The sequence below is a fragment of the Vicugna pacos genome, chromosome 9, assembly GCF_048564905.1.
Source record: "Vicugna pacos chromosome 9, VicPac4, whole genome shotgun sequence".
Lineage (NCBI taxonomy): Eukaryota > Metazoa > Chordata > Mammalia > Artiodactyla > Camelidae > Vicugna > Vicugna pacos.
The window spans coordinates 41,580,399-42,157,114 of record NC_132995.1 but is presented as its reverse complement, the minus strand read 5'-3'; the positions used below and the strand labels follow the sequence as shown (position 1 = coordinate 42,157,114).

The following is a 576,716-nucleotide window of genomic DNA, read 5'->3' as shown; positions in this document are numbered from 1 at the left end:
CTCATCACCATGATGGAATCTCAATAATACAATTCTGGGTGATTTTTTTCAGTTTCTTCACACTTTTCTGTGCTTTCCAAGTGTTCTATGGGGTGCAGATATCCCTCATAATCTGGAAATGGGCAAAAAGAGACTCGAATCTCTCCTGTATTTCAGGCCCAAAACTATTCCTTCTTAAAATGATTGCATTGTATGGGGACTGTTGTTTGGTGGATTGGAAAACGACTGTGTAGCTCACTGACCTCTCCTTTGGTCCTGGATGTGAAGGGGAGGGTTGACACTCTGCTCCCTGCTCTCCCTTGGGACAGGGCGATCCTCCCAGGGCCTCCCCACAAAAAGGGAACAGAGAGTGTGAGGATGTGAGAAGCAGCTCCGTGGATGCTCAGATAATCCCTGGTTAAGGAAATGAGTCATCCAGTGAGTCAGCCCCACCGCCCTGCTTTCATTCTTGGTATTGTTCCACCTCGCTGCTCCTCTCTGTCTGTCACCCTTTTCCCCTGAACCACTTGTGTGGCCTCGAGGCGGCCCAGGCAAAGCTGACTGAGGAGGGCCCCTGGGTGCTGAGCACCTAAGGCGTATCCTTCAGGGCACCACCTGTGGTCCCCACATCATCCCCTCTCACCCTCATGGCTACCAGTCAACACAAGTGTTACCAGCACTCTCATTTCAAAAATGATGAAACTGAGGTGGTCAAAGGCTCACCACTAGGAAGAGGCCAAGGCAAGATTCAAATTTAGGCCTGACTCCGAAGCTGGTACTCCCAAACATGGCAGAACCCACCGCTTGGCCCTTCATAAAGCTCTCACCTATGTCTACCCCAGACAAGACCAAAAAGTCATTAACTTGTGTCTTTCCATGGCCTTACAGTTCCAGTGCCCTGAAATGGCCCAGACACCTGAAATATAGGTGATCTGCTTGCACTCCTCCAAAATACGTTCCTGGGAAAGAGTCTAAGGGTCTGATACCAGACATTTACACCAAAGTATGAGTTTAGGCCTATAATTACTCCTTCAGGGACCATCTGCAGGTGAAGTTCTACTCCAATAGTGGGGGGAAAGACTAAAAGGAATTTCTGCCATTGGGAGACACATGGGAGAGATATCTAGGGAGAAAGGGGGTGTTCTCAGTTCTGCTGCCTCCTGAGAACAGGAGCCCACCTACTCAAAGTGCCAAGTGTTGCCTTCAGTCTATTAGCAGGGTGGGTGGGGCTAAGGCCGAGAAAGCAGATGCTCATGTGATGTGGCTGCCACAGAATATGCCACCCCGTCACAGATTCCACTGGTGGAGAGTCATGCCTAGGGATTAAGCATTTCCCCTTCTTCTAAATTAAAAAAAAAAATTTTTTTTGTAATCTAATGGGGGTATTTTCAGTATAACTTAATGTTTTTATAGGTAATACATTCACATAATTCAAAAATTATATACCATGTATATAAATCTACATAAAGTTATATACATCTATAACCATGTGAATGCTTTATGCACATACACACACACATCCGCACACACAGAGAAGTTACACTGAAAAGTCTTTCTCCCATTGGGCTCCGCACCTGCCCAATTGCTACCCCACTTCCACGATCACCTCACCACTGTTAGTTAAATTTCTTGTGTGTCATTTTACATATACAAATAAATACAAATACACATATGCATAGACTGCCACCCTTCTTTTTCTGCAAAAGTTGCAGGCTTTTTGTGCAAAAGTAAAAATGCTAGAGAGAAAAACACGTTGTTAGTAATACTTCAGTAAAAAGGAGTCTATAGCTATTTTCTTCTTGGGGGCACTAGGTCAGGCCTTCTTCTGTTGTTTTCACATTTTAAAAGTCAAGTCTAATGAGGTATAACTTACATACAGGAAAATTCACCCTTTTTAGTGGACAGTCCTGTTAGTTTTAACAAATGTATAGTCATGTAGTCACTACTATAAGATAAAGAAAGATTCTATCCACCGTCCCCCCAAAAAATTATTTCATGGCCCTTTGTAGTCATCTGCTACCCCTGCCCCAGCCACTCAATCTCCGCCCCTCTCCAGCCCTGAGCATCCACTTATATGATCTTTGCCCATATAGTTTTTCCCTTTCCAGAATGTAATATAAATGGGATTATGCACTATGTAATCTTTTATGTCTGCCTTCTTTTACTTAGCAGAATGTAAGTGAGATTCATCCGTCTTACTGTTGTATATGTTGTGTGGATCAATACAGTTGACCCTTGAACAATGCAGGGGTTAGGGGAGCCAACACTCCACCCAGCTGAAAATCCATATGTGAGTTATAGTCAGCTTTTCCTATTCCCGATTCTGCATCTGCAGATTTAACCCACAGTGGATTGCATAATACTGTAGCATTTATTACTGAAAAAAATAGGGATATAAGTCAAACCTCACAGTTCAAACCCCTGTCGTTCATGGGCCAGTTGTAGTTTATTCCTTGTTTTTGGTGAGTCTTATTCCGTTGTACGGATGCACCACAGTTTTGTTTATTCCTTCATCAGGTGAAGGACGTCTGGGTTGTCTGCACATTGGGGCCTTTATAAACAGATCTGCTATAAACATCTGCATACAGTTTTTTTTTTTCTGTGAACATGCATTTTCATCTTGCTTGGGTGAGTACAAAGGAGTGGGATTGCTTGGCCATATGGAGAGAGTATATCTTCTAATTTTTAAACCTTAAAATAGCCCAATGTCCTCGTCTTGTGAACCTCATTCTCAGAGGGGGAATCTGGGGGCCAGAGTAGTTTAGTAGCCTGTGTCCCACATCACCCATCAGGTAAGCGGCAGGGCTGGGATTTGAACTCAGATCTGACAGGAAAAAGGCTCCTCCAGAGGCTGCGATATAATACAGTTCTGTCTTCCTACAAATCTGTTAAAAGGGGTCAGAGACAACTAAGGTGTAAAGGCTCAAGGTATCAGTAAGACACACCTCATTTTCTCTCTAATGCCAGCTCCCTTACAAAAATCCAGACTTCTAGTTGAGAAGAAATCCTTGCAGGGGCCCCATGGAGGCTGGTAATACGCTCTACTGCCTCGAGAATAGCAGCTTTCCCAAAGGGAACGATTCCTAATGTTTGTGAGTGGGTCTGGAATGTGCTCTTAAAAGTTTATAGTTCACTGAACATGCATCATCTCATCAGAGAACGATTTCACCAGGGGGTGGACCTGTCTCTCCCGGTAACACACCCATAAAGCCACTGACAGCTGGCGAGCATCATGCAGAGGGAGCCTATTTGTGACCCTCATTATTTCACTCTGTCTTGAGCCACGCACCCCTCCCTTTGTGCAGTGACAACCTGGCAATTCCAAACGCCCTCTTGGCATGCCTGGATTGGCAGGGTGCCGGCCTGGAAAGGGCACAGGTCTGGGACTCCAGTTCTTCCCTTGGGAGTTGGTTGGGCATTCAGAGGGTTACATGAGTGCCCAGCATGGGACCTGGCACGCAGAAGGCAGTCAGCAAATGTTGGTCCCCTTCCCTTCCCCTAATAGAGGACATGGGTACCATGCCAGCAAACAAGACACTGGAGGTTAACCTCTACTACCTGTGTGCTTCAAGCAAGTCACCTCCCAACTCCACACCTTTGGTTTCCACATTCACCAAAGTGGACCAGCTCCAAGTTCACTATATGTAATGTAATGATAAATGGAGCCTTTCTTCCAGCCTAAAGAAGAGGGATCAAGGAGAAAAATCCTTCATCTTCTGACTGCCCAGAGGACCTGTCCTCTCCAAGCAGAGCTGAGATGTTACAGCTGTGGAGAGGAAGCAGTAGAGAGAGGCCTCGAGCTTATTAATCACCTACTACCTCCCTGGATTGTTTTGGGGTGAAATATGACCATTAGTATGAGCCAGAGGTCTCACATGAGTTCCGTTTGGCCTACACATAGGATAAGCAACCTCTCCTGGTTTGCAGTGAAAGTTCCACATCCCAGGAAATCCTTTAGTCTTATGCAACCTGGGACAGTTGGTTCCCCTGCCTATACATCCATTTTTAGAAGTTGAACTCATAGCCCATGTTCAAAATTTAGAAGTTCACATTAAACATTCCAAATGTCAGAATCTCTTAAAAACTAGAAGATCTGGCAACTCTGTGCCCACATTTGCACATGGAAACAATGAGCTGGGGCTGAGTGGTAGCAGCTTCTTTTAGATGGATCAAGCATTCACCACTTTGCCACAGTCCTCATCATTCCCCTTTGCCTTACACCATCCACCCACTCCACTCATCGATATTACCTGCCTGGCTCCTGGAGCATTGAGGTTTGCAAGCCTTGGTGTAATTTCACTCTAACCTCTGAAGACTTAAGAGACGGAACTTTTAAACATTGCCCCTAGACTGCTTCTTTTCAAATGGTCCAAGATAGGAACATTTTAGTGACTACAAAGCACCATCAATTTTCTCACTAGTGTTCTTTATTTAAAAAATGAAGTAATGGAAACTGTAATAATCTACCTCGTTTTGCCGTAAAACATAATGTGTTGTCATTTTCTCATGTAAAAGAAAACACAAACTCAGATGTTTCCCCCCTGGATTGACCCTCAAGCACAAATTCTAGCTGCAAGTAACAGAAATGTCATCTAAAGCAGTTTAAGGAGGAAGAGAGAATGGTGGGGGGTGGTGAGGAGAGCAAGAAAGTGAAAGTGAGAATGAGAGAGGGAGAAAGAGGCTGATTTAATGGCTTCTGTAATCTAACTGCAGACGAGCAGGAGTGGATGCTTAGATTCAGGGGCAACAGGATTCAGAAACTTGGGCTCTGCCCAGCTAGGACTCTGCTCCAGGTTCTCTCTGCTAATTAGCTTTAGTCTCTCAGGCCAGAGGAGGAAAAGAGGAAAGGTAGCTCTGGGTTTACATCTTCATTGTTTGAACCTCAAGACGGGGGAAAGGGAGGAGTAGTGAATGGTGATGGTATTTTCTTTTCTACCAGTTAAAAGATCTAGCTGGATAAAATCCTAGGGAAGAATTCAGACTGGTCTAGCTTGATCTCTATGGCTATCCCTGGACCAATCATAGATCTGTTTCTGGAAGAAAAGAGGGATGAGTGTTAGGCAAGCCCAAATCATTGCCACCAAGTTGTTCTCTATGAATTTAAATGGTCTCCAGGACCTTCCAGTCTGGGAAGCTCTTCTCTGCAGTCTAGTTTTCTGGTACCAATTATGGTAACAATGGTTGCTTACTATGTGCCAGGTATTGTTTTAATTGCTTGGCATATATTGTCTCATTTAATCTCCTCCTTGACCCTATGAGGGAGTTTATTATTCCTGTGTCACAAATGAGGAAACTGAGGCACAAAGTAGTTAAGCAGTTAAGTAATTTGCCCAAGTGGCAGGCTCAGGCTGTGAACCCAGGTAGTCTGGCCAGAAATCACATGGCGCAGTTGTATCACGGTTGTCTATCTGGAGAGAGCTACCTACTAGACTATAAAAGACTGGTCACAAATGCCTGTGTGCTGGCAGGCGTTTGAAATGCTGTGTTCAAAGGTGTGACCACTATTAGTGTGGTCTTCCATCTGTGAGTGTGGGTGTGGGACTGGGTGAGAGGTCCCCCAGATTCCTGCCATGCTTGCTGCCTGTGCTGGGGAAGCCAGCTTTGATCAGTCTGCGAGCCACTGGGCACAACCTATCTGTTCATCTAGCCCTCTGCCAGGTACCTTGGCCCCAACTCTCCTTCTGCTGCGTTTTTGCTTCTCGCCAAGTCTTTATCCAGTGACCCGAGCCCTGAATCAGGAGTCAGAAAAATCATATTTTGATTTTTGTTTTGTTTTGTGTTCCTGGTCTTGGCTCCATCTCGAATAGAATACAAATAGCAATGTGTTTCTTGTTTGGGTTTTAGGGGAATTTGATTCAGTCCAACAAATGTGTAGTGAATGTCGACTCTGAACCGAACTCCGAGGCCAGGATTATAGCAATTAAATGAGAAGCAGACTCTGCCCTTAAAAAAATTTAGGCTACATTTAAAAAAAAAATCCCTATTTCTAAACTGCTCCATTCTGGATTAGGTAAAAGCTTTCCTGATAGTCTGGGTCCCTTTAGTTTCTTGACTTTTGGAAAAGTCCTATGGGCCACAGCCAGCCTAATTGCTCTAAAATGTTGCTTTCATCCACAGCTGGGCTGCCCTTTCCCCCCGAGACTAAATCAGGCCTCACTATGTCTGATAGCCTTCTCCCTTTACAACCCCCACTATGTGAAGAGATTTTCTCCCTGTATTTTTAATCTATTATTGCCTCCTGGTTCACACCCCTTCTCTGAAATTTTCCTTTCTTCTCAGTTCTTGGTAAGCTTAGGCAGCCATTTAACCCCATGCTTGGTTCCTGATCACAGCTGATTGGTTCTGAGTGATCAACTGGGCCAGGTTACCCATCCATAGGCTGAGCCAATGAGCTTCTGTTTCCTTGATATTCTGACCTACAAGGCTCAGAGGGCTGATGAGGATGGCTGGCCCTGGAGTGGAAGGGTATTGTGGTATTAAAGTGTGAAGCTTGCACCAAGTAAAATCTTAGTAAGAGAGGGAAGTTGGAGAATGGAGTCACACATAGAGAGAGTGGTAGAGGGTGGGGACCATCCAGGAGGTCTTGTAGAGGGAAAGGAAGGGAGGAGAACTAGCCCAATTTACCAGTTGGAGCCTCCTAGTGTCCCTTTTGAACTCTACTTCCTAGCCTTGGATGTCTGGTATACCTCTCAATAGAGTCTTCATTTGAGTGTGTTTGATACGCCCTCAACTTCTTGCAACCAAATGAATTTGTGATTAGAGCATCAAAATATTTCATCCATACCATCATTTTCACAGTTATTACAATAAAGTACAGATATTCTGCCTATCGCCAACAGATGGTGATGCCTTTTCATTCATCTTTATATCTCTGCCACTTTCCCTTGCCTTGGTGCCTAGCAAATGGTCCATGTGCAATAAAAGCTTGATGAAGGAATGAAGGAGTGTTGACCTCCTCTAAATGTCCCTGCCTGGCTTTCCAGCCTTCCCCCATCTGGCCCCATATCTAACCTCATTTCCCACTACTCCTCACTACACACCCTTCACTGTGGTTAAACCAGTCTTGCCAAGACATCCGACTCATTTCTCTGGGCCTTTCCTCATGCTGGAATGCCCTCCTCCCTCTCCTCCACCTATTTATTCTCCTAATATCAGCCCCCTCCTTCTTCATTCCCTCCTTTAATATTTACCGAATGCCCACCCAGTAGCAGGCATAAGCTAAGTGCCAGATCACAGCAGAAAACAAAACAGATAGGCTCTCTGTCACCACGTTGCTCATTGTCTTAGCAACACTCTCTATGAAGCCTTCTCCCACTCATCTCTTCTCTTACCTCTTGTACGACGAATTCTTAGTGTCTCACATCACAGTTGGTTCAGTTTTGCCGAGTTGGTTTTGCCCACCAAGCCTCCCCCTGCTGACTGGATTTTACGTGCCTTGAGGGCTGGAGCCTGAATTTTGTACTTTTTCTATTTATATTTATGTGGCTCAGCACTGGGGACAGAGTAGGCACCTCAAAAATAATCCCTCACTGCCTGGCTGCCTGATTGGAAGTGTCTCCTGCCCTCTTGGCCTGGAAAATGGAAGGACAGAGAGGTATTTGTCTGCCTTTGCAATCCCAGGAATAAACACCAGCCTAGGTTTTAGTTGATCCCAATAACCCTGGCCATAAAGCACCATCTAAATCCAGGGTAGAGATGAACAAATAGAGGTTTCATTTGTTCTGTTTAGTCCCAGGAACTCTGGGGGAGGGTTTCACAGACCTCCTCACCACAAACCCACGCTAACAAACAAGAAGCCACTTCTCTCTGGCAGCCTCCTGTACAGTGGCCTTTTACCTACGAGTCAACCCCCTCGTCCCAGGCCTTCTGAAAGACACCTTTCAGCTCTGCTGGGTCTTTACTGGGTGGGAGGGAAAAAAAAATAGGGGACTAGATTTCATTCTCTCCCCAGACATAAGCAAAGGTGGTTCATCCCAAACTGAGCCCAGCAAGCCCTTACCACAGAATTTCTCTGCATAAAGAAAGTACCTTTTTGAAACACAAAGTTACTCTTTCAACTCAGGAAGGGAAAAAATAATCCACCACCCAACCTCCAAATCTGCACTTGGCTGAAATCCTGAGGTCGATGGTGAGATCGGAGTGAATCACTTCTCTTGGCACTGATTGCGTCAGCGGCAGGCGTCTGGGAGCTGCTCAGTCCCCGGCCGAGGCCTGACACCATACTCGTGCCTAATTCTGATTCTGTTTTTGTCTGTGAGCAAGACCATCTTAACCAATGCAGACAGGAGTTAAGTTCAACCCCTCTGGCTGAGCCCAGGGACTGAGAGCTCTGAGGAAGAAGGTGCTGCACCCATTAGCAGCTGTTGCTCTTGAGTCCAAAGACCAAGCCCAACTGGCTCCACCTCTGTCCCATTTGAGACGCCCCACAACGCCTTCCCCATGAAGTCTTCGCTTCGAGGTGTCTCTACACGGTAAGAACAACTAGCTGGTTTTGAGCAAAGTCTTCCTAAGTCCCCTGCCCTTGATAAACATTGTTTATAAGTTACTGCATTAGTTCCTAAAACCAAAACAAAACAACCTCCAACACACAGACACACAGACACACAGACACACATACACACAATGAGGTAGGTGCTATTATCTCTATTTTATAGATATGGAAACTGAGACCCAGAGGAGTTAGGTGGCTAGTCCACAGCTAGCAGCTGACCAAGCCAGGACTGGAACCCACACCAGCTGGCTCCAAAACCAAGTCACCGTGCTAATGGTTCTCTCTTCTTACTTTTCCAAGGACTCCCCATTCTCCGAAAACTGAAGAAAATTCCAGCCCCTCCCAGGTCTCTGCAGCCCTCTCTGGCCTTCCCTGACCTGACTGACTTCTTATCTGTTAGCACCTCTCAGGTGCTTCTGAAGGAACCATTCATCCTACAGCAAACACTGAACACCTAGGCGCGGCAGGCACTGTTCTGGGAGACTGGGCAGTGAACAAAACATAAAAATCCTCGCCCTCATGGATGTTACATTCTAACGTAGGGAGGCAGGTTCTAAAGAATATACTACAAGAAAATATAAGTATACCAGATGGCAATAAGTGCTAAAGAGAGAAGAAAGGCAGAGACAGGAGGAGATAGAGAGTATGTGAGAAAATGTATGGTTTCAGGAAGAGCAGCCCGAGCAGGTTCTACTGAGAAAGTAATAGTAGATTTGATCTCTAACAGACATGAGAATGAGCCACGAAGGGGGAAGGGCATTTAAAACAGAATGAAGGGCCACTGCAAAGGCACAGAGTCAGGAGGGTGACTGGTGTGTTCAAGGAATGGCAAAGAGGCCAGTGCAGCTTGGATAGAACTGGTGAGGGGAAGAGCAGCCGGACAAGTGGTGAGAGAAGAAAGGAGCAGAGGCCAGACAATGGAGCCTTGCAGGCCATGGTCAGGATGCTGGCGTTCACTCTGAGTGCAGTGGGAAGCCCTTGGAGGGTTTTGAGCAGGCTTGTATTTTACTAGTATCACTCTGGCTGCTGTGTTGAGATCAGGCTGAAGCGGGGCAAGGTTGGGAGGCTGTTGATCCTCTAAGTGAGAAATGATGGTGGCACCGATGGAGGGAGTTGAGGCAGTGAGAGCAGCCCAATTCTGGATGTACTTTGCAGTGAAATCAGCAGGATTTCCTGACAGATTGGAGGTGGGAGGTGGGAGAAAGAGAGGAGTCGGAATGACACCCAAGTTTTTGGCCTGAGCATCTGGAAGAATGGAGTTGCCATTTACTGAGGCAATGGTGGGAGGAACAGATTTGGAGGAGGGAAGTCAGGAACCCAGTATTGGATGTGATAAATCTGAGATACTGATTAGAAACCTAGGTGAATAGGCAGTTAAATAAACAGTTCGGGAGTTCAGGGGGCAGGGTTGATCTGGCTGGAAACACAAATGTGGAAGTCATTCGGGTGTGGATGGTATTTTTTCAGCCACAAAATTGAGTGACATAATCAAGAGAGTGAAAGCAACTAAAGAGATGAGGTGTAAGGACTGTGCGCTGGGGCACTCCAATGTTTAGAGGTCAAAGAGATGAAGAGGAAGCAGCAGGAGACCAAGAAGGAACAGACAGGGAGATAAGAAGCAACTGGGAAGAGTATATATCAAGGAAGAGAGAAAGATCCACCGTCAAATGCTTCTGATGAGTCAAGTAATAAGAGGACTGCAAATTGACCCGTCAGATGAAAAGAAGACATGTTTAATTAAACAGTTTTCTTGCTTTGTTTAGATGTGTGTTTATCTAGACTTCTCAACCAATCACAAGGTTGTAGGGGAACAGAGATTGGTTCCCCCTCACTGGGCTTCTGTCCCTTACTCCCCTCCGCACCATGTACCCCACTTTCCTCCCCTTCCTCCTGTTGTCCATCCCCACCCCTAACCCCACCTCTGACTTTGCTGGAGTCTGGGGGTTGACTTACAAGCCAAGGGAACCTTGGACCTGAGCTGACGCACCAGAACAATCTCTGAGAGAAGTCATTGCTTCCCAGATTTGGGGGAAAGAGTAAGCTGCTGTTTCACTCTTAAGAGAAGGGTGGGGGTGGAGGGTGTTGCTCACTGGGAGAGTGTGTGCCCAGCATACACAAGATCCTGGGTTCAATCCCGAGTACTTCCACTAAAACCCAATTACCGCCCCCCACCTCAAAAAACAAACAAAAATAAATAAAGAGAAGATGGTACAAGGGATAAGCGGAAGGTGGCAGAACGGGTGATGCAGACCCTTCTGCAGAGGGAAAACAAATTTTGCTTTTAAGGAATGCCTGCCACAATTTTGTTGTTGTTGCTGTCAGGAAGCAAAGGAATTTATAGTTGGGGTGCATGGCTCCTTGGTTTAAGGAAAGTCATTAATGAGCCTTTTCTCATTGGCTCCATCCTGGAGCCTAGATGAGGGTAGAGGCTGAGAACTAAATTCCTCTGCACTGAGTTTTTCCCTGGCAGGTGAAGGAGACAGGCGTGTCAGAGCCTGGGAACTGGGAGAAGAGAGATGGGAAAAAGACAACTGGCAAAGAATTCCCAGGGGTGGGGAGGGGCAGGGCTGGGGAACCTGTTTTAAGAGCAGTGAGGTCTAACATTAATTTTTTCTGGAACTTTTTATTGAAATAATATTAGATCTAGAGATAAATGCATACCACTTGATAAATTTTCTCACACCCCTATAACCAGCACTCAAGTCAAGCACCCCAGGAGCCCCTACGTGTTCTCTTCCCATCGTGACTCCACCCAAGGGCAAGCACTATCCTGACTTTGAACAGTGTGGACTAGTTTTGCCTGTTTTTGTATGTTATTAAAATGGGTCATGTCTCTTAGTATCTGACTTCCTTCATTCAACGCTGTACTTGTGAGGTTCAACCATACTGTTACATATAGTCATACATCTTTCATTTTTGTTGCTGTAGACTATTCCAGTATATGATTATAACACAATTGATTTATTCCCTCTACTGTTGATGGACATAGAAATTACTTCCATTTGGGGGCCACTGCAAATAGTGCTGCTACAAACATATTTGGACATCCCTAGTATTCACTTTTTTCCCTACCTGTTTATTTTGAAAATTTTCAAGCATAGAAAATTGAATTAATTGTATAGTAAACATGTATGTGTGAACTAGTTATATTTTAAATTAATATATACTTTAATTGACTTGTTTTACCAATTATCAGTTCTTCTTCTCATCCATAAAGCCATCGTTTTTTCCCCTGTTTGATGCATTTCAAAGTAAGTTGCATTTCAGTATACTTCTCCTAGCATTTCAGTATACGTATTACTGACAAAAGTTTACTGTTTATTTATGGGCTTTTCTTTGAGGGAAAATTACACAAAATGAAATGCATGCGTGTTAACAATATCATTCAATGAGTTTGAGAAATGCATACACCTGTGTAACCCAAACCACTAACAAAATCTAAAACATTATTATCATCTAGAAAGTTCCCTCATGCCTCTTCCCAGTCAATTTCCCCCAACAGTTACTGTGTTCTCATTTTTTTCACCATAGATTAGTTTGGCCTGCTTTAGAACTTCATATAAATGCAATCATACAGTATATACTCTTTTGTCTAAGGCTTCTTTCACTCAGCATAATATTTCTGAAATTCATTCATGGTGTTGCATGAATAAGTAGTTTGTTCCTTTTCATCGCAAGAATATACCACAATTTGTTTATCCATCCTCCTGTTGACTGACATCTGGGATGTTTCCAGGTTATGGCTTTATAAAGAAAAAAGGCTATTTCCATTCTCATAATAGTCTTTTTGTGGACATATGCTTTCATTTCTCTTGGGTAAATAATCTAAAACCGAAATTGCTGGGTTGGAGGGGAATGTTTAATTTCGTATGAAACTGCCAGGCCTTCATTTTAAAATGGTTGTATGATTTTACACTCCCACCAACAGGGTAGGAAAGTGAATATTGTTCACTACGCTTGCGAACATTTGGTGGTGTTGGTCTTTTCATTTAAGCTATTCTGGAAGTATATAGTGGTATCTCATTGTGGTCTTCTTTTGATAACTAATAACATTGAGCATGTTTTTTGTTGTTTGTTTGGAGGGAGGGAGTAATTAGGTTTGTTTACTTGTTTAATTAATTTTTAATGGAGGTAGTGGGGATTAAACCCAGGACCTCGTGCATGCTAAGTACACTCTACGACTGAGCTACAGCTTCCCCTCTTGAACATGTTTTCAAGCACTCATCAGCCGTTCATCTATCTTCCTTTGTAAAATATCTGCTCAAATTTTTGCCATTTTTTATTAGATTATTTGTCTTTCTTTCTCTTAACTTTTGGGAGTTCTTTCTAAGTCCAAAATGCCAATCCTTCATCAGATAAATGCTTTCTTTACAAATAATGCCTCTCAGTCTATGGCCTGTCTATTCTACTAATTTTCATGAATATCTTTAAAAAAAATCTTTGCTTATCACCAAGTCATGAAGATATTCTCCTAGGTTTTCTTTTAGAAGCTTTTAGTTTCTACATTTAGGTCTATGATCCATCTCAAATTAATTTTTGTGTATAAGATACTGTTTGAGGTTTGTTGTTTAAAATATGGATATCCAGTTATTCCAGCATCATTTATTGAAAAGACTTTCCTTTCTCTACTATATTGCTTTGATGTCTCTGTCAAAAATTAAATGATCATATAAGCATATTTCTGAACTCTCTGTTCTATTCCATTAGCTTATCTGTTGATCCTTGTGATAGAATCACACTGTCTTGATTACTATGGCTTTACAGTACATCTTGAAGTCAAGTAACATGAGTCCTTCTGACTTTCTCCTCCACCTTCTTTTTCTTTCAGTATTACTTTGGATAGTCTAGGTCCTCTGTATAAATTTTAGAATCAGCCTGTCATTTTAAAAAGAAGTCTGCTGGATCATGAAGATTTGTTGAATCTATAAATCAATATGGGTAGAACTGATATCTTGGCAATATTGAGTCTTCCAAGCCATGACATGGTATATCTCTCCATTTATTAGGTCCTCTCGAATTTCTCTCAGCAATAATTGACAGTAAGCAGTGTGCAGGATTTTTCTTTTATTACACTTATTCCTATGCATTTTATGATTTTGATACGATTGTAAATGGAACTGTTTTTTTAATTTCATTTTTCCAATTTTTTGCTGCTAGTAAATTAAAATACAATTGATTTTTAAAATAATAACCCCATATCCTGTGAAGTTGCTAATTCTATTTATTAGTTCTGTTGTAGATTCCGTAGTATTTCTATGTAAGCAATCATAGTATCTGCAAATAGAAGTTTTACCTCTTCCTTTCCAGTTTTTATGTCTCTGGTCTTACTGCAGTGACAAGGATCTCCAGTACAATGCTGAATTCAAAAAGTGAGCATAGACTTACTTGCCTTGTACATCTAGGGGGAAAGTGTTCAATATTTCACCATGAAATATGATGTTAGCTCTAGATTTTTCATGGATGCTCTTTTTCAAATTGAGGAAGCTCTTTTCTATTCTTAACTTACTGAAATTTTTGTCATGAATAGATACTGAAAATTTGTCAAGTTTTTTTTTTTCTGCTTGAGATGATCATATTTTTTTGTTTGTTTTTGCTGTTAATATGATAAATTACATTGATTTTCCAATATTAGACCAGTCTTGTATTCCTGAGATAAACCCCACAGGTTATGATGTGTTATCTTTTTTATACATTGCCATATTTTATTTCCTAATTTTTTTTATGGGTTTTTGCATCTATGTTCATGAGAGAGATTAGTTTTAACTTCCTCCCTTCTTCCCTCCCTCCCCCTCTCTTTCTCTCTTTCTTTCTTTTTAATGTCTTTTCAAGTTTTGGTATCACAGTTATACTGGCCTCATAAAGCAAACTGGAAAGCATTTTTTCTTTTCTACTTTCTGAAAGAATTTGTGTTATATTGGTAATATTTTTTCTTAAATATTTGATAGAATTCACCAGTAAACGATCTTGCCACGAAGTTTCCTTTGCAGGAAGTTTTTTGATAAGGATTTCAATTTATTTGCTAACTGAAGGGACATTCAGATTTTCTATTTTATCTATGTCTGTTTTAGTAAGATGTAACTTTCAAGGAATTTGCCTATTTCACCTACACTTTCTATTAGCATAATTGTTTATAATCTTTCCTTTTTAACCTTTTTAATGTTTTTAGTATGTTCAGTGATATCCCTTCTCCTACTCCTAATGTTGGTAATTTGTCTTCTCTCTCTTTTTATTTGGGGTGAGGGGAAAGTGGTTGGTCCTGCTAGGAGCTAATTTTGTTGATCTTTTCAAATACCCAATTTTTGGCTTTGTTAAATTTATTTATTATTTATTGGTCCTCTATTTTATAATTTCTGTTCTTTATTATTTCCTTCCTAATATTTACTTTAGGTTGACTTTGCTCTTCTTTTTCTAACTTCTGAAAGTGAAACCTAAGCTTTTTTTCCCCTACCATTAGGTTTTAAGGCTGTAAACATATCTCTAAAAACTTCTTGGTTTTGTCTCACAAACTTTGGTATGTTTTATTTTTTTTTAACATTTTTTTTATTGAGCAATAGTCATTTTACAACGTTGTGTCAAATTCCAGTGTAGAGCACAATTTTTCAGTTATACATGAACATACATATATTCATTGTCACATTTTTTTTTTTGCTGTGAGCTACCACTAGGTCTTGTATATATTTCCCTGTGCGATACAGTATAATCTTGTTTATCTTTTGGTATGTTTTATTTTTATAATCATTCAGTTCAAAATATTTTCTAATATTCTCTGAGTTTTCTTGGATTAATTATTTAGATCTGGATTGTTGAAGTTCCAAGTATTTGGGGTTTTCTACTTATATTATTGTTACTGATTTGTAATTCAATTCCAGCGTGGTCAGATAACATTCTCTGTATGATTTTAGCCCTTTTAAATTTATTGGGACTTGTTTTGTGGCTCAGCATATGATCTACCTTGGTAAATATATCAGGGGTACTTGAATTTGAAGATAATATGTATTCTGTTATATGCATTGTCTCTAAATATCAATTAGCTCAAGATAATTGATAGTATTGTTCAAAGTTTCCATGCCTTTACCAATTTTTTGTCTAGTTGTTTTATAATTGCTGAGAAGGTGCTAAAATATCCAACTATGACTTTACTTTACTTGATATAAATTTAGTCACTTCAGCTTTCTTATGCTTACTGTTTGCATCATACAACTTTTTCCAGTCGTTCCCCATCAACTTCTTTTGTGTGTCTTGTAGATAGAGTATAGTTGGATCACAATTTTTATCTGTCCTGACAATTTCTACTTTTCATTGAAGGGTTATAGACTATTAACTTTTAATGTAATTATTGATTGGATTGGATGTAGGTCTACCATTTTACTATTTGTTTTCTCTTTGTCCTCTGATGTGTGTGTATGTGTGTGTTTCTCACTTCCTTTCTTGCCTACTTTTGGGTTAATTGAATATTTCTTTAGAAATCTACCTTCATCTAACTATTAGCTTTGTTTTGCTTCCTTGCATGATTTAAAATGGGCACTGTATAAATTATAATATATACCCTTAGCATTTCACGGTATCTTTAGAATTAATATTGTGCCACTTTATGTAAAATATGTATTATGTTGCATCTACGTAAGCTGTTCACAGTACAATGTTAAAAGTTTTGCTTTAAATATTCATAAGTATTTGAAAGAAATGAAATATTTTCAGATGGTTTCTGATACTTGTTCTTCTATTTATTAGCTCTCCATTCTTCCTGAAGATCCAAGTTTCTATCTCATCCTGAGAAACATCCCTTTAGCATTTCTTACAGTGCAGATCTGCTGGCAATGAATTCTCTTAGGTTTTGTTTATTCAAAAATACCCTTTTAAAATTTTAAATAGTTTCCTGTCCTGGACTGTGCTGTAGTGCCCTTCTCTGTTTCCCATAAATCTTCAGGAAAAGTCCCTTTCACAAAAAGCCCTGTTACTGGTACCTTGGGGAGCTAGGGAAAGAAGTCTCTGCGTGGGGCAAGAAGCATTGTCCAGGAGGACCACAGCTACATGGGCAAGAAGTCCTGCAGGGACAGAGAATCACTGTAGCAGAACTGAGAGCACAGGAGAACACACACAATGCAAACCACCCTCCTCCCCTTGGGAGCATCTCACGTTTATGCGGTGAAGCACAAGTCTCTCGTTTGGATGTTAGAGGAAGAGTAACCTCAGAAACATCAAGCATCTGAGAATACTCAGGTTACACAAAAGACAAGTTTAATTCAACTTAACAAGTGTCATTAAGGATGTATTGTGTCCCTCTGGGCCTCCGTTAGGACTTTAAGAGGAAGTCTTACTTTTCATCTGGGGAATGTGAAGACTCAGCAGAAAGAGTCTCTCTCACATTGGTCTCTGGGGTTAGCTATCTCCCCGAGAACACCTGGGAAAGTTGCCCATCAGCCAGAGGCTGCTGGATGTGCCCCATGAACAGGTAAATGTGTTGAAATGGAGACAGATGAAAAAAGCTTCCTCTCACCATCAGCGTTTCCCAAGACACGTGTTACTCAGCTTACCAAAGCCAGGCACACGTGGAGTGAGTGGTAGAGGAGAAAGATTTTCAGGGCTGTTCTGCAGGATTAGGTCTAGGGCAAGGCAAGAGAGGCACTGGCTTTCAATTGCAGAATTTAAAGGGGTGGGGGGAGCACCAAAAATTCAGTAAACAAGATAAATAATATTTGACTGCCATGTTTTCTTTTTTTAAAAAAAGTAAGAAATCTCTATGAGGAACAAAATATCAAAATTTTAAATAAGACAAAATCTGACTTTGTGCTTGGATAACTCACATCATTTGTCATCTAATCCCAATCCTGCTGGGTTTGGCCTTTACTTAGAATGTTAGTGTTTGTTCATCATGAATTTTTTGCGTTAATTGTTATTACAAAAAAAATAGTCCATTAAAATGGCACTAGTCTTGAACACTGTGGTTTTCGGCACATCCTTAAATTTTGCACTTGCCCCACCCTAGGGCCAGCCCTGAACATCGGTAAGAACCTCTTTAAAATCCTTCTATAACCTCATCCCATCTTAAGAAATCTGCCAGCATACCATGGTGATAAGAAGGCATTTTTTCATATGTAAAAATAAAAAGCTTACTGATGACACTAACAACAGCCAAATGAGGAATTTGGGTAGTTCTTGGCACATTTCGTTTAGCAGTTTTATAAGCAGGAACTCTAACAGACTCCTGGATCCCAGAGTAAAAATCCATCAATTAAAATGATCCTCAATTTTCTCATTTCAACATGAAAGACTAAGGGTTGAGGCTGAGAAATGTAAGAAACTTGAGTATGCTTCATTACGTTTCTTATAATGCATATTAATGTATTTAATATGTATTCAAGGTTTCAACTGGAGAGAATAATTCAATCTCAGGTCAGATATCTAGTGGTTGAGTATGATTATCCTGGGTGCCATTTAGGATATTCAATTGCTTTTATCAGTGCCGTTGCATGTCGGCAGAGGCAACACAGAGGAACACTGAGAACTCGAGGTTGAGAATCCCAATTGTATTACCCATATCAGTTGGAGTAAGTCACTAAATGTTTTTGGGTCTCACTTTCCTCATCTATAAAAAGGTGCTACAATTTACCTTAAATACCATGTCACTTAAAAAACAAAAACACATCTATATGAGATGATGGATGTTAACTAAACTTATTGTGGTAATTATTTCACAATATATGTAAGTCAAATCATTACACTACACACTTCAAACTTATACAGTGCTGTATGTCTATTGTATCTCAATGAAACTGGCAAAAAAAATTTGTTTTCTTTTTGAGGGGGGAGATAATTAGGTTTATTCATTTATTTATTTTTAGATGAGGTACTAGGGATTGAACGTAGGACCTCATGCATGCTAAGCATGTGTTCCACCAGTTGAGCTATACCCTCCCCACTGGAATAAAATTTTAATCTGAATGTTAATGACATTTAAATTTTAAAAAACCTCTTCAAGAGTGTGGAGGAAAAAAAAACCCGTAATTGTCCTGTTCTTTATTTATACTAAATAATTACAGGCCATCTTGATTATCATTGATCTCTAAAATTATCAAACTAGTTTTGAAAAATAAAGAATTGTTTCTAAAGAACATTTGAAAAGAGGCGACAGGAATAAGTGGAGCCAGATATTGTTTTAAAAGTAATGATTACAAAACTTTTTGGAGCCCAGCATCTTGGTATACACATGCCAAATGGGAAGCAGTGACCATTTCTAATCTGTAACTTCGGAGAGTTCAGAGCAGACACTCTGGGCTAAAACACCAGTCATCTAGGTTGATAAGAAGTCTGGGCTTAATACCTGGGCTAAAGCTCCAGCAGGCAGAGGAAGAAGACTGCTCTTGACAGTGGCTGACTGTCATTCTTAGATGGTGGAAACACCACATTTTCACCAGGACTTCATTAGGAATTAGGTCCTATGATGAATTTCCTCCCCCTAATCTTGTCAGAGTGATGATCTGTGATTCTGACTGTCCAGCATTTGGTAGGCTGGAATTATTCTTTAATTATTTTAGCAGATTATTCCCTTTGCTCCTTACTTTCAATTCCAGCAGTTCTTTTCCACCTTGTAGCCAGGTAAACCTCTTAGGGCCTTCTCCAAGCACTTAGCAAAAGAGACACTAATATCTTAATCAAAAAGAACAGGAACTAAACCCTTATGAGGTCCCTAGGATAGTTTGTATCTGTAATTTTTTGATAGCAGCCTTTCTGAGATATAATTCACATATCATACAATTTATCTACTTAAAGTGTACAATTCAGTGATGCTTAGTATAGTCACAGAGTTGTGTAACCATCACTATAATCAATTTTAGAACATTTTCATCACCACTCCAAAAAGAAACCCTGTACTTGCTAGAAGTCACCCCTCATTCTCCCATGCATGCCCCTCAGCCCTAGGCAACCACTAATCCACTTTCTGTCTCTATATATTTGCCTGTTTTGGACATGTCATATCAATGAATCTTACAATATGTGGTCTTTTGTGGTTGTCTTTTTTCAGTTAGCCTAATGTTTTCAAGGTTCGCCCATGTTGTAGCCCGTATCAGTACTTTATCCCTTTTTATGGCTGAATAATATTCAGTTGTATGGATAGACCACATTTCATTCATTCTTCATCAGTTGGTGAACACTTGGGTTTTTTCCACCTTTGCGGGGGCTATTACGAGTAACACGGCAATGGACAAGGTGTATGAGTTTTTGTTTGGACATGTTTCCAATCCTGTTGTGGAATTGCTGAATTATATGCCTCTTTACACTTATACATGGAAAACTACAAAACATTGACTAAGGAAATTAAAGATGACTTAAAGAAATGGAAAGATATCACATGTTCTTGGATTAGAAGAATTAATATTATTAAAATGGCCATACAACCCAAAGCAATCTACAGATTTAACAAAATCCCTATCAAATTACCCAGGACATTTTTCATAGAACTAAAACAAATAATCCTATAATTTATATGGAATCACAAAAAAACCAGAATTGCTAAAGCAATACTGAAGGAAAAAAATGAAGCTGGAGAAAAAAATCCTCCCAGACTCTTGACAATACTACAGAGCTACAGTAATAAAAACAGCATAGTATTGGTACCAAAAAAAAGATATATAGATCAATGGAACAGAATAGAGAGCCCAGAAATAAACCCACAAACTTTTAGCCAATTAATCTTTGACAAAGGAGGCAAGAACATACAATGGAGTAAAGACAGTCTCTTTAGCAAATAGTGTTGGGATAACTGGACAACTGCATGTGAATCAATGAAGTCAGAATACTCCCTCACACCATGCACAAAAATAAATTCAAAATGGCTTAAAGACTTAAACATAAGACAAGACACTCTTAAACCTCTTAGAAGAAAACAGGCAAAACATTCTCTGACATAAATCTTAGCAATATTCTCTAGGGCAGTCTACCCAGGCAATAGAAATAAAAGCAAAAATAAACAAATGGGGCCTAATTAAACTTACGAGCTTTTGCACAGCAAAGGAAACCATAAGCAATACAAAAAGACAACCTATGGCATGGGAAAAAATATTTGCAAAAAATGAGACTGACAAAGGCTTAATTTCCAGAGTATATAAACAGCTCATACAATTTAATAACAAAAACAAACAAACAACCCAATCCAAAAATGGGCAGAAGGCCTAAATAAGCAACTATCCAATGAAGACATACAAATGGCCAATAGGCACACAAAAAATTGCTCAATATCGCTAAATCAAATCAAAACTAAAATGAAGTATCACCTCACACCAGTCAGAATGGGCATCAATCAAAAGTTCACAACAGATTAATGCTGGAGAGGGTATAGACAAAGGGAACCCTCCTATAGTCTTGGTGGGAATACAGTTTGGCACAGCCAGTATGGAAAACAGTATGGAGATTCCTCAAAAGACTAAAAAGAGACTTACCATATGATCCAAAAGTCCCACTGCTGGGCATATATCCAGAGGGAACCTTAATTCAAAAAGATACATGTACCCCAATGTTCATAGCAGCACTATTTACAATAGTCAAGACACAGAAACAACCTAAATATCCATCGACAGATGAATGGATAAAGATGTTGTGATATATTTATACAATGGAATACTACTTAGCCATAAAAAGAATAAAATAATGCCATTTGCAGCAACATGAATGGACCTGGAGACTGTCATTCTAAGTGAAGTAAGCCAGAAAGAGAAAGAAAAATACCACCTGATATCACTTATATGTGGAATCTAAAAAAAAGACAAACAAATTTATTTACAAAACAGAAACAGACTCACAGACATAGAAAACAAACTTATGGTTACCAGTGGGGGAAGGTAGTGGGAAGGGATAAACTGGGAATTCAAGATTTGCAGATACTAACTAATACACGTAAAACAGATAAACAACAAGTTTATAGTGTATAGTACAGTTGAATATATTGAACTATATTCAATATCTTGTATTAACTTATGGTGAAAAAGAATATGAAAACGAATATATGTATGTTCATGTATGACCGAAGCATTATGCTGTAACCAGAAATTGACAGAACACTGTAAATTGACTATACTCCAAAAAATATATATATATATTTACTCCTATATATATATATACTCATATAAATATATATACACACACATATATATACATATATACACAAAAATTATGTATTCTTGCACAGGAAATAACCCCCAAAGCTTCATGAATTAAAATAATATCTTATTATCTCTTACAGTTTCCATGGGTCAAGAATTTGGGAGCACCTTAAAGAGGAGGTCCTGCCTCTAGGTCTCTCATGAGGTTGCAGTTACATGTTGGTCAATGTGGCAGTCAGCTGAAGGCTTGGCTGGAGCCAGAAGATCCCTTTCTTTGGTCCATTTCTTTCTTTCTTTCTTTTTTAATTGAAGTATAGTCAGTTTCAGAAGATCCATTTCTAAAATGACACTCAGATAGCCGGTAAGTTAGTGCTGGCTCTTGGCTGGGGGCCTCGGTTCCTCTCCATATGGGCTTCCTCACAGGCATGCCTGAGTGTCCTCAAAGGAGCTGGCTTCCTCTAAAACAAGCTAACCAGGAGACCAAGACGGAAGCTGCATTATCTTTTACAGCTTAGTCTCGGAAGTCAGACTGTGTCCCTTTCACCATATTCTACTGTTCACATAGGCCAGCTCTGATTCATTTAGGAGGGTTCTAACATACAAGAGGGGAAGATACCAGAGGAGGCTGGAGACCATCTTGGAGGCTGCCTATGAGGAATAGGTTGACTTTGAAGCTTTATTCTCTGTTGTTCCTAAGGAGATGATCCAAATTTACAGGCCCCAGGCAGGAGATCAAAAAACCATGTCCACGTGTGTAGGGTCCCGACAGCCCTGTAACTCCCTCCATGAGATAGGTTTAACCCACAGTGGAGCTTCCTGACTCTCCTGCTGGGGAATTTGAGGAGGAGAGCGTTAGTGTTCTTAGTGCATAATATAAATAAGATAAAGAACTCCAGGCCTCTGCTGTCCTTAGGTTAATGTACCAGGTATTCACCTCTGGAAGAGCCAACCTTTTGTCTCTCTAACCACACAAATAAAATCTTCTTGGAATGTCATTTGGTTTATATAATCCAGTAGTTAAATCCACTTTCTGTCCTGGCAAACCAGCAAGTACTTATTAGCATGTACTGTGTATCCAAGAGCAAACCCCAGGATCATTTGAGACTAGTATAGATGGATAAGCCAAAAATGCCCAGGCATGACCAAAATAGATTGTTGTCAAACCCACCTGTCTTGAGGCTTCAAAGGCAAGGAACTGAAAAGTGCTCTTTTTTTTTTTTTTGGAGTTAGCATTTAGATAAGTCATAGTCATGAGAATGCTTTTAGATTTATTTTTGTTTAGAACTCTCCCAAGGACATGAGAGACAAAAGAAAGACTGAGGAATAATTCTAGAGTAAAGAAGTTAAAGACATCTAACTATAAAATGTAATGCTTATCCTGGATTAGATCCTGGATTGGGGGCAGGGGGGAATAGCTATAAAATACATTACTGCAAGTTAGTGAAACTGGAATACAAACTGTAGAGTAGATAATAACACTGGATCAATATTACCTTTTCTGAATTTTATAATTAGATCATGGTTATGTAATAAAATACATTTGTCCTTAAGAAACCCAAACTGAAGTATTAAGGAGTAAATACGTCTACAACTTACTTTCAGATTTTTTTCTGAACCACTTGAAAGTAATTCATATGCATGCACATATATACACACACACATATACATGAAAAGAGAGACAAACAGCAAAATGTGAACAGTGACTCTGGGTAAAGGATATATAGGAATTCTTTTCAAAAAATTTTTTTATTAAAGTATAGTTGATTTACAATATTATATTAGTTTCAGGTGTATAGCATAGTGATTTAGTATTTTTACAGATTATATGCCATTAAAAGTTATTACAAGATAATGGCTATCATTCCCTGTGCTATACAATATATCCCTGTTGCTTATCTATTTTACACATAGTAGTTTGTATCTCTTAATTACATACCCCTAACTTGCCCCTCTCCCCTTTCCTCTCCCCATTGGTAACCACTAGCTTGTTTTCTGTATCTGTGAGTCTATTTCTGTTTTGCTATATATATTTATTTGTATTTTTTTAGATTCCATATATAAGTGATACCACACAGTATTTGTCTTTCTCTGTCTGACTTATTTCACTATGCATAATATTCCCTAGGTCCATCCATGATGCTGGAAATGACAGAATTTCACTCTTTTTATGGCTAAGCAGCACTTTGTTATATATATGTATACACACACACACACACACACACACACAAATATATATATATATCAATTTGTTGAGTACTTGGGTTGCTTCCATATATTGGCTATTATAAATTATACAGGAATTCTTTATACTATGTTTGCAGGTTTTCTGTAAATTTGAAATTATTTCAAAATAAAAAGGTTTTTAAAAGAAAAGGAAATTCCTGAGGGTCTTCTGTGAAGAAAAGGATACACTCGGGTGTCACTGCTCCTTTGCGGAACATGGAATGGTAAATAGTTGAGGTCAGGTGGGTGTCAATTCACCACGTGACCAAGCCGTCTCTGTGTCTAGGATGCTGGAGGTGACAACTGTCTGAGTTGATATCTCCTGAAAGTTACTAGGAACCCCAGCATTACCAAAACTTGGCATGATCCTTGTGACCCCACAGTCAGGCCGTGGAAGTGGCAATCTCAGCTTGCTCCACCCTGACCTCTGGTCTGACAGCCATTTCTACAGCTCCTCCATCATGTCCCAGGCTGGGCAGTGGTACCCCCTGGCCTCTTACTCCCCCAGATTGAGTGCATTCTTCTGCTGAGTTAGATCAGAGGCAGCCCGGCCAGAAAGCCACGGTGCAAAATCTCCCAAGTTTCCAAGAACATGTCAGAGACACAGAATTAGCCAAATGTCTTTGAACTGGCCCAGCTAGAGTACAAAACGCCCTCCCCATGCCGCCGCTCAGTCTCAGGTGTCAGGGTGCACACCCTGGTTCCTATTCCACTAGGTGGGTAGGAGGCAGCTGGGAGCACCACTGACTTAGGAGAAGATCCAATCAAGGTCCAGAGGGTGCCCAAGTTAAACACATTGATCTTTCAGCCTTTCAAACTCACTAAATCTGATTTTACAAATAGTGTCAGTGCCAGCCTAGCCCAGGTATCACCGTCTGCCTGCCAAAGCCAGCCCACTGACTTGCAGTTAGCAGTGAAAGGAAGCGGAAAGACCATCAGCCCAAAGGGCTTCAAAAACGGAGGCGGTCAGGGAGATCCCCGACAAGACTGAATCACAGAGTCCACGATGGAGACAGGAGGTCTCCTAGTTCCTAGGAAAGTGGTTACTAGACTATGATGGCCCCAGGTGAGCCCACAGCCTGGGGGCCACCTGCTAGGGACGAAGACTTTTACTTCCAGCTTGAATTCTCTGATGTGAGTGCGGGAAAGATCAGCCTCCCACTGCTCGCCATTCCAGGGGACGTTCTCAGCCTTCCTGACTACCTGAGACCAGGCAAATGAATGATGGGTCCAGGACACAGCAAGCTCTCGAGAAGAGCAAACATGTTCCTAGTGCTTACCAAGTGCCAGGGACTGTCTTATTAATCACTTTACAGATAACAACTTGTGTGACCTCCCAGTAACCCTAGGAGGATGGTACGCTTATTATCCCCATTTGACAGATGTGGAAACTGAGGCACAGAGAGGGAAAGTAACATGTCCCAAGTCGCTGACCCAGTAAACACAGAAGCCAGGCTTTGAGCCTTGGTGTCTGGCTTGCATCTGTGCTTTTAACCACTTCCTTCTGTGAGGCTTGCTCTACGTGCTGCTTACAAAAAACCTATAATTGAGGAAATAAATGCTCATATTTCAAAAATCATACATAGACAGGAAGAGATGCATAAGGGGTCTGGAAAGCAGGTTGACAGATGATAGGAAAAGGAGTGGGTCTCCCATCAACCAGTGCCCCTGTCATCTGTACCATAGCCATCAGCCATCAGTTCATTATTCACTCATCCTCTCATATTTATGATTCAGGGCCTTCCAAGTGTTAGAGGGGGAGGAAGCAAGAGAAACACTGTTTAGTTAATGAAATGAAACCTGAACACACAAAGAGTGAAATAATTAGAGAAGGGGGATTTTAGGCCAAGCAAGCAGTGCTGATGTCAGGAGAAGGGTGGGAACTGGGAAAGAAAACGTGGGCAAGTTGCAGGGGCACAGGTCTGGGAACCTGCAACTCCCCAAGGTTGGGGGCCCTCTTTAGTCTGCCCATATCCACCCATACGCAGCATCCTTATTTTAGACTTTCCCACACGGGGTTGAAGTTTCCTCTTTGCTTCTCTGCCTGCTATTAATTTCTGTATCTCCAGTGCTAGGCTTGGACTTGTCACTTAGTGTTTGTTGAATGACTTACTGAATGAAAAAGGCACTTGTGAGGGAAAAAAAAACCCCACAGGTGTACTGAGGGGAAATGAACAGGCAGACTCACCTGAGCAGGGTGGGTTAGAGCAGTGTGGATGCTTGAGAATCACTGAGGGATCTTGTGAAAATGCAAATCCTGATTCAGGCAGTGTGGGGTGCAGCCTCAGATTCTTCACTTCCTACAGTCTTGCTGGTGATGCTGACATACCTGGTCCTTGGACCCCACTTTGAGTTATGAGGCCCTTGATGATCCCTGGCCCTTCACAGCCCCAAAGGGGCCTCATTCCACCCGAGGACTCCTTCTTCCGTTCCTGTGCTTCTCCTAATGCCCTTCACACAGCCTTAGCCACGGATCCTTCCCAAACCCAGATTTGAAGACAGTCTACCAAATCCCTGCAGCTCCCACAAAGTGTGGTCCACAGGTCCCAGGGGAGGTGTGGTGAGGGGGCTCCTGTGGTCAAGGTCATCTCCCAGGTTACAGGTCACGCCTCCCAGAACCCAGGATCACAGCACACTTTAGCACCTCTGAGGCTCCAAGAAGCCCTGCGATGACAAAGGTTTGTTCAGGAGCTCATGGGATAGATGCCCCATAATCCTCACCAGCACCACCTCTAGCACTCAAATCTAAGTAAAGCCCCAGAGTTTGCTGTGCAATGGCAGCGGCTCTTTCCCTTCCATCCAGACAGCCTTCCTTATGCCTTCTTGCATGGTTCTCATATGAACATTACAGGGCCACCCCTGGAATCAGGCAGTGTTTGTCTTTATTTTTAGAGGGGTGAGGGAGGTACCATTTCCCCAGTCAGTGGCATTTTTTTCCTAACTCTTCAGGACCCTGGTTCCTGGTCTCTTTTCTTGCAGCTTCTTAAAGGATCTGATGCCTTTATTCATGCTGAATTTGCACAACTGATAAAACTAGAATAAGTCACCTCTGAAGGCTTATTCTTGGTTTGCTCCCTTACCCTAGATCCATTTTTTATCTTTCTCATTTCTAGGGAGGCTGATCCCTGGGGACCGCATTACTTAGACCCCCCCTCACCCTCTGGTTTCCTACTGTGTTTGGTCAATAGGGTCACTGCCAGGAGACCTGAGCGCAAGAGGAGAGGGACATGGAGATATTTCCTGTCCCACTGCAGCCTCGCACCACTGGGCAGTGGCTGCACCTACAGCATCAGTCCCCCTTGAGGTGGCTCCTCCACAGCTCAGCTGTCACTGGGCTCCCTTTGGCCCTTCCACCCTAGGATACTAACAGCTGTCTACTCTCACAAGTCCCAGGGTGACTCACCACCCCTGCTGGTTCCTTTCATCCTGCCCAAGTTACTGTAAATAGTCCTGTCACTAATTGTCTTATTTTACTTTTCAGTTAAGCCTTTTTGAGTGTGCACTCTGTTCCCTGCTAGGGCTCTGATATAGAATGTTGCATTTTTATCAGGTACAAGGTCTTAACTTGGCTTAAGCCAAAGCAATGAAGTTCTAGTCATAGAATCTGGGGCTAGAGGGAGTCCAGAGAAATAAGGCTTTTTTTGATGGCAGAAGTGTACCACTGTGTCTCAGTGCCTTGAAATTCTACTATATCAACGCCCGGAAGCTGGCTTCTCAATAATTTTATTCTGTTCTGCTGCCATGAACCGAGAAGCTGCTGTGTTCCAGATGCAGTGCTCAGGATTGTGGGAACCAAGGACGATAGAAACCAGGCCCTGTGTCCCAGAGCCACACACTCAGGGACACTCGGGCCAGGGCCGGATGAAAGCCCTGGAATGGAATTGAATGTGACAGGCAGCCAAGCAGGGCGAAGCCGGCTGAGATAAGGGCCTAATCAGAGTTCAGACAGAGAACAGTAGCTGAACAGCAGACGGAGGCTTTGTTCCAATGCTGGGGACCTGGGAGGACCTCACAGGGTGGAGGAGGAGGTCACAGAGGACCTTGGAGGACTGGGAGGCTGGCCAGTCAGCTGCCCCAGAGCGGGACCCTTTCTGCGGCCTCCTGAGGGGAGCCTTCCTGGACGCCCAGGCAGTTTTACTTGCTCCTCCCCCGGATTCTTACTGCACATCTACTTTCCTCCTACACCCTCCGCTGATGGAGTGCTTACCCTGTGCACGCACTGTGCTGGGACTTTGCACGCATGAGCTCATTTGATGCTCCCAGCCCCTCTGTGAGTGGGCGCTATTCATCTTATTTTATAGCTAAGGAAATTGAGGCTCAATCCAAGTGACCAGCCCACACTTTTATGAACAAACCCTGGAGGAACCAGAATTTGAATCCGAACTGCCTAGCTCGGAAATGCACACTCTCAACCCCTGTATTATCCACCTTGATTTCTAACCCCAGCGAGGGGTAAGGCTGAGCACTTCGTATCCAGTTTCTCATTTGATCCTCATGGCGCCCCCGTGAGGTGGGTCTGAGTATTACCTGCAGTTTATTGAAGAAGAAACTGGCCCGCCAAGGGGGCCCTCTCAATGGCTCACAGCCAGGTCATGGTGGAGCCAAGGTTTGAACCCAGGGGACCAACTCGGACTTTAGGCCCGCAGCCACTACATTTCTTGAGAGCCGGGCCTAGATCATTAACTTTTTTATTAATTTTGTAGAATGGTTTTAGATTTACACACACAAAAAAGATAATACAGAGAGTTTCCAAATTGTTTTTGCTAGGACTTCCAATACTATGTTGAATAAAAGTTGCCTTGTTCTTGATCTTCAAGGAAAAACTTTCAGCTTTTCATTGTTAAATATGATGTTTGTAGTGGGCTCGTCATACATGGCTTTACTATGCTAAGGTAGGTTCCCTCTATAACCATTTTTCATCACAAATGGATGTTGAATTTTGTCAAATGTATTTTTCTGCTTCTGTTGAGATGAAGATATGGTTTTTATCCTTTGTCAATGTGTTGTATCACATTCATTTATTTGCATATGTTGAACCATCCTTGCATCCTTAGAATAAATCCCACTTGATCATGGTGTATGATTCCTTTAATGTATTGTTGAATTTGGTGTGCTGATATTTCATTGCGGGCTTTTGCATCCATGTTTCTCTGGGATTTTGGCCTGTAATTTTCTTTCCTTGTGGTGTTCTTGTCTGGTTTTGGTATCAGGGTGATGCTGACCTCGTAAATTGAGTTTGGAAATGTTCCCTCCTCCTCTATTTTTTTGGAAGAGTTTGAGAAGGATTGGTATAAATTCTTCATTAAATGTTTGGTAGAATTCACCAGTGAAGCCATCTGGTCCTGGACTTTTGTTTGTTGGAGGTTTTTGATTACTGATTCAATCTCATTACTAGTATTCGAAATGTTCATATTTTCCATTTCTTCATGAAATAGAGAAAGACAAATAGCATATGATCTCACTCACTGTGGGATCTGAAAAAAGAAACAAACAAAAGCCAAACTCATAGATACAGAGAACAGATTGTTGGTTTCCAGAGATGGGAGGTGAAGGGTGGGCAAAATGGGTGAAAGTGGTCAAAAGTTACAAAAAAAAAAACAAACCAAAAAAAAACTACAGAAAGTTTTCATATGCCTAGTTTCCCCTCTTGTTAACTTGTCTTATATTAGTGTGGTACATTTGTTATAATTAATGTACCAGTGTTGCTATATCACTATTAACTAAAGTCCATAGTTATTCAGTTTTCCTCAGTTTACTTAATTTGTGTTCAGGATCCCATCCAGGATGCTACATTACATTTAGTCATCATGTCCCCTTAGGCTTCTCTTGGCTGTGACAGTTTCTCAGACCTTCCTTGTTTTTGATGACTTTGACAGTTTGAAAACTTGTGGTAAAACATAAAATTTACTAGCTTAACCATCTTGGGGGGCAAGTAATTTTTTTTTTGACTATTTTTGTTTGTTTTTTTAAGATGACTTATTTTTTATTTTATTTTTTTAATGGAGGTACTGGGCTTTGAACCCAGGACGTCGTGCATGCTAACCATATGCTGTAACACTGAGCTATGCCCACCCCCCAAGTATTTTTAATTTTGGTAAGAAAAATACATAAAACCTACCATCTTAACCACTTTTAAGTGTACAGTCAATAAAACTAAGTACATTCACAGAGTTGTGAAACAGATCTCCAGAACGTTTTCATCTTGCAAAACTGAACCTCTACCCTCATGAAGCAACAACTCCTTTTTCTCCCCCTCTCCTCCCTCCAGCCCCTGGTAACCACCATTCTACTTTCCATTTCTATGAATTTGACTACTTTAGATACCTCACGTAAGTGGAGTCATAGGGTATTTGTCTTTTTGTGACTGGCTTATTTCACTTAGCATAATGTCCTCACGGTTCACCTATGTTGTAGGCTGTGTCAGAATTTTCTTCCTTTTCAAGGCTGAATAATACTCCATTGTAAGTATACACCACATTTTGTTTATCTATTCATCCACTGACAGATACTTGGGTTGCTTCCACCTTTTGGTTATTCTGAAAATAAGTGTACAAATATCCCTTAAAGACCCTGCTTTCAATTCTTTTGGATATATACTCAAAAGTGCAACTGTTGCATTGTATGGTAATTGAGGAACTGATGTACTGTTTTCCACAGCAGCTGTACCAACTTACATTCCCACCAACAGGGTTCCAATTCTTCCAAATCCTGTCAACACTTGAGATTTCCTGCCTTTTTTTTTTTTTTTGGATAATAGCCACCCTACTGGGTGTAAGATGGTATCTTATTGTGGTTTTGATTTACATTTCCCTGATGATTAGTAATGCAAGCATCTTTTCACGGACTTTTTGGTCACTGGCATGTTGTCCTAGGAGACATGTCTATTCTTACCCCTCTTCCACACTGTACTCTTTGAGAGGAAGTTATTATGTACAGCCTTATTATGTACAGTGTTTCTCTACACTAAATGCATCTTTATAAATAGTCCCTTTATTAAACTCTCCTCAAATCACCTGCTGAGACCTGGGCTACATTTTAGACAGATAACATGCTATATATTAAAAATAAAACTTTTTATTGTGCAAAATTTCCAACATACACCAAGTAAAGAGAATAATGTACCCAACTCCCAGTTTCAATAACTATCAACATCCTGCCCTTCTTGTTTCATCTATACCTCTACCCACTTCCCACTCTTATTCGATTCCTTACTCTTTTCTTACATCACTCTTTTCTTCTGTCCCCATGTCTTTTTGCAGGTAAAAGTCACACATATTAAAATATGCAAATCTTAGGCTACACAGTTTTAACAAGTAGGTTCAGCTTTGCAACTCACACCCCTGGCACAATATGGAGCGTGTCCATCCCCTGCTCCCGTCCTCCATCCACTCTTACCCAGGACCCTCCACCCCTCTATCCAGAGGCAACCGCTGTCCTGGTTTTCTTCTCCTTAAGTTAGTTTTGCCTGTTGTAAATCTTCATGGAAAGGGACTCATGCAGCTTGCACTCTTTTTCTGTCTGGCTTCTTTCACTGAGCGCAGTGTCTCTGAAGTTCACCCATGTTGCGTGTGTAAGGATAGCATTCTTCCCTAGTGCTGAGCAGTATTCCATTGAATGCATATGCTGCAACTTGTTTCTCTGTTCTTCTGTTGATGGGCATTTGGATTGTTTTACCAGTTTGGGCTATTGTGAATAAAGCTACTGTGAACATTCTTATACAAGTCATTTTGTAGGTTTATGCTCTCATTTCTCCTGGATAAATACATTCTTGTACATTTCTGTACCCACTAATGCTTATGACCTAGTTGGTACTCAAAACAAAAGTGTGGTAAAATGAACTGGCTCGTGGAACTAAGAGCTATGAGGTGGTGATCATGTTTCATACAATAAAGTGCATTTCATATCGTAAAGTTTCAAAGTTGAGCATTAATGCCAACAGCAAAGGCTGAATAAGAAGAAAGGACATCAGAGGTAGAGACTTAGTGATTCAATGAAGAATTTTGAAAAAGAACAGGCTTTGAAAGACAGCCTAAACGTAGAGACAACCAGGAGACTCAAGGGACAGAGACTTCTCTCCAACATGCTGGCTGGACAGGGAGTCCTGGAGGGTGTCCCTGCTGGGGTCACAACTGAGGGCGCTCTGGGGGAGGCAGGCACAGCTAGAGCAAAATCACGATGCCCAGAGTTCATAAGTGAGATTTTTTCAAGATGTTCCGTATCTTGTTGAGGAGCATTTATTTTTCCCCTTTGTTTTTTCCCTCTCTAAATCCACTCTTGAATTGCCACACTGAGCAACTTTGTCCTGGCCAGGGATAGCCCAGCACAGGAGAGCGTCCAGCAATCTTCTCTCCCTGGCTCTGGAAGATGTTTGTGTGTAGTTGGGAAATCTGGGTTTCTGCCATTAACTAGCCATGTGTGCCTTTGTCTCCAGAGTTCCTTCCAGCTCTGAAAATACTACAACTTAGCAACTATATTCCTTTTTTCAATAAAATTTTTTTTCTTATTACCAAGGTATATGTATTTAGCATGGATAGTTAGAAAATATAAATAAGGGAACAGAAGAAAATATAAGATCACTCATCATTTCACCACCCAGTGCTAACTCATTAATATTCACTCATTCATTTAACACATATTTATTGTCTGCCAGGTACCGAGCAGTTTGAAATACACCTTTCTAGGCTATTTATATTTTAATGAAGTCAGCCTGCTTTGTAACCTGCCTTTCACTTAATAAACAGTTGTGAACACATTCCCACATCAGTAAATATTTTCCTGCAACATTCCGGGTTTTCACGTCAATAAATACTCTCAGAGCTAGATTTTTTGAGCAAATTCATAACCATTACTTTAGGATAATTCTTAGAAGTAGAATTCCTAGGTTAATTAGTAATCACACTTACGAGGCTTCTGGCTGGCAATGCCCAAATAGCCTGTCTCCCCCACCTCTCTTTATATCTTTTCATGCGTATGTAGACATTGAAAAGAGTCTAGAATTACCCTGCCTATTATAGCAGGCACTAGACACATGTGGCTGTGTGCTTTAAGTTAAAATTAATTTAAAAAAATAAACAACTCAGATCCTCAGTTGCACTTGCCACATTTCAAGCATTCAGAGGCCTCTGTAGCCAGTGGTTACTCTAGTGGCACAGAAAACACTTCCATTATTGCACAATGTTCTACTAGACATCCTTGGTCCAGATATGATGTTCAAGTGATGTTAATTATTTTTATTTTGAGGTAGAGAGATTTGGAGTGACTTTCTTCTTTTATTGCTTTACTTGGCTTCTTTATAAATGAGCATTTATTAATTATTGTCTTACATATATTGTGTTTAAAAGTTTTCCCCCCTTTGGAGAGGTGTACCTCATGCCCACTAGCCCCCTGTAGAGATGTTTGATTACAGGAAATCTTCAGGGCCCTTATGTCTAGTCATTGGGTTTGAATTCTAATTTCCTTTCTAGAGGATAGAGTTCAAAAAAATTTGTATTATATGTGGAATCTAAAAAAAAAAAAAAGATAAACAAACTTATTTACAAAACAGAAACAGACTTACAGACATAGAAAACAAACTTATGGTTACCAGGGGGGAAATGGGGTGGGAAAGGATAAATTGGGAGATTGAGACTTGCAGATACTAACTACTATATATAAAATAGATAAACAACAAGTTCATACTGTATAGCACAGGGAACTATATTCAATATCTTGTAGTAACTTATGGTAAAAAAGAATATGAAAACGAATATATGTATGTTCATGTGTGACTGAAGCATTATGCTGTACACCAGAAACTGACACAAAATTGTAAACTGACTACACTTCAATAAAAATATGTATATATACAAAGACCAAAAAAAGTTATATTAAGAATCTTTACTCAAATTTACTTACATATGCGTATGTAATTCTGGAAGGACACATAAAAAATTAGGAATGTTACTTACCTATGGCATGGGGAATGGGTGTCTTTGCAGATGAGGACAAGAAGGGGAGGGAGATTTTCCATGTGAATGTTTCACCTATTTAGAAATAGATTAAAAATAAACTTGAATATATCTCTTTTTAAATTATACAAACAGCATACAATTGTTAAAAGAAATGAATACTAGACAGTGAAATTCCTTTCCTTGAAGGTAATTTTTGTCAGGTTAGTTAGAATCCTTCCAGACTTGGGTCCGTTGTGAAGCATAGCACACAGTATCTCTGTTATATAAACAGGATTGTGGGCACATATGCTCTGCAGCTCGCTTAACACATCTCGAGAATTCATCTTGTCAGGGGCATTCATCCTTCAGACATCACCAGAATCCTACTTCCCTTCCTGTTGATGACAGCTGGAAGAAGAGGGCTTCTAAAGTTCCAGGACTTTCTTCTCTCATGTCCAGGTGGCCCCAATAACACCTACATGGCTTTTGAAAGCCCCTGGGTCAGACCTGTTTCCAGATGACCGCAGAGCTGGCACCAGTCGGTCTAGTCGGTCCCATCCTCACTCACACTGCAGAGTCATTCCTTTACCTCTCACCCTCTCCCTTCCTCGGCTTTCTCCTTGTCCATCCCTTTCCGGGGCAGTGAGGGTGAAGTAAGTAAGAAGCATTTCCAGAGTACTAGGTGGAGCCTTGGGGCAGAAAAGAGGCAGGGACATGGGGCACAAGCCACTCCCAGGTCCCTCTGGTCTTCTCCTGACAGCCAGTAACAGCCCCCCAACTACTTTTCTTGTCCAAACCTAGTTCCAAAATCTCTTCCAGCCCCCACCTTGCTGGACATATTCCCCAACTTTCCTTGCATCCTTTTTGCATTTCTGTGACAGGTTTCCCTTGGTGAGTCCATTCCCCACTCCTTCACTGGGGCACCATTGTCCATACCTCCCACAGGAGGGGAGGGAGGGAGTGATGGGGCATTTCCAGAGGACTGGATAGGCCTGAGGTGGGTATAGAAAGAAGTGGAGACATAGGATATCAGTCACCTACACGTGTCACTGATGCTCTTGGAATTCACCACCCAAAACCTGGATCAAAGAGAGAAATCTCAGTTCTAGGGGGCGAGTGTGCCCCCATCCCCAAGAGGCCCAGGAACTGGCCTCACTTCAAAGACTGTGATGCTGTCCTACCAGCAGTGCACCAAGTTTCCAAGTTCTCCACATCCTCACCAACACTTGCTATTTTCTGGAGTCTTTCTATAGTAGTCATCTAAATGGGTATGAAAGGGTCCTCTCCTTTTAAAGGGTCAAGTAAGTTATTTCTCAGTCAGACTCAGGTTTTTCAGACACAAATCCCTGCTTCTGTCTGCATTTGTAGTCTCTGTCACTCTTCACTCTCTTTGGAAAAGGGAAAGAGGCGCCTGCCTGCTGGGAGCTAGATCTGGGCCTTTTTGGAGTCTGTTAGAGGCTACAGAAAGATCACTTATTAAAGACCCATCTGCTCCTTCCAAAGTAAAGGAGAGCCATTTCATCTTGTGGGAATGAACCTACAGAGATCCTCTCACACACGCACAAGGACACATTTACAAGGATATTCATGGCACACTGTAGTAATGAAACTCTGCAGACTAATTATATGCTCACCAACAGGTAAATTATAAATAAATATAAATGTGTGCAGGAACAGCTAAATTAACTGTTGTATACTAAAACACTGGAACACCATACAGTAAAATTGTAGCTAAAGTGAATGAACCATAACTACATTACTATCCTGGAGAGTTCTCTAAAGTATGATATTGAGGGCAAAATAATAAATCACAATTTGTGTACAATATGACACCAGACAGCTTGAGGTTGAATCATGGTTCTGTACTTTCTAGCCGTATAAACTTAAGAGAGAATGTACTTCTGTGCCTCAGTTTTCTCATCTATAAAGTGAGAATAATAGCAGGACTTAATACTGGCTTGTGGAACAAAATGGATTTAATGCATGTAAAGCCTTTAAAACAATGCTTAGCACACATAAACACTCAATAAATAGTAGCTACTATTATTATTTATGGATTTATATCTGTAATAAAATACAGGGAAAAAAAAAAAAAACTGTGATCCTGGCCCTACAGCAAATCCATAGAGATAGGAAGTAGATGAATGGTTACCAAGGGCAAGGGCTGGGGGGGAGGGGAAGTAACTGTTACTTTTTGGAGTAACAAAAATGTTCTGGCTAGGGATGACGGTTGCTCTGTGAAGATACTAAAAATTATCGAATCGTACACTTTAAAAGGGTGAATTTTATGGAATGGGAATTGTGTCTCAATAAGAAAGTAATTTAGAAGGTTGCAAATCTATGAAGATGTAATTTACATGCAACCAAATGCACCCATTTTACTGTAAGGTCAATGATTTTTGACAAAAACACCCATGCCACTACCACCCTAGTCAAAATACAAAACATGTTCATCACCCCAAAAAGCTCCCCCCAGCCTCTTCAGCACTTTTTCCAACACAATTGAATAGAGTAGAAACTATCAGAGTTCATCAACCGTAGTAAGGGTATTATTTCATAAAATTTACATTCTAGTTATATTTCAATATGCACACACATTATAGGGTTGTGATGTGAGTCACCTTCAAAAAAAATTGAGAGTTCCTATTGAAACGTGTACCATGGAGCGGGGAGGTGGTATTTACAGAAATGTTATGTACTCGCTCTGAGGGCTGCTGTGTGCTGGGCTCTCTGCTAAGTACTTACACGCATAATCCCGTTTAATCCTTACAGCCACCCTCTACGATGTGCCCCAACACCTCATTCTGCAGATGAGGAAGCCAAGGCTTCACTATCTTTGCTGGAAACTAGATCAAAACATACTGATCTCAACGCCTCTTGTTTCCTCTTTATGGGCTTTTAACTCCAGCTGAAGTGTCAAATCCTGGAGGGCGAATACAGTATCTGTCAACCTCGGTTAATTCGTTTAAGCACAGCAAAAACAATAATAATCAGAGAGAAAAAAATAAGAAGACAGAATCCTCCCTTCATCGGGGTTGCAGTCTAGTCGTAGGTGTGCCCATCCACCAGATAGCTTAAAGCACCAGGCAGAGGAGCAAGTGTCAGGCTTCTCTTTGTGACCCTGGCTGTAACTCTGGGTGTGATGGGCTGGCAATGTGGCCCCAGCCTTTCTCTGAGATAGTCCTGGGTAGCCGGGCCAGGCGGACCCTGCAAGACCCACTCCCTTCTGAGTTGTTCTGGAAGGCCTGAGACCTGAAGGAATCCTGGTGACACACAGAGTCCTGAGGCTGCTAGGGTCCTGAACAAGGGGTCTTACTGGAAACACTGAAGCCCTCCTACCAAGCAAGTGGCCACAGAGCAGCAGGGGCAGGATTTACAGCACAGAATTTCTTTGTCATTAGGGTATTTGTCTCTGACTTGAGCCTCCAGGATGCACTGGTAGCCACCATCCATCTCTCATTTCAAGAGTCAAGAGAGAGGGCGTAGGTTCTGCTTTGCAGTTAGCCTTAATTGATTTCACCCTGACTGATTTATTGCTAGTTAATGAGCCTGTTTATCTCAAGACTGAAACTCTTTCTTTCTCCATTAGATTTTCTGGTATCATTACATCTTCAAACCACAAGGGAAAGCCTTAAGATGCTATGCTTAAACATCAATGCACTCAGCACACCCCAGGGTCTGGAAAAGTTAGTGGACCCCCAACAGTGATCAGTTTTCATCCAAGGAGTAGTTAAAACTTCAGGAGCCTTGAGGTCAATTAAGCCGCCCAATGTGCTCCCCTGGGATGATGTGGAAAGAATTGGAATCAGACAGACCTGGGTTTGGATCCCAGCTCTGTCACTTGTTAGCTATATGACCTTGGGCAATTTACCTAACCTCTCTGAACTTCTGTTTCCTTATCTAAAAAAAAAAAAATGGTTAATACCATGAACTTTGTAAAGTTATTGTGGGATTAGATGAGATCAAGGTATGTAGTCGGTGCTTAATACATACCAGCTCTCCTCCCCACCTCCTGCCTGCCAAGGAGATTAACATTCTGCGGAGGCAAGAACAGCCAAGCAACTTTCTGTAAAGGAGGATTTGAACCTTTGTTCATGTTTTTCCTGGAGGGGTACGGTCTTGGACTGGCAAGAGCACCATAACTTTGGTCCTTCCACGCCATAAAGGAAGCTTCCCACGGGGTCTTAACCGCCATGCATTATCATATATTATGTGCTATGAACCAAGTATGTTCACTGGAAAACAGTTCTCATCCTGCCATCTGTACCGCCACCAAGAGGTCCGAGCCACCATCGCCCACTCACCTGAACCACACTCGTCAGCCTTGCACCAACCCCGCTTCTCCTCTTGTTCTCCAAGAATACACTTCTCTCCACTGAGGCCAGTCCTAAAAAGGCAAATCCCATCACATCAGCTGCCTGCTCTACATCCTCCACTGTCTTTCCTGCAAAGCCCAATGTGGTCCCTCCCCTGCCTACCTCTCTCATCCTATCCCTGAACTCCCCTCTCCCTGATGCTACAAGAGCCGCACCTGTTTTCCTTTTCCTCAAGCAGCCCAATTTGCATTAGCTTCAGGGCCTTTGCAGCAGCTGTTCCCTTCACCTGAGGCTCTCCTTGTCCAATAATCCTTTTCAACATTCAGATGCTTCCTTTCAATATTCAGATTTCAGCTCCAACGCACCTTCTCAGAGCTATCTTCTGTGATTGTGTCCCGTTGCCATCATATCTTTGCCTCACCCTATTTCATTTTCATCCTCACGCTTGTCACCACCTAAAATTCTCTGGTACCTTGTCTGTCTTACTCATTGTCTTGTCTGCCTAGAACATTGCCCGGCACAGGGCAGGGACGCAATACATGTCTGCTAAATAAATGAACCCCTTTGTCCTGACATCTTAGCATAAATCAATGATCTTCAGGATGGTCTCTCTTCATATTAGAGCTTCTAGTCTGTAAGTGTCTAGACAGTCCTTTTATTTTTGGCATTTTTGGCAAAGTGGCTTGCTTCTGGAATTTAACAAAACCAGACAACGCCTGTCTCATCCAAAGCTGTGCCATCTCTTCTAGAATCTGCTGAGACTCTCGTTGCCCAGCTCCTCCATAATAGCGAGGCATGGATGAGACAGAGGTTTTACAAATCCCACTGGAATATTCTGATGCCTGAAAAATTGGAGCGCCACTGGACTGGAGCCTTCAAACTGGAGGCAGCCCAAATCTAGCCAGAGCCCCTGCTCCTCAGCGGGCTGGACACATGGGATTAATTCAGGCAGGAGCCAGGCAAGAAATGCTGGCCCTGGAGAAGGACTAAAGAAAGGGAATTTTAAGATCCAGACTGAAAAGAAAGCTGGGGGTTGGGGGTGTGGGGGGCAGGGTAGGAATGACTCACCCTCCTTAACCCAGGGGGTGTTAACCTGCTAGTATTGATATTATAAGTTAAATTGAGAGTATTTGTGTGCATGTGTGTGTATGTACATTTTAGGGAGAGGGTCCATAGTTCTTATCAGCGTTGCAATGGGATCTATGCCCTAAAAGGTTAAGAACCATGGATCTGGAAGGCATGCAATCGGGTTAGCGAATCATCTCCATCCTAAACATGACCTGAACTGAAACAGTCACGAGAAAGGAAAAGTGCTTTGGGCTCCAAGGAAAACAAAAGCTATTTCCAACAGGAATTGGCTGTCACATTCTCTGCACTTGGAAAAAAAAAGTCAACAGAGCATCCGCCCAGCCTGCCCGAGGCCCATCCCTTAAGCCCAGGTCTCTAGGGAAGTCTTCGGGCCTTTGTTTTCCAGTCTGTGGGCAACTGGCTGGGCAGAGAGCCAGAGTGGGGAGACCTTTATGGAAGAAAATATAGGGATGCACGGGGTTGGACAGGCTAGAAGCACCCGAGGGTGGGTGAGCCATCAGGTGAGGAAGAATGTGCTGGTTGAGACTCACTGTTCTCTCCCGAGTCCCTGATTTGACTCCAGCCAGGATGTTGGGCCTGCTTTTCCCTCTGGGTGCTGTGGGCACCACGGGCTTCATCACAGCGTGGGTGCCTTTCTAAGTCGATTTTGAACCCTTCAGGGTTAGCAAGCCCCTTTTTCTCCCTGTGGCCACCTCAGCTGTGAGATTGGAGCTCCTGCCTATTTAAGGCTAAGTGTCACATTTGCTGTTCAGAAAGGACACTCCCTTCCCCTGGCCCTTACCTTGGTAAGGGGAGGAACTGGGACGTGGCAGAAAGCCCAATAAATGCTGGAAGGGGCCCCACGAGCAGGCGGGCAGGCCTGCAGCCAGAGTGCTGTGCCAGCACTTGCTGTCACCTCGAGGGAGGGTGCAGTCCACACATGTTCTGGCTTCCAAGAGGCAGGTCCTGGGTGTCAGCCCGCAGCCATTGCCTCTCTGGGAGCCCCATGGAGGCTCACTCGACCTTGAGCTGTGATTTTTCCATGTTTGTATGTGTTCTATATTTCCTGTATCCTGGGGGGTTTTCTTGGTTTCCTCCCCCAAATCTGATTCTCCTCCAAGCTTCCCCATCTCAGTCTAGGGTAACTTCATCACCTGGGAGCTCATCCTTCAGGTCCCAGCTAAACAGCACCTCCTCCTTGGAAAGACCTTCCCTGGCACCAAATCTCAAGTTCTCCTCAGCCACCCACACCCCAAGACGCTGTCTCTCGTATCAGCCTGTTTATCACATTCTGTAGTTCTCTTTCTTTTCTCTGTGTCTCCCCACTCAAAACACAAAGTCTGCGAGGACAGGGACTCCTAGATAGTCTCCATTTGCTCCTCCAGGGTCGCTGTCCAGCCCTCTCCCATCTCCTCTAGGCCTCGGGAGGCTGACTGATGGGGACTCTGTGGTCTGAGCTCCCACACCCCCAGGAAGGAAAGTGGATGGGGAGGGTAGGGGTCCCTCCCTGCCACAGCTCCCAGGCAGCAGCCTTTACCCACAGCTCTTGCTGGTTCCAGTAACCATCCTCTCCTTGTCTTCCCAGGCCCGGGTGGAAACGGTTGCCATATGTTGTCAACCCAAAGTGCCTCGCCGTCCCTTCACCAGGGGCCTCTTAACCTGCCCGCACTCCTGCAGACAGTGCCTTCATTAAGCTCCTCAGTGACCCCTCTTGAATGCACCATTGGTTACCTGACAGTGGTTCTGACCAATACAAGGGCCACGTCTAATTCACTGACCACTGTTTCCCCAACAACATGCTAAGGAATGCTTCGCATGTCTTAGAGATTTAACACGTGTGTTTTGAATAAATTAATGAATGATAAGGATACCGTGTTTTTATTTACATTTTTATTATGATATAATTCACACACTGTGAAATTTGCCCATCTAATTTGCCCATGTAATTCAGTGGTTTCCAGTATATTCATGAACTTGGGAGACCATCTCCACTACCTAATTCCAGAATATTTTCTCACTTCAAAAGCGAACCCTCTACACACTATAGTCACCCCCTACCTCCCCTTCCTCCAGCCCCTGGCAACCACTAATCTACTTTCTGTCTTTATGAATTTGCCTATTCTGGACATTTCACATAGGCAGAATGATATGTGATTTTCTGTGTTTGGCTTCTTTCATTTAGTATAATGTTGTAGCATATATCAGTGTTTCATTCCTTTTTATGCTGAATAATATTCCTCTGTAGGTATATATCACATAATTGTCCATTCATCAGTCGGTGGGCATTTACGCTGTTTCCACCTTTTTGCTATTATGAATCATGCTGCCGTGAATATTCATGTACAAGTCTTTGTGGGAACATATGTTTTCAGTTCTCTTGGGTAGATACACCTAAGAGTGGAGTTGCTGGATCACATGGTAATTCTAAGTGTCCCTTTTTGAGGAAGGATACTATGTTTTAAATCTGTGTGTCCCATAGCACTACACAGTACTTTATCCTGTGGCCCCAGGCATTGGCATCTGCAAAAAAAAAGAACCCAAACTGACAAAGATAGGGAGCAAAGGAAGTCTCAAACACTGCAGGTCTACTAGTTATACACCCAAAAGACATTCTAGCACACATGCAGCAGGATATATAAACAAGGATGCACACAGTAATATTGTTGGCCCCAAACTGGAAATAGCCTAATGTCCATTAACAGTAGCTTGGATAAGTACATTATGGACTATACATCAAAGAAAATAAATGAACCACAGCAGGGAGGGTATAGCTCAGTGGCAGAGTGCATGCTTGGCATGCATGAGGTCCTAGGTTCAATCCCCAGTACCTTCATTAAATTTTTTTTAATTAAGAAAAATAGGTGAACCTAATTACCCCCCAAAAAATAAATAGATAGATAAACCTAATTAACTCCACCCCTCCTCCAAAAATAAAACCCAAAATAAAGAAAATAAATGAACTACAGCTACACATAACAGCATGGATGAGCCTCACAAACATAGTGTGGAAAGAAACAAGTCACAAGAGAATACGTATAGTATCAATTCATTTATATAAAGTTCCAAAACAAGTAAAATGAAACCATGTGGTTTAGGGATTCAAATGTAGGCAGAAAAACTATTAAAAATTATTTCAACAACAAAAAACAGGATATCGGTTACCTCTGGCAGAGAGAGAGGGAGACGTGTCAGGGAGGGACGCAGGAAGGTCTTCTGAGTGGCAGCCAGTTTTCTAGTTCTTTTCCTGGGTGATGGATACACCAGGGTTCATTTGAAATTATTTTTAGCCGTACAGAGGTACTTACTTACTCATGCACAGTTCAAAGAATAAACAGAACAGAACCCAGGTCTCAATGTCAGGAGGCCTGGATTCCAGATCAGGTTTACCACTCCAGGGCTGTGTGACATAAGACAAATTATTTAATCTCTCTGCCTTGATTTTCTTACCTTGAAAATGGGAATAATAATAATAACTGCCACTTATTTAGGGCTTACTATTCCTAGGTACCATGCTAAGTGCTTTTCCATATTTCACCAGTAGTCATGATGTGTCCCTTGAGCATAAGAAACACATAACTGAAGCTGGCTTAGGCAAATGTTTAACATGGACACAGAAATGGCCTACTGAACTGAAGGGGAGGGCGTGGCCAGGGAACACACTCCGAGGACTGTCTCTTATTGCTGTGCTTCTCTCTGTAACTGTTGCATTCTTCTCTTTTGTTATAAACTGGCTGTCCCTGCATCCCATTCACATGTGAGAAAATGACCACCCACAGCTCCCAGGATTGTATCTTCTCCATTCACGATACCAGCCAAACTAAGCCTGGAACCTCTCAGTACAAATTACCAAGTTCCTTGGGAAAAGAGTTCTTACCACTCTAGCTTGGATCCAGTGTCTACCCCTGATCCAATCAACTGTGGCAAAGGGGGCAGAGTCACACCAAGCAAAACACTGGCCAGGGACAAACATCATGAAACTAAGTGGGGACTACAGGTGGCTGGCAGTCAGCCCATGGAAATTTAATTCTGTAGAGCTGTAGAGTCCTAAGAGGGCAGCGCCCAGAATGGCAGGGAGAGTGGAAGGACAGACAACCCAGTATCAACTATTACTTAATCTACTCTTTATAACAATGCAATGAGGGGATGTCAATATCCCATTACACAGACAAAGAGACTAAGAATCAGATAGGACCCAGGGTCTCTCAACAGCAGCACTACTGACACTTGGGGCTGAACAATTCTTTGCAGTCGGGAGCTGTCCTGTGCACTGTAGGATGTTTAGCAGCACCCCTGGCCTCCACCCACTAAATGCTAATGGCACTCCTCCAGTTGTGACAATCAAACACGTCTCCATGTGTTGCCAAATGTTCCCCGGAGGTGAGAAGCACCACACAGGCTGAATTTCACACCACCACTCCACTGATAGGACAGAGACAGGATTCAGACGCAGGTCTGTCTGACTCTAAAGCTCATTCTCTTAGTCACTTTCTCTCTTATGACCATATCTAACTCACCCACCTCACAAGGTTGTGGCGAGGATATACCGAATGTGAAAGCACCCTGAAGTTAGGTGTTAGGTAGATAAATTATTATGCCTCCACATTCTTATGAGCTTCCAGTTCTGGGAATCAATGCGGCTCCTCAGTCAAGACAGGGCTCTACAGCGCGAAGGAATTTGAACTCCTTGGCCCTGACCACCAACCAACCACTTTCCTCATTTAGTTTCATGACGTGATTGCACTCCATATCCTCTCCCTCATGAAGACCAACAGTCCCAAGGCCTTGCTACCCCATGTCCAATTCCACTCTCCAACCTATGATTTATGGTAACTTTCCTTAGCTGGTTTTCCTCTATTGGAGCCAAGTCTTTTTCCAGATACTTTGGTCCCCAAAGCCCATATATTCTTCCACAAACAACTAACTAAATATGTTACATCTCTTCCTCTGTGAACTAGAGGTCTCAATAACCTGGGCTGTGTGAGTGCCTTCTCCAAACTCACTGGTTTCCTGGGAGTGGACCCTTTCATAATTCAAATGCCTCTCTGAGACCATTACCTGACAAAGCCCTACATGGACGGATGCCAACTTGTTAGTTCTTATTCTGGTTTTAATATTTATTGTGACTGTATTCTAAAAAGGATGAAGTCCTACATCTGCAAGGCGTTGAGGCCTTCTGATCCAAACACTAAGGGAAAACATTCTGGCTGAGGTTAGAGAAGGTTGACCGCACACTAGTGACGGGAGGTCTTTACAATGAGCTTCTGGAAATTTATCAGAGAGAGCATTTCGCTATAGCTTAGTTTGGCTACCTAATAAAATGACCACGGTATGTCATTCATACTCTTCCAGTCAAGATACAAACAGTTTGTTTGGAGGACTGGTTACAAAATAATTTTTTTTAACTGACGTATAACTCACGTGCAGAAAAGTACACAAGTCATAAGTCTACAGCTCAATGACTTTATCCCAAAGTAAACACACCCATATAACCACCACCCAGATCAAGAAATTACCAACATTCCAGAAGCCCCTCTCAGGCCCCCTCCCAGTCAATATCTCCACCCTCTCCCTAAATGTAACCACTCACGTTAATCTTATGACCTCCATATTTTTTATGTATCTGATGGCCCAGATAATTATCTGTGGAGGCCAGAGTCAAGCAGAAGCTGGAAGGATTGTTTCCCCATGAGTCATTCCTCTTAAGAGAAGTTTATCAGTGAGGATGCTTCTAGTCGCAAGTAATAGAAACCCCAGCTCAAATGGCTTAAACAGTAAGAAAATTTATGATCTGCACATACGTGGAAGTCTTGCTGTAGGACCTGCTTCGGGGTTCCCTGCATCTGTGGCTGGAGTCAACAAGGCCTCACGATCTTTCATTCTCCACTCAGCCGTCTTGGTGTCTGTGTCATTCTCAGGCTGGTAGCAGGGCAGCCATGGCAGTTACTTCTGGGGCTTTCTCTTTGGAGAGGAAACTTCTTCCAGAGGTTTCATCCCACTGGTGACAATTGGGTCGCCTGTGTAACCATGTGGGAAACAATTGCCCCAACTGTCTTAGACTGATCATCTGGGGTGGGATGGATGTTGAGAAGTTCACCCCAATGCTCCCTACACAAAGCCATGTCATGAACATGGAAAATGTCTGGTTCTGCTCATTTATAAATAAGCTTTAGTGGGGAGGGTATAGCTCAGTGGTAGAGTGCATGCCTAGCATGCATGAGGTCCTAGGTTCAATCCCCAGTACCTCCATTGAAGTAAATAAACCTAATTACCTCCCCCCACAAAAAAAATTTTTTTAAGTCTTCTTATAAACAAGCTTTATATTGATAAATGGTAACAAGAGTTATAAATGGGGGCGATTCATGGCTGAATGTACTGCTGGAAATTCAAAGTTAGAGGTAAGTAACTTTCTGGGAGGAAAGGATAAATTGAGCGTGGCAAAATAAACACAGCAGCCCTTGCCCTCTCTCTCCTCTGAATGTCAATGATCCTTCCTCTCTGAATCGCCTATTTGGGCACTGAGTCATGAACATATTTTTTTAAAGCTGTTGGGATGGTGCCTGTTACCAGTTATGTGAAGCACAGAACATAATGTTTCCGTATCCTCTTAGGACAAATCCAAGCCCATTACAAATCCCATGGTGGCAGGCAGGGCACAGAGAGCACGTCATCCAAAGCTACGAGGTGTGTGAGTCACGGCTCCTCAAAACACTCCAGTTCCTTCAGTTACCTTGATGATATCGCAGCCATTCAGCCCCTCTAGATGTTTGAACATTCTCCACATTAAAAATCCCAATTTTTAAGTAAATATGATAAGGATGAGAGTCATGTCTATATGTATATGCATTAATATTCGTTTGCTTACAGTAGTTGGGAAGGTGACAGGTTTACATCCCACTTATCAACGTGCTTGTCACGTATTATTCAAACCCTGGTGAACACCTGTTGGTGAAATCTCTTCTCCAAGAAGACCTGGGTAGGTAAGCTACACACATCAGTGGAAAACAATCAATAGTAACAATAGATACAAGAGGGATATTTTGACGTCAAGGGGTAAAATATCTATATCCATGGATGATAGGACAAGTAGCAGATAGGCTTCAAAGATAAGGTATTACATTGTATACATATATATATTTTACATACACAAGTGTATGTATGCTAAGAATTTTATATTTTATTAAGAAAATCTTCAAATAATCTCATAGTGGATAAATACACAACTGACACTATTCTGAGAACCAAGAAGAAAGGATGAATAGGAGGGTGATTCCAATTGAAGAGTGAAAAATCCAGCATAACCTTCAGAAAAATATTTGCCACAAAATAACATTCTTGAGGAAATTTTTTTCTCACAGATGTTTCTAATTGCTACTATACTTATAAGGCAATATTTATCAGCACAAATATTAAAATATTTAATATGTACAGTTATGAGAAAGTACATCGATATAACACACTTGATCTAAGCCCCTTCATGTTTCAGAAAATGTGTTCTTTTTTACCAAAGTAAAAATATAATCTCCGGTGATCATCAATCATTTTGGTTGTTTTTGATATCCAACAGCCATCCAATATCCCTTGGATGTTTGAATGTTCATTCTTGTTAGAATTCCAGTTCTTTCTCAAGAATGACATTTGCGGCAAATAAAAATTATTTTACTAATTCCTCTTATGTCAGCTGGGAATGTAACTTGTTTATAACCCAATATTACCCCAGTTTGCTTTTTGGTATAGGTTAGGCCTTTTTGAAGGAAGTTGAATACTTCACGATGCCAAGACCCAATGTAGTGAAGGGTCTTTTAATGGGGATACAATGTTATGTTATGAAGAAGCCTGTTAATTGGCTCGGTAAAGGTCAGATCAAGGTTAGACATTTTAAGAGGGATGCTCTTTTCTTCCATACCTGCAGAGGGCACATTTTCCACTTCACTAGTTCTCCAACCCTCCAATCCAATGTATGCTGAGCATGTACTCTGTATAATGCATTGTTCTAGGTGCAGTGAAGGAACACAAAGTGATGCCCAATAACTGCTCAATCTCTGCCCCCAAAGACACTCCAGTCTAGCTGGGAAGATGAACACAGGGACTAGTCTGGCGCCAAAGGCTGGAAAAGGCCAGGAGTGTGACAGGCCCTCAGAGAAGGGAATAGTGAACAATGGATTGGAGAAAGTGAGACTTGAGTTGGACTTTGCAGCCGGGGTCTGATTAGCCAGACTGATGTGAGAAATATGCTGCCTACCTACCCACTGCCATTCCATGCCTGCAGCATGCATTGCTAATGAACACCAGGGTGGCTCCACTTTTCACTGAGCCCAGACCAAACACAGTGCAGTAAGCAACCCAGACTGGTCAACTGAAATAAAAACTCAAGCCAAAACCCCTATTTGGCATTAGGGATGGCTGGGGGTGAGAGCTGGATATTATGGCCCATGGGAAAGAACTTTTGGAAAGGATAAGTTGGAAGCAGAAGGCAGTAGTGTCTGGCTGAGAGCAGACAGCCAGGTAATAAACTCTGACAGGTAGTACTGGGTCATATCATAGAAGATATTGAAAACTGGGAAGTTCCTGATGAAGATGTGTTTAAGAAATAATAGCTTGGAAGGAACATGCATAGCAAATATAGAAGATGACCAGTCATCCACTTTAAAAGAATCTCGTTTAGAAAAAGCCCAAAGTTCTGAACAGATTTAAGGATGGTAATTCTTCATTTTCATGAGCAAGAGATTTCTTAAGTATCCTGATAGATATTTTCTTTCAGAAGGCATTATTCTGCTGGGTTCTTGTTTACCACGCTGCTCTGGAACTTTTAGGATTGTGGTTCTCAACCCTTACCATGCATCAGACTCCCCTGAAACAGAGCTTCTGCTTTAATTGATCTGTGGCAGGGCTAGATATCCTTTTTTTTTTTTTTTTAAATATTCCAAGGCGATTTCAAGATGATCCAAAGTGTGGCCACGGTCAGTGGTTTTGGATTTTCTTCTTATCCCTTCTGTTCTGAAATTCTATAATGATATGCCTCAGTGTGCATTACTTTTCATTATTGTATTCAGCACCCCACAGTCCTTTCAACCTCAAAAATCAATTAGTTCTGGGATGTTTTCTTGTATTATTTCTGTGGCAGTTTCTTCCTTCTTCACTTCAAGGTCTCCTCTTAATTGAGATATGGTATTTCCTCATATGAACTTCTCATTTTCCATCTTTTCCTTTTCGTTTTACCTTGTGGGAGATTTCCTCGTTTTTATTTTCCAACCCTTCTATTGCTTTATTACAGCTCTCATTAAAAAAACTTTATTTTGAAAGTTTTAGGCTTACAAAGACTTGTTATTACAGTCCAGAGAACTCCTGTGTATCCTTCATCCAGCTTCCCCTAATATTAACATCTCACATAACCAAAGTACAATGATCAAAACCAAGAAATTAACATTGCAACAATGCAATAAGTGAAGATTTATTTGCATGTCATAAGTCTTTCCACTCATGTTCTTTTTCTGGATCCAATCCAGGATCCCACCTGGCATTTGGTGGTCATGTCTCCTTCATCTCCTCTAATCTGTGACAGTTCTTCAGTCTTTTCTTGTCTTCCATGACCTTGACACTTTTGAAGAACATCGGTTGAAGGTTTTGTAGAATGTCTGTCAATTTGGGTTTGCTATTTTGCCATGATTAGATTGAGGTTATGAACCATGGGAAGAGAGGCTGTGGTCTTCTCAATGCATCATTTCAAGGGTACATGATATTGATGTTATTAATTACTGGTGATGTTAAACTTGACCACTTGGTTAGGTCTGCCTGCTTTCTTCACAGTAAAATTATTGCATTTCTCTTTGTAGTTAGTAAATGTTCTGGGGGAGATACTTTGAGGCTATGTAAATATCTTGTTTCTTCATAAGCATCTGCCCACTAATTTTAGCATTCACTGGTAGCCTTAAATTTGTAATTTCTAGAATTCTTATTCTCTGTTCCTTTTGAAATGTCATCCTGTTTGTATTCGTGGATACAATATCATCTCTCTGAAGTTATAGGTTTTGTTATTTTCTTCTCTTCTGCATTATCTCTTCCTCTGACTTCTCATTTCCTATTTGTTTTGATTGCTATCATTCCTGTTAAGGCTTTCCAAACATGATTCATAGCCCTTGGTTATCCACTTAGATTTAACTGTTAAGCAAGGCACTAAAAACCTTTTGGGATGCTTTGCATCAGAAGTTTGTTGATTGAAGGATTTTAGGGTCCAGTGACCTTGTGGAAGCTGCCATATGTCAGTATCTGTTGATCTTTCTCTTGGACTGGTGGGTTTCTCCAGAGGGGAATTTTCCTATTCCCTGCCTGGGGATATAAGCTTGGCTGTTAGTATTCTACAAGACAAGGGAGTGGGGATTGGAGGCATATCTCAGCAGTAAGTATGAACTTCCACTTAATCCCCACTTTCAGCTCCAAACTCATCACTGCCCTTAGCTTTGCCTTGTAATCTCACATCAGTATCCTCTCAGGTTCAACTTTTCTCAAGATTAAACCTCCAGCTTTTGTCAGAGATGGGCAGTTTCCTAGCTGCATAGGTTAGAGTTAGTGATGGAGGTGGGGCGCTTATGCATGAGTTTTTCCAAGATCTGTCGAATGACTTCATTCTTGTTAGCTCTTCCTCCTTTAGGCTTTTAAATTTGTTTACTATACTTATTCTAAGTTCACTGGCCTACCATCTTCCAAAAATTTCTTGCGATCTTTCATCAACTGAGGTGTACTCTCATTCACTTTGTCTTTTTGTCTTTGTTTATTCCTTACTCTCATCATTTATGTGGCTTCTGGAAGGGAGCAGTGATAAACAAGTTTGCCAAACCACTCTGTTCAGTCAGAAGCCCCTTACTGTTATTTTTTTTCAGGGTGATCAAAACAATCTAAATATTTTTCAAGTATAAAATTCTATGAACCAATATCCCATACAGAAGAATTCCCAACAATGTATGTAGTTACTCCACCCTCAAGGAAGTGGAGCATAACTTCCTGCTCCTTAAGTGTGGGCTGCCCATAGTGACTTTCTTCCAATATGGAATACTATGGGAAGTTCCTTCCAAAGAGTAATTTTATAGTAAGGAAACCTAGTAAACACTACCTCAGGCCAGCGATGAAAGGCAATCTCATAGATCATATTGATAGTATATACTTTGATATGATATGTAGAGCCTCCCCCAAACCCCACCAAACCTATAACCTCAGTCTAACTATAAGAAAAATATCAAGTTCCAATTGAGGGCATCTTACAAAGTCCCTGACCAATACTTCTCAAAATCGTCACGATCATTAAAAACAGAAGTCTGAAGAAGTCCAAAGAAGGCTAAGAAAACATGACTAAATGTAATGCGGAAGAGAAAAAAGACATTATGTAAAAAACTCAGGCAGTATGAATAAATTATGGACTGAATGAATAATACAGTATCAATATTGGTTCATCAATTGCAACAAATGTACCATACTCAAGTTTAAGATGTTAGTAATGGGGAAACCAGGTGCTGAGTTTACGGGAACTCTGTCATCTCCACAATTTTAATAAATGTAAAACTAAATTTCAAACCATTCTAAAAAATAGCTTATTTGAAATATTTCTATGAAACCAATAAACACTGGCAGCTGAATTTATTTACAAAGAAAACAGGCTTGGTTTGTAAATGGGGTTTTTGGTTGTTAGTGATGTGGGCAGCATTGGGATTCACCTCAAAATTCTACTTGGGAGTCCTAGATAGTTCAACAAACTTGGCCACGGTTGTTCATTCAGACTCAGCACAATAAGCCATACTGAGTCTCTTAGCCCTCCCTAAAGCCCAGCATAAAGTAGGGAACCCTGAGGGATGCAGAGGACACCTCCTTCAGAGGGCATATAGTCCATTAATGAAGACACTTACACAAAGTACACAGTGAGGCTAGTACCTGCCTTTGGTAACTGCTTCCCCTAAGATCCCGCTCCCATTCAAACGTGAGTGGGCCCCCATTCCCTTAATGGGACCAGACATGAGCACTCGGATGCTATCTGGCCAATTACACTCTCACTTCCAAGAATTAATCTCCATTGGGTGTTTGGACTGGAAACTAATGCAGCCACCTTGATTCCTACTGATCTTCTGATTCCTAATCCTGGTTTCTCATGAGATCCAGTTGTACTTCCCACCCCTGAGTTCCATCACCCATTCATAACTGGTATGTAACAAGTCAGTTCTCTTACTTACCTGTTAACTTATTTATTAACAAGTGTTAGTTTAAATAGGTTTCCTATTTATCTTTTTCTAGACAAGTCAAGAATATTTTTAAAGTCAAGAATATTTCTTCTTTGCAAAGATACATAGCCTTGGCACAGGATAAAAAATGAGTCTCTGCCCTATGGGAGCTTAGGTGTATTTGGAGAGGCAGAATTCTTTCAAAGATGTTGCCAAGGCAGGCATTTTAAGGTCAGGTTAAGTTGTAGAGGCCATCATTGTCAAGATATGTGTTTCAGAAACCAAATTTGAACTAGCTTAAGACAAAAAGCAGATTTATTGACTTATACATGAACGGCCCGGAGGTAGAATTTAGCCTTAAATGAAGGTCACTAAAGATGTTCAAACTGAAATGCACTAGTTTATGTGGATGATCTAGCTTATAAACAAACCAGCATTATTTCTTCCAAATGATTTCTAGGACATTTTTGTACCATAATACTTTAAAATGAAGAAAAGCATAGCTGAGGTGTTACCCTGTTGTTTATTAGTAAAACATAAAGCAGAGTACTGTAGTTCACGGGGGCAAGATGGGTTACAATGAGCATAAGAAAAAGCCAAAAAATTAAAGAGAAAAAAGATTCAGAAAAGAAAAGGGGGGTCGGATTGGGAGTCTTGGAGAGCTTATCATCTTGACCTGTTCACAGTTTAGCGTCTCCCAGTTTTTGTTCCTGATAGCATTTCTTGGGTGATGAAATCAGAGTGGGCCAGTTTGCGAGACTCATTTTTATTGTGGACACTGTCCTGTTGTTCTGTAAGGTAATGCCAACCTTCCTTTCTGAAAAACTTAGATGACAAAAATAGAAAAAAAGATCCCTAAAGTAAGCTTCTCAAAGAACAAACAAAATTCAAGCACCTGGGATTTTTAATTTTTCTCTTTCCAGGTCCATGTGGTTCTAAAATTAACATCGATGTTTCAATCACAGAGATTAAGACCAGAAACAAACAATAGGAAACTGCTCTGTGACTAGCACTGATGGATCAAAAATGCCATTTGTCACACTTGTAACAAACAGCACTTGTATTTGCATTATGTTCTGCTTCCTCCAATGAATCTGAATCATCTTTCCACAAATATAACAATTTTCAAAATATAACAATTCTGAAAGCCAGAAAATGAGTTTCCAAATCTTATGCTACATGGCATGAAGTGGAAGATTTCCATTTCTCAGATTTCCTCAAAATTCGTAGAGACAGGTTCAGAAGAGGCTAAGGTCAAGCTAACCAATTAACAATTACTTCTCATTAATAACTATAGGTTTACATATATATTTCCAGGTTAAATCTTATCCAGGACCCTAGATTGGGTAATGGGATGGATGAGGTTATGAAACAACTTCTCATTTGTGCTGCCTAAGGATTTCATCAACAGTCTTTAATTCTCTTTTAGAGGCTATGTTTTATCAAAAGTTGTTTCTCATAATATAGTTCAAATCTAAATTCTCATTTAATGGCTTCAACGAAATTCTTTTGCAAGGGATGCACAAGGGTCATTTGAAATAAGTTGCTTCCATTGAAGCAATATGACTCTCTTCAACAACCAAGACTTTTTAGGGAATCCTAAAAGCAATTTTTTAGTATCTACTAATTAAGAGAAATGATTACATTATTGATTCCATTTTATTGACCACACACAGTAACATCTTATATATGTGAGAGTCAGTAGCAGTCATTTTGGGCATATTATTTTGGTACAGCTAGAGCTTAGCTTTTTACATGGGAACTCCCAACAGTAGAAATTGAGTTTCAGGGCTAGATTTGGGTTTAAACTCTAGCTCTTCTCTTAGCTATCTGGGCTCAGGCGAGTCAAGTCATTGGTAAAACTTGGACATCCTCACCTGCTGTGGAAGGATCCTGCAGGGTGAGGATCAGAAATGTCTGCAAGCTGTCAAAGACACTGCCTGGCACACAGTAGGTGACACATAAATGATAAATAGTACAACTGTATTCTCATGTTTCATCTGAAAGCCACTCAAGTATTTCCTGAACATTTGATATGAGAATTGTTTTTAAAATGCTGCTCAGTATATATGATTAAGCTGACTGAAATACACAGTTCTACACTACGGTTCAACTTACAATTTTTCTGCTTCATGATGGTGCAAATGATATGCATTCAGTAAAAACCATACTTCGAATTTTGATCTTTTCCTGGGCTAGCCATATCTAGTGCTATACTCTCTAGTGTACTGGGACGTAACCGCATCATAAGTGGAAGATCTGTACAGAACATACAGATATCTATTAAGCTAATTAATGTTACCAATGTTACCTACAATTACCAACCATTTAGTAGATTGTGTGGGGGTTTCTTACCTTAATTTAATTGAAATCATAATCTTCTACCTCAGGTTTTCAGGAATCAACCAGGATTTGTCAAGTACCTGCCAAATACTCAGCATCAAGAAGAGGGTGGTGATGTGAATTGTTAGGATCGAAGATTAAACACTAGATTCAAACACTAGGAACGAGAATGGGGCTTTCCCTTCCTGTTACTAATCCTCAGTCATGTGATAGGGAAATAACCAACTCCTAATGAACAATGTCTCACTGGTAATGTTAGAAGGCTATCGGTATGTTTTAAAGGTAATTATAAAAATGGTTTATTTCCCTTGTTTTATCAACAGTCACTAGAACTTCGATCTCAATGTTTAATTTTCCCCAACAGTTTAGCTATTTCCAAGAAAAACAATCATCTGAAGACTGGCATTGCAGATAACAAAATATTATTACCTTGTACTGGCTTCTCTTACCATATGGTTTCAGTAAAAACAGAACTCCCAAACTGTCTACCTGGTTGCCACTTCACATCTGTTAATACAGCAAAAGTCTTGATTTTTGCCTCTCACGATTCTCGAGTGAGCAACTCACTTCAAGGAAAGAGCAGCAGCAAGAATCCTGAGGAATCACAGAAATCCCCATCAAGTTACACTAAACAAAATATTAGCATGGATACAGGTGGCTTTTAGGCTTCTCAAATTCTTTTCTTCCAGAACACCTGAGGATTAAAGAACCAACATTTTCTACTTTAAAAAAAATTAAAAAAAAAAAAAAACTGTAGTCAGGGCAAGAAAAGGAAAACAGTATCTTTATTGTGTGTAGTTCTAACAAACATTCACTGTGTGCACATTCCACCAGAAAGAGACAAAGATCTTTGTTCAAAATGTGCTGAAATCAAATAGGTAAACAAACTCCATTATTGAATACACAAAAGGAATGTTGATATTACTCGCTCATAGATGAGGATGAAGTACAAAGAAAAGCAGTTAAATAATCATAATAATGTTTTCCCTAAATAGCAAATGTAGAATACAGGTGCAGGCAAAGAGCAGCTCCTAAAACTCATGAGTGCGACGCTAGACGTAGGGTAGGTGACTTGACAAATTCCGCTCTGCTTCTTGGAGCCTCCCTCTGAGATCACCCCCACAAATTCCAAACCCAGCTCTTTCAGAGCACAACAGCCAAATGTGACTAAACTCCCCATTACTTTTGTGATACTTGGCAAAAGAATGAGATGCTTTAAAAAGAAAAAAGTCAGTCTCTTGTTGAGACAAGACATGCCTGAATCCACCTCTCCTGGAGAAGGAAGCAATGAAATTAATATTCTGCATTTCTAAAATGGAATTTAATCAGATAGATATCACTTGAGATTTTAAGCATGAGATACTATATAAGTAATGATATATCTGGCATGTAAAGCATTTTTCATTGCTCCACATCAGAACTGAATGAGTATACACTCAACAATGTTCTTATTTCACAACACGTGTGTTAATGATAACTGCTGAAAGAACTTAACAGGCTCAAATTATAGGTTCCAATGGATTTTTGTTTCTGCTTAAGTGGTCACATAAGAACTAAACACAGTACAAACCCTGTCCCCTACCACTTTCCTGTCTTTACAAATATAAGTCATTTGGAAACCAAAACCAAATTCCTGAGAGATAGGGCAGGAAATTTTGGGACCAAGCACAAACATCCCTATTTTGGTGGCACTAACTTTCCCTCACCTCTCCCTCCTGTGATCTCCAGCCATTATGTGTACAGTATGGTGGGCAGCGGCGGTGGCAAGTCCTCCTTGGGAATAAACAACCACACACCCCTGAGACTCCCCAGGAGGCATGGCCGGCCAACGGAACTGACTCCACTTGCTCTCCAGTGGGGTTTTCACGACCCACCAACGTCGAGACTGTTTCGAGAATTCAAGTCTACTTCTTCAAACAGAGGTCCTTTTTTTTGATGGAGTTGGCTAACATACTGTATTACTTTATTGTTTAGAAAAACCTCTGCAAACTCTCACACGAGCTCTGCCTTTCACCTGGCTGTGTATGCAGGCAGCAGAATAATAGTAAATGGACCCCAAAGTGGTTTTGATAACACAAAGTGACATCACATTAGCAGTAGATCAAAGAAGCCCTAGGAACTGGATGGATTTCATGGATGGTTGAGACAAGTCAGAAAATCTTTTCCTCTGGCTCTAAACAAAAACGAGTCCAGATATCAACAGGAAAAGACAACCAATATGAAACAGAAAAACATACAACCACAATGAAATAGAAAACATAACTTTTGCGTCGGGTTTTATCCTAAAAATATCAAAAACATAAACTTTACTTAACACTATCATTTGTTCATGTTTTTTCTGAGCCAGGTGTTTTTCATTCAATTTTGGAGACTGCCAACACACTTTTAATTGATCCAAGTTATCTTCTGGCTTAGTTTTAGCTTGAATGTTCCCCTTCCAACTCCTCAATACTCCTTTGTCCTTCATTTCTACCCCAATGTGGTCCCATGTAATCATGCAACTTAATCACTATAGCAATTATATACCAGTCCTTACTCAAGGCAACCCTTCCTTGCCTTCAGATGGAAGAGCAGCAAAAGTCACATCACTTTCATTACACAACAATCCAAGATTCTCTTTCAATAAATTGTCTTAAAGTGACATCTTATAATACACACAAAACATTTGCTAGATAAAAGCTTTAAAAGTTTGCCCATATCCCTGACACATAAAAGTCAGCCAGAAATCCCTTAAAATTAGTCCATAATGTCATAACCAAGTGTGCAAGAACCAAGTTAATATTATTTTTATGAATTCTGAATTCACTCAACTGCTAAATCACAGGATACAAGACCTGGGTTGAACTTTTTCTTAAATAGTTTGCATGGGCAGACACTGGTTTGCTGTGTAGCTTCCTGTCAAGCTGCTGGCAAGGAAGAAGAGGGGAGGAGATGCTTGAGCAGTGCCCAGGGTCCTTCCTGGCCCACGCTGTTCCCTGCTGCATGTGACAATGGCTCAGAGGCAGCCTGGTAATCCTCAAAGGATGGGGAGAAAAATCACCACAGTTGTTGGCAGAAAACTGCCAGTGGACTGTCTCCTTAGGTCCTTCCATGGGGGAGAGAAAGCAGAGTCAAATATGCCAGAGGAATTCCTGAACCAAGAAAACAGTAACATAATTCTAAACAATAACTTACTCCTTAGTGGAAACGCTCATCCAAGGCGGGGAAAAAAAACTACCAGTGTTTTTTTCTTTTTTTAATTCTCAACGGAAAAACAACAAAACCACAAATTGGAGCCATGGAGGTAAAATACAGATGAAGTGGAAAACATTCTCTTGTCACGATCTCCCCCTTCCGAATGCCACTTTACCATGGAAGTTACTTTACTGGGGCAAACAGATGATCAAATACTCTATCTTTGATCAACCTGGAGTCTCTAACTTTTGTAAGACAGAGAATAAAAAATTCACTAATGGATAAACAAAAAGGCAGCAAAATCCTTTAACAAAACTGGCCATCTCCACAGACATAATTATAAATTTGTATTTTACCAATAAAAGATGGTAAGGAGTTAAAAGAAAAAAAAAGAGAAAGAAAAAGATGGCAAGAAATCTGTGCCAAATCAAAGCAAAGGATGAAGTTTCTGCTGCTTCTTCTAAACGCCTGCCCTAAAGTAGTGTTTTTTAAAGTTTTTAAAAAGAAAGATGACTATGAATTCACCCTGTCACCCCACCTTATCTCTCCTTTTCCTTGTTTTGCTCCACTCCCCACAAACAAAAGGGAAGCACAGTTCTGCTCAGCACCACTTGGCAGCCTTTGGGGTGGCAAGAGCTCCCTGCCTCACTCGGGAGGGAGGGAGGAGACCATCACATGTTCTTTCAGTTTTAACAAAGATAAACAAGGAGTAAGATCACTTTGCAGCTGTCTTTCAAGTCATAGGTGGGCAGCTTGACTTCATGAATTAAACTTCTTATGATAAATAACAGAATTAAGTCATAGTTTAAAAAATGATATTTACTTAAAAGAAAAACGGAAAAAGAAAAGCTTCAAAACCAGAGTGTACTACCCTGTTCAGAACGGCGCTCAAAGTACTGGAAAGCAGGCATTTTTACCAAAGGGCAGTGAAACTAGGACACGTGGACCGTAATTATAAAAGGAAGTTTGCGGGTGTAGAGGGGCTCGTGGAGAAGAGGAAAGAGGAGACAATGGCAAGGACACAGAAGGTGCGCAGGTGCTTTGAGAGTAAGGCTCCGAGAAATGACCTGGACATTAGCCTCAGGGCTGAGGTGGACGTCTGGCCGACAGTCTGGGTTCCAAGGGGGAAGAATACAATTGGCAGGATTCGAGAAGAGGGCACTGCTGCAGCCTCCAAACAAGTCTCTAGTTTGCACTCCCAAGTGGACATGCTTTCCAGACTTCAACACGGTCTCCTCAGGAGGATCTGCTCTCCGACGTGTAGTAACGATACAGAAAACCTAAGACAATAGCGCCTATGATGGGGATAATCCAGTATGACCAGTAGCTAGAAATATTAGGGGGAAAAAGCAATAAAATCGTTAACATTTCATACCCAACATTCGCCGTCTTTCAACATTCACATCTTAGTATTTTTCTGAGCAAAGATTTTTGACTTACTTGGGGAAATTTAACTGCTTTTATCACATAGTAGTTGAGGGAAAATGAATATTTGGATTGCAGTGACAAAGTTACACAATAATTTTTAATAAAAAGATAAAAAACAGAATGTATAATATCAAAACAAGATGCATATACACACCTCAATATGTGTTTTTACAAAGGCATATCATGGCTATTTCTGGGCTAGGGGATTACAGATAGTTTAAATTCTTCTTTATGCTTTGTTTTTCACATATTCTACAATTAATATCTTTAAACAGGAAAAAGCCACCATTTTATATATATATATACATATAGTTATGAATTCAGAAGCAACAATACCTAATACAATTGTTGGCAATACTATGTCTGCCCTGTATGTATTTTTAAAATTTAATCCTCAAAACAATACTATGAAATAGGTACTACTATTATTCTCGTTTTATACATAGGAAATACAAGCTTTGCACCCAAAATCACAAAGTGAAGTTAGTCAAGCAGTCTGATTCCAAAAGCTGCTCTCTTAATCCCTCGTTAAGTCTGGACCCTAATGACACATGCACAAACACACACAACATATGGACAGTTCTAATAAAGTTAAGTAAATGGCAGGTGGCTTAAAAAGTCCTGTAAGAAACTGTCCTCAGGAGTTTCAAGACAGTCATCACTCTCCTGAAAATAATTCTTTTTCTCTAATAGAGCTTATTAGCACTGCCAGTTTTAAGATATAATTCTTCCATGATCCAAAGGACATGGCTGCCCCTCTACTTATGACATACATGGACTTGGTATTAAAAGGCTCTGAAGCCCAAAAAACCAGCTGAGGTTCAATAATAAAAATGATTTTCTTTGCCTAAACATGCCTAACATTTTGTACGTTTAAATACAGCAGAAAGCTGTTCTGGGCAAGTTGAGAATGTCAGTCAGGTAGCTTTGTTTAAAAACACAAGCAAGCTGGTTGGCACGTACAACAAAAATATGACACATGTGAACTCTGCAGTAATCTCCCCAGAAGAGTAATGAATTCAAATATCTTGCAGAACAACCACAAGAGACAAAACAGTTCGAGAGTAGGATCCTTGAGAAAACATGGAAGATAAACTCTTCAGTACAAAAGACTGAGAATGGCTGACTACCAATCCTCATAAAATCCTTCGTAACACTTTACTGCCACTGAGAACAGAACCAAAGGAAATGCACCTAAAACGCACCAAAGGAGATACAGGTTCAACAGTAACTTCCCGGCCACAGACAGAACTCTCTTCTTGGAGATTCATTCAGGTTACTGCATGTAATCATGATTCATTTATTTTTATTGCTTTGTACTATTCCTCTGTATGAATATTCCAGAAAGAATTCATTCATTTCATTAATGAGTGGTTATTTGGGTTGTTTCCAGAATTTTAATATCTTGAATAATGTTCCTATGAACATTCTTGCATGTGTTTCCTGGTATACTTGTGCACACGTTTCTCTTGAGTATACAAATATCCCTAGAAATGGAATTGGTCAGTCAAAAGTTATTATACTGTCAAATTTACTAGATAATGTCAAATTTTTTCCACAGTGATTGCACCCACTTACATTTCCCTAAGAGAATCTTCGTGATACACTTCTTAAGCAACTCCTCTTTATTTTTAGAATTTTTAATTTTTACTAATCTAGTAGGTGTGAAACATATTCTATGATTTTAATTTACATCTCTCTGATGACCAATGAAATGAAACCTTTTTCATAATATACTTATATTTGCGTTTTCTCTCCTGTTAGGTGCTTATTTAAGTCTTTTTCTCATATTCTACTAAGTCATTTTTTTTCACTGATTTGTAAAAATTATTTGGGTATTGTGTATAACAATACTAAATCAGTTTTCAGTGTAGTTTAAGTCTACTGCAAGTTTATGGCCTGTATTTTCAAATTCTTTATGGAGCTTTTGGTTGAACATAAATCCTTAGCATTAAGGAAGCTGAATTTACTAAGTTTCCTTTAATCTCCACTTTTTCAAAATACTCTGTCCATCACCTCAAACAAAAAAGATGTGATACTTTTATGGGAAAAAAAAGACACATTTTCTCTCTCTGAAATGCTTTAAATGGGATCTCAGAAAGAAAACAGATAGCTCTATATAATCTCTACACAGAATTTTTACAAGTCAAGGATTCCACAGTCATCTCAAGTACAGCACTTAAGGGATGACAAATTTATACCTTTCAGGGCTAAGACTATTGTGTTACTAGCATTATTGCAAGGGATATTTGTAAAGTAAACCTTTGAGAAAACCCAAATTCTTGAATATGACTGCAAACATTTTTTTCTTCTCTAAAATGTAATAATAATAGCACCTACCTTATAGAGTGTTGTGAGGGTTAAAGTTTGAAGTATTAGTCGCACAGCTGGGCTGAGCTACAGATATTGGATTTGATTTAATAACAGTACCTGTCCATGCATACTGGTCTCTTACTGAATGTGATTCCATTTGTGTCACAACAAGATTAAAAAATTACTACGAACTTTTTTGAGATTACTCAAAATGACTGAAACTATAAAAATTAATTTTGCTAAAGCTAAGGAACCACTGAATTTGCAGTAATTCTGACCAAAAAAGAATTAGTTGTCAAACTGCACTCTTAAGTTATGTTATACATGCATATTTATGGAAATATCTCTTGCCAGACAGTATACTGGGTATAACGAAGTCTATTAAGGGAATACCAACCTTTTGTAGGTGTTATCTTTCGAAGGGACCTGAAGACACATATAATCAAAAATAAACAAACAAAAAAGATTAACACAGAATATATAAATCTTCTTGCATATCCATATAAACTCTGAAGCTAATAACAGAACTTCACCTTTCATGCAACTTGATGTTTACCATTCTATATGCAATGGGAGGCCCAGGAATTCTATTTCTGATAACATACTGGTATCTCCCAGTAAAGAACTAACGAAAACATAGAGAAATGACTGCAACTCTTTTTAGATGTAAAAAAATGCCACTGGTACAAACTATATTGAAATGGACTAATTTGCAGTCACAATGATAAGCCTGGTTCAGCTGGGCTTGCCACTGGCAGTAGCTAAGATGATATTTTCTGAAAACATTAAAAAAAAAAAAAAACGGAAAAACCCTCTTGCCTTGTAATATACAGGTCAATGGGAAAATGCTCTACAGCATGCAGGTGACCGTTTTGTGGCTTAGAGAAATGAAATGGTTTACTCTATGAAATCATTATAATTATGCTTAGAGACCTTAGGGCTTATTTCACAATGAAAACAGGAAGAATGGAGTTAAGGGAAAGAAAATACAAAAATAAATTTAAAAACAAAAATTTGGCAATAGCAAGGAATGAGGTCCTGACATATGCTACAACACAGAGGAAACCTGAACATGTTACGTGCAGTGAAAGAAGCCAGATATAAAGACCATGTATTATATAAGTCCATTTATACGGAATGTTCACAATAGGCAAATCGACCTGTAGAAAGTAGATTAGTGGCTTCCTAGGGCTGGGTCGGGGTAGGGGGAAGAGGAGTTGGAGAGAAATGGAAAATGACTGCTAAAGGTTATGGGGTTTCCTTTTACAGTGACGAAAATGTTCCAAAACTGATAGTGATTATAGTTGCACAGCTCTGAAACTCCGGACTTGTACATCTAGTGAGTTAGGTGGCATGTAAATTATATCTTAGTAAAGCTGTTAAAATTTTTTATTCAACTTATGTGAATGTCAAATGAAGTTATGGATATCATTAATTAGTTGTATAGTATCAAAAGACCTGTTAACTTACTGTCAAGAGGACAATAACCCACTAGCATAGGTCACTGCTGCCCAAAAGATCATCTTTGCCAATATATAATAGTACCCGAGGGTGTGAACACATAATTTTCAGTAATCTCTAAGAATTTCCAGAAACCCTACATATTATTAGCCTAGACACTTTACAGCACACCATGAAATAATTTTTAATTTCATATAGCCAAAACATTGTCATGCAAATGAACGTATATCCCAAACCTGAAAGAAACTGGCCTATAGACAAATAAGACTTCTAATAAAAAGTTTTAGATAAATCATATTAATCAACTGCTCTAATTCTTTGAGACCGTGATGATCACCATTATGTGGGGGCATTTCTACTAGAATAGCATCAATCAGGCTAGTTAAAACACGTTGCGGTCCATCTTTGAGAAATACAGCAAATGTTTTACAGATTTACAAGGTGGTCATGGTAGTGATGACTGCATCTAATTTATAATGTTGTCTTTTTAAATATTCCACTATGTAGCCAAGAAATAATTGAATTCTACCAAGAAAATATCCAGTCTTCTATGCTTTATCCACCCATGTACCAGTGACTTAAAGAAGAAAAAAAGTAGAATTAATATTAAGAACAAAACGAAACTGAGCTAATTTGAAAGGCTTACATTAGAGTATAAGGAGAAATATCTACATTATGATGTTTAATCTGTAATCACATTAAAAGCCATTAGTTCATACAAATGGATTCCCTAGATTTCAAAGCTGTCTAGATTCTTTAACAATCAAAAGCCCTGGGTGTGTGCTAACTGCAGTGAGCCTCAGACAACATAGGAAGCAGCTGAGGGAAGAGACAGGGAGAGAGACCAGAGGAAATCAAGACCATAATATGCTGAAACTGTAATAGTTTCTAATAATCAATACATTTTTTAATATACATAGTTCCTTTCTTTTTTTTTTTTAACTAAGTACCTCAACCTCTGTTTTAAGATCAATCTATCCCTGGAGGCAAAAAGACCAACTTCCCCAACACTGGAGGAAAGAGAAGAGAAAGAAGTGTATTCTCTCTTTACAGAACTGTCAGCCAAGTAAATGCCAAACTATGGTGACTCCGCTTTTAATCAACTATAAATGAAAGAGTTGTTTAAGGCACTGCTCTTGGAAGCCAAGTACCTCAGCCAAGTCTGGAAAGAAGCCAAGTAAGTCATTTTTAATTTAATAAAAGTAAAAAGAAAAAGGCTCTATTAACACAAAACCTTCCTTCACCTCCACCCTTCCGTTTCGTGCACAGCTCCCAGTTCTCATTTCTAGTCCAGAGCTCTGTGCTGAATCTAATGAAGGCTAAGGTGAAATTCCTACAGTTTATGATTGACTTTAATTTATCCCTTTGGGTGTTCAGGCATATCTGGCTGGTTATATTTTTGACCACATTTTAATTTACATGCAAGACTGGTCAGGAGAAGTGACCGCTCCCCATCTTTGGCATGAATAGCACCAACTGCAGTATCATATGATTTTAGTTACAAGAGAGCAGATCATATCCAGAGTTCTTCTACCAAAGCCTTACCAAGTAAGTCATATGAATGTTTCTTTATTCTCCAAGGAGTTTGGAATACACTTCGAAACAACTAGACTGTTTTAAGTCTACTCTGATTTTAGCTCAATATTAGCAGAAATTAACTTTAAACAAATTGGTTCCTAAAGTTCAAGGTTCATTAAGGCTTTAATTCCCTCATAAAATAAATAAGTAAAGAAATATATTTACATATATATGAACACTAAACATGGACTTTGTAGGATAAGAGGAAATATTTCATAATATCTGAGTAACCATTTTATTAAAGCTGCTTATAACTGAAATTATGTCTAATATCTTCAAGCTCAATGCTAAATCAGTTTCCTCACTTGTAAACTGAAAGGCTCAGATCAGATGAACCTGAATTCTAAAGTCATATTCAATTAACTCAACACAACTTTCTGACCTGAGGGCATTTTAGCAAAACCTACAAGAGCAGCCTTTCAGAGATTAGAAAGAAGGAAATATCCTCTTTCCATGTCTAGGAAGACTGAGGGATCACAGCCATGCACACACATTTCTATCTTGGAGCAGGTATGTAAAGGTGTGTTCTTCCACATACTCTTCCAGGAGGCAGTGCCCCGTAAGTACTGACCCTCTTTGATGTGTTCAAAAGAATGACAAATGTCCTTATTGGCAAACATGGGAAGGGATGTGGGGGTCAGTGGGGATAATTTCACTATGAACCCTGTTTATGGGGGAAAAAAAACATGGAAGGAGAACACATGCTTAAGGAACAGTGTACTATGTGACCAGAACATAAATGTAGGGAACAATGTGCCAAAATTATGTTTATGATACATTCAAATATATAGACAAGGCATTATAAATGCACCTTCAGTCTAAACAGTTTATGTTTAGACTTTCAGAAGTTTAAGTCAAAGGGAAATTTAAAGTACGTAAGAAGCTTACATTTTAATTCCTGAATTGGATGTTTGCCTGCCATTCCAAGAGGATTCCAAGTATTCAAAATTAGAAGAAACGGATTTTAAGTCACAAGACACCACCTTCAGCAAATTTAATGAGTATTTGGGTGGTCTGGTAGTTTTTGCAGCTTTTTATTTAGAATAGTTTGATTTCTGTGCGGTCAGTTATGAAAAACAACTTGGGAACTTTGGGCCTCAAACACTACTACAAAGGGTTTTTTTCCCCCATAATACAACGGACTTTATATGGCACGAGCAATCACTATATGAATTTTCATATTAGGTTCATGATACAACCTAAAAAGTTTGAGTTTTCAAAGTACACAATTTCAATATTTTATAGACCTGACCATGACCTGGCCATGTGGTGTGGATCTTGAGAATAGTCTTCTCCTGAAGCTCCAATGTACTAAAATTTCTTTCTAGATGAGAACACAGTTTAACAATTACTGTCTTATAAAGCATAAATCCCTAGAGCCAGCCCAGTCATGTAAAAAATATTTCCCTGTAGGTAAGAGCAAAATTCAAAGGTGAAAAACACTCGCTAAAACAAATTTTTATATGACTCTCTCAAGAACCCATTATGATAAGACATGACTGAAGGAAAAAAATTGAAATACCTAGAGAATAATTCCTACTGGGAACTAAAAAGCAAAAAGTTGTTATAACATTGGAGGGCTGATTTGAAAAGGAGGTTACCTTGCCCTTCTGCCACCATGTTTTGTAAAACTACACATCATTTCTAAATAAAGTATCACAAGGAGAGATATTAATCCTTGAGATTCCTAGCAAAGGGTAGGCTATCTTTCAAGGGTGATCTTGCTATTACATCTCATGCTTTATTTCAAAAGATCATGTTACAAAATACAAATGTTAGATAAAACCAGGGAACGATGAAACAACCATACAAAATTCTTTGGTAAACAGCAATCTCTACTCATTTAAAGAGCATCTGCAAACCCATTTCAAATGTTAATTAATTAGGTTGCAGGTATGATGGGAATATTTAACAATTCTTAAAAGGAAATTTTCAGTATGATGCTACCAACTAACTACATAATTATAAAGCATGTATTTTTTTTAGTTTCTTTCTCATAAAAGAGAAAGTAAACTGAATGTTACATACATATAATACTTTATGTATGAGTAAAGGAAAACTGTATGTACAACAAAAGTCTGTAGCACCTGGGAGAAAAATACGTATGTGCCTTTTTTTTTAATAATTGTTTTCTTGACACATTCTATATTTCTTTTTTTCTTTAGTTTTTTTTGGGGGGGGAGGTAACTAGGTTTGTTTATTTGTTTGTTTGTTTATTTAAGAGGCAGTCATGGGACTTGAACCTAGGACCTTGTGTATGCTAAGCATGTGCTCTACCACTTGAGCTATATCCTCTCCCCTGTATCTGCCTTTAAATGCAACTTACAGACTGTTTCTAACATAGATGGAATTTACTAGATTTCAAAAGTTTAATTTCTTAAGCTAAAAAATGAAGTTTAAAAAACATATTAAGCCTTTATGGAGACAATCTTACTTGCTTAAAAGAAAACAATAGATCAAATCCTGTTACAGCAAATATCATCTCATCAAAGATTTTGTCTATGGAATACTAAATATCTATTAAAAAGAATGAGGAAGATCTTTATGAACTGATAAGGAACAATCACTAAGATAAAAATTTTAAGTAAAAAGCAAGGGGCAGAACAATACATAAGAGATTTTTAAGAACAGAATGTTAGTCTATCTATTGATCAATCAATTTATCCACTCATTCATCAACTATTTTTATTTATGTATGCACAGAATCTCTTTAGAACCTACACAAGAAAATGGTAGCAGACCGCCTCAGAGAAGGGGAACTAGGAGGCTGAGAGTTGGTGATAGGAGTCATTTTTATATTACAATTTTTTTTATACTACTTGACTTTTTAACCATGTACATCATAAACTACCCATTCAAAAAATTTAAATGGAAAAATGGTCAAGTTATTGGGTCTGTTCATTGTAATGAGATTTGACTAGTGAAGCAACTGAACTGTCACCTAGATAATATCTGTTGAATAAATGAATGAAATTGTGCCACTTTTTTGGCCAGGTTAGCACTTGCATGTACTTTATCTCCTGAACTGAAGGCAGATTCAAATGATAAAACCATTAACCAAGAAGTAAATGCATAATCAAAAGAGAGACTTCATGGACCACAAATGTGTCTAGGTTACTTGTAGCACAGTAGGCAGGCAGGCAAACCAGCAAGAAAACACTACATTTGTTTCTTTTTTGGAGGAGGGCGGGAATTAGGTTTATTTATTTATTTTAATAGAAGCACTGGGGATTGAACCCAGGACCTCGTGCATGCTAAGCATGAGCTCTACCACTGACCTATATCCTTCCCCCACTACATCTCTTTCTAAGGTGAGTTTCCACAACTCAAAGCAGATCAGAAAAATGTTAACTCAAGTATGAATATAAAAGATTGATGGCTCTCAACATGGGGACTATTACAGCCTGGAAGAGACTGAGAGATAAGAAGTTTTTCATTCTAGTTAGTTATCTTTGACTGAAGCAGGTAAAAAAAAATCTGTTGCCAGATCTATAGTTTCCCAGCTTTTAAGTTTTAGTATTGTAACATTTTAGGGTCTTGAACCTCAGGCATTATCAGTATAACAAGAAAACAATGGTGACCATCAATTTACCTGAGTCACAGCGAAAGCAATATGAAAGGTAGTTTCAAAGAAACCTGGGAAAAGTTTCTAATTTGTACTCTGGAATAGTATGTTTTGGGTGTTCTTTAAAAAAAAATTTTGTGGGGGTGGAGAGGTTATTTCATGTGGGGAAGAGATAAAGATCTGTGGAGGGAGGAGAGAAGTGGAGAAATAAAGGAAGAAGGGAAATGAAACCTCTGTCCCATAAGGCAAGATACTTCTTAACTATGCATTAAAAAACAGTAATGTTCACAGAGGTCCTGAAACCCTTAACCAAAAGAAAGTAATGTATTAATGAAATGAACTTTACATTGACTTCCTCATGGTAAGTGTAAAAAATTTTAAAAAGAGACACCTGCATCCTAGACACAGAAGTGCCTATTTAAAACCCATGTAAGAAATGTGAAGGATCAAGAATTTCTTCCTGGAACTAAAATCAGGTTGGCCCACAGCTCTATGACAACCTATGTAGGTGGTCTTGAAATTTTTCCCAAAGGTTTTCCTTGGCTGATCTGCCTGAAGTACAGCAGTGGGACTGGAAACACTAAATAATCAGACTCTCTATTTAATGGAGACTGTCCTTTGGGCACAGCAGACATGAGAAAAACAGAGCCTCGAAAACACTGCCTTTAATCACTGTTTAAGTCAGACAGGGGCCAAACTACATTTGGAGACTTCTAAATTACTACAGAATTTCACCAAATCTCACCAGCTGAAAGGGTTTCTTTATCTACATTTCTTACAAAAAGGCCAAGACTCAACAGTTTTACTTTATCTGAGACATCTCCAATTAATTCCTTGGCCTACAGAAGGCAGACAGTGCTTTTCACAGAAGAGAACTCAAGTTTCCTAAGTTTTCAAATGAAAAGATGGGGATATCATTCAGCAAAAAGGCTGGTTCTTGGCTACCTGGGTTACTTTAAATGCAAATTCCCAAGTCCCACCTCCAGAAATCATGAATCAGCAGTAGTGGAAGCCTAGGAAATATACAATTCAGAAAACATGCCAAGGGATTCCAATACAGGTGGTACAAGGAACAGATTTTGAAAAACACTGCTGCTCTCCATTCCTGAGAATGATCCTTACTATGTACTGTACTACCAAGGAAGAAAAACAGCAACAAGAAGCAATTTGTAGACTTCTATACATTATAACTCCAAAAAAGTTTTTTATTGTTTTAACATAAAGTGTGCTCTCACGGTGCTGTGCAGCAGTGGGCGATAGCTCCTGGGTATGGGGTGCATCTCTTGGACAAATGGGAATATCCCTTGAATCAAATGTTGAGCTCTAAGAGCAACGGTTCCCAGACATGTTCAATATACTAAACAAAGTTATCTTTACTTCAAATTTTACCTTAATTACACAAGTGAAGATTCAAGAATAGACAGTGCCTGGGTCAGGAGGGGAGGACAAACAAACCAATTTTAAGTACTCACAAAGCACTTAAAGTATCATTCCACCCCTCTTCGTAAACAATTCAACAGTTCAGATTAGCAGAGTGTAGCAAGGCAGGAGTTAATGGACACAAACACTCTGGACAGCAGGGCAGCCATCTCTTGAGTTGAAAGAATTCCTGTGTCTAGGCCAACTTAATTGCTGTGCCACACGTGTTCAGTAATTCCAGCTCAATGAGGAAAGGGAAGCAGGAAGCTAGGAGGAGGAAAAGGGGAGGGAGCATCACCCCCATGATGTTCCAGGTGGCAACTAAACCACTGTCCCTTTAGAGGGCGGTGTAAGAGTCATCTGAAGAAGAGTCAAGGAAAATAGAAAAAAGTGAAAGAGTGAGGGAAATGAACCATCCAACTTGTGGGAAACAGTAAGGCTTTTATATTTTCTCCCTGGTACATTATGCAGTACACATTAAGGTTTTCAAATATTTAACGTTTTGTTTTTGCTGCATCACTGAGAGAATGGGAACGGTGTGTAGGCTGATCTGAGCCTGCACGATAAAAGGATTCAGTTGGGAAACAGGGACAGAAAGGCCTGTTCGAGTCACCTGCTTCAATCTACAACTCAGAAATTCTAAGATTTGTAAGAGAAAATTAACTTTCCAATTCTCTATCCAATACAGAAGCAATTACTATCACCTGTACTACTTAACGTAAGGAAAAGAAATATTTTTCTGTAACTGAACCTACAAGCCAAATTTTCCAAAACAATATGGGGCATCACTTTTAAGAGTTTCAATTGTTTAAAAAAGCGAATGAACAAAATGTTCCTACTGTTCAAGACTCAGCTATTCTTTTTTCCTGAGATGGTACTGAGTCCAAATTCCTGAAAATAGGATTTTTACCTGTGGGAAAAGTAAACTTTTCTCTTGTTAAAATAATTAAAAACAAAAGAAGCAATTTTATTTGAGTAAATAGATGTATAAACACTTGAAACACACAAGAGAAACCAAAGACTTACCTTGCTACCACTTTCAGGCTTAAGGTCATCCTGTTTAAAGAAGAAAACAAGTAACATTTTAAGACACATTCAATGAACTCCTACTATGTGTTTGTTTCTCACTTTGGGACATGACACTTCATTCCGGTAGTAGTAATTCCCCTGTAATAGCAATTTCCTGGAAACTTTTATCAAGAGCAACCAAAGCACTATTTTAGGTAGAGATGTCATTAACCACATTACAAAAAAATCAATCCATCAAAAAGAAAAAAATCCAAAATCAATTCCCATAGCTCTTCAAAGATACTACCAGTGTTGATTTACAAACAAGAAGCTCTACCTTAGTACAGGAAGGCTAGATGATTTTGGAGAAAATTTAGCCTGCTGGCTGGGTTGAATGAATTTCCATTTTACTAATTCACTCCCCTGTCATGTTCTGGGGCTGCTGGGTACCTCCCTCTCTACAAGCACTCGGAGCTCAGCTTACCGGATGCACATCCCCAATATAGTATTGCTTGAGCATTTCTCTGGCATCAGAGGAGTGCCCTACATCTTCAAAGCTTTCAGTTGCATCTGCACCAGCTAGTTCCAGCAGAACCTCTTCTCCTCCAGGATGCTGCAAGGAAAAGATATTTACTGACCAGAGGGCTCTCTGAAAAGCAAACTAATGTAAGTTACTTTCTCCTCTCCCCAGTTCTTTTCCCATTTCTCCCTTTAGTGGGAGTAATGAGATGAATCAACACTGTATGTACCCCTTGATAGGATGCAATGGGGAAAACACAACATAACTTCTGTGTCTTCTGGCCAAAGATGCATAATATAGGTTTCATTGTGAGGACACCTAGGAAATCACAAATTGAGAGGGGTTCTACAAAATGACCAGCCTGTGATCTCCAAAAACATCAAAGTCAGAAAAGTCAAGGAGAATGGCCTCAGATTGAAGGAAGCTAGAATTTTAGACATGTGCTCCAGGCTTGATTCCTTTTGCCAACATTATGGAGACAGCCACAGAAACCCGAAGGGAGATGCTGGACAAAGGTATACAGAATTCTTTATTCTACTCCTGCAACTTCTCTGTAAGTATGAAATGGTTCCCAAATTATAAGTTAAAAAAATAAGTAAGTAGTACTAAAATAACTGCCCCTAGACCTAGGAAGTAGATTCTATCTAAATAACATATATGTATGACCCTGGACAAGTTACCAAGAAATTGAGATGTCTTCATTTCCTTATTTGTAAAATGGAGATAATATGAATACCTATCTTAACTACTTTTATGAGTATTAGATGAGACAAGAATAGGAAATACTTTGTACTTGAGAAGAGAAAGGTATAGTTTGTTCACTACTCAGCCGTAAAAAGGAATGAAGCAATGTCATTTGCAGCAACATGCGTGGACCTAGAGATTATCATACTAAGTGAAGTAAGAGAAAGACAGATATCACATGCTATCACTTTTATGCGGAATCTAGAAAAATGATACTAAAGAACTTATTTACGAAACAGAGACAGACTCAAAGACATAGAAAACAAACTTATGGTTACCAGGGGAGGAAGGAGGGGGGAGGGATAAATTGGGAGTCTGGGATTGGCTGATACAAACTACCACGTACAGAACAGACAAACAAGGTCCTACTGTATGGTACAGAGAACTATATTCAATGGCTTGCAGTAACCTGTAATGAAAAATATGTATTTATATATAACTGAATCACTATGCTGTACAGCAGAAATTAATACAACATTGTAAATCAAAAAATTAAAATTGAAAGAGAAAAAAAGAAGAGAAAGGTATAGTCTGTATAATGTGCTATCATCTATGATTTTAAAAAGCAGATACATACATGCATACACATGCATAAAATCTCTCTGGAAACACTGAAGAGAACCTGGTGGCTGGGAGATGGGTGCAAGAGGATTTTCACTATATAACCTTCCAAAATTGTTTTACCAAGTACAAGTAGTACCCACTCAGAAAATAAATAATTTTTTAAAAATTAAATTTAGCACAGTCCCTGACTTAAAACACTCAATAAACATTTACTTACAACTAGCAAATTTAGAATTTACACTATTTGACATACCTAAATTTATATTTTTGAAATGTCAAGTAATGCTTTTAAGTACTTTCTATAACAACCTTTTAAGCTGGAATATTACAATCATCCCTATTTTAAAAATGAATTCAATTGAAGCACAAAAACTCTAAGTGTAACCTCCCAATCAGTCACAGGCCTCTAAGCTCTCTGAAGGTAAGAAATTTTTATCTTCTAAGAGGTCTCTATCCAATGATGGGTCTCCCATTCCAGCACTAAATATGCTGTTCTGAAGCAAGAGTAAGATAGCCACCATTCATCATCTGTTGTTACAATGGAAACTTCTCTGCCCTGGTAAGTTTTGGAATTTTGTCCCAATATTTTCCCCACTATATGAAAAAAAAAAAAAAAAGAATCAACTGTAGTACCGTAACAGAAAGAAGCACTGTTAGTTAACATTTTGGTGTATAAAAGTATTTTTTCTGTACATTCAATCACTTAAGTTATTATGCTACAATTTTTATTGAGTACTTAATATTTAATGTACTCGGCAGTGATAAAAGGTTTTGTGTTTTCATAAAAATAAATTCATACGGTATATATTATTTTATAGCCTGTTTTTTTTCATGGAGGCAAGGAGGGTCAGAGCAGTCAAGTAAAAAAAACCCTAGGTTTAGGAACTCTCACGCCAAAGTGTGGTCTTAGTACACATGGTTTAGAGTAAGCACAAGTATTTTAGGGAACCCTTGGTTACTGTTCTCGAACTCTTTCATTTTTTATTTTATTGGGATCCTCTCTCTTTCCTTCTTGGTGAGTCTAGCCAGAGCTTTGTTGATTTTGTTTACTCTTTGAAAAAAACAGTTCTTGGTTTTATTTTTTCTTCTTTTTCTAATTCTTTTAGGTGGTAGGTTAGGTGGTTTATTTGAGATTTTTCTGGTTTTTTTTTTTTGAGGAAGGTATCACTATGAACTTTCCTCCCATTTGCACTTTTGCATCCCATAGATTTTGCGTGGCTGTGTTTTCAATGTCATTTGTCTCAAGGTATTTTTTCATTTCCTCTTTGATTCTATCACTGACCCACTGGATTTTCAGTAGCACACTGTTTAGTCTCCATGCAATTGTTTTTTCTCATTTCTGTTTCTGTGGTTTCTTTCCAGTTTGATGCTGTTGGGTCAGAAAAGATGCTTGAAATAATTTCTATCCTCCTAAATTTGTTGCGGCCTGCTGTGTGTCCAAGTATGTAATCTATCCTAGAGAATATTCCAAGTGCACTTGAAAAAAGTATGGGACACTTCACGAATTTGTGTGTCATCTTTGTGCAGCAGCCACGTTAATCTTCTCTGTATCGTTCCAATTTTAGTATATGTGCTGCTGAAGGAAGCACTGTTCTAGAGCTCTATAAACTTCAGATATTATTTAGAATCAAATGGCACTCCAGCCAGAGGCAATGCATGAATGACTGAAGCTGCCGCAGAGCCCAGGCCAGCCCTGAACCAGGACAATGCCGACTGTGGGGCAGGAGAAGCCCCTGAGGAGAATCCCAGCACCCCAGGGAGGAGAAGCCCTGTGACCCTGGCCAGCCTGGCTCTCAGTGAAGACTACAGAAGCTGCTGCTGGATTCCAACACGAGCCTCTGGCTGGTCTAGCCCATCTTTATCATCACCTTCTTTGCAGGCATGATCTACCAACAGGTGTCCATCATACTGCAGAGTGACAAGAATCTCACCCAGGAGCAAATATCTGAATTAGTTAAGTCCTAATTCAAAGCATAGTCCTCAAGGAAAATGGAAATTATATTCCCAAACAGTCCTTGACATGAAACTATTACCTCAACAATCCAGAGGACGGATTTTTCAAAAAAAAAAAAAAAAAAAAGGGAAAACAGTACCACCTTCTGACTGATCCCACTATGCTTACAGACACAATGAAAGCGAATGTCACAAAGTCCTCCCTATGATTCTTATTGGTAGATGGATCAACATGACTTTCTCAGGCTTTGTTACAAAGTCCTATTTCTAATTAATCTATTTTAAGCCTATGCTACAGCAAGGAATTGAACTACTCACAATAGCTGCATCTTGGTGAGTTTTACATCCTGGTACTTCTGCTATGTACTTGGGTTTCAGAGCATTTACTCTCTGGTTCTGGGCCAAGGTAATGCGAATGACCAATCAGGAATGATGCAGGCACAGATGACTGGACCAGCCATGGCGATGACTGGACTAGCCATGGCCATGCCTACAGGTATCAACAAAGCTTTCAAGACAAAGTGAAAAATTTTTGAGCTAATGGATCTCCAATGGACACTAGATGATGTCAAAGAGGAGTTCATGGCCAAACACCTCCACTTTGAAGGCATGTTCAAAAATGAATTACAGACCTCTATTTTTGAAGGCCAACCAGCCATTTAGCTCTGTTATGAACTCTTGAGTAGTCCTTAATTCTGGATCTTTCATGTGCACTAGAGACTCACAGAATAAAAAGGATAATGTATGATCTGGTGGGCATGCAACAAGGATCATTCTTATCTAAGCCAGGTTCTCTTTTATGTTTGAAACTAGAAGAAATGAGGTCTGTGTGCTGGGTGACTTATAAGGAAAGAGCTATTTTTAAAATGTTTTAAAATTTCCTTCTGGTGACTGTAGAAATGAAAGGCAGATAAAGGGGAAAACTCAAGCTAGTGATAAAATATAAAAACTTAGCAAAAATTCAACCTTTGGAAGAAACACTGCCAATTATAACTAATTATCATGTGCAATCAGCCTGACTTCTAGACCACAGTAAACTCCTGTTTTCTTGGGATCCAAATACCCTGTATTTTTATATTTAATTTATGTGCTAGTATTTTTATAACTTCCTTTACAAAAGTAATAATTTTCATTACTGAAAATTTAGAAACTATGTATGAGCAAAACAAATCTCCCTGTACTGTGCATTTTGAGCCTACAGAATAACATAAAAAGCAAATGTGTCAAAACTTTCTTTAAATAAATTCTTTTTCAGAGTGAATACTCAAGGCCAGAACAGACATAGCAAACCTTCTACATCTCTTAATACTGTCCAGGAAAAACTGATGTCCCTGAGACACCGCTGAATTCTCAAGTGCCTTCAGGATGATCAAAGATGAGTTAAATAATAGGAAATTCTTGATTTGGAGCTTAGAATATAAATATAGCAAATCCAATGAAAAAAGTCAACAGTTTTGTACTGTATGTAAACATCCCTGCACTAAAGATCCAGTTATTCTGGATAAGTGAGTTTATATATTGTTCTAAGAAAGAATGGAGGGCAATTCCTGGCAGATATATAGATAATGGTTGCCCAGGAATAATTCTGTCTAAATTAAGTGTCCCAGGGAAGTGGCAGGGTGCAATTTCCATATCAAAAGATAAATGTAATTTGCATGTTGAGTACTGTAATCAAGAACAAATGACTCTTGACTCAACAAATTAAACCATCCTGTTTTCTTCTTAAAATCAGTTTTAGGAAGTAAAACTGGGGAAGTCAAAATAATATCTGTGAATTGCATCAATGTCAATATCCTGATTGTAATATTATACTACAGTTTTGCAAAAGTTTACCACTAGAGGGAAATGAATAAAAGGTACAAGTGATCTATTATTTCTTTTACAACTGGATGTGAATCTAGATATATATAAAAATTTCAATTAAAAAAAAATCAAAGTCCATAAGTTTAAGCCCGAGAAATGTGTAGATATGTAAACTTACACACACACACACAAATGATCACAGCATCATTATTCATTACGACCCTAACCTTGAAATAACCTAATGTTCAGAAGGAGAATATGAGTAAACTGAGGTATAATCATACAGTGAAATCCTAATCAGCAGTGAAAAAGATTGGGCCACTGTAATATGCGGAAGGCGAAAGAATATAATACACTGAACCACAGATGTCAGACACAAAACAATATATACTTTGACATTCATTTGTAAAAAGTTAAAAAATAGGCAAAACAAATCTACGGTGTTAAAGTCAATAGAGCAGGTACCTCTGGAAGTGAGGAAGGAAGCAGTGATTGGGAGAGGTACAAGAAGAGGGTCCAGGATACTATGATGTCCTAGATGGTGGTTATTCAAATGTGGCCACTTACTAGAATGACACCATATGGCTGAATCTTAGGATTATATAAATAGGAGGAAAGTAAGTTCCAAAATATCACACACACAACTATCCTTGCATATACTATGTACAGTCAAATGATCTTCGACAAGAGTGCCAGGACCACTCAGTAGGGAAAGGACAGCCTCTTCAACAAACGGTACCAGGAAAACTGAATATCCACATGCAAAAGAATGAAGATGGACATTTACCTTACATCATATAAAAATTAACTCATAATGAATTAAAGATCTAACCACAAGACCTGAAACTGTAAAACTCTCAGAAGAAAAATATAGGAGAAAAGCCTTTATGACATTAGATTTGGTGATACTTTCTTGGATATGATCCCAAAAGCAAAAATTGACAAATAGGATCATATCAAACTGAAAAACTTTTATGCATCAAAAGACAAAATCAACAGAGTGAAAAGACAACCTATAAAACAAGAGAAAAGATATGTAAATCATAAGGGATTAATATTCAGAATATATAAAGAACTCCTAAAATTCAATGACAAAACACAATAAATAACCTGAATATAAAATGAGCTAAGGAGCTGAACACACATTTCTCTGAAGATGATACACAAATGGCCAAGAAGCATATGAAAAGATGCTCAACATCAGTAGTCACTGGAGAAATGTAAATCAAAACCATGAGATACCACCTCATACCATTAGGATGTCTATCATCAAAAAACTCAGAAAATAACAAGTGCTGATGAGGATCTGAAGCTTTAAGAACCCTGTGTGCTCTTGGTGGGAATGTAAAACGGTGCAACCATCAGCACCATTCATCTTCAGAACTATTTTCATCTTGTAAAACTAAAATTGCTCGTTAAAAGCCTTTTTAAATTTAGTATCTCTTTCATCTAATATTAACATCTCTTTCATCTAATATTAGCCACCTCTACTCTCATTTTGTTACTATTTGCATGGAATGTTTCCATCCTTTCACTTTCAATCTGTTAGTGTCTTTGAATCTAATCTGAGTCTCCTGTAGACAGCATATAGTTAATTATGTATTTTTATCCTTCTGCCAATCTGTCTTTTGATTGAAGAGTTTAATCCATTTACATTTAAAGTAACTACCGATAAGGAAGGACTTACTCCATCAAAATTTAAAACTTTCATACATCAAAGGACATTATCAAGAAAGTGAAAAGACAACCTACAGTATGGGAGAAAATATTTCCAAGTCATATATCTAATCAGAATTAATATACAGAATATATAAAGAAATCTAACTTAACAAAAAGACAAACAATTTTATTTAAAAATGGGGAAAAAAACTGAATAGATGTTTCTCTCAAGAAGATACACAGAGGACCAATAAGTACATGAAAAGATGTTTAGCATCATTAGTCATTAGGGAGATGCAAACTGAACCACAAGATACCACTTTATACCTACTAGGATGGCTAAATCGAAAAGAAGAAAAATAGTAAGTGTTGCATGAAGAAATCAGAACCCTCATTCATTGCTGGTGGGAATGTAAAAAGGTACTGCTGCTATGGAAAACAGTTGGAGGTTCTTCAAAAAGCTAGTTATAATTACCACATGACCCAGCAATTCCACTCCTAGGTATATATCCAAATGAACTGAAAACAAGGACTCAAACAGGCATTTGTGTACCAAAGTTCACTGCAGCACTGTTCACAATAGCTAAAAGCTGGAAACAACCCAGGTGACCACTGACGAACAGATGAACAAAATGTGGTATACATATATCATGGAATATTATTCAGCCTTAAAAGGAGTGAAATCCTGATACATGCTACAACATGGATGATCCCTGAAGACATTATTCTAAGTGAAATAAGTCAGATACAAAAGAACAAATATTGTATGATTTCATCTATATGTGGCCTCTAGAACAGTCAAATTCATAGAGACACAAAGGAGAACAGATTACCAGAGGCTGGGAGGAGGAGGGCACTGGGGAGTTACTGTTTAATGGGTAGTTTCAGTTTGCAAAGATGAAAAAGTTGTAGAGAAGGATGGTGGTGATGGACACATAACCGTGTGAATGTACTTAATGTCAGTGAACTGTACACTTAAAAATGGTTAAAACAGTAAATTTTATGTTATGTTTATTTTACCACAGTAAACAAAAAAAATTGTTTTAACAAAACATTATGCTAAGTGAAATAAGCCAGATACAAAAGGACAAATAGTGTATGATTCCACTTATCTGGGGTACCTAGAAGAGGCAAATTCATAGAGACCCAAGTAGAGGTTATCAGGGGCTTGGGAAGAGTGATGAGGGGGTAGTTATTGCCTAATAGTTACAGAGTTTCTGTTTGGGGTGATGAAAAACTTTTGGAAACAGACAGCAATGTTGGTTGCACAACACTGTGAATGCAATTAATGCCACTGAATTGTAGATTAAATGGTTAAAATGGCAAATTTTACGTTATATATATTTTTTATAACACACATACAAAAAGCTAGGTTTATAAACCCGTAATTAATGCATACCAAAAATTTACTTTTGTTTGACTCACAGCAAAACAAAACAAATAAGACCAAAGGAGTCTGGACATTATTCTCAGTCATCTAGATTGGTAACCAATGCTATTCAAATCTACTGGACAATCATAAATTTCTTCCTATTTTCATTAAGTTAAACCTAATAAGGCAGTACATATTTCCCCCCTTTTTTTTCTAAGATCTGCTTTGCTTTTAAATCTCATATGAATTTGCAAAAAAGATTTTTTTGAACTGGATAGCCTTTGTGATTTAAGCCTAACAGATCTTGTCTCAGCTTTTATTATATAAGGAATTATATACCACTACAAATATTTCAAATAAACTATACAGCAACCAGGATCATAAACCTGCAACAGGGGAAACAGTGACTGTGATCGATTCATTTTATCTCAGTCCAGCAATAATCAAGTGAAATGCTTTACAGAAACAAAGGAAACTTCGTAATGTCCTCTTGTGAAGGGTTTTAGTAAGTTCAACTGTCCACAGAATATGTGGTAGGAAGCAGGGTTTTTGGCTTTTCCTTGAATTCACTCACTAAGTATTATTGAAAGGAGGGCAGAAAATTTATGTTTTAATGTAGAAAAGAAAGAAGACAAAGTACCAACAGAAAATAATACTTCCAGATTACAAATTCTCTGGGAAGGATAGGGGACAGATGGGCAGAGAAGAGGCGCATGTGAAGAATAACAAATAGTTACAGAATAAATATCTGGTTGGGAAAAAATTACACAAATTCTCTGTGAATGGAAATTCCATGCTGATGTAATAAAAATGTAACAATAGGGATATGCTAAAGACCACCTGACTTGGAAAATGACATCTAGAAACACGAAGATTGCGGAAGCTGCAAAATTAGGCTGGGCTAGCCAGACAGATTAGCAGAATACCTCATCAAATTAAGATATGGAGGTTAAAATTTTGGAGAAGGCAAAAAACTACTTCCTAAAAAACAGTCTGACAGCGCAGAGAAAGATAACAGATCTGGGTGGTGAACAGGAGGAAATGGTGCAGGTCCATAGGTATTTGTATTTGTATTAGAAAGAATTTAGAGTGTCACCTAGAAGAGGCTAACTCGATGATTGCCAGAAAGGGTGTAACCTTGGCAGTCGCCACTGCCCAGGGTCTGAATTTCAGGTCTGTAGATCCAAATATAACTTATCCCCACCAGATCAGACACCCTTATCCCCACCAGATTAGGTCCCACTGCTCTAAATTCTCACAATTCCTTAGGCACCTTCACGGTATTTATCACAATTGCAATTATTTATTAAATGCCTTTCTTCCCCCCACTAGACTATAAGCTTCCTGAGAAGCTTATGACTGTATTCTTTACAGCTGTATTCCTGAACATAGTGTGGAACCTAGAACACAGTGAGATCTAGGGGGCGCTCACTCTGCCCTTGTTCCCTCCCACCTGCCCTTCCTCCCTCTCTGGCCTGTATGCTGCACCCATGCCCACATGCAAAATAAATAAACCAAAGTCGATTTGTTGATCACGGCAGCTTACATGGACAGTCCTGGAGGTTAAATTTTACCTCATCTAGCTTCTAGCCTTCCTGAGGACCAAGCACTTGGAGCTGCTCAAGAAAGAAAGCATTCTTTCTATAGATTTGTTAATTCCACAAGCTAGGTAACAATCAAATTGCACTTTCTTTTGAGCATCCTCAAAATCCAGTAAGAGCTGGAGAAATTCCTGGAGAAATCAAGTAAGAATTCTTATTAGTCAAATTCTGAAGCTTTCAGGGAGTCTCCTAGGACGGCACCAAACACAGCTTGCGAACAACCCAAATGTCAATCAACAAGCGAATAGCTAAATTTTCATACAGTTACAATCAAATAAAAAGCAGGGCCTAGAACCACTTGACACAGCACCTAAATGTCTGCTGAATGAATGCAATGCTATCCCATCTGTGAGGCAGATCCTAAAGTAGTGTTCCCACTTATACCAACAGTCACTAAAAAATACATAGAAAGATTTAAAAGAGCAAAATGTATTATTTTAAGTTACTCTTTCCAGAAATGGTTAATTTATACATAAGACAATGGCTTCCAAATGTTTCTCACTTAAAAACACAGGAAGAAAATGAGACTATTAACTGAAACAAAGATTCACAACAACATACTTTGTAAAACAAAGGTTCACAAAATCATACTTCTTACCCTTGCTGAGACAGGCACTTTGATACTTCCTGGTCAATATTATAAAATGTTGTAACCATTTTCATGTGTTTTTTTCTAAACTACTAAATATTAGAAAGACAATGATGTGCAGTATTGGAAGGTTTTGGTTTTTCATTCATGATTTCAATAAATTAAAGTGATATATAAATAAAATAAATTACCTCTGACTCAGAAATGCAAAATCAATCTGTTAGGTGAAAGAGAGTTCAATTATAAATTCTAAATTATCACATTCAAACTCCAGAATAACACTCTAACCATATTTTTTAATCAAAAAAAGAAAGAAAGAAAAGCAGCAACCTATAGATGCAGAGTATTCAGATTAGGAGCCCCTTTCTAGGAGGAGCTGAGAGAGAGTTCAGATTGGAAAGAGAAGGGTGAAAATCGATGTGTCTTCCCTCTCATCTAATTAACTGCAGCACTATCCTTCAGGCCTGCAGGCCAAAACCCTTGGTCACTGGACTCTTTTTCTCTCACTCTTCAAATCCAATGCATCCTTAAATCCTATTGGCTCTACCATCACAGCACATCCAAAATCTGACACTTCTCACTACACCCACTGCCACCACACTAGTCCAAGCCAACATCTTTTGCCCAAATTACTGTAACAGCCTCCTAACTGGGCTCTTCAATTCTGCCCCTGCCCTCCTTCAGTCTCTTCTCAACAGTGCAGAGTGACACTATTAAACTGTTAAGTCACATCTTATTGCTCCTCTGCTCTAGTGTGCTTTCCCAACTCAGAATGAAAGTCAAATGCCTTCCTAAAACTGGCAAAGCTGTACTTGACCTGCCCTCCCTTGGTCATGGTGACCTCATCTACTACTATCCAACCACTGTAACCACCTTATACACCTCAAGGCCTTTGAACTTGCTCTCTCTGCCTGGAAGGCTCTTCTGGCAGATATTCACATGGCTAGCTCCCTTAACTTCTGTCTGGCCTTTACTCATCTCCTTAAATAAGGCTATTTCTGGCTTTCATAGCTAAAATTTCACCCCTTATCTTCATGCCCTCACCCCACACACGTCCACAATCCTCTTCTCTGCTTTGTTTCTTCTTAGCACTTACCACTACCTAACATAGCATATATTTTAGTTATTTACTCTGTTTATTGTCTCATTCCCATAGACTGTAATTCCATGAGTATAACTATACAATCAACATGTAGAACGGTATCTGGCACTTATCAGGCACTTGATAAATACGTGAATGAGTAAGTGAATGAATGAACAGACTTGGAATGAACAAGAAAACAGGTATGCTAGAATGGCTAACTGCAGGTAAAGATCTGCAGCTCAAGTTTCAAGGGCCACCTTGGCACACCTGTGATCTCTAGTTCCATCAGTATTTGGTAAACCTGGTCAGCAACCACTACTCAAGGTTAAATTAATGTCCACTCCAAGCATTGAGTGTTCCTTCCAAGTTCATTTTCTATTCTGAACCAGTCAAGAAGAAACTAGAGGGAAATGAAACCACAAATGAAAAACATTATTGGCTACCCATTTGGAACTAAGATTTAATATGCTACAACGCACACTTGAAATTTATCATAGGCATACACCAAAGGACACAGCTAAGGCTAGAATTTTCAAGTAATGCTGTGTACGTAAGAGAAATCAAGGGATTTACCTAAAGCACACCCTGCCACTAATCAACTGTATGACCAAAATCTCTGAACCTGTTTCTTATACTCCTGTTAGAATAAGGATCACTACTATCCAACTCACTCTCAAGTAATTATTTTGAAGCTGAAGTAACAGGAAAGCACTTTTAAAACATTAAAAAAAAAATACACCCTACAAATGTAAGAACTTACTAAATTCTAAGATGCTAACTTATTGGCCACTAGAAGGATTTATTAAAAAACAATGTCCTTTGGAGGAAACGTAACTTTTTAAAAGTTTTTATAGATTTATGAATCAGTATTTAGAGCTTTCTCCCCTAGGCCCCAAATTAATACTATATACATATATATATACACACACACACACACACATATATATACACATATATGTATATTTTAACTAGTGTATTTGCTTCAGAGAAAGAATAGAAATGAACTTTTTTCTCAGTTACAATAGGATTATATCATGCAAGAACTTCCAAGGAATTAACCACAGATTATTAAGCGATTATTCAAAATAAAATGATACACACAAAATATAAACATTTATATTTATATTTAAAATATCCCAATGTCTCACGGATTGGAAGTGACGGGAATGACTGCAAAGGAGCAAGAAGGAACTTTTTCGTGTGCTGGAAATGCTCTTTCTTAATTGGAGTTGTGATTACTTGACTGAATACATCTGTCAACTCGTCAAATTGTACATTTTAAATGGGCACAATTTACTGTACATAAATTACACTTCAGTAGAGTTAAACAAATTAAAAGTCTGTTTCCTTAAAAAACACATACACACACAAACTCAGCTGTACCAGGGTCTCAAGAACTTGTAAAATCTAATACAACAGGCTTGATTTACAGAAGAGGGTAACAGGATCTGAGTCTATAGCCCGCAAAAAAATGAACTCACGACCTCTGAACTCAAAGTTAACTGAAAATAGAAAAAATAAAAGTATAATGGGGGCGGGGTGGAGGGAGAGGCATCTCACCTTCGCAAGAAAATGGAAACCAAAAATGACATTACTTCAGAAGGCACAGGTGAAAGAGCAGAGATTTCCTTCAGACCTAGGTTCGAACGGCTCTAGGCTGTTAAATGAGAGGCTGTGAGGCTGTTTCCCCTTCTGTAAAATGGGCATAACGATAACTCAAGAGTTTAGCCTAGCACACAGTAAGTGCTCCATGTGTGACAGGGATAGCATAATATTACTGAAGGCACCAGAATCCAGTGCCGGCTGAAAATGCATGCATACTTAAGGCCCCCAGTCTCCGTCTCGGAGGGTCGTGGTCCCCTTCGTATGCTTTATCGCCCTCAGCCAGTCCTCATTTCCCTCCTACACACACCCCTGGCAGCGTTCCGGGCCGACCACCCTTCACCGCTGCAGCTCCGAGGGGCCGCCCACCTCGTTAAGGAAGCGGGTGACATCGTAGACTCGCCCGTGGATCACCAGCCATATCTCCTTCGAGGAGTTGCGCTCCGCCACCTCCTCCAATCGGTAATAGGTGACGGAGGTCTCGACCCCTTGCCCTTTCCCATCGCTGCCGCTTGCTTCCACAGTCGCCATTGGGCCTCAGCTACCTTTCCTCGACCGCTATCCGGCTTCTGCTGCCAGCTTCCCTGAGGTAGACCTCGCGCTCAGCCCTCCCGGGCTTCCGTAACCAGGAGATTCCGGGCAACAGCCAATCACACATACGAATAGTTCCTGCTTCGTTTTCTTTTCACCAATGAAACGAGGGATTGTTTCAAATCCCTCCCACTTCTCGTCAGGTCCTGGAGGCGTAGGTCTGGTTCGAGGTCCAACTCACCAATCAGGATCGCCCAGCCCCTCCAATCTCACCAATCAGATACTGTGATTTTGGAAAGGCGCCTAATAGAGACGCGTTGACAGACCTGTTATACAAAGAGGTTTCTTCACTCGGCTTACGGGCCTGCGGAATTCTGGAAGAGAGTCTCCGTATTTCCCATTTCCCTTCCCTTTGCTGTGGACCCCTCCTGAGTCGTGTGGCGCTCATCTTCCCTCACTTCCTGCGCGGCCTCTACTTCAGCCCTGGATTTACATTTTTTACTTTGCAGCCTCCAGGCTGTGACCTGGGGAAGCCTGTCTCTAAGGCTGTTTTCTCACCTGCAAGATGGACATGATCTCTACCTTATAGAGCAATTAAATGAGAGTGTACACATACATGCGCAGAGGGCGTGGTACATAGTAATCAAAACATAAATGACAGGCAGTGTTAGGAAAGGTGGAATGACTGGCCTGAGGCCTTGAGACAGCGGTTGGGGACACAATATGGAGTATCATCCCAAATTTGTGCCATTCTTAAGAATCTGGTGTTGTTATATGTCAATTATATCTTAACAAGGCTGGCGGGGGTGGCGATCAGATTTTTAACCGAATTCTTTAGAGATCAGGCCAATTTACACTGTGTTCGTTGCGGTGTGTTCTAAATAGAATTCGCCTGAACTGTATTTTGGGCCAACTGATGTCCTTCAAAGTTCAAGGACCCCCATTTCTGGGCTCTCAGATGTATGGCTGTGATTCCTCAATAGATTAAGTACATTCTTTAGTGGGCGTTTCGCCTAACAAACATACAGCCCTAGGTAATGCTCAGGCTAGCTTGTTTCAGCCCACCTTATCAGAGTCAAACCCCAACACCCTTCAGGGACTCTAAACCTCTTACCTCACCTACAGCCAATTAGAGATTTGTGCACAAGCCGATCAGGCATTTTGTGACCCTACCTTATAAAACACCCCCAACAACTGGCCCTCAGTGCTCATGCAGGCACCCCTTGCCTGTGTGGCTTGCTGTTGCCTATGACAGTGTAACTATTAAATTTTTTCCTTGTTCTTAGCCTTGGTGCTCACACACCTCTCGTCTGTGTGGCCCGCTGTTGTGTATGACAGTGTACCCTAATAAACTCCTTTCTATTCTTTTAATTAACCTATGGTAAATTCTTTTACCAACCCTCGTGTCACCGACGCCCCACTGTGTCCCACAACACTGTCTCTGGCTAGAGGTCCAAGCATTTTGGAATTACAAGTTTGGTTAATGTGCAGTGTTGTTAGCTACTCATTTTTAACTGGCTTTACAACTGACAAATTGATAATGGTGAAATGTCATTTTTATCTTGTCACTTTCCCAGACTCTCCATAATCCATCCCCAACCTCTTCCACCATTTCCACCATTCCCTTTTATAAGCCTTGTGCACCGGCCACTGACTCCCAAACCTACTGGTATAAACCCACATCTGTGGTCATACCAGGTCCATTGACTTAAGATAGCCTCTTCCTTGAAATGCCTACTCACTATTCAAGCTCCTCCAATTCCTTCTTTTGCAGAAACTCCTGCTACCATTCTGAGCTTCAGCGATTCCATCTCTATGTAGTACCTAAGCATGTTACTATTTCAGTAATTTCTGAAAGAAACAAAAAACATTTACATGTATGTATACATTTAAGTGCCAGAAATAAAGGTATGTAGCAAATGCAAAGGGACACAGCTCTGAACACGTATTTGGTAAACGATTTATTCACACTTAACCCCAGTGTTCATGAGTCAACTGAGAAGGCTATGTTAAGAAGGCAGATTCCCTCCTGTCCAGATATGGAGTCTCTTCTTCACCTCCAACCTTGGCTTGCCTTACTTACTTTGGCCAATAGATTGTGGCAGAAGTGGTGCTGTAAGAGTTACAATGACTAGACTTCAAGAGGCCTTGAAGTTTCCATCTTCACCTTAGAACACTTCACTTAGAACACTACCTCCAGATCATGATGCTGTGAAGAAGCCTGGGATTAAAGATCAGCCATTTAAGCTGTCTCAGCTGAGCCCACCCCTTAATCAACTTGTCAGTTGAGTGCACATGCATGAGTGAGTCCAGGCTGTATCAGCAAAACTACCAAGTCAACACAAAGAATCATGAGAAATACCAAAGCATTGTTTTAAGACACTAAAAATAAAAAGAAGCAGATTCCCAGCCCCACTTTCAGAGATTCAGGTCCAGTGGGTCTGGATACAGAATCAGAAATTAACATTTTAGCACGTACTTTGAATGACTCTGATGCAAGTAATCTGTGGATAACTGCGGGAAATACTGAACTTTTCTGAGGCTTTTTTAAATACAATTTTTAAAGGTTACACTCCATTTACAGTTACTACAAAATATCAGCCATATCCTCTATGTTGTATGATACCTCCTTGAAGCCTGTGTTATACCCAATAGTTTTTACCTCCCACTTCCCCACCCCTATCTTGCCCTTCCCCTCCATTCCCCACTGGTAACTACTAGTTTGTTTTCTATATCTGTGAGTCTGATTTGAAGCATATTTGATATGTCTTTCTCTCTCAAACAGTGAATTGGTAAAAATCACATAGCATTTCCTTTTCTACTTCCACCTCTAGGAAATTTTGTTTTTAAAGACCCTAAGAGGATAGCATGGAAGAAACTCTCAGCAAAGAGAGCTGTTAGAGAAAGATACCTGGAATACCACAAAAGCAAAAGGGGGCTTTCTGAGACTGGGAAGAGGAAAAGTGGCTTGGGATTCTTTCAATAGCAGGAACTCCACAAGCTTCCTCAAAGGAACCCAGGCAGTTGATAGGATTTCGGAGCAGAGGGCTACATGATACACGGAGAACGATGGGACCCTCGTGCCAGGGCTCCTGCTAGCAGACGTGTTGGAGTGTGTCAGTGCGGAGCCTGTCAGCTCTGCAACAGATCTTTTCGGAAGTGACCAATGTGCACTCAAAGCTAGAGGGCCCTTCCTGAATGTTTTACATTATGTAAAACCCCTGGGGAGGAGGAAAGGAACACCCTCATGAATGACTGAGACTTAGACTTGTCAAGTGGAATTAGAATCAGATTAAAGTGAGTTTTAAAAATATTTAAATTTCTTTTTTAGAATTTCAAACAAGTTGAAAGAATAATACAATGAATTCTCATATACTTTTAACTTAGAGTCACCAATTGTTATTTTTCCATATTTGATTTCTTCCATATATATTTATTTTTATTGTCACTGTTTATAATGTCAAACCAAAGTATTCCAGAATAAGTTGCAGACATCATGACCCTTTAACCCCAAATAATTCCACATCTTCTAAGAATAAGAGTATGCTCTTACATAACCACCGTATGATTTTCAAATTCAGGGAATTTAGCATTCATATAAAATTATTATCTAACATGCTGTCTATATTATTTTCAATTTATTATAATAACATTCTCTGTGGAGTATTGGTGTGTTTATGTGATCCAGGATCCAATCCAGGGTAATATATTACATTTAGTTATGTCTCCTTAGTTTCTGTTAATCAGGTACATCTCTTCAGCCTCTATTTTTCTTTCATGACACTGGCATTTTAAAAAAAGAATGGCTTCAAATTCAATTTGATTCAAACAAAAACTGTGGCCTACATGTACTGATTATAAATTCATGTTCACAATTTATAGCACATGATAGTCAGAAAGTCTAGCTTGGAATCCCTGTCCCTGCTTCTCACAAACTTGGTAACCTTAACCAGCTTTCTCAATCTCTTTTTTCCCAAGTGGATATCCAGTTGTTTCGGCGCCATTTGATGAAAATGGTTCCCTACTGAATTGTTTTATGTCTTTGTTGAAAATTGATTGACCATGTAAGTGTGGGTCTTTTTCTGAACTTTCTATTCTGTTTCAGTGATCTGTTTGTCAATCTTTATGCCAATTCCACACTGTCTTGGTTACAATAGCTTTGTAGTAAGGCTTGAAGTCAGGTAATGTAAAGCCTTCAGTTTTACTCTTAGTTTTCAAAATTGTTTCTGCTATTCTAGATCCTTTGGATTTCCACATAAATTTTAAAAATCAGCTTGTTGGACTAAGCGATCAAGGTTAACATCACCAGTGAGAAATCATGCTGATACCATGTACTCCCTGGTATGTGATATAAGGGCCCTTCACTGTGGCATTCTTCCCCTAAACCCACGATCCCAGTCTAAACATGAGAAAAACATTAGACGAGCCCAAATTGAGGAACCTTCTACTAGTACCTGACCAGGATTAATCAAAACTGTCAAACTCATTTGAAAAACAAAAACATTGACACAACGTTGCAAACTGACTATTACTAAAAAATAAATAAATAAATAGAAACAAAAACAAAACAAAAACATGGAAACAATAAGAAACTGTCACAGACCAATTTGACTAAGGAGAAACAACAACTAAATGCAAAGTGGCAACCTGGATTGGATCCTAGAACAAAAGAAAGCAAATACAGTGAAATTCAGATTAAAGTAACAGTAACGTACCAGTGTTGATGTCTTAGTTTTGACAAATGTATTGTAGTAAATCTTAGATGCTAACATTATGGGAAGCAGGGTGAAGGGTATATAAGAACTCCATACTACTTTGCAACTTCTCTGTAAATCTAAAATTATCCCAAAATAATAAGGTTACTTTTTAAAATCAGCCTGTTAATTTTTGTAAGAGCTTATAGATGAATTTAAAAGAATGAATACCTTAACAACCTTGAGTCTCACAATCCTTATAGTATACTGCTTCATTTATCTGAATCTTTTTTTAATTTGTGGTTTTCAGCTTAGAGGTTTTCTACATCTTCTGTTTAAATTATTTCTATATAATTATGGGTTTTATGCTCTTATAAATGAAATTATTTCATTTTCCAATTGTTTGCTACTATAATACAGAAATATAACTGATTTTTTGTTCATGATTTAGCATCCTTTGACCTTGCTATTATTGGTGTTATTTCTAGGTGCTCTGAATGAGACCCAGCTCTTAAGAAAATTTACGTTCTAAGAGGAAAATGGCATTTACCATATAAACATTTTAACATTAACATTTTACTTCCACTGTTTTCACCTATTAGAAAATCCTCTCCTCACTGCTGTCCAGCTGTGTGCTCTGAAATTTATCTCAGGTAACAGGCTAGTATGCAAGATGCTGCCCTAGGGGAGTCGTTATTTGCAAGCTCATTCTACTGCTTTTGTATAAATAATGGAAATGGAACAGGAAACTGTCAAGGAAGATGCTGTGCAGGTTCCGTGTGAGTACAGCAAGGAATAAGGATTCTGTCCTGTTTTTTTGGTAGACATCAAACACACCTCCTGGGTTCTCACACTTTTGGTGGGGGAAGTTCCCCCTTCTTGTATCAAGAATAAAATACAATGAGGTAGCCCTCAAATCTGCTCTTGCTCTTTCCAAGGTATTATGTCCCCTAGCAACCTATTCTCATCCCCTACCAGAGGGAAGACAAACTCTTAAAGCCATCACAGTCCAACACTCCTCTTCCCTTCCCATGGCCAGGCCTGGGCCACTCAGTGTCAGGGAGGCTTCAGGAAACTGGTGTGAAGAGCCCATGTGTCCAACATATGGCCTCAGGGAGAGCTGTTTGATTGCAAGCCTCCTGGGGTTGTTCCAACACCCAGCTCAGCCAGGCTGCTCTGGCCTTTGGGCAGCCTCTTTTGGAGCCTCCCCCAATACCATCCTGTTGAGTTTTATGACTGGGGCGCAATCCCCACTGGCCCAGCCCAGCTTCTAGAATCCAAAGAAATTATAGCTGTGCAAACAGCCATCCATAAGGATGCTTTCTACCCTGAATTTTGGTTTTCCTGGCTTCAGTACACCCACTTTTCTTCCTTTTAGTGTTTGTTTTTAACAGGTAATAAATACATTCACATGTTTCAAAAAGAAAATATATGTCTAAATATGTATATATATATACAAATATATATGTGTGTATATGTGTCCTTACACTGAAATATAATTCAGCAGTAAAAATAGGAAACATCATGCTAAGTGAAAGAAGCCAGTGACAACAGACCACATACAGTATGATTTCATTTACACAAAATTTCCAGAAAAGGCATGTCTATACAGACAGAAAGTAGATTTAGTAGTTGCCCAGGGCTGAGAGGGTTGGGAGAAATGGGGAGTGACTACTAAGGGATATGAGGTTTCTTTTGGAAGGAGGGAATAGGTGGTGAAAATGTTCGAAAACTGGATTGCTATAATGGTTGCACAGCCCTGTGACTACACTAAAAGGTACTGAATTAGATACTTTCAACAGGTGAAATGTATGGTATGTGAGTTATATCTTAATAAAGCTCTTGAAGAAAAAACAGTCAAAACTTAGAGTGTTAAATTCCAAATTAGTGGTTAGGGGAAGGGCATAAGGGGAAGATTAAAAAACATAAAAGGCTACCATACTTCCCAGATGTGGAGCCAATGAAAACAGGGATGTGAAAACACCGTCACACTTCAAAGTTCTTTATCATGTGAGGGGTTCTTTTTGATAAAGATGATCTAGTACAAAGACTGGATGATGTCAGTGTGTTTACTACAATCTACTAAGCAAACGGCCACTTTGAAAAATTGTAATATTTCAATAAACACAAATTTTCCTTTAGGCTGGTTTTGCACTCAGAATGCCCCAACTGGTCAGTGGCCTTTATCTAATCTGTCGAGGATGAATAGCAAGGCACAGAAAGCTCCTTCGTGACCAGATTAATCTCTGATTTTAAAGAGATCTAAAGAGATTTTTAAAGGAATTGATCAAAACTTCCATCTAGATCAGCTTTTTAAAGATATAATTTATATGCACTAATGTACTTTTTATAAACCATCATTCATTCATTTAAGTAGATGCTTTCTCAGGAGAGGCTGGAGGAGTGAACAATGGTTATGGATTAAGTGATAAATTAATAAAGTAAGATAAGGGGTAGTAGAGGGGACAAGTTTTAAATTTAATTTTTTTAAGTCTTTAATAAATTCACATGGCTCAAAACTGAAAAAAAAAAATTAAACACCTCAATAAAAAAATTCTCTAGCCCACCTTTGCTATCCACTTCCCATTCCCTTTCCTTCACCTCACCCAGAAAATCACTTAATTAATTTTTTTGTGTAAACTCCCTGAGTTTCTCTATGCAGATGCAAGTAAATATAAATATTTACACTTAGCTTTACGCACTTTCATATAAAAGGCAGCAAACAGCACAGTTCTGCATCTTGCTTCTTTTACTTAATGACATCTTAGAAATGTTTAGGTAATAATACATAGTCTCCTCATTTATTTTTAAACAAATTTTTAGGGGGGCAGGTAATTAGATTGATTGGTTGGTTGGTTGATTTTAATGGAGGTACTAGGGACTGAACCCAGGACCTCGTGCATGCTGAGCACGCATTCTACCACTGAGCTATTCCCTCCCCACCCCCACTGTCCTTATTTATTTTTTATAGTTGCATAGTTTTCCATAGTTCTATAGTTTGGTATGAATGGATCATCACTCAACTAGTCTCCTACTGATGGAGACTTGGGTTTCCCGTCTTTGGGAATTACAAATAATGTTATCATTAATAACTCTGATTTTACATCATTATATATATGTACAAGAAGAAATAAGACTTTTAAGTCCAAAGCACATGCATTTGTAGTGTTAGCAATTGTACCAATTTATATTTTCACCACCCTCTATAGCCCTTCAAACTGCCCTCCCTAGCAATTGTACCAGTTCATATTCTCACTGGCAACGCATGTGAGTGCCAGTTTCCTCCCAGTCCCACAGAGTGTGTTGTCAGAGTTTTTGAATTATGCCAATCAGACTTTTTTAAGAACTGTATCACCCTGTAGTGTTGACTTGCATTTCTTTTCTTAGGAGTGAGGTCAAACATGAATTTCTATACTTAAGAGTCAGAAAGGAATTTATCAACCTTCCATCTAGATTAGTATCTGAAAAATAATCCTAATGGTCAGGAATTTCTTTTGAATTGAGATGATTTGATTTGTATATGCCAAGCAGGAGTCTACCTCAGGGGATATTCTCTCTGCCTAACTTCACATTTAGATTTTATCATTCTAATCTCTGGTTAAATGTCAACCCCTGGGTGAGGCCCAGGTGAGCCACCACAACCTAAGTGGCTACCTGGTCTAACACGTCATTCCACTTTCTTTCTGTCTACAGAGCTCATGGCTCCATGATATTTTTCTTTTCTTTGTTACTCTCAAAATCAACTTTATTGGCATTCTGGAAATAAAACAAAAGATTACAACAACCAGGTGAATACTTAAGCAAGGAAAAATTAGTTGAATCTCAGTAAGAGTGCTTTGTGGCATTTTAACTCCCCCTGTCCCCAACCTCTGCTCTCCAATTTGACATAAGCTTTGAAGACAACAGCCCATATTCCTACAAGTTCTTAGTCCTGGAGGTAGTAGAAGTGACCTCATTCTTTAAGTATTGTGGTTGCTCATTTTGACCAGTCTGGTGGCTCCCTGAAGGGCCAGCTCAGAAGGCTCGCCCTCATTTTGCCTGACTCAGAACTTTCCCAAGTCCAAGGTAGCTAATTACGGACATTTAATAGATTTAAAGGTAAATGTATTAGCCGCTGCCTCCCGGAACAAGGAACAACAGTTGGGCAAACAGTAGACCAAATGAAAGCAATAATGTTTAGGTGTAAAGTGTCTCTTTGAGACCCTGCTTTTAATTCTCCTGAGCATCTGGAAGTGAACTTAAGGATCATATGGTAATTCTATTTTTAATTTTTTGAAGAACTGCTATGCTATTTTCCATAGCAGCTGTACCATTTACATTCCAATAGTGTATAAGGGCTCCAGTCTTTCCACATTCTCACCAACACTTATTATTTTCTATTTTTCATAGAAGTCATCCTAATTGAGGTGATGTGGTCTCTCACTATGGTTTTGATTTGCATTTGCCTAATGATGGGTGATGTTGAGCATCATTTCGTGTGGTTCTTGGCCATTTCTATCTCTTATTTGGAGAAATTTATCCATTGTTTAATTGGACTGTTGGTTTTTGTTGTTGAGCTGTAGAAGTTCATTATATATTCTGGATGTTAGTCCTGTATCGGAAATGATTTGCACATATTTCCTCCCATCCTGTGGGTTGTACTCTGCTGACTGTGTCCTTGGATGCTCAGAAGTTTTTACTTTTGATGTAGTCCAATTTATCTATTTTTACTTTTGTTTCCTGTGCTTTTCGTGTCATATCCAAGAAATTGTTGCTAAACCCATTATAATTCATGAAGTTTTTCTCTTATGTTTTCTTCTAAGAGTTTTATAGCTTTAGCTCTTACATTTAGGTCTTTTGAGGATATCTTCATTTTTTAAAATGTAATGTAACATTCATTGTTAAAAGTGAAAAAGTAGGATGAAAACTGTTGAGTAGGAGAGATTTAACTTGCTGTGCAGCTAACCGGACAAGTAAAATGGACGAATAAAATATTTAACACAACTGGAGGGATTCCCATTTACTAGTAAAATATGCTTTTACGGAGATTGAAAGCTATTCCAAAAATGTCTGTCCATTTTTATTGCATTATAACCTATAATTAAATCTTAGTTACTGTTCTTTTTTTTTAATTGAGGTAGAGTTGATTTACAATACTATATTAGTTTCAGGTGTACAACATAATGGTTCAAAATTGTTATAGATTATACCCCATTAAGTTATTATAGAATACTGGCTATATTCCCTGTGCTGTACAATACATCGTTGTAGCTTATTTATTTTATACATAGTGGTTTGTACTTCTTAATCCCCTACCCCTTCCTCCTTCCCTCTCTCCACTGGTAACCATTAGTTTGTTCTCTATATCCATGAGTCTGTTTCTGTTTTGTTGTATTCATTTGTTTTATTTTTTAGATTCCACTATGTGATATTTTCCTGATTCACATGTTGATTGATCTGTATGCACACTGTTTTATCCCCAATATCTGGCTTGGTGCTTGGCATACAACAGGTGCTTAATAACTATCTGTTGAAGAGATAAATGCCCAGCTTCTGGAATGAAGGAAAAGGGGTAAAGTTTCTAAACAGAGCTTTTTGAAATCAGAGTGTGGGAAAGGAATCCGGTATTGCCACTGGGTTGAGAATTCTTACATACAGACCCAAACTCTGAAGCTTTATTCTTAAAGCATTTTAACTTCGTGCTAACTTTGAGCAGTGGACGTGAGACCCACCCCCGGTTAAGTTCAGGTTAGGTTTGGGACACTGGAATATTTTCTTTCATCCATAATCACTGGATCAAGGCCTATAAATCAAATAGTTAAGATACAAAACACAAACAAGGTCGTAATTTGTTTCTTCCTGCCCTCTGTTTTTCTTGGCACGGAAAAACTCAAGCTTTTCCTGACTGGGGATGGGTAATGACACTGGGGGGTGATTCATTAAAAGTGGCCTGAGTAACTGGCCTTTTATTTCTTCTCATTCTTTCCCCTTATTGTCCCAACTCATGTAAGGAAACACATTGCATAAAATAATTCTCCTGCTGATAAAGAACTTTCCCTTGACTCTTTGTTCATTTGCAGCTCCATGCTCCCAGAATCAAAATCTTGGAGCTGGGGAGGCCTCAGGGGCTAAGGGTAGATCCAATGAGCATTTCTGATAGAGAAGGAAGCTCAAGAAGCCTGGCTTATGGAAGCCACCTTTGTTACTCCCTTTTCTCAACAGAGCTATCAGTTATGTTAGGAAATTGTTTCCTGTCCCCTGGGATCCTAGCCATATAAGCAGGAGTTGGGTGTGGCTCTGGGTAAGTCACAGTTCCCCATCTCCAAAATGGGTGTCATACCACCAGTACTTTCCTCTCAAATGAGTGCCATTAATATCAATGATTCCAAACACCAGGAGAGAGAAAAGGAAGTGATTACAATAAAAAAATCCTCATTTAATAGTACACACAGATCATAACATTAAGGGAAAGAGCAGAATATACCATTTTCCTCTTTTCACACTATATGCTGCTATTTTATTTGAAATATTTTAGTAATTTTTTAAAGAAGTAAAGAATATGTTTTTAAAGTATGTATAGAAAGAAGGCTAGACAAGAATAGACTAAGATGCTAACAACGGCTATCTCAGGGTTGAGGGTTTAAAGTTGATTTTAGTTTCCCTCTTTATACGCTTCTGTGCCTTTTTAGTTCCTTTCACATGTTGTGTATTACTTTTGTACTAGAAAAGAAGTGATAGTGTGGCATTAATTTCCTGAAGTTGATCTGTGTGGCCCAACCTCCCCTACTCCTGGGTTAGTGGAACAATTTACTTTCAGAGAGGTGGGTGTAGAGGGTACAAGTGGGAAGAGGGGAGAGACAGATCTGACTAGGATCAGGGTCAGGGTGAGGCTGTGGAAAAATATCAGTGATGCCACACCCTCAGCAGGGTTCTGGTCAAGGCCACTCTTGAAGCACCCCTCCGTCGGCCTTTTCTTCCCCCTCCACGTGAAATAACCGCAGTTTCTCTCGCCTGCTGTTGTAAATCTAGCTTCATTGCCTTTCAGTTATGTTTGTAGCCTCCCTCTGAGCCTGCTCCGAGCACTCTGCTATCTCTGTGGATTCCCAAAGAGACCAGCTTCCCCAAAAGGGAATCTAGCCAGGAAGAGGAGAGTGAGAGGATGAATCTGTGGGTCCCCAGTACTCTAAGTTGAGGGTTCCTGTTGACTTTTGAGAAGGGGCTCAATAAAGAGCATGTCTTCTCGCTACTCTGCCTCTGAAGCAATGGCGGGCCTGGGTAGTCAAGAGATGGATGATCTTCTGATGAGGCGTTAGACTGGAAAATGTGGCTGAATATGTGTGCCCAACAGGCTTCCCTGAATCCCAATTAAACAGACTTGCCCACAGTCTTGGGCAACAGTAGACCAGAGTGCCCTCCCCCTGCGGACGGAGAGAAGTTGTTGGGCTCCCTCCCCGGATATTGATCCTCAGAGACCAGGAAGAGGAAGACACTGGGACGCTCATTCCTAGTTTCTCCCAACGCTCTCCCTTCCCTGAGTGCAGAAGGCGGCAGGCATGAAGAGAAGCCTCAGGTGCCAATGTTAACTGATGACCCTCTATAGGAAGGAAATATTTGGAGAGAGGCAAAAGCATTTTCCTCTCCACAAGTTCTTACTATTTCTCGGGTCATAGAACATTTTGAGGATAGGAAGCAAGCTATAAACCACCACCTTAGAAAAGTACACACAGTCCTGGGTTTGGTATTAATGCTTTTTATCTGCTTGTCTTTCCCTTTCTTCTTCCTCGGAAGAAGAATAGGAGGAACTGTTCCTATCCTAGCATGTGTGAAGCTAGTGGGGCTGCCAGTCAGTATGCTCTCCACTCTGCCTCCCCGGTGTTACAGTGGGGGCGTGTGGTCCAGTCTGTCCCATCAAAAAAGCTCATTTCCCTCGCCCTGTTGTTTCAGGAATGGGCACTTGATTTAAGGCAGCCAATCAGGGAACACAACTAAGGGCAGGAAGACTGCTTCTTGATGTGAAGAATAATGAACCAGAGAAAAGTAAAGCTTGGGGCTCGCCACAGATATTTTGTCTGCCAAGTGGCAAAAGTGTAAAGAATGGAGCCCAACAAAGCAGAAGGATGCCCAGGGGATGTTGTTGAAACCTTGGATCTAGTCATTAATGAAATCTAGTCTTGTGGTTACATGAGCCATTAAACGTGCCCCTTTTTGGCTCAAGCTAGTGTCAGGGAGGTTTCTGTTCCTTGCAACTATGTGCACATCCAGAGCTTGGCCTTCACTTTGCAAGTGTGCTTAGACTATGATGCACAAACCTCCACTAGACATTCAGAGCCTCTTCTGTCAGTGGTGCCCTTTATACATTTGAAAATTGATCAAGTATTCTAAAAAATTCAGATAGGTCTGGCTACTGCATTTGGGGCAGCAACACTTGCTGCTTCATGTTGGTGCCATTTCTGCTTGGCAACCATACTGAAAGCACAGGCTGGAAGGCCTAGAGCTTGAGAGAAAATAAGTAAGCTGGGTGTGCTGCAATGCAGAAAATGCTAGGAGAAAGTGACTGATCCTCTTTTCCTTTATATGTAATGGGTGAGAACTGGAGGTGGAAAGAAGAGAAAGAGGATCCCACCCAAACCAAAAAGGATGTGCAGGCAAGTTAACCTGGAACATGGCGCTAGGAGTTTGATGCAGAACAGAGGAGACAAAGCTACGAGATAACAGTTAACATTCTATTAAGCATTTAGGCAAGATGTTACACTAATACTTCATGTATATTTTAAGAATTCTGGATGATGGGTATTATTTGTTATTCCCATTCTACAGATGGTAAAACTGAGACTGAGCAGGGTTAGGAACTTGCAAGCTGGGTCTACAGCTTCTGGAGCACGGAGACCACATCAGGGCAGTCTGAATCCTGCTTCCTAACCACCATGTCCTCTTCTCTAGCTAAAGACCTGGGTTAAAATATAGCTTCTGTGACTTACTGGTGGAATGACCTTGGGTAAATCAGCCTCTCTCTGGGCTTGTTGCCTCACCTGGAAAATTCACATATTATACCAGATAACTTTTTCCTTAAAACTCTTTGAACTCAAAAGTTTCAAAAAAATTCAAAAATTTCAAAAACTTACCAAAAAATCCCCAATCTAAGGTTTATATTCTTGGCCTGAGCTTTTCCCCTCAAGATCTTATAGATTGGTTTTCCCACGGATTTAGGATCAAAGGGCTCCTTCGGGTTATGTGTTTCTTTGAAATGGATTCAAAGGCATGTGATTTCAAAGTGCAGGGGGAACTGGAAAGCCTTCATCCTTGCTGAGTGAATCAGCATCCCGGGAGCACAGGTGACAAGTCCTGACCCATCCCTTCACTGTCTGATAAACTCATAGGTCACAGCTGAACTCAACCCCACTTTTCCTTCTTCCTGCCCCCTTTGTGGGTTTTCTGATAAGGTGCCCTAAGTCAGCTGTGACAGTGTTTTCTCTCTCTGCAAACACAGTCCCCAGGGCGTGCACTCTGCCTGCGAGCTCCCCAGCTGCTTCCAGCTCTCCCTCTGCCCACAGCCCTTTAATTGCTGCATTCCAACAAATTAGCCATGTGACAGAAGATTATTTTTAACTTCAATAGAGCAGCTCCCCCTCATTTAATATATCATGCTTGGCCCACATTCCCTCGGTGAAAAGGGCACCATCGGCTACTTCTGAGAACTTTTAATTACTCCAATTGTTGGCAAAACTCTTAGAAGCTTGGAAAAAAAATACATTTCTTTCTTTTTCCCAGTTTTCCCATTTGCTGTTTAATGAAAGCTGAGGCTGAGTCCAACCTGGAGATTTACCAGCTTTAATGGGTCTCCCCAAATCCCCTCTGGCTGCCCCCATTCTCCACAGGATGGTTTTTAAAGGTTCAAACCCACTGGAGGGGATAGGGAGGGCAAGTTCCAAAGTAACAGAGACTCCTGTCCCAATTCCACACAGGGCCCCAGAAGGTGGCAGGATGGGGGTGGCTGGTGGCCTCGGGAAGACTGAGCACTAAGCAGCTCCTAGGTCTCAGGACCATCCAAGAGGAGCCTGATGATTGAGCTTGTCACTGGTCTGAGCCTTTCGCCTTTGAGTAAACCACACAGAACAAGGAGCATCTCAGGGACCACCACGTGGACCAAAGGCCCTTCTCCAGTTTTTCTGAATTTTCCAAATCCCAAATACTTCTTTAATCTCACAAAGCCAACTTAATGGAAAAGAAACTGAAGAAAAATATGTACATATATATATGTATAACTGAATTGCTTTGCTGTACACCTGAAACTAACATTGTAAATCAACCACATTTCAATAAAAAATAAGACTTAGGAAAGGAAAAAAAAATGAATCCAGTACCCACCAGTCCTGCATTAAAAAAAAACTCACAAGACCAAGTGGGCAGCCTGACCCAAAATGACTGAGATTGTATCACCCACCATCACCTACAAAGGCAGTGATAGAGTTGCATTTAAGTTTGAGTCTCCCTCAAATTGAGAAATGTGCAATTTCTCATACCTGAGTTTTGCAAACAAGTTATAAAAGTACATCACTCCAGCCATTTTCTATGTTATACTACACCCTCCTTCACCCTATCTGTTGTTTTGCTTTCCATGGTTTCAGTTACGTGCAGTCAGTAGAGGTCCGAAAATATTCAATGGAAAATTCCAGAAATAAGCAATTCATCAGTTTTAAAATGCCCGCCATTCTGAGTAGCTTGATGAAATCTCATGCCATCCTGCTCCATCCCACCAGAGTTGTGAATCATCCCTTTGTCCGGAGTATCCACTATGCTACGTGCCCGTTAGCCACTTAGTACCGACGAGGTTATCAAATTGACTATCATCGGATTGCAGTGTTAAAGTAACTGTTATTTTACTTAATAATGACCCCAAGGCATAAGAGCAGTGATACTGGCAATTCAAATATTCCCTTCCTGTGCCTAATGTGTAAATTAAACTTTATCATAGGTATGTATGTATAAGGAAAAGCATAGTATATATACGGTTTGGGACTATCCATGGTTTCAGGCATCCACTGGGGATCTTAGAACCTATTTCCCCATGGATAAGGGGGAACTACTTTATATCTTAGATGCACAGTGAAATTACAAAGAGATGGATGTGCATGTTACGTGTGTGTGTGAATGGGTGTAGTTATGTGTTGGTAAAAAGGAAGAAATAGTATTCTAGGCAGTGATAACAGCATACCTGCAGGCTGACAGGTGGGAAAAAGCATGGTGTGCTTGGGGAATTGAAAAAACACCAGTGTGACTGCAATGTGCAGATAGTAACATGTTATGCCCCAGAGCCCAGTTCTTTCAGTTTTTTAAATTGCAGAATATTTTACAAAAAATGTCTCCATTTCAGTGCAGGTCAATGAGTTTTGACAACTGCAAACACTCGTGTAAACCACCACCCAAATCAAGATAGAAGTGTTTCCATCCCTTCAGAAAGTTTCCTAGTACCCATTTCCAAGTCAGGGCCCCCCAGCCTCAGGCAGTTGCTGTCCTGATTTCTGTCACCTAGGTACATCTTGTTTGTTCTTGGACTCATGCAGTGGGCACTTTCTTTTCTACATTGTGTATTTGAGATGTATCTGTGTTGTTCTCACAGTTCCAACCCGTGTGGTGTTTTTATGCTGGATTTGCAGGAATAAGTAGAGGTAGTAAATTCAGGCTCAACCAGTACAATTTAATTAATGATAGAATAGGCTTAAGTCACCTGCCACGGACCACAGTAATGCTATTTAGACATGGTGAAGTGCTTCCGATTAAAAAGAAGTTGGCAAAATATACCTCACGGCTCACCCTCTGACCCAACTACTCTGCGTTTAGGAGTTTCTCTAGCAGACAGATAAACTCACACATGTGCGACATGACGTTTGTACACAGACACGAATGTCAGGACTATTTTTCATAGCTGAGAATTAGAAAGAAACAAACTAAGGTCCATCAGTAGGGATCTGATTAAAGAAATCAGAATGAATCCAGACAACGGAACACTATCCAGGCTAGAAAAAAAAGGGGGGAACTGCAATGAGTTGATCTCCAAAAGGGAAAAAAGCAAGATCAGGGTGTGTTCATTCACTTACTCAATAAATATTTATGAAGCAACTACCATGTGCTGGGCACTGCTGGCCATGCTGAGAATACAATGCTATACAAAATAAAATCCTTTCCCTCTTGGAATTTCCATTCCAGGAGAAGGAGTAGAAGAAAAAAAATAAACAAATGAAAAACATATTTGTATGGTATGCTATCATTAATGTAAAATACAAGAATAAAAGAGGGGAAGAAAACATAAATGTGTTTTTTTTCAATAGGCTTGAAATATCTATCTTCTTGAAGATAATCCAGAAACTGGGAGCACTGGAAAGGGAAACTGGAAAGGGAACTGGGAAAATGGGAGAGGTGAACAGAGGAACCAATGTCACTTTATGCTCTTTGTATCTTCTGAATTTTTAAATCTTGAATGTGTTACCTAACTCAGAATTCAATGGATATAATGACAATTTTTTTTTTAAGTTGGAAAAAGTGTTTGGCAGGATTTCCAAGCACCTGGGCTCTCAACTGTGGGAAACGCCCTACTGTTTTTGAATCAGGGCAGGTGGAAAGGGCTAGCTCCCAGCTGTCACTCACTGCAGTCATGAACCAAAGTCATGGCATCACTCTGGTGAGATTAAAGAGGCCCTGAGAGGACAGAAGGAAATAAAATCAGTCTTGAGTCACATATGTTTCATGGGTATTTATAAAGGGCTTAGGCAGCTCCTTCCTAAATTTGAATTAATGTCAAGACAGAATCATTTCAGGAAATTCGAGTTCCTCTCTTCAAACTTTTTGGGACCATCCAATTCTGTTATGAATCGCACACGGTCAAGTTCACTTGCAGGGAACATCTGTGTGGGGGGAAGTAGAGGGATGGGGACATCATAAAAAGACCGCCTGACACTGAATCTGGACACCTCTTATCTTTTTTCTCAGCTTCCCTTGGGTTGTCCATATGTTTGGTCATATCGGAAGGAAGGTCTATAAAATGCTTACGGTTTATTACTATTTGGGTGTATTCACAGAAATGTGAAAGGGGCAATACGGAAGAGGAGCCTGACTGAAATCTGTACCCTTCATGAACCTCTGCATTCCAGAAGCTTCCCAGTGTTGTTGGATGATGGCTCTATGATTACTGTCTCCTTGTGGCCTCTAGTCAACCAAAATGGGAAAAAAAATTTGGCTTTGATTAACAGGTCTGTAATTATTTATCTTATCTCACAATAAGTTACCCCCTTAAAAATCCTACCATTATTTTTCTTATATTTTTATTAACTTTTAATTACTAGTTATTATAGGAACACATTCTCCTTTTTGAAAAAAATAATTAGGGTGTTGCAGATAAGGTTTTGGTTCTCTTTAATCATTTCTCACAACGCTAACTCAATTGGTCTGGAGTGTGGGTAGCAAATAATTACTTCATTATAGTGGTTCTAACATGCAGCAAAGTGTGACAACCACTTGTCTAACTGATATAGGATCCTAGTATTTTTGGAAACTCAATACCCAGAAATGATGGGAAATACATACATATTTTCTAATACAATAAATGGTTTTCTTTCTCTAAGTGAAAGGTGAGATTTGCCTCCCAAGATAGATTGCATTTTGCATTTTAGCAAAAACACTTCCATAAACTTTCAGGTTTTGCAAATAAAAAGCCGATAGGCAATCCTGGAATGGACTTCGGGGACAATGAGATCCTAAACTTATCATGTAAAAGTTGTCATTGCTGTGGGCAGTAGAATGTGTGCTGTAGATTATCAAGACATGGCCTGAGACTGGGGATTGAGGAGGAACTGATGAAACAAGGTTCTTGACTAGAAACAGAGAAGGCTGTCAAGACCCTTATGGAAGGTAAGGCTAAAACACTCGAGGACTCTGCTGTCCAACACAGTAGCCAACTGCATGCAATTAATTTCTTTTTTTGGGGTGGGAGGAGGTAATTAGGTTTACTTACTTATTTTATTTTTAGAAGAGATACTGGGGATTGAACCCAAGACCTTGTGTATACTAAGCATGCGCTCTACCACTTGAGCTATATCCTTCCCCTCTAATTTTAAATTTAAGTGAATTAAAATTAATCAAAGTAAAAATTCAGTTCCTCAGTCAGAGTAGCCACATTTCAATTGCTCAACAGTCCTCAAAACATACAACCAGTGGCTACCACATTGGGTGCAAATATAGAGCATTTCCATCATCAAAGAAAGCTCTTTAGGACAGTGCTACTCTAGAAATTATTTCACATGGTCTTATCTAGTAGCTAGTTTAAAATTTTCTTTCCTAAAATGTAATTACTTGTTCTTATTACCAAGCCTCCAACAAAGTTCTAAAATAATGGTAACAACTAGCATATATCGAACACTAACATATTGGTCAATTTTCTTGGTTGCAGACAACAGGTTTCACTCCGGCTAATTTAAGCACAAAAAGAACTTATTAAATGGTGTGGCTAGCTCGCAGAATCATTAGGAAAGTTAAGAAGTAGACTCTAGCCTAAACACCCAGGAATGACTTCCAAAATTCTACTGCGGAACTCACTGACAAGCAAGCCACAGCTTTTGACATTGTCCAGAAGCTTCAGAACTGCTAAGCCGCCCCTGTAGCTGCTGGTTCTAGAATCAGGTTGCCTCTGCCAGGATCAGCCTCAGCAAAATGGACGCTTCACGCCTGCCTCTTCCCCCACGCAACTCACCGTTCTAAAGTCTCACACCAATGGAATCTAAATCATCAAGAGAGCCAGAGCTGTGAGGAGTTTGAGAAATGTAGTGTTCAGCTTTCCAGCCTCTGCTGTTCAGGAAGCAAGCTCGACAGGGTTGGAATGGATTTGGAGCAAACCAGTCAGTCTGAAATATCTGTCTCAACTTGCCCTATGCCGAGTCCCGTGAGTGAACATGCCTGATCTCACGTCTTTCTTACAAGAATTCACCGAGGAAGGGCCTGTAATTATCCCCACTTGACAGATGTGGACACTACAATAAGTGGTGGGACACGCAACTGGTCTGAGCTGTGCTTTGGAAAGTTCAAAGAGGGCCCTCTGCCCACTCTTGGAGAGAGGTGAAGTGCAGTGGGGAAGGGACAGCAGCCTGGAGAAGCCGGGATGAAAGTTGACTACACAGGAGAGTAAAGCAGCAGTCCCAAGGTGACAAAGGACAGCCAGGATGAATGTGAGAACTCACGAGTGGTGCTGCTGTGGTGCTGCTGTACGCCTCCATGCCAGAATCCAGAGTCCCTGCCCTCGCCGCAAATCCATGCTGCCCCCAGCCGGAAGAACCAGAACTCTCACACACGGAACAAATACACAAGAACACTGCCCTGGCTACATTCCAACAACCCCAATTGCAACTGTGGCACAGAACAGGAGTGCAAAAGTAGAGAACTCTACAGGGAAGGCTTCCAGGAGGCAGTAAGGTTCTAGTGGCTTTGAGAGAAGTGTTAGCTTAAGTATGGCTGTCAGAAGGCAGAGGGTTTCAGATGAAAGAACTCATCCATCCTCATGCCAAGACTCATGCCAAGGCTGACAGGGGCAGGCCCTGTGGTACATCAAAGCAGTGTCCTTGACTGAGGGAGAAGGAGGTGAGTCAGTGTTTGGGAGAAAACAATAAGTAAACGGGTTGGCAAGGGAACTGACTGCAGGATAAAAATCATGTGAACCCCTTCCCATGATTGCAGTTAGATTAAAATACTAGTAAAGTATGTACTGAAACTCAGTTTGGAGCAGAATGAAAATCTCAGGGAGTGGGTCCTAGACATTGTCTAACAAACACTCCTGATTTGCCTGTCACGAGGCCTAGTCCTGGTCTCAGCTCTCCTCCCTGGTGATGTAACCTAAGCTTTCGGTACATGGGGGGGCTGGCGCCCCTTCGCCACCTCATTCTTTCCCAGAGGCATTCTAGTGGGATCAAAAGATAACTACATCAGGGAAAAGAATAAGTCTCAAGGAAATGGGTCTCTTGGAGCTGGGTGATTAAGAGTAATTTGAGAAAGGGGCAGCAACATCCCAGAAATGTGGTTTTACACATGATTCTTATACTGCTTAAGCTTTGTCAAACAATATTATTAGCTAACATGTGAACAAGTCTTTTCATCTACTAGATTCAATGCTAAGCAATTTAATAATGAATTAAGTCATCTAATGGTCACAGTAACTACCTGGACTAAAGGCTATCCCCATTTTACAGATAAGGAAACTGAGGCTTAAAGGTCCCACAGCTAAGAACTGGACTCCATGGATTTAATCGTTTCGCTATGCTGCCTTGATTTCTTCTCCCTTATCTGTGTTTTCCTATTATTTTTCACGTTATGTTTGTATACTTGTCAGTTCCTCACTCCTCCAAAAACTAGACATTTCTTAAAAGTACGATGATCGAGCCTAATTCCTCTTTTGATACCCTTACCCCCAGCACCTGACGGAGACTAGCACATAGTGAGTGCTTAGTATACGTGAGTTTTGTGACACAATCATTCACTTTCTGTACTTAAACCCAACCACGCTTGCAGATATTTTCAGCTTCCAGATAACAAGGAGATGAAGTGAGTCCTCTCACTTCTTACAGAACCATAGTCAAGTGTGAGGATCTTGGAGGCAGACAGTCACAGGTTTGAATCCTGCTTCAGCCACTTATTAGTGCTAAACCTTGGGCACATGTTAAAAGAAAAAAATCAATACATTTTACAATTTATGAAGGGTTATCTGTAAAAAGAGCACTGCTGTTGGGACATGAAAAATAGCTGGAAAAGTTTATGATTCAGATACTTAAATATAATATTAAATACATATTTTATAAAAGTGGTAGATGGGTGGGTTCTCAGAAGAGTCCAGAGTCTTGCTATATGCCTGCGACTCTCTCAGGCCCCTTCTATTGAGAAAGACTGAGCAGCAAGAACAGGGACTTGTGGTTAAATGTTAACTTGTGTTTATTTCTCTACAACTGCCTGCTGTTTAATTTGGCCAACCCAGTGAAGACTGTTTCGTAAGCCTGTGTGTAATTTCTAAACATCAGACCTACGACCTTTACACACATGCTAAACATTTATAGAGTGGGAGAGCTCTCTTTTTCCTCCAGCAGTGAAGTTAATACATACCAATATCCTCCCACTTCCACCCCCGGCCCCAAGTATTCTTTGATCTACGCTACAGATAAACGGGTAATAATTCATCCTGATCAGCTCAGGGTTGTAAAGCAGATTCTTTGATAAACCAATTAATTCCAGAGGCCACTGAGGCTTGCTTCTTCCTGATGCTGGTTTAGATTCTTAAAGCCATAGAATTTTAGAGCTGGAAAGAGATCTTTTAAGATTAGCTCATCAAACTGTCTGATTGATGATTGAAATCTGTTAAAAACTGAGAAAACTGTAAGCTCCAGAAAGGGAAAAGGCTGTTTAGACTTGTTAATAAAAAGAGAGCCATTTAGGAAATGTTTTGTCACAACAATTTCTACAGCATTTTAAGATTTCTGTGGTATTGCTTTTTGTTTCCTTTATAATCTGGTGATCCAAGTACCGTGTTTGCGCCTGGGATTGGAAATCCATGGACACTAATCCTGTTTCGCTCTGACGTCAGAAATATTTGTTTGAGAATCACTGCTGCCCTCTGCTGGAAATCTAAAAGTTCACAGGCTCTCTGGGTTATACGGACCTTTTTTGAATCAAAAAAATTATAAAAGTAATATTTCCTTAGGTTAAAATGTTTAAAGAGCATGCAAGGGTATAAAGAGGAAGGCAAAATTTGCCTCCTCTCAATCATACTACCCAGTGATAACTATCATTAACAATTTCTTGAACATTCTTCCACATTTTTTCTGCTTATGTATATATGTATATACCTACATGTATGTGTATATATTTTATACACAAATAGGGCAATACTATATGTGCTGTTTCTCTTCTTTCTTGAATTTATTTTATTGGTTTTGAATAGGTAATACATTCAAAATCTCCCCAAAATTTTTTAGAAATGATGTCTTGAGACTTACTGTGGTGATCATTCTGCCATCTATACAAATAGACTCATGTTGTCACCTAAAACTAATCTAATGTTATTTCAATTATGCTTCAATTTTTAAAAAAATAAGTATGTCTTGAACATCTTTTCAAAGCAGTGTAGACAAACCTTGCTCCTTTTGATGGCAGAATAATATTTCATTGCTTGAGTGTATCATAAATTATTCATTCAGTCCTCCTTTGATGGAATAAAATGTAAATCTCTGTAAGAGTAAGGACTTTATTACTTTGTTGTGGTTGCTACTGTTGTCTCTTGTAATGAGAGTAATGCTCAATAAAATTTGATTAATTAATAAATGAACATTTTCCTAGTTTCAAGTATTTCTGTTTTAAAAATGCTGCCCTGAATATCTTTGTGCCTATATTTTGAGGCATAGGATAAAATATAGGAAGAAGTATAGGTTTAAAGGAATGTGAATCTGAAATTCTTTTACAAATTTATGATTATTATTTTTTAATGGAGGTACTGGAATTGAACCCAGGACCCCAAGCATTTTAAGCACACACTCCATCACTGAGCTATTCCCTTCCCCTTTAAGTTTTGATAGATTGCCAAATTGGTACTTTTGATGAAGAACGGATACAGAAGTTTAGTAATTTTATCATTCTCATCTCTAATTGGGCATCAAAACCAGAATCTCTCAGAGTTCAATTTAAAATAACTCCTTTCTGCACATGCCTGCTCTGTTCTAATTCAGCAGTTGGGGGCAGGAGAGGGGCAAGATCTGTGTATTTAATAGTCCCTCCCGCACCATCATGACTCTAATGCAGTCAGGATTGGAAACAGCCACATAATCTACCCATTTCTTGCTACGCTGCAACAGATGGAAATGTGCTTCCGTAGCCCAATCTTTCTCTTACTCATTTGTTATTCACCTGATGCTTATCGAGTGCCTACTGTGTGCAAGACCCTATGCTCTCTCTTCCAGAGGCAAGATTGTACAAGGGTTGTTCTGTGGATCTCACCACTCCCATGGGTGGTGGTGCTGGGGGCGAGTGGGTGAGTTTGTTGGTGTACGTGTGTTGGCCGGTGGCTAGGGTTTGGGGAGGGAGCAGTGTGTGGGTGAAACTCAGGAATCCTGCAGCACTGCAGTGGCAGGAATTTTTAAAAGGCCCAGCCCTCCCCTCGTTGACAGGTAGGTGTGTCTAACAAAAGTGGAGTCAGCACAACCCAAGGTCTTCTTAGCCGACAGCTACTGGGGGTCCCCACAAACAACACGTGGGGCAGGGCACAGTCCTTTCCCTCTGGGCCCTTCCAAGCCAGATAAACTATAATGTGGATGAAACACATACAGGAAATGTACCATGGACAGCCAACAGATTGCAGTCATAAAAGGGATGACAGATTCCACAGTCATTCAAGACCCACCCAAATGTCACGTCCCCTGGCAGTTCCTGCCACAGACAGGTGTTGTTTCCATGTACTCCATAGCACTTGAACTCTAACTACAACAGAAAAAGCAAAACACAAAAAAGCAAAAGCTGCTGCTCCCTGAGGCTTATTATGTCATAACTTTCAGCCACTTTACTGCCAGACCCCAATATGTTCTCCCAGCAGTGCAGGGAACTCAGAGAAGTTAAATGGCAAGAAAGGCCACATAGTTTGTTTAGCAGAGTGGTCTTCACTATTTTTTTGCTTACATATCTCACCAAAAAATGGTGTAGCCCTAGAAACAGACACACTTCTATGGCCATGAAATTTATAAAGAAAGGGTCACTATAAAGAGGAGGAAGGGATCTTAATAAATGGCACTGGGATGGCTAGATACCCAGATGGGAAAAAAATCAAATTGACTCTACTTCATGCCACATACAGATATCAAATTCAGGTGGATAAAAGATTTAAATGTGAAAAGCAAAAATCTACAGCTTTTTAGAAGATAATATATATCTTCATGACTTACTAATAGGAAAGCTTTTCTTCAACAAGCCACTGACAGCACTCATGATCTAGGGAAAGAATGATAAATTCAATTACACTAAACTTACACTCTGGTTCTCTTTTTTTTAACTTTTTTTTTATTGAGTTATAGTCATTTTACATACACTCTGGCTCTTAAGTATACTCTATAAGGAGTGAGAGAAGATACGTGCAACAAATATACCCATGTGCTCCTCAGACTGCTGCAATACTAGGCTTAGGCAGCAGTGTCACCTGGAACACCAGCTTTGGAAAACAGTTTGGCATTGTTTTGTATGTATGCTATATTTCACAACAAAAAAAGAAAAAGAAAAGCGACTAACACCTGAGAATGTGTATCCTCTTGCATATTTGAAGGTTGTCTAGAAGTTTTTCATTTCATTTACCTTTTTTTAAAATCTGTACAAGAATGCCCACAGCAGCCTTATTTGTAATAGCCCCAAACTGGAAACACCCCAAGTATCTACGGAGAATGGATAAATTGTGGGTTTTCATACAATGGAACACTACAAAAGGAACAACTGGATGAACCTCCAAACACACAGAGTAGCTACTGTATGATTCTGTTTATCTGAAATTCAAGGACAGACAAAACGAAGATGTTTGAAACCCAAACAGCAGTTGGGGCGGGGGTGGGGAGTGACTTGAAAGGGGAATAAGGAAACTTTCTGGAGTGATTCATCATGCATTTAACTAGATGCAAAAGATGTAATTTCTGCCACATGAAGATCTTAACATTTAAATAAAAAACTGTTATATCACTGTCATAAATATATCCAATGAAATATAAATACCATTGTGATTAATATCACTCATTTAAAAATAAAAGGATATGGTCAAGCCCTTATTGAAGTCCTACTTTTTTAACTCATTCTTTTTCTCCTTGACCCACGTCTCTCATCAAATATTACTCTAATGCAATATATTTTTATGTCTAAAAGTCCCTTATTCATCATCTTATTATTCTGCAACAATATATACAACTTTTTAAATCTTAAAAAATATACTATGATCACAAAGCTCTAAATATCAGTCATTTTCTTTGGGCTTAAATTAGCATTATGGTTATTACGTATACATTAATAATGTTGATCAAAGCAGCATAAACTTACTCCCATGGAAAATTCAGCTCTTAATGAAAGGAATGAGGGAATAGCTAATGGGACCTTAGTTCATCTTTTGAATTATGCTCTTATTTGCATCCAAACCCCGAGTCTACAGTAATAACATGCATCACAGTAAGATTCAGATGGTGTGCCTTATCTTTTGCAGAGAGGGAGAAAGATGATTGGGACAGGGAAGCTGATCTCTGACCTTGGTGTGTTCTCAGGCAGATAAGTTTTAAGAACAATAACACATGAAGGTTGATCCCCCTTGAAAAGGCTTCGTGCCCAGCGATGTGTTTAATTCCAGTTTGAAGACCTCCAGTTTAGAATGTGATGGGGATGGACTTCTAACCCAGGTATGTTTGACTCCCAGCCTAGATTCTTTCAACTGCCTCATACAATCCTAATTTATTCCTTATCACTTTGGCCTGAAAAGACCTTTTTAGAAGAATTTATTCACAGGGCATGGATCGGGGTGGGGCTATAGAGAAAATACATAACCATTGCTCAAAATTAAAATACAGTGTGATTATTTTTACGTGTTGGTTCCCCATCTAGACCTTGAACTCCTTGAAGGTAAGATTAGTGCTTTATCTATAGAGTTGTGCCCCTAGAACCTACAGGGCTTCCATTCACAAAGTAGGATCTCAGTAAATGTAGAGCAAATGCCCTTGGAGGACAAGATCATTTGCGAGTCTCTGACCTGCATGGATAAAGGACCCAGATTTGGAGAGGTGAAGCCAATGAGTAGCTCAGCTTTGTTGTCTAAGTTTTCCCATTGTTTCCAACAGCTCCTTCCTCCCTTCTTTGCTACAGACAACGTTCTCCCAAGCTAACATCCAATGCTTGGTGCACCTGGCTTCAAGATAATGCCCTCCTTTAGTCTCCCAACTAGACTGTCTTCTGCCTCCCACCTCAACACCCTCCTTTACTGAATTTCCGTAACTCTCACTGCTAACCACAGAGATCTTTCACATAGAGGGTTTGGGAGGGACCAGCCAGGTGGGTACCTGACACAAAGGTTCCAAGTGCTGAATCAAAAGGCCTGAAGAACCTCCAGTCCATGCTGGGCTTCACTCCCTGTGGCTATTATCCAGCCCACAGATGCCAAAACCGTGTTTTTGCAGATTTCCAGCACTCAATGTCACCTTCACAATATTTCGTATATCCACAAGCCACCTGTACTCACATCATACTTTTCTTTCTATGACTCATTTTATTTTGTTATTTTTTTAATGGAAATACTGGGGATTGAACCTAGTGCATGCTAAGAATGCACTCACCACTTGAGTTATTCTCCTCCGTCTATGACTCATTTAAAAAAATCTAAATACCTACTCTACTTAAGTTTTGTCTTGAGCAATAATATCCAACAGTGACAGGCTTGATAAATATATACATATTTCAAATGCATGTCTTTAAAAAGTCATTGTTGCTAATATTTTTTAGCTTTGGTGCACAACGTAAGATAATCTCCCATAACACTGACAGAAGATGCTCTTCTAGACAGGAAACTGTTAGACTCTGGAGCTCCCCTGAGCTTCCATGAGTCAGGCACCAAACTAAGGCTCCATAAAACATAACATTCACTGAAGATCTCTTCCCTCTACTCACTGGAGAAAATCTGGAAAATAAAGAAAAGCCTAAAGAAGAAAGATTTGAAATCTCTTGTCAGTCTATCTTGCTTAGTATCAAACATATCAGGTTCTAAAATCTGACTCAAAATACTCATTATGACATCTTGGGCAAGTCACTTAACACCCTGGAACCTCAGTCTATTTATCTGTAAAATTGGCACAGTAAGACCACTTTTGTAGAATGTTGAAGATTAAATGAAATAACAAATGTAAAGCACCCTAGCACAGGGTAAATAGTAAATGTGCAAATCCAGATAAATGGTAAGTGTGCAAAAAAATTTTTATATGATTATTTCCATAAATTTGTTGTCACATTATATGTTTCTACCCTTTTTCTCTTCTCACTATATCTTGAGGCTGAAATAATTTTGGGGTCCATAATTATTTATTTGTTTATTTTTAGCGGGGCATAATTTTTTTTATCACAGAATAAAATTCCTTACTACGAACACATGATGACTTATTTAATAATTTTATTATTATCAGATCATTTCTATTCTAATTTCCGGTACATTATAAGTAATGCTGTAATGAAAATCCTTGTACTTAAATCTTGTAGCTTATTTATGATTATTTCCTTAAGATAAATTTCTGAAAGATGGAATTTTTATGGCTCTTGCTTTTGCTTTTTTTTTTTTTTTTTCTTTCTGAGTTACTTTCTGGAAAAATTGTACTGATTTACCCTCTCACAAGCACTGGTTGAAAGTGCCTGTTTCACAGCACCCTCCTTGACAACGGGCATTATTATTTTTAAAAATCTATCTAATTTAATCGGAATATATAATCATTGTTTACAGGTCTTATCTCATTTCATCTTCACTACAACCCTGTGAAGGGTCTGTCCATTTGGTAGTCTGTTGTTCTTAGCAGATTAGCAGACAGGGAAAACAAGGCTTCCAGAGGTTAAGTTCTTGCCCAAGCCTGTACAGGCATAGCTTGTTTTACTGTGCTTTGCAGATACAGCTTTTTTTTTTCTTTTTTCACAAATTGAAGGATTGTGGCAACCCTGTGTGAAGCAAGTCTACTGGCACAATTCTTCCAGCAGCATTTGCTCATTTCATTTCTCCGTGTCACATTTTGGTAATTCTTGCAATATTTCAACCTTTTTCATTAGCATTACATTTCTTATAGCGATCTGTGATCAGTGGTTTTCGATGTTACTATTGCAAAAGGATTACAACTCACTGAAGGCTGTGATGATGGTTAGCAATGTTTAGCAATAAAGTACTTTTAAACTAAGGTATTTACAGTTTTTAAGACATAATGTATCGCACACTCAATAGACTACAGTGTAGTGTAAACATAACTTCTGTATGTACTGGGAAACCAAAAATTCCTGTGACTGACTTGATTGTGGTGGTCTGGAACCAAACCTGCAATATTCCTGTTAAGCTGATGGGCCAGGATAAGCCTGTTGGTCCTTAACATGCTGATGGTGGCTTTTCCAGTATACCACACTGCCTCCTGCTGGTGCCAAGGCAAAACGCATGCAGCTTCGCCTCAAAGTGGATTCCTTAGGTGAGAATTGGGTACTTGTGAGTAAGGGAGAGAGTAACGTCACCATATGATGGGGGGACTTTGAAAAATCAGGAGAAAACTCATCAAGCTTTTCACTTAATATTTATGCAACTTATGTAAGTTATATCTCAATTTTTAAAAAAAAGAAAGAAAAATGAGGTATTTAATAGAAAAGAGGAGGAAGGATTTTTCAGGCAGGCACTGGATGAGCTAATATAAAGAGCTTGCACTTTCTGAACCCTTACAAGGAGCCAAGCTCTTTACTAAAGACACTGAAAATAGTAATTCATTTAATTTTCATATTATCCCCATGAAGTATCTCTATTATTTGTGCTTGACAGAAGAGGAGACAGGAGCCCAGGGACAGTTAAATAACTTGCTCAAGGTTACACATCCAGCAAATGGAAGAGTGAGGATTTGAGGCAGGTAATTTGGTTCCTGGGCAAGGCAGGCACGCTGGGACCACAAGCAGCCACAGTCACCAGAGATCTGTCAGACTGAGAGGGCTCTTCCCCTATTCTGGAATGCCCACCACATGGAGACTTTGTTAGGCCAGGATACTACACAGATTAAAGTCATGTCTAATGAATTCAAGGGTCCAGCATGTGATTCCACATCCTCAATGATGCTAACATTTGCCCTCCTGAGTTGTCCTTTATTGGCCCCACACTAGATCTTTGCTGATTCTAGTCCAGTGGGGCTGGTAGAACAGTCTCTGAAGCTAGACTAGTTACTGGGACTCTTAGGGCCCACACGCCAGAACTGGGATTTCTATATTTGGTCTAGGTACTGTGGTGAACTCCAAGAGCATCAGAGATACCTGTGGGTGAGTCATATCCTACATCCCCACTTCCTTCCTACACCCACTGCAGGCCTACCCAGTCCTTCGGAAATGCCCCTTATTCACTCATTCCCCTGCCTGTGGAAGATATGGTAGATGTGGAAGATAATGACACATCCAATGAAGAAGCGGGGAATAGACTCTCCAAGGTCAATGTAGCAAACCCATCACAGAAATACAAAGTAAATAAGGTTTAGGAATGTGTCCAGCAAGATGGGGGCTGGAAGGGGATTTGGAACTGGCGTTGGACAAGAAGAGACCAGGAGGAGGGAAGGATCATGACTTTCTTCTGAAGTCCTTTCCAGGCCTATCTGTCTACAAGGACAGAAAAGGAGAAAAGAACTTAGGGGAAGTATCCTGTACAGTCATAAGATCATGTAGTCAGCTGTTCTGTATTCAGAAAATCATGACACAAACATGTAAGAAATGGGAGGCAGCGCTAAGAACGTCCCTAGTTCAGTAAATATAGTTTGCTGGTGGACATGAAATGAAATTTCAGTAAATACATCTTGCCAGTGGTACAGTTTTTCAAAATGTATCAAAAGCCTTACTCACATTCCTATTCAATTCAGTCCAACCTCAAGAAATGTGTCAGGCCCTGCGCAAGATTTTGGGATGCAAGGTAGACAAGAAGACAAAGTGCCTTCCCTCAAAGTAGCTAACTGTAGAGAATGCATTTCACTAAGGGTAAATTATGAGGGGCTAAGGAGGGAGCAGGAAGAGGATTTAACCTAGTCCAGGAAGCCAAGAAATGGTCAACTGTCTTTTAAGTGAGACTTGAAGGACAGGAAGGATTTAGTTTGGCTAGGATGGACAAGATGGAGGCTCTGGGCAGATTAAGCGGCAGGTGAAAAGAAAATGATAGAAGCTGTGTATACACACACACACACACACCTACACACACAGATACACACACACATAGACAGCTGCCCAAAATGAGCTTGGCAAACAGTCGACCTCTTCAGACTTTAAAAGTCATGTTGAGAAGTCTGTACCTTGTTCAAAAGCAAAAGGAAAAGTTGATGAGTGATGGGTGAAATGTTCTGATCTGTGTTCTACTGTGTATTCTTTGACCCAGTAATTCTACTTTAATGAAATTATCCTAAGGAAATAATTATGAACTTCGCAATGATAGAGTTAAAAAGATGTTTCTAATATTGAGATTGCCTAGAATTGGAAAAATTTTTAAATAATTAAGTGTCTTACAGTAGGGGTTTAGATAAAGACTTTGGTTCGTCCATATATTGTAATGCCAAGTAGCCATTAAAGATAATGCAGACAAAAGACAATTAGTGGCATGGAAGGATATTCATTACATGTTGAATGAAAAATGAAGGTTATTCAGAACACTCCCTCACACCACACACAAAAAATAAACTCAAAATGGCTTAAAGACTTAAATATAAGGCACAATAAATCTTCTAGAAGAAAACATAGGCAAAACATTCTCTGACATAAATCTTAGCAATGTTCTCCTAGGACAGTCTACCCAGGCAATAGAAATAAGAGCAAAAATAAACAAATGGGACCTAATTAAACTTATAAGCTTTTGCACAGCAAAAGAAACCATAATCAAAACAAAATGACAACCTACAGAATGGGAGAAAATATTTGCAAATGATGCAGCTGACAAAGGCTTAATTTTCAGAATATATAAACAGCTCATACAACTTAATAACAAAAAAAACAAACAACCCAATCCAAAAATGAACAGAAGACCTAAACAAGCAATTCTCCAGTGAAGACATACGAATGGCCAATAGGCACACAAAAAAATGCTCAATATCGCTAATTATCAGAGAAATGCAAATCAAAACTATAATGAGGTATATCACCTCACACCAGTCAGAATGGCCATTATTCAAAAGTCCATGAACGTTAAATGCTGGAGAGGGTATGGAGAGAAGGGAACCCTCCTACACTGTTGGTGGGAATGTAGTTTGTTGCAGTCAGTATGGAAAACAGTACGGAGATTCCTCAAAAAACTAAAAATACACTTACCATATGATCCAGCAATCCCACTTCTGGGCATATATCTAGAGGGAACTCTAATTTAAAAATATACATGCACGTCAATGTTCATAGAAGCACTATGTACAATAGCAAGCCATGCAAGCAACCTAAATGTCCATCGACAGATGACTGGATAAAGAAGTTGTGGTATATTTATACAATGGAATATTACTCAGCCATAAAAAAGAATAAAATAATGCCATTTGCAGCAACATGGATGGACCTAGAGATCGTCATTCCAAGTGAAGTTAAGCCACAAAGAGAAATAAAAATACTATATGATATCACTTATATGTGGAATCTAAAAAAGAAAAGAAAAGAAAAGGACACTATGAATTCACCTGCAAAACAGAAAGAGACTCACAGACATAGTCAACAATCTTAAGCTTACTAGGGAAAGGTGTTGGGAAGGGATAAATATGGGATTTTGAGATTTACAAATATTAGCCACTATGTATAAAAATAGATTTAAAAAAAAGTTTCTTCTGTATAGTACAGGAAACTATGTTCAATATCTTGTAATAACCTTTAATGAAAAAGAAATGAAAACGAACATTTGTATGTATATGCATCAGTGGGACATTATGCTGTACACCAGAAACTTCAATAAAAAAAAGGCAAAGCATATATAAAAATGTAGTATAATTCCATCTTTTGGTAAATACACACACACACACACACACAAACACATACTAGAAACAATAGGTATACAACCGATATTAGAAGGCTATAAACCTAAAGGTCAATTTATTTTTTCATGTGGGGTTATGGGCTGGCTTAAAAGTTAACTTTTTGGTTTTTTTCTAATTGTTCTACAACAAAATGGGCTATTTTTGTAGTTTAAAAAGTTATATGTCCTAAACAAGCAGAGGTTTCTGGGGTGCCCGCCATATTGTATTTCTTAACCTCGACTAAATTTACACGGGTCTTTTGCTTTAATCTATTTGTTAAAATATAAATTCTTTAATGCAGTTTCTTCTATTTACTATTTTTAAAAACATTTAATAAGCTCCATGTATTTATTTTTCCATATTTTAAACAGTCCCGCGTCGCTCGTACAGTGTTCCGTAATTTCGGAGCAAAATTGATACTGATCGCAAGCTTCTGTTGATTTACCCCTCTGGCCTTCGTGGATTTTACGGACTTCACATCCCAGAAGGCATTGCGGCGGGCACACCGGGAACTACGGAGTCCGAAAGGGGACTGTGAACCCTCGGTCCCTTCCCTCCCAGAAGCCCGCGGGCGGCTCGGAACGCCAACCGTATCATGGCCGCGGGAGCCGGGGCGGCAGGCCCCGCTTCCGGCCCGGGCGTCGTGCGTGACCCGACAGCGTCACAGTCGAGGAAGCGGCCTGGCAGGGAGGGCGGGGAGGGCGTGCGGCGATCGGACGCGATGGCGGGAGGAGGCGGGAGCAGCGACAACAGCGGGCGTGCGGCAGGGAGGCGGGCGTCCCGCAGCGGCGGGCGGGCTCGGCGGGGGCGCCACGCGCCAGGGCTGGGGGGCGCCGCGGAGCGGGGCGCGGAGGAGGCGCGGCTGGAGGAGGCAGTCAACCGCTGGGTGCTCAAGTTCTACTTCCACGAGGCGCTGCGGGCCTTTCGGGGTAGCCGGTACGGGGACTTCAGGCAGATCCGGGACATCATGCAGGGTGAGGGCCGGGCCGGGGGAAGGAGGCTGGGGTTCGTGGGAAGGGGATCTGTGAGGCCCGAGTGTCGGGGTTAGGGGTCGCTGAACCGACGATGTCTTCTTTCCCAGCTTTGCTTGTCAGGCCCTTGGGGAAGGAGCATACCGTGTCCCGGCTGCTGCGGGTTATGCAGTGTCTATCGCGCATTGAAGAAGGGGAAAATTTAGGTATGGTCACTTTTACATTTTTCTCTGTGCTTGCTTATTTAAGATTACATTGTTGTTTTCAAACTTAGATCTGGGTGTGAAGCATTCAGTTAAGTTGGGCTACTATGTTTCGATCTCAATGGTCTTTTTTCCTTTGAGTATTCTCTGGCTTTAATTTTCTCCAGTTAGGATTCTCTTGGCTGCTTTTCTGTTTTTTATTTCCTGCCACCTGTTTCTTGCTCCCCCAGTGTTGTTGCTATCTAAAGTGAGTTTATGTGAGGATGCCCATCCCCCCCCATAGAGTGTTTTTAAAGTATGAGCACTTTTTTCCCCCTTCCTGAATTGAACTTGACTGCTGTTTAGCAAACCGGTCTTCAGATTTTGGCCGTTTCTGAGGAGGATGTGTGTATCCTGAAATTTGAGATGCAGCTGCATGTGTTAAAAAATATTTTTTTACCTGCCTTGAAAATTACTTAAAGTCACTTGAAATTCATTGATCTGAATTTGTAAGTCTGTAGCCAATATGTCAGCAAATTAAATGCAAATCTTACAATATTTGCATGTTTCTTCTTTATATATATATATATGACATAATTATGTTGCTCCTTAGATAACATATTACGGTGAAAACTGTGCTCTTTGTCCTAGACTGTTCCTTTGATATGGAGGCTGAGCTCACACCACTGGAATCAGCTATCAATGTGCTGGAGATGATTAAAACCGAATTTACACTCACAGAGGCAGTGATCGAATCCAGTAGAAAACTGGTCAAGGAAGCTGTAAGGCTCTATTTTTAATTTTTTTCCTTTTAACAAAAATCAGAGGTCCTGAATCAGTGCTTATCTTTTCTGTGTGGGATGGAGGAGAAACAGGAATGGGGAGAGAGCACGTTTGAGAACGCATAACTCACACACAGATGTTATCTCATCAGGTGACCCCTTCCCAGCCTAGGCTTGGAAAGAATTTGTTAATGGCCAGTTCTCAGCGTTTGTGATTTTGGTGGTCTTCCTTGTGACCCTGACAGGAGGAAGTGGGTTGGCATCGAAGACTGACATTTTGGAGTTTATTCATTCATTCAGGAGCATCCTGAAAGGGCTGGAAGTAACTGGCCTAGGGTTTGGTCACCCTTGTTTTATAATAAACCAAGGAGAATAGCTGGTATCTTGGGAAACAAAGGACTGACTTTGAGCTCTTTTGTTTGCAGAAACAGAGGCTTAGGGAACATTCCCTTGAACAGACAGAATCAGAGGTGCTTGGATAATCAGCCAGTTAGAAAAACAGTAATGGTAAAAGGCTGGCACAGGCAGTGTTCTTGACAAGAAAAAAGCTAGTAGAGTGTCTAGGAATTTGGATTGGAACTGTGTCATGCTCAGGTAACTTTAAGTAGTGGAACTGATTTTTATGTAAAACATTGAAGCGGCCATGGAAACTAGTCAGAAAAAGCTTTTTTCTTCTTCAGTAGCCAAGGCTGGGGGTGTGGAAGCAGATGCAGAGGTGGAAACTGAAGAACAGCAGCTCAGCACTGCCTTGGTGGTGAAAGTAAGGAAACTAGTAAAGAAAAGAGCACCTTCTAAATACAGGGTCCAGGGGATGAGGAGGATAAAACCTTGCTTAGCAAAGGAGACTTCCTGTCCCTTGGCTGTGTGCTGGGTACTCAGACACTCTGTTAAAAAAAACTGTGTGGGGTACAGATACTTTATTTATTCAGTTAAGGACCTTGGGTAGGAACTACTTTTGGTCTTGCAAGATTACTTAGAAAATTCCAGTTCCAAGGAGGAATGATTGCAAGAATGAGTTTTTAGTATAGGTAAGTCAGGACTGTGTTGGAGATAAAAAGCCAGAAAAGACATACTAGCAAAGGAGAAGTCCATGCCTCCTTTCAGAATAGCTGAGGATCTTTTGAGAGGGAAAGGACAGTACCAGTTCAGGGTAATTCATGTAACTCCTGTAAGTAGCTAGCTCATTCAGAAATGCAACTCCTTCATAACTCAAGGGCTATATAGATTTGTCTTCTGGCTCCTCTTCTGGAAGAGTGTGGGCTTTCATCTTTTGGCTGCATATTTAAGTTCATAGATCTGTTTTGGGGCTTCATTGGGAAAAACTGATTAGCGAAATCTACATTCCCTTAAAACAGTCAACCATTTTTTTTACATTGACTCCCTTCTGGTCTTCCATTTTCCACCTGGTACCAGATCTCTTGTTACACTTACTGTATTACTGTTACTGCTGTGTAACAAATTACCCCAAAACTTAGAAGCTTAAAACAACAAATATCTCTCAGTTTCCAAGAGTCAGGAATTGGTAGTGATTTGGCTGTGTTTCTGAATCAAGATCTTATGAGATTATAGTCAAGCTGCCTGCTCCTGCTAGGGTTCCAGTCATTTCAGTGGGATGGGTCTACTTCCATGCTCAGTCATATAGTTGTTAGCAGGACTCACTTCCTTGCTGGCTGTTGCCTGGAGACTTTAGCTCCTCACCTCTCCATAGGGCTGCTTATAACATAGTAGCATGCTTCCCCTAGAGCACGTGATCTAAACCCAAGATAGAAAGCTGTGATCTTTTATCAGCTAATCTCAGAAGTGACATATCACATATCACCTGACCAACTCTGGATTATGTTTAGAATGGGACTGTGCAGGAGGTGGGGAATCACTGGAGCCTGGCTGCCACAGTTACCTTGATCTCCTAGTTATTAAATACTAGATCACTTGTTTGTTCAGTTTTTTTTTTAGTTTCTCATTTAGAGTCACAGAATCTGTTACCTTTTGATACCTAGGCTCAATGAGGCTTTTTTATGCATTTTTAATCTCTGTGAAGTATCACAGCAATTTATTTTAAAGCTTATTAAATTTTTTTTAAAGTTTATCAAGTAAGTTATTTATTAACTTCTTAGCGTGTGGTCCAGGGATCTCTACAGGTCTTCGGGAACCTTTCAGGGATCAAAACTATCTTCATAATAATGCCAAAACATTAGCTGAGGTGTTTTTTTTTTTTTTTTTGGAAATTAACACTTTTTTTTATTGAGTTATAGTCATTTTACAATGTTGTGTCAAATTCCAGTGTAGAGCACAATTTTTCAGTTATACATGAACATACGTACATTCATTGTCACATTTTTTTCACTGTGAGCTACCACAAGATCTTGTATATATTTCCCTGTGCTATACAGTATAACCTTGTTTAATTAGTTGAGTTTTTAAATGCATTGACATTTACACTGATAGTGCAAAAACAATGCTGGGAAACATTTCTGGTGCCAGGGGAGTGATAAACTGTAGTAGTAGTCATTGTATTCTTCATTGCCACATGCTTGCAGTTAAAAAAAAAAAGTCGTTTCAATTAAGAATATCTTTATTGAAGCAGTAAAAATTATTAATTTTAGTAAGACTCAACCCTTGAAAAAACACCTTCTCAGTATTTTGTGTGACAAAATAGGAAGCTTTCCTGAGCATTTCTGATGCATACTGAAACATGGTGGTTTTCTTCAGGGAAAGCACTTGTATGATTGAGTTGCATGCTGATCTAGCTGCATTTTTAATGGAACGCCATTTTTGCTTGAATAACTGACAAACTTCGGTTATTCAGACATGGTAATCTGGCAGTCATTTTCTTGAGAAAGAGCAAAGTGAACTTGTTGCTTTAAGGAAAACAATTGATAGTATTTGTTGCTAGAGATAAAATTACTGTTTTCAAGTGAAAATTAGAATTTTGGAAAACTTGTATTCCTGTGCTTGGTAGCTTCCCAGTACTCAGACTTTTCTGATAAGACTGATGATGATATTATCAACTGTGATTTTAAAAAATATTTTTAATGAATGTATCAACGTTTGGAAGATCATAACTCAGTGAACCAGTATTTTCCAAATGATCAATGAATTGTATTGCAAAATCATTCTTGGGCAAAAGATGCATTGAAAGTGCAAGATAGACTGAACAGATTTTAATGTAACAATAATGAGTTTACTTGCTAAAGTTTGGTGTGTAGTCAAAGAGGAATATCCACAATTTTCTGAAAGGGCTATTAAAATACTCCTTTTTCCAACTTTATATCTGTGTAAGGTCAGATTTTTTAATATACTTCAACCAAAACACACCACAGCAGAATGAATGCAGAAGCAGATATGAATATATCATCTTCTAGTAAACCAGATTTTAGGAGATTTGCAAAAATGTAAAACAATGCCACCTTCTCATTAAATTTTTGTCTTAGAAAATAAGTAATTTTTCATTAAGATATGTTAACTTGCAATGAGTTTATTATTTTATAATGAATCAATAAGTATTTTAAAATTTTCTCAGTTTTATATTTCTAATATGGTGAATATCAACAGATAGAACTCACATCAACAAAGCTCTCTGGGGTCCTCATTAGCATTTAAGAGTATATAGAATCTTGAGACCAGAAAGTTTGAGAACTGCTTCTGTAAGCTGTTAATGATACCGAGACTCTGCTGGTTTTCTCTTCATAACTGTAAGAGAGAGTCCTCAGATTTCTGTGAACAGGGGAGAATAACATGTCTGGCATGTTCTTCGGGAAGCATTTATTTGTTGCTTTTGCTATGCAGCTTTCTTCCTCGTACCTTTGGTAGTAGCACCTTGATTTTCTTTTGGGACCTGCTCCCACATGAGGGGCTAGTGCATCAGATACACTGTCTTAAAACTTTTAGTTCTTGAAACAGAAAGCTTTGCAAGGCTTTTTGATCATTTGTGCTTCCCATACAGCCAGGTTTCCTTCTGCATTTGCTTTTTTAGCCTTTCTTCATTTCTGTGAGTTTGGTTTTTTCTTCCTCTGTGCTTTTTGGCATTTCCCCCAATATAAACCAATCACCTCTATTGAAAATCTGTGCTTGGAATTTCATTTTTGTTTAAGTCAGCCAGAGACCATTGCTATTGCTTACACAATATGAACCTGAACAGATACATAAGAGAAAAAAATTATACTTATTTCTGGAAACTTTCAAGTTTTTAAAAAGCAACATTTCATCTCTTTAAAAACAAAAACAAAACAAAAAACTTCCCAGAAAATTAGTACATACTTTTAAAAGATAAGCTCATAACACAAACTTTGGAGGCAGACTTTTGATTTAGATTTTGAAAGCATTCACATTTCCTTATTTCACAAATTAAATGTAGTCGGATCTGTGTTCCAGGCCTAGGAAAGATAGATAAGCATACTCCCTCTGTCTTTCTTAACGCAAGTGTAAGTCCTAGATAGAATGCATGGAACAGCTATCTGAGGACTCAGGAATGTAAATGGCAGTAAGCAAATGGATAAGACCAGTTTGAGGGTCCACCAAACTGGTGATGAGTAGATTACCATTTTTTCCTCTCCAGTATCACCAAGCTTGGACTTTTAAGTATCCTGAAACCTAGAAGTGCACCCCAGGTGTGAACAGAAAGAGCTCCAAGAGAAGCTCTCTCTGGTTGGAAGGGCAGGAAAGGAGAGCTAAGTGGCAGAGAGGGTGGAAGAAATCCTGGGAGGTTTTTTGTTTGTTGTTTTTTTGTTTTGTTTTGTTTTTCCCCTTTTCTCTCTTCTCTTCTGTCCTAGAACCCAGGCAATACCACACTGATGGCAGCATTGACCCAGTGATTAGGGCAGGCACCTAAAGCTAAAGAAAGAGAACCCTTTCTCTTTAGCAGTGGAGCTGTGATCCCCAGAACTTGAAGTAAATTCCATTGCCCTTTTTTTTTTTTTTTTTTTTTTTTTTTTACTGTCTATCCTAATGCTTAGTCCTGGATACAGATGCAGTTAGTGTGTGGCAGAACTGGGAAACTAAAGCCCAAGAATGCAAGATTGGTTCAATATTTGAAAATCAATCAATGTAATCTACCCTATTTATCCAAAGGAAACCATATGCTCATATCAATTGAGGCAGAAGAAGCATTTGACAAGATTCAGCATTATTTCATGATAAAAACACTCAGCCAACTAGGAATAGAAGGAAACTTCCTCAACCTGATAAAAGGCATCTACAAAAACCCTACAGGTAACATCATAGTTAATGCTGGAGGATAGAATGCTTTGACCCTAAGATCCAAAATAAGGCAAGGCTGTTCATTCTCACCATTAACATTCTACATCATACTGGAAGATCTAGCTAGTGCAGTAAGTCAAGAAAAAGAAATAAAAGGCAACAGATTGAAAAAGAAGGAATAATATTGTCCCTTTTTGCAGATGACATGGCTGTCCATATAGAAAATCCCATGGAATATACAAAAAATAGCTATAATAATTAAGTTTAGCCAGACTGCAGGGTACAAGACCAATATACAAAAATCAGTCATATTTCCATATACAGCAGTGAATGATCTGAAATGAAGTTACCAAAACAGTGTCCCTTAACATTAGCTCCAAAAAGAAATACTTGGGTCTAAGCCTAACAAAACGTGTAGGATCTGTATGTAAAAAAATACAAACTGCTGATTAAAGAAATCACAATCTAGTAAACAGAAAGATACACATGTTTAAGGATTGGAAGACCTAATATAGTTAAGATGTCAATTTTCTCCAGTTGATCTATGGACTTGATATAATTCCAGTCACTATCTCAGCAGGATTTTCTGTAGATACAAATTGATTCTAAAAGATATATGATAAGGCAAAAAAACTAAAATAACCAAAACAATTTTATAAAAGAACAAAAAAGCTGGAGACTTACTACCCAATTTTAAGTATTACTATGAAGCTACAGTACTCATGACTCTAGATATATGGATTAATGGAACAGAAGAGAGAAGTCCAGAAATAGACCCACACAAATATGACTGATTTTTAATAAAAAATGTGAAGGCATTTCAATGGAAAAAGGATAGTTTTTAACAGATGGTACTGAAATGACTAGATGTCCATATGCAAAAAAAAAAATGAACCTTGACCTAAAACTCATCTTATACAAAAATTGATTCAAAGTGGATCATAATCTAAATGTAGAGCTGTAAAACTTTTAGAAGAAAACATGAAAAAAAAATCTTCATACCCTGGACTTAAGCAAAAGGTTCTTAGATATGATACTAAAAGCATGATCCACAAGAGCATAAATTGGATTTCATCAAAATTTAAAACTTTTGTTCTGAGAAAAACTGTTAAGAGAAGGAAAAGACAAGCTACAGACTGGGGGAAAGTATTTGTGAATCACATATCTGATAAAGGACTTGTATACGAAAGATATAAAGAACTCTCAAAACTATATACAAAAGATATAAAGAACTCTCAACAAGAAAACAATCCTATTTTGAAAATGGGAAAAGGACTCACCAAAGAATATACAGATGGCAATTAAGCACATGAAAAGATGCTCATCATTTAGTCAATAGGGAAATACAAATTAAAATCACAATGAATACTGGGACATATCTGTTAGAATGGCTAAACTTTGAAAACTAATACTAACAAGTGCTAGTGTGAATGTGGAGCAACTGGAACTCTCATACATTGCTGATGAGAATGCAAAATGGTATAGCTATTCAGGAAAAAATTGGGCCATTTTTTCATAAATATGCATTTTCCAGATGACCCAGGAGTGAGGGTATTTACTGTGGAGAAATGAAGTTATGTTCACACCAAAACCTATACATGAATGTTTTAGCATCTCTTATTCATAATCACCAAAAATTGCAGACAACCCAATTGTTTTTCAGTGGATGAATGGATAAACTGTGGTACACCCATTCAATGGAATACTACTCAGCAGTAAGAAAGAAGGAACTATTGATAATGCAACAACATAAACAGATCTCAGAGGCATTATACTGAGGGAAAGAAGCCAGTCTCAGCTACATCCTATAAAAAATAAGCCATATGATTCCATTTATATGACATTCTGAAGAGATGAAACAATGAAAAGATGAGTAGTTGCCAGGGGTTAGGGATGGAGGAGATGACTGCAGAGTGCAGCACAATGGAGGTTTACTAGTCCATGGTTTTTTTTTTTGTATCCCCATTGCGGTGGTTACAGGAGTCAACACGTGTTAAAACTCAGAACAGTACACCAAAATAAGTTAATTTTACCTCAACCAAGTTAAATAAAATTTTAAAGCATAATAGAACCTTAATGATTTATAAAAAGTAAAACCTTTGTATTCTTCAAAACAGTAAAAATTGTCTTAGTGTAGTTTTTCTGCTGAAAATGATGTGAATATGATTTGATTAAAATGAAAAGGTTTACTCTAGCTTCCCTGGCAGCAAGAACTTAGGTTTGTGCCTGCTATTCAAGAGCATTTGACCCCAGTTTCCTTTGCCTGGTATGGCTGTGCTCAGCACGCTGAGGGCAGAATCACCAGAGATTAGGACTTTCTGACTTCTTCTGCTATTCCTCCTTCTCTTGGTCTGTCTGTATCTCCTTAAGTTCTTCCTTGTAAAGACTGAAAACATCTGTGGACAAGTTTTCCGTGTGTGTGTGTGTGTGTGTGTGTGTGTGTGTGTGTGTGTGTGTGTTTCTTATATCTCTCTTTGAGACAAGATTTAAGGTAGCTACTGCATCCTGTTAGATAACTCCAAGTAGTCCCAGTTATTCCCTGGCTTTCTAATTTTTTTTAAGTGCACATAACGTTTTTTAAATTACCATTTTTAATTTTCAATCACTGTTATTTTCCCTCTATATATGTTCTCTGAGGGTTTCTTGACTGAAGGACTCTCCTTTTGCTCTGTGGCTGATGAGACCTCATCCTACCTAGAACTTACCGCTCTTTCTTTCTTTGCTGCTTGTGAATGAGCTGGGTTTGTCTGTCTCTGTAACTTCCTGCACACTTTAATTGGTGTTGGGCAGCTGGGGTTTACAGTAGGGAGACTGTGCCGGTTCTTCTACCAAACTGGCCTCAGGCCTTTCCTGAATGGAACTAGCAGAACTTTGTGGTCAGCAGATCACTTTTTTTTTCACCACAGTATGTCCTCCCCTCATTCCCCCCATTACATCAAAGCTTTTGCATCCAAAGAGAACAAAACCAATTGTTCTGGGGGCCTGGAATGACTCCTGTCCATTTTGCCTTTCCTTAGGAGATCTGATCCTTATTCAGATTGAGTAAATGGTCTGTAATCCAGGGGCTCAGATTTTGCTGTATCAGCCATTAAAAAAAAAAAATCCAACATCATGTTGAAAATCTACCACCTTACACACTGAAAGAGAGCTTACAGTTGTTCATACCACTTGAACAGTAATTATTAGTTTTTAAGTAGAGGAATTTGATAGAATGTGAGAAAGTTCTTGGGTATATAAGACAGTTTGACTTTTTAGTAGAGCTTATTTTGATATTTGATATTCTGATTACACCTTTCATTGTTACAACAGTTTTTTAAAAAGTTTTTTCCCCCTTTTGTAGGCGGTCATTATTTGTATCAAAAACAAAGAATTTGAAAAGGCTTCAAAAATTTTGAAAAAACATATGTCCAAGGACCCCACAACTCAGGTAAATTTGATACATTTTTGCTCCTATGACTTAAGTCCATCTCATTGCTTTTTGCGAGGAAGCAGGGAAAGGGTTCTCTGTCAGGAATGCTATCTCTATCAGGAATATTTACCTTTAAATATTCAGCACCTTGAGCAAGTTGTCTTTTATTTTCAGGATAACTTACTGTTAGATTAGCTTTTCAAAAACTTGACAAATTTACACAAAACATTTACTTACCCGTTTCCATCTGGTTTATGACAGAACTTATGTGATCAGCTCCAGGTACTAGGCTATCAGGTTTTGTTAACACGTCTAACTTTATTTATATAATTGCTGATCTTGCAGACACTTGAGAATATGCTTGGTGAGGACTTAACTCCTGTATTTTCTGGTGTCAAAAGCTCCACTGGTACCCTGCCTTTTTTTTTTTTTCCCTTTATAAATCTAAATTTTATTTTTTGACAAGATAATACATGTACGTAATACAAAATTCAAAAGGTACAACAAAAGAGCTTAGTGAAAATTCTCTCCCCTCTGACTCAGCTGTCTTGTTCCTCTCCCTAGAGGCAACCAGTGTTTTTTGCTTTGATCCTTTCAGAGATATTCTAGGCATATGCAAGCAAATAAGCATGCATGTGTGTGTATTTACAGACATACACATGTATCCATTCTTCTTGTTCTTCCCGTATACGTATGTGAGCATATTCTACACACTAACTTGAGCATTCTGTAAATGGCTTTTTTCATTTAATATATCTTGGAGATCTTTCTATATTAGCATGTGGGAAGCTTATTCATCCTTTTTTGGTTCTCTTTTTTGAAAGTTTAAAGTTTTTTTGTAAAAGTATAAAGATACTTTAGATCCTGAGTTCTTCATCCTTTTTTCACGGCTGCATAGTAACCCACTGTGGCTGATGTGTAATTTATTGACCTGTTCAATAGTGTGGTAGGCTTCCCTTCCTATATATACCAGTGGTACTCAGTGACAGCATTGTGAAAGTTCTGACAGTGTTGTCTCAACTCATCATCGTTGCCTTTTTACTGGAGTTCTCCTTTCTCATGTTGCGCATATTGGTCCTTCGTGTAGAAGCTGAGAAATGATCTCCTGAACATTATCCGTGAAAAGAATTTGGCCCACCCTGTTATCCAGAACTTTTCCTACGAGACCTTCCAGCAGAAGATGCTGCGCTTCCTGGAGAGTCACCTGGATGATGCGGAGCCCTACCTCCTCACGGTGGGGCTTGGCCTTCTCTTCCCAGAGCCATGACGTAGCCTTGAGGATGTAGAGGCAGTTACGAAAGGGCAGCTCTTTTTAGAAGTGAAAAGAGTAAATGTGTGGGAGAAATTCTGCATTATATGCATTATCTATCTTAATTAAATGCCTTAAATATACAGAAGCAGAGATCCTGGCAGAGGCAAATGGAACATACCTGGTTTCCCTCATCTCCCGTTTTTACTTTCACTATGTGTGATTCATCTGTGTGGTGAAAGTAGGAGAACATTCAATTAGAATTGATGGTAGTCCAAAGGAGATGAAATCTGAGTTAAGTGTGGGAGGTGGAGTGGTGGTAGATATGGTATGATAGATGTTGTTAACAGGAAGAAGGCATAACTGGAGCAAAGGTGTGACTAGAGTATGATAACCAAAAGAGGTCAAATGACATACTAACTGGATCAAAGGGATAAGCATAAAGAATGGAAGCAGCGAGGCTCGAGATAGCATGTGGAAGGAGAAGAGCCTAATCTGTTGTAGAAGGTGGGCCATGAACTGAGTGAGAAGGGTTTTCTTTAACCAGGATTCTGAGAGTGTTGAAAATACCCTAGCTCATAACAGGAGAGCTGCGAGGCCCATTTCAGATAGTTATTTGGCAACTCTCAAAATTATTTGTAAAGCAGATAGTTTGGAGTATTCAAGAAGCAAGTGTCAGGATATTTGAGCCTGGCCTAGGAGTCTTTGCTTTGTATTCAGGTAACTGGAAAATAACCTGTCACTATTTCTGTTGAGGATAGAACTCAGCTCTTAAGATATCACTTGTTACAGATATACAGTCTAAAATGGAATGATACTGGACTGATTGGAAATGTATAATACTTCAGTCAGAGGGAGACAGATGAGCAGTTGGAGTCAGAGTAAGATTGCCCTGCTTAGGACTTTATGTGGTACAAGTAAGGATTTTCAGAGAGTTGTTAATAGGCAAAACATTTATGGAAATATAAAAAATTCTATACACAAACTAAAAAACATTAATATAGACATTAGTCATCCCTAAATTTCCCAAAAAAAGTTTGCCTTTTGTATATACAACTAGATTAGGGATGCGATGGGAAGGATGGAAGAGGAGATGCAAAGTAAAATCATGTAACTATGTGCTATCCAAAATAACCTTTTGGAATTCTTGCAATGTTAAACTGCTTAGCACCACTCAGATTGAGTTCTCCTTTAGTATAGAAAACAGTGAGCCATTTTTTGAGGAAGGAAAGAAGGAAGAAGTTTGAGGTAGTTCTTGTAAGTTCTCTTCCTTTTTACATCCCCCTCTAGTTTATGCCTAAATTGAATTTGTAAGTGAACATGCTTGTGTTTTGAGTTTGTTCATGGTGAAAGAGTTAGGGAATTAAAGAAATTCTGTGACTTCCTCTTCCTGATGTTATCTTTCCTTTCCCAGATGGCCAAAAAGGCTTTGAAATCTGAGTCCTCTGCCTCAACTACAGTGAAGGAAGATAAACAGCCAGCACCAGAGCCTGTGGAAAAGCCACTTAGAGAACCTTCAAGGTGAGAGGGATGCCCTTTTGTGATCTTGGGTGAAATACTGGGGCAGTCTGTTGGAAGCGGAGTTGTCTTCTTAGAGCAGGATCAGTTAGTTCTTCCTAGTGGTCTGACCTCCTAACATGTTACTGGGTTACTCATACAAGCACTGTGGGATTTACAGAGCACACCCTGGGAAAATGAGAATATTTAAGACAGGATGTCAGATCTCTGGCAGCAGTTCCTCACTGGCTGTTCCCCCCAGGTTCTTTCCTTTTGTGTTTCTCTCTCCTTGCCTTACCCGTATCTTCTCAGTACTTCCTTGTTGATACCTGAGCTCTTAATGCAGTGTTCAGACTTGTGAATCATTCCCAAGACCAGTTGCCAGAGCAGGGGTCACACATTTAGATGCCTTTGGGGGCTTGGTAGGAAATGTTAAGGAGCAAAGTGGGCCTAGGATAATACAGTTGAGAGCATAGGACTGTGATCCAGAGAGGGCATCCTTAGGAAAAAAATTTGCTTAGGTTAGACAACAAGACACATCTGCCAGCTGAGTTTGGCCTGCAGGCTGCCAGTCTGCCTTGTCCTAACAGTTTTTATTTAAAGCATAATAGCTATTCCAAATGATAGATGAACTTAACTTTATTTTAAAAAGGCAGTTTCTCTTTGTTCCAAGAGTATGTGGCATGCTTCTTTCTCTGAGAATTCTCAAGAGAAAGGAGAAAGAGGGCAGAATGGAGACCAGTCTTTTACTTTTCTCACATGAGGGCTGGACTGGGACAGCTGGAAGAAATGTTTAGACTTCACAGTGAGATTGCTGGATTATCAGTTGGTTGTCAGTCACTCCGCAGGGTTCTTGCACTATGGAAAGCATCTCTTTAGTTCACAGAGACTACATGGATTTAGCAGCACACAGGCTAAAGAGGTCTCTGCAGGGAGTGTCACTGACCCTGGTACCTTTAGGGTTCTCTTACTTGAAGTTTAAGCCCCATAGTTCTAGTTACAGTGCATATTTAAAGCCTCTGCTTAACACTTACAAATGGGAGCTTTTATAAATAAAGGTTGTATTAAGCAACCTCCATTTTTTTCAGATGAAGAGTCCTCCACTTGAGGAGTCCTCTGTCTGATTTGAAGCTTCACGCTTTGGAAAAGTTGCGGCTGCTTGGATGAGCCTCAGCAGTGGTGAAACTGATCTTTTTATGTTTGCTTTCCTTGCAGGCAACTACAGAATACCCCAACCACCATTGGAATTATGACTCTGAAAGCAGCTTTCAAGACTCTGTCCAGTGCACAGGATTCTGAGGCTGCCTTCTCAAAACTGGACCAGAAAGATATGGTACTTCCTAATAAAGTGTGCCCACCATCACCAGCCCTCAAAAACAAGAGACCGAGAAAAGATGAAAACGAAAGTTCAGCCCCTGCTGAGGGTGAGGGTGGCGCTGAACTGCAGCCCAAGAACAAGCGCATGACAATAAGCAGATTGGTTTTGGAGGAGGACAGCCAGAGTACTGAGCCGAGCGAAGGCCTCAACTCCTCCCAGGAGGTCATTCCGGCGCCACCACCCAAGCCCACCATTCTCAACCAACCCCTCCCTGGGGAGAAGAATCCCAAGTATGAAGACCTTCTTTGTAGCAGTTTTGGGGCTGGTTGGTGGTCCTGGTTGGGCCTGGTATTGCTTCCATGAATGAAGTAACTTACAGCTAAGTTATTCACCACCAAGGCTTGCTCAGACTGCTAGAATGTGACTCGGGAGTGGGCAGTGACGACGTAGCCATTCCTGCCAGTTCTGAAGCCCCACATGTGGGCTTCCAGGCATTGCTCTAGGGCATGGGTGAGGTTGGAAGGGTATCAGAGCCTCCTACTCACTGCTGCTTTCATTTTTTAGCAAACTTCTGAGTGCCTTGTAAATATTAGTCTTGTTTGTTAAAAGAAATTCACTTGAATTGGGTCATGTTATACTTTGATCCTTAGTAGAGATTCATGACTGGTTACAGTTTTTTACCTTTTATGAGCATTTTAGACTTGGCAAATTCTAACTGATCACTCACATTCTGCTAGGTTCTGTGGGGCAGTGGTTAGAATGCTTTCAGTTTGCTACCCATGATCATGGCCCCCAACCTGGCTTTCAGCTTTGCTCCCCTTTGTGGTCTCTTGTGGACCCTTCCTCTAGGCAGACTGGTCCCCCTGCTCTCACTGGAACATGCTGTTTGTTTCTCCTGCTCTGTTCTTCTAGCTGCCTCTCATACCCCACGTTTGGCCTACTATTCCTCCATCATTGTTTGTCCAAATCCCATCTGTCTTCAAAGGGAAGAGAAGCTGATGTTGACTAAGTACTTTCTGTGGGCCAAGCACTTCCATATATTATCTTACTGAATATCTACACTTCTCTCTCTGCCAGTGAGTTATGAGCCCCATTTTATAGATGAGGAAAATTCAGAGAAGTTACTAACTTGAAGTCATACAGCTGAAAAGTGGCAAAATTGCACTTTGGGATTTTTAATCCCAGTCAGTCCTGACACAAAAGCCTGTGGCCTATACATCCTGTATACCAAGCTGCCTCTTAAAAATTCTGCTTCTTCCATAAATTTCCCCTGGTCACCCTGCTGTAAGTGATCACCCTGATGGTCTCCGAAGGTCACTGCCTTCTCTACTACTGCTCTCTGTTGTTTCCTGGGGACCTATGCCCTGGCATGCATGTGCTAGGTGTCCTGAGGGGCTGTGGCATCTGATAAGTGATTTATACTGGAGTGCAAATCTGCACTATATGCACCACTGCCTGCATTTGGAAGTGAGTCAGTCATTGGCTGGGCACGCAGAAGTGGCTCAATACTCTTGTTCTCATTTGATACATGATCTCCTTTACTCCTCACAGCAATCCTGTGAAGTATAGGTATTGCTCCCACGAACAGATGAGGAAACTGGAGAGGGTACATGACTGCAGTGGTTTTGTAAATGGGAGGGTATGTGAAGGTTTCAGACATATATACCTCACTCATGTATCAAGTGTATGAAGTATCATGGGTACCCCAAAGCAGAGGTTGGCAAATTATGGCTCCTTGGCTGAATCCACCTGCTGTCTGTTTCTGTAAATAAAGTTTAATTGGAACACAGCCACACCCATGATTTATGTATTGTCTGTGGCTGCTTTTGATGCTACAGTGAGTTGAGTATTTTGCAACAAAGACAGTTAAGACCTGCAAAGCTGAAGATACTATACAGCCCTTTACAGAAAAAATGGACCCCATAACACCAGCTCTAGAAGAAGCACATGTGAGGTGCTCTTGAGAGCTGCCGGGAAGAAGAGCTGAGCCTGCTCAGCAGAGTTGTGGGTGGAGCAAATGTTGAGCTGGCCTTGAAGAGTGAGTAGGAGGTCACCCAGCATGTAGGGAGGTGGGGTTCTAGGCAGCGGGAACCCTTTGCATTAAGGCATGAGGAAGCCTGGTGTGTGCCGGAAAATAGCCTGTACAGCGGGAGAATACAGTGCACAGAGGGTGTGGGAGAAAAGTCCAGGTGGGTGATGGGCCAGATCTTGAGTGTCTATTATAGTCTATCAGGCGGGGTTCTCAGGAAAAGCTTCATATCACAACTGTGCAATGTTTAGAAAATACATATTCCCAGGCTCCTGACTATGGAATTAGAATGGGCAGGGGAATGCTCTCTAATCTGCTTTTCTAACTGCCCAAAATAAATCTACTACAACTAATCTGAAGGCCCCTGATGAGACACCACTGAGGGCTTTTGAACAGCCAGTGAGGGAAAGAAGGTGGCTGGAAACTGCTGCCCAGACAGCAATCAGGACCTGTAGAATTGGAGGAGGGGAAGGCAGGGTTAGGGTCTGTCACCTGGAGAGCAGGGCTACGACTACTGGATTTTATTTCTATAAAAGGCTAGCAAAGTGTCAATATTTTAGCTTTGTCAGCCCCTTGTGTCTCTGTTGCATATTCTTTTCTGTTTTTTTTTTTACAACTCTGTGAAAATGTAAAACTATTCTTAGTTCATGGCTGTACAAAAACCAGTAGCCATAGGCTGTAGTTTGCCAACCCCTCTAGACCATGAAGTTCTAACGTCACCAATCAGGCGCGCGAGAAACCAAGAAGTGACCTGACTTGCCCAGACCTCACAGCCACCTAGCAGTTAAGACAAGAACCAGATCTCAGCCCCTTCCACAACATGAGAAATTAGGAAATACCAGAATGTTTAGATACATAATAAATTTATGCTAAGTTCAGAGGAGCAGAAGGTTACCAAAGTCATTTGAAAACATTGTCTGCAGGAAGAGTGAACAGATACTTAGGTGAAAATGATGGATTCAGGGGTTAAAATCAGTTATCCCAGCACTTGGATAAATAAACAGAAGACTGTAATCCTGACTTTTATTTATGAATAGTAATTAACACAGTTAATATCCTGAGAAGGAAAAACGTAAAATTTTTTTTTTACTTTGTCTCAAGCAAATTAGTTATTCTTAGAAACAACACTTTTGGGAATACGATCCAATTTAAAAACAAAGGAAAGTAAGTAGTCCACCCTTTGTTTCGGCCACTTAGTTCAGTAATTTCATAGAAAACTCATGGCACTCAAGGAATTTTTTTCAAGTCTGCACTTATTAAGCAAATTGCCTTCATTACTCATTTGCAAAATATCCAGACAGCCTTAAAAATAAATTTTGTTTCATAGTAGGGAAGGAGACACAAGTTTCTATTCTCTTGGTCAAGTTTTTCACGTTATTTTGATCTATATAAGTTCTTCAAAACTTAATTCAGATACTTTCCATATTTGTAAAGGATGTTATAATTCTGAGGTCAGATTTGTACTATGTTCTGTAAGACTTGACTGTAATTTTCATTTATATAACAATGGGTTTTGGATTATTTTTCAGCTTTAGGACTGTTTTGGTTACACCTAAGTACTTCAGATTTTATGTTCACAGGAATGATTTTTGTTTGTTTACTATTCTAGTCTTTGATGGTGTAATTCTTTTGCAGCTCTTTGGTAATCTCATTATTAGTTTAGCTAATATCTCTCCAGCTTCTGTTAGGGTGTGTGTACTGTGCCAGGCGTTAGCAGTAGACAGATGAGGATATAGCCCCTGCTGTCAAGGAGCTTATTATGGTGACGAGCATGGTGTGAAACGGCTGTGTAATAAAGTGGAAGCACTTCCACAAGGGCACAGGAGTGGGGACTTTTTGTATGTGTTGGGCAGGCTTCATTGAGAATTAGGGCCTTCAAAGATGGGCAGGATTTCACTTGACAGGGAAGAGAATCCCAAGTACAGAGAACAGTAAATAGGAAGGAAAGCACAGAGCTTATAGGAGGAAGGAGGAGCAAAGGGCATGGCTCTGCTGTTGGAGGGGTGCGGGTGGAGGGGTGATGGGGTGCTGGTGCGGAGAGGAGGCACTGGTGAGAAATCGACTGGGGCCAAACAGGATGATTTTGGTCCCCCATATGGGCATTTTAGATTCATTGTGTAGGCAGTGAGAAGCCATCACTGAGCAGAGGAGAGATGTGGTAATTTTAGGATAATTGTTCAGGTGGCTTTGGAAGAGGAAGGGACTAGGGGAAGAGACTCCAGTCGAGAGGCTAGTGTAATATTGGTAAAAGGTATTGGACCATGGACTTGGACTGGAGGAATGAGGAGGGAAAGGAGAGCACTCCAGAGATAGGAACATGTCTGTGAAGGAGAGGAAGGAGCTTGGCAGCTTCTAGGTTAGAAGAATGCTGAAACCTTTAAAAGAGTCCAAACCAAACAAACTAAAAAAAGAAAAAAGAAAAATCAGGAAAATGAACAGAATTTGGAGGGGGATGGTGATGTGTTCAGTGCTGAGTTGAAGGCTGGTCCTGCAGCCTGGGGGATGTTGACATGGAGATGCCTGGCCAGGTCAGGATTTGGGAGTTGTGTGTAGGTGAATCTCGAACGTAGTCACAGCAGAACAGGGAGGAACACAGGACCACAAGTAGAGCCAAGGACAGAATGTGGGATTACCTAGGATGAATCTGTCTTACACCTTGTCCTCTTCGTTGATCTCCCCGCAGAGTCCCCAGAGGCAAGTGGAACAACTCTAATGGGGTTGAAGAAAAAGAGACTTGGGTGGAAGAGGACGAACTATTTCAAGTTCAGGGTAAGCAAGGAGCTCCTCGTTGGTCTCTCCTTGACGCCTGCTGAAGTGCAGATGCACGTTCCAGAGACTGCATGGCTCCAAACCAGAAGGTTAAAAGTTCCTCCTCATGATTCATGAGGAATCAGTTTTGTGTCTCTTCCTATTAAACAAGGGAGACTATCAAAGCCACACTTTTATGAAAATTCCTGGTTTGGTTGAATAAATCCTGTATTTAATTGTAGTTGATGTTCTTCCTAAAATCTTTTAATTAGAAAAGGTAGTGGTGGTCATTCCCTACATTTCTTGTTTAAATAATCTCTTACCAGTTTCTATGTATAAATGTTTTTTCTAAGATGAGACTTTTCTTTAATTAATACTAAACTTCATAGCATTTGCATTAGGAGCTCTCCTGCCACATATTTTGCGCTCTAATGGAAATATCTACGTGCTAAACCTTAGTTTGGAAGATTCTGAAGACTTCTGTAACACAGCAACAACAGTAATCCTTTGCCAGTCCTAAAGGTTTTATCCTTAAAAATTACCTTTCATTGGCAAAAACATAGTTGGCAAAATCAAGATTACACAGAAAATGGTGGAAGAAACAAAATCTATAAAAGTGGCATTAAGTATTTTAAAAAACAGTATATAAGTTTTAGAAAACATCCGCTTCCTTTGCAGTCCAAATTTGTCAGTTTTAGAAAACTGCTTCTACTCCAGTATGAAATACTCCATAATTTAAAAATAAATAGTCTTCTCCTGTAAGTATCCCTTTTCCTGACTCACCGTCCTCCACTCTTTAGGAAGCATTGTTTGGGATAGTGAAATCTGCTCAGCCAGACGCACTAGCAAGTTTCACGTTTATACAACTTTGCCTTTTCTTGCAGCTTTTAAGCTGGCTCTCTCTGGCTTGAAATAGCATGTCCTTTATACTTGTATACCCTCCTGTAGCCCTCTGGTCCTTTAAAAAATTATCTTGGTCCATGTTTTTGAGGCCTGATCTATTTCCACATGGTGAGAGCATAAGAGTTTGAGCAGCTCTCGCATGGTCTTTTGCAGTGGGAGGCAGTAACTGGGAAGCAATAATTATTACCCCATTCTTTTTGTTTGAGGACTCGAACCAAAATGATCAGGGATTTAAAAATTCAGAAAACAGTAAAATTTTTATTTAAAGCAATGGTTAGCACGGGGTTATAAAGCAGAAATTATATATATACACACACACATATATTATCTACATATGCATATGTATGTGTGTATATACATATTTATATGTATTGGGATTTTAAATACCACAGTCCCTCAGTAAGTTTAGCAAATGATACTGGTTTTTAAAGAGCCTGAAATCCATCATTAACCAACATATATTAAATGCCTATTTGTAAAGTATTTGCTTTGCAGATTCTCATGGGCAGAAATGACTGGTATCTTGTAAGCAAAGAACAAAAACAAAGTATCCTTTAGTGATGTCCTTTCTTTTCTCAGTTTGTAAAATCTGAATCAAGTTTTCCCTTTGGGGACATTCTATGTCTTTTTTTGTGTGTGTGTGGTTTGTGCTGCTCAGAAAGGTGAACTCTGAAATGAGTCTACTTTTAATGTTTTCCAGCAGCACCAGATGAAGAGAGTGCAACCAATGTAACAAAAAAGCAGGTAATTTAAAATTCTTCTCTTCTCTTTTCTGGTTGTGTGGGTAGAACAGAGTTAAAATAAGTACTCACATCTCACAAGCATAGACTACCCATGCCCCTGGTAAAAAATTTTACTTGTGATTTTTGGATAATCCAAACTAAGTTAAAATAATAGTAACTCTCTGGAAGAAAAATCTAGAAGGTCAGAAACCTGATGCATTTCCTGACCATGAACCACACACACTTGAAGTTTTGAATGCAGAAGTGATTACTGAGGTTGAAATGGCAGGCCACTGAAAATTAGTAAATGTCCAGATCCATGGTGTTAACTTATTATCTAGCTCATGTTTTAAAAATATAAACCCTTCCTCTGGGTTCAGATTACTTTCCTAGGATCCAGTTTACCTCTTCATTGTATGCAAATGTGAGTAAGTGGAGAGACAGGTTGTGATAAATCCTTTGTGTGTGTTTTTTGTTTGTTTGTTTGCAGAAGTGGACCGTGGAGGAAAGCGAGTGGATCAAGGCTGGAGTGCAGAAATATGGGGAAGGAAACTGGGCTGCCATTTCTAAAAATTACCCATTTGTTAACCGAACAGCTGTGATGATTAAGGATCGCTGGCGGACCATGAAAAGACTTGGCATGAACTGAAACAGGCTTTCACTTCCACAGAATTCACAGGAGCATGGTTCCTAATAATAGCCCCTGGTAGTCTGCTGTTTCTTTCAGAAGCTGGGCTGGGATGAGAATTTTGGGCATCCTCCTCCTATGTGGGGGAGGTCCGAGTTCCACTTCATCACTGTTGGAGATCATGGAGCTGAGAAACAAAGCCAAGTCCACCCCCTGTCCTTGGCAGAGATGACAGGCTCATAGCTTGTACAGTGCCAGAATACCATTAGTATTTCCCTTCTTTAGTAGTTTGCTTGAATTTAAATCCCCAGTAATCCGTAGAACCTTCTCCTAGGAAATGGTGGAGTCTGTTAGGAGCCACTTTTGACTCCATGACCTGTTAAAACCAGCAGCTTGAGCATTATTTGGAGTGAACTTGTTCCAGGTAAAGCTTTGGCCTTCTGATGCAAATGCAAAGGAACTTCGTCTGTCATGAGCCCAGGTTGATGAGAGACCAGCCCTGGTAAAAGGACAGTCCCTTTAAAAACTGTTTAGCCAGTTGTGACATCAGCACTTAGACCTGACTGCCTTGGCATTTGCTCTTCACATCTGCTGGGCTGCGTAGGCAGGTTTAACCTCCACTTCTCACGTGGTTGAAACAGTTTGTTATTTGGTAAAATGGTGATTGTAGATAAGCTTAGTCCCTCCTTCCCACCCCCTCTTTCCAATTCCCTTCTTTATGCTGGAATTTTAAAGCTTAAAAAAAAATCTTGATTGAGTATAAATGCCTAATTCCATTCTTTGTGAAATGGTTGCTTCCGCCTGATTCCCTGATTGTGCCGTGTTAGTGTCTTGCACTGGAATTCAACATTCCCTTCTCCTTTTGTACTGTGTTGTGCTTGCTGTCTCTCTCAGACATCCTTAAAGACTGTCTTTTTAGCAAACAAGAATTTCAGTAAAGTGTTTTCTGTAATCTTTTTTTAAAATATGAGAACTAATTACTGTCCGTAACTTGTAGCATTCTTCATTAAAGCCTTGCTTCTCTCAAATTTAAGTAGCTGTTTAATTGCAGCTGGAAAGATGGAGGTAGCAAAATGTTGAACAAGCTTAGCTGCTAAACTGTCTACATTAAGAAACTGATGTCCAACTGTATTGGATGTTCTAATCCTTGGAGGCTGTGCAGGACAAAGATGTGGAAGTTTCCTCTTTGTCCATTTCCTCATATAACATACTTCTGGGGATAAAAGAATTCCCTTTTTCTCACTTTTGAATGAGTGAAAGGCACAATGTAAAAAAGTACTAAAATCTTAAAATTCATCCTGTGTTTAAAATATGGAAACTTTGTTCAGCCTCATTACTTAATAACTACGTGTTTGGGGGTTTGGTACTACTGTTTTTTGAACAGTTAACCCCAAATGATATCATGAAACTACATGATAAAGTAAGAACGTATCTCCACTCGATCTGGTTGTAGCTAGTTGGGGTCTCCCAGCAAACCAAGCTTTAGGATCCAGAAGCTTTTCCCCCTCAACTCTCCCATCACTAGATGGTGCTCTCTAGGTAGAAGAGTGACACTGTGATGCATAACTTCAGTGTTGTTTTTATTACAGTGTCACTGAAATGTGTACGCACGTAAAACTGCCTGCAGCTTCTACAGAACTATAAAACTTACCATGAACTGATGACTGTTTTGCTGAGCCTAAGTCACTGCTCACGATACGAGCAGTATTAGGGCCGTGGCAGTGGTGGCGCATCAGCGGGGGAGCCTCTCCCACTGTGTGCTCCCAGGCTCTCCCATCCTCACCTTGGCAAGACTGCTGCAGAACCCCGTGCCTCCAGAGTGCTGGATGTCACATGGCCTTCGCTGGAACTGAAGACAGTTACGAAGTCTGTTCTTCATAACACAGAGCTTGTGACAGTTAACGGTATTACCACTTAGAGTTAATATAATACATTCTGGTGGAATACTTAATTAGAAGGTACTGATGCTGTTTTGTTTCTCAAGATTATGGCTGAGATAAAAACATTTAGATGTTGTCAGAACTCAGAGACTAATGGACACACTGTCCTGGTGGGTAAGAGTGTGAGGCTGACTCAGGGCCCCAGCTGTGCTGGCTGTGCTTGTGGATGGTGGGCCAGCCACTGGAATCTCTGGATGTCCGTTTCCTCATCTCTGATGTAGTAGGGAGTGGTACCACCCTTGTAGGGCTGTTGTGAGAATAAAATAAGATGCAGATAAACCTCTTAGTTCAGTGCCAGCCATGAAGTCAGTGGGTGTTCAATGAGACTTTTCCCCCTTTTGGGTGCTGAATAAGTTGGGAGATAAAAGAAGAAAAATCAGTGTAAACTAACTATACTTCAATTAAAAAAAAAAGATCGGGGGTCTGTACAATATAATAGTCTTTAAGTGGGCTTTGGATAGCTTTAGATGAAGGTATCCAGTCGGGTGGAAGGTAGTAGAAGGAAGGTTATCAGTGGAGGGGTTTGGCCACTGTCTCTTGCTCACTCCATTCATGCATTTAAATCTTTGTACACTCTTCATACTGTGTGTTGCTCTTAAGCTGTAGCACTGGGCAGAAAGAAACCCACTGAAACAGTTGCTGTCCTGTGTCTTATAGAAGCAACTGGTGTCATCTAGCAATTTGATATGAATAAGAGAAAAATCTCTTTAGCCACCGTGTACTGAGAAATGAGTCTGTACATTCACATGGTTGTAAGTAAACTTGCCCAGTGTTTATCCTCAAAAAGCAAGAACTGAAAAATGACAGCCCGAAGGAAGGGTGGAAATCTCTCTTCTAAAGTCGTAGCGTCTATTCAGCACCTGTGCCGTAGGTTTGGTATCATGCCAGTTCTACTCTACAGTATCTATGTGTGGCCCTGAAACTGGCCTAAGTGTGACTTGTGGTGTTAATGATTACCCCAGCAGGTGTCTAAAGTACTTGGTTCCACTGGGGTGCAAGCAGTTCACCCACAGAGGAGTCTCCAGAGAGCAGCATGTTCCCCTTGCTCTTTGGGGTTGGACTAGTGATTCTAAACCTAGTGACCTCTGCTCAAAGCCAGAAGACAGAACCCCTTAGTGGCTCTGGGGACCAGCCATTCTTTCATGGGGCAGATCGATATGACTTTGCCATCATGATCCCTCCAGGAGGCACAGAATGCTTTTGGCAATTTGCCCACCACGCTGGATACTTCTATTTCAGTTATGAGGTGGGTAACTGGACTCCTCAGGCCTTGCTGGGGACTTGGTTTTTGTTTGTTTCCTTTTGTAAAAGGGGTCAGGTTTTAGATGAACACAAGGTCCTAGTTATCTTTATTCTGTGATTCCCCACCTGTTAACGAAATGGACCCACAGTTAGCTGGAAACTCTGGCTGGATGAATAATCACTGTAACATATGGCTTAGCTCTCATACTGGGGGCCATGGAAGTGTGCTCAAAGTCATGGGGCAAGCCAGGTGCCTCTTCCTGGGGAGGTAATCATCACATTTACTTGAATCTGGAGATGAGAGGGGAGAATACATTTTTAAAATATTAAAATAATATGGATATGGTACCAAGTTGAATAAAAAGTCACATGAACTTTGGAGGCAGACCCAGAGATTTCAAAGATGCTTTAGTTTATGAAGTTGAGGGAGCAACATTTACTCTTGCCTTTAGGGGTAATTCCAGGAAACGAGAATCACTGGCTCAAGGTTTCCCTTTTGGCCAATCCTGTTTCTTTTAGGAAGGTAAATGTTTTCCAGTTGCATTTCATCCATGCTGTAGTCCTACACCACAGGGCCAAAGGATAGTCTGCTCAGCAGTTAACTCAGAGGCTGTTCGTGTCCTTTGTTCTTTATCTTAGAAATCTGTTAAACTTTCTAAAGTTTGTTTCCATAGTAACAGACTATGTTGATTTTACTCCCCTCCACTGTAACTTAAAATTTATTTTAAATTAACTTATTAAGGATTGTTCTTATCTCTGAATTTATAATAGAACAGTAGCTACTAGTCAGCTCACTGCAGCCTAGGCTTATCAAGACCCAGCTTGGGGACAGGTGCTTACTGAATGCCTTATTTATTTGCGGTCAAGCATCAAATAAACCCAAGTCTGGTATACCACCACAGAGGTCAAAATCGAGCAAGTTCAGCCAAGAACTCTATAGCCAGAATCAGTGTACCAACTGATACATGCCAGCTGTATGGTCTAAGACATGTCTTCTTACCAGGAGGTGCTGTTGGCATTTTGGCAATTCTCTGTCCTGCAGTAGTTTCTAATATGTTAGGATGTTTGGCATTGCTGGTGCCCCCTGCTATCCCTGCAACATCACCACTGTCTTAACCCAAGTTCCCAGTGGCGTGGGGCAGTACATCCCTGATTGAGTACCACTGTGTTGATGGCCATGGGATGTCAATCTTATCACTTAGCTAGCTTCTTGCTCATGTAGCAAGGGCTTTTATCCCTCTTCAATGTGTCTTGGCAGGTTCAGCGGACACTGGGAATGTCACACGACCGACATGTTGCTGCCACCGCACATACCCCACAGGGTTTTCTTATAGACACCTCTAAGAATGCTCGGGGCCAGATTAACTTCTCTACCCAAGAGACAGGTCTGTTTTCATCATCATAGCTATTAAAATCATGGGTTTCTTTGAAATTGAGGAAATAGTGAAGATAATAATATTGAAATTAGTTAAGTACCTGAGATGTAAAAAGCCCTGGCTTTTTCACACAGTGGATGGTGAAATAGGAAAACAAAATTAAGCCTTCTACATCAAAACTCAGATTTCCTGACTGCCAGTGGCCAAGGACATTAGGCAGCAGTCCACTGGCAGTTTGGGGCAGTCACCAGGGGACTAATATTATACCTCCAGGGTCCAGAAGCTCAATTTTATTTCATCATCTCCAACTGACCAGATTATGGGAAGGTGATCAAAACAGACAATCCTATTTATGATACAGAATTCAATAAAAAATTTTATTATGAGATAGTATTTCTTTCCAGGCGTTAGAATACTTGAGCCAGCTACATAAAGCAGACTCAGAACAAAAGGAAATGTACAGCCATGAAAAATATCCACATTCTACAAAAAGCACCAGTACTCGGCTCACCGACTGGAGCCACACTGAGCCTGTCCTCACCCTGGACAGTGCAAGTCAGTTTTAACTGCCCTCTACCAGCCAAGTATACAGAAAAAATGTTTCTCAAGAGCAGCCTAAGACAACCCTGCGTTGTGTAGCACAGAAGTCAGCATTATTATTCAGCATCTTGGGTGCCTATATGCCAATATTGCCTTCCAGTCATTTCAAAAGCCAAATACACTGCCACACCTTTCTAATCATGCTCCTCCCCGACCATCACACACAGGGAGGCAACCCCAGTTGAGAACCAGCACCAGTACATACCCCAAACCATCAGCCCTTGTACAGACCACCTTGCAGGAAGTTATTCCAGCAGGATAGCTTCTTTTATTTCTCTAGTTTCAAATTCAAGATGTTATCCTAGCACTAATGATGTACAAGAAGCAGGCAAACACCATGCTCTTAATTTCAACTCAATTTGTTAAGCAGAAATTCCTTAAGAGATGTAGGAATTATAGGTTGAAAAAGAGAAAGAAACATTGTTATCTATCCAGTATAGAGCTAGAGTAATATTTGGTAAAACATAGTTATTATAAATAAAATTTAGTAAAATAAGTTTCATGTAAGGTTGTTATCTTCCGTTCAAAAAGTAGATCATTGTACTTCTTAAGTAAAAAAATGCTATAGTAGCACATTTAACACTGAAGAAGTTATGTCTTGGGAAATTTACAGAGGGTGGGAGAGGGTGAGACTGAGACTTGGTAATAATCTAGGGATTCCTACAGGTTTTTATCAGCTTTGTCTAAACAATCAGCAAAATCACTTTGCTTCTGTGCAAGTGTACCTCAATTTTGGAGTCTTCTATGAGGGGCCTGAGATGGACCATAAAAAGAAGAATGAAAGAAAACAACTGAATGATACTCTGGATGCAATTGAGGTAATTGTTTTGTGAGAAACACCCAAGCAAACTGATTTTAAATTTGGAGGAAAGATTAAGATTATGGGAGTTAATATCATTTGAGTGAGGGCTCATTCGGGTAGAAACCAACAAACAGGCAATGGGATTTGAACCGTTGTATTAGTTCTGTGACTTGGAGATCTTGGAATTCACTTGTTTTACACCAGGGATTGGCAAATTATGGCTCACAGGCCGAATCTGGCCCACTGCCTGTTTGTTTTTTGAGATATAATTCACTATTTTAAGTGTACAATTCAGTATTTTAGTATATTCCCAAGGTCCTGCAACCATCACCAGAATTAAATTCCAGAACAGTTCCATCACCCCAAAAAGAAACTGCATATCTATAGCTCACTCGCTGTTCCCCATGCTCCTGAACCCTGCATAATCCCTCACTAATCTACCTTGCATCTCCATAGATTTGCCTCTTCTGTGCATTTCACATGACTGGAACCATACAAAGTGGCCTTTTATGTTTGGCTTTTTTCCTTTAGCATGTTTTTAGGGCTCATCCACATTGTAGCATGTTATCACTTCATCACTTTTTATGGATGAATAATACTCTACTGTATACATATATCACATTTTGTTTATCCATTCATCAGCTGGTAGATACCTGGGTTATTCTCACTTTTTGGCTATCATGAATAATGCTGCTATGAACATCTGTATGCAGATTTTTGTGTGAACGTGCTTTCACTTCTATACACAAAAAGTATACTCTGCTGGTTCATATGGTAACTGTTTAACTTCAAGAGGAACTGCTATTTTCCACAGTGGCTGAACCATTTTACACTCCCACCAGCATTGTACAAGGGCTGAAATTTCTCCATGTTCTTGCCAATACATTATTGTCTTTTTGGTTATAGCCATCCAAGTGGATGTAAGTAGTAGTAAGTCTTGTAGGTTTTGAGTTCTGTCTTCCTAATAACATGGAGCATCTTTTCATGTGCTTTTTGGCCTTTTGTAGATCTTCTTTGCAGAAAGGTCTATGCAAATCGTTTGCCCATTTTAAAATCTGGTTATTTGTCTTTTTATTGTTGAGTTTTAAAAGTTCTTTATATATTCTGGATACAAGTTCCTTATCAGATATGTGATTTACAAATATTTTCTCCCATTCTTTGGGATATCTTTTCACTTTCTGGATAATGTCCTTGATACACAAAACCATTGCCCGTTTTTGTAAATGAAGTTTTACTGGAACACAGCTGTACTCATTTGACAATCACAGTTGGCTCTCCATACCTGCAGATGCAGAACCTGCAGACACGGAGGGCTGACTGTGGGACTTGATCACCCACTACGGGTCCTGGAACCAGACTCCCCACAGATACTGAGGGACAACTGTAGGTACTGTTTATGGCTGCTTTCGTGCTACAACGGCAATTTAGTAGTTGCAACAGAGATCTACGGCCTGCAAAGCCCAGAATGTTTACTTTTTAGCCCTTTAATAAAAAATTTGCAGGCCCTTATCTTTTACCATATACAGAGAGCAGAAGACATTACCCAAAAAGGCAATGATCTGCTCAACACATGTGTAAATCTACAGATACTCTGGAAGACCTTTCTAGTTTCAGCACTAAAGTTTTTCATTAGAAAATAATTTTTTAAAGTCCAGGCCATTTTTTCATATACAACAAAACTAGCACAAACAACTCCCAATAGCCAACTTATTACATACCATAAAATTGTATGAATAAGTTACTCAACTTCCAGATAAATTAGGTTAGTGCTGGTGGGCACCCAGGTGAGACTAGATGTGGGGTAGGGAGGACCCCTTTCTGTATTTCATTTTCTGTCCCACAGGAGAGTACACGAAAGGTGCAGAATAACATCTTTCACATGTGGCGATACTACAACTTTGCCCGCATGAGAAAAATGGCTGACTTTTTCCTTCTCCAATCAAACTATAACTATGTGAATTGGTGGTCGACAGCCCAGAGCCTTGTTATTGTTCTTTCTGGGATCCTGCAGCTGTATTTCTTGAAGCGTCTCTTCAATGTCCCAACAATAACAGACACAAAGAAGCCAAGATGCTAAGCTCAAACAACTACAGTGCCCTGGCTCTTTTTTTTTTCTTTTCTTTTCAAAATGGCAATAAAATAATAAAAATGTGTATGTCCTGAGGTTAGCTATTTCTAAAGTGTGCACTAAATGTTACCATTAAAATACTGTCCATCACATAGCATCTCCTCATCCTTCACTATATCTATTTAGAAATTAACGGAACTTTCGAAGGGAAAAGAGTTGGAAAAAACAGGACAAAAATGTATAAAACTGTGTTCTATATGTTGCATACAAAAACAGGAGTTGGTAGAGTGCTTTTTTGTAATTGAAAGATGTTTTATTTTAGAGATGTTACCTTAGGAATTTAAATAAGCAGTATATTCATTTTAAAATTGCTTTACAATACAGGTAGTTTAAAAAGATTTTGTCTGTGATATATTTTTCACTAAAAGTATTTTAATAATTCTAAAAATAATTTTGGAAGGCATGGGGGAAAACTGAGGAGCTGAATTCAGGGTCTGATTTCTGCTTTTCGTCCAGTCTGACAGTCAGGCAAGTAAAGATTTGTAAGAAAGGAAAAAGAAAGGAAAAGGAAAGGAAAAGGAAAAGGAAAAGGAAAAGGAAAGGAAAGGAAAGGGGTAAGAAAAAAATAAATATATATAACTGAATCACTTTACTGTATACCTGAAACTAACACAATATTCTAAACCAACTATATTTCAATTAAAAAATTTTTAAAAAGATTTATAGAAGTTAAGTTCTAGGAAATCAAGGTGATAAAAATAACATTCAGCCAGAGATCATACCATCCAAAAAAAGAATGATCGAGAAAACTGCTTGTAAAAGCCAAGATAATATAATCAAATTCTGTCCATAAGATAACAGAAATACTCAGTATAAGCAATATCAAAATGACTCTTACCATTTACTCAGCACCTATCATTTACCAGGCACTGCACTAGGTGCTTTACAATCATGATTTCTAATTTTAAAAACTATTCTTAGAAAGACGATTAAGCTGCTTTTTTGAAATAGAAAAAGAAAATGAAGCTTATTAAAGTTTAATGACTCATCTAAGGCCATACAGCTGGTAGATGTCAGAACTGGTGTTTGAATCCAAGTTTTTCTTCCACACACACAACACCTACCATACAGAAAATCAGCAGAATAAATTGCTCTTAGTATCTTACCCAAATTTCATTTGTAAGATCCCAGACATGACCTACTACTGTGAAACGTCAATATCTATCTTTCATAGTATTAATAAATAATTTAAAAAACCTATTAAGTTCTTACCATGAATTTGGAAAACAGTGTTATCACAGATAACAATAATAAGCTAATCCCGTCCTAAGTTCCAACAATTTAGAACCTGTTACTCAAAAAGCCCCCTGATTCAAATATAAAACACAATATTCTATTTAGTCACCATCACAAAGATCTGAAACTCCATTTTTGAGCCATATCTGCATAATAAGAATCCAGCCTGCATTTTTCCATAATAGAAAGAATTTTAAACTAAGAAGTCCCTGAAGAGGTCACAGAGTTGACAAAATTCAACATGACGGTGGAGCCTACACAGACACAGGAAACAACGCTAGGCCCTTCCACACAGCCATAAGTCCTCGCGACGATTTCATTTTAAGTCAATGTCTCTTCATGCCGCACATATTCCCCAATGTCTGCTTGATGAAATACCACAATCGCCATGGGGTCTACTTTCCTGCAGTCCTGTGTAGACTTTGCTGCCACCCCAAAACCCTGGGATTCAAAAGAAGAGATACTGATTCACTCAAGTCATTCAATAAGCACGCATTGAGGTCGGGAAATAACAAAGATGACAAAATACAGCTCTTTGAGAAATTCAAAAGGTGCTGAGAATTTAGTCTCCCAAGCGCACAGATTGAAAACACACCCTTCTTGAGTAAAAAGATACTTGATTTTTTAACAGCGACCATCTCTACTCACCAAAGGGATGTCTGCCATGGAGTACACCACAACCCCCTGGTACTGAGAAGTATTTTCAGTGATTCGACCAAGTCCAGATTTCAGCACATGGTTCCCATACAGAAAGGACTGCTCTGCTCCAGGCTTTATCCACACTTTATACTATAATAAAAAGAATTAAATCCAAGAGACATAAAAATGCTAACAGTTACACTCCTGCAGATAAGCTAGCAGCTGGATCTACTGTTAATTTCTTTTTTTTCCTTATGAACTAAGTTTTTTTTTTCTTTTAAACTGAAGTATAATGACTTACAATACTATGTTAGTTGCAGGTGCATAACAGTAATTTGGTATTGCTAAACATAACAGAATGATCACCATGATAAGTCTAGTTACCATGTGCCATCATATAATGTTATACACTATTTTTGACTATATTCCCCATGCTATGTATTTCATCCTGTGATTCATTTTATTTTGCAGTATAAACTTTAAGGAAAAGGGAGAAAGAAGCATGTTTCCCTCAAACTGTTCACCCCTTGAGCAGAACTGCCAGGAGGTTTTCTTCAACCCTACAGTCAGCTTCTCCAATGGGCAGTTTAACAGCTCTTTTTATGAACCCCACTATGCTCTTCCTCATAGCCACCTATTTGCTTTTCTATCTTGAGCTGGGTCTACACAAATTTTTCTACTTTGCTGGAGATAACTACAACTCCACAGCTGCCATACAGGACTCCTAGCCCTGAGCCCCAACCACGCCCAAGCAGCAAGATGTACAAACATCTTCATATGCCGGCACTGACCCTAAGCACTGCCAGGGACGCCACTGTTATCTGCGTTCTGATGTAACCCTCATCCTTGACTCCCTAGAGGCAGACTGGAAACCACCCCACAAACCTTGGCATAGGGTGCAAGGTAATCCAGAGCTGTGATGTGCAACCGGAATTTGTGAGTCTTGGTGAATTTTCCGAAGCAGGTCCCCAAAGACACCAGCTTGTCCCCGGAGATATTAGCGGCCAACTTTAAAATCTTCTCACTGAAAGAAAAAGAAAGAAGGTAGTGTCACATGAGGGGGGCTGGTGGGACCCAGACCCCAACCCGGGTACATGCTGACCACTCGGCCCTGACTCACCTCACGTAGTACACCCGGTCGTTGTGCAGCCTGAAGCAGTAGGTGCCGTCGGGCCTGTCGACCAGCAGCTGAAGGTTCTCCCCGATGCTGAGAGCAAAAGGAGAACTGGAGGTCCCGCCAGGACTCGTTTCGGCCCGGCGGCCCCACTCCACCCACACCCCTCCCCGCCACACACACACTCCCTCTTTTCTGCCCCGCTTGCTCTTACTATTTTGCTATCTTCTCAAACATTACACGGGTCTCCTCTTCAGTCAAAGGCCGCATTTTCCCGCTGGGTTGGAACACCGGATCCTCGTGCCTCAGTCGGCGGAAACGGAAGGTCAGCTGCCAGCCGCTCCTTGACAACTTCAAACCCTGCCTCTCTAGCTGCTTTCTAGTCGTTCCCTATGACAGCGCCCCGCAGCCTGGAGGATCATCGGGAAAAGAAAGCTAGCTGGGTGAAAAAAAAACCACAGAGACAGGAAGTTCGACACGGCTGCTTCCGGCCCTAGATTCCGAGCCAGCGCCCTTGCTGGGCCGGAGGGGAAGTGACGCTGCTGCTGGGAAGATGGCGGCGACAGCGACTATACCGTCCTCATCTACGGCTTCGGCCACGGCGACGGCCACCGCGGCGGCTCTCGGGGAGGTGGAGGATGAAGGGCTCCTGGCATCGCTGTTCCGGGACCGCTTCCCGGAGGCCCAGTGGCGGGAGCGGCCAGATGTGGGCCGCTACCTCAGGGAGTTGAGCGGCTCGGCGCTGGAGCGGCTGCGGCGCGAGCCCGAGCGCCTGGCCGAGGAGCGAGCGCAGCTGCTGCAGCAGACGCGCGACTTGGCCTTCGCCAACTACAAGACCTTCATCCGCGGCGCCGAGTGCACCGAGCGCATTCACTGCCTTTTTGGCGACGTGGAGGAGTCGCTTGGCCGCCTGCTCGACCGCTTACCCAGCTTCCAACAGAGCTGCAGGTGTGGCGGGCCCGGCGCTAAAGGGGCTTTTAACAACTGTAATAGCTAACATTTACGATAAATAGCTAACACTTAGCGCTTCCCATGTGCCGGGCTCTCTTCTGAGCATTTTATTAATCCATTTAAACTGCACAATAGCATTCGAGGTAGGTATTGTTATTCCCATTTAATGTATGAGGAAGTTGAGACACAGGTTAGTGACTGTCCCAGGGCACAACGAGTACGTTTCGAAGTCAGAATTGGAACCCAGCAGCACGTCCCTCCCTCATAGCACTGTTGTGAGCAATAAATAAAGAGGATCCATGCAAAGCACTTATTTGGGGGTCTGACATAATTGTCAGTTTAATATATGTACACATTTATGTAAACATACACACTATACACAACACACACATACACACAGTAGTTCGGACCAGAGGCCATCTGCTCCAAACTTTAATTGATAGGATGTTGACAAGGAAATCCTCCCATTGGTGGCAGTAAAAATTGTTTTTTAAAAATCCTTTTTGAGCCTCATTCTGCCTCCCTTGACCTTCAGTTCATTATCCCTGATTCTGCCTTCCGGCCTTTCATGTTACAAGTTTTTTCTTTTGAGTCTTTGTGTATTTAACAATAGCTTTTGCACGCTTCAAATCGCCTGGAATAGACAGCTATGGAGAAGAAATGGAGACTAGCAGGAACTAAGTTTGGACAAGAGCATAGCGGAAGATTAAGAGGCTGAGGGAACTTGGGGGTAAGGTGGTAGTTTCTAGGCTAGTTAGGGTATTATTCTGAAAATAATAAGATAGCTATTATTAAAGGAACATTTAGTCTGTGTCAGGTTCTGTGTTAAATGCTTTATACACATCATCTCATTTAATCCTCACATCTGTATGAGGTGGGTCCTGTTTACTATTTTACCAATGAGGAAACAACTCAGAGAGCCTAAGTACCTTGCCACAGCTTGTTAAATGGCAGATCTGGGTTCAAATTTTATCATTTATTAGTTGTATGATCTTGGACAAGTTGCTTAAATTCGATGAGACTGAAGTTTCCTTAAGGGTAAAAGTACTTACCAGATAGGTCTGGTGTGAAGATTAAATCAGATAAATCATCCAGCCCATTGCCCAGTTTGTAGTAAATGCTTGGTACCTGTAGCTAAGGTTTAGATGCAGAGTAGTGAACCACCAACGTTCTCCTGATTGTTACAGGAATTTTGTGAAAGAGGCTGAGGAGATAAGCTCCAATCGCCGGATGAACACCCTGACTCTAAACCGGCACACGGAAATCCTGGAAATCCTGGAGATCCCCCAGCTCATGGACACCTGTGTCCGGAACAACTATTATGAAGAGGCCCTGGAGCTTGCAGGCTACGTACACCGACTGGAAAGGAAATACTCCTCCATCCCCGTCATCCAGGTAGCCAACGTGCCCAGAGAGGACTCAAACTGATGTCCTTGTTATCAGTAATTCTGTCGTCATCACTGAACCTTTCGTCAGAAACCTTAGGGAAACTCCTTGTATGTTTCATACTAGTTTCTGCCAGCCATGCAGGCTTGATCATAAAACATACATTCATTTATTCAGTCAGCTGATAAATATTAATTTTGTGCCAGACATTGATCTAGGTACTGGGGATACACTGAGCAAAGACAAGGCCCTGGCTCTTGTGAATATAAGCTGATAGTTAGCAAATAAATACATAATATCCTTTCAGATACCGTTAAATATCTTAAAATACACCAGGGAATGGGGGTACTCTAGGTAGAGTGGTCAGGAAAGGCTCTTTTGGAGAGAGAACATTTAAGCTGAGACCCGGATGATGACGTGAAGATGTGGGGAGAGAGCAAACCAGAAAGTGGTAAGAACAAGTGCAGTGGGCTAAGGAGGGAAGAGGTTGGAGTGTTTAGAAATACAAAGACAGCTGTTCTGGCTGGATTTCCCTGAGCAACGGGAGAGCATTAGGAAGCAGGTGAGGACAGGAGAACCAGGCAGGGCCTATGGGCCACAGTGAACCAAATCTTTGTTGGTGAACCTGTGTGCATCAATTTTAGGAAATCTACTTCATATGTCAGGAAAGCAGCGGGAACGTTGGTTTGCAATATTCAGGGTTAGTGGAATGGGTTCCAGGGAGTGTCTTTCCCAGCGTGATGTGACTCACCTCCTGTATCTTCAGGGCATTGTGAATGAAGTGCGCCAGTCCATGCAGCTCATGCTGAGCCAGCTGATTCAGCAACTGAGGACCAGCATCCAGCTCCCTGCCTGCCTCCGTGTCATTGGCTTCCTACGGCAAATGGATGTCTTCACCGAGGCTGAGTTGAGGGTGAAGTTTCTTCAGGCCCGAGATGCTTGGCTCCGTTCCATACTGACTGCTATCCCCAGTGATGATCCCTATTTCCACATCACAAAAACCATTGAAGCCTGCCGTGTCCATCTGTTTGATATCATCACCCAGTACCGTGCCATCTTCTCAGACGAGGACCCATTGCTGCCCCCTGCCATGGGTGACCACACTGTGAATGAGAGTGCCATTTTCCATGGCTGGGTGCTACAGAAAGTCTCACAGTTCCTGCAGGTGCTGGAGACCGACCTTAACCGGGGGATAGGTGGCCGTCTGGATTCTCTGCTGGGTCAGTGCATGTACTTTGGCCTGTCCTTCAGCCGGGTAGGGGCTGATTTCCGGGGTCAGTTGGCTCCTGTTTTCCAGAGAGTGGCTATCAGCACTTTCCAGAAAGCAATTCAGGAAGCGGTCGAGAAGTTCCAGGATGAAATGAACTCCTACACCCTCATCTTGGCTCCTGCCATCCTGGGCAGCAATAACCTGCCTGCTGCTGTGCCAGTCACTCAGCCGGGGACCCTGCAGCCGCCCATGGTGCTTTTAGATTTCCCACCCCTTGCCTGCTTTCTCAACAATATTCTGGTCGCTTTCAATGATCTGCGCCTCTGCTGCCCTGTGGCCCTGGCGCAGGATGTGACTGGGGCCCTGGAGGATGCCCTTGCCAAGGTAAGCACATACTGTTGGCTCTCTACTAGGGCCTTCTTTAGGAATAGGTGGCCAGACTTTTGTAATAAACCAGTCCATGGGACAGTGGTGCCTGCTGACTTGGAGAAGTTTAGTGTGGTTTTAGAGGTTTTTTGGTCAAGAAGCTCTCGTTAGTCCTCCTTCATGGGACCTAGAACAATCCATGAAGTGACTCAGCTGTAGTAATGATTCATTAATGTATTAGTTTTCTATTGCTACATTACGAACTCACACAAACAAAGCATCTTAAAATAACACGCATTTATCAGTTTCTGTGGGTTAGGAGTGCAGGCACAGCATAACTGGGTTGGTCCTCTGCCCACAAGGTTGCAGTCAGGGTGTTGGCCAGGCTGACTCATATGAAGCTTGGGGTCCCCATCTTTCAAGCTTATTCACAGTGGCAGATTTCCGTTCCTTACAGTTGTAGGACTGAGGCCCTCAACTGCTAGAGACAGTCCACTCCATATGCAGTTCACTGTGTGGCTTTTTGATTCTCCAAGGCCAATGAGAGAGTATCTCTCCTGCCTGAATCTCTTTTACGGAAATCTTTAACCCTCTTTTAAGAGGCGCATCTGATTAAGTCAGGCTCATCCAGGACAACCTCCCTTTTGATTAATTCAGAGTCAGCTGATTAGGGATGCTAATTAAAATTGCAAAATCCTTCACCTTTGCTATATTTTATTGGTTAGCAACGAGCCACAGATTGTGCCTGCACTCAAGTGGAGGGCATTAGGGGTAGATGCCAGAGGTTGGGCATCACAAGAGCCATCTTAGAATTCTGCCTAATACAAGTAATACTACTAATATCCTAATATGGTGCCCATTTTTTACACATATAAATATTTAGATACTGGGATGCTTCTTATAACTGATGACATTTTATAATTGCTGTCAACCAGGTGGCAGTTGTGACGTGGTTTTATAAAATTTCTGTGATGTCCTCCTGTAAGAAAGCAAGAAAGCATGAGCAGTAAAGCTTTTTGGGTCAATGAAATTCAGATAATAATAATTAGCTAATATTTATATAGAACTTACTACATGCCATGTAGTTCATCATACTTTACACATATTGAGACAATGTTCACAACCCTATGAGGTAGGTCCTGTTGCTGGCCCTCCTTTATAGATGACGGAACTCAGGCACAGAGGGCCTAGAGTGCTTAATTAACCCCTAGGCGCCACAGAGCCAGTGAGTGGCACAGCTGGGACTTGAACCCAAGATGTTCAGCACTAGAGTCTATGTTCTTAACCCTATCACCATGACACCTGTCTGTAATGTCAGCTAGGCTCTATTACTTGTATATGGAACTTCTTTTCCAGCTCTATTTAATTCCTCCTTTACAATTTTCTAGAGGTTATAGCCTTCTGGAACTTCAAAAACCTTACTCAGTAGAAATCTTTTTCAGATTCGCTTCATTTTCCTGATCCATCTCCCACGGAAGTCAGAAACAATCTATTCTGTGTATAATTTCATGGCGCTCCTCCACTGGAATTGGAAACTGCACCAGCTTAAAAAAAAAAAAAACAGCTGGGTGAGAAATACATCAGTGAAGTGACAGAATTGTGAAGCTTGACCACAGTTCTGAATTTAAACAAGATAGTAATATAATGTACTGTTTGGAATGACTTTCTTCATGAAAACTTGAGGGCTGCACATTTGTGCTTAGTTTTAAACACTGCTGATGGTAACAGACTAACCCAGTGATTGACAGTGCCCTTGTCTCGTAGGTAACTAAGGTAATCCTGGCCTTCCATCGCGCAGAGGAGGCTGTCTTCAGCAGTGGGGAGCAGGAGCTTTTCATCCAGTTCTGCACTGCCTTCCTGGAAGACCTCGTTCCTTATATAAATCGCTGTCTCCAAGTACTTTTTCCTCCAGCTCAGATAGCACAGACCTTAGGTAAGAGAAAGGTGGAGAAACGATTTCTAAAACTACTTTATTTATAAAGTATATAATTAATTCACATACTAAATAACTCACTTATTTGTAAAATTCAGTGTTTTTAGTAAATGTACAGAGGCGTGTGACCATTTACCACCATCTAATTTTAGAACATTTCCATCACCCCCAGAAAGATCCCTAGTGTTCATTTGTGGTCTTTTCCCAATCGCATCCTTAGCCTCTGGCAACCACTTACCTACTTTCTGTTGCATACATTTGCCTTTTCTGAACATTTCTTTTCAATAGAATCACACGATATGTTTATATCTGGTGAAGTGGAAGAAGCCAGTCACAGAAGAACCACATATGATTCCATTGATATGAAAGGTTTATAGATGTTTAAAAAAATGTTTTTCAGTTTGCCCTCACTTCCCTTTGCCCACTCTCTTTCCCAAAGTGAGCCAGTCATCACACCAGCAGAGTGGCTGCTCTCCACTTACCCCCAGCTTTTCCTTGGGCCTGTTACAGGGAAGCAGGTGCCTACTGAGGCTTTTGTCTCTTTCTCCATCTGCCCTACATTGTGTGCCGTTCCAGATGACTTTCAGGATCTAGCTTTACGGTATAGCTTCCTGTCCCATACCACAAAGATGACTTTTACTGTATTGAAATATGGTAACTGTGTCCGTTACTTCCTCGAAGTGTTTTTTCACCCCGTTACACATCAATATTTAAATTTATGAAAGGTTTTTTCCATTTCACTCTCCCTACCATCTGGGTCAGGCATTCCAGCCACTCAGCTCTCCAAGTACGGAAACCTTGGGCGTGTGAACGTCAGTGTCGTCTGGGAGCCTCTTGCCTTTATCCTGCCGAAGAGAGAGACGGTCTTCTGTCTAGATGAGAAGGAGCTAGTCCCCGAGCTCACCGCTCCGGCACCGGAACTGCCCTCTGAGAAGCCCCGCCTCGAGCCCGTCACGTCGGCATTCCCTGACGGGGGACGCAGGGAGGTGGGATCCGCGGAGCCGCCACGGGCCGACGTGCCGAGCGCGGGCACGTAACAGCGCTCCCCGCCCCCGGAACCCGGGTGGCCTCGGGCTTTACTGCAGCGCCCGGAGGGAACGAGTGTTGTCGCGCGTAGGAGAGGCTGCAAAGGCATAATCAAAGGGAGAACCTCCCGGTTACTCTCGTAAACGGTTGATGATACGATCAGAAATGTTATTAAAGAATAAAGCTGATGATATCACCGAGAGGCCGTCTGCGCTGCGCTGTTGAGCGTCGCCGGCGCTCCCGGAAGACGTGCGGGACTACGCTTCCCGGCTTCCCCAGCGGCGGGCCGTCGGCTACGGGGGCCGAGGGGCCGCGTCCGGGAGGCGGTTGTGCTGCACGCGCCATGGGTCAGCTGGGGGCTGGGCTGCTGCTGCTGGGGTGGCTGCGGGCGCGGGCGCGTCGCTGCGTGGGGCCGGCCCTGCTGTGGGGGGAGCGGGCAGCGGGCGGCAGCACCCGGGCCTGCAGCTCCACACCCGCCCCAGATGGCCTCGAGGGCCCAGCGCGCCGGCGCTCCTACTGGCGGTACGTGCGGCGTCTGGTGCAAGGAGCGCCGGAGCCGCCGTACCCGCGAGTGTGCCAGGTCGGAGACCCGGTGCTTCGGGCCGTGGCGGCCCCGGTAGAACCGGCGCAGCTGGCGGGGCCTGAGCTGCAGCGGCTGGTGCAGCGGCTGGTGCAGGTGATGCGGCGCCGGCGCTGCGTGGGGCTGAGCGCGCCACAGCTCGGTGTGCCGCTGCAGGTGCTGGTGCTGGAGTTCCCTGAGGCGCTCTGCCGCGCCTGCGCACCGCGCCTGCGCGAGTCCCGCCAGATGGAGCCCTTCCCCCTGCGCGTGTTTGTGAACCCCAGCCTGTGGGTGCTGGACAGCCGCCTGGTCACCTTCCCCGAGGGCTGCGAGAGCGTCTCCGGCTTCCTGGCCTGTGTACCCCGCTTCCAGGCAGTGCAGATCTCAGGTGCGGGGCGGTGGGGTCCCTGGGGCGGCTGGGTAAGCTTATGCATCTCTTCGGCCTGTGGAGGCAGCGGCCTCAGATCCCACGAAACGGTTTCCGCCAAGTTCCAGTTAAAAGTGTAGCCATGCTGATGGCTGACCAGCGGAGCCTATGGGCATGAACAAATGCAGGACCCAGGAGTAGACGGAATGGGGACTGATGGAATGGGATGGGGCAGGAGGCGCCTGTGAGAGCAGAGCTAGCCCAAGCGGGCACGTGGGTGGAGGAATGGAGTGGGGTTGGGAGGGTGGCCTGGTTCCGTTGGTAGCTTACTCCCCGTCTTCTGCTGTGTGCCTTCTCGCTCAGTCTGTGTTTCACACACATGCACACTTCTACCCCAATTAGATCTGTCATGGTGGAGTGGGAGAAATGGGATCCAGCTTTGCCCAGCCCAGGGTGATAAGCCATTACTAGCCTGTCATGCCACAGGAAATTTGGTTGAATGTGGTTCATTCCTCGGGCTAGGATGACTGTTCCCCTTGAACAAGCCACTTGGGAAGGTCATTTCTCATCTCGGCCCCATAGTGAGCACAGCAGCCTACCTGTCAGAGTTGGGAATCAGATAAGAGGCAGAGCTGAGACACCTTTTCTAGGAAAGATAGGGGCTGCTGTCTGCTTTGCCTTCTGATGTTGCCTCTTGTAAACAGGAACAGCCAGGGGCAGGGAAAAGGTAAGGGGGTTGAAAATGATGCAGTTCAGCATGTCCTCACCCAGGCCATAACTTCTTTGCAGGGCTGGACCCTAGAGGAGAGCAGGTGGTATGGCAGGCAAGTGGGTGGGCAGCCCGCATCATCCAGCATGAAATGGACCACTTGCAGGGCTGCCTGTTCATTGACAAAATGGACAGCAAGACTTTTACAAATATCCACTGGATGGAGGTGAATGACTGAAGCCTTCCTGCTGCATCTGAGGATCCTGAATATCAAGACACAAACACTTCGGCTTTGAGTTGGGCATGTCTTACTTGGTTGGCATCGATTTTGATTGGCTCTGCTCTGACAGGAAACAATGGTCTGCCAAAGCATGCCAAACTGACTTGGAGGAAGATATTAAAAATATTTGCCCTGAAATGAGCTATAGACAATATATTGCCTTCTACTTGAGAAGAAAAATAACTGCTCTAAAGGAATGGACATTTCCTGGCAATTCTGTATACAGATAGGTGGGACAAGTAAATAACCTTTCTTAAGAGACATCATTTCAGAAAAGCTGTATCATCTATTCCCAAAGCCAAGATTTGATAATAATATAGTCCCCAAACACCCAAAAGCCATGTTTAAAAATGCAGGTTAGGACTGTGGTTGGTTGAACGTCTTCAACAAGTTTTTATATTTACAAAAGGCTTGTGTGTGTGTGTGTGTTACTTGCAGAGTCTTTGTTTTTGACACTAGTTTACCTGTGAAAGTAAAACACAGTTCAGAATGTCTCCAGTTCATGGAAGACAATGTTCAGTGTTCAATGACAGTATTTACAGACTTGAGTATTCACACATTTTAACAAGTTCAGGTACAGTTTTAGGTCTCCACCTTTTGCTTTCCGTCTTTCTTTAACGGGCCTGGAGAAGAGTTTTCTGCTAAGATCTCTTAGGAAGCTGGTACTGGGCTCATTCTTTGGGTGGAGGCCGTGGGGCAGGGCTGGGGAAGGGGTGATGCAGGTTTCCTTGTGATACAAAAGGAGAGCATTCAAATGAAACCTTTCCTAAGACGAATGGCATAAACTGAAGAAGTAGTTACCTTAGGACACATCTTGCTAACCAATGCACAGAATTAAATCAAAATAAAGCACAGATGCTCACACAGTTCAGTGATGGTGTCTGGATGCTGATGCTGAGCACCACTCCCTGTAAGGAGCTTGCCGGTGCCACTCTGGCAGCTCTGGGTGTACGCTGCTTCTGTAACAGCTTGCTGCAAAACAAAAGCTGAATGCCGTTTTAACTTTCCGCCTTTTTTCATAAAAGTGAAAATCCTCGTCAGATTTCTTTTCATCAGTGAAAACAGGTAGGTCTTTCATAAAAGCAAAGTGGCTTGAAGTGAATTTTCAAAAAGTGGGGGATGCCTGTGGTTGAGAAGGAGCAATGAGCCTCTTCCTGTCACAATTAGGACAAAAAAAAAAAGGGCAGAACTTGGGTTTCCTCGTCACACTTATTTTGAAAAAATAAATTTGCATGATGCTGACCAGTGTTCAGTGTTAAGATACTGTCAGAGCTTTGTCAAGAAGTGAAGGAACCTGTTTCCTTCAATATTTAGTGTCTTACTTCATTTTTATGCTGAGTTTTGCAATGCAGGTACTTTTACCAAAGTCCTCAAAATCCAAGTACCCAAGTAGTTAAGTCCAGTAAGCTGTTTGGAGAAAATGTGGTTTAAACAGTAATTAAACGACCCCAGGAAAGACCCACTTCACTGTGGCTTTCTCTAGAAAGCCAAGTCTGGGGGCCAGTGAGGCCAAGCAAAAGTAAACTGGCTCTCTGTGCATCACACTTCAGGGAGGAAAAGGGCCCAGCACTGCCCTGAGATGAAGGTAGAGAGACTCAGCCATCAGGGAGTCTGTAGTAAGCTCTCATTTATACTGAATACATGGGTCCTTAGATACATTAGAATTCAGTAAGCCTCCTTTCCTTTGGACAGTGTTCAGAAGCTCTTACAGAGTGGCATCGAAACATTCTAATGATTCCTTACAGTGCTCTGAGGTTAACAGTCCTTAGTGATACGTTTGTAATGTGGATCCTGAATCAAGGCCCAAGAATAAGGGATTATTCAGAGTGGACCTCAGAGAAAGCCTGGACTCTGTGCTGCTGACATATATGAGATTCACTGTTGTAACCAAATCCACATACAAGGAAAGATGTGATCGACTAACTCAAGACACTACAATCCAAAGACAACAAATCCTTATATTTCCAATAAAAAATCCCTCCTACCTTGGGCAGAAATATTAGCTGCAAAACAGACACAAATCAGCAAATTGAATTTTAAAAAGTTTTAGAAGTCAACTTGCCAATGTAGGCAGAAGTTTTAGAATAGAATTTTCAAGTAGGAAGAAGTGAATTTCAGAGTAAGCATTTACAGGAGGAAATTCTTATATGCGGTCATATTGAGCATAGAGTGAGGCCACTGTGTCATCAATGTAGTGTGAACAGGACACTCACTTGCCTGGTGGTAGAGAGAGAAATGGAGAGGCAGGGCAGCTGTGAAAGCTGTGACTAGAGCTATGACAATGAATCACAGCAGCCTTAAACTTTCTGCTAACCTCTGTGACTTGCCAAGATGCTCAAGCAGTAGAAATGAGAAAGTAGGTTTGAAAAAAAGGGGCAAGGATCTCCCGATTCAAGTAACGGTGAATGGAAGTAGAATAAGAAAACACAACTAACTAAAATGAAGTACAAGCAGTGGGCAGCTTGTAGTCCAGCATTTACAAACAGTAATTGGTGGTAGAGGGCACAGAACTAATCAAGAACTTAACGTGGGAACTCCCGAGTGAGTGGCAAAGGCCCACGTGATCAAGAAGCGGCCAGGGAATCAGTTCTGGACCTTTCTGGCTGCAGATCTAGAGGAGTAACATTGGGGTGTGGAGGGGAGGAGAGCTACAGTAACTGGAAGCCAAGCCTTTTCTGGGTATTCATATGTCTGAGGAAAACATGTGACAGCCTCTACTGCCATTCCGAGCCCTCAGCGTTTCCAGGGCTGCCAGCTCTGGGGCCTCGGCTCTCACCATCAGGAGTCACACATTCAAATGGCCACAGGGGCTGGACAGGCAATGCAGATGAGTGAGGCAGCCCATGAGGACAGTGAGCTGGGGACCTCGGTCCCCTTCTTATCAGGGCAGCCCCTGCTCAGCTGCAGCTGATAGGCTGCCTCATGGGAACACAGGCCCAGCGTTATTTAATCTAATGTTCAGAAACCAGAGATCTAAATTTTTATGTCGACCTTTGATTTTTAAATGTTGGCAGCAGACCAAACCAAGCACAGCTGCAGGCCATGTCTGGCCCACGGGCCTCCCAGTTTGCAGCCTCTGATCTGGAGGCTGGACAAGAACTGCCCAGGTCCCTTAAACACCCCACCACCACACATCTGAGGCCTCCCTGAATGGGGAACAGGCCAGGGAACCGCAGCAGCTGGTGATATTCCCACTGGCTACTCTGCTGAAGAGAAGAGAGTGGAGACCAGAGGTTCTTTCTAGCAGAAGCAAATGTGGCCTTCAAAGAGCCCCAGACAAGAACCAAAGATGACATCACAGGTGGCTCAAGAAGGGAAAAGGATTTATTAGCCCACTTTCAGGACAGGGACCCAGGGGCAGTGGCTGGGTTTGGTGTTCTCACATTCAGAGGGAAGAAAAGGCAGCAGTGAAACCCGCCTGACTGCCTTCACTTGTTCGGACCTACACAGCTTTGTGCTCACAAAAACCGTCCTCTCCTCCTGCAGGGAGGACACAGGGCCCAGAGGCAGCGAATGGCTTAGCTTTACTCTCAGCCTTTACAGGCAGGGCTTGGGCTGGGCACCCCGGGCATCAGCCATTCTGTTCACAAGGAGTGAAACTTGGGTCTAGAAGAGGCGGGCAGCTGGGGCCTAGCAAGCCGTTCTGGAGGTCTGCTGCCCCTACCCCACAGCACGGGCAGCTCCTACTCCTTGATGCTTTGGGGAGATTTTAACTTTATTTATAAACAAGACAAAAATCCAAGCAGCATTAATTTAGGGGAACAAAAAATGGTTTAAAAAAAACCAAAGAGGCAGGACAAGGAGGTGGTGAGCATCCAGGAGAGCTGGAGGAGGAGGAAGCGCCAATATTCCCAAGCCAAATGTGCTTCTGCGACTCTGCGGCCAGGGAAGCCCTTCCTTCCTGCTCCCTAGCTGGTGGCCAGACAGCAGAGGGGACGCCATAGTGACTTTAGGATGAGCCCTGGAGCCCTGTCAGGCCACCGACATGGAGAGGACCATGAATTTACCCCAATCAACCTCCCACCTTCACCATCACACAAGTCAAGAAGCTTTTAACTCTCCTGTCCAAAGTCCTCTGAGAATTTCTTCACTTTCAGGAGGTCGTCTGCATTCACGGTGGGCCGAGTGGTGGCCAAAGACCGGAGCATGTCCGACTGCAAAGACAAGCACTTGCAGGTGAGCGGAGCCGGGCTCCGGGGCCTCAGCCTCCCCTGTCAGCCCCATGCAGCCCAGGGTGGGAAGAGCCCTGCCTCCAAGGTCACCCGCAGGCCCAGTGCAGGACTCCCACTGCCCGGCTTCTGCCTGAACGCTTCCTGGGGTGGGACGCTCTTCCCTCCTGAGGCAGCTCGCGTCATTTCCAGACGGCCTACTTCCAGTTCAGAGATCTAAGTTCCCACCATCTCTTAACTCGCGTCAGAAGCCCTTTCTACCTGCACACCCACCACACCAGGAACAGGGGCAGACACCTGCCTCACAGAACAGGCAAGACCACCAGCAAGACTCGGATAATGAGAGGTCAAGACTAGCCAGATGAGAGGCTGCGTGTGTTAACTGCATCAAATCACACTGTGCTGACAGACATTACTGGTTCCTTCTGTGTAAAAAACAAGCTAAACCCATGGAATGAAACAGTCATCACCTGGCTTTTACTCTTCTTGCTACTGCTAAGGCCTCCATCCTGGGTCCCTACTGAGTCTAATGGCAGGAGCCCCAGCTACCCAGAGCCCCATTCTTTATTTAAGAGGAGCCACAACAGCGCAGGACAGAGAAGGGAAGAAGCTTACTTTTATTCTTGGACCCAAGCCCTTAATTTCCTAGGCTCTGTGGAGTCCTCTCTCCCAGCTGGCCACTTACCATGCAAACCACAGGCTCTAAGAGTTTGTCCCCAGGGACATCCATCCAGGTCATCTCCATGGCCCCTGGGTCGCCTGGTGAGCATGGGGTCAGGAGGTCGTCGATCATAATGCTAGGGTTGGTGCGGGAAGGGCCACAGACCTGAAACCAAATAGCTGTTTGACTGGCTGGAGGGACTGGCCTTCAGCCTCTGGGGAATGGGCAGGATGCCTTAGATTTCTGGGTCCTGGAGAGAAGGCAGTGGTTCAGTGTGAATGCACACCTGGGTTTCCAGATCATCAGTGTGAGGAAGGATGGGCTCCTTCAAACTCTCGGGCTGGGTAGTCAGTGTGGCTCCAAGAGTGATTTCAGAGGTTCATGCCTGGCCTGCTATTCCAGCTACTGTTGTCCAGAATCTCAATCTGTGGCCCAAATGCCTTGTTATCTTCTTCTTCCTCTTCCTCATCAACTCCATCAAATCTCACCACAAATACAGTGATATCAAAAAATGTTTTTCCAACTGAAGGCTGCTTGCTCCATTGGCAACATTCCCCCAAGCATACCCAAGGCTCAATCCCTCACCTCCTTCAACTCCTCACTCAGTATCACCCAGCGTGGCTTCTCCTTTAAGAGAGCAACCTACCCACACCCCCTCCAAACCTGGAAACACCAGACTCCCTCCCCCGCTCCACGCCCCTCTCATCACCCTCTAAGAAATGAGGCTCCTGGAGGGCAGGGGGTTTTGTCTGCTGTGGTTATGAGTGTCTCCCCAGCACGTAGAATAGCACCAGGCACACAGTAGGACCCTTGGTGACACCTGACAGAGATCTGCCGTGTGAATGGAGCTCCTCCCCTTGGTGTGATTCCGTACTCCACTCTTCAGACACGGAGCAGGGTGCACCAGGCGCACCAGCGCAGTGCTGACTGCAGCGGTGGCAGAGGTGGCAGTCACGGTGCCCTGTCCTGCAGCGTCACAAAATCTGAGATGGTCACCCTCAAGCAAGAGGAACCACAGGGAAGGGGAGAGTAGGAGAGGCCCCAGCCCCTGGAGCCAGAGGGCTCACTGTGCACTTGCCCTTGGCTCCCCAGGAGACCCAAGATGTGTCACTGAGCATCCGGGGAACTGGCACAGAAAGCCTATGTCGCCTTTCCCGTGCCACTTTCTAAGCAACTCCCCGCTGGCCTGCTCACCTTTTTGAAGTGTGTTGCTGACTGCACTTTCCTCACTGGCTGCATGAGGGAGTCCCGCACGATGATGCTGATGTCTGCACCCGAGTAGCCCTCCGTCTTCCGGGCCAGCTCATGGATGTTGGCATCTGTGAGGTTGTGGGGAGTGCTCCCCAGGTGCAGCCGGAACATCTGGGCGCGGGCAGCCTCTTCTGGCAATGGGATGTAAATTCTCTTTTCAAACCTAGAGAGCCAAGCACACAGAGGGACTTGAGAGTGGATGGCGGGATGGTCTCGATGGAGAGGCATGAAGGGCACTTCAGAAGGTGGCTTCACTAAGACCTTGCTCTGCAGACATGGAGAAGCCTCTGGACAAGCGGGATCAGGTTGCACCCCCGCCGCCAGCAGCAGATTGACCGTGGCTGGAGACAGCCCTCAGCCCCAGGGACACTCACCTCCTCCTAATGGCGGAATCCAACACCCACGGGATGTTTGTGGCACCAAGTACGAGGGTCCCGTCGTTGTTACTCCCCACCCCTGTGGAGAAGGGAGATACGGATGCCCACTCAATACCTGCGAGGAGCAGTCAGAAGCTGTGGGAAGGACTGCAGGGGCTCTGTGTCCTGATCTGGAGCCATCCCTGTGCCACCACCAGCAGGGCCCCGGCTGGCTTGGCTGGGGTGAAGCACCCAGCCCTGCTGGCTCGGGAGGGGCGGGGTGGCAGTGGGCAGGGCCACTGTCACTTCTCAAGGTCTCTGGTATTCCTTCTACCCTAAGGACAGTCAAATCCAGCTGCAGTTAAACAGTGAAGCCCAGGCTGGCTTCAGTGGGACGAGAGCCAGCGAGGGGACCCGTAACTGGCACGCACCCTGCATCTGGACCAGGAATTCCGTTTTGATCCTTCGGGCGGCCTCACTCTCATTCTCGTTGCGGGATCCACAGAGCGAATCCACCTCGTCGATGAAGATGATGGAGGGCTTGTGCTGCCTGGCCAGCTCAAACAGGTTCTTGACTAGCCTGTGAAGGGGAGGCACGGGGCTGGGGTCCCAGTCACCACCACCTCTCTCCTCTTGCCCTTCCTTCGGAGAGGCTGAGACTACAGAAAAAATGGTGGGAGCCAATTCTCTGGCAGCTCGGCGCCAAGAGGAAGAGTGTCAGCATCAAATCCTGCAGCCCCACTCACTGGCTCCGGGCCGAGGACAAATCACTCCCTTCCCCTCAGCCTCAGCATCCCCATCTGTGGTGACATGGGAGCCGGCGTGGGGAGTAAGTTACCTATACCAGTCCCCAGTGGAGGATGCTCAATCGACACCCAGCTATCATTGCTGTGCCTTTCCCTTCCCTCACGATGACTCATCCTCCCAAGTTCTCTTCCAGTTTTCTCTGTGTCAGGACAGTCCCACCCAGCAAGCTAGCAAGATACCCCTCTCCTGGCTACTTGTCTCTGCCACCCGACAGCGGCTCCTCTGGGAGGTGACTCCAAGGGCAGGGAAGTGGGGCCGCCAGCAGCGGCGGGGCTGCCTGCAGAGCAGAGCCTGGTGGCTGACTTACTTCTCACTCTCCCCCAACCACTTGGACATCAGGTCTGAGGAGGACACAGAGAAGAAGGTGGAGTTGTTGGCCTCTGTTGCCACTGCTTTGGCCAGGTAGGACTTCCCTGTGCCGGGGGGTCCAAAGAGCAGTATCCCCCGCCAAGGGGTCCGCTTGCCTATGGGAAAGAACAAACTAAAGTGAGCTTCCTTCAGATTGGTGGAAGGGAACAGAAAACAGCAGAGGGGACTTAGTCACACAATCAGAAATGAAAAGTTCTACAAGACAACTTTTTCTGGAGCAAAGGAGTTAAGGGAACTAAATTACCAGCTGAGAGCTTGGTCCCTGCCCTGGCTGATGACCCCCAAGACCTGGCAAAGTGACAGCAGCTGCCAATGTTTTCTGACCCTGCCCACCAGTGGGACAGTCGACTCAAAGTTCTAGTCACAAAAGTGTTTCTGACACTGGAGAGAAGCCAAGGAGTCAATGACCATGATGGGCAGGCCCTGTCTCCTCTCTCGACTGAGGCCACACGGAAAGGCCGGGAACCTTGCCCACTAAGGACAAAGGGAACCATGTGCCAGCTGGACACCTTCAGAGTGGAGTCCCTGAGCCAGTGCCCTCAGAAGCTTGGTATCTTTGCATCTGGCCCTAAAATAGTTCAACTGTTACCTGTGAACAAGTGTGGGAATTTAATTGGTAAAATGACAGCTTCTTTGAGGGCTTCCTTGGCCCCCTCCAGCCCAGCCACGTCATTCCACCGAATGTTGGGCTTTTCCATCACAACAGCACCTGCAAGAGGGAGGCAGAGCCTTCAAACTGGAGCCCGACCCACCAGGGGGTCCTTGCCATTGCCCCCCTCCCATTGTCACAGACCCCAAGCCTCTTACCCATCAGCTGTTCTTGCAGTTTCTTTTTCTCTGGATTATCCCCTTCACTGTCACTATCACTGCTGAGAAAGGAGACAGAAAATGACAGGCTGGAGCATGAGGCAGTCGGCAAGGAGGCTCTCAGAAAGAGGCCAGGCTCTGGCCACCAGCAGGGTGCTAAAGAGATGCCTTCCCCGCTCACCAGCGGTGACAGGCCGCAGACATGCACCTTGAGGAGGCTGGCACCACCCACCATCAATGCTCCCCTCTGGATCCTCCAGGAAACCTCTCATGACCCACCCTCACTGCTTCACTGAGGGAACAAGAACAGAGATGCATATCCTCTCTAAAAAGCTGGTGAGGGACCTGTGCTGTGGCTGGACTTCAGGAGCAGCTGGGTAAGCACTTGGGGCTGTCACTGGCCTTCTGTACAGACTCAAAACCAGACAGCAAGTGGCCATGCCTCCAGGGCCAGTCTCTATTGGACATAAGTAATCTGCCATCCTTAAAACTTCCAGACCTCCTGGAGACACTTGCCCTCCTGCCCCTTCCTCAGTACGTCTCCCACCATTGGGAATGGAAACACGGGCGTGTGCTCTCCACCCAGAAGTAGAGCCACCCGCCTCAGTGAGGCAGCTGACACACCATCCTCCTTTCTCCTGCTCCACGACCCTCCTGCCGGGCACCCTCCCCTCGACTCCAGGACACCACTGGCCTTTGTGCTCAAGCCACAGATGTGAGGTGAGAGGCTGTGGAGACAGCACTGGCTTTGGAGTCAGAAACAGAGGCCCCAGCTGTGGGCCTAGACTCCATCAAGGACCAGCTATGTAAGCTCGGCCATCCCTGAACCTCTGATTCTGCTGCCTCCTATGTCAGATGAAGATGATAAATCGGTAACAGCGGCTGGCATTTACTCCCTCCTTCCTGCTCACCAAGCTCTCTTCTCAGGGCTTTACCTGCACCATCTCATTTGCTCCTTAGAGCACACTAGGAGGAAAGTTCCATTATTTTCCCCCAACGTGAAGGTCCAGTAGAGTCATGGCACCTGCCCAAGGTCACATGGCCAGGAAGAAGCTGAGCTGGGTTGGAACCTGAGAGTCAACGGCTGGCTCCCCACCTTGCCCACAGCTTTTCCATACAGATCCAGTGAGACAGCATATGTGGAAGTATCTGTAGAGTGTCTGACAAAAGCAGCTACAGGCATTGTCACTATTGTGAGTAGAATTCCCCAAAAGGAAGTGCCGTGGAATCCAAGGCAGCATCAGCACCAAGATGACAGTGACACAGGAAAAGGACACCAGCTCGTGGGGGCTCTGGTCCCGGCTGGGTCCTCCACTCCTCTGTACTCACCCCTTGCTCTCACTCTGATTCTCTTTGACTGGCTTCTTGCCATGCTTCTCTTTGTTTCGTAAATAATCCTTCAGCTTCTCCGCCCGGTCTAGGTACTGCATGCACTTGGCTCGAATGCTTTCCTTGGCTTTGTCGCTGTGTGCCTCATCTACAAAAGGGCAACCACGTCGGGGCCCCCGTGAGCCCCCGTGTGCCCTCCCTCCTCCCGCAGGAGCTCGGCGGCCAGGGAGGGCCCCGGGTGTGACTCACACTTGATAGCATGCAGGAAATACTCCACGGCATGCTGGTAGAGCCGGAGCGCCTCCTCGTAATTCTTGGCTTTATCCTCTTCTGTGGCTTTTGTCACCAGATCAATGGCTTTCTGGAAAGGCAAGACATAACCCAGTGCTTCCCAAGAGATCCAGAAAGCCCTTAGGGTTCCAGGAAGCAGGAATATACTGATGAGAGATATTTCCAGGCCCGGGAATTTGTCAGTCGCAGACCTTTATGTTGGCCTACTTTTCCAACACCAACTAGAAGAGCCTTAAAAGGAAGCTTTAGAAGATAGCCATCCCTCTTCACAACATACTCATATAGTTAAAAGCAACCTCCTTCTCAGTCAAGCGGAAGCCTTATCAAATATCTCAGGTTCGGACTCAAAGGGAGAGCTCCCTTTCTAGTTCACGGCCTCTGGGGAAAGAGAAATAGACTCAGACTGAGAGCCTGCAGCAGGGGAAACACTGGAACCAATCGATTGCTGTATTGTTCAGCACAGAGGCCAGAAACTGCCCTTGACCTGGAGGGCCAGAGAAAGCCAGCCAGCTAGGAAAGTCCTTCATTGCCCCCGAGAGATTTAAGAGATGGACTTAAAGGGACCTCTCCTTTTTTTTCTACTGGCCCAACTCACTTCTCTAGGCTGAAAAGAAAAGACTTGCCCTAAAGTTGGTACCTAGGGTAGGGATGCTTAGACACGTGGTTCGGTAGTCCGGTAGCTCCAGGAAGAAAAGTGCTTGCTTACTCCGGAGGCATTTCTGTGCTGCCAATTGAGGGGAACAATCCTCTGGAACCTTCTCAGAACTTTGTGAGCATGTCATCATGGATCTCATACATCCTGAGGCCTGAGCTCTAGACTGAATGTGGCATGCCAGCTCTTTGAGGCAGCTGCCCCACACCTACATATCCAGTTTTAGAAACCATGGCTTCACCAACCCAGGAAGCATTACCAGAATTATCCTCTGCAAGCTGGTAACAGCACTAGACACCAGGCAGGCAGATCCCACTGTATACCCACAGTTCCGTCCACAGCAAACAATAAGCCTCCTGACCAGCTCCTGGCAGGGACCAGGCATTTGTGCAGTCCTTTCTCTGTCTGAAAGTAACAAGTGTCAGAAAGACACAGAGAGTCCTACAGAACTAACAGACTGGGGTAGGTCAGACTAGGTTGATGTTAAATGAACTCCCCAGGTTGAGAGATGAGGAAAGGTGAGGGTTGGCTACTGCTCTCAAGCTTCCACTGCCTACACTAACTACAAATAGATAAAGGCCAGGAGCCCTGAACCTTTCTGGACCATTAGCTTAAACACAAGCCTCACTTGTCTACTCTCTTCCTAGAGGCCCTTCACACAGACATGAAGGGGGTCCTCGTCACCAGTGGCTTCCCGTCTCCTTGGACTTTTGCACCCCTAGCTCCTTGGACTTTTTCACTCTATACACTTTGCTTGGATCTTTCCTTCTGGTTCGTTCTTTCTTTCCTTCCTTCCTTCCTTCCTTTCTTGTTTGTTTGTTTTTTTCTTTTTTGAGGGGAGGAGTTCTGTCCTTTCGAAAGGGAGGTTCTGAACACTACTCCTCGTATGCTCTGCCTCCCATGTGGCAGAGCAGAACTCACCCCCTCCCTCCTTCTAGATACTCTATAAATTAATGCACCTAAGAGTACATTTGATTTTTCTGGCCGTAAACCGTAAATAGTTTTTCACATAAAAGAGGCCTCAGTTGCAGCTTGGAGACAGTTTTGCCTAACAGGAGAAAAAGGTGACAAACAAAACTGCCAGCCCTGCCCCATCTCTACTAACAGGTGTGACAAAGGATGAGGATGAAAGAAAAGGGTAATAAAGGCGTGCTAACAGAGGTGGCCAACTTTCTGTAAAGGACCAGGATGTAAATATTTCAGACTTTCCTGCCATACAATCTCTGGTGCAACTACTCAGTTCTGCCTTTGTCGCTCCAAAGCAGCTATAGACAATATGCAAATGAATGAGCAGGGATGTATTCCAATAAAACTTTATTCATAGACATTGAAATTCGAATATCATGATTTTCAGGTATCATGAACTCTCTCTTTTTTCAGACACTTAAAAATGTGAAAAACTAAGACATTATGTTAAGTGAAAGAAGCCAGTCACACTGGCCCACATATTACAACTATGAATATACTAAAAGCATTGAATTATACACTTTAAATGAATGAGTTTTATGGCATATGAGTTATATATTAATAAAACTTTTTTAAAAAAGGAAAACGCATTTCTAGCTCACAAGCCATATAAACTGTCCAGGCAAGGTGGGATCTGCAGGCCATGTTTGTCAGCCCTTATTTTAACAGATCAGAGCTTCTGCTGGTGGATGGTGGGGTCTGACTTTGGACTCCACCAAATTCCTGGTCTAGTACCCCAATGTGTTCCATGCCTCTGTTCCCCTCTTTTCCTCCATGTCGAGTAACCATCACTCCCCTATCTCCAGGTACCGTCATTCTCATTCTCTGAATATCCGGCCAAATGCATCTTCTTCCATGATGTCTTGCCCAACTCCCCAAAGCACTCTATCTGGCATCACTTACTGAGCATTTACCATGTAGCAGACACTGTGTTAAGGATGCTTTACTTGAATTAATCTACAGGCATGATCACAACCACCCTACAAGTATTACCCGATTTTACTGACAGGAAACCCAGATTCCAAGAGCAACTAACTAGCCCAAGGTCACATGCTACTGAGTGGCAGAGCCGAGATTCAAACTCAGGTCTGAGGCATGCACATGCTTGTTTTCTGGCCCAGAAAGGACTGGCAGCACCCGCAGGATGGGTCAGTCATGCATCCAGGTGGCGCCACCCCAGCACCACCCTAGCGATCCAGGGAATGAATGGTCTGGCCGAGAAGAGGAAATCAGAGGCCGAGGAAGGAGCAGGGGCTTGTTCGAAGGGAGGCAGGAGAAGGGAGAGTAAGCGGCCCGCCCGCGGGGTCGAGCTCCCCAGGTGTCACCTGTGAGGCCTGGGTGAGCTGATGCCCACGGCGGCTCCGGGGTGCCGGCTACACATAGCGGCCTCGGGGCTCGGCCCAACCTCGGGGGCCAGGTGTTCTGGTCGGGAGGCAACCCTCGGCTCCAAGCGCGTGAACACAGAAACGGGCAGAGGCGACGACAGGACGGCGGGGCGGGAGCGCGAGGCCGGGACTCCGAGGCGGCGGCCTCCCTCCCGCCTGCCCGCCTGCCCGCCCGCCGGCCCGCCGGCCCGCAGGCCCCGCCGCGCCTCCTTCAGCCTCTGCAAGCAGGGCCGGGCCGGGCCGCGCCGAGGTACCTGGAGGGTTGACGTTGTCATTTCATCTCCTGTGTCCGCCCCACACCCCGCGGCGCTGCTTGCGGCCTCGGTCCGGCCCTGGGAGCCGAGGTGCTGGTCCGGCGAGGGGAGATCGGTGGGTCGGCGCTGGGCGCGGGTAGGGCGGCCGCTGGCAGCCGGAGCAGCGTCCGAGGGCGAGCGAGGAGCGCGGCCCAGAGCGGTCGGACCCGAGCTGCGCGGCTGCCCCCAGGCGGCCACGGCCGGCACTGCAGGGGCCGCTCCCCGCGGCCACCTGGCGGCGGGGGCGAGGCCCTGGGCGGAACAGTGGGACTGGCCGGGGCAGGGGGCGTGGCAGGGGCGTGGCTGGATTGGAGTGCCAAGGAGGCGGGGCCAGAGATAGAGCCGAGTGGAATCCTGAGTACTGCACCCGACTTCAAATAAAACAGCGGCGATAGCGCAGGTTTTACTTGCACAATAAAGCCTGACTTCCCAGAGATTTGGGTCACTGATATTTAATAGAGCGTAATAATAATATTTACCTTCTCTGCCTTTTGGGGAAAATGAATGAGCTAGCTAATGTAAACAGTGTACCCGAAGCTGTAGGCTCAGACCCTGGTAACTGTGATGATGCCGGTGGCTCTGTCTAAAGCCAGTTTTGTTGTCCTTTCTAAATAATAACTCTACTTTTCTCCTTAGGAAAGTGATTTTTCTCAGACCTCCAAAGCAGGGGGCTCTACCCAGGTCAACTTCAGTGTAGCAGATTGGTTGTTCACATTAATTCAACCATGTTTAGTTAAATGTCCACTATATGTTAGTTTCTGAGGATACAGCGATGATCAAAACAGCTCTAGTAGGGGAGCCTACAGTTTGAGGAGAACAATGAAGTTCATCAGGAGGTAATAAACATGCTGAAGCTGGTGTGAGAAGGCCCATGTGCTATGTGAGCTTCTAAAGGGCAGCCTGCCCCAGATAGGGAGTCAGGAAAGGCTCCTGTTTAAGTGGGGCTTTCTGGGATAAAGTGGGAAAGAGTACTCGAGGTTGATGAAACAGCCAATGCAAAGGCCTTGAGACCCTGAGAAGGCCACTGGTGGAATTTAAGAAGCTGGAAGGAGGCTTGGGTAGCCAGAGAGCAGAAGGTAAGTAGAAATCTGATGTGAACTGATGCTGGAGAGCTGGGCAGGGCCCAGGACATTGGCTATGGTAAAGATTTTGGATCTTGAGAGCAATGGGAAGCTTTTTTAAAATTGGATAGATGACGGTAGCGCTAGCATGGAGCACAGATTACAGGGATGGGCTGACTATTGCATATGAAGATATTGCTGTAGTCCAGATGAGTGAGGGAAAGGCCCTGTTTCCAAATACAGTTACATTCTGAGGTGCTGGGGGTAGGGCTAAACATGTGAATTTGGGTGGGACACAATTCAGCCCATAGTAAGGGCTGGGTTTGAGATCCACTGGCTGTGTTCATCTTCTCTTTGTTCTACCGACTCAGCTTTGACCTCTTGCTTAGCTTCTGTCTTCCATGAGCCTGCCGTCCAGATGCTGACCCAGCTTATGAGATAGAGCTGCCCAGAGGAAGCTGTGTCCCGAGCGGAGGCTTCTAATGGCAGGAAACCGAACTCCTCCCCACCCCCATCTCACTTGGTCACCCACTGTTTACTTTCTCCTTGGATGACAGCTTGAAAACTGGCTCTGAGAACCTTCAGTTTCACAGTGGTGTTGCCACTGCTGGGGATGGAGGAGTAGGTGGAGGTGGGGAAAGGGGCATAAAGGCACCAAACTTATGTTATCTGTGGGCTGGCACATGGAGCGTGTTTGGGCTTGATGATTCTGAATCGGATCAATTGCTTCATGTTCTAACTTTCTCACTAGAACAGAAATCAGACTCCCAGCTCCCACACTTAGGTAAAGTCATTGACTTGTAAATACCCAATTCCATTTACTCTTTCTAGGTTGGATTCTGTTGATGCTGAGAATGTAACATTTGTAAACCCAAGCTTGGACCCAACTCTCCTTAGCCAGTACAACCTCCTAAAATCAGACTATACAAACTCCAGCATTATGGGGCTCGTGCTAAGAAGTGGCTTCTGAACAATTTATTAAGGAACCCCTTGGATGGGGGCAAGAACAGTGTGGAGGAGGAAGAACAAAAACTAGGTTCAAGTGAACATAATTTTGAAAAGGTAGGGCCAGGGCAAAATTTTGCTGAGATTATCACACAAACTGACTGATAACAATAAATGGAGCACAGATCTCTCTAATCTGATTCCTGAGGAACCATCTCCCTCCTCTGTGTGACTCAAAGTATGAAAAAGCTCAAAGTGATCCAATGATTAAGCTCCCAACACACAGGTCAGTGGTAGAACTAAAACAAAACTTAAGTTTTCGAGAGTTTGGAGTTGCCCTAAATCTGCTTAAAAAATGGCATCTGAAGAGGCTGATGAGACATGACAACCGGACGATGCAACATGTGGTATTAGACAGAATCTGGTGCTGGAAAGGAGACATGGTTGGGATGACCGGCACCATTTGAATGCGGTCTGTGGATGCGTGGAAGTGTTGTACTAATGTTGGTTTCCTGATTGGGAGCGCTACAGGATGGCAATACAGGAGGGTGTCCTTGTGCTTGCAAATTACACACTAGAGAATTTAAGGGTAATGAGCATCATGTCAGGAAAAGACAAATGTGGTAAAATGTTAACAATTGACAAATTTGGGTGAAGGGAATGTAGGAGTTCTTTATACTGTTCTTAAAAGTTTCTTGTGGGTTTGAAACTATATTAACACAAAAAAGTGAACAAAAAAATACAAGTCTAAAAGCAATTCTTTTATTTACAGTATAAAGGTTACAAAGGTATGTATGTATTTATATATATAATACCCTTAAGTTACAAATTTTCATTGTAATGTACAATGCTATATGTTGATGTGCAACTCAAGGGAAAGTGTTGTCTATGCATTATACTTAATACTTAAAGCTTTTTTATTATTAAGAACACAAATACTGCCCTGTTTTATGCCATGGGTTTTGATTTGGTAGTCTGGTGATGCCAGAAGATTTGAGACTTAGATTTTAAACAACACTTAAAAAGAAGCCTTGTTTAAATACAGGGGTCTAGAAAGAAGAAAAAACCAGGATATCACATACTTTTAATCCTTTGTATAAGCCGTATTCTAAGTCTTAATACAATAAAAATGAAAGTTGCGTAGGACACAATACATACAAGCAGGTATAATCAAAGTTTGCACAGATTAGCCAAAACAGGCCTTTCTGGGTAGTGGTTTGCCACATTATCTTCTAAAAGACCCCGGGTTGGGTACCAAAAGGGAAACAAATTCTTTGGGCACCGAGGTCCTATCTTACGGAACCCATCTAACAGGCTGTAAACATAACACTGAGTCCTAACTTAGAGAAAAACAATCTGAAGTTGGTTCTTATGACAGGGCAGATTTGCTTTAAGGTGTGAAGAGTATCAGAAAGATCGATGATTGTGCCAAACCCAAAACTGAGTTTAAATCATTTCCTCTCCTTCAAATTCTATTAATTCACAAAACTGAGGTGAAAAATTGTAACTGACACCCACTTGAACAGGACTGAAATAGAACAGAAGTACGTCTTCCAACCTGGGAGGAACAGACACGTGACAATACTTATGTGCTGGTTACAATCATACATAATCATTAGCACCTATTGTCAAAGGGTTGGTTTAAAGACAGATAATGAAGGCATGACCTAATGTGTGTGCAACTCCAGGACACTGAAAGCAAAGGGGAAGGAGCCCAGGAAACTGCGTTCCCCATGCTATTCCAAACACTGACAGCTCAGATACTTTCTGGGCAGGACAAAGGATGTGCCTGAGAGGCTGACTCCAGTGACAGATGGAAGGCATGCTGGATATAAAGGGATTGTTACTGAATGAAAACTTTGGAAAACTCTCTAATTTTTTTAGGTGCCCTTTCTACTCAGTTTCAATGCCCGAGTATTCTAGAGTAAGTGGAATTTTGCTGAGTTTTAATCTCTCAGATGGAGAAACAGTGCATCTACCATGTGTATGGACTTACAGCAAATGAGATGTTTAAAGTCTGTAAATGTGGAAATGAATGGGTCAGCACAATCTAGAGAGGGGGTAGATGAAATATAACATTTATCTTTGCTGTTTATAGTTAAAAGAAGCATTTCTTTAAAAAGACTTTCCACTTTGGGCAGTAGAGCTTAATTTTTGTTGTTGTTGTGATCTATCCTATAGGATATTCTACACTGTTCTTCCCAACTAAAGTCTGATTTTACATTAAAAAAATTATGCATGATGAAAAGACCAACCCACTTAAATGTGCTTTCATGCTGGCACGGACCAAAGATTGAACATCCTTTTAAATATTTTCCAGTTTGCCAGATGGGCAGAACTGCAGATGTACTTTGGTAAAAATATGAAGTGGTTAGTTACTTAACTTCTGATTGATAAACAGATGGCATGGTGCACCCGAGAAATAATGGATTATGTGCTACTTGAGGGCAGAAACTTTCTTTTGGACCCTTCAGAGTGCCTGTGAAGAACTGTACATTGATAAATGCTTATTAGATGAAAGAATACATGAGTTAATGTACCATTAACTAGGCTTGCAGTTTCAAAAATTTCTGTAGGGCCCCAGAGAACCTTTTGTCTATTTGTAAGAGACTTCTATCACTTTGGAAGAGGTGATAAAACAATTGGGTTCCCAGGATGTATATGTGACTGGGCGAAAGGGACTCAAAAACTTGCATTTGTGTCAATGGCATGGAAATAAGACTATTACAAAACTGAGTAAAGTACTTACAGGACTCAGAAGTTAGAAATCTACCAGAATACCTAACCTTACGTTAAAATGAAGTATCATTTCTGTTATATCCTTTTAGTTTCAACCAGTCTATTTTGTGGCAATTTAAGGATTACAGTTTGTATGGTAGACTTTTGTTGAATACAGGCTAATGGAGAGAAAGCAATCACTTGCAAATGGCATATTTATGCATTACATCAAATGTTGATTGACTTTTAAAACCAGAATATACTTTGGTTCAGTCACCTGAAGTGGAAAGGAAGAGTAAGAGGTGACAAGAGATTAAGCTCAAGTTTATCAAGTTTATAAAAGAAGAAATCTTGTTGAAATATTTTTTTGAGTTAATACATAACCATTCTTCCAGTTGGCAGTTTAGCTAGTGCTGAAAAGAGATAAGAAGATAGATGTGTTCTATGTGTCTATTTATTGTACCTTACCTTAACTTGAAATTACCTTAACTTGAAATTATCTGCTAGATGTGTGTGTGTGTTCTTTAGAGAAAGGGTTTCAAATAAGCCACTTAAGTAGTCTATTACTAGTGTAAAATAAATTTCACTTAATATCATTATACTATAGGAATAGCTATATTGATCAAAAACACATAGTTTTGATATGCAACATAATTATTTAAGAATTGTCTATCATCATACATTTATTGAGTGTCTCTATGCCCAGCACAGTGAAAGAGCTTAAAAAGGTGGTGGTGGGGGGTGGGGAACTGCTGCTGTCAATTTTAAAGAACGTGTAGAAAGTCAAAATAATTCTAGATTAGCAAGCAATTAAGATAGGAACACAAAGAGAATGGTAGAAGATGGCAGATTCCTCTACTTTCATCTAAAGGAGAAAAAAAAGCTACAATAACAATTAAAATATAAATGAAAGAGATTTCCAATCTCAAGGTGAGATATAATACCACCTGGCACATAATACACCTGATAGAGTTATACAAAATGAATGAATATGACTATAGTCACATTCAACTTTAAGCAGAATCCCAAATAAGTCTCTTTCCTTACATAGGTATGCAGATCTCAATATGCTTTGAGACCAAAGAGATCTGGCATTTTACTTCTTCATTGGGGATTGAAAAAAAAGACGACCTTTGGTTTTCTAACCAGCCATTTCATTCATGGCGTCAATGATGGATGGCAGCGACACGGAAATGTATGCTGGATATTTGGATGGCTTAAATATTATGTACAATCAATAGCTTATAACCAGTGAAAATAATAAGAACATAATTTGCATAAGTGTCTAAGATACAAAAAAGCAGAGAAAGTGCTCAAGTCTGCAGGTCTTCCCTGAAAGCTTCAAAAATGTTCAACTCTTTAACTAGGTAGGGCTTTTAATAGATTTTGCATAGCAGCTTGCAAGATAATTTGCATTTAAAATATGGAGATTCTTCCATGTTTTTGAAAACATATAAATTTATCCATATGTATATAGATTAAACAAGAAGACCTGGAGATTCTCACAAAATTAAAAAAAAATCCATTATAACCTTTTCTCAAAAGTGGTCACACTTGTCCATCAAAACCACTTACAGTGAAATGTGTTTTTTCTGGGGAGAAACATAATCTTGTCCAGATTCCACACAGCTTAATTATTTTTTTTATAGAATAAACTTTGAAAAAAAGAAAATAATAAATTTTGGTTTATTAGCTAAGTGCATTTAATCAGATGAAAAAAGCTTTGTTACCATATTGTTTGGGAGGATAAATTAAGAAAACAATCAGTAACAACTTTAATCATTTTTGGTTAGAGAGATTTTTCCACATATAAAAATATAAGAAATAAATAATTCAATCTCTCCTGCCATGCAATAATTTTCAATAACAAAGTTGAGAGTACAGATGATAAAAACAGGCACTATAAGATATCACCAAGCCTAAAAAGTGCTAACACATGGCTTTAAAACAGGTGAATGACATTTAAAGTAATATTTTTGACTCCTGTACATGTCCCGATATTTAATCTGAAACTCTACTAGGTAGGTGAGTTTACAGTTACAACTACCTAATAAATACCGTATAAACATACATTAAAGTATTTCTTCATATAAAATATCAGATACTAATTTCTAGGTAAGGTTTGTCTGATGACTTCAGGGAAGGACTCACCTTTTTCAGAAAAAGAGTAACTGAGCCTTTTCTCCTTTGTTCCTCTTTTTTTTTTTTTCTTTTTTTTTGCAGAGGAAGAGGAGAAGTTTTAGGAAACAGGGAGGAAGAATTTTCACACACCAGTTTGCTGCTCATAGGCATGTGTGGAATGTGGAGAAGACATCTAAGCCCTAGGTCCAGAGGGCGCAGGAAGTGGCCATTGTAATGGGGGGACACCATCTGCGGTTTCTTTTCATTCGACATGTGGAAGCCTACCACATTCTCAATAATTTTCCTAATTCAAAATGAAAAAGAAATGAAAAGTCAGCTGTTCTAGAAAAGATGTGAAATATCAAAAATGCCCATTTTCAGTTATCATTTGAAAATAATTTGCCACCTTTTGGCATCTTAATACAAAATATCTATTTATCAAGGGTGTCCCATTCATAGAAATCTAGTACTTCATCTGTGGTGTGAAAATCCCACAAACATTTGCTTGAAGAACAACCTGATCACCCATGATTAGAAAGCTGTGATGTTAAACAAGCAGCGTAAGGGCTCGTGCTCTTGGGGGCGCTGGTGGTCAAAGGAAACTCCCCCATATACCTTCACTTCCCGTCCAGACTCAAGAGATAGTAGAAACGCTATGGACCTTGGTGCTATGACAGTTTAAGCTTGAGCAAAATGAGCTGAAATGCACACAATGCCTTACCTCTTCTGCCCAAATTTTAATCACACCTTTTTAACAGATCTTTTTCATGTAATGAATGAGCAGGGTGGCTCAGAAGTTTCCCCTAAAAATATTTTCATTGGCTTAACCTTTCACACTAACAGAAAACCTCAGCCAAATGGCTTTGCTGCAAAAGTCTGTGACTGCATCATTCAACTCCTCAGATTAATAATACTCTCACTGCAAAGAGTGTCTAACCTCCCTTACCTGAGGGCATTATGTGTTGAAATTCTGCTTCCAGATCTTCAAGATACTTTCTTTCTTCCCTGACTTGCAAACGTATCCAAACTTAGGTTTATGAATTTTCAAAACATAAAAAAAGCTCTTGAAAGACAATTCTAGTAGAGATTTCAATTTCTGGTTTTAAGTAGATCAGATAACTCATTTTGGGAACTATAGCTGGGGGAAGAACTGATTTATGGGCAGAGGGAAGAAGACAACGAGGTAACGATGTCTCGCTAGAATTCTCTCTGCTCGTGGGTCTGCTCTTTCTCATGCCCCACCTATCCGTTGGTTTCCACTTAAACCAAATAGCTCTTGTTTTGCATGTAGTATATTTGTGGGGTTTTGTTTTTGTTTTCAGTCTTTGGACTGCTCCTCCACTTCCATAGTGCTCATATCCTCTTACAGCATTACTGTTAAATCTAGTAAATGAGAACTATCACTCCTAGATCTTTCTTCAGAGAGCACAGAGAACATCCAAGTCAATATTACCTTTTCTTTCAGGTCTGGGGACTATGCTAACACTGACATTTTATACAGCTATTATACTATTTTAAATATTTTCAGATGTTTCTTCATAATTAGGAAAAAGAAGCTAAGTGTGATTCTCCAATGCCACAACATCAGCAATCTTACTGCTGCTATGTCCTAATGATGACATCTGGCAATGCTTAGCAAAGCCCCGGTCAGCCGTTCCATGGTCTCAGCACCCTGCCCATTGCAGGATGCATCGCTGAGCACTGAATTAGCAGCTGCTGACGCGTGCCACGGTGCTGCCACACAGGGAGAGGGCCAGGACCAGGATCCTGCACGGGCGCACACAGCCCAAAGCCACTGACACAATGTTTGTGCTAAAGAGCTGGCTTCACTGACAAAGTGTACTCTAAACAAGCTGGCTTTCCAGGATTTATCTTTCTCAAAGCGATCTGCCAACTAGAAAAGATACCACACTAAGGAAACCCACCTCAAAACCTATTCCTCAAAACTAGGACAGATGATGTCCCTGGAATGGCAGTGATATCCAGTTATTCAAATAATGACTAATAGAGCTCCACTAACCCTAACCAAAGGCACATTTGGTAAGCAATAAAAAATGGCTTAGGCTAAAATGAGGATTTTCTTTAAAAGAAATCTTATCCCCTGGCTCCTACCAAAGATAAAATCAGAAAATCCTAAAACAAGCAAAACTTTTCTTTCAAAGCAGTGGTTTACAACTTGCTTTTCAACTTAGTTACCACTAGAAAGGAAGTGGAGAGCAAGGCAAATCAAATTTCACAAGTTCTAAATCTTAAGAGTTAGTGCCACTTATGAGTGGCAAAGCTTGTGATGTGGTGGGAAGTGATGGCCAGGGTGGGATGCAAGGAGAGCGAGGACAGACGAAGAACCCTTTGGTGATGCAATTCAAGGACTTCCTAGGGTGGAAGGAGTGAGGACAGTAAACTCCAACAAAGTGTATAACCTATCTGGAATGACCAGGAAGCACGGGCTGCTGCAAACTAGCACCTGGGAAGAGATAACTGTCCTAAGCAAGAGGCCAAAGATAAGCCTGAAACAAATCCTACTGGAAGAAGAAGAAAAAAAAAAAACTCTTGGATGTTTGATTATGCCCAGAAAGAAAATCAATGAGCCACCCTTCTTAACAGGGGAAATAAACCTAATTACTTAGAAACCACATTAGGAAACTAGACAATAAATCAACAACTTCATTTTGGAGCTTATTAGAGTCCTAGGATTTCTGGCCAAGGTAGCTTGTGAAAGGTAGGCTCTTCTTTAAACATGGTTACAGTTCAGCAGTGATTTGCAAGTCCTTGTCAAGGCACTGTGCTGGAGGAGAGAGCAAAGAGCTTTCTTTTTGTGCTTTTTTTTTTTTTGAGGTGGAAATACTTCTTACAACATTCAAGGCTCTTTACCGATTTTTTTTTTTTTTTTTTTTTTTTTGCTGCTGCTCATACAAGCAGTCCCATGCGAGTGACTTTTGCCGACAAGAATGTGTGCAACACAAATACAATCGGCTTTGGACAGGAGTGCAGATCCATGGTCTGTGGAGAAAAGACATTAATTACCACTACAACATACAGATGCTTTAATAAACAAACATGCAAAATAAACCAATTTGGATGTGATGTTCTACTTTTAAAAAAGAATTTGGATAAAGAATGTGCCAGATTTATGGCTACTCTTGAGGACTTAAAGCCACAAATGGATGTGTACTCTGAAGTAAGCTTATTCCATTTCATAATTAGAACTAGTGTGAGATTTCACATCCACAATTAGGATACTATTGGTGGTATACTAGATTCCACCATGCCAGGTAGGAAGAACTAAAAAGTAGAGGATGTAAAGGAAGGAGGAATATCCTATACGGAAGACATTAACTATAAGTATATTTCCCAGGGAGAACCACAGTGAATTCAGCTGAAGTGTGACCATCTATGGGTATGATTTTTGATACCCCTTATTGGTTTGTGGCAGGAATGACAACTCTTGAGGCTAGTCAGGAGGGCTAGTTATACCTTCCTAAGCACAGGACTCTAATCTGGACAGACCTCTAATCTCGACAGCTGACACCAGATGAACAGGCTTTTGACAAGGGCTGGTCCATGGCCTATCCATAGTTCTGTAAAGGCTCATCATTTAAAATAAGATTTCTTGCCATAGTTTTATCATTTGGAGGTTGAACTACGTTATCTCTAAGATCTCTTTCAGTTCTAAAATTTCAAGACTCTGTTTTCCAAATGTACACCAATTGTGACTGTGTCAGTGGACTTAAGATTCCACATATAAGACTACTAGCTCAATACTGGTAGAAAGAAGAGGCATTACTTTGACTCCTTTATCACAATTTATGATTTCTGAAATACACTCAACACACACTTCTCTAGTTCTCTGAGAGGAATCATGAACTCCTGTTGATGTTACCTTTAAAGGACAAGGAAGTAAAAAGAGATATGGCTGTATGGACATTATCGCTGTATCTTTTTTCTGATCAGCAGAATTTCTGTAGCAACCAAGTCACTCTATTACTTTTAACTCTTATCCCAACAAACTGCTGATAATAGCAATGGCTAGAATTCATTTATTAAAGTTTGCCAGGTTCAGTATTTTGTATCTTTTATTTGATAAAAGCCTGCTTCTTAAAAGGGCTATTTTTTCTTTCTAACATTCAAACAAAACTTTTTAAAAAGGGAATTGATTTCCTAATGTGGGGGAAACAAGAAACAAACAAACAAACCCCAGACCAAACCCAATGGATCTTTGAAGACTGAAAGAAAATTTCCTGGCTCCAAATGGAGTATCAGTCCCTAAGTCCATAATTTTCTATGTAAGAATTAAGGAGCAATGAGAAACAAAGAGAATACCTATTAGAATAAATGTGTTTTTCAGAAATACTCTTACCAGTTCTCCCTCAGGACCACCAAAATCCAGATACAGATTTCTGATGCCATCATCAGCAGACATTTTCAGCCTTTCAAAGGGGTAGCGGTACAATATGCTGCTGGAACCTCCATTTTCCCTGGAGATGGTGAATCCATTTTCATAGTGGACAGTGAGTCTTACCTCTTGGCCATTTAATGTGCAGCCTATTGAAGACAGCAAAAAACAAAATGTCATTAATAAAGTTCCAAATTCAGTTAGCAAGTGACAAAGGATCCTTCTGACTTAAAAAAAAAAAGCAAAAAAAAAAAAAAAAAAGCAAGAATTTTCTTGAGAACGTGCAGTACCTAACCTATTTGGAACCTCCTGACATGAATTTTGTTTTCGTCCCTCAAGTCAACATCTCGATTGAGATGACAAAGAAATTATCATAACTTTGACAGCTGATCTGATTCAGCTCAACTCAGTGAACATCACATGAATGCTTGTACTGAGAGTAGGCTCTGTGTGGTACTGGAGAAGTAAGAGGCATGGTCCCTGCTCCCAAGACCTCATAAATGATAGGCATAGACATGAAATTCCTGACCGTGTCAGGTAGAAGGTACAGAATATGACTAAATACCAAACTGAATAAGGTCAAAGTCAAGGAACGGTTTCCTGGAGGAGATGGGACTTGAGACAGGCTCTAGAAATAGGTCAAACTTGATAGTGAGGAATAGGAAGAAGGGCAAGAAGAAGGAACAACCAAAGGAGAAAAGGCAGAGATGCCTTTCAGGGGCAGTAACATAGACTGGTTGGTATTTGGGAAGAGAATAAAGATGTTTATCATAGGTAAAAGCTATAATTAGCAAAAGTTATATTATCAGTCCTATCAAAGATAATATTCAAAAGATACACCTGAATTGATGAGATTAAAATAAACTTTATCACCAAGACTGGCAAATGTCTTCTGTCCAGACTGGTGAAGTCCCCGTTTTGCTAACATTTGAGCACAGTTTAGTTGTTAGCACAGGGGCTGCAAACAAGAGGTCCTCTGAGACCTGAGAATTAACACAGCCCTCGAGAGCTGAACTTACAGTCACCTAAAGGACCCAAGTCAAGTGAGGCTTGGTCACTTCCAACAGGAAGAATGGCTCCCAAATAAGCAAGTCCTCACAGACCAATGTCCAATGTGTCCTGCTACTCATGCAAAAACACTCAAATAGTCAAGGCAGCTGGCATGTTTAAGAAATAAGGAAAAGGACTAACAGATAAATATTGGCAATGTCTCTTTTCAGCACTACTCAAAGAAGAGAGTTTTGGACAATGAACCTGAATACTAGTTACCTTCAGAGAAGGAGCCTGATGACGGGGAAACATGGATAAAATTAACTACCAATGCGCTAATCTCTAAATGAATGGCTGAGGGGTTTGGAGGAAGAATAGATTCCAATCAAGGCAACCAGGGTACAGTATTCATGACAGTTTTATTCTTTTACTATCCCTGAAGCTATGGCATAGTAGGGTACTGAAATCTGATGAGAAGAGAGGAGTCAGTTCTAGTCTAGAAAAGAAAAGCTCAGAGAACAAGGATCTGCCCAAGTCCTCACAGCACTGGCGGAGGAGGTGCAGTGCAAGGGGCGAGTATTTCTGCCTGCAGGGGTGTCACTAGTGGGGCGAGATCAGGTGATCACAACTAGCAAAGGCAAGCCATTAACCCCCAGCAAGCTTTTTGTACAAGAGATCTCTTAAGTGTTCTGCTTAGGATTGTTCCCCCTCAGGAGGGAAGAAAAGGAAAGCAAATGTCAGTGTCTGTGCATGTTACTTAAAAAAAAAAAGCAGAATATTGTTTGAGATTACCTCAGCTTTGAAAAGGAGAAGTAAGGGTCATACTGAATATGTTTAGGTTTAGAACTGAGTTTGTTTAAAACTTATAATTAATACCAGATAATTCTGACTGAGAGTATGAACTGGCCGTAAAAATGCTGTGCCTGATAGTCTTAGTTAAATGGTTTCTCCCTAAACAGTAACAAAACAGTTGAGGCAATGGTAACTAAGTACCTGACACCTCTCACCCACAGAGGGTCTCAGGAGTAATGAACTGAAGAGAAAAAGCTTCTGATTCTGATGTGACGAGAAAAAGAGAGCGAGAGCAAGAAAGTGTGTGTGTGCGCGCGCGCGTGTGCGCAGGGCAGGCACCTGTGAGAAGTGACCCTGTTCTGATGGGACAGAATCTGGACTTCAGTAGCAAAGCTCTGAAATGGTCCAAGTGGCTTATTATAACCATCCTGATGACTTGATTCAACTTAAATCCTTTTGGATGGCTATAAATCCATTACCCAATATATAGATAAGTGGTAGGAAATTTAACATACTGATTTTGCTTAACAGGTTTGTTATTAGAAATATAAAAGACAGAGCAGCAACACTTAAGAACAATCAAAGGACATCAAATATTGAAGTATTAAACAGAGGAAGAAACTACAGTTTTTGAGGTAATGGGAGAGAGAGATAAAGAAACATTCAGCACTCCAAAGAAGGTGCTTTGTGTTCCTTTTGGAGGGTACACGTGGATTAATGGTGGGCAGAGATGAAGTTGAGGGAAGCAACTCCATGAGCCTGGGCTCAGAATAATCTGAAAACATACATGAAGAAAACTGCCCAGTGGAATTGTGAGTTATGTCTTAGTTTGTTGTTTTGTTTGTTCATTAATTCATTATTCACATTTTAAAAAATTTTCTGGTCTCACAAGGCAGCAGGGAAGGCAGAGGGGTAATCAATCACAGCCAAACTATATGGGAAAAAATGATTTTGATCACTTATTGTAAGAGCCAGACACTGTGTTAGGTGTTGGGATATACAGAGCTCAACAAAAGATGGTTCCTATTTAGATAAATGAAGAAGAGAAGGAAATATGGGTACAGTAGAATGAAGTAAGTGCTGTAACAGAGGCTGTGGGAGGTTAGAGGAGAGGGGAATAGATAAACTCTGGGGAACTGGAAAAGGCTTTAATAGAGGTGCTATTTCAGTTGGGTCTTAATAATAAAAGGTACTTTGTTGCGTGTGTACTGTGCACAGGAATTAGTTATCATGAGTTTTAACTCATCTAAAAGTGAAAATAATAAGTTTTCAGGGTTTGGGGGAAAATTTTATTACCAAATAATATGCAAAACAAATATGCTCATATCTTCTCTGAGACTCATCTCACCCCTGAGACCTACTTTAATACCCACCCACAACTTGGGGTAGGGTGGGAGACAGTAGAGGAGCGAAGCCTATGTGTGGACTAACAACATAAAACCAGGAATTTCAAGGTCACCACATGTACTCATCCAAGCTCAAACATTCTAATAAACAAAGTTCACCAGTAAGAATTCACTTGTATCATAAATAATTTGCACTTCAAAATTCTCTGCCTTCACCTTTGAAATTTAAATATTATACCCATTTATTTTTTTAAAGAATAGCTTTATTGACACATAATTCACATATCTTACAATTCACCCATTTCAAGTATACAACTCAGTAGTTTTTAGTATATTCAGAGTTGTACACATTCGTATTTTTAACTAATAATAGTTTTGACTGTTTACTAATATAAACTCTCCTGTTTTTCATTTGCAAATCTGGAGTAGTGGTTCTTAACCCATTAAAGTTTCAAATAACCTGTGGACCTTTTAATGCCCTAGCCAACTGAATTAAAATCTATGGAGGTAAACCTTAAGTATCAAATATTATTTAAAAAAAAACAAACTCTCCAGGATATTCTACTATGAAGCTGGAGTTGAGAACTACTGATCTAGAGCATTAATACCTGTTTTTTTTGGGGGGGGGGATGCAATTCCTGATGAATATGTTAGCTTTATTTAACTGGGTAAACATAAGACACTGGGATTGGAACAGGAGGACCAATATTAGGGCCCCAGCATAATCCACTATTTGCAGCCCTAGACTTCCCAGGAAACCCTCAAACTAAAATTCTAACATTTCTTCCAGCTTCTCAGTCATAACATATTATAAAATTCTCTATAACAGTGGTTTTTGGTGTATGGGACTAGCTGATAGCTCCTTAGGCAAAAACAAAACAAAACAAAACAAAACAAAACAAAACAAAACTGTTTTCCAGGTTATACATGTATAATTTAACTTTAGAAGTCCAAACAAGATAAAAGTAGCCTGTAATTGTACTTGGAGTTAGGGACAGAACAAAAGCCAGGAATGTCTACAGTGCAAATTACTCAGGAGTAAAATGTGAATGTCTTGTCTCCACCCAGTCTCTTCTCTCTTTCCTCGGTCCCTCTTCCTGGCTGAGGCCAGTTCCTCCACCTGTGCTTTGGTCCCATCAACTCCCACTTCCTCAGAAACTGTCCATAGCTGATTATTCCTTCTTCCTCTTGCATTTTCAATATCTCCCTCTAAACCAGATCCCTCCCATTAACTTTTTTAGATGTTCAAGTCTCTCATATTATTAAAAGAAATGCCACTACTTAACGCCTTACCATCCTCTCTTTCTACCACTCGCCTCTCCTCCGCTTCACAGAAAAATTTCTTAAAAGAGCTGTCTACATTCAGTTTACTCATGGGTCACCTCCCATTCAATCCTCAGCCCTCTGCAACCTGCCAGTGCCATTGCACCACTAAGTGTCCCTCCCCAAGGGCACCAATTATTTCCACGTTCCTAAATCTGACCACGTCTTCATCTCTTATCTTGATACTTGTAGTACTTACTGTTGGCTATCTACCCAGCTTCTATTTCTCCATTATTCCTTTACAGACAAACCCCAATTTTGTTCAGGTTTCTAGTCTTTCCTACTGTGTTTCAGGGAAGGTTAACCTCAGCCTCAAGGGTGGATATCCTCTGGGCCAGTCAGAGGATAGCTTTCCCCCAGTGACTGCCCTTGGTCCAGAGTGTATATGAAGCAAACTGGCTCAATCAGATTAAAGGGAACTATGACTGGGAAGAGAAGACTCTTCTCCCTTTACTCTTGCTCTCTCTCCTCTATGTAAGATAATACATTCCTTTAATGTTTAATCTAGCTTTAGAGGGCATTTTCTGTTAATTTCAGGGTAAACCATCCAACTGATACATTTAGCCCTACTGGCTACTCCCTCCAAATACTCTTCCTGTAGCTTACTGTCCTCACTGGCCCCGGTTTTCCTTCTACTGCTCTGGCTACTACTTCACAAGCTGCTAAGTGTAGGAGACATTGGCATTTACAGACCATGGGGATATCGTTGAGTGTAATTACATATATTAAAAATAACTTTAAGGAGCTCCCCAGTGGTAAAAAAAAAATTAATAAAGCTAAGAGTAAAAAAAGTTCATTAACTAATACTAAATCTATTAGTGTTATACCAAGATGAATTCTGGTAAATACAACCTATGTTTTCTACTTTGTGTCTTTTAAATGCGAGACTACTGGTGGTTACCAGTGTATCATGAATGTCAAAAGACCCGAATGTCAAAGAAAGTCTATGCTGCAAATCCTGTTTCTGCTGTGCTGGGGCCAGTTACTTGGTAAGAGGGCTCTGGGAGGCTCCAATGCTCCTTTAGTGGCTACAGGGCCTTGTCACCCTGGGCTTCTCTGAGCCTTCCAAAACAATCCAGGAGGGAGTGGGCTTTGCAGGGTGGGCTTTGAGTGGGCTGCCCAGGACTCATTCAAAGAAAGGCTAAGGTAACATTCTCTGTTACTGCACATAGGAAAAGCCAGTCCATCAATTATCATCAATGTAATAATCACACCCAGGGTTAAAAAGAACATGACACTATGTTCCTTTCTTATACAGCTATTTGGTCAAAGGCCAAAGTGAAGTAGATCTTATTTATATTTCTCTCATTACAAAGCATAGCACTTTGTAAATAATAAAACACTCAGTAAGTATTTGTTGATTTAATGAATTAAAAGAAACAGATACTGTATATGTCCTCTAGGAGTTTAATCTGGCCATAAGAATGAGTAAATTAGAGGAGAAAAATGCAGGGACTTACGATACTTGTTTTTGAGTCAGAAAGGACCTCAATTCAATTCACCCTAACCCGAAAGTAGAGGTAATAAAACTTGCCTTAGAGGGTTGTGTGTTAGGGTTAGATGACACATATATCTCATTTATGACTTAAAACAACCCTGACATGCACTTATTCTTCCTGTTTCTGTCCTTCCTACTTCAAAGGGAGGGGCTACACCTACCTTATTCATTTTAGTATAGCCATAAAAGCACAAAGTATACACTCAATCAGTATTTGTTGAGTAGATGAACCAAAAGAGATTCAAGAAATTTCTACAAAATTGAGAACATGGTTAGAGCAAATTTACCTCATATATGCTAACAATAAAATTTTTTTTCTTTTCTTGCAGATTCTCTGCATATTTTTAATGTAACTCCTCCCTATATCTACTACTTTTTAGTCTTCATATCACCATAGCTGCAGAAATAAAAGTATCTTCACAACGTTTGTGTATGATAAAAACTTTAATAGCTTGAGTAATTGGTATAATGAAATTAAGCTTTTAAAAGCATACTTATTAAAGCTCAAGTAACTATATACATATATGTATGCATTTTCATATTTTTAATTCCTGTGACAAATGGAAAAGTATCTTATGTACCTGAGGGAGTTAACCACATTCTCTGCCTCGTTATCCTGAAGTTCACATATACTAGAAGGAAAAAGTCCTTGTGTACCAGAAGGATCACTGATCAATTCTACTGTGACTCTAACCTAGTAAAGGTTTAAAAGTAAATGAACATTATAAAGATAATGTACTGCATTCACTAGTCAAATCTTACAGGTATCACTGAAATTTTTCTAAATGGGTGAACTATTATCAGACACTTAAGAGACAAGAGACAGAACTCAAATGATTTCTTTTTGCCAACTTTCTGACTTTCTTTAGGCCACAAATATCTGAATATGTAGAACAAAGTGCCACAATTACAGTTTTAAATAAACTTTTTTGAGTCTCCCAACAATTTAACAGAAGGTGGTAATGTGCACCTGAAGGACATACTGGCTTATGTATGAATGTATATGTGCACAATAAGCATGTACATAACATTAATACGTAACAGAAAACTGCACACACGCATGAGTATGCACAGGCACACACACACACACACACACACACACACACGCAAACACACATTTTAAATTAATTATGGCTCTTATCAAAGTGGTTTACTTTCAGCCAGTTTAATTTGTCTGGCACAGTTCTAAATAGAGAGTAAGTGATTAATAAGTACATCAATTGACCTGAATTGTGGAGATCAAAGTATTACCAACGTAATATTAAAAGAGAGCTGTGAATGGAAACAAAAAGGTTCAAAATTACCAAAAAATATGTTTCTTTTGTCCATTTTAAAATACAAGGAAGCAGGTGGTCCTTATTCTCCCTCTCCTCAAGCTATCTGTATTTAAACAACTGTGAGTCAAGGACTAGATAGATTTTCGTTTCCTGTAATATGAAGTTTAGCTGCCAGACCCCAAAGAAGCAACATGAAACTAAAAAATGTTAAAAGTCCACACTGCACTCTTTGTTTTGGGAAGCATATCTCTCTGGATCCTTGAAGAAGATATGGTGACCCCAGATGCCAGTGATGAGAGTGCTGGCCTGACACACAGCATCCAGACTTTCACACTGAGGACTTGCCCATCCCAGAAAGTACATTCTGTGTCCAAGACAAAAACCAGAGCCCCATAGCCTGTAGTGCGGTGACCAACCACTCCATAAAGAAAATAGGTGGGAGATAGACAAGTGAGAAAGACAGTGTGGATGTGGTGGCTTTGGTCAAAATCCCAAGTTGGGTTTACTAGTCAGTGGTGTCACTGCTTGAATCATCACTGTGGTTGTGAGGAAAATATCGAGCAGGTCCTAAATAGCTGAAGAATTGTGTTCTTTTGACAACATTAAAACAATAACAACAACAAACTGTCCTTGTGGCAGTGTTAGAAGATGACCCATGGAAATGCTACCCTGTAGTTCTAAAGCCATGGTGATCCCTTACTTTCCAAAAGCAATAGAAAGAAAGATAAATCACAAGACATTCTGCTCTCAAAATATTTTCTCTTTTTATATAAATTCTGTAAAACTAGGTTTATAAAATAAAATATATAGAAAATAGGAGCAAAACTAAACCAGCTTGCAACCAAGATATTCAAAGTAATTCAAACCATAATGGAAACTGTAATTGTGTCTTCATTTTGACTACTCTCTGTTCTTGTTAAAATGAAAAGCAATCTGGAAATATCTATACATATCCGTATGCACAAACATATGCTGTGAAACCAGATCCACAAATTCATACAGACTAGCCACGAGAGGGCGCTCAACAATGGAACGAGACCGCCAGGCTTATTTCCCTTAGATGTGTATTTCAGCACCTACTGGGCACACATTTTCAAACTTTGGAAGAGAGACTCCAATTCAAAATTCTTCACTTTTTCATAGCTATAAGCTTTGCCAGATGCTCATATTTTTAAGGGTGTATCCATATCTTAGATTCCAAATCTTCTTGACCAGAGGGTCAAAGCATCTAGCATTGAGTCCTTACATTACCAAATATAGATTTAAAAAATGAACAGTAAAACTGCCATGTTGTACAGAGGATGTGAATGTGTTCAGAGCCATGTATGAAGCCTGGAAAAGTTTGCTACTGAAACAGAGAAACCAGGTGGCTTTCCATCATGATTACTTTAAGGTGCCTTATTTCAGAACATTTTTAAGTTCGGCACACAGGATAATGGTTTTAACTTTACAATAAATTAAAGTATAACAGTTTCATTTAATTAATATTAGAAATGAAATGCCAGACTCTATACCTAGAGAGACTTCCTTGATCAGCTCAGCAGCAGCATGGCAACCCTGAACGAGTATCCTGGTCCAGGTCGACAGATCCCGATGAGTCTCCACCCTGAAAAGATGCATCTCAATACCCTGCCGGGAGCCTGTCCTGGTAGCAAACGTAAGGTCAGATCCAAGAGAGGGTGATCGACATCCAGAACCAGAATGAACCAACCTAGGACCACAAACAGAGCAAAGATCAAAAGTAATTAAGACATTGCCAGAGGAAAATGTCAGCAATTTATGAGGATTAATAAGCAGAAAATTATAAAAGCCATCAGCAGTTTTTAGGTAAGTATTTTTCAAACCAAGATTATAGTCTCTGAAGTAGATACCATTCTTTTTTCCCATAAAATGACCTCCGGTGTCACAGGCAGAATACTGGACTGGACGGCCCAAGCCCCAGTTTCCCATTGGCTTTTTTTATGCTCCCAAGAGGCTATGCATACAAAAGATTCCATTTTGATTAGGAAGTAAGCCCCCCCCCCCCGCCACAACATGTATAGCCTCCCCCATTATCAACATCACTTACCAGGATGGTCCATTTTTTACCAAGGATGAACCTATATTAACACATGATAATCACTCAGAGTCCAGAGTCTACTTTAGGGTTCACTCTTAGTACTGTATATTCTATAGGTTTGGACAAACATATAAAGACATATAGCCATCACTATAATATCATACAGGGTATTTTCCCTGCTCTAAGAATCCTCAGTGCACTGCTTATTCATTGTCCATCTCCCCTGGCAACCATGAATCTTATTATTGCCTCCATAGTTCTGCTTTTTCCAAAATGTCATATAGTTGCAATTAGACAACATAAAGCCTTTTCTAATTGGCTTCATTCACTTAGTAATATGCATAGAAGGTCGTTCCATGTTTTTTCATGGCTTGATAGCTCATTTCTTTTTAGCGCTGAATATTTCATTGTCTGGATCTATCACAGTTTATTTATCCATTCACCTACTGCAGAACTGTCTTGGTTGCTTCCAAGTTTTGGCAATTATGAATAAAGCTGTATAAACATCTTTGCACGGGTTTTTGTGTGAACATAAGTTTTCAGCTCCTTTGGGTAAACCAAGGAGTGGGATTGCTGGGTAATGAGGTAAGAAAATGTTTGCAAGAAACCACAAAACTGTCGTCCAAAGTAGCTGTACCATTTTGCATTCCCACCAGTAATGTATGAGAGTTTCTGTTGTTCCACATCCTCACCAGCATTTGGTGATGTCAGCATTCCAGATATTGTCTATTCTAATAAGTATGTAGTGCTATCTCATTTTAATTTGCATTTCCCTGATAACATTATGATGTGGACCATATTTTCATATTCTTATTTGCCATCTGCATATCTTCTTTGGTGGGGTATCTGTTCAGGTCCTTGGCCCATTTTTTAATTAAGTTGTTTGTTTTCCTACTGTTGAGTTTCAGTAGTTCTTTGCATATTTTGGATAACAGCCCTGTATCAGCTGTGTCTTTTCCAAGTATTTTCTCCTAGTCTGTGGCTTGTCTTCAACTTTTTTGACATTGTCTTTCACAGAACAGAAATTTTTAGTTTTAATGCTCAAGTCCAGCTAATCAATTATTTCTTTCATAAATCATGTCGTCTTTGGTGTTATAACTAAAAAAGCCATCGCAATACCCTAGGTCATCTAGGTTTTCTCCTGTTATCTTTTAGGAGTTTTATAGTTTTGCATTTAGACCTATGATCCATTTTGAGTTAATTTTTGTGAAGTGTGTAAGGTTTGTGCCTAGATTCATCTTTTTTCATGTGGATGTCTAGTTGTTTCAGCAACGTTTGTTGAAAAGACTATCCCTGTTCCATTATCGTATCTTTGCTCGTTTGTCAAAGATCAGTTGACTATATTTACAGGGGTCTATTTCTGGGCTCTCTGTTCTGCTACACTGATCTATTTGTCTGTTCTCTCACCAATACTACACTGTCTTGATTACTGAAGTTTAACAGTAAGTCTTGAAGCTGGGCATTATCAGTCTTCCAACTTTGTTCTTCAGTTTTGTGTTGGATATTCTGGGCCTTTTGCCTCTCCATATAAACTTTACAATCACTTTGTCAATATCCAGAAAATAACTTGCTAGAGTTTTGACTGGGATTGCATTGAATCTATAGATCAATTTGGGAAGAACTGACAGCTTCACAATTTTGTTTTCTTATCCATGAACATGGAATATCTCTCCATTTATTTAGTTCTTCTTTGATTTTGTTCACCAGAGTTTTATAGTTCTTCTAACCCAGATCTTGAACATAATTTGTTAGATTTATATCTAAGTATTTCATTTGGTGGTGGTGGGGTGCTAAAGCAAATGGCACTGTGTTTTTAATTTCAAATTCCACTTGTACATTGTTACTATATAGGAAAATAATTGACTTTTGTATATTGACCTTGTATCCTGCAACCTTGCTATAATTGCTTGTTAGTTCCAAGTTTTCTGTCAGTTCTTTTGGATTTTCTACATAGATGATCATATATTCTGTGAACAAAGATAGTTTTATGTCTTTCTTTTCGATCTGTATACCTGTTATTTCTTTTTCTTGCCTTATTGCATTACCAAGGATTTCTAGTATGCTAAAAGGATTGGTGAGAAGGACATCTTTTTCTTGTACCTGATCTTAGTGGGAAAGCTTTGTGTTTCTCACCATTAAGTATGTTAGCTATGTATTTTTTTGTTGGTAGTCTTTATCAAGTTGAGAATGTCCTCATTTTTTCTAAGTTTACTGAGAGTTTTTTTTTTTTATCATGAATGGGTGTTGCATTTTGTCAAATGCTTTTTCTGTATCTCTTGATATGATGTAATTTTTCTTCTTTAGCTTGCTGACATGATGGATTACACGAATTTATTTTCAAATGTTGAACCAGCCCTGCATACCTAAAATAAATGCCACTTGGTCATGATATATAATTTTTATATTTTTTTAGATTAGGTTTGGTAATATTTTTGAGGATTTTTGCATCTACATTCATGAGATAGCTGTAGTTTTCTTATTAATGTCTTTGTCTGGTTTTGGTAATAGCATAATGATAGCCTCATAGAATGAGTTAGGAAGTATTCCTTCTTCATCTATTCTTTGAAAGAGATGGTAGGGAATTTCTTCCTTAAATGTTCAGTAGAATTTACAAGTGAACCCATCTGGGTCTGGTGCTTTCTGTTTTGGAAGACCTTACACTTTTCACAAAAACCAACTCAAAATGGATCTTAGATCTGAATGTAAAATGCAAAAGTGTAAAACTTCAAGAAGATATCTTAAAAGAAAATCTAGGTGATCTAAAAAGATAACAAAAGCATGATCTATGAGGGGAAAATGATTAAGTTGGACTTCAAAAAACTTTTGCTCTTTGAAAAAGATTGTTAAGAGAATAAAAAGATAAGCCACAAAGTAGATGAAAATATATGAAAAACACGTATCTGAAAAAGAACTGTAACCAAAATATACAAAGAACTCTTAAAACTCTAGCTGCCTACTCAATATCCATCGTCTCATTCTTCCTTAGAAATAAAAAGCTGCCTTTATCCTAAATGATAGCATGCACAGATAAAAGAGTATTTCCCAAACTTCTTTGCAGGAAAAGATGTTCAATGAACTGGAAGTTCCTATTGGGTAGGATCACTAGAAAAGCTACACAACTGGAGAACAAGGCAGCAAGTATGTCCTCTTCTGTTCTTTTCTTCTTCTTTCCCCTGCCTACAATTTGGATATGATGGCTGGAGCTTCCAATAGCCTTCTTGAGCCATGAAGCAACCTTGAAGGGTAGAAGCCTCTTGCTAAGGATGGTAGATTTCTTATATGTAAGAAAGAAATAAACATCTATTTTTATTACTTTTGGTTACTTTTACCAACAGAACATGCTTCCTAATGATTATCAGTATGTAAATAAGGTGTTAAATAAGCATTTGGAATGTAAGTCTGTGATTCTGTTGGGAGACATAAATTTGAAAGTTGTCGATTTATAGGAGATATTTGAAGCTATGGTACTAGATACAATCATCAGAGGGGCAGGATGGTTGATAAAGAAGAGATGTAAGCCCTGGAATAAGTAAATGTTTTGAAGTCAGGATGGTAAGGACGAATCAACGAAGGGGAATGAGAAAATGTGGTTTCAGAAGTCAGAGGAGAATTGACAGAGAATCAGGAGAAACCAGGTAAAAAAAATACCAAAAAAAGGAGCCGAAAACATTTTTTTTTCCAACTGCTTTCAGTAATTATATTGTTGGTGATACTGCTGTAGTAGTAGTAACAGTAGTACCATTCTGACATGTAATGTGAGATAAAGCAAATGAACAATTTAAGGAATATTCTAATTTGATCTCTGGTATCCTTAAGATCTGGAATTCTGAGTATGGGAAAAAGAAAAACTAGATATAAGATAGAAGAGGTTAAGTAAAAACACTGTGGTGTCAAAGTTGAAATGGTGTATCTGTCTGAACTATGTATTTTATGTTTAAAAATATATATATACACATACACAAACATATACACACTTCCCACCACTGTCCATCAACAAAGGCATATAAACAATAGCTAACCCAATAGCAACAAATGTTGTTAGTGCCTAAACTGAACCCCTACCCCTTCAAAAAAAAAAAGAAATTGAGGCTTCTTGGAAAATGTCTGATCTAGAACAGAAAATATACAAGATAAATTGAGAATAGTCTTATCATAACAGATAACATGGCAATTCTCAAATATTTTTATATAAAAGTCCCGTCAAAAGGGCTCAGAAGTCCACTTTAAGAGGCCTTCACTGGCTAACAGTAGGATGGTTTTTGATAGATACGGGGTTTCCTTTTGGGGTGATGAAAATCTTCTGGAATTAGACAGTGGTCCTAATGCATACATAACTTCATGAACTTCATGGTAAATGAATTATATCTCAATAAAGCTGTTAAAATAAAAACAAGCAAATGGGAAGAAAATGAGAGGATATTATTGAACCAACTCAATATTATGGAGAGGGCCCAGTTATTGGTAATGATAAGAGTGTTAGCAAGATTGTGGTGATGGGTGATGGAAATGGTGTGAAAGACAATATCATTTCAGGGGAGGAAGTCAAGGAACTGAGAGTTCAGGGTAATAGAAGGAGCATCTAAGTAGACATTAAAATCATCAAAATTCTAGGATTATGTGTATATATCTCACACCTGGGCATATATCCAGAGAAAACTTTACATTGAAAAGATACACGCACCCCAATGTTCATAGCAGCACTATTTACAATAGCCAAAACATGGAAGCAACTTAAATGTCCATCAACAGATGACTGGATAAAGAAGATGTTGTGTACACGTACACACACACATACACACACAGTGGAATATTACTCGGTCATAAAAAAGAATGAAACTATGCCATTTGAAGCAACATGGATGGACCTACAGATTAACATACTAAGTGAAGTAAGTCAGACAGAGAAAGACAAATATCATATGATGTCACTTATATGTAGAATCTAAAATATGACACAAATGAACCTATTAACAAAACAGAAACAGACTCACAGACATAGAAAACAAACTTATAGTTACCAAAGGGGAAAGAGGTGAGGAGGGATAAATTAGGAGTTTGGGATTAGCAGATACAAACTACTATACATAAAATAGATAAACAACAAGGTCCTACAGTATAGCACAGGGAATTATACACAAAATCTTGTAATAACCTATAATGAAAAAAGAATATGTATGTATAACTGAATGACTATGCTGTATACCAGAAACTAACACAACAATGTAAATCAACTATACCTCAATTTAAAAAAGGTTAACAGGAGGGGGAAAAATGTATAAAACTACCTGGAAAAAAAATTTTAGGATTATGTAAAGGAGGAAGGGCAAAGGGAGGAAGAGGGAAGGAGAGAAGGAAAACTGGACTGAAGGAAAAGGGGGAGGGAGACAGAAACAGAAAGAAGAAACTTGATCCAGGTGCTAACATCTCTAAGGGGAAGGCAGAGTGATCTGGTGGTCTTGAGATCATGTCAACAGGGAAAATATTCAAGTATAGTCTTTTGAAGAGTTTGAAGGTATCAACTTCAAAGTAGCTGGAGATTTTAGACAGGAGTGAAGAACAACGGACTAACAGGGCAACAAGGAGCAAAGACACCTACTCTGTTTCCAAGCCCAATAATAAGTGGGATGTGGGAGACAAGATCTCTTGAAAAAACAGAAGGGGAAGCAGTGTCCCTAAGGGAGAGCCACATTTAGAGGAGGAAGATGGCGAGAATCGTCACAGAAAAATTGAAGATACAAAAAATTTTACTAATGACTGAGTGACTTTCAGAAGGCAAAGTGGAAGAGTTTCAGGAAGAAGGATAAAATTGGAAGAGTACTGAAAAGCTGTCAAACTCACAGTTGACAGGTACAAGTTTTCCACAATTCTAGCTTTTGGTGAAAGCTAGCAATTTATAATTGGCAACAGATACTATCAGTGTTTTCCTCAAATGATAAATTCATTTTGGTCATTTTAGAAAAAATGCCTGACAAATACTAAAGTGTGACTACCCATAGTTCGTCAGTCAGTTGTTTTTTCAAGTAAAAAACTGTTCCATGAAAAAAGCAGCTAGTTCAGCTTGCAACTCAACCACACATACTTTTCTCTGAAACAATCATCACATCTCAGGATGCAGCAGAAGCACTCTGTGAGCACTTCCCACTTCATCTCACAGATTATTAACAAGAGGAATATTCAAGGGTCAAGAGTCAATAAAGCTAGCAAATTTTACTGCTTCAACAAAGACATTTTGAGGTTAAACTGACATTTTTTCTCCTGGCAAGTTCATATAGTTTGGTGCCAATTGCCCTGATTCATGCTAAGGTACCAGCAACTTTACCAATCCTTAGTGCAAATGTCAACAGTGAAAAAAAGCAAACATCTTAGCATTTTACTACGAAAATAATTTGAACTTACAGACCCTGAAGAGGGGATCCCTAGAGGTCCATGGAAGTATAGTTTGAGAACTGCCTCCCTGAGCTGATTCCCAGAGAACCAACATGCCAATTACACATTAGCTATCTCAGCAAGAGTTAAGAAAGTTCCAAAACTACTCCACATATGATCCAAATAAGACAGAGTGTAAGGAAAGTGACAGGGTGTACTCTACCATATTCAGTTTGACTGCTAATCCCAAGTCAGACATTAAAAAATATAAAGTCTAGAAGAATTTTTCCTACAGATTTGATCATGAAATATTTGGCAGAGCGAATCTAATTCAAACCAGCTGCTGAACTCTCGCTGCACAGCAGCTGGTTAAAACACATTGCCTAAAGGCCCCCTTTAGTGAGGAGGCCAGATGAGCTCATGCAAAGGCGTTTTAGCAGCTTTTGCCCCTTAAGTCCCATAAGCACAACATCACTCAATTTTCCATATTGTAAAGTAGCCACACTTTCTTTGGATCTTTTTCTAACTGATAGGAAAAAAACTACAAAATGCACATTCTGCAAAATCCACAGCACCTATATCTATTTTTCTACCTGTATATCTGGCTTTAACCTCAAGAAATATGTAAAGTAAAAATAAAATTAAATAAAAATCCTCTTTACTTACCACTTTCATATTTTACTTAATTCCTCAACCAGCCTGAAATATCAGCTATTAAATAAACACAAACACACACAGACACACCCAGAGCTTTGGTTTCCAAGAATCTAAATGTACAAGCCAATATAAATGGTAACTCATGTAAATTTGTATCACCCTAACAATGATCTTTGATTTCTGCACTACAATTAATTCTTAATTTATCAGGGACTATCTATCTACTTTTGCTGTGTATAATCAAGGTCCTTAATCTTTTCCTGTGTGTTTATGTTGTCTTTGCATGTTTATGTCTCATCCACTCATAAGAACATATTCCAAAGTGTTAGAATTAGTGAAAGTGAACATTCAGCCCTTTCTCATTCTTCACAGAAAACTAAAAAGACATAAACACACCACTTTCTGGCTTTGCCTCTCTCTTGCAGGACACCTCCTAGTCTGGTTCTTCCTCTGGTCTCTTGCAGTCGCCATTGTCTGTGCCCTCTGGAAGGCAGAGGACGATTAAGCTCCGCTTAACTCTATCAAGCAGTGACTTCAACTGATTCCCACTGGCCAACATGGCCACGTGAAAAACTAAACCTCTCCTCTATCATCTTTGCTTCTAATCCACCAGTAATTCCTGAGCAAGGAGTAAAGAATTCCTGCTGTTGCATTAATTAAACTTATTAGGAAACAACATGTTCAGAAAGCTACAGGCCCCACCCATTTAATTAACGGCCAAGTTCAACTTGCATGTCTAGGGTGATCGAAATATTTATTTGAATTCCTCATATTTAATATGAAACTTTTGCTACTCATAAAAACTATGGGGTAGAGTTAAGCACTTCTTTTAACAATAGCAAAATTAAACCAATTATACTTTTTACACAAATTCTTCTTTGACATATTTTCACTTAATAATAAATAATAGTTATTACAATTAGAGCAACTAACAATTACTTGAGCACCTACAATGTGACAGGTACCACTGTAGACATTTTACAAGTATTAATTCATTTAATACACCTACCCTATCTCATTAGTAACAAATGAAAAACCTGTGGCACAGGAAGGTTAAGTAACATGCTCCTAATTATCTACTAAAAGTGGCAGATTAGGGACTAAAATTGTTTAAGGATTGGTCTTAGCTCCTTCTATTAAGCCTTGGTTGGTTTTGGGGATTTGTTTTCATTATAACAGATTTACTGAGATATAATTCACATACCATATACTTGACCCACTTAAAAGCTCAATGAATTTTAGAATAATCAGTTGTGCAACCATCAGCACAATTTTAGCACATTTTCATTATCCCCCAGAGAATTCCTATACATACCCCCTATTTCTCTCAACTGCCACCCCCTCAACCCCTGCAATGACTAACCTGTTTCTATAGATTTGTCTATTCTGGATTTTCTGTAAATGGCATCGTACAATATGTGGTCTTTTGCATCTGGCTCCTTTCACTCAGCATAATGTTTCCAAGGTTCAGTCATATTTCAGCATATATTAGAACTTTTTTATTGCTGAATAATATTCCATTGTATGGATATGCCACATTTTGTTTATCTGTTCATCAGTGGATGAACACTTGGGTTCCACTATTTGGGTGTCATAAATGATGCTGTTATGAACTTTCACAGATAAGTTTCTGTGTGGACCTAAGTTTTCATTCCTCTTGGATATACAACCTAGGAGTAGCATTGCTGGGTCATAGGGTGATTATGTTTATCCTTTTGAAGAACTTTCAGACTGTTTTCCACATTGACATTCCTACCAGTAGCATATGAGATTTCTATTCTCTCCCACATCCTAGTGTATACTTGTATACTATATCTTTTTAATTATAGCTGTCCTGGTGGGTGAGAAGTGGTAGCTCACTGTGCTTTTGATTTGTACATCCCCTGAGCTAATTACTGCTGAGCATCTTTTCATGTGCTTATTGGCCACTGTGTATCTTCTTTGAACAAATGTCTATACAGATCCTTTTCTCATTTTTTTGGGGGGGGAAAGTAATTTATCTTTCTACTACTGAGTTGTAAGAGTTCTTTATATTTTCTAGATACAAGTACCAGATTAAATATATGATTTGAAATATTTTCTCCCCTTCTGTGGGCTGTCTTTTCACTTTCTTAATGGTGACACTTGAAGCACAGAAGTTTTTAATTTTGATGAAGTCCAAACTATTTATTTTTTCTCTGTTGCTTGTACTTTTGGTGTTATATCTAGGAAGGCTCTGCCTAAGCCAAGGTCATGAAGATCTACTTCTGTATTTTTTCCTAAGAGTTTTATAGTATTAGCTCTTAAATCTTATTTACATCTTTTCCTTAGTTGCAAATTAATACCACACTGATTGTACCCACACAACCATCCTGTTTCCTTCTTTAGTACCAAAGTACCTTGATGGTCTAGACCCAGTCTAGTCAAAGGCCAGAAATTATCTGTTTCTGGGATTGTAATTTCTAGTATTGAACAAAGGCTCATCTAGGGGATGTCACAGGCTTCTGCACTCTCTCTCCAGTGACACACAGTTAAGGAAATATCTAAGGATAAAGCTACCCTCCTTGCATTCCATAATCATAATTGGAGCATAAGCGTCTTCTGTAAAATTTAAACTTATGTGATCTCTATAGTCATATTCATAAGCTCTAAATCTTTGGAAAATACAAATTTAATTGCTCTAATTTTATCTATGAGATGTGTACACATTTTCACAGGATTCCTGTCATGTTCTGAATGTAACCATGACAGAGAAACTGTAATTTAAGTAATAGAATTTACCTCAACTAAGATTTATTGAAGGCCTACTGTATGCAAAGCATTATGGGAAATGCTGAGATGACCAAGTCATAGTTCTTGACCTCAAGGAGGTTATAATTTAGTGAGGATTAAAAACAAAAACAAAAACAGAGAAACTGATGGTTAAATTCAGTCCTTCTGCAGGACCCTTATGTCCTGAAGGAATTAATCAGGGCACACCTCCCTAACTCTGAAGCTCAATAAACTATTGTGTGCTTTAAGTGCTCCAGCTCTAAATTACAGAGAAACTCCTAAAAAGCTATGTGAAAATTATACTTTTATAAAAAGAATGATATATGTAAGGGAACTTGGCAAATTGGAGGAAATCCTATATAATGTGAAAGTCTCCCTGTAATATAAAGAACACTGTTCCTCACATGAATCTTTGTCTGCTCAAAGCAGGAACCTCCACACTGGTCCCTGTGGGACATACCAGATGATTCCATCATTTAGCATTTTTGATTATCAAATACTTTTCTGTGGGGTTCCTTTTTAATGAGAAATTTTTGAGTTATATCAAAATCTGATTCTTTTTTAATCACAAGTAACACTGAATGTGAATATATTTTCTAGTTTCACACTAAATAACTAGTTTCTAATTGTTCTTAAGACATCTTGGCCCCCAAATCTATATTTCTCTATTCTTTTCCCTTCCAACTCCCCACATCTGGCATGCTAAAAACATCCTGTTGCTTCAGGTCAAATTAATGTTTATTTGATGGAATCAAAATTATGTACTCTTATACTAGAAAGAAAAGTTGAAGAATATTTTGGCTGACTTGCGTGGTTTAATTCACATACCACATTCTGGTTTAAATGATTTCATCACTCAGTAAAAAGGCTGCCACAATTTCAGTGGTTTTCTAGTCACAGTCAATAAAGTAAAGGAAAAAACCCCACTATTTACTTATCTTCATGACTAAGCAAGTCCTGAAAGGAACAGTTAGGAAACTGCTTCAGCAACTTAAAAAATACACACAAAAATACTAGTGACAGAAACCATTTATACTGAGCTAGGAGCTGCAAAACAGTAAGGTTGTGAAAGAGAAGTTTTTGTCTAAATTAACTACATCAACTATTTAAATGCTATTTTAGGAACCTAATGGATAACAAAATTCATTTTAAAATTCTTTTAGTAGACTTAGAGCAGGATAGGTATTTTATTTTTTTGTCTTTCTTACCTTGTGGCAACAAGAGGGTAGCTGTGACATGGTGACGCCCAGGCATCCCTTGTCCATGGCATACAGTCATAAAGCAGCAAATCCTTCTCAGTCACAGCCATGAGGACAGGTCTCCATTGTTGTCTTCCACCATCTAGTTTTGCCTGTTACAATGGTGAAATCCAGAGAGCAGAGCTAACTATAGTGATATACACCTGTAAAAGTCCCTTCAGTGATGGCCTAACATAGCGGGTCTCCATTTTGTTTTCCCATCTAACAGACATGAGAAAAGGAAGACATCCCATCAAGTTCCTTCCCATTGGCAGGGATTCTTCACTGGGAGGAGTGCGGTAGATTACGTAGTTTGAAAAAGCTCTCCCTGAATGAGTTACAGACGTTTTCTAACGATGTGACAGTTTCTTCCCTATTCCACAATAACTAATTATCATCAATTATAATTAAATATGCGGTAATCTGTTCAAAATGACAATAGTTTTAATATATCCAATGCGGGAGTAACATCTTCTAAATACAGGATAGAAACTCTTACTAAATAAGTCTATAATCTAAACACCAGTGTCTTTCAAATATTTTTGATCAAGACCTACAATAGGAAATACATTTTTACATTGCAACTCAAAACACACATGTAAATATTGAATTAAAAAATTCCCTATACTTTGTGCAACATACTTTGGTAATTTCTATTCTATCTTTTTAAAATGCTGATACGACCTACTACATTGTATTTTGGAAAACACTGATATAAACTATTGTCAAAGAGTTCCCCATTACATTTCAGGAAGTTTATGTTTCAGTTTCAAATTTACCATTGCATTTAACTGCATAAAGCTCAAGTTATCTCTGTGAGGGTTTTAAAAAATAGGCAAACAACTACCATTTAAACATACTGTCAAGGATCCAAGGCCAAAAAGCAAAAGGCTGTGTTCAAGAAAAGCCCTGGTTATCATCAAATGTTTGCTTTCCTAAGTTGAGACCTTTGGGGAATGCTTAACAACAAGATTATTTTAACACTAAACTTTCAGCTTACTATCACTCACACCTTCAAGGCCAATTCAAACTGATGAATCATTTGTCTCTTAGTTGTCTTCAGAACCACTTTTTATTTTCTCTTCCTTAATAACTTCTGAAGGTAATACGGATGTGTCAGGGGACCTTAACAAAACGTCTATAATCTGAAAAGTAGCCTGAGTAGTTCAGTTCTGCACTGTACCATCTACCACCAGGACTTTTTCTCCTAGCTAGAGACACAAGCTGATTGCAAGAGTGGGAAATTAATTCCAGTCAGCGAAGTTATCCATGTTTGACCATGTACTGAAAGCACAAAATATATGACCTGACTGAGAATTTAAGCCAAGTATGGTAGAAATAATTATATTTTCCTTATTGGTAAACCCAAGATTTCTAAGACTCTATATTGGTCTTGGGGTTAACTGTAATATCTGGAGGAAGAGTATCAGCTCTAACAAGATTCTCTCAGATTCTCACATTTTTGGGTTGTAGATATCCTGAAGGGATTTCTCATTTATGTGCACTACTAAGTTTTTGTCTGTGTGATTGTTATAGATAGTATTTCAATATGTAAATAACATAAAAATCTATCTTCCCGAAGGGATAAAATGATGATCTGATTTTCTTAAATTAGTATTTTTGCTAAGTTATAAGAGAGAGATTCTGAAGGCTAGATCAGAACATATACATTTGGAAAGCCTAAATTAAATATATTTCTTCTCAAAGAAGATACCAGGTGCTAAAGGAAAACTGCTAATGCCAATAGAAGCAATGTCTAATTTCAAGATGGAAAACTTTTTGTTCAATTAACAATTTTTAAAAAGTGTTTAGCTCTTTTGAGTCCTTAGTTTTTGGAGAGTATCTTTTCCCTCTTCTACTTACCACTGGAGAAAAATGAAATCTCAGTTTAAGTCATTCTGTTTGCCTATTTGCCTTCACTTATAAGGATACTGTTTGCTTTCACTGGAGTCAAAATGCTGCCTACTATATATAGTATGTGTTTTTGGTTGTGGTATCAGTATAAACAGCCTTGGGGCTCTACTATTCAATTTTTGGTCAGAGGAAAAAGAAACACTAATGTTAGGGTTCTGGTTTGCTTGTGTTTCAACATCCACACATGCATGCACCTGGCCAAAGAACAGCCTTCTCCAAATTTTTTTATTTTCTAATGGATAGAGTTGAATAGCACTAAAGATAAAAAATTAGTCAGTTATTATTCATTCCCTAAATCCTTAATCCTATAAATCTACGTTTTTGACAGATGATGTACTTCTGTACATCAGAAGATACAAAAAACATGGAGCAAAAAAATAAACCATTCCACTAACCCTGATCTAGTGTATATGTTCCTAATTTGAATCTTTACACATTTTAAGAATAATCAGGGACAAAGTAGGAACTGTGGAAACAAAGCTTTCTTTGGCTGCCTTGGCTTTTCCAATCAATACTTAAATGCTTAAAAATACTTATTTTGTAGATAATGTATGTCCCTCCATTTGGTGGACTTCAAGAAAATTCCCTTTTCAGAATATAACCAACTAAAAGGTAAACTATCAGTCACATTAAAATCAATATCAATAAAGAGACAGAAGTCTCTTGCACAGAACAGATTACCTATTGATTACCAAATATCTGCAGCATAGGTTTTCCCTATTTTAAGCAAACTCAATTCATGACAATGTTAAATAATAAAAAAAAAAGATAAATCCAGGAGAGATCATTTAAGGTTAAATAAATGACCTCTCCTTAATTTATCTGCCCCAAATGACTACCTTTTCTAAGTACAACTGAAAGTTTCATTTATGTGCAAGCTTTTCAGAAAATACATCTATTGCTAAAATAAATGCTTACGTATTTTAAACAGATTATATGATCTAAAATTATCTTGACCATTTTCATACTCATACAATTAAACAATCTTATAGTTAGAAAAGGCTTTGGCATTTACCCAGTAGAACCTTTATCAGATACATAAGCTTATTATAATACCTCTGAGAAATGGTATTCAGTCTTGCTTAAATATCTTATTCTGAGTGATATTTGATTTGGGTAACCCAAACAACTACTTAAAAAAAGTAAAAATCATGAGTATTTTAGAAATAGCACTTTGGATTAGTTTTGTGATTATTATTTTTAAAGAAGTTGAAACTTTTCTACTTGGTATTATTTCCCAACCCTCAGCTTGTGTTCTTGACAATATTTTATCACTAATGACTTGTTTGCTTGCTTTTTGCATGTATATATGTAGACAAAGGAAAAAAATTACTGAACATCTACTATATACAAAGCATTAAGCTAAGTTCTCTGGCGGTGAAAGATTTGGAAAAAATGTGTTCCTGTCTTCCAAGAGCTCACAACTGAGTGGAGGAAATACACTAAATATGGTCCATAAAGGGCAGACTGTGATGAATTGGTGGCTTTATTTTTCTCCTTTCTACTTGTCTGTTTGTAGCATAAACCAAATTAAGTTTACTTTAAAAGTCTAGCAACTCTCATTCATTGCTGGTGGGAATGTAAATTAGTTCAACCTAATGGAAGACAACTTGGCAATATTTATCAAAATGACAAATGCATAAACCATTTGTGGTAGTTTAAAAACATGTCCACAAAATATATGTCCACAAATTCTTTACTATTCTTCCCTTGAAGAAGTGGAGCCCTGGGGTATAGACTGGACTTAGTAACTCACCTCTAATGAAAAGAATAGAGCAAAAGAGACTTGGTCATAAAAGGTACTGTGGCTTCCATCTTGTTCTCTCTCTCAGATCACTTGCTCTGGGGAAAACTCGCAACAATGTCTCAAGGATACTCAGGCAGCCCTGCGGAAAGGCCTGCATAGCAAGGAACTGAGGACTTCCGCTAATAGCTTCGTGTCCAAATCATGTTGTAAGTAAACCTGCCAATCCAGTCAAGCCCTCAAATGACTGCCATCCTGGCTGACAGCTTGACTGCAACTTCATGAAGGATCCTGGGCCAGAATTATCCAGCTAAACTGCTGCCAGATTCCTGATCCTTAGAAACTGTGGGAGGTAAATGTTATTTAAAAGCCACTAAATCTTGGGGTAATTTGTTTTAAAGCGATAGATAACTAATAGACCCTTTGACCCAACACTTCTGGGATTTATCCTATAAGTATAGAAATATCCCCTGTTCTATGAACTCTAACAATCCAAGCTCACTATCAAAAACTTAAGAACCAAATACATTCAGATAATGTGTTTCCTTGTTATCTGATCTATCTGAAATTGGGAACCAAAGAGTTTGGATAGCACATGTGTGAAAGGACAAACTACAAGGTTATTCACTGTAGCATTCTTGGTAATGGCAAAAGATTAGGACAACAAAACTGGGGGAGTGCTTATTTAACTATAGCCACACAATGGAAAACTGTACAGTTGTAAAAAACAAAGCACTGTAGCTGAAAAAATTTTTCAGATCAACATGATCTTGAAACTTAGTCATTTTCAACATTTGCATGAATGAAAAATTATTCTCTCTTAAAAAAAAGAATACTCTTTGTGCATTGATATGAAAAGATCTCCAGGATACATTGTCTAACGAAAGAAAAAGGAGAAAAGTATAAAGCAGTGTGCATAATATGCTCTTCTTTTACAAAAGAGAAAAAGAAGAACATATGTTTATATTTGCTTTTATTTGCACAAAGAAACTCTCAAAAGATTCACTAGAAAGGAATGAAAGTGATTATCTCTCTGCGGGCAAGGGCACAGGAATTAGGTGGATGGGGGACCAGAAGACTTTTCACTTTGGATAGGGGACCAGGAGAGTAAGACTTTGCACTTACTAACTTTTTATTCTGACCTTTGAACCATGTGAATCATATTATCTTTTTAAAATCATGAAAGTTTCTAACATTGCTGAAAGCACAGAACAATTACCACTCAACTGAGTTTTTCAACCAGCATATAAAAATATGGAAACAATGATAAGCATACTAAACTACTAAAACTTTCAAAGTCATAAATACTTATATATGATTTTCATTAGTTTCTTCTGCTTAGTTATTCTAGTGTTTCCAAGAAATCATCACAGTTCTAATTCTGTGTTCTAGTTTATTATAATCATTATTTGAAATGTTCATAAAAATCTCAAAAGCTGAAAAAAAGATTAGTGGAGTCCAAAAATGGTCCACAACACCAATCACCTGAGGAGCTACCAAATGCCCCATCACAGATCTACCAAATCGTAACTCTGTTGAGGTGGAGCTAGGGAGCCAGACCTGGGAAACTACTTAAACAAAACAAACAAAAACACAAACAAAAGACCAAAACCTCACTGGGCTGATACTATGTAATCCCTGCCCCCTTGTACACATGAAGGAACTAGGATTCAATGAGATGAAGGAACTAGGATTCAATGAGATGAAGGAACTTTTTAAAAGATCTAAAACCAGTGAAAAATAGAGCTAGCCCTTGAACACTCATCTCTGAATCCTTAGTCCAGTCTTCTCTTCTCAGCTACCTCTGGCCCAGCTGATAGTGAAGGACCGAAAGAAAAAGGGTGTACTCTAATATCATGTAGAACTTTTAGTCTTTCTTTTGTCAAACTTGGGATCTAAGATAACTTGGATTATGTTCTTCCTTTCCCTTCACCCAACATCCACTTAGGTTTTCTTGTTTCTCTTCTTTCCATTTTTCAGTTGTAGAGGACAACTATACATGTGTTCAGGGGGAGGGTAAAGCTCAGTGGTAGAGTGTGTGCTTAGCATGCACAAGGTCCTGGGTTCAATCCCCAGTACCTCCATTAAATAAACAAACAAACAAACAAACCTAATTACCTCTCCCCCCAAATAAAATAAAATATTAAACAAAACATAACAAACAAAAAAACTATACGTGTGTTTAATGGCGTATAAAATATTGTGTATATTTTACACTTTTCCGAGACCAAGGGAGTAATAAGCCTGTTGCCCCTGAAACTCTGTCGACAGACTAGAACAGGGACTGGGAAACGATGACCTCAGGGCCAAATGTAGCCCCCTACCTGTTTCTGTAAATAAAGGTTTATTGAAACACAGACATACCTATTCACACTCAAATTGTCTATGATTGTGTTCTTGCTATAATGGCAGAGTCAAGTAGTCGTGGCACTATCTGGTCTTTTCAGAAGAAGTTTTCTGATCCTATTCTAAAATCATGAAAATTATCTTCAGTCGTGAAGGACAGAGATGTTAATAAGAACCTCTTCCTAGTTACATCATGATGATGGTTATCATGACAGTCAATTCTTCTGGTAGAGGTGATAATTAGCAACAAATAGCTAAATGGCAGGGAGAAGAAACCGAAGACTGACTAACAAAAGAGCTGCAAGCTGGACATCTAGGACCTGACTGCACGATAAATATTAGAGATATATGAAGTGGGGGAACTATCCTGGGTCTGAATGGTGACTCAGTGAGACCCTGCTCTGCCTCCCAGCCTACCTGTTCTGCCAGCCAGGCAATGTGCTTGACCTCCTTGCTGCCTCCCGCTGTACTGGTTGCACCAAGCATGGCATTGAGTTCAGCCAACACCTGTGGGAGGAGAGCCATTATGTTGGTGTGGATAGCTACGAACCAGGAGTGTGCTGTGGCTGTATCCTTGCAGCGTAGGATCAACGTGTTCCTGCTATCAGGAGAATGTAGCTCTATCAATCTGCGTGGAAAAAGAAAAAAAAAAAAAAGTAAGCTAGATCAGAAGTCATCAAACCTGCCAGGGTTAAACATACATAACTGAAAATCTACTTTAATTTTACATTCTAGAATATAAATACTTTCTCTTAATTCCTTACGCTCCAATTCCAGAGAAATCCATATATGGAAAGGTGATCACCAGAAAGACTAACTGCTAGGTCTGTTGTTTCAGTGTTAATGTAATGACTTAAGAAGAGGGAACCTATTGTATCTATAGTATTGTGTCTATAGTAGAACACTTCACTTTGTCTCAATTTCCATGTCCAAGAAATGGAAAGCATGTTTGTTGAATTTCATAGGTACATTGTAAACAAGGAACTAATTTTTTTTAAGTACTTAGAAAATTCTGGTATATGGTATTGCTAGGCAAAAAAAAACCTTCTGCCAAATAGTGAACTGAATTTCCATTGTGTGAAATAAAGAAAACTGAAGAATATGACTGAAAATTTGGAATTTTTTTTAGGGTCTGGGTAACACTATATGATTAAATTATCCACTGAGTCACAGAAAAAGTAGTTAAGAGATCTTCAGCTCTATGACTATTATCTGTTAATGCTCAACTGAGAACAATCTGTATTTCAAAAGTAACCTTTAGGAATTATCTAATTTTTTTAGATAATTGAACAGAACAAATTCCTTATAAAGCAATTTACTGGGTACTGCTTTATGTTCTGGTCAAAGTTTTTGCCAAGATGAATTTTAAAAGTCAATAAATCAATGACTAAAATATATATACTGCTGTGAACATATATATCTTTCAAAATGGAAAAATAAAAAGCTCTTAGGAGTGTTTTCCATGATAGACTAGAAATTGACAAACTGCCACTGACCAAGGAGAGATCTTTTTATTCTTTTATCTTTCTGAAGACAGTTTTTGCTTCCTTGAAGCACTGTTACCAGATCCCACACTACCTGGGAAAGACAAGCAGTTTACATGTACCCTAGCTTTCTGCCTTGAAGCTTTCATCCCTCTCTTTTGTCATATTTCTAAACTTTTTACAATTCCAAATATTTTAATTTGCCATATTTAATATGGCAAATATTCAGTCTCAACTCTGGTCAGTCCTTTCTTTTCTCAAACATTTGAGAATCTACCTCATGCCATATACTATGCTTGACGCTATGTTAGAGACACAGTGGTGAAAAAGATAAGATAGAAAAAATTAGTCTCTACTCTAACTAGGCCTATCATCTAATGGGGAAGGCAGAAAATTCACAATTAACTAATACACAATTACAGGTCACAAAAACCACTTCTGTAAACCACATACATGACTACTATGAAGTTCTTGGCTAAAAAAGGTACTCCCAAGGTGGAGATGGCAGAGGAGGACTGCAATGGATACCTCTATACCTCTGGGGCACTCTTAGCAAGCTGGGGTCATGTTATAAGACAGTTTATAAACACATCTACCTGGTACCTGTCTACTTATCCACTCACCTGCCCTCCCACTGGAGTTACCTTTACAGTTCTAGGGCAATAGCGAAGTAAGCCAAAAGTTCTAGAAAGTAGCCAAAACATAAAATAAGATCAATGAATAGCCAAAACCCTTAACAAAGCCCAGACTCAAAGTTCATATTATTCAGAGGAGTAACTTTAGATAGCAAGTCACACGTGATTTGGCTTTTGTTTTAGTTACAGTTCTGATGAATTTATTTGATTTTGTATCCTACAGCTTAATATAGTGAGAAGTAGCTTGGTACCAAAATTTTGGGGGTTTTGAATAGCAGATTAAATCTGGATATTAATCAGTAAGCAACACGGAATCACTGAGGACTCAATATGATCAAAAATTTTTTGAGTTATCTGTACATCCATGTTCATAGCAGCATCACTCACAACAGCCAAAAGGTGGAAATAACCCAGATGTCCATCGAGAGAATGGATAAACAAAATGTGGTATATATATACACAATGTACTCTCGTCAGCTTTAAAAAGGAGGTAAACTCTGACACAAGCTACAACATGGATGAATCTTGAGGATGTTATTCTAAATGTCACAAAAGAGATAATATTTTATGAGTCCATTTACATGAGGTATCTAGAGTAGTTAAACTCATAGAAACAAAAAGTAGAATGGTAGTTGCCAGGGGTTGGGAGGATGGAGAAATGGGGAGTTATTTAATGAGTATAGTATTAGTTTTGCAAAATGAAAAAGTTCTTAAGATTGGTATTACAATGATATGAACATACTTAACACCACTAAAAAATGATTAAGATGGTAAATTTTATGTTACATGTATTTTACCACAACTAAAAATTTAGAAATAAATAAATTTAAAAATAATCTTATGGTGGGATGTAAGATGGATTACAATAGAGAAAGAAATGGCCTGGGAAGATTTAATTGGACCCAAGAAAGATGAGACTACACAGAGCTCACCAGTGGGACACAGATTCCTAGGCAGGAGGAACTCCTCCATCCTAAAGGCCTAGCACAAGTAGAGAGAGGAAGAAAAGAGATCTCTGACAGTTTAAGAGTCATATTGACCTTTCTTTAGTTCTCTGTTATAATACTTATTCCTTTTAATGTTATTTTTCACTGTATCAATTGTTGCTGTCATAGTCCTTAAAGATTTGTTGGCTAAAAAGTGATTATATTATCTAGAAGAAAAATAGTTACGTATTTGTTATGGGAAGATTTAAAACAGTACACTACACTAAATAACAATAAAATATTGCACAAAAATATAGTCATCTCTGTTATAATCCTTTTGATGAGTTAATAACTGTATTCCTCAGAGAAACTGCTCAAATAATTATTAAAGTAGCTAAACTTACTTTGGATTAAATTTACTTAATGACAACTATCTATAAAATGCACTGCTAGATTATTAGATAATATATATGTACAAACTCAAAGCAGGTTATTTTATATTTTACTATTTACACTAATCTTAAAAATAAAAAGGTTTTCTAGAACTTTCCATATAAGATGGCAGTTGAGCACATACATCTATTCTATTCCTTCCCAAAATCCCACTAAAAACAATTGAAGGGGATTAAAAAATAATAATAAACTTTTTTTGAGCAGTATCAAGTTTACAGAAAAAAAAAAAAAAGAGCAAAAAGAACAGAGAGCTCCCAAACTCCTGGCTGCCCCTCATCCCCTACTAGCATAGTGCATTAGTGTGGTACAACTGTTGCAACTGATGAGCCAATATTGATACATTATTAACTAAAGTCTTGGTTCACTCTGTGTTGTACCTTCTATGGATTTTGATGAAGGTATAATGACATATCTACCATTACAGTATTACTCAGAATAACAGTTTCACTGCCTTAAAATCCTTTGTACTCCACTTACTGATTCCTCCAGCACTCAACCCCTGACCCTTAACTCCTAGCAACTGCTGATCTTTTCACTGTTTCCAAGGAATCATATGGTATGTAACCCTTTCAGATTGGCTTCTTTCATTTAAGTTTCCTCCATGTCCTTTGTGGCTTGAGAGCTCATTTTTTTTTATCACTGAATAATATTCCCCTGTCTGAATGTGCCATAGTTTGTTTTATCCATTCACCTATTGAAGGTCTTCTTGGTTGCTTTCAAGTTTTGGCAATTATGATTAAAGCACGTGTGTATAGGTTTTTGTTTGGACAGAAATTTTTAATTTTCAACTCCTTTGGGTAAATACCAAGGAGCACAACTGCTGGGTCACATGATAAGAGTACATTTAGCTTTGTGAGAAACTATGAAACTGTCTTCCAAAGTAGCTGCACCATTTTGCATTCCCTCTAAAAATGAATGAGTTCCTGTTGCTGAACATCCTTGCCAGCATGTGTTGTTGTCAGATGGATTCTGGCCATTCTAATATGTGTGCAGTGGTATCTCATTGTTTTAATTTGCAGTTTCCTAATGGCAGATGATGTTGAGCACCTTTTATATGCTTATTTGTCATCTGTATTTCTTCTCTGGTGAGGTGTCTTTTCAGATTTATTGCCCATTTTTAAATTGGGTTGTTTTCTTACTGTTGAGTTTTAGGAACCAACTGTATATTTTGAATATCAATTCTTTATCTGATATGTATTTTACAAAGATTTTCTCCCTGTCCGTGGATTGTATTTTCATTCTCTTAACAGTGTGTAATGGTTAATTTTATGTGTCAACTTGACGGGGCTAAGGGATGTCCCGATGCTGGTAAAACATTTCTGGATTTGTCTGTGAAGGTATTTCTGGGGTAGATTAGCATCATCAGTAGACTGAGTATTAGTGGCCCTCGCCAGTTCAGGTAGGCATCATCCAATCCATTGAGGACATGAATAGAACAAAAAGCAGAGGAGGGGCAAATTTGCTCTCTGCTTGAGTTGGGACATCCATCTTCTTTTCCTGCCCTCAAATATTGGCTCTTCTGACAAAAAAAGATTAATATAATGCCGTTTGTAACAATATATATGGACCTAGAGGTTATCATATTAAGTGAAATAAGACAGAGAAAGACAAACACATATGGTATCACTTATATGTGGAGTCTAAAAACAGACAAATTTTATTTACAAACCAGAAATAGACTCACAGACATAGAAAACAAACTATGGCTACCAAAGGAGAAATGAGGGGAAGGATAAATTAGGAGTTTGGGTTTAACAGACACACACTACTATATACAAATAGATAAAGAACAAGGATCTACTGTATAGCACAGGGAACTATATTCAATTTCTTGTAAATCAACTACACTTCAATAAAGAAACAAACAAAAAAACTCCAACATTGGCTCTCCTGGTTCTTGGGCCTCTAAACTTGGACTAAGTTGTATGATGGGCTTTCCTGGATCTCAGCTTACAGGAAGCAGATCATGGGACTTCTTGGCCTCCATAATCACATGACCTAATCCCTATAATAAATCTATCTTATCTTATCTTATCTTATCCATCCATCCTTTTGGTAGTTTCTCTGCAGAATCCTAATATACAGTGTCTTTCATAGAGCAGAAGTTTTAAATTTTAATGAAGTTCAACTTACCAATTTTTTCTTTTATATACTGTGCTTTGTTATCACTGAACTTTAAAGGGGATTTTAAAAAAGCATAATCCTCCAAACTCAGGGAGAAGAGAAGAGCAACTTCAACAAAATTTTGGAAGCTGGCAAGCAGACAGAGGAGTTAAATGACTTAGCAGACCTAAGAAAAGTGGGGAGAGTCAAATCTGAGCCTGTCCATGTTGCAGAATCCCAAAGAGGCTGGAGAACTGGAGGCACCAGTTGCCTCTGGGAGCGGGAGTAAAGCACGCAGCTAAAATAAAGAGGCTGGCTGAATGTTTCAGCATGCTCCACACCCAACGGCCAGTGACTGCCCCACCCTCAGCCCAGCAAAATATTCACATTCACCCTCATCCCACCAAAATGAGTGGAAGAGACGTTCTTAATGCAGACCCTCTATCAGGCTGGTCGTTTTCTATAAAGGCTATTTATTTCCACCTGGTTGCTATGGCACTCTAACCAGCTTAACATCCTTAATCACATGCTAAAAGTTCAGTCGCAAAATCATGATGAAAAATTTCTTTCACTCCTCCTACTGACCTACTTAGCGCTAAAGACAGGAATCAGTTCATCCTTCTCTAGCCACAAAACATTCACCTTCTGAAAAAGGCTTTACATCTCATATAGTTCCTAGGACAGTCTCTTAGACAGAGTTCCTTTGACAGTCTATAAACTCTGAAAATCCCAATGTCAAAGATCCTAATTTTTAATAACTGAAAGAATGGAAAGTAAGTCCATTATAAAATAAAAGTAAACCTGATTAAACATGAGAAGATACTGGGATCACAAGGCTGGAAAAAGATGAAAACAGGAAGTAAGTTAGTTCCCATGACAGAATGACCATCTTTTCATGAAAAAACAAATTTTGCAGTGTTTCTTAAAAAGTGATTGTGAAACAGAAAATTAAATTGGGAGATACAGAAAAGAAACTCCAAAATAGGACTGATGACTCTAGGATCCAGAAGTCTGTTTTTGAAGAAGCAGCCCCTATAGCTGATAAAGGGGACAAAGTGTTTCGTAAAGTCTACTGCTGTTTTAAAAGAAAAATTCAAATGAAAACTCTGCTAATAAAAATTAGGAGTCAGTCTGCCAGTAATTGTTTGGGACCACAGGAGAGAGGAAGAGACGGCTAGAGTGTGAAGAGTTTTGGCCTCTAGTCAAACCACTGAGGATTTCCTGAGAAATGCAATCACATTTTGATCAGATGAATCAGATCATGTTTAGGCACACAGAAGGATAGGATTCTGTAAGTCCAGCCTGCTTCTTTCTTCCATTTAATAAAGTCTTTGACATAACTTATGTGTTCAATTTAGTAATAATCATATTGTTTTATATGTCATAAAGCCAAAATTCACCTTTTACAAGGAAAACAGCCAATGTGAAGATAACTCAGACATTGTGAACCAGCTCAAAGGTAACAGATTTACATTTCCCAAAAGCAGCTTTTAAGAACACCTTGTCGTCACTGAACTCCACACTGCCCACAATGCTGTTTGCTAAGGAATAGGCTCATGTTCTCTCCCTGGACTTTATCATTATTTATTTAGTTTTCACTTTCCACAATGAACCGCTTATAACTATCAGAAGCATCTAGAGAGGTCCTGAAGACTAGAGGTGAAGGAAGTAAATAAACTTCCTCCTCCTTATTTATTCATTCTGAAGGTTATCACTTTTTTTCAGCTCTAGACAGTGAAATTGAGTCAACACAGTAAAACAAAACAAAACAAAAGGATGTTTTCTTCTCATGTAGAATAAGCTTTTGATTTAGAGATTGAAGACTTTACAAAAAAATGAAGGATGAACCATAAAGAGATTCCACTACACAGCCATCAGAATAGTTCGTATTAAAAAGACTGATACTACCAATGTCGGCAAGGATGTGGAGCAATGGAAACTCTCATACACTGCTGGTGGAAGTGTAAAACAGCACAGCCACTTTGGAAAAAAGTATGGCAGTTTTCTTTTTTTTAAACCAAACATACACCTACCATTTGAGCCAGCAAAGTGTACTCCTAAGAATTTACCCGAGAGAAATGAAAATGTATGTCCACAAAAAAAGGTTGTACAAAAAAATTCATAGTAACTTTATTAATTGAAAACTGGAAATAGCTCAGGTGTCCATCAAAAAATTGGATAAAGAAACTGTGATATATTCATATAACATAATACTACTGAGCAATAAAAGAGAAAGAACTATTGACATATGCAACAAGATGGACGAATCTCAAAAATCTTATGCTGAGTAAAAGAATTCTATCACAAAAGAGTACATATGATATGATGACATTTATATAAAGCTTGAGAATAGTTGAAACAAATCTGTGATAGAAAGAACAGTAGTAGCCCCAGAAGCTGAGAGAGGGAATTGAATGGGAAGGGGCACAAGAAAACGTTCCAGGGTAATGGTAATATTCTGTATCTTCATAGGTGTGGGTTATAAAATTGTATGCACCTATCAAAAATTATAATTTGTGTATTTTATTGTATGCAAATATTATCTCAGAAGAAAAAAAGCTACAGTGAAATACTGAACTCTAGTTACTCATATGCATGGTTGAGTATTTAGAGGGACGTATATTAATGTGTGCAACTCACTTTGAAATATATTAGTAAAAATTAAGATGGATTGACAGATAGATGGGCCAATGTGTGATAATGCAAACATAGTAAAATTGTTAATGGTAGAATCTAGGTGGTGGGAAAATGAGGGCTGACTACAAAATTATTTTGACTTTGCTATATATTTAAAGATTTTCATAATAAAATGTTAGAAAAAAAGAAGAATGATGGGAAGCCACTTGCCTACATAGCACTTAAAAACCAGATTCATAAATATTTTCCAGATTAGGGAAAATCTAAGCCTATTTTTGGCTCAGAGTTTTACAAAAGACTATGTGGAAGATTAAGATTTCCAAAGAGAAATATGGTCAGTTATATAAGGCTGCTATATGATAAATGTCTTGGTGACAGATGTCCTGATGAACTTATTTTTGCTGTTCCTACATGTACTGTTTTTCTCCATGGCTTTAAATGTTGCAGCTGTGTTACCTGTCATGACATTTCCTTTGATGGAGCTGAGATAAATTTCAGGATCAAAGAGCTCCAAGTGGTTTTATAGATATTATCTTATTTATCCTTGAAGTAGTTCTAAAGAGTTTAGTTGAACGGGTATTATTATTCCATTTTACAGAAAGAAAAAACAGGAAAACATAGAAATTAAGGAATTCATTTAAGGTCACCAACAGCACCTATAATAAGAATATATTGAGAGCATACTCTTCCAATTTTATAATCATTCTCTTTTTTAATCCTCACATAATCTTTCATTTTCTACTGAGGCTTTTGGAAAACAAATAGCTTGGCTAAAGTTACAAAGTCCATCACCCTAACTTCTGTCTAACTAGTCAACGGTTCTGAATATTTTCTGTGAAGACACATAGATGTTCACATTCCTGTGGGTATAACCAAAGTTATGGATAATTTTGCCAGGTACTTGCAATTCTACTGCTTTTCTTTTTCTCTAGAAAGCACACTGGAATGCAAGTAGAAGTGACATAAGAATAACCTTGAATCTCTTCCAATTTTTATTTTACAAAAAGCAGATCATTTGCAAATTTGGTATTTCAATTAAATTAGAAATGAACTACTTTGTAGCATTAAGACTGATAATCTGCAAAAGCCTGAATCTTCTAAGACCTTTTTTCCTTGTATAGTACACCATGGTCAAGTAGACTGAAGAATAAGGTGTGGTACAACTCTTGTAGCCCAAACTGCCCTCTCCAGTTGGTTCTGAAAACCTCTTTCAAACTTGACCATCCATCAAATGTCCTTAGCATATGTGCTAAAGACAATGCAACCCCAAGTTTTAATAAAGGCCAAGGTTACTGAGCTCTAAAAGATGTCTTAGTGGATAATAAACTAGCATAACTGTCAGCAATACAGCCAAGTCATATCACCTTCCTCCTTCCTTTTCTCCCCACTCCCACAACCCCAGAGTTCTACAGAATCTTTATAATACTTTGCCTTTTTCTCCAATACCCAGAATTACTAGCAGCAATACAGGTGCTAGAGACTGAATGTGTCTCATCCCGTCCCAAATTCATGTGTTAAAATCCTAACCCTCAATGTGGTAATATTAGGAGATGGAGCCTTTGAAAGGCAATTAGAGCATGAAGGCACAGCCCTCACGGATGGAATTAGTGCTCTCATAAGAGAGACCCCAGAGAGTTCTCTAGACTCTTCTGCCATGTGAGGACATAGCAAGAAAATGACCCAGAAGTGGGCCCTCGCCAGAAACTAAATCTGCCAGTGCCTTGATCCTGGACTTCCCATCATTTCCCAGAACTGTGAAAAATAAATTTCTGCTGTTTATAAGCCACCAGTCTCTGGCATTTTGTTACAGCAGCCTGAACAGACTGAGAGACAACAGGTATCGATTCTCAATCAAAGAAATGAAGTATAACGAAGAGACTTAGCCTGAATACTTTCCTCAGCCTGACAACCAGTTGACAAATTTAGTCGCTATTTGTTCTTCTTTATTACATTGCTACTCTATTCTAGTTCTTTCTCTATGGTCTCTACCATCTAATTTTTTTTTAAGTCCATGATTAATAGATCATTTGAGAAAAAAAATTTAATCTGGAGTTAAGAGGCAAGGTGATTGTTTACAAATTAGATTCTTACTACATAAAAAAATAGAAATAGCATTTCTTTAAAGATTAAGCTGTTTTTTGTATTTATTTGATTCAATATACACACAATCTTTCACAAATAAACCTGTATATAACAAAAAGTAATTTCTATGCCTTAAACTTTTCAAAGAAAGCAAACAAAAACAATACAAATGTATCAGTATAATTTTCAAAATATGTATACAAAGTTAGGAATTAAGACTTTTTAAACTATTATTTCTTGAGAAGCTACCATGGCTCTACGCAGAGGGCTTCATGTGTGTTACCTTATTTAATCTACACGCTGAGTTAAAAAGCATTATCCTTTAAAAAAAAAAAAAAAACCAGTGAGGATATGGAGGTTTATGGAGGTCAAGGGACTTGCCCAGAAGACTTCCTCCGAGCTGGTGCTCTAGCAGGGATTCAAACCAAGGTCTGTGTGGTTGCAGAGCTCAGCTCTTTCTTGCATATACACAACACACTACAGAGTACGAGCTTTCACGTCCCTGTGGCCTAAAATGCCCAAGAAGGTCATTTAGCTTCTTGCTGTCTTCTGTGAACCATCCCATCCTGATTAGGCACCCAGCTGTGCATTCAGGCCATAAAAGTAAAAGCACATTATAAAAAGTTTGTCCTTCACTGTGATGTCTTTGGACAAGCTTCTTTACCTCTTTTTTTCCCCCTAATCTCTAACCTAACACTAGGTTTACCAGTACTACTTCATAGCATTAATAAAGACAAAGCCATAGAACCCACATGGTTATAGAACTAGGAAAGACATAGAAATTAACCAACCCAACTCTCTCATTTTACAAATGAGGAACTGAGGTCAAGAGAAGATAACTTGCCACATTAGTAGTTGATGCAGCATGATCTATAATGCAGATCTCTGACTCTTTATAATATCCACAGTATAAGGAGATATCTGTCTAAAATTTATCTATATATGTACACACATGTGTGAAGTAGTTTAAATATGGAAGTCCAAAAATGATTCTCTCATCTCAAATTGATGTTTTCCTCTACATAATTTTGTCAACAGTCATTATTACTGCATAAAAATATGCATAAGTAATATTGTAACAAGTTCTTAAGTTGGCAAAGCTGTAAGTATGATGTTCTCCTTAGGTACAGCTCACCTGTTTTCCAGATCCGGCATGCTTAGGTTTCTAGCAGCAAAGCACATTTTGAGAGGAATGACCTTCCTGTCCTTGGTGCTGTTTTGGTGTTTTGGAGAACCAGAGTCCTCACTGCCACTAAAGCTTGGTGACTGGGGAGCTGCACCTTCCCATGGCAGATCTGATACTAATGATGGCTTCTTGATATATGGCGTTACTTCTCGGATGAACTTTACTACGAACAGAAATCAAAGAAGAAGGTTAGTATTTTTTTGCTTCCTATGAAAAATGACAACTGAAATATACACATACATGCACTATCTGGCATGAAGTGAAAAAATACACAAAGTTAAAGAGCCAGCACCCAGAATATTAGGATTGGAGAGTGCTTTAAGGGCATGTAATCCCAATGATATACCATTTCTCTTTCTAAAAACTTTAACTTCTGAGTCTTTGCATATTGTTCCTTCTGCTTAGGACTCCTTTCTCCCTTTGTCTGGTCAACTCCATTCAAGGGCCACCTCTTCAGCAGCCTTTCCTGTCCACTCTCTCCAGGGTACTACCATTACTTCTCTGTAACAACCTCTAAGCATCCTGTGGTGAAATCCTTTCAGTTCCCTGGCTGGTTGTGAGTTCCCAGAAAGCAGGGTTTTTGATTTATTCAATCTTGGTATCCAACATCTAGACCAGTGTCTTTTCAGTAAATGCCTGAATAAATGAGTGAAGGAAAAAATGAACCATTAAACACTTGGTAGTTGGCCATCCATGAATGAATCTGGCAATAGATTCAGTACCTCCTGAGGCAGCGCCATCTAGCTTTGGACAACTCTTAACATTTAGAAACTTCTTGAAACTTCCACCCATTGGTTTGCTAACTACTGAGGCCATAAAGAACAAACTTAATCTTTTCTCTTCTACATGAAAACCCTTCAAATAGCTGCAGACTGGATTATCTCTCTCTCTCTTCTCCAATCTAGAACTATGTATGTCTAGTTCAGGTCAATTCAACTCAACCAACATTTTTAGCTGCCTTCCAAGTGTCAGTCATTAGGTTAGCCACTGAGAATTCAAGTGCAAATGAGGCATGGATCCTGCCCTTAAGGAGTGCCCAGTATAGTACGGGAGACAGCTATGTAAACAAACCATTATAGTTTTCAAAAACAAGTACAAAAATAAAGTATAGTCAAAATAAGGTATTTCCATTAATGGCAGCCCCAAATTAAAATATAGCTTTTAAGAGATGGGAAACTTTTTCCTTTTTAAGTTCAACTTTAGGACTCATATAAATACTTCTTTTACCTCAGTCATGACTGGCAACCACTGTCATTTGAGGCATAGTGTTCTTACTTCAAAAACTAGACATACTGAAGATTATTAAAATCTAAAATAGCATTAGAAATGTCAATAAATACTTGAATATAGATAAATCAGTCACCATTTCCTCTGCAAACATCAATATATTTTACATCAGTATTCTACCTCCTTTCAAATTCCATTGTGGTAGGTCATTAGAGTAGCATCATGGGAACTGAAAAACTAGAAAGGTATCAATCCTTATCAATGTCATAATAGCTAGTATTAATATTTTATAGCATTAGAAGCTTTATAAGCCTATGAAACTTTACTAAGAAAGAGATTACTAAATCTAAAAAATGATCAGATATGCTTCTCAAAACACAGCTAACAACAGTCTTTAAAATTTTGGTTTTTTTAAATAGGTAATGCATGCACATAACAAAATTCAAAAGGTATAAAAGATTTTATAATAAAAAATGTGTATTTTTAGCAGCCCAATTCCCATCCCTGGAGGCAATCATTGTATGGTCTTCCAGTGATATGGTAAGCATATATAAAAATACACACACACATATGTATATCTACATATACACACAATGGTAGTATATTATGCTTAGTGTTTCCACATCTTGCTTTTTTTTACTTAATAATAGTGATAACAGTCTTTTATAATCCTAGCATTCTACAGCTCACTCTATATGATATGGTGATAGAGAGGCCTTTGGAATCACACAGACCCGGTTCAAATACTAACTACTAACTGTGCTTGCTACTTCAGAACTGTATGCTCTCACTTGACAGCTCTGAAGCCCTCATCTATAAAATGACAGTAACACTAAGCAAGTAAAAATTCTAGGCATATACTAAACATTCAATAAATAGATGTCTTTCTTCTACTTCCCTAAATTAAAAAGTTAGAGAAGTTTAAAAAAGTTAACAGCAATCAGTAGAATAGGCAAAATTATTTTCTTATAAGTTATTAAATAAGATCTGCTGAAGTTAAGCATAATTCTAGAAAATATAATAATGCTAATGCCAGCATTTAGATAGAGTTCATATGTGTTTGTATATGTGTGTGTGCTTTCTATGTATAATTATGTGTATTTCTAGGTGGAGAGAGTAAAAGCTAGATGACTCGGGTCACCAAGGAGATTTTTTCATCCTAGAAAAATGACCAGGGGTGCAGCCAGTATATCCCTTGAGTGGCTGACTCAGGCATTTCAATACATACCTTAGCTTAGCTTTGTGCTTTCAAGAGAGAATTAGATCACAACAACTTTGGCAGAAATTCTTAAAATTTCCAGTCACTGCCAATGGCAAAGACTTGCTTTTTTGAACATTTAAGGCAATATACTAACTGCTGGATTACCAACTGGGGGAAATTAAAGAGATTCTAAATCACTACTCTTTTCACTTAATTGAAGTGTAGTCAGTTTACAATGCGTCAATGATTTCTGGTGTACAGCATAATGCTTCAGTCATACATATACATACATATATTCATTTTCATATTCTTTTTCATTACAGGTTACTACAAGATATTGAATATATTTCTCTGTGCTATACAGAAGAAACTTGTTGTTTATATATTTTATATATACTAGTTAATATTTGCAAACCTCGAACTCCCAATTCATCCCTTCCTGCCCACTTCCCCCTAGTAACCATAAGATTGTTTACTATGTCTGAGTCTATTTCTGTTTTATAGGAAGTTCATTAGTGTTTTCTTTTTTCTTTTTTTAAATTCCACATATGACTGATATCATATGGTATTTTTCTTTCTTTCTGGCTTACTTCACTAAGAATGATGATCACCAGGTCCATCCATGTTACTGGCAAATGACATTATTTCATTCTTTTTTATGGCACTATATAAATATATCACAGCTTCTTTATTCAGTCATCTGTTGATGGACATTTAGGTTGTTTCCATGTCTCAGCTATTGTATATAGAGCTGATATGAACATTGGGGTGCATGTGTCTTTTCAAAGTAGAGTTCTCTTTGGATATATGTCCAGGAATGGGATTGCTGTATCATATCGTAAGTCTATTTTTAGTTGTTTGAGGAATCTCCATACTGTTTCCCATAATGGCTGCACCAAACTGCAGTCCTACCAACAGTGTAGGAAGGTTCCCTTATCTCCATGCCCTCTCTGGCATTTGTTGTTTGTGGACTTTTTAATAATGGCCATTCTGACTGGTGTAAGGTGATACCTCATTGTAGTTTTGATTTCCATTTCTCTGATAACTAGCAATATTGAGCATTTTTCCACGTGCTTATTAGCCATTTGTATGTTTTCACTGGATTATTGCTTGTTTAGGTCTTCTGCCAATTTCTGGACTGGGTTGTTTGTTTTTATTTTACTAAGTTATATGAGCTGTTTATATATTCTGGAAATTAAACCTCTGTCAGTCACATCATTTGCAAACATTTTCTCCCATTCCATAGTCTGTCATCTTGTTTTGCTTCTGGTTTCCTTTGCTGTGCTAGATGACTACACTTGAATATTACAGTGGTTAGAAAAGCCCTCTTTATGATGTACTGAGAAGTTCATTTGATCACAAAGTAGCATCAATGAGCTGATTACTGCACACATACTTAAATAAAACAGTCATATACACACAGCCTATTGCATGGCCTTATTAAAAGAGCAATGAGTTTTACCTGAGTTGATGACCATGGCATTGACACCCCCATCTAACTGGTTACCCATAATGGCTGAAGAACCATAAATAGACGTCTGTTTCTAATTTACCTGAGATTTGGAAAAGGTGTAAAGTTAAGAGTGTTCTGTTTAAGCCCTATCCTTAGACCTCTCCAGTTGCCACAATGCTTTAACCTGGGTAACTGGCTGGATAAGCAAAACCTCTACACTCCCACATAGCATTCAGGTAGACTCAGAACCCATGATCTATGTCAGAATTACTTCTCCTGATAGTTAAAGATCATCCTCAAAATGTTTAATTAAACTCTGATGTTTATAATGTCTTAGGTGCTTAGATGCTGAAGTTAATCTTCTTTCTTCTATGCACTGCTCACTTTATTGAAAATGAAGGGGGCTTCCCCCTACCCTAAAAGTAACAATATAATTAATCCCTTCTCTTTAGAATGAGAAAAACACATACATGTACTGTACACATATCTAGAAAGACATCTTGAAGGATTTTAATCAAAATATCAATAGTGCTTAGATATGGGCATAGAATTGCCTTTTTTTCTTTATGTAGTCAGTATATTTGAAATTTTTGAGTCTGAAGCATTTATATTTTTAAAAACCACATCATTTAAAAAAGGAAGAAAACTTATTCTGAAACCTTGCTCAAACTAAACACAGAACCACCTTAAACTGAAATCTTGTTGAGCCTTCAAAAAGTATAATGCACTGGATAGGATCTAAGATTCAACTGATTCTTACTGAATTCCATGCTCTAATAAGTAGGGTTAAAGGGGGTCCATGTATATTAACAAGGTACACTGGTATCCTGGTTTGGGGCATTAGGCAGCACCTGATTTTAAACTGAATGCCATATATGTGGCTTTTAAAAGCTTATCCAAAAGATACTTCACGGGGAGTGTATAGCTCAGTGGTAGAGTGCATGCCTAGTATGCATGAGGTCCTGGGTTCAATCCCCAGTACCTCCATTAAAATAAATACATAAATAAACCTAATTATCTCCTCCACCCCCCTGAAAAAAAAAAAAGAATGCACTATCAAAAGATACTTCATAGTGCAGACCTAACCTATAGGCTGCAAACACAAGTATTCTGGTAAATCAATCATTTCCCTTATAAGCATCAATCTCTCATAAAATCATTACTTTCCTCTTTTATCTCTAACGCTTATCGTTTTCTTCTCTCATCAAGTAACCTTTACTATGAGGTTAAGTGAAACTAAACAGGTCAGACAATATGGGGAGAATGGTGCCATTCTTTCCCCTGCTTTTGCAAGCAAGTCTGTTTCTGACTTAACCTTAGGGTAGAAGATCAGGCTTTTCATTTTGCTGACAAATGAGTTATGTCAGCATCACTGTTAAAGTATTCTCCCAAAAAGCTTCTCCTCAACCGCATCTCCAGCTCCACCTCCAAATCAAGAATCTGATAGATAACCACCAAAACCATTAGGAAGGAATTATTTTACTTTCAGTAAAAAGCCTTTTATATTCTTAACTTGCAGGTGTCTTTCAGCTCAAGTCTCTTACCATTTAGTTTGAGTAGACTGCACAGTCTAGGCTTTGGTGATGTAAAACCCTGAATGTGTTCACAGTGACTCTGGCTTCACTATACCTTTTCATTTTCAAGTAACACTGCAAAGCCTCCAATTTACTGAGCTCTTGTGTCAGGAACTGTTTTGGGAACTTAGAATAATACATTTGTGAACAAAACATGAAAAAAAAAAGGATAAATGTAATGAATAAGTAAATTATATTCTAGAAAAATAAAAACATGTTCACATAAAAGTCTGTTCACGAATGTTTTTAGCAGTTCTATTTCTAAGTGGCAAAACTGGAAGCAACTCAAATTTCTTTTAATGGGTAAATGAATAAATTACAGTACAGCCAGAGAACAGAATGCTACTCGGTGATAAAAAGGAAAATGAACTATCAATACACTAAGCAACTTGGATGAATCTCAAAGGCTCATGCTGAGTAAAAGAAGCCAGTGTCAAAGGGTTACATACGTGGGAGGAGGGTATAGCTGAATGGTATAGCTCCTGGGTTCAATCCCCAGTTCCTCCATTAAATTAAATAAGTAAATAAATAAACCTAATTAACTCCCCCCCAAACAAAAAACAAACATTTTTAAAAGTTAAATTTAAAAAAAAGAACTAAAAAAGAAAAGGTTATATACTGTATGATTCTACTATTGAAAAGGTAAAACTATGTGAAGATAGGGATGGGGAAGATGTGATTAGTTTTTTGGAGCATAGAACTGTCCTATATCCTTATTGTGGTGATGCTCACAAGAATTTATACATCCGTTAAAATTCACAGAATTGTATACCATATGGGGACATGGGGGAGCCAATTTTACTGCATGATAATTAAAAAATGAAATAAATTATATAGTATAAGACACTAAAAATTATAGAAAAGGAAAAACAATAAAGGAAGGCGGATCAGGACTCTGCAAGGGGGTCAATCTGCAACTGTAAATAAGGTGGTTAGGTGAACTCCATTATGAAGACATTTGAGCAATGACTTAAAGGGGGTGAGGGACTTAGTCATGGAGATATTTGGAAGAAGCATTCCTGAGGGAAGAACAGTGGTAAAGCAGTAATTAAGTAAGGCCAATGTGACTAGCATAGGGTAATTGAAGGGGAAAGAGTACAAAATGGAGTCACAGAGGTATAGGGAATGGGTAGTGTAGGTCATTGAAAGAACTTCGGCTTTTATTCTGAAATAGGAAGCCATCGAGAGGTATGAGCAGAGCAGTGACATGATCTAACTTGTATTTTAATCATTCTCATCACTTTGTTGAAAATAGAGTGAAAGACAGCAAGGGAAGAAGCAGGAAGACCAACTGGAAGGTTATCACAGGTGAGAGATTATGCGAGTTGGGCCAGGGTGACAGGAGTGGAGGTGGTGAAAAATGGTCAGATTCTCTACTGAAGGTAGACCTACTCAAATGGCCTGACAGACTGGTGAAGCGGGGTTATGAAAAAGAGAGAAACTGAGGATGACATTGAGATTTTTGTCCTAAAAAACAGGAATGATAAAATCACCATCAACGGGTTTAGAAGGAAAGGTCAGTAAACTAAGACATACATTAGGCAATCAAATCTAGCAGGCAGTCAGATATGAGTTTGCAGTTCAGGAGATGGATCTGGGCCAGAGCAATAAATATGGGAGCTGCTGGCATGTGGCTGATATTTAAGGCCACGAGACTGGGTAAGATCACCATATTAGTCAGGGTCCCAGCAGGAAACAGACATCATGGGGTTAATAAAAGGACAATTTATAAAGGTGTGGATAAGAGTTCAGGGAAACCACAAGGAAAAATAGAACGTGATATCCTGTTTCTACACCCAGGCCTGAAGGGACTAGGAGAGGAAGTAGTTATTAGGCCCAGGAGAGAGTCCTGTAGAGAACTAACTTGGGAGGAGCAGTGACCTTCAGTCAGTTCACCAGACTGCAGGGACCCTGCAGATTGGGAGCCAAGAGGATAAATGCTCCAATCTCACTCTACTGCCTCTTTTCCCCCAGTGTCCTGTTGGATCTCCATACTGGTTAAACTCAACAAAAGCCAAAGGGTAAGGAAACCTGTTGATGTGGTCCATGCAGGTCAGCATCCTGGGTCAGAAAGTAGGTAGAGAAAGAGGAGTGGACCTAAAGGGACAAACAGAAGACTTCGAGCACCATTACCAAAGAAGTGCGCATAGACAAGAGGACACTCCACTATTAAAGGGCTGGGGAGGAAAGAAGGAACAGCAAGAGACAGGAGCCCCATGAGAGACAAGTACTCCACAGAAACACTGGCCTAAAACAGTTCCAAGTTTACCCAAACTGGAAAAGCCTTGTCTTGATCTTACTACCCCTGACTTGGTTCCTTCCTCTCTTTACCACTCCTTGAAAACAAAAATAAAGTTTATACTTGCTGTTTCTATTTTCTCCTTTTGCTCCTTAATTGCTTCTGAATAAAACTGCATTCTGAAGAGTCACTCATATTTTCTGATTCACCCAATCCAAAGGCCCTTTTTCTCAATCCTTATTCTTGACCATTTCATATCTGCAATGCACTTTATCAACTGGTTTTACTCCTCCTTTCTGGCCATCTATTTTTTAATGCCTTGTTTCTCCTCCTATCCCTACAAATGTAGTTGTTTCTCAAGGCTCTGATTTTAGCATTTTCTTCCCACTTTATCCTCTAGTCTCTAGCAGCCTTCAATGCTAGATCTTTACATTTAATATACCTTGTAATATATCTCGAGAACTAATTTATCTTCTTGGCCCCAATTTCCTCCAGCTGAGTACTATCCCAACACTTCAAATTTAACATATGTGAACTGATCTTCATTATCTTTAATCTGTTGCATGATTGTGTTAGTTATTAGCTTTAGCATCAGCATGTTTCTAGCCACCCAGTATCTAAACCAATATAGTACAAAAGTCTGGTGTAAAGCCCAATAATCTGTATTTTATTAAAGCTTCCCAAGGTGGTTGATTCTCAAGCCCACGAAACTTTGGGAACCATTTCTCTAAACCTCTACAACCTAGTTCCTTTTCCCTAGCCCCCATATCTAGGCAAATGTCAAATCATCTCATCTCATTTCTGAAATTTTTCTCTAATCTACCAACTCCCCCCAATTCCCACTGCCAACATGCTTCTGGATCACCTAAACCTTTGTAATGACCTTTTTTTGGGGGGGAGAGGGTAGTTGTGGTAAAAAAAAAATAGGTAACATAAAATTTACCATTTTAACCATTTTTTCCATGTACAGTTTGGTGGCATCAAGTACAGTCACACTGTTGTGCAACCATCAACACCATCCATCTCCAGAAATTTTTCGTCTTCCCATACCGAAATTCTGTACCCTTTAAGCAATAATTCCCCATTCTCTTTTTCCCAGCCCCTGGCAACCACCATTTTACCTTCAACTGGCCTCATACTTTCCCCTCAGATAATTAAACTGGAAAATACTGAAAAGAAAATGAAGACAAATGTAAAAATTTCTAATTCTACCACATTTCCTTCCAGACTTTGTCGTCTTTTACTTAACATACATCTTCCCACGTTAAACAAACTCTTCATGAGCATCATTTAAAAATACCTATAAAGCACAGACAAAACAATCTTGAGAAAGAAGGATGGAGCTGAGGGAATCATACTCCCTGACTTCATACTATACGACAAAGCACAATAATCAAAACAGTATGGTTCTGGCACAAAAAACAGACACATAGATTAATGGAACAGGATAGAAAGCCCAGAAATAAACCCATGCACCTATGATCAATTAATCTATGACAAAGAGGCAAGAATATACAACAGAAAAAAGACAGTCTCTTCAATAAGTGGAGCTGGGAAAGCTGGGCAGCTACGTGTAAAAGAATGAAATTAGAGCATTCTCTAACACCATATACAAACATGAACTCAAAATGGATTAAAGACTGGATATTATAAAACTCCTAGAGGGAAAACTTAGGCAGAACACTCTTTGACATTAATCATGGCAATTTTTTTGCATCCGCCTCCTAGAATAATGGAAATAAAATAAAAAATAAACAAAGGTGATGCAATGAAACTTAAAAGCTTTTTCACAGAAAAGGAAACCATAAACAAAATGAAAAGACAACCTATAGAATGGGAGAAAATATTTGCAAATGACACAACTGACAAGGGACTAATTTCCAAAATATACAAACAGCTCATACAGATTAATATAAAAAAATCCAATCAAAAAGGGCAGAAGACCTAAATAGACATTTCTCCAAAGAAGACATCCAGATGGCCAACAGGCACGTGAAAAGATGTTTAATATTGCTACTTATTAGAGAAATGCAAATCAAAACTACAATGAGGTATCACCTCACACCGGTCAGAATGGTCATCATTAAAAAGTCTGCAAATAATAAATGCTAGAGAGGGTGTGGAGAAAAAGGAATCCTTTTACATTGTTGGTGGGAACATGCAGCCACTATGGAGGACAGTATAGAGGTCCCTTAAAAAATTAAAAATAGACTTACCATATAGTCCAGCAATTCCATACTCCTGGACATATATCCAGAGAAAAGTATAATTTTAAAAAACACATGCACCCCAATATTCATATCAGCACTAGTTACAACAGCCAAGACATGGAAACAACCTAAATGTCCATCGACAGGTGACTGGATAAAGAAGATGTGTTCTTTGTACAATGTGTTCAATGTACAATGGAATATTATTCAGCCATAAAAAATTAAATAATGCCATTTGCAGCAACATAGATGGACCCAAGATTATCATATTAAATGAAGTAAATCAGATAAAGACAAATATCATATGATATCACTTATCTGTGGAATCTAAAAAAGATACAAATTTTATTTACAAACCAGAAACAGACTCACAGACACAAAAACTGATTGCCAAAGGGGAAAGGTCCAGGGGAGGGATAAATTAGGAGTTTGGGATTAATAGTTACACATTACTATATAGAAAATAGATAAAGAACAAGGACCTACAGTATAGCACAGGGAACTATATTCAATTTCTTGTAATAAGCTATAATGGAAAAGAATCTGAAAATATATGTGTATATATATGTATGTATATGTATAACTCAATTGCTTTGCTGTACACCTAAAACTAACATTGTAAATTAACTACACTTCAATAAAAAATAAAACTATAAAAATCCAAAAAACAAAAAAAAGCTATAGAGCATTCCATTGTGTTTACCATAATTTATTTAGGCATTCCCTAATTATTGAGCACTTACTTTAAATAATGCTGTAAGAAATATATTTTTCAAGAGAGAAATTAGTGTCAAAGGATTATTTAAGGTACATGATAAATATTGCAAATTGCTCCCCAAAAGGACTGTACCATTTTATACTCCTACCAGCAGTATATGAGCATGTCTGTCAGTACACTTGCCAACATTAAGTGACCTTATTTAAAATAATCTTTGCTATTTGAATGGGTGAAAAATGGTGTATATAACTACCCAATCTTGATCTCCTGCCTCAACAAATGCATAATGTTATTACTGTCTTCTCTTTAAAAGCAGAAAATTCATGTCTCTTTATACTTTTTTGTCTGAAGATACAGGAGGAGTGATTTGTGAGTTACAACAGTGAAGAGTTACAGAATGATCACCAGAACCTTAGATCTAACACAAATCTGAATTATACTTCTTGGATTTGCCGTACCAGCATTTCCAAAGTCATACTTAATTTCCCAATGTTGCCTTATCATTTAACTCTATGAAGTTAGCTCCTTTCCTCTTGCTAGTCATCAGGAGGAAAAAAATCCCCAGTAAGGAAACCAAGCATGTCCTCAGAAACAGTACATGTGCTTATGTGACTTCAATGTTTTCTAGTTAAAAAAAAAACAACTATAATTTGTGTTTGTCCTTAGATTTTCAATTCACTTCATTACCCATTTTTGCTTCTCCATTTCAACCCAAGGCCTGTCCAAGTCAATAAAAGTAGGAGATATACATCCTTTTTTGAGGATCTCAAATTACTACTGGGATGACAAGGAGAACTCAAGTTTCCTTTTAAACCTCTGAGCTACAGTCAAATAAGTCCAAATAAACCAGAAATAAGTTAGCTTTGAAATTCATCACCAGCAATTAAAATTTCAGGATTTTAAAATTATGGCCTTTTATAATAAATTTATGCAAACTGGCAAAAAAAAGATTTTTTTAAGGCTTCAATCAGATTCTAACATGAATATCTATTACTTTTATACAAAAGTATTAGCTTTCATGCTTTTATATACACAAACATTGAACAACAAACTAGACTGAAATAATCTGGGTCTTTGGACTTTTTACTGTGTAATTTCTCCTTAGTAGTCTTCTTTAACTACTAATCTTATATGGTAAAACCAATTGTGGGTCATTTATAAAGTAAATATTTAAAAAATGAAAAAGTGATTTTCTTTGGAATGTTTCTTCAAACGAATATGCAAGCTTTTCAATTTTTTATAAAAAAAAGTTTTAAACATCTTAGGTTTGCATTTTTAAATGTTTTTGTAAGAAGACAGCTACCAGCAATTTCCCTGTGGAAACTGCCATACAGTTAGTATGTGGGTTTAAAATCCTTTAAATAAGTAATCCACAAACCAGGAGACATTGCACTTGAAAAATTACTTCAAATTACATATGTTTCTTTTCCTTTTGGTGTTGAGATTTATGTTTATTTTCTAGGCTATATCTCTGTTTGTAAAGTCAATTCCACTTTCACTTCTTCCTCCCCTAAAAAGTACTGCTTCATATGAAACAATGGTCCCATCTGCTTCATGCCCTCTGCTCACTTCAAAACATACGAAGTAGAGGACTGCTGACAACAGCAGAAAAGCCTTGACCACCTATAGTATTAGAAAAAATAGAAAGGTAAGACATTATTTAATTTTATTTTCACTAAAGCAGAGGCAATGAGAAAGGCAATTTGCATAAGGCTAGTCAGGAGTAATGTATATTGCTTCTTAGTCTCCTGCTAAAGTATCAAAATAGAGGCTTTTTTTTTTTGGCTATGAACCCTACCAGATTTTTAAAAACAGCATAAAATGACTCAAACACTATAAAACCAAGGGTAAAACAGGATCAGAGTCGCTAAGTAAAAAAAGCAAGCTCTTGGAGGAAAAGTATAATTCAAGTGGTAGAGCACATGCTTAGCATGAATGAGGTCCCAGTTTCAATCCCCAGTACCTCCACTAAAAATAAATAAACTTAATTTACCCCACCCAATAAAGGCAAGCTCTCAACTGTATATTTTTAAAAGTTACATATACATTAGTATGTTCATACAGTGCTCAAGAAAATATGCCAATTTGATATTAATGGTTATATTTGCACTGCAATTACAGGGACTTCTATTTTTGAAGTTAACCATTTCTATAATGTTTGAACTTTTAAATAATAAGCATGTGTTCTACAACAAATAATATTAATATGCCATCAAATAATAAAAAAGTAGATTAAAGGGGAGAGGGTATAGCTCAGCAGTAGAGTGCATGCTTAGCATGCACAAAGACCTGGGTTCAATCCCCAGTACCACCGTTAAAAAAAAAATAATAATAATAAATAAACCTAATTACCTCCCTCCCTAAAAAAATGTATTAGAAAGTAATTTCAGAAATAGATTTAAGAGAAACAACAAAAGAACAGGGAAAAGTCACTATTCAATAAATGCTGAAAGAACAATGGGGTATCAGTGTGGAACTGTCTTAGATCTGTACTTCACACCCTACTATGCATTCACTAACCTACAGCTAATAGCCTTTGGATAATTTTTGTAGAATCGCTAAAGTAAATATACAGAGTAACAAATTTTAAAGTCAAATGAATTTCAGTTCAAGTCTTGATACTATCATTTAACTTTTGGGAGATTTAAAGCACATAATTTACCTGTCTGAGTCTCAGTTTCCACATTTGTAAAACATTAAATACTATTCTCAATTGGTTGTTGTGGCGATTAAATGAGATCATGTATGAAAGTGCCCAGGCCTGCGTTTGAGCATTGGCAGTACTGAATATGAGTATGTATCTGGGTGTACAATTAATACAATATACTATGGAGGAAGTACAGTACAGTAGACAGGCTCTAAGACATGAAATTAAACCAAATTTGAATTTCGGTTCTGTCAACTATAAACTTTACGATTTGGACAAATAATTACACTTATCAACCTCAGTTTCAAATCCACAAAACTCTAATACTACTAATCCTAATACCAACTGTACTGAGTAACTGAGAAGATTAAATAAGATTAACTAATAAAAGTAAACTGTCTGGGGGGGAGGGTATAGCTCAGTGGCAGAGTGTTTGTTTAGCATGCACGAGGTCCTGGGTTCAATCCTCAGTACCTCCATTAAAATAAGTAAATAAATAAGCTTAATTACCTCCACCAAAACAAAAAGAAAAATAAATAAAATATTTTTTAAAGTAAACTGTTTAAGACAGGCTAGAAGATAGTACACATTGAACATAAATAATCTATAGAATGGGATTATTATACAACATTGAAGAGTATCTGGAGAGGGCATTTATCTGCAGAAAGACAGCAAACTAATCTCCCCTTTCACAAAAAGACCAATTTTGACAGCACATAGCCTTCCTTGTCTATATTCTTTTAACACTCCACATATCACTATTATGGCACTACTCGTATGTCATAGTTGGTTTCACTTGTCTTTTCCATTTGACCAAGGGTCACTGACGGGATTAAAAGTCAAGACCATAAAAGTGAACGATAATTACAACACATCACTTCTACAGTGTTTATCTATCCATGGTTTCTTCACTCTTTTTAGTCACTCCTCAGAACTGTGTTGCAGTTTGTGCAGGGTTATTTAAGGCCCTGAATACATTTTCTTGCATATTCATGAGGCAAAATTCATGTATTTTTGTAGTACATAAACAATCTTCCTGTGACTCTGGCTTGACATGATACTTGCTTCTAAACTTTTAGAGCAAGTTTTATCCCATTTCACATTGACACCACTATAACAATGTGCATACTGAGTTTTAGCAGAAATGAATATTATACATTGGTCAAAATTTGGCAGTACATTGATAATGTGTTCCTGGTGAGGATCACTAACACACAGAAGCTGCACTGTAAACACTGGTTAGCCGAATCATAAAAAATTCTTTACAAATAAAGATGTATTTTTGTAGTCTTAATTTTTCTGTCCTAGTGAAATCATGAGAAGTATTTATGAAATAGATAATAAAATCCAGTTAAAACTGCTGCTAATAGCTCTAAATTAAGGATTTTTGTAAATATGTGGATAAAGAGTCCATGCTCAACACTATCATCTGCTTTCTGAATATGTGGGATGTGGTCACTCTTTCCAAAGACTGAAGGTTATCACATAAATTGGGTATGGTATGATCTTTGTTGAGGTTCTCATCATCTAAATTTGTTATTAGAACAAATCTGCCATTAGGACAAAATTCTACTTAATAAACTATTATCTACCTAAACACATGGCTATGGATGAGCAGTTTGCTCTTGCAGTGACAAAAATTTAATCTTACTGTAAGGAGTCAATAATGGGTTAAAACATTCTATAAGTAAGTCCTTGTCTCACAAACTGAATGTATATGCTTTTATCTATTCCTAACATAATTATAGGAAACAATTACTCTTTAAAAAACCATGTTTCCCCCTTCTCAACAACAAAGAGCTCTCTCCTATGTGTAAAACATGTGGAATATTTTAAAATCTCTGATATGCAGACTTTGTCCTCAAGTTGTTTACGTGAGAAGGAAAAGGAAGAAATGTACCGCACCAAAAAAAGACCAATTAATAAAGGAAAAATTACAAAAGGTAAAATGTGATAAATGCTATAAGAGAAGTATACTTAAGAAATACACTAATAAAGTGATGTTTTTCCATCAGACCAAAAAAAAAAAAAATCTAGCAGTTTAAGGGCAAGGAAATCCTTATCTGTTGCAAAGTGGATGTCCCAGACTAGCTGGATACACCGGATGGTTTGTTTTAGATCAGCACTCCAAGTGATAAACTATAGACGGAAACACAATTTTAACCCAGCACAATAGTTGTGCTCACGAGGTCAGCAAGCACTCCATCCTGAACATCCAGTCAGTTACCACTAGGGAACAAGAATGCCATCCAAGTTTCCGTCTCTTTAAACACTTTGTAATTTTTTTAAATTGTATAAAAGAACTGTTATTAGTAACTGCCAAGCTTTTGTTGTCACTAGGGATTTTCTGACCAAACTGGCAGGATTAACTGAGTTCAGAAAGAGGAGAAAAGACAAAGATGTGTTCATGTACTTACCCTCCTCATTCTTATGTAACACATGACTAAGGAGTTCAGTTGTAGTATAATGAGAATTGTCAGAGTGCACAGAAATCAATTACTGAATGTTAAGCTATAGTGCAATGCACTGGTCAACCCACAACAAATAACTGTATTGATTTATAATTTGTTTTACTAATTTTTTAAATTAAAAGGTAATTTTTAGAAAGTTGGAAAAATTTGAGCATCAAAATAAATAATAGTGGCATGGGGTGGGTAGGGTATATAGCACAAGTGGTAGAGCACGTGCTTATTATCATTAGCATGCACGAGGTCCTGGGTTCAATCCCAGTACCTCTTCCAAATATAAATAAATAAATAAACCTAATTACCTCCCCCCTCATAAAAACAAATAAAAAAAGGGAAAAAATTAGTGGTATGGGATTATAAATACCCATGAGTCCACACTGATATAAATGAATAAATAAATAAATGTGGAAGAAGGGACAGTTCTTACAGAAGAATTCCAATTAACAAGTGGCAAAGGAATGAGAAAAATAGAAAATCATCATTAGAACATTACAGTAATAATTGTTCCAGGCCAGACTAATGAATGCTAAAATTAGTGAAAAGCTTAAACAGTAAACGGTAGAAGTTTAAATAGTAACAGGATACTTGCAGTCTCAACAAATCTCCCCCAAGATATTTATTAACTACAAAGGGGAAAAAGTAACTTTATGTGGAGAAGTCAGACAGTAACCAAGGTTTATGTCACCAGTATTACAACATACTGATGTCATGCACCTACCCTCCCATATGTACTGAGTCTAAGTTCAGTTTATTCATGAGAAAACAAGAGACAAATCCAATTTGATAGACATTTCACAAAATGATTCAAATGGTTTAAAATCGATAACTACAATAAGATTAGTTAACACATCTATCACTTCACACAACTGAGATTTTTTTTATGTGTGGTGATATTTAAGATCTACTTTCTCTGCAACTTTCAAGTATATAATATAGTATTGTTAACAATAGTCACCAGGCTGAATATTAGATCCCTAGAACTTATTCATCTTATTACTGGAAGTTTGTACTCTTTGACCAACAAACACCTTTCCACTTCCCCCACTCACTTTTACTTTTATTTCATTCTTAATGAGTCAGAGTAAATTTGAGAGGTCAGAATAGTGACAAAACCAAAGAATAGTGCCATTCTAGGGGTATCTACATTTAATTCCAAAATTCCTATTTGACAAATATTCTTGTCAAATAATACTAAGGTAGTATTAGAGAGCAGCTTTGGATATGTGAAAGCTTGCCCTTGCAATTGACAGCCAATCTGGGTTAATATTAGCTTCCTGGAATCAGTAAGAGTGCTTATCTACAGATTATATTTATCTTCATGCATGCTAAATCCTCCTCTCTCCTGGAGATTATTCTAGGAAAGGAGAAAGATTCACCACTGTAGTAAGTGCACAAGAATTATAGAGCTACAGTCAATATAGCCTAAATAAAGTATATTTAGAGAAGATTAATTAGTTATTCATTTCAAGTATATTATGCTTGGCTCCCTACACATACACACACACACCCACACACACACACACCCATCCAGGGTATCCTGTGGACAAATACTAATCTAAAAATAGATTACTTACAGAATTTTAGAGCTCAGGGAGACTTTAGTGATAGTTCTATACAACCTGTTCATTTTTAAAGATGTTGCACTGAAACCCGTAAGGAAAATGAGACTCAAAGAAATCAGAGAACTAAGTCATAGTCTGTGGCAAAGCCATGGCTAAAAACCCATGTCATCTTTTCCTGAATACATCTTCAACTTTCAATTTGGTTTTTGAGATAGCCGAAAATCATAAAACACTATTTGTATAGATTACTCAGCAGCCAGTACAAATGAGTCAGCATTCAAACTTGCTCACAGGGTCTACATAGTTAAAAAAAAGTAGTAGTCAAGTCTTATCTAAGGTTAACATGATAATCTCACCACGTGTGAGAGCAAGTGAGCATTTCAATTCGTGTTTCAAGAATGTGAAAAAAAAAAGAGGCTACAACACAGGTGTTGGCTAACAATCTCACAGAAGGGTACATTTTATTACTATTAACTTTGCCATTAACATGTTTTAAAAACTCAGGTCAGAGTCCTTCCACCCCTATGGTAATTCATTTTTTCTATATCAGACACAAGACTTTAGAAATAATAGTCAGGAATCAATATTTAACTCACTGAAAGCAAATAATGCTTTCTGAGCCCTCAGAAGCACAGAGGAGCCTGAACGTCAGGGCCACTGTCTCCTTCCCTGTCACAGGAACGGCGGCAGTGGTGCGGGGAGAGGCGATGGAAAAGCTGCACAGTAGCCCCAGCCAAGTTAAAACTAAATAAAAAGCACAAGATGAGAATACTAATTTTCAACAGAAAGTTGCTCCTTTTTCTAAAAGACTGTGCTTCCGAGTGTCCATCCCATGAGTACTCACATCCATACTCATGGCTTAATTCCATTTCTTTGGATTTCAGTTTCTGTATATGTAAAATCAGAAAACCTAACCTTAGGGGGTTATTCTGAAGATTGAAGTAATTAAAGTATGGGGAAAGACTTTAGAAATGATAAAAAGCCATACAAATTTGAAACATTACTATTATTACCTAATGTGACAATCATTTTCACTGGTTTCAGAAATTAGCATACACAAGGCAAAAAGCAGGTGCTCAATAAGCATTTGTTAAATAAATTAGAGTGCAAAGTAGTTAAGTCTTACCCCCAAGGAGCATTATTATATAACATAATGGATTACATGTGGTGAGAATTCAGAAAAATAACTACTGTGCCTTTCTGAGTCTGACCTAAACACAGCTGAGAACTACTGTGAGGGTTACTGAGATACAGCTCACAAAGCAGGCCAGGGCTCTGAGGAAACAAGCTCCCTCAGCACCCTCATCCTTGAAGGTATAAGCCTATCACGCTGACAGCACAGAGGCCAGACTAGCGCTGAAAATTCAAGTGGTAATAATAGCCTCTCAATAGTGGAGAAAATTGTTTGAATAATTCTTAAACGTGGATTAATCTACTGAAATGTTTGGTGAGTGAACAAAACGTTTTATAGCACACACACAAATCTTTAAAAGCACTTCAGTGCTCTAATTTTAAAACTCTTTTAATTTTCGGTTGGTGGAAATCCTGAAATTAGAAAAGTGCGAAACAAATACCATCCCAGGAACAATGCAAAGGGGATGGCTGGAATGAGTAGGAAAGCATACACATACGCACCACAAGGGGCTCGTTAATAGTAAACATCTCCCTTTTCTCTGGGTTAAAAACAAGAACTGGAAATCTCTGAAAATGCATGTGTTGGGCTCCTGAGACTCATGCAAAATTAGAAGAATCAAGTCACCTTTCTCTTGTCTTCTTCCTCAATCATCTACACCCTCAAGAGACAAGAATATAGTTCCTTATTCCCATACAACTCTCATTCTGCAAGAATGTGAATGCACTTCATATACCCAAAAATGTGCTAAGATATTGAACATACCTTCTCAGATCCTTAATCATAAAATCCTACTTAATATTGAATGCAGTATATTTTAAATTTATAATTAACTGACAAGTAACTATTATTAAAGGTAAAAGTAGATGTTTGTTCAAGTTCTCTACGTGTTGGAGCCATAACACACTATACAAAAACCCTAGGATAATAGTATTTCCCATAGTACAGCCTATTGAAATGAGGATGAAAAAAAAGAAGTACACAAGTAGGAACATAAAAGGAAGTAGGTAAAGATCTCATGGTATTGGACAGTTATTTCACCACTGAATCAACATTTACTGATCAAATCTATTATAGGCAAAATACTGGGAAACAAAAGGTAAATAAAATACATCCCATGTCTCTAAGAAGCTCCGAATATAACAGAGCACACAAATACTCAATCACCATCTTCACTAGTCATTTACTGTTCAACATGTGCCAAAAACAGTTAAGTGTTTTGTTTTATGTGTATAATTTCACTTAATCTCACAACAATCATGAGATAGGTACATTATTACTCCTATTTTACATATGAGGAAACTGAGGTATTAGAGAAAAAACTTGCCACATGCCACTCTGCCATTAAATAGCAAAGATGGACAGAAAGACCAACCATGCAAATACTACTACTGAATTTTACCAATGAATAGTTACAGCTCAGTATATTAAATACACTTACAGAATTACATACAGAATATATCACACAAAGTAAAAAGGTAACACAAAGGAGTGCTCAACTTTGTAGGGAAAGGGTAGGATGCAGTCAGTCAGGAAAGGTTTCACCTAGGAGACCTTGATCGCTGAAAGATAAGCATAAGTGCCTCAGGCAGACAAGGTGGAAGTAAGCATGCCTGGCTGGGGTTACGGTGGAAAGTGAAGGAAGAACATGAAATGTTCAGAGAAATGTAAATAGTTAGGAAAGGCTGGAGTGCCGGGTTCAAGGTAAAAAACCATGATCTGTTCTAGAAAGGTTGTTGATAAATTTTTTTAAATTGAAATATAGTTGATTTACAATGTTGTGTTAGTTTCTGGTATACAGCAAAGTGATTCAGTTATACATATATATTCTTTTTCATATTCTTTTTATTATAGATTATTACAAGATATTGAATATAGTTCCCTGTGCTATGCAGTAGGGCCTTGTTTTATCTATTTTACCTATAGTAGTTCATACCTGCTAATCCCAAACTCCTAATTTATTCCTCCTACCCTTTACCTTTTGGTAACCATAAGTTTGTTTTCTATTCTATGAATCTGTTTATTTTGTAAATAAGTTCATCTGTATCAATTTTTAGATTCCACATATAAGTGACATCATGTGATATTTGTCTTTGACTTACTACACTTAGTATGATAATCTCTAGGTCCAACCGTATTGCAGCAAATGGCATTATTTCATTCTTTTTATGACTAAGTAGTATTCCATTGTATAAATATACCACATCTTCTTTACTCATTCATCTGTCAATGGACATTTAGGTGGCTTCCCTGTCTTGGCTATTGTAAACAGTGCTCCTATGAATATTGAGGTGCATGTATCTTTTTGAATTAGAGTTCCCTCTGGATATATGCCCAGAAGTCGGATTGCTGGATCATATGGTAAGTCTATTTTTACTTTTTTGAGAAATCTCGATACTGTTTTCCATAATGGTTGCACCAAACTACATTCCCACCAACAGTTTAGGAGGGTTCCCTTTTCTCCACACACTCCCCAGCATTTATTGTTTGTGGACTTAAGGATGGCCATTCTGACTGGTGTGATACCTCACTGTAGTTTTGATTTGCATTTCTCTGATAATTAGCAATATTAGTATGCCCATTTTAACAATGTTAATTCTTTCAATCCAATAGTATAGGATATCTTTCCATTTCTTTAAATTGTCTTCAGTTTCCTTTATCAGTGTTTTACAGTTCTCAGTGTGTCGGTCTTTCACCTCCTTGGTCAGACTTATTCCTAAGTATTTAATTTTTTTGATGAGATTTTTAAAGGATTTTTTTTTTTTGCTTTCCTTTTCTGATATTTCATTGTTAATATAAAGAAATACAAAATATTTCTGTATGTTAATCTTGTATCCTGCTATCTTGATGAACTCGTTTATCAGTTCTAATAGTTTTTGTGTGGAGTCTTTAGGTTTTTCTATATATAGTATCATGTCATATGCATATACGGACAATTTTACCTCTTTCCTTCCAATTTGGATATCTTTTATTTCTTTTTCTTTGATTGCTGTGGTTAGGACTTCAACACTATGTTGAATAGAAGTGGTGAGAGTGGGCATCCTTGTCTTGTTCCAGATTTTAGCAGGAAGGTATTCAAGAAAGGCTACTGATATTTATTTAAGGATTATCAGATACAATGAAAGGTAGCCTTGGCTGTTATGGCTTATTCCTCCTTAAAGAGCTACCAAGGTAAGTGTACAAAAGAAAAGAAGTACCATAGAAACTAGACATTTTTTCCCCTCAAAGCAGAGCTTGAGATCACTACTGAAACACCAACCACCAACTTCATAATATAATGGATAAATGTATATTTTTAAAGAATTGAGTTAAAAAAAAAAGGATACAACACAGATCTCACTCTTGCACTAAACACATCACATGAGTTGTGAGCAGAACACTACTATGTGCTATAGGACTCCTGCTCTCAAGCAGCAAAATGTAATCAGGTCAAAGGATTGTCTGTGTGCACTACAAAGATTATTTCAAATAAATATTTTTAAGCAGCATTATTAGAAACTTAAGTTTCATTTGAGGAAAAATCACATCTCACCTTTTCTTCTCTCAAATCCATCTAAAGTTACCCAGGACCTTAAAATTCTTTTTGGGGGATTACTGTGAAGCCATGTGTGCAAACTGTGAAAGAAGTAGGCTAGAAATGCTACATACAGGGAAGAGGAATATGGAAAAAAATATTACCAAAATAAAAGAAAATGCCATTATGTCACACCCAACAAACAAGACGCCAGAACACTCCTCTTTTGCTAAGAGGTCTGACTGTTAATAGCTAATTAAAAACAGAACTTCAGGGAAACAAAACAAGATCACCAGTATATAAATACCATGACCATATGTGAATGATGCAGCAGTAACATCACGAGTAATTTCCCTTTCCACCTCCATAACTGAATTCAGCCCAACAGTCAAACTAACGATTTGAATTAAGCAGAAACGTTATTTGATGCCAAGAAAGACGTGGTAAACTGAAGAGTGGAAAAATACTTGTTTAAGCCACAGACTATTCAGCTGAGATGGATTATTGAAGGGGCCAATGTTGCAAATTTCCATATGTTGGTAGATCATCTAAAAATATCTTGCTTCAGTTTAAGACTGATGTTCTTAAATACGTTTTAGGTTCCCCAAAGCTTAAATCTGAAGTCAGTCTGTTTAGGTTGTGGCAACGTATTAACTTGAGATCCTTTCTTTCTACAGAGCAAAATTAATGAATCATCTGTCCCTGTGAAGAATTTATGTTCTGAAAGGATTTTAAATCTAAGCTAGGAAAGGCCTGAGGTGCTATGTCTAAAAGGGATTGTGGCAAAGTCTGACTTCTTAGAAACTACTGTCTCAACATGCTTTTCTTTTGAGGAGCAATAAAATTCCATATATGGGATAAGACTTGATGGCATACAACCCAATGACTCTGGTGCCAAGTCGGAGATTTCTGGTGTTCCTAGTGACCCTATGGAAGCAAATGCACTGAGCAGCAATGCTATGCACTTCTGCTTTCTCACACTGTGAGCAAAGGAGGACAGTCCACTAGTCTCTATCTTATAGGATAATATTAAGAGGAGGCTCTCAATAAATAAGATTCCTATCGCAATTAAAAAGAGAAAGAAAGAAAGGGTTTGAAGAACTGTTTTAAATGGGAAAGAAAAGGCAATATTATTTTACCTTAATATTATTTTTAGAAATTCCAATAGTTCATAAAATTCACAAGTTACATTTAGTATGAACAGTAACTATCACACTACCTTCTACTACAAGCCTTTTAAAGGTAGGAATTTTTGTTCAAAATAATTCCTATTAACTGGGGAGATGTGAGGACTTACTCCTGCTGTCTTCATAAGCCTTTAGGTGAAAATTGGGAAGGACAAGAACAATGAGAAAGCCTCTTAGTCAAAGAGAAGAGAGGAAGGAGACAGGGCCAGAGCTGTACACACTTAATTAAATAATAAGTGACTGCAAACAAGTTTGCCTAGATCATGGTTAAATTTGATATGCTGGTAAGGGATCACAGAAAGGCTGGGAACAAAAAGATGTGGCTAAACATTATAGATACTCAGGTAATAGCTGAAACTCAGGTAATAGGTGAGCAGATGACCTAAATGTTAGGTACACGAGAGAGATGAATCAGGGCCCTCTCAGTTCCTATTGCTTCACTGAACGGCTCCTAAACTAGCTAGCACCAGTTTCTCCAGACAGGCAGAATGAGATTCAAAACAATTTTCCACCCAGGTATGAGGTACAGAAGGAAAATTAACATTGTTTGAACACCTATTTGGTGCTAAGTACTTTATATAACATAGTTTATGTAACCTTCACAATCATTTGACTGAAAAAGAAACTGAGACTTAAAGAGTGTAAGTTATTTTCCCAACGTCATGCAGAACTCTAGGTCTACTTTGTTCCAAAGCCAGTGCTTTTTCTACAATACAACACAATCACTGGCATATATTAACTCAGATATACTCTGCTTAATAGTACTTTTTCTTGTGCTGAAAGATAGGCAACCCTGGCCTTCTGATCACCTTATTTTGTTGACCTAAGGTTTCTGGACCTTTTACTTTTTCCTGGATCATAATAAACCACTAATTCCCTAGCTCTTGCCTTGATTATTGCTCCCAGGCTGTGCCTACACTGGCTCATGACAGCTGTACAGCTTACTCCTACTGCTAGGACAGTATCACGAAAAGGCGCGCACAGCCAGCAAGTTAAAAACATAAAAGCAGAATTCTGTGCTGGGTCAAGACTTCTAATTTTACCATTTTCACTAGTGGAAGGGATAAGGAAAGAGTTCACAATAGTGGATGTTTCAAAAATAATTGAAATCTTTGGGATTTCTTTGTTATTTTGTAGCAGCAGCTTTACTTCCAATTATATTTTGCTCAAGCAAGTGTTAAAATTCATCTTCCTTCTCATAGTAAATGCTGCAGATTGTGACAATTCACTCCCTACCCAGAACCAGAGAGAGCAAGAGAAATTTGACCAAGATGAAATATTTTAGGAACATCAACAGTAAAATTGGTCAATCTCACATGAATAATAAGAGTTGACTGCTCAAAGAAAACATTTTAATCAAACTGAAGATTATTATCCTCCAAATAAGAAATCTAAATTAACTGTTCAAAATACTTTTTCTGAAAATCTGAGAATAATTTCTCAGGTTTTTTTTTTTTTTTGACTGTTGTTGTTGACAATAAACACAGTCTAACAAGATTAACATTCCTTCCAGCAGTACTCTGTATCCTACCCTGGTTAATACTCAGTGATTTAGCAACAGTTCCCTACCTCTAACTTAAAAATACATTCCTTTCATAAAGAATTTTAGATTTCTTCAAATGGATAAAATGAATACCTTACTAAGCAGTATTAATGGATTTTACATCCACGCCCTCTTAATCCTTTCTGTTTTGCCACTTTCCCCTCTCCCCATTCAGCACAGCAACATCACAAAAATAAATCAGCCTGCTGTTTTAATACGGATCTGCATTTAAGAAACTTACAATGTTAAAAAAAAAAAAGTCTTACAAGTTATAAGACTGCAACTTTTGGTTCAGTGCATTTTCTCCCATTTATTAGCATTAATGAGTAGTCCTTCTAGTTCTGTGACGTTAATATTACAATGCTAACACTGTACAAGATGCTTAAATAAAAGGTAAGGCATAAAATCCTTTAAGTAATCATGTATTCACATGTAATACTTCATTGTTCCATATGGCAACTTTTAGGCCAGGATGCTGTTTTCCTGAATATTCTGCTTTAAAATCAGGCCCTTGGAGGCCCTGAAAGTGTAATGGGGAGTAACTATAAAAAATTAGAGATGACTTGATTTTTCTGAGATTCCAATGAGACACCACTGAAGAGGGAGCACACATAAATGAATGTGTGGCAGTAGTGTTTAGTAAAGTGTTTGGTAAGTTACAAACCAGTCTTCTGCCGTTACCCACCAAAGAGAAATAATGAGGATCGTTAGGGTAGAAGGACCATATCGGTCAGGTAAGGGCTACTTATAGCAAAGAAAAGTAGTCAGTATACAAAAAATTATTTCAAGATGTATCATAGTCTAAACTTGAAATACAATCGTAAAGCTTCTAGAAGAAAACATAGATCTTTGTGCCCTTGAGGTAGGCAAAGATTTCTTGGACAGGAAACAGAATATTATGAAAGAAAATTTGAGCTCATCTAAACCCACCATTAAGAAACTGAGTAGACAAGCTACAGAATGGAAAAAAATATTCACAACATATACATCTGACAACAGACTTGTATCCAGAGTTGTATAAAGAGTTCTACAAACAAAAAAAGACAACCAACCAGTAAAAAAAAAAAAAAAGTAGAAGACTTGAACAGACACTTTAAAAGATACTGGCCAATAAACACATGGAAAGGTGGCCTATCTTTATTTACCAAGGAAATAGAAACTAAAAATCACAATGAAATAACATTTCATGCCCCCTAGGCAGGCTAAAAAAAAGACTAACACACCTAATAGCTAGCAAGGATGTGGAACAACAGCAACTCATACGTTGTTGTTGGGAGTATAAAAGGTTATGTCTATTTTAAGGAGCCATCTGGCAGTTTTCTTATAAAGTTAAACATGCATCTACCCTAATTCCACTCTTAAGTATTTACCCATGAGTAATAAACACACACACACACACACACACACAAACTGAACAAGAACGTTCATAGCAGTCTGTTCAGAACATCCAGAAACCTAAAACACTCCAAACATCTAATAACAGGAAAATTATGGTACGCCTGTATAATGTTAAATTACTCAGCATTAAAAAAAGAATCATGTAACATCCAAGAATCTCAAAAACATGATTTTAAGCAAAAGAAGCATTATAGAAAAGAGTGCCTACTGTATGATTCCATTCCTATAAATTTCAAGAAGAGACAAAACTAATTTATGGTGAAAGATCTTAGAAAATGGTTATCTAGGGTAGGAGTAGGGAGACGAATTGACTGGAAAGGGCCATGAGGGAACATTTAGGAGGTGATGGAAATGTTCTGTAGTTTATGTAATAGTTACACAGGTGTATACAATTGACAAAACTCATTGAAATGAATACCTAAGAACATATTATTGTATGTTAATTATACTTTGTTTTAAATGTTAAGGAGTCAGAATTAATCAAAGTAATAACTAAGTGATCCAGCATAAAAATTGGACTTTTAAATTTAAAATTTTTTAAATTATTTATTATTATATTATTTAATTATTTTTATTTTGGCGGCGGGGAGCTCATTAGGTTTATTTATTTTTAGAGGAGTTCCTGGGGATTGAACCCAAGACCTCGTGCATGCTAAGCAAGCACTCTATCGCTTGAACTATATACCCTCCCCTGACAACTTTTAGATTTTATCTGAATTTTTTAAACTGTGAAATATTTAAAATGTGCTAAAAATATAGAGTACAATACAATGAACATTCACGTAACTCAACTTTATCAATCGTAAAATTCTGTCATATTTGTCCAGTTTTACCTCCTAACAAAAGCCCCCATGAACCTCTCTCCCTGACTCCTTTTATCTTCCTCATGCCCTAGCAGTAATCATATCCTGAACTGGTGGATAACAAATTTGTTATTTTTCTTGTATTTCCAATCTGTGGGCCTAAAAATTAAGCTACATTCCAAGAGCATTTTCAGGTCACCTATATACTTTAAATGACCTTTTTATACTTGATGCTCTTCTTTCATTTAACAAACATACCTAATACCAGTGATGTGATTGGTATCTTGCTAGGTGGCAAGAATACAGTCTAGAAGAGCAGAATACTTGACATAAAAATAATCTTATGCCAACGTGCTAATGCTAATAGAGAATATATTAAAATTTGGGGGAGAAAGAAATCCATTCCCTACCTTGCCAAAATTTTTATTCTCAACATCTCAATTCCTAAATCACTGAGTAAATTTGCTTGACAACAATGGCCAACACAAATAAATATATATGTATATAATTTCCCCCTTTCTCTTGAGTTTTCACACTTAGGGCAAAGAGGAAGGAATTATTTGGCATTTAAATCCCAGGCTTTGTCCTTTTTTTGCAATATTCATTAAGAGTGTCTTGCCCTCATTCACTAAAGAACAATGAAGAAACCTCAAGTTACACAGTGATCAGTGGCAAAATTAACTGCAATCTAGATCGCTCAGTATTTCTTCTTCCCTTAAGTGATTCTCCTCTTCTTGGAGAAAAAGATAGCATTATAAATGCTGCCTGTATTGGTCTAAAGGCAATTAGTTACTAGTTATAATGAAAAATGGAATAGCAAAAGCTGATTCATCTGCAAATTTACAACAAAATCTAGCACTTCTGTGCATCTCTTTCACAATAAAATTCACAATAGAGTATTACAAATGCTGAGGTTCCAACTGAATGAGCAAAGAGAGATTCACTATAGTTAGAATATCTTTAGTATTAAAATTAATTTGTTTATATCCTAATTCTCTGACAATCCATGTATTTGTGTGTAGTCAGTTTACAATAACTGTAACTCTTCATTCTCTGACTATCTCGTGTTTAGAATTACAAAATATGAGAACTGAAATGCATCTTATTTTTTAATAGATAAGAAGTGTAAGGCTTGTAATGCTAACATTATTTGTCCCAAGGTCACTAGAGAGCTAATGGCCATCAGAAATGCTTTGCTATATTTTTTTTCAAAGTACCTTGTCCTCTCATGTTTCAGTTTGGGACCAAAGCATTTTTGGCACAAGACTCAGTTTCTGTGAATATATCCCGAGGGGTGGAGACACCTTAGGGATCCCAAAGACTTCTTCTGAGACCTATGCACAGAGGAAGTAGGAGGGAATATGAGAAATAAAGAAAAATAGTGGGAGGAAACTTGTAGGTGGTAGAGGAATAAGAGGGGACTAGATCTTCTCTCTCTCCAACTACAGTCTCTTTAGAGAGAAGCAGAGGAAAAACATGCAAGGAAAACATATTTCTTGTCAAAATATATATGTGAAAATAAACACATAAACATAGCTGTCTAAGAATACCTGCCAGACCTAGGTGCTACAAATCAGGCTGGGAGCATTTAAAACTATTTCATTCATTTATTTTCCTGTATAAATGCTTTACAGTAATCTTGTGAGGACTGTCATTATTCTGAATTCTAAAATGAAATTAACATGTATAAAAATCAACTCTATTGCACTGTAAATGGACAAAGCAGAGCAATATTAAAATATCTGCTATGAGCAGTGATTCTTAGAAATTCCCTTTAGTCTTTTGTTGTTTTTCTGCAGAATTTATATTTGCCCAGAGTCAGCTTAATTTTTCCAGTTACTTTTACTTTATGTTAACTGTAAAAATAAATGCAATTTTATACTAGAATGTAATAATTTTTTCAATGATTTTGAGCAGTTTTGAATGATTTTTTAAAAAATTAAAGTATAGTTGATTTATAATGTTGTATGGGTTTCCAGTGTACAGCAAAGCTATTCAGTTATACATATATGTTTTTCATATTTTTTCATGATAGTTTATTACAAGATATCGAATATAGTTCCCTGTGCTATATAGTAGGATCCTATTGTTTATTTTGTATATAGTAGTTTGTATCTGCTAATCCCAAACTCCTAATTTATTCCTTCCCTCACCCTCTTTCCCCTTTGGTAACCATAAGTTTATTTTCTATGTCTGTGAGTCTCTTTCTGTTTTGTAAATAAGTTCATTTGTATCGTATTTTAGATATGATATATGAGTGATATCATGTGGTATTTATCTTTTTCTGTCTGACTTACTTAGTATGATAATCTCTAGATCCATCCACGTTGCTGCAAATGGCATTGTTTCATTCTTTTTTGTGGCTGAATAGTATTCCTGTGTGTGTGTGTGTGTGTGTGTGTTTATATATACCACATCTTCTTTATCCAATCATTTGTTGATGGACATTTAGGTTGCTCCACATCTTGGCTATTATAAATAGTGCTCCTATGAACACTGGGGGTGCATGTATCTATTTGAATTGGAACTTTCTCCAGATATATGTTTTCATGTTTTAAAGAATCTCCATACTGTTTTCCATAGTGGCTGCACCAAATTACATTCCCACCAACAGTATGGGAAGATTCTCTTTTCTCACACCTTCTCTAGCATGTAATTCAGTAATCTCTGAAGGGACTAATCCAGAATATTTATCCTTAGTACTCCAAAATATAGTATAGACTACTAGTGATTTTCTCTAATGTAGACAGCCCTACTACAATGAAAACAGCTATCAATTAAATACCTTTACTGGCCAACAATTACAGCAGAACAAGGAGGCAAACCCAAGACATTTAGTGTTCCATGAAACAGATGGTGTTTCATTTGGGTGTACATTTATTTGAAAGGTGGATACAGTTTGGAGAATGCTACTTTGCTAAAACCGATGTTTCCCAATAGTTAAATAACATAGTAATACATTAAAAATGGAAAAGCTAACATGAAAGTTTGTCTAGAATAATTAGAAAAGAAAAATTTGATTTTTGCATTACAAAGCAGTTAGCAGATAATGAGTAAGATTGTTTCAAGAATACCTAAGAAGTCAGTTTCTCGTTTTTACTAATAAAACATTAAAATTATTAAAAAGTCAGTGTTCCAGAGTCTTGAAAATCCGCTCTTAAATTAAATGCATTTGCTGGAGTTTGAATATCATCTGCCTGTTCCCGTCTTTGCCCTTTGGATATGCCATTCCCTCCACATAGAATACCTCCACCTTCCATCCCTCCCATACCATTCCATGTCCTGCCCTTTCTCACCTGAGAGAAACACATTCCTAACACTTGTCCCTCTTTCATTGCAAGTTGTCTCAGCATTTGTCTATCACTGGTATGACATGCATGAAACAATTTGGATTAATTTATGTGCAGTTTATTAGCATTTATAAATCTATCTGGGGTACTTCTTAAAAGTAGGGTTTTGGAGTTCATGTTTTCTTTTCATTTCTCCCAGAGTGCCCAGCAGAATGTGGGTATTCAATGTGAGTTAATAAATCACATACAGCTATCTATATTTTTTTGTGCCCAGCATGAAAAATTAGAGACAAAGACTGGAAGACATTAATAATAACCTTCAGACAGATGCAACAACACAGAATCCAGAGCATAATTTCCTGCATATTAAGCCAATCATAATGATAAATCCTACTGGTCTTTAGACTGCTAGCTTCTTTTTTTTTTTAATTGATTTATTTTTATTTTGTGTGGAGAGGTAATTAGATTTATCTATTTATTTATTTTTAATGGAGGTACTGGTGATTGAATCCAGGACCCTCATGAATGCTAAGCAGGCATTCTACTGCTGAGCTATACCCTCCCCTCTTAGACTGCTAGCTTCTTAACCTAAACTGATCAAAGAAGCAATATACTACAATGGTTAATAATAGGAGGTATGAAGTCTGATTAATCTGAGTAGCTAACTTGTCTCTACTGCCCAAGTGCTGTAACCTTGGGCAAATTATTTAATTTTTCCAGGCCTCAATTTCTTCATACTTAACATGGGCATGATGCTACCTGTCTCACAAGGCTGTAAAAAGAATAAACTGTAACAATCCCTGCAAGGAGCTTAGCAGAGCAAAGCTCTCAATAATGTCATTATTATTTATTTCTATTGTTTTAACTTCTGAAACTTCACAATTAGCTACAAAAATATTTTAAGCTCTACAGCTCCAATGTCTCCTATTAGCGTGGACGTAAGTTTGCCTGGCAACCACCCCATTCAACGTTTCCTAGTCTGGTGATGCTGCCCATCTCAATACACCAAGGAGGGGCACATGATGCAGGCCTAGATCAGTCTCCATCATCTTGGCAATAGTTGTACGTCCAAGGGTAGACAAAGTAGAGTTAATCAGAGTCCTTCTCAGAGACTGAAGGTGCTAGAAGAGAAACTTTCATTTTTTTAATAGTGGTTATTAAGTTAAGGCAATACATTCCTAGAACTGCCGGCGCCATCTTGGCTGACTACACAGAATTAGATTCTCCACAGCAGATGCTACAGCCAAGATAATTTGAGCCTTTGGATCCCTGTGGACCTAAACGTAGATCCACCCCCTAGTTTCAGGAGTTATATGAGGCAATACATTCCACTTCAGCTCACTCAGCTCACTTTGGTTTGGGTTTCTACAACCAAAATAATTCTTACCAAAAAAACTGTTTATGTCTATTTTGATCAACAAAGATTTTTCTCCACACCAATCTATTTCTAACTTTAAGGCCTGTCCCCAAGCTCTATATATTTTTGTTGTCCTAGTTATAAAATGATAATCATAATGCATACTTGAGAAGTTGCTTGAAATTTATATAAAAGTGACGTTCAAAATACCACTAAAATAAATGCTGAGAATAATTTATTATTCACTTTGGAGTGTCAAGAGTTTTTGAAAAGCTCCAACTAGCTTTCCTATACCTAGGCAAATTTATTCTTCTTGCTTTCATTTTACAGCCATCTATAAAGTTTCCAAATCTCTTAACTCATGGTAGTTTCTCGTTTAATCTCTAATACCATCTTCTGATGCTTTTAGAACATCATAGTGGACGTCTGTTGTTTATGTCTGCGTAGCAACCAATTCCCCTTCTTCTGATAACATCAACTTGATTACCCATTGAGAAACCCCCACTTTCAGTCTATGTGGAGCCACAGGAATTGTCCTACTCTCTGGCTCCAAGGTGAGCACCTGATGCAGGCCTGGCCAATCACAGCATCCCATATCTCTTGCCACATGATGGGAACATGAGTGAGCGAGGTCTGACAGAATGACTGGGAAAGAGATATTAGAAAGATCTTAGCTCTCTTCTAATTAATTTATGAATTAAATACAATTTTAAACAAAATCTCAAAGGACTTTTTTTTAAAGATTTATAAAATCATTTAAAAACTTATCTGACCTACTGTATAGCACAGGGAACTATATTCAATTTCTTGTAATAACATATAATAGAAAATACTCTGAAAAGAAAATATACATATGTATGTATATGTATAACTTAATCACTTTGCTGTACATTTGAAATGAACATTGTAAATCAACTACACTTCAGAAAAATTTTTTTTAATTTATCGGGACAAATAAACAATGTTAACTATAAACCTGCAGTTGTTTATTGCTATTTTTCAAATTTTTCCTGGCTAGTGTAGTCCACTTGAATTATCAGATATTAAATATTAACGTTACAACATACAGTGTGGTATGTTACAAAACAGTCAAATAGAATATAACAGAAAACCCAGAAACGAATCACAGAATCCAAAAAACAAAATATAAAGAAATGGTGCATTTCAAATCAGTGAAGAAAGGACAGGTCATTCCTAGGGTGGTAGATACTTAGCATGTGTATTGTACATCACCCTGGCACATGCGTTGCAGACATCGCTAATCAAACATAGCACGCTTTCCAGCTGAACCCAGATATGGCTTTGGATTCTTTCCCCACATGGCACTCCAGGCAGCCCTATCAATCTATCGGACATTGCGTGCAAAGGGATTTTTGGACAAATGCTGAGACAATCAGTTAACTATTTGGAAAAGTAAATAAAGTTAAATCTCTTGCATTCCATATGCCAAAATAAATTCTATGTAGATTAAAGAGTTAAATGTAAAAAATGAAACCATAAAAGGACTAGAATAAAGCTATTGCAAAAGAGTTATTCTCAGAGAGAAGCAGAGAAGCTGTAAGATGAGGAGACATGAGTGGGAGTGGAGAGCAGTGTCCTCAGTGTTGCTTGGGTTCTAAGGCCTGGCTGCTCAGCTCTTCCTGGAGTCTTGAGACTGTCTGTATCTAGCCTTTTACATTAACTAGCTTGAATCAGTTTCTGCGCTTTGAAAACAAAAGAGCCTTGAATAAGGCATGTGCATTTTCTTTCAAAAAATTTTTTTAGTTGATCAACTGATTTCTACTAAAAATAAATAATTTGTCCAAGTCTCTTTCAGTGAAAAAATCAAAGCTTCCCATTTTCCAAGTGTGAGATGTAACATTTTACATACATGACAAATTAATTAAATTGAAAGATAAAGGACTCAACTTTTTCATCTATCCCATCATGTTTATTTTCATACAGCATTTTTTAATTTGCAAATTAAAAAAATAAGAGAGTCAGAAGGCAGTAGAAAGAAAAAAATGTTGCAGAAAAGCCAAAGTAATTTAAAATAAAATCTTCACTTCACATATTCTCAACTTGTTATATGTCAAAGCATTCTAGCAATATCTTGGGAGCCAGATCACAGAAACAAAACCAAATTTGAGTTTTGTAACTCTTTACTTTTTCTAAAAGGCCAGTCTACTGACACCATAATCACTAGCATTTTGTTCATAAACAAAATTGTCTCATGAGTTTTGTTTTCACACTGAAATCAAACACCAATGTTAAGAAGAATCAGTATATATTCTTAGAACAGCACTTCAATAAAGTAACTAAATCAACTACATTTCTCCAGACACAAAATATTAAACTCACCTGAATATACCATCACTTCTCCAGAGGAAGCCTAAAACTCCTTTCTCTAATCTAGGGGGGAAAAAATCCTTTAAAGGAAGAATATGCTCTCATGCTGTGTACTAGATGTAATGTTTATGAACTAAAATTTTTCTTCTCAATCCCCACAGCCAGCTGACATAGTTACACTGCCTAAGTGCTTTATAACAAAGCTGACGGTATAAGCTCAACGCCCTCCCAATTATTTCTACCCCCCACCTTTTTTTTTTTCTGGTAACAACTATTCTGCTGTCCCTGGATAGAAATCTCAGAGCTAATTTACTATACCCAGTCTGCCCCACATCCTGTCATTTCTTCCTTCAAAACAGTGCCTCTCAATTTTCCATTCCAACATCTCTGCGGGATCAAACGCCTGTGCTAGTAACAGAGGCTCAATGCCACAGATTCTCTACAACTTTCCAATCTTTGGGTGCACGGGCAGTCAGAAGGAGTCTGGGTAAGAAATGGTTCCCAGAGGATTCAGCTGTCAGCTGGCAAGAAATCATCTGCTCTAAAATGTTTCTTGAACTGAATCTTCCTCTCTATTCCCAGTGCCACCACCAACTCCCCCTTAAACAGTTATCACCTCTGCTCTGGATTGCTTTTCACTGCAACAGCTGTAGTTTTTCCTACCTTTGCTATTTCCTCTTTGCATTGTATCCAGTGCATCTAGTGCTGCCAACCCAAAATTCTGTTCCCATCATGTCACTTCCTGGCTCAGATATGGATTGCATCAGTTCCCCATCCCTTCTATCTCTTCAACTTCTCCCCTTCTCTGCTGGCCTTTTCTCCTTGCTGTATAAAGATGTCCCAATTCTTTCTCATTTAAAACAAAACAAAATAAAACAAAACAAAATAAAAAACAAATCACAAAAAAAAACTCCTTGGATACTTCATTTATCTCTAGTTATCATCTTTGCTTCTTCTACTTTTCTGAGAAGCTTTAAAAAAAAGTATTGTCTACTCACTGCCTTCTGCTCCTGTCCTCTGCTGAAACTGCTCTTATGAGAATTGTAACAATCTTGTTCTCTCATTACCAAATCCAACTGACTTCTTTTTCCTTCTTTACTTTCTTGGCTTCTGTAGCATCTGAAGATGCTGATTACCGCCTCCTTTTGGAAACTCTTGCCTTCCTGACTTCTAGTCCATCATTTTCTCCAGACTCTCCTCCTACCTCCTGGACCATCTCTTCCTCCACTCTCACTTTATATGGGGTTCTGCAGGGTTCCATCCTAGTCCCACTTCTTTCTTTCTCTCTCTCTTTTATATGTATATATTTAAGTATAAGTTTACAATGTTGTGTCAATTTCTGGTGTACAGTATGTTTCATACATGTACATACCTATATTCCTTTTCATATTCTTTTCACCATAAGTTACTACAAGATATCGAATATAGTTCCCTGTGCTATCCAGTATGAACTTGTTTATCCACTTCTCTTTTTAATTTGCACTCTCTCTTAATGATCACATCCACACTTATGGCATCAATTACCACCTCTGCCATAACATCTCATAAATCTTCAGCTCATTTCTGACATTTCTCTTGACTACAGACCTGTCCCTCAAACTGGCTACCAGCCTTTTGCACCAGGTTGTCACACAGGTAGCACAAATTCAACATGTCCAAAAACAAACTTCTTCTCTCCACGCAGAAATCTAGTTCCTCCCTCATTCGTTTTGGTTTCATTGTTATTTGCTTTCCCAAGCCAGAAATCTAGGCGTTAACCTCCCTCTCCTTTTCTCTCTCCCTCAGCTCTCAAACAGATCATTTGGACTTCTTGTTTCTATCTCCTAAATATTTTTTCAGCTTCATACTGTCCTGTCCAGTCTCACTATCTTTATGGTGCCACAACAGCCTAACTGCTTTCCCTTCCCTCATGTCCTGAGCTCTTACATTCCACATCTGACACTCTGGACTTCCTTCATTTAAAGAATTTTAAAACCTGGGTGGCTCCCCAGGCCTAAAACTTTTGACAGTACACACCCATCAGTAAAAATGTAAGTCTACACCCTCATCTATGAATATTCATTAATCCATATATATTATAAAACATATACAAAATATAGAAATCAAGAATGAATGAGCTAAAGATGAAAGAAATACACTAACTATATCCCTGATGAAGTCCTTCTATCATTAGCTACTATATAACTCAAAGTACAATAGTCTTAGGGTGAATTTCACTATTAATGAAAATATGTTAATCTACATTTCAAATAGTATTGCTGACAATTTCATTTTTTAGGCTGACTTCTTGACACATATGATTACCTTGAAATGTGACAAAGAGTTCCTACGAGGAGAAATGTAAGCTCTACTTTTTTGTTATTATTTGTAGTGTTAGAATTATCTCCAATCCATGGTTTCTTTGTGTAAATCTTTAAGCCACTTGTTCATTTTGTAAAGATTAATTTAGTTAAAAGCAGATAACATAACATAAATCCACTCTATCAGGCTCAAGTAAACTGCAGTAAGTTGCAGTATGACAACAAATTAGGAAGGTCACCACTTTCAATTCCTCTGCTTTGTGAAGCTTCCACTTTTCCCTCGAGACATCATCTTGTATATTGAGTGTGTAGTGACACCTTCTTCTAAGACTGAGTGAGAAAGCCAGGGTTATCTATACATTAAATATTAATAAACCTTAGACTCTTCTTTTTTTTGGTTGAAAATATAAATTCCACTTAGAGACGACTGCTTGGCACTGCATACAAGGCCCTTGATGATCTGGCTTCTGCCCATCTCCCCGGCCTGCTCTCCAGGTACACACTTCCCACACCTTTCCATGCTTCACTTCCAAGCACCAGCTACCTACCATTTTCTTTCCTTTGACCTGCTGTCTCCTTTGCACTTCTACCTCTGCTTTCAGGGCAGCATGTGCTCACCTCCTGTAAAGCACTTATCACAGCCTGCTATAACCGTTTCTTTACTAGCCCAAAGGGCAGGGCTTCTTCCCAATTTTGAATTCCCAGCATCTACCGCAACACCTTGTTTGCAGTAGGTACTTAATGTTGACTGACAGAATGAAAAAGGTCCAAATTCCTCTGGCTGGCTTTCAAGGCCTTGCATAATCTGTCTCCAATTTATCTACCCAGCTTTATTTTCCTCCCCCAGGTCCATTCCTATTCCCCTCACTTCCTATCATAAGTCATGCTCATTTCGGCTTTGCAGAGGTTACCTCCTCAACTTGGACTGCTTTCCATCTACAGAGAAGAAACTCCTTCATGCCTCAGATGATATTATCCTTTCCCCATGAAGTCACACTCCATTCTTCCATCCCGCAACTGATTACCTCTTCAGTGAACTCTTGAGTGAGTACTACACACGTCAACAGTTATTCTCTATCTGGTAGTTTTCTCTCCCCAATTTCAGTCTAAGTTTTTTGACAGCAGCAACCACATTCAACTTCTTTTGCACATTGCACATTTTACACATGATCTCTCACAACACATTGTAATATGATGATGTGCAGGAGAGGCTAGAAGTTCTGACTGGCTGTTTGTAGGTAGCAAGGGAGAACGCACTGGATTGGGTTTTTGTCCAAGTTCCACCACTGATTAGTTAGGTAACCTTAAACATACAACTTAAACCTCTCTGGTCATTAATTCTTCCTCTGGAAGATGCGATCTTACAATTTTTAAAATTCCAGGTAGCAGTTTCCCACTTGCCCAAAGGAAACAACATTTTCCTCCAAGAATCAAGAGAAATTCTGGAATTTTCAGTAACTCACTTAACATTAATGAACTTCAGTATAATCATCTACAAAACAAAGACAAACAGCCCACTACCTAAAAGGACTGTGAAACGGTCAAATGAAAAAATACACATAAGAATGCATAGATAATTTTAAAATCCTGATTAAAAACAAACTAAGGCATTATCATACAATTTGGCGGGAAACGCAAGCAAGCATTATTATTTGTTGTTCAGCTGGTTAGGACAGTGTGTTAACCTAGCCAAGGACAGTGGCTGGATCGTTGAATGACTCAGTCAGCTCAGAACAGCAGAACACTGTTCCACAGCCACTGGCTGCACCTCATCCTTATGTACAAAAATACACATTTGATCACAAAGTAAAGTAACCTTTATCCTAGAAGGACTATACAGCAGGGAATGTATCAGTTGACATTACTGAGTTTATCAGTTGAGATCTAAATTAAAGCCTGGTTACAGCTTCTAAAAACATTCTTAGAATTTTCATAACCACTCTGTATTAGAACCAATAAATTTCTCATGTTTTTCTAATAATTTGGAGGTGATATTTCAGCAAGAAGGAATATATAAGAAATAATCTGGTTACAAAGACATAGCTTCTCATATAAACATGTCTAATCATTCAAGTGAAACACGAAGAAGTGACTTAAACAAAAGGAAAAAACACAAACACAAAATGTCCTGACAATTTAGTTGTTCTTTAAGAGACAGATTAATGAACATACATGCAAAGTGTCAAAGAAAATGTAAAATATTTTTCCGAGGAGACTCTCAACTTCTCCAACATATAGTGAAGAAAGTGGCAGCATAGGAAGACTAGCTTCTTTAAATTAGCAGCCTAATAATGTCAGAAGTATTTGTTTACATGTCCCCTAACATATACAAAGAGCCAGCCATGCTATATAGAACACTCAAAATCTCAAACTATGCTAGATATAAAAATTATTTTCAATTCTGAAGTTAAATTTCATGCCAGTCCACTTCCTCTATATACCTAGACATAGTAACAGTAATTTTCTTTCCTTTTCTTTTCAGTAGACTTAGTAACAATAATTTTTGAATCATATTCGCTCAGTAAAAGGTGCTTTTCCAACAGTATTCCAATGAGAATTCCTTCAGAAATACTGATCTTTTCTCAATATCAGACCTTTAGCGGGACACTTATACTGTCCTTCCTAACCTCCTCTAGAACACTTTTCAGTGTATAGTTTAATACACATTCGTTTAGTCCATTTCATAGCCCTAAAAATATAAATTCTAGAAGCTTTCCGGACAGATTCTATTCCTAGCACACAGGATATACTAAATTCATCAAAAAGTATGGTAGAAGATCATCTCTCCCTTTTTGCTGAGAATCTGTGTGTCAATGTATATCTTAGTATCAATGCTAACAGTCAGTAGTCAAAACTACAAGCACATGGTTAATTAGCAAGTTTTAAGGGTCTGACCAATAAGTGTGAAGGAAGAGGAAAAATCAGAGGGATAGAAAACTAAATGCGTAATTTAAGGATAAAAATGTTGGCCTATATAAGAGATGACAGAAAAACAGGAAAACAAGATTAGGAAAAGATGTTTGCATGCCAGAAATACAAACTCATTCTTAACCTGTTCACCTAAAGCAAGTCTTATTCTTACCATGTATTTCTTTTCAAGTAAAATAAGAGCCTTAGATTTTAGCAACTTGTTATCCTGGCTATTCTGAGAGTGTCTTTGTTAACTTGACAAGAAGCTACACATCTTCATGACCCAGTTCTACCTTCCTCATTCAGACTTTTTCATTGCTGCTGTTTACTGCTGTATTCCCAGTCCCCAAAAAAGCTTCCAGCACATAAACTGTCATATGAATGACAACCCTGTGAGGAGGTATTGTTACCATCCTGGTTTTACAGATGAGGAAACAAAGGTGTAGCAAGGTTGAGTAACTTGCCTAGGGGTTACAAACCACTAGCCAGAGACACACCCAGGTCTGGCTGACCACAAAATCCTTATTTATACTCTGCCCTAACTGGGCAGAATGACTTCTTCACGTCTCTCACTCATGTCTTCACTGGCGGCAGCTTTCTTGTTAGGGAAAAGCTCAACTCCAACTTCCCCATCAACCTTTCCTGGGCATCCTCAACCTCTGATCCCCACGATGGCCTTCCACTGACCTCCCCCCCCCATCCTTTGTGCTGTGCCCTCTCCTGAATTCTGTTATAATAGTGCTTTTAGCCCTTTACAGTACTTATTTCTTAACTCTCTCTTATCTCAATTCCAAACTATCCTGAGGGCAGGAATCATGTACTGTCTTCAAGTGGTAGAGTTGAATAAATGTTTGATATATGAATGAAAAATCCCTAAAAATCCATGCTCCCTCAGTTCCCTAACCACAGGCAACCAGAGACTACAGATTTCCTTTGCTTGAGGGTGGCAAGGGCATGCCTGAAATTCCCTGCCCACACCACAAAAAAGCATCACTGTGCTATGCTAAGGCAGTTATTCAAGTTTTGAGACATTTAATGGAAATACCATACAGTTTCAAAATTTTAAGGGCTAAGCATAAAATCTATCTTTTAAAAGTGGCCTACCTGGTTGGGACACCAGCTCTGGATTTTAAATGTTTGACTAGTTCAATTAAATCACTGTTTTCAGTGATTTTGCATATTCTAATTAATTTTATTTTTACATCCCTTGGCTTGAAAGTGCAATTTCATACTTCCCCACACAAAAAAGAACAAAAACCACTTGTCTTTTAAAAATGGGAAAATAAAAAAGACCCTGTATGTTAGGTAAATAGGCATTCAATAAATGTTATGCTGCCATTTGTAAACCCTCCTTCTAAAAGCACATGTGACCTATTTTTAGGCTAATCAATATGGGAACGCATTTACTAGATAATTTTCATTTAACCGGTATAAATACTAGGTTCAAGTTATACTTAAACAAAAACTGGATTTTTTTTTTTAAATATGGGATAAAGAGTTGAAATGTCTGCCCATCACCACTGAGTACAAATAAATAGTACTACATTCAATATTCTGGCACTAAGAATTTATAACCAAATGCTTACTTAGCCCAATTTCAAGGTACACATTTAAGGTAACAATTTTTTTTACACACCCACCACCCAAGCCACAATCTATAATTTTTATCCTTTTATTGACACTTATTTCTGAGCAATGTTTATATTTATATCTCATTTAGCCCAACGAAAGTGAGACAGAAATAAGATTTATAAGTAGGATATTATAAAGGTGGGACACTGGAATTTCACAACTGGGGCACATTAAATCATTTACTTGCATTTGGGAAACCAACATTTTCCCAACTACTTACCAGCAGATTTGGAAAAAAATGAAAATCACTTTGCCACGCTGGATTTCTGGCCTCTCAGTTTGATGATTGGTCCCTTCATACCTCCACTCCCCACCCCTTTCCTGCTGTTCTTTCTTTGCCAGGAATACCCTCCTGACTCATCTCTGCCTGTCTACGTCCATCACTTCCTTGGAGACACAGCTCCTTAAAAATTCCTCCCTGACCAATCCAATTTCCACTACTTTCTACCTTGCACTCCCTCGGCATTTATATAGTTTGCACTACATAATCTATAACTTGTAAATCGTTTTGTATTTTTCTATCATTTCCCCAACTATACACCAAACAGAGACACACCATCTTGTACATTCTCTTCTATACAGCCAGCAGTAAATGCTTCTTGAATGACTGAATCACAGGTGAATGACGATTGCTCAAAAATTTCCGAAGTAAGAAATTGGCTTTTTCATCACATTTACAATACTCTATCACCTTCAACACGCAGGAGTCCTTCAAAATGATGAAATTTTAATTTTGCCTTAGTTCCATAAATTCATCATAAAATACCCAGGTAACAAATCACATACATACTTAAACAATAATCCTGGCTATTCAAACATAACTTGAGATTTAACATTTCAGGCTTCTAAATGCTTAAAGCCTTGAAGCAGCATGCCTGTGAATGGTAGGAAGCTGGCACCAGTCTCCTGCAAAAGGGGAAAAACTCTAGTTGGCAGTTAATGTTCAAACATGTGAGCCTCCACTGTTAAACAAGGCTCATTAACTACACAAACGTGCTGTTTCAGCTTTCTGGCTTCAATGAAGTGCTATGATCTCCTTTGGTTATTGTTGAGAGCCAATGATGAGTTAAATTCCCATAAATTAACCAGCGTTTTGGTGGTTTGCCCAAGCATCTGGTATCAGTGTGGACGATTTTTATTTTTTATTTTTTAAACAAACCCGCCCACCCCGGAGAGCCAGAAGTGAGCAATGAAAGCGCCAACCCGGCACTTTTCAGAATGCAAACGGAGACCCCTCCAGAACTCCGTTCCGCCTCCCTCTAGTTCTTAGTGTCAGTTTAGCGTGCAGAGGCGGAGCGTCAAGCGCGGCTGCTTTTTACTAAATCTCAAACGAGCTTTCCTTGAGGACTGCAAACCACACTTCGGCGGCTGCCCAACTTTTCCTGCAAGGAGCATCAGTTTTTCCATTCTCAAAGCCCCAGCAAACCGGGTCGGGGAGATCTGGGCCACTAGCAGAGGGAAAGGTAAGGACTCGGGGAAGGGGCTCGCCATGCAAAGGGGGCAGGATGGCAGAAACAAAGTGAGCGCCAGCCAGCCTAAAGCCGCCCGCCCACCCGCCCGTCACGCTCACCTTCCAACAGCACCTCCTTGCCCGCGCGCTTCAGCGCCTGCACCGCCTGGTCGTGGGTGGCCTGGCGTAGGTCGGTGCCGTTCACCGACAGGATGGCGTCTCCCAGCCGCAGCGCCCGGCTCTGGTCGGCCGCCAGTCCCGGGAAGATCTTGGAGATGAGGATCGGCATCCGGTTCTCGCGGCCGCCCTTGATGCTGATGCCCAGGCCGCCCGCCTCCTGTTTCACCACCCGCACCCGGCGCACCGGCGGTGACGCGCCCGCCTCACCACCGGAGCTCCGCGGCGGCTCGGGTGGGCTCGGGGGGCCCAGGCCGCGGCTCGGGCTCCCGGGCAGCGAGTCTCCGGCGCCGCCGCCGTTAGGGAGGCCGTTGAAGGCGGCCGCCGCGGGCCCTAGAACGGGCTCGGGCTCAGCCGTCGCTGCGTCGCCCGTCAGACTCAGGCTCTCCCCGCTCAGCTCGGCCACTACCCGGACCCAGCGCTCCCTCAGGAGCAGCTCTACCAGTCCCGCTTTGGTGGCCCGCGTCCACACCGCCATGGCCGGCCCCGCTCCCGCCGCCGCAGTCGCAGCAGCTACCCTCATTCCAATCAGGCAGCCTCGGCGCTTCCCCCTTCCCGCCCGAGGGGGCGGGCCTGGCCTCTCCCACTGTGGAGATTCATTATTCATAAGAGGCCACGCCCATCTTCCGGAGGGGCGGGGAGAGGCCGGCCGAGCCGCTTCCGGCAGGTTAAGGAGTTGTCGGCAGTCCAATGGGTTACAGCTTACCGTGGGCAGCTCAAGCAGAGTGGAGCTCAGTCTCACGTGCTCCCTCTGTTCGGCACCCTTAAACTCCTGACCTCTATCATGCAATTCACCGGTGTTGCATGGGCACGGAATACAAAATCAGCTTCGAGAGGCACTTTGCAAGTCTGCAAGACCGAGTTGCACATTCACTTTTGCACTGTTTGGTTTATTATATTACTTAATGCTCTGCCGTGTGCTCCTTTTGAGGCTGGAGATGAGCTGAATAAAACATACCGCAGCTAAGAGCTGGCAGTCTAGTTGGGGAGGAAAACGGTGAACAAAGCAACTTGATGTGATATTATGTGGTTAAGTGACATGTAGAAAACGCCCTGAGAGCAGAGTAGAAGAAACAAAATGTTGGGCCTGGAGTCAGCTTCACAGATGGAACAGTGGAAGCTGAATAGGTGGAGCAGAGGGTACTACATAAGCAAAGATCCAGAGGCATGAATCCAAGCATTTGTCACTCTGCAGCCACAGTAGGTAGGCATTGAAATATTTGCAGAATGATGGCTACTTAGGAAGATACCAGAATTGCAATGTGAACGAAGTGTAGAGTCAGTGGAGATGGCAGAATATGTGTGTAAAAAGTCTCATATAATCAAAATATTGGAGTGTTTGGACTTGAATTTGTAGCTGGCTTTCTCACCTTGGAGGCCATGTCCTTTTTAGGGTACACTATCACAGACAACAGCAAGCCACACAAATCAGGTGTCTGTGTGAGCCTGAGGCCATGTCATTTTATTGGGGCATGTGCATATATGGGCATCCTCAGAAACTGAACACTGCAAATCCTGCAGCAGCTTTCACGCAAAGACATGGGTGATGCAATCCACCTACTTCTTCCAGATTGATGGGCTCAAAGAGCTGAGGAAACTGAGGCCCAGAAAGCCAAAGACTCTGGCCCAAAGCCCACAATGAGGAAGCAGAGACTACCCAGTCAAGTCTCCCAGCCTCCTGGTCCAGACCTTTTTTTTTTTTAAAAAGTACATACCCCAACCTCAAAAATGAGGGTCCAGAAATCATGCTGCTGAGAGATCTCAAAAGCATGAGGTCAAGATGCCCTCTAACTTTTTTTTTTTTTTTTGCAGAAAAAGCCAGAGCCCCATGTTTTCATTTGGATGGATGGGGGGGGGGGGTTGCCGTCCGAGGGAGCGTGCAGCAATTCCTGTAAAAGGGGCTGTATACTTGCTTGCTCATGAAGTACATGTTGAAGCTCGTAAGCCATGTCCATGCACTACTCTATGAATGCACATTCATGTGTGGGCAGAAACTTCCAAAGAGCCTCCTATACCAGGAGTTAAAACAATAAAAATAGAGATTGGAAAGCACCCAGAGCCCAAATGAAGAAAGAATTCAAAATGAGAAAAGTATCATATGAAAAAAATCATTATAGCAGAATCCTCTTTGCAATTACTGGAGCAGGATTTTCCAGGCTGCAAATGTCAGCAGAAGCACAACCCTCCAGCCCTTTCCTAAATCAATCGCAGTGAGGCCAGCTCCCTGTTCTGGCAGGCCCCGATGTGCCCAAGTGCACCTGCAGTCCCAGTCATTTCTGGCTTTGCTCCAGCTGAGGCGTGAGCCCCTAGAGGCCTGAGTTATGTGAAATTTCTACTTATTAGAGAGCACTTGGCAGCTGATTCTTTATAGTATGAGCACTATTTTGAACACTTTTACATACATAACCACCCAGAGGTTGGGCACTTGAGAACACCTTTATTAGCAAAAGGAAAGTGCTAGAAATTCTTTCCAAAAGTGTCAAGACCTTTTGGTCCATATAGTTGGGGTAAGTCATAGATCTTCCAACCAAATAGTAAGTGAGGGCACTTACATAAGATAGCAAATTATATAACAAAATATTTAACCCTGGAAGAAGGAAGGTAATGGAGATTGCTGTTTGAATTACTTGGGAATTTTCACTTTAAAAAATTATTTTAAAATGTATCTATAAACATTTTCCAAACTATTCAGCTCTTTTTATAAGGTCCTCCATCAGAATCTGAATTAATTTTCCACATTCACTTTCATCACTACTTTCAGATTGGCCAAACTCATCCAGTCAGTGTCTCCTAATGATGCCTTGCACATTCCTGCCTCAGTCCATCCTTGCAAACACTTCTTGCCCGTTTTGACCACTTTCCTACCAGTAAGATCTCATCCCAGTTTTCCCTGTCGACCCAGTTTGCTGGGATTTTTCTCTGGAACAATTTTATTCTATGCCTCACTCATTTGCCCAAGTAGATAATAAAATACAGAAGGGCAGGGAACATCCATTGACTTCTTTTTGTTCCCCACTATTCCAAAAATATTGCCTTGCAGAGAAGGAACTCATTAAACCTGTGATTGATTGAAATTCAGTGCCTCCTGCGCTGTAGTTGTTTCAAATAATCGCTCTGAAGGTTATTGGTTCCTTGCAGAGTGAAAATTACCATCTAGGAAATCTAAAGTAGTCAGTGGAAATCTACTTACTGTGGATAATGAAATCGGAAATAAAGAGTACACATCTGTTTCCACGGTTTCCTAGGGACGGTGAGACAAGCTCAGATAATTCTTTGAACAAGCATGTTATTTTATCTACCTCTAAAAGAGGGAATGGCTGAGATAATTCTTAATAACCTTTCCTTCCAGTCACCTATCAATACGTATTCTCCTCCACTCAAGCTATTATCTGTTTTCTCAGAACAAGGCAGGTATCATTGGTACTTCAAAATGAGGTAGGAGGGTTAGATTAACTCTCTCAGTTCCACAATTTCCTACAATTCTATGACTCAGGCTCTGATGCTACGCTCTCTCAAAAGCCAATGGTCTTTTTTTTTTCCCTCCCTCATAGCAGATGTACAATATAGCATGGCAATTAAAAGCACAAGGTTCAAATCACAGTTTGGCCATTTACTACTTGTAGGACAGTGGGTTAAGAAGCTGAGGTCATGGGCCTCAGTCTCTCCTTCAGGAAACTTCGGAGACCCTCTACTCAAAGGCTGGTTGTAAGCACTGAGTGGGATGATGTCTGCAAAACGCTTAGTAGCACTGTACCTTTCCCATTAAAAGAACCTGCTGCTGTTATTATTACCTGTTGACCTTTAGCAGTAGTTAACAATAAAACCTTTGGTAGAAACTCTCGGACTAAGAGTCTATACTTTATCTAGGAATGAGCCTGCCATAATACTATTTGATTCCAGGTTTAAAGGGCAGATGGCCAAATTAATTTCAGTGACAAACAGATCTTGTATAAAGCTACACTTTGGCTGAAAGGGAATACATACTGCCAAGAGCCTGCCAAAGGACAGAATCAGTGGATCTGGGGCTGCTTCCAAAGTTTGAGAGTTGTGTAATTTCATAAGGAAGGAGGGCCCCAGGCAAAATTGCAGCCCTTAGCAAGCCTGAAGGTCACTACCACAAAGGTGGCCTGATGCCAGAGAAACAAAAGCAAGAGCTGCTCAGCTACTACTGAAGAAGAGGCCAGAGGGAGAAATAAGCTTGTAAGATAACTCATCCAACATTCACCTTTGAAAAAGTATCCACGCCTAACTCTTCCCAGTTAGAAGACAGTGAGATCCATTGTCCCTTTCAACACAGTACTACTTTGCCTTCCAGGAGAAATATCCTAAAATGTGTTTTTCTCCCCAGCACAAACATGAAGTGAAAGAGGAAAAGGTGCATATATCCTTTAGCTGATGCAAGCACATTTTAGAATTCATCCAGCCAAGATAAATTACTATCCATCTGAAACCTACAAAAATGGATTAACTATCTCATGCATTATAACTATGAAAAACCACATCTGCTAACCACATTACTAATGAGAAGCAGCTGGTGACAGCTTTGTAGCTCTATGACTTTCTTTTTAGGAAAATATTAGCAAGGACATAATAAGCAGGTTAGTTTCATTGAACTCACTTACTTATTGAAACTCAACAGTGTTTTTTATTGACAATCATGGAAATTACATAATTTCCCATGAAATTCAAATAAGGTCCAAAAATAAAAATCTACTTTCCTCTAACAACAGTTCTAACATAATTTCCAGTGCCTCACAATAACACTTGAAGTCTTACAGTCAGCTTAAACTCTCATTCCTTCATTTGCCATTGAACACCAAATCATGTTTATTGTTGCCTGTGGCACTTCCAGGCCTTCGTCCCATAGCTTTAACTTCCTCCTGAGTCAATTAATACACACAGCCAGTTGGGGAGGGATCATGGATCCTTTTGGGAATCAGATGCATGCTGTGGACACACCTCAGACAAATGCATATTTGTGCAAAATTCCGCATTCAAACTTGGGGGCTCACAAAGCCCCTGGAGCCCTCCAATAGACTGTTATGGGCTGGATTGTCCCTCCCTCAAAATTTATTAGGTTGACGTTCTGACCCACAGTACCTTAGAATGTGACTGTATTATATGGTCTTTAAAGAGGTATTTAAATTAAAATGAAGTCTGTTACGTCAGCTGTAGCAAACAGAAACCCCAGGTCAAGAACCTACACAACAGCCTGTTTTTTTTGCCTCCCTTCCGGTCTCTTCTGCCCCTAACTTGCACAAATGGGCATTTTTACTGTGCTATTCCTTTGCATCTGAGTGGTTCACAACTATGTCTTCCACTGAATGATAATTCTTAACCAGACTTCAAGGCCCACTCCTACCTGGTCTTATTTCTCTTTATCCAAATCTACTTACTCTTTTCCACATGGTTTTCTAAGCTGCTTACCTTTCCTCTGTGGAAACCACTCTACTCTTACCTTTCCTAGGAACCTCACCTGGTTCCTAGTCATTATCAACTAAGGAAGCTGTCACCCTGCAGGGGCCGGCGTTCCTGACTGAGCTATGCACGCTCTCAGTACTGTGGTAGCCCTGCCTGCCCTTCGGCCTCATTTTCATCCTGGAACTTCTGGCAAACCCTTGGACAGGCTCTGCTCCAGATCTTTGCACTGAGAATGCTGCAGGAAGGCCTCTTTTCTTCTTCCTTCCACCTTGCTAATTACGACCCAATTCTCAAGAACTATCTCCACCTTCAGTCTACTGGTTAGGTGCCCCTTCTCTGTGCTCATCTCTAGTGTTGGTCAGCTTGTTTCTCTCCCAACTAGGCAGTGAAGTTCTTGAGGGCTGAGATCATCTTCCATCTGTATAGCATATAGCAGGCATTCCACAAATGTACGTTAAGTGAGTATTTAGTTCCAAAGATAAAGGACTGACACTGAGCTAAGCCTTAATATCTAGATCTGTGCTGTCCACTAGCCATGTGGCCATTAAAATTAAAGTTAAAATTCAGTTCCTTTGTCACACTAGCCACATTTCAAGTGCTCATCAGCCACATAATGGCCACTGTACAACACAGATACAGAACATTTCCACCACTACAGAGTTTAATTGAACACAGTACTGATCTACATCATAAAATGCCCTGAAATAAGAAAGAAGACAACACATTAGGAAAAAAAGAAGAGGTCATGCAACTTACACAATTAGCCAAACAGCCAAAAGACAGAAAAAAAGTTATTAGCAATCTCATTAGTAAATAGGGAAATGAAAAATAAAATAAGATACTAATTTTCACCCATGAAATGGGCTAAAACTAAAATCTATCACTACATTGGCAAGATATAAGGAAATGAGTGTTTTCAAATACTGCTGATGGACGTACAGCCACTCCAAAGGGCAACTAAAAGTGAAAGAAAATGAGCACAATAGGAGCCAGTAATTCCACTCCCAGAATTCACCCTAGAGAAACACTCTCATGTGAGCATGAGCAGACAACATACTAGGTTGTTCATTACAACACTCTCTATGGGTTCCACACAACACTGCCCACAGAAAACACTCTTATAGCTAAATCAAGCGCTTATCCAGAGTAAGAGATGCTTGAACACCTTCTCTGCAGCCTGTGAAATGGAAAATCCTTTGCATACCATGTCTGCTAATCATATTTACCATTGGGTCCCTACAGCCAAGAGATAGTGGGGAAATGATTCTAAGAATGCCACCTTGGCTTCTAATAAACCATTGTGTGCCCATGGGGAAAAATCACCTCCTTCTCTTGGGCTTCATTTCCAGGAGTATAAAAATACGGCCAAGAGGCACATAGGTTTTTTCAGAAAACCCTGCTTCTCCCCAACCCCCAACAACCTGAACAGCTCCACTTTTTATCTGTATCATATATTTCAGTTCAGAATAAAGCTTTAAAACCCTCCAAACTAGATGATCTCTACCTTTCTTCCAATATTCCAAGATTTTAGTTTCTCTCAATCTTATCTGTGGTAATCTCCATGGTAAAGGGTAGACTAACCATTCAGAGATCAGATTACTAGCTACTATGTGAAAAAAAGTGCATTTTTAAAGGATTTGAGTCAGGTTAGCAAAAAAAGACCTTTCTTAGGTTGGTCTCAGATCAAAACTTTTTTGTAGAACTGAAGTATAAGCAGCAGTCTGCAAAATGCCTGCACAGAAACAAAATGCATCCATTTAGGTTACACAAAGCCCAAAAGTAAAATCACCCTAAAACACAGGCACCAAAGTGTCCTCTTATTTAAAACTGCTTTGCCTTCCCTTCCCACAATTTCTCTAACTTGCCCCAATCAGTTTCTGCTTCATTTGTTTTCAAAGTTCTCCACTTAGGAAGAATTTCAAGGCCCAAAGCTTTTACTTCCCATACCATTTATGGAAGTCCAAATCACTGGCTGGAAATGTGGCACAGGAATGCTTTCTACTTTCAGAAAGTTTTACTTCTTCACTCAGATGATGTGTGAGCCCTCTCTGTCAGAACTACACCCGCCACAATCCACAAGGTTCCAGTGTATGTTTAAAGTTAAGTAAATCAAGTCTTAAACTAGATTCCAGTTAATGAAGAGTCTCTGAATTTATACCTCTACAGTCAGTGAAAAGCAAGTGAGTTAATATTTAAGGCATGCTAGCCTCCCGCTGGTCATATCCAATGTAGATCGGTGACTTGAACTTTGGTTTCAATCACACTAAAGACCTAAAACATTTCTTAAGAAGGGCAGGAGGGGGAGGGTATAGCTCAAGTGGTAGAATATATGTTTAGCACGCACACGGTGCTGGGTTCAATTCCCAGTGCTGCCTCTAGTGATAAATAAATAAACCTAATTACCCCCCCTAAATAAATTAAATTAAAAAAAAAAAAGGAAGGGTAGGATCTCCCAGTCTACTGAAAGTCTGCATTAGCCCAGTCTAATGCACATTGGGAAAATATGTCTCACTGAGAAAATTCATTCAAGAGAAAAGGAAAGTTATTTTACACAAATGACCTAAAAAGTTGCTACTATTTGTTTAAATTACTCTTATCACTGTAAAAAAACATAAACAGGTGGGGCAGAGAAGTGGTATCCATTATAAACCTTGTTCTATCTGTTCTCTTAACAAAACTGAAACAGGCTGTCCTTTTTATTATAAATTATAATAAAAATATATACATATCAGTGGGTTCATCTCAGCAAAAATGTTTTTTCACCAGCACTCTAATCATGTCACCAGAACCCTTATACCTCTGTCTATACCACAGCCCTCCATCCCCAAAACAAAGCCACACATACTGGGTTTCCACAGGCATTCAACAGAATACATCCACTGAGATGGCAAAGAAATCTATCTGCTCAGTTCAAGTTAACTATAGTTCTTTACTTTCTAACTTAAAGGATCACATTAAAAATAGTCAGCTGATAACATCCACGGAATAACAATGTCAAAGCAAGTAGAAGAGGACAGAAACAGTGAAATATATGGTAAGCTTTCAGGTCCATCTCCACTCCTACTCCACAAGAAAATGCCCAATGTTTCCTTAACCTTTAGAACTGGCATATAACATGAAAAGGTGGTTAATGGGACTGATACCCCTAAACCTGATTTTCTTCCTTTTAATTAAAATTAATAGCTCACTACTAAAATAAAATTAAAAATGAAACAAAACAATAGCTCACTATCAAAAGCCAAGGGCATCTATTTTTCAGGTAGAGCACAACCATTAAAATTCTTTCTTGAAACATAAGGCTGATTATCACTGCTGGTAGTAAAGCTATCTTGAATAAACATTGTTTCCCTGCCCTCGATGGTAATTTTGGCCAGGTACTGATGCCTTTGCATGGGCTGCAGACTGGAGGCTGGCAGACAGTGATGGTCATCAGCCCTCTGAAGCCTCAAGCAGGTGTTGGGGAATGAAGGGTAACTACTACCATTTTTTCCTGAGAGTGTGGCCTAAAGAACAAACAGGACCCTAAAAAAGTTGGATGAATTTACAGCTAATTGGAGCATTATCCCAACCACAAATACCTTGGAGTTTCCATTCACTTTCAGTCAATGAAGGGAAATTATTGTCCAGTATTTTAGAAAATGACATTCATAATGTCTAGTTCTAAAGAATAACTGTTTTATTATCATAATTTGTGAAAACAAACAGGGTAGACAGTTCAAGAAAGGACACAGACAGTGCCCTGTTTTAGGTCCCAAATTTCTTCTTTTTGATGGGTGGTGGGAGCTGAGCGATGATGTCATCCAGAGGCCGTTCTACTGCCACCAGGGTTCTTTCATCCAAAAGCTCCATGAAGAGTAGAGGCTGTAGAGAGATGGTACTGATTCTACCAGAAGTTAGGTTCCAGGGCTAGTCCTGAAAAGACTAACTAAAGCTAAAAGGTTAGCCTAGTTTAAGCTGGAGGGATGTAAGTCTGACAATCCTTCCTGCCCTAGGACTCAAAAGGTTGGAAAGGTTGAGAGCTTTTAACTGAGTTCAATCATTTAAGATTTCAGCAAGATTTTCCATGTTTCTCTGTATGGAAAATCTGTGACTCTCTAATTTTAGGAATCAATGTTAACAGAGGGCTTTGGAGCCTAAGTTCTTGACAAACGGCAAGTTACAAATACATCAAGAATTTAATCATACTTGAATAATTTACAGAACCCCCCTCCCCCGATCCCAACCTTAAAAAAAGAATTCTGCAGACTCCCAAAAAAAATTCCAGAATGCCCAAGGAACTCCCATCTGAGAAACATGAGAATGAAACTTCTGAGTTGACACAAACAGCTATAGTATCATAACCTCAATGAATATTTGTTCTACTACAATGAAAAGCCTAGCCCAGAAGGGAAAGTCATAATAAATTCAATGACTTCCATTTGCTTGAAATTTATCTTGTGGAACATTCTCCACTGGAAGTCAAATTTAAAAGCCAGTTTTAACAAAAACAAGGACCCCAACAGAGCTCCAACATCATTTCTCACTACCTGTGTATTTCATTTTGGTGAAGTATGATGTGCCTGCCTCTAATATATTGAGGCAAGAAAAATGAACTACAAACTATACGGGACAGACATCCTCAGAAAGGTTGCTTATTTCCCAAAACCAGGTTCTCTGCATGTAAAATGAAGATGCTCTTGGGGGAAGGGTATAGCTCAGTGGTAAAGTCTGTGTTTAGCATGCATGAAGTCCTGGGTTCAATCCCTAATACCTCCATCAAAACAAACAAACAAACAAACCTAACCTCTCCCCTAAATAAATAAATAAATAAATAAGCTCTTGTTTCCCTACTGTGGAGCTTATTACATTTTGATAATATCACAAGGAACCAACTATCCAGAATATACTGCAAGATGTTTTACCTTATATATCTTAGAAATTTTAAAAGCATGAGCTGTGCGCCTCCTGATGACATCTGATTCATTTGTGGGAGGCAGTGGATTGTAGAGTAAGGTTTTGTCATTTGGAAGAGGCTAAAGAGACAAAAATATATTGTTTAAATCATTGTTTTTATCAGGCCTCTACAGATCAAAGGACTACAGTGATTTTCCAGGGATACACCATCTTCTAACCATCATATTATACACTTACTACCTCCTGGACTCCTCTTACTTCAGAAGAAAGCTGCAGCCATTCTTCCAGCTATTCTGTACAGTGTGGGAGTATGTGGCAAAGAGAGCTTGGTCCTCTACGCCAGCAAGATCAAAGGGCCCAGCTGGGGCTTCTGGCCAGCCTTGTCAGTAACACTTTGTGAGACAGGAACAAACCAGCATGGGTAGGAGGTCAGCTCACGATAATCTGCTTTCTAGACTCTCCCCCAACCAGATCATGAACTGGCCAAGTGACACGTTCTGCCCAGGAGAAACCGCAACCCAAACTACCCCCACTGATGTCAATGACATCTCGAGAGATGACCTATGGCCAAGCAAGTGATATTTCATCTCTGACTTCCTTGGGAAATAGCTCTGCCTCACATGAGGAAGTGATGGACTCATCACCAACACTTGGGGGAAAATATGGGCTGATCTCGGCTGAGTTATAAAGAGGCAAGCGAGTGGGAGGGGCCCTTCCTGTATCACTCATCTCGCAGAAGGCACTTGTCAGCCAGCTCTGCTTCCCACACCCAGAGGACGTAGGGTCCACGAGATAAGCTCTAGTGACACATCACCATGCACACCTCCTTTAGAGCCATCTGCTGTTTTCCCCATGTTCCTCCTACCCCCACCTTCACAGATATACCACAACACTGTGTGTTGGCTGTAATCTAAGCCCAAAGTGCATTACAGGCATGGCCACAGCTCACACTGCTCCTAGGAAAGAAACTGCCTGCCCAGAAAAGACATGAAATTTGGGGTGAATCAAAACAGCAGCTGGCAGAGGCTGGAATCCAGAACAGAAAAAAAGGCTCACATCCCACCTAAATCACAGCCATGGAGGACGAAATTTTCCTAACTGGTCTTTTTTCAAGACATTAAGACCAACTTTCAAGCCTGGAGATAGTGTTTCAGTATATTCAGCCAAGGGGCACATGTAGTCAAAACCTCAGCTTGTATCTCCCTTAATGAAACTGTGCCGTTCAGGCAACCCAGGGTGGAAAAACAGAAGTGGTTCAGCCAAATCAATGGTATTCCCTGATTAGGGTCACTTTTTGAATATGGACCTAATCACTTTCCTAATTAAGGTTATGTGCTGATAGGCAAAGCAGAGAAATGGTCAAATAAACAAAAATCAGCAGACAAGGGCCTTATCCCTTCCCTGGGAGCCTTAAAAGAGTGGCAATGAAAATGAGGAAATGTGCAAAACAAAAACTCCTCTCCTTCAAACAATATCCTAGCAACCTCTACCCTGATTTTCCTTCTTCTAATTTATTGTCCTTATTTGTTTTTAGAACTTAAAGATTCCTAAGTAAAGAAGAACCAGTGAGAGCATAGGTGGTATTGGTGAAGAACTCACCAATGACTTGTCAATGATGCAGAACATGTAGGCATCATGGAGAAGGATGTGCATTGGTCTCTTGGGATGAAAGCTGATGTGTGTGATGGGAGTATCCCTTTGGAGCCAAAGATGATGAAACCCCTGCTTCTGGATGGTCCGGCTCCATTCTGTATACTGTTTGTCTGGAATGCTGTACTCAAATACCTGAGGAAAGATATGATACAGAGGAAAGGCAGGCTGGCATCCAGAAAGACCAAAAGGGTCATCCCTAACCAGCAAATATCTGTACAAACCTTGACTGTATCATATTCAGCCATATGCATTCTTACAAATATTTTTAATAAAAAAAATTTAAATTACAGAATAAATAATTCAAATAGCACAGAAGGTTTACAGTGAAAAACCACCCTGTAATATTAGTATCTCTTTTTCCCAAGACAAAAGCAGCCTGTTTCTTATTTTCATCTTTTCAAAGATATTTTATGCGTACAATACACACTGTTTTGTATGTTGTATTTTTCACTTAGCATTATATTATGGAGACTGACCTATATCAATGTATACATAGATCACTCATGCCCCCTTTGAAGGACACACAATAATCCACTCACTTCTTGGATTTACCATGGTTTACTTATCTAGTCTGCTTAATGAACATTTAGGTATTTTCAGTCTCTGGCCACTACAAGTAAGGCATAATGACCATCTCTGTATCAATGTTTTCTTGTACAACTGAAAGCACATATCTGTAGGAAGAATGCCTAGGACCAGAACTTCTGAATCAAAGATTAGATATCTCCAAAATGTCCTCTGAAAGGATCATACTAATTTACGCAATATATGAAGTGCTTTTTCCTATACCCTCACAGCACTGTGTACTATTAACTCCACTGAGCTCTGTTAATTAAACAGGTACCAAGAAATTCCCTACTGGTTTTAATGACTGAAGAACTTAACTGAGAGATTTCATTTTCTGGATAGAACGTGTATGTGTCGGCATGTGTAAGTGTAAAAACTACTAATCAAAGCAGCCTGCGTCATCTGCCTAGCAGTCTACTTAAACGTGCTTCCTGGATCACATTTAATCTTCCCAATGGCTCAGTGAGGAGGGTATTATCAAGTTCATTTTACAAATGAGGATTATATATAAGTATTGATAAGTTAATAACGTATTCTGTAGCTCAGATATTTTAAAGATCTTCTTATAATTACATTCTCCTTACAATTCAGTATGGAAAAAAAGTGGTAGACAAAGCACTAATTTGAGCTGTTAGGTACCCGATTTCACTATGGCCTGATCTCATCTGCAAAAGTGAAGGTGAAACATAATCCTTCATCACTTTTAACTCTCAAAATCTTATTCTATCCCATATCCAGTCTAACACCTGAGTCCATGTCACCTCCAGCCTAAAAACAATTCCTCCTCCCTCTTATGCCTCTTTATTCTAGAATCTCAGTATTTCGCCAAACCATTGTACCCCCTCAAGCCAATGGATATTGCTGGCCTATGATGCACCCAGGCCAAACACAGAAGTTTTACTTCACAAAAGAGTAAACTACCTTTATATTGTCCAGTACTTTCAAAGGAAAACTCCTCCCAAATTGTCATTATCTTGGCTTATAAGTTACTATCCAGGAGAAGGAAATTAGAAAGCACTGGCATCTCTTACCTGCTGGTCAGAATGAGCAATGACAAGGTTGTTGGTGTTGGGGGCGATGGCCAGAGCAGTCACAGGGAAATTGTAAGCAGGCACTGTGCAGTGCAGCTGGGAACAAGAAACAGACACCAAAGACAACTCAAAAATATGATTCCTTCCCTCAGGAAAGACTGGATGGTCTCAGTCAGTTGTTTTAAAATAGCGTTTTGGAACTCAAAGGGTTCTATGGAAATTCCCGAGTCAGGCATTTCCCGAAACAAAAAACTTTAATTTCATTTTTTAAAAAAGCATGTTTAACTGCTAACAAAAGTGACAGCACTTGCAGAGAATCTCAGAGAAAAGCTTTCCCTGCTGTCTCTACATTTGTATGAATTGCTCATAAACACATCACTGAATGGGGAAGTTCTACAATAAATAGCTCTACACTGCATTTAATAGAAATGAATGCCTAGGCATGGACATTTATGTCCAGTTGCAAGGCATCTGCACTAGTACACAGGAACGCTCTTCTGAATGCCAGGCAAGGCTCAAAGGGCAGTACATGCTCTTGCCACAGTGTAGCAATGATTAAGTCATGCAGTTAACAGGCAAACCCATTAAATAACTTCAGTTTGATATTGTTCCATAAACTTTTAATGCTTATTGTAAGCTTTGGGTAGTTCTCATCTTTTAGATGAAGATGACAACTTGTAAGAGATCATTAGTGATTCAACTGAATGACAATATCAGTACCAGTTAGTGAAAAATATTTTCATGCTATCCCTAGTTCTGTTTAATTTTAAAATGCCTTGAGATTATGAGGCAAGCTACTAAAGGAAATTGTTACTATCTGCATTTATTCATCTGGGTAAATTACCTCCTCAAAATATAGACATAACCTAGATGTTCATTCATTACCCATAAATCCTTAATTTCAAATTTCTGTGCATGAGTGGTTTCACTTTTCCTACTGACTGATTTTATTGTTACAGATTACAACTTTCGGGTTCCAAACAAGTAAAACATTCTTGGTTTAAAAAAAAAGCCCAGTAATTTTCCAGGTCATATCAATCTGCCTTCAGTTTTATAAATGCACAGCTAACTTTCTCCTGTTTGCTGCTACTAAAGCCCATGCTCACCTTTAGATGTTTTACGCTGTACACATGGACTCCAGCACTGGTACCTGATGCAGCCAGCCAATTTCCATCTGGACTGACTGCCAGAAGACACATGGACTCCACTGTCCCTGTAAGGAGAGAACAACAGTTAAGTCTCTGAATTCAGTGTCTACAGCCAGTCTGGTCCTGATGATGATGGCAAAAGCCAGTAAGACCTTCAGGTTTAAATACTGATAGACAATTTCTTGATAGTTTTGCAAGTAAGTTCTAGATGCTAATCTGTCTAATATTTTAATTTAATTAGCCATCCTTCATATAAAGAGGAGCCAGAGAGATAAACTGCAAAGCAGTACTTGCTCAGGACTGAAAGAGTGACTATCACAAGAATGGAGATTCAGGGTAACAGCTACCACCAAAATCTATACTTTGGTTCAAACTCCTTTTCCATCAAATGACTTTTTTTAATTGAAGTATAGTTGATTTACAATATTGTGTTAGCTTTTGGTGTAGAGCATAGTGATTCAATTATACACATGCCACTCATATGTATGTATATGTGTGTGTGTGTGTATATATATATATATATATAATACATATGTATTTTATTATGGGTTATTATAAGATATTAAATTAAGTTCCTTGTATTATACAGTAGGGTCTTGTTTATTTTATATACAGTGGCTTATCTCTGCTAATCCCAAACTTCTAACTTTTCCCTCCCCCACCCCCTTTCCCCTTTGGTAACCATGTTTGTTTTCTCTATGAGTCTATTTCTGACTTGTAAATAGTTTATTTGTATCATTTTTTAAGATTCCACATATAAGTGATATCATGTCATATGTCTTTCTCTGTGTGACTGACAGTATGATCATCTCTAGGTCCATCCATGTTGCTGCAAATGGCATTATTTCATTCTTTTTTATGATGAGTAGTATTCCATTTTTCATATATATATGAAAATGTATATATATATACACACACACCCACACCCACATCTTCTTTATTCATTCATCTGTCGATGGACATTTAGGTTGCTTCCATGTCTTGGCTATTGTATATAGTGCTGCTATGAACACTGAAGTGCACGTATCTTTTCAAATTAGAGTTTTCTCTGCATATATGTTCAGGAGTGGGATTGCTGGATTATATGGTAACTCTTACAGGTTTTTAAGGAATCTCCATATTGTTTTCCATAGTGGCTGCACCAAATTACATTCCCACCAACAGTGTAGGAGGGTTACCTTTTCTCCACACCCTCTCCAGCATTTATAGTTTGTGGATTTTTTAATGATGGCCATTCTGAACAGTGTAGAGTGATACCTCTTTGTAGTTTTGGTTTGCATTTCTCTGATAATAAGCAATATTGAGCATCTTTTCATGTGCCTGTTGGCCATCTGTATGTCTCCACTGGAGAAATGTCTATTTAGGTCTTCTGTCCATTTTTTGATTGGGTTGTTTGTTTTTTTGTTATTGAGTGGTATGAGCTGTTTCTATATTCTGGATATTAACCCCTTATCAATTGCATCTTTTGCAAATATTTTCTCCGAGTCCATAGGTTGTCTTTCTGTTTTGTTTATTGTCTCCTTTGCTGTGCAAAAGCTTGTAAGTTTGATCAGGTCCCACTTGTTTATTTTTGCTTTTATTTCTAATGGGAGACTGACCTAAGAAAACACTGCTACAGTTTATGCTAGAGAATGTTTTGCCTATGTTCTCTTCTAGGGGTTTTATGTTGTCCTGTCTTATATTTAAGTCTTTAAGCCATTTTGAGTTTGTTTTTGTGTATGGTGTGAGGGAGTGTTCTAACTTTATTCATTTACATGTGACTGTCCAGCTTTCCCAACACCACTTGCTGAAGAGACTGTCTTTTCTCCATCGTATATTCTTGCCTCCTTTGTCAAAGATTAATAGACCATAGGTGTGTGGGTTTATTTCTGGGTTCTCTATTCCATTCCATTGATGTATGTCTGTTTTTTTGCCAATACCATGCTGTTTTGATTACTGTAACTCTCTGTAGCATTGTCTGAAGTCTGGGAGGGTTATGCCTCTAGCTCCATTCTTTTTCCTTAGTATTGCTCTGGCAATTCTGGGTCTTTTGTGATTCTGTATAAATTTAAGGATTATTTTTTCTAGTTCTCTGAAAAATATCTTGGGTGATCTAATAGGGATCACATTAAATCTGTAGATTGCTCTGGGTAGAATGGCCATTTTCACAATGTTAATTCTTCCAATCCAAGAGCATGGGATAACTCTCCACTTCTTTAAGTCATCTTTAATTTCCTTTACCAATGTTTATAATTCTCAGCATCTAAGTCTTCTACATCCTCAGTCAGGTTTATTCCTATGTATGTTTTTTTTGGATGCAATTCTAAAAGATTTTTTTTTACTTTCCTTTTCTGATCCAAATGATTTTTAATCAAAGTTACAAACAGCAGATGCAACAGGCTTGAGGCATATCTTTAATTTCCTGGATGCCTGCTGCATATTTAGCACTAAGGGAGCATGGGCACATGTGAACCATCTTTGTCATGAAGTAATTTTAAATCAACCTGGCATCATGAATACTTATGTGGGATAAAAATCAGTGACGCTATATGCCAAAATAAGTGCTGCATATATCACCCCTAAACAATGAAAATGCATTATAACTAGACAAAAACCGGATGCTAAAGGATGAATGAGGTAGGTAGAAAAGAATGGAAAACAGTGTGAGCAAAGTGACTAGGACAAGAACACACAGGTTTGAGGGCTGTGAAGAAACCAACTTGACTGTAAGGGGACATGAGGTGAGAGAGGAGGAAGAAATAGTTACATATACAATGCAGAGCCCAATTTTAAAGGGGTAAATGCAAGGTATAAATGATCGAAGTTTTATAATAAAAACATAGCTAGGTACTCAATAAATATTGTCAGTTTACGTTATCTGAGTCCTAATTTGTATGTTTATTTTCCTGTTTGCTTCTAGAGCTTATGAACAGTGAGAGTTTAAGTTCAAAGAGTTGATTTTCCAGGCTGATGGAGTCTAAATGACAGTGAAGCCACTACAGTCCAGGGCAAGGGAGAAGGGAAAAGTCCCACAGGAAGTACCAGGTACTAAGTACTTAATAATTAACTCTCCAATAGTTAGCTACACATGTCACTCATTCATGCATACTTATTTCTCCAAACATATGGCAAGTGCTCATAAACCTTATGACAGGTAATGAAACTGCATGTATAAGCTCATCTATATAAAACAAACAACCCCCTAAAATTAACATGTCCACACAATACCTACAATGGCCAAGCATATATTGGAAATACACAAAAATAATAATGGTAGTCATTTCTGGGTGTCAGGATTACAGATGATTTTAACTTTCTTCTTGTGCTACTAACAAAACTGCAAGAAGGATGATGAAACTTCTCTGGCTCCAAATAAGGAATCAAAAACCCAGTGAGAAAAGAGTAGGTGTGAGGAACATTTCAGATCTCATCGAGCATTTTCATTTGCCAGGTATCTCCTCCTACTTTAAATTGCAAACAGGTGAGTGAGTGCATAGTTTTTGTAGGGTGGTGAAGAGCATTAGTGAACCCCCAACAACTGAGGTTTCATTGGGGAAAAAAAGAACATCAGAGAGTGAGAACTCTCTCCCATGGCCAGTTAACAGCAACCTCTTACCTGACTGAGGCTGGAAAGTATGCAGGTGCTTGAAGCTTCCTTCCAGCAGCCGAATGACATGTAGAGACCCTTGATTTGATGCCACAAAGAGCTTTGTTGAATCTTCAGAAAACAAAATCTGAAGGGCAGAGCGAAGGAATGCTGGCATTTTGGAAACCTTGGGGGAACCAGGAGTAAAAACCAGAAAGAGAAGTTAGACCCAGAGCCCATCAAAAATAATCATAGCCAGGCTTAAATCACATGAATGTTTGTCTCTAAGGAAGCCAATCAACCAAGGGATTGGAGCATGCCTACCGTAACCCATCCACCCTCCTTTTCATCACCTCAAAAGCCTAAACTTAACTGCAACTGTTCGGCATTTCCTTACTCCTCCAAAAACATAAGTTTAAATGGAAATAAAAGACCGTTTTATAATAATTTTCCCCAACTACCTTTTCACTGAAAAAGGATTCACATCCAGTACATTTCCACTTCATACAAAAATCACCCACTTATGAAGTTTGTTCTTGTTCAACCAGAAACTGGGCTATCACTTACCCTTTGGAGGCTTATGTTGTCGTGTTCATGATTCAAACGATAGAGGAAAAACCGAGAAGTTGTAGAATAGGCTATCCAACTTCCGCACGGGGAGATACAGCTGCAAATAATGTTCTCAGGACCCTGGCAGTGTTAGGAAGCAGGATGAATGGTCAAGTAAAACTTCACATGACATTTGAGTTTTTAAAAATTTTTACATTTTCATATTATTATTTTCATTATACTACCAAAAGAAAAAACACATTTCTTGTATTAACTCATCCATTAAATTTTGAATGCCTGACATGATCACAGGAAACTCAGTTCTGTTCTTTATGCATATAATTAAAAATTTTACAGTTTATGATGTCAACTAAGAAGCCCTCAAAATTCAGAATGAGAAAATGTTCCAGATTTCAAAAGCTGAACACATAGTTAAACTTCTTTACCTTTGCCTTGAGGTGCAGTAAATGATCTGCATCTTTAGAGAGTGGAAGGGTATCCCCATTCTTTCCTGGAACAAGAAACATCCCTGAGGTTTTCCTTCCCAAAGAAAGGTTATCCATACATGTTTTCTTTTAGAAAGTCATTACTGATTAGAATGAAATCTCTACTAGTGGGAAATGAGGAAAACATCTGACTTAGTAATAAGCCTGCAGTTTTCTGGCGTGTGTAGATGAAGAGGAAAGCAGCGAGCACGTTCTTAGCTTCCATGTGGGGCCCTGGATGTGGCCTGTGGCATACCACTATTTCTCTGAAGCTGCACCCACAGCCAGGCATGCATGTGGGTGGAAGTGGAGTTGGCGCAACCTTGACTTCAACTTCATTTGCTCATTTTGGAACCTAAAGCAAAAACTTCTAATTCACTATAAAACAAAAGGACCTGACCATGTATGTCATACATAAGGTCACGAGGCCATCATGCTGGTAAGATCCACGTGACCTCCTTTTCCACGCAGGCCCGTCACTACCCAACATTAAAGCTTGTCATTTCTCAACAGCCTGGTTTGATGCTAGTCAAGCCCAGGTGAACTTTAATTCCACAACCTCTGCTACACCCAACAGTGCACCTTACAGAATCACAAACTTTTCAGATGATTCAGTGTCCTACTAACCATTTTAACACTGTGAAGAACTATGGTCTACCCAGTGGGTGGGAAAACCATAAGTTCCAATGACACAGAAAAATCTACTTCCATGTTTCCACAAGCAGTATTTCAACTACAATTCTAATTCTGGTTTCTCTCATCAGTTTTCTGATTGGAAAAAACTTTCTCCCATCTTACCTGTTGCAACTGTAGATCCCAGTCGCCAAAGTTCCAAATGATGAGCAAACTGGAAGAGGAGAAGCTGCCTCTTTTTTGCACAGGAAACGAGACGTCGCTGTATCCAAGAATTGAAAAGACATGAACAAGCCAGAGTCATCTATTGCCTCGGTAAGTGGATACAGCAGCGACATCTCAGAACATTTTTTACTGTTGAAATGAATTTACTTGATAAAAATTTCCTACGTACCACCATATGCCAGGCACTGTCCTAGGATCTAAGGACACAGTGGTAAATAAAACCTAGTTTCTGCTCTCAAGCTTACAGTTTAAAGGGTTGACATAAAATTAAATAGGCAATTACACTAAGTGTGCTAAGAATTTTAACATGGTGAAGCACAGTATGTAACGAAAAAAAGTAGAAAGGATATTTAACCTAGCCTCATGACGGTAAAGACAGGAGCCCAGACGAAGTTCACTGGGAAAGACCAATCAGGCAAGAAGGTAGGGCAGACTATTCCAAGCAGAGTGATGGCATGTGAAATAGCTCAGAGATAAAAGAGCATTAGATGGAATAAAAAAGTCTTTCAGAACAGCCAGACTGGGTAGGGATGGGGGAGTGTGTGAGAGCAGAGGTGAGGGAAGATGCCCTCTTCTCCAAATGAAGATAGGTTTCACAAGCCATACCAAGCAATTAGGTCTTTAAAATGAAGGCAATGGAAACCAACCAAAGGTGTTTAAGCATGGAGGGATAAATAAAGTGGCTTTTTGAATGGATCAATGGAGAATAGGCTGGAATGATACAAATGTAAATTAAAGGAGATCATTAACAAGCTACTGTAAAGAAATCCAGTTGAGAAGAGGCACTAATCCAAAATAAGATAATGGCAGTGTAGACAAAGAGAAATGACTAGATTCAAGAGATAATGAGGCAGACTCAATAAGTTTTACTGGCTGAATGGAATGCAGTAGCAGGTATTGGGGAAAGGAGTTTCTAGCCTGGGATGATGACTATTTACCTAGAAAGGAACTCTGGAAGCCTGGATTTTCCTGCTCCCACCCACAATAATAAAGAGCCTAGCCTTAAAAACAAACAAAATGCCCATAAACCACAACTATCTGGAAAAGGGGATGATTTCCCCAGAGACCGAACTGTAAGTGCTGCTGTAAAACTCTTGGCCCCTGTAAGTATCTTTGCCAGAGGCAAACAGAAGGAAGACTGAAGAAAATAGGTAACTGCAGAAGTCCTACAAATCTGCCCTAGAAGAGTGAGCTGTGCCAAGCCTGTGGGTCAGGCAGATGGGGAGATGAGGGCATGGCGTGGGTTAGAGGATGATACTTACATGGGGAAAAGTGATTTTTCGGAGAGCAGCATCATAATTCTTTACTTCCACCTTCTCCATGAGAGGACGAATGACTAAGTGAGTGTCAGTGCCTGGAGTGGGAGGGAGAAAGGAGAAGGCATAGGAGTTAGAAGGAGTCTTGAATGAAAATAACCAGAGCTGGGCAGAGTAGAGAAGCAGCTTGGCCAAGAGTGAAACCCACCTCCAGATATCAGTGCTGTTGGGCTGTGGGCCACAGCGCGCACGTCGTGAGTGTGATGCTGAAATGGCTTTGTCCGCACCCACTGCTTCTCGCTGCTGTTGGAAGTCACAGAGACCAGCTGAAAATGGAATACTGTCCCCTCGGCTGTGCCCACCACGAAACTGTCTTCTTGCTGAGAAATTAAATCATTAGGGAGGTACACTTGAGCAAAAACAGGGCCCAGTTTTAAAAATATTCCCTGAGGTTTTCTCTCTGGGAAGCTTAGGGGAAAACCTATGCTCAGAATTGGAAGGGAGGTTGCAGGGGTCTTTTTCCTCCAGAACCTAACAATTCTATCAGGGGAGCAAGCTCACACAGATAATGCGCCCCCTACTGACAAATTAACAGTAAGTACTTCAAAGTGTTAGAGTGCTTTCAATATAATACAAGCTAGACCTCATTAGAACAGCAACAAAACAGGAAAATATTGGAAAAGGCGGGAGGGGCCACAAAACTGACAGTCAAAAGACTGAAGTTTAGAAAACCCTGAAATTTACTGTCTTCTTTGTAAGGATGAATAGAGGGTGGGCTGAGGAGAGGAAGTGGCCTGATCAATATCATATGAAGATGCAGGTTCCCTGGTCCCCAGTTTAAGGCTCTCTCTCACCAGTATGTTGAGCACCCCAATTTGTTTTAAAAGGTCTTATTCTGTCTGCAGCTACTTTTTAAGATACCTCTATAATCTCAACCATTCATTTTAACTAATTTTTTAAAATACACGTTTGAGCAAGAAAAAGACAAGAGTGTTTGATAGGGTAGTGAGAAAAATCAGGAATCTGGATCAGCAATTAACCAATCAAAAAGAATAAAGACTAGGTGAGCCAGTCAAGAAAAGTGAGATGTCTGAACATGTCTGAGCATGTAGCTGCCATCAACTACACACTTACTGTGCTAGAACTTCGTCATATCATCTCTAGTCCTTCAATAACTTGTAAGGTTAAGGATCATTTGCCCTATCAGGAGAATCCATAAGAGGGTGAAATAAGCATAAGTACTGGTATTCTTGTCTAGTGAGCCCTTTGACTGTCGTAGAGCTAGTTTACAACTCTGCAAACTGTAAAAAGCAGAGTGATGCAAAAGATTCTCTTGCCTACAAATGCAGAAGAATTTTGCTTGGTAGACTGCAGCTGATTATTGCCATGTGGAGTCCTGCAACAACTTGTAAATCACTTCAGCATTCCTGATGGCCTTATATAACTGTGTTCTTTGATTTCTCCTTGAATGGCTTGTACCATCTTACTGGTTCCCCCATTAATCAGTTACAGAAAATCTCTGACATATTCCCATTTCATGTTTGTATGAGTCACAATTTTGCCCCCCCCCAAATCATCACTGAATAGCCCTTTACACAGATAAGGAAACTGGAACTTCAAGAGTTCACAGGTCTATCAGTTTACAGATGTGACAAACATACATGGCTAGCTGCCTCCAAAGTCTTTGCTCAGGGCACACCCCACCACCTCCATCTTGCGTCAGCAGCCTTCGAGGTCACTGGCAGGCACGTGGTAGTGGAGAAGGAAGGAAAGCACTGAAGGGCAGCACATAAGGTGGCCTCTCCCTCACCCTCATGTTCTCTAAGGATACTACTGGGAAACCATCAGCCCAAGGCAACAGTGGAGATTGTGAGTGGCTTGGGAACTCAAACTCTCTCTCCCTCACCTCCCCTAAACAGTTCAAATGGCCATTTGCTCAAAGTCCCACCTACAGAGAGAAAATGGGAAGGAAGGCAAGTCTCCCTCACTCCACACCCTCTTTCCCGGAGGTGGAATCATAAAAGAACTGGAAAGCAAACACAAGAAAAGAGCTCTCTTGGGGTGCAGAAGAAACAAAGCCAGGGAAAAGCAGACCTGGAAGGGGTGTGTGTGTCCTAATTTTATTGAAGACTGACTGCTTCACACAGAACAAAAATCTGAGAACTGACCTCTAACGGAAAGCAAATGTTCCCTACAACTCCCTGCAGGAATCAGTACTCACCTACTAGGGAGGGGTTGGGGAAGGTAAAATGCATCAAAGAAGGTCAAAGGACTGGGTGCTTGCCATGATTCACTCTTTAGTCAATGAAAAACCATTTAAAAGAAGTCTAAAAATAATCAGCATTTCAGGCAAGAGAGTGAGAGAAGTCTTGAAATTAGGATCAGTTCCAAAAGAGATGTGAAAACGGTAATCCCACACTCATAGTGCCAGACACTGTACTTAGCACTGTATAAGCACAATCCATTTAATCTTTCCCCAGACTTTATGAGACATGTATTACTAACATCCTTGCTTTCACAGAGGAAGAAACCTAGGCTTAGAATGAAGTCATCTGCCCAAGGAAGGTATGTAGCTATTAAGTGGTACGACTGGGATTCAAACCCAAGTCTGCCCAACTCCAGAATCAGTGATAAGGATTTTTGAGGACTGGAATTTGTACAACTGTATTTTTCAATTAAAAAAATACCATAATTCATTAATTCTCAGGCAAACATTTCCCTACACCTTAACATCTCTGAAATCAGGATATCTTTTATCTGTCAATCTGTGTTGTGTGTGACATCTTCAGATAAAGAATGAACAGCAAAACTTGCAAAATGGCTGTTAAAAGCCTAAAACAAAATACTGAGACACACAGTGGACTATTTAGTATTTAAATAATTACATTTTAAGCAAGCATGAGTGATCGCTACACTACATACTGGATATCCACATTTAAGGTAGCAAATAATGTTCAAACTAAGGAGGAAAAGAATAAAATATCTAGTCAACAAACCTCAAAGTCACTTCCCATGCCTCACTGCTAAAATATCCACAGGTTTCTGAGTAAGAATTCATCTTACCAAAAGGGAAGAGGCACACATGTTCAACACTAATCTGCTTATGTTTTACTCACATAGGAGAAAATCAGTATTTTCAAAATCACTATAAAATTATCTTCTAATTTCCCAAGATAGAAAGCAGAGAGCAGTCATACAGAGAGGAAATAGTGCTTCTCAAGGTTTGTCTAGGGTACTTGTGCCTTATCTCCAATCAGACTGGACTAACTGGGGATGGGGAATGTCTGAAGAACACCTCTCTGCTAACTAATCTTTAGTCAGAGAATAAATTCCTAACTAATTCCTGAAGAATAAGAGAGTTCAGGGAAATTATGTGGGTTTTCAAGTGCGTTTTCCTAAACTCATCTTCCTCCAAAGCAACACTGAGGATTAGGAAACAATGTGGCGCGTCATGGACACAGCCTTCTCTACTCATCCTCTGGGCTATACAGGAACTGCTTAAAACAGGGACTATACTCACATCAGAGACGGCAATGGACTGCACGTCTGCATTTGCGATTAGGTGGTTCTTCACAAGTGTCCCCGTAGCCGAGTCCCAGAACTGCACCTTCCCAGCAGAGTCCACACTTATGACAGTGCCATCAGACAAGAAGGCCACACCCCATATGATACACTTCCGCTTAGACACACCCATGTACTGCCTATCCACAAGCATCTTATGAATAGCACTTCCTGAAAAAGAAAAGAAAAGCCCACATTTGAATGGGATTTATTTCTCCTTTGGTCTTCAAAAGCTGCCTGTGGTAGGCATCTGTTAAGTCAACTGCCTGAGCACAGACCACAGACAGCCAGTAAACAGCAGTTATAGTGAACTCAGTTTTGGAATACCAAAATGGTTACCTAGAGACAGGAGGTGGTCGTGGGGGTGTGTAGACCAAAGAAATTTTTGGTAGGGAGGTGAATGGAAAAGAGACGAGATTTTCCTTAAAAATGGCCAACTACACACGTGCTCACACACACAGGCACACACATTACTCTCTGCTCTTTTCCAAAACACCACTGGAAAAGGAGAGAAGACAACAGTGACAAAATCTGGGGAACTGGAAAGCAGGCATGGAGCAGTAACTGACTTAGTGGAACCCTGAAACTAAGTACCAGGTCAGCAGCGGGGAAAGCCAAGAAGTCTCTTGATTTATACCACGGAATTCTCAGAAGACTCAGGAACTGGTGACTCCAAATACTCCGGAAACAGAGGTGAAAATGGGGCTAAAAGGAGGGTTTAGCTGAAAGAAAGTTTAAGAAACCTAGAGAGTCCTTCACGTACCCATCCCATAACTAAGAAGCCAAGTAACTTCCCAAATTCCACCTCAAAGAAGACTAAAGACTTATTCTCCAAAGAGGGATACTGGGCACAACTGAGGGTGGGAGTACTAGATGGAACACAAAAACTTACTAAGTGAATGTTGAGAACACCAGTCTTCTTCTTCTTGGAATGCTCGTGGCCAAGCTTATGATCACCAGGCAGAAGAATGAAAACCATTTCCGGGAAATAGAACAAGCACAAGAGAAAAGATCGAAAGAGCCCCTCTTTAGAGGTTCCCCAAACTAACAGTCCAGGTAGACTGCTCTTCAACGAAGCCCAGGTGTATTAAGTGCCACTCGTGTGGCGATGAGAATAACCCCCAGACACGGGAGGAAAGCCTTCATGACAAAAGGCAGAGGTCAAACGGAGCACCAGAAAAAGGTAAATAAACAACAAGGAGGAAAAAAGCCAAGGTGAAGAACATTTGACAAATATTATCATGAATAGTTCTAGAGAAGAGAAGAGGTAGTATATAATGAAACAAAAAAGAATGCTGTAAAAGAGAACATTCAGAAAACAAAAAAGAACTCTGGAAATGAATGGCAGAAATTGAAAAACTCAATAAAAAGGACTAAAAGATAAAGATGTTACAAACTCTCCCAGGAAGCAAAGTAAAAAGTCAAAAAGATGAAAATAACGGGGGGTGGGGAGGGGGATTAGAAGAGCCAATATTCAAACAATAAAATTTCAAACAGAGAAAATGGAGAGAAACTCATTTACAAAATAATTACAAGAATTTTTCTCACAACTAAAAAACATGGGGTTTTGGATTAAAAGAACATACCAAATGTCTGACACAATTGATGTTAACAGATCCACACAACAAGAAACATAATTATGAAATTTCAGAACAATAAAGAAAGGGAAGATCCTAAAAACTCCCAGGAAAAACAAAAACGCTATACAAAGGACCTACTCTCAGAGTGGCATCAGAGTTCATAATACTAGAAGTGAACAACAGTGGAGCCTTGGCTTCAAAATTCTAAGGGAAAATAATTTCCAACCTAGAATGCATTCTCATGAACCCTTTTTCTCAGGATCCATCAAACAAAGGAATAAATTAGGAATGTGAATGACATGGCAACAGGGGACTCTACTTTGAGAGAAAAGCAAAAAAATCATTCAACCTGAATGACTGAAAAATCAGAGATCAAGACCTCACAGTTGTACAGCAAGCCCAGAAACTGGCTCTGCTGGAGCAGAGTAGAGGCTCTGGGAAAGACTCCTTCAAGAAGATGAAAGTGGTGGAAAGAAAGCCAGATGAATCTGAACCTAAGTTACACAAATGGAAGAATCTGGGGATAAATTAGCAATATATATGTATATATATTACACACGCTTACCTGAATTAGACAGAGACAGATAATGTTAACAAAAAGCACACAGGAAAGGAAAAGAAATTTACTATGCAAGTAGTATCTATATAGGCATAAGAATAAAAACATGAACTGCTAATCTGGACAAAGTTATAACAACCACACTAGGAAGATCAGGAGGAAGTGTGGGTGCATGTGGCAGAGGGCAGAGAAAGAGGGCTAAACAGTGGACGTCAATAAATAATGGGCTAAAACTGAAAAAAACCAAAACACAGCATTTTAAGCATGTTATGTACAACACAGACAAACACAGCAAAAGAATCAGCTAAGAGTTGCAGGTAGTTGCCTCTGAGGAGTGGGAGAAGTGGGGATTCCTACTTTTCGGTGAGGCGGACTCCTACTTTTCGGTAAGAAGCCTTAAGGAAGTCTTTGAGCATATGCATGTGTGAGTGATAATAAAAACCTGCTTAACCATTGAGGAGAAAGAAAAACGGGTCATGCCTGGCTTGTGTTTCCTCTACATGCCCACCTAACAAGTTGAAGTCAGTCCAAAGGAGTCCATCAGCCAATTCTCTAGGCAAAGAACAGGGAAAGGATGTGGTTCTCTATCTTACTGATCTCATGTCTCACCAACTATGTTACCAACATCTTATGTTCCTCTAAGACACCTGCTTTTACCAAGAACTGGTATACATAAATAGGTATTCTAATGTTCATAGTAATGCCTTACTGGTTGAGGGCAAATCTCAGTATGAATTATGATGAAAGATACTGCATCCCATTGAAGAACCAAGATTCCCCAAAAGCAGCAGTAGTAATTCAAGAAAAAAGTGAGATTCATGGTGACATCCCAGAAGGTTAACAAGAAGTTAGGCCCTAGAGGTCACTGAAAGCGTGAGAAGGTCTCAAGCTTTTGGAAACCCAGAAACATGAATCTGACAAACAAGACCCACACCCCAAATGAACTGAGAAAAACAGTCACCTGATTTGACATCAAACACACTAATGTAGTCTATGGAGCCAGCTGCAACATGGGTACCAGAGGGATGCCAGCTGAGACTCAGGATTCGACCTTGAGGGTTGTAAAACAAAAGAGAAAGTGACATACACATACATTTAACGCAAAGGGTAAAAGGGTTCTTCTACAATGATCTGCAAGGCTAGTGTTCTACAGTCTTAGCTCTCATCTACTACACTTACAAAGAACTGTTTTATAATGGGTGAGGAAGAACTCTGCCCTGGGACCCATGATAATGTATTTGATACTTATTTTTAATAATGTATAAATGGTTGATGGGAGTGTAAATTAGCACAATCTTTTGAGGGTGATCTGGTAGTAACCTAATAAAATTTAAATGTGCTTATTTGGCCCAGTAATTACACTGAGAATTTAATCAAAGAGAAATAACTGCAGGAGTGCCCAAATGTATCTAACAATGTTCATTATGGAACTGGTTGTAGTAGTAAAAGAAATTTAATATCTATCAGTAGAAGTTTCGTTAAATAAATTACAGAACACCATAAAACGGAATGCCATGAAGTCTGGCATAACTGACACAGAAAGATGTCTGTGATATACCAAATGAAAAAATAAGCTGAAAAACAAGTGCAAGCAATCCTGTACGAATATACAAAATAGTCTGGAACATTAGTTCCAAAATGTTGCCTACAGAGTGAAATGAGATACTCATTTTCTCTTTCACATTTGGTTAAACGCATGAAAACTTTAACAAGCATTGTATCACCTGTGTAATTAAGAGAGAATACCCAAAAGATAATAAAAACAAACAATATAGGGATGTGATTAGCAGAGGATAAATATTATTACTGGACACAGAGAATACACAGGACACTTAACTATTCTCTAGAAGAGGAATTAGCCAACTATGGCCTAAAGGTCAAATCAGGGCCACCACCTGTTTCTCTAAGTGAAGTTTTACCAGAGCAAAACCATGCCCATTTGTTTAAGTATTATCCAGGGCTATTTTGGTGCTACAGTGACAGCACTGGCAGAGACTTTTTGACTTGCAAAACCTACAAAATTTACTAGCTGGTGTCTTCACAGGAACAGTTTGCCAATCCCCACTCTAGAAGTCAGTCTTAATCGGTCTAGGTAGAACACAGGCAAGTGTTTATAAAATTCTCCAATTCAAATCGAATGCAACAGCAAGATTAAGAATCACAGCTCCTAAAGAAAAAATTCTAGTTTTGAGACTTTAGGCACACTTGCAAAAATTTCACAGAAATACTGTGAACTAACAAATGGGCCTATGCAAAAGTATTAGCTTTCCTATTATGGGGAGGCAGTGGGGGTGGTGATCAGGCTTTATTTATTAGTTTATTTTTGACAGAGGTACTGGGGATTGAACTCAGGACCCTATGCATGCTAAGCACACACTCTACCACTGAGCTATACCCTCCCTTCCCTTAGCTTTCCTATTTTGGATTTCATTTTCTATATTAGTTAACCATGTAATCACAATTATGCTACACAATGGAGAAAGCTTGAGCTAAGCATAGCTCCTAGCACAGAGTTGGCATACAGATAAAATAGTACCTGCACCCATTGGAAAATATCCCAATGCCAGTGGCTACTAACTACCCCACCAAAAACGATCCTTACTTTTCTGCCGATCAAAATTTCTTTCAAACTGGATTTTCTCTGGGGTGACCTGAAATAGTTTCACAGATCCATCTTCACAGCCAACCTATTATGGAAAAGGATTTACGAAACAAAGAAGATAAGCATTTTATAGTACTAAATATACATATTTACAATTATATACATTTCCTCCCTAAAGCTATTACTTGCTCTGAAAGAGAAAAATAATTTGTGAGAGGAAAACACAGTACTGGTATTAAAACACTGGTAGTATATTCCTGGCAGCCTTCATGTTCTAGCCAGAAAGCAGGCCAATTTGTGGCCCAATTCCTGCACAGGACATGAAGGAGAAATAGGATTTCACAGCACACCTCTGCTAGACTCATGGCCTAAATAAAAGACCCATTAATGGTGTAACCTAAATGGAAATGTCAAGATATTGTAAAATTAGTACAAATCAAAAAAGGATCATAGGATCATCACAGAAAATTATATCTCTGAAAGCACTTTTTTTGTGTGCTATAAATCATTTATTCACTTAATTTTTCCCCTTTTTGTGGTAAAATACTGTAACAAATTTGCCCTTTTAAGCCTTTTTAAGTGTACAATCCTTGCATTAAGTACATTCACAATGTTGTGCTGAAAGCACCCATTCTAATGGTAAGAGTAGAGGGGAAAAAAAAATCTTAGTCTTAGCACTCAAAATTTTTTTGAAACACTGTGGTAAAACAAGGTTCCACAAGTTGACTTGTAGAAGGCCCTCTCAGAACTTTTAACATACTAACATGTGTTGTCAATCTACAGAAAGAAATAATACACGATATTTCTACAATAAAATTTATTATAAAACACAAAATAAGAAAGTTTCTACATCTCCCAATTCCAAAAAACACAGTTCAGGAAAAGCTTAACCAACTTAACTATCTAGTCTCATAAACGAATAAAAGAGGTCCAAAGTAGCAGTAAAAAGGGTACAAAAGGACAAGGGATTTTTTTAATCCTCAATAACAACTACAATCTTGTATCTTGTATGGAGGTTGCTGGAATCCAGCTCAGATTAGAGTTGCTAATGCCATAATATAACTTCACCTTTCTGGAAACATAGGGAAGAAAGTTTAAGGGGGCACAAGAGAAATCTTGGTTTGAATTACCGGTAGTTGCTTACTGACCAAAAGTTGAGAGCCACTGGGGCTGGCAGCCATGCTCCAAATAGGTCCTCCAAAGGCATCCATAGCATACTTGATGTTTAATGCCTGCAAATCATACTCAATAATCTCTCCGTTGAGTCCAGCGCTAAACAGTCGCTGACCTTTTGCCCAGCACAGAGCTTCTGTAGCCCGAGACTCATGACCTGGAAAAAACTACAGAAACATCATAACTTCTCAACCCACCATGAATTCATCAGCTACTAGCACTGAGCGCTTAGAGGCAATCCGGTGAAAATCAAAATACCTCCCTAGACATAATTAGTGTGAGTTTTGACACCATCTGAAGATCACGTCTACTGACATTTTCACTTTTTTCAGGCTCACATTTTAGTTATTTATACAGTTGGTTTTGTGTCTTTTACTAGAACTTGTTCTGCAAAACCTTTTAGAGATTAAAGTCTGTATTCAGTTGTATCTGATGTATCTTATTTTAAAGAAATTTCTGCAGCTATCTAAATTGGGTGATGACTTCAAAGGTCCAGACGTATGTCTAAAGCAATATGTATACTTTGAATACATGTTGCTTACTGTGTGTCAATTTTACCTATGAAAGGCTGTTTAAAAATTTAAAGTAAGTGATAAGTTGGCAGTTTGAAATTTGCAGATAATAACTACTATATATAAATAGATAAACAAGTTTACACTGCATAGCACAGGGAACTATATTCAGTATCTTGTAGTAACTCATAATGAAAAAGAATATGAAAATGAACATATGTATGTATATGTACAACTGAAACCTTCAGCTGCACACAAGAAATTGACACAAGATTATAAACTGACTATACTTCAATTTAAAAAAAATTAAACTAACGCAGCTCACTCCAGTTTTCCATTCAAGTCTCAGATTTCTATGTGCTTTTTTAGCACTCAAAAACTATTCAGACAATGAATATATATATATATATGTTCATGTATAACTGAAAAATTGTGCTCTACACTGGAATTTGACACAACATTGTAAAATGATTATAAATCAATAAAAAATGTTAAAACAAAACAAAATAAAATAAAATATTAGGACTTGTCAAAAAAAAAAGTATTCATATTATCAAGGTATTTAACTCTTATAACTGCCTGACACAAAAGGGAATGAGCAGGTAAAATTTCTATCTGAACTTGAAAAGGCAAAGTACTCGTGGGTTAAGTGGCTTGCCCAAAGTGCCAGTCAATGACATGAAGAGAATGTAGGTCTCCTTACTCCTGGTCCATACTCTTCACTCTCACAGATACAATTTTTTCTTGTTCTAAGAGTGATTACCAGAGTTAAGCAATCTTCAATAGCAGGGAAGGGAATATGGAAAAAGCAGAAGACTAGATCAAATTAATTAACAGTTGAAGAAAAAAGGGAAACAGATGAGAAGAAAATAAGAGGTACCAGGTAAGGATTGGAAATATAAAATCAGCAGTGTCTTTGTACCAGGCATTTGCTAAATGTTGGGAATACAGTCATGAATATCACTGACAAGGTCCCTGTTCTCATAAAATTTGAAGTTCAGCAGGGAAAAAAACATTAAACAAGTATATGTAAACTATTATATAATTACAACGCTCATAGACAAGAAAAACCATAGTATGCAACAAGAATGAACCACAGCACGTTTTTCATACTACAGAATGTGATCCATTTGTGGTGACCAGAAATTTCTTAACTCCTACTAGTTCTTCAGGAGTCAGTTCAGTAAGTTACCGCTTTCCAGGATTCCTAAACCCACCTCATCAGAGTAAGGCACCTCTCCACTAAGATCCTATGCCTGTGCTTAAGTTTATCATAAAATTTATCACAGTGCCTGGAAACTGTACACTCATCTTTCCCACAAATGGACTTTGAGTTCCTTGAAGGTAGGGCCTCTAATACTTATCTTAATGCCTAACACCTGCCAATCATTCATTTAGAAACATTTACAGAGTGCCTCAAGTCCAAGTACTAAGATGCTAGGTACTGAATTCATTCATTTCTCCTTCCATTCATTTATATCAAGGTGCCTAAGATACATAAGGCACTCAATAAATGTGAACTGAATTATTTTGTTACACCTGAAATCAGTAATCAGTACCTTTGAAAAATATGCTATGCGGTAGCACTAGGACTCATATGTACTTTTGACCTAAACGTCCAAGATACTTAATAAACTTGCCCATTTTTATACTAAAAGAAAAAGAAAAAAGAAAAACATGCAGCTGTAACAGCCCTTTGCATACACCCAAATGGTATTTTACCTAACTTAAGTCTTCTTTACTCCCAAATATAGGTATAAGAGTCTACCTTCCCTCATACGGAGGAACTTAGGAATCCACCTTCCTGAAATCAAGTCACCAAAAAGTTTGATATTAAAACATCTCATCACTTTTCCTGAATTATCAATGAAATTGGTACTGACACCCACAACAGGAAATGCCACTTTACCAAAGTTAGAATGGTGCAGAGACTGCTGATGTGACAGTTTCCTTTCTTGTTGTGCCCAACAGATCTAGCAAACATCAGTTTCCAAACGACAGTGAGCACCACAATTCCTAGGTAGGATCTTTCTAAGCAACATCATACAGATCAAAACTCTAAGCTCATCAATCATATGAGAGACTGCATATTCGCTACAGAAGTTATGTGGGTCTAAACAGCTCCTGAGAGAGTAGGGTCACTTTCTTTTAACTCTTTGAATACAAAAGACATAGCAAGATTTTATAGAATCAAACTTAAGAAGAAAATTAACATCAAAAACACAAGAGCAGGCTCCCAGATGACTTACTTTCTCCTGAAAGTAGTTTGCTGACAAATTATAAATTTCCACAGTGCCGTCTGTCCGTGAAACAGCCAATCTGTTTGACTGGTCATTGTAAGCCACACAGCGGATCCCCGATGGAACATAATTAAAGAAACGTACTCGATGGACCTTAAATTCACCCATTCCTGGGCTGGGGGGAAGAACAGTTGTTAAACGTTAACAGCAGCATGTCACCCCTACTGCTTCCTATTACCACTGTTTAAGTGAAAGACTCCAACTATACCTCACTGGGGTTCTTTTCTAAATATCCAACTAACGATGCTTTCATGTCACACACAAGAATCAATCTCAAAATCTCCAGAAGCTCAGGACTCTTCAGAAAAAAATTAAAAGATGAACACAGAGAACATCACCCAGACTCCTGGCAATCCTGACAACTGCCTGAAGGAAGTGGTCCTGGAAAGAGCTGTGAGAATCTAATACTTGGTCTTAGAGCAAAAGAGTGAACATAACCTCATTCTTCCTCTAACTGGGAGTCCACACTTTAATGGAGCCATGTGAAGAAGACAAGCTGTATTCGAGGAAGAACTAAGGTCCTCTTTTCTACTCCGTGTGTAAGGTTTCCTGGGGTTAGGGTGGTGAAGCGAAGGATAAACACCACCACCGCTCTTAAAAAGCAAGAAATGCTGACAGCCTAAATGAGTGCCTCCAAGTCCGGTGCGCAGAACTCATGTATCAAAATCACCTCGAAAAACAGTTTTTAAAAATGCAGGATTTCGGGTCCTATCCCATAGCTCCAGAATGCCAATCTTTTGGGTCCAGAACACTAGGAATTTGCATTTTAACAAACATTTCTATCTATCTCTACTGCATACCAGGTTTGCAAGTCCACTACGGTAGTGACGGTGGGGCTGATGAGGCAGTAAGAATCAAGAGCTCCTCAAGGGGAGGAAGCGACAGAACTGTCCGGCACCTGTCAACTATCCCCTCTTCCCCGGCCGCCAACGTACACTTTTGGGTCTGGTTCGCTCCCTACTCGTCTCCCTTTCAAGGTTAGGAACCCGTCGGCAGAGCTAGCGCGTTCGGCCCGGCCGGGCTAAGAGGGCGTCTGAGGCGCGTTCGAGGGCTCTGCCGCCCCTTCCCTCTCCGGGGATCTCCGGAGTAGCCGTACCCGGCCTCGGCACAAGGGAATCAGCGAGCTCCGCGGGACGTCGACTTCGAGTAGCCCGCACTCGTTCGAGCTTCCCCCTCACCATCTCTTCCCACACCTCTTCCCCTACTCACCCACGGATGGGTTCGCCACTCTCCACACTCGCCTGTCCGCCCCGGCCCCACGTGCGCGCGCGCTCGCGTGCTCTGCCCCGGAAGTACTCGCGGCGCAAGGCCGGAAGTGCGCAGGCAGTGCTCGCGGCGGCGGCGACGGCGGCGGGAGGTTCGGTTGTCGCCCGTTGGCCGCGCGGCGCCGCGCTCGGCGGCCGCCATTGCAGGTCAGGCCGCGGGCAGGGAGCGCGGGAGGCCGCGGGGAACGAGGGCCGAGCCGGGGATGGGGGCGAGGGTGCGAGGGAGCGGGAAGGTAGGGAGCTGGGGCCGGGCGAGGCGCGCGGCTCGAGAAGAATGGCGAGCCGAGGGGCGGGGAGCGGCGGGCGGGGGAGGGGCGACCAAGAATGGGGAGGTGAGCGGGGAGGGCCGCGCAGAGGTGGGGGCGACCCAGAGGGGCCCCCGGGGTAGGAGGCCCGGGAATTGTGGGGGAAGGAAGCAGTGTGGAGACGAAAGGCGGAGGGAAGGAAGGGAGCGAGCAAGGCGGAGCGGGAGAAGGGCGGAAAGAGTGGCCGAGCGCGGGCGGAGGACGGAGAAGGGGGCGGCGCGGGCCGGAACCTCGAGGTATGTGCGGAAAGGGGCTCTTCCCTGGGTGGGGAGGGAGCTCAGCACGCGATGCTTGCGGGAGCCGGGTAGAACTGGAACCCAGGAAGTAGCGGGAATATCAGAAAGGGGACTTACTAGGCGATAGGACTGAGATTCCTTCGAGGGGACATTTTAGATCGTGGGGGAGAGGCTGCTGGGAGCGGTAGTTGGGAGGATGGTTGGAAGGAAGAGACAGTCTGGAGAGTGATCCAGGTTTTTTTGTGGGCGGAGTGAGAGACGAGAGGAGATTGGGGTGGGGTCGGGCACTGGAGGAGCGAAGTACTTAAGAATTGGGGGGGGGGGACGGAACGATTTGGAAAATGAGGGTGGTAGGGGAATAACGTTTAAAAAGTAATTTTGGGGAGGAGGGTGAACGGTTTGAAAAGACTATTCAAGGGGGTGGTGGAGGAAGGCAGTTTAAAGAATAGTTTACTTGGAAGGTAGGAGAAAGGTTAAACAGTTTGGTAAGAGGTCCTAGAGAAAGTCTGGGGGTAATTTGGAGGGGTCTGGGGAAGACGGGGGTAGCGGATTGAGAAGTCCCAGAAAGTGGGCGGGTCTAGGAATAGGAAGTGTTTCTAGCTCAAATTGGAGGGATGAGAGGGGGCCGGGGAGAGGGTGAATAAGATGGGGGTCGGGGGAGGAGAATCCAGTATAGAGGGAGACTAAAGCAGAGCTGTAAAGGAAGGGGCTTTGGAGAAGACTGGAGAAGATGAGGCAGGGTAGGTGGGGCTGCAGAGTAGCAGAAGATGGAGAAAACTGAAGTAACTCAAATCGACTGAAGCCATCAAAATTTTCCACCCATTGTCTACAAATACCAGTAATTGATTCCCTCCATCATGGGAATCTTAAAATGTGATGGGAAAGTACCACGTGTATACATAGTGTCCACACGTTTTTGAACACATTCTTCACTAATGAAAAGTTTGGAAGCATTCAGTTCCACCTACCCTCCATAGCCCCTTTTTGGAGGACAGCAAGCTTCTCATTTAGAAACTGGATTTTAGCACTTAATAACATTAGCCTGTCAAGAGACAACACCTTCCCTTTGAAATTTAAACTGTCCCCATTAGTCACAAAACCACAATAACACTGCTTAATAAAGGTAATCTCTATTGAGTTGTATATAAAATTTCCTGAATTGTTCTTTTGACGGAAAAGCACACAGAAATAGTCATCATGCTTAGCGGAAAAAAAAACCTTCCTGAACTTAATCCCTGAAGCAGTTTGGTGAAACCTGATTGCCATATTTGAATTGTTCTCCCATTGTGTAAATTTGATTTTATTCTGATAACCTGCTGCTTTTATAGGATGTTTTAGTCCACTATAAACATTAAAATAATAATTACACAGGGTAGCATGAAGACATTCTACTGGATGTGCACTAAGAAAATGCCATTTTCCTCCAGGTAGTTGGTAGTTTGACCCTTAAAGGCTTACCATGTGTTAGGCACTGTACTGAGAATTTTACATTCATGACTTCATTTAATGCTCACAACAGCCCTTTGAAATGGGTTCTTTTTTATGCCAAATTTTTGGTGGAGAACCAAACAGATTAAATTACCCCATGTCATACACAGGCTAGGTAAGTGGCAGAATCACAGAATCCAGGTCACTGTATCCCTAAACACAGTAGTCCCTGGGACCAAATAAGAGCTCGATAAATGCTAATTGTTGGGCCAGCAATTTGCACATATTTTGTATCATGTATTTAATTTTTTATCTAAAAATAATGACTTTTCTAGAATTAAGAATTGTAATTTTACAGTTACAGTTTTACAGCTACTTTAATTTTAAAGCCTTTATTCCCTTTCTATAAGAAAAAAGATGTAAGGGTCTAATAAATTAGCACTAATAAAATTTAATTACTTGTAGTTAGGGTAAACCATTGAGTCAAAGCCCCTTGTTTCAGTAAAAGTTCTATGTTGCATTTAATGAGATATATATCACGCTTTCCTCTGCTACATTTTGTTTAGGAGGCAGTTAACATGAGGATCATTGCTCACTCATGCTGTTCTCAGTAAGACATTAGGAATCTTAACAGTTTAAGAATTCAGAAACCAATGGGCAAGAAATTTCGTAGATGAGATGAATCAGTGACAAGAATGTCCTCTGTTCTTTTGGCCTTTTTGCCTTACACTAAGGTCACACAGGTTTAGAGTATAGTTGTCGGTCTTGAAGGTGACCTTCAGTAGATCTCTAGAGATTTCAGAAACCTAAATCTCATCTGGATATGATGAAAAACAGCCTTATTTTTTAACTGCCTGTCCCACAGGTGTCAGCTACTTTGGTGGCAAATGATAAGATCTTTCTCATAGGTGGTTTATTTGCCATTTTGTGAGAGGTGCAATGAGAAAGGCTGATGTTTGTAAAGCACATTCACGTACAGGTACACTGTGTGAGAGGACTGCAAGAGAGGCTGTATTGTGGAGGACTTGGCTTTCACATTCCAGCTCTACCACTTACTAGTTGTGTGACCAGTTACTTAGCCATTAGCTTCTGTAAGCCTGTTTTCTCACTGTAAAATGGGAGTGATAGTGCATTTTGTTTTCAGGATGAAAAGAGAGAATCCAGATAAATATTCAGAAAGGTTTAGCTACGTGAGAAATGAAGCTCTTTGTGTTATAAAGATAATGCTCTGCCTGGACTTTTCTTCCTAATTAAGAAATTGGTGGTACTTTGATTTTTCAGGTTGTTAATCATTTTAATAGTACCTTCAAAATGACAGTTAACTACAATGTATCCCACATTGGTCTGATTTCATTCAAACCTTTTGGGTTTGATTAGGGCTCCCATTGTAGGTCTGTGTTCTGAGAATGTGGGTTCCTTTGCTGCTCTTTGGTTTGTTCAGAGGTCTTGAAGTCATCTGGGCCACTGTCTTGAGAAATAATAGTCTCTTGACTTTACTCAGGACCTCCAAACTAACTCAGTTCTTAAGACTAGGAGTGATCTCGGGCAACCTCAGATAAGTAACTTTTCTAGAAATCTTGAAGCCCCCAAAAAGACTTTTTTAAGGGAAAAAAATGGGAGTTAAAAGTTACAGAGTACTTTTGAAAAAAAATTTCCTTTACATAGCTGAAGTCATTTGACTTAAGTTAGGAATATAGAACTTAAGTATTTAGTGTATTTAGCTATGTTAAGGCCCAGAAAAGTTGAGTAGAAAAAAATTTCCCCCTTTTATAAAGTGGGGGAAGGTAGGGAGTCAAAATAATTAATTGCAGGACAAAGGGGTTTGTCTTTTCCCATACCTTCCACTTCTCCAAGTCCATACTGTAGTTTGTGGCCTGCAAGACTCTGCTGTGAAATATATTGAATTTAAACATCTTTTTGAAAACTTAAACTTTTTGACATCCCGAAGTTCTTCCTGGCTCTACAGTTACATTGTCAACTTGGAATTATTATTCTTAACTGAAGACTGGTTTGTTTAGTTGAGACTAAACTAAAGGCTCTAGAGAGAGAAGTGCTGGGCAGTCTCTTCCACTTACTCCTTTTAGTTTCATAATTTGACATGGTGTATTAATCACACTGCCTTTAAATGTTGCTCTTGATAAAGCTGCAGTTTCTAAACAAGCAATGCCTTAGACCAAACATTTAGAAATTGCCCTAGTTGTCTGTAAATCTTGTTGGAATGAGTTGAAACTGAAGACTTAGAAATCTTCTTTATACAGAAAGTTTTCATTATAATGTTACTTGTTATTACTAACAGGATTTGACTTGGATTATATGTCTTCACCTTTTTGTTTTCCTACCAATTTTCTGCCTACTCGCAAGGGCTGCATATTCTCATATCCTTTTTAGTCATCTCCACACTGAGTGAAATACATACTCCCTGTCACCTCCATCAGGTGTTATCAGCACAGTACCCAGGTATACCTACCTACTCTTAGAACAGTTGCCTAGAGTTAGTTGTATTCTCAAGGAGCAACAAAAAGAATAATAGAATTCAGGGTGATAGATTCAGGTGATAATAGAATTCAGATTCAGGTATTTTAAGGTACTAAAGTAGATTTTAAATTCGCCAAAGGGATGCCTTCCCCTGCGTTACTTACTAACTCGGAAAATACACCCTTGTATACATAAATATAGCCAGGTTAGTCCACATGTTCTATGAGCTAGACTCATAAGCTGCCTGTGAACTTCACTTGTATTCATATCTCCAGTGTCCCACTAGGTATACCACAAGTTTTTACTGACCTGACTGCAGAGAGCAGCACAATGGCAAGGGTGTAGGCCACAGAGTTCTTATTCTCAGGAGAATTGCTAGATCAATATCAATAGGTATCAATAGGTGTACTCAGTATCAATAGGTGTACTCAGGCAGGGCCTCCTACTTACGTGGGTGGAGTTGTATGTGCTCATTGAAGCACCAGGGATGAGTATGCAGGTGCAGCTACTCTGACCCAGCTACCAGGCATCTGTTTTCCTTTGTCCACTTTGTCCACTGTTTTGAATTCCTGTTCTGACAGGAGACTGTCCAGGAAATGAGGAATGCACTGAAAATATTTTCTGCCTCCCCTTTTCCTAAACAGTCTGCACATGCCTATCTCAAACATGGGGTCATAGGCCTTAAAGATTAATCTTTTCCCCTGCCATGGGCTTCCGAGAACAATGTTGTGAAACTCTGTGAATATTGGTTCTCTGAAACCACCTGTATTTTACTATAATTTATATCCATCAAGGAAAAGATACTGTATCACCAGTCATCAAAAGCTTATTTACAAGAACTCTTTCTCAATCTATGTGCATTTATTAACCTTTAGAAACTTCACAACTTCAGTTTCAATTACTGAGTTTTGGTTGTTTTGTTTTTTTGATTCATGGCTAAAATGTATCTACCATTCTCTAAAGTCTAAGTCAAAATTATAGTGCGGAAATGCTGACTTATTTATCTTATCCTTTAAAAAAATTAGCTATATGCCAGTCTTTAAAGCATTTTTCACATATGTTGTATTTGGTCTTCACAATAGTTTTAATGAGTCAAACAATCCAGGTTGTAGCCCCACAGTCATTAAGTGATTTGTGTATGATGACACGTACAGGCTGGAACCCGATTTTAGGTCTTCTGATTTAAAATTGTTAATCATTCTCCGTCAGTAAGCCTTAGAATTTTTAAAGTACTTTTTGGTGGTTCTATTGATGGTAGAGGTTTGGCCTTATCTGTCAGAAGACCTCTGCACCTCCCAAGCCAGTATATTACCTGTTAAGTGGTACCACAACTGGTACTGCTTCAGAAGGTCTGGCTTATTGGAAGATGCCTTCTTGCTTCAGCTCCTGCTGAATGCATGTATGCAGTGCCTGCCTGATGCCTTTTTGTTTTCACTTAGTTTTCTCCTTTGCGAAGGTGTTGATTGTGAGTGTAGATAAAGTCAGATGGCCTAGGTTCTTATGCTAGCTCTACCACTACCAGCTGTGTGTGTACCACATTGAAGCAAGTGTATCCCTCTGTAACTTCATCTGCAAGATTCAGATAAGTACCAGTCTCACAGTGGTTGAATGAGATACCACCCATATATATGCACAGCATCTGATTCATAGTAAAAATTTAATAAATATTAGCTGCTGTTTAAATTTGAATTTGAAGTCCAGTAAATTGACCAACCTTACGTTTCCAAAGCGTGTGTGGAGCTCAAGAGTATAGGTTCTGCCATCTTAGAGGGGTCTGGCAGTATGCTTTTCCCTGGGGATCCAAAACCAAGATGAACATACTAGTCAGGAAACCTATTTAATCAGGTGTTTGCTAATCCTGAGCACAATTACACCTATTAACTTGCTGTACTCCTGGTGGTAAACACTGGTTCCACTAAGCTCTATCTATTCATTGGAAAGACTTGTGTAGAAACTGTAATAGTTTAGATCTCGCCGGATTCCCTCAGTCACTGGGATAGTCTTCCCTTCTCAGGAAGACAAATACAAGAGAAGCCAGCTGTTTCAGGCAAAAATGTTACATTTTAACTCATTCTTGTAGAATACCACAAACTTGCCACCAGGTGGTGCCATTGCATAAAATTAAAGAAGATTTAAGTATGGTATTCTAGTGTCCAAATGAAAGCTGGGCGAGGTGTTTGATGAGAATAAATCAGCTTACTATTTACTAAAGTTGTCTGAAGGACTTTTTCAGTTCTCTTGGCTTTTAGTTAAAGGAGATTCTTTGAACCTTGAAATACAAGATAACCAAAGTTGCAGACACCACGTTTACATAATCAGAGAAGGAAAAACTAAAATCTAAAAGAACTTTTTAGCTTTTTACAGGTATGCAGATTGGAAAATAAAATATCCTTGAGAAAGACAAGTTAGAATAGTGGCTAAGAGTGTGGGATCTGCAGTATATGTCTTGAGTGTCTTGGGTTCAAATCCTGGCCAGTAGCTATGTGACTTTGAACACAACTGTGATACCTATTAAGTTTTCACATAGTAGTTGACCCTTGGTGATCTGAAGCAATTTTATATGTACAGTATCAGTTTTTAAAATTTTCATGTTACAGAGTTGTTAGGAGAATGAAATTTTAAAATGTGTATAAAGCACTTAGAAAAGTACCTAGCACATAGTGACAAATATTAGCTATTATTATTCTAAAAAACTTTTTTTCTCTACAGCTTATTTTCAGTTGCTTTTTAAAGACGGAAAGCTCATGGTGCAAATTGTTATTTGCAGGTGAGTACATACTGAGACTTTTTTATTTAGCTTGAATGATTAGGGATATATAGGTTTGGCATTTCACTGGAAGAATTGGGGTCCCCAGGTGCTTCTTGCACAAATCCTTACATCTCAGTTTCTAGTTCAGTGCATAGCACTGCCCAATTTCCCAAAAACTCGTGTCAACAAAGAGTTCCTTTGGACCTTGAATGGTGGTGTAGGACACTATTATTCATCCTTCACCCCTCAAAAATATTGTAACCGCCAGCCCTTTGCTTGCAGTGCTGGGGCTGGAGGCCTGGCAGAATGGGTGCTGATGGAGCTACAGGGGGAGATCGAGGCTCGCTACAGCACTGGATTAGCTGGAAACCTCCTGGGAGACCTACATTACACCACTGAGGTGAGGGGACTTTTCTTTCCCTGCCTAATGCCTCAGGAAAGCAAGCTACACCAAGGTGGTGCTCCCAGGACCCAGAGAGGACTGCCCTCAGGTTTGTTATTCAAGGTCTAGCTAATCTGCTAAGCTGTCTGCTTGTTCTCCTCCCACCTTCGCAGTAGCAAGGAAATTTAGCTTTGGGGAATCTTTTGGAAAGGTCACAGTTCTAAACAGTAGAAATTCTCTTACCTGGGGCTAGAAAGAGTAAAAAAGGTATGAGGGTGGGTTGTCCATTGTGGCTTCTCAACAGTGGTAGAGCCAGACCAGGGAGTGGAGGTGCCAACATTGCCTGCCAAGAGCATCTCTAGAAGGCACCGGAATGTTATGACCTTGTGCTGAGCCTCAGGCATCTCATTCTTGTTCTGCCAAAGGGAATCCCTGTGCTGATCGTGGGGCATCATATCCTGTATGGGAAAATCATCCACCTGGAGAAACCTTTTGCCGTCCTTGTGAAACGCACTCCTGGGGAGCCAGGTTGTGATGAGTTTGGCTGCGAGAGCGGCACCCGGTACCTGGTGAGAGCACTCATCAAAGACAAGATCCTTTTCAAAACTCGCCCTAAGCCCATTATCACCAACGTCCCCAAGAAAGTATGAAAGAACCCCGGATTTTCCCTAGAGAGCGGCCAACTCCTTGGACTCGTGCTCCACTGCCACCTCGAGGACGGCTCGACAGTTCCCTGGGACCACAGGGGGGTCCTGTTTTAAACACAGGCCACCCACTGGGCATGAACTCGGATCCCTTCCTTATGGCAACCAGTTCTCTTGGTGGAAATTTGGCCCCATTTCCAAGGAACCCATCTCCTTTTCCAGCTTCATCAGGCTCATTGGCTTCAAATCCAGCACCTTTCCCTGCTGGTGCTCGTGACCCAGGCATGGCTTTTCCAAGGGGGATGAATCCCACTGGCACAGGTGCAGTTTCTTTCCCAAGGCCAGGTGGCCTCTTGGGCCCAGGCCCAGGGCCAGCTCTGAACGCTAGAGCAGGGTCTCTTCCAGGCCCAGGGCCTCTGTCTAATCCAAGGTTAGGGGGTCTCCCAGGGCCAAGCCCTATGTCCAACGCAAGGGCAGGTGGTCTTCTGGGAACAGGTCCTGACTCCAGAAGTGGCGGCCCCATGGGCCCTGCATCTGGACCCAACCTGAGAGCCAGTGTCCTGTTGACTCCTGGGAATGGTCCTCCCAATCCTAGGCCTGTTGGTTTGGGCCCCACATCAGGTCCCAGTCTGAGATCTGGCTTTGTAGGTACAAACCCTGCCCCTAGGTCAGGTATGTTTCCAGGACCCAGCCTTGGACCCAACCCAAGAGCAAGTGGCTTGGGCCCAGGCCTTGGGCCTAACCCAAGGGCAGGTGGCCCAGGCCCAGGCCCAGGCGCTAATCTGGACACTAGACCAAGTGGTCTCTTGGGCACAGGATCTGGTCTTAACTTAAGAATGGCTGGACCTCAAGGCCTAGATCTTGCCCCCATTCTAAGAGCAGCAGGTCTTTTAGGAGCAAATTCAGCTTCTTTCTCACAGACTTCTGGAAACATGGGCACAAGCCCATCTTCCATGGCCAGAATACCTGGCCCCATAGGCCCAAACTCGGGTCCTGGCTCTCGGGGAATTGGCCTTCCAGGGCCAAATCCATCTCCCATGTCAAGGGCTCCTGGCCCCATAGGCCCTAATTCAGCTCATTTTTCAAGGCCACCTGGCCCCATGGGAGTTAATGCTAATCCCTTTCCAAGGGGGACAGGTTCAGGGGGATTGAACCCAGCTGCCTTCTCTCAGTCTTCTAATACATTGGCTTCAAACCCAACTAACTTCCAGAGGTCTGCTGGTCTCCAGGGCTCAAGTCCAGCAATTTTCCCAAGAGCCTCTGGGCCACTAGGCCCCAACCCAGCTAATTTACCAAGGGCCACTGGTTTACAGGGCCCAAGTCCAGCTACCTTCCCAAGGTCTACTGGCCCATTAGGCCCTGGTCAGGTTACTTTCCCCAGGTCAGCTCCTGGGCCCCTAGGCTCTTCTCCAGCTGGCCCTGTGGGTATCAACCCAGCTCCTTTTGCAAGGCCAACTGGGACCCTGGGTCTAAACCCAGCTTCCTTTCCCAGGATGAATGGCCCTGTAAGTAAGACTTTGGTCCCATTTCCTAGAGTGGGGACCCTCCCTGGCACAAACCCAGCTGCTTTCCCCAGACCAGGTGGTCCAATGGCTGCAATGTACCCAAATGGAATGTTACCCCCTTAGACACCATTTTCTCTCCAGGACCACCTGGTTTCCAGGCACCGTGGTTCTGAGCAGGGGCTATGCTTTAGGTAAAAGGGTAGATACGGAGCTACAGTCTGAAGTACGTAGCTGGGGCTCAAGTTCAAATGAGCCTTTTTTCCCCTCTGCTTCTTTCTTGACTGAAGGTGAAATGTTTATCTGTGGGACATGGACTTTGGCAGATAGAAACGATCCTGCCTTGAGAGAAAATCTCCAGCCTTCCAGAAGCCTGCTGTGCTTTTGTCCCACAGCTTTCTGCCCCTTGTTTCTTACTAGTTTCTTGAATTGTTCTTGTGGACTTTTCCTCAGGGATACATTGGCCTGCAGGTCCCACTTCATAAGTAGTTTCCTGCTTACCACTGGAGAATCAGCTCACTGCTCTCTAAAACGTTGTGTTCGTAAATGGACCATGCTTCCGCAGCACTGACCTGGTCGTCCTCTACTGCCATACCTTCCCCTGGGGGCTTGAACACAGAACAGGGAGGTGGGTAACCATGTTGAAGACCCATCAAATACAATTTTCACTTCACTGGGCCTGCAGCTTCCTTCTCCTGGGACTTAGAGGAGGCCAGAGTCAAGGCTCTACTGCTCATCCAGCTCCCTCTCCACTGGTACTCCCAATCAAAGAACCTCAAAATTTAAACTGATGTGGATGGGAATATGGGAATTGGGGTGGGGGGAGGGGGAATGAAGGGGAGAAATCACTGCTTCGTTCAGCCTGACATGAAAGGACAGTTGGTGTTTTTCCTGCATTGTATCTTTTCTTACTGTTTCTTTAATAAATGGGATGAGAGGGCTGTTGATTTCACTCCCATTTTTATTACCTGTTCCACAGGGGAGGAAGTTTACCCACTGCTTTTCATTGTTTCAGCTTGGCTACAGTCCTCCACTACCCGCCAGATAAAATACTTTCACTCAAGGAGGAAGCAAGCTTTGGTTTTTAGCCTTAGCTAGTTAGCTAGGGCTCACTCACTCATCTGCCAGTGATTTCAGTAAAGACCCTGTCCACCTTCTACAATAAAAGTTAAGCCGTCACAGGTGTGCAGTTACCAAGGCGGGCCCCTGGGTTGATGCAGCTGTGATAACTTACCCCGCTTCTGAGTTCCACTGGAATTACCTTGACAAAACTATTTCTATTTCAAGTACCAGTCTTTTGAAACTGGAATAAAGAGCTAGTTTTCATTAAGTACAAAGAGGGAGGAAGTAGCTCAGAGATACCAGCATTATGTGAGAATCTTTATTTTGACATGTAAGTGCAGTATAAAAAATCTGACCCAAGAAGGTTAAAAAAAAGTAAAAATAAATATGCTTACAAATTACTGTAGAAATAATACAAAAGAGGGTTAAAATTCTCAGGAAAAACCAAAACATGTCCATTTGTATAAAGGCTCTTCCCCTTCCAAGAAACGGGAATAAAGCTGAAGACCCAGTTTGGTTTCGCTGCTGAAAAATGTACAAAATAACTTAGAAAAACCAGTAGAGGTCAAACGTTGTGAGCCCACTACTTGTACCTGCCTACTTTTGATCTGGGGAAAGTTGTTAACTGCAGAACTGATGGTAGGACAGCCAAGAGTTCTCTATCTGGGAGTCCCTCCTACATTAATGTTCAAGTAAAAGCTGAAGAAAAACAAGCCCTTAGTGAAGTCTGACCTTTGCAGTTCGCTGACCGGATTTCCTCCATTGTAGTGCTCAAAATAGTTTACTTCTTGGCCAGCAGAGACATGGAAGAGCTTGGAAACACTGCCTTTAGCAAATGCCTGCTGCCTCTTCCCAGGCTTCTTGGATTGGGCCCCACGTCAACCAGCAGTCTTAACAGAAATGCGAGGTCTGTGCGATGTAGCAATGTTAGCTGCACCTGGAAAACCCTTGAGTTCGTGGGAGATGAAGGAAAGCACCAGGGTTTGCCCATCTGTGGCTCAGAGCACACTTTGTTCCTATGTAGGCACCTGGGCACACTAGGGGCTTTCCCCCTCAACGACTCTCCACCTTAGTGCTGGTTCTGAGGGGTCAGCCCGCCCCTCGGAGGATGGATGTTTGGAGAGAGCAAGCATACATGAGCAAGCAACCCCTAAGTCAAAGGCTTAGTTAGTCACTATCCTAGGTTTCAAACCTAAGACCTAGGACAGTCTACGTACGGATTGCAAATCTGTAGAAAATGGCCTCCCCTCACCCCCCTTTCATCCCACCCAAAGAAAAAGAGGGAAATCAAAAAAGCCTCAGGAGATTGAAAGCAAGAACCTTAACGATTTAGAAAACAATTCCATCTCCTAGGCTAGTTTTTGGGCAGAAACAAGTAAATGCAGTAGTGACTAGCCACAACTTGCCTGTAAGAATTCCCTGCAGAAGCCACTGAAGAGAATGGACAGTCTCAACGATGACCAGCTTGGACGTGAGGGTTCATTTAGGGAACATTGGAAAGCTTTCCATTAGAGGTGATTGTCAAGAACTGTAGCCCAAAAGTCGCATGCTACTCGGCTGCCAAGAAATCTGTCCGAGCAGTTCCAGGACTGTAGCCAATTTGGTCAGAGGCTTTTAATAGTTTTTATCCCATGTGCTGAGGGCAGGCTTGCCTGTTGCAGGGGATCCTATGAGAGTCCCGGCTTGGTCTCAGTCGCCACCTCAGTTGTACCCATGAGGGGGAGGGTGGAAGAGGTGACTATCAGTTAGAGGTGAAGTCTGTCCAAGACGCAGAGCTGATTGAGAGAGGAGTTCTCAAGTATACAGGTTGAAATACCTAAGCCATCACTTCCTTTCTGAGCACACTGGGGTTTAATCTTCCTGGTAGATGACCATTTGACCTCCCCCACAGAGATCACAGACAAGCTAATCTAGATGTCTAGGCAATTTCCAGGTAGAATGCATTCAGCCCAAGGCCTTCAGTATAGCCCAAGGCCTTCAGTATAGCCCATGGCCTTTAGCACCACCACCAATGTTTGTTCCTCCTGGCAGACTTTCCTTTTTAACATATATATATACACACACTTAAAAGCAGTTCAGTGCTAACCTCCTGCAAGTTTGGCTCATCCTTGGGATGTTGAGATGTGGAATGGGGTACATCACGTAATAAAGCACCATTCCTGGACCCTGTTTTCTGATGCCCAGAGACCAGGCTTCTGGGCGTTGTATTTCAGGCACAATCTTATTGCATTGATAACTAGATTGAGGAGGGGTACACATTACTTAGCTGGGCCAAATCTCAGAAATTTTCCCACCACCTCTGGTTGTGTTCAGGTGGACTAAGGGAACCTCTTCCCACAGGCTGTCGTTGCTCAATTACCTATCAGAAGTTGCCACTGAATGGAACTTACTGTTTGTTTTAGCACACTTCTGAGTTCCCTCTGGATTCCGTGGGAGGAAGTAGAATCCTTCCCAGAGGCCACTGTGTATATGCACAGGCAAGCAGTCAGGCAGCCGGAAAACGTAGACGCCTCCTCTGCCCCAGAGCTGGACTTGCCTTCTCTAAACTGTCCCAGGTTGTACTACAGTCACTGTTCTTTGCACTTCAGATTTGTCCTTTGGACCATTAAGAAACTAAAACAGCACTCCCTCCTCCCTCCCACCCTGTCTTTTCCATTCCCCTTCCCTCCCTTACCCATTGCACTTTTCCCGCTCTGCTTGGGGGCTGGGTCACACCTCAGCAAAAGGTAAGCTATACTGTTCTGGCTTCTTCCCGCACCGCCGAGCAATAATGGCCAGATACAACATGAGGAGGGCCACCCAGTAGCAGCCATACAGGATGGCCCCAGAGACAAGGAAAGCTAGCTCTGTCTCACTGAACAGATCCTGGCAGTAAGCTGTGTAGGCCAGCCCCCCAAGAAGGACAGCCACCCAGATGGACACAGGGATGAGGCCAATGAAGTTCACCACAATGGTTTTTCGGCCAGAGGTGCCCCAGCCAGACTTGTTGATGGTAGCAATGGCAAAGATCTTGGCTGGCAGGAGGCTGGACATATAGAGAAGGGAGTAAAGGGACATGAAGATCATCTCTGCGTTGCCCCGAAGGAAGCAGGCATAGGTAGCCTTGATAATACCCACCAGCTGCACCGTCAGTAGGAAGAGGAGAATGTTCCAAATGCGGCCCCGGTAGAAAAGCTGTATGACCGTGGCAATAAGGAAGAAAGGGAAGAAACCCGTGACCACTGATTCATAGGTCATCCAGAGGTGGTGCTTGTGGAACCACAGAGAGTTGTAGAGCCACTCCCGGAAGTAAGACTTGCTCCAGCGGGTCTGCTGGTTGAGCCACCGAAGGTACTTGGTGGGGGTCTCTGTGAGGCATTTAGAGCGTGCTGTATACTTAGTCCTGTAGCCGAGACTCAGGACTCGGTTGGTGAGGTGCCGGTCGTCTCCAAAGCTGCACTTGCTGCCCAGGAACTTCTGATGGTACCAGTCCTCCAAGAATCGCTGAAGGAGGCTATTGCGGTACATGCCCAAGGGCCCACTAATACACTGCACGCAGCCAAAATAGGACTGGCAGGCGCGCTCCACGTTGAAGGCCATCCAGTACCTCACGCTGCTCAGGAAGGATATCCATGAATCGTACTTGTTGAGGATCTGCAAGGGAACCAGAGATGCTGGGCCTTCCTTACCTGAGAACATGAGCCCCAGGAGGCAGAGACCAGGAGGCCTCCCTACCCTCCTGAGCTCTGTGGCCCAAATCCTGTTCAAATTCCTGGCCATGAGTGCTGGCCCAGCCAGAGCTGGGAAACCAGAAGCTCAGAGGAGCCAACCACAGCCAGTCACTCTCCCCAGCACCAGTTCCACCTCTCCACTGTGTCATCTATACTGACTGTCCCAGTGAAGTGGCTCTAGCAGTCAAAGCCACCTTCAGTCTCAGGAGGCAGCCTGTGGTGGTGCCTGGAGAAGAGCTTAAGATGCAAAGCAACACCCCAGCCAGCCATCCTGCCCCTTCCTGCAGTTGGAAAGCTTCCTGGGAAGACGTGCTATGTTGCCAGCAGTACCCTCTGGAAGAACATCTGGCCCCTGAATCTTACCATACTGCCCAGAGCTCTTCAGTGCAACTTCCCTAAGAGCAAGGGTTTCTCAGGGTCTAATTTTGCGGGTACTTGCTGCATCACCAGCCAAAAATGAAGCACCTTCCAGGATCGATGGCCTCAGAATACTGTGCCCCTCCCAGCAGCATAGGCTCCTACATACCTATTAAGTGGTATCTCCCCACCCCTGGGGTTGAAAAAGAACAGGAAGGCAGTTGGGTAGCAAGTGAGCCCTTTGATACCAGTGAAAACTGTCAAAGGAAAAAACTTGCCTCCAAAATTCTACGAAGTCAAGATGCCCATTTCCCCAGCATATCCAATTGGATTTGGAAGCAGAAAGAATCCAGACCCCAACCCCAGGAATTACTTCTTACTTGGACATCTCCCCCGACACCCCCTACTTGGGGGTCCTCCTCCAGGACTCGAAGCATCTCGATAGTGCAGGCTGGATCCAGCACAGTGTCAGAGTCACACACCTGCAGAGGGAATGCACTGTTAGTCCATTAGGACACGGACGGACGGACACACACACACCTGGCTGCTCACTGGCACATAACCCCCTTGCACATGATTACATGATTCACTTCAAGCTACTAGGAAAGGGATCTCTGCCAAATAGAAGGAGTGAGATGCATGGTAAAGGAAAGTAAGATAAAGGAGAGTTCAGAAACCAGGCTTGACAGCCACAAGGCTGAGAGAATCCCAGGAGACTGTCAGTGCTGGGCCTGGAAAGGGAGAAGTGATTAGCACTGGGCTCCTCAGAGTTGGTCTTAAAATATTTCTCTGGGGTCTTTGTGAAGAAAGAAAAGTCATTGAAATCAATTAACAGGCATAGTGGCTAGACCACGGCCAACAGACATTTCTCAGAAGGCCAAGAAATGCTCTTGCCAGAGGCTGCTGCCCAAAGCTCTCTCATAGGATTATTAAGACCAGGGTCTTCCCTGTTTCAGCCTCTGGCCTCTTAGACAACCCTCAGCCTAAGTGGAGGGTGTATCTAACCCAGCCACAGGCCCTCTCATGTGGCTGCCAGGCCTTCTGTGCTCCCTTGGCCAAGTCTCAGGCCAGGGCACAGTATGGCCAAGGCCTATTCTCACCTGGCTTGTCTGGATGGGCATGGAAGCTGGCAGCAGTTTTCTCCAGTCAGAACCTGGATCACATCCTGCCCACCTTTCCTAGGGAGGCTCACAGTTGGATTCTAACAGGTAGCCTGTTACTATTATTAGTTGAACCTGGGCTACAAACACCCTGGTGGCTGACTCTTTGTCTGTTTTCTAGAAAATTACTGAGATGGTACAAAGAGCCCAGATAACCATTGGGTAGGGGAACCAGTTTCCTGACCCCTGAGAGAGCCAAGAACAGTATCCACAGAGGAGCCCACACCCTGTTCTGCAAAAGCCTAAAAATCCTTTTACTAAAGTTGCTGAGAGTCCATTAGCCTACAGGAAGGGAGCCGTCCTCTGCAGTCCAACCCCACCCTGTCTCTCCATGTTGGAAGACTCGGTGGCCACAGCCAAGCAGCAGAAAGCAGAGAAGGAACCAGGCAGAGCCATCACAGCTGCTCCCTCCTGACACATTACAATCCAGGCCCAGACTGGGAAGGTCCCAGAGCCACCTCAGCTCACAGGCCAAGCTTCCCAGTGCTGCTGGTCTCATGACTACTTCCTGCCCTGACACGCTGTGTCTTCATGCTGCTCAGCTTCCTTCACTCCAGGGAAGTCTAGCTTCTAGCTGAGCAAGGTTAGGGAAGTTAAAGCTCTTGGCTGCCTGGGTTTCCCCACTGGCTGGAGTAGGGTTATCTCCCAGAGAGGGAAAGACACCATCAGCAGGGCTGCCCCAGGGCCAGAGCCAGAGAGAAGGGCTGGCTCAGGTATGTGATCCACAGAATACTCAGGACAGGAAGCTGTGTGAGAAAGCAAGTTTTTGAGGATTTTATGCTTCAAGGGAGTAGATGATGAAGTCACTATGACTAGAGCATGTGCCAGGGCTCAATGGCTTTTTCTAAGCTTTCTGAGTCCCCAGGAAAGTTTCAAAGGCCCCTGACCCTAGCTGAATTGCAGAATCAAGAGCTGCCTCACACCCCTCCCATCAAGGCTGAGGAGGGCCTTGAGCCTAGGAAGACAGAAAAAGGCAAGTGTACCAACTCTCATGCAAGGATTCAACTTTCCAAACAGCCAAAAACAAAAAAATCTGTGGCAAGCTAATTTTAGGTGATACAGTATAGAAAATTTAAATATTGGAGTACTCAATATGCTGTCAGCAAAACTGTGTTGGTACGTAGGTGGGCTACCATGGCAGTCGCTATTCATTCAAGCGGTGGCCATGTGTGGAGGAGGGCAGGAACAGAGTGGAGAGTGGGTTCTGGACCAGCAATCTAGGGTCCTGGGTGTCAGTTTCTACTTGATACTGAAATGGTGAGCTTTCATCAGTCCTCTCCAGGTTTTGTTATTTGAAAACTGGAGCAATGTTAACCTTGTCAACATAATAAAATTTCCAGCCTGGTGTCAATGCCCCCTTTGACTGGAAGCCAGGCAGGGTCTGTTCAGGGTCCTGGCCGTGCCAAGACAGCTGCAGAATTGAACTGGTGGTTGATTTTCACGTGTGTCCCTCCACCTCCCAGACAACCTGGCACTGGAAAGAGGAGGACTTTTTCATCCCTAACTGAAACAGCATTTGAGTGCTCTGGTGCATGATTTCTTTTGTTCTTCCTCACATTTCCTCATGAAGACTCATCCCCATGTTGCCAGTGGTGAGGCAGTATTGCACAGTGGACAAGGACTGGCTGCCTGGGCTCAAATCCTGACTCTGCACCTTACTGCTGTTTGACATTAGGCAAGTGACTGAGTCTCTGTGCTTCGAGCACAGCTTCTGTAAGTGGAAATAACAGTACTCATCCCCTAGGAGTATTATGATTAAAAGAACTAAAAGGTATGAAGTGCCTACAACAGTGTCTGGTATGAAGAAAATGCCATATACATGCTTACTATTGTTGGGATTCCCAATCCAAAGACCTGCGCAAAATCACAGGGCTAAGTAACAGCAGAACCAGAACGCCCTCCCAGGCTTTTCTGACCCCAAACTGCTGTTAAGAACCATTATGCCTTACTGCCTTCTTAAGTGCAGAGGAGGAATGTGCCTAACACAGGAGACTAGACTGGACCAGAAATTCCTGAGGGGAGTACACCTGGCTGGCTGGCCACGTCACACGTCCACATACCCCTAGGGAGGCACCCTTACCTGGATGTAGTCCACCGAATCACCAAGGGCCTTGAAGGCCGTGTACATGACCTCTCGCTTGCCTCCCCACTTCTGCATGATGCACGAGAAGGTGCTGGCCCGCACCACATCCCGCACACGGTCCATGCCCTCCTGCAGGCTTGCCTCCGTCTCGCCTTCACCAGCCTCATGGAAGTTGCTGCGCCACACAAAGAAGCCAGCTTGCTCGGTGCCACCGAGCACCTCGTGGAAGATGTCCAGCATGTAAGCATCCTCCTGGCGATTGCCGTCCACCACCATGACCACCTTGAGGTCGCGGAAGGCGATGCGCTGGGCTGAGCGCAGGCACTTGCGCAAGTAGTCGGGGTCCTCCTGGTATGCAGCAATACAGAGTGCCACTGAGCGCCGCATCGGTGAGGGCAGCTTCAGTGGCCGGCCTGCCCGCCGCATGCGCCGGTGCTCCAGGAAGGCAAACAGGCTCTGGATGAGCAGGTGCAGGCCCAGGATGGCACCGTACAGCCCGAAGGACAGGTAGTGCTTTTCTGTGTGGATGAACTGGTAGCCTGTCACATAAGCTGCCAGGATGCCACCCAGCACTGCCAGGGCAAATAGGCTGGTGCCCACCACACGCAGGGCTGTTGTCAGCTGCACCGGCATCTGGTGGGAGAAGGTAGGAGACATGGGGTCAGGCAGGAGCCAGTGGGGTTATTTTTCTCTGGGCCTGGCTGGGGAGATGATCCATTAATAAAAACAATTACCATTTATTGAGCATGACCAAAACTGTAGACTCAGAAGCCAGACAACTGGGGTTCAAATCCCAGCTCTGCCACTTACTATGTCCTACCCTTAGTTTATTCTTCTGTAAAATGTGGATTGCAGCACTAACCTCCCAGCATCTTTGAGAATTGACAGGTTACATATGTAAAGCACTTAAAGTAGTACTTATTATTGTTAGACAAACCAAAGCCAGAGAGAGCCATTTGATACCCAACTGGTGGATGGCAGAACTGGGATCTGCCTGACCCAGAGCTCTCATAGGCAAGCTTCAATAGGAGTGAGCCTGAAGCCAGAGGCAGCCCTGAGCACCTGAGAGGCCTGGAATAGGGAGGAGGAGGGGCAGGTAGGCAGCTTCTATCTGCCCTGTGCCCACTAGGGCATTGCACAGCCACCAGTGAGGCCCATGAAGAAAGTGGGGAAGGAAAAGATGAGAAACAGCAGGAAACATTATGGGTACTGGGGGGAAAAAGAAGGAAACAGCTTCCCTTTCTAGAAACAGCTCAATCAATTAGAGAAAGTTTCCCTGTGTTCTCTGCTTTCTCACCTTTTTCTCATTTACTTGAAAGGCAGGAAAGAAAGGGAAACCAACCAGAAAAAGCAGACAAGGGAAAGACAAGGAAATGAGAACTGGGGTGTGGACAGCCCTCCTGGAAGCCCAGCTCTGGGGCACCAGAGGGAACTGCAGCCACCACTGCAGCAGCCAGGGAGGGGTGGCTGCCTGGGAAGCCCCATCCACTTGGTCCTAGTGCCCGCATGGAATCTCTGTGCACGTCTCCCTGCCCCGTCACTCCTGGAAATACTGCCAGATTTTGTTTGCAACTAAGTCAGGGCTTCTAGCATCTGCCCAGTTGGAAACAGCTGTGTTTTAATGAAAAGATCCAACCACGGCACCAGAAGACTTGTGCTTGAGAAGCATCTCTACTATCTCCTGGCTGCTTGACCTTGCCAGAGTTCTGAGACTTAGTATCCACCGCCCCCCATCACCTCCCCATGAGGGATCCCAGTGGTTTCTTGCTCCACAGGTCTCAGGTAGGTCCTTTTACTGATTAGTAGCCCTGAAGGACTACCCAAGTGGTAAGGCTGCTGGGGAATGGGGGAAGGCTGAAGAGGACAGCTCCCTGCCCTCCATTCTGAGGCCTTCTCCTTGCCACCTGCCTGATCTGGTGCCAGATCACCTATCCTGATAGGTGCCACCCACCTTCTACAGCTAATGAGGTGTCACTTCCGAGCCTGCTCCAAGTCTAGGTCTCACTGAAACCGACTCCTGACCCCCTGCCTCAACACAGACACACTTCTTGCCAGAAGCCTGTTCCCCCCACCACGTCTCACATAGGAGGGATGAGAAACACGCAATCACTGCCTAAATCAGTCCGCGTCTCAGGCCCCAACAGCATTCCAGCAGCTTCGGTCCGGAAAGTGCTGTTGGCAGCCTTGCGTCTCCGGGAAGCGCGGCCTCCGGGCGCTCTGCCCCGCCATCCCGGGGAGCCTGCCGCGTGCTTCCTCTGCCGGACTCTCTGCCCTCCCTCCCCCACATCTCGCACGCGCCTGTGCCCCAGGGGCCCCAGGCCCTGCATCCACGGCCAAGGAGCACCCCAGTCCCCTTCTTGAGCTTACATGCCCTGGGGGCGATGCCAGCACCACTGCCCGCCTGCGCTCTGGCAAAGGGCAGGGGGCGCCGAGACCAACCCAGCAACCCGCGGGGCGCTGGCGCCCCGCCTCGGTGCAGTGCCGGAGGCGGTGCCCACCAGGTTAATGCAGCCGGGAAGGCGCTGGCCACGCTTCTCACCTCACCCCCTCCACAGGCTTCCCTTCTGGCGAAGGCGATGCCGGCCACACCCACGTGCCGGTTTCCCACGACCCAGCCGCCAAGGAACGGAAAACCTAAGAAATCAGTCGGACCAGGCCCTGCTCATCTCCTCGGGGGCCCCCGCTACCTTGGCAAAGTGCGCCTGCAGACAAAGGCGGCATCTCTAGTATCGCCGGCCCCCTCCTTTCCCGGGCGGGAAACCTTTCTCCCTCGCTCAGGAATTGGAAGTATTACCCTGGCTCCCCTACCCCGCAGCTGGAGACCCCACGTGCAGTCAGGCGCTGCTTCAGGTTCTGCATGAGGTGGCCCGACCCAGACAGGGGTCTGCGTCACCCCCAAGCCGGCGAAGGAGAACCTCTTGCCCCTACCCCCTTCGCTCAAAAGGGATTCCATGAGAGCTCGGACCCTGTAGGCTATTGCGCACCCAGCTTCAAGGGCAAGAGGTTGGGGGCGCTCCTTAAGACCTCCTCCCACTGCCAGACACCAGGTAAAGAGAAAACCCCCAGCCAAGGACGCACGCCGCCAATCTACCCCCGAAACTTTGCAGGGCTGCCCAGTCTGCAGCCTCTCCTGCTGACAGGTGTGCCATGCTGCGGGGCCCACACGCGGCGGGATGGAAACTTGCGAACGGGGCAGGGGCTCTTTCCTTTGCGTCCAGCCGCCCTCCCCGTCCCTTCTGAGCCGGCAAGGGAAGGGGAGCCCAGGCCGCGGTTACACGCGGCCGTAGCGCGGCTGACCCGGAGGAACCCGGGCGCCGAGCAGCTTAGTGCCTGGACAGGTGCGAACCCCAGGGCCGGCCTGGGACTGGAAGAGACTCTAGCCAACCTCATGCCCCTCACCGTCGTCCGCCTCCTAAACCATCCACAAAACAGGAACTGCAAGGGAGGAAGGGAGGAGAGGCTGGAGAAGGAGAGGATGGAGGAAGAAAGGAAGGAGGGGTCAGTGGGAAAGGGCTGCAGGAACCGCCGCCGGGAAGCCTGAAGATGCCGCAGCCCTTAGCCCACCTCCCAGCGCTGGACGCGGCGTCCGCACGGCCGGGGAGCCGGCGGGAGTCCGCTAGGCTCAGCAAGAGGCGCCCCTGGAACCTTGCGCGACCAGGTCCAGCGCGCGGCCCGCCCCTCGGAGGCGACTGGCCGGCCGGCCGGGCCCGCGCTCACCGTGCCGCCGACTACCCGCGCTCCAGTGCTCAGCAGGCCCGCGGCGGCTCCATACCCCTCCTCCCGCTCCTCGCCGCCGCCGCGCCTCGCTCCACCGTGCACCGTCGCCGCCGCGCGCTCCGACTGACGAGCGCGGGCCCCGCCGAGCCGCCTTTAAGTACCGAGCGCGTCCCCGCGGGGAGAAGCGCCCTCCTCCGGCCCTCGGGCCGGTAAAGTTAAGAGTGGGAGGGCTCCCCCGAGAGCCGCGAGGGAGCACCCCCTTCCCGGTTCGACCCTAGGTACCTCCATGCGGCCGGCGCACGGTGGAACACCGGGCCCCGAGTGGACGCGGCTCCTCCAGGTCGCAAAGACTCACAATCTGGACACCCTCGGAAACTGGGTTCCCCAACAGTCAAAAGCCGAACTCCTTCGCGCTAGTCCCGGGGCCAGCTGCCCAGGGGGAGGCGGTCATTGTGCTCAACCTAGAACCCGAATTGTAGTTAACTTCCAATAAAACCCATTGGGGCTTCCAAAATTGTTACTCTCGGCTCTCTCTTCTCCCGCGCCCCCACCACCCCGTTCTAAGCCACGAAACTAACTCACCCTGCAAAGCAAGCGAGCAGAAACACCCCGACTGGGCACGCGAAGGGGCTGTGCGCTCTAGAGGGTACTCCCTAAAACCCAGACAGCAGAACCTTCCTGCCGGCCAAAAAACAAAACAAAACAAACAAACAAAAAAAGAGGCGCAGAATAGAACACTTGTTAAATATAAAAAGACTGGTAAAAGAAGGTGTTAACAATTGTGACAAGCTTAGTCTTGAATTCCGCAGTGGGGCGCTGATGACTTTAAGGCTGTTTGCAAAAGCTGCAAATGGTTTTGCAAGAACCTTGGAAGTTCCGGTGTCTTAAAGCGAAAACCAATTCCTCCTCCCCTTTTTTACACCTGTATTTCCGACAACCATGACCTCCTAAGTTCCCACTGCCTTTATCACCAGGGGTTTCCAAGTTCCTAAAAGCTGGTTCTAGACTTGGGTGAGGTGAGGTGAGGTGGGGTGGGGTCGGGTGTAGAGGTGGGTAGTTGTTAGGAGAGGAAGTTTAGAACCAGCTGAACACACTTGATTTCTAAATCTTGGAAAAACTTGGAGGTATTATAATTGAAGACTAGTAAAAAATGAATTTACATGGCCTCTAGATACACCTGAGACAATTTCCATCACTTCTTCCTAAGCAGCAATAAAGTTATAGGAACCTGAACTGCAGTCTGCAAGCTGCTCCTCTCAGAATTCTTAGGGGCTCAGGGACTTGCCTGCCCACGCTCACTCACTCTGGCCACAGAGCTCACCCCTCATTCCCTAAGGCGAGCAGACTTCTGGCCCACCTACTCCATCCACCCCCACCTTGCATTACAGAAATCAAATCATTTCACACTTTTGTTTGCAAAAATCATCACTAATATGCTACAAGATTTAAACATTCCTTTTTGTGTGCTTTTTAAAATTAGTATTGAATTCACAGTGGGAATGTGTTCTGAACTTCAAATGGGCCCTAATAAGAGCTAACAATGCACAGGTGGAAAGAGAAGCTCTCAGGAGGGCTCTGGAGTCAGTTCTGCCAGTAGCTGTGTGGCACTAACCTCAGTGTCTTCATCTCAGAAATGGGATTGAATATCTATTTGACAGGATTATTGTAAGTATTAGGAGATTGAAAGTGCTCAGTAAAGGTTAGCTCCAGTTAATTTCAACCAGAGAATGGCATCTGTTAACGATGCTCTGGATTCTACATGCCCACCCCGCCAGGATGACACTCTGTGACAGGAAGAAATCAGTGTGTGTGAGAAATGCTTTGTCTCAATTGCATTATGGACTCCCAGAGCCCTAGGCTACCACCTCTTCATCCAGGGTCATTGTAGAGCCTGAAGGAGCTATCTGATCCTACCTCCCACCCAAATGTGCAGTCTGCAAACTTTTAGAACGGGAAACAAGCCGGGGCTAGGTGGCAACAAAAACGTGTGCATCAGCCTGGCGGGGAGCAAATGCCCTGTTAAAAGGAGATGTCCCTTTGAGAGGGAGGGCCCAGTGTGGCCAGGTGCTCTGTTGTCAAAAGAAGACAGAAATCCAGATTTTTATGTGAAATCTCCTCGTTTTTAAGTGTTGGCTACTAACTCAAATGTTAAAAAACACTCCACAGGCCAGGCAAAATGTGTCTGTGAGTCAGCTCCAGCCAGCTGGCTGCTTACAAGTGACCTGTTTAAGCTTAAGGAATGGAGCAGCCAGTTTGGAAAGATCCGGTCTGCCCTCAGCAACACAGTAACATGATTTCTCTGGGTACAAGTTTCCTGGGGCTGCTCCAGGATCATCTCATGCCTAGTTAATTTCTAAGGCTCCAAATTTGTCCCACAGTGTTAGTGCTTCTCTCACTCATTTGGCTCCAGGGAGTTTTATAGGTGATGGGCTGGTACAGCACAACTTCACTAGTCAATTAAAACCTCCTAAATGAACAGCAGGTCCAGATGCAACATCATAAGAACAGTAAACACTCTGCCCATATCAATTGGCTTGGCCCCCTAAATGGCTTCCCCTGGGGAGCAAATTCTCATTTTCTGATCTGCAGGGCCAGCGACCTGGTGTTATCAGGCAGCCAGGAGAGTCTTTACCTTTGCAGCCAGTCTATGCCAGGGAGGATTTGCCTGTAATTAACACCCAGTTTGCCCTGCTCTTTTTGCATTTCTCTCTTCAGGGGGCAGTGGCTGGAAGAATCTTTCAGGGGTTAATACAATAAAGCTCAAGTTTATCTCTGCTTACCACTGGGGATTTAGAAAATAGGACTAATTCCATACTCAGTCACTTAACGTGAATTCAGAGGTTGCTGAATGGCTTTTACATAGCTTCCAGAGGATGAGCCTCCTGTTTGGCTCTGTAGTAGAAGATTCGTGCGGTATTTTAACATTTATTGAACACACACTGAAGACCTGCTCTGAGCAGAGAAGGGTGCTTTGGCACCAGGAAGTCTCAGGTTGATCTGCTGTCATCTAGATAGTTATCCATTTTGAAGACAAATACACTTGAAAAATTAAGTAACTGTACAAGGAAGTTTATAATTAAATGTTGATGAGAGAACCCAATTAGATGAGCTTAAAGATGTCAGGAAAGATATCTCTGGAATAGGCTGGGCAGAGTTTCCTGGAGAACGTGAGCTGACTGTGTAGAGGCAAGAGCATTCTAGACAGGAAGCAGAGCTTGGGAACAAGAAGGGGTGGTAGAGGAATAGGTGAGGTGTGTTTGAAGGACAGCAAAGAAAGCCCTGGACGAAACAAGAAATTGACACTGAAGAACTTGCAACGGTGCCTGCTATGTAGAAAGTGCCTGATAAAGTTTATCTGCAGAGGAGGAGGATGCTAGGGACTGATTCTGGAGGGCCTTAGATGACTGAATAAGGAGCTTAGATTTTATCCAGTAGGTGACAGAGACCTACAAAAGATGTCTGAGCAAGGGAGTAAAACGTTGGAAGTATTGTTTGCTGAGCTGGTGGTACTTCAGGAGTGGGGTTAGGAGACCTGTTAGGAGGCAGATAAACCACAACAAAGGGGCAGGAAAGGGCAGTGATGAGAATTGTTGGTGCTGCCTTCAGGAAGCAGAGTTGAAAGCAGGCAGTGTCAACTATCTTGGGCACAAGTGAGGGTAGAGGTGGAGGAATAATCAAGAGAAAGAGACTTAGGGGGTCAGCTGAAGGACTGAAGGGGCCATTCTCAAAGCTTCAGAGGGTTTGAAAAAACTGAAGCCAATAGTACCACAAACAAATATTTCATTTCCCAACTAATTTTCAAATCCAAACCCATGAAATACTCAAAAACTTTGCACCCATAGGAGTCTACCATTCAAGCTTTATTGTCATCACTTGTGCTTGAAACTGCGGGACAAACCTACCAAGTAACCAGGTGCTGCTCTGCTCTGCTGGTCTCCCAGTGATTGACTGGGCAGTGAGAGGCAGGGAAAGGAGGGATGTTCTAGCTCCAGAGGCTGCCCCCTCACCCTCTGCCCTCACACTTCAGTGCTCCACCCTGGCATCTAGCCCGCAGTCTCTAGCGAAGCAAAAAAGAATGGGGGACGGCAGCCAACCCACCAGGTCTCCCCTAGTCCCTTCAGGCTTCATCCCATCAGCATCTTCTGGGCTGACCACAGTCAAAACCTCTTGAAGCTAATGAAGGTGAATTTAAATTGGCTTCCAAGGAATAACAAGTTATGTCCCCCAGCTGACTAAATAGGGCTTTCTCCTCAAGGCAGCTTCATCTGCAATACTAGTTAATACATAATTCAAAGTGGAAAGTGTGTGCCTTGACTACGGCGAGGCAGCTACTACCAAACAAAGTTATCCTTTCATAACTCTCCCCTCTTACCGACAAGTACTCTGTAATCAGTACCATTTCTAGGTGCTATGTTTGAAGAAGTAGGCTTAAGCACTTTTCTGTCCTGCAGTTAGAGTGGTTAGATTTTAACTCCAGTCTCTCTCTCCTTGGGTGGAAGAATCGTTTTCATTTCAAATTAAGGGGCCTCTGTTCTGCTGGAGATAGAGCAGCCAGCCCCTACCAAGGGGCCAGGTTCTTTTATGCTGGCTTGAAGGTCACGTTTCGAAGGGCACAGGGGACTGATAACCAAGTGTCAAGTCAGACCTAGAGATGCTTTTCTTGGAATCCTGAACAGGAAGAGCTCTTCCTGGTCATCTTTCCTTTCTCTCCCTCCCAAGGTGAATGGAGAAAGAAATCCGGAAGACGATTTTAAACCATAATCTACCTTCTTGGTAGAATATTGTGCAGCTACTAAGCATAATGTTCATGAAGAGAATGTGGGAATATGCAAATATGCTTATAATACAATGTTAAGTAAAAAAGGCAGGATACAAACATTGTCATGTATGAATGACTACATTTATGTTGTTTTCTTTTAAATCCTATGAATTAAAAGGCAGGAGAGAAATTCACCTGGATATTAAGATCAGGTTTGGGTGGTGAAACAACAAATTTTTTCTCTTTACCTTTTTCTCTGTATTCTCCAAATTTTCTACTAATAAGTATAATAATTTTGTAGTGAAAAGGTATTTTTAAATAATACAAATTGTGAATCCACAGAATTTCCTTCTAAGCTGCGGTTGGGTGGGATACAGTCCGTATGACACATGGGTTCAAGTGAAAAAGGTTTGGCAACCCCAGTCTACTAAGAAAGCAGTAGTGTTGGGAAGGCCAGGATATAGGATTCATGGTCGCCAAAACCGATAATTTGCTTCATTTAAATCCCTCCCACTATTCCTTTGAGAGAATTTTACAGGGAAGCAGGGAGGATGTAGAGCTGTACTTGCTCATCCAGCGACTTTGAGAGAATTATTAAGACTCCTTCCTCCTGGCAACACAGCCATGAGCCAGGTCACATGGTTTGCCTGGCACAGCCCAGCTGGTATCACCCCCCACTCAGCCCCTTATCGAGGGTCACAGTGATCCTAAGGAAGGGAGGCAGGCGCACTAAATGTGGGTTCTAGGAGTGCCTGGATGCTTCTCCCAGAAAAAGTATTTCCAAGAACAGTGATGTCAACAGCACTGCACTCCTGCCTGAAGAAGCCCTAGGGAGAGGCTGTCTCCTGTGGGTGCTGCAAACCTACCCCTATGCAGTTACCTCTGGGGACGTCCACACCCACATGTGCACACAACGCACTGTACACAAAACAGACACATGCATACTTGCTCATGACACAAGTGCACACTCACTTTCTCAGACCCAAGTGGAACACAACCCCAGTCTACAGTCCTAGTCACAGGATCCTCAGGAGGGGAACAAATCGCTTAAGGTAACCTTGTTCCAAATGTATTTAGCTCTCGTTACAATAACATCAACCACAGTTCTTAAATGTGCTGGCACTTCTGCTTTATGTCCTTTTTCTTGATTAAAGACACCATTAGTCACTGTCACAGAAGGCCAAAGCTGGATCCCCTATAAAGCAATTAGAGAAAAGCCGAGGGTAGGGGCAGTTCCCATCAGCAATCTCATGGGGAAAGACCCCCCCACCCCCAAGTACGTCCTACTCTCAGATTTTTTTCTTAGGATACCTGCCCAACTCACGTGCGCACACACGCACACACACACGCTGCCCTTCTTGTCTTACCAGATAAGATACTGCAGTGGTTCTCATGTCTGGCTGCTGCACATTTGACTTTTAAAACCTGCGTAGCTTTTTAAAAAACACTAACACCTGGACCCTATCCCAGATCAATTCAGTCATAATCACTGGGGGTGAGCTTGAATTTTTAACTTTAATTCCGTAGGAGATTCTATTGTGCATCCAGCACTGAGAACACATCCTGAGGATTCTCCTTAGCTGGTTTGCAAGTGCCCTTCTGGCACCGGGAGGACAGCAAGAGAGCCAGCCAGTCCCAGAGGTGAGCTCTAGAGAGCACGAGTATCTCTCCCTTCACCTCGAGCACCTTGCCTGCCACACCTGTTTGAATTAACCGACTTAAAACCTTAACAATGAACCAACCAATGAACTATTAAGCCAGAAGACAAAAAGGAACAAGAGAAAAGATGCTGATTTGAAGTAGAAAGTAGGGAGAGCCAAGGAAAAACACAGAGGACAGGACCAGCTGGGCAGGGTCAGTCCCCAGATCTCTGAATCTGCCTGGACTTGGATTGATAGAATCTTAAAAGTTGGCAAAGGTGCCTCCAGCTTTTTCCCAGGAGAACTGGAGGAAAACCAGGGAGGATGGAACTACCATAAACAACTTGAACTGGTTTTTGTTTACAAGTGATGGGACTACTACACACAGGGGGCTTCTCCTACCTAAAGAATGGGTAGGGTAGTGGATCTGGGCTGCTCAATTTTGGGGCGTGAAGTCCCCATGACCCTGGCCTTGGCCGCAGAGAAACATTCACATGGCTGATGCTGGAGCCTTCTTTGCAGTCTCTGAACAATCCTGAAATAGTGTCTTTGGAAAGTGTGAGGGGGGCTCTCCCCAGGCATAGTTCTTTGAAGCATCAGCACCATCCTTCTTTCAGTAAAGATAGCCTAATTTCAGGCTGGCCCTTCACTAGGATGAGTATGGTCACCATAGGTTTTGAAGTTTGGAAAGTGGTGTGTGGTCTAATAAAGGGGTGTAGGTATGGTGGGGGCAGGGCAGGGGGAGCCTGTCCAGGTTCTAAAGACTCTGGGAGCGTGGAGCAGATGGCTTTGTTCTGTACTTATGCGTGTGATGACTCCGGCAATACATCAGGAGAGCCCCACCCAGGCCCTGTTCAGAGCAGGCTTTAGCTCTTACAGGCAGACAGTGAAGATTAAATCTTACATCATTTAATAAACCACTTAAAGGCCCAGTAGCTTTTCCTAGTTCCTCAGCAGAGATGATGCTCCTGCAGCTCCAAAGCTGCCCTCAAACTGCCTCTCCTGATACAACTCTCACCCTCAGCCACACCCCGGCCCCTCTGCGATGGAGTTAGGTGCCGGCTAACTGGTTTCTGTAAGAACTAGTGAATAAAGTCCAAAGTTCCTCTGCACTAGTGCACGCACGTCTCCCTTTCCCTCGTTCTCTTCCCATTTGCAAGAACTGATCTCTCTAGACCTTCTTTTTCCCTTCTGCAAAAGAGGGTCATTAATTCCAGTCTCATTTTTTTCTCTCAAGGACTGGTATGGAATCGAGCTATCAGTGTACACATGCAAGAAATATATACTCAAGAAATAACAGTTTAAAGTGATCTATTGTTATCATTTTGAGATACCGAAATCTGAGAACTGAAACCCTGCTTTCAGGATGTGAAGGGGTAGAGCAAACAAAAAATAACAGCAAACCTTCAAAGGGGTATTTCTGGGCTCAGATTGGAGTTCATGGGAAAACCTGCTACATTTTCTATGTTGCACACACACAACATGGCTCTCTGCCTCCTGTGCCACCAGGAAGGCAGCCTCAGGTCTCCTACCTCAGCCACCCCAGGAAAGAAGAACAAGGCTTTCAATGAGCAGTTTATGAAAACTGTCAAAGTACAGGAGCAGGCGGGCTGGGGAGCTTTAGTAAATCTCTTCTCCAGCCGCTGGGCAAACTACAAGGTCAAATACAAGATGTAACAAGTTCTGGTGTTTGAGGTTGGGTTTTTATGTACACGGGCACTATTTGGTGGGAATCAGGATAGAAGTTTAACTTGACATCCAGTCCATTTGAACAAGCAGTGAACCATTTGACCATTTGAAAATATTGTGTCTGTTGGGTAGCAGCAAAGCACAGTGGCTAAAGGCCCAGCCTTGGGAGCCAGACTGCCTGGGTCCAAATACTGGTTTAGCCACTTCTTCCTATGTAATCTGGAGCAAGTAATTAGCCTTTTGTGTGTCTCAGTTTTCCCATCTGTAAAACAGGGATAATGATAATACTTACCTCACAGGTGCAGTGAGAGGAGTCAGTGGATGAATACATGTCAGATGCACAAAACGTAATAAGCTCTTTATAGTGTGAACTGATGATGATGGACAAGGAGGCAGAGCTACAGCAACCATTCACCCTGGGCTTTACAGGATGAACCCGAGGGCCATCAGACCCCACGTCCCGAGTCTGGTTTGGGAACCGTGGTCATTATCCTGGGGACACCACAAACCCCATGAGAAGGCCCGCTTTAACACTCAGGACAGAGTCTCAGAGCTGAGAGCCTAGTAGAAGCGCTTCTGACTAGACGTGCAAGGGCCCAGGACTTCTCTCCAGGATGAGTGCCTGTAACTGGCTATGGCTGCTGGTTGCATGCTTGCAAAGAGCACTACTGTGCCCCTACCAAGCCTGTGGTTTCCATACACAGAAAACTCCATCCCCTGAAGGTTCCCTGGTCCTGAATTATCTAGAGAATGGTGTTAACACTTGGCTGTGGAGACTGAACCTGCATTTCATGGCTATTAATGCAAGTTGGCCATGGATGGAGGGGTGGAGATCAGCACAAACGTGTTGGTGGACAGTTAACACCGAAAATGTTTATAACTTTTTGAACCAGCATTCTGACCTTAGGACTCATCCTGTAGAAACACTTCCGTTTGCAAAGAGTTATGTATGCTTGACAATCACCGGAGAATCATGGGAAATTAGAAACAATTCAACTGACCATCAAAAGACAAATGCCTCAACCAGCTGTGGGTCACCTATGCAATGAAGACATGCCACCATCGCAGGGGAGAGGGGACTGTGAGTACTGGCAGGACAGTGTCTCCAAGGTATGTGACTAGGAAACAAATGCATGGGACACTCTTTATGGTAACAATTACACTTGTTTTTGAAAGCCACAATGTATGTTAGTATATATTTGGGAAAAGGGTGAAAGGAAAGAAAGATCTGGAGGGATATACACCAAACTGCTGGTCGGTGGTAACCTTGGGGTGGGAGTGGAGGTGAGGTTGTGGGAATTCTTTCTGTTACATATACTTTAAATGTATAATTTATATGACATATGTAATTAGAAAGCACGCATGCGCACACCACACCCACACATACAGACGCAGTCAGGGTGTCTGCATCTGAGGGCTCTGCCCCTCCTCAGCACTCTAAGGGCAGAGCGCCAGAGAGCATGGGCATCGCTCCGCAGGGGTCAGTGGAGATCAACTGACTGCTTCGTGGGTCCCTTATGCTGGGGCTCATGAGTGAATATGAGCCCCTGAGTTTGCTTCCCAAACTGTGCTCTAGGTGAAAGGGTTTTGTTTCTATACTTGTTTCGGAGGGGAGAGACTTCATAGGATTCAACTGATGTTCAAAAGAGTCTGCCTCAAGTCCTCTGGAGACTTGGGCCAAATCCCACCAAAGGGGCAATAGGGTACTTCCCTGTTCCACAGTGTAGTTATGAGAATCATCCAAGCTTGTAGATAAAAAATGACCTTCCAAAGTAAAGGAAACAAGTGATCTTGCTATTCCATGCCCCCCCCCACAATGGACTGTAGTGTCACGGGGTGGGGGCAGGTAATACGTGAGCCCTCCCTTCGGGCTACTGAGCCCTGAAGAAGTGTGAGGAGGGACAACAGACACCCTTCAAATAGGTGGGCGCAGCCCCTTCCAGGGCTGATGGTGCAGGTCTGCGCTGCCTCCTCACCTGCCAGCCCGGGCGTGCCGAGCACAGCTCTGAGCCCTGCCAGCAGGGAAGAGTGCGGGAGCCGGCATCCTAAGACAACTCAACCCCCAAGCAGGCAGAGCAGTGCAGGACATAAGAGGTGCGGCGCTGCAGGGAGGCTGCCGCGGGTGACTGCAGAAGCTCCGTGCCTGCAGAGCTCGCTGGAGGACACGGCTGGGCCCTTAGAGGTCATGCCTGCTGCTGTCCAGGGGTCAGGGGAAGAAGACCGCCCCCCTCCCCACCACGGTCAGGGCGGAGTGGCTGCCTCCCACAGCCCACCCTGGAACTCGGCTCCCGTTTCTGACTCCCTCCCTTGCCACTGAAATTCCAGCTGAGCTTTTGGATTTCTGTGCAGAAAGACTGCAGAAGCCAATCTGCTTTTGTCCAGGTCAGATGAATCATCCCTCAACCAACTGAACAACTTTCACATGTCCTGGCCTTCCCCGTCCACTGCAGTGATCACGGGCGAGTCACAGGCAGGTGGCAGGCCAGGCTCCATTCACTCATAATCTCAGAGACAAAGGGAAGGAGCAGGGCGGGGACAGAGGCCAGACCAACAAGGCAGCTTACCTCTTTCTTCTGGGGCCAGTGAGGGTAAAGGGCTGCTGCCAGAGAAGCGGGTAGGGAAAGGGGATGGGGCTCACCGCTTCAATTTGATTGCGCAGAAAAAAATGTGATTGGTGTGAATTCCTTTGGGCTCCATGTACTTCCCATTTTACAGTTTTTATCATCTTGGCCTCAAAGCACTTTCCAAAAAATAAGCTGAATGGGTTTCAGGTAGAAATAGGTCTGTGGCAGGCCCCCTTGCTCATGTGATTGGGCACATCACCTCCGTGGCCCTCCCCTCCCCCCACTGCCCTCCCTGCGCTCAGCCACCACCCCTCCTTCCTCCCTCACCTCCAGGCCTACTCACGACTCCTGGAATGCTCCTCCCCCAAGTATCTTCATGGTCGATCCTTCACCTCCTTCCAATCTTTACTCAGATATCAACTTCTCAGTGCAGACTTCTCTGGACAACGTATCCAAACTGACAGTTCTCACCCCATACATTCCTCATCCTCCTTCCCAACTTTATTTTTCTCTGTAGCATTTATCACCATTTGACATTCTGCCTATTTTATTATTTATCTTATTTATTGTCAGTCTCCTTCCACTACAATGTGAGCCTCCCCTGAAGGTAAGGGTTTTGCTCACAGCTGTGATTCTCAGTGCCTGGTGCAGCATCGGGCACATGGCAGGTGCTCAATACATTGTTGTCATTGTCTGTGATTCATTTTCCTACCCTCTGGTCCCTGGAGGGGACTCCCTTATGCGTGGGTGGGTGGGCAGAGGCCCAGGAAAGTAAAGGAACAGAGAAGAGAGGCAAAGGAGACTATGAAAATAGGAAAAAGTATGTGTGTGGAGAGGTGAAAGTCTGTGTGCAAAGTGAAAGGTAAGAGATTTCTGATTAAACTGCAGAGCACGTGTAGAAGGGCAAGTGTGCGCCAAGGAGGAAGGACAACACAGCAGAGAGGGAAACTCCAGAATCTCCAGTAAGTCTAACCTGATAGAGCAGTTGACACTTGGGCAGAGAGCCTGGGGTTTGGCTGCAGCCACAGCTTTGGGCTCCCTGTGTGTATCTCGCCACAGTGCCATCCTCTGTAGACGAAGGGACAGCGGGCCTGGGAAGAGGAGGAAGAAATCGGGAAGGGAGAGGGGGGAGGGGGCCAAGTAAAAGATCAAGTCAGTGATACAGAGGAGCATGGGTGACAGACTGCTATGCAACGGAGGGGACTGAAGGTGACAGTCCAGGAGAACTTCTGTGAGAGAGGTGAAGGGCGAGGCGAAGGGAGGAGACTGGAAGGGGCAGCAGGGAGAAGGTGGACTTGGAGAGAGAAGAGGCAGGTGGAGGTGGAAGCCAAGCACAAGGATGTTACTGTTACGCAGAATCAGACACACCTCACAGTCCTGGAAGTGTCACTCTTGCTCCTGCCATCGGCCCCTGGAGTTCTGTGCCTTTTTTTTTTTTTTTGAGTTTTGAGTTTTGATTATCCTAAAGCTCTCAATTCTCATTGCTCTTTCCCAAGGATGGAGGCATATAGCTATAGATATCGATATATCTATATATCTAAACATGGAAGAATTGTTTAACAATTTGAAAACTTTGAATATTTTTGTCATATTTGGTGTTTAGAAGGGTTCAGTAGGGTATCTTCCCCTTGAATTTGGTAACAAGGTCAGAAAAAATTACTCTCTGAAATTGATTCCATCAAAATCGATAAGAACAGACACTTTTAGCCACTTGCCAAATAATCCAAATTAAGAGGCAATTTATTAAGAGGAGATAAAGGACTAGGATGCTTGGTGAGGCACTCTCTAGACTAGGTTTTTCGACCAGAGAGTTTCTCAGTCTCATCAAGCTGATCAGCTAGGATATGTTCTCAAAACTGGAAAGCATTTAATGCAAATACTGTTGTAAGTTAAGCCAATTGTCTAATAGATCCAATCTGATTATCTTTAGTGGGCTGTATGCAGTCTAGTTAGAAGAAGGCCAAGGAACAAGAATTTCTAGTGTATATCCAACTGGTCCAAAAGAGAGTCTCCTCTGATTTGAAAGCCCAATCCTGATTTTTCTAGACACCCTTGATTTGAAGAATGGAGGTTAATCCAGGTAACTTAGCAGAATAGAAATATTCCTAACTGCCTTTGTTCTAATTCTCTGCTCACTAGGCTAACCTGTGGGACACAACTATCTGTGAGTTGGCCTCTTTAACAGGATGCCCACCACAAAGGTTCTAAGCTAAGGACTGTGTCTGTAATCTGGCCAGAGGAAAACAGCCTGCTGTTAACTGGCAAGTGGGCCTGCTTGTAGACAGATCCGTCAGTCACCTGAGAGTTTGGGGAAATTGTGTTTTGGTTCTGGTGGGCCTGGTCACCAGAGAGTGGGGGTAAAGTACTGTGACAAAATTCAGCCCTGCAGAGCTGAGGACTGGTTAAGGAGTCCAGGTTAGCCTCACCAAGATGCTGACGACGGGGAGGGCTTGTCTGAAGCAGTCAGTCTTTTTCTCCTTTCTGTCTCCTCTTTTAGCTGCAATCAAAATTCAGTGGCCAAAATATATAAATAGATAAAAAGGCATCCACAGTGAGTGCTACATGTGAAATGACTTCAAAAAACCTGGCATCAGGTCACCAATATGCGACGCACTTTCCAGCAGGCATTCAGCACAAACACACTGTCTAAGCACTCCTCTTCCTATGGGAGCAGAGGACCGAAGGCAGGATTCAAACTCTCTCATCAGAGATGCTTGTGGCTCTTTTCTCCTATAATCGAGGCAGCGCTGGGCAGACAGTAGCAGAGGGAGTGAAACAAAATGGCCAGGAAGGACAAACACAGTGCTTACCCTTCTTCTCTGGATGAGTCAACCAGCTTGATCCTCTTTTCTGGAGCTCAAATCCTCCTCAGCGCCATAGCTTTCCATCTCAATGGCAGAGGACCAGATTCAGACCTGTTATTCTTTACAGCCAAGATAATTTTATTCCATTTTTGCATGTTTTGATAATGCTTTCTTTCCCTCTCTACCTCCAACTGCATCTCCGTCCCTGACAGGCTCTTGAGTGGCCAAGGATGACTAGCCCTGGCTGTTCCTCATCACAAGAGGGACAACCTCACTGTGAAAGAATATCAAGATATGCGACAGACGGGTGGCCAGCCTCTTCTACTCAAGTTGCAAGAAGAGAATGGTCAATCAAATTCCATCGGTTGTAAAAATATACTTCCATCAGGTAGAAATCCTTCTCTAAATGCTACAGGACAGTGAAAAATGTGCAGATTAATGGGGTCTGTACTCATTTTTCTTTTATCGCACCCACTTCAGGCTGGATGCAGAATGGCTACACAGATGCTTTAGGGAGGTCAACCTGAAGACACACATGACCAGAGACATAAAGCCACCTCCGGGGGCAGCCATATTACCAGCACCAAAGAGGCAGTGGGGCCACCTGCTGGAAGGCGTGGGCACTGCTCTGGCTGCTTGGTTCCTCTGCCTCCTCCATGTCCTTGGGCCTTCTCTATGGCAGGACCGTGATCTTTTTCTCCAGCTTCTGCGGTGGGAACAGAAAGTTTCTCATTATCTCATCCAGCTCTTCCAGGGCTAGCTGGGCATGGAGCTTGGCCACGTCATCGGGCTCCAGACGCACCACATGCTTCAGCAGGTGGTAGAGATCCTTGAGGACATCCCTCAGCACCTGTACAAGAGAGACAGAGTCATGACCATCTGTCTACTGTGCCAACATTTCTCAGAGCAACCTAACTGCCTTCTCTTGTCTGAGGAGTTCTGTGAGGAAACCCACAGGCTCCTTTAAGAAGGCAAGGCATGGCCCTCTCAGGATGGACGTGGAGTGGGGGCAACTGTACTGAGACAGGTTTCCTTTTGGGTTTCTCCTGCACCCCTGACCCCTCACTACACTGGCCTTGGGGCTGCTGCTCCCCTTTAGCCCCAGACCCAGGTATGGATGGCAGACCTCTTCCTTCAGTTCCAAAGCATGGCACGGGCCTCAGGACCACAGACAGTACTGCCCAGACCTGGATGCTCCTGGAGCACGGTTACCAGCACTCTTTTCTCCAGCTCCCACAAAGCCCTCTGTGACACCCTCTGTGACACCCTCTGTGATGCCCGCAGAACAGGCAGCTATCTTATGAAACCCAGGAAGCTATTTCTTCAGCAATCAAGCTTTTCCTTGCCACTAGTTTAAACATTTTCCACCATAGTTCCACTTCGGTGCCGTTTCCCCAACCACTATAATTTTTTTTCTTCAGTTCCAGTTCTGCAAATGGGAAACAAGAGAAGATGCCATAGATACAGTCACACCCGATTTTCACATCTGATGGATGCTCTGATCTTAGGTCTGATATGGGATTGGGAAGGTGCCAAAGCACCTACTCCCAGGAGCATCTAATTTCATCTGCGGAGCTAGAACTTCTAGTAAGAAATGAGTTCCTCTAGCAAAAGAACAGGGAAATTCAGAGTAAGGGGCTTCAGGGATCATCTGGTAATGAGGGACTGAAGACTCCAGGTCACAGGGGTCACATGACTTGTCTGCAGCTACTTGTGAAGTCACTTCTGGTTTAGGGCTCTTTGCTTCAAAAGTGACTATTTTGGGGGGTAGGTACTGTACTAGGCATTTTCCACATGTTATCTAATTATTATGCTAGTCATATAAAGGAAGGAAAGTTATTAGCCCCATTTTACAGATGAGGAAACAAAGAATTAGAGGGTTAAGTAACCTCTCGAGGTTACTCCACTAAAAAAAGGATGGAGGCAGTTTTTAAACACCCAGTGTCTGTGTTCTTATTTATTTTCATTGAAAAGGTAATATAGTACAAAAAGTTACATATTTAAAAAATAAGTTTCTCTTCTACCCCAGACTCCTACTTCCCTTTCTCAGAGGATGCCACTCTTAATTGTGAGAAATATTCTAGGTGTTTACAAACATAAATATGTATTTGCCTTTTCCCCTCTCTTTCCTATAGTGCAGAATTATATGCTACACTGTTATGTACCATGATCCCTCCCACACTTAATGTAATTTGGAGATAATTTGCATATATGAAAATGTGTTTTTTAATGACTGCATAGGATGAATGTCACACAGTTTATTTACCCACTCTCCCAAAAGAAGTCACTTAAGTTGTTTTTTTATCTTCTGCTATTGTAAATATTGCTGCAATAAACATTCTGATACCTAAGTCTTTACAGACATGTACAGGGTATCTGGAGGACAAATATACAGAAATGGAATCCCTAGGTCAAAGGGTAATAATGCACACTGAAAATTCCTATTTCCCCATATTCTCAATAAGTACTACGTATTGTAAACTCTTTATCTTTGCTAATTCAGTAAGTGAAAAATAGCGTCTTGCTGTTTTAAATTTACATCTTTCTAAAAAAATACATAAACTACTTGTATTTTTTTTCTGTTGCGTGAAACTGAACCTTTACAGATTGATTTGTAAGAGCTCTTTGTATGTGAAAAAAAGAGGTCCATTATCTATTATATGAATTACAAATATTTCCCCCTAGTTGGCACTTTTTCTTTGTGAAATTTTTTTTCCAGTGAGGAAATGTACATTTCTGATGTAGTTAAATTTATCAGTTTTTTTCTTTATGGTTTTTGGGTTTCATATTTCACTTAGAAGAAATAGGGCCTACAGTCTTAGCCACCATGCTATGCTGTGTTCTTCCTGTTTATTAATAATGTGCGTCAGGTTGGATTTATTTCACTATATGCAAGCATCTCTGACAATAATTGGTCCAAATGGACTTTAAAGTTTTTTCTCCCATTACTTTGAAATTTCAACAGTTGGTTGTATACTGAAGGCTCTGTCGGTGTGCAGTGTATAATGTCAAAAAAGGAGGAAGATAAGAAAAAAGTAAACAGGAGAATGAAGACATTCATTTATTCTTTCACTTTTATGGCTTATCATCGAAAAACATGTAATAAATATATAATGCCCTATGTTATAAACATGGAAAATCTTTGCAAAAATACATTAAAAAACTGGTTGCCTCTAGCAAGCAAAACTGGGGAGAGACGAGGGACACATACACCCTTTTGTAATACAGTATTGTATTACCCCATTTTAATATTGTATTTTATGATTACCTGTTAAAAAATAAAGATGCTTTTCATTTAACTGAATTAACTACTGACAGATTTTCCTAAGGCCATTTAAACTCTTAAAAGGCTTACAGTCTTGGGAAGACAGGTCATGCATATAAATAAAGACAATACATAACAGGATATGTTAAGTGTCCTGAGAGCAGAGAAAGTAAGAGAGGTTGGAGGAAAGAGAGGTCACATTTTAGGAACGGGAAGAGAACTGGAGATGATGAACAGAAATGATGGGAAATGGTTACTTTGGTGAGTAACAAGTACATTTACGTTTTTGATGTAGTTAAGTTTATCAGTTTTTTGGGTGGGTCTGGCCCCACGGTCCCCTGAGCATTCCACACAAGTCCACTAAGTGCGAGACCGCACATATCTTGGACTTGCTAAAGAACAGAGAAAGAGCCCTTTCCATCTTTTGATATTCTTGAACAGCATGGGCGCTGGGGAGTGGATGGAGGAAGGCAGGGGACAGGGATACACAAAACAAGTTCCCCGGGCCACCTGCTGGTCTCCCTCTTGTCCCCTGTGCTCCTGCTGAGGGGCCTTTTTTCATTCCTTGTCGGAGCAAAGCTGCTTCCCAGCTTAAGGCGTATGCTGTTCCCTCAGCCTGGAGAACCACTTCGCTTCCTCTTCACCCTACAACTCTTGCTCACCCTCGGCCTAAAATGCCACCTCCACAGGGATACCTCCCTGTCTCCCATCTAGGTAAGCCCTCCTACCCTGGAGGGTAACCCTCTGTTTGTAGCCCCCTCACAATTGTAATTTAAATATTTATTGTGTAATTAAAAGTACATTTTCCTCACTAGATCACATGTACTATTGACACTGAGGCCATGTCTTGCCTTATTCACTCTGGTGTAGTCCCAATGCCTCATATAATGACTGGCACATGGCAGACACCTGAAACATATTTATAAATGATAAAAGGCATGCATGTATGCTACTCCTGGTCAGTCTCTCACTTGGTAAAAACTAAAAATTCTAAGAACATCCATTGAAACAATGTCGGACAACCAGGGCTGGCTTCATGGGTGTGTGACCTGTGCAGTCAGTCACATACGGTCCCACGATCAAGAGGGCCCCATGCTTGGTTTAACGATCTGCTGTTGCCATCTTACAAGTCTTAATGATTTTATCTTTGAACTTGTGTCTTGTAAGAGAAGTCCGATGGGGCAAAGGAGGATGAGTATGAGTGGAGGAGATACACCCAGCATGCGTGTCCGCCATTCTTGCTGGCATGCTGGCACCAGTGTTCGCCCTGCCCCGTGGGCACAGCATTCTGATGGGCCCACACATGTGGGAGCTCAGCAAGACCTGAAACCAGTACCAGCGGAGCATGTTTGTTACGTTCACGACTTAAAAAGAGAGGCAGTGAAAGCCCACAGAGGCCACACTTCCCATCCAAACCACAGAAAAAAGGTGATGGCTTTCTAAGACACATGGATGAGTAAGGAACCTATTGTATCCTTTGTGTTGCTTCCCTGTCTTAGCCAATCGTTTACGCTGAAAATGATGACAGAGAAGGAAATAGGACAACCTGTAGTTCTTGTTCCTTTCACTCCTTTCTTATTCATCAGTAAACTAAGGTAAAGAGAGTTGCTAGGATGTGCATCTACCAGAAAGTGAAATCAAAATGACTGAGTTAGTTTTGTGCAGTTTCCCCTGTTCTGCTAAGAAGGAAATACATATATATGTATCAGCTACAGAATACAAACTGTGTAATTTTGGTGATTCCACTTATGAGTTAAACGTGCTCATATTTGCATTTAAAATTGGCATTGCACAATATAAAGATGAACAGTAAAATCCATGGTAATTGACATTTAAATTTTCTCTGCTCAGAACAATATTGATAGCAAATAATAAATACCATGACAAGTCAAGGGAGAGAGAGAGACTGTGGAAGAAAGGAAAAACTTTATATTTAAAAACTGTTAACAGCACTTTCCCCTATTTTTTCCTTAACAAAGAATCGCACATTTTCATTTTGCTCTGGGACCCACATACGCGGTTGGCCCTGCAGACAAGTCTGCGCTCCTTGTCCAATGTCACCACATTAAGTGCCTGAATCCTGTAGGCCAACCACACAAAAAGATACTGCCCTGTAAGCCAGAAAGAGAAAGAAAAATACCATATGAGATCGCTCATATGTGGAATCTAAAAAAACAAAAACAAAAACAAACAAACAAAAGCATAAATACAAAACAGAAACAGACTCATAGACATAGAATACAAACTTGGTTGCCAAGGGGGTGGAGGGTGGGAAGGGATAGACAGGATTTCAAAATTGTAGAATGGATAAAAAAGATTATACTGTGTAGCACAGGGAAATATGCACAAGATCTTATGGTAGCTCACAGAGAAAACAATGTGACAATGAATATATGTATGTTCATGTATAACTGAAAAACTGTGCTCTACACTGGAATTTGACACAACATTGTAAAATGATTATAAATCAATAAAAAATGTTAAAAAAAAAAAAAGATGCTGCCCCATCTCTATCCTAAATGCCCTTTCATAACCTATCTTTCTTTCCCCTAGGCTGGCAGTGTGGAAAGGAGCAATGGTTCCGGAAAGAGGATGACTCCCCACAGCTACTGCTTCATGATTACTCACTCACTCACTCATCATTATTGAGGACCTTCTTCGTGCCCAGGCAGTGTGCTGGTGATCAACGGTGAGTAATACACGAACCCTATCCTCCGGCAGCTAAAGCCCAGAGGAGAGGCAGACACACAGCAGACAGTGGGATCTCCAATCTAAGAGATAAGTGTACGTGATTCTGGGGAAGCAAAGGAAGTGATTTCTGTCTGTGGAGGTGGGTGGAAGGAGAGCATTTCCCTTCCATGGAAAGGGCCTTCAGTCTGACTTTTATTGGTGGCACCAAGGAATGGCTTGGGGAAGATCTCACCTCAAACCACCTCAGATAAATGCAGCCTAAGCAAACCCAGCATGCTTCTTACGTGAACAGAGCTTAAAGACAAGTCTCCTGACACTCTCTCCAATGGATACAGCCTGCTGTCTCTCATACAGAAATTCTAGTGTTCCCACTGTTTATTGCAAGGTCATCTTTTTTTCTTTTTCTAGAGGAATCTTTCACCTAGTCAGAAATATCTTAGAGATTTTTTGCTAAAGCCTCCTAACATTCAAAGTAAGGGTAGCTTTCACTTGTCAAAAAGGGAAGTTCTAAGGCATTCTGTTCTGCTGGTGTCCTGTTTTCTCCTAGAGTGGATGGGAATTTTCCCATTGGCACTGCTGTGTCCTTAAAATAACAATAATGCTTGTGCAAACACAACTTCATACTTGAGGGTGCCGAGTTCCTTATTATCAGTTACCGGATCTCCTTCTTTAGGTAACTGAGTGTTAGGCAAAGGCACCTTCTTAATTAATGGGTCTATCTTAGCAACCCACTCTGGGCCGGCTTCCCCCCAATCCCTGTAGTGCTGGGGATCCCACACATCACAGGACTTCCTCCGGACTCCCCAAGGATCAAAGCTTCCTGCCAGCCAGGGATTGTCACCAAATCCCTTGGATCAGGGGCTGAATGCAAGGAGAGTTCAAAGGTAAAGTTACTCACAGGAGCCTCTGTGGTGGGCAGGATACAGGCAATCCCACAGAGGAAACCGCTCATTAAGAGTTCAGCACACCTGCTCTTCATCCCCCCCATGTAGCAAGGCCTGAGGACTCCAGAGAAAGGTAGAGGTGGAGGGGCTGAGTGGGGTGGGCAGGGGATATCTCAAAGTACCCAGATTTCCAGTCTGAAAACTCTTTGGAAAGGGGTGGATTTCAGATGCTTTACTAAAAGAATTTAGAGTGTGAAACACACACACACACACACACACACACACCATCTCCTCCCCTCCTCCTCCCTCTCCAGACATCAGTTCCCTGGAGCATACAAAGCTGATGCTTCAGGGACAAGAGCCGTCTTTAGGGTCAGACATGGCTTAGAAAAGACCAGATGAGGCACCGCACGCTGAAAAGGGAACACTGTGAGCAAAACACTGCCTTGGGCACACAGGTGCATTTTCAATGAAAGGGCAGGAAAATAGTGTTTGACTCTTTCAATGAGCTTGACCCGGAACACACCCTGAGTGGTGGTTGTTATCTCTGAGATAGGATCAAAAGAAGGAGTAAATGGCAAATATCTTTCTTCTTTTTAATTCCTGTATTTATTTATCTATTTAATTAGCAAAACAATGTAACCACAACCCAGAATATCTGGCAAACAGAGGAAGGATAAAAAGTCTCTAGTCAAACTACCTCTCTAACACAAACTACATTAGTAAAGACATTTAGTAATTAGCAGATGCATTTATATTAGAAATTATTTTACTATTTTAAGTCATTTTAAACTTCAAGGTGATTTTACAGATGGAACTTAGGTGAATGAAATTGCTGTTCTTCTGTATTATGGTATGAGATCCACAAGACACAACACTAATGGTCATAAAACAAGGCCTTCACAGACATAAGAACTCCAGAAAGCATGATCTGTCTATACTTCTGTAATACTTACAGGAAAAATGGGTTACTAAATATAAAAGAATTAAAAAGTTAACTGCTACTATACACTAATTGTATTCAGAAATTCAGTCTTCTATAGAGCTAAGAGAATTGTGGCTCCTTTTGTGGCTAAAAAAAAAAAATAAGTATTGGGCACAAAGACAAAAACAGAGAAATAAAAGGGAAGTTAAGACACTGAAATGAAAGGCAGGGGCTGATGTGAGAAACAAGTGAACTGGAGTTAGTGGCTGGAGACTGGCCTGGCAGACAAAAAGATTGTCTAGATCAGGGCCCAGAAGAGGAGACCCTGGAATCCAACCAGTTCTGTTTGAAGACATGTTGGAATACGCATTAGATTTGGTTAAGAACCTGTCAGGAAGCTATAGAACCTAAGCACCTAAGCTCTAAGAACCCTCATTTTGACCACTGTGCTGCCACATCTGACCTGATGGCTGAGGGCAGTGAGAGTGAACAGAAGAGACTATTATGGGGCAGAGATCAAGGATCATCAACAGAGCAAAGTCGGCCAACATTTCCCAAACTGCGTGCAGGAGACCATGCGAAGCATGCTGGGTGATGAGGGCCAGTGTCTACACTTCAGGAGCTCACCGCCATGTGGTCGGGGGCAGACAGACATGCAGAGCGAACCCAACGGTCTGCAGCCAGGCAAATTGGCTGAAGTGAATCCTGGGGCCCCCAATTACCAGCTGGGGGATCCTGAGCAAACCACTTCAGCTTTCGGAACCCCGGTGATCTCCTCTGTAAAATGGGGATAATACTGCCTCCTTTTAAGGCTGTTGTGAGAATTACTGTCTGTGAAGATCCAAGCATGAGGATTTGCACGTGGTGGGTGCTGCATACGCGCGTGCTAGTACTGTGATCTCTTTGAGCGCTAGGACTGTGTCCGTCTTGCTGCTCTCCTATCACCGAGGCCTCGAACAGAGCCAGGCATATAGCAGCAAGGGCACGCAGTAAATCCTTGAAGAAGAGATGAATGAATGAATAAGTAACAACAACAGCTAATGCTTACTCAGTACCCGTATGTGCCAGGTACAGTTCTAGGCATTTTATCTCTAGTAACTCACTTAATCCTCACAACAGAGGTACTATTATTATCTCCAGTTTGCCCAGGGCCACACACCTCATGACAGGTGGAGGCAGGATTCAAACCCTAGCAGCCTGACTTGGAGCCAGTGCTCTTTATTAACCGCTACACTATTCTGCTGCTCAAAGTGGTTATTATTTTCACTATTATTTTCACTACGAAGAGGGGGAGCATAAAGCACCTATACTGTCTACCTTATAAGCTTATTAGGGGATCAAAAGAGATCTTGCATGTGAGAGTACTTTGTTATCACAGCAAAGTGATACATAATTCAAAGTATCATTGCTACTGTTATCCTGACATGGAGGTAACTGGGTTTATTGCCAAGGGGCGAAGAAAACGAGGGGAAAGGTACAGTTCTGAAAATGAAAAATAGGGAGCCGGGGCCAAAGAGTGATCAGGAAGATGAATAAACAGAGGGGCTTTAGAAGAAAAGGGAAGGGGTGCAAAAGAGGGGAGAGAGAGTTGATGCCGTCTGAGCGTGGTATCAGGGCCAGAGTGGGTACCTGACAATCGGAACACCGACTGTGCGGCTGCGCAGAGCGGAGAGCACCTGGAAGGCGTCTGCTGCGCAAGCAGAGAGGAGCCAGGCTCTGAGATCTTGGAGGCAAGCAGCCTCCCTAAGATAATGGGCAGGAAACAAATAACCTGGGGAAGCAGAATGGAGGTAGACAATCTGGACCTCATTTAGGGAGCTCCAGCCTAAAGAACAATAAATGCTTTACTGATAAAACCCAAACCTTCACTTTGATGGGTCTATGAAAAAGAAATCAGGGCCAATTCAAACAGAAAGATCGGCTTTTGAGACACTTCACTGAAAGCATTGGGAGGGTCAGCAAAGAAAGACAGGATTACTAATGTCTAAGAGATTTCTATCCATGCCTGACAGAGAATCTCAAACACGCTGAAGTTCAGGACAGCATTATTATTAACCGGAGGTTACTGGGCTTTTCAAAAACCTTTTATTTCTAAAGTATTTTTCTCTGCTAGACCTGGAGATAAATGGCATTTTTACCCTTTCCGGATTGTGTCTGGCTGTTAAATAAGGAGGGCATCTCAAGTGCAAGCTGGATTTGGGTGGGGAGGGGACTGAGGGGGTGTCGTACGCGATGTTCACTGAAGAATAAGGGGAAAAACTTTAACTGGTTATGTGCCCAAAATGCTACAGGGATGCAGACAGGCTGGGTAGTTCAGGGACAAAGACCAAGAAGGCACTCTGGTTAATCCCTGGTAGGGGTGACAGCTCAGGGACCCTAAACAAAAAGTAGGCGATGGGACTTGCTGACACCAAATCATGTGCTCTGGGGCTAGCTTATGCTGCGGCGCTGCCCAAGCTTCGGGGGTCGGAGACCAGCACCCACAGGGGCTGCCTCTACTGGCTGGGGCACGGGCAGGAGCAGCGGTGGCAGCATCTTTCAGAATGTCTTTAAATAGTAACTTGAGGAAGGCAGCAGTTTTCCTACACCCCCACAGGCACGGAAATAGAACAAAGAAGGCAGGAAAAAATGGCCGGAGGATGTGCAGAGGCAGCAGCCTGCTGCCTGTAGGAGAAGAGATCGGGAGCTTTGTCCTTAGGAGGTGATTACAATCCCAGCTTTCAAATTGTACTCAATTACCACGTCTGGGGGAAAAGGCTTCATTTTCCCTGGCCCTTGAAGCTTTCCACGCAGACACCCTGCTGAGGGACCAGTCCTGTTCCCTTTCTGCACCTAACGCCTCCCATGTGGGATTAGGCAGTGCCGGCAAAGGCTCACTACTACCACTTACTGAGTGTTCACTACGTTTCAGTCACTGTGCTAAGCCCTTCATGCACATTATCTCATTTAAGCCTATGAGGTAGGTGTTATTAGGCCCAGTTTACAAATTAGGGAAAGGAGATATAGATTGGTTTAGTGATTTGCTCAAGGACACAGCTAGAATTCACACCTGCACCTGTCAGGTCTAACTCTGCAACGCAACCCTTGCTTTTAAACACATGCAGTTACTAGGAAATTCAATATGCAGGAGGCTGCGATGGAGAGAACGTGACCTTTTCCCTGCACCATCAGAGTAGTTTATTTGGATGGGGCCTGGTTAGGGAGGAGGGGGAACAGGGCTACTGGCTGATGGCAAGGTTTGGGTTTCCTTTGGGGTACTAGTTTGCTTAGGGCATCCTGTGTCACCTCCACTTTAACCGGGTCACATGGCCTCAGGTTCACCTTGACTGGCCATCAGAGAAGAGCAGGCCACTCTCCTAAGGGGATCTGCTTGGTGGAATTCAATGCTCTGTGCAAGATGCTTCAGGAACAAAGGTTATAGAGTCAGACCAAAGGCCAGAGAAAACCAGAATTATTGACACATCACAGGTTCTGGTGGGGTTGGTCTTATGTGCTAATATATACACGGCACGGACTAGACTGGAAAAAGCAACCTGCCCACCCACACCATAGTATGGCTACACAGCCCAGACTCTGAGCAACACCATCATTCTAATGTAGTGATTCTCCACCCTTGCTGCACATTGCAATCCCTGGAGAACTTTTAAAATGCTGGAGTGCCCACCTCACAGAATCTAACCAGAATCTAAGCGGTTGGGACTCAGGCTTAAGAAGATTTTTTTCAAAAATTTATTTTTATGCTCTCTAGGTGACTCTAATGAGCAGCCAGGATGCAGCTGTGCAGGATTTTAGGGAAAAAAAACTGGGTAGGAGACAGTAAGAGAGATGTCATGGTTTCAAAAGAAGGCATCACTGTGATGACTATGCCCATGAAAAATCTATGCCAAGAGCAAGGGTGACAGGATTTGGACGTGACCTACTGCACTTCTTAAAATCTTCTTAACTATCAACAACTAGGTTTTTATCTTCCAGCAAGAGGACAGGGTCAAAGTCATTTTTGATCCACAAATTAAGACTGCATCTTTTCCCAAAATATTTTTAAAATATGTTCTTAAACATGTGTATTGGAGTAAGACTCTGAACACAGAGAAAGTTACAGGCTCCAAAAATGCATCTGTAAGAAGGTGAAAGGATAAAATGAATACAGCTGCCTCCGTTGCTAGGTGAGCTGTAATTATGGCAGAAACCTCTGCCCAAATGGGAAGAATTAAGGGAAATACATGTGCTAAAATTTTGACAGCAATAGATATATACACACACACGCACACACACACTATATATATATATGTATAGTGTGTGTGTGCGTGTGTGTGTGAAGCCAAGTTTTGAAATGCAGATGGTTCTGGCTGCTCATCAATATTCATTCTGTCACTGTGCCTCAGGACTCCTCCCAGCTGATTTGGGGACAGCATGTCTACAACCCAACTGCAATGAAAACTTTAGGCATTTCCAAGTAAGGAAGGTAAAATTCCCTCCTAATGAGAACTTGTTTGGACAACTTCTGCTTTTGGGAAACCTGAACACTGGAAGAGTCTGGAAGCCCCAGCATTTCCAGTTTAAGATCTAAGAGATCTATTTATCGCAAAGGCAGGTACAAATAAATTTAAGAGATGTATTTCTCCATGCGTCTTAGAGAAAAGATTTCATGTACTCTCTCAACACTTATTAATGAGCATTATGTTGTACAAGGCGAAGTGCTAGATCTGGGGAATATAATGTACACCAGAAAGTAACATAACATTGTAAATCAACTAAACTTGAACTTAAAAAAAGGGGATGGAAAAATAGTCAAATTCACAGAGACAGACTGTATAGTGATTGCTAGAGGCTGAGGGAGGGGGAATGGAGAACTGGAATTTAACGGGTACAGACTTTAAGTTTTACAAGATGAAAAGAGTTCTGTGGAGGGATGGTGGTGTTTGTAGCACAATAATGTGAATGTACTTAACACTATAAACTCTACACTTAAAAATCCTTAAGATGGTTTATTTCACATTATGTATGTGTGTTTAGAGACTGTCCCCAGCCGACACCAGATGTGAACAAAGCACTATGATATTTACTCTAGCCCTGAGCTGATATGTAAGGTACTGTAGGGCCTGGAGAAGGGAGGACTAATTTTCCCTGCGAAATCAGGAAAGGCTTCCCACAGAGAGTATAACATTTAACATTTAGAGTCCTAAAGGATGAATACAAGTTTATCAGATGGACAAGTTAGGGGTAAGGGCAGAAGGCACCTGGGGCGTAAGAAACAATATGGACCAAGATCTAGAGGCAAGAAGTAGTATGTAGACCATCTGGGGCTGGCAAGAGGTTCTCAGGATACATGTGGGGAAGTGTGAGAGAGATAGTTATAAAAGTCAAGTGGGGCCCAGATTATAAAGGGCCTTGTTATGTCATATTAGGAGCCCGGTTTTTACCTTATGGACCACAGGGAACCATTGAAAAAATGTTAGCTGGGTACTGGACTTCAGCAGATTTACTTTTCAGAAAGATCTCTCTGGTTGCTCCCTCACCACCCTGAGTAACCGAATACCTGTTGACCAGGAGAATTAAAAGTAGTAGAAAGTTCAGTAGTTAAGTACTAGGAACCCAAAAGTCCTAATATACTTGCAACCGTTTACAATTTACCTCTTCCTCAAGTGTAATCTCAGGCAGTTCTAATTAGTTTCTTCAGAACAACCAACCTGGCAATACAGCAGCCTGGGTTTGCACTCGGCTCTCATCTGTTTGACCTGGGCATCTAAATGTAAACTTTCTGGACCTCAATTTTCTTACTTGTAAATAGTTAGAAGCATATTTGTTTCACAAGGTTGTTAGGAGGATTCAATGAGACAATGCATGTAAAGAATCCAGTCCTTTGCCTAGCATACATATAGTAAGCCCTTAATACACATTAGTTATATTATTATTAAACATTAAACCTCAGAGAACATGAAATTTACTTGGGGCAGATTTGCTAAGAGTAAACAAACCGTGGGGTGATGAGCAATGAGCTGGAACAGACCCCAGAGCATCAATTCAGACTGTCATTTCAAGTCACCCTAAGGAGGGGAAAGCTTATTCGGAACTCCTCCCTTTCAGAGGATGGAGCAAAGATAAGCGGGTTTTGTAACCCACAGTCCCATTTGATTATTATCACAGTCATTCTCAGAGGAAGAATAGATTCCCGATCAGGCTGCAGGGCAGGAGGAAAGTCCCAGGACTCACTTCCCAGCCTGGCAGCCTCAGAGGCATTTGGTCTCCAGTTTTTCTCAGCTCCCTGCTTTTTCAGATCTGTGTCCAGTATGGGAAGTTGCTGGATGGCACAGTCTCTGGTTAGCCTGTGCTTTTGGCAAGGGGTAGTGGAAGATGAGGAAGAGTGAAAACGAAGCCAGGGTTGTTTCCTGTCTCTACTCTCTGAACAGTTCACACTGGCAAGTCCTGGGAGGTCAGGGCATCTGGGTCCAAGGCTCACCCCAAACATTCTCCTCTCACTGCTCCATCGTTCTCCAGGGTAGGCAGTAAATAGCTGTAAGGAGGGAGTCCGACCTGCTTTCCTTTTAGGTATCAGGTTTTCAGTTTCTGAAGCAGCCTTCTGTTGGCCATGGTCTACGAAGAAAAAGCCTAAGTGACTCAGTTTCTGAGTCCTTCGGGTGACAGTCACTGAACCTGCGAGCGCAAGTTCTGGAGCTGCACTGCCTAGGCTCATCTACTGCTCTGCCGCTTACTGGCTGTCAGACAGGTTACTTATCTTCTCTCTCTTAGTTTCCTCAAGTGTAAAATGGGGATATTAATCATACCTAAATAGGATCATTATGAAGACTAAATAAAGTAATTGATTTAAAGCACTTAGATTTAACTGCTATCATATAATAAATGCTCAATAAAAGTATTTTTTGCCAGGTTTTAATATATACTGAAATTTTCAGGAATGCAAGTGCCATATGAATTGAGAGAAGATAATGTTTTGATTTGTTCGGAATTTTACAGAGAGCAGTTTACCATTTTGGAAAACCAGGCTACTCAATGTACTTCTGAGTTGCCAGTACATGATATTTGTTATCAATTTGTATTTGTAGCTGTTACATTCATGATGATTCTACATATAAGAGCAACTTAATAGTTTATTGTATCTTTAAGTTGGCCTAGATATTTATATATTGAAATATGTTATTTTGTTATAAACTACTATCCTCTTATTCCTTCTTTATAGTATAGTTGGGACATTATATTGACTTTTAAAATACACATGTGGGTTAAGGAGCTATAAATTTCATTCCAGGAGATAAACAGGGAACTCCAAAATATTTGCTGCAATAATTTATTATAATAAAAGTACGTTGGGTCTGATTTAGAGAAAGGGAGCTGATGTAACTATTTCTAAAGCTGGTGCTCATCCTGTACCCCTTCATGGTGTTACCTGAGACAGCCTAGATAATAAGGTGAACCTTGTTCCAGGTGGATGAGTGAATTAAGAGGAAGAGAGGGGAGATACTATATTTCTGTTAGCAGCTGGCCAATGTAAGTTACCAGAAACAACTGGAAATGAGTGCTAATTCTTCCTGGCACTAGCCTTGGAAAATCATAACCACAGTCTCCCTGTGAACTGTTTTTCCTCATTCATAAAATAAGACGGTTGGATTATTTCCCAAAGTCTGTTCCATGGAACATTATTACTTGGCATGCTTATAATGAAAAAGGGGTTCCTTGGTAAATGGTTGAAATGTTGAAGAAACTGTTTTCTTTGCTGCAGGACTTCTCAGACTCCTTAACAGGCTAACATGTACCTAATCCCCAAGAGGGGAATAGAGTTGTATGCAGCATTTTCCATACTTTTTTGACCCTGGAGACCTTTTGTCAAAGGAGCAACTCATGAGGTTAATAAGCCAAGGGAAATTTTTGTGAAATATAAATGAAATAGTCTTTAAAGCCTCTTCCACCTCTAACATTCCAAAATCCAGTGTATAAGTGTCAGTACCTTCTTTTTGGCCATTTTAGATCAGATTAAGAAGGGTAAGGAGAAAGCTAGCCTACAGAAAATAAAACAGCGTAAGTCTGATGCAGAAGAGGAAGACAAACCAAGTTCTAACATATGTAGATCTATGTAAATGATTATGCAGGAGAGACAGAAAGAGAGCAGTTTTAAATGTTAAGGCTTCCAAACTGTCACTTACGTTATCACTAGAAAAAGTCGAACATTTATATTTTAGCAGAAACAGTAAGGTACTGAGTCCTAATCTTTACAGTTTTGTTTCTCAAATCCATCACTAATGTCATTTGGATTTGGCCAACTTACCACTGAAGAAATCTATGGGGCTATCCTCTACTCCCAGGCACTGACCCCAGCCTCTCCTCTCACTAATGGCTATGGTGGATGCTGAACACGAATTCACACAAACCAACAACCCCACCCACCGCACATGGCCCAGCCAAGGTAGTTGACCTGGGGATGGGCATCTGATTTCAGCTGTAATGTGAAGTTTCTTCCTTGGAATTTGTGCATTTGGGGCCAGAGAGGGAATATCCGAGTGTTGGATATAAGATGCCACAATGGGCCACTGTCAGTGGTCATGCTGCTGTCAGAGGAAGAAAGCTGGACTCCAGTGTGAGAGAATGAAGGCGAAATGCAGGAGAAGCAGAGACGAGAGAAAGCATCTTGGTTCCTGATTCTAACAGTCAGTGACGACCAGCTCCATCCCAGCTTTTCTCACCACATGGTTGTTCAGCCCTTCTTTGGATTTGGTTGGCTAAAAGTTCTCTCTGTTTAAGCAAGTTCAGACTACGTTTCTGTTGCTTAAAACCAAAGAGCTCCTTTTATAGTCACATTTGTCTTCCACACCTACTTTCTCCATCAATGGAGAAGTTGCTTCCTGAAAGCTGGCATTATTAAACACACTACTGCTCTCTCCTGAAACCCCACAAAAGCGACAGTAAAGAGATTAAAAAAAAAAAAGCATTAAGTTATCAGAAAAAAACTAACAAGGCAAAGACAACAAAAGCTAGGTTAGAAAGCAGTTGGATGAATCCTAGGGTCATAGTCCTTATTTGCCCAGGTTAGTACATTTTACAACTGCTGTGCTGGTATAATTATTAACGGCGTCCTCTTACACTCTCAAAAGTGTCCTGGTTTGGATGGTAAATTGATTCTTCAAACCTAAGAAGCCCAGAAGCAAGACTAATGCACCACAGAAACTCAAAAGAGTTCAGGAGTTGATGGACCATACTTTTTAAAATGGAGATGAACAGAAGCCCTGGATGGAAGTATGTTTGAGTGGTAATTAGGTCCCCTGATGATTTCCACTCTGTGTATCCAGGTGACTGTCCCTCTCCAACTAGAGCAGAAACCTAGAGTTTTAACCTCTTGAGGTCCAACCAGAGGGACTCTGGATAGATGGACATCAGGTACAGACACGGATGGGGCTGCCATGTTGAACACTGAAGGATTAGGTAAAAGTCTACACAGTGATTGGTGAGATTGCCATCCACCTCCTTCCACTCATCTTCCAGAACCCTGGCAGCCTCATATCCTCTAGGAAGGAGACTAGATAATTCTCTGACCAGCTCCAAAGAAAAGACTTCAAAATAAGTCTTGGAGTCCCCCGATGAAATGAAGTCTCCTGATGAAACGTTTTTAGAGATTTATAAACTTTTAGCAGAGATTGGGAATGAACTGGTAATAGGTTCATAGAAAAGTAACAAATGTAAACCTGAGATATTTATTAACTTCAGAGAAAGTCAATTCACACAAGAAAGGAAATGTAACCATAATATATTATATGGCTCAGTTGTAGATATTAGTTACAGTCATAATAATACAAATACTACACGCTGATATAGCAGAAACTGTAATGCAACTATATAGGGAGAATGGGAAAGGGGGATGCATATAATTGTGAGGGGCAGGTTAATAATAATAATAACTAATACATATTGAGCACTTAGAACCTACACCATCTAAATACTTTACATAAATAAGTTCATTTAATTCTTACAACAACACTATAAAGTGGTACTATTATTATCCCCACTTTACAGATAAGGAAGTTGAGGCACAGAGAGGTCAACTAACCTGTGCAGGGTCTTACTGCCAGTAAATGGCAAAGCTAGGATTCAATCCTAGACAATCTAGCCCTAGAGTCCATGCTCTAAGTCTAAGTCATATATACCCTGCTGCTTCATTCCTTCTCATTGCAAGCCAGTTTTCTCCACCTGAGGAACATAATCAAAGAGCAAGTCACACTTTTACATATTAGATCCAGTAGGAAGTCAAATAAGTGAATTGAAAAATCCAAGAAATTAAAGTATAAGCACGCTACTTGGAAATATGGAAGTAAACATTTAAAGAAACAGTTAATCTCTTGGATTGGAAGAAATAATATTGTTAAAATGGCCATACTACCCAAATCAATTTACAGATTTAATGTAATCCCTATCAAACTACCCAGGACATTTTCACAGAACTAGAACAAATAATCCTAAAAATTTATATGGAATCACAAAAGACCCAGAATTGCCAACGCAATACTGAAGAAAAAGAATGAAGCTGGAGGAACAACCCTCCCAGATTTCAGATAATACTACAGAGCCACAGTAATCAAAACAGCGTGATATTGGCACAAAAAGAGACATATGGATCAATGGAACAGAATTGAGAGCCCAGAAGTAAGCCCACACACCTACAGCCAATTGATCTTCGACAAAAGGGGCAAGAATATACAATGGAGAAAAGACAGTCTCTTTAGCAAGTGGTGTTGGGAAAGCTGGACAGCCACATGTAAATCAATGGAGCTACAACACTCACTCATATCATACACAAAAACAAACTCAAAATAGCTTAAAGACTTAAACATAGGACAAGACACTATAAATCTCCTAGAAGAAATCACAGGCAAAACATTTTCTGACATAAATCTTAGCAATGTTCTCCTAGGGCAGTCTACCCAGGCAATAGAAATAAAAACAAAATATAAACACATGGAGCCCAATTAAATTTAAAAGCTTTTGCACAGCAAAGGAAGCCATAAACAAAACAAAAAGACAACCTACACAATGGGAGAAAATATGTGCAAATGATGCAACTGACAAGAGCTTAATTTCCAGAATATATAAACAGCTTATACAATTTAATAACAACAACAACAACAAAAAACCCCAAACAACCCAATCCAAAAATGGGCAGAAGACCTAAACAAGCAATTCTCCAATGAAGACATACAAATGGCCTCTAGGCAGAATGGCCATCATTAAAAAGTCCACAAACAATAAATGCTGGAGAGGGTGTGGAGAAAAGGGAACTTTCCTACACTGTTGGTGGGATTGTAGTTTGCTACAGTCATTATGGAAAACAGCATTGATATTCCTCCACTACTAAAAACAGATTTACCATATGATCCAGCAATCCCACTCCTGTGCATACATCTAGAGGGAACTCTAATTTGAAAAGATACGTGCACCCTAATGTTCATAGCAGCACTATTTACAACAGCCAAGACATGGAAACAACCTACATGGCCATCCACAGATGATTGAATAAAGAAGTTGTGATATATTTATACAACGGAATGCTACTCAGCCATAAAAAATAAAATAATGCCATTTGCAGCAACATGGATGGATCTGGAGATCATCATTCTAAGTGAAGTAAGCCAGAAAGAGAAAAATATCATATGATATCACTTATATGTGGAATCTAAAAAAAAAAAAAAAAAAAAGAACTTATCTGCAAAACAGAAACAGATGGACAGACACAGAAAACAAACTTATGGTTACCACAGAGGGAAGGGAGTAGGAAGGGATAAATTGGGAGTTTGAGATTTGGAGGTACTAACTACTACATATAAAATAGATAAACAAGTTTCTACTGTGTAGCACAGGGAACTATATTCAATATCTTGTAGTACCCTATAATGAAAAATAATATGAAAAGGAAAATATGTATGTATATATATGACTGAAACATGTTCTATACCAGAAACTGACACAACATAGTAAACTGACTATACTTCAATTTTTAAAAATGGAAAAAAAATAAAGAAACAGCTAATCAAGTTGAAAATAGTAGTTGCGGATGGGGAATGAGAATGGAGGATGGGGTTATGGGTCTTTGGATTAAGCTTTGTAATACTATGTATATGAATAACTTTTTTGGAAATAAAATTTAGAAATGAATATACTAACAATAAAAAGACAAATAACTCAATTAAAAAATGGGCAAAAATTCTGAATAGACATTTCTCCAAAGAAGACATACAAATGGCCAACAAGCTCATGCAAAGATGCTCAACATCTTAGGCATCAGAGAAATACACCACTTTATACCCACTAGGATGGCTATAATCCTAGTAAGTGATAGACAATAACAAGTGTTAATGAGAATGTGGAACATTTGGAACCCTCAAGCATTGCTGGTGGAAATAAAAAAATGATGCATCTAGAAAACAGTCTGGCAGTTCCTTAAACACAGAGTTATCATATGACCCAGCAATTCCACTCCCAGGTACATATCCAAGAAAACTGAAAACATATGTTGCACAAAAACTTGTACACAAATGTTCATAGCAACATTATTTAAAATAGCCAAAAGTGAAAACAACCCAAATGTCCATCAACGGATGAATGGATAAACAAATATGCTAGGCCCATACAATGGAATATTACTCAGCCGTAAAAAGTGATAAAATCTCGATACATGCTACAATATGGATTAACCTTGACCACATTATGCTAAGTGAAAGGAGCCAGACAGAAGAGGCTGCATACTATATGATTCCTTTTATATGAAATGTCTAGAAAAGGCAAATCCACAGATAGAAAGTAGGTTTGTGGTTACCATGGGTCGGAGGGAGGGGGTAGTTGGGGAGTGATTGCTAATGGGTTTGGGGCTTCTTTTTTGGGGAAATGAAAATGCTCTGGAAGTAGATGGTGGTGATGTTTGCATGACTTTACGAATACACTAGAAACCCTGAACTGCAGCCTTTAATTTTACAGATGAGTTACATCTCAATTTAAGAAATTATGTAAGAAAAAATACAAGGTGAGAGAGAGAAGGGGCTGCAGTGCGACTAATGAACAGAGCATACTCATCTGACCTTCCTTTGGGACAGCAGCTGCGGCCTTGCAGAAGTGTCCTTGTCTGCCTGGACCTGGCCTTGCCTCTCTTCTGCTCACCAGCTTCCCTCAGGCTGGGTCTGTCTTCGGCCTGTACGGCTCCTCTCCTGACAGCCTTCCTGCCCCTGCTCTCTCAGCTCCTGGCTCAGATCCTGAGACAAATATGCAACTGAAAATGTCCCTGATAACCTCCAGGGTTATCTAGTTATAAACCCTCTTGAACTCAGAAGTTTAAGGGCATGACTCCTGAGTTGCTATCCCATATATAAATCTTGTATTTGACAGATGGTAGAGATCCTTGGAAAAACAGGCATTCGTTAATAACTAAGCATTCGGTTTTTGGTGTCTGGGAATGAACATTTAAAAAGTTGTGCTTCTGGTCTGACTGGGTCTTAGGAGGTAAAAAATAACAAATTATGTTGGGCTTGAGACAAAACAGAGTAACACAAGCTTCTATGTATATACAACAGGTGTAAAAAGTCATCACAATTTTTGGGGGCAACACTTTGCCACAGGGAAGTGATGAGAACTTAGCGATTTACAGAAAAAGTAGATGGCTAAACAGGAACTAGAACTTTGGTTAATTGTACTCAGTTAACCAGAACATACTTTAAATACTCTCACTGTGGAAAATTAAACCGGCGACTGCTTACTGTGTATTTTCACCTATTATTGGTGTGATTCTTAAAAATAATCTTTATCTGCTCCTTCTTTTAAAAAACTAAGCAGTTTAAGTGAGGGAACAGTAGAGCCAGGTGGAGCACAGGCTTTAGAGATACACAGCCTGACTTTAAACCAGCTCTGCCATTTACCGGCAGTGTGATCTTGAGTGGTTTGCTTAACCTCAGAGAGGCTTCCTTTAGTCAACTTGTAAAATGGGAATAACAATACCTAACTCTCAGAGTTCCTGAGGAATCAGCTGTGACAATACAGTAATGCATTAGCTCAGTGCCTGCTTTCCAAGAGCAGACAGCATTACTACCAGGACTGCTTCCTAGCGGTGGGAAAGAAAAGGGGAAGCAACAGTGGTGGAGTTCAAATCAGGTTCAGAACCTTTTGGTTCAGACTACAACGCATCTAGGTTCTTATACATCTTCCAGTAGAGCTGGTATCCATCATGAGGAAGAACAAGGTGGCATGGGCAGTCATGAGATGCTTGCGGAGTCGGCGGCTATGTCCCATGTTATGAAGCCTGCCTTCTAAGACCTGAGATGACCGATGGTGAGGGCCTGGCATGATAAACTGTAAGGTTCTAAAAGTTCCAGCCATGAAAGAAACTGCCTATTCATCAATATTGAATATAAAATTATCTTTGGTGGGTTTAAAAAAATCATTAAAAACCCCAGCAAACCTGTGGATCAGACAGCAGTAGAGGTGATGGTGGTGGTAGTGACAACAGCAATAACACTGCCACCACCGCCACCAGTGATGACTAGCAGTCGTCACCACCGCTGTCTTTTATACTTACAGCCCTTTATAGTTTGCGGTTTCATATGTTATCCCATCTAATCCCTGCCACATCTCTGACAGACAGGTAGGACTGATGTGAAAATGAGGTTCAGAGAGGTTAAGAGATTCGCACCCAGACCAGAACTTGCACCAAGTCCAAAAGTCCAATAGTCCAAAAAATTATTCTATGTTCCCTCATTATTTTCTCTATTCGAGTGTGAGAATCGATTTCTTTCAAGGTAAGCATGTCAGAAACATTGCCCCTCTTGTCTTCCTGCGAGTATAGGATGTGGTACAGACACTTAGAGGGAAAAAAAAAGGAAAGGAGAATGACAGAGACAGGAGACAGAGACACCCTATACAGAACAGGCTCTTCTCAAGATTCAGCAATAGAGAACAAATGGAGAAGCATAGGCACAAAACAGAAAGGACAGGAATCCTAAGGGCCCGTTATGGGTTGAACTGTGTCCCCCGTTCCTCCTCAAAAAGATATATTGAGGTCCTAACCCCCAGGACCTCAGAATGTGACCTTATTTGGAAATAGAGTTGTTGTGATGTAACTAGTTAAGATAATGTCATTACTGGAGTTGGGGTCCGCCCAACCCAATATGACCGGTGCCCTTATATAAGAAGAAAGCCACATAAAGACAGAGACACACGGGGAGAATGCATGTGACCACAAAGGCAGAGACTGGAGTTGTGCAGCTGCCAGCCAGTCACTCTAAGGATTGCCGAGAAATCACTGGAGGCCACGGGGAGGCAAGGAAGGAGTTCTTTACGGTCTCAGGGAGCATGGCCCACCTTAACTTTGGACTTCTAGCCTCCAGAACTATAAGATAGTAAACTTTTGTTGTTTTAAGCCACTCAGTTTGTGGAACTTTATTACAGCAGCCCTAGGAAGCTAACACACAGCCTTAAGAGGACTTTTTTCTTCTGAGATTGAAATGGAGCAACAGTAAGTAGGGTGTCTAAGACTGAGTCAGAGAGAAGTATCTGTGGGGGAAGAGACTTAAAACATGTTTTATTTTTTATTTTTAAAAAGTATTTATTTATTATTGTATTATTTTTAAAATTTTGGTGGGGGATGGGAAAGAAGTAATTTATTTATCATTTATTCTTAGAGGAGGTACTGGGGATTGAACCCAGGACCCCATGCATGCTAAGCATGCGCTCTACCACTTGAGCTATATCCTCCCCTACAATATGTTTTAAAATCTGTCTGTGCCTCTGTCTCTGTGGCATCATAAACAATGTCCAAAAATGCTGAATTCTTATTAAATGTCTTTTATTAATATCAATTTGTAAACACCCAAGCCCGGGCCGGCAGCAGATGACCAACCATGGTCAACTGGCCATAGCTTTGTGCTCCTGGGAAGAAGCGATGCTTTTTAATTTCAGTCCTGAAAGGGCTCTCCCAAGACCTTGCTCAAAGTTTACAGAGGAACAAATTATTATTACCTGGATCCCAGTCATTTTTATGTAAATGTTCTTTTCATTTGCTCCTCACATGGAGCCTTTGATCTCTTAAAAGAAGCAGTGTCTGTGAAGCTTGCTCTGGGAAAGAAACTGCGCCCATTTAACTACACCCATAGCACACACACAAAAAACACAACAAATGCTGTCAAAATAACTTTGGGGATACGACAAAACCAATAAAAGGAAGGAAAGTTTCCATTCAGTCAGCCCAATTACTTATAACTTGCTGTGTCAGAGGTCATCAGTCCTCCTCGGGTCCCAGCTCTCGGTCTAGACAGACAGGCACAAGGTGAATCTAGGTGACACGCGTTACATCTTTTGGACGAACCATGTGTAACTGCTGTCTTTGAAAAAGCATCACATCATCCACAAACCATTTCTTTCTTTTTTTTTCTTTTTCAGCCACAGTATGCCTTCTCTCTCACAAAGAAGTCCAACTCACAAAAGTTAGTGAAACCATCATTCCTAATGTTATTAGAACAGGCTTCTGTCATGAGAGTCCAACACTGGACTCAGAGAAGGAATTAAAAACCATTCCTGGGTAGCTTTGGATTTGGCTCAGAACCTGACTCAGCCATCAATTAATAATTAATTCCAAACTCTTCCCCCTGAAGATGCTTCTAGGTTTTGCTTATTTTTGAAGATACGACCTGGTGTCAAGGCTGGGTTGTCATCTTGAAGGAATGAATTCTAGAGCCTACTACTTATCTCCCACTAGACAGAGTAGAGAATAGATTGTTCTTTCATCATTTAAAATTAGGGATTAGAAGGAAGAAAATCTATGCACTGGGAATTACCCTTTAATATTAAAAAGCAAGGGAGAAAGTTTCAATATTAATATGTCACCATACTTAGCCACTACAAATCCATGTGCGAAGTTGCCAAGTACTTCACAGTCCTAAGAAGTCAGCTTTCAGTAAACTCTGCAGAGAACTACAACAGTAGTTACCTAGACAAATTTAGAACTATTGTCAACCCCAAATCACTAATTCTTTTTCTTAAGACCAACAACTTTTTTTTCTATTGTATAGACAAATGAGTCTCGTTATCTGGGGTGGTTATGTTCTACAAAGGTGCGTGAAGACTGAATTAATGGATACTGAGTCATTGCTCCTAAGGGAAATACAAAGTAAGGATTCTAACAGCCTCTGTTCACACCAAATCATTCATTTAAAAATCTTCTCATTACATTACATTCTTTACATTAGATGATTTCTATTGCTCTATCTGCAAATTCACTTCTCCTTGGTCATCTCCATCCTGCTTTTAATTCCATTCAGTGATTTTAAAAAAAGCTCAGATATTGTAGTTTTAGTTCTAAAACTTCAACATGGCTCTTTCAAAAAATCATTTCTATTTCGTTGCTGAGATTTTCTATCTTTCTATTTAACTGCAGACATATTTTTTCTTTTACTTCACTGAGGGCCATGATAATAGGTGCATTAAAATCCTTGCCCGACAGTTCTAACATGAGGATTATCTTGGGGTTGGTCTCAGGTGATTTTCTTTTCTACCAAGAATACGTTTCACTTTCCTAGTGTTTTATATACTGAGTAGTTTTGGATTGTGTCCTGGACATTATGAATGTTAAATTATGGAGACGGGATTCTGCTCTTCAATTAGTGCTTTTTTTTTTTTTAATATCAGGTAATTATCTTGCTTGGTTTTGGGGTCAGCCAGAGATGCAGGAAGACAAAATTTGGGAATCCTTTCTCTGGATCTTTCCCCTCCAGGGTCTCACCTCTTTCTCCTGCAGCTGTGGTTTCCCCAGATTTAATCTGGTTCTCCAGCCCAGAAAGACTGTGATTTCTCCACCAGTACCCCTAATGCACTGCATGCCTCGTCAAATATAACTCGCCCCCGGGCTAAAATCAGCCAAGAAAATGGGAACTTACTCTCTACAACACCTCTCCTCTAAACATGGACACCCCATAAGAATCTGCCTGCCTCTGACCACTCTTAAGGTCCTCAGTAGCTACTTGCTGTACTATGACCAAAGTTCGTAACTGCTGTCTGAAGGAGGCCAGTCTGGTAGGCTGTTGCTCAACCATTACTGTCCCAATGATTCATTATTGTCTTTAGAATAAATTTATGAATACAGAGGTTCTAAACTTACAATTCTTAGAATAAACAAGTAGCCTTGCAAAGATTGAACTTGAGAAGAGATGGATAGTGAGGGACAATTTTCTCATGCTGTCACTTAGCTCATCTCCATGATGAAGAGGACTGTTCTCAACTCAGAGGCCAAAAGAAAGTACGGGTCTAAACATACCTCCTCTCCTGGGTATTCCTAGTAAATTCCATTTACAGCAAGGGGAAGGCGGATCTTTTCTGGCTTCAGACTTAGGAATGAGTGAATTAACAGATATGATCATAAGGCCAAAACAACATTAAGCAAAGAAGGAAAGTTTTTCAATAAGAAAGTGAATGCTGTATTTCCCTCCAGTGTGGATAGTCTGGCTACTTGTAAGTGGGAAAGAGGTAAAAGCTACCTCATGAATTGCATGCAAGTGGTGATCCCAACCTATCTCCTGATTTCCTGAACCTCTATCTCTTACTCGACTCTCTGCTTCTTTTTCAAGCTGCCAGAATCACAGAGGTCCTTGTCCAGCACTTCTGCGAGCAACAGGGAATTCACTGAAACCTAGGATTATCTTCTGGCACTCTACAGCTTGAGAGATAGTGATTAGAAGGCAAAAAAAACAAAACAAAACTTCATCAACAAAGTGGCATTTTCATTTCAGCTGTTCCTGGGGGCAAAACAGAGCAGTAGAGAAAATCTCAGATTGAAAGCTTTGCGGTTATCTCCGCTTCTCATTAAAGTGCCCCTGATTATAATCACACCTACGATTACAAGATTTAACACACCTGGTCTCAAGGCTGCACCAGGAAGAGGACTCATACACTCATCCCACGCCATTTCCTTTTCTTTATTCAGTAAATAAGCACAATTTATAAATTTCAGTGAGCGTAGACTAGAAATGGTTTGGCGAACAGGAGACAGGTTTTTCATTCACATGGCTTTTTGAAAGTGACAGAATCTTCCATGGCCACAAATTATTTTACTACTGGTGAGAGCTTGCCTCACTGCTTAGTGTTGCTTTCATTGCTACACACAGATGTGAGAAATCTGGATAGAGTTTCTTTCTGTTTATTCTCTCATTTTACTAACCAGACATTTTGCTCTCCTACAGATGCAAACACACACATACACACATACTCTCACTGAGTAGGGGTGTGTGTGCTTACAGAGTTTTTCAGATTTATTTTAATAGCATTGTAACTTGTATTTTAAAATAAACTTTTATTTTGAAATAATTGTAAATTTACAGAAAAGTTGCAGAGACAGTACAGAGAATTCCTGTATATTCCTCACCCAGTTTCCCCTATTGTTAACTTACATAACAATGGTATATTTATCAAGAGTCTTGCAGATCTTGACAGTGGGTTAAAAAAAGCACTGACTCTTTCTTAACTCCATTTTGTGCAGCAGATTTTCAACAAGAGCAGTGTGTACCCTAAAGCAATTTAATCTTCTGAATTATCAAGTTACGATCTGCACATACCCTCCTCCTATCAAGGTCCTAGACAGTAACGAGGGGGTAACTAATGTATCCATGCTTGTACAAAAACAGTGTCAGGAACTTGATATGGCAAAATTCCAGCATGAACAGAACAAAACATGCACTCTGCTAATGGCTTCACTGACACTTAGTTAAATACCGATATGCCAGCCACAGACGAGCACTGTGGATGCCGGGAGGTGAATTAATAATGCATACCCTCTCTATAAAGTCAACTGGGAATGAATTTCCATTAAAATCAAGAAGAAAATTAGTTTAGAGGTCACTTGTTCTTAGCACACATATGGATATATATACTCTCTTCCTGGACTGGCTGCACACTCTGGAGAAATCCAGCCAAACCCACTTGGAGGTAGAATAAAAGTTCAATTTATGCAGTAACTAAAATCTCATGGATTGAACTGCGCTAGAAAGGAAACATTTGAAATGAGGTCCTTTAGTGATTCCATATGAACAATTGAGCCAGGAAGACAAGTCACTAAAGTTCAGGCAGGGTCCGTGTGGTCCAGCCAGCTCACCTTGGACCCTGTACCCCTGAGGGGAACGCTGGGACCCAGAATCTCAATCTATAAACGTGTGCTCTGGTTTTTCTGCAGCGGTTTACTGTGCAGTTTGCCTAATACGTTACAGAGGAAACAGAAACTCTTATTAAAGACGCAAACAATACAATTTTCCTGCTATAAAATCCCTGCCAGCTGATTCATCTGCGTGAGTTCATCCAGGAAAAAGGTTCAAGGCCTGCCCTCGTGAAAGGAAAACTGATAAACAGATAAAAAACAAAGAGGTAGGGAAGTTCCAAATGGTAAGAGACTGACTTACCTCAGTAGCTTTCTGGCTGAGTCCCCGAAGCAGCAGCACAATCACATGGATGGCAGCTCGGCGCACTTGAACTTCATGGTCTGTTTTAGCCACAGCAATCAGGCAAGCTGTTACCTAGGAGGGCAAGGATAGAAGTCAATAAAAATCAGGATTGCACAATTACCTGAAGCCTTTCAACTGTGTTACACTTTCTACTATCTGGTTTCATCACAAATTATCTAGGCTTAGCGGTGGATCGCTTCCTCATTCTCCATAAGGAGAGGGAGATCTAGTGGTAGAGATCTTGATTTAGTCTGGTTTTCTGGAAAAGAGCAATATCTGCTTTGGAATTCAGGAGGGAGATAGGAAGTGGGAAGGAATACATGTATATAATAAGGGTATGGTCAAAGGGGACTATTTCCTCAAAAGTGGGAAGAATTGTTACCTGCCCCACTGTGGGGACATCAGATTGAAGGAAGAAAAGTTGGTCTAAAACCCAGTGGCTTCTAGGGACCACGGAGATTTAGCTCAGCAGGCTTCAGAGATCAAGGCCTCGCATGAGTATCAGTGTGCCAACTGATGAACGTTTCAGCCCAGGGATAAGGAAATACATAAACGAACTGATCTTCTAGCATGTCCCAACGGCCCAGTCCCACAAATCTAGTGTCCATCCCATGTGAGTCACCAGGGGCCAATTTCTGAGACTCTCTGCCCGGGCTTCTTCATTTGTGGAATGGGCCTCTTAGTGCTCATTTACTTTAAAAGTTGGCTCTATAACAGAAAAAGACTGGCAACTACTTGCAAAACATGGTGCCAGGTATATAGCTAATAATTATATGTCATAAAATGAGACATCTTCTATACCCTGTACCAGCTACCCTGCCCCCACCCTGCTCCTGGTAGGCACAAAAATACTCTAAAACCTCACTAAAGAGATACAACTGAAAACAACAGCAAAAAAGCATTTCTGAGGCGTTGGTGCAAGACTGAAAAGGAAGAAACAAAAATTTCAAAACGTCACAATGACATAAAAAATGTGAAGGTAAGTCCAAATTATTCAATTGGTCTCTCACATACTTTGTTATGTGATGTGCTGTGTGAGTATATATCCTGGCCAACTGTGGAGGGATTTCTAACTATGATAAGAAAATAGCCAGATTGTGTGCTTGGAAACACATATAAATACATATTATGTTTAAAGAATGGTTTTTTAAAAAGGTTTAAAAAAAGAATATAGGCACAAATGAGGAAATAGGCTTGTGCAGAAATTTTAACTATGCAGGTTGTATTTTTCACAGCTTTCAAACAGTTGGGCATAGTTCAAAGGGTCTAATTAATCAGTGATGGCACAGGGATTAGAAGAAGTAGCTTGTTCTTAAATATAATTGCATCTGTGATGCACTGGCATTTAATCAAATTGTATACCCATTGGACAAACTCGAAGCTTACATGTGAAAGGAAATTCAAGAAAACTATTTGGGGGCTTTTTTTCAATAAGACCCAGCAAGATGCTTTTGCTTTTGACTTGGGACCCTCACCCAAGGCCAAGAGTGGCTTCCATGCCTCTGGCATTAATGGTAGAAGCAATTCATGCCAAGGAGGAGTTCCTTGGGTGACCTCCAAACAGGCAAAAACATAATAGGTACCTCCACTTGCAGGCTTAGTATTTACAAGGTAAGAGCTGAAATCAGAGAAACAAGTTAGAGCTAGGTCCGAGTTCTTCTTGACACATAAAAGTTTAGCTTATTCAGTCTGATAACTAAAGTATGAAAGCCAGTTCAGGGCTGTGTAATGCACAGACTCTCCCAAGGCTTTTGCCTGCTTCCCTCAAGTTTGAGTTTTGGGCCCCTATTTCCACATCTGGCAGACAAAGCTTCCTGGTCTAGAACCCTCCTGATGTCCAGCTTTGCCACCTCTGTTCTGCCTCATTATGCTGAGTCGGTTGAGCTTCTGCCTCAGTGCTCAGTGTAAGGCCAGCTCTGACTGTCAGGCGTTATTCCACAATCAGGATAGGCAGAAGCATCCCGGCTGGAAAAGGGCTTCCCCTGCAGGGTTAGTTTCTGAGGTACGACCGAGAGGAGCTGGTTGTTACAAGCCTTGCTGAGATGAGCTGGAATGGCCTCCTGCTGTTAGTGACTTACACACCAGATTGTACCAGGGGCCCATCAGCAATCAGCCATCCGAGACAACCAGGAAGAGGCCTGTGAACAGAATAATGTTTGTGGACCTTCCTCAACATCTCTGTCACAAGGACCAAATCCTGTGAAATGTACAATGGTCAGCTGTACAAAATGTTTTTAAAGCACCAACATTTTAATATAGTCTTTAATATATACATCCCCTAGAGATAAGAATGGCCCTCTTCTGCTCAGGTCAGGCTACCGTAACCAACTTGTAATGTTGCTCTTCTGCAAGCCAGCAGGATAGATCCCTCATCAAACACCAGAAGCAGGGAGAATGCATGGCCACTCTCTTCCATCTGTCCAGTTTGAACAACGTCACTCCCACGGCTAGTCTCTCTCACCTCCAACCCCAAGGACAGACTCAACACTGCCTTCCACCCCTAAAAGCCTCAGCTAGTAGATAGATAGGTGATGTAATGTCTTTATTAATTTATGAACTGGTGTAATATTTCTCTTCTGTTTCTAAATCCTCCCAAAGGGCAGAAATTCATTCCACGTGATCTTCATGTCACCTGCCCTAAAGGTCAACATACCTATTCTGATAAACCAAACTATGGAAGGCTTTTTTTTAATTGGCTAAATTACGCAAATTGTATCCACTTCTGAAAGCCAGACAGAGAGAAAGGTGATGGCTGCTTTGGGAACACAAAGGTCAGTTTAAACAATTTAGCACATGATAGCCAACAGAAATATGGAAAAACATCATTCCACAAATAGCTGGCACACATCAAGCATAATCACAACTCTATAAAGATAAAACAAATGACAGGATTACCAAAAACCGACTTTGGAAAATTCCAGAAGAGGTACCAGAGTTGAGGTATCAAGAAAGCCTGATTTCAACTTTCCAACTGTGTCTTCATCCCTTTCCCTAAAGCTTTCTTTGTTAAAATTTGGTCAGTCTGCTAAGCTGTTTGAAACTAGACCATCTGTCCTCCTGTTTGTAAACTAAGAAACCTTAACAGCAAAGGCAGGGGGGCCTCTAATCCCCATGTGCTCAGCTTGCTCCCTTAACCTGCTGTCAAAGAGAACCGTGGTGGCTATGTCCGCCTCCTTGAGGTTTCCCAGGACATCTACCCAAGCTCAGGGGTCTATTGACCCTCAACTGTATGAGCTGTGTCACTGAGGAAACTACACTGATTGTGGCAAAACTAGTCATCAGTTCAGATCATTCAGTGGGACCAGAGGTGGTAGCTCTGCATCAAACCTCAAAGCCTGGGTTCGTGGAATTCTGAGCATCACATCACAAGCGGATTGCTCCTGCACTTGTCACCTGGGACATGTCTTATTTGCTGCAGTGAGGATGAGCCTCTCACTGCAGTTCACTTAATTCGTATTTACTTTGCATAGAGTGATAAAGATGAAAGAGTCTATCAAGATTTGGTTTCAAGCAACACAGTTCATGATAAGAACAAGGAGAAACTGGGAAAAATAATAATGCTGTCTAAACAGGTTAAATCTTGTTTGGAGAAAAAAAAAGAAACAGAAAAAAAAAAAGCTGAATTCCCAGCGCAGAGACTGTGGAAGCGCTGGTCCTATCCTTTTCGTTCCTTCGCTACCAGCAATCACGGTCGCAGCACAGACAGTGCCTGAATGCAGACCACCCACCAGGCAGGACAGCTGTCTTCAGATGCCCAAGAGCCACAGCTGGACCCCCAGACCAGATCATGTTAGAAGATCATGGTGGCAGGTTTGCTCAATTTTATATCAAAACAGGTTACGCTTCCCCTCTTTCTCAGCCTGGCTAACAACATCAGTGCGACTTCCTTACTGCCATGACAAGTCTAACGGAGGGTCCCAACTCTGTGATCCCTCAGGACCCTGGGCTTGTTCTATGACATCACTCTAGTCCACTGTCTATTTATTCCTCTGTTTACACTCTACTGAGATTTCCTTGGGGGAAGAGATTGGGTCCTCATCTGTGTCCTCAAACATACCTGGCACATGACGAACGCCCACAAAGGAGAATTCCTTCAGTTTGCAGCCAAAGACAAGTTTCCCCAGAGTTAAAGTTCCTTCTCCACCAGCTGCTGGGGCTAAGTATTTCTGAGACTACAAGAGATTTCTAGAGCTTTCATGGGTCACTGAGAGAACTTTCAGAGAGGAAGACACAATGATCTTTTAAAATAAATTAGGTCATTTTCATTCTTCTACTTTGACTTCCTATCTTACTCACAGTAAAAGCCAAAGTCCTTCCAAGGCCCCACTTGGACTGCCACTTCCTCCTGGACGCCAACCACAATGACTCCTTCCCTTGCCCTCTTCACTCAAGCCATACTGGCCTTGCTGCTCACTAGCATGTCAAGCACACACCTGCCCCAGGGCCTCTGTACTTGCTGCTCCTTCTGCCTAGAATGCTCTCTCCCCATGCATCTGCCTGGATCAGCTCCTGCTCCCTTCAGGTCTTTGCTCAAGTCACTCATCAGTGAAGTGTTTCTGCTCATCCAAGGTCACATACGACAACAAACTCCCTCCGGGCCCCTCACCTTACTAGACTTAGCTCCTTAGAATTTAGTCCAACTGACACAGTGTGTACTTGTTTACTAGCTTGCTTGTTTGTTACCTAACTCTCCTCTATAGAATGCCAGCTCCATGAGGACAGGAACTTTGTTAGGTTCAGAGCTAGATCCCTACCACCAAGCATATGTCTTGGCTGGAGTCTCATAACTTTGCCATAACTGGCAAAGAGTAAGTACTCAATAAATATCTGCTGAGTGATAAACGAATGAAGAACTACTTAAGAGCCAGGCCAAATCTCCCACTTTTTTGATGTGAATGGACAAGAGTGGTCTGACTACAGGAGGACTCAATGGCTAAAATACTAAGACTGTCTGTCAGGTGTCCAGTCATGTTCTGACTTGCACTCCACCCAAGGCAGCTGGTTTGGCACTGATGACATGGCAGGCGTGGGATGCTACACTAGAAGGAACATCTAAAAAGAAGAGACAGAAATTATGTGGGACGGAAACACATGGTTTTTCAAATCAGAGGGAATATATTGCCTTCTGAAGTTTCACTGCCAAAAGCAAGTGCTATTAAGGCAGGGCTGGCTACATGACCCTTCCTGTCAGTAGCTTTTCTCACATGGTAACTCTCCTCTTTTTCAAGAGCAGAAAAGCAGTCTTATAAACGAACTGCAATCATTTATTGAGAGACAATATAGAGAGGAGTGGTTAAGAGCATGGATTCAGGAACCACCTGCCTGCTTTCAAACCCCAGCTCTGCCACTACCCATCTGAATGACCTTGGCAACTTGTTTAACTTCTCTGTGCTTCAGTTTCCTCCGTGAGGATTAGATCAGCTGAGATATGTAAGGCACTCAGAAGAGTATGAAGTGCTTGCTAGCATTACGATTTCTAAAACATGTAGGGACTGGTCTTCCCAAGTAAGCCTTATCCTCCTCTTCCTTCAACATTAATCAACAAATGCTAAGTACCTACTATATGCTAAACACTGTGATAGGCGCTAGGCGATATGCAAAGGTGAATAAAGACTGGGTGTGTCCTGGCTGTGCTCACAATTTATTAATGACAGTGAACACTCCTGGGATTGATGTTGCAGAATGTCCAGGTCTCTAGAAGTGGGGCAGGGTCACTGGACAAGGGGTTTGCCAGGCAGATGCCCCCACAGTGGCAGCCCCTCGCATTGATTTGAAACAAAAGGAAGGACTCTCTCTTTGCGTTAGCACCCATGGGGAGCAAACAGTCTACTACCTATTTCTGCTTCGTTTCTGAGGGCTTAATCAGTGAGGCTCAATTCTTGCTGTAAGCCAGGAAGTTGTAAAGCTAACAAGACCCTTTGTGATGTGGCCTCTGTCTGCCTCTTGTCTCAGATCTGCTACCGACTAACCTCTTTTTAACTAACTCATCTTCCTAATTAACCAAACCAAGAAATTTCTCCAACATTTTCAGTAGGAAATCATATGCCACCAGCATGCTTCAGTATCCTTAAGAGAGAGAAAGGAAAGAAGAATCTAGGAACTCAAAAAGAAACATGGTCTCGGTTTCTGGGTTCAGAAGATCATGATATTCAGGCATAATGTGAGTTCACTGGTGTTAGAAAATGTATGGGATACTATCAAATCTAAGCTGATTCACTTGGCAATCTGGAGGAAATTTTTATTCAGTTCATGGCTTTAAAATTTTTTTAAAAATTTTTGTAATGCTTATACAACTCCATGAATACACTTAAAACCAATAAATTATACTCTTCAAGTGGTAAACTGTATAGTATACGAATTCTATCTCAATAAAGCTGTTATTAAGAATAATAGTATTTGGGTTTGGTTCAGATCATGGTCTAAGAGTTTGTTTCAGTTCATGGTTTATGGCTTAGTTTGGGTTGAGTCACGTGAAGAGACCAAGTAAACAGAGAAAAAAGTGTGGGGACCATTTCAAAATTTGACACAGAGAAGTTACAAAAGACTGAAATCTTCAGCTGATATAACCAAATAGACCTGCAAAGGCCTTCTCTTAAGTGTTACAAGTTAATATATTAAAAAAATAAGAGATTTGCTAAGTGCCATCCAAAACAAGTAATGATCAGGTGCCCGGTGATTCATGTATACTGGAGCACTTAAAGTTTTAAGTTGGTAATAATCATTATTTCTATGTTATTTTTTATAAGATACAAAAAGTTGGGTGTAGGGTGTATTTCTCAAGTTAAAGTTAAGAGAGAGGAAATGACTGATGGATACCTTTCCTAAAAATCCCAAACTGGAATTTAATGACAAGAGTAGCATTTATTATCAGTTAAATAAGGCATAGGGAGCTTAGGAGTCAGGAAATACCATAAATTCAAACGTATATATACATCCATAAGTGTGTTTCACTGCTTATTGATACGACACAATCAGCAGACATGGAAAAAAATTCCTTCTCAGCAGGTACTTCTTACGGTTTGATGTTCAACATGGTCAGACCTAGGATACTAAATACTGTAAAAGAAGCCAGTATTACAAGTTTTCTAAGTTGCTGTTCTTGTAAAGTTACATGCTCTATATGAGAAATCTAGTCTCTCATAAATAAAAAGGTAATATAATATAATCTGTATCTTATTTACATATTTATAATTTATAAGCCATCTTCTTTCATAAAAGATTTAAGATGGTGAAGCCCATTGGCAGTAGAAAGATTTCTGGCCACATGTTAACTAGCTTTTTTTTGTCATTATCATCTCTAAATAGCAGAGTGTCTAGTACATAGTAGGTGCTCAAGACATGCCTTAATACACAATGGCAAAGATAAAATTTAAGAGGCTAGAGGAAGACATTCATAGGGGACAACAGCAAGTGGTACCTTTCACTAAATCTTAAAACCAGGAGGAGTGTCCAGTGCCGACATCTTGATGTCTATTATTCTGGCTGCTCATTTATCCTTTACCTATTATGTACCAGGCACCAGGTATAAAGTGGTGAACAAAACATGAAAATTAATTACTCTTCTCTGATAAGACCCCATCCCACTGAACACAGAGCATCTTCAATCAAAGATGGTCAAGCAGAACACGTGTTTGCTTGAGATTTCTATGAACAGAGATGAGACTCACGGACAGCCCAGAGATCTAGAGTAAAGTTCTATCTGCCCTTTCTCAAAGTTTCTTCAATTCAGTTAGTCTCCTTGGAATCTTTACAATAAATCTTTTATGGCTTAAAGTAGGTTAAGATGACTTCCTGACACTTACTTACAATTAAGAAATTCTTAATAATAAAACTTTCAATGTACATATGAGACCAGTGAGGCTGAGGGAGGTTAAATGACTTACTGGATCCAGAAAGAGAACACAGGTCTCCTGACTCCCCATGCCAAGCTACATCATAGGTTCAAGTGAAAACAAGCTTTAGAGAAAGGAATCAACACGCAGTACCTCATGAACCACAGAGCCCAGCAGGAAGTCCAGCCTCTGGCACAGTTCTCCAAGGTTGGATAAGCTGCTGGCCCGGTGAGCACTATCTGGATCTCTTGCTCCCCTCAGGAAGGTGTGGATCAAAGGCTCTCGGTACTTTGAGACCATGTCCCCTATAGAAAAAGGGAAGAAATCAAAATCTTTTAAAACAAATTTTCAACTTTTTAAAGGAGAAATAACATATCACCATGGTGCACTGTATGGTGTTTCATACTTTTCAAAGTTCTTGCATGACCATTAAAAATCATGCTCTAGAAGAATATTTAATGTTAGGGAAAATATTCATGATGAATCATTTTGTGAAAAAGCAAGTAGAATCTCAATTTTAATCTAAAAATCTACATGTGGAAATAAAATATTTGAAGAAGATATACCTCATAATGTTAATAACATTTACCGTCAGAGAATCAGATTACAGGAAACAACATTTTTTACATATATATATATACACACACACACACACATATACAAGAAAAATGTGTATGTCATAAATATATAGCTTAATAAACTTTCACAAACTCAGTACAACTGTCACTAGCTACCAGTCACACAAATAGCAAGTATGGTCCTAGGCTAGACCCCAGTCACGAGCCCAGTACTTTCCCTACACAATTATCCTATCTACTCAGGCAAAATGAGTGAGAGACAATCAAAGCATTTTGGGTCCTTGTCAAAGAGAGATCTATGATTCTTCACTCATTTCGCAGATATTCACTAAGAGACGTACTATGTGATGTTCCTGATACTTGGGATATACCAGTAAACAGAAGAAACAAAGAGTCTTCCCCTCCTCAGAGTTTCCATTAAAGTATAAATTATATAGTACGTCAGAAGGTAATAAATGCTGCAGGGACTGGAGGAGGAAAGCAGGGTTAAAAAAAAAAAACAGGAGTAATGGGGACAGTGGCAGACTTTAGTTTTTAAAAAGATGGTCAGGGTAACCATCATTGCAATGGTTGAGATATGTAATCAAAGGCTTGAAGGTGAGGCTTCACCCATGTGGACACCTGGGGGAGCAGCACAGCAGGAAGGGGGAACAGCCAGTGTAAGGCCATGTGGAGGAGCACACCTGTGGAGGAACATGGAGAAAGCCCAAGATGAGGCTAGAGGGTGTGGGGTGGTGCAGATCCTGTAAGGCCTCATAGGCCACTATAAGGACTTGGTGTTTTTCTGAGTAGAATGAGTAGTCTTTGCGAGATTTTGAGGACAGGAGTGCAAAAAGATCACTCTGGCTGTGGTGCTGAGAACACACTGTAGTGTGTGTGTGTGTGTGTGTGTGTGTGTGTGTGTGTGTGTGTGTGTGTGTGTGTGTGTGTCTGGGGTGGAGCAAGGGTACACATTAGGAAGCTATTGCAGTAAGCTGCTTGAGAGAGGATAGTAACTTGAACAGTAGAGGTGGTGAGAAAAAGTTTCTTCATGGATTTCGAAGATTGTGCCACCATGATTTCCTGATGACTCCAGTAATGACTTCCAGGATTTTTGCTTTAGTGCCTAGAAGGATGAAGTTACTATCAGTTGAGGTGGGAAAGTCTCCAAGTGAAGCAGGTTTGGGGTAGAAGGAAGGAAAAGAATTCAGTTTTAATATGTTGAGTAAGTAGTGGATGATATATGGAGGTCAGAAGAGAATTCTGGGCTGATGATATATATTTTGGAATCAATGGAATGTAGGTTATATTTAAAACCTTGAAACTAGACATATAACCAAGGGAGTGAGTTTAGGCAGGGAAGAGAAGAGGCCACGAGCTGAGCCTGTACCTTTCAACATTAAGTCTGGGAAGGACTTGGGAAGGGAAGAACCAGCAAAGGAGACTGAAAAGAAATAACCATTCCAGGCAAGAGGAAAATTAGCATGGTGTCCTAGAAGTTAAAGGAAGACAGTGTATCAGAGATGAAAAAATGGTCAACTGCATCAAATGCTGCTAATAAGTCAGGTAAAAGAAGACTAAAAATTGATCATTAGATTGAGTAACATTATGAGGTCACTGTTGACCTTGAGTAACAATGAGATCACTGTTGATCTTAACAAGAACAGTATTTATGGACTGGTAGGGGTGAGTGCATGATAGAAGTGGATTTAAGATAGAATGAGAGAGAAAGAATTGGAGACAGAGCACTTAAGGAGTTTTTCTACAAAGCAGATCAAAGAAATGGGGTAGTAGCTGGTCAAAAGGAGTTTTGTCTTATTTTTAAAGAAAGGAGAAATAGCATGCTAAGGCATTCAGAACTGATTTTTCTTTTTTCTTTTTTTTTAAATAGAAACAACTTCTTCCTCCACAGGTGAGCCGAGAACTAAAGCTGTTCTGGCTTGATCTTGGCTCTGAGGCCCTAGTTCCAGAACCCAAGTATAACACTCCACTTCCAGCCTCTTTGTGACCCTAAAGTTACATGACATCTAAATAGCGACAAACTGGTTTCTGAAGCACATGTTTAAAGTCACCAAAATGATAACCTACATAGAAAAATCACCAACCTATCCTATCCGGCCCAGCTCAAATGCCAATTCCTTTGTGAAACCTTTCTTAATATCCTCAGTCAGCCCTGATTAGTCCTCCTTGGACGTCACACAGTGCTCTGTGCTTAAATCACATTTGTCACTAATGCCTTGACTCCTAGATGTTTTCAGCCTCTGTTTATTTCTCCTTTCAGACTATAAATTCCTCGAGGGTATAACTTTGATTGCTTCATCTCTGTTCCCATAAGTTCTTAATAATCTTTGCACACACTAGGTACTCAACAAATGCCAATGTTGAATTGAATTCATTCATTTATTCAACAAAACATAATTATGCGTTGGTATCATGCTAACATTCTAGGAATATAAAAATTGATAAAATATAATCTTTACCCTGAAGAAGCCCAAAGTTCAGAGGGTGGGTATAAACAGATAAGTACCAACAATTACAGTACTGTTTGGTTAATGCCATCAGTCAGGCAGAGGTTGCTTAGCATAATGTCACTAATCTCAGCCACTTGGAAGGGGGAGGAGGAGAAAGTTTATTTTTTGTTTTCCCTCAAAGTCAGGAACACAATGTACTCTCCTTACAATATTAGAAAAAGATGAGGAGTAATTTCTCTAAAGTGCTCCCAGTTCCTAATATACTACGTGCAGTCACAAAACTCACCCTCTGCCCAGTTAACATAAACATGTTACAGAAATTGAATCAATAATGACTTAGCCACAGCCTGTTTTCAGAATAGAAAAGAGAGGATTTTAACTGTGCCTACTCCTAGACGTAGTATTTGCATTTCTGAATATCAGGCCTAGTGAAGGTAGTTGCATAGATACACAAGGATATCTGCACAAAGGCTTCCCTACAGAACTGTAATGGTGAAAAACGAGGAGAAAAAAATATTAATTAATGTGGAGGTGGCTAAATAACCATGCATATTATGGAATACTACATGGTCATTAAAAGGAACAAGATAGAATTATATGCTATAATATAGAAAGGTTTCCTTAAGATACTGTTAAGTCAAAGAAATTTGTATCATTCCATTTATGTATGTAAAAATGCACACACATAAATTCTCTCAATATTAACAAACCACATTTACAAATTTAAATATGTATGTTAAATATATAAGTGCATAGATAAAAGAGGAAAAGGACATGGTAAAATAGAAAGGTTAAATAACGGCCAAAGAGTAAATGTAATCAAGATCAAACTTAGGTAGTCTGACACTTGACTCCTATGATATAATGCAGTTATATTTACAACTGAGAGGAAAACATTTTTCTACTTTTGTTACAGTACTGTCCCTTTCTGGAGTTAGGAAAGGGCTTGCTCATTCTGCAGTGTGAGATGTGGATCCAGAGTTAAGAACTCTGTGTTCTAACTTTGGCCCTGCTACCAACTAGCAATGTGACTTGGGGCAATTCGCTTCACCTCTCTGGACCAACTGGAGATGAATCAATTAGACAAGGTAATCTCTCTTGCCCCTTTCAGTTGGAAGTCTATGGGTTGATGAGTCACCTTTGGTTTAGTCATCAGGGAAATGATATTCAGGAGACTGGGAAAGGAAGAAAAGACACACATTCATGAGCCCTGGAGTGGGAGGCTGCTGTGGTTAAGTAACGAAGGAGCTTGTTGGGAAGGAAGTCGCTGAGTGATGAAAGAAGTCTGGAAATCCATAAAGAGGGGAAATTGCAGGTTGAAAAGGTAAGTGCAGATAACAAACTAGTTAATATTTATTAATGTAGGGATTTAAAGTTAAAAATAAGTAGTAAAGAAAGGTACTATGTGCCAGGTATAAACAAGAAAGACACAGTCCCTCCCCTCATGACATTCAAAATCTATGGGGGAAGAGGGAAAAAACTGACCAAGCAACAACAATGGAGTGAGATGTGCCCAAAATGGTGACAAAGAAAGATACTTTTATGAGTAATGTTTTGATCTGGTTCCAATTTCTATTAACAACAGCTCCAGTATTCTTATTCATCCAGACTCAAAAGCTTGGTGTTCTTTTTTGGCTTCTTCCTGTTACCCTTCAGTCAATCAGTCAGTTCATTTATTATTATTTAATCTTCATTTACTTCCTTATAGGATTTGAGGCAACTTACAATAAATAATATTGAAACTGAAGTAAGTATTTTTTAAAAGTTCTATAGTGAGTGACTGGAGATATCCCAAGTTAAGAATGGTTATCACAAATCAACCCAAAATTTAGTAAAACCAATTCTAGTAGCTAAGGCAAAAAAAGAAACAGAAAACATAGTTCTCATTATTCAATAAAAGAAGGAACATCAATTCATTAGGAGAAAAAAACTTTAGGAAAATATCAAGAGGTATCTCATTCATTCATCCAGCAAATCTTAATTGAGTGCCTACAATATTCCAAGTACGTTCTCAGTACTGAAGGTAATATAGCATGAACGAAAAAGCAAAGTTCTCATCTTCATGAAGCTTAATTCTAGTGGAGGAGAAAGACAACAAATAGTAAATAAACATTCCAGCAGCAATAAGACGTATGGAGAAAAATAAAGAAGAGGGAGGCAGCTGAGAGTCCGGGGTGAGGGCTCAGGGAAAAGCTCTCAGAGGAGAAGATATAAAGGAACAAGTCATGAGAAGACCTGGGGAAAAAGCGAAGAGCAGAATGGACAACAGAAGTTTTATATTCAATGTAGAAATCATGTGGCTGTTTCTTTCCCCTGCCACTACCACAAATTATGTGGTTGAGTTTCACACATTTGGGGAAATCACAAGGGTCAGCACATCCGGAGTGCAATGGATGAGCCTTGGCCTGGGAAAACCACCTTCGTGATCATGGTATCTCCCCTGCCAGGTAAGAATCATATGGTGTTTCTTATACCAACACACCATAAAAGTCAAGAGCATACCACTACATTAACAAAAGCAAAATTTAATGTTCTATTTATATAAATTTCTGCTCTGCCTGAGTTTCATTACTACTTTCCAAATGAGTATCCATTTAACAGCATGTTCCATCAATCCCATTCCTAAGTGTACTGAAGAACCAAGAGCAGTCAGTGGAGACTCAGCATCTCAAGAGCCCTGGACCCAGTCACCTGACTCTGGACTCACTTGCTACCTTGTTTTCCAGGTATTGGACTGGAAGAGCTGGAACACTCACTGCATTTCTCAAAGTGCCCTGCCATCACATTCTCTGCGACCTGATCTCCCCTAGACCTCACTTACACAGCCTAGATTCATCACACCCTTGCTCAAACCTCATCTTTTTTGGCGATTTACAGCTCTGCTCCCATTTCCTGGAGGCTCTGCTAGCCTCTGGCTATTCTCCCTCTCCCTAGTTCCTATCATGCTGTGTGGCTGGTTTCTTAAGACTATACTGGATCCTAGTCTCCAGGTTGGGAGTCAGCCCTGACCAGGTTTCTATGCAGAACAAAATGAATGCATATGACCAGAGAATACAACTTCCAGGCCTACAATTTGACACAGCCAAAGAATTTAAAGCTCCTATATAAAGGGTTCTTAATTTGAGCTTTAGGGATCCTTAAATGTCAATTTTTTGTGTACATTTCACTGGCATTCTCCCATTCTTCCTTGCAAACTGCACTCTATCCACCTTCCCCCTCTGCCCAACCATCACCCATGTGATTTAGGCTAAAGTCTCTACTGGTCTAAATGAATCATGGTGGACATATCCCCTTGCCTTAATTGCTTTAAGTATGGACATGTGACCCAGTCTGGACAATGAGATGTGAAGGAATATCTGCTGAAAGACCTTAAAAAACAGTTTGCTTCTGGCTATGATTAAGGATATGACACCTCAGAGTTGCTGCAGCCAACCTGAAACCGAGAGGGACCAGAGGATGAAGCCAGGAAAGCAGAGGTTGGCAGGGTAGAAAGATGAAAAGATTTGGGGTCTTTTTTTTTTTGGAGGGAGGAGGTAATTGGGTTTATTTACTTATTTATTTAGTCTGAGGGGAGGTACTAGGGATTGAACCCAGGACCCCATGCATGCTAGGCATGCGCGCTACTGTTTGAAATATACTTCATCAGATTTTCTGTCTTGAATGATGTCATAGAGACAGAGAATTAACCAATCCAGGGCTTTTTGTTACGTACAGTGACTCATTTCTTATTGTTTAAGCCAGTTGAATCAGGGATTTCTGTTACCTGCAGCCAAAAATCATTCTAACTGATATAATATGATACAGAAAAATTTAACATTGTAGCGTACTTCAATGTCAGTTCTATGTCTATCAATATAAGGCCAGAAAAGTTAGATTTGCCAAAACAAAGGAACTTAAGGCAGTATATGTTTTTAAAGGATTCAAAAGTCAATTTTATAACATATAAAGGAAAAAATTAAACTCAATAATTTTCTTTCTTCTAATTACAATTTTAATTGGGACAATCGCCTAGTATACAGCATGACTAATAATAACAGTATATGTACATACCTTTACATACATATATATGCACACACACACACCTTTCCCAAAGAGCAGAGTCACCTTTATATATCTGCCAACTTATTAAAAAAAGAAAGGTGAGTAACTATTTACAGTAGGAGTTCATGTGAGGGGATTATATAATGGGTGTATTTCACAACTACTGACTAACCCATTTCATTATGAACTAAAACCTCAGGCTCTGGGACTTCCTCTATTATTCCTTAGTTTCTGATTAAGCAATAAAACCTGGTTTTGAGATATATACACACACATATATATATGTATATACATATATATATATATATATATATATATACACACACATATATATAGAGGCTTTTGTCTTTTTGTGCTCTTCTTTATTCAGGTGAGATGTTCGTATTGCTTCAGTTGAAACTTATTTGAACTGCAAGATGCCAAGATCCTAATTCACCTTTTTGTCAGAAAGATGGCACACACTTGCCCCCTGACAAGGGCAAATATTTATTACCACCCCATTGTCTCCTTAAATGTATGAATGTTATAGGGCTTTTTACAAAAAATAGTATTGATTTCTGAACTTCCTCACTCCATTTTCAGAAAGTATTTATCACAGACTACAATATTTAGATTAAAAGATACCCATGGTTGTCCTTTCTAAGCCAAAGTCTCCAGCTTTCTGGATAGCAGCTACCCCCAGACTGGCAGCTGTGGGCACTACACAGTTTTACCCCTGTGCACAAGTGAAGACATTATCCCTGTGTTTGCTAAGGACACCAAAGTTTTGGTGGCCTTTGTGAAGCACCTGTGTGCATTGGGTAAGAATTTCCCAGTCACAAGCCTGGGGTGTACCAAAAGGTAATTGTTCCTAACCAGAACTAACCGAGTAGCCCCCTACCCCCACCACCATTTCTGTGGTTGGTGGACACACTTTATCTCAGCAGTTTGGGGTCCCTCAGTCTCTTCTATGTTGTTTTATTCTCTCTGGGGTAAATGTTCACAAAATCAGAGTTCTGTCTCCCTCTAAAAAAAAGATACCCATGGAACTGAAGTTGGTGAGACCACCAACTTTTCCTCCGGCATTTCAAAACAGCTTCAGGGAAATGAACACAGTAAACCCAAGACTAATTTTAGAAACATACTCAAGTTGATTTCACTCACTGGGATTTACCCAAGTTCAGCTCTAAGGCTTTTACTTTGTACAATGATAATGACAACACCTGGCTAGTTGCATCTCCATATTCTTTTCAGGAAGTCAGCAATAATCAACCGTATTGAGAAGCAAACAGCTGTGCGTTCAAGGAAGTAAATGAAGGATCTAGATTTGTTTGAACAAACTTGATTTAAAAAAAAGAGTTGCTTTGGCAGGTGAAAAGTCAAGCGCATAGTGAAAAGAGAGGTGAAAAAAATTTAACCTGCCTATAACTTGTTTCTATCAATTATCGTAGATACAAAAAGATTTCTTTAACAAATTAGGATTTGGAAGATATTTTTATCAAGTTTAGCAATGGTACTTTGAAGTCTAGATTGATAAATTCATTTATGCATATCAGATCCCATCTTCCCTCATAAAGGCTCTGAGATGACTTCCAACAAGAGACGCTTACATAGTGGAAGAGCACTATCAAATCTGAATTGACACAATAAACTTCTGGAGTCAGGGGACCTGCTGCTTTCAAGGGCTCAACTACTCTCCTAGTTAACTGAAACAGGTCATAAAAGTAAAACTGAGAAAAACTGAATTCAGGAGAAGGAAAATTCCACCCTTGGCCAAATCTTTTCACCATCTTTTCAAAACTCCATTATTAATGTCCAGGGGGCCTTCTATTCCTTCTTTCTTCCCTCTCTCCCTCCATCCCTCCCTCTCTCCCTCTCTCTCCAACCCCCTACCTCACCTTTTTGGGCAGGGGGGTGGGGGACATAGAAGTAAACACAGATAAAACCATTCTTAATTACTCTCTTCTGTCTACCAACAGGAAGTAACTAAGAAATATCCTACCTTGCTGGTTAAGGTGCTACTGGGTAAAGCCAATTATATTTTCCAAAGATTGTATGATCACTTACAGCAAGCACTTCACTGTAATCAGAAGTTTACATATATCCTGAGTAATGTTTTAGTCCAATGTTTCTGAAATGCAAATATGGGCACTGAAACTGTGCAGGGCAACTTGATGATAATGTGGATCCAAGTGATTCAGAATTATCATTAAAATGAAAACACAATACTTAAAAAATTATCTTAAAGAATTCACAGGCCCCTGAATTATATAGGAATTTAATCTCCAGACTTCAGTTTGAGAAATTTCCTTCCATCTAGCCAATTCAATGAAAACATTTAATTTGCACTACTATGCACAAGGGACTCTGTGGGGCACTAGGGATTGAGCAATGAAGGAAATTTTGTCCTTCTAGGAAGTTAGAGGTACCAAGTGTCATGAGAGCAATAGGGCGAGAGACATTTACTCTACTGGGGAAAGACTTCAATGGAGGAGGTGGCATTTAAACCAAATCTTGAAGGATGGTAAGGATTTTCATAGGTACAAGAGGAAGAATGCTCCGGGATGATGGAAGTATGTCAGCAGAGGTGGGGGGAGGAGAGAGACAGTAAAATAGATGGTATATTCAGAAAACAGCAGCTATACCAGGTGACTGTAACAAAGGGTGTACTGCAATGTGAGTATGATCAGAAATAGTCAGGGTCAAGTCATGGAGGGCATGAGGTTAAGGATTTGAACAATGGGAAACTGATAATGCTTTTTTTTTTTTTAAATAGACTTTATTTTCTAGAGCAGTTTTAGGTTCACTGCAAATTGGGCGAAAGCACAGAGAGTTCCCACATAACTCCTGCTCCTCTTCTACTCCCTCCTGTCCTCCAGATTCACCTAGAAACGTCCTGCACCAGAGCAGTACATTTACTTCAACTAATGAACCTACACTAACATCATTATCACCAAAAGGCCAAGTTTACATTATGGTTCACTCCGGGGTTGCAGGTTCCATGGGTAGACAAATGTATAATGACAAGAATTACAGTATCAAATGGAATCATTTCATTGCCCTGAAAGTTCCCTGTGCTCTGCCTGTTCACCCCTCCCTCTCCACTAACCCCTGGCAACTGCTGCTCTTCTTACTGTCTCTACAGTTGTCTCTTTTCCAGAATGTCACATACTTGGACTCATACACTATGTAGCCTTTTCAGATTGGCTTCTTTCACTTAGTAATGTATGTTTACGGTTTCTCTATATCTTTTCATGGCTTGACAGCTCATTTGTTTTTTATATGCTGAAAAATATTCCACTGTCTGAATATACCGCAATCTATCCATTCACTTACTGAAGGACAAAATCTTGGCTGCTTCCAAGTTTTGGCAATTATGAAGAAAAGGCTGCTATAAACATCTGTGTGCAGGTTTTTGTATAGATATAAGTTTTCAAGTCATTTGGGTAAATACCAAGGTGTGTGACTGCTGGATCATATGGTAAGAGTATATTTAGTTTTGTATGAAACTGCCAAACTGGCTTTTGAAGTACACCATTTTGCATGAACAGTTCCCCATCGTGCAAATCCTTAACTTTATGCCCTCCATGATTTGACCCTGGGATCGTATTCACCTTGCAGTGTGTACCAGGTTACAGTCACTTGGAATAGCTGCTATTTTCTGAATATGCCATCTATTTTACTGTCTCTCTCCTCCACCACCACCTTGCCCCCACACCTCTGCTGACACACTTTCCTCTGCCTGGAGCACTCTTCCTCTTGTGCTCATGGAAATCCTTGCCATCCTTCAAGGTTCAATTTAGATGCCACCTCCACTTTCAAAGTGACTATCTCATTTTGCATTCCCACCAGCAATGAATGAGAGTTCCTGCTGCTCCACAGCCTCACCAGCATTTGGTGTTGTCAGTGTTTTAGATTTCGGCCATTCTAACGGGTGTGTGGTGGTATCTCATTTAATTTGCATTTCCCTGGTGACATATGAAATGGAGCATTTTTTCAATATGCCTATTTGCCACCTGTATATCTTCTCTGGTGAGATGTCTATTTAGGAAATTTGCCTACTTTTTAAGTCAAGTTGTTTGTTTCCTTATTGTTGAGTTTTAAGAGTTCTCTGCATATTTTAGGTAAGTGTTTTATCAAATATGTCTTTTGTAAATATTTTCTCCCAGTCTCTGGGTCTTGTAGAGCAGAAGTTTTTAACTTTAACAAAGTCCAGTTTATTGATGATTTCTTTTATGAATCATGTCTTTGGTGTTGTATCTAAAAAGGTCGTCCAAGTAAATTTTCTCCTATTTCGTTTTCTCACAGTTTATATTTTTGCATTTTACATTTAGGTCTGTGACCATTTAAAGTTAATATTTATGAAAGGTATAAGGTCTTTATCTAGAATCTTTTTTGCATATGTATGTCCAGTTGTTCCAGTACCATTTGTTCAAAAGACTGATAACACTTTTTTGAACAAGGAGGTGGTTTAACTAGAGATATATTCTTGAGTTTGGTGAATCTGAACTTATATGTGTGTTTAGAAAGGACAAAATTCTTTGTTCTATGATACAGAATGAGGTTTGCATTCAATAATTAATCTCTAGCTGGATCATTTCTACTGCAATTTCTTCAGCACACTCTCACTCTGTTAACTGGTTGCAAAGTCACAGTCAGCCAGAGGGTATGATAATCTTTTAGAGAGCAACTTTTTTTCCAACTCAATAATTGTTCAAATAGTATGGGGTCTTCTCTACATAATATAAGGGTAATCAATAGAATGTTGATAAGGGTAGTCAATAGAATGTTAAGATGCACGGAATGATTGAAAACTTTCTACATTCTTTAGCAAGAGAAAGTTTTTTTCTATGATAGTCACGGAGGAATCAGGCCCTTGATAGCATAGTCATTGTAGGGTGTGGCCTCACCAGCTCAGAAATGCTGATGCCTACTTCATTCTTAATACATGCATAGAGTAATTTACTCCACTTGAAGCAATTGATGTCTCCTAATTTACCTTTTAATTCTTGTTATCAGGTGTCAAAAGTAAGTATTCAGACTAGCAATTAATACTCTGAAAATGCAATTAAGAAAGCAATTCAATTTACAATTGCATCAAAAAGAATAAATGCTTAGAAATAAATTTAGCAAAAGAAGTGGAACTCTTGTACTCTGAAAACTACAGAACCCTGTAAAAAGAAATTAAAGAAAAGTTAAATAAATGGAAAGGCATGCCATGTTCATGAACTGGCAGTGCTGTCAAAATTGATCTACAGATTCAATGTAATCCCCATAAAAAGCCCATCTGCCTTTTTTTTTTTTCTTCAGAAATTGGCAAGCTGATCCCAAAATTTGCATGTGAATGTAAGGGATACAGAAAACCAAACAATCTCTCATATTTCCCAATTTAAAAACTTACTACAAAGCTACAATAATCAAGACAGTATGGTACAAGCCTAGGGACAGACATACAGGTCAATGAAATAAACTGAGAGTCTAGAAATAAACTCTCATATTTATGGTTAATTGATTTTCAACAAGAATGCCAAGAGAATTCAATGGGAGAAATAATAGTTTTCCAACAAATGGTGCTAGGACAATTGGATATCCACATGCAAAGGAGCCGAACTCCTTCCTTGTACTATGTACAAAAATAACTTCAAATGATCCTAGATCTAAATGTAAGAGCTAAAATTATAAAACTCTTGGAAGAAAACGTAAGAGTAAATCTTTGCAACTTACGTTAGGCAAAGTTTTCTTAGCTATAACACCAAAAGCACTCGTGGCAAAAGTGAAAATAGATATGTTGGACTTCATTGATACTACAAACTTTTCTGCTTCAAATGTTACCATCAAGAAAGAGAAAAGACAACCCAGAGAATGGGAGAAAATATCTGCAGATCATATATTTGATTACAGGCTTATCTCTAGAATCTATACAGAACTCTTACAACACACACACACACACACACAAACAAATAAGCCAAATTTAAAATGGACAAAGGGCCTGAATCGACATTTTTCCAAAGAAGATATATAAATAGGCACAAGTGCTGATGAGGAGAAGAAACTGAAACACTTACACTTCTGGCCAAAATGTAAAATGGTGCAGCCACTTTGATGAGAATTGGAGTTACCATATGATCCAGCAACTCCACTCCTCGGTATACACTCAAGAGAATTTAAAACACATTCCCACATAAAAACCTAAATATGAATGTTCAAAGCAGCATTATTCATAATAGCCAAAAAGTGTAAAGGACTCAAAGGTCCACCAACTGATGGATGTATTTTAAAATGTGTTATATACATTCAATGGACTATTTATTATTTGGCAATAGAAAGGAAAAAGGTATATGCTGCAACTCAGACCAACTTTGAAAACGTGAAAATTAATGACGCCAGTCACACACACACACACACAAAAACACATTACATGATTTCATTTATAGGAAATGTCCACAGTAAGAAAATAGAGACAGAAAGCAGACTAGTGATTGCCTGACTAGTAGCGGGTACAGGGTTTCTTTTGGAGGTAGTGAAAATGTTTCAGAACTGACTGTGGTGATGGCTGTACAAACTTGTGAACATACCAAAAAATATGAATTGCACACTGTAAATTGGTCTATTGTATAGTATATGAATTATATCTCAATGAAGCTGTTTTTCAAAAAAGTTTGGGGGTGAGGGGGGAAAGGAGGGCTGCAGAATCTATTTTACATTAAAGCTGGAAAAAATAAATAACATATAAAAATCTTCCCACATGGGAAGAGAAGAGGTATATGGGTGTAAGCAAAATCTGATATGAAACACACTTCTGCCTTCCAAAAGGTCAGAGACCAAAGGCTTGGGACAGATCTCACAGACAATTCACAATGGCTGCTCCCTTCAAACATGAGGTAGGAGATTCGCATCTTTGATGATCTGCGCATTACAGGAACTGGGTTCCTGCCCTTGACCACCAGTCAAGCAGAACCCAGAGCTTTCCCACTGCTTTATGAATGGCATTGCTTCTGCCAGCTCTTTGCTTCCTTATTTGTCAGTAAAAGATGGTGTCAATACAATTTCAGTCTTGACTAATTCAGAGCTCGCAGTTTAATGGGTAACATTTTTTAAACCTTGCAAATTAATTTTCATTGCATCAGGTTTTTTTTAGTATTAGTAGAATATAAAAGTCCCTTTTAAAAGAGGCAAGAAAAGTATTGAAGATACAGACTCAGAGGTTCTTACACACAGGTATAGCCAGCTTGGCTCAATATTCCATGTCTAGGTATGCCAAACCACACTTGACAAACATTAACCCAGGGATGGTTAAGACCTCTTGCCAATATGTAAACATTTTTGAGCTCCAGCCTTTTTATGTAAAATCCCAATTTCTTCTGCTCTTTATTTCATTCCCTCTTAGGGACCAGATTCAAGTGGAGATGGACAACTGGAGTCTTTCTCTCCGTATCTTTGAATCTTCATCTTACCTCTCCAGACTCCTGGATCTCAATTACATTGTTTAAATCCCCTCTATAATCTAACCAGTTCAAGCATGAGCTTCCTTTTCCAGGCTGGTACTTCTTGTACTTTCAGATTTGATATTAGATATTTTGGGGAGAAAAAAGAGTAAAGGTATAAAAAGGTCAAATGTCGCAATATACTTCACTAAATCCGTTACCGGAAAAAGGGACCCAGAGAAAGTACTTTCCCCCCATGTATTTGGGAACTAAAGTGAATAGATCCCCCGGGGTAAGTAACACCATGAAGAGCCACATGCCCTCACAGAAATACTCCTGCCGACCCAGTCAATGAGGAAACAGGAGACAAAATATAGACCTAACTCTGTTCACGTACCCTTTTATGTCCTTGATAACGTCTATTAATGCTTCCTGCATTTCAGCACCTAGAACTCGATGCACTACTGAAAGAATGAAATACAGTAGAAGGATTACTGGTTTCTTGTAACACTTCATGAATACAACTTACTGCACATGTGGACCAGAGTCAATGTCAAGGTCAGAAGGAAATTAGATTGACATGGCAGATCCTGACAGGCAGGATTTCCTCTCCAAAAGCCATTTAGAGAATTAAATAATTTAAATGCAACTAATTTTCTGATGAACTTTATCATTTAAAAAGCTCATAGGTAAATTCTGATCTATTAACAACAATTACTTTTCAGCCTTGAATTTCCCCTGCAGCTCTGGTGAAATCATCTCTTTTCTGATTTCAGTTTCTCTTCTCCACATAGCCCTTCATGAACAGGGGAGAGATTTTAGTTAAGATAGAATATGCGGCTACAGTACAGTGGAATAAAAAAAATGGTGTGTGCATTTGTCTCTTTATCTGCAAAGCACTTGTGTGCCTATTATCTCATAGGAATCTGAAATCGGTAGGAAAAAATATTCTTAACTCTGTATTACAAACAAGGAAAGAAAAATTTGAATCAGGCTGATCCCAGGTCACACAGCTATACTGAAAGACAGATACGTTCTCAAGACCGGGCTCTTGTCTCCCAGGCAGAGGGCTCATTTTACTGCCATTAGGACACTGACTTGGCTCTCCATTAAGATCAGCAGGAACTTCCGTTCTAAAACAAAGGACATAAATGTGGCCAGCTACTCCCCCACATCTCTGACATTTCATGGTCTTCGAAATTTTCATTCTTTCTCGGTTTAACCTCATCAGGCATGAATGGAAGAGAAGACAGGGATTTATGTCTTATAACCGAGCATACGCCACAGGGCATAGTTCCTCTGGTCTGTGGGCAAACATCAGAATTGTCACTTAGTTGTCTTGTATAAGGGCTGGAATCCTATTAATTCTAGCCTAAAGAAGAGAACAAAGAAATTCCCCTTTTTTTTTTTACCATCTTCAAAGTGGAACGAACTGAACACTTCTGATTTCCTAACAGGAGGAGATGACTGATAAACGGCCTTGTGAAAGCTGCTGAAGCCCTACACTTGATGCACATATTAGGGCACTGCAGAGTGCTGGAGCCAAAGCCATCTTCTGGTCTTGATGGGGCTTGCCAGGGAGGCAGGTCGCGGTAGTCACTGGGCAAGAATGCTGGGTAGTCCCTGGGTAGATTCCCCCCTACTGGTGTCTACATGTCAGGACCCACTTTTCCCCCTAAGGCTAATTGTTGATCTGCTGCTTTTGCTTTTCCATTCATACTGTTATCCTTTTTAAGGTAATGTAACCAAGAGGTGACCTGAGCTACGAGTACGTTAGCAAAGATTTCAGGGGCTCGTAGCCTGCCCTTTCCTGGTTCTAGTTGCACTGTGCCTCATTACATAGACCACATAAGCAGGGATGATGTGGATGCAAGTTATAGGTAGACAGACTTTGACAGGCCAAGATGTAACCAAGGGAAAATCCCTGTGGGACAAGTTATTAAAGAAAAACAAACTTATCAGTAGGACTATTGTTGGTACAAGTGACTTCCCAGCTATGCTTTAAAGAGACAGAGACCTTCTTGCCTCCAGATATTCCTTTTGTTAGCAAACTGCATTGCATCAGAGTCTATTCAATCATTAGAACTTTATTTCTTTAGACTAAATAGCCTCTTTATTAAAAATGCAAAATCCCAAGAAGCGCAGCACAATGGAAGGCTGTCATCCACACCTTAGTAAATACTAATATACCTGCTACCTCCTTTTCTCAAGCTGGGAAGGAACAAGAAAGATTTAAAGGTGAAATAATTTCTGAAATTTGATGACTTTTAGTGACGGTCAAGCCCATGCAGAAAGTTTTAAGTGGGAGGGGAGAAGAAAAAGAAGGTAAGCCAGGGACACGGAAAGGAGAGGCAGAGACCCTACTTCACACCTGGACTTGCAAAAGGATGTTTTCTTTCCGTGTCTTCAAATGAGGGCGACGTGCAAACAAGAACCATAGATAAATATCTTTTGGACAGAGTAAAACAATGTACAGGAAATGCCTTGTACCAGCGGATTTTTGGCAACTCAATGAATTACAGTAACATAGAAACAAAGACAGTTTGAAACAGGGGATGCCAAGACTTCTACAGTTAATGTGTTAACTAGGTTGCTCATTCCATCTCAACAGCTCCTTGAGCTCGAAGATTGGTTTAATCGGTGTATAAACTTTCTGTTTACACAAAGCCGCCCTACAAGGAAAATCTACAATAACTGACTCTACCCCAGTGTTACTGACAAGACAAACAGATTAGTTCTCCTGAAAAGTATGCTTGAGAAAGTAACAGCCTTCAGAAATGTGGTGGAATTTTCTCGAAGGGCGGAATTAACAAAGTAAAGCCTAGAAATGTGATCGCAAGGAAGGAAAAGTTCCAGGTTTATGGCAAGTTATTTTAAAAGATGAAAGAAGAAAAAAACTCGATATTTTAAATGAAGGAGACTTTACAATCTATAATGATGAAAGTATTAAAACCATTCCAGTAACTTAATTAATTTAATTTGCTACATAAGTGTTCAAACTCGTTAAAGCATGCCCAAGAGTTAGTTAGCCTCATAATATTGACAAACATAAATCAGGAAGCCTGTGGCCTGAGAATACAACTTCATGTTTAAATTATTAACAGAAAAATCCCTCAAGTGCTACAAAATCAGTCTTTACCACATTGGGTCCAGCACAAAGAAAACCAAGTTACCTTCTTTCTAAAGGGAATATTCTATTTCAGTTAGAGTGTTGGTGTACTCTCTTGCAATTCATTAAGTCAAAGTGAATGCAAGAATTGATTTCACATCCAAGAATCTATTTAAAAACTTGAAAAGAAAAGAGAAAATCAGAGGTTTAAACAGTACTGTGTCCTTTCATAGACACAGTAAAGAATCCAAATTAGTGCTTTAATTTACCCTAAATTGGAATTAGGGGCATGAGATGAAAAGACAAAAGTATGAAGACACTGAAAATAAAAGTAACTGCAGAGTAAAATACTGGAACATTCAAGCACACAGCTGTCCCTCAGCACCCATGGGGGACTGGTTCCAGGACCCCTCAAGGATATCAAAATCCGTGGAGGCTTGTGTTTCTTAGTTAGCCTTCCCCATCCAGGGGTTTGCAGATGTGCGGCCTGCAGACAGGTAGGGCCGACTGTGTGTCATCTTTAAAGAAAGGACTCTTTGCCAAGGGCATCATCCTGGATGATGATTCTTGCAGCTGGTGATTTCAAAAAAGAAATGCAATATCTACTCAAATCTATTTAAAGAGAGCTAATTATAAAGGTCAAGGTTTCTGCTGTTTAAGGTAGGATGCAAAGCTTGATTTGGGGAGAAAAAAACAAGAATGATCTGAAAGATGAGTGACTTCTAAAGAAACTTTGTTGAAAAGCAAGCGATGAAGGGCTGCTAAAGAAACATATATATGTACTTGAATAATGTTTACCTTAAAATAGGGGTCAGCAGACTTTTTCTGTAAAGAGCCAAACAGTAAATACTCTGGCTTACAGGGCCAATTTCTGTTTGTCATTGTAACTACTCAACTGTGCCACCGCAGTGCAAAAATAGCCATAGACAATATATAAATAAGCATGACTGTTTCCATAAAACTTTATATGGACACTAAAACCTGCATTTCATATGTCACCAAAGATTATTCTTCTTTTGCTTCCCCTCCCTCCAACCATTTAAAAATGTGAAAAGCATTCTTAGCTCATAGGCTGTACAAAAGCTTGCAGCAGGCCAGATTTGGCCTAAGGGCCGTAGTTTGTCAATCCCTGCAATTTCCCAAAGTAAAAGTCCCATGACTTTTTTGTTGTTGTTGCAGAAATTAATTCCTTGTTGCTACTGCGGTCACCAAGGTAAATTTTACCTCTAAGAGTTTATGCCAATATCAGGCAGCTGATTTCTTAATTTCACAGAATAATTTGGCTTTTAGAGTCTCCATATTAATTAAAAAAAAGATTTTGATTAAAGCAAACAACTATTAATTACAGTTGTGATGAAGGGCACGATCTTTATGATCAGAAAGATATGGCTCTGAGTCCTTGATCGAGCACCAACAAGAAGTGTGGGGAAATCACTAACTACTTTGAAGCCGCTACTTTTTAATAAAATGGTAATAGTAATAATAATAGGAATCCCTTTTAGGGCCATTTCAAGGATTATGTGAGAACATGCATATGAAGTGATTAACAGAGAGACTGGAATATCATAAGTACTCAATTATAATTTGTATTCTGGCATAGGACAGGATGATCACATGTTTTGCTTGTCTGAAGCACCATTTACTCAAGGTTGGCTTTTGCCTTGAGAGGATGGAGCAATACACTGCACTCACTCAAAAGTAACAAGAAAATACTAGCAACCAACATTTATTCACCCCTTACCATAAAAGATGCTGGTTCTGAACACTGCACACATATTCTCTTTTTAATTTCATAACCACCCTATCAGGTAGCTACTATAATTATCCCCATTTTACAGACCAGGAACAGAGAGGTTATGTAACATGTTCATAAATATTAAATGTTAGAGTCAAGAGCAAAACTTGGAAAGCTATGACTCCAGGGTCACAGTGCATACCTCTGACAGAGAAAAGGTAAAATGTACTGCAAGGCTGAGTCTGTATGTCAAATTCCTACTTACCTGCCCAATGGCTGCTATTGTAGATGGTCCTACTTCTCTACTTTGGTATCTTGCAACCCCACCACAGTAATTAATATAGTGGTAACTGGATCTCTATAATGATACTCAAATATCTGTAAGTGATTTTATATATATTATTTCACTTGAGCCTCTCAACATTTCTATGAGAATATATGGGTGGATTATACTACGTACAATTGCTGGGTGGATTATAACTCCATCTCCATTAAATGTTAAAAAAGATGACAGTCTCTCATTTCTTCTTCTGAACTGCCTATAATATCTACTTTTTCCTCACCATTCTCACAGACATCCCTCTAATCAAAGTCTTCATCTCTTCATGCCAAGGAATACCACAACAGCCTCCTAGCTATCTTTCTGGCTCCAGTCTCTCCTTTCTTCACTCATCTTTCATGCCTCTGCCAACCACATATGCATATCTCTCATCAGGTTGCTTCCTTTCTTAAGACTCCATAGTGATTCCCAAATGCCCATCACATCAAGTCCAAACTCCTCTGCCCAGCCTTCAAGGCTCTCTGGGGTCTGCCCACCCTATCTAGCCTTACCTCCCCAAGGCACCCAACACAACTTGCTGTAGGGAGACAGGTCAAGTTTCATTCTCCATTCATAGCACAGGCATCTAACCTTTGTTCTGTTCTCATGCTTTCTTTCCTGTCTGGGGACATCATTTTCCTTCTTTCTCATGTGTAAACCTGTGTTGGACAGCCATCATCATCTCTTTCCCAGATTGCCCTATTAGTCTCCTGCTTCTGGTCTTGTCCCATTCTCATCCACCACAGAGCAGACAAAACGATTTTGCTAAAATGTTATTATGATTAATTCTTTCCTCTCTAAAATCTCTCAGGAGCTTCCATTTAAAGTCAACATAAATCCAAATCCCTTAACACAGCACATTTGACTCTTTATGATCTTGGCTTCTTGAGCTAAGCCAGGCTATTGAACCTGGCTGGAGTTTGAAAAAGGGCAAAACTGATGACTTTATTTACTCCCAAAGCAGCAAACAAAGGGGACAAAGATTATGAATAAGATAAGCATTTAGGTGGGTGAATATGGCCTTCCACTGTCTCTCTTGGATCTCAGGGAAATGCGCTGAAATTCAGGATGTGTAGACCAGACTGAAAGCAGCTTGCAGCTAAGACTAAAAGAACTGAACTGAGATTTGAGCTACTGCCCACTGCAGGCAAGACAAAGTTTCAAGTTTGAATCTAATTTAATTGTCTGCTAAAACAAAAATTTAACAGTGTTTGGAGGACAATAGGAGAATCCATAGTGTTCCCAACAATACTTCATAATCCATTCATTTTGAAAAATACAATTTTCTTTGTTTGACAATAGATACTGCAGAAGGTTCAAAAAGCCCTATCTCACCCACAATTTTAGGAAGTCATCTATGAGTATATAAACAATTTAAAATATAAACAGTACAGTGCAGGGAACTATGTTCAATATCTTGTAATAAACTTTAATGAAAAAACTATGAAAATGAATTTATGTATATATATGCATGACTGGGGCATTGTGCTGTACACCAGAAGTTGACACATTGTAATTGACTGTACTACAATAAAACACTTTTTTTAATTAAAAAAATAAAAAATAGCAAAAAAGGAAATAAATATAGGAAACCTGGTAATTTTTAAATCACTTGGTGGTGTGCATTTTAAAGGTAAATTAGCTTATCTCAAAGATACTGTCCCTTCTTTGTAAATATATACTGATATAATTTTATGTATTTCTGTATGTATGCATATACTGAACAATTAAAATTTACCAATTATTTGCTTTCTTTGTGTTATATTTTTATTAAACAGACCAATTAGAAAATTTTTAAAAAATAAAATAAAAAATAAACAGCCTTTAACCCAGTGATTCCACTTTGGCCAATACTAATCTTACAGAAACAAAGGAAAGTGGCAAAGTGGCATTTTCTAAAGTGGCAAAAACATTGCTGAACTAAAACATAACAATTAAGCAGGCGATATGGAAAAGAGCTGACAAAGCACATGAAATAAGGGTGTTCTGTAGGTAGTTAAGAGTTAGAAATACACCCTAAAGCCCAGGACCTACCCTTTTCCCGGAATAGAGAGTAACTGGAGAAAAGGTGCCTTCTAACCTAGGAGTCTAAGCTGCCTTGCCCTAGCAGTCCCCATGTCATTCTAGTTGCCATGGTGTACTCCAATAGAGACCTGAGATTCAGTTCTCTCCCCTCAGTCCTCATCCCAAATATTAATTCTTATCTTCCGTACAGAGTTCCCTGCAGGTAAACTCTTCAGGTGAAGAAGCAACGTGAATATGGCTTTCTATTTCTGCTCTCATTTTTAGAAGTTTCTGACCTAGAGTAAACTAGAACCTGTCTGAGCTTGCTGATTAGAAGACTACATTCTGCCTCTAAAAATAAGTGCTGTTCTTTGTATGTCATGATGGCACTACCAGATCTGAGGTGCTCCTCTAGGGCAGCAATGGGTTCACAATGAGTCATGCATCCACCCTTCCTTACATCAGTCCCTCCCTGACTTCCCTCGCCTCATCCACCTGCCCACCCCCAACATTCTCTGACAGGTACCTCCATTCATTCTCGGAGCAAAAGTATACATTTTAGAGATGGTTGGTCAGGGTTAGAAGACTGGTCTGAAGCCATGGAATAATTTTTCTCTGTGAGACATTAGCAGTCTCATTCACTGCTAACAAGAGTGCCTATCTCTGGAAGCAACTCAGTACTAAATATCAAGAGCCTTAAAAGCAAGCATATGATTTCATCTAGTAATTTTCCTTGTGGGAACCAATCCTAAGGAAAGAATCAAAGATTCACCAAAGGATTTATGCATAAGAATAATCAATAGCATAGTTCTCATAATCCTCATAAAGTTCTTCATAACATAAGGAACCTGAACCACCTAATCAAACAATAATATCTTGCTAGAAGATAAATAAAATTATGATAGACTTAGGTTATTAATTATAATAACAACCAATAAATATTATATTTTCAAGAACTATTTAATTACATGGAAAAGTGCTTATAAATAATTCAAATAAAAAAGTAGCCTACATACAGCATAATTACAAGTCTGAGAAAGAAAAAGAAACTAGAAGGAAACATGAAAATAAACAAAGGTGGTTAATTCTCAGTGGTGAGACTGTTGGTGATTACTTTTTTTTCACTTTTAAATATTTTCCAAATTGTCTAAAATTATCATGTATTACTGATACAATTAGGAGGGGAAAGTCTATAAGTAGATTTTAAAGTTACACGCCTCAAAAAAAAATTGACATGAGGAAGAAAAAGAGAAAGAGGAACAGAAAAAAAAAAAAAAGAGCTACTCAGTCTGGGCTTCAACCTTCAATTCTGGCCAGATTAGTATTTCCAATTTAAAAGTATTTGTTAAAGTGAACTACACTGATGCTAATCTAGGCAGACTTGGCAAGAAGCATTTCATTTGATCCTCAGAATTTTGCTGAAAAATTCTCCTTTTAAAGTGTGAGCTCTAATCCTTGACTGTTGTTTACTGCTGCCAAAATCCACAACGGCTAAACTCCCAGACTGGTATCCAATTATTCACACATTGAACCTACCTTTTCACCTTAGTTCAGGCTATGCTGTGAGTTGAAAATCTCTGAAAGCTAACATACAAAAGTTGTTTTTCAAAAACTGACCTGCTGTGCTGTGATAAAGACGAGGAACTGATGTAGCCCCGTAGCGCACTGCCTCATTCAACTACAGGGTCCCAAGAAGAAAAAAGATAGGCAAGACCATTTTCTCTGAGCTCCCAGAATACCCCTACACACGCTTTTCCCTAAATTAGCAGGTCACCTCACAGAGATGATTGTGTATGGGTCTCTGACTAGACCATCAGCTCCTTGGAGGAAGAGGCTGTGGCTTTTTCACACTTCTATTTCCAGCCCCAGGCATGGAATCTGCCATTCATCAGTGCCTACTCAAAAAATATTTTTGAACTGAACTACGTGATGCCCCTACTCCCAAGAGTAAGAAAAAAATATATTCAAGATAAGAGACTTTGAGCAATAGGAACAGCTACCAAATAACCCAGGAATTTATATAATTTAGAACTTGACAAAAGCAGGAAATTAAATTAGAATTCAGAGAATGTTTGCATATTACTATATCCAAACTTTGTGGAAGTTTTTCCATAAAGGACTTCTGATCCAAGCTTGGGATTCAAGTAAGAGCCACATACAAATAAAAAGCAATTTTATTTATTTCTCTCTCTTTTTTCTTAGAATGTGAAATAAATATTAGCAAAGGATATAAAATATTCCCTAAATACAAGGATAATTTTAAAATATACTTTAGTTCTTATTATGGTCCACCAAATGTGAAAGATAGGCAAAAAAGGTGTATGTAATCACTTCAAAAGTAGCCACAGGCTCTAATAAGGACATACTCCTACATTCAGCAGACATCAAAAAAGGCTACCCACTGAAAATTATGCTCATAAGATTGGTATAAAATAGATAATATTAGCCATGTGCAGAAGCTTCCACATTCAAAAGAATCTGTAAACGTATTACAAAAAGGAATAAGTAAATTTTTAAACTCTCTCCAGTGAGATGGCAATCTAAAAAGTAACTGAGAAGTGAGATAGGCTTGGATTTGGTCCAGGCCACCAGGATAACTGCACAGGTTGAGTACTGTACAACTCTAGGCCATGCCATTCATACAATGATGCCTCTTGGAGTTTTTGCAGCTGTGAACAACCTGTATAACTGCATGTGGCAGTCCTGGACTATGTAACATATTTGAGTGATTATATAAAGCAGAAACAGAATGGCCCACATGAGCTGTAGAAAAGGGTGTATCAACAGGAGCCCTATTGACATACTAGGCCAGATCACTCTCGATTTTATGGGGCTGTCGTGTGCACTGTATGAAGTTGAGCAGCATCCCTGATCCACACCCACTAGATGCCAGTAACATACCCCTGCTCCGAGCTATAACAACTACAAATGTCTCCAGACATTGCCACTATCCCCTTGAAGGCAAAATGCTTCCCCCTGCTCCCTCATTTAAGAATCACTGGTCTAAAGGAACAAAGAACTGGGTAGTGTTTGCCCAGCTCTGTGGAAGAGAGAAAAGATACTGCATCTGGCATATCTGAGAAAGGAGTGTAGTCTACATCAGATCAGGAGTAACACTCTAGCAATCTCAGAAGGCAATACCCTTACAGATGTATTCAACACTCTGCTTTAATTCCACTTGTCAAGTATTGTGCCGATTACCAATTCAATACCCTGGGCACAGTCATTTAATATTATACATTCAAAAGAAGTTTTAAAAAATGCAGTGACATGTAACAGTCCACAGGTTATTGCTAACATTGACACTGGGCCATATAAGAGGGAACAGACGGATAAACATTTGGAGTGATTGGTAATTTAGCAATGTGTTAAGATTAAATTTCTAAAAGCACAATAAAAACTAAATACTTCCTTAAATAAAAGAAATCCTTCAACAATATTTTCTACGTTGAAGAGTAGAGAATAAAATTCATACTTATATAATCTTGGCTTAAGAAAGCCTTTCTATATAAGAGAGAAACCATAAAAGAAAAGATAGCTTTGCCTACATCAAAATAAAAAAACTTCTGCATTTCAAAACAAATGAAACAGAATATATGGACAAAACTAAAATGTAAACAAACCCCCCAAATATTTACCATATGAACGTTAGTCGTTCAAGATCTCTAAATATATAAAGCTCTTATAAATTATGTAACAAAATGGAACCCCAGTGGAACATTCCAATGGAAAAATGGAGAAAGGACAGAAAAAAGCAATCATACACACACACCACACACACCACACACAAAAATTTAGCCAGTAAATATGTGAAAAATATTTAACTATATCAATTGAATAAATGGAAATAAAAACACAGTATAATTCTTTATATATCTGCTTGATAAAAATGATAATACACAGCATATACAGTGCTGATGAGGGTACAAATATACTTAAACATTGAAATATAAACTGGCACAATCTCTGGGGAAGATAATTCAGCAATGAATATGTTTTAAAATATGCACATGCTTTCAACAAATTCTACTTTCAGAAATTTTTCCCAGGAAATTATCATGGATCTACACAAAGATTTAGCTACAAAAATAGTCATCTCAATGTAATTCATAATAGTGAAAAATTGGAACAACCTGTAAGACAGTCAGTTGAAAAAAATTATGATACATTCAAATGATATACAATCATTAAACATTATAGAGGATGTGGAAAATGTGCATGTTAATGACAGGAAAAAGATGCTTAATGACATGGGAAAATGTTCAGGATGCAGTATTGGGTAAGAGACTAGGTCTGGAGTCAGACTGTCTGGGTTCAAATTCTGGATCCATCACTAGTTAGCTGTGTAACATTAGACAAGTTAGTAACCCTTTCTGTATCTGTTTCCTAATGGGTAAAAAATATAACCCCTATGAAATAACAGTAACAATCTAGGCAGCAAGCACCAAATAGTTACTTACAACCATTAGGAGGAAGGTTGATGGGGAATTTTATTATAGATATATCCTATTGGAAATACCACTGATCAATCTCCTCATCACTAAAATGAGACAACCAGACACCATGTGTCTCCTAATGTCAAGACAACAGGAAATACAATACACTGCACAGCCTATGAAATATTCTTGCACCACAAAATTTGACCCAAACTTACCCAAGTATCCAGATCTATCAGCTTACTGGAAACATGGGGATTTAATTCCTAATTTTAATTCAAGGAAAATAAAAATAAATCGATGGTGATACAAAGTCAGAAGAGTGCTTACCTCTAGGGCAGGTATAGAGTAGGAAGGGAAAAGAGGAAATTTTATGGGTTACAAGAAGTTTCTCTGTATTGATCTGGGTGGTGGCAAATACATAAAGAACTATGAAACTACACTATTAAAGTAAGTGTACTTTATATATTTTACTAAATGTATTTTGATACTTCAATTTTTTTTAGTAGAAAAGGGAAAAAAAGCTCCTACTGATTTTTCACCATCACCTAGTGGCAGAAAGAAAAACAGGTGTGGTTAGGGAACTGAAACCAAGAGGAAGCGGTAGTGCAGTGCACCCGGCTTCTCCCTGTGGGTCTTGTTCTCCCATGGAACTCACTGCTGCAAAGAAGTTAGGGGTGGGAGGGCACAAGGCCTGGGCCAGTGAAACTAGGGTACTTATTAAAGAAGCCTTACACTGTGTAAGGGGAGACGAGCTTAAGCATTTCTACACCACTAGTTAACTAAGGATACTCGTTATGTTGTAAAAACGGGCTTTAATTTCACTTAAAGGATTTCAATAAGCCATCTCATCTCTGCACCTGGACAAGTTGGTAACGTGAATTAGAAAGTAGCAGTTAAAGCTAAGGCAATGTTTATGGCTGGATACTTGTTGGTGTAGGCTACAGGAAGATTAGGACTTTGAGAATTGATGGAATATGCTTTGAAAGACGGAAGGCAGTTTTGGAAATTGGGCTAATTATAGGAATATGTAAGGAGGAGTCAGGTCTCTCTCCCACTCTATCTAGTCCTTCATCCCCACCGTCACTCTCATCACAGGAAGTGATCTGGACTGGCCTGTGAAGACTGAGAAATGTGCATTTTCAGAGTTCATCGTCCCAATGGTGGAGGTCTCCCAGAAGTTACAGAGAAACTACATGTTATGTCGAGGCCATCTACATATGATACACATTCCTTCTCAGCTCCGACAGTCACAGTGACACACACAGATGGAAGTCAGAGGTTGCACTCAATCCTGTGACACTTTAAGCTTAACTATTTACACCTAATGTGAGAGAATGGTTTCTCACAATGGTGCACTTGTTTAAAATCCATATTTAAGACTAAGGCAAATGTAGAAAGTTGGTCTTTCTTCCAGGGCAGAAAAAAAAACTTTTAATTTCACTCTTGTGAGATTCTCCTTTCACTGATGAAAAGATTTAAGTGGTTGGAGATCTAGGTTCCATCTTAGCCAGAAGGGTCACCCAAAAATTAGGAAAATTAAGGGCTGTGTTCATAGAAATAATGTGTGACTATGTGGAACCTTGGAAATGCTGGTAAAGGAAGAACTCAATGTGATTTCTTGATGTAAGTGGCAAAAAGCTAGTTTGTTTTCCAAAATCTTCCCCTAGTGGGAAAGAGCAAAATTTAGTCTTTACAACAACACCGTATCTACTATTAATACCCTCATTTTATATATGAGGACACTGAGGCACCAACAGGTTGAGAAATGTTCCCATGATCACATAGCCAATAATCATCAGTTTGGGACTTGATTCCAGGCACTGTGACTCTAGGATCCATGGTCTTACTTACTACTCTCAGCTTGTGTGGTTTTGAGCAACTTCTTTTGAGTAGTAGGTTCAATTATTAGCACTACTATTTACCAGCTGGGTAAGTCTCGAACATATTGTTCAAGGTCTCTGCACCACAGTTTCCTCATCTAGAAAAGGGTCTAACAACAGCCTCTTTATAGGAATTACTGGGGAAATTAGAAGGGGTTATACATGTAGACGACCTGCCACGCAGGAGTCATTCAACCAGAGTTAGCACCCTTCCTTCCCTGTCTGACATCCCTCTTCTTTTCATGCTCGCTGCTGCTTGGCGAGTGGGAAACGTATCATTTCAGCTCTGAGGAAAATCAGGGCCCCAGCATAGTTCAGGGGAGGAGACCAAGCAGGTGTGGGAAAGTGGGCACTATGCTGCCAATCTCTTGGTGAATGCTGGACACATGCTAAATCCTTGAAGAGGAAGTAGCTCATCTCAGCCCCCAAACTGTCCTCACCTTGCTAGCATAACAAGCCTCCAGGTGCACAGACTTTGGTTTCATAGGCGTACTGCTTCCAGACCCCATTCCAGACAATAGAACAAGAAAACTCACCTAATGCCCTGACAATTCGCATCAGGACTTCCCCGACTTTCATTCTGGTCTCCGGTGTGTGCTTGTCTTCCCCACTGTCATACTGAGCCAACAGGCCAAGCAAGATTTTCTCAGGGTACACATCTGAGAGTAGAGCAACCCCTGGGGTTGAAAATAGAAAGAAATGATTCATTACTGTTTAGCACTGAAAGGCAAATAAGCCCAGACACCCTGTGCTGGGATGAACACAGAGACACCTAAGCCCAATGGTCTGTAATTCTACCAGAAAGGGCTGCCCTTTACGTGCAGTGACAACCTTGCGAGTGGAAAGCACGTGGGTGTGGGAGTTCACACTCCCGGATTCTCCTAGTCTCAGCTCTGTATGATCTCTAAGATCCCTTTCAGTGATGATTTCTATGATCTATGGATTTTAGACTCTCGAAGCAGAGGCTGGATGGTTGCACAGCATGGCCGGGATTCACACAGCAGTGGGAGGAGTCTGGATTAAACGCCCTTGAGGGAGCTGAGTCTGAGACTCTAAGGTTCTACGATTAGTACTGTCCCTGCCAGCACAGCAGTGCTTCCTGTCTTTGCTGCAGCTTTCCATCTCAGCATTGAGTTTTCTCCGTAAAACTGTCAATGATGAGAGCAATTTCCATAAGGAAATAAGGAATACAAATTCTGGGCATGCTCAGTAGTTGACCTATGCTTACGGCTGAGTTCCCTCATCAGAAGTAGGGAGGATCCTGCTCTTGACTCCCCCTTCCTAGTACCTGCTTATGCTTCTCCCATCACGCCAGTACCTCCGAGATGTGTAATCTGCAACAGTGTTATCATTATCTGAGCCCAGCCCCTTATCCAGCAAACTTCACAGTGGGTGAGAGAAGACAAGAGATATGACCTAAGACAGGACCAGAAACAATGCCCTTGGTCTCAAAACTATATAAATGCAAATTCCCTTACTTGGGTGAGGGGAGAGGAAGGTTATATATTTCTAAAGAACAGTGAGGAAAAAGAAAAGAAAAACAAACAAAGGAAGGAAATTTGGGCTTCAAAATATGCCCAGAGTGAGAATCCTTCTCGCCATCTCTACCTCAACCACTCTAGTTCATCATTTCTGGCCTGTTTTTTCCCCCAATAATCTCCTAATTGGTCTCTCTGATTCTACCCTATTCCCTCACCGCAGCTGGAACTATCTGGTTAAAATGACTCAGGTCTTGTCATTCTTCTGCCCAAACCCCTCATTAGCTTCCCTTCTTCCCTGAATATGAGCAGCCCCCACCCCCCACTTGCCTTCGCTCTCCCTCCGACCCCATCTCTTACCATACTCTCCCTTGCTCACTGCCCTCCAGCAACCCTGGCTGGAACACCTCGCTGTTCTCAGAGGAGACCAAGCTGCTTCGGGCCCAGTGTCTTTGCCTCACTTCCTCTCTGCCTAGGCTGCTGCTCCTCCAAGTAGCCTCATGCCTTGCTCCCCAAAGCCCATCATGTCTCTGTTCAAATATCACATTTATCACACATAAAAATGGCAGCTTCCTTCCCCTACCACTCTTTATCCTTCTCACTCTGCTTTGTTTTTCTTCTTAGCACTTAACAGTACCTGAAATGCTATATATTTGTTTATTTATTGACTGCTGTCCTCAGAATGTGAATTCTACAAAGTCAGGGATTTTGTTTTGTTCCTCATTATAGCCTCAATGCCTAGAAGAGTATGAGCACATAGCAGGTGCTCAATAACTTTGCTGAATGAATGAGTGAATAAAGGGTTCAAAGATACAGTCTAGACGTAAATTCAAGCATTAAGAAATAGAAGGTGGGGAAGGAGTAATATAAATGCTTGAGAAATCGGTAATTTTTTTTTATCTGAGTTTATCTTTCTCCCATTTAAATTGATAATCTTGCAGGCAAAGTCTACATATCATTTTCTATGTTACAGGTTGGGATTCCATTCTCTTATAAATCAGCTGCACACAAAGGCGATACACCTGCTGGGATGCACCTGTCTGCCCACTCTCTTTTCTGCCGTCCTCACTCCTACCTCTTCACTGCTTCCCAAAAGCCTGGGAAGTCCCTGTATATGGTCCTATGCCACATCTATCTTCCTTTATGTGGCTTCTAATTTTACACAAGCAGAAGCTCTGCTCCTAAGGGAGCTTCAGGCTATGGCAGAACCTGAATTAGACAGCCTCCCTGTTGGCAAAATGTGGCAATGCATTTGTAGTTCACCCTATTACGCAAAGCAATGGGGAAGTTTATGGAGGTCCAAGGTGAGGTTAGAGACATCCTAGCATAGGAAAAATGTCTGCAGCTAAGAAAAGGATAAATGAATTGTTTACTAAGGGAGAGAAAGGAAACAGCTCCCATGTTCTTAAAGAGCCCAAAGGAAAAGTGAGTTGACAGTTGATAACTGCAGTCCTGGCAGATGTTCTATCACTGATCTATCACAAGGCCTGGTGTGTATTATAGATCTGTAGCAATTATAACTAACTTTCATCAGAAGTTTCCAATTCAGAAATCTGGTGGATTTATTTCCTTTTAGGAATATAGTTGTGACTTTATAATGGAAAGCAGTGGGAAAAATGGAATTTGCCTTATGAAATTTTGACCTATATCTAGCTTTTCTGAAAAACGTCTATAACTAAAGTCTCTTCTACTATCATTTAAACTTATTTTCTCTCATTAACCTTTAGCAGAGAACAGTTATTTACTTCTAGGAGCATATCCTGCTGTGTACTTCAAAACCAAATGAGCTCTTGGTTTCCCCTCTGTAGCAGACAGACATTTTGGTTGCACACAGCATCTACTCTGTCTTCCGGTAACACCACCTGCTGTTCCTTCCCTATTCTCAGTCTGTGTGGTTGAAGTGAGGATAACTACCCATCTTCTCTCTCTTCATGTGTGAACTCATATGGAGGGAGCCAGTTAGGCTATGCCATCCCATCCTCACCACAACGACTAGTTCAAGAGTAGAGGGTGAGACTTAATCCTGGAGCCCACATTGGACCTGCTAAGAAAGATGAGCTCTTGGAAGGATTTTTTGTGGTTTTGTTTGTTTGTTTGTTTGCCTGTTGAGAAGTTATTTATCTGCAGCTGCCAGTGGCCATCGTGTGGAGAAAGTGCACCCAAAATGGGGCCAACACCGAGGAGGGTCAAGCCAAGAGGGGAAAGGAAAAAAGGACGAGAACCAGCATCATGCTTTGAGCCCCTGGATCCAATTATACTTCGACACACTAGAATTTTTGGATACATAAGCCAATAAATATCCTTTTATGCTTATGCCAGTTTGATTTTTTCCAACCAAAGGAATCCTAACATATCCTTCTTCAGATTTAAAAAAAACTTCAGATTAAAAAAAAAACTTCTCCTATAATGCCAAACATTTAATTTCACCAAGGAGCTTTGAATTCTGCCAATCTTACATTAAAAGGTTGCCAAGAGCAAAGTACAATTTCCTTGCTTCCCACAGTCCCACATTAGCAACCGTTTGTCTTCCTGCTGGCCTGCTCCACAGACTGTTGCCAAATGCTCTCTGACTTCACTGAGTTTACCTCTTGGGATACAGTTGCTACCTAGGAGTTTTTAAATCCCTACAGGATAAGGGTTCCTTCCTTACTCTTACTCTTAAGAGACTCACATGATGGTTAAGACTATATAACAATTTAATAGGATGAGATTTTGTGTGGCTGTTTCTGTTTCTTCTTTGAGAAGTTTTTTGAATTTTGACAACTGAGGAAGCATGGCCACATCCTTCACGTGACCTTTGGTCCCTCCTTTGTAATTTGAAAATGGGGTAATTTCTAGGTCAGCACAGGCTTTAAGGAAACATGACACATCAATTCCTCTGGCAACAAGGACCAAAGGATTGTGTGAGAGATACCTGCTCCTGCTCTGATCACAGGAAAAAGACTGCATTTCTAGATATGGTACAACAGATAAGATATACAGAAGGCAAAGGTGAACCAAAACTGGCAAGAGCTCATGAAAGTCTTCTGATCTGTGCTTTGGGGCAAAGCTTTGGATATAAACAAATTAACCAACTGAAAAAATTTTATTGAAAGTATTTCATGCAACAAAATAGAGACAGTCAACTTTGTAAGATAACTGGTTTTTTTTTCCCCAAAGACTTTCATTACAAAGCCAGAAATGTATTCTAATCCAGTGTTGATTTCAAGTGATTCCTCAGTGTGCTGCTCAGTGCTTCTGCAGACTTTGGGCAGTAATAGTAGTTTAGGTCTCACTTTACACAGTGCTCTTGCATTGTAGGAAAGATAGTCTAATCCTAAATGTCTTTGCTGACTTGGCTCTACCCCAGGAATCTGCTAAGTCATCCCCACTTTAAAACTAACCTGGCTTATTAACCCTGGACAGATAATAACCTCCCCCTCAAAATACCCACATCAACCTGGAAAACCACCTACTCACCTGAACTTCTCAGGTATTTCTGCTGAAAACTAAAAAAACACAAACCCCCATATATTGTATGGTTCCATTTACATGAAGTATCCAGAATAGGAAAATCTATAGACAGAAAGTAGATTTAGAGGTTACGTAGGTCCGTGGGAGTTGGGGTCGGGGAGTAGGGCATAGGGACTGACTGCTGATGCTATGGAACTTCTTTTTGGAGTGATATTAAACATCCTCAAATTATTATGGTGATGGTTACACACTCTGTGACTATACTAAAAAGCACCGAATTGTATACTTCAAACAGGTGAATTGTATGGTATATGAATCATGTCTCAAAAGTTGTTATTTAAAAAACTGTAAGAATCATACAACTCAATAGCCAAAAAAAAAAAAATCCGATTAAAAAATGGGCAGATCTGAAAAGGCATTTTTCCAAAGAAGACATGCAGATGGCCAAAAGATACATGAAAAGATGCTCAACATAACTAATCATCAGGGAAGTATAAATCAAAACCACAATGAGATACCACCTCACACCTGTTAGAAGGCTATTATCAGAAAGGCAAGAAATAACAAACATTGGAGAGGATGTGGAGAAAAGCAGACTCTCGAGTACTGTTGTGGGATTGTAAATTGGTACGGGTACTACAGAAAACAGTACTGAAGTTCCTGAAAAAGTTAAAAACAGAACTACCATATGACCCAGCAATTTCGCTACTAGGCATTTATCTGAAGTAAACAAAAACACAAATCCAAAAAGATACATGCACTCCTATGTTCATTACAGCATTATTACCATAGCCAACATATAGAAACAATCTAAATGACCATCAGTGGATGAATGGATAAAGAAGACATGGTATACATATAACAGAATACTACTTAGCCATAAAAAGAAAGGAATCTTGCCATTTTCAACAACATGGTTGGACCTTGAGAGAATTATGCTAAGTGAAGTAAGTCAGACAGAGAAAGTCATCCATAAAAAAATGAAGAAGCTTTTAAAGAACTTTTATGGAATAAATTCTAAGAGCTACTGTTAAGTGAAATGCAAGGTACAAAACAATGTGTACAGAATTCAACAATTTGGTTACAAGGGAGAAATACACTCATAAGATAGCTCTGGAAGGATACACAAGAAACTAGTGATATTGGTAGTTTCTAGGTAGAAAAATGAAGTGATTAGGAGATAGATAAGAGAGAAGAGATCTTTTATTCTGTATCTTTTTGTACCTTTTCAATTTTGAACCAGGTAATGTATTGGTTATTAAGTATAAATACATCAAAATTTAAAAAAATTTGTGATAAGAGGCATAGTCTTTTAAAATAGAACAGCCTCTTTTAGAGGTGAAAATAATCTGCAACCACATATAGCAGAATGACCATAAACATTTGTATTCTCTTCCTCCTTAAGTCTCATTAAAGTAATAGTCAAGGAGTAAAAAAAGGTATAAACTCACAAACAGGGATAAAAAGAATATAGATATCAAAGGCTGAAGTCTGGGTAAAGAGAACAAAGATGGAACACGATAACGATAGGTATTTGATAGAGCTGCTGAAAAAATGAGCAACAGTTACATAGGAAACTAAGCAAACATACAAGAAAGGACAACCAAACTAGGCTTAGCAATGAACAGCAGCCATACAGTCAGCAGCTAACACTGCCCAAATGACTTAGCCAAAACCGTGATGGGGAAATGGCAGGAGGAGAAAGGGTAGCGGCGAGCATTCGCAGGCGCGCATGTGCGTGGGCGCGCGGGCATAACCTCCTCATCCAACAGGCAAGAAATGACAGATAGCGTGCAGAATTTTAAAAATCGAGATCTGTGTGAGCATTTATTTATAAACAGGGAGGTAAGCACTAGAAGAAACCACTTAAAAGGGGGCAGAGGGATGATTATCTCTGGGGACTGGAACGGTGAGGGGGTAAGCAGGGCAGCAGACAAGCTTTTTGACTCTTTACATACTATGTTCAAAGAAATTAACAGAAATAAGCTCATTTTAAAAACCAGAAGGAAGATAAAATGTATCTTGACCTGTGGAGGAAGCTCTAGTTTGTAAGAACAACGATGATTAAGAGAAGAGGTAAGGCAAAGGAAAATTTCCTTATGATCCCAAAGATAATCACCAACCTGGGGTAGTCCTCTCTTACTGCAGCTCAAGGACACAAAGATAAGAAAGGCAGGACCTGAAGAGATGGAGACTACTACCCTCTAGCAGGGTACTTCAGTTGTGACAATAGAGACCGCTCATTAGAATAGAAACTAACAATCATTTCAGCTCCAAGAATCCAGGAAGCTGCACAAACTGGGGAAGTTGGTTATTAAATCAAGGAAGTATGGGGGAACTCAACTGAATAGCTGGGCTGACTTTGTAATTAGAGTAAATGATAATTTTCTCTAGCACACCAATGTGATGTTAAGTTTCTCTAAAGCTCCAAAGTTGTCTTAAGTGTGGACAAGCCCCAACAAATGTGTAAGGATTCAACATGAGTGAGTGTCACTCAGGCCTGAGGAAAAAATAGGGTTAGACAAATAAGCTGAAGATTTGTAAGAACAGTGGTACCTAGCATCTGTCTCTTTAAATCAAGATCTAAATATATGAAAACACTAAAATGAAGCCAATATATTTGCTTACATTGTCCTCTAATTCCTATTTTGGAGGGGAAAAAGTAAAAATAAGCAGATGATCTATATTTACTGACAGTTAACTATAGTTACTGGAAGCCATTTGGAGCACAAAATATTATTATACTAAATAAAAACCTGACAGCAAAGACAGTAAAACTTCCTAACATTTAATGAGTGTTTTCGATACGCCAGGCACGGTCCTAAGCACTCTATGTATACTCATCCATTTAACGCTTCCAACAATCCTTTGCAGTAGGTTCCTCTGTAATTCCAAATTTTACCGAGGGAGAAGCTGGGGAACAGAAGGGTGAAAAATATGGCCCAAGATCACAGAGCTGCCATGTGACAGAGCAGAATTGCAAACGTGCACCTTGTTACCCCACCGCCCACCTGGTGGCAGTACTTAGGAGAAAATAGCTGTTGGAATAGTATTAGCTTTGCAAGTCCTAACCCCAAAGACAGCAAATCTTACATTTCCGAGTGATAGGATATCAGCCTCACTCCACAAAATTTACTTTCTGTTGGACTCCAAGATCAGAGGAAGGAGAGGCACTCTGCACAGTGCATCCCGTATGAATAGGCAGAGTCCTCCTGGATCTAGTTGGACTTCACAGGAACTGCTTTTTCTTTGTGTTTTTTATTTTTACTTATCTTTATGTGGAAAAGGGAGGTAGTAAGGTTAATGAAATTCAAAATGACTTTAACCTGAGATGCTGTTGACATTAGTGATTACAGAGGAGCCATACAAAAGGAAATCAAAAACTTGGATTTTAGGGAGTTTTAGCTTTTTACCAGTGATTCTGAAACACCTCCACTCCAAGACATCTCTATGGACTACTGAAAGCTCCCTAAATCTCTTATTCTACTACCCTCCTCAAATAAATAAAATAAAACCCGAAACAGCACCAAAAAAACTTAGAGTCCACCTCGTCAGGGCTGCCTCTATCAAATACTTCTGTGTGATATAGAACAGAGCTGAGAAAACTGAGCCTCAAGAACACGACGATCGAGGGTTCTGTTGTACTGGCAGAAAGACGGACAAAGCTGTCCTAATTCCCAGTGAAGCCATAAGTAAGGCAGGAAAAGAAAACAGCAATTACCACTGGTTTGAGAGTAATCACTGCCCTACACATTCAGAGAACTTGCATTTCAGCTGATCATGGGTGAGAACTAAAGAAGCAGGATGTTATTCATTTAGTTCTTTTTAATGCAGCTTTCAGAGAGTGCAAAATTTTGTATGTTAACATTCTCTTTACACTATCAAAAGAAACACATACTGATCATGTGAAAAGAAGGGCTTCTGATTTCCCAGAAAACAGTAAGTGGTTCTGTTTTAGCCGAATCTAGGTAAGACAATAAAATGCTCTGAAAGACCCCAAGCTAGGTGGTCCTGGCAGAAGGAGTCAGAACTTTGGGTTCATTTTTTCTAAGTTTTCTACTGGCATTTCACCTCACGCCTATGCAGAGAGAAGCTGCAGAATCAGCAAAGCTGACTGATGAGTCAGGTTCACACTAGTTTTGAGAGAGCCGAAGTCTCCCAGAGGACTTGTCACCTGGCCTGAAGCTCTAAAAAGATGGGGCTGATCTTTCACATGCCCCAATCTCTTAAGGCTCAGAGACCTGCTCTGTGCTTTGGGTACCAAGCAGTGATACAGGCAAGATAGAAACTCTCCTGAAAGTCTCCCCCTTTTCCTCAGTTAAGCCTAGCCGATGTCCTCTTGAGATGATTAGGCAAGTCTTTGTGATAGGTGCGCCAGGCTAGGGCTGGTTTAGAGAAAGTGACTGTTGTTAAACCAGTAACCATGACGTGTAGGACTTACACTGTAGTTTCATATGGAAACCAGGCACAGCTACTATAAATTGCCCTGATAAATGCAGATATACACATAAACCACCTGCCTAAAATTTTGGCAAGTGACCAGACCTGGTCATGGACCCTTCAGGGGTCTATGCAGCCATCAGGTTAAAATCTCCGTGCTAAGCAGGGCACCAATAAATAGAGGAGAAAAGAGAAGCTTTGAAAAATTGCTTCCACAATCAAAGGAACGTGACTTTTTTTCCTGATGATTAATAAGTAATGCATGGTCACTGTAAAAGATTCAAGTAGTAGAGAAAAGCATAAAGAAGAAAAGAAAAATCACCCACAGCTGTATGAGAGGACCGAGGAGTTGGTTTCTTTTTAGGGTAATGAAAATGTTCTAAAATGGATTGTGGTGATAGATGTGCAACTCTGAATATACGAAAAGCTGTTATTACACACTTAAGAAGAGAGAACTATATGGTATGTGAATTATATCTCAATAAAGCTGTTTTTTAAAAAAATACCTGACATATGAAATCAATACAAGCATCTTAGTGCCCTCTCATCCATACATGATTCTTTAAATAAATACACACACACCTACACACATACACACTGTTTTTACAGTGGACAACTTTGTTTTACTTAACAGTCTTCTTTTTTGGGGGGAGTACGAAGGGGGCTTATCCCCCAGATGGCTTGGCTCTCATGCTAAATCATTTGGGGTGGTCCGATGATAACACTGAAAACTTTAATAGTAATATTATTACTTAGAATGGAGAAATATAAAGGATTCTTTTCAGTTTTACTTCCATTAAAAAGAGGAGGAAGAGGGGAAGGGTATAGCTCAGTGGTAGAGTGCTTGCCTAGCATGCATAAGTTCCTGGGTTCAATCCCCAGGGCCTCCATCAAAAATAAATTAATAAATAAATAAACAAACCTAATTACCTCTCCCCCAAACAAATGAACAACAAAAAAGAATGAAGTTAAAAAAAAAATCAATCTCAATGCATGTATTTTTTTTAAAGAGGGGGAAAGGAATCAATTAAAAAATACAAATCAATTTTTAAGAATATATGGAAGTAATCAGCAGCTATGGCATAAATCATAAAGTTTGGGAAACAGCTTTAGAATAAAGGCAACAGAAATCATTCTTTCATGCATTCACACGTTAACAGGGTGTCTACGATGTACCAGGTACTAAGTGTTACAAATGTAATTGGACAGTGCTTGTCTAGAGAGAGAGACAAATTAGACAATGATTACAAGACAGTGTGGTTAGTACAGCATGTTTGGGTGTAATGAGAACACCGGGAGAAAGAAGGGTGTGGGAAGGGGGTAGGGCTCCTTGGAGAAGGGGACAAGTGAGCTTCGCTGCAGAAAGCACAGCGTCTTCAATTATGAACTGCCCCAGGACCAAGAGCCATTGGCATAATTATTCATGTGTGGAAAAAAATTTCACAGGCTTTTTTTAGACAGACTGCTATAGGCACCTAGTTCTCATTTATACTCTTAGGGTAGAGTCCCCAAAGGAAAATAATTGGCTCCAAGGGTATAAACATTTTCAAAGCTGCATTCCAAAAATGTTCCAATTAATTTTTCTACCAACAGTGTTCACATGTGCCTGTTTCACTACACTTGGCCAGCATTGGATATTCTCGTTAAAAACAAAACAAAAAACTATGTTCTTCAAAATGGTACAAAAAGTTTTATTTCCTTATTATTTTAATCTTTGCCTATTAGAAAGGTTTCTCAAAATTTTATTACTTGTATTCTATCATGAATTATCTATTTATGGTTTTTTATCCATTTATCTACTGGATATTTTTCTTATTAATCACTATGAGCCCTTTAATGTAGTAAAAGCATTAACTGCTTGTCCTTTTTAAAAAAAAAATGGGGGAGATAGGTAATTAGGTTTATTTATTTATTTATTTTTGATGGAGGTACTAGGGATTGAACTCAGGACCTCATGCATGCTAGGCATGTGCTCTACCACTGAGCTATACCCTCCTCTGCTGCTTTTCCTTTAAAAAAAAAAGTTTATCGAGATACAATTTTCATACCATAACATTTACCCTTTTAATGTATATGATTCAGTAGTCTTTAGTATATTCACATAGTTGTGCAACCATCATTACTATCTAATTCCAGATTTTCATCACTCCAAAAAGGAACCTCCTACCCATTAACAGTTACTTTTTCTGCCCAGACTCTCCTGCTCTAGGCAACCACAAATCTATTTTCTGTCTCTATAGATTTGTGTTTGTCCTTCTTGGTGCAGATCTTTTTTCTTTAATTATACTTTGCTTTTTAATTAAGGTTAAATTGTTTTTGACATGAATGAGTTCTAAACTTTTTAAGAGGTGAAATCTATTAATCTTTCCTTTCGACTTCTCCATCCACAGTCTCTCTGTGCTACATTCTGCAATAATGTCTTCCTTTCTACCTTCTGGTTCATTAATTCTCTCTTAGCTATGTCTGCTGCAAAAACCATCCACTGTATTTTTAATTTTAGTTATTCTACTTTTTATTTTTTGACATTCTATTTGGTTTATTTTTCAAATCTGCTACATCAGTTTTGGTTGTTTCCTATCCCTGAAGATATTTTCAAGCTTATCTTGTTATTCTTTGAATATAGTAAGCCTGGTTACTCAGTAATGTGTGTGTGATAATTCCGACATCTGAAGTCTCCTGGGATCTTGTTTCCTTGGACTTGGTTATTTTGTGACTATATGTTTTTGTTACCGTGTATAATTAAATGTACAATAATTATTAATTAAATAATTATTATGGGAGGAGGAATAGGGAGTTATTGCTTAACGGGTAAGAGCTTCTGTGTAGAATGATGAAAAAGTTTTGAAAATGGCATTGACACAGTGTTGTGGATGTATTTAAAGCCACTAAATTGTGTATTTAAAAATGGTTAGATAGCAAATTTTATGTTAAATATTACCATAATAAATTTTTTAATCATAAAAAACTAAAGAATAAAAGTAAAAATTTAAAAATTAATATGAGGATTTTTTTTATAGTCTAAGGTGAAGGTGTCTTCTTCCATAAGAGATATGCTTCTGTTCTTGTAAGACATCTACAGATACTACCAGTATACAAACATTTTAAACTCTAATTCCTACCTTGAACTTTCCTGAATCCCAATAATGCAAATCTGCAGAATCTGCATGGACCATTCAGTGACTTCAGTCTCTCTAGTGATAAGACAATGCCCCTCCCAGTCCCTGGGGATGAGATCATTCATCTGAAGGTGTATTCCTTTGGGGTCTAAGCTTAATTTTGGAGGTCTTCTATTGGACTCCCCACTTCAAGTTGGGTCTGGGCTTTCATTTCTGCAGGTTTGACCTTCAAGGCCATGAAATGGTCTTACTTAATTTCAGCAAATGCAGGTTCTTAAGCTGAGTTTACCTTTAGAGTCTGGCTTTCTCTTAAGATGTTGGCTTGGTAATTTAAAGTGTTTTAAATATGTTACTCTGCATAAAAGTTGTTTTCAGCTAAGCTGTCTCATCATTATTGGAAATCGAAGACAGAAATGTATTTTCTTCCAGATTTCTGTCTAGTTTGAATGTAAGATTTAATGTTTTAATACACCTACAAATACGGCGCATACTGAGGTTTCTTTGTGGTTAGTAACAGTTAGCATATAAGACTTTCCATTTATCATGTCTGTCATCCTAACCAAGCATCTTCACTCCTGAGCCTTTCCTTTACACTGCTGCCTCACTGAGCTTAATTTGAATTGAAGTTATTTTCACATTTTCACGTACAATTTTTGAGCTGACCTAACCGATCCTCTCAGCAACCTAATAAATGTTACATGTAACAGCTTCTAACACAAACTGGTGAAAGATCAAACGCATGGTGCCACTAGACAACCACAGTTAAGAGCAGAGCAGCGTGGTTCCATGAGCTATCATTTTCCTTATATGTCCTTTTTATGAATAGCATCCAGATAGACACATCTGGACAAAATGCTTCTGCTAATTTAACCATTTGGTTGTTCAACTGCAAAATAAGAAATAATGGATATGTTCAATTTTATCTAATTAGCATTCCCTGACTTAGTAATTTTGCAAACTGAATCACTTTACAGACTAAATATAGAAAAGTTATTATTATGGTCTGGTTTCTAAGCAACCATTTCATTAAGAAAAGCTCCACTTGGGCAAAACATCTGTTTGTCAGTAAGGTTTCTGCTGTTATCATATAATTTCATGGGGAAAAAGCCATGGTCACCCTGCGCCTTAGTAATCCCTGGTTGTGAAAAGGTCAACAGGGGGTACTACAACAGGGAGAACCATCTGTTTCCATCTGTGCTAGTGCCTGAAACTTGTCATCATGAAACAATTCCATTTTCCTAAACAGTCACATAATTTAAAAGCCATTATCTTTTGATTATGAAAGCAATAAATGTTCACACTAGCAAGTGTAAAAAATGTAAGAAAAAAGGCACAAAGAAGAAAATCAAAATCACTTGAGTTTTTGATGCTTCCTTGTGAGATCGCATTTGAGAAGTGGATTCTGTTGCTACAAAAGAAAAAATTACTTGAAAGCCACTGACATAAAATAAATCCATACGGTTTTACCTTTGTCATCTGCACTTAGACTATTTTTCCTTATGGTTAGGGGCTACGTGTTGGACAACTGAGTTCAGAGATTTGGAGAGATAGCCAAACGTACTGCATTTCATGAAAACAGGCTCAAGGAAAGTCAGCAATCTCTGATAGGGGTGAGGAAGTGACAAAAAGTGTGGGTGACATGACATACCACATGTGACATGGGTTATTAAACTTCCTTGAAAGGTCAGGTAGATGGCCTAAGATGGTGATTTTTTTCAAATCCTTTGTTGTTTTCAGAGCAGAGTCCTGTTTTCGTATGGTATTTTTAGAGGCAGCTCAGTGACAGAGAGGGAAAAAAGAGCCTGTCCAGCCCACCCCTTCTTCACTGATCCTCAGGGTCCTGTAGAAAGAGCACAGGCATTCATGCGGTCCTTCCTATCCGCAGGCTCCTCCCCCCAACACAGCACTGCTACTCTGCTGTCCTCTCAGTCTGGACCACTCTTCCCTCCGTTCTTTACTAGGTTAGTTCCTAACCATCTACCAGGTCTCAGTTTATGAGTCACTTCCGCCTGCCCCTCTCTGTCAGGTAAAACATCCCTAACCCAGGATCTCATATCACTGTGTACCTTTTCTTCACGGCACCTGTCAAAGCTGCATTTCACATTTGTCTGATTTTTTTTTTTTGGTTAGTATTTGTCCCCCTCCTTCTCCTCCCGGCCTTGGACTGTATATTCCATGGAGGCAGCGCATGAGCTGTTTTCCCTCAGCAATGTACTAAGCACAGTGCCCTCGCACATAGTAGGTTTTCAGTAAATATCTGTTGAATGAATGAACATTTAAAACCAATTAAGAAAAAAAAATCAATGGCCAAAGATATCTTACAATTCTTTCTGTTGCTGTCTAAAGTCAGGTTACCAATAATGGAAAACAGAAGTTAGACTTACAGTACAAAAGTGTTTTGGAATCAGCCTTCTCCAAAGAAAGAAAACTTTAGCAATCATGCCCTGGCAGGTGGCCGCGAGAGATGACCTAATTAGGTCTTTGGTAGGTAGTTTAGTGTCTGTGATCCATTCCCTGAGGCTCAGTTCATCTCCAACCTTCCAGCCTCCTCAGGGACAGCAGAGATACCACAAGGTCAGGAAACAAAACCAAGTGTGAAAGTCTAATGTAAACATCTAAAAAAGTGAGTTGCCCAAACTGTACAGACACCATTTAAGTGTACATTTCCACCTCTGCCCAAGATCTCGACGTGACCACAGAGGGGGAAAACTGATGCTTCAATCAGTTAAAAACATGATTCAGCAATTAAAGGAACTATGTCAGGGTTAATAAAAAATATAATTGGGCTTATTAAGTGTGTGAACAGCTTCAAGATCTCCTTAATCACCTCTGGTGAGATTAGGAATTTTAATTTGTATTTGAAATGAGGGGTAAGGTAGGCTGCTTACTCTTAACATTGGAAGGGAAAAGCAAGAGCAGGGTCCCCCTGCCCCAGCTGTTACCTCAAAGTAGTTCCAGTAAAACAGATTGATTCCTTGGAGAGTAATGGAATGCTATACTTAAGGATAAGTCTAAAGAGAAACTTGCTATTTTAGTTGTGAGCTCTCTTGCTATTTTATCCTCCTTGTCTTCAAATTTCAAATTTACTAAAGAAAGAGCGGCTTCAGGGCAAAATTTAAATAGCTGTTCTGTGGAAGGTACTTACACCTTCTTAATAGCTTGTAAAGTAGACATTTAAGCAACTGACTCTTTACCCAAGGTATCTCACAAAGTGCCTTATTGGTGAATCCTACCTTTGTGACAGCTAGCTTACATGAATAGGAGGTATAGGATTTGAAATGAGCCCTGGTATTTAATTCCTTAGATGAAAATGTCAAGATCCACTGGTTCTATGGTTTAATTTTACTGTCTGCAAAAGCGGAGGCCATGGTGATTTGAGAAAGGTGGGAAAATGGAACGGAGAGAAGAGGGAAGGACAGAGAGGTATAAGGCCTTGGCTCTGGAGCTGATGCCAGACTCCATCGCTCACTGGTTGGCCTTTTACTAGTAACAACCTTAGAGCATTGGTTTCTTTGTTTGAAAAAGGGGAGGTAAAGATACTGACTCTCATAGGGTTGTGGTGAGGAGTAAATGAAATAGTGTAAGTTACATCTGATATGTGGCTGGTGCTCAATAAATCATGAGTGAACATACGAACAAAAGAAATAAAAGTAATAACCACCAACAAGCATAATGCTTTCAAATCCAGGCAGCCCTTCACCAAGACATTACTGTGGACTGGCAACAACAACAAACCTTTAAGGCCCCCCTAGAGCCCACACAGAGAGGCTCAGATGCCTTGTTTTAGCATTCCAGCAGCTTCTGCATTCCAGCCCAGCCCCACTCCTCCCCTTCATGCCCACTCTGCTCCACTAACAATCTAAACTGCCTGACCCATCTTCCTTTACACTGCCCTGCTCCTGACTGTCTTCCCACCTTTGCTTTTCTTTCAGCCTCGATCCTCTCACTCCATCCCCACATGTCTAAATCCTGCCCATCCTTATTTAGTCTTAAGAGCTTCATGAAAAAAAATGACTATTCTGGATTGTCTAAGTTTATTTTTTTATTTTTAAAAGTATACAATACAGTGTTCTTTAGTATATTTACAAAGTTGTGCAATGATCACCACACTATAATTCTAAAACATTTCATCATCCTTTGAAAAAAACCTCATATCCTTTATAGTAACTCCCCATCCCCGTCTCCTCCCATTCTCTGGCAACCAAGAATCTGCTTTCTTCCTCTATGCATTTGCCGATGCTGAACATTTAATACAAATGGAATCATACAGTATGTGGCCCTTCATATATGGTTCCTTTCAGTTCCTCTGTTTTGAAGGTTTATCCACCTTGTAGCATGAATCAGTACTTCATCCTTTTTTACTGTCAAATTATATTCCACTCTATAGATATACCACATTTCATTTATTTCACTCATCAAGTGACGGATATTTAGGTGTTTCTACTTTTGGCGAATAATTTTCAGGAATAATGCTGCTCTGAACATTCATACATAAGCTTTTGTATGGATATGTTTTCATTTCTCTTGGGTATATATCTAGGACTGGAACTGGCGGGTCCTATGATAACTATGTTCAAACTTTTGAGAACTGCCAGACTGTTCTGCAGAGGAGTGGCACCATTTTATGTTTCTACCTGCAGCGTATGGGGTTCCATTTCTACACAGCCTCATAATTTGTATTATTTTAAAATAAGTAATTTAAAAATGTAATTTATTGGCATCAGAAGTGCAACAAATATCAAAAGTTCTATACCAAAAGCTACAAATTTATCTAATCCACAATCTCAGTAAACTATATAAATCCCAGGATTGATTTTTTTTCTTTTTTTCTTTTTTTGCCCCAGGATTGATTTCTGAAGGCTCTTTCCTGATGCTTCCAAAATGATTCTGATAGCTCCAGTGCTGAAACAATAATAAACATCAGCAGGAAGAAAGGCAGGCAGTATGAGGTAACATACATATTCCCCTAATGGAAGATGAGTTTCAAAGATACACTCAGAATGCTGTCCACCATAAACTAACAGAACATTGTAAATCAATCATACATCAATTAAAAAAAATAAAAGATACTCCCAGAGATTGCTTAAAAAATAATACTGTACTCATTGCCAAATAAGCAAAGCCATACACACACACAAATCAAGCAAACATGAGATCAGCATATTATTAAGCTACAGAAAGGGATCATCTGTAGTGAAACCATTTCCCATAGGCAGGCCTGGTTCTCCTACACCTGATACCATCTGGAAACACAGCCCTGGTGCCTTGGAAACAGGAACAACTATTTTAGGATTAATTATGTTTCCCAGTGGCAAGAGCATAGTCTTCAGAGCTGGAGAGACTTAAGATTCAAATCATGGTGTTGACACTTAGTGTCTGTGTCACTTTGAGCCAGACTTAACCTCTTTGAGTTTCAGTTCTCTCATCTGTGAAATAGGGATAAAAATTCCTAACTTGTAAAGTTACTGTGACCGGAACATGATAATAAGTGGTGACTTCTATTAATACTTAGTTCCATTTCTCTTATGTGGCAGTTATGGGAAATCTTAGAAAGTAAAAATAACTAAACCTGAAATAGCCAGTTATCTGTTACTTACAGGTAAAAGTACTAAACTGCTAAATAGTCTGATGTAAATCTGAATGAGTCAATCTTTAATTTATATAGGAAACTAATGGACAGATAATCCAAATATGAAGCTAATGTAAAACTCAAGTGTTCTGGGCTTTATTTAATTTATTTTTGTTTTTTTGGGGGGGGTAGGTAATTAGGTGTATTTGTTTATTTTTAATGGAGGTACTGGGGACTGAACCTAGGACATCCTGCCTGCTAGGCATGCGCTCTACCACTGAGCTATACCCTCCCCCCAGGGGTTCTGGGCTTTAAAATGCAATCTCTGACTTGGGGGAAGGGGAGCAGTCATCATCTATTTCACCTGGGCTGCAGGAAGGTAAGGTGCAGTAAACTGGGAATCCCTGAGATATGAGTCTAATCCTAGTTCCATCATTCTGCTAACTTTTGTGACTGTAGGCAAGTCAATTCTTCATTTATTAAAAAAAATTATAATATCTGCTTTTATTATATTTCAGGATTATTGGCAAAAATAAAAGTTTTCTAGATGACTAAGGATTATTCAATTTTAATAAATATTATTCATAATCATAATATCTGTTTTCTATCCCAAAAAGCACAACAATAGGAGCAAATTCTACCATTACTGAAAAGTTCTAGAGATATAACCTAGTGTATTACAGGGAAGTGAGAGACAAGATTTGAAGGACAATAACAAGGTTCAAATTACTTGCTATGTAACCTTGGAAAAGGGACTTAACCTATGTAAGTCTCAGAATCCTTAGCTATAAAAAGAGGATAAATCTCTCATTATACCCCAAAATTAACTCAGAATGGATCACAGACTTAAATGTTAAGAGCTATAACAGTAAAACTCATGGAATAAAACACAGAAGTAAATCCCCCTTATCTTGGGTTAGGAAATGATTTCTTAGAAATTACACCAGAAGTGCAAGTAATAGAAGAGGAAACTGATAAGTTGGATTTCATCAAAAGAAAGAAGTTTAGTGCTTCAAATGGCACCATTAGTAGGAGAAAAGACAATCCACAGAATGGCAGGACACATCTGCAATTTATATACTTAATAAAGAATATGTTTCCAGAATATATGAAGAATTCTTACAATTCAATAACAAAGACAAGTAATCCAATTTTAAAATGGGCAAAGAATCTGAATAGACATTTTTTCCAAAGAAGATACAGAAATGCACAATAAGCTCGTGAAAAGATGCTCAGCATCAACAGTTATTAGAGAAATGCAAATCATAATCTCAGTAAGATACCACTTCATACCCACTAAGATGGCTGTAACAGACAGACAGACAATAGCAAGTATTACTGATGATGTAGAGAAATTAGAACCCTCATATATTGCTTGTGGGAAAGTAACATGGTGCAGCCACTTTGGGAAATAGTTTGGCAGTTCCTCAAAAGGTTAACCATAGAATTTCTATATGACCCAGCCACTCCACTCCTAGATGTATATATACCCAGGAGCAATGAAAATGTATGTCCACACAAAAATTTGTACATAAATATTCATTACAGTGTTACTCACAATAGCTTAAAAGTGAAAACAACTCAAATGTCCATCAACTGAACAGATAGACAAAATGTGGTTAATCAATACAACGGAATATTATTCAACTATAAGAAGGAATGAGACCCATCTAGTATACACTGTAACATGGATGAACCTTCCAAACATTATGCCAAGTGAAAAGTGCCAGACACAAAAGACCAGACATTGTAAGATTCTATTTTATGAAAAGTCCAGAAGAGGCAAGTCCAATAGAGACAAAAAGTAGATTAGTAGTTCCCAGGGGAAAGGGGGAGTGAGGAATGGGAACTGACTGATAATGGATAAGGAGTTTCTTTTTTGAGGTGATGAAATAGTTCTAAAATTGGATAGTGGTGATGGTTGCATGAATCTCTAAATATACCAGAAACCACTGAACTGTACATCCTAAATGGGTGAATTTTAGGTGTATAAATTATATCACAAATAAGAAGTTTAAAAAATGGGGATAATGTCTATTTCCCAGAAATAATTTAAGAATTCACTGAGACAGCATATAAGAGACATTTGCTAAATGCTCATTTGTTAATCAGGTGGTACAGAAACCAGGTCTGGACACAAAAGAAATCTCCTCATTTTAAGGACGTAAATGGAGATGGTAAACTTCACAGGACTACATTCCAAATTTCAATGCCCGATCCAATTAGATGGTCTTCAAGGGATAGAATTATTTTCAGTTAATGGTTGCCCAACTTTATTTGAAGTGGAAATCTGAGAGTGAGATAGGGAGTTCAGTCTCTGACAAGTTAAGACTTGTAATCCTCCTCAGTTTGAAACTGTAAAAACAGTTTCGCCTTGTATCTACCTTACTCCCTTCCAAACCTTTTGCCTTCCCTCCCCTTGGCTCTTATGCCAGAAATGAAAACTCTTTTGTGAAAGGAAGAGGGTAGAAGAGTGAGTGCAATTTGTTCAGGCATGTTAAGATGTCTAGATTCTCCTCACTACACACACTGGCAGACTTCTGCCTCCAATGCTTGGCTCAGAGCCTAGTGTTTCTTTCTTTTTTTACAGTGAGCCTAGTAGTTTCATCCAAAGGTCCTTTTGACACTGATGGGGATAGTTTGGATCCCCAAAACACATCTGTGGCTGGTGTTGCTTTCAAAATGTTCTTTAAGTAAATGGAAGTGACTGAGAGGGCACATGAACAGATCCACAGTATGATAAATAACTTGGCTATAATATCTTACTTGAAGAATATCACGTACTTATCACATTCATCATTGAACATCTATTTCAAGACTGAAATGTGAAAAATGCGCAAAACATCAAATACACATTATGGGATTCTTAAGGATATATTTTAACTCCTATTTTGGAAAAGAGATAGACTTTCACTTTTTATCTTATAAATGTTCTGGTCATTTAAATGTTTTAAAAACAATAAGAATGTTTTAACTTGTGTAATAATAATAATGAGAAAACAATGAGAAAACATGCGAGTCTAAAAAGGAGAGACACTTACAGGACACAGTCTAAGATAAAGTCTTCTATTTATAAACTCTGGATTGTAACTGGAACTCAGCAACTTGTATGCAATTCTCTGTCTGAAGAAGCTGCTACTGAGTATCTGGGAGCAGCTGCTGTGAGAACTAAATCAACCATCACTTTCCCAGTAGGACTAAAAAGAGACGCAGTCTTTCATAAGATTAAAATTTAACTCATGGGAACTTAGTTCTCAGATTATTATGATGTACTGATAATATGTATATCAGAAATTCTTGCATCAGGCATCAATAAATATCTGTTGAATGAGCTTATTTAATTCCCCTTTGCTGTGTGCCTAGACTCTAAATGAAGTTGGTGAGAAATTACAGAAGAGATCCGAAATATCAGTAAAGTAAGCAAAGGAGACACTGTAATTTTTACATGGAGCCTTTTAGACAGTCTAGAAAAGGAGGACTTTAAACACATGCACACATGTACACACTCACACATACACTCCCCAAAACTAACTACTCAAACTGAAGCCAAGCCCCCTTGTACTACGGGACACTTACGGGTCCTGTCTAACTGGGAGTCCAGAATGGCTTGGCTCTGGAGTTTTAGGCCTGGACAAATGACACTGGTAACACCGGTGGGAAAATTCAACTCTTTCCTTTCTTAATGGGAAATTCACCTAAGGCCTTGGCATGTTTAAGTGCATGTTACAAACACCAAAAACATCAATTAATTCAAACTTGTCCATCATGGGGAGCTGAGAACAGAAATTACATCTCTACCTCCCATGTTCTTCATCTCCACCTCCCATGTTCTTCATCTCCAAATTAGCTACAAACTGATTAGCACACCAATTAAAACTACTGAAAACAAACACAGATCCAACAGTTGTGATTTTTATAGCAGACCCTAGAGGCTAATGAGCTCAGCGGGTTAATCAGCTAGGAGGCTTATTCCAAACAGAAATGTTGCCCTATGAGAATGACACACCACCTCTTCCAGAAAATCTTGTCAAAAAAAAAAAAAATCAATGAGAAACATCTCCCTGACAGTATTACAGTCTCCTGGAAAAAGTGCATTAGACTTCTTTTCTGAGACTTATTATCGGCATTAGATTCTTGCCTCATTGATTGATTTGATTTCCGTAAGCGCCTTTCACTGTCCCATGGCTTCCTGAGCCCTATCAAGTCTACAGGCTTACCTCGATTCCTGGCCTCTTTGACCTCTCAGGGGCCAGTATTACTTTCTCTCTTGACACCCTCTACTCCTCTGCTCTCACCGAGTTGTTCTTTTACCTCTGTAAGATGTTATTTTTGTCTCCTTTGAAGAATTTCTTTCTGTTTTACGGAGTCATGACACTCACTGTTAAAATGTTTTGCATACAGTAGGTGCACAATAAATGTTTGTTGAATAAAGAATGAATTCCAAGGCTCAGGCTTTCATCACTATATTTTCTCCTCTGAACTCTTAAGTTTCAACTACCAGGTCTGTAGAGAAAAACAAGCAGCCAATGAGGAGCGGCATGTGCCTTCGTGCTCACAGAGAGCCCTGCCTGAAGGACTGCATTCCTGGCTTCAATTCTTCACCCTTCCCAGCATCCATGTCCTTTGCTCTGTGACTTGGCAGTCTGTCACACTAAAGGGACAGTGTATATTTCTCCATGCCATGACTTTTGGGTTGGGACTTGATTTAGCCAGCAGGATGAGGCAGAAATAATACGTTGCCAGACCCAAGCTAGGTCCTGAAGAGGCCTATCGAGTTTATTCTTGCTCTCTTACGCTTCCGCCATCAGCTCAAGAATATGCCCTGGGAGGCCACTGGACCAGGAATGAGAGGAAGAGATGCAGCAGAGCTACAGCAGCCGGCCCACAGGCCTGCAGGGAGCGGCAGGGCTGCCCAGCCAAGCCTAGCCTAGGTCGGCTGAACCCCACTGGTCCACAGATGTGCCAGTGATGATAAATGATTGCTGCTTTAAGCTACTGAGTGTCAGGGCAATCTGTTATGTAGCAGTGACTACCTGATAGAATCTACCCACTCAAGCTTTAGCTCTGAGAAGTTACACATATACCGCACTATTACCTAGCAATCCAACAAGAGAAGTAGCAGTGACAGGATGACAATGATGATGATGGTAACATTAAAATCATAACAGCTAATATATACTGAACACTTAAATACTGAACACTTAATTGCACTAAGCACTTTCAAGGTATTAACTCATTTAATCTTTTTTAAACATTTTTTATTGATTTATAATCATTTTACAATGTTGTGTCAAATTCCAGTGTAGAGCACAATTTTTCAGGTATACATGAACATATATATATTTATTGTCACATTTTTTTCTCTATGAGCTACCATAAGATCTTGTGTATATTTCCCTGTGTTATACAGTATAATCTTATCTATTCTATAATTTTGAAATTTCAAAAAAAAACCCTCATTTAATCTTAATATTAGTCTCCCTTTAGAAATGAACTTTTAATGATAGAACAGTTTTAGATTTACAGATTTATTGAGGAGATGCACAGAGAGTTTCCATCTACTGCATACCCAGTTGCCCCTATATTAACTTTTACATTAGCATGGTACCTTGTCACAATTAATGAACTGACAGTTCATTATCAACTAAAGTCCATAATTTACTCAGGTTCTCTTAGTTTTTCCCTAATGTCCTTTTTCTGTTCCAGGATCCCACTACCATTTTATATTCAATCATCTTATCTCCTTAAGCTCTGACAGTTTTATCCCTCTCCCCCTTATTAAATTTTATTTTATCATTTTTTGGCAACACCTTTATTGAGATATAATTTGCATACTATAAAGTTCACCAACTTCAAGTATACAATTCAATAGTTCCTAGCATACTGACAGAGCTATGCAACCACCACCACAATCAATTTTAGAATGTTTTCATCACCCCACAAAGAAACCATGTATCCTTTAGCTATCACCTCCCAACCCTTTCCTCTTGCCCCCAGCCCTAGACAACTACTAATCTACTTTCTGTCTCTTATAAATTTACCTATTTTGGACATTTTATATAAAGGAACCATACAACGTGTGTTTTTTTGTGACTGGCTTTTTTCACCTATAATGTTTTCAAGGTTCATCCATGCTGTAACATGTTCCAGTACTTCTTTATTTTTTTCTGGCTGAATAATATGCCATTTTGTCTATCCATTCATCAGATGGCGGACATTTGGGTTGTTTCCACCTTTTGGCTATTGTGAACATTCATGTACAAGCTTTTCTTTGGACACAGGTCTTCATTTCTCTTGGGTGTGTACCTAGAAGCAGAACTGCTGGGTCAAGTGACAACTCTCTGTTTCCCTTTTTGAAAAACCACCAGTTTTCTAAAGTAGCTGTACTATCTTGCTTTCCTATTTAGCCTCCTTTTTACAGATAAGAAATTAAAGCCCAGAGGGATCAAGTAATTTGCCAAAGAGAAGCGGGGGAAGGGGTGGAGCAACCTAGTGATCCATCTCCAGACCCCCGCTCCTGAGGCCTATATGACACTGATGGAGCCAAGAGCAACTGAGTTAATTCTACCTTCTCACCATGTCTGCTTCTCACCCTTTTGGGAAGCGTGCCTAATTTTCTACACTTTTCCGTGAGGCCTCTCTCTAGATTTGAAATCCACAAACTAATGGAGATAGGAAGAACAACAAAGAATCACAAAAAAGAAATAAAAAGAAATAAAATTATTGCAAAAAAATGTTTTGATAAAGAAATATTATATATTCTGAGATTCTTTTAGCTTAAAGCAAGATTAAGGTGCACCATGACAGTAGTCAAGTATCTGAAAGACTGATGGAATGGGAGCTCACATGTAAGCCACTCATTACCTCCTTGAATCAGAAGAAACTTTGTGCAAACGTACATCATATAATCTTTGGTCCACAGACTCAAGTCCTTTAACCAGGACTAACTTACCCTGAATAGCAGACAGATATACAAAGGTGTCCTCATGCTCCAAGTTCTCCAAGAATACCTGAAACCACAAAATACAGCAGTGATAACAATTCTCAAAGAGCAAGCAAGACTTAAGAGACCCTTGGAGTAGCCTCAAGAGAATAAATGCTTTTCTTCTTCTTTGTGGCATCTAGACATTGGTCTCACTTTAGACTCTTGGTGGGGAAACAGTATATATGTTTGAAGTCCCATTTTGTAATAGTTAAAAATGGGTAGCAACTAGTGGGATACTTCTTGAAGTTGTCAATTATATACCAAGGGTAGGCATGGTAACCAAAATGTGGAAGAACAATCCTCAACATCTTTCCTATTACAGCCCATGGTAGACAGCCCATTCTTAGATATGACATGACAGACTACAGGTCCTGACACACAAGAGGCCAGGTTTCAGATTATGTCCAATTAATGGCACATCTGCCACAATTTGATCCTTCTCTCTTGCACTCAGAAAGTGTATGGAAATGCAAGTGAGAGACACAGATGTTATTACTGGGATAACCTTGAATCTGTTCTAACTTATTTTTTAAAATCTTTTGCAAATTTCAGCACTTCAGTTGAGATTAGTAACAAATTACTCTCAACACTTTTCATAATTGAGGAACCCACCAGGGCATGTCAATTGCTTATTTAGAAGATATGACAGTGACATGTTAGGCTTAGGCCCTACCATGAGGGTCAGGGAAAGACAATGGCCATGTGCCCATGTTGCTACTGCTTGGTGTCTAGAAGACAAGGGTGTCTGTTCCATGTATAGAGGTGTGTCCTTTGCTGGCACAACAATTCCCGGTATCAGCTTGATGCTGCTGGTCTCCACATCTGTGGTATGTTAGGGAGAGCCCAACATTACTTAAGTTGGGAAGATGGCTAGGTTGGAAGGGGTGGAGATCATACATGGAGTAAGACAAGCTTAATCCAGGTAGTGCCATAGGAATAGATCTGAAACTACTTTTTGGAAAAAGAACTGACAGAACTTGATGAAAAATTACATACAGCAGATGAAGGTTTAGTTAAAGAAAATTCCAAAGATGTTCATAGCATTCACCATCTAAATAGATATATGAAGGGATATTTTTAATGATTACTCAAAGGAGATATATAATTTTAGGTTTTCAGCAACATTTCAGTGACAGAAAATCCTTGGCACATCTTGTTGCCTCAATTTTCTCATCTATAAAATGGGGATAATACAAATCTTGTGGGTGTTGCAAGGATTAGAGATAATGTCTAAAATGCATACGGCCTGGTTGAATAAACAGAAGTTATCATTATACTATTGGTTCTAATACTTCAGTGACTAAAAATAAATGTTTTCAATCAAAATTATAATTCTTAGTCTAATAGCTAGAGTATATGGCAAAGATAATAGTAATAATAATAGGAACAATAGTGAACCTTTATCGGGTGCTCATTATGTGCCTGTCACTATAATTAGTGCTTTACATGGGTTATTTTATTTTAAAACTTTCAGCATAAAATGGGTCCAATTACTATTATACTCACTTTATAGATGTAGACATTGAGGTTCAGAAAGTTTAAGCCCAAGAAACTGATATGGGATTTGATCTGTCGTCTCTAAACACTTTGCTCTTAATCTCTAAACCACTGTGAGGTCAGGACCATTTTCACAAAGGAGAAAAGATCCCCAACTAAGTCCCACATAAGTCCTCAACGTAAAGAACGGCTTTCTCAGTGTGACGGGGGAGAAGAGGGGAGGAGATCCAGTTCTGCCCAATGCCTCTCTGAAAGGGGTCCAGAGAAAACAGGCAGCTTATCAGGGCTGGGTCACAGTGTTGAAAGTGGCCTTACTGACCAGAAAGGCACTTTCCTATCTCTTCGAATGTGCTCCTGCTCTTCCATCCCCTTTTCTTTCACTGGCTCAACCTTCACTAGTTTGTTAAGGTAAGTCGAGACTTACTTCTTCCAGATTTCAACTTTCCTTTTCTTGACAATCCGCAGCATTTGCCTGTAAAGCTTCTGGCACTCTGCTCATGTTCAGTTGAGTAGTCTCATGTGGTTATCTGAGCCTTTTCTGTGTCTGAGTCTGGCCTCTGCAGAACAACTGCAATGTCCCCAAGGGTAGTCCAGGACAGTGCCTGATACACAGTCAAGCTCCTGGAAAGTGGCCCCACCCTGTGTGTTTGTGTTTGTAGTGTGTTCTACTCACCTTGAGAAGCTTCTCCTGCATCTCAAGGACTTTTGCTTCTCTCTGCTCTATCCAGCGGGAAAGAGTTCGCAGGGCAGCAGCCCGTGTTGGAATTTGGGGATCATAAGCTGATAAAAGAGCTTCCTGGAGCTGTTCTGTGGTTATGCTTCCAGAATTTTGGTTTGTAGTGGTACTGGGCTCACAGTCCTCCTGAGGAACCAGTGGAGCATTAGGTTTCAGGCCTGTTTGGTTGGATTCATCCCAGCTTTGCCGTTGTTCGAGGAGGCTATGAGACACATCGCTGCATCTTCTGTGACTGGTTTCTTGCTGCTCTTCTCTTCTCCCTTCTGCATCCTTTTTGTTCAGGGTACCCTGGGCAGCCACACTGACAGCTTCACTGGAAAAGGCTCCATGGGTAGAGATGGTGATGCGGAGATCGGCGGCAAGCTCCTGGATGACAGGATCAGGGTATGTGCTGGAGACCTTCTCCAACAGAGGCAGCAGTTGCTTCAGGACAGCAAAATCACTTGACTTTAACTATAAAATGAAATAAAAAATGCCAAACCCAAATTTACAGTTACAGCAGATGTTCATAGACCTGAGCACAAAGCAAACAGATTCTGAGAAAAAAGAGGCAGGAAGCAAACCTTGTTCCTGGTGTAATCAGCATATAGCCTAAGTCTGGCGCTCAATACTACTGCTGAGGAATGACAGCTAACATTTATTAAATACTTACCATGTACAGGTACTTTTCTAAGTTTAAAAAAATACATCAGTAACATGTATTATTAATCTTAATTTTTACAATCTGATGGGCAAAACATGGTATCTTAGGATTTTAATTTGCAGTAACCAGACTAATAGCGCTAGTAAGCATCCTTCCATGTTTATTAACTGTCTGGATTGTGAACTGTCTGTTTCTATGAACAGCCTATTTTCATCCTTTGGACACACCTCTTAGACTGTTTGTCTCTACAGCTATTATTACCATATCAGATTTTAACACCCAGTTATGTAGTGAAATTCTTTTGTATTTTAACTTTCACTGTATCTTTTTTCATTGTATTATTGTATCTTTGACTTTTATGTAGCTTTTGCTATAAAAGATGAGTTCATATTAGTGAAGTACTTAGTGCCTTACACATAGTACGTGCTATGTAAATGTTTCAAAAATAAATACAACAAACAAAAAATACACCAACATATTCATATCCCTATGAGCTAGTTACTATTATTATCTATATTTTAAACAAGGAAACTGAGGCACAGAACAGTAGGTAATATGTCTAAGGTCACACAAATGGAAGATGGTTAAGACGTGAACTCAACAAGTCTGGCTCCAGAGTCCACATTCTCACCTAAACCCTGCACAGTCTCATTTGAATGAATAAAGCTATTCTTTACATGATCTAAGGTGGCTGATCAGCATACAAGGTATGGAAGGGATTGGGATGAAAACTGGCAGAAGGGAATTTCTCCTAGGAAATGGGAGTGAAAATTACATAAGATTTTATTCTCTCCAGAAACTTTGTTCTACAAATGCCACATGCTTTACTAGGAAAGGTGCATGTGCAGTCCATGGGGAAACAAAAATCAGTGGTGATCCTTTTCTGTTTGAAAATACTGGAAAAATTGTCATGTGGAGCTTCATGAAGTCCTGATCATTTGAAAACCTTGCACATCTTAAATCCTTTTTAGAACAAGGCAGGCTATTTGTTACTTACTCATTCACTCCATTATCCAACCAACCAATCAATTAACCAACTGTTTCCATAGGACCTATACAATATTCTCATATAATACTTTACTTCCACAGAGTTGTTATTGTTCATTTTCTCTAATACTTTCCTCCCAAGTCAATGAAAACTTGAGGTATATGTCAGGTCTGTGCCTGTACAATTTTACCATAAAGGTACATGTCATCTAAGAAAAGGATCAATTTTATCAGGAATGTATGTGGACCTGGAAAAGACATTTTAGAACAGTTTTGCTCATGTTATCATTATGCTAGACTTCATTCAGTGCCTGTGTAGTATCATGGACCATTGTTTTTTCTTTAAGCATCTGAAATCAGAACTTAATCTACTTATACCTGCAGTGTACGACTTCTTTCTCATTTCTACTACAGACAACAATTTCTTCTTAAAACAACAATAATAACAACAACAAAAACAAGACAAACAGACCAATGGAACAGAATAGAGAGCACAGAAATAGAACTACATACAGTCAACTGATCTTTAACAAAAGAGTTAAGGCAGCACAATGGACTGACTTTTCTTTTCAACAAATGGTGCTGGAACAACTAGACATTTATGTGCAAAAAAAAGAACCTCAACACAAACCTTATACCATCACAAAAATTAACTCAAAATGGATCACAGACCTAAATGTAAAACGCAAAACTATAAAATTTCTACAGGATAACATAAGAGAAATTCTAGATGACCTTGGGTGTGGTGATGGCTTTTTTAGATGAAAGAAATAATTGGTAAGCTTGACTTCATTAAAATTAAAAACTTCTGCTCTTCAAAAGACAAAGTTAAAAGAAAGAGAAGGCAAGCCACACACTGGGAGAAAGTTTGCAAAAGACACATTTGATAATGGACAATTATCTAAAATATACAAAGAACTCTTAAACTCAGCAATAACAATGGGCAAAAGACCTGAACAGACATCTCACCAAAGAAGACATACAGATATATAGCATACAAAGAAATGCTCAACATCATATGTCATCAGAGAATTGCAAATTAAAACAACGAGATACCATTACATATCCATTAAAATAACTAAAATCTAAAACACTGACAACACCAAAGGCTGGTGAGGATGTAGAACAACAGGAACTCTCTTTCATTGCTGGTGGGAATGAAAAATGATACAGCCCCTTCGGCGAGACAGTTTGGCAGTTTCTTACAGAACTGAACACACTCCTACCGTATGCTCCAGCAAGTGAATCCTTTGGTATTTGCCCAAATGAGTTGAAAACTTATGTCTACACAAAAACCTACACACAGATGTTTAAAGCAGCTTTATGCATAATTGCCAAAACCTGGCAGCAATTGGATGTCCTTCAGTAGGTGAATAGATAAATCGATTGTGGTACATCCAGACAATGGAATACTATTCAGCACTAAAAAGAAAAGATCTATCAAACAACAAAGGATATGGAGGAACCTTAAATGCCTATTACTAAGCAAAAGAAGCTAGACTGGAAAGGCTTCATAGTGTATAATTTCAACTATGTAACATTCTGGAAAAGGCAAAACTGTAGAGACAGTAAAAGATCAGTAGTTGCTAGGGACTGGGGGAGGGAGAGATGAGTAGGCAGAGGATTTGGGGGTCAGTGAAATGATTAAGTATAACACTGTAATGGTGGATACATGTCATTATACCTTTGACAAAACCCATAATGTACAACACCAAGAGTGAACCCTAATGTAGACTACAGACTGTGGGTGATAATGATGTGTTAATGTATGTTCACTGACTGTAATAAATGTACCATCCTGGGGATGGATGTTGAGAGTGAGGGACGTCGTGCATGTTTAGGGACAGGGGTATGTGAGAAATCTCTGTACCTTCTGTTCAATTTTGCCGTGCACCTACAACTGCTCTAAAAAATAAAGTTCACTTTTAAAAAAAACAACTACCTTTTCTCTCTGTTTTCAAACTTCTTAGTTATTGTGAGATTCATTCAACTAGGTAATTTCTCTAATCATGGGCAGGTAGGTGGATTCTGAATCAAACAGTTTCTAAGACAATGAAAGTTATATATTCTTTCAGCTTTGTAAGCCTACAGATTTCCCACTATGAGAATAGTCAGGGAAGTCTAAGACTACAGGTGCCAAATATTTGTTTATAAATGTTCAAAAATTTTTTTCTGAGGTATAAAGTAATATTCACTTAATTGGTAGATGAGAAAACTGAAGTACTATGTAATTATTAATTATTTTTCAAGGGTCACCAAGGGCCACTATCAAAATTGAGAACTGACTATAGGCTGTCATTTCTCCTGCTGTCACTGCTTCTCAGTACAGATCTCACATCCACGCCTCAGAATTCCATGTAAAAGCCCTGAGGCCTGAAGGAGCAGCCCACAAGTGAGTGACAGCTTCCTTTCTCTGGCAGCCTCTCTTCCAGAGTTTCTGGAATGCTTCAGGAACAGAAATGAGCAGCACTGTGTTAGCCCACATCTATGATTTCTTTCAGGGTGTTAGAATGTAAGTTGCTCTAAATTTCTGCAAGTTCTCAAACTTAAAACCTGGGGGTTGGACTGATGGGGGTGGGCCTGAGGATGGCGGGTTGAGGCAGAGAGCATGCCCCCTAAGCGAAGCATAGGAGAACTGGGTGAGGTCAGAGGAGGCCATGTGGACACTGAAAAACCCTCACATGAGACTTCACAAAGCTCCCCCAGGGGCATTTATACCCTCCTCCTGCCTTACCCTGCTCCAGCAAGAATCACCATTTTTAAAGAATCTAAGAGTCTCTTCCAGTAATAAAATACTAACCGAAAAATTCCTAATTCCAAAAAATATTTACACGTATTTTGTGTTCTCATTTCTGTATGTCACTTGTGTTTCTTCAGATATTTAGCAGAGCAGTTTATATACCTGAGTCCTTATTTATAATGTCACTGAATTCACTCAGAAGTGTTACTTTTGTTCGAAGTCAGCATGTAGTCTTTTCTGTTTTATAATGAGCTCTACATAAGGATACACATAAGATACAGAAATATAAATCTTTTTAAAATTAAGAATTCATCAGATTATCACAACCACTAGAAGGTAAACTCCATGAGGGCAAAGAGACACTTGATAAGTATTTCTCGAATGAGTTCATTCTACAACACTCTCAGAATACATGAAATGAGATCTCAAGATCTGGGTTCAAGTCCCAGCCCCACCAAGATCAGGTCTGTTCCATGCAGCAGTGTTATAGAGGACCCTGTGGGCCCTGGAACATCATGCAGAAACTGCTTCCTGAGGGGACAGGGAAGTGATCAACATACTTTTACTGATGACCAATGTTGCCATTTAGAAAATGAGTTTGGAATATAGTTGTCTTGTTAGCAGTCTTAAACCTATACTTTCTCCAAATTGACTCTTCTTCCTAGACACTATGTTCTGATAATCACCTTTATTATATAAATTACAAAGGAAAGAAAGAAAGGTTCAAATGCTGTTAAGATTCTGTTTCATTAGCTAAAACAATGACTCTAATCAGGGATAAGTACAATATAATCTCTGAGACTTGGAAGCAAAAACCCTAGCCTGATAATGATCATCTGAAAACATAATTCAGAATCATGACTTTTTTCCCTAATACAAAGACAGAAAACCTAGCATTACTATAGAAGCCACTTATAAACACAAACAGAAAAAAAATTAATAGACCTAGGATGAAAGTATAGGAGTGACATATTTATGTTCATTTTAACTGCAAAGTCAGGGAATCCAGGATATAACCAGTGAGTCAGGATGGCTCATAGAAGGGCAGGGACAGGTAAGGGATGTACATTTGCATCAGTCGGGTGAGTCTCTGTTAGAACATGACTAATTTACATAGCCAGTCCCCAACAACGGACTTCTAGAAAAGGAAACAAGATTTCTGTGCTCTATTTTCCATTTGGGATATGGCTTGAAACTCTTAAGTGTTAAATAAGAAAAAAAGAAAAGCAAAAAAACTACTCTCAACTATGGAAATAAAGACTATTCCAATTAATACTCAACCAGAAAAACAGAAATCAATCAGGCCGGTGGGGAGGGTATAGCTCAGTGGTAGAGTACCTGCCTAACCCGCACAAGGTCCTGGGTTCAATCCCCAGTACCTCCATTAAAATGAATAAATAAACCTAATTACTTCCCCACCAAAAAATAGAAAATAAATTAAAATAAAGAGTTTACAAAAACTCAATCAGGCCAACTAAATCCAGTAACAGTACAACTTAAGAAAAACTATTCAATTGGTAAATTCCTCCTTGAGAGTTCTAACAGCAGGGATATGACTCTAGAAACTGAACCAAAAAATGTGTTTTTTTCAAACTATGTGGGAAATACAAAATTAGGAGTGCTAAGTAAATCTACCAAGAAATAGACTTCATATTAAAAAGAGGCCCAAATAAAATTCCTTTTCCCATTAAGGACAAGATAGAGAGAGGTAAATTTTAATATACCAAGAATCAGTATCAGATTTTAATCCTCAAACTCAAAAATCCATTCCCAGAGGGTTTCCCTACTCATTGCTAAGAGTTACGTCCAGTTTGATTTCAGGTCAGATTTCATAATACTTGCACCAAATCTAGTCTGCTTTCTTGCCATCCCCTAACCTAATATGGTATGTAATTAACCAGTCACACACACACATGCCTACCTTTCCACTTGTCTGGCACTACTCTGACCCTTGGTCTCTACAATTCAGCTACACAGGCCTTCTACCAATGTCTTAAATATACCAGGATCTTTTCTGCTTCCCAGACCTCACATATGATGTTTCCTTAAATTGGAAGAGTTTCCTACATCCGCACCACACACACTCCCAAACTCCTATTCATCATTCAAGTCTTAGCTTAAACTTACATGTACTTCCTCAGTGGAAACCTTCCCTGCCTGGTTTAGATGTTTTCTTTGTATCCTCCATTTCTCTCTTGAGGTATTTCATTCAATTCTAAGTATATTTCTTGAAGAGTTATTTAGTGTCTGTCTTCCTCACCAGCTCTAAGCTTCACGAGGGTAGGGACCATGTCTGCTTTGTCCACTGCTGTATTCCCAGCACCTTAGTTCAGAATCTGGCACATGGCAAGTGGGCAGTAAGTATTTTTGAGTGACTAAATTTTAAAAATTATAAATTAATTATGTAAAAGACATATGCACTGGAAACAAAGCCTGAACAGGCTACATGATGAGTTGAACAATGGATCCTGGGCTAAAGTGGGACTATTCAAAACATGGGCTCCTCAGCAGCCAGCAGGTTACGAGGGTTCTCCCCTGACCACCGCGGGATGTACAAGGCTGAGCTTTGGGGAGCAACCACAGTGAGTGTCAGAGAATCTAGTATTCACTATGGATGCAAAACACTGTGCCAGGTATTTCCAAATCAAGCTCATGCCAGGTCGGAAAGGGCTCTGCCTGCCTCTGTCTACGTGGGTGACAAGGTGGAAGTGGTACAGTTTTCTTGTCCTCTACTTCAGGGAGAATTCTTATTAACAACCTCACTTGTTTACTCTGGTTCTCCTATATGCAATATCCATTCTTATTTCTCACAAGTATATGGAAGGGAAGTAGTAGGTTTTTCTCTTCTCTTCTCCCTCCTTTCAAATTTGGCTCACATCTGCAGCTCACCTGCACGGCTCCTCCCAGCATGACGGCCACCAGTCCCATGGACATGCTCAGTGTCTGTGATTCCACAGTACTCTCTGCCTGATGGGCCAAGCTTGCACATGCTCGCTGCAGGGTTGCTGCTACAAAGTCCACGACCTACCTCAGAAATGGAATTTAGAATTAGTGAAGAGTAAGAAAAAAAAATCTCAAAATTCTCTTCATATCTAATGTCTACATCCTCATCTTCTCCTTTATCAACATCATGACAGCATGAAGCTTCCAAAGCAAAAGCTACCATGTAGCAGGCATGGTGCTCAGTGTTGTACATGCACAAGCTCACTCAGGTCTCATATCAACTCTAGGACATCAGTACTTTTGTCCTCATTTTCAGATGAAGAATCTGAGGCTTAACGAGGCAATCTGCTCAAGGCCATACAGTCAATAAATGAGAAAGCCCTTTTACACTTTCCCAAATGTTTTAATATACCAACCCACCTTCCTTTACTTTTCATAATTTTTGCCAGGAAATTAAAATGAAAAATGATTTGTTACTTTCTGACCATCTCAGAGTATCCTAGATCTGCTTCGCCTAATGAGGTTTCCTCCTCAAGGATTCCCTTCCCCTGTTTTGACAGTCTAAGTTCTAAGAAGCAAAGAATGGGGGGAAAGGCATCAATTTTATTTAGAATTCAGTGTCCTCAAACAATCTCCACAAATGATCCAGAGTCACTTTTTAAAGTATCGAATAGTTTTTAAAGATTAAGTTATTATATATAAGATTTTACTTAGCATTTAGCTAACAACTAAGCCTTAAATGGAATTAATTTGGTCAGCATCATTTTAACTGTGCTTGGATTAATCACCTTAAGTAGAAACACATTTGAATAAAAGACGGCATACACATACCCATACATGCACATGCGCGTAAGTCCACGCGCATACACTTACATGCATATTTAGGATTAATGGCCCAAAAGGGAAAAATCATTTTGAAAATGGGATGGTTGAGGTAGGTCATAATAAGCCTCTAAACACCATGCAAGCTTGCATGTTTAACTCTCTGGGCAAATCACAAGCTATGCTAGAATCTTTATTGCAGGTTTAAAGTCAGGAGAATGGCTTGTTAACACTTGTCTTTTGGAGCAAGGCAGGAAATTAGAAAGGTTATTAAAAATTCCACTTACTGTAATGAACAATGCTAGTAATGGCAGTATTCACCACCCTCTCTAGATTAAGACTTTATTGACACTATTAGTTAAGGACGCTGGCTCTTCCCAGAGAAACCAGTTCATCTACCATCTTGGGCCACCTATTTTACCTCCAAAGAGTTTTCTCAAACACTCCTTGGTTATAGCAAGCTTCTATTTCAGCACAAATATACTGTTAGATTGTTGGAACAGAACTATCCAGCTTTCCAAATTTTTCAAATTCCTCTCCACAATCTATTATATATATAATACATATAATTTTTTTAACATTGCAAAACAAGTAGTATGATTCCATTTTTGTTAAGAGACTGTCAAAAAATGATGCAAATGAAGTTACTTCAAAACAGAAAAAGGGGTGCATGCTTAGCATGTACGAGGTCCTGGGTTCAATCCCCAGTGCCTCCTTCAAAATAAATAAATAAATAAACCTAATCACCTCCGTCCCTTCTGCCAAAAAAACAAAAACAAAAACAAAAATAGAAATAGAAATAGAACTGACATAGAAAACAAATTTATGGTTACCAAAGGGGAAAGGCAAGGGAGAGATAATTTAGGAATCTGGGATTAACAGATACATATTACTATACATAAAACAGATAAACAACAAGGATCTACTGTATAGCACAGGGAATTACATTCAAAATCTTGTAATAATCTACAGTGGAAAAGAAATTGAAAAAGGAATATATATGTAAATCACTATCTAAATCACTTTGCTATACACCTGAAATATTGTAAATCAACTACACTTACATTTAAAAAAAGAAGAAACCTTCAATTTTATGTATGTTAAAGAAAAAACCCTGGGAGCTATTAACTGTGGTGTGATAGCCAGTTGTAACTGTCATTTATGAAGTGTACCCTTTCCCCTAAATATTGCGTGTAACAACTAAACCACCATTTGGGTAACAGCTCCTCCCCTACTACTCATTTCCTGTGATTTATATGGGGCTGCCAGCCACAAGGATAGATATATGACTGATGCCTGTTCTAGAATTTATGCATATTGAGAAGGGAAGGAGAGAGACTTTTTTTTTTAATTGAAGTATAGCCAGTTACAATGTGCCAATTTCTGGTGTACAGCATAATGTCCCTGTGCTATACAGAAGAAATTTGTTTTTTTATCTATTTTTATATATAGTGGTTAACATTTAGAGACTTTCACTTTTTACTTAAAAATTTTTGTAAAGATACATTAATTCAAAAAGCCAAATATTCTTGAAAGTTTACAATGAAAAATGGCAGTGCCCTACCCCATTTCTCTCCATCTGATTCTGACTCTACTGAGGCAACCGATTTTAATTATTTAGCTGTTTAGTTTAGTGATAACATTAAGAATTTGCTATTTACCAGGTACTGTTCTGAACATTCTACAGGTATTAACTCACTTAATCCTCATAATAATCCTATGGGGATGTATAAACCTGCTGCCAACATTCTGGCAAATGAGTGCAAAGCGGCTGAGGCCTCCCTGCTGAGTCTGCAGACATCAACTTAATTCTCCAGTTTTGCAGTGTGCTACCACCACCCAAGTTCAGAGTCTTTGGGTTCAACCTCTCTCAAGAACAAACCTCCAGTCTTTGGCTGGAAAGGGCAGATGGTTATATGAAGCCGAGGAAGGAATCAAAGGGTCTACTGAATCTTGTGGAGCCTTTCAACCTGATTTAATCTCTAAGTCCAGCTCCATCTTTGGAGCTTATCTGGTGCCTCCCACCCTTACCGGGTTCTGCAGGGAGAATTGGCTTGCTTTTATTTTCCCTTTGCAAAAAAATTTGAAGAGCTTTATTGAGGCATAGTGCTTTGCTTCGTGACTTCTCCCATGCAGGCACTTAGCTTTCCATTTTCTCAAGTTGCTGAATCAGCTACTATTTTCCAGTTTCCACGCATTATTCTCTTTTAGCTATTGTCTCTCCTCTCCTGCTCTGTTGGTCTCTGGTTTCCAGATAAATATTTTTGTTCAATACACCATCTTTAACCATAAGTCCTACTTTGAAAAATTTGCACCTCTATGTTATTTAAATGTTTTCACAATGAACATGTGTTACTTATGTTAAAAAAATTTAACATATGAAAAAAACCACAGCATGCAGAACCTCTTCTATTCTGCCAATTACATGATCCAGGTACAGAAGGGTGCAGAGGGTGGCAGTTTCCTCAAAGGGCAGGAAAAAAGGAATCTTACTCATTCCTCTCCAGGTACACAGGCCCCCTTGCTGACTCCTCCACACTCCAGGCAGGCTCCCTCTTGTCTGGAACACTCTTCTCCTGAGTACCGCAATAGCTCCCTCCTTTCCTGCTTTAGATCTTTGCTTAAAAGTCACTTTCTCGGCAAGGTTCTCTGTGCCCACCCTATTTACAAACTCTTTTACTATCCCCTTTCTTGGTTGATTTTTCTCTCTGGTACTTACCGTCATCTAACAAACATACTGTGTGATTTTGCTGACTTGCTTACTGTCTCTCCCCTTATGTGACTGTAAGCTCCATGAGAGCATGGATGTGTGTCTGTTCTGCTCACTGCTGTGTCTCTGATACCTGGAAGAGTACGTGGCACACAGTAGGCTCTCAATACACATTTGCGGGATGAAAGAACTCAGGAGTTGGAACAGGGCTCTGTATCAGTACAGACCATTACACACCTCAGTCCTCTGTGCGTCATCTCACATACTAACATGCCATCTGCCAACACACTTTATTGGATTTTTAATCTTTCATCCATGAAAACTTCAATATGCAAAAACTTCAATATGCACTTCTAACAAATAAGGAGATTTGTTTTTCACATAACTACCATACTACAATTACACTCAATAAAAATTCCTATACTTCAATCAAAAATATAAACAAACAAACAAACAAACAAACAAACAAATAAATAAGGAAAAAAAACCAAAACCTTATATCTTCTAATACCTGGTCTATGATTGTTGCACAAATGTCTTCATACAATTGGTTTGTTTGAATCAAGATGCACATACTGTGTTTCATTGATATGACTCAAGTCCCTTTTAAGCTACAACAGCTTTGCTTCTTTTTAACACCATTTATTTGACGAAGAAACTGGGTCATCTGTACTGTAGAATTTCCCACATTATGGATTTGACTAATTGTTTCCTCATGGCATTTAGCTTGCTCCTCAACCCCGTTTTCTTGATTAGATTCAGGTTCATACCTTGGGGGGTTGGTTTGTTTTGTATTTTGGGGGAGGGTTGGGAGTAAGGACCCTTCCCAGGCAGTGCTGCATTCTTCCTACTGCATTACATGAGGAGGCCCATAATGATGTCTGCTTGTCTTCTTATGGTGATGCTAAGATTAATCAGTCCAGGCTGAAATATTTGGGGGACATATACTGATATTTGCATTAATCCTGAAATCCACCAAAAATAAAATGGACAGACAGATGGAAACATAGATTAATATATGATAAAGCAGGTATAATACAATGTTAATGATAGAATCCAGGTAGTGGGTATGCAGGTACTTACCACAAAATTCTTTCAAATTTGAAAGTTTTCATAATAAATTGCTGGGGGAAGAAAGGATCAGCTGGTTTGGGTGCATCTGGCCTAGTACATTCATTATAAAGTACCCCTAAATGGTTACAGCAGACATTGATGATTGTTACCGAGATTCATTATTTCATTAGGGGATTGCAAAATGTAATTTTCTAGCTCTCTTTTTAAATTTTTCAATTGTGGTTCTTATATAAAGGAAAAATTTCCTTTGTTGACTATTTAGTTACGTTGAAATACATAGAAATATAGTTCCTACAGGAAAGACAAGATACATGTTTTATTCTTTTCCTTCATTTATCAGTTTACAAAATAGTGAGCTGATGCCCTAGCAACCTCCAAAGATGTCCCACAAGAGATTCTGGGGTGGGAACTTGATGTGTTTCAATCCACTGCAGGCATTATTCTTTTTAATGCTCAAATTGTCCCACCTATGATCAACAGGAACCACCCCCAAGTTGGCTCCTGAATGCTACTGACATGACCCTGTTCATCTCAGATAGCTTCCTTGTATTCAAGCACAACAAGGTGCCCTGAGGCCTAAATTGTACAGTTCTCCTGCCCTAGACCCAGATGAACCTTTAATCCAATGAGCTTTGTGTTCAGGAGGAAATTGTATTTAGAAACTATAATCTGGTACCAGGAATACTAATTGCCAGTGGGTTGTAATTGCTTCTTGACATTGACAGTGGATTGAGCTAGAAAATGTCTCTTTCTTTAAAAAGAAAAAAATGATGAGTTCATACAAACACCTCCAATTAAAATGTAATATTATGGGGGTTTTACTCAAGTTCTTTAATTTTATATTTATAACTCTTTTTCTTATGCTGAAAATCTTAATGATATTAACAAAATTACTTATAACTTACTACTTATAACTTACTCATATGTGTAAGTATTTCAAAATAACATACCAAAATTATCACTAGCAGTAAGACTACTAAATGCAATTTTATTTTTTTTTTGTCGTGCTTTTTGTCCTGATACATTTTAACCTCAGCTGAAGGACAATTTAATGGGACATATCACTTTTGTATCAGCCTAGCACCATTGTTCTTTAATTAGGAGTAAAAGGAGATAAGTGGGAAAGCTTAAGTCATATCAGTTTTTAGATCTTTCCCTTTCCAACTAGCATCCTGAGACAAAAACATAATGTCTGGGTGAAAAAGTCTTTAGGGAACTGATATAAACACAGGAGAAACAAATCACTCTACTGAGTAATAAGGGATCAGTGAACTGAAGGAATAAGAGGCCAGGAAAGAAATCATGAACATAATTCTCATTAAATAGGCACGATAAGTCAGAGCTGACAGGCAGCTGCAAATTTTCTCAGCGGGAGCTGCAGTGAAACGCTGCTTAGCAACACCCGAAGGCAGATGACAATGACGACGGTACAAAGAGCTGGAGAATCAGGTTTAAGCATGACAATCATACCATCTTACAAATGACTAGTCACCAACCAAGCAACAACTAACTGCAGTCGAGTGGTATAAAATATACTGCCTATACTTTATTACTTTTATTTCCTATTTTTTAAAAAAGCTGGTAAAAAACAATGTCTAAGCCATTAAATTCAGGCACTGGTTCACATAGTAACTTTACTCTGAAAGAATTTTTTAAAAAGTCTTAAAAACTTCACAGGCTGCTGTGGAATAAGCTGTGAGCTGGAGAACCTGTAAATTCAAGGTGGTCTTACCATTATTGATTTTTTTTCAAATTTGAGTTTTAATCATTCTCAATTTCTAATGCACATTAGAATCATCCATAGTTTAAAAAACAAACATATACTGTGGCTCTAATGTAGACATGCTGAATCAGAATCTCTAAAAGTGGGCTGGGCATCCATATTTTGAAAAGGATCCCAAACAATTTTATCTGCACTAAAAGTTGAAAACTACTGCGATATACAAATGTTTAAAACAGTTATCAGTTTTATGTGCATGAGAATCACCTCAGGAGCTTGTTAAATATGCCAATTTCCAGGACCTATGAAAGTCCTGATTCTCTTAATCTGGTGTGGGCTTGGAGATTTACAGGTTTAACCAGCATCCCAGGTAACACTGATGCAGATGTCAACAAACCACACGCTGAATAACATTCTTTTGAACACTTTTTTGGAAAGAACCGACAGAAACCAAAACAGACAAACACCGCCAGCCTGGGATCTGGAATGCGCCGGCCACTGACCTGAGTGATGTTTGTGAAAATCTGCTCAGACATTCTCTCGCACAGAACAGCCATCAGCTGGAGGACCAGCAGCTTCCGCTCCTGGCCTTCCACAAGGAGAGTCTGTTGCTGCTCTAACTCCAAGAGGCTTCTGCTGGAGAAAGGCTTTGTTTTTAACTCTGCTTCATTTTCCACAGCCACGAGAGTCAACTCCTATCAGTGTGGGAGAATAGGAAAAGTGAAGAAAAATCCTGTCAAACTAAAGACTTTAAAAACAGCTAGAAAACTCTGTTTGAAATGTGTATATAAAGAACCAGTCTGAAACAAGTTTATACTGTATAGCACAGGGAAATATATTCAAGATCTTCTAGCTCATGGTGAAAAAGAATATGAAAATGAATATATGTATATAGTCACGTATAACTGAAAAATGGCACTGTTCACCAGCAATTGACAAAACATTGTAAACTGACTATAACTTAATAAAAAAAAAAAAAAGAACAGTCTGGGCAGGGGGATGAATGTGAAAATAGGAGATGAGAAACATCAAAAAAGTATCCCCTACTTGGATTCTCGGGATATCAGCTCTGATTCTCTCCTTGCATCCTCCCACCCCAACACCAACCTTAAGCTCCATGGACACTCTTCTCGAGTAGGCACTCTATTTAGGGAAAATACTAAAGAAGGCAGAGATAGAGGACAGGGAATCCAAGACACCCGGCCTATGGTCTCTAACAGTGGAAATAAGGAGCAGCAGTTTGGGGTGTGAGTTACTGTAGGAGATCAGGGCAAAAGGAAGCACAACCACCGGTTCTAAGAAAGAAACAAACCCGGAAGAGGTTTCAAGTGGCTACAAAATGAAATGAGAGGCAGAACTGCTAAATCTCCCTTGCAAATACCTGACAAAACAACAGTCAGAGAGGATAAGGGATTACTCTATAGCTGTAAAACCTGCTATTAACTTCAAAAGGGCTCTTACTGTCAACACAGGGCAAAGATTAACCCTTTCATGGATCAAGAGTTCTGCTTTGGTCATCTCTAAAATTTCAGTGCAGATTACCTTGAAAAGTAGTTCAAACATATGTGTACTGCTGGAGGTAAATTTTCTCCTTTTTACCAAACCAAAGGCTGCTAAAAAACACATTACCCTTATGTCCTCTATATCTGTGGAATGAAGACCTAATTTTAGGACCTAAAATTATGACTGCCTTGTAAATTCAAAGGGCTCCTGGTGCTACCCTAGAATAAAGCTGACCATCATGAGCTATATGTAGTTTTTACCTTCAAGCAGAAGATGAAGAAGTCACCTGCCAAACCACACTCCTGGCAGTGGGACAGCAAGTCCCCGAGGTGCTCTACCTGGCACTGCTCTGAGGACACCTTCTGGTACAAGGCTTCATCTTCATCTTCATCACTGCAATGTGGGGGTTAATATTTATCTTGGTAAGATTTATCATCCAGAGATATTATTTTTTGGAAGCCCCATTAATAATCTTCTAAAGTAACATGTTATTTCCATACAGTACATCATTAGAAAAAGCTCAAAAATGTGCTTATTTTCCTGTTTCTCCATACTGAAAAAGTATTCTCAGAAGCTAGGTTATCATGTTCTACACAGTCGTTTGCCCAAATGAAGAAAAGATTCATTTTAAGATGAATGCTGAATTACTATTATTTCAATAAGCTGCAAAAGCAAGGAGGAATTAAAGTATAAGTTGTATGTAGATATTCTAGTTCTTGAGGAAGAGAAGAGAAGGACCACAGAGGGCCTTGGATGCCATTCAAAGGAACGTGGACTTTTTCCACTGAAGGGTTACGGGCAATGGAAAAATACATGATCTTCATAGAAGGAGATTCAGTCAATCTCAACTAATAAGAACCAGTTAGTTGAGCTGTGAAAAATGCATAAAGGTTCAGAAAACTGAGCAGACCAAATTTACAAGTAATAAAATGTGGCTAAGTTATTGAAAACAGTGCTATGATTTCTGCAAAAAAGTTTCAAGAAGCTTCTCCTCATGAGGTACTAAGGCTTTTAGTTTTCATTCATCAGGTAAGTGACAAAGCCAAGACACAATATTACTATACGATAGCATGTAAATAAATACACAGGTACAGAAGATGTACTAGAAACAAAACACTAAAATAATATAATCAGTGATTAGGACAGTGGTTGATTTTTGTTTTCCTCTTTATGCTTTTTTGTATTATACAAAGAACATATATTACTTTTGTGATAAAAAATTAAGAAAATTTCTTTCATATTAAACTGAGGGAAAAAATGACAGATTTGCTTCATCTCACTGAAAAGTATAATTATTAAAGTTAATTTGGCAGACCATCTCCCTGGGTAGTATGTCCCAATTTACCAGTTCACTAATAACATAGCCCTTATACTCCTCTAGTGGTATGAATAACCTATAGATTAAGTTTAGGATTACTTCCTATATTATCATAGAATATTCCAAAGTTCTTCAGATCAGTCATGTTACCTGCACGATACTTTGTGTTAGAAGAAAAGGGAAATAGCTTCTAAGCTTCTGTGAACCATCCTGACGGTCAAAATGAAGTACTAGTGAGGCGGGAAGCCCCATAAAAAGACCAGCAGGACCCCCAAGCAGGGCCACTACTCTCGCGCCAGCACCATCCGGTTCCCTGGCCCAGAGGCTCTATCTTACTTTTTGCCTCTAAAACAGCTTACTTACCCCTAAAATTCTATTGGTTCCCTGAGCTCACTTCTGATTGGTTATTTCCTTCACTCCTGATTGGTTATTTCTCTCACTCCTGATTGGTTATTTCTCTCACTCCTGATTGGTCTATTTCTACAAAGCTTGTTTCTGGTTGGTCAACTTCTGTTATACTTTATTTGCATATGATGTTTCAAAGTGTAAAACTGGCAGCCTATAAAGCCCTGTGTAAATCTACAAACAGGGTCCAGAGCTTGGAGTGTTAACTTCTCTGGGCCTGCTGGCGTAATAAACCTGAGTTCTCCAACTCTCCAAGTGCTGCTTGGTCTCTCGCCCAGATCCAGGTTGCTGTCACAACTGAGCTATAACACTGAGCTGTGACACGTTTTTCTGCAACACTATATTCAAATAGTCATTTAAAAAATACATGACAATTACCTTAAGTAGCACTAGTTTATTCATCCTTAAAATTTCAATGAAAGAGTCCATTCCAAATAGCTATATTTAGTTCCAGAAGAGTAAAAATTCATGATCCAAAGATCCTGAAATCTAAGCTGTTCTTTCAGATTTTCTTTAATCAAACTTTTTATTAACAACCGGTGCTGCCAGGCAGAATGGTAGAGGGAAAGGTAAGTGATGATAGAGACCAGGTGGTGATAGGGACCCTGCCCTTAGGGAACCAGCACCATGAGCAAGATCCTTAGAACAAAACATAAAATCACAGTATTCCTCTGGTATAGTGAGTATCAACTTTTTAGAGACATGAAGTGTTTTCAGTATCTTATTGAAAGCTATGGACCCTACTTTTAGCAAAAAAAAAAATCATGTTTGCATATAAAATTTTTCTTATGTATAACTTCAAGGGGATTATAGATTCCAAGAAGTCCATGTAGAGACCCCAGGTTAAGAATTTGTTGCTTCTGGTAGTGGATGGAGAGTCATTCAATCACTGCCTATTCACTTTTTTTCCTACCAAGAAGACAAACTATAGTTTCAATAAGAACTGTTAGTTTTGACATATGTGCACCAAGTATACTAAAGACTTATTAAGACAGCAGTGAGTTTTAACTGCTGATAAGTCAAATACTACAAAATTCTCTATTTTGTCATTAAATTGGTCCCAGGTTAAACTGAAGGTGTTTTTAAAATAAATATGCCAAAAAATGTTAAAATCTTTCAGTTCAGGGGCATGGTTATAACCACAAAACCTACGAATGCTCAACAACTCTCAGTAAATTAGTAGCTTGAGTTTGTACTTATAATTCTGTTTGCAATCAATGAATTTTTTCTGTTTTCCTCAAGTCCACCGTATTGAATAAGTGTTTTAAAACTTAACCAAGTTAAACATGAATTAAAAATTAAACACTTGAATAAACAGCAGCACTTTGAATGTGACATGGAATCTGAGTAGAGTAGCTGCCACCAGTTAAATACTATGCAGACTCAGATCAACAAGAACTTACATTCCAAGGTAATAACATCTACACAAGTCACCCAGAAAGTGGAAATAATTTCAAATACACTTGTGAAATGTTGAGGAAATAAAATATCCATTTGTTAAGCACATTCTAATCAATCCCTAGGAGAAACAAGCCCTCATCCTAAAATTACCATAAAAGAGCTCTCAGACAACTTCCCTCAGGAGTAAGCCTGACTCTGAACACACATATACCATCTTGAGAGTCAGAAAGAGAACTGGATTGTTCTGGTTTTGAGGGTGAACAGGTGTCTGCCTTTTACTCTGATTCACTGGCGAAGACTCTGTTTTAGTAAGTGAGCTTGTTGTGATGCAGAGCTGTGAGGCTCCAGCAAATTGCACCTACTACTACTACTAGCTAGCATCTAGGAAAAACCTGGAGAGCTATTTCAGGCTCCCACTTCATTTAGAGATTTTTAAGCGGCAGCATCTCAGCTGCCTGAGTTTCTGGTTTCCTTTCTGTCAGCGCCCCTTAGTGGACTAGTCGCAGATGGCTTTCCGGGTACAATTAAATCTGAAGAGAGAGTAAAGGATGGGTGGACTCACCAAATGGCCTCTTTGATGGTGATCATAATGCCACCTTGACTGGCCACTCTAAAGTGGCACAGGGAATGGAGAGAGGGTACAGATTTGTCCAAGCCTGCAAATCCTTTCAGGCTAGCAATTGCCTTCTTCCTCTCCAGTTTCCCCAGAATCCATAATAAGATCTCTTGACAAAGTGACCTGGCAAAAAAAAGCAGTTATAAATGAGCTTGTCATCTTACTCTACGCATCTAACAAGGTAACATAAAAAAAGAAAGAATGACTGTCAGGTTTCACGCATTCTAAATGCTGGCACAATTCACCTAGCACTACGGAAGCGTAAGAGCAGAAACTATGCTTCTAGTGAATTTCAGAATGCAAATATCCTGAAATTCAGTGAGTGACTGACTAATCCTTGGCTCTAGAAGCAGCCCTGATATGATGAATGAGCCTCACATGATTTTTTTTATTCAAGTGTACTCACTGCCTTTGGATCAGCCACTGTGAAAGTTTACACTGATAAAATCACCTACGTTCAATGGGACCAAGAGCTGGTGACCAAGAAACAGCAGACTGACAAACTCTTGCTGACTCCTTATCCCTGCTTATCCATGCCACTCAACTAGGAGAGGAATGGAGTAAACGTTTATGTCTTCAGTCTCAGTCTCTGATGAGGATGTGATTTCAAAACTAAAACAAGAGTTATTATACGAATTGTCTTCAAAAGTCACATATTTATAGCCTCCATTTCCACTGCACTTTCTCTTGTCACTTCCCTCATGGCTGTGGGCTTCAGTGATGGGCTGCCAAAAGTTAGAGAGCCAAAGGCAACGTGCAAGCTTCGAATAATACGCAAGACTGAGTACTTCCCTTCACCACTTAATGATGATGAGGATAGCGGCCATTTATTGAGCTTACTATCTGCCAGGGACAGTGCTAAACACTTTAATGCGCAGTTAAGTCTTCATAACAACCCCATGAAGGAAGATACTATTATTGGTTGTGGGATTATACGTGGAGGACTTCCAAATACCCAAAATCAGAATTCGGCAGGACTTTTGAAAGGACATAGTCTTACAAGGAGGAAGAAACAACATAAATCGCTCTGAAAATAGAGCTGATACAAAATGAGTCCTCCTTAAATTCCAATATGAAAGACAATTTTCTGGACGACCAAGAAATCCCTTCATTCTAAACAACACTGTACAGCACTAACACCAAATGCAAGCCTACATTACAGAGTGCCACTTTCAGATCCAGACTTCCCCAACTCAACTTCTAACTCCTCACAAGGTAGTTATGATCCAATTTCTATTTCCTCCTTCCTAGACATGTAATTCCAGTATTTCTGACTGATCAAGGGGCATGTTTACACATGTAAACTGAGATTTCGTCTCTAAGACAGAGGCTGAAGAAAGTCATTCTAGAAACTAGATCCAATTCCCTGCAATCTGCAAAGCTTTCTTTTTTTTCTAGATGGGTGGAATACAAGGACTGTCAAATGTTTTCCTGACTTTGAAAGAAAAACAAAATTACAAAGTGGCATAAGTCACGTTCAAAACAGGGACAAGAATAACATGCAAGAATGACTTCACTATGTACAAATAACAAGGTTCTCTAGATTGTTTACCTTATATGAGACACACTCTGCTTGGTAAAACAGTAGAGAGAGAAGATCACTCCCAGGACAGGAAGCAGGGAATCCACCAAAACTGGTAAAGGTTCATTCCCGACCACATAAACCTAGAGAAAAGGAAACGGTGGTACCATGAGCACAAGGCCAGAGGAGGGAATCAAGCGCCATATACTTAACAGCAGAGCTTGGAGTCTTATCTTAGGCAACACTCCAGTCCTAGGGGGAACAATTTTAGCTCTAAGGCTAAGGAAACCATCTGAGATGGGCAGACAGGCTGAAATACGGGGAGATTGAAAGGGAGCAGCGCCCTTTTGGGCGTGCAGCCTGAACTGCCAGGTGAACTGGGTAAAGAAACCCATTTTCTGACCCCTTCCTTTCCTCCTTCTGAGTACCTCTGATTCTCATCTATTATTCATCTATACAATAATTATCTTATTGCTGAAGGCCCTGCTGTTAGGGACTAACAAACAATTACCACCAAATAGAAAAGCTTAAAACTAGATTTGAAAGAAAATGAAGCAAAACAAAACATAGTTTGCTCTAAATTTGTCATTCCTAACATGTAACCGCCACACAGGCGTGTCCTATTCTCTCCAGTTCAGTAAAGGTTCAAAGAAATTATGCTGTACACCTAGATCTGCACTGGCTTTAACAAAGTTAAGTGTGTGAGGCTGCTGGTTTTTATTAACAATAATTATGTTAAATATTTTTAGTTGTACCTTTCAAAAAGGATGCAACAAACTTTTGGGAATACCTACTGGAATCAAAGTACTGCTCTAGGCACTGCAGTCAAAATAAAAATGAACGGACATCATTCTCTCTATTGCCTGTGTTCTAACAGGAAGAATAAAGCAAGTAAACCAATATTATTATTATCATTATCATCATCATCATTAGCCAAGGTGGATAATTTAAAGTATCTCACCAAGTGCCAAAATGCTATTTAAAACTGCAATCAAACACAGTAGGATTTTACAAGGTAATTCTGTCATAATAAATTAATTAAAACTTGATGGTGCAGACAGTGATAATGATGAAAGAAGAAAGAAGAGGAACTGACAATAATTACACTCTTAGTACATGTTTCAGGAACTGTGCTAGGATTTTCACCTTCCAAGTATTATGTTAGAGTCTTTCAAGACTATAACAATCTCACAAAGTTTGTATTAGTAGTCCTATTTTAAAGGATGAGGAAAGGGAAACTTAAAGAGGCCTTAATGTACAGAAAGAGTATTGAGGCAGATATGAATGCTGTTGATGGGAAATTAAAGGTCATGGAGGCACAAGCTGGAAAAACCTCTGTGCTTTTCCAAGGAACCCTGCCCCTTTAAAATCAACCCCAATTTTTCACGCTCCTTAAGCCTCCCAACTCCGCTGTGGAGCCTGATAACCAAGGAGCCAGCTTCCTGTGCATGATCTAATCTCCATAAGCCCAGCTAAATGAGGTGCATTGTATGGTAGGGTTCAGAAGTAATATGCAGGCCTCATTATGATATCACCAATTACAGGAGGTAGAAAAGAGATCCCCCAGATAACGTGAGGGCCTATTGTTAGGCTCTGGATTGTGTGTTCCCAGAGGTAATCCCTGTGGAGCCATCCTTCCTTACCAGCATCTTTTGTATAAAAAAAACAAAAGACAAATGGAGTTAAATCTCCATTATTTACTGCCTTAATTGGGCCAAAGCATCTCAAACTTTAACACGAATTCAAATCAAGCATATCTCTCAGAGTTATATCTTGTTGTTGATCAACTCCTCCAATTTTTCAATTCTCTTCTTATACTTTTCTGTATTTTCTTACAAGGAAAAGAAAAAACTGCAGTTATTTATACATATATATTATTCATTTTTGTATAAAGGTTCAACATATGTGTACTGTGTGCCAATTGTGTGTTAGACACATCTGTGGTGCCCTGGATACAGTGGGAAGCAAATTAGCTGCTTGAAAAGAGCATACATTCTACTGAGGTAACAGAAAATAAACAACAAATACATAATATTTGATAGTGACAAGTGCTATGAAGAAAAACAAAACAGGTTAAAGGGATAGAAAGTGATGACGGGAAGAGAATGTGGAAAGAGAGAAATTAAGGATAACTCTCATCAATTCATCAACTAAAATCCATTACAGTTCACAGATAAGAATAGAGAAATGGGGATTTTTTTTTTCAAAGTGGAAAGATTTAAAGTCTCCTTTGGCTCAAACTGGTCAATAAGCTTTCTCAATATCTCAAAGAACTTGAATGGCCTCCACTTGACACACACAGGATTGTCACCTCCCTTCCAACATTAATAGTTAAAAGAGCCCCAATCTACCTCTCTTTAAACATCCTTATGGAAGTATATCTACTTTCCAAAAGTTTTGGACTGGCCATCTAAAAGCAATCACCAAAATCCAGTTCTTTAATCCACTTACGGGTTGCTCTGCATTCTAATGAGCAGGTTGCATTTTATAGATGAAAGACAGGCACTGGTACTTAGTAAACTGACCCAGCTCAACTTCTACCTCTTCCATAGACTTACTATATTATTTAACTGCTAACTGTTCATGGATTCATTCTCTAACTCAAATATTCATTAAGCATCTAACCACCATTAATGAGTTTTCTCCTCTAAATACCAGTAGCATTTTAAAACCGGTAACATATAATCAATCCTTGAATATATAGTTATCTCTGACCTTTTCAACTAGCTTGGAAGGCAAAAGTCAAGTTCCCTACTTCAGCATCTGTAAGAATAGATGATTAAGTTGTGTTACTCAAATTTTTGGTGAAAAAGCAGTAGTACACAATTTAAAGGTACCCCACTGTTACTGCTTTTATAAAGCAAACAATAACTGCAATTTATTGCATGGCCATTCAAGAATGAACCAGGCATTCAGCTAAACTTTTAACATACAATCAATTCTTTCAAAAGTACTGCAAGTTAAGCATTTTGTTCTCATCCTAAAGCTATGGAAAACTGAGGCACAGAGAAGCAAAGTTAGCTGAGCATAGGTAGACTCTTAGTAAATGGCAGGGCCAGGATGAACCCAGATCTGTCTGACATAAAATCCATGCACCGTACATAAAGACAGAAAGCAGATTAGCAGTTGCCAGGGTTGAGGGGAGGGAGGAATGGGAATTGACTGCTTAATGGCTACAGCGTTTCCATTTGGGGTGATGAGAAAGTCTGGAACTAGACAGTAGTGATGGCTGTGCAACACTCTGAATACCACTGAATTATAACATGGTAAATATGGTAAGGTTTGTGTTAGATGTATTTCACCACAATGTAAAAAAGAACAAAGCATGTACCCCATGGCCTCCCAATACTGACCTCCCCTTGTGCATAATGATATTTTTATTGCTTCATTCCCTAACTCATACCAACTTTTGCCCTGCTGTCCTCCCGCAGAATCAGTAGATCCTAGCTTGTCTGGCTGTTAACAGCCCTATTCTTGCAACCTCTGCAAAGTAGGGCTGAATTTCCAAGTGGCACCTTGGATAGCAGCTTCTGTACCACCCCTTCCTCCTACTGAGTCTTATACAGCCCCTTCTACCAAGTCTTCCAGTAGATCTCCAAGGCCACAGGGTAGCCAGTCCTTTCCAACAGTAGTTCCCTCTTCCAATCTCTTGCCTCACACTGAACTCACATACAGGTTAACAGTTTGGTCACACCTGACATTCAACATCACCTTCTACTTACATTCCCAAAGTGAAATCTTAAGGTGGACACTCCATGTCATTGACTTATATCGAGTTTAGTGACCCATAAAAGGACAAGGGAGGCTAGACTGATTCAGTCAATGCTGCACTGTGATCTCTTGGTGCCAGCACTGACAATGATCAAATGCCCTAGGAAAAAAGAATCCTTCCAGTAAGTCAGACCCCATATAGAAAAAAAATTGTTGGCGCCGGTTCCTTCCAGGAACCTGCACACTAGGCTAGTGACAGAACCACCTAAAGAACCAATGAAGGCACAACAGGTAAGCTGTTCTTGCCCCACCAAGGGGAGGGCCCTACTGCCCTGCCTCTGCGCCCTAACATCGAATGTTGTGGAATTTGTGGAATTTTCTTAGATTGTGCTTATGTGCAGTTTCCCTTTCTTTCTTTCTTTCTTTCTTCCTTTCTTCCTTTCTTTCTTTCTTGTGGGGGGAGGTAATTAGGTTTATTTATTTATTTGTTCTTAGAGGAGGTACTGGGGATTGAACCCAGGACCTCAGGCATGCTAAGCATGCGCTCTACCACTGAGCTATACCCTCCCCTGTAGTCTCTTTCAAGTTGGGGGTGTTCTTCCCTGCTCACTAGGAGGCAAAGCAGGGTAGGAATTCAAGTTCCAAAATGTAATCTAATACTTGATATATTACTTCTACCTGTGATAAATATTTCCATATCATTTGGAAGTTTCCTTTTTTCAGCAGTGTAACTACTTAGGTGAGTTTCACAGAGGGCTGTTTGTAAATACTTCCACTGACCAGTTCAGAGACTTAACTCAAAACAATTAACTTCTCCGAGTCTCAGCTTCCTTATCTGGAAAACAAAGAGATTGGATTAATCAAGCTTTAAAGCTCTGTCCTATCTACTCTAGCATTCTCTGACTTGATTGCAAGCTTGCTCATTGTCTTCTATAGTTTTCTACTACCTCAGCCATGAAGAGGTAAGACTAGTCGAAAAAAATGAACCATTCCCCCATTACTCAAAATTTTTTGAAACACTGAACCTACCAAGGCCAAGATGTAACAAATTTCTAACCCTTCCTCACACGCTTTCTGTTCCACTGGTTCTGGAATTAGTACTTTAAAGATGAAATCCTGTTTAGACGAGAGGTTGTTTTCTGGTTACCTGAGGTATCTGTGCAACCTGGGATCACCAAACAAAATACAAAGAGATGGGAAAGCTGAAGCAGGGAAGGGAGAGACAGGCTCTCAGAGTACCTTTTCAATTCTTTGATGTGGAGAAGCCTCTCCCAGAGTAGGTGAAATGGTGCTTTGAAGAACAGCAGAATTTCCGTATCTGCCTGTGGCTTTTTCAGTATAAATGTGTAGGACATTGCTGAGGGGCAACAGAAGAGACCACTATGGATCCAGGAAAACCAAACCGGTTCAGAACAGATTAGACAAGGAGACAGACGGGCACCAATGACCCCACTGGCAGCCTGGGGATTTCTTCGTTCCTTTCTGGGGGTTTCCACATTCCTTTCTGGATGCATCTTGGCTTTCTATTACAGGACCAATCATGAGAAGAGGCGTCTGTGGTTAAGCTCTACAACCGTTCATCTAAATTGTAGAGGACTGCTGCTCCAACAAGTAAGAGAGGCATGTTTCTGGATACTCTTAAATATAGATCACACACTACTATTAACTCTTTATCTGCCTGACTGGGAGCTCCTTGAAGGCAGCGGCTGGCTCTTAATCATTTCTGTATCAGTAAATCCAGCAGAATGTCTGCCATTCAGTAGGTACTTTGTACATTTTTTGGTGAGTGATTAACTGAATCAAAAAAATGAATGAACAAAGCAGACTGACTGCTGTTTACTTTCTTAAAAGCTCCACTTTTGTGAGGAAGTTACAGTGCCCTCTCTATTTTCATTTTTTTTCTTTAAGCTGTTGCTAGAAGGTGTTCAATCAGTGCAAATTAACTAAACAGAATCACTTAACTTCAGCCATAGAAGGGAGAGCAGAGTGAACAACAGAAAGCTTGATTTTATTATACTGGCTTGGTCAGCATCTATCTTCAGTGTCTGGAGGACTGAATTTGAAAGATTGACTGGAAATTTGAATTTAAAAAGAGACGAAAAACTCGGAGGAATCAAATTGATCAGGAGTATTAAGCATAAACTTGTGTTTCTGTTTCAAAGCAAAACAAAACAGAAAGCAGCCCTCACACACTCATTTCATAGGCTTCCATGACATTGCTAAATACATCCCTTAGAGGGTGTGGATGAGGACTTGAAAGAGCAATGGGATGTGAGGAAATCAGGAAAGGTGGCTATGAATTTTGTTTCTCCCACTTATGTGATTGCCCAAAGCCACATACTAAGTGAGTGAACGTGGAAAAGACGTTTAAACCTCTCTAGGTCCCAGTTTCCTCATGTATAATACAGGCATTAAGTTTTTAGCATGAGGATCAGTTAAGATAATTCATGTTAAAATATTTTGTAAAATATACAGCCATATGCAAATGTTAAATTTCATCCTAAATATTTTATTCTTGTTGATGCTACTGTAAACGGAACAGTCTTCTTAATGTATGGCCTTATCTTCAGCAGGGATGTACGTGTATGGAAATACAAACACGATAAGCCTATCCACAATCAAGCTGACTGAATCCTAATGCTGAAAGTCAGTACAGGCTGGAACTTGATTTTACCCCGTTGAAGATTAAACTAGTCAAATGCTGCCTTCAAAATATCACAGTGATCCCTTTGATAGTAGTGTTCCAGAACTTCTAATGCATTTACTGAGTTTAATTAAGACTTGCAAGAAGCAAAAGAACCAGGCAAGTTACTTAATATAGTATTTTGCACCGTGCACGCTTTCAGAGCATAATGCTTCAAATTGTCTTTTTAAGAGTTTCTCTGAACCAAAAGGGAACTGACAGTTTTTTGAATACCTATTATGTGCTAAAGAATGTAATGAACCTACCAAAATTTACATTATTCATCTACCTGCAACTCAAGGTGTCAAATTTAAGTCACCTAAAGTCACATGGATAGTCAACCCTGGAGCCAAATTCCAACCTAGGTCCATTTGACTCAAAGGGTCAGCTGCTTTTCACTACCTGATACCACAGAATCTGAACTGCAACCCCATTTAGAAAATCTAATGCTTGAATCTCCACATCCTTGAAGGATACTTTTTATAGTCCTTTCCATGTTATTCAAGGTCACAGTTCAATAGGAGATGAATACATTCAGAAAGAATGATTGCCTTTAGGGAGGAGCCACAGGTGGAAAGGAGATTAACTCTTCACTGTAGAGCCTTTTGCACTTGTTAAATTTGTACCATGTACAAATATTATCTTTTCTAAAGAAAGAAAGCTAGAGAAAGAAAGACAGAAAGAAATATTGGTCCTGGGACCAGCTCTGCTACTCACTAGAATGACCTGGGACAAGTCACTTCACAATCTTTTGAATTATGTTTCCTTCACTGTAAAATGAGGGATTAATTTGTCAAAACCCAAAGAATGTACCACATGAAGGGTGAACCTTAATGTAAATTATGGACTTACAATGATATTGACATATCAGTGCAGGTTCATCAACTGTAACTAATATACCACCTGAGCTGGGCTGTTAATAGTGGGAAAGGCTGTGCACATGTGGGGGCAGAGAATACATGGGAACTATGTACTTTGCATTCAATTTTTCTGTGAACCTAAAACTGCTCTAAAAAATAAAGTCTACTAAAAAAAAAAATGAAGGGTTATCCTAAATTATTTCTAAAGTTCCTTCCAGCTCTAAGATTGTAATATTCTAATTAATTCTACACAAATAATTAAAAATTCAGAAGGAGGAGTCCACCGGTCAATCTGACAGAGAAACTTTAATTATAAATTCATTAAGATTAGATGGGGCGGGGGAAAGACTTGGATAATTAAAGTCAAGACTCCCTGAATCTGGAAACACCAAGATAAAATGGAAATGAGAATGGAGAAAATAAACCAATTAGGTACCTCCTAGACTTTCCTACCCTAAAATTTCTTCTGCCTTCAGGGAGCCTTGGGCAAGCACTGTGAGGAATACTAAAAGTAACATCCCTCTGCCTCCAGTGTCAGATTCTGGCCAGGTCCCTTAAGAGCAAGAAAAGGTCCAAATCAGAAAGAACTGGAATTCTTGTACTCTGCCCTACCCAGAACCAATCTCTGTGCAATCTGGGCCTCTCTTCACCTCTCCAGGCAAAAAAACCCCCATTAATCCCTCTCATACCAAAGCATGCAAGCATTCCGGAGATTGGGCCCCAGACACTCAGAGGCAGAAGGAGACAGAATGGGAAGCTATCAGACTAAAAGCTATTTGAGCTGCACATCCCTTTTTGGCTTAGATAACTTTCCCAGAAATAAGGTACACACATAGAAATGATGAGAATTATTTATGCAGATGAAGTACAAGTGGCTACTCCAAGTTTTCAATTCAATCCAACAACACCTGTATATACACTTGTCTTGCTGAGAACTTTCTACCTGGCCCACCAGAGCCACGCCACTCCACTCCCTGCTGTATGTGAAGGATGCCAGTGTAGAAAGGCCTTCCCTTGTAATTGTTCCTGCCATAAAATTTTCATTCACAGAGCCGAGAATTTATTCCTTTAAACATAAAATGTATTTATATTTTAGCTCTTTTAGAAGGAAATATCGCTAAAATGAATTATATGCAATCCCTGCCTTTTTAAACAAAGTATAGTGAATATACCAGCCCCAACTTACTCTGCTTTTCAAATATTACACCCTTTGAGTGTATTTTTTTCTGTCTCTTTTCTTGCTCCTCTCTACTCTTGTCTTTGTCCCTTAGTTAGTCTAACTTCTAATTTGTTACTTTTAATTCTGCTATGGTCTTAAAAATCAGATAAGCAGTCTGATCAGGACTGTATAAAACAAAGATGAAACTGGCTCTGAGGAACTAAGGGGTCCTGCAATTAGGCTGAGATGGCAGCCAGACGGACAGCTGTCTTCACACAGGTGACATGAGACATTAAATTGGAAATGTCAAGTGAGATGCCATAGACTTAAATAGACTTAAAACTCCAAAGAAGGATACCAAACTACGGTGAGAACAAAACTATAAAAGCTCCTCATTCAGAAAGAGGTCAGAGAAGACCAAAGGTGTGGAGACTGAGGGGAGACTGACGAGGTTTTCTTTGGAGAAAGCTGTTGGTGAGAGTGAGCCCCATTCTGCAACCCACCAGTGATAAAAAGGCAAACCAATTTAAAAAAGGGCAAAGGATCTTAACAGAAATTTCTCCAAGGAAGGCATGCAAATGGTCAATGAGCACATGAGAGGCTGTTCAACATCATCAGCCACTAGGGAAATGTGAATCAAAACCATAATGAGCTACTACTTTACTCCCACTAGGAATGTTATTTTTTTTAAAAAGGATAATAACGAGCATAGGCCATAATGTGGATAAACTGGAATACTCATAGATTGCTGGCGGGAAAGTAGAATGGTGCAGCCACCTTGGAAAAGGATCTGGCACTACTTCAAAAGATTAAACACAGTCACCAAATGATCCAGCAGTTCTACTCCTAGGTACACACCCAAGAGAAATGACAACACATATACACACAAAACCTGCACATGAATGTCCACAGCAACATTGCTCATAATAGCCAAAATGTGGAAAGAATGCAAATCTCCATCAAATGATAGAAAGGTAACAAAATGTGATATATACATACCACAGAATACTATTTGGCACTGAAAGCTATGAAGTACTGCTTCATGATACTTTAAGATGAATCTTAAAAATATTATGGTAAGTGGAAAGCCAACTATGAAAGACCACATATTATATGCTCCATTTATATGAAATGTCCAGAATAGGCAAATCTATAGAAACATAAATTAGATTAGTGGTTGCATAGGGCTGGGGGAAAAGTGGGGAGAATGGGAAGTAATAGCTAATAGTTATGGGGGCCTTCTGAGGGGGGGCAAAAATGTTCTAAAATTAGATTGCTGTGATGGTTGCACAACCCAGTGAATATATCAAAAACACTGAATTGAGCACTCTAAATGGGTGAACTGTGTGGTAGGTGAGTTCCATCTCAATCAATTTGTTAAAAAGAAAAGAAGGGGGAGAGAGAAAACCAGAGTTGGAAATGTTCCCAAATGCCTCTCCAAAATTAAACACTCTCCTGCACCCTCTTGTTACCAAGTGAGTTGCTGGATCAATTCAACCAACCCAGATGTTTTCCTTATTTCCTGCCTTTGAGCTGTACTCTATAATTTAGTATCAGAAGAAAGTTAATAAAGACAACATATCCTTTGTTGCTAAATTTTACACAATGTTTACCATTTTCCTCCAACATACACATTTCCTCTGTTTTCCCACTGCAGCTAAGCTGCCAAAACCTTGTAGAGAGAATAATTACCTTTCTGCACCCCTTCCTGCTTTCAGTCCCAGTCCTTGTGCATAATCAAGTGTCTACAACAAACTAATGTTTTGCTTGCCTCTCCAGGAAGTTTTTAATTTGCCAAACTGTTCACTGAACTATGAAGGGTTTCCCCTGCTTTGAGGGGGCAAGAATAGGAGAAATGGCAGAATTCACTATTTCTCGATCTCTCTGGTTTTTAGAGACTAATTAACTTGCCAGAAAGAAGCTGTTTCACCTTGTTTATCCTCTAAAATCAATTTGTTGACTTCTACGGAATACTCTGAGGGGTTCATATTAAAATTTAGTCATAATTAGTCCTACCCCCACCAGCACTTTCAAGACTTTCTAATATTCCACACCTGGCTATTTTATAATTTTGCACACTGTAAATGGATGAATATGTAAAATATATCTCATAAATCTGTCTAGAAAAAGACTTATTCTACATCCAAGTGTCCATCAACTGATGACAAATAAACAAAATATGGTATATATATATTCATAAAATGAAATATTACTTAGCAATAAAAAGGGACAAATATTGATATATGCAACAACCTGGATGACCCTCAGAAACATGATGCTAAGGGGGAGAAGTTAGTCACAAAAGAACACATATTGCATGATTCCCTCAAATACCCACAAAAGGCAAGTCCATAGAGATACAGGCAGACTAGTGCTTGCTTGGGGACTGGGGGTGAGAATGACTGTAAATAGGCACAAAGAGCTCTTTTTGGGGTGATGGAAATGCTTTAAAGCTGTACTGTGGTGATGTTTTCACAACTCTGTAAATTTACTGAAAAAAATCACTGAATCGTATACTTAAAACATTATTTTATGATCTGTAAAGTATATTTCAATAAAGCTGTTTTATAAAAAAAAAGATTTACTCTAAAAATATTTTACATAGGCAAATAACCCAATTATTAAAACAGAAAATATATAAACAGGCAATTTAAAGAAGAGAAAATATGAATGAACCAAAGCACACAAAAATGTTCAACTTCACTAATAATAAGAGAGCTAACTGCTACCTAAAACCACAATGCACCTAACAGATAGACAAAACTCCCTGGAAACAACTCAAATGTCTATCAAGAGAAAAATAAACAAGTAAATGGTAATATAGTCATATAATGGAATAACATCTAACAGTGGAAATGAGTGGATTAAAGTTAGATATATTACAATGCCATTTAAGTAAAATTTAAAATCATGCATAACAATACTAAAAATAGCTTAAGGAATAATAAACACAAATTCAGGACAGTAGTTCCCTTTGGGTGGGAAGCAAGGGAAATGTGATCATGGATGGGTAGATAGAGGATTTCAACTGACTCTGTAATGTTTAATTTTTTGTATATATATATATTTTTTATTGAAGTATAGTCAGTTTACAATGTTGTGTCAATTTCTGGATAATGTTTAATTTTTTAAGCTGAGTGGTTAGTGCATGAATGTTTTACTCTTTTTTTTTTTAAGTATGTTACCTATTTTATAACAGACTAAACTTTAAAATTTTACCCTAAAATGTTTAATTTATCACCATAAAAAAGAAATAAGAAATAAGGAATAAAAATTTTTGAGATGTAATTCACATGCCATAAAATTTACTCTCTTAAAATGTAAAATCCAGTGGTTTTTCACCAGGTTGTATGAACACCACCACTATCTAATTCCAGAACATCTTCCTTACCTCAGAAAGAAGCCCCATACCCATTATCAGTCACTCCCAATTCCCCAGCCCCAGTCCCTAGCAACCACTAACCTACTTTCTGTGTCTATGAATTGGCCTATTTTGAACATTTCATATAAACAGAATGATACAATGGATGGTCTTTGGGGTCTGGCTCCTTTTAAAATTTAAAAAATTATAATTTTAAATGTTCATCCATGTTTCAACATTTGTCCATACTTAATTCCTTTTTATGGATGAAAAATACTCCGTTATATGGATATATCACGTTTCTTAATCCATTTGTCAGTTGACAGACATCTCAGTTGTTTCCACATTTTGGCTATTATGAATAATGCTGCTATGAACACTCATGTATAGGTTTTTGTATGAACATGTTTTCACTTCTCTCATGTATATACCTAAGAGTGAAATTGCTGGGTCATATAATAACTCCACGTCTAACTTTTTGAGAAACTGCCAAACTATTTCCCAAAGAGGCTGTACCTTGTTACATGAAATATAATTTTGAAAGCTGTTTACTAGTATAAATATCTTTAATAGTGTTTATCATAAATTTATTGAAATAAACTTTAAAGAAGTTAAATGCCATCTGGGTTTAACACAATGGATTTCATTTCTGTCTAAAAATATGTACTTCATATATATTTATAAGATTATAATCATAGATACCATACAATTTATATAAATATTTTTTCATTTTCAGTATATATTTAGTCATTTGCAGGATTCATTTACTCAAACTTCCTTCTTTATGATGATGATTCTATTAAAAATTATAAAGTAGATTCAATATTATCATATACTTTTAATGATACCAATGACTAATTTACAAAACAGAAATAGACTCACAGGCATAAAAAACAAACTTTGGTGATGAAAGGAGAAAGGGAGAGAGGGAAAGACAAACTAGGAGTTTGGGATTAACAGATACACACCACTATATATAAAATAGATTAACAACAGGACCTACTGTATAGCACAGGGAACTATATTCAGTATTTTGTACCAATCTATAGTGGAAAATAATCTGAAAAAGAATATATACATATATATACTGAATCACTTTGCTATGTACTTGAAATTAATGCAATATTGTAAATCAACCATACTTCAATTAAAATACATATATATATTATCATACACTTATAAGACGCTTACAGTATTGCAAATGCCTTTGTTAATTTCTTCAAAAGACATGCTTTTATCAGTGGCATGTGACACTTAGAGAATTTGAACTGTTTAACATTGAGAGTAAATGATGAAATTGACAGAGTTTCAAAATGTACCAGTTTTCCACTAACAGCTTATAGCTTCCAGTTTTCAAGTAAAAAGATTTTGATAGTTTGGAATTTAAGATTAGTCATTCCAATTCCTGAAGTACAGGTTTAAAAAGACAAAATTATTTTAAAAGACTAAGTACAAATATTAGCTAAAAACATTAATGACTCAAATTACCAACCTTAAATACATCCTCAATACATCTACTAAGTTCTTCTTCTGTCACCAAAATGGTCCCTGGCACCATGTTGCTTTCTGGAATCTCTAAAGAACAAAAAACAAAATTACCCACACTTGGAACTTCACTGAATAGAAGAAACTGGGCCTAAGGAAGAAAGTTTTACTAGAAATTACAGTAACAACTGAAATTAGAAAATCAATATGGTTACAATATGGCACCATTCAAACACAATATTTTATGGAACATTTCATTGACTATAAACACACATTGTTATTTTATGTATCATTAATGAAAAAAAACCCACTGCCAAGTAACTTATGAAATATTATCACTTATAATTTTAATTTTAAATTAATGAATGAAAAATTGAAGATTAGATTAAATGAAAATGGCAGAGTCGATAGTTGTGTCTAGGTGATTGGTACACAGGCATTCATTATACTATTCCTGGTAGATGTGTTTGAAAATTTCCCTATAAAAAGTTTTAAAATCAAGTTTAAAAAAAGTATTTGAAGAGCTCTCTTAGAATTACTTACACAATTTTGTTATATATGATTCTTTACATAAGCTAAATAATTGGAATAAACAGGATAAGGAATTAAAACTTCACACTAAATGTCTAACTCTTCTGAAACATTTTAGCACCATTACTGATATCTATGTTTTGCCATAATACATTGCCTCTATATTCCTTTTCCACTCTACTAATGTCTTCATGATCTTCTTCTAGGTCACTAACATCCATTCTGCAAGCTCATTTGCAGGCACAGACAATGCCATGATTGCTACCTGGCCAACAATGATCGCAAGATGCATCTAGATATCAGAGTTGTTAAAATGTGAAAAAGATTTCTAAAATAAAAGCTTTCTTTAATGTGGAAAAAAGTGCATCTTGTAATTGATAAGATATGGTAATTCATCTTTTAGGACATTAAAATACAACTAAACTCACTAACCAAATCTGGGAAAATTTAAGCACCAAAACGGACAGGAATATTTGGTCACCTATTGAATAAAAAAAAGAATCTGCCCATCTGTACTGACCCTTAACTAATTTTTTAAAAGAGATGAGGCAGGGAGAAGAGAAAAGCTCCTCATTACAGAAGAATACCAACTAACTAATTAGAAACAATAAAAAAAAACAGAAGGTCACCATTTTATAGGCAAAAATCATCAATGGATTCTGAACTACAGTATGAAGGACTACTGGGAAACAGGGTATTCACACTCTCAGATGATCTCCTACAAATCAGTTATTAATTACAAAGGGAGGAAGGTACTTTTACAGTGGAGAAATATGGCTGATACCACCTTAATCAAATGAGCAAATTTAACATCACTAATAATGGAATAAGCTGATACCATGCGGCTCTAATCACAAGGAATAAAAAAATATATATATCATTGTATGTAGTATTCCTGCTGAAATGCTTACCCTAGATCTATTCATGAGGGTACAATTAGACAAATACAAATGGAGGGACATTCTATAACCCAGTCTTTAAAAACATCAGTGAAAGATGAAAGACTAGGGAATTATTCTATATTAAAGAAAAATAAAAAGACATAACAAGTAAATGCAATGCATGATTCTTGACTGGATTCTCAGTTTTTAAAAAAACAGCTGTAAGGGAAATTCTTGGGACAAGAAAGAGATATTTGAATAAAGTCTGCACATTAGATGATGTCCACAACTAACTCTCAGATGCTTCAGAAAAAATACGTACGTGTGTAGAAACAGAGAAAGAGACTGTAAACATTAACAGTAGGTCAATCTACGTGAAGTGGACAGGGGTGGTGCAAAAGTGGATTTTCAAAATAAAAAGCTGAGGGGAAAAAAGTAAAACTAAAGACAGTGAATTACCACAGACTTAAGTCATTTAAGTCCAAAACACGGAAGAAGGTCCTTTAGAGGGACACCGAACCAGCAGACTCCCTCCTTTACCTGCTGTATTTAAACACCGATGAAGAGGTGCTAACACTGGCTGAAGGAGATACTTTGCTGCCAGTTGTGGGCGTTCTCTTGACATGGTTATAAAGGTAGTGGTAGCAACTCTCTGAAACTGTCGCGCTGTCAACTTATCTTGAAAGTGAAATAAATCCAAAATCTAAAAGAAAAATTACATGAAGTAAATAGTAGGTTCTTTGTGAGGAGCAATTACCTTAACTAAGAAGAGAAAGCATTAATTTCTTTAACCCCCAAAAATAAACTCACTGCAGTAACGCTGACTCAAGAGAACTGGGTTTTTTTCTTTAACAACCCAGTGTCAAAGAGTACAAGAACTGGAGAGGCTATGTTTGTATGAAATAGTTATATCAAATTTATAAAATACATGTCATTGTAGAAAATTTGGAAAATAAATGTTTAAGAAGAAAATGAAGACTTCCCAAATCATTATAAACATTTTTGGTATATTTTTTCCAATATGTTTTCCACATAATAATTGTTTCTTTTTAACTGAGACCACACTTAATAGTCAGTTTCATGCATTCCTGAAACCATCTCATATTGTTATAAATTTCTCAAAAATATTATTTCCAGACATTCAGTTTTTTTCTCAAAATTTTGCTATGATAAATAGCACCACCAAATGAAGGTCACGGGGTCAAGGCATACAAATATACTCAGGATCTGAAGGGCCTGTCATGCCTAAACTATCCCGGAAAAAAGTCTACTTTATTTACAAAAATAAACATTAATCTCTCAGGCTTGAGTCTAAGAACTCAACAGAAAAGTGCATTTCGCTTTCTGGCTTAAAAGTGACTCGTACTTTTTACAGACAGAAGAGAATCTTCTGTCCAAAAACTGTATGTGATCTCTGACACTGCCAAAAAGAGACTCAGTAAGACTAAAATCTATAATTTGATTTTATCATTTTGTTAAGTACCAAAACTATAGCTAAACAGTTTTGGAAAACATTTACTCATCATTGTAAATGATAACTTTATCCTTTAAGATAATTTATACTTAATATTTTCCAATGTGAGATCTTTGCATTGTGATATTTGTTCCCACGCATGCCTACCCATGAGAACTCTGAAGACCAGCGTAACAACTGAATGACTTTCTTCCCACTGTGCTCCAAAAGGCATATTTTACATCTAAATGCATGGGGAGTGCTGACTAAGAAAACTCCCTCCACGTTTATACCTATCAGATTAACAAAGAAAAGTTTTGTAACACAGTGTGTAGGCAAAGGTGTGGGAAAACAGACACATAAACAACATCAATCAAAAATTTAAATACACATACCCTTTAAACTAGCAATTTCAATTTTAGGAATTTTCCCTATGATAATACTTGCATGTGGGCAAGATTTATACCTATTAACTATTACACGGTTTGTAATAGCAAAAGGATGGAAACAAATGCTCATTAATAGGAGGCTGGCTAAATAAATTATGGTGCATAATATGATGAAACACTATGTACCCACGGAAAAGAATGAGGCAGCTCTATATGAAATGACCTCCAAGGCACACTGTTAAATGAAAAAACAAAACTGAAAGATTGTGTAGCATGTTATCACTTGGACAAAAATTAGAATATATACACACATACATACATATATAATTGTATAAACATAATACACAGACCATCTCTGGAAAATAAACAAGAAATTGGTACAGAGATGGGAGGGAGACTTACTTTTTCCATTTACTCTTTTGTGCTTTTAAAATTGAGTACCATGTTAATTTACCTTGTTTACTGAATGCGTATTTTTAAAAAACTAATTAAAAACACAGATAAGATAATGAATAGGATGAAACTGTAGTTTCCTATCCCAGCTCTGAGAGCAGGCTGTGCCAGTCAGTTATTAAAGGTGAGGAGTTCTTAAACCTACAGATCAATCTCATCCATAGGTTTTTAATCACTTAGTAAGAAGGCCCCCTGCCAGAAAGAGAAAGAAAAATGCCATATGATATCACTTATACATGGAATCTTAAAAAAAAAAAAAAAAAAAAAAAAGATAAGGACACAAATGAATTACTTATTATTTATAACTTAGATGATTGATTTCTTGAATATGTGTAAGCATAATTTGACTGTCCTTTATGATTGGATTACCTCATTCTGTCAATTCTTATTTTTTGGTTGGCTATATTCCTTTGATAACTAAGTAAGTTTAAAAAGCTAAAGCTTTAATCTGTTCTTAGAAACAATGATCAGTACAAATATGTAAACTAAAAAAAATGTGAAGTATATTGTATATATGTATTTACATGCAGTATAATGTATACATGCAAACTGTAATAATTCTACCTAATAAAACTGAAAAAGGAAAAAAAAAAGAAGTAAATAAACCTAATTACCCCCGCCTCCAAAAATTTTTTTAAAAAAAGAAAACAAAAAAGAAGGCCCCTAACTGAACAATAAACTTAAACATGATACTGCTTTTACCTCAATACTAGAGAAGCATTAAAAGTCCTCTTTGTATAAATAAGCAGATAATCCTCAAACAGTCAAAAGATACAAAATGATTTACCTGGGGGCAGATATCTCTATAATAATCCTCTGGTGAAAGAGACTGCTGGGGACAAGAGGCCAAAATCTTTGCAATCAAATCACACCTCTTCCAGTCAGCAGCTGTGGCTTCAGCGTCACTCCCACCAGCCGCCCCAGCTGCCAGCAATGGATAGAGATGTCAAAAACTCATAGCAGTTCATTCATCACATTAGCCCTTAAAATTTAGGGTAAAAACTGTTTCTCTACTGGAAATTGGTTTTTCTTCCATAAGATAATCTATCCCTCTGTACTTTTTTAAAATTGAAGTATAGTTGATTTACAATGTTGCGTTCGTTTCAGGCATACTATACATATATATATCTATATCTATCTTTTTCAAATATTTTTTCATCATAGGTTAGTACAAGATATTGAATATTCTCTGTGCTATACAGTAGATCCTTGTTGTGCACTTTCTTTTTGATGCTGGTTTCCAGGACATTTAGAGAAAAAAGCAGCACTCAATCGTTGTAATGATATTATTCATATGACTTGAACATTAGCTTTTTCTTACTGTTTATTTCTTTTAAAATTGTTGTTGTTGTTATTGTTATTATTATTATTATGATGTCTCTTTATATGCATCATATCATTCAAACTGCCTTAAACCAAACTATGGAGTTAACAGTTGCCAGGTTTACAGTACTACCTTAGATAATTAGACAAAATACAAAAACAATGGTTTTCAGGCACTGGGCAACAGGTCTCCCAAGACGCTGATACCTAAGTGATGGGAAGCAAACAAGCTAAACCCTAAGAATACCCTAGCCTACTACCTAGAGACAGTTCTGCGGCCACACCAGAGCTAAGGGGAGCCCAAACAAAGCCTGCCACCTTGTTGAATTAGAGAAACATAGTTCAGAGTACAAAGAGGACAAGGCAGCCAGGTTTTTCAGGGCAAAATACCAGAGAGAAGAAAGCTACACCAACAGGGAGCTCCAGAGATCTGCAGAGAAATCCGTTCTCAAGTCTTTGGTGGAGTATGATCTATGTACGTGTATGAAAAAAAAACCCAACGCAAGAACCACAAGAAACGAAGAGGGAAAACCATCCCCAGAGCTCACACAGGGCTTGGAATAGTTAATGCTCCCACTAGTGAGCATGGAAAAGCCTCCTAACACACAGGGCATCAGGTAAAATCCCAGAAAGGTATTGCCTTAGTAGTGGTGTCTTAAAGGCTGCTCTAGACCCACAGTAACAAGGCTTAAAAGCCAAATTGAAGGGATCAAATTGATTCCAAGAAAATTAACTGCAACCCAGAACAAAGCCCAACAAAGGAATACAACAAAATCTAGCACCTAACAATGTAAAATTAAAACTCCTGATACCTTTTCAAAAATTACCAGACATACCTATTCAATGAAATATTTTCAGTCATTAAAAGGAATAAAGGACTGATTCATGCTATAACATTATGCTAAGTGAATCAAACAGACACAAAAGACCATATATTGCATCATTCCATTTGGATGTAATCTAGAAAAGGCAAACTGACTGAGACAGAAAGTAGATTAGTGCTTACAAGAGGCTGGAGGAGGGGAGGCTGAGGAGTAACTGCTAATGGGTATGAGGTTTCTGGGGGGAATGACGAAAATGTTTTGGAGTTAGATATTGATGTGATGGTTACACAACTCTGTGACTATACTAAAAACCACTGAACTATACTCTTTAATAAAAGAGCAAATTTTATGGTATGTGAATAACATCTCAATTTTAAAAACCTACTACATATGCAAAGAAGCAAAAAGGAACATAACAAGAAGGAAAAATCAATAAAAACAGACCCATAAAAACAAAGATGACATAATTAGGAGACAAGGACATTAAACAGCTATTTTAAATTTATCTTCTCTGTTCAAAAAGGTAACGAAAAGAATGCTCATGATGACGACAGAAAAGAAATGGAAGATATTAAAAAGACCCAAACTGAACTTTTAGGAATGAAAAATAAAATATCTGAAATGAAAAATACACTGGATGGGATTAACAGTAGATTAGACACTGCAAAGCAAAAGATAAATAAACTTGAACATGTAGCAGTAGAAATTAACCAAAATGAAACACAGAGAGAAAAACAGAGTGAAAACAAAAAAAATCAACAGAGCAACAGTAACTTGGAGGACAACACTAAGCATAATATTAGATATAATTTAAATTCCAGAAAGAGAAAAAAGGGAAGACAGAAAAAAATTTGAAGATGATGTCTGAGAAATTTCCACATATGATGGAAACTCCAAACTCTCAGCTCCAAGAAGTTTAAAAAACCTTAAGCAGAAAAAACATGAAGAAAACCACCCACCACACCAAGGCATATAATAATCAAATTTCTAAAAAAAAAACCCAGAGATTAAACAGAAAAATCTTAAAAGCTGATTGATAGAGGAAAAAAAGTATATCGTACACAGAGGAACAAACACAAAAATGACAGAAGATTTTGCAACAGAAATCATGTAAGCCAGAAGACAATAGAACAACATGTTTAAAGCACTAAAAGAAAAACCTGGGTGGGGTGGGCATAGCTCAGTGTTAGAGTACATGCTTAGCATGCATGAGGTCCCGGGTTCAATCCCCAGCACCTCCATTAAAAAAAAAAAAAAAGGATGTTAAAAAAAAAAACAAACTATCATCCTAGAATTCTGTACCCAGCAAAACTATTGTCAAAGAGGGAGATGAAATAGACTTTTTCAAACAAAAGCTAAGGGAATTCACTGTCAGCAGATCTGCACTAAAAGAAAGGTTAAAGTTCTTTAGGCAGAAGGAAATTTGAATAAAATTTGTATCTACACAAAGAAATGAAAAACATCAGAGATGGCTAATATGTGAGTAAATATAAACTGCCTCAAATCATTTTTGAGAGTAAATAAGATTTGAATAGACAACAAATATAAAAATATATACATAATTTTTGAATAAGTAGCAAAAATAGGGTTCTAAGTTTCTTATAGCAGCTCTCCAATTTGCATGCCCTTGGGTGGAGTCTAAATATTCTCTGGAAAAAGAAGATGCAAGGACCTATCTGCGTATGACAACTTCCCACAGGTAACTGATAATCTTTCATTTCATTGGCCCTAGAAGGCACTGCAGGCAGAACTGGGGAGGCGACATTATAGCCACTGTAGACCAAATCTACCAATGTCTGCCACTCACACTGACCTCACTTTTGTCTGATAGGACCAAGGTATATCTACCACCTGAGAAATGGAAAGTCAAGATCGATTCTCTCTCTCCTCTTCCCTCCGTGCATATCCAGCCCTTCATTAAGTTCTGGCAACTCTACCCCTTAAATACCTCTTATATTCATTCACTTCTCTCCATCTCCAAGGCCACCACAATCGATGCAAGCCACTGTGATCGCTCAGATGACTGCTTCTTAACTGACCTCTCTGCTTCTGCTCTTACTCAACCCATTCTTCACAATACATTCAGATAGATATTTCTAAAATGTAGATTTGATCATTTCTCTCTTCTTCTTAAAGCCCTTCAGGGGTGTTTCATTGCCCTCAGAATAAAGTTCAAAATCCTGAACTTGGGGGAAGGGGGTTGGAACAGTTCAAGTGGTAGAGGGCATGCTAAGCATGCACAGTCCCTCAATTAAAAAGAAGAAATCCTGAACTTGGCCTAAAGTCCTCCAGCATGTGGCCCCTATCCGCCCTGCCAGCCTCATTCACACCACGCCCTCATCTCATACCACTCTCCCTCACTCACCCCCCTCCCTGCTCCACTCATACTGAAACTTCCTCAAAAACACTATGTTCTTTCCTATGGCAGTTCCTTCATACATCGATCCTCTCCTCCTATTATATAGTCATCCCTCACTCTTCAACGTGCATACTTCTCTGCAGGCTTCAGGGCTCAGTTTAAATATTATTCCCATCAAAAAGACACGAGTTTGTGATAATTTGTTACAGCAGCAACAGGAAACTAATGTGCATGGGATACAGGAGGTAAGGGACTGAACACAAAAGAAAGGCCAGGGGATCACCAGCAAAAAGATGAACGGAGATCCTAGGATGACAGCTCTGTAGAGGTAACGAGTCCAGATTAGAGAAGCCTCAGTGAGAAGAGTCTTCAAGAGGTTAAACAGATACAACAGTTGATGTATCTGAATGTATTAAAAGGAGCTTTAAGCAACTGGGGGAGAGTTTGAGGATAGATTAGTGATAAGCACATAAAAAACTAAGCAGACACACAAAACAGCTATTAACGCCACGAAATACAAAAGTTGTGTAAAAAAAGGAAAAGTAGTCATAGTACGCCGCATAGCTCAGCTGTAAATAATAATCACATAGTTAGCAGAGTATAAACACTGAATATTGATCTATCCAAAATTAAGATATGACTACACTAAGGGGATGGGAATTCAGTCTGGTGAATGGTGGAAGGGTTGTTAAAGAGAACAGAATCCTTTTCTACCCACGGTGAGAAGTTGATAGATGATCCCTAAAACTGAAACTAAGAAGGTGCTGTATTTGCATTATAGTTAGAAATACAGAGGTAAACATCAGAAGAAATCTGCTAAAAATATTCAAAGTGGTTGCTTCTGGGGATGGGCAATGGAGTGGACTAGTGCCACAGACTGCAATTTTTCTTTAAAAGCCTGATAGACCTATTGACTCTTTAAATTATGTGCATGTAATATTTTGTTTTAAAAATCAAAAAATATAAATTAAAAGCTACTACCATGCTTAGCATGATAATTAATTTTCTTCTATTAATGAGGACTAAGAGAATGTAATTACGGAAATGAATCTCAAACTTCATCCCAAAGTTTGCATCTCTTGGTATCTACTCCAGCTTCAGGAGAATTACTTGTATTTTAAGTCCTGAGGTGAAGTACTCTTAGCACTCTGATCCTTTTCTATAAAGACTTTCACGTTTTCTTTAGAGTTTTACTTAAACTTTCTGTGCAGTGTTTTCACCTGATACTACAAGTTATTTGAAACACTTGACAATATTATGTAACAACACGAGCAGTGTATCACAACTGTTTTTGGAAAAATAGCAAGAAAATGAGTTTCTGTGGAAAAGGAGTCATTACGGTTTAACTTCCTCACTCTCCACAAAGGCACAAAGTCTAGTCTCCATCAGGTTTTACAGTCAAATGCTAAAGACCAGTAATTCACCGTGACTCAGAGGAAAGTGGGTATCAAAGTAACAAACATTTTATTTCTTACCACCTGCTCCTTCCAAAATGCCCCGGACTACTGCCTGAACACCACTTGGTCTCATCAGCCTTTCAGAGAGGAGCTCCCCACATAGGCGCCGGAGCCAAGCTGGGGACCGACCCCTGACCTGGGTCTTCCCATCTGCGCAGGACTGAAAAAGGAAGAGAAAGGTATGAGTTGAATGTCAGTGTAAAAGACAGGATATGTAGAATTTTTAAAATATAAATATACTGAGTAATACTGCTGATTGACAGTATCTGTACAGACCACAAAGGAGAAAAACTTTTCCTCAAAAAAGAAAAAGACTCCTTTACAAAACATTCTTCAGCATCATTTTTAAGAAGGTAAAAATACAATAAAACATCTTCAAGTGAAATATCAAGTTAAGTTTCAAACCCAGAAATAGACAAACATGTTAGCGAATAAAATAATGATTTGAGGGACAGAGGGGTAATGTAACCAATCTGAATGCAGTCCTTCCAGTCAATTCTAGCTTCCAAAGAAGAGTCCTATGAGCATCACTCACACTGAGAGGACAGCTCACAACAGTGAGAGGGCACCCTAGGCCTCGCCTCCCCTAGCATAGCTACTCTGATTCCTTTTGACAGAGCAGTTTCAAGAAGAGTTAGATTTCTTCAAGGATTCCTTTTTGAGAGCTCTGTGGAGCCACCGTGAACAAAACAAATTTGGTGTTCCTTTTCTGGAGCTAGAATGTGAACTATGTCGTGGTCAATCTTTGCATTTAACTATGTGAGTATAAAAAGTAGTGAAACAGTTAATCCTAACTGGCCTATCCTCTCTTTTTTTATTTAAGGAAGATTAATAATTCCCACGTATAGAGTGGGTTATGATGTGCGATGCACATGATCTCAAGAGGGACTGACAAGGATAAGGAAACTGAGGGATGGAAAGGCTTACTAATTAATGCACACAACTGCACACTGGGGTTGAAACCCAGTGTGCCTAACTCCAGGTCCTCTGCTTTTCACCATGCTCTTATAATGCATTTGGTTTAATCTGGCAAACTGTGGACTCATTCAGAGAAGAAGAGCATGAGGCCAGAGGGGCCCAATCAGAGACTAGAGTAATGTACTAGAGATGACATGAAAATGACTTCAACTAGAAGATATCTTCGTAGCCAGCTTCAGCTGGTCCTACAGCCACCTCCTTTGGCCTGTCATGCTTTACTCACCTAAATTCATAATGAAAATTTAGGTACTAAAAGCAAAATAGATCATTTCAGCTACATCATCAAATTAAATCATTTCAGATAAATAATCACTTTTAAGGAAAATAAGAAACCATGTTATGCTTAGTAGCATACATACTATTAATGTTTTTCAAACAAAGGATCTAAGAATAGTCCAAATAATAGCTCTAACTTTAATTTCTTGACTTCGGATATTCCATTCAAAGAATAAGATGTTTAAATACTTTTGTCAGAAGAACGTATTGTCAAATAGCCAAATTTTAGCTAAGGGGGGGAAGAAAGGTCCAGTTTCAGAATGAATAAAAATATTTTTGTCATAAGTCTTAAAAAATTGATCACAATGTTCTTGGGAAACATGTCCATCATTCCACTAAAAGAAAAATCCTTTAAAATTATCCTAAGGGTTAACATGCTTTAGTTTTACAAATACCATTTAACAATCTAAAAGATGAAATAAGACTCAACTAGACTATCCCACTTCCCAGGAGAAGACATACACCACACATTATCATTAAAGATTCACCCACAAGAGTCCCCAGGCCTGCATACCTGGGGTGGTCTTCCCTGGAGGATAAGTAATTCTCGGACTGCTAATGGTTGATACACTTGATCCAAGGTGTCTCTCAGGGCCTCCCTAGATAGGGCTCTTTCCTCTTCAGTTAACACCTAAAAGAAACACACACTTGGCTTTTTTGGAACACAAACCAGACAGGCCACAGAAAGTAACGTTCTGCAATACTGTACAAAGATGCTTGTGATGGCTGCTTTTGCCTCTTGATTTCCTTCCACCTGGAGGAAGCTGTAACATGAAGCATGCCTGGCCCTCTCTCCATCCCCTCACCCACTTCTGGGCAGGAGATGGTACTGACTTAGCTTACTGGTGAGTTCTGGCACGCACAGCTCAGCTCGCTCCTCTTCTGTATCTTGGGAGCGAATGCATTCTGTTCTGCTCTTCCTTGCATATTTCCTGCCATGGGGCAGAAGGCGCTGCAGTTTCCTAGCACTCCTTAAAGCTGGGTGAGTAGTAAGTACGTCTAATTCTGGCAGGCACTGTCAGGAGGCCCATTTTTGTCTCCCTCTATATTCCTTCCAACTCTGTCTTTCTGAGTAATAAAGGTGACATTTGGACTTGTCGTCTCTCTTATTCTGTTAACTGTCTTTTAATTCATTCAGAACTTGGGCAGCAAAGATGGTGCTATGTAATTAGGCCCCCTTGAGCCTCAGCAGCACTGTCCCCCTTTAGTAACTTCACAGTCAAGCAGTCCCAGTCCCACCCATTACAGTTCAGCAAACTGCGGGATCGGGGCTGCTTAGAGCAGCAGCTGTTGCTGGGACTTGCCCGGCTTCACAGTGTACACCCGCCGCGTTCCCCCTTCTGCCAATGTCTTCTCCCACTTGGTCCTTTCTGTGTGCTTCCCTTTTCTTTGCTCTCTTCTACCCAAGCACCCATGGGCACTGCTCAGCCCTGGCAAGAGTAATAAGACCAGTTCCAGACCCCCCTATCTCAGGGAAGCAGGCCCTGACAAAACTGTCAAGACTCATATCCCTGACAGTAAAGAGCACAGTGCTCTGCTCCACAAAACACAAGGGCACCGGGGGGCTCAAAATTTCGTGTCACTACTCGAGTGATAGTGGCTTTTAAACATGTTTTGTTTTGTGAGAACAGGCAGGAGAGAATAGAAAAGGAGAACAAACAGAAAAAGAACAAGTTGGAGGGTGACACAGGGGACAGAGAAATGAGGTGAGTGGGCATTATGAAATCTGGCTGCACTGACAAAGAAATTACCCTGCATGTGACCCTTGATACGTCTACATTGTTAAGATATAAGCCAGCTGCTTCTGGCTGGGTTCTGATGCTGATGCTGGTGATCCTCTTGGAGGGGAGCAGTGGGCCCTGCTGTGTTGTGAGTCTTGTGAGTCTTGTCTCCCCAGTTAACGTGTGAGCTTTTTGAGAAAGCCATGTCTCACGCTTCTGTAACCTCCACAGCCCCTTGGTAGTACAGGCACTCAAATCCTTACTGACTGTCAGCAAAACACAGGCACATACCCCTAATGCCAGTAACGACAAGGAGCGCTGACTGGATCATGCAGTGTACCTGGTGCTTTGCATGCTTTATCTCATCTAATCCTCCCAAGAACTTAATGAAGGAGGCGTGAATAGTTTAATATTAATATTAGTAGTAATAACTTTCTGATGAGCACTACTGAGGATTGGGCCAGGCACTTTATACACATTATCCTTAATCCTCACAACCACCTTCCCAGTCAGGTATTATTAAATACATTTTATAAAAGAGGAAACAGAAGCTCAAAGAAATAGCCTCCAACAGCTGTTCCACAAAATGACAAGAAGGGACAGGTAAAATGGACTCTCCAGGTGTGCAAAGGACTAGTATTTAATAAACGAGAGCTCCAACCTCCTAAAAAGATTCATTTATCCACCAGAGATGCTTTGGCATTCAATTGGAATTCCAGATCTTTACATCAGCATTTTTTCAAAGAAATAATATTCTTTCATAACAACCTCACACAAGTACATACACATATTCACACAAACTCCCCCACACTCTCTCTTTCAGTGTAAGTTTACCTCTTCCTCAGGATTTGGTGGTTTCCTCTTGGTTGGGCAGAATCCCAGCTGGCACAGACCTGCTGCAATATCCCCAAAATGGCGGCAGAAAATCAAGCTCCCCAGAGATGCGTGCTGAGCGACACTGAGGAGGACCCTGCAGCTGGTGTACAGTCTCCGGGTTGCACTGGGGGCAGCATCGAGACACACCACGTCTTGAACAACGGCACCAAACTCAGTCCTGTATCTCAAAGGGACTCCAACACCAGGCACAAGATAGGGGCAGACACCCAGGGTAACGACAAACTGCAAAACTGACTGCACAGTCTTCTGCTGGGAGATGCTAAGTGTATCCGGGCTCAGGGCAGGAGCAGCTTCTGGAGTCCTCGGGTTGGGTTTGCCTGGATTGAAATCAGCTGCAAGGTGGATCATGGATTCCTTCAAACACAACAGCAATAGTAAAGTTTGGGAGGTAAAACTCCAGGTGATATCCATAGAGTCTTGTGGCCAGTCTGCCGTATTAGCAATTTCATCCCTTAGGAGTTTCAATTTCTTCCAGTGAGGATCCTTCAGAAACTTGTCCTCCAAAGCCGACAGGTTAGATTTTAAAGTAGCCAACAGGACGTCATGTTTTGTAATCTGCAGCGAACTTGAGCCCGATCCTTTTGAAGGAAAATAAAGGAAATTACACACATGGAAAACAAATTGTACTTCCCTCCATGTGGAATTCTTTGCCCACTCCAGTTCATCCTCTGAGTCCTGGCTCAGATGTCATTGCTTCTAGAAAGCTTCCCCTAACTGTGCCACCCCAGCCTAGGCAGAATTCAAGACCACATTTCCAGCTTTCCCATAGCACTTTGGATGTAGTTAGGATAGTACAACACATGATACTTCATCGAGTTTGTTTCTATTCCCCTGAGGGATGAGGCCACTGTTCCGTAGACAGAACAGTCATCTAAAAAACTAAACATTTACCACAGAAGGATCATTCAGTCAAACCATTCTAGATCCCAGAAATTAAGCATCAAACAAAACAAAGTCCTTTCCCTCATGGAACTTACATTCTATTGAGGCAAATCACAGAATACAGACATAGGGTTCAAAGAGATTAATTTAACAACGTTGCCCAAAATATCTATTCTCAGTTTACCCTGACCTTTCCTAAAATGGTCTTTACTGCCCTCTACTGGTGAAGGAGCTCATATACATGCCCGGCCGTTGACATCCTTGAAGACTCCCTCTGCTGCTGCTTTTCCTCTACCAGATATGTAAATGCTCCAAGGCATTTGAACTCTGCATGCTCTTCCTTGATAATCCTATTCAGGTCCAGGTCTTTAAAAATGATCTACAAGCTAACAGCCCCCAAACTTTAATCTCCAGCTCATGCCTACCCTGTAAGTTCCAGAGACACATTTCCAACTGCTAAAAGAAATAGCCACTTGGATGTTTCTTAGGCATCTGAAATTCAACAAATTCTTGATTCTTACAAGTACTTCCCACCCTCTACTACAATCCAACCGGGTTACTAACTGGTTACATCTCCATTCTTTTCCTTATCTCTCTTACCCAATCTATTACCAAGCCTTGCCTGTTCTGCTTACAAAATAGTTTTCAAATTCATTCATTTTTCTCCACCTCACAACTACAACCTTTGTCGAAACCATGAATATCTTTAAAGTGAAGTAAGGCAATAATCTCTTAACTAGTTTCCCTGCTTATATGTCTCCTCTCCCCCCAAATCCTCTTTTCACACATCAGAAAAAGGGATCTTCTTAATACTTAAAATAGATTTCTCTTGGTGGAAGTGTGCACACATATTCCTGATGTGTATACACCTAAGAGTGGAAATGTTGAGTCACAGGTATCTAGATGTTTCACTTTAAGTATTATCTCCTCCGAGGTGGCCTTCCTTGACCAATCTAAAAGTCAATCCCCATATTATTAACTCTGTGATAGCATCCAATTTCCCTTCTCCACAGCACTTACCATAATTAGTAATTATTTTATTGGTATTTATTTTCTTTCTTTTCTACTAGAGCTTAAACTTAATGAGGACAGGCACCATGTCTCTCTTGTTTGGTAAGTGCTTCCCATAGTACATAAGGTAAGCATCAAATGAGTATTTGTTAACTGACTGAGTAAAAGAATAAACGAAAAGAGTACCTAGTAAAGATCTCCTTAAAACTCCAATAAGACCAACCCTCCTACAGATAACAATTATCAACTTGACAAAATGTAATAAAGTAACTCCCTGAAGATGTCTGAAGGTGACAAAAGTCAGCAAAAACTAGGGAAGGCACTCAGAAAGGAAAAACAACATTAAGTTTCCTGCTTTTTCCTGCCTTTTAGTCTGGGGTTAGGCCTTAGAGTAGCTAAAATTCTAAGAGTAACTCATTGTCTTACAGCTTGAGAACCAAAGCACAGAATTCAAGGCAACTACAGCAGGTGGAAAATAAGAAAAGAAATCTCAGACAGAATAAAGGCAGAGAGGAGGAGTCCCCAGTTCTGTATATAAATTGTGCCCAAATCTCTAGCTAATCTTTGAACTAACCATGTATGGAAAGAACTTCAAATGGCTCAGCTAAGATTGTAAGAAATGAACTCCTCTGTTACTGCCCACCACAGGGGAGACAGAGCTTGGAATCTGAGTCAGTCAAGTTAATTATCAACTTTAAAGCAAAAAAAAGAATCAATACTCTCTGGAAGACTTTAACAGAATCCAGAGTTTCAACATATGTCCAGTGTACAATCAAAAAGTTCTAGACAGTTGAAGAAACATGAAAACATGTCACACCTCAAGAGAAAAGACGATCAGTTGAGACTGAGCCTAAATGACCAAAGCATCAGACTGAGCAAAGATTTTCAATCAGCTCTCATAACTATGTTCAAGAATGTGATGGAACGCTCATATGTGGAATCTAAAAAACAAAAACAAAAAATCAAAGCATAAATACAAAACAGAAATAGACTCATAAACACAGAATACAAACTTGTGGTTGCCAAGGGGGTGGAGGGTGGGAAGGGATAGACAGGATTTTAAAATTGTAGGATAGATAAACAAGATTATACTGTAAAGCACAGGGAAATATATTCAAGATCTTATGTTAGCTCACAGAGAAAAAAATGTGACAATGAATATATATATGTTCATGTATAACTGAAAAATTGTGCTTTACACTGGTATTTGACACAACAATGTAAAATGATTATAAATCAATAAAAAATGTTAAAAAAAAAAAGAATGTGATGGAAAGTATATTCATTATAAATGAATAAACAGGGACTCTCAGTAAAGAAATAGAAAGTATTTTAAAAAACCCAAATGGAAATACTAGAATTTAAAATAAACTATCTGAAAGATTTTTTAAAATCACTAAATGGACTTAAAGCTCTGAGATAACAACAAAAAAAGAATTAGTGAACTTGAAGATATAGCCCTAGAAATGATCCAATCTCAACAACAAACAGAAAAAAGATTTTACAGAAATAGAGCCTTAGTAGGATCTATGAACAATATCAAGTAATTTATTTGGAATAAAATAGAGAATAACTGGAATAAAAGGAGAGGAGAAAGAAAATGGAGCACAAAAGGAACTGAAGAAATAATGATCAAAAATTTCCAAAATTTAGTGAAAAAACGTAAATCTAGTGATTCAGTAAGCTCAGTGATGCCCAATCAAGATAAGTAAAAAAGAAAACCACATCTAGGCATATTACAGCCAATTGTTAAAAAACCAGAGATAAATAGAAAATCTTGAAGCCAGCCAGAAAAATATGACACATACAGGGGACCAATGCTCTGAATGACTGGGAACTTATCACAAGCAATGAATGGTAAAAGACAGTGGAAAACATCTTTAAAATGCTGACAGAGAAAAAATTTCACCTGTCAACTCAGAATATTACATCCAATAAAAATAACCTTCAAAAATGAAAGTAAAAGGAAGACATTTTCAGATCAATGAAAACTAAGAATAACTGACTGCCAACAGATCTGGAATACAAAGAAATGTTAAAGGAAGTTCTTCAGGTTGAAGGAAAACAGTACCAGATGGAAACCTGGATCTTCAGGGAGGAACCAAGAGCATCAGAAATGGTAAATATGTGGATAAACATAAAAGACTAATTTTTTCCTCTTAATTTCTTAAAATATATATAACTGTCTAAAGCAAATTTTATAAAATTGTATTATGGGATTTGTAACTTATGTAGATATAGTGAATATGAAAACTATAGCATAAAGCATAAGGAGGGTGGGGGGCTGTAAAAAGGCCCTTACAGTTGCAATGTTTTTACGTGTTCTGTGAAGTAGTACAATATTAATTCTAAGCAGATTGTGAAAAATTAAGGATGTATATTCTAATTCCAGGATGACTACTAAAAACATAATGCAAAGAGGTGGGTTATGGTTATAAAACCATAATCAAATGTTGAAAATACAAATGAATTCAAGCAGCAATAGACTTCAAAACTAAAGCTAATAAATAAAAACAAAAAATCCCTAAAATTGTGTTGTACGTGCCTTATTTATAATAGTGTAAAATTAGAAATATATGTCAAAAAACAGGGGATAGGTTGAGTAAATTATGTTCTACCTGTATCTAACATACTATATGGGTATGTAATATTCATTTTGTTTATTATTGTCTCTCCATCAACTAGTATAAAAGCTCCTTGAAGACAGGGATGTTGCTCTGTTGTGTTCACTGCTGTGTTCTCCTTCCCTGCAACGAGGTGCCTGACACATAGCAGCTGTTCCAAATAACTAGTTGTTGAATGAATGAATAATGGATTATTTGCAGCCGTTAAACTATGTTGAACAGTATTTAATGACATGTTCACTAAATATATTCTAAAGTGAACAGAGTATGAAGTACTACATGGGCAAAGATAAGAACAGTTTACAAAAAAAGAAATGCAAATTGCTCTTAAACATGAGCATATGATCAACCTTGCTCATAAGAGACAAGTAAATTAAAACTATACTGAAATATCACTTCCCATCTATCAAGTGGCTAAAATCCAAAAGTTTTTATAACACATTATGTGTTTGGGGGAAACATGCACTCTTATACATAGCTGGTAAGGAACTAAAATGGTACATCCCTAAGAAGAGAAATTTGGCAATATCTAGCAAAATTACATAGGCATTTAACCGTTGGCCCAGCAATCTGTCCTATAGATAGATATACAGGCAAAAAAGGCAAAATGACATATACACAAGGCTATTCACTGTAGTATCGTTAGCTAGGCAGCAGTAGAGAAGGGACGGGGTTAAACCAGTGGGCTTTGTTTTGTAGAAACCAACACCACTTTGTTGTGTAGATTGCACAAAGTTTTAGACACCAGATGTCTCAAAAAGATTACAGTGCACCCCCAGTCAACAAGATACCACAATGCAAGCAAACACACAAGCACCTGCTTGCTTGCAGTTTTTGGGAAACTAGAGTAACCTTTGCCTCAGTATAAAGCTTATAGATGATCATGCCTGCCCTTGCATGAATATTCATATGCCCCAGGCTTAAAACTTCCCTGCTCCAGTGGTTAGGGGAGACAATGCTTTGAGAGCTATTGTAACAGAGAACAAATCTGATTCCCTACTGAATCTATTCCTTTATCTCTAACCTTTGTGCTCTGTTGCCTGAGCTTAGTCATGCTAGCTAGCTCTGTACCTTTGTAAAACAATGTTGCCTGTGACAGCCCTTTCTCAATGCTCTACTTCCCAGGCTTGACCTTTAAAGGTATAATACTTTTCCATTTATATATAGATAAAAAATTGCAAAACAGAAAATATCATTTGTCCCCTTGGAGGTCCCCATGACTAGACTTATGTGGACAGCTGCAATAACCCGGGTCTGCCCAGCACCAAGAAGTTTGTAACAAGTTACACTTCCTTCCCTTTTAGTATAAAAGAAGCCTGAATTCTAACGCCAGTAAAATAGTCCTTTGGGACAAAAGTCCACCATCCTCTCAGTCTGCTGGCTTTCTGAATAAAGTTGTCATTTCTTGCCCCAGCACCTGTCTCTCCATTTATTGGCATGTCTGCCCTTCCGTACAAGCTTGGACTCAGTAACACTATCTCCCTGAATCCTTACTTGTCACAAGTGGTAAATACTTCTGCTTTAAACGAAACTACTTGGTGTGTTCATTGGCTAAGCACCCCAAGTGATGGGCCCATTGAGTCTGGTAAAAGTATTTCTTACTTTAATAAAAGGCTTGAAACAACCAAAATGTCTGTTAATTGAGAAGTGATGAATTAACAGTGGCATATCCACTATGCAGCTAGAAAAGGGAGAGAGGAAGATTTCCATGCACCACTATGCAGTGATCACCAAGACATACTGAATTTTAAAAGTAAGGTGTAAAGAATGTATATAGCGTGCTAACTTTTGTGTAAGAATGGGAAGGAATATGAAATATATTATTTGCTTTTATTTTTTAAAAAGTAACTGAAATGAGTTATCTACATAGAGAGGGAGAGATTAGTGGGGAAGAGACACAGATGATTGTATTCAGTTTTAGAGTTTTTGTTTTGGAGTCCTGTATGTTTTTCATAGTTTAAAAAAAAAAAAACACTTGGGGCGGAGGGTGGGAAGGGATAGATGGGATTTCAAAAGTGTAGAATAGATAAACAAGATTATACTGTATAGCACAGGGAAATATACACAAGATCTTATGGTAACTCACAGAGAAAAAAATGTGACAATGAATATATATATGTTCATGTATACCTGAAAAATTGTGCTCTACACTGGAATTTGACACAACATTGTAAAATGATTATAAATCAATAAAAAATGTTAAAAAAAACACTTAAATAAAAAAGAAAATTCAAAATATTCCTAAAGTAAAAAACAATGAACCTAATAATTCTATACTTTATATCCAAGGTTGCCAAATGACAACCTGCATGTCAAATCTGGCCCACCACCTATTTCTATAAATAAAGTTCTATTGGAACACAGTCACGCTCATTTATTTACGTATTATCTATGGCTGCTTTCAAGCTACAATGGCAGAACTGAATAGCTGTAACAGAGAGAGTATTAGTCACAAAGCCCAAAATATTTACTGCTTGTTCCTTTACAGAAAAAGTGTGCAGGCTCCTACTCTAAACCAAATTAGCAGCATTACCACACAAACAATTACTTCAAGTGACTTGAAATTGAGAACTTTGTACGTCGTGAGGACAACAAACAAACAAAAGTCCCTTAGAAACAGTAGGTTTGTTGATGGTGCTAATGTAGGATTTCTTATTTTAAAATATTATAGGAATGTGTATGCATGAATATGTGACTATGTGCTATTTAGCCTCAATATTTATTGTGTGTATATATACATATATATAATAATTACATTAATTTCATTAATCTTCAGATTAATCTATTGAAGATTTCAATATCTTCAGATAAGAGAAAAGAAGTACAAATATAAAAATATAAAATACAGTAAAGAAGAATGGCTAGGTGGACAAATATATGAGAAAGAATCTGGTACATGAGTTTTCCAGGTAAAAATCCCTTTAATTTTTCTATAAGCTTCAAAATTTTCAAAATCAAATGTTAGGAAAAGTTTAAAATCTATATTTCATTTTAATTGGAAATACCAGTAAGAACCCTTGGCTTATTTTTGGTTTCCTGAAAATCCACATATTTACTAGCTCTAATCATTGAACAAGTCTGGAAGCAATGACATTCAGTGGCAATAAACATTGCTAGTGTCTATCTTGTGGTTTCGACCGCTTATTCTTAAAGAGAGTTGTTTTCAAGACTAGGGCAAGAAATGTATACGATGATGAGTCTGGGATATCTTGTCATGTCTGAAAGCAAAGAAGCAATCAAAGACTGCTTGCAGCACAGGAAAGAGTCCAACAGCCAACTTGAAGTGGCTCCCACAGGCCACAAGCGCAACTATTTAGCAAGAATAATGAGTACAGTAATTAAAACATATCATATATACAAAAAAACTATTAGTCCACGATAAAACAAAAAAATCACTCCATTGGCTACCTTTGGAGACTGCTAAGACAATAATGTATCATTCTGAAAATTCATCAATAAAAGAACAAAATGAACCTAACTGTATTAAAATGCATACGCATATATCTGCACACAGAAAAAGATCTCAAAAGCTATACTTCAAAGTATTAACAGTGATGATCTCTGGAAGGCAGGACTTTGGGTAGTTTTTTTTTTTTGCTCCACTGTATTTAAAATTTTTATCTACAGTAAGTATGTATTGTTTCTGTACTAAAAATATATTTTAAGGTTACAAAACAGTATGTAGTATATGAGACCACTTTTGTAAACAAAAAATACATATATTTCCCAAATGTTATCTCTGGGTAGTAGGATTAAGGTCATTTTAATCTTCTTCTTTTAGTTTTTCTATATTTCTTAAAGCTTTACTATAAAAAAAAAATTAACTACTTCTATAAAGAAAAAGGAACAGTAACATTTTTCTTTCAAAATAGTAAGAATCAGAAGAGGAAGATTTTCCAGTTCTCCTCTAAGACTGTTCAGGCCAAGTGCTCTCACCGACCGGCATGAATGTCTGGTTCCTTTGGCTAATATATACCTAAAAAAGGAAATCAGTGCTCTCATAGCTTGTTGCCACTAACCATTAAGATCACTAAACAACCTCTAAGTGACTTCCTGTGACTATATAAGATCTTGAAATTCAAACATGGGACACAAAGAAAGCGATTTAAAACAAAAGCCAATTGCCTTTTTTTCAAGAGCCCCGTAATAAAGTAGTCTTCTCTGCCCTCTACTGGTGACAAAAATAAACTCGACTCGAAAATAAGGCATTTTCCTAAAGCAGCAGTTCCCAAAGTGTGGAATAGCGACTCATGTTTTGCGGCCTTCCCAAGATTCTCTGAGAGTCTGCAAGGTCAAAACTATTTTCATATTAATATTACGACATTATCTGTCTTTTACGCTCTCATTCTTTTTTGAGTGTACCAACTGCGAAAAGTTCATTGATACAAACTTACGAAGTTATCTCTTGTTGAGCTTTAATATAAAAAGGAATATACACAATTATCTGAAAAGATGATTGAAATCTCCTTCCTTTCAAACTACATATCTATGTGCATCTAGATTATCTTCAGTTATTTCAGTCAAAACAACCTGTCACGACAGACTGAACAGAGAAGCAAATATGAAAATCCAGCTGTCTTCTAACAAGCCAAACATTAAGGAGATTTGCAAAAATGTAAAACAATGCCCCTCAAGTGTAAAACAATGCCTCTCTTCCTGCTACATTATTTTATTTTGCTAAATATATTTTTCATTAAAAATGTCATTATGTTAACATGTAACAGACTTGTTATTGTTATATTTAAATAAATTTAAACGGTTTCTTTTTAAGTCTTAATTTCTAGTACGGTAAATACTGATACACATAACTCACATAAAAACTTTTCGAATTCCTCAGCACTTTTATTTTTTAAATTTTTTAAAGTTTTTTTCTTATCCTTATCTTAAAAAAATTTTTTTTCTTACTCTTTTTTTTTTGGAGGAGATAATTAGGTTTATTTACTTTTTTTTTTTTTAATGGAGGTACTGGGGATTGAACCCAGGACCTAAGTATGCTAAACCCACACTCTACCACTGAGCTATACCCTCCCCTCCTCAGCACTTTTTAAGACTGCAAGAGTGCTGAAGCCAAAAATTTTCAGATCTGCTGCCTTAAAACAGTTTTCCAAATTACAGCCATATAGCACTTCCACAATTTTTGCCATTTATCTGAGTACCAGCTGTATTGTTATTTGCTTATTTCTTCAAATAAAATCATTTTTAAATCTTAAATTAGTAACAGTTAACACACTGTCCTAAGGGCTTTCTGTATTTAATTCAATTGTCACACCAACTCTGTAAGGTATGGAGTATTATATTATTCTTCTTTATTTACAGATGAAGCTAAGCTCTCTGCCCTAGGGCATATTCAGCTCTGGCAATCTGGCTCCAGAACCCAAGCCCTTGATCACTACTATGTGCTATTTAGCCTCAAAATGTTTCCCTACAGACTGCCTAAAACCACACCTACCACACTGGGAAATGCTGCCCTCATGAACAGCATTGTTTATTCTTCCCAATCACCAATTTAAATGCCTATGCTTTGTGACATTTAAAAGCAGACTTCATGATTATGTGGTACTTTTTGTTAAGTTCAAAGTGCAAAGCAATATGGCATGCAAGAATAAGGGTGATACAGCTTCATTATTTACAAATTAACATTTCCAGCCCTCCCTCGCACTGTATAATTCAAGTTTAATGACAGAGTTCAATGAATATATATTTAATATGGAACGTATTTTGTAGGAAAACTATTGCTGAGATGACTTCGAGCAAAACTTCACTAAAACTGACAAACCCCTTTCAAATTCTGCTTAACACATTTGTTAATAATGGAGGTGGAGATATTCTTATTTGCCCCATAATCGAGAGTAGAAATGGAAGGCAGAGGAAAAGAAAATGCTTACTGCAGCAGAACTTTTGATGGCTCAAAAGGGAAAGAGTTGGTATCCTCCTTCCTTCCTGTCTATTCAATTCCCACCTAGACTGAATTCTTCTTGCAGGCTCTATAGCCCCATCCCTAGACAACTTCTTTTCTATCCAACTGCTATCTGTACCATCAATTCACCACTAATATTATCCTGCCATGTTTAGTATCTTTGGTCTATATATGTGGTACCATCTCTCCAAACAAACAAGATGCTTGAGAACACAAGTTGTCATATATATTATATATATATATACATATATTTTTTTCCCTATCTCCAAAGGCACTGAGGATAGAATACTATATACACTTGACTCTAAGTAAATATTACCCAAAAGGTAGTCAATTTAAAAACAGATCAAGGGGGCAGGGTACAGCTCAGTGGTAGAGTGCATACTTAGCATGCACGAGGTCCTAGGTTCAATCCCCAGAACCTCCATTAAAATAAATAATAAGCCTAATTACCTCCCCCTGCCAAAAAAAAAATCAACTTGAAAAAAAAGAAAAGACAGATCAAAATAAGTTTAATCTAGCGGGATGTAATTTTAACAAATACTTTCATCCTGTTTCAACACCCTCTGTCCATCAAGAACATCTGAAAACTTATTATGTACAGGTAATTTTTTAATTCCCTCAGCAGTTGATATAAAAGAAAACAGCAGAAAGATTCACACAACATATAACAGTCTATCTGTGTAAAATACTATCATTTTACCACACTATTCTTTTTCAAATAGGCATGCTTGAATTTTTCTAAGATACATGAGTACATGTATCTAACTCCACCACATATCTGAGTTAGAGAGGCTCTTCTATAAATGAATCTATGTGCTTTGTGACGATGATTATATCCAGATTATTTTTACTTATTTGTCTCTGTTCTCAGTCATGTTCTAGATAGTTGCAGTTGCTGCACAAGTGACCTCTCAATTAGCAAGTTAAAACTGTACTTTCCAATTCAATTTTTCATTGGGGCAAAGCAGTACAGTTATCATACTATAGTGGAGAGGATCTGAGTTCACATCTTAACTCTGCCACTTAGCAGACTGGCATTAGGCAATGTCCAATGTACCTGAGCCTTGGTTCCTTTATCTGTAAAACAGATTACAAGTAACACCTATCTCATGGGATTGTTGTGAGGATAAAATGATACAAATGTTAACAGCAGGCTATAAAGACTGATACTTAGTAGGCACTCAATTACTGCAACTAATAACTTTTCACTTGTCCCAAGTATGGTATTACGTTTTGTTCGCAGTTTTGGAGAGGGTAGGTAATCTCAGAATTAGAGACTGGAACCACCACTTTCATGTCCCTTACCTCGCCCACTCTACAAACCTCTTCCTCCAAAATACACACGGTAATTACAAGTAGGGCCATGTTTCTTGTACATCTTTCTCAAATCTCCAGAAAACATCAGAGGCTCAATACTGAATAACGTGCCTTACTTTGAGAAGGGGGTTCCACAGACCTTTGTTCTAGGTCCATGTTCTGTCCCTCATTTGACTATGTGATCTTGGTCAGGTTACTTAATCTCTTTAGTGAGTCGTAGGTGTCCTCCACTGTAAAAACTGTAAAAAGAGAGTGACAGGCTACATCACTCCCAAGGTCCCTTCTGATTCTAAATTGAGATCTTATCAACTCACCAAGATTAGAAGTAACCGTAAATCTCTCCCATAGCCTGTGAATCCCTAAATCCTCTCCCAAAGTCACTGCTTCCTTTTTCTGGACTCTGGCATTTTGTACAAATCTCCAGTGTCCACATCAGACCCTGCGCCCTCAGGAGGTCGGGACCTCTCTGAAGCTGTTTTTCAGCAGTAGCTGCCTTAGAGGGCTGCAGTAAGGACTGATGAGATCACGCACCCAAGGCGCTAAACACAGTAAGCACTCGAGAGACGTTGCTTAGTATCAGTATTCGAGAATCTCATCCTCCTTGGGCCTCGGGTTCCTCAAGGGTAAAATAAGGCTGGACAGATCATGCCCAAAGCCCCAGGCGCGGGGAGGGTCGACCTGAGAGCCGGCGGTCCCGGGGAGGGCCTGAGGGACCCACGCCGCGGGTGGCAAGGCAGACATGGTAGACCGGCGGCCCTGAGGGTCCCGGGTGCAGCGACGCCGAGATCCGTCCTCTCACCTCCCGGGCTCAGCAGCAGCTTCAGCGCCTCCAAAATCCGCTCCAGACCACACGTTTCCAGTGCCCCGCAGCCCACAGCCTCTTGGGGTGCCGCCATGACTAGAGTGGCACGCGCCACTTGGCGATCTGCGCAGGCGCCTCGGCGGATCGGCGCCGCCGCCTCGTTGAGTGTGGCCGAGGCGCTCGGGGCGGGGCCTGCGGCGTGGGGCGGGGCCTACTTGGTCGGGAACGCCCCCTTTACAAAGAAAGCTTTTCTCAGGCCCCGTTGCACTCCCGAAGGGAGGCATAACCATATGTAACATGAACTGACTGCATGCACAATTTCAGAAACTCAATAGATTAACGTCTATATAAAGGAAAAGGGTGAGAAAAGTAGTTTAATCATGAAATAATATGCAGTTCAGTATGAAAACTTCGGGTATCAAAACGCTAAAAGATTCATAGTGAAGTAAAACAGATGCTGCACCTTCTTATAATAAAGTTTGGGAACACAACTGCATATTGTTGAATTTCTTCATTACTGAGATTTAAAAATAAGTACTAAACATACATCCTAGCTACAAATATTAGATATGATTTTTTTTTAAATTGAAGTACAGTTAGTTACAATGTGCCAATTTCTGGTGTACAGCACAATGTCCCAGTCATACATATACATACATATATTCGTTTTCATACTCTTTTTCGTTAAAGGTTATTACATGATATTGAACATAGTTCCTTGTGCTATACAGATCTTTTTAAAAATCTATTTTTATATATAGTGGCTAACATTTGTAAATCTCAAACTCCCCAAATTATCCCTTCCCACCCCCTTTTCCTGGTAACCGTAAGATTGTTTACTATGTCTGCGAGTCTGTTTCTGTTTTGTAGATGAGCTCATTAGTGTCTTCCTTTTTTTTCTTTTTTTTTTAAGATTCCACATATGAGTGCTATCATATGGTATTTTTCTTTCTTTCTGGCTTACTTCACTTAGAATGACGATCTCTAGGTCCATCCATGTTGCTGCAAATGGCATTATTTTATTCTTTTTTATGGCTGAGTGGTATTCCATTGTGGATATGATTTCTTAAATTTTTTTAAAATTGAGGTAGAGTCAGTTTACAATGTTGTGTCAATTTCTGGTGTACAGCACAATTCTTCAGTCATACATGAATATATATATATTCATTTTCATATTCTCCCCCACTGTAAGCTACCACAAGACGCTGAATATTTTTTCCTGTGCTATATAGTATAAACTTGTTTATCTATTTTATATATACCAGTCAGTATCTGCAAATCTCAAACTCCCAGTTTATCCCTTCCCACCCCCCTCCCCCCTGGCAACCACAAGTCTGTATTCTATGTCTGTGAGTCTGTTCTGTTGGATATTTCTTAAATGGCCTAAGTAAAATTCCCAATAAAAGTTGGATCTTTACTCCATTTACATGCATTCCCAGAAAAATCAGTGTCTATTAAAATCATGCCTCATCAAAATTGAGTTAATATGTAAAACAGAATGGGTTGGAGATTCATATCATTGGAAACAGGTTTTCACCTACATGAGTCCTAATGGGACATTCAAAAGTCCTGTTGACTGAAAGGCTTGCTGCAAATCCAGGACCGTGCTTCTGAGGGCAAGACCTTTAGCATGCCTGCCACTCCTTTCACTAAAAGTCAATAACCTCTCATATCATTGTCACAAACTCTACAATCTACTTTATAAAACTGCTCCCAAGAGGATGTCCTGCTTCTCCTTGAGATCCCCTGAGCTAGCCTGCGTTCATGACTGATGACTGCTCTGTAGCATTTAGCTGCTGGAAATCCTGGGAAGTGAGATGTTCTACAAATGCAAGTCCACATCACTAGGGGAAGAAATTGTTCATTTAACTCCCTTCTCAGTGAGTCAGGCCCCTTCCCTGGCACTCCCATTTCTCTGGGCTCCAGGCCAAATCCATTTTCTACTCCCTAAAATAAGAAGTTAACAGAACCATTTTCACAAGGCTATCCTGGGGAGTTAGAGTGACACTGCTTTCAAGTATTTAGCAATGCCTGCCACAGAGGGGATGCACATGCAAGGAGCAAGGTGTACCTTCCGGAGGGTAGATCAAGTGAAGAGGTCCACAAAGCCCTGGAAGCAGGCTCAGGGATGGCTGGGCAGGGAATTCGAAGGTCCCAGAACTGGAGTGTGGTGTGAGTGAGGATTTGGGGTGTCCTTAGTCCAAGCCTAAGGACAGTACTAATGTGGGATTTACAAATAATCAGAGGGTTCCCAGAGCTGAGACTCCTTTATCCCAAAGCATCACGGCAACAGATTTTATCTTTCCGGCGCCGTAGGCTCAGATACCACAAGGTGATGTGCATAATTTTAAAAGCAATGTCATAAAGATTCTATAAAAATTTTTACAGCAAGAAAATACATCCCTCATGGAACACTCATTGGGTTATTTTAATACATGTAATAGGATATTGGAGGCGTGCTTAGGACCTATAAGTCTGTAACAAGGCCCTGTATCTAAAAAAAGGGAAGCATTTTCAGACCTCTCCTGGCCTAAAAAATTATTCAAAGGGGCTTTAAATTACCCTATTTTCTAAGAATTCAATATTTACACTCATGGAATTTAAGTTTATAGGAATTGAATTTGGGTAGCCCCTTCCTCAGTTTGTTCTGGGCAGCTCTGTTAAAATGCAGAAGTACAGCTGGGAGACCCCTGCTAATAGGCTATTAAACATCCATCACAACCGATACCCACCAGAGCTACGTGCAATGAACCGTATGGGGATGTTCATAGAGGCCTGTATTCGTGTACAATGTGTTCCACTGATTTGAAGTTGGCCAACAAGGAGCCCATGATCAGGATCTTTAGGGTCAGCAGCCGAACAAGCTATCTAAGCAGGCGGTTTGTCTCAATCCAGAATTAACCCAAGCCTAAAGCATCTAATAGTTAACTAATGGTTGTTTTTATAGAAACAGAATTTCCAGTGAAGACCCCAGCAAACCGAAGTTTCTTGTGGGTTCTTATTTTCTAAAGCCACATTTGGGTAACTCGAGTGGTTGCATTCCATTTCCTTAGGTGACTCCTAAGTTCTTACCCTGCTTGTCTCAAAACCTTAGTCACTGTGATAATCCCTGCCACCCACTCCACAGAGGTAATTTGGTTTGTTTTCATTTTTCAATGGAGGTACTATGGGTTGAACCCAGGACCTCAGCACGCTAAGCAGCAGCTCTGCCACTGAGCTATGTTTTCATTTATTTTAAGTTTTCTCTTTTTATTACCACTTCCTTTTTTGCACCAATCAGATCCTTGTCACAGAGGAAGAACTTTTTCTCTGCCCTCTATGTTCTGAATATGAAGGCCTGTGAATTAAACTGACAAGACAGATGAGCAAGAGGAAAAGGCAGGTTTATATCCACCTCTGAGGGAGTTCATAGAGAAATGTGACTCAGAGGTGGTTAGAATTGAGGGCTTGATACATCATCTTAATAGGGGAAGGGGAGGGAGACAAAGGGAAAGACAAATGACTTTGGGGAAAGATAAATCAACCTGTAGAAGAAATGACCTAAACAGACAGGACAGTTCTATGACTCTATCTGTTTAGGTCATTTCTTATCCCAGTGGAGCCAACTGCTAGTCTGTGGTGATAGGAGAGAATCGGCTCTGGTTGTGGAACCCCAGGGGAAGGGATTTTATGACTGTTGAACTCTGTTGGGAGGCTCTTTTAGGCAGATAAGAGTCCAGTTAAAAAAACAAACAGAAATACCAAAACTCTCCAAAACAACAACAAAACTTTTACAATGGTACATTCTGGATCCTCTCATTTTTTTTCAGCCTCCAGAGCCTCTTCACTGTCTCTGGTCCCCTCCCCAAGCTGGTTCATGCCCACTTCCCAGAGAACCACCTTGGGTCATATAGTTCTCTTGCTCAAAACACTTGAGTGGTTCTGTCTGACTCACTAAATCCAGTTCAAAACAAAATGTTTGGCCTTTCTCCCCTAACATCCTGCTTTTACTTAAATGATCCTCTCTACCCCAGACTCCCGTGCTGTGGCCCTCACTCAATAAGAAAAATAAAAGCTAACATTTAACAGAGCACTACCATGAGCCAGGCACCCTGCTAATGCTTGAAACGTGTCAGCTTATCTAGTGTTCAGTGACCCTCCCAATGAGGTAGTTTATCCTTCTTTTGGAGATAAGGGAACTGAGGTACAGAAAGGTTAACTTGTCTAAGCTCATAGTTGGGATGGACAGAACCGGGATTTGAACTCAGGCAACGAGGCTCCCAGGTCTTGGTGTCCTCACCACTCACAGCCGTGTCATTACCTAAGGAACCAGAAAGAGAGAAGCAGAATCACCGTTCCCCAGGACCCTGGCTTCTTCTGTGCAAATATTCAGAAGTAGAATTGTTGGATCACATAGTAATACTTTGATTAGCTTTTTTAGGAACTGCAGATTGTTTTCTACCATGTGGAAAACATGGCTGCACCAGTTTATAGTTCCATCAGCAATGTACAAGGGTTTCAATTATCTTCACGTCCTTGCCAACATTTCTCTGCTTTTTGGCCGGTATGCGTGGAGTGGTATCTTATTTTGGTTTTGATCTACACTACCCTAATGATTTGATTTGCATTTTCCCTAATGATATTGAACATCTTTTCGGTGCTTATTGGCCATTTGTATTCAAATCTTTTGCCAATTTTTTGAGGGGTTTTTTTGCTAGTTCTTAAAAACACATTCTGAATATGTGATTTGCAAATATTTTCTCCCATTCTGTGAGCTGCCTTTTTGCTCTGTTGATGGTGTCCTTTGATACACAAAAGCTTTTAACTGTAGTGATCCAATTTATGTTTTTTTCTTTTGTTGCCTGTGCTTTACTCTTGGTGTGATAGCCAAGAAATCATTGCCAAATCCATCATGAAGCTTTTCCCCTGTTTTCTTCTAAGTTTTGTAGTTTTTGCTCATATGTTTATGCCTTTGATCCACTTTCAGTTACCTTTTGTATATGTAAAGGTGCATCCAACTTTATACTGTCCTTTCCTCATTGAATGGTCTTTGCACCCTTGTTGAATATCATTTGACCATATACACGAGGGTTAATTTCTGGCTTACTTATTTCTCTGTAACTTATTTTGAAATATTTTAAACCCAAAGAAAAATCAAAATTGTAACTGAACACTTACATACCTTTCACCTAGATTCAGTCATTGTGAACTTCTTGCCACCTTTGCTTTTGTGCTACCTCTCTTGATACATGTTTTTGGCTGAATCATTTTTAATTTCCAGACATCATAACTTTACCCCTAAATGCTTCATTTATTTCCTAAAAATAAGGGTTCTTCTAGTGAACCACATAACCATTATATCCAAGAAATTTAGTATTTGGGAGTATTACTACTATAAGATCCATGTTAAAATTTTCCTTAAAATGACTCTTACAGATTTTTAATTTTCACTTGAGAATCCAATCAAGGTTCATGTATTAACAGTTTCTCAAAAAACTAAACATAGAATTACCATACTCTATGGTAATTCCATGCCTAGATATATAACCAGAATTGAATATACAGACTCAAAACAGTTATGTGTATACTGATGTTCAGTGTTCATTGCAGCATTATTCCTAACAGCCAAAAGGTAGGAAAAACCCAAGATGAATGGAAAAACAAAATGTAGCATATACATGTAATGGAATATTATTCAACATAAAAAGGAAGTTTTGACACAGGCTACAATATGGATGAACCTTGAAAAGATTATTCTAGGTGAAACAAGCTGAATTTAAAACAAATTATTAAATGATTCCACTTATTTGTTTGGAATGATGAAAAAGCTCTGGAAATAGAAGTGATGGTTACACAACATTTTGAATGTGCTTAACACCACTGAACTGTACATTTAAAAGTGTAAAATGTAAAGTGTTATATGTATTTTACTACAGTTTTTTAAATTATCAAAAAAAAAAAAAAAAAAAGGTCATACCTCTCCAGCAGAGGAGGCCTACACTAGGGTTTTTCAACAGCAGCATTATTGGCATTTGGGGCCTGATCATTCTGTTGTGGGGGGATGTTTAAGCAGCATCCCTACCCTTGACTTGAGGTGCTGGTAGCACATCCCCAGTGATGACAATCAAAAGGATCTCCAGAAATTGCCAGTGTCCCCTGGGAGAGGGGGCCACGGTCTTCCCCAGGGGAGAAGCACTGAGCCTGTACTAACTTTGCTGACAATGTTATTTGAAGCCCTGCTTTTTTCTATCCCTCAGGGCAACCCACAGTCTCCCACTGACAAGGGAATTTTATTAGTTTCACCACGTGCCACATGGATCGATAGTCTTCAAATAGCTTCTTTCTTCATGTTTCAACTGAGCTCATCTACCCTTGGTTTTGCTTGGAACCATGTAATCAAATAAAACAAGCTTGACAACAGTTTAACAAAATTCTTTAATAAAATTATAAAAATGAATATTTAAGAATAATATTTTTCAGCTTGAATTGTTTTCCTTTTCCACACCCAAAGAAAATACAAAATTATCAGCACCCACACACATAGACAACTCAAAACTATAGTGGCATTGTCTACACACAACTACACTAGATAGAGTTTAAATTGCTGAAAAATCAAGACAATTCCAAGAAGTGTGATTGCAGAGATGTTTTTTTCTTCTCAAAACAGTTGACAGGTAAGGAAGCAATTTGGATAAAGTTCTTTTCTGTAGTTGTCGAAAGTTTTTTGAAGGTTGCATTTCAACTAAAAGAAGATCCAAATTAAGGGTCTCCCTACCTCCACCTCCCCTTGCTAACACCCTTTTGGGCAGTGTTTTCTTCCTGCTCCTGAGGAAAAAAATGGATTTTAAAACAGTCTTGAGTTTTCACACACAGTTGGAATTTGGGGCAACTGTGTTCAGATCAGCCAGAATTTTCTGTAGAAAACAACTAAAGCAGGCACTTGGGGATTCTGTGCTTCGGGTACAAAAGATTCTGGCAGGAAACACATATTGAAATTCCTGTGCTCTTTCAGAATTTTCAGGGCTAGAGGTAGAACCACCTCAACCATCCTCAGTCTCAGTTGACTAAACTGCCACTTTTCCTGTTTCTGCTCTGCTGTGACAAGTCATCTTCTGTCTTTGGCTGCAGCACTTCAGGCACTATTCTGAGTCTTGGAATATATCACTCCTTTGTTTTAGGGATAAATGAACATTTAAAGTTCAGTGGCACCTGAAAACTCACCACCTTTTCTGGTCCAGGATCCCTGTATGGAACCAAAGTACCCCATAATGACATTCACATAACAAACATTCTTACTCAGGACAAGTACATTGGATCGATGCCCATTTCAAGTAACATACTCAGGAGATGAAAAAGGAAAACCGTTAAAGGTCTTAAGAGTACACAATACCCGGTCAGGATATGGTCAGACTAAGATATAAGTCTCTTTCCCCAAAAGGGCCCAATAATTTCTGCATCAGAGAAATTCAACAGAATTCCGAAGTAGTAAGAGTGGATTTTAGAACATGGAACACCAGTGCAGTGATGGGAGGAACAAAAGCACACAAATTAATCTTTTTAATGTATATATAATAGGGAAATTGACCCCTCCCCTTCCTTTTAAAAATGAGACTAAGCCCTTAAGAAAATTTGAAAATTGCTAGCAGACCCTTGAGGCTGAAGCTATTCTCCTGAAATATTAAAATTCAGGAGTATTTTGGGCATCATCACCATGTAAAGAGTGATGAAAGGGGGAAAAAAAGATTCAAAGAAAAGTCAAAAATCTTTCTAACCACACAGATTAGATCTATAAACCAGAAATCATAACTATTCTAACTGCATTACTGATCATGGTGTCTCTTCTCCAGAAATTCATCTCAAGTGAAGGGAGCTGGAAAAACACCAGGAATATTATTCCTACATTTCCCGTCATAGGAGGATAGGGACCCACCTCTCTCCCCACCTGTCTTGAGTCCCCTAGTCATCTTCGCCGCCTCCATACATGTCTGCCAGCTTCTTGAAGCGATTGCCCCATTCATTCAGGTAGTCATAGTCCTGGTCTTGGTCTGACTCCGAGGAGTTCAGGGAGCTCAGACTAGCAGCTTCAGAACCACTTCCTTCGTAATCAAAGACGAGCAGAGAGTCATAGGGCGGGGCAGTGGGGTCACTATCAGCTGCCTTCAGGTTCTAAGGAAAGCAGACAATAGGATCTTTCAATGAAAGGAATCAGCCACTTGTCATCTTAGGCAGGATGCTTTCTCTTGGTGCCTAAAGCAAAGTGCAGCAGTGCAACCATGCTGCAGGACACCAGGAGCAATGAACACCCACATGGTAAATTTATACAAACTAGAATGGAGGGCAGACATGATATATTGTTAATGAAAAGAGAAAGTATGCAGAATCTTACCCCTTAACCTAAAATGGTAAATTTTATATAGGCAGGTGAGATAAGCACCAAGCAATCAGGATGGACAAGGACTAAAAGCACTGAGGAGAGTCATACCAGGGCACACAGGCTGCATTTCAGTCCGGGGAGGTCTGAAAGGATGAATGCCAAACTGCTACGTTAACTGTGGTGAGTAGGATTGGGGGAAATGAGGAAGGATTTGTATGTTTTTCTTTACATATATTTTCATAATTTATATTTTTAAAATAGCAAACATTTTATTTTTGTAATTAAGAACAGCTACAGCCAGGTATGATGATACATGAATGTGAATGGAGGAAAAGATTTTGAATCCAGATGTCTCTGAAAGGGATGGTTGAAACTGGCCCTTGCTGCTGTCAGTTTTCTCTAAGATCCAGTGCCTAGAATGGATGCTGCTTGGTCACTTCCAACACTACTGTGCTTTGTACAGTTCTTGGTGACAGCTCCCCTGGAAAGCCAAGGCAAAACCAGCCTCCACCACCAAGACTTGCTGAGGGCCACTGGACCATCAGACAAGCCCTGAAAATCCTTCCAGTAACTGAGCAAGTGATCAGGTAACATAGTTTAAGGAAATAGATCCTGCTGGATTATTAATCTTACTTGGTTCTCTGCTTATCCCCACCAATTTTTCCTCATCCTACTCTAAGCTAATTAACTTAATGCCTATTTCCCATCCTCCCTTGCAGATGGGAACAATCCTGCCAGTTCTGGCCAATAACATGTAGGATGAACTTCCTTCTTGCCTAACAGTTTGATAGAAGAAAGATTTTTGCCCTCTGCTCTGCCCTTCCTACTTCGTGACTGGAATATAGACCCCAGGCCTGGAAGTGTGGCAGCCATCTTGTGATCATGAGGCAACAAGCATGAGAACAAGGATCTGCATGCTTTAATCATGTAGCAGAAAGGTAGAAAAGGCTGATACACTAGACTTGACTGCTTACCCCAGTCTTCTATTTGCATGGAATAAATATACTTATATCTATTTAAGCTTCTGATATTTATAGCTGAATGAACTTCTTCTGACATGCACAATATGGAAGCTATTTTTCTGGCCCTCAGGTAGCCATTTAAAGTTATATTCCAACCAGCAGTGGAATGCAGGGAAAGAGAGACCCATTAGTGAAACCAACCTGAATCTACTTTTAAACTCTACAGTTTCATTTCCGGTTCTACTAAATCCTTTCAAGCAATTTTTGGTGTTGCTGTATGGACTTTGCCAATTCCCTAAGACTAATTCAAAGTGCTATTAGTTTTGAAATTCAGACGAGGCACAAATTTAAAAAATAGGGCTTAGGGATCATGATGATGAAAACATGGTAAAGTTAAGAATAAAAAGACTTTCTCACTTTTAACACAACTAAATGCTCCTTTCTAAGTTTAGAGATGAGTTCGTTGGGCCTTGGCTTTTGACTTTGCTTACTTACTTCGTCAATAAAGTTTCCAATTTCATCAGGGTTGGCGGGGCGGGGCCGATACTGGGGCACACTCATGAGGGTTGGCGCCACATCATTGCGAGTCACTTCGGGCCGAGCGTCCAGGCCCCTGTGTAACTGGCTCAAGTCAAAGTCCTTTGGAGAAAAAGGTAAAAGGATAGCAAAGAGCAAAAAAGCAACAGTCATAAACACAGGATCCTACCTGGTTTATAGATTATGGTACCAGATATGCCTTAAACAGCCACTATAGGGTATCTACAAGGCTGTGCCAATGTAATCTGAAATGGTAGTTTTCACCTTAAGAGTCTCCAAGAAAAAAGCACTGGAAGGACATAGAGCATTAAAGGCTTGTAAGGAATACTTGTGGGTGCAGATGTAGGCTGCTTTACCTTATTAACTTTTCATAGGGTATGATTATTAGCTTATTATTCAGCAAATATTCACTTCCTTCCCACCCTACCCTCTGTGAAAAGAAAAGAAATCCATTAGTGTAGGGCTTTGTCATGTAACTTGTTTTAACCAATGGGACATTAATACATGTGACACAGGCAAAGGCTTTAAGTGTACTTTGGACTAGCCTGCTGCTACTAAGAAGGTAAGATTTGCATGGAAGAGTCCTGGACACAACTCACAGCACAGAGCCACCCAGCCAAACCTAGCCTAGACCAGCTGAGCCCCAGGCAACCCACAGATTCTTATGAACCTAGATGTAATAGACTGAATGTTAGTGTCCCTCCCTAAATTCACATGTTGAAACTTAACCCTGGTGGGGAGGGTGTAGCTCAGGGGAAGAGCGTATGCTTAGTATGCACAAGGTCCTGGGTTCAATCCCCAGTACCTCCATTAAAATAGATAGGTAGACAGATAGATAGATAGACAGACAGACAGACAGAAAGACAGACCTAACTACTTCTCCCCCACCCCCCAAAAAAATGTTTAAAAAGAAAGAAAAGAAACAAAAAGAAAGAAAGAAGGAAAGAAAGAAAAGAGAAACTTAACCCTGAATGTGATAGTATTTGGAGGTAGGCCCTTTGGCAGGTAATCAGGTCATGATGATGTATGGAACCCTCAGGAATGGGATTATGCCCTTATAAAAGGCATCCAGATCTCCCTTGCCCCTTCCGCCATGTGAGATGGCCATCTATGAAGCAGGAAGAGGGCCCTCACCAGACACCGAATCTGCTAGCACTTTGATATAGGATTTCTCAGCCTCCAGAACTGTGAGAAATAAATGTCTGTTGTTTATAAGCACCCAGTCTGTGATATTCTGTTACAGCAGCCTGAACAGAGTAAGACTAAGCCACTAATGCATGAGAAAAACATGCTTATTGTTGTGTGCCACTGACATCCTGGGGTTGCTTGTTATGCAGCATTACTGTGGTCATAGTTCACTGGTACAGGGTAAAGCAAGTTAAGAACATCTCCAAGATCAAGGGAAATAAAGAATTAACATCGACAGAAAGCAAAAAACAGTTTGGCATAGCTTAAAAACTCAAAGGACACAAAGTATTAAAACAGATCAGTGGCTCCATGTCAAAGATAATTTGAAAAAAGTTCGTGTCCTGAGAAAAGCAGTGAAGAGAGTAGGCTCTGGAGTCAGACCATGTGGTTTTACTGCTTCCTAGCTGTGTGACTTTGGGCAATTTGCTTCACCACTCTGTGCCTCTGTTCATTCATCTGTGTATAGAACAGGAAGCAATCAATAAATGTTAGCTATGTTGTACTGATGATGATAGTGGTGGTTAATGACAATGTCTGTTTTCTTGGGTAAGACTTTAAAAAAATACACAAAGTAACACACATTTGAAATGCCTGCCTCCTCCTAATCACTGTTTCCTCCAAACTGAGACTGCCTTAAAGCTTTCTTCCACAGTTTTAAACACCCACCTGGTCCTCTTCTCCACCTCCTTCTTCATCATAGTAATAAACGTTGTCCCGAGTGTCATCTTCTGGGGGCAGTAAGGGCTCTTTGACCACCCTTCTCCTCCGAACAAGTAGCAGAAGCAGCAGAATCAGGACTGGAGTGGGGAAAAGAGAGATGAGGGCCACAGGTCAAGACGGCCGTAAGCAGCACCTGGCACAGAGCACCATGGCCTTGCAGACCAGACAGATCCAGACAGATGGCTGTCAGACAACCCATGTGCCTTCACATCCCTGAGGCTAATATACACAGTACAACATAGTGTGAATTCAAGTGTAGTCTTTAACCGGATCATAAACCGATCAGCCATTTCCCAAAATCTAAGGCAAAGTGCTCCAGGCAGCACAAATGGTCCAGGCAAAGGCCCTAAGGCAGGAGTATATTTGGTGTGATTAAGGAAAGGCCAGGTCAGCTTGGCTGAAGCAGGGTAGGTGAGGGCGAGATAAGGGGGGAAGAGGTCAGAGGGGCAGCAGGGACATGTGGACCTCTGGAGGGACTTTGGCTTTGATTCTGAGTGAGTAGAAGCCATTGAATAAGATTTGAGAACAGGGCTGGGTCAGCCTAAATAAGATTGATGCACATGTATTGTTGTAATTTAGTTACAGGGGGTGGGGCACAGACTGTAAAATCACCTAGTCTACAACTTAACAAACACCAAAAAAAATTTGAAAATCAAAAATAACAACAAAAGTCACTTGGTATATTCCTTCTCTTAGGGTAAAATCATGTAAACAAGCTTCCAAATCTGTTTAGTTTCCAAGGTTTTCATCTGATGTTGGGCTATTTCTGGGCTATATAATTATTTATATTAACAATTATTAATCTATATTTAACATTTAACTATTTTAAAATATTAAACAATTTATTGTGAATGGGAAAAAATGTGATTCAGTGTGTTTTCTAATTTATAGGTACTTATGCCCAAGTACCTGTATATGGCAGCCTAGTGAAGAGTCACTGCAATGAAAAAGGAAGGGGCACAAACTTAGAAGTACTCAACCTACCTTTCTATTTCTGAAATCAGAAAGATCCAAGCTCTTATCCAGATAAACAACATAACCCCCTGGATCAGGTTCCTGCTAGGTGGGCCAGGCCTGCCCCAGCCCTGAACACAATACAGGATGCAAACAGCCCCCACCCACACGGAGCTTAGAGCACGTGAAGAGCCAGAGGAACATTATCGTTTCCAAAAAGATGCTTCTTATCAAACATTACTTAAATGTGACTTAAGGGAAAATAACCAAAATGTTGTATTATTGTCATCACTTCAGAAAGAACCACCCAACCCCAGCTGTCTCGAAATCCCTGAATTCCTTGTGTCTGATATAAATTCTGCACAAAGTAAGCAACTAAATATTGGTGGACTACACAAAAACCTCATAACCTGGTGTCTCTACAACATTCTTTAGACGCTGAAGTTCTATGTTTGCCCATAAGGAATAAGACATTGGAAATCTGCATCCTGGCATTATTTCTGCTGCAAATGTTGTTCTCAGCCCCGATGTCTAATGAAATATACCCAGAGCAAAGTTAGATAATGCTATTACTTTGAAAAATCAGTAGGAGGTGGGTATAGTTCAGTGGTAGAGCATATGCTTAGCATGCTTGAGGTCCTAGGTTCAATCCCCAGTACTTCCATTAAAACAAAACAAAACAAACCCCAGTATTTTAAGTGTAATTACAGTCTTCATATTTTCCCGTCGTGGCAGTAAAGCCACATGAGTCCTAGAGGAAGAAAGGTCCAGAAAGCTCGCTGAATTCTAAACAACTCTCCCCTTTCTTCTCAATTTTGAGGGGACACAGGCAGCAGAGGGCAGGAGCAAATGGGCTAGACTGCAACTATTTCCTGAAGGCCAAAAGGTAACCCCTTCTCCAGTCTGTAGAAGCAGCAGCAGCAGGATCAGTTACATCATGCTGAGTCTGAAATAAAAGCCCCGAGCTGGTCCGATTGCTCCCCTCCAAGAATTTCTTCTATTCCAGCAAGGTTGGCCTCTCTGCTCTGCACAGTCCATTCCAGCCCTTCTCTCTCTCAGTGCCTTCGCTTGTGTGGAAATCACCACAAACGTCCCTGTCTGTTTGGGTTCCACCAGCCCCTGCGGCCCAACTCTCCTACATCTTCCAACAACCTTCCCTGAGACTCAGTGAACAAACAGCCTCTTCAGCTGCTGCAAAGACCTTTGTGACCCAAACCACCCGCTATAGCTCCTAATGACAAAAACAGCAATAACGCTATCTTTGAAGGTGTTCTGACTGACTCGAGGTCACTTGCTTTTAGAAACCCTAATAGCACCTGGGTCAACCCTAAGGGCTCAGTCTACAGGTTGGCTCAGGCAATATCAGTTTTAAGGACTATGGCAGAAACCACCCAATTTTCCCGAGTAACCATTTTCTCCTTCATCCTTTGAGTCATTGATCCTCATTGTTCAGCCCACACTCCACACCAAGTTGTAACATGGTCACCCAGTTCAAGTGGGAGCTTCCAGATGTGGCTGTGTTTGGGCCAATGGGCTGAGTGAAGGTGGTATGTTCAATTCCCAGACATGCGCCTTCACTTGCTCTAGCATCCCTCCTCCAGGGTGGAACGTGGAGGAGGAGGTGGTGAGCTGGCTCTGACCAAGGCCTTGCTGCTCTGAGTGTGGTCCAGAGATCTGCAACACCAGCATTTTCTGGGAGCTGTTTAGAAATGCCGAATCTGCAGCCCCACCCCAGGCCTACTGGATCAGAATTCTCATATATGAAGAGACACAGGTGATCTGCGTGCCCTCAAGCTTGAGAAAGTGAAAGAACAAAGTAGAAGGGCTAGGCCCCTGTTGACTTAATGAAATGGAGCAGTCTTCCAGCCTTGGACCACTTACCCCTGAAATGTTCAGTAAGGGATAAACCAGCCCCCATTTTAGAAGTTAAAGGCTGAAATACTCATCAGCTGTACTTACTCAGAAAAGCAAGGATGCCTCCAAGAATCCCCAGGATGGCGGGAACTTGCAGTCCTGCCTGGCCGAAAGGCCCGGACTTCCTACAGTTGCTGACGACCCCTTCACAGTCGCACACGTGCACCTCTAAGGTGGTCACCTGGTCTTTGTTCTGGTTGTCTATGAGCTTGAGATTTATTTTGTAGTCTCCCAACTCTAAAGTTTTCTTTGGCTTCAAAATGAGAGATTCGTGTTCTGGAAGAAGCAACAAAAATAAGGGGATCAGGAGAGATAAAAAGTTCATTCTAAAATAAAATTATTAGGGACCTAAAGACATTCCGAAACCGAGTGAAGCAAATGGCTGCTTGGGTTGTAGGTTACTGGGCAGATATAGGGAACTGAAAGGGACTTTTGGTTCAATGCCACAAATGTAGAAGTACAGGAAACATGCACTAAACAAAAAGGGTAATATTGAGAAGGGAAATTCAGAAGGGGGATGGACAGGGGAAGCACAGGGGTCAGAGCAAAGTTTCCAAAGTAAGACTCAAGGGCCCACCTGGGTCATTGTACTCAATGGTCCAGTTGACACTTGCCCCGTGTGTCAGTTCTGCTGCAAAGGGAGACGTGTTGGGGGGAAGATCTGGATCGATGATGCTGATGATATGAGGCTGTGGATTCCTCTGGCAGAAGTCCATAATCCGAGGTTCTGGTATGGGGCCGTTGTCATTCACATCGGAGAGGAACAGGAGAAGGGTTCCCGTTCCAGTAGCAGGTGGAGAACCTGAGAAAATACACAGGAAATATCACAGCTCAGGAACCTTGATGCATCCTTACTGCTCCCATCAGACTAAATCCAGATCTTGCCCTGGCTCTTCAGGGGCCCATCATCGGGCCCCACCCTGCCCATAGAGCCTCCCACCCTGCCAGTCCCAGGCCATCTGCACTCCCCACTGGGCAGACCTCTGACATGCTTATTCACCACTTTCATAACAATTATTCAGGGTATTCCTCCCTCCAAAGACCCTCTCCTTCTTCTCACATAACTTCATTCATCCTTTAAATTTTAACTGCTCCAAGAAGTCCTCATTGCCCCCTCATTCTCCCCTCTCTGAACTTCTAAGGCTTTAAAGGTCATTGTCAAAGGGTTGAGCCTTTTAAAATGGCTATGGATTGCTTTTTGAGTTAGAGGTGGAGATTCGTACACACTTCTGTTTGTATTTCTTTCACATCCTGACATAGCACTTGGTAGTGGAAAAAGCAGATCCTCAAGGAATCATCATCATCCATATTAGTAAATCATAAGGGAAAAAAACCCCAGAGGAATCTATCTCAAACCCATAAATATTTATACCTGGGCGGCAAGATTCTAGTGATTATTTTTTCTTTTTACCTCCTAAACAAACTGTGGTGAAAAAAATAGCATAAGATTTCTCATTTTAACCATTTTTTAAGTGTACAGTTCAATAGTTAGTATATTCACCTTGTTATGAAACAGCTCTCTGTAACTTTTTTATCCTGCAAAACTGAAACTCTGTACCCATTAAACAATTCCCCATTTCCTCCTCCAGTTCCTGGTAACCATCATTCTATTTTGTTTCTAAGAACTTGACCACACTAATACCTCATGTAAGTGGAATCACAGAGCATTTGTCATTTTATGACTGGTTTATTTCACTTGGTATAATGCCCTCAAGGTTCATCCATGTTGCAACATGAGACAGAATTTCCTTTCTTTTTAAAGGCTGAATAATATCCCATTGTGTGTATACCACATTTTATTTGTTCATCCATGGATGGATCTTTTCATCTTTATCATTTGAATTTTCTTTTCTTTTTCTGTCTTTTTTAAACAATGAGCAGGTATCATTAAAAATTACATTTAATTAAAAAACACAGAAACAGTCTGGAAGAAGCCACACTTCACTAATAATGATGATGATGGAAATAAAAATAATGACAACCCTCCATGAGCGTGTACTATGTAGCAGGCGGTCTTCCCAGAACTTTTACGAAATTAACTCATTTAATCTAGATGGAATGTTACCTTTTGTCAGATAAAGGAATTGAGGGACATAAAAATTAGGTAGTAAAGGAATTGAAGGACATGAAACTTAGGTACTAAGTCCAAGGTCCCAGAGGTATTAAGCTGTGGTCCTAGGATCTAAACCCAGCCATTCTGGCTCCCATGGGGTTCAGGTATAGAGGGAGAGGTAAAAAGGAAATTCTGGTTGACCTAAATTCTGTGCATTTTTTTCCCACTTTTTTGGGGGTGGGTGGGTGGGGAGGTAATTAGGTTTATTTACTTATTTAACTTTTTTTTTTTTTTTTTTAATGGAGGTACTGGGGATTGAACCCAGGACCTCGTGCATGCTAGGGACACACTCCACCACTGAGCTATATCCTCCTCCCTGTGCATTTGTGACAATGCTCTGAGAATGCTCTGTTTAAGAATGAAAGAAAGAGAATTCATGCCTACACAAGAAGGAGCGGAGGCAAGGAAGTGAGCTAGGCAGGAGGGAGAGGCAGCAGAAGCCATGGCAGAGGGGTGTCCTCACCGTTGTCAGTGGCTATGATGAGGGCCGTGTACGTGCTGTTCTTCACGTGCTCCAAGTTCTCTCTGTCCAGCTCAGCCCGAGTGGTAATGGCACCCGTGTCCGGATTAATCTCCAGCCAGTTGGCAGCGTCCCTCCAAATCCGATACCTGGAAAGGCACAAGTTCTAGTTTAGAACGGGAATAGCAAACAGCAGGTTGCTGAAGGTTGAGGTTCCTCTTTGTTGATAGACTTCTGACTTTTTTTCCAAAAAATAATCACACCTAGAGAAATTTTACCAGAAGAATTTGATGACCATCCACGTACCCTTTACCTAGATTCACTCATTGTTGATATTTTATCACATGGGTAAGTTGATGCACTATATATATAATTTTTTGTTTTGCTGAACCACTTGAGAATAAGTTGCAGACATCATGTTCTTTTACTCAAATACCTCAGTGTGTTTGCTCCTAAGAACCGAGGCATTCTCTTACATAACCACAATTTGATTTTCAATTACAGGAGAAATATCTTTGATATGATACTATCACTTAACATATTCAAACTGCTGATTTCCCCCCAACTGTCCTTCACAGCACCCCACCCCACCCCTGCCCCAATTCAAGATCTAATCCAGGACCAGGCATGGCATTTAGATGTCAGATTTCTTTAGTGTCTTTTGGATCGGCCCCTTAAAGGATACAGCAGTTTTCAAATGGTCACAATATGGCACCCAACACCCCTGCCATGAGCATTTGGAGATTTGGGTTGACACAGGGACCTACGGGCATGTGTTGCACTACTGACATTTAATGGGAAGTGCCAAGGAGGGTAAAGCTCCTTCTGGTCTTACACAACAAGTTCTATTCAGAATGCCAATTAATCAGAATCCTGTTAAGCATCACCTTATTAGGAATACCAGAAACAGAGAAAATAAAAGTATGAAAAACAGAGATATACTGCCCAGTTATCTACTGGGGTCATGAAAGTCTCAGAAAGGGAAATAAAGAAACCTGAGGAAGGGGTCCTGGGTAACTGTGAGCTCATCCTCACATCCATATAAGTGCAAAGCAATGAAATACGTACGTGGAATGATCTTTATTCCTTGGGTAAGAGCCTCTACCAACACTTGTAAGACTTGGTCCCTGAACTTCCCCAGTTAGATGCTTTGAACTATCTATTGCACTACTACAAGCTAAGATATCAACACAGCCTAAAAATCATACAACCCAAGGCTTTAATCACTGAACAGAAACCCTGCAATAGCACAATGCCATTAACACACCTAGCAAAAACAATAATAATTACTTAACGTCAAGTCTATGCTCAGATTTCTCTATTTGCCTCATGGGTGTCTTGTTTTGATCAGGATAGAATTAGCACTTTCCAGAATAACCTCAGAAGCTGAAGCTGCACTTAAACTCTTCTTGTTTGTTTTACATTTAGTAAGTCCCAGGCACTGATACTAAAACACAAACACTCCCCCCACGCCCAAAAACAAGAACATGCTCAATTAATTAGCAAGCGTGCCTCTATTCTGGATTTGCATAACACTTTTTCTAAATAGTTCAGAGCATTCTAACAGTTTCATCTCAAGTAGATATTAACAGGTAGGAATCTCTCTGAGAAGAGGAAGCCAGCATGTTGACTGATGCCTGTTATTCCTAGAAATCATGCTGTTACTAACAAGACACAGATACGCCATGTTTGGAATTGTGCTAACAGTCTTCCCTTTGAGTCTACGCCATTGTCACACCAGAGCACCAAGTATGCAACCAGATCCAGCTCTCAACAGAGTAAGGACACTCTTTATCATACATGGTCATAGGGGTGTTGCTGTTGGTTGGATTGTATGTGCATTTTAAGCATCTGTGGCTGTGATTTACATTACAGAGGCGGCTTCAAGTTTTAAAAAGAAAAAAAACAGTAAGCAACTTACAACACCATACCATGTGTGTAAATTAAAACCACATTCCCGCTACACTATGTGAATACAAAGAACAGAAGCACAGTAAACCCAGAATGGCTGACTGGGGAGCAAATGGAAAGGGTGTGGTGAAGGGGCTAAAATGGAGGCAAAAAATTAATAAGCCAAACAAGAGAAGGTTCATGCACAGACCAATGACGATCGAATGCCATGAATGAAATATTTTATACACACATATGCACAAACCCAGTTGCTGTGAGTCAGTTGCAAACCCCTCACACTTACGTGATCTTCTGCTCCATAAACGTGTCAGGTTCCTGGGCAGTGTAGGATGTGATCTCCAGGCCCACGCTGAAGTCTTCTGGCACTTCCACTCTCTTTTGAGGAGGCACAAAGATGGGGGCTTCGTTCACATCCATCACATCCACGGTGATGGTGGCTGTGGAAGTGGAGAGAGTGACCTCAAAGGCGGCCACGTTATTCACTGCCACGTACAGAATGTACTGCTGCTTGGCCTCAAAATCCAAGCCCTAGAGGGCAGAAAAAAATGAGTTAAAAAAATGTTTTGTTAGGAAACAAAAATTAAATCCTTATCTGTTGCTTTTTGGTTAGCAGTGTAGCAGTGGTTCTCAAAACTGGCTGCATTAAGAATTAACTTGAGAATTTTGAAAGAAAGCAGATGCTTGGGGCCCTAACCCCAGACCCTGTGAATGAGGCTGGAGCCTGGATGTTGATATTTTTAAAAAGCTCCCAGTAACAAACATGCAACCATATTAAAGTTGCGAACCCCAAGAAAAGAACAGAGACGAACTACGTGAAACCTCAAATGGCAAGCCTCTGTTAACAAATATTAGCACATTAAGTCATTCGTTTACTCAAGACCAGTGAGAAAGTTCACATCCTATGTTGACATGCGGTCCACATGACAGAAAATGGACAGAAGGCCCTGCCTGTCCACCTCCTTAACCCTAGCACGTTTAGTGGCAAGAACACGGAGTTCCGAGTCAGTCAAAAATGAGCTCAAATCCCCTTCAGGCCACTTCCAAGCCACTTCCAAGCCGTGTGATCTGGGCGATTTAACGTCTGGGTCTGTTTCCACACCTAAGTAAGCAGGAACAGGACTGACCTCACAGAGGTGCTGTAAGGAATCAACTATAACTTTTATGAAGGACTTAGTGTATGGCAGGGGCTCAGATTACTAGCTTCTTTCTTTTGTTGATAGAGTAACAGAAAGCACTGACGTCAAACATTCAGTGGGAGAGAAGATCACATCCTAAGTGGTTCAGAAATGGAGAGTCTGCTCATTTGCTCCAGGCGAAGTCAAAGTTCTGGGGCTAATTTAGGAATCTGTTAACTCTTCAACTTCAACAAAGAAATCATTCAACTCTTAGTTTTCAAGCTTCCAAGGCACCTTTCACGAACATATTTGCCCCACTTCCAAAGTAATCCGGCAAAACAGCAGAGACCAGGAAACGATTTTTCTTCTCATTTGCAAAATGGATATGGGGGGTGGGGCAAATGTTTCAGACAAAGTGTGTTATAACAGATGGTATTTCCTCTTCAATTTTAGGGCACGGTTTAGGAGCTTCCTGACTTCTCACATGAGTCTAAAGAGTCACTGCAAACCCCAAACAGCCCACCAGAATCTGGGAAAGCCTCCCACTCCCACCCCACCAAGGCCACGTTAATCTACTTCTGAGAAGACCCCAGGGTGCAAGGGAGTAGGCAGCTAGCCGGCCTGTCATTTCTGCATCTTGCCAGGCACCATACAAACCTTAGCCGTTTTCAAAATGCCATCATTGGTCACTGGGTCTGTGATGACGACAAATTGCTTCTCCTTATCATTTAATACTGTGTAAACAGCCTCCCACGCAGGGGTGTTGGGGACATCGGCATCGGTCACTTTGAGCGTAGTGATCACCGCATTTGCCTCGTTCTCATACACTGACCCCTGGTACTGCAGAGGAAAGGAAAAGATGGCTCACTACGACACACTGAGACCCAACTGTGGAGCCAGGGCACAGGGGGCTAATGGACTCCTTTCTTTAGTTCAAGCTTCAAGGAGAAGAGTCTTGGAAGGAGTGCAAACTTGACCCATATTTCCTGTGGGTGGCAGCCAGCACTCAAGGGCACCGTCCTCCATGAGTACCTGAAATTGCATCCCAAGGCCCTGGCTCTCTGTACCCCTCAGCGCACTGGCCCAGCTGCCAACATTGTGGTTTATTCCCCATCTCCCTCCTCCCCCATCATTCTCAATGGTACTAGTAATTTTCGTAAAATGAAAGTCTGGTCATTACAGTCCTCTTCTTAAAAACCCTTTGATAATATCCCACTGCATTCAGGACAAATTCTAAAAATTCTTACCTCAGTCTACCTGGTCCAGCAGGACCCGACCTCATTTGGCTCACTACACTGACTATTTTTCAGTTCTGCTGTGCATCAAGCTTCCTCTTGGTTCAAGGCATTTTGTACATGATGGTCCCTCTGCCTAGAACACTTCCACCCTTCCCTGTCTCATATTTGCCAACTTCCTTTCAAGTCTTACTATAAATGTTACTGTTTTTCTTAAGCCTCCTGTACTCACAATGCCTAGGTTAGGGTGGCAGACACTGCTAACTGTCCACTGAATATCCATCCTCCCCTTCTTCACTAACTACATTGTTGATGACAGCAACATGCCCAGATAAAATACTGTATTTCCAGTCTTCCTTGCAGACAGCCATTGATAATGAGAGGAAAATGAAACTTGTGGGATGGGTCTTCTCAGAAATAAGAAAACTTAACTTAGCATCAGTGCTTTACGCAACCCTGGCCTTCTTCCTGAATAAAGCACAGATATGGCTGGAGCTACAGCAGCCATCTTGGGCCACAAGGTGATACTGGGGATAGAAGCCATGTACCAAGCATAGTGGAACAGCAGACAAAGGATGCTTGGTCTCTACTGGCAGAGTGGACTGTCTACCTCTGGGCTTATTGTGACACAAAAGAAAAAAAATCAACCCTATTTGTTTAAACCACAAAAGTCAAGTCTCTGTTACTAACCATTAAGCCAATTTCTAACACAGTAAGGCTTAAGGTTCTTTTGTGCAGCTCTTAGTATCTTCTCCTTGACTGCATTTAGTAAAATTGCACACAATAATTTGTGTAAGTTGTCTAACATCTCCCTATCTAGACTATGAACTCCATGAGAATAGAATTGTCGTCTGCCTCGCTTGTGATAATATCTCCAGGGTCTAAGACAGAGCCTGGTGTAAACTCAGAAAATATTTGTTCAATGAGTCAATAAAACCTCGTAAGCTCTGCTACCAAGTGCGCAGTATGAAGACTTGGATTCAGTAGGTGCTTTGTGCAACTTTGCGGACCTGTGCTAATGGGCCCCAGGCTGAGGGTGGCAGAGACACCTGACAGCCCCATCTGGTTTTTAGCTCAACATTTACTAGTCTGGGCAAAGTTTTCAAAGGGTACCCCCATGAGAATTTGTGAAACAGCCAAGGCCCTTTCTTTTCACCGTCTAAGGCGCGGCAGGATTACCATGGTCGGGCTGAAGACGGGAGGGTTATCGTTGATGTCAGTCACTGTGATCACGGCTGTTGCGGTTGTGCTTAAGCCTTCACCTTGAAGGTCTGCAGCTTGAACCACCAGGGTGTACGTGGGAAAACTCTGTAGAGATCAAATGCACCTGAGTCAGGACTGAGCCACATCAGGCCCGGCCCAGCGCATCACGTAGAAAAAGAATATTTTCTCATCTGCTTAAACGCCAGCCTGCCTGCCTGCCTGGCCCCAGATCTCTGGACAATGTTTAGATGCAAAGCCTCAGACCATCACCACACTAAGTGGCAACTGGTCTCAGCAGAGGTTTGCGTTGTCCATAGGGTTAAGCTAATGTATATTCGCCCTCAGCACCCTCTGGATCCTCCTGACCCCTGACCTCCCGGTCCAGCCCGGTGGTAAGCACGCTGATGACTCCCGTGTCCTTGTTGATGGTGAACATTTTGTTGTGAGGCAGCATAGGTTCTTGGTCGACGATGCTGTAACCGATGGCAGCGTTGTAGGTATTCACATCGTCGTCTGCGTCTGTGGCCGTGACCTGCATCACAGAGGTCCCTGGAAGCAAAGGAGAAGATTCATTCAAGCTCTACTTTAATTTTCAGAATTCTCATCAAAGTGCTAAGGGAGGAAGAAAGCTTTGCACCAAATAAGTGAGGTATTCCCAGAATCAAGCTTTTCCAGTGGATATTTTGGGTAGGGAGTTGGGGTGAGGAGTATGGGGAATAAATAACCTGAAACTAAAAGTTTGCTGTGTCCCTTATACTGTGTGAATAGTGTGTAAAAATAGGAAAAATCCTAGAAATTCCCGCAATTGGCTTCTTAGCCACAGCTCCACCTGAGAGAACGGTCATCTGCAATCATGGCCTTCAAGAGGGAAGAAAATATTTACAACACTTGTGACTGCAGATAGCTCCCAGAACAACCAATGAACTCTTTAAGAATAAACAGGCAATGACACAACATTGTAAACTGCCTACACTTCAATAAAAAAATTAAAAAAAAAAAAAGAAAGAAACAGGCAAAAGACAAATAGTCCAAGAGAAAAAAAAGGGCAAAAGACTTTACAAGTCGTAAAGAAATCCAAATGGTCAGCAAACATGATAAGACGCTCAGCCCACTAATAACCAGAGAAATGCAATTTTAAATGGCATTGAGATATAATAACACACTCAGTAGATTGGCCCCCAAAAGTCTAGTGATTCCAGGATATATAATGCTGGTGAGAGTACAAATTGTTTCATCCACCTTGGAAAATCGTTCGTCTCCATGTGGAAAAGTAGGCAAAACTAACAAGATATTATCTAGGGGTAAGTACACACAGGGTAAATGATAAATGAAAGCCAGGGAAGGATTACTACAAAAGTCAGGGCGGTGGCCACCTTGATGGGGGAGAGAAATTGAGATCAGGGAGGATTGTACAGGGGCCTTAGACTACTGACAAGGATCTCTTTCTTAATCAGGAAAGGTCGTTCTTAAACTGCTCCTTTCTTAAACCATGATTAAACATTTAATACAAGTGTCTATAGGTAGGATCTCTCTCTCTCTCTCTCTCTCTCTCTCTCACACACACACACACACACACACACACACAGGCTTCCAGAGAAGTTCTGTTCAGAAATTGACTCACAGACATAGAGAATAAACTTATGGCTACCAGGAAGTAAAAGGGGTGAGAAGGGATAAATTGTGTTTGAAAATTGCACCTCTTGGGAAGTGATGGAAATGTAAGCTATCTTGATTGTAGTAGTGGTTTCACTGGTGAATACATCTATCAAAATTCATCAAATTGTACATTTGAAATACGTGCAGTTGAATGAACAGGAACTATACCATAATGAAGATGTTTTTTAAAAAAGAAGTTCTGTTCAAAGGGCCTAATGCCCAACACTTCAACACTCAGGGTCCAAAGAATCTAAATGTCTTGCTGGGTGGCCAGCTCCTCGTTGTTGGCTATACCTGGGAGAGCTCCCTCCATGACGGACCCCTTAAAGACCTCCTGGGTGAACTCTGGCTTGTTGTCATTCTGATCGGTCACAGTGATCACAATCTCCATCGGGTCCTCAACTGCTTCCCCGTTCGAAGACACAGCATGAGAGTAGAGCTGCAGGAGCCAAGCGATGGTTACTCAGGAAGAAGAGGCGGGACAAGTGATCCAACTAGAGCAGAGTGGGCTCCACCTGCTCCCCCTCCTTCTCGCTTGAGTGTGGACCCCACAGCACTGAACTTCTCTCACACACGTGCTGCTGCTCCAATTAGGTCATGACATTAGTTAAGATCATGACATATGAAGACCCATGGGCTGGAGGACACATCCAGCAGGGCAGCACCCCCATTTCCCATATAAGAGCTGGGGGGCCAGGTCTGGGAGATAAAGGTGGAAGCCTAAAACACTCTGACTTATTCCAAGCGGGGTCAGATTTGCTCTGGCCACTCCAGTCTGGTGTTTCCCCCAGATTTTTCTGCATTTGGCATCAATGCATTACCTCCTAGCTTCCCTAAGCTCATACCACTCCCAAAGCCCAGAAACGGTTTTTGTTCCCCAACATTAACACCAGCCTCTCCCTTTGTGTCAGGGACTTTTAGTACCAAGGTTGACAATTTGTGTCTAAGCTCATGGGTGAGGCATAAGGACTCCCCATCCTTTATTCCTAACAAGGAAAACATGAATAGCTCCCAATTTTTCCAAGTTCTCCTGCCACTTCTCCTTATCAACATGTCTAGAAGTGTTAAATTCAGCTCTTCATATGTCTAGAACATCTGATCTAGGGGTTCAACATGGGCTCATTAAAGAAATTTTGGAAGGATATGACTCCGTTATTAACAAGCTTAAGAGACACTCACAATGTACTTGGCAATGGCTTCTCTATCCAGAGGCTCCGTCACCTTTAGCCATCCTGTTTCTCTTTCAATAATAAACACACCAACCGGGGGTTTGTCAGCTCCTTGGCCAGTGATGCTGTAGAAAACCTTGGTTTCTTTTTCCCTATTAGATTTGATCTGAAGACAAAACAGAAAAAAACAGAATTAGTGAGGAAGGATGCTGACCTTGGCTCTTTTCTCTTTCTCTCCTGGGTTCTTCTCTGCCACATTCCTCCCAGAGAAAGGGAGAACTTCCTTCTGTACCTGGACCAGATCCTTAGGAAAGGGGCCCTTCTCATTTTCCGGGCAGCTGATAGGAGGGATAACCCAGTCTCTCTTCTGTCTTCTGAGACCATGGTGGGAGCCAGGAAATGTGAGCACTTCTGTCTGGGTTCCAGACAGAGAGTCCTAAAGGGAGAGAAGATGAAGAACAGAACGAGATAATTCAGGAGATGAGACAGGCCTAATAGTCCAACCTTTCCCATCAGCATCTCCAGCCTTCTAAGGGCAGGACATGGTTTTAATTGAATAACAAAATGAACAGCCAAAACAAAACCCAATGAAGCCCTTTGCCATCAAGACAATTCCTCTTTTGATCCTCCTTAGTGCCAGAGTTCAAGTAATCATTATGCACACACAATTACAGGTCTGAGGGCTTGACATTATTTTACGAGTTATTTCACTCTTACGTATGACATCTGTCATTTTTAATAGAATGTTATACTTCAATGATTTAATATCAGAGCTTATTCAGCAATTAGATATTCAGGTGTTTTCTTTTATGTTTTTCATAGGGATTTAGGTCTCCAAAGTAGAGTTAGCCTAAATGAGTAAGTTTTGGGAATTAATACTAAGAACTACTTTGTGATCAATACTAATCCCTTTATCCCACTGTGTTACTAAATCCTCTATGGTTTCCATTTGTTCTAACAGAAGTTGTCAGGATGGGAACCAAAAATGTCCTTTGAGACTTGTATTGAACGGTTTTCATGTGCAATAGATACCTTTATGCACACACAGGGAAATAAGATAGCTGAGGGTGGAAGGAAAAGATCTTCCAAATTGTTTAAGTGTTTTCAAATGATTGGTGTTAATACAGTAAATGTTCCAGAGGACAATTCCACCTCCTCCCCTCCACATAGTCACTGGTCACTGTTTCTCAAGTGTGAGTCAAGCCCTATTTCCTGACTTTTAAAATGTGACTCACAATGCACAAGACAGACAGGAGATGTCACCAGGTTATCATCATAAAATCTTTCCCAACCCTGCATTCCTGCTACCAGTCACTCACACACCCCTGAACACACACACACACACACACACACACCCTCTCTGCATCCTTGCATTAATCTCCCAGAGAAGCAGTCCCGCCTTGGTCAAGGGCAGGCTCTGGAGCCAGGCTGGCTGCCCTGCTTGGAATTCTCACAATGACATCTTCCTGTTCCTGGCAGATTACTTTACTTCTATGCCCCACAGTCTCCTAATGTTGAAAATGAGGACTAGCTTAGTACCTACCTCATAGGATCCTTGGAAGGATTAAATGTGATACTAGTATCACAGTAAAACACTTAGAATAGTGCCTGAAACATAGTTAAGTGCTCAGTAATCTGATTGTGAACACTGTATCCTAACCCTAAAACTCACCACCTTGCGGTCAGGGTGAGTGAACAGGCATGGATGAGTGAGTACCAATTCATTTGCCATATTGAAGAGAAAGGCAAAGAGCAGACCTTGCTGACATCAGAATGACAGATATTTTCAGAGGATGGTAATAAATTATGATGAACACAGTGCTGGCAAAATATAACCTTAACATCTTCATGTGTGAAATTAAAGGGAATTGTGCCTGAACATATTGAACATGGAATCCATTCCTCAGAAAAGGATACCAGACTGAGAAAACCCATCCAACCAGAGAAAGAACTGTAAAGTTAGATCCATTTTTATTTTTTCCCCAGCTTTCTTGAGGTACAGGTGACAAAATAAAAATCGTTTGTATTTAAGGTATACAATGTGATGTGTGTGTGTGTATCTATCTGGATCTATTCTCATAGGAATTAAAAGAGAGGTAAGATTGTCACCCCTTCTAATGTAGGGCCACGTGGCTTCACAAGGGTCCCTTGAACTAAAAACAAACCAAAGTGAACTTCAAACCAGCTGTGGCAGAGTTGCCACCTACCACTCACTATCCATTCTTTCTTTCTTATTTAAAAACAAACAAAATATTTCTCCCGTCCCTCTGTTTCCATATGTATACATTTTATATCTAACAATGTAGCCAAGTAAAAGACTACACTTACAGCTAGGTGTGACCATAAAGCCAAGTTATAACTAATGAGATGCAAGCAAAAATATTGCTTGAAAATTCCCTAAAATCTTCTTCAAAAGGTGGATAGACAACTAAGTGATACATTTTGGGGATTCCTCTCTTTCTTTTTCCTATCATCTAGAATAAAAGGTGATGACTGGAGCTCCAGCAGCCATCTTGGATCATGAGGTATCCTTGAGGATAGAAGCAGACAGACCGGAAAGGAAAGAAAGAATCTAGGCTCCTGATGACTGCAACAGCCTCCATACTGACCACAACTTACCACTGAATTGCATAAGTATGAAAGAGAAATACTCTATTTTACATAAACCACTATAGTGTGTGATTTTTCTATAACATGTATTTGAACTTACTTAATCATGAAGGCAGATGGCAAAGGTAGAGAGGAAAAGCTGAAAAACCAAACTCAAAATTGTCTTTGGATCATAAGAGCTTCCAAGCACAACTGCCTAGCAAGAATTTACCACAATGCACTTGTGTGAATGATGGAGTCAACTGGATACCCGAGTTGGGAACCTGTGAAAATTTAGTTCTACAAAATTCCTCACTTCTCTGGTCTATCCAGTTATACCAGGGAGAAAAATCGTATCCATCAGTACTATTAAGTTCCTAGAATCTCAGCAGTCCTTGGGGATTAAAACAGGAGCCAGCCTGAAAGGCCCTGGCACATACAACACTCCACACTCCCAAGGCAATAGCAGGATACAACAAGAACGGTCCCCCAGAGAGATATTGCAGTAGGGAGCACCACGGGAGCTGTTTAGAAACTGGCAAAGGCATTTGGCTTTGGGTAATAATTTCCAGAAATATTCTTGCCAAGAACCTGGGCAGATATATAACCTTTCATTTGTGGCCAATCCACCCATCTGTCCATTCAGTATTTACTGGGCTCCTGGTATGTGCCAGACAAAGAGCCAGACGCTGCAGATACAATGGGGCAGGATTGTGTGGAGATTATAGTGCAATTGGGCAAAAGCTTCCCACTGGTTCTTCCCCTTCTTTGCCAAGGCCCCCTCTCCATGAGGAACACAAGCAAAATGATCAGAAACTTGACCTCCTGTTCATTCTTCCACCAGGAAGGGAATGATAAAACAATTAATAATTACTGAGTACTTATTCTGTGCCTACTGTAGGTCTAGAATGTTACATGTACTAATTCATTTAGTCATCATTAACTCCATTTTACAGATAAGGAAATTCAAGCACAAACAGATGAAATAACTCCCCCAAGTTCACTCGGGTAGTAAGTGGAAGGGCTGAGATCCAATCCCAGACAGCATCCACACTCTTGCTCAGTATTCTACACCACCTGCAGAAATAAAGGTAGTGTCTCTTGCCATTTACTCAACAATAAAATCCCCCAACAAGAGTTCAGTTAGACCAATGGTTCTCAACTGGGGGCTACTTTGCCCACCATAACCCCCAGGGGGCACTGGCAGTGTCTGGAGACAATTGTGGTTGTCACAACTGGCAAAGTGCTGCTAGCATCTAGTGAGTGAAGACCAGGGACACTGCTAAACAGGACAACCCCACAGCTAGAAATTACCCAGTCCCAAATTGTGAATGGCACCAAAGAAGAGAAACCTGGATTGAGCAGCAAACTAAAATTACAGTGAGTTTCCAAGAAGCACTCCAACGTACATGATGATGGTGGTGGTGATGGTGGTGCCCTGGTGCCTTCAGCGTCACTTTGGTGGAGAGCTTTCTGCGGGTGGAATCCCAGGCATGGACATGAAAACTCATCTCTGGATTATGAAGTTGTAAAGGCCGTTTGACTGCAACCACACCATCTGTGCCCACTTTGAACCGGGTGTCATCAGAAACGTAGACTGTCCTTGGTTGACCAGTGCATCCTTCAAAACTCACTGCAGGACATAAATCACAGTGATCAGGAAGTTGGGGAGACGAAAGGGCTTTCCTCCTCTAAAAACTGAACTTCATTCACCCACCAAAAGCCCCACTCACACAAAAACAAGTACAGGTAAAACAAATCACAGTCTGGTGACAGAACAGCAAAGATAGCAAAGTAGCTGACACCGTCATTATGTTCTACACAATTACAGGGCAACTTAATTGTGGTCTGATTTTTTTTCTCATCTACTTGCAGAGTAAAAACAGTAACCTGTCTAGAAAGTAATTTCTGTTCAATACAAAAAAGGGCCTGCCCTTCAGATGGCTCTTGACAATATGAAAAAAAGCTGAGAAAGAATACCTGTTGACTATCAAAGTTAAGAGACTAAATTTAGAGACCAAAGTTCAGTGAGATGCTGTGGATTGACTACACTTAAATAAGCAGCTTACATTTCAATAAACAGAGGCAGGTAATAAGAGGGAGCCAGCATGGACAGTGGTTAAGAGTATGGACTCAGGCAAATTTCTAAACCTCTCTGAACTTCAGTTTTTTTATCTTCAAAATGAGGGTAATCATGGTGCTTACCCTTCTGCTCCCAAACATGGTATTTTCTCTGTCAGGGGTGGGGCTCAAGTCCCAGCTCTGCTTATTAGTTCTGTGACCTTGAGCTAGTCATTTCATCTTTCTGTGCCTCAGTCTACCTATCAGTAGAATGAAGGCAGCAACAGCAACTACCTACTAGGGTAGTTTTAAGATACATAGAACAGTGTCTGGCAGATAACAGACACTATTAAATAAAAATTTAAAAACAAACGTAGCTTTGGTTCAGACTGGGATTTCAAAATGTAGAATAGATAAACAAGATTATACTGTATAGCACAGGGAAATATATACAAGATCTTACGGTAGCTCACAGAGAAAAAAAATGTAACAATGAATATATAGATGTTCACGTATAACTAAAAAATTGTGCTCTACACTGGAATTTGCCATAACATTGTAAAATGACTACAGTTCAATTTAAAATGTTAAAAATAAAAAAAAAATGTAGCTTTGGTTAATCATTTATTCAGCCCCCTGTGAGTATTCTACAAAAGATATTTATAATCACAGATATTAATTATCTGATTATATGCTTATTGTCTGAGACATTGAAAGGTAACGGCTACTTGCACTATGAAGCTGAGGAGAAATTGATCACTGTCACTTAGGGGAGATAGTGAAGGTTTCACAGGAAAATCTTCAGCCTGATCATATAAAGCAGCAAACAAGACAAATGCAAAAGACAAAGGAGGACTACTTGGGTAAGGGAACTTAGTATCAATGACTTACAGACAAAACGACTTGAAGCTTTACAGTTATTAAAAGTATTGAAACCTAAAAAGTGTTAATACCCAGTGCTGGAGAATGAATGGTGAAAAATGTCTGTGCTAAACATCAGAGAACCAAAGGACTCATTCAACAGGCTCCATCAAACTTTGTTAGAAACTGCTGGGCTCTAAGGACAAAATTGTGAACAGGACAGACAAGGCACCTGCATTCACTGAGCTCACACTATTGTGGAAGAGATGGATGCATAACAAAACCAACAATCTCAGGTAGTGACAAATGCTAGATACAAAGGAAATAAAGAGGGTGATACAAGAGTGAACGGAGAAGATGGAGGTGTGGGGAAGGTGTAACTTATATTGTGGTGAGGGCTGGCCTCTCTAAAGTTGGAGGCGTCTGAGCTGAGACTTGAAAAAGCCAGCCTTGCAGAAACCTGGCTCAAGAGCCTTCCAGGCAGAGGGAACAGTCGATAAAACAGTTCATTCTGGGAAACTCTTAAGTTGGCCTGTTTTCTTCCCTTTCAAATAATTGCCCCGCATTCCTCCAGTGGGGATTTCAATTTTTGTCCAAATGATCTTTCATAAAAACTCCTGCTCTTGTGACTATTTTACACAGCTAGACACCTCTACACGCAAAGGATCAGGTCTTTGCCAGAAAGCCCTAAAGCCAGATACGATGTCTGGGCTGCAGTTTTCATTTCTTCCATTAGGGGCCACCCTTGCAAACTTCTCTGAAACCAACAGCCCCACCCTAGCCAAAGAAAATCAGACAGTGTTGAGGGGCCGGGGTAAGCACTTTGATTATCCGCATTTTGAAGATGAAGAAACTAAGGCTCAGAGGTTAAGAAATTTGCTTGACACCCTATAACTAATAAACAGTAGAGCTGGCACTGGCCCTTAACATGAGTAATTCAGTCTCATGGTTCACTCTTACCCTGAGAGACCCTATTAGGACCCTGGCTATTTCTAAAGGATGCTTTTGCCTCCTAGCTAGTATCCAAAGATGATAGAAATCTGAGGCCACTTCATGAAGTAGCTAGGAGTCTGCTACCTGGCAAATAAACTGAGCTGCCAAAGCAATGAGAGTTAGTTCACAGGAAGAAATCTGGATCCTTTGACTAATCACCCTCCCCAATCCTCCCTTGCCAGTTTGTTTAAAAAAAAAAAAAAAAAAGTCAAAACCATGTCTCCACCCCTACCCTCATCTTTTAGGTAGATTCTCCAACTCACTTCCCAAACTTGAGGATGGGTGAGAAGGGGAAGGCTAAGAACAGGAAGAGGTTGATAAGAAGAAAGGGGCTGGTCTCAGAGTCTGTGACTGTACCATAAACCCAGATTCCCCCATGTTCTTGCTGAGCAGACTTGAGCAAAATACTTAACCTCTCTGGGCTTCAGTTTTCTCTACTGGAACATGAAGGATACCATCACCGACTGAGCCTACCTCTTCAGGGTTTTGTGAAGATTAACCAGGATGGTGAATGATCACATTTGGAAGCAAAAGAGCAATCAAGTGGAAGGGGGTGACAATTATTTCTGAGCATTTGGGGAGACAAACTAGAGGACAAGCATTTGCTAAATGAACAGATGAACCCCAAAATAACAACAGAAACAGGAAGAAACAAAATTCTAAAGGATGGGCAGCTAACACCCTTTACATCTAAAATAAGAATTTCTTTTCAAACTAGCAAAACAAAACATTTTTCAAATAACCCACCCCTAGCCCCACCCTAGTAGAAGTAATGGGGCCACAAGACTGTGTTTGGGGGCTTGTCATATAAGCAGAACAAGAACAGCCGTCATTTTCACACTGAATTCCTTTCCCCAGCCGGACCCAAACGGGCAGTGAAAGTTGGGACAAGCATGATTGGACTTGCCAAGGGTGGTGGCCTGAAAAAATGAAAATGGTTTTGCAAATGACTTAATGCAAGGCTCTTAACCTGCTTTGGGGCATCTTGTCTTAATGGTGGCTAAGCCCCACCCTTTGAGAAGTGACAGAAGTGTGCAGACCCAACCTGAATTTCCAGGTGCTCATTATGGCCCATTATCTTTTGGTGCAACCTGATCCTCCGGGCTGATAAACCTGAAATTGTAGAAAAGACTGGGGGGATCTCCAGCTCTGGGAAGGCTCTGGGAAGCTTGCTTCAACCCTGGCAAGGGCTGGGCAGCATCTCAGAGACACAGTGAACACTAATGGCAGCACGTGGGAAGACACAAGAATGGCAAACTGTAGAAACCAGAGGACTGGTACATGGGGATTGGCTACATTTGAACATTTCCACAATAAATAGTTACACAAAACTAAAGCCAGCAAGGGACTAAATATTCTTTAAGTCAGCATGTCGTCCTATCTTCAATATGTTATTTGGTCACTTAGTCTAGAAATGTAATCCCAGGGACAAGAGCCAACAACCCAATACCTCTAAACAGGAAAATCTTGTCACCCTGGTAACATCATCACCACCAGCAAAAACGACAGCCCCAACTAAGAGCCTCATCTACCTTTTATTTACTATTTTCTTAATATTTTAAACATATGAGAACAGTATGTGTCAGGCTCTATTCTAAGCACTTTACAGATATTAACTCACTTCATCCCAGAACTCTGTGAGGTTGGTACTATCGAAATCCCCTTTTTACAGCTGCGGAACCTGAGGTCGCTGGTAAATGGCAGAGCCAGGATTAGATCCCAGGCAATCTGAGAGTTCCCGCTCTTGACCACTCTGCCTCGTACCTCTTCTATGAGCGAGACCCTTACACTGCGCGCTTTGTGTCCAGTTTTCTGATTTAATCTTCCCCGCCACATCTAGCCACCCTTTGGGGTCGGCATCACTATGCTCATTTTCTTTGCCCTAAATTATATGCCGGCGAGTGGAGGACTGGGCTGTCTGGCCCCAGGCTGAGCACTCTTACTCTTCACCACATTCCCATACAGGAAATGGGGATATGCTTTCCAGCAATGATTAAAAACAAAAAAAGAAGAAATACTTACTAAGGAAAAACAACCAACAACATGAAAAAGACGTTCCAGAACAGTACAGAATTCTACACAGCAGGAGGTTAACAGTAATTTGGATGGAGTTGGAGGGAAGATGGATCAAAACTTATAGTAGGGCTGGGAGGCAGTTTTTCTTTTTTCTTTTTTTTTTTTTTTACGTATTTTCCTTATACATTTTTGTATTATATTGTGTGTTACAATGACAGTGAATTACTTTTTAAAATGACAAAAATAAGGTTGACTTAAAGAGCATCTCTAACCCATTGTGACTCTTGCGTATTGTTCTTCAGCCTTTAAGTGCCCTATTTTCTTGCGTACTTGGCAGAAGTCATAGCTTTAATCAGAGGACCCTGGAAGAGATGACTGAAGTTCAAATAAAAATTAAACCCAAGCTCATGAAAAGCTTTTGGTCCCGGGACCAGCTTTGATTGCTCAGCAACATTCTTCTCTTGGAATTGCCATCATGACCCAGAACAGTCCTGCTTTAAGGACCCCATTTCTTCTCCCGCCCCCACCCAGCCCCAGCACTGGAATGTGGGTGGGTGGGAACAAGACAGTATCAAAGGCCCCTGTATATTTCCAAGAGTTGTTGAGATTTAAGGACAGGGCCTGCTAGCAAAGCCGGCTAACCACAGTTGAGTTATTTGGTAACTAGTGGGATAACCCTTAGAAGCAACTACTTGAAAGTAGTGATTCCCCTCCCCACCACACACAAAGGCCTGCGTTACAGACTGTCTCCCTTTCAGGTCGCATGTCCCACAGCAAACACCAAAGAGCATTTACCTTTATTTTAAGAACCATTAGCACTTGAGTATTGTGAAGGGAAAATCACACAACCTTGAGAACAAGATCAGAGAGCCTTCTGGGCTCCTAGGGTGTCACACTGCTGTTGTGTACCCCCAAACCAAGGGCTTCGGTTTCTAACTTAAACGCTGAAGATGAAAGACAAGACGAAAGTCTGGCTACAAGGACAAAAGGAACCCTGGGGAGACAGACATATGCCATCTAGCTGGGCAGAAGTTCCTTTTTACTGGTTAGGATCGGTGTTTCTAACTCCAACTGCAAAAGCCGTAATTCTCCAAGGATAACACCGCCCAGAAAATTTCTTTCTAGTTTCCACTTTCTTTGATCGCACTAGGTGATTTGGAAACGTCTTCCTTTGATTAGTGTCCACAAAATCACTAAACATTCTGGGTTTACCAGGTACCCAGGTGCAGCAGAAAATGTAATTTTATGTTTAAAAAGTGGGAAAGAAAGGATGACGAGGCCTCCAGTTTGTCTGCCCTCGGGGGATGTTGAGGAGATTTAAGTTGCACCAGGAAGACCGTCTTTTAGCCCTAGTAAGTCTCCAGTTTTCTGTGTCCATTTGCTACTGAGAACTAGGGACAATAACACAACCTAATAGCCTTACTAGCCACAGCGGCCCTGGGCGGTCGGAGTTTAGCAGCCCTAGCTGATAAATGAGGAAACTGAGGCTCGGAAGTCCCAGTGAAGTGGCTTGGCTAAGGCTCTCGGCTGTGAAGTGGCCAGTGACGTGGCCGATGACGTGCCCTGTTAGGACTTAACCACCAGGCAGGTGGTCTCTTAGTTTGATAAACCATTTGCGAGACTAGTTGCTAATTGAATGGACACAGGGAAGTTAGTTCACACAAAAGAATGGGACAGCGGTGGGTGTAACCAGAATAAAAACTGCAGAGTTTCCTATCACTGTCCTTCCCTTACACATATTCACTCCCTCTCTCCTTCAACGGAACACTGCACCTTGGAAATCCTGTTCTGGGGCCTCAGAGAAACATAGGGACATTCAGACAGACAAGCTGAAGGAGGAAGTTTTAAACTTCATATTTAAGAATGTTCCGCCTTAGGTCACCACATTACATAAGCTGAAATAAGTCAGAGTTCCTCTGATCATCCAACCTAACTCCCAAACATTTTCCTGGGGAAGATAAGCAGTTGGAGTATCACACTGCACAACCACAACCCACAGGTGTGTCCGTAGCGCATAAGATACGCTTGGCTGGGGCGCCCATATCCCAAATCTTCCTTGTTGAAGGCAGCTCCCACGGGAGCCCCGGGATGGGAAGTTTACTTTCATGAAGATGATCAAGTTCTTTCTCCCAGCCTCCCAGCACCTCCATGCTCAGAACAAATCATTAATAGTCTCCACCTTCATTTAACTTAACCCTTAAAAACAGATGTCAACAACAGGTGCTGCCTGGGGAGGAAGCAAGCAACCAAGTTCCCTTGCTTTGTTTCCACCAAAACAGTCTGGGGTTGGGGGGAGGTGGATAATAGCTCAGTGGTAGAGCACGTGCTTTGCGTGTAGGGGTCCTCCATTTTAAAAAACAAAACAAAATAAAACCAGACTGAGGTGGAGAGGGGGCGTCAGGGCAGGGAGAGCAGTGAGGTTGCAGACTGAGGACAGATTAGCCCAGGACCCTGCAAAGGGGAGCCCACATGATAAAGGTGTGACCCGTCACCCTGGACTTTGTTTTAAGGTTACCTGTGCTGCCTGGGTCACTCTGGCAGTGTATTGTTTGCTCCCTGGTCGTGTTTCTGCTTGGGCTAACACTGTTTTAGTTCTCAGACGACAAACACCATGGAGGTTGATCAGAATCAGCCTAGTGAAAAATGTCATAAATGGCACCTCCGCAGCAGGTTAAAAGCCAGTGCAAATACTTTTATAGTTTTACATTTGTGTGAATGGGGTCAGACCCATTATGGTCAAATCCCCACTTTGCTTCTTAGGTGCCACTGTAGGCAGGTTACTTTGACTTCCCTTGAGAATCAGTTTAATGGAGACATCCTCATGTCTCCCTCGAGGGACTGTGTCAAGGATTCTTTTTTCAACAAATGTTTACACAGCCTTTACTGCCTGCCAAGCATCATTCTGGGAAGGCCTGGGAAATACAGCCGCGAACTAAGCAAGGTTCCTGCCTTCGTGGGGCTCAGGTTCCAGTGGGTAAGAGATAATGAACAAAATTAAGTATCAGGAATGAAAAGTGTTAATAGAGAAAAAAATAAGCCAGTCAGGGGGTCCAGCCAGTCAGCCAGCCGCTGGCTGCAGCCAGAGCAAGGCGGGGAGCCGCATGGCCGTGTGGGGCAGCTCCACGGGCTGCTCTGACACCACACACCTGCCACGGGCCGGGCCCCATTCTAGTGCTGGAGACCTGGATGTGAACACGGCAGGCAGTGACCCTGCCTTCCTGGGGCTCTTGTTCTAGTGGGATGAGAGTAACACCATCATGTGGGTCCCACACAGGCCTGTGTGAGTGGCACTGGCTCCTGCTCCTGCAGTCTGGAAGGGCCAGAGGGCTCCCCATTCTCCTTGCCCTCTTTGACAGAAAAGAACTGTTTTAAATCCTTTACCTTTCCAGGCCTCTCCTGGACAGTTGAGAAACGAGCCCACGCTCACTGACAAAACCTCACCCTGTTTAATCTCAACATTTCTGCCTCGATGGGGCTCCGGTGGCTCAGCTGGAGAAGCAGAGGCTGCTTCTCTGCTCAAGTTCGAGACCGAGGGCTTGGCTTCAGTTTTCCAGGGTGGACATTAACTGCCAAGGACTCTCAGCTCAATTCCTTTTTAAAAAAAAAAGGAGGAGGGGGAAGCAGGTGAACTCCACTCTAAGAAGGAGCTGGCCTCTGGCCCACAGCATAGGTGGAGGAGGCCTCCTCACTGTCACAGAGAGGGTAACTGGTTTTGTTTTGTCAAAAAGAACAAGATGCTCTCTGGCTTCCACACTAAGTTGGAGGAGTTTTATTATCCCAGGTTCTGGCTGCATGTTAAATACACAAACACCCGACCTGCCTACCTGAATAGAGGTGATAATTGATCATTCCCTCAGCTGCCACCCAGGAAACATTCCTGTGGCCTGGTTGGGCAACTCCAGGAACTGTTTGCTTATTGATTAGAAAGAAAAGGGTCCCTCCCACACCATAGTATCTGCCCAGTTTTCGTTTCTGTTAGGTTCCCTGAGGCCAGGGAGGGCCCTGTCTTCCAAATTCAAAAACGGCTGAACCCTTTCCCTCTCCAACTCCTGCTGACCCCTCACAGGAAGGGGCGGCTAACAGGCCTGGGATGGGGGGGACCATAAGGCCCTAATGCAGCAGGAAAACCCCTCCAGGGCTTGGTGGCCCACTTGTGAAATAAAGTACCCTGACCAAAATACCCCTAACACTGTCTCCACCCAGGGTCTGATGTAATATGCACTGCATAGAGACTCCTGGGGTGCTTTTTTAAAGTACCCAGACCTGGGCCTTGCCCTAGGCTAACTGAATTGGATCTCAGTAAATGGCTGGTAAAGCTTAGGCATGGGTATATTTTAAAGCTTCACCAGGTCCTTGGAACACCCAGTGAACAGGGGGTGGGGTTGGAGAATGGAGGCAAGAGGCATAATTACCACTTTATTTTATGGCAATAACCAATGAGGGACTTTCACTTTCTCAGTTTATCAGTAAAGGCTCAGAGATGTTAAATGACTCCCCCAAGGTCACACAGCCATGAGTGGCAGAACTGGGATTCAAACCCAGGTCTGACTGATCCCAAGACCCAGAGTCGTACCCCCTGCATTGTCCTCTTCTCCAAGGCCTGACCTGGGTTTCGAGGCCTCCTTCTTACCCCACCTCTGTCTCTCTGACAGTAGGATGTGAGCATAGCCAGAGATTTCCCTGCCATTTACTCTGGGCTGTTGGATATTAACATGATGGGAAACACAAACACACACACACCTAACATTCCTCAGTTACTTCTTATCAGGGTGCTTTGTTACCTACATCTATTCTTTTATTCCAAATCTTAATTTGTTTTTAATTTCAAAAGCAGTACCTTGTGTATATTAAAAGAGTGACCAAACACAGATGACATAACAGCGTTATTCATAATAGGCAAAAAATGGAAACGACCCAAAAGTCCACCAAATGAAGAATGAATAGGATGTAGTATATCCATACAAGAGAATATTACTCAACAATGAAAAGAAATGAATTACTGCTACAAGCTACCCCATGGATGAACCTTGAAAACATTATGCTAAGAGAAAGAAGTGGGTCACCAGACCATGTATTGTGTGATTCTGAGATAGGAGGGAAGAGGGCAGGGCACAACCACTCAAGCAATGACAGCAGTTTAACACCAAAATGGTGGAAGATTCACCTCCTAGTTGGCCTTAAGGATTAAGAGGTTTAACTTCTAGTAGACCTTGAGCTTCATTATGTGCTCATTGTAGCAGCTGATCAAATAACATGCCCACAGGCGGCATGACAGCCCCAAGACTAACACAAAAGGCCAAAGAATGGGCGGTGGCCCAATTCCTGGTAATCTCAGCCCCTTCCCCAGGGCGGTTGGATTGATCCCACCTGTAGGTGTGTGAAGCTACTGAGACCATAAAAAGTGACAATACCACGCACGCTTAGTGGCGCTTTGCGCTCTCCCCTTGGGAGACGGCCCACACTCTGTCTAAGGAGTGTATACCTACTTTTACTTTAACCTGAGCACCCAATTCCCACACCGTTTTCCTTGCCTTACACTCTATGCAGTATGTATCCCTATAAACAAATCTACCTTTACTCAACGGTAGTTCCCACTTGAATTTTTTCCTGCGTGAAGCCAAGGACCCACACTTGGCGGGGCTCAACACTAGAACACGGCCCTCCTCATGCCCCACATCCGTTTTCCTGCATCAATTCAATGTATATGAAATGTCCAGAACAGGCAAATCCATAGACCAAAAAAAGATTATTGGTTGCCTGGGGCAGGAGGTGGGGGTAGGGCGAGCCAGGGAAAGGCAGTTAAGATGGAGGGGTTTCTTTCTCGATGATGAAAATGTTCTGAAATTGTTTGCAGTAGCACAGCTGAATATACTGAAAAGCCATTGAATCCTACTCTTAAAATGGGTAATGTATGATGTGTGAGTTATATCTGAAAGCTATTATCAAAAAGAAAAAAAGAAGAGAGAGGCAAAAAAAAAAGAGCCAAAAGCACAAAGCACTCCCGGTCCCATCCAGGCAGAGAAGCCACCATGGTTGTAATGTGTCCTTCAGATCTTGGTCCACCCCTTTTCCTAATTCACTCACTTCCCCTGATCAGCATCCCACGATATGTTCTCATTTTCTTAAATTAGGGTATGAACACTACTACACTTTCAAGGATCTTCTTTACTAATTTTCTTCTTTCTCCCCATTTGCCCATTAAACCATTAAAAAAAACCCCAACCATATCATTATTAGGATGCATAAAATATAGTATAGCTACTCAGCAATAAAAACAACAAAATACAATAGCATAGATAAACCTTCAAAGTATTATGTTAAGTGAAAGAAAACAGACAAAAGAAAGACTACCAGCCCTGGAGATTGGATTCAATTAGTCTGGGGCAGTGCCCAGGCCTGGGTATTTCGAAAAAGTACACAAAAGACTACATATTCCATTTATATGAAAATTCTAGAAAACCATAGATAGTAAGATTAGTGGTTGTCGTAGCTGGGGCGGGTGTGGTCTTGATTGCCAATGGGCACAAAGGAACTTGGGCAGGGGATGATGAAAAGTATTCTAAAGCAGGGTTGTGGTGATGGCCATAGGCTTACAGTGGGTAAACTGTATGGTATGTAAATTACATCTCAGTAAACCTGTAACAAAATTTGTTACTAGGATTTCCTTTGAGGAAGACCCCATGAGTCCAAGTCTTGGGGTTCAAAAAAGACACAATTCATTCCCCCAATAATGCCAAGGTCAGAGTTATGAAAAAGTGAAGAGGGAACAGAGAAGTCATAAATAATTCTTAGTTAGCATTAGAAGAGTAAATATTCAATTTAATGACAGTCACTTCTGAGGAGCAGATGGGGGTTTTAATCCCCGGATACGATGAGCCCCTGAGGTCCAGAAAAGCTTAAATCACTGACTTGCTCAAGGTCACTGAGCCAGTCAGTCTCGAAAGTAAGAATCACACACCCAGAACCAGCCAGGGCTGGATTAGCCACTAGGCTAAAAGCAACCAGCCTGAAGAGAGATCCAGAGGAAGTGGCGAGCAAGGTGAGATGGGGCAAACCCATGCTGGGCACAAAGGTAGATGTAGAAACCACAGCCTTACTCTCCAGACAAGGATACAACCCAGATGGAAATATATGCTAATCTGTAGGCAGCATCTCCCAGGCGCTAGCTGACCGGAAACTGGTCGTGCAAACATGGGAAACTGTCAAGGAGTTTGGAATTGCGGCTCATTCAGTAACTCAGGAACAAGGTCTGTAAACTTCTTCCACAACACCAAGGACGAATCCCAGGCTTCCACCATTTCCAAATGTGGGCTGTGCTGGCAAAGCTTTGGCCCTCTGCTTCTGACATTTGGAACAAAACTCCTGAAACAGCCCCAAAGAACAGCTGGACTCCAAAGCTGCACAAGCGAGGCATTTCCCACAGAGTCTCCAGGTCACATGCATTTGCAGATGACTCCAAAACAAGTGCTCGCTTGTCCAATAGAGCTTACAAGAGGAGGCTTTCTCTTTCTTAATGGAGGCTAGCATCACTCTTCATCATCAAGAACAAATAAGCATTGATGGGAAAGGCAGTCGCTTCCAAGAGTGTTTGCTAAATCTGCTCAACTGGCTCTAAAGGTAACTGCTCAGCCCCCACGTGCTCAAGCTCCTGAGACAAACTCCACGACCAATCCCGCGCCCCTCCAAGGCCCAGGAAGAAGCAGAAATATCTCATGTTGGGGTGCTCACTCATTCAGAATTTTAAAAAAAAGAAAACAAAAGAAAAAGAAAATGACATAAAGAAGACCAACCCACTGGTCCCAGATGTAGCCTTTGGTATATGCTGGGCACAGCCGGGGTCACAGGGCTAAAACTCTCCCAAGACGCTGGGGTGCACTTGCTGCCATAAGGACCTGGGACACCTGTCCCAGCAGCAGTCCTCAAACTTTTAATTTTTTCTGGTTGCAGTTCTTACAAGACTCTGTGGTTTCTTTACCTGGCCTATTTCCCAATGTGATCAAAAACTGGAAACTTGCACACATGCAAAATGACATATTTACAAGGTTATTCACTAAGGCAATGTCTGTAGTAGCAAGACATGGGAGACAACCCAAGCATCCATCAATAGAGATTTATTAAGTAAACTATGGAATTTCCTTACAATGAAATACTCTGTGGCTATAAAACAAATGAGAAGGCTCTTCATGCACTCCTGTGAATGAAATTTAAGATATAACATTAGGTGACAGAAGCAAGGTGCAAAGCAGTGCAGGGGATAAGAATGTATGTTCATGTTGGTTTTATGTGCACATAGAAACTTTGGAAGAAACCTCCTTCTCTGGAGGAGCGGCTATTGTTGGACCAAAAGAGGACAGGGTGGGAGTACAAAATATTGTATATTTTTCATATTTCATACTTTTCATCTATGAATATATTATCTGTTCAAAAAGTAAAATTTAAAAAAAAAACCTCATAGGCTACCATAGGTAAACCACATAATATTTACTCTGTAGGAAAAATAAATAGATTTTTGCAAATGTTCAGAGGACTTGTCTCCAACAGACCTTGAACCACTTCTGAGAATCCCAGTAACCCAGGATGCAGGGGTCTAACGCGGGGAGAAGTCTGTGTGAGTGGTGGGAAAGAAGCAGGGTGACTCACATGTGACTGCAGAAGAAAGAGGTGCTGGGGGGGCACTCTGGTCAGCTGGTCTAGGAAGAATGCTAGATACCAAGTCAGGTGACCTGGTTTGTCTCTGGGGTTTGTCAGAAGTGCTCAGGCAAGTCCCTTTCATTCATTCCTGTAATGCAGAGGCTGAACTGTATCAGGGAGAGATGGAGCTCAAAGGCCTTCTTGACCATCAACTGGCAGACCCAGCAGGACATTTTTGGAGGGCATCTTGACTGTGTTTATAGATTCCACACGCCTACACTCTCTCATACAGCAAAGCCCATATCTAGGAGCTCATCCCACAGGTGGACCCACACATGTGCCTGAGGACAGATACACCAGGAACTCACTGTGCTGGCAAAAGACAGAAACAACATCAACAGAGGCCTGGTGAAATAAACAGTGGGCATGCACTCAACAGAAAAGAGTGCAGAAACTTAAAAGAACGAGAGAGCCATTAGAAAGAATTAAGTAAATCTACATTTAATAATATGGGAAAAATTTAGTCTAAAAAAAAAAAAAAGAAAGGAAGCAAAAAGCAAAATGGGATGGAGATTATGCTTAGAACATCTTCCAAAGGATACAAGAAACTGGTACCACTGGTTGTGTCAGGAGGTGAACTGCTGGTGGAGGGAGTAAATGGTAGCGGGGGACACTTGCTTTGATAGTCTTTCATCCCAGTGGGGTTGCTTGATGTTTGTTTCCCCATCTTCACATAAACAGACATTTTTCTTTTCTTTGATGAGAAGGTTGAACTGAAGGAGGGATGGTGTTCGGTTGACTGACTTCAACAGGTAAGCCTTGCATTTGGGCTTCCCAAACCCCTAAGGCAGACTTCAGTTGCATTATCAGAAATAAGACACTCAAAATATGGGGGCTATCTGGTGCTGTTCTGTCCAATTCTATTTGTGGTTTGCTAAGTACACTCTCAAGGTTACAATCTAATGATCTCAATGAAGAAGGCCATTTTTTCCCCTCGAGAGTTACGCTTTAAGAGGGACATTGACCCATGGAACTGGTCCAGAGGCAAAGGGGCAAGGAGAGAAGTTGCCCTCAGCAGAGTGAGGGACAGACTAGAAGAGACAGACTAGACCTCAAGAGGTACAGGGCTGAGTCCTTCTAGAAAGGTCAGTGACAACGGTGCCAGAGGGCCAGTGAAGAGCAGAATGAGGCCACTTGAGAAGAGAAGGAAGTGTCTTACTCTACGAGCTGACCCCAGATAGAGACATGGGCTGCCAGCCTCCCGGACGCCCTGCTCTCGACACTGAAGGCCTCATCGGCTGCCACCTTCCTACAGCACTGAGGTTCAGGGCAGACGCTTGGAGTCTCCATAGATTTGGATTTTCATCTCTCTATTCCTCTGACAAGCTGTGTGACTTCAGGAAAATTAAACCTTGAGTCTCAGTTCCTCCTTCTAAAGAATGGTCCTGGCACACTGTGGGGTCTTTGGGAAGATAGGAGTTTTTATCAAATGCTCAGTCAGAGGCTCATTTGTGGTTAGCCCTCTAAGCTTTGCTGCTGTTCATACTATAGATTTATGGAGCTAGAAACTTCTGCAGCTGCCTCTGAGGCCACCTTGCAGGAGGTGGTGCGGACTTTTATCAGTAAACGAAAACCCTATCAGTGCCTCCCTCTGGCCCCATCCACACCCCTTGGGTAGCCCCTTGCCTGCGGGCAGGCTCTAAACTTGGGGAAGTCAATCTGCTCCTTCCCTCCTGACCAAACTTTTGGTCCCACGGGGAGCCACATCTGCCCCACCTGGAGACCTCTCTGTAGCCATGAAGGGAAGTTGCCCATATTACTATTCTGCTCTGTCTGACCCCCTCCCTGAGGACTTAGCAGGGAGCACCTCTGACTTGAGCCAAGCTTCCAGCTCTGCGAATGGGCGTCAGGGAAGGCGTGAGCCCCTGGGATTATGAGTAGAGATGCAGTGCCCTATGGGATGCTCCATGGCCTTTGACAGTTTCTCAGAGGGGCCTGAGATCCCCCAAGAGGAGCCCTGGACTAGACACACTTAAGGCTTAATATTGTGGGTGTTGAGAGGGAGGAGAGAATGAAGGTGCTGAACAGAGGCCACATGTTGCTGTTTCCAATGCCTCCCCAGCGCCAACGCTCTGAGCATGAGCAGATAAGTAACTCTAAACCTCCTGCTAGCACATAGAGTGCTGTGGATAATAAAAACAAAGCACATGTGACAGGTGGGGCCAGGGGCTCAAAATGGGATGAGGGAAGAACATGGACACAGCAAAGCACCTGATCCCTTTTTCCCTGTAGACCCGTTTCATCTCTTGACACCTGGACTATTGCAGTAGCCTCCTGTCTTCCCAACTCTGGCCCAGCTCCCCACATCCTCTTCTCTGCACAACAGTCCTGGCGAGCCCATTAAAGCCTTAAGGAGATCATTACTCTCTGCTCTACTCACAGACCTCCAGAGATGATCCCTCCCTCCTTTCTTTCACTCAAGGTCACCCCACTGTCTCCAGCACCCTCTCCTTATCCTTCTTCCCTGCTTTAGTCATGTATTACCTACCATCCTCCGAGTAGAACATGAGTTCCACGAGGGAAGGGGTTTTGCCCGCCCCTGAAACATGTTCATCGCTGGACATCCACACCATCTACAACACTGCTGAGCACTTGGTGAGTTCTCAATAAATATGTGTTGAATGACTAAGTGGTACCTTTGTTTTCCCCAAACATCCAGCCAGGCCCCAGAGGCCCCACGTGGCCCCAACGCCAATCAGTGAGGAGGCTCTTCAGGTGAACCTTGAAGACATGGGCCAGCAGAGGTGAGCACACTTTCCAGAGGCCGTGGTGAGGGCCCAGGTATGGCCGTGAACTGAGGGCTTTGGGGCCCCAGTTTAGCTGCTACCTAAGGGACCTGGGGTCAGTCCCAACAGAAGAGGGAGATGCTCTTGAGCCAGAAATACCCACCATCTTTGCAAGCAGCCTAAGGCCACATATCATTCTAATGATTTCACACCATGGTTACCAGCAAGTGATCAAATACTAACCCTATGAGAAGCACACCTCACAGAATCTCAGTTAATCTTCACAGTAAACCTGGGAGGTAGGGGCTGTGTCCCCATTTTACAGATGAATAAACCCAAGGCAAGACTTACACAGGTGAAGTGACTTGCCCAAGGTCACACAGCCAGCAAACAGTAGAGCTGGAAACTGAACCCAGGCCTGCTTGACCCCAAAGCCTGTCACTTTTACCTCCACCTTGCCCTGCCCCTCTGACCTGTTCTGTCAGTGTGTCTCCTCCCTGGTTGTCTCTGCCTTTTCTCTCTCTGCACAAAATCACCAAAAGGGAGTGTCAGGTTCCAGATGGGAGTGGTTTGTTCCTGAGACAGCCACTAGGCATCTCATTAAGACCCACGGTGCAGGTGGAAGGCTAAAGTGCTGACAGGCAGGCAGTGTGCAGGCATCTGAAAAGGCCCATTTAGATGAGGTCTTTGGGGAATTTCAGCCGCACAGGATCTGGCTCTAAGAGCTGCAGATAAAGTTGGCTCAGCATCCTGACTGGCAGTGGGGCTCGCTGGCCCTGGCAAAACCTGAGGAGCCACCTTGGCCATCCCCAGAGGCCGTAATTTGCTTAAATAAGAGCACCACCTTTGCGTGTTAATTCCCAGAGAACTTCCTGCCTGCTAGCATAAAGGGGTTAGAGTTAGGTGTGTCAGGCAAGGAGGAAAAAACCTCCCTCCCTGAATCAATTCCACGGGAGAATCTTGCATTAACTAAACCCTGTGTGACAGGGCAAATGCATGCCACTGATGCCAGCTTGAATACTTTCCTCCTCATTCTTAATGCGCCGTTCTGCTGACTGGGCAGGAGATCAGACCAGTCAGGCTACAGCTTTCTCTTTTAAACACTCTTTTAAGCCATTAGCTTAGGCTCATCTGGAAAGCCTGCCTGCTTGCCTGCCTTTTGATTACACAATATATCAGACTTATCTGGGTGTCCATTTTCTTCGCAGGTAGGTGGCTATGGTTTCCCAGAATCCCTTCTGTTTATGGGAAGCCTGCAAACCAAGGTTACTCAGATAGCAGGGCCACCCGGACCCACCCACAACTTGAGGTTGTTGACTACTAGCTCAGAGCAGGAGCTCTCCTACTGCCAAGAGCTACTGTTTCACCAATGATCATATTTTCTCCCCCTTGGCATTTTCTCAAACTGAGATATAATACACATACAAAATTCACCAATTCAAAGTGTATGACTTTAGTGGTTTTTAGTTATTCCCTAATGTCATGCAACCATCACCACTATCTAATTCCAGAACATTTCCATCACCCAAAAAGAAAGCATGTACCCCTCGGCAGTCAGTCTCAATTCCTCTCCTCTTCGCCTGGCCCCTGGTAACCACTCATCTATTTTCTGTCCCTGTGGATTTGTCTGTTCTGGATATTTCATATGAATGGAATCATACAATATGTCACCTTTTGTGTATGGTTTCTTTCACTCATGAAACTTCACTTTTCATTCCATGTTACAGTGTATATCAATATTCTATTCCTTTTACTGGCTGAATAATATTCCATTCTATGGATATACCACATTTTGTTTATCCATTGATTAGTGAATGAACATTTAGGGTGTTTTCACCCTTGGACTATTAGAAATAATGCTATGAACATTCATGTACAAGTTTTTGTTTGGACATGTGTTTTCAAGGCTTTTGGGTATATACCTAGGAGTGGAATTGCTGGATTACATGGTAACTATGTTCAACTTTTTGAGAAACTGCCACTTCTGCAGTGGCTGTACAATTTTACATTCCTACCAGCAGTATATCAGGGTTCCGATTCCTCCACATCCCCACCAACACCTGTCATTTTGTTCATTTCTTAATTATAGCCATCCTAGTGAGTGTGAAGTGTTATCTTACCGTGGTTTTGCTAATGACCTTTTAAGAAAACACGTCACCTCCCCTAGAACATCACCAGCTCACAAACACTACTTTGAAGGTAACCTGGCTAAAGCCTTTGGTGGTGGCGATAGTAGTAATAACGATGATGATGACGACGACAACCACTACTACTGTTAATACTACTGACACTTTTATAGAACATGCTATGTGGTCAGGTTTCTCATATTAAACATTTAAGCTTCATAATAACTGTATGAACTGAGTGCTATTATTACCTCCATTTGACAGGTAGGAAAATTGAGGCACAGAGAGTTTGAGTAACTTGCTCAAGGTCACACAGCTCACAAGTTACTGGTATGAAACTGAGATTCAAGCATGGGCAGTCTGGCCCCAAAGGACCACTACGCCTTCATGAATGGTTTTCTGGCACACACAGTTTGTTGAGAAAGCCTGGAGGTAGCACAGAAAGCAGAGTCAACATATCTGAACAGCACCTTAAATAAACTCAGGGTGATGCCGCAGCTCAAGACATAAGGCCTACATATACTAACATTCCATTGTGACAGGGCTATAAACACAGGAGGTGGGACTATGTGGTGGCTCAGAAGGCAGACACACCTGGACTGAAGTTTCAGCTCTACCACCCAGAGCTCCAGCTGAAGTCAGGTCATCTGCCCTCCCCCAGGACTCAGTTCCTCATTCCACTTCCGAATGGCTCACAAAGCACATGGGTCTAACGGCAACCTCTAAGTCAGAGCTCAGTGGTGAGGGTTAAATGAGAACGTGCACAACTACAGGAGCCTGGCAGGCTCACTGACATACAAGTCCGGCAGGCTTGAATTTTATGCATAGGTTGTTTTGCTAAAACCCGTGCCTAACTCAAAAAGTGCCAGATTTTCTCTTAAAAGTAGATGTGAAAGATTCCCATTCTTTAGAAGTTGCATATAAAATGGGACTTGACTTTACAAAACATTATAGTGCAGTTTTGAGTTTGAATGATTCAAATTTGCCTAATGTGAGTGCCGGGTACAAGGGCTGACGCTGAACTCTTCAGTGCGAATCAGGCATCACGTAAGCACTTAGTCTCTTGGTGGTGTTTAGGGACTAGGGATGGTAATTATGCAAAATAACAGAAGTATATAAACTGTGCTTGTTACCTGCTACTGCATTAAAAGAAATCTAAAATAGTTCTTGAGGGGAGAGTATAGCTCAAGTGGTAGAGCGCATGCTCAGCAAACGCAAGGTCCTAGGTTCAATCCCCAGTACCTCCTCTAAAAATAAGTAAACCTAATTACCTCCCCCCCAAAATAAATACAATAAAATATAAATAAATAAAACAGCTCTATTGGGAGACTTTTTCTGACTTTCACTGCTAAACTTCTCCCCTTCTGGGGTCTGTGGAAGATAGAGAAAAAGTAGCAAGGAGGATGTTTAGCTAAAGCTAAAGCCCAGGTTATCAGGACTGACAGCTCTGGAAAACGCTCACACCAGAGCTTAAACTGTCTTAACCTTAAGGTCTAATTTCAGGGACTATTAAATCATAACCCTTTGTTCCTTTCGAAAGCAACATGCTGACACCATCAGCTCTGCTTACCCTTAGAAGCTTCAGATCTAGAAATGCCAGCTATGCTTTATTACAGGGCTGGGAAATACAGTAAGTCTTTTTAAAGGACAAACTTAAATGCCATGTGTGGCTGGTCTGTACACGGATACAGCTTACATGAAACTCATGTGCTTATAAACACAGAAACAGAAACTTCCAACCCACTCCTCCTGGCATCCAACAGATGTTTTAAGTTCTACCCCAAAGCTGGAGAACAAGAGGTCAGCAGGCTCTGGCTGGAGGGCAAAACGCCACCTTTATTTTATCATTGCCGCTGTGTACACAGGGGCAGCTGTGATTACTGAAGCCAATGCTTTAAATGGCTTGTGTGTAAGATTCTATAATAAATAAAAGGCATTCTTGAGATACTTGGGGATATTTGAATCTGGAGTGGATGTTAGATGATATCGTAAATTTTCTTTGTTGTGATCATGGTTCAAAAGGAGAACGCCCTCACTCTTAGGAGGTGCAGGCACAAGTGTTTAGTGGGGACATGTCTTTAACATACTTCCGAATGGCTCACAAAGCACATACACACACAGATAAAGCCAATGTGACAGTGTTGCTTGTAAAATGAGGGTATTCAGGTATTCACTGTAGTGTTTCTCAAACCGTTATGTATTTTTTAAAAAGTTTTTCATAATTAAAAGTTCTGGGGGTGGGGGAAGATTCTATAATAAGAATGAACCAAGGGGGAGGGTATAGCTCAGTGGTAGAGCACTGTGCTTAGCATCACAAGGTCCTGGGTTCAATCCCCACTATCTCCATTAGGAAATAAATAAACTAACTACCCCCCTACCAAAAAGGAATGAACCAAATTACCAGCTATGTATTCACTGAAAATGTAGTCAAGACTGACTGATGTTCAGCTAGTTTGCTCTGACAGATATACCAATGGCTCAAATATTGAAGGATCACCTCCCCTCCATCAGTTGGTGAGAAGCCTCTGCCCTGAGCTGCCTGGGGGCCTCCCCTCTGCCCCGTCAGCTGCTGCTCAGGATCCCAGGACCTGCTTAAGCACCAAACACCAGGCATTCACTTCAGTTGCAAAGGGTCCAGGCTATACGGGTCATCATTAAACACTTTAAAACATCAGCCCTGCATCGTCTTAACTACTGACCATTCATCCCAGGTCATTCTTTCTCCTTAATAAAGTTCCAGACTCTCTCCTGTTAGCCATCTCTGTCAACATAACTGCCACCTCCGAGCTGCATAACCCTGAACCTGTCCCTTTACTTTTCTGAGACTCAATTTACCTCGCTGCAAAGTAGAGACAATCGTCAGTTCTCTAATGCTCGTTTTGAAAATGCAGTTTTGTTCCAACATGAATGATTTCTTAGGCAACAGGAGCATAACTCAGTTTTCAAGCTTGCTCATGTGTGTGATTTTGTCTGCGAGAAGCACTAGGTGAACGCAGAAAAGTATGCTCAGCTGAAGTGTAGGAATGTACAAAATACACACCACCCGTCTTCCAGCTCCCTCGGTTCCTGGCATGGTGTGTGTCACACCCATTCCATCTGGGGCTACTTTCCATTTCCTTCCACATTATCCTCCTTCCACAATAAATCACAATATGCAACCCTACCAGAATTTCCCATAAGCAAACTTCTTTTTTTTATGTATCACAGTGAAGTTTCTGAGTGCCCTAGCCATTTCCCCATAAGCCCTGCGGTTGTTATGGGGTGCTTTGGCATAGCATGGTGATTTTTAGGAAGGTCTATGTCACCTTACAGCAGAACTGACTATGGTTCCTACCTCAGAGTTGTGAGGTGTATACCAGATATATATATGCAGGGCGAGGTTAGTCCAGTGCTGGGCACATTGTAAACACTCAGTAAACACTGGTCTCTCACTCTGAATGCAGACTGAGTCCGGTATGAAAGACACTCAATAAACATTTACTGAACTTTCCTTGAAAGGTCTGTGGCTTATTAATCTTAGTGAACTAATTAAAGAGACTTATCCTTCTCTCCCAAGAGGTTGGGAGGGGCAGCAATTGTCAAACTGTACGTTAGAGATGGGGCTTCAAAGAGCCAATGGAGCCCCGCCCTTCTGTGCTGGCCAGAGGAGCAGAGAAGTCATGAAAGACAGTGGCCTGTGTGCAAGGAGTTAGGGACTACTGGCCACCGCGGGGCAACATGGGGCCAAATTTTGAGACAAGTGGCCCAGACTCCAAGTCCTTAATTCAGGGCCACAGTATAGCATTAAGTGGTTAAGGTCCAGGGTGAGATGTCAGATGACCTGAGTTCAAATCCTGGCTCCACCCCTTACCAACTACACCACCTCATGCACATGTCACCTCCTGCCTCACTCTCTCACCTGTAAAACAGAGATGTTGATGGTCCCTGTGTCCTAAGTGAGTGGGATAACTCGGCAAGTCAATCCATGTAAAGCCCATAGCATAGGGTCAGACCCCTAGGGAAAGTTTGGTGAACATCAGCTGCATTTCCAGAGCTAGAAAAAATCAGATGCTACCAGAAACAGAGCTGAGGCAGGAAACTGTAGTATGGAGAGCTGCAAAGGGAAGTCTGATTTAGCTGGAATTGAAAGTCAGGATCCTGTGGGCAGGAACTAATTTCCATCAACCGTCTAGCCCAGATCCTCTCTGACACAGAGCCCACACTTATCTAAGCCATATTCACTGAACAAACTTAATGGTCTGGTCTCCTGCTCATCATTTCCAAAAGAAACAAGAGTCTCCTCCGGCTGACGGCAGAGGTTCCCTGATCAGCCAGAAGGATGCATCAATGGAGTGGGCAGGTTCGCATCACTTCATCTGGGTGGAGGCTGATGCAGAAGCATCTGTCTGTCCGTTAGAAGAGACCATCCAGATCAGAGACAAGATCTGGCCTCCCCCTGCCCTTCTGATGTCACCTCCCACCTGTTACCTTGCTGCGCTCTCCAGACCCTCCCACACTGGCCTCAGGTGCTGGCTCCTGGCCAGTTTCCTCTGCTTGGGGTTCTCTTTCTGCAGTTCTTTTCCAGGGCGTCCTCCTCCCCACCACTACACACCACACACACTTCCTGGTGACCACTCACCTGACCCACTAGAGGGGCCCCCTCCCCACCATTACTCTCTACCTCATTTCTCTGCTTTATTTCCTTTATAGGTGTACACTCCCTGAAATCCTATTTATTTACACATTAATGTCCATTTAGACACTAGAACTGAAGTTCCTGAAGGCAGAGGCCTGCTGTGTCCCCCTCCCTGCAGCACTCATGGTGCCTGGACTAGTACCTGGCACACGGCAGGCTCTGAAAGGGGCAGACAGAAGGCAGGTGTGGACTTACTCATCTATCCATAAACATTAGAGTGCTGGGTACTGCGCATGGGGCTGGGGCAGGATGGGATAGAAAAGAGGTGTCAGCTCTGATCTCTGATGTCCTTCTAGCCCCGGGGGAGGATGTGGTCAGATGGGGCATAGCCAGAGTGGTGTCCATGGGAAGCAGGTGACCTTTTAGGGTGGGAGGCAGAGCTCCCTGGGGCACACATGTGGTGATGGTGAGCAAAGCTCTCAAGCCAGCATGTAGGAAGCTTGACCATCTAGGCCAGAGAAAGACCTGGACCACGTGGCCCCCAGGAGCCTTTCCAGCTCTGAAAATATGATTCTCAGGCAGAGGTGAGGAAAACAGAATAGTGGTCAAGGTAAAACATGGAACTGACTGGGAGGAAAGGTCTTCAGGAGGGACTATTACTTGAAAAAAGCCGGGTTCACAACAAGCCTCCTCACCGGAATCAGGAAGCCGCGAGCAGATGTTGGTATGGTATATAAGATTGTAGTTATGAACTACCCACACACACATCTCTATCTATAGAATACTTACATAGGCTTTTTATTAGTCATTACTGATAGAGATCACATCTGTAATAAATACGGAAATAAGAGAGATATAGAGAAAGTCACTTATTCAAATATCTGAAGATGTACTCTGTGCACAGTAGTATTCTGAGCCGTAAAAGTACAGCAACGGATAAAACAAACTAAGCCCTATCCTCAGGGGACTTACGTTCTAAGAAAGGGAGATAAGGAAACAGTGTACATTATTAAGTTTAACAGTAATAAGGACCACAGGGGAAAAAACACAGGGAAAGGGGGTACAGTGACAGGGTACAGGCATGCACTATTGTACAGGATGGACTCCAACGAGGGTGAAATCGGAACAGCAACTTGAATGAATTAAGAAAGAGGGCCACAGGACACTTGGGGGAGATGTCTCAGGCTCAAGAACAGCATGCACAATGGCCTTGAGGTAGCTGAGTGCTGGGCAATGACATACACTAGTAAATACCCACCATTACATATTATCGCTACAATATGCATTTATGTTATATTACAGCCTATAAGATACAGTAGCAGAAACCTTCTAGGAGGATACACACCCAAATGTTTCCTGGTGATACCTAGGTAGTGATACTATGCATCAATTTATATCTTTTTTCTCTTTTCAGTTATCTACACTTTCTAATGTTTTCCCCACAACAAACATGTATTAGTTGTGTAATAAAGACCACTACAAATGGGAAGTGTAAAAGGTGTTGCCAGAATCTCAGGAGGGCATGAGGTCTCTGGAGCAGCCAGTTTCCCTGCAAAAGCACTGATTTACGCTTAACGGACAAAAACCCAATCATGCAAATAATCTTACTTCCCTCTTTGTTTCGACTGGTAGGAAACTCAGAGTGCCACTTGTGGCCAGCTTTTAGCAGGGCTAAAGACTCCGTGGTAAGCATTTGGACACGCAACACCCCTCCAGTCCTCATCTTTTATCCTTACTTTTTGTTTGCCCATTTCCCTAGCCCTATCTGAGATACAGATATTATGGACCTAGTTACCTATCCCACACCTTCAGACTCCTTCACTGGAATGAGGTAGGGATGGAGAAGGAGACCAACAGAGACAAAGGTTCTTAAGGAAGTCTTGAAAAAGGAATGTTCTAGTAAGTCTTAGCACCACAGGAAAGAGAATCCCCTTCTCTGGAGGATCTTAACTTTCCCATGAGTGGCCCATCACTGCCTATTGCCTAAAATGGAATAGGGGTGATCCAGGCCATCAGCTTCCATCATAAAGAGGATAAAATGGTCTTAAGACCTTCTAAGAAGCAGAGCTCCATGTCAGGGTGGACCTCGAGCTAAATAAGCCTGTCTGGGTCTCATTTCCTCATCCAAAAATTGAGCCTAGAACACATTACTCCCACAAAGTGATGGGGAGAATCATATATTCCTATGCAAATATTCAGGGCAATGCCTAGCATATAATAAGAGCTGTATCAGTGTTAATACTAATAGCTATTCTATTTTACAATTATCGATAACAGTAAAAACTGCTACATTTGGGTGCCTAGCGAATGCCTGACACTCTATTTTTCATCTTTTTCGGTCTCCCCAATAACCTTATGAAGTAGGTACTGCTAATCCCATTTTGCAGAGCTTCAGTCTCCTCATCTACAAAATGGGAATAATTTATTATAGTTATTACAATAATAGAGTTGGTATGAAAATGCAATGTGCTCATATACATAATACCAAGTGCATATCAATAACAGAAGGGTTGTTGATAATGCCCTTCAATTATTTGACACTTACATGGAGGAAGATTAGCTGACAGCAAGACACAAGATATGAGGAGAAATCTGATCCAATTACAACAGAGAGCTTTCCCATAAGAGAAAAATAAATCTTTAAAAAGTATTAAATATCTGAAAGTCATGGCATGTCCAGAAATACTTATTAAAAAGGAAGAGAAACAAGGAGATATATCACCTGTTTTAGGGAGAGTCTGTTTAATAGCAAGCAAAGACAACCCACTAGTCTTCAGGTTCATGATTAATTGCCCTCTCTAAAATTTCAGGGGTGGGGTTAGTATCAGATTTCTGAAATGCCTTACATAGTCACTGGATCTGTTATCAAACTCCACATGGATTAATCATAAACTGACCTCTCCCCCACCAAAAAATTGAAAAGCAACCTTACTCCCTGCCCACAGCCAGGAAAGTCCCTAAAATTCTTACTTGGCCCGACCTAAACCTGAAACTGCAGCTGCCTTATCTCCATGTTGGATCTGATTTCTGCCCTGCTTGAATTTCATGCTGGCTTCTCCAGGACAGCAGCAGGGCTTGGCGAGGCATTTTAATATTGGGCTTGACAACTCATAAATTAGGGAAGTGTGTTTGCAGACTCATAAATGACACCTCGGTCCAAAACCAAGTCAGTTAACTTGTCAGGTCACCCCCGAGTCTGCAGTATCCAGGCTGCCCTCCCTGCTCAGCAGCCCAGATCGCTTATATCATGGGCACAGCAGATGCTCAGTGCCGGTCTTGAATAACAGGTGGATGGCGGGGCGGAGAGAAGGTAGGAAGGGGGAGAGAGGAAGAACGAGCCCCTTGGCCATCCATGCTCTACTCTCCAAATGCACTGGAATTCTTCTTCCACCAGGGTTCTTGTTGTTTGTCAGACATCTTGCTTATTTTGCTCATATTTGCTTCTCCAAGAACATATGAGGAGTTTGCAGTCCTCAACTTTAATTTTCCTTCACCCCTGCCTAAATGGACCTGGAATTGGTTCCCACTTCAACTGGCTCTTCTGCACAGAGCCAAGGCTTGAATGCCTCCTTTGGGGGAACATGAATGCCGCAAAGCATGGCAAAAGCTGTGGACCCTCTGAACCAAAAATAAAAGCTCACACACACTCTTCTTGTCTGCAACTCTAGGTGGGTTCATGGACCCCCTCACCAACACCACCGCCACCAAGAATCAGATGGGGAGTGTGTTTAAGGTAAAAAAATTCCCCCAAGTCTCCTTAGACTTCTTGACTCAAACTCTGGAGGAGAGGCCCCTCAAGTCTGTACTTTTAAATCTTCTCCATGAGATCGACTCTAGCTTGGGTCTGAAATGCAATCATAGGATCACCCATTCAAGTAGAGTGGGGCTTATTTTAAAATGCAGATTCCTGGATCCCACTCAGATTTATAAATTGGAAATCTCTGATGGGGCGAGACACCCCACCCCCCGCAGTCCACATTTTAAATTTGTTAATGCAGTGGTTTTGAAGCACACAAAAGACTGAGAACTGTTTCTCCAGAATTACAGGGTTAACACTTTAGGGCTGAAGGCCTGTAAACAATTGCTAATTAACTCATAAGCATTTCAAATGGCAGAGCTACAGGGTGACCACATTCCAAGGAGTTGAGCGGGGGAGCATGTGACAACCCCCTCCCCGCTCCCAGGTCCCACAACCCTCTTCCAGTTCCCTCTCCCATCCACCGCGTTTCCCTCACCCTCCCAGCCACTTCCTCAGCAGCCCAGGCACCGTCTCATCCCATCAGACAACGGGAATGGGCCTGGGAGTCAAAAGACTGTGGCCACATGGGGATTAGAGGTGCAACCCCCACCCAAGACTCCTATCCCACCCACCCTGCCTTCTCTGCCTTTTCCCCCACGTGTGAACCAATCACCTCTGAACATTTTACTTATTCTGTTTGTTGTCTCCCCTCCTCCTTCTAGAATGGAAACTGCACAGCGGGTAGGGATGTTCACAGGGGGTCTTGTCTTCCCAAGGCCCACTCTGACTTCCTGGGCACAGGGCAGGCTCACTAGTTTGAAGAGCTGAGTTTAAGTTTTGGGCTCAGTGCCCAGCTGACGCTAAGGACTTTAAAAAAAATAAAAAGTAGTAGCTAGCTATCACCCTAATTTCCCTTCAACGTAAAAATCAGGGGAATTGAACGCTTTAAATTAAGCTGCTTTTTACAATTGATTTATCTTTCAGAAGCTGGAGAGGATAAAACTTTTAAAGCTCTCATTTCAAAGGATGATCAGAGGGATCGCATCTAAGCTCCGCTGAAAGTGGGGTTTGGGGGTTCATTTTTCAGAAGAGGAAGAGCAAAATCTGATGGAAAAGGTAAGAGGTCTAGGAATCTGGCTTCCTCTTCTACATTACAATGCACTACTCCCTCCCTCCAAAGTCCCCAACAGATGGAAAGGTCAGCCCCCATCCCTGTAGCCTAATTCTCAAAGGGCCCCCCAAACAACTACTTATTGTGTATTAGCTACACTCTAGTTGCCTCACTGAGGACACTTCACAGGGCACCCAGCCTGGTGGGCAGGGGAAAAAGGAGAACTCAGGGGATTCCAACCTGAGGAGGCATTGGGGGGAGGGGGGAATGTCCTGACCCAGCTCTCGGGAGCAGAGGATCAGGGAAGGCTTCCTGGAGGAAGTAGCATCCACTGAGCTTGCCCCGAGAGATGAGTTAGCCAGGCAAGGAGCAGAAGAAAATATGCTAGCTGGGGGGCTGGGGGCATGGAGATAGGAAGTCTGGCTACTCTGGGGAGGGACCAGCAGCACTATTTGAGATGTGACTCTATGGGCCTCACTCTGGCCCAGGTCAGTCAGAAGCCTGGGAGAGGCCCTAGGCCTCTGGGCCCAGCTCCAGGCCTGAGCAGTCAGGGGTCGAGGTCCAAGCTATTAATCATCAGCCTAATCCTCCCGGTGGTAGGAGCCCCTCAAACAGTGAGTGTCCCACTGCCTGGAATGGAGAGAGGGAAGCTCTGTGGCAAAGAGGCAGAACTGGCAGGAGGTGGTGGGTGGATCTGGACTGAAGGGGAGAAGAGCCAGGAGTTAGAGACAAGGTCCTTACAAGGCACTGGGCCACTGCCCCCTCCTCCTATCACCCCTGCCCCTGATCCCTGGAATCCGAGCACACAGGCCTTCTGGCTCTCCCACTCCCTCAGGGCCCCACCTTGCTGCTCCCTGGGTCTGCAACGCCCTTCCCCACATATCCTGATCCTTCCCTGCACTTGGAGCTTTGCTCCAACGTCCCCTTCAGTGAAGACTCCACAGACCACCCCACTGCTTCCTAGCAGTCCCTCACTCAGATTCCCTTTTCCTCAATGTGTCACCTCCCAACACTCTACATGTTTTATGTATTTACTATGTTTATCATCTGTTCCCATAGACACACTAGACTATAAACGCCACACAAGAAGAGATGCGGGACGAGATAAGCATGCGTCTGGTTCTCTGCTGTATCCCCAGTCCTGGAACAGTGCCTGGCACAGCACCCCTATCATTGCTGAATGAATGAATGATGAATGGAATGGGTGGGGCCAGTTGCTGAGATGGGAAGCAAGGCTGGGGCTGGAGGAGTGGATTTGGGATAAGCACTTGGGGAGGCTGTGAGACAGCCAGGTGGGGCGGCCCTGGGTCTGACACACCAGGCCGGACCACACTGGCCTGAGGGCCCCCATGGATGGTGTGGCTCATTCCTGGTTCTCCAGGGCCACTCCAGATTGCCCCAGCACAGCCTAGGACAGCCTTGCTCCCTTGGCCCCAGGGCAGGCAGAGGGAGAACCTGCTGCTCCTGTTCCCCGGGTTCCTCCGCACAGAAGGCTCCTCCCAGCCAGCCTGCAGCAGTCACATCACACATGGTACTTCTGTGGCCCTGCTAGGCCCTCAGTCAGCCTCAGAGGACAGAAGAGCCAAGGGGAGTTTCCTCCTAGCCCCCACCATCCTGGGCAGTAAGCTCAATTTCACCTCAGCTCCGTGAGTCACCAGCCACACATCCTCTCTGTCCTAGTCACCATCCACACATCCCCTCTGTCATAGTCCTGACCCCAAGAATCTGCATGGGAGGTCCCCCCCTTCCGCCTTGGCTTAAGGCATACACCCCTCAGCCAACAACAAAGGCTGCCTCCTCCCCTCCCTGCTCACATGCCACCCAACACCTCAGGCCTGGCTCCTTGGCTCTCTGGCTCCCCTGGCTCCCCCAGCAGAAGCTCCGCCAGCTGCTCCAGCCCACACAGCTCCTACCCCACCTGGATTCTGAATGCACCCATTGTTTGAGAACTTGGCATCTCAGCGTTTTCCAACGCCCCTCCTCGACCCATCGCCAAACCCCTCAGGACAGGAGAAACCTCGTGACTGACAGAGCACACAGTAGGCATGCACCTTACTGAGGGGAATGTGGCCGGCTTCTGTGAAATTAAAAACACCTTCCTGAGGTTAAAGAGAATGAAGGGGGAAGCTCCACAGATTGAAGCGCAGAATTTTCCAGGGTATATTATAAAGGAGAGGCAGAAGATGGTCACATTTTACAGAACAATTCACATTGCCATTTATGGAAAACCCCAATTTAAAAAAACCCCACAAATATGGGCACATGCTCTGTAAACGCTTAGAAAAATGTCTGGGAGGATCTGCGCCAAATTGCTAATGTCAGCCACCTGAGAAGGGGAGGATGTTTCAATTTTCTGTTACAGATAGTCATTCAGGTTTTCTTGCAGAATCTGTTTGCACTTTATAATGGAGAATTTCAAGCATGTACAGAAGATAGCCCCACATATCGAGCACCCAGCACCAGCAACGCTCCACACATGGTGGTCTTACTGCACCTACCCCCGGTCCCAGACCCCTATCTATCCTTCTGTAAATAATAAGTCCGTGGGTATCTCTAACAGATCAAGACCCCTTCTTCCTTTTGTAACACAACCCCAATCCATTATTACTAATATGAAATTTCTTGAAAACAAAATACTTTCCCTCACATCCTGCTTGGTAGAGAAGTCAAGCAAGCTGCGACATTCCTGCAGTCTACTGGGCTACCCTCTACCCCAGAACCCTGCCCCACCCCTAAAGCAAAAAGGAAGAAACTTTCAGTGGCAGTTTAGAAAAGACTGATAGTAACTAAAAGGAAAACTATGAAGCTCGGAAATGGGTTGCTGGCAAACTTTTGAGAGAGTTCACTATTCAGATTTAAAATGAAGCCCAAAGCGGCCAGGAATACCCCGTAGTCTGTGTTTCCAAAGAAACAGGCAGGATCTGCAAGCTCCTTATCCAAAAGGCTAAAACCAGTCAAGGACTTTGGGGGTTGCATGAGGGGAATCTTGAGGTTCCTTTCTTGGCTAAAGTGAAGAATCTAGAATGCAGATAGTCTCAGAAATGCAGCTGCTGAGCACAGGGAGGGGTAAAAGTAGGCCAGGATGGGAGATGTGCCTTTTCCATCCCACTGTCCCTGTCACTGTCACTGGCTGTGTGACCCTGGGTTGGTCAGTAACTTTGAGAGGCTTTGGTTTTATTATCTGAAAATGGAACTGTCACAGTACCTACCTCAAAGTTTGGCTCATGGATTAAAAGAGATCCTACATGGATAGCTGAGTACTCAATCAATAAATGGGTACAGTCAAATTATGATTCCTGTGTAACCACAATATTTTTATTATTCTAGTTCTGACACCAGCTGTGTGACTCTGGCCCAGACACCCAACCTTGCTGAACTGCCCATTCTCGTATAAACTAAGAAACTAGATGACTCTTAAGGCCTCTTCTAATTCTGCCCCCAAAGAATGGATTTTAATGCATGAATCAAACTCTAGCTGTTCTTTCCCATCTAGCAAAGATGGTGAAGAATGGATTTTTAAAAGCATACTCTTTTTTCTATGAGTTTAGTGCTAAGCAATTCTAACTCTTCCTCTAGAGGGAGGGTCTGTGAGGGTTGAAGCAGCAAGGGAGTGAGGTGGAATAGGTGCTTTAGGTGTCAGAAGTGGGAAAGGGCTGTCGGTCTCCAGGCCATGCATTTCCTGGGCTTTAAACCAATCTCAGAAGTCCTATCCTACCCCCTCCTGCTGTAGTTACTGCCCCATTTCCTTTTATTCCATGGTTCTCCATGGGACCTCAGAGAGAATACCCTTTGCAAGTATTTAAAAGCAGATTAACTGGTTCCCAGCTTTCTCAAAGGTCAAAGAAGCCAGTCATCCATAAAACTCCCAGCACTTAAGGAGCCTTAAGGATCTCTGGGGTATTGGGAACAGAATTACTGAACTATGGATGGGCACAGGGAGAGACTGGGCAGAGAACCCTGCAAGAGTGAGAGAGGGTACCTGTGGCTTGATACCAATGCTGCCCCTACTTCATCCATCATCACGAAACCCTGAAAACCCAGTGTACCTCTCTAAAGCCCAGGGCCAGCTGCAGGAGGAATCTATCCCCTGCCATGGGTAACCATCCCAAAGGTCACAGAGACCTCCATGTCACAGGCCCTTCTGCTCACACCATCTAAAATGCTCCTGACATTGCTTGTAATAGTGAAAAAACAGGAACGGCCAGTATCCATCATCAGGGGACTGATTATACAGTAGAACACTATACAGTGGGTTAAAGATAATGAGGAAAAGCTCCAAGATACATAGAGCTAAGAAAATAAGTACAGAACAGCATGTTAAAAAAGAAGGGGGTGCGGGGAGCAGTAAGAATCAACATGTGTCCAATTCACAAGCATAGGGAAAATATATATAAAATAACAACAGGTTATGAAAGGGATCTGAGAGCAGTTGGATTTCACCGAAAAGCACTGGCCAGGATCAGGTACACTAGTGGTGGCATAAGCTTTGGGGTCAGCAGACTAGGGTTCAAATCTCTGTTTGCCATTTCCTGCTTTGAGGCCTCAGGCAAGTCACTAACTCTCCCTGAGCCTCAATTTCCCCTTCTGTAAAATGGAGATAATACTAGAATCAAGTTCAAAGGATGGTTGAACCGAATGGGTGTGATTATCAACTAGTGTAGTCACTAAATGATGGTGTGCCTGGATGGCAGCAGTCAGGGTCTGGACAACCAATTTGCACTTGAATGGGCACTGGGTCAAGGAGCAGAGTGACCAGGGGATACAGCCCTTCCTCATCCTTGGTTCTCCCTGGCTCCTTCAGTCTTTAGCATTTACACATTTTTTTTTAACCTCCTTGACAAGTCTAAAGCAGAAACATCTAGTAATAAAAACTCAGTACTTGAAGACTGTTTGCAACATGCCAGGTGCTGAAAGCACTTTTTGTGCGTTAACTCAATGAACCTTCATCACGACCCTGTGAAGGAGGAACTATAATTTTATCCTCTTTTTACAGGTGAAGGGGACTGAGGCACAGAAAGGCTCAGTAACTTGCCCAAGGTCACAGGGCAAGAGTTGAGTCAGGATATGAGCCCAGGCAAACCTGTTTCTCATACCCCCCTCCCCAACTCATCTTTACTCTCAGAGGGAGGCTTACTCCTTCCTTTCACAGGTTAAAAGGAAAATAAACACTGAAGATTAAAGCCACAACCTTGACATCAAATTTCTTTTGAAACCAGGAGTAAAACCTCACACCTGGTAAGTAATGTACAGTTGCCCAGGCTGAAGAGCCTCCTAAGTATTTAGTTCCCAAAGTCTTAAGTACTCCCATGGCTCAGGTGAGAGGATTAGTAGCACAAAAAAGAAAAAAAAAAATCATAACCAAATTCCAAAGTTCAAAGAAAAATCAGCACAATTTACATAGAAGTTTGAAAATCAAAGACTCTGATGAGCTCTGAAACACCTATCAGCAGGGCACAGAGATGAGCATTTCCTTATGAATGCAGGCTTGAGAAGGCAAAAGGTACGGGAAGTACACCCACAACGTCTTTCTCCAGAATGTTTAGTCATGAGAACAAGCCCAGAAGTAGGGGTAGGCATGAAACCGACCAAGTGACCTTCCCCCAGCAGCTGTTGAACCCAGTCATTTCTGGCAAGACGGGTTTCTTGTTAAGGGTGCAAAGATCTAGGGCCAGTATCTCGCGGGATTTGTGAGTAACAGCAGACACCTAAAGCACCTGCTACCAGGAGAGGGTGATTCAGGCCCTGATACTGATAACCTCACCAGGGGAGGCCTCTCAGTGGCGGTGATTCAGGGCCCCACCCCACCAGCCAACAAGGCCCAGGTTATTGTCCCGAGCTGACTCAAGGGGTGACGTTTTCTATGGAAAAGCCACAACTTTTCCCACAAACAAGTTGATCACCTCATTCCCTTTTCAAAGACTCCCACACAATTGTGATGAAGAATTTGTGGGGAAGTTTGTAGTCTTTGAAAATCCTCATACTGAACCCAGGCTTCATTCTAACTAGCAGGTCCTGGGACACTGGTATATGTGTAACCAATATCTCCCCACACTGTGTGCAACGCACCCCCCAAATCTGCCAGGGAAGTCACGATGCCTATTTTGAGCATCCTCATCCCTCTGCCATAAGGAAGTTAAGCAAACTGGACTTACAGCCACATTCCTCTTGGGCAACACGCCAAGGGGTGGTGTGGCTTGGAAAGAGAACTGGATCTTGGTTTGAATCCGATGCCCTTTAAAGGAGATGTGGTGACAATTAGCTCTCAAGATTATTCTTCCAGAAAAATGCCTGCCTAGAGTATAGCTTTAAATGGCACCAATATGGACTGAATGTGGGAAGTCTAGCTCACTTGAGAAACAGTCCAACCCTGGGGGGGGTCAAGGTATAGCTCAGTGGTAGAGTGCCTGCCTAGCATGCACAAGGTCCTGGGCTCAATCCCCAGTACCTCCATTAAATAAATAAATAAACCTAATTACCTCACCCCCAAAACAACTAAAAATGAAACAGTCCAATCCCAATATCTGTTGAGCACCTCACTTCTTCAGGTCTTTACACAAATTATCATTCTTTTTTAGTGACGACTTCCCCCAAATCCCTCCACCGCAACACACATGGTTCTTATCGCCCTTCCTGCAGCATTTTTTCCCTTCCATAGATCACCATCGTCTCCTCCGTCTCTTCCAATTAGAAGGAAAGTCCACAAGGACAGGGATTTTTGTCTTTGTCCCCTACTGCATCGCCAATGCCTAGCACCGTGCTAGGCAGGTACCCAACGTAAATTTGTTCCGTGAAGGGGTAAATGAATGCCTGTCACTCCGAGAGACTTCTCTCCTCCCGCCCCGAGACCTTCAGAACAGGAACCATGCATCCCCTTCACCTGGCGGCTCCCAGACCAACTTGTTAGTTGGCATTTCCTGCTGGAAAGAGTGGAGGTTTTGGAGTACAACAGCCACTGAACACGTGGCCAGGCTTTCCCACTTCCTGTCTGTGTGAACTGTATAATCTCACTCAGGGTCTGAAACAGTCACTTCTCACTGGTTTTATGAGGTGTAAGGGAGAGACAGCATCTGGGAAAAGCCCTAGACGCATAGTACTACTATCCATACAATGTTGCTTTTGGAAGGAGTAGAGGATGAAACAATAATCTTTTTAGACTCAAATATTGCACAGGACCTACTGATAGAAAAAATTAGTCATTTTTTTACCTGAAATTCAAATTTAACATTAAAAAACCAGGATGACCAGTTACATCTGGCAACTCTGCCCATTAGGCAGTATCTTCCTGAAGGCAGGGTGCTGTATCTTTACATAAAGATTTATAAGCTACTGTCCTATACTACTCTCTCAATGAATATTTGTTGATCAGATGAATTTCAGAGCTATGAGATTTTTATCTTGGCCAGGAGGTGATTGAGTTATCCTTAAATTACTGTTTTCAAGTTTTCTGCATCTCTCAACAGGCTCCTATGCATTGCCAAGAACTTGAAGAATGGAAACCAGGTCTTGAAGAATTAATGGGCCCAAAGGATGCTGCAGACACCCAGGAGAAAGGTGTTGACTGTATCTGGAAGCCTGGCTCAAAGAAGGTGTCACCCAGACAATAGGACACCAGACAGATGGCCCTGGCGGGCTCAGATCTCTGTTTAGATTTTGATCTGGTGCTTCCTTACACCAAGAAGTGTGGGGCAGAAATGGCTCATCTGACCTTTAGACTCTAGACTGCAAGCTGCTTTGTGACAAGACAATTAGGTAAGGTTACACCAGGGTGTGCAGGGCTCGGAGAAACTGAGGAGTGCCAAGCAGAGACACAGGCCCTGAGAATAGCCCTCCTCCTTATGCCCTTTCTGTGGCTCATCCTGGAAAAGTTCCTTCTTTCCTTTAAAATAAAAAGCACAATTACACCTGAAACTACATGTCAATCACATCTCAATTTGTTTGAAAAATGCCCAGTGGTATAACTTCTAAAAGCAAAAGACACATACAGACCTATACATACTCTGAAACCTCATTCATTCCTTCAACAAATAGTTACACCTATTATGTGCCATGAAAATTCCAGGTGTGATAGAGCCTGAACTCAACAAGACAAAAGCCCTGGCCTCCTGGAGCATTTGTTCTAGTGGGAGGAGACGGATAATAGGAGAAATAAGCATGTTAGATGATGACAAGTGCTACAGAGGAAAATAAAGCAAAGAAAAGGGAAGGAGTTACTGCCTCTAACAGGGGGTTTAAGAAAGGCCCTACTAAGAGGGTGACACTTGAGCAGAGACTTAAAGACACAAAGGCCATACAGCCAGCAGGGGGAAACTATTATGAATAGTCATCATAGCCAGTGCAAAGGCCCTGAGGTGGAAGCGTGCCTGCTGTACCCTAGGTTGTTGGAAAGCAACGAGGGTAAGAGGTAAGAGGGGGGCGAGGACAAGGAGGGCAGGTCATGGAAGGTTTCTATGTCATAGAAAAGACATTGGTTTTCATCCTGTGTGAAATGGGAAACCATGGCGGATTTTGAGTAGGAATGAAGTTTCTAGCTTCAGTTTTAAAAACCATCACTTTGGGGGCGAGGCGGGTGGGTAGGGACAGACTGGGAGTTCGAGATCTGTAGATACTGACAGGTATATATAGAATAGATAAACAAGTTTATACTGTATAACACAGGGAAATATATTCAAGATCTTGTAGTAGCTCATGGTGAAAAAGAACATGAAAACGAATATACGCATATTCATGTATGACTGAAAAATTGTGCTGTACACCAGAAATTGACACAACATTGTAAACTGACTATAACTCAATTTTTTAAAAAATTCTGGAAATAGATAGTGGTGCTGTTTACACAACATTGTGAATGCAATTAATGCCACTGAATTTTACACTTAAAATGGCAAAACAAACAAACAAAAATAAAAAATAAATAAAAACCATCACTCTGGCTGCTGAGTGGAGAAAAGACTGTGTTGAGGGAGGGGCAGAGGAAGCGGGGAGACCAAGAAAAGGAGGCTGTTGCAATATCTAGGCAAAGACACTCAAAACAGTCTTTTGGGGGAAACTCTCCTGGGAACAGGGGTGACAGATCAGTGCATCTGAGTGCCAAACCACAGAAACATGTATTCTTCTTAGCCCAGGTACCATAAATCTGAAAGGCTTTCGGCCTGTTATACGCTCTCCTAATTACAAAGCCCACTAATTATTATGTAGACCTTAGCCAATTATCCCATGGGGTATTGTGCTGGCCACCATTTATGAATTTGCTCATGCGGAATGGGTTGAACCCTTACGGGCAGGCCCCACGAAGTCCCAGCAGTAATGTCCGAGCTCACAGGGAGCCAGGCACAGGCACGCTCTCCCTCTCCCTGGGGAGAGATCCACACCCCGACCTCGGCCTGGCTCCCACACCTTGAGTAAGTCCCAGTTGGAACATGAGTTTGTTTAGGACAGTTTCCCTCCCTCCCAAACCCTTATCTCCAATGCCAGTATAATTGCATTTTCAGAGACCCAGGGAGTCATACAGACAGAAAGGAAAAGAAGTGCTGTTCACCTAGCACTTATTTGGAAGTGAAGGTCAAAAGGGATAGAGGCTGAAAATGGCCCAGAAGTGAAAAACAAGTGGTCCTTCAGAGGCAAAAAAAAAAAAAAAAAAGGCTGAATTTTAGCATCACAACTAAAAGTAATGCGAGGCAAATGGTATAAAGACCTCTTTTCCGGAGGGCAGGAGGGGATTCCGTCCCCTTAGAAAGTGAATCAGCTTCAGCGGAGAGGCGGTTTGGCCATCAGGCAGGATAGGGGTGTGGGAAAGAGCACAGCTTTTCGAAGACGGAAGCAAAGGACTGTAGGCCCAGCTCTGTCACCACCTGACTAGGTGACCCAGGGCCAGTTGTCCAACTTCTTTTAATCTGTGGGGAATAATGATGGTTCCTGCCTTGGGCCACTGTGAGGCTTAGCAAGCTGTCAGGTCTGTGAGGACCCATTTTTGTAAGTCCCACTCCTAACACTGGGTAGAAACAAATATTTGTATTTTGATTTGTTGGCCACCTCCACATACATACTCTCAGCAAAGCCCTCCACTTTGTGGGGTCCCTGCAAAATCTCTGCATCTACTGACTCAAGATTAGGGACAACAGACTACCATCCTATACAAATTCATATTTAAACCAGTGCCTACTGTATTTCCAAGCTCCAGACCTGAAAGTCTCAAATACCTCTTTGATGATGCCACTTCTGGGTCCTTCAGACTAATTTAACACTTCCCTAACCGAGAATGAATTTTCCTTCCCCAACCTGCTCTTCTTTCTCCTCTATTCCCAGCAAAGGACACTGTCTCATTAACCAAGGCCCAGCAAGTAAAGCTGACCGCTCCTCCATCCTTGAATATTTTCCCACCCCAGTGACATTCTCCAGGATGCTGGAATGGCCCACTAGGAGAGGGGGTCTCTCTAGGAGATTTTCTGCAATCTCCCTGAGGGCCCCTGTGTACTGACTTAAGTCAGTCCTCCCAGCAGTGGGTGGGTGGCAGGAGAGGTTGGGGCACAGACACTTCTCTGGGTCCCCCATCTCGACCCCACCTGCTCCACTTTGCACCCACAGAGCTCGCCTTCGCTGACATGGCAGACAGTCTTATCCCTCCCCCATCAAGGGTGCCCTTGGATCCCTGGCCTCGGGCAGGAAAACCAGATGCCCACACCTTGGCTGGCACCAGGTATTTACTCATCAAACACTGGTAACCCAGCCACTGGAGTTGTCCAGGGCAATGAACCAGGTAGCAGGAGGCACCTGGGGAGCTTTTAAAAATGCCATGTCCAGAACTCGACCTTCAGAGACTAACTAGCTCAGTGAACTGGCAGGAGGGCAAATCTGCATTTCTGAAGCGCCCCAGGAGATTGAATGCTTAGCCATGTGGATAAACCATGATCTCAGGGGCCAGGGCCATGTGTGTTATGAAATTATGTATTATTTAAAAAGCAAGCAAAACTGACCAGTTCAAGATGGTCCTGATTCCCCTGCCCTACTCCTTGCTCTTTGCCCACCCCTCGCACCCCAATTATGAACAATATTCATGGGCAGGTCCACAGGCAAATCCACTTCAGCCCTCCCCAAGCACACTGCACAGGGGCAAGCAAGAAAACACCAAAGAATTTCCGTTCTAGGCAAAGGGCACTTTGGTCTAGTCACTGCTGTTTGCAGAGCAGTGTTTGCTTTAACACAGAAGCAGGGAGAGTGAGGAAACTGGTTTGGCAGGTTTGCTGGGTGGGAGAGAGCACTTGAACCAAAGGTAAAACAAGGGAGAGTCTCAAATAGAAGGCACCAAATATTCCAGTGGCTTTGTAATCAACAGTCCTTGAGCACTTGATCTGTACTATGACATGGGGACTATTACACCCATTTTACAGAAGGGGAAATTCCTTGGCCTCAGCTGGTAAGGGGCATTACCTGGATTTCAATCTGAACAGTCTGATTCAAGAACCTTATAAATATTGGGAAGATGCCATCGGGGCCGTGGTGGGGAGTAGGGGATTGGAGGTGGATAAGAGGAGGAAAAGGGAAGAAGGAAAAAGACAGGAGGCCTAAAACTCTCCCAACAGTAATAAGCAAAAGCTGAAGTGCGCACAAGGAGAACTTGGAGATGGAGGGGAGGAGGGCAGGGGAGGGAGAGAGACGCCGCCACAAATTTCTTTCTAATTGACCAAAGACAAAAAACACTTAAAAATGTCCAACTGCCCTCCCATTTCCGGAATCGGGTTTGAGGTCTCCCCTCCTGCCCTCCTCAGCTTTCAGAGGGAAGCACTCAGAACTCTGTATCCCAGGACACACTTATCACTACAGTCTGGCTTCAAGAGCCACTGACTGGGCATGCAGCCCTCACAAGCATCTTAGAAAGTTCTAACAGACCCAACATTCCTTGCCAATTACCATCAACATTGAGGGCTGGGCTGAGGCCGCAGTTTGAGAGGGAAAAATAAGCCAAGGTATGAGGGGTAGTAAATATTTATTTACTCACTCATTTATTTGCTCAAAATAATATTTGAGTGCCTATTCCGTCCCTAAGAAATATGAGCCACCATTTAATGACTCTTTCCTGTTTCCTTATATCCATCTCACTTTATGTTCAGCCCACTTCAGCTTTATTCTTTCTGTAACTCCAGGGTCCAGCCCAGTGCTCACCCTTAGCAGGCACTCATATTTGTTGACCAAATGAATCCAAACAAATGAATGGATATACACATTTAATCCTCACAACAAACTTATAAATAGTGTTGCCTCCCCCCATCTTACAGATGGGGGCAACTGAGGCTCATAGAAGTAAAGGGATTTACTCAAGGTCACACAGCTAGTAGCTGAAATTCAAACCTGGATCTTTCACAGAACTAAGGACCAGCTGGACCAGCCGTACTCATCTCATTCCCCTCCTTGAAAGCCTAGAGCCCTGAAAGGAGATGGGGGTTGGCAGAGCGAAAACTCAGAAAGTCTGGATTGTGACAGGTGCCTCTTGGGGATTTTCAGGTTTTGGCAGCTTCTGGGAGATGTGAGAGCTGATTGCTTCAGCATCTAGCTTATCTGGGGCTACACTTGGAAGGGACTGTGTAACAGACACCAAGGTGAGCATTTTGGGGAAAAAAAGGCTCACTGAACAAAAAGACCCAGAGAGCAAACAGGGATTTCCATAACCACTTGGCTGAGATGAAGGGCAGGTCAGGTGGCTCTGCAGAGAAGCAGCAGCAGCCGCCAGCCTTCCTCAGATGGCCTTGCAGGGCCCAGGACATTTCCACCACTCCTTGTGGGACACAAAGACAAGGCAGGAGAATGACCCATTGATGTCCTTCCTCAGGGAGCTCTGCACCAACCCTCAAAAGATGAGTCATAGGGGAGTGATGTTTAGGAGTTTGAGGGGCGGAGGAGAGGGGATCTGATGACATAAAGTGATCCCAAAGCGGGCTTCCGTATTTGTTTTTTTTAAAGCCTAGTTTAACTAGGGAGCCTGTGTACTATTTCAATCACCTTTCAGCACATCTTTTAGGAGGGGGAAAGGAGTGTATTTAATCCGCTACAGGTGGGTACTTGTGAGCTGGGTCAATCCATCAGGCAACCAGAGCTCTAACCCAAAATACAAGGCTGTTTGTCCAAGGCCAGGTGGTGGAAGAAGCAAAGCAAGGAAACCATCGGTGTGAAAGCCTGCCTGCTTTTTTCCCACCCCTCAATCCACTTCAGGCTGAGTGCACTAGGGTAATTCTCCTGAGATCCGAGAGACTGGGTTTCTCCAACCAGTTTGTCTAAGGAAAAGGAAAATAATCAGAAACTCTAAAGAACTACTTTACAAAAAAACAAAAACAAAAACAAAAAAAACCCCACACTTTACAGTTGTGGTTTCAGTGTTTGTTTTGGCATCCTCCATTCCAGAACTTGGAGAGGAACTAACGGAATAAATGAAAGTCTGAGTGAGACTGTGGGGTCAGCCATCTCGCAGGGCACAGGAATGACCCCAGAAAACTACCCCAAGATCCCGTGAATTTGGATAAAACCCTATCTGTGCCACTCTTCAGCCACCTGTAGACATAAAGTAACAGGCCCCTCGTTCTCAGACTCCCACGCAGCAAATTTCCAACAGGCCACGGTTTAACCTGGCACTAATGTTGCATCCTCCATCTTCCTGGACTGTCCAAAGAGAATGAAGCCAACTCCCTAAATCCTGGCTGCCTTTTTAAATCACAAAGCCAGTTCCCCAAGGTTGCACCTGTGATTTTACTAGAAGGGTACTTTCATTTGGGGGGGGGGGGTTCCACATTGCATTGGTAGGTGACCCAATGGTCCAAAAAGGCCAAAAAAAAAAAAAAAGTGAAATTCAGGAAATCTGTTGAGTGGGGCTAGGTATGTGGCTATAAAAGAAACTAGAACTGCACAAGCAGCTTCCAGAGGCTGCCTCTCCCACCAGCACCACCAGCTCCCAGACCCTCCACCTCCCATTGGGTCTGACCCATCTCCATCACCACCAGCTCCCGTCGGGGGTCCCGCCCTGTTGACACGTCTGCTCTCCAGGGCACAGAGGGAGGATGACATCTACTTCATGATAGACACAAACTGCCCAAATATCCTCTTTCTTTTTTTTGCAATTATTGAGAAGGGGCGAGAACAGGAGGAAGAACACCTGTGGATCCCTGAGCAAAGTACGAAATTGCCTTACACTTCAGTTTCATCATCTCAAAATAGAAATAACAACGATGCCCACCCTCATAAAGTTCTTGGGAAAATTAAATAAGATAAAATATGTGAAGCACTTGCCCCAGAGTCCAGCTCAAAAGTGAATAGGTGTGGCTATTAATAATGATAATACTTATGTTATTACTAATATGTAATAATATTATTATTGGTCAGATCCAAGAACTTGTAGGGTGGCAGGGGATAGACTAACCCACCTTGGTGCTACCAGATGTCTTGGTGAAGGAAAACAAAGTGACCAGCACTTGTATTACAACACGTGATACACAGATGTGCGCACCATTTCTAACCCCTGCCCTGAACTCAGGTCTGGATCAACTTCCTCCAAGAAGCCAGCCTTCAAAACATCCCAGGCCACCACACATTCTGGCACCTAAATGCCCGTGTCCAACAGTGCCATCTAAGCGGGTCCTGGGACAGTTCTCAGCAACCTGCTGGAACATGAGATACCAGGGGCAAGGCTAGAGAATCTCTGTATCTCCTCAGTCACTCCTGGGGTCCCAGCACTGGGCTGGACAGAACATCAAGCAGAGACTGGCCGCGTAATGGTGGACCCAGTGCAAAAATCGGGCAGACAACACTTCCTTTTTAATCCAGTAGAAAGCTCCACACAGCCGGGCCCCAGAAAAGCAAATATGCTTAATCAATCAAACTGCAGTTTCTCTGTTTAAAAAAAAAAAAAAAAGCCACTGTTGGAACAACTTCCAAAGTTCAAAAAAAAATTTGGACAACAGCGTGATTGCTGCAGATTTTCCCTGTGGCCAGATTGGAAGATTAGGGGGGAGGGTAGAGCTCAGCATGAACCAAGTCCTGGGTTCCATCCCCAGGTACCTCCACTGAAAATAAATAAATAAACCTAGTTACCATCCCCTCCAAAAACTAACTAACTAAATAAACCTAATTACCTTGCCCCCTCAAAAAAAAATTAAGAAAAAAGATTGGAAGACTAAACAGTAAATTCCTTCAGGGGAATTATGGGTGATTTCTCATTTCAATAAAGTGTTTTATTGTTATGACACTCACCCAATCAACTGAATCAAGAGGGAGGAGAAAGTCTAAAAGGAAATAAGCACCTGGGAATCAGTGAAACCTCCCCTTACTCTCACTCCTGGGCAACAGTGAAGTCAAACAAAGAAAACTCTAGAATCCTGATTATCACAGTGATAAGGCCCAGAAGTACACTATGTCCATTTTCATTCCCTGAGTCAGAGCTACCAAGCTTTAAAAAAACAAAAATTATTCCTTAGAGGAATAGTACCTGTATCAAAATGTTTTCATCTCTATGAGCAAAAGCCACAGCCTAGTTAGTAACCAAGAGGGCTCCTCAGTCATCCCAGAGATGGTGCAGAATGGGGCCTGGGAGTCAGATCCCTATTCAGATTCCTGCTCTGCTGATCCTGGGGCAAGTGGACTCCACCCTCAGGCCTCCATTTTGCTCATCTGCAAAACGGGAATTACCACCCCCACCCAGACACCCTCTTCCCACACATCAGATTTTTGCAGCCTGAAATGACAGACTGTCTCATAGTGGTCAGAGCGATAAGAAACGCATACAAGGCCTCTAATAAGTGCTCCCCCCATAACTAAGTTCACCATACAAGATAGCCCCCTCAACCCCAATGCTCTATTATGGTAAAATTTTACATCCCTGCATCTGTGTAAATTACAGAGGTGTCATCCGAGCCAGGGAAGAAGGGGGTCGCCAGCCCAGGGGCATGAGAGCGCCCTTTCTCGAACTCTTCCCACTCCCACCCCACCCCGCTCAGGGACACCGGCGGCGCGCCCTCACCTTTGCCCAGGACTAGACCTCTCTCCAAGTGCCGCCGGGGCACGGTGAACGTATAGCTCTCGGCGCCAAAGCCAGGATTGCAGGGCTCGGGCTCCTGGCAGAGCCACGGTGAGACCTAGGTAGGGAAAAGGTATGGAACCAGGGTGACTTGGGGAGGTCCCCTCCTGCCTACTCCGAAACCAAGGGCCCCTCCCCTCCCTAGCTCGCGGCGCCACGGCTGTGGGAGGGACCCGTCCCCATACCCCCGGGGCAGGCAGCCACACCAAACCCTTTCGGAAACCCGCAGCCCCAAACCCCCAGGAATTCCCGGGGAGGAGGCTGCTGGGTCTTCTCCTCCAGACCTAGAACCCCTTTCCTTCCAGTCTCCTTTTTCATTTCATTGGAGACATTTTTACTCCTCCCAACTCCACTTTCCTTATACCGAGAACACCCCCACTCCTAGGCCAGTTCCTCCCACCAAGAGGTGCTCCAACCCCTTTTGACCCCACTTTCTTATCCCGGGGTGCCCAATACCTATTTACTACCCTTTCTTTACAGGGAAGGTGACTTATTTCTACTGGTTTCCCTTTCCCTTACCTCAGGGGTCATCCCCACTATTCCTGGCTCCCCTCTAACATGGACCGGAGCCTCCCTATTCCATACCCAGACTCTCACCCTACTCCACGCCCCCCATCCCCCGTCCCTAGCCCACCCGAGTCCAGCGAAACATGCCCCCAACCTCGGGCATTTGCGGGAGGCAGTGGGCAAAGCAGTTCTAGCGCTTCACCCGCACCGGCTCCCAGTCCCTTTTCCCTGGAGTCCAGAGCGCGGCGCAGTTTCCAGGCGGTTCAGGCCCTTTGGACCCAAACTTTCTTGGAAGAGGGAACGGGGGCGACAGGAAAGAGGAAGGGACGACGAAAGAGAGGGACTGGTGGCCGGGGCGCGGTAAGTGGGGCCGGAAGGAGTCCCTCAAAGTCAGGGAACCCAATGTACCTGCAGCAGCAGCAGCAGCAGCAGCAGAAGCGGGGAGAGGTTGTGGCACGGGGGGCCCATGGCAGGCTGGGCGGGGGTTGGGCCGGGTTCGGCCGGGCTGGAGTCTGGCTGGGCTTCCGCGAACTCACAGGTGCTTTTGGGCTCCGGACGCCACTGAGCTGGGCAGCGCCTCAGCAGCCAGGTGAGCCTCAAAGGCCCCGCCCCCTGGACAGCTGATTGGCTGAGGATGCACCTGCCGCCTGCAGCCAATGAGCGGCGCGGCCTCCGCTTCCTCCCCGGGCGGGTCGGACGCTCCGCCCCCGATACTGCCCTGCCTTGCGCCCACCCAGTGACCCGCTGGTACAATCAGCAGAGTAGGGGCTCCAGAATTCCTATTGCCTCCAGATTCAAATACTAGCCTCTCTTGGGCTCATTAACACCTGGAGCCAGAAAGGACTAGAAAGGATTTTACCCTTTAACTATGTCTATCTTTTTTTCTTCTTTTTTAATATCACACATAATGCTTTTAGTTCCTGAGGTTTCCAATCTAATTATTTTCAATTGTTCGATAATACTTATATTTTTATTCAATTTTAGTTGTATTAATTTCAGTGTTAAAAACGCTGGGGTTACATCACTATCAGTAATGAAATGTAGTTTCATCATTGCAGATTAAACTGATGCCGAATAGTCTCAATAGGATATTGGAAATTTGCTTTTAGATAAAAATATTTCATTTTATTAAGTTGTTACCTAATGACTACCAATGCCAGGTTCTATACTAGCACTAGGCACATGCTAAGACTTCCAAGCATGAGGGGAAAGAGTAACACACAAAAAAATAATTAAAATACTATTTCCATCTTTTTAAGTGAGGGTCTCCATCAGTCAGTGACTGCAGATCAGTTCATTGGGCAGAACTCCCTCCCCCTTTCGAAGCCTCAGTTTCTCCACCTTCCGGATGGAAGCAATAATCACAAATGCCTCACTATGTTGTTCTGAGGTTGCCATACAATTAATAATATCAATATTTCCTGCACGATAAAAGTTGTATACTGATTTGAAGGATAATAATAGTAACAATAGGTGCTGGGCATACAAAGTTACTGTGCCAGGCTCTGTGCTAAGCATTTGACATTGACAGCTCATTTAATCTCATCTCAAAACCACTCAAGAGCTGTGTTACTATTCCCATTTCATAGACAGGCAACTGAAGCATAAAGAATTTGGGGCCAGTAGGAGGTGGTGGAGGAACCCACAGCCCTCTGATTCCAGGGTCTGTTCTTCCATTGGCTTCACCTCATGTGGCCCCACATAGTCTTGTAGCTGGAGCTACAGTTTTCAACCTGTCCTATAATGTTGACTGAAAGAGATCCATTAGAGAACACTCAAACCTGTGATTTACAAATAACTCAACATCTCATGCAAGAGGGACCATCATTCCCTTCACCCTCCAAGCATGATCAGAATTACAGTGTGTAGAGTCAGCTACTTAACAGTGTGACCTTGGACAAGTCAGTGTTCTTATCTGTGTAAGTGGGTTATTAGGTGCCAATAAAAGAAAATCACTAAGCAGAGTACTTGGCGCCTCATAGCAACTGCTTAGTAAGTGTTCGGTGTGGAGGTTGTGCTTTGGAAAGGACCATCTCTTTTCCCCCTTGCTCATGGGGAAGGCAAAGTTTAAATATTTCACCCAGAGCTTAAGGTGAATCTGAGCCCACGGAGGCTACCTTCTCAACCCCAGAGGAGAGGCACTGTCTCAAACCAACACACCGTTTCAGGTCAGTCCAGCTCCCCACTCCCACCCACCTCAGTTTCAAAGAGTTTCCCCACCTGTTTCCTCTATTTTAATGGGTTTCTAAGCATACGCCCAGGCCATTTGGATTTCTGCATCTTGGCTCTCTCTGCCTCTTAACTCACCAGGAGGCTCAGGGGGAAAGTTTCCAGTATTGTCTTTCCCACTGAGGCTCCTGCTGGACTGTGCATTAAACAAGATAATGGAAATACAGAAACAGGCGTTTCCCCCATGTGGCAGCCTTGTCCGTTTATTTTTTTTCCCTCAGTTATGCAAAAATTCATATTTTATACCATCACTCGGCCCAGGGAGCCTTTAGGGCTTTGCTTTCCTCCACCCAGCAAGCCCTGGCCTTGCAACTCTGCAGCGACTCTCATCGACTCCTCCATTACACTCTGATAATTCAATAAAAAGGATTTTAGAAAACAATTAGGGGCAGTGAGGACAGGTTGGGCATGAGCTCACCCCAGACTTCTCGGCAAGCCCTTCTCCAAACTCCAGGGAGCTGATGGCGAGGGGCTGCTCGCTCAGTGGTCCAGAGGGAGCCAGGGACACACAGGGGTTTCCCATGGAGGCAGGGCATTGTGTGGCCCTCTGTGAATTGCCTCAATCTCCTCTTCCATCAAAAAAAAGATACCTCATTGTGAGGATCAAATGAGCTGCTGACGGCGCTGATCTCAGGCTAATGGAGAATTCAAGTTCCTGCTCTGCCAATAGCTGGGTAGCATGTCATTTGCTCTCTTCTAGTCTCAGTTTCCTCATCCACAAAATGGGGATGTTGGTAGCAAGAAATTCTCAAGGTTATTGCAAGCGCTGTAGGAAGTTAGCTATTAGCCCTCTAGGCTCAGTGCATTCCCCTCCCAGTTCTAGTCCAAACTGTGAGCCCCCATGGGGCCTCCCCACCCCTAGGCTCTCCTTTTCCCAGCCCTGCCCTTAAAGTCTCAGGCTATCTCTGGGAAACTCACACTGACTGGTTAGTCATTTAGACCTTCGCAGGGTCATCTGCATTTTAAAGAGAGCTCTGGGGTATTATTCTTTCAAAGGAAGGAACTTTGGAACTAGTAAACCCTGCCCAGGTTTCTTAACCTGGTATCTGTGGATGGGCTTCCAGGGTGAACGGTCGTGAAACCCCTGAGATTGTTGGACTGTCGGGTGCAGGTGGTAAGGTCCGTTGTATTCATTAGTGTCTCACCTCAAGGGAAGAAAAATCAAAATCTTGGAGGTGAGGTCTCTTGGAGGGCTCCTCCAATGTTAATGGAAGAACTGCAGGCATCAACAGGGAAAAGAAATGTTGACCAGAGGCCTTATGGGTGCCGCTCCAGGTGCATGACAGCCCCTACTGCTATTGGTGCTAATCAGGCACCCATCGCTGAGAAGGGCAACACCAGGGTTTCCGTGTTGCCTGCAGGGTGTGTCTCTGACCTTTATTTCCTGGGCGTCCTGGTGACCGGTGAGCCTGGAGGCTAAAGATTAATTTCCCAGGCAGTCCTGTTGCTTTCATCTCCTGGCAAAGGGATGGTGATAATGGCACTTGGACTGGGAGGGGCACCCCACCCCCAGCCTCGGCCAAGAGGAGCCCAACCACCCAGCCAGTTGGGGAGGACTCCCAGGGAAATTGGAATTGCTGGGGATTCCAGTCAGATCAGGCTCCCCAGTGTGGGGAGAGGAGGCTCCTTACCAGCTGCAGCTGGGGGCTCCTGACACCTCTGCTCTGCCGGGCAGCATGCGGGGAGGGACCTGGATATCCCACTACAGCCTCCTGTTAAAATGATGGTAACTGATAGGGGTGCCGCCCTTGGAGCTCAGCCATTCACTGCTGCAAAAAAAAAAAAAAAATTTATTTCAAACACAATGAAAATAGTATAGTGCATACCATATATATGTAATGAAACACCATATAGCTACCATCTGCTTCAGCAACTTTTTTTGTCATTTTTATAAATTTGTAATTTGTAAACTTTGTTCCAAATCTTGTTTCATCTTTTCATCCCAGTATTTTTATTTTTAAATTGACTATTTTTGGTGGGGAGAGTATAGCTCACATGCTTAGAATGTATGAGGTCATGGCTTCGATCCCCAGTACCTCTGGTAAAGAAAAAACAATGATAATAAATAAAATAAATAAATACTACCTCTTCCCTAAAAATTTTAAAAAATTGACTACTTTTTAAAAGTTTGTTGTTGTTGTTGTTGTTGTTGTTGCGGGGCGGGGATTGGGTTGGTTGGTTGGTTGGTTGGTTGATTGATTGATTGATTTTTAGAAAAGGTGCTGGGGATTGAATCCAGGACCTCATGCTTACTAAGCATGTGCTCTACCACTTAAGCTATACCCTCCCCACAAGCCTATTTTTTAAGAGCAGTTTTAGGTTCACAGCAAATTTGAGGGGAAGGTACAGAGGTGCTGGTGTTCTGGCTCCAAGACCACTTCGGCAAAGTGGTTCCCAGCAGAGATGTTGGGGCCTCACTGCCTGGGTCTGAATCCTGCCCTCCAACTTGCTAGTTCCAAGCCTTTGAATAAGTCACTTAAATCCTCTTTGGCTCTCGATTTCCTCATCTATAATGTTAGGTGGTTGTGGGACTTAGAGAAATACCCTAAGTAAATGTGGCAGACGGGAAGTCCTGAATTAACACTGATTATTGTTATTTCCACATTCCACAATGCGAAGGGGCTAGGTTTTTCCCTGAGTGGAGTTCCTGCGTCCCTGAGCCCCTGAATTCATGGGCAGCAGGATTTCTCCAAGCTAAGTCTCACTGTCTCCTAGGCACCCTGAAAGAGGAGGGGCCAGCTGTCAGGGAGCTCCACAGCTGGCTGGGTGCTCTCTCTTGGCACAGACACCTTCGTACCTGGTGTCTCGAGATAAGACACTACTGAAGATCTACAGAACGCAGAGCCTCAAGATAAGGTTCCACAGACCTACACTTTCTGTCTCCCATCTTCAAGCAGAGAAGGCCCCATCCCTTCTCTCAGAGTCAAGGACCCTTCCACGTGGTGGGAGGGAGGGAAAAAGTTCTCCCCAGTCTTGCCTCAGGGTTAGACAAAGCCAACCCTCTCCAGGGTCAGCAGCCAATGAAATCACCCTTCAGCTTGGCCCCCAAGTCAAAGAAATTTGGAGACAAAGGACTCTTACGTTTTATCATTAAAATATTATTTTTTTTCTGCTCTTGAATCCTTAATATGAAACCCTCATAGTTCAATTTCCTCCAAAAAAGGAACTTTGTGACTAACACAATTTATTTGCCAAATTCCAGGAGGTGGCTAGAACACAGTGTAGGGAATTGACCTTGTGACTTGAAGCAAAATCTCTTTCCTTCACTAAGTCTCAGTTTCTTGTCTGTAAAAGAACTCAGTAGGCCTGGAAGGATCCCCCAGTTTTCTCCTGCCTCTAAAAACTATGACTTTGAGCTTCTTTGGGTTGGGAAATTTTGTCACTGGCCAGGTTCGCATTTCCTTCTCTAGGGGACCAGGAGTTCTCAAGTGAGAGATATTTATGGAGTCATGATGCTGTTTATTTCTTTTCAGTTTTTAGACTCAATCTCCAGACAAAGCACAAAAGACCTAAAGTTACAGAACAAAATGTAAATGTCATGAATAATATATAACTAATAAAATTTGGGAATTTCTTGAGGGGGAAGCTGGGGAGCTGGATAAGGACACTCAGTCCTCATCTTCCAACAGATATTTCTCGGGATCGGGAGATTTGGGATGAGCAGCAAGTTCCCAATTATTTATTATATTATTATGCTTTATCACTTATGTGTGTGATATATCTATTCTCTTTTTATTTTAAATATTACCTCTTTTAAAAAATAAAGAAAAAAGCAGTATGGGGAAAAAATTGAAGACATAATGAATGAGATAAAAGGAATCCATACAGCAAAAAAAAAAAAGTATTTGGTCTCTTCCTCTACAAGTGCAAATTTGTTCAATGATGAGCACTTAACCCTTTCTGGAGATGTCTAAAATGGATTGAATCCGGGTGGAGGGGAGGAGGTTGGCAATAAAAAGGAATGAATTTCTGATACGGACTACAACATGGATGACCCTTGAAAACATTCTGCTTAATAGAAGGAAACCAGGCACAAAAGACCACCTATTTATTATATGATTCCGTTTTTTGTGAAATTTCCAAAATAGGCAAATCTATTGAGATGGAAAACAGATGAGCGGTTGCCTAGGGCTGGGCAGGATTGAGGGGTGGGAGGGAAATTGGGAGTTACTGCTAATGGGTGTGGGACTTCTTTCAGAGCGGGATGAATATATTCCAAACTTAGATTGTGATGATGACTGCACAACCTTGTGAATATACTTTATGTTTATACAAAAAGCACTAAATTGAATGCTTTAAATGGGTGAATTGTGTGGTTTATGAATTTTATCAGAATAAAGCTGTTTCTTCTTTAAGTGGGGAGGAGGTCTTGCTAAGAGCAGCCTTAGTAGAGGGGTGATTTTTGTAACCCTATACTCCCTACTGTCTTTGTTTCACAAATAGAAAAATCTAGACACCTGTCTTCCACATACACATATAGTATACTAACAACAACAACAGTAATTAATGGCTCTCATTTATGTAACACTCACTATGTTCCAGGTGCTGGTTCCAGGCACTTTTACTTTTATTAGCTCATGGACCTCTAGGAGGAAGATACTATCTTACCCCTTCTTGAAGAAACCGAGAGGTAAAGTGTTTGTCCGTGGTTGTTAAGTGGCAGTGGCAGAGCTGTGGCAAACCCACCAGGTCCTGTGCTCAGCACAGGCAACACGGAAGTCCACCCTGAAGGCCACCACCCTGCCACTGTCCATGAAAAATGGCACCATCAGCCAAGGCTGGGATGACCAATGGTCCATGTTTGCCAGGGACCAAGAGGGTTCCTGGAGTGCAGGACATTCAGTGTCAAAACCAGGAAAGTTTGGGATAAACTGGGATGAGTTAGTCACCTTAACACAGTCAAGTGAGCGCTGTTGAGTGCCCACTCCTGTGCGTGCGGACATGTGCATATCTGTGTGTGTGCGTGTGTGTGTACATGTGTAGGTTCATGAAAGGGGTGCTCAGCAGCTCTCAGCAAGAGTCCAAGTTTTTCAGGAAGGGAAGGAGAAGCTGGCCAGGCTGGAACCAGACTGCAACAGTTGGAGAAAGCGAGCTTCCTGCAGGGGTGGAGACCAGCAGAGAAATAAAACGTGGGCAAAGAGCAAGGTTTCCACCGCAGGCCTAGGAGAAAATTCCAGAGTCCAGACTGAGAATGGAGGCCCACAGTTTTCCACAGAAACTCCAATTTTTCAGGCCGCAGTCATTCATTCACTCGCTCATCCATTCGTTCATTTGGTAAACACTCACTGGGGACCTAGCATGTGCCTAGTGCTTAGCTGGTGAGGGAGGTGCCTCCCTGCCTTCAGATAGCTTTTGGTCTAGTCTGGTGGAATAAATAAACAAAGGAACCAGGAATTTTTGATCCAGGGCAACAAGCAAGGATGACTAACATTTAACAATTGGTAGAGTCTGGGCACTGGAGCAATCAAAAGGAACACCAGCCATTAACACCAGAGCAGGGTCCCCAGGCCTCCTGCTGGGCTAGGCTTTACCCTTTTGGTTGCTGGGTGGTGGGAAGCCTGGGGGTGTGGGAGAGACTGGGGGTATGCAGAGCATCTGAAGGACTCAGGTAAGTAGTTGATTACCAAGTAATATGGAAATAGTTCAATACCATATTTGAGCCACTAGAATAGCCATATCAGTGACCCTGGTTGGAGGACTGCCCTGGTGGTAATGATTCAAGATTAACAAGGGCCATGATGGGAAGGCACAGGGGCTCAGGGAAGGCTTCCTGGGGGGAAGTGACATCTAAGTTGAGTTAGCCAGAGTGTTCCTGGCAGAACCTGGCCAAAAGCCCAGAGAGGAGGAGGGCTCATCATTTTCAGGTAGTTGAGGCTAGCCAGAGGAGGGAGGGAGGGGCAGGAGACTAGACCCAATAGGCAGGTAAGGAGAGTGTGTGTTGGGAGGTTTGGGGGGGCTGTGTTAATCATGATCAGTGGCTTGGACTGTGTCTTCAGAGCAAAGGGGGCCACTGTAGAATTTTAAGATCAGGGGAGCCACCTGATCCAGTTTGCAAATCCCCCAGGGGACACCAAGGAATCCATTTGCCCAAAGACAAGAACCAGGGCTCAGAATAGGCACATGAAAAGATGCTCAATATCGCTAATTATCAGAGAAATGCAAATCAGAACTACAATGAGGTATCACCTCACAATGGTCAGAATGGCCATCATTAAAAATTCCACAAATGATAAATGCTATAGAAGGTGTGGAGAAAAGGGAAACCTCCTATACTATTGGTGGAAAAGTAATTTGGGGAAGCTACTATGGAAAACAGTATGGAGATTCCTTAAAAAACTAAAAATAGAGATACCATATGATCCAGCAATCCCACTCCTGGGCATATATCTGAAGAAAACTCTGATTTGAAAAGTTACATGCACTCCAATGTTCATAGCAGCACTATTTACAATAGCCAAGGAATGGAAACAACCTAAATGTCCATCAACAGATAAATAGGTAAAGAAGATATGGTGTGTGTATATATAGTGAAATACTACTCAGCCATTAAAAAAAAGAATGAAATAATGCCATTTTCAGCAACATGGATGGACCTGGAAATTATCATACTAAGTGAAGTAAGTCAGACAAAGAAAGACAAATATCAGATGATACCACTTACATGTGGAATCTAAGAAAATGATACAAATGAACTTATTTACAAAACAGAAACAGACTCACAGAAGTAAAAAACAAGCTTATGGTTACTGAAGGGGAAGACGGGCAGGGGAGGGATAAATTAGGAGTTTGGGATTAGCAGATACAAACTACTACATATAAAATAGATAAACAACAAAGTCCTACTGTACAGCACAGGGAACTGTATTCAGTATCTTGTAATAACCTATAATAAAAAAGAATATGAAACAGAATATGTATATATATGTATAACTGAATCACTATGCTGTATACCAGAAACTAACCCAACACTGTAAATCAACTATACTTCAATAAGAAAAAAAAGAAAACCACCACCATCAGTTCTCAGGGAGGTTAAAACACCTGTTAGGCATAATGGACACACAGGCTGGACTCAGCGTGAATGGAATTGTTCACTTCTGGATCACTTCCTTACTGAATACCACGTGCATCAGAGGCTGCCCACTTGTGTACAGAGCTTTAGAGTTTACAAAGCACTTTACAGGTTACATGGCACTTTCCCATCCATGCATGTTTGATTTTCCCCCACAACACTGTATTACAATGATACCATTTCCATTTTACAGTTGAAAGTACTGAAATATCTCCAACATCTAATAAATAGTGACTCTTTGACTCAAATTCAAGCCTTAAGGCTCCTCATCCAGTGATCTTTCCCCTCAACCATGCTGTGTTTTGGCATTTGTTTTGGTCGCTTTGGGTTGTAAATGCCAGAAACACAAATGCCTAAGCAGAAAAAGGGAATCTGGAGGCTCACATTCTGAAAAGCCCAGGATAGATGGACTTTGGACATGGATGGTTCCAGGAGGTCCAATTATGTCACCAGGGATCTGTCTTGCTCTGTTTCTACTTTCCTCTATGTTGATTTTCTTCTTAAGTTCTCCTACCAAGGCAGAGATAGGCTGCAACCAGTTTAGCAATCCCAGCCACAAAGTACTATAATTTTCCAATAGGTACAGCAAGTTTCAGGTTTCACTTCTGTGCCCTGACTTGGCTCATGTGCACACATGAACCAATCCTCTGGCCAGAGAGATGGCTGGGTGGTTCTGATTGGCTAAGACCAGGTCATATGTCCAGCCCTGGAGTGAGGCAAGAGGAATCAATCTCCTCAGAACGCCTTGGACTAAGAGTAAGGGAGGTGTGGTCCCCTAAAGAATAAAGATGGTGCTGTCACCTAGAGAAGAGCAAATAGATACTGGGCACATAAAAACTAACATTCAAACTACTGCATGATCCCTCAGTAGCAGGAGGAGTCTACTAACCTGGGGTGGTGGGGTCCTCTCTGACGAAGGAGCTCAAAATGGTAGCAAACATAGTCTGCCTGATGCCTGCCCTCCCAGAGCCAACCAGCAAGCTCCATTCCAGCTTGGAGCCCCAAAGCCACTTCCCTTCTATTTAATGCCAATTTTTGGCCTGTGTCTACTGGAGCTGGACTTGGAGTCTAGGTTCCCTGTAGACGTTCCTCTTAGTAGACAGACGTTAGTCATGGTGTGACCTAAAAATCTAAAAAAGGATAAAAATAAAATTTAAAAAGTGCCCAAAATAACCTTTGGATATTGGCTATGGACAGAGATGCTGGGGCCAAGTTTGCAATAAAGTCTTCCCATTTGTAAGGCTCTTTCCCCCACCCCATCCCTGCTGAGACCTGTTGCTGGGCTGTGGCTCATACTGCAAAATCACCCCAAAGGCAGAAATGCATAGTGTTTAAGAATACAGACTCTGGAGGCAGACTGCTTGGGCTCAAATCCCAGCTCTGCCACCTATCAGCTATGTGCAAGGTGATTCTGTGCCTCAATTTCCCCATCTATTAAATGGGTTTGATGTTAGTATTAGAACCTCCCATTTAGGGTTGACTAGGAATCAAGTGAGCTAGTAGTACATGTTCAGACCAGTGTCTGGCAAAGAATAAGCCGTATAAAGCAGGCTATTATGTGCCACATCAGTTTCTTTTTATTCCCAGAGAGCAAGGCTAGGTCTGTCTTGTTTGTCACTATATTCCCGGTGCTCAGTGTGGGACTGAAACAGAGCGGACCAAGGTAAATATCTACTGAATGTAGACTTCTTTTTTAGTGGAGGACTGGGAATTGAACCCAGGGCCTCGTGCATGTTAAGCATGACTTCTATCACTGAGCTATTACTGCCCCCAGTATCTACTGACTGAATGAAAGAATGAATGATTGAATGGCTACTGCCATGGGAACAGGAACTACCTTACTCATGGCTGGCTGTGTGACCTTAGGTGGCTGGCTTCTCCTCTCTGAGCCTCAGTCTCAGCCTTGGCAAAAGAGATCAGATCAGTTAGTGTTGCGTAAACTTTTCGGATCAGGACCCCTAGAAAGAAATATATTTTACATTGTGCTGGAGCACACCCACTGAAATTGAATTTTCACTACACTTTCCTATGTGCAATATACTCTGATATTTTCTATTTTCCTCTGTTCTACTCTATTTTACTCTTTTTTTCACTTAAAAAAAATGCTATTCTGATCCTGTGAATAGATTTGAAGCCTCTTTAACTTCTGGAGACCTCCAGTGAAAAAAATGAACTAGATAAAAGGCAAGGTCTTTTCTGACCCAGACACTGACCGTGTTACAGAGAAGGAACCTCATTTGATTTTGTGTGATGGTTAAGAGCTTGGGCCTTGGCAGGAGAGGAGTGGGTTCAAGTCCTAGGGATACAGGCTTGTGCTGATCTTGGTGTTAAGTAACCTCTAAGTGCCTGTCTTTCCTCCTTAATACAATGGAGGGAACAATGGTTCCGACTCTGAGGAGTAGTCTAAGGATTTAACGAACGAATACTTGCAAAGCACTAAATATATTTAATGCGCCATAAAAATTTTTTTAAAAACATTATTTTCACTTGAAAGAACGTATATAACACTTTGTGGGTAGCCTGGCACAAAGTCAGAGCTCAATAAATATTGTGCATTTTTAGAGATTGTCAGAACATTCCTCTCCCTCTCTGGAGTTTCCTGGAGGGAAAGGTACTTGCCCAAGGTCACCAGCAAGTAAGAGAGCTCTGGGGCATCAGGTCTCAGACTTTAAGGAAGTTCTAAAAATTGCTGATTTGGGGAATGCATGAGAACCCCTCCTTTATCCTCGCTGCCCAGAATTCACAGACCTCAAGCCCTCTTTCTTTTTCTTTAACACTTTTTCCCTATTTTTAAACATTGAGGTATGCGTCACATATAGCAAAATTCACCCTTTTTGGTGCACAGTTCTGTGAGTTTTCACAGACACATACAGTTATATGTCAACCCCTGTGCTTAAGATGTAGGACAGTTCCATCGTGCCAAATAGTCCCCTGTGTCCTTTGTGGACAATCCCTCCACCCACCCCTTGTCCCTGGCAACCACTGAATTCTTTTCTGTCCCTGTTTTGCCTTTTCCAGAAATACTCTTGAGACTTATCCATGCTGTTTTTTATATATACATTAATATGTGTATATATAATGTGTATATACACACATACACATATATAGACACATACAAACATATTTTGCTTAGCAGCGCTCCATTATATGGAAATACCACAAATTGTTTATCCATTTACCAGTTAATGGGCATTTGGGCTGTTTCCAGTTTGGGGCTATTATGAATAAAACTGCTAGGAACATTTGTGTGTCTGTGTGGACATATGTTTTCATTTTTCTTGGGTAAATACCTATGAATAGAATTGCTGAATCAGATGGTTAGTGTATGTTTAACTTTGTAAGAAATTGCCAAACAGTTTTCCAAAGTGACTGCACCATTCAGTAATGCCATCAGCTATGTATGAGAGCTCTAGTTGCTCCAAGCCTTCTATGGCAGGTGGTATGGTCCATCTTTGAACTTTTAGCCATTGTGATAGTTGTGTAGTAATATCTTGCTGTGGTTTTAATTTTTATTTACTTAATGATCAATGTTGAGCACCATATATCTTCCCTCTTTCTTTAGAAAAAATTATACAAGTAGTAAATAGCCACAGTAGAAAAAAATTAATGCAGAGACAAGCAAAAAAAAAACCCCCAAATTAAAATAAAGATCACCTGTTATCCTAGAGATAACTACAGCTGACATTTTGAGCTGAATCCAACCTCTGTCTCTTCAGACAAACATACAATTGTATTTTATTAACTGATCTGAAAACATGCATCTGGTATAAAGCTTGAAAGGAATGAAAGGATAAGTATTGAGAAAGAAGTCTCCCATTCATTTGGTTGCTGAAGTTTAAAAGTTTAACTAGACGTGGGATAGTAGAGAACTTGCATTAGCCGCATCCCTCTGATGTGCTGGTGAGAGTGTAAACATGTCCAAGTCTAGGAAAACTGAACATTCACAAATCCTACTCCTCAGAGAGTCCATTCCTCAGCCTTTAACCAGAGAAAGCAGCATCCATGTGTGCAGCAGGATACCCTACAAAACAGTCATAGACGGTGCATTATTCATAACAGCACAAATCTGGAAAAGTCCAGATGTCCATTGACAGGATAATGGATTTTTAAAACACAATATATTCATACAATGGATGTGTACAAAGCAATGGAAAAAATGAATGGACTGCAGCTATACACTACAGTATGAATGAATCTTCATAATAGGATGTTGAATGGAAAAATTAGTTCCAAAAGATTCCATACAGCGTGATCCTCTTCTTATAGATTAGAAACAATGACAAGTACACAATAGATTATTGGACCACATGTATATATGCATCACCTATACAAAGGAGCAAAGGAAAGACAAACATCAGAAGATTGGGTACCTCTTGGGGGATGCGGAGGCATGGGAAAGGGAAGGATGCCATGGGTAGACATAAGGTGCCACTGTGTTCTATTCTTTGGATTGGACAGAGAGTTAAATAAGTGAATTAAATTGAAAACTGGGCATCAGACAAATGATAGAAGTGATTGTATTATGAATCAAGAATTATGGTTAATTCTGAGCACAAGAGGTGTGTTAAAAACGAAAGAGTAAGTCTTCCTCTCTGGCTCCCCAGCCAATGTACTTCCCTCCCTAAAGGCAACTACTGTTACTGCTTTCCGTGTTTCCTTCAGGAATAAACTACCTTACTCTACCTATTTACAGAGTAACCTGTGTTTTTACTCAACAGCAGCTCACAGACAACCTAACACATCAATAAATATAGATTCCCAACAGCATTTTAATGGCTGTATAATTTTCCACTATTTAGATGCCTGTAACTTATTAAACTAATTCCCTTTTTAACGGACCTGGGATTTTTTTTTCCAGTGTTTATTCTTATGAATAATGTTATGAGGAACTCCTTTGCATATACATCTTTGATGAATTGTGTCAAGGGGGCTTTAGGATAAATTTCTCCAAGTGGAGTTACTGGTTAAAGATTATGTGTGTACTTCAGGGTTTCAAGCCATGTATTGTGCTCACCAGCAAGGAGAGGGGACTGTCTGAGAGGTCTGGCTGCCGGCCTGGTGCTGTGAGGGTCTTCTGTTACAGAAGCTACCCCAGAGGTTATGCAGCAGCAAAGCAACGTTAACCATTCCCAGGACCTCCCTGTGGGGCAGCAGGAAATGGGGTGGCTCCTCGGGCAGAAGAGAACAACAAGTCTTTATTAAAATGCTATTCACCAAGAATGCTTTATTAGCAGAGATCTTGGCCTTGCACTTGGGCAACTCCCTGCAGACTGGCGTGGGACTATGTCTCCTGAGGGCAGATGAGCAGGAGTCCAGGGTTTGTAGGCTCCTTAGCATCGGAGCCCCATTTCCGTTCACTCAGATATGCAATTAAAATCATGACTTGGGAAGGAGCTGACATTAGAGTCAGATGACTTGGAAAAAATTCTTGTCTCTCCACTTCTTCGCTGTTTGACTTTAGGTAAGTTTGGACTCTCTATAGCTTCAGTTTGCCCTTCTGTAAAATGGGGTTAGTGCTACCAAGTTCATGGGGTTGTTTCGACACTTAAATGAGTTAGTAGACATAAACACATTTGGCACGCTAAAGTGCTCTCTAGTTATGAACTATCACTAAGAACCTGCCCTAGGCTAGACCCATAGCCCCCGCCATCAAGCCATTCTCAGACGGGGGTTGGGGGGGATGGACATGTAAAGAGGCATTTACAATTTGGGGTGATGAGAGCGTTGCAGTAGATGTTAAGGATACTCACAGGAGGGATACCAAACCTGGAAGGCTTCCTGAAGAAGCAACATCAGGGCAGGAACCAAGTCACTTACAGGCTACAGGAGAGGCAAAGTGGCTTTGAGAGACAAGAGGCCAGCCATTAACTCTCTTTACTGGAAAGGTGAAGGTGAGATTCAGAGAAGATTTTTAGCCTTGGATTTCAATTCAGCAATCTCTCAGCACCTGCCTGGGTCCCAGGTACTGTGCTTGATGCTAGGGGTGAGTGCAGGCTGGAGACAATAAGGCAGAGTCCCCCAGTGAGCCTAAGATCCAATTGGGGAGAGGACCGTGAAGTGTGTCAGAGCTAGAGTCTGACGAGATCTGCTAAGGAAAGGAACACAATGTCTTGGGAGCAACTAATTCTGAGACCCCAGGACTGTGAAAGACTTTGCAGAGGAAATGCTTATAAGAACTGATCAGTTCTGAGGAGGGTGGGGAAGAAGGAAAGGCACCCCAGGTAAGAGGTCAGGCAACAGGAAAGCCCATATCCTAGAAAGAGTGGATTGTCCAGCGTGGCCTGTGGGGCCTGGATGGGGAAGCTGTGGGGGTGGTAGATCCAGGCTGTGAGGTCAATGGAGGCCAGGGTCTGTAGGGTGTCACATGACATGCCACTTGGACTTCATTGAGTAGGTCATGGGAACGGAACAGAAGTGTTTTAACAGAGAAGAGAGAACCAGTGATGAGATCTGTGTTCTAGAAAGGTCACTCTGGCACAGACGGGAGAGCTCGAGGGGCACTGTAACTGTCTAAGTGACAAGTCTGGGGGCTCAGAGCGCGCGGGTGGAGCGTTTGTAAGCAGCCCTCTGAAACACTTGAAATCCAAACCCTGAAGTTATTCCCTGGTGGCTCGGGAGTCGAGATGTCTAATATCCCTGGAAAAACAAACCTGCTCCTGACCCCAGCCAGCAGGAGCAAAAGCAACCCGATATGCTTGTTGATTAGGATTTGGGAAACTTCTCCCTTTTAAGGGTCAATCGAATTATTTGGGGAAATAGTGTAACATATTAAAGTGAAATGACTTGATTTTATTGCTTTTTCCTTAACGGAAGCAATACATGAGATCAACATTTAAAATATTTCTCAAGGATTGTCAAGTGTAGTCCACCAAAAACAATCTTGACTTCATCTCCATAGAGACATAAAGGAGGGACAGAAGGGTGGGGGGATCTCAGGAGGAAGGCGGGCAGGCACTGGCCAAGCGGGAGTGGCTGGGGCCAGTGGCTGAGGGAGGAGGAAGATGGCACCGAAAGGAGGATAAGGCACTGGGCCTAGAAGGTGACTGTGGACAAGCCCTGGAATTGGAGGCCCTGAGTTCAAATCTCAGCCAAGTTTCCCCACCTTTCCTAGCCCTGATTTCCTTACCTGTTAAATGGGGATCATAATATCCTTATCATATGGCACAGTGAGTGTTATTGTGTCTGTATCTTAAAAGGATTCGATTGCTCTGGCCACCTGATTGGAGTGGGATAAAAGAAAATGCTTTGCAGAGGACCTGGTTTTTAAGAGCTTCCTTAGGAAAGTTCCTAAGACAAATGGATGCTGCTGCTGCTGCTGCTGACAGCTTAACTATCATTTCCTTTGGAAGTTCTCATTGGCCACATGTTATTCATGGCAATTCAGTTCCTCTTGTTTGATGGTTATTTTTTGATGGGGGGATAATTAGGCTTATTTAATTATTTAAGTGGAGGTCCTGAGGACTGAACCCAGGCCCTCATGCATATAGGCATGAGCTCCACCAATGAGCTACACCCTCCCCCGCTTAGCTCCTCTTGATGGAACCCTCTCTAGACTCAGTGCTCTCTTGCTCTTCAGTACTGGTTGATCCAGGGACATCCTGCTCCCTCCATCCCCAGCCTCCTTGCTGCTGGGCCTTTCAGGAAGCACCAGGGGTTAAATGGGGTGACTTGTTCGTCTTGCTCTCCCCTCCAGCTGCCTGCCAGCTCACGAAATGATACACACAGGGGCCCTAGAGCACTCTCCTTCATGCCTGGTACTCAGGCCTCGCCCCTCAGCTTTTACTTCTCTCCGGGAAACCATGCCAAGGGCAGAGATGAGTAATGTGAAATAAAGGACGTGAGTTCCCTTCGTGATAGGGGCACCACCACTTCTCCTTCACTCTTCCTCTTCCTTCCTCTCTAGCTGGTGGAACTTCCCTCTCCCATCTCCAGTAGAAGCAGAACAGATGCTATGGGAAGCTGGCACCAATGCCCCTCCCTTCCAGGGTCCCCAGACCTGTGTGCCACGCAGACGTCCCTCCAGAACCCCACACCCACTGTAGAACCTACTCCACCTGAACATGTGCACTTACATGTCCAGCAGGCTCTTCAAAGTTAAAAAATACAGGCATATTCAGAACCAAACTCATCACTGCACTTCTCCAACCTGCTTCATTTCAGAAAATGGCACCATAATCAAGCCGGTCACCTAGGGCAGAAAGCGGAACTTGTCCATCCTCTCACTCACTGCCCGCATCTGATCAGCCCTTGAATCCTCCCAAATCTCCCTGAAAACTCACTTCTGTCCATTCCCTACCACCACTTCTGTCCCAGCCACCATCACCCCTCCTCTGATGACGGCAGTGTCGTCTGCACTAGTTCATCCCCCTTCGCCCACAGATCCACTCTCCTCCTTTGTCTCCTGCTCTGGGCTCCAGGAGCCTGAACTGTGTGGACAGCACTAACCCCAGGTCCTTGTATTCTGGCTTCCAGGGAGTTAAACTGAGGAAAGGAAACCCCAAGAGATGGGGCTGGGAGGAGAGTGAGCTCACACTCCCTCATCCCTTCCTGGCCAGGCTGAGGTTGGGCACTGGCTGTGTTCTACAACCTATGGCCATGGCTCCTGGGGCGCGGACACTCTTCTGTGGCTTCAGCTCTCACTGGGGTGTGAACGGCCATTTCTTCCCCTTGCCCTGTTAGGCCTGAGGGGGGCAATGGCTCCCCATTTGCTAGTTCCAGGATGCCTTGCTATCCCACATCAGTTACGTAGTCCAGTTATTCTCAACCAGGGACGATTTTGCCTCCTGAGGACATCTGGCAACGTCTAGAGACATTTTTGGTTGTCGCAGCTGGAAAGAGGTGCTACTGGCATCTAGTGGGTAGAGGCCAGGGATGCTGCTGAACATCCTATGATGCACAGGCCAGCCCCCCAACAAAGAACGGTCGCTCCCTAGTCAACAGTGCTTAGATTAAGGAACCCTGCAACCCTTCCCCCCACACTGTACGCAGTACCTCCATTAACTCTGCTCCATTAATCTTCTGAGTTCGCCTCTGTTTCTTGCCAGCACCCTGCCTGTACATCTGGTCTCCCCCTTTTCTCTCTCTCCAGTCCATTCTCCACACAGCAGCCCGAGGGCTCAGCCTCCCTCCCTCCCTCATTGCCTTCCTCCCTTGCTCCATCCTTTCATTTTTTAAATCTAACTTTTGAGATGGGTAAGGCATTCACCTAGTTCAAAACTAACAGGCACAAAAAAAGTATAAAGTGCAAGTGTCCCTCTCACTCCTGTCAGCTGCCTGCCAAATTAATACCCACCCTCTCCCTACCGTTAACTAACTACTGTTTGGAGTTTCTTTTGTGTTCTTCCAGAGCTGTGCTGTCCAATTTAAACTAATATTTAATTTAAACTAATAATTAAATTAAAATTTCTGTTCCTCGGTCACACCAGCCACATTTCAAGTGCTATGTGTGGCTAGTGGCTACAGTGTTGGTCAGCAGAAATATAGAACATTTCCATCATCAGGGAACATTCTATTGGATAGGGCTGTTCTAGAGTTTCTCTCCACGTATTTAGGTAAAAAACTCATAGTCTCATTTTCCTCTTTTTTTTTTACACAAAAGGTAGCACACGTGACACATTGTTCTCCAACTTGCTTTCTCATCCCACAAGATACCTTAGAGATCTTCCCACATCTGTGTATAAAGAGCTCTCTTGCTATTTGTTTCCAGTTGCAAGTATTTCATGCTGGGATTATGGCAGAATTTATTTAAGCAGCTGCCACTGATGGACTAAGGGTTGTTATCAGTGTTTTGCTCTTACAGACAATGCAACACTGGTGAACCACTGGTCCATCTGGAATCTTGCATGTATGCAAGTGTCTAGGCCACACACATGAGGGATCATTCTAGAGCACCGATTTGGTCGTGCCTCTCCCCCTGCTAAGCACACACTGCTTCTCCAGCTCATGGCAAACTCCTACACAGCCCTCAGGGCTCAGCTTGGGTGTTGCTTCTTCTGGGAAGCCCTCCCCGACGACTCCACACAAGGCCAGGCTGCCCCGTAACTGTCTGGTGCTTCCTGGTCTCCTCCGTCTAGAGCTTTATGAGGGAGGCTCGGGGTGGGGCCGTCTTGTTTTTCCACCTTTCCCCAGGGCCTGGCACTCAGCAGGGGCCCAGTAAATATTTGCTGGATGATGAGGCAGGCACCAATTTCTAGGCAGTTCTTTCCAGTGCTTCATGGGCTCCCATACCATGGAGCTGGAAAGGAGAACTGCCGGAGAGCAGCTGGTTCAGATGGGGAAACTGAGGCACAGAGGTGACAGCCTTCT

At 40.8% G+C, this 576,716-nt stretch overlaps 13 protein-coding genes, 1 long non-coding RNA gene, 4 other non-coding genes and 1 pseudogene across 37 annotated transcripts; 8 read left to right on the top strand and 11 right to left on the bottom strand.

Annotated features, from left to right (window-relative positions):
• The first annotated feature begins 41,864 nt into the window (after nt 1-41,864).
• Nucleotides 41,865-41,936, top strand: TRNAA-GGC (transfer RNA alanine (anticodon GGC)). Its single transcript has one exon. It is a non-coding gene; the product is annotated as a tRNA-Ala (tRNA).
• Nucleotides 41,937-54,413: 12,477 nt separating this feature from the next.
• Nucleotides 54,414-83,704, bottom strand: CYB5B (cytochrome b5 type B). Its single transcript, XM_006203748.4, has 5 exons — nt 83,453-83,704; nt 70,077-70,205; nt 69,611-69,640; nt 60,959-60,987; nt 54,414-58,147 (listed from the first exon to the last, which is right to left on the bottom strand). The coding sequence occupies exons 1-5, from the start codon at nt 83,612-83,614 to the stop codon at nt 58,057-58,059; spliced, it is 441 nt and encodes a 146-aa protein (XP_006203810.1). The 5' UTR covers nt 83,615-83,704; the 3' UTR covers nt 54,414-58,056.
• Nucleotides 70,585-73,962, top strand: LOC116281883 (ER membrane protein complex subunit 3 pseudogene; annotated as a pseudogene).
• On the bottom strand, nt 72,903-73,009 carry LOC116281964 (U6 spliceosomal RNA). Its single transcript, XR_004191439.1, has one exon. It is a non-coding gene; the product is annotated as a U6 spliceosomal RNA (small nuclear RNA).
• Nucleotides 83,705-116,620: 32,916 nt separating the features above from the next.
• Nucleotides 116,621-137,747, top strand: TERF2 (telomeric repeat binding factor 2). 2 transcript variants are annotated; one of them, XM_006203747.4, is made up of 10 exons: nt 116,621-117,016; nt 117,124-117,219; nt 117,847-117,977; nt 126,514-126,600; nt 127,670-127,816; nt 129,246-129,352; nt 130,544-130,936; nt 135,359-135,444; nt 137,030-137,070; nt 137,539-137,747. In XM_006203747.4, exons 1-10 carry the CDS (start codon nt 116,638-116,640, stop codon nt 137,695-137,697), a joined length of 1,626 nt encoding a protein of 541 aa, XP_006203809.2. In that variant the 5' UTR covers nt 116,621-116,637; the 3' UTR covers nt 137,698-137,747. The 2 variants fall into 2 exon arrangements, with proteins under 2 accessions (XP_006203809.2, XP_006203808.1); XM_006203746.4 differs by having other exon boundaries at nt 137,027-137,070.
• NIP7 (nucleolar pre-rRNA processing protein NIP7) lies at nt 120,244-149,168 on the bottom strand. 5 transcript variants are annotated; one of them, XR_012075742.1, is made up of 6 exons: nt 148,968-149,168; nt 148,760-148,846; nt 148,525-148,663; nt 147,649-147,789; nt 140,985-141,149; nt 139,240-139,961 (listed from the first exon to the last, which is right to left on the bottom strand). XR_012075742.1 is itself a non-coding variant. In XM_072967629.1 (5 exons), the coding sequence occupies exons 1-5, from the start codon at nt 149,021-149,023 to the stop codon at nt 122,093-122,095; spliced, it is 438 nt and encodes a 145-aa protein (XP_072823730.1). In that variant the 5' UTR covers nt 149,024-149,168; the 3' UTR covers nt 120,244-122,092. The 5 variants fall into 5 exon arrangements, 4 of the variants coding, with proteins under 4 accessions (XP_072823730.1, XP_015094196.1, XP_072823728.1 ...); XM_072967629.1 differs by lacking the exons at nt 139,240-139,961; nt 140,985-141,149 and adding an exon at nt 120,244-122,107; XM_015238710.3 differs by lacking the exon at nt 140,985-141,149.
• TMED6 (transmembrane p24 trafficking protein 6) lies at nt 139,496-145,789 on the top strand. Its single transcript, XM_006203745.4, has 5 exons — nt 139,496-139,580; nt 140,579-140,862; nt 142,117-142,243; nt 143,501-143,652; nt 145,480-145,789. The coding sequence occupies exons 2-5, from the start codon at nt 140,650-140,652 to the stop codon at nt 145,711-145,713; spliced, it is 726 nt and encodes a 241-aa protein (XP_006203807.1). The 5' UTR covers nt 139,496-139,580; nt 140,579-140,649; the 3' UTR covers nt 145,714-145,789.
• Nucleotides 149,169-149,205: 37 nt separating the features above from the next.
• On the top strand, nt 149,206-157,950 carry COG8 (component of oligomeric golgi complex 8). 3 transcript variants are annotated; one of them, XM_072967616.1, is made up of 6 exons: nt 149,206-149,701; nt 150,892-151,099; nt 151,857-152,684; nt 154,431-154,599; nt 155,362-155,538; nt 157,341-157,950. In XM_072967616.1, exons 1-6 carry the CDS (start codon nt 149,307-149,309, stop codon nt 157,496-157,498), a joined length of 1,935 nt encoding a protein of 644 aa, XP_072823717.1. In that variant the 5' UTR covers nt 149,206-149,306; the 3' UTR covers nt 157,499-157,950. The 3 variants fall into 3 exon arrangements, with proteins under 3 accessions (XP_072823717.1, XP_006203841.1, XP_072823718.1); XM_006203779.4 differs by lacking the exon at nt 157,341-157,950 and having other exon boundaries at nt 155,362-155,825; XM_072967617.1 differs by lacking the exons at nt 154,431-154,599; nt 155,362-155,538.
• Nucleotides 152,949-155,487, bottom strand: LOC107033469 (uncharacterized). Its single transcript, XR_012075743.1, has 4 exons — nt 155,350-155,487; nt 154,401-154,594; nt 154,089-154,210; nt 152,949-153,645 (listed from the first exon to the last, which is right to left on the bottom strand). It is a non-coding gene; the product is annotated as an uncharacterized lncRNA (long non-coding RNA).
• Nucleotides 157,951-160,846: 2,896 nt separating the features above from the next.
• On the bottom strand, nt 160,847-171,041 carry VPS4A (vacuolar protein sorting 4 homolog A). 2 transcript variants are annotated; one of them, XM_072967626.1, is made up of 11 exons: nt 170,838-171,041; nt 167,539-167,650; nt 167,290-167,437; nt 165,961-166,019; nt 165,743-165,862; nt 165,092-165,248; nt 164,409-164,557; nt 163,996-164,077; nt 163,565-163,784; nt 162,395-162,535; nt 160,847-161,694 (listed from the first exon to the last, which is right to left on the bottom strand). In XM_072967626.1, exons 1-11 carry the CDS (start codon nt 170,856-170,858, stop codon nt 161,593-161,595), a joined length of 1,311 nt encoding a protein of 436 aa, XP_072823727.1. In that variant the 5' UTR covers nt 170,859-171,041; the 3' UTR covers nt 160,847-161,592. The 2 variants fall into 2 exon arrangements, with proteins under 2 accessions (XP_072823727.1, XP_072823726.1); XM_072967625.1 differs by having other exon boundaries at nt 165,961-166,022; nt 170,838-171,040.
• Nucleotides 171,042-173,622: 2,581 nt separating this feature from the next.
• On the bottom strand, nt 173,623-262,813 carry SNTB2 (syntrophin beta 2). 3 transcript variants are annotated; one of them, XR_012075741.1, is made up of 8 exons: nt 262,185-262,813; nt 219,871-220,084; nt 208,833-209,043; nt 202,382-202,524; nt 190,855-191,051; nt 182,079-182,263; nt 178,668-180,721; nt 173,623-178,025 (listed from the first exon to the last, which is right to left on the bottom strand). XR_012075741.1 is itself a non-coding variant. In XM_006203741.4 (7 exons), the coding sequence occupies exons 1-7, from the start codon at nt 262,762-262,764 to the stop codon at nt 180,629-180,631; spliced, it is 1,623 nt and encodes a 540-aa protein (XP_006203803.2). In that variant the 5' UTR covers nt 262,765-262,813; the 3' UTR covers nt 173,623-180,628. The 3 variants fall into 3 exon arrangements, 2 of the variants coding, with proteins under 2 accessions (XP_006203803.2, XP_072823725.1); XM_006203741.4 differs by having other exon boundaries at nt 173,623-180,721; XM_072967624.1 differs by having other exon boundaries at nt 173,623-180,721; nt 190,855-190,946.
• TRNAT-AGU (transfer RNA threonine (anticodon AGU)) lies at nt 224,717-224,789 on the top strand. Its single transcript has one exon. It is a non-coding gene; the product is annotated as a tRNA-Thr (tRNA).
• Nucleotides 262,814-271,315: 8,502 nt separating the features above from the next.
• Nucleotides 271,316-297,253, bottom strand: UTP4 (UTP4 small subunit processome component). 2 transcript variants are annotated; one of them, XM_006203740.4, is made up of 17 exons: nt 297,164-297,253; nt 295,904-296,069; nt 293,118-293,309; nt 291,970-292,054; nt 290,329-290,418; nt 287,188-287,399; nt 283,876-284,047; nt 283,674-283,765; nt 282,352-282,448; nt 281,515-281,579; nt 281,087-281,209; nt 280,550-280,706; nt 276,913-277,019; nt 275,807-275,902; nt 274,155-274,340; nt 272,564-272,674; nt 271,316-271,523 (listed from the first exon to the last, which is right to left on the bottom strand). In XM_006203740.4, the coding sequence occupies exons 2-17, from the start codon at nt 296,060-296,062 to the stop codon at nt 271,407-271,409; spliced, it is 2,061 nt and encodes a 686-aa protein (XP_006203802.1). In that variant the 5' UTR covers nt 296,063-296,069; nt 297,164-297,253; the 3' UTR covers nt 271,316-271,406. The 2 variants fall into 2 exon arrangements, with proteins under 2 accessions (XP_006203802.1, XP_072823716.1); XM_072967615.1 differs by lacking the exon at nt 295,904-296,069.
• A 36-nt stretch (nt 297,254-297,289) lies between these two features.
• CHTF8 (chromosome transmission fidelity factor 8) lies at nt 297,290-307,881 on the top strand. The gene is made up of 4 exons (XM_031680750.2): nt 297,290-297,366; nt 304,373-304,430; nt 304,695-304,812; nt 305,220-307,881. Exons 2-4 carry the CDS (start codon nt 304,408-304,410, stop codon nt 305,442-305,444), a joined length of 366 nt encoding a protein of 121 aa, XP_031536610.1. The 5' UTR covers nt 297,290-297,366; nt 304,373-304,407; the 3' UTR covers nt 305,445-307,881.
• Nucleotides 305,441-307,881, top strand: DERPC (DERPC proline and glycine rich nuclear protein). The gene has a single exon (XM_031680749.2). The coding sequence runs from the start codon at nt 305,441-305,443 to the stop codon at nt 307,064-307,066; it is 1,626 nt and encodes a 541-aa protein (XP_031536609.2). The 3' UTR covers nt 307,067-307,881.
• A 1,201-nt stretch (nt 307,882-309,082) lies between these two features.
• HAS3 (hyaluronan synthase 3) lies at nt 309,083-332,628 on the bottom strand. 6 transcript variants are annotated; one of them, XM_072967622.1, is made up of 5 exons: nt 332,492-332,560; nt 330,655-330,772; nt 315,310-315,945; nt 312,450-312,551; nt 309,083-311,635 (listed from the first exon to the last, which is right to left on the bottom strand). In XM_072967622.1, exons 3-5 carry the CDS (start codon nt 315,943-315,945, stop codon nt 310,712-310,714), a joined length of 1,662 nt encoding a protein of 553 aa, XP_072823723.1. In that variant the 5' UTR covers nt 330,655-330,772; nt 332,492-332,560; the 3' UTR covers nt 309,083-310,711. The 6 variants fall into 6 exon arrangements, with proteins under 6 accessions (XP_072823723.1, XP_015094190.1, XP_015094191.1 ...); XM_015238704.3 differs by lacking the exon at nt 330,655-330,772 and having other exon boundaries at nt 332,492-332,628; XM_015238705.3 differs by lacking the exons at nt 330,655-330,772; nt 332,492-332,560 and adding an exon at nt 319,612-320,536.
• Nucleotides 331,401-483,657, bottom strand: TANGO6 (transport and golgi organization 6 homolog). 3 transcript variants are annotated; one of them, XM_006203733.3, is made up of 18 exons: nt 483,532-483,657; nt 470,916-471,556; nt 468,875-468,991; nt 467,125-467,266; nt 461,931-462,067; nt 459,389-459,551; nt 457,444-457,526; nt 444,208-444,320; nt 442,602-442,778; nt 439,176-439,308; nt 437,916-438,107; nt 431,033-431,167; nt 423,711-424,226; nt 421,508-421,565; nt 397,036-397,176; nt 368,695-368,846; nt 360,668-360,781; nt 331,401-333,335 (listed from the first exon to the last, which is right to left on the bottom strand). In XM_006203733.3, exons 1-18 carry the CDS (start codon nt 483,626-483,628, stop codon nt 333,159-333,161), a joined length of 3,288 nt encoding a protein of 1,095 aa, XP_006203795.2. In that variant the 5' UTR covers nt 483,629-483,657; the 3' UTR covers nt 331,401-333,158. The 3 variants fall into 3 exon arrangements, with proteins under 3 accessions (XP_006203795.2, XP_072823715.1, XP_072823714.1); XM_072967614.1 differs by lacking the exon at nt 483,532-483,657 and adding an exon at nt 483,047-483,209; XM_072967613.1 differs by lacking the exon at nt 483,532-483,657 and adding an exon at nt 473,689-473,810.
• On the bottom strand, nt 373,866-374,024 carry LOC116281981 (U1 spliceosomal RNA). The gene has a single exon (XR_004191455.1). It is a non-coding gene; the product is annotated as a U1 spliceosomal RNA (small nuclear RNA).
• A 6,272-nt stretch (nt 483,658-489,929) lies between the features above and the next one.
• CDH1 (cadherin 1) lies at nt 489,930-557,686 on the bottom strand. Of its 2 annotated transcripts, none has more exons than XM_006203732.4 (16): nt 557,519-557,686; nt 556,547-556,661; nt 513,023-513,246; nt 509,317-509,460; nt 509,035-509,190; nt 508,150-508,294; nt 506,573-506,748; nt 506,176-506,304; nt 504,419-504,601; nt 502,930-503,174; nt 500,739-500,884; nt 498,740-498,964; nt 498,208-498,438; nt 495,241-495,371; nt 493,345-493,488; nt 489,930-491,679 (listed from the first exon to the last, which is right to left on the bottom strand). In XM_006203732.4, exons 1-16 carry the CDS (start codon nt 557,576-557,578, stop codon nt 491,470-491,472), a joined length of 2,664 nt encoding a protein of 887 aa, XP_006203794.1. In that variant the 5' UTR covers nt 557,579-557,686; the 3' UTR covers nt 489,930-491,469. The 2 variants fall into 2 exon arrangements, with proteins under 2 accessions (XP_006203794.1, XP_031536606.1); XM_031680746.2 differs by having other exon boundaries at nt 556,547-556,663; nt 557,527-557,683.
• Nucleotides 557,687-576,716: the final 19,030 nt, after the last annotated feature.

What these genes read in the sequence shown, in the direction of transcription:
- CYB5B (XM_006203748.4), bottom strand. Translation starts at nt 83,614, where the DNA reads ATGGCGACTGTGGAAGCAAGCGGCAGCGATGGGAAAGGGCAAGGGGTC. An exon ending in TCACCCGCTTCCTTAACGAG is followed by an intron (nt 70,206 to 83,452) that starts GTGGGCGGCCCC and finishes TTTTCCTTGCAG; the next exon opens with CATCCTGGAGGAGAAGAGGT. An exon ending in AAAGATAACACCTACAAAAG is followed by an intron (nt 58,148 to 60,958) that starts GTTGGTATTCCC and finishes TAATATTTCTAG; the next exon opens with CTACTGGTCATACTGGATTA.
- TERF2 (XM_006203746.4), top strand. Translation starts at nt 116,638, where the DNA reads ATGGCCGCGGGAGCCGGGGCGGCAGGCCCCGCTTCCGGCCCGGGCGTC. An exon ending in TGAAGAAGGGGAAAATTTAG is followed by an intron (nt 117,220 to 117,846) that starts GTATGGTCACTT and finishes TCTTTGTCCTAG; the next exon opens with ACTGTTCCTTTGATATGGAG. An exon ending in CGGAGCCCTACCTCCTCACG is followed by an intron (nt 127,817 to 129,245) that starts GTGGGGCTTGGC and finishes TTCCTTTCCCAG; the next exon opens with ATGGCCAAAAAGGCTTTGAA.
- TMED6 (XM_006203745.4), top strand. Translation starts at nt 140,650, where the DNA reads ATGTTCCCCTTGCTCTTTGGGGTTGGACTAGTGATTCTAAACCTAGTG. An exon ending in ACTTCTATTTCAGTTATGAG is followed by an intron (nt 140,863 to 142,116) that starts GTGGGTAACTGG and finishes GTGTCTTGGCAG; the next exon opens with GTTCAGCGGACACTGGGAAT. An exon ending in CTTCTCTACCCAAGAGACAG is followed by an intron (nt 142,244 to 143,500) that starts GTCTGTTTTCAT and finishes GGATTCCTACAG; the next exon opens with GTTTTTATCAGCTTTGTCTA.
- NIP7 (XM_006203743.4), bottom strand. Translation starts at nt 149,023, where the DNA reads ATGCGGCCTTTGACTGAAGAGGAGACCCGTGTAATGTTTGAGAAGATA. An exon ending in TTTGAGAAGATAGCAAAATA is followed by an intron (nt 148,847 to 148,967) that starts GTAAGAGCAAGC and finishes TTTTGCTCTCAG; the next exon opens with CATCGGGGAGAACCTTCAGC. An exon ending in ACCTTGCACCCTATGCCAAG is followed by an intron (nt 147,790 to 148,524) that starts GTTTGTGGGGTG and finishes TTTTTATTATAG; the next exon opens with TATAAAGTGTGGATAAAGCC.
- COG8 (XM_072967616.1), top strand. Translation starts at nt 149,307, where the DNA reads ATGGCGGCGACAGCGACTATACCGTCCTCATCTACGGCTTCGGCCACG. An exon ending in AGCTTCCAACAGAGCTGCAG is followed by an intron (nt 149,702 to 150,891) that starts GTGTGGCGGGCC and finishes TGATTGTTACAG; the next exon opens with GAATTTTGTGAAAGAGGCTG. An exon ending in CCTCCATCCCCGTCATCCAG is followed by an intron (nt 151,100 to 151,856) that starts GTAGCCAACGTG and finishes CTGTATCTTCAG; the next exon opens with GGCATTGTGAATGAAGTGCG.
- VPS4A (XM_072967625.1), bottom strand. Translation starts at nt 170,858, where the DNA reads ATGACAACGTCAACCCTCCAG. An exon ending in TTTCCTGCATGCTATCAAGT is followed by an intron (nt 167,438 to 167,538) that starts GTGAGTCACACC and finishes GCCCTTTTGTAG; the next exon opens with ATGAGGCACACAGCGACAAA. An exon ending in ACTGCAAGAACAGCTGATGG is followed by an intron (nt 165,863 to 165,960) that starts GTAAGAGGCTTG and finishes TCCCTCTTGCAG; the next exon opens with GTGCTGTTGTGATGGAAAAG.
- SNTB2 (XM_006203741.4), bottom strand. Translation starts at nt 262,764, where the DNA reads ATGAGGGTAGCTGCTGCGACTGCGGCGGCGGGAGCGGGGCCGGCCATG. An exon ending in ATGCCGGATCTGGAAAACAG is followed by an intron (nt 209,044 to 219,870) that starts GTGAGCTGTACC and finishes TTTTCCACGCAG; the next exon opens with ATTGATAGAGCTACATTCTC. An exon ending in GATCAAGGAAGTCTCTCTAG is followed by an intron (nt 182,264 to 190,854) that starts GTATAGAGTCTG and finishes TGTCTTCAATAG; the next exon opens with GCTGCACATTAAATGGCCAA.
- UTP4 (XM_006203740.4), bottom strand. Translation starts at nt 296,062, where the DNA reads ATGGGTGAATTTAAGGTCCATCGAGTACGTTTCTTTAATTATGTTCCA. An exon ending in GGGATCTACAGTTGCAACAG is followed by an intron (nt 281,580 to 282,351) that starts GTAAGATGGGAG and finishes TTCTTGTTCCAG; the next exon opens with GAAAGAATGGGGATACCCTT. An exon ending in GCATCATTGACAAGTCATTG is followed by an intron (nt 272,675 to 274,154) that starts GTGAGTTCTTCA and finishes TTGTCTCTTTAG; the next exon opens with CCTCTTCCAAATGACAAAAC.
- CHTF8 (XM_031680750.2), top strand. Translation starts at nt 304,408, where the DNA reads ATGGTGCAAATTGTTATTTGCAG. An exon ending in GTGCAAATTGTTATTTGCAG is followed by an intron (nt 304,431 to 304,694) that starts GTGAGTACATAC and finishes CTTTGCTTGCAG; the next exon opens with TGCTGGGGCTGGAGGCCTGG. An exon ending in ACCTACATTACACCACTGAG is followed by an intron (nt 304,813 to 305,219) that starts GTGAGGGGACTT and finishes GTTCTGCCAAAG; the next exon opens with GGAATCCCTGTGCTGATCGT.
- DERPC (XM_031680749.2), top strand. Translation starts at nt 305,441, where the DNA reads ATGAAAGAACCCCGGATTTTCCCTAGAGAGCGGCCAACTCCTTGGACT.
- HAS3 (XM_072967619.1), bottom strand. An exon ending in ATTCGGTGGACTACATCCAG is followed by an intron (nt 312,552 to 315,309) that starts GTAAGGGTGCCT and finishes TTCCCTCTGCAG; the next exon opens with GTGTGTGACTCTGACACTGT. An exon ending in GTGTCGGGGGAGATGTCCAA is followed by an intron (nt 311,636 to 312,449) that starts GTAAGAAGTAAT and finishes GTTCCCTTGCAG; the next exon opens with ATCCTCAACAAGTACGATTC.
- TANGO6 (XM_006203733.3), bottom strand. Translation starts at nt 483,628, where the DNA reads ATGGCGGCACCCCAAGAGGCTGTGGGCTGCGGGGCACTGGAAACGTGT. An exon ending in GTATTGAGGATGTATTTAAG is followed by an intron (nt 444,321 to 457,443) that starts GTTGGTAATTTG and finishes CCTTTTCTCTAG; the next exon opens with GTTTATGTGGTCGGGAATGA. An exon ending in TGGGCTCTGTGGTTCATGAG is followed by an intron (nt 360,782 to 368,694) that starts GTACTGCGTGTT and finishes TTGCCCTCCTAG; the next exon opens with GTAACAGCTTGCCTGATTGC.
- CDH1 (XM_006203732.4), bottom strand. Translation starts at nt 557,578, where the DNA reads ATGGGCCCCCCGTGCCACAACCTCTCCCCGCTTCTGCTGCTGCTGCTG. An exon ending in AAGCCATTGCCAAGTACATT is followed by an intron (nt 508,295 to 509,034) that starts GTGAGTGTCTCT and finishes TGGCTCCTGCAG; the next exon opens with CTCTACTCTCATGCTGTGTC. An exon ending in TTGGAAACTTTATTGACGAA is followed by an intron (nt 491,680 to 493,344) that starts GTAAGTAAGCAA and finishes TGCTTTCCTTAG; the next exon opens with AACCTGAAGGCAGCTGATAG.